Raw genomic sequence first — 576,716 nt, 5'->3', positions numbered from 1 at the left:
TGCAAAGAGCATCACAATTACTGCAACACTGATCATTTTACACACTGCTAATGAACTGTAAAAACTATTTTAAAAAACTACTTGAACAATATGTACAAGGTGTAACTGACGCCATGGATGAAATCACCAAGCCAACTGCACTTGAACTGGCTGCACGTAAGCGCACAGAGGTAAGCACTGATGCCAGCAGGCTATAGTGCAGCGGCTCAATCCCAGAGACAGTCAGGCTGCAGTGCTGCAGGGTGTCACGCATGGGTCACAGAATTGCACAGAATCACAGAAGATTGTAGAGACAGGAACTTCATTCAAACACTTCAAACAAACATGTCTCTTTTAGAAGTAAAACAAGCTCAGTATGCAGTTAGTTATCGATTAAAAGTATAGGCAAACATCATAGGGGAGCACAATGGGAGTGGGACCCACAACAGGAGTAGAGGATGTCTGGGGGAGGAGAGAGAAACAAAGCAATCGGCCAAAAAGGACACGTGCTGTTCAGGATTTTAAGTAGGCATAGCGTGAGAAGCATATCATGCGACACAGCAGCCGCAAATAAAGGAGCAATGTGAAGGTAGTTTATCAGTGTTTTTTAAGAGTGCCGCTAAGATTCACACTGTTTTTAAGTGGAGATTCCAGGGATGCACCCAGCCTTGGCCAGACCTGCACGCACTCAGAGACAAAAACAAAGCGAACCGGTAATCAAACAGCAAACAATGAAATTAAAGAAAAAAAATGAAATTAATGAAAACAACAATACCACCCCAGTTCCCCTAACAGCAATTACACATTAAATACAACAAAGCACTAACAAAACGCACAGAGTAAATCATGAAAAAAGGCAAAGGATGAAATGTAATGATGAAAATAGATAGTCCAGAGATCCGCACGTTGAATGGGAATGTAAAGATAATCCTACCGCTTGTTCCTGAAATGGTGAAGACGGGTAGACGGGTTCAGGAGCGCTCCAGTCCTCATGCAGACAGGCAGACGGCAGATAATCCAGACGCACAAAACGATCCAGGACAAAACGAATTAGTACAGGTAACCCAACAAATGGCAGACAGGAACTTGTAACACAAATTACAAAAACTATTTTTTTTGCTTTTGTTCACTGGCCCCCTTTTTAAAAGCTGCACTGACATCCGTTGACCCCAACAGCCCCAGCACCCTCATCAGAGCCACTGCAGGGACTGCTGGGAGTTGCAGTTTCAAATTCTATTGGCTACTTTCACCATCCCAAGCCACGTTTTCCAATACATTTGCATCCTGGTCTCTCTACAGTGCATTATTGCCACGATTAAAGCCATAAAAATTGTGGAGGATATTTGCGGTTTCTGCTAACAATTATTAGATAGGTTCTAAGGAAACATCCGCAAATGACTGAAGCAGCGAACTCTGAACCACGACTTCGAGTGGGTCTACTGTACACATATGGTTATGTAGAAAGAATTTCTTTATATTTTTTTGGTTTAGCTGTGTCCTCACTTTTGTTAATTATTGCCATCAAATGTGGCATTGCCTAAAGCTTTGGCATTTTTTAATTATTATATATTACGCCTTTTAATTTTTAGACTTAAGGTGAGAAGGCTGTTCAAATTTTATGTCTTGATTCACGTGTTTAGTGATAAAGGTGAAAATTAAGGGGAAGTGTGTTTTAAATGAAGACAGGAAGCACTTCATATACAGTGCTTGGGGAGTTTAGAGTAAACTTCATTGGGGGAAATAAATATTGAACGCATCAACATTTTTTTTCATAAAATATACTGTAATTCCAATGAGGCTATTCACTTGTAATTCTCACCAGACATTGGTATTAACTCAAGACATTCACAATTATAAAAAATTCACAACATTAAATGCTATAAATAAAGTTATGTATAATAAAGTGGAATGACACAAGGGAAAAAGTATTAAACACACCAATAAAAAGCAGTACTTAACATCTTATCTAATTTAACATCTGGTAAAAAGTAACCTAATAAGATTTTGGAACAACATAGGTTTTAGTTAACCAAACGAATGTGATGGACTAAATGGTTTTCTGTTTTTGTCAAACCTTTTATGTTTGCTGACAAATTCAGTAACTGTCCACTTGAAGACTGATCGAAACTTTCATTAGTGCTATTTTGGAATGTAATACAGGATATTCAGACAGATAATTTAGATTCAAACTTGAATGGGTAGATAGGCTCCCACTAACTGACATCATCCCTGAACTGGTTTAAGTGAATTTGATATTCTATAGGTGGTTGTATACAATTTGTGTAGCATTTACAGAAATGTGCAAGGAAGTAGACCCATTTTAATAGTTAAACAAAATATAGCCAACTAATATAAAATTTAACTGACCAAAGTACTTCAGGGGCTGGTTGATAATCTCTTAGTAGACTCCACTTTTAACACATATGTTAAGCTTCTGTATTAGCATAGATATTTAATAAGTACAAATGGCTTTTATGTAGGCATTTTTCTTACATTTCCAAGTTAATTCTTCATATTGAGACAGGAAGATGGAACAAAAACAGATCATAGCCCTTCTAGAGTTCTTTATTAAATCAGCTCTGAACAGGTCTTTACTGGAGAGCCCCCCTATAAGAAGCTGCTAACTAACCAGTTTTAAGGTGCTATATAAATTTAATGCAGAATTATTACACTGTGTGCACAATTATTAGGCAAGTGAGTATTTTGACCATATCATCATTTTTATGTGTATATTCCAACTCCAAGCTGTATTAACTTGAATGCTTATTGGATTTAAGCACGTCAGGTGATGTGTATTTGTGTAATGAGGGAGGGTGTGGCCTAAGGAGATCAACACCCTATATCAAGGTATGCAGAATTATTAGGCAGCTAGTTTTCCTCGGGCAAAACGGGCCAAAAAAGAGATTTAACTGACTCTGAAAAGTCAAAAATTGTAAAAAGTCTTTCAGAGGGATGCAGCACTTTTGGAATTGCTAAGATATTGGTGTGTGATCACAGAACCATCAAACATTTTGTTGCAAATAGTCAACAGGGTCGCAAGAAACGTGTTGAGAACAAAAGATGCAAATTAGCTGCCAAAGATTTGAGAAGAATCAAACGTGAAGCTACCAGGAACCCATTATCCTCCAGTACTTTCATATTCCAGAGCTGCAACCTACCTGGAGTGCCCAGAAGTACAAGGTGTTCAGTGCTCAAAGACATGGCCAAGGTAAGGAGGGCTGAAACCCAACCACCACTGAACAAGAAACATAAGTTGAAACGTCAAAACTGGGCCAAGAAATATCTGAAGACAGATTTTTTCAAAGGTTTTATGGACCGATGAGATGAGAGTGACTCTTGATGGACCAGATGGATGGACCTGTGGATCAGTAATGGGCACAGAGCTCCACTCCAACGTGGAGGTGGGGTACTGGTATGAGCTGGTATTTTTAAAGATGAGTTAGTTGGACCTTTTTGCATTGAAGATGAACTCAAAATCAACTCCCAAACCTACTGCCAGTTTTTCAAGACCCTTTCTTCAAACAGTGATACAGGAAAAAGACCATGATTTTTATGCAGGCCAATGCTCCATCACTTACATCGAAGTTCTCCACTGCGTGGCCAGCCAGTAAAGGCCTTAAAGATGACGGAATAATGACATGGCCCCTTCCTCATCTGACCTAAACCCTATCGAGAACTTGTGGGCACTTCTTAAACGCTAGATTTACGGGGGAGAAAAACAATACACCTCTCTGAAGAGTGTCTGGGAGGCTGTAGTCACTGCTCCACAAAAAGCTGATCGTCAACAGATCAAGAAACTGACAGACTCCATGAATGGAAAGGCTTATGACTGTTCTTGGAAAGAAGGGTGGCTATATTGGTCATTGATTGATTGATTTATTTTTTTTGAAATGTCAGAGATGTTTATTTGTAAATTTTGAGGTGTTTGTTTATTATTCTTACTATAGCAGATGAAAATAAACAAGTGAGATGGGAAAATTTTCATTTTTCCTTTAGTTGCATAATAAATCTGCACACTAATAGTTGCCTAATAATTGTGCGCACATATGTATTCCCCTGATGATGTTCACACTCACATTTCCGTTGTGAAACATTCAGGTTTCAGGTTTATTAACATTTTGGATTGACTGATAGCACTGTGTTTGTTCCATATTAAAATTAATCCTCAAAAATACAACTTGCCTAATAATTGTGCACACAGTGTATTTTTGTTGTGATTTTTGGGGAGGGTGATAAAATTATTAGTGCTTAATGTCTATAATTTGCTTAAAAATTTCATGATGGGGTTGCAAGATAAGCTGAGTGTTGTGCACCTTGAACCTCCTTTCTGTTTACAATACGGCATTAAATACCAGCCCTCCATCCATCCATCGCCCAACCCACTATATCCTAACACAGGGTCATGGTGTCTGCTGGAGCCAATCCCAGTCAGCACAGGGCACAAGGCAGGATTTGTTCCACTGTAGGGCACACGCACACACTAGGGACAATTTAGGATCACCAATGCACCTAACTTGCATGTCTTTGGATGGTGGGAGGAAACCCACGCAAACAAGGGGAGAACATGCAAACTCCACGCAGGGAGGACCCGGGAAGCGAACCCAGGTCTCCTAACTGCAAGGCATCAGCGCTAACACTGTGCCACCGTACCGCCCATACCAGCCCGTCCTTAATTCAGAAGAAGTACTGTACTTTGGAAAAACAAGTTGTGTGTTTTGTTTATGACTCGGATTCTGCACAGTTAGAAAAAAATTTTAACTGCCATAAGAAAGGCACATTTACAGTGATGCTGGACTATACACCAGTGTGAGGGGGAATGGTGTCTCATTCAGTGGGTATCCTCCACTTCCCATCATTGCTAATGCTCATATACTCCAGGATCGTTCTTCGGTTTGGCTAAAAGACCATCCTCCATTGCAAAGGTGCGCTATTCAACCCTGCTTAAAATCTGTTAATTGCAGGAGTGGTGCTCAATGACATCTACTAGACTTGAACACCACATAGTGCTGTATGATCACTATGCTTTAACAGCAGAGGGCGACTCTTGCTCTCGTACTGTGTAACGTCATTAAGTGCTTCATCATCTGCCCTCTATCTTTACTATATTATTTCTTTCTTCTAAACTGAATTCCTTCTGGGTGCTCATTTCACAATTTCTTTTGTAAGTTAATGATCAACAAACATTTTATTTAGAGAAACAATTGCATTGCTTTTTTGAAAGTCTTTTCTTCCTGTACATACCTTATGCTCCTTTAACTAACAAGGCTAGAATCTATGCCCAACTGTAACACACATCATGGACTGCCTTCTGATGCAGAGTTCTAGCACTTAGGCAGTTCATATAATGGAGGAGTGCTCAAGATTTGTGTGTGGGCCTTATCCACTAAGAGCTACAATGAAAGTCTATTGTGGAATGACACAAAAATTGAAGGAAAAGCCATGTTGTCCTTTATTATGGTAGATTTATGAAGACTTTAGAATGCTATTAAAGTGGAATCTTTGCTAACAATTTTTTTTTTTTGCGCTCCAGGGAGCATATTTTGGTCAGATCCGGAATACAAAAAAGTCCTCTCAAAGACTAAAAGATGCCCTTTTGGATCATGAACTTGCATTACCCCTTTGCTTACTAATGGCCCAGCAGAGGAACGGAGTTGTCTTTTTAGAAGGTGGAGAGAAGCATTTGAAGCTCGTTGGAAAACTGTATGATCAGGTATGTCTTCTGCAGGCCTGTTACAGTACTAACAGAGCAGCACAGTCTGACTGCCCTACTGTAGAGTACAACCCCTCTTTCTTTTCCATGTAAATTTCATAGTGACCAACCAAGGGTGGAAACAAGTGTGATACTTGGTATACTGTTTTAGATATTGTTTCCCATGGATTATATATTAGGTTATCAACAAAGAGTCTGTATCCTAGATTTTTTTCCTATTCATTTTTCTATTTTCTTTGACTTTGCTCTTCTCCCTACTTGGTATTGGTAATACGTAGATTTTATCCTAAAGAACTAGTGTGGCTGCACATTTTCCTTTTGTTATTCCTTACAAGATTTAAAAGAAGCTCTGTTAGTTATGAAACTGAATGTTCTGAATGGCTTTCTGTTTTAATTTATTTGCCCACAAAGACAGACTTGAGAGTCACCTCTCCTGACTTTGTATCAGTTTTATATATATTTATATTTTCTGTTTGAGGGAAAGGTGTCTGATTATTCCTTCTTGGCAAAAGGACACCACGCTTATCTTAGGGCCCTAAACAACCTTTTTCCCAATACATGGCATACAGTCATGAAAAAGTTTGGGAACCCCTCTAAACCTGCATAATAATTTACTCTACTTTCAACAAAAAAAGATAACAGTGGTATGCCTTTCATTTCCTAGGAACATGTGAGTACTGAGATGTTTCCCAGACAAAGATTTTTAGTGAAGCAGTATTTAGTTGTATGAAATTAAATCAAATATGAAAAACTGGCTGTGCAAAAATGTGGGTCCCCTTGTAATTTTGCTGATTTGAATGAATGCAACTGCTCAATACTGAATACTTGCAACACCAAATTGGTTGGATTAGCTCGTTAAGCCTTGAACTTCATAGACAGGTGTGTCCAATCATGAGAAAAGGTATTTAAGGTGGTCAATTGCAAGTTGTGCTTCCCTTTGATTCTCCTCAAAGCAACTCTCAAAAGATCTGAAAACAAAGATTGTTCAGTATCATGGTTTAGGGGAAGGCTACAAAAAGCTATCTCAGAGGTTTAAACTGTCAGCTTCAACTGTAAGGAATGTAATCAGGAAATGGAAGGCCACAGGCACAGTTCCTGTTAAACCCAGGTCTGGCAGGCCAAGAAAAATACCGGAGCGACATATGCGCTGGATTATGAGAATGGTTACGGACAACCCACAGATCGCCTCCAAAGACCTGCAAGAACATCTTGCTGCAGATGGTGTATCTATACATCGTTCTACAAATTCAGCACAGTTTGCACAAAGAACATCTGTGACACAAGGTGATGAGAAAGAAGCCCCTTCTGCACTCACACCACAAACAGTCACTTGTTGTATGCAAATGCTAATTTAGACAAGCCAGATTCATTTTGGAACAAAGTGCTTTGGACTAATGAGACAAAAATTGAGTTACTTGGTCCTAACAAAAAGCGCTTTGCATGTAGGAAAAAGAACACCGCATTCCAAGAAAAACACCTACTACCTACTGTCAAATTTGGTGGAGGTTGCATTATGCTGTGTGGCTAGTTCAGGGACTGGGGCCCTTGTTAAAGTCGAGGGTCGGATGAATTCAACCCAATATCAACAAATTCTTTAGGATAATGTTAACGCATCCGTCACAGAGTTGAAGTTATGCAGGGGTTGGATATTCCAACAAGACAATGACCCAAAACACAGTTCGAAATCTAGAAAGGCATTCACGCAGAGGGAGAAGTACAATGTTCTGGAATGGCCGTCACAGTCCTCTGACTTGAATATCATCGAAAATCTATGGAATGATTTGAAGCAGACTGTCCATACTCGGCAGCCATCAAATTTAACTGAACTGTAGAGATTTTGTATGGAAGAATAGGCAGACACTCATCAAAGGCTATAGGAGGAGTCTAGAGGCTGTTATATTTGCAAAAGGAGGCCCAACTAAGTATTGATATATCTCTGTTGGGGTGTCCAAATGTTGCACCTGTCTAATTTTGTTATGAAGCATATTTTCTGTTAATCCAATAAACTTAATGTCACTGCTGAAATACTACTGTTTACATAAGGCATGTCATATATTAAAAGGAAGTTGCTACTTTGAAAGCTCAGCCAATGATAAACAAAAATCCAAAGAATTAAGAGGGGTTCCCAAACTTTTTCATATGACTGTATATAATATATAATATTTTTTTATGTTACTTTACCCCATGTGGGGTTTGTAGTGATGGCCGAGAATAATTTTGAATCTCATGTTTTTATGCCTAATGGAGCTAACAAAGTTTATTCTTTAATTGAAACAGGCAGCGACAAGTGCTGGACAACAGCAAACAATATCAAAGCATCCATGAAAAAATACTCACATTAACTTGTGTCTAATAAGCCACATCATGATGTCCAGCTGTATACTGAAAATGTACAAAGTGCATGCATATTTTTTTAAAATATTGTTAAAATGTTTCCTCCAGTTAAACTGAAGTAGCCCACAACTATGTACCCTTTAACATGGGTTTATGCTTTGGAATTGAAGACAACAGTTTTTGTCGATTGTATGGAGGGGAGAGATGCATCTTCAATTCAAAAGCATGACCGTGTGTGAAAGTGGTTCTGGTTTGTGGACTACTTTTGTTTTGCTGGAGGAATCGATTTAACACTATTTTAGATTAAACAAACGCATGCATATTACATATTTTGATGGATGGGTTTACATTGATTGTGTTGCCCTAGTATTGTGAGTTTTTATTCATGGGCATTTTGGTATTCTTTGCTGTTTTACAGTGTTGGTCACTGCCTGCTTCCATTAAAGCATAAACTTTATCTCCATTCTACATAAAAACCTGAAATTCAGATTATTGGTCATCAGTACAAACCACATGAGTGGATGGAATATTCCTTTAAGTTGCAAAGTTTTTTAGTTCAGCAAAGGATATAAAAATTTGCTACTGCTTCCATAAAGCTGTGTTCCTGATGTGATTCTTCAATGTGAACTGCCTGGTGATTGATTGTGTAATTTGGTGTCATATTCAAAAATTGGCATTTTGACTATGGTTCAGGGTTAAAGAACTGCCAGTTAAAGGTACAAGATTGCCTTTGATTAAAATTATACTGTTTAGCTCAGTTATTTAAAGCACCTAGTTTTCTCAAAAAGGTTTTATGTTCGTATATGTATCATAGTTCCTTAAGAGTAGAGAGTGGTTGACAAGCTGTTTAATGCAAGCTACTTCTGTGTTCTTGATTGTTTATGTGGGAGGGAGACTGTTTTTTATTCCCATTGATGTCAGATTGCTGATAAAAATAAACAACTGAAAATAAACTGCTTGTTTATAGTGAGTCTGACTGCTTTTCCACACTTCTCAAACTTGATATGCTATAGCATGCTGTATGAAAGATGAAATTTAACTTCCTGTTTGGAGAAGGTTTTTAGACATGCCTAATAGTATTTAAAAACCAATAATTAGTATAACACCCAAGCAAGTACCAGCTATTTATTTACAGGTAAAATTCCATTAAAACGAACTCCTAGGGACCTAAAAAAATATTTCATTGTAATGAGATTCTGCATTTGTTACTATAGTGCTTTCTTTAATTTGCATCCAGGTGTTTGCAATCATTTCAATAGCTTCTTTTGCATTAATTTTAATCTCCTCCTGCCTACAAGTTATGATGACGAGAATTGTTCTCAGCATTTCCTTGCGATAATACACTTTCAGGGTACAAATGATGCCCAAATCCAATGGCTGAAGCAATGCTGTGAAATTGGGTGGGAGAAATTCAACGCGAACATTATCTAAATGTGGAAGCATGTTCTGGGCAGCACAGTTATTAATCACGAGCTGAATCATTCCTTTTTTCTTCATATTGTGAGGTTTCTGAACTCTTTTGAGACTAACTATATATATATATATATATATAATAAAGCTGCTCAAAAAAATTAAAGGAACACTTTCAAAACACATCAGATCTCAATGGGAAAAGAAATCCTCCTGGATATCTATACTGATATAGACTGGGTAATGTGTTAGGAGCGAAAGGATGCCACATCGTTTGATGGAAATGAAAATGATCAACCTACAGAGCCCTGAATTCAAAACGCCCCAAAAATCTGAGTGAAAAATGATGTGGCAGGCTAGTCCATTTTGCCAAAATTTAATTGCAGCAACTCCAAATTTTACGCAGCACTTTGTATGGCCCCTGTGTTCTTGTGTACATGCCTGACAACATCGGTGCATGCTTCTAATGAGATGACAGATGGTGTTGTGGCGGATCTCCTCCCAGATCTGGACCAGGGCATCACTGAGCTCCTGGACAGTCTGAGGTGCAACCTGGTGGCATTGGATGGACCAAAACATAATGTCCCAGAGGTGTTCTATTGGATTTAGGTCAGGAAAGTGTGGTGGCCAGTCAATGGTATCAATTCCTTCATCCTCCAGGAACTGCCTTCATACTCTCACCACATGAGGCCAGGAATTGTCGTGTACCAGGAGCCACTGTACCAGAATAGGGTCTGACAATGGGTCCAAGGATTTCATCCTGATACCTAATGGCAGCCAAGGTGCCTTTGTCAAGCCTGTAGCGGTCTGTGTGACCCTTCATGGATATGCCTCCCCAGACAATCATTAACCCACCACCAAACTGCTCATGCTGAATGATGTTACAGGCAGCATAATGTTCTCCATGGCTTCTCCAGACCCTTTCACTTCTGTCACGTGCTCAGGGTGAACCTGCTCTCATCTGTAAAAAGCACAGGGCACCAGTGGTGCATCTGCCAATTCTGGTATTTTATGGCGAATGCCAATCGAGCTGCATGCTGCTGGGCAGTTAGCTCAGGGCCCTTTAGAGGACTAGGGGCCCTTGGGTCACCCTCATGAAGTCTTTCTGGTTGTTTGGTCAGAGACATTCACACCAGTGGCCTGCTAGAGGTCATTTTGTAGGGCTTTGGCAGTGCTCATCCTGTTCCTCCTTGCCCAAAGGAGCAATACTGGTCTCGCTGATGGGTTATGGACCTTCTATGGCCCTCTCCAGCTCTCCTAGAGTAACTGCTTGTCTCCTAGAATCTCCTCCATGCCCTTGAGACTGTGCAGAGAGACACAGCAAACCTTCTGGCAATGACACGTATTGATGTGCCATCCTGGAGAAGTTGGACTACCTGTGCAACCTCTGTAGGGTTCAGGTATCGCCTCATGCTACCAGTAGTGACACTGACTGTAGCCAAATGCCAAACTAGTGAAGAAACAGTCAGAAAAGATGAGGAGGGAAAAATGTCAGTGGCCTCCACCTGTTAAACCATTCCTGTTTTGGGGGTCATCTCATTGTTGCCCCTCTAGTGCATCTGTTGTTAATTTCATTAACACCACAGCAGCTGAAACTGATTAACAACCCCCTCTGCTACTTAACTGACCAGATTAATATCCCATAAGTTTCATTGACTTTATGCTATACTCTGATTAAAAAGTGTTCCTTTAATTCTTTTGAGCAGTATATATTATTGAGAATTAAAATATGATATAATATATAAAATTTTCACCAATCCCAGCCTTGCAGTTTTGAAAAAGCCAATACTGCTTTCTATGTGCACTCCATGAAAATGAGGTTCCTGTATAGGGTTACTGAGTTGGCTCTCTGTGACTGAGTGATGACCTCAGAGTATAACAACTGCTGCTTTGGATCAAGAGGAGCCAATTGATATGGTATTTGCATGTAGCCGGGATTGTCTAGTGGGTGCCTTCCTTAGCAGGTGTGTAAGGCACTGCATGCTGGGAGACGACTCAGGAAGTGCTTGTAGGTTTTTATCTTAGGCTAACTTGAGAGCATCTAGGAGTTCTCCAAGAGGAGTTGGAAGAATTTACTATAGATAGAATTGTCTGGTGGCAGTTCAGGAATCATCTGCAGAAGCAGAATGAAGGCAATAATTAAATTTGAAATAGATGACCTTTAAGGATTATTTGATCTTATGCTAAAATATACTTCTTTCTCCTAAAGTGCCATGACACTCTGGTGCAGTTTGGTGGATTTTTGGCTTCTAATCTCAGCACAGAAGATTACATTAAGCGTGTCCCCTCTGTAGATGTCCTTTGCAAAGAGTTTCACACACCTCATGATGCAGCTTTCTTCCTCTCTCGGCCTATGTATGCACATCAAATACTGGTAAGTCCTCCAACTTCAATGTACGCGTGTTATCGTTTTGTGTGTTTAGTTGGCAATATAATTCTTTTAGCTCAGACTTTATGCCACAGTGAAGATTTAAAGGTTTTCACAAAACCATATAATTTTAGTATGCTTTTAAACCTTTTGAAAATAATTTTTAATGTTATTGATTGCCATACTAATTGGATTAATGTTGTAGTCTTTTTATTAGTTGCTTTCTGAATTGAAGTTGATCCCTTAGTTTTCCTCAAAATAATCTTAATTAGTTGGAGCTTGAATTCTGCAAGGTGTAAATACCAAAAGTAAACAAAGTGGGAATTCAATGTCTAGGTGGATACAAAATTAGATTAGAGTTATGGTGAGAACTTTTCCCATCACCTAATTCTAACAAAAAATAAAAAAGTTGTGTCCATCATGGATCAGTTCTGGGCTGCTGCTCCTCGATTTCATGTGGACATGGAAGAGAAGTTGATTTTATAGCATGAGCACTGTGAGATAGAGTGGTGGAATTAAGGTGCATCCAAGAACTAATTCAGCCACTGTAAGGAGTCTCCCGCTTCAACCCATACCTTAACCCCATGATTCCTCATTTACTGTCTGGCAGCATCTCGCATACCATATTGCTTGAGAAATGCTGCACTAGCCAATAACTGTATTGATAATAGATCTACTTTTATACAACAACATTCTGATTAAGTTTTATTTGAACACAATGGGAGCCAAATTATTTACAGTTTTTAAAATTTTAATTGATTTTCTATGTTTTTGTTGCTTTGTTTTGATTTTAAACAAATGTGCTTAACTGGCACATATGACAGTTCAAACTGTTTCTTTGCACGTGTTTATTTGGGGCGGATGGGGAATTGTAAAAGCAGAATTTATGTATTTGCCGTTACAGAAAAATATGAAAAAAAATTCACAAGTAAAATAAACAGGGATAACTTCTGCTTTTCTTTGTTTTAGATCACTTTTATACAATGAATTGTATTCGATTCAATGTAATAATTAGGAGTACAATTAAAATGTAAAAATAAATTGTACGAATTAATAACAAAGATAATAATAATCCTGTGTAATAGAAGCTGTGATAACATTTTAATTTTTTTTTTATAATTTTGTTAAAATACATCAATTAAAATGCTTGACCTGTTGTAATATATTGATCTGTTCTCTTTGGTCATATTTCCACTTCACTGTGTCGGTCTTTTTTATAACAGTTTTTCTATTTGCTTTGCTACAGAATTTTTGTTATGACATTTTTTTCTGTCTAGCCACAAATTAATGAGTCACCAATAAATTAAATTTAATCTTAACCTTAATCTAACAAGATCCTGAGGTCACAGCATACTTGTGTTTTAAATTGTGTTACTTTTCACTAGTGAAGCAGTGTTTTTACCTTTTAAATGTATAATAGAACATTTTTTTAACTTCATGTTACTTTTCCTAATTTTATTTTTTTTAGTCAAAATATGATGAGCTGAAAAAGATTGAAAAGGGAAACCGGCAGCAGCAGAAGGTTCAAAAATACATCACAGCGTGTGAATGTGTGATGAGTCCAGTCCATGAAGCAGTTGTTTCACTGCATCCACCCAAAGTCTGGGATGATATCAGTCCCCAGTTCTACTCCACCTTCTGGTCACTTACTATGTACGATCTTGCTGTGCCACAAAATGCCTATGACAGGGAGGTCAACAAACTTAAGGCTCAGATGAAAGCTATTGAAGAAAGTTTAGAAATGGTGAGCAATTTTTACTTATTATAGATTAGAATCAAATGTCATGTCCTTTACACGTTTTGTAACTTTGTGATGACCAGTGTGGTTTTCTATGCTGTGCCCATAGCATGTTTTCAGGAGAGGCCCACCGAATGAGCAAACTAATTATGAAAGCAGGCTCAGATACATTGTGCAGTCTTGGCCCTCTGGAGTTAGTAAAAGAGAGAATGAAGACAAAACTGATATCCATTATGAATAATGATACATATCCACTCTTGACACAGAATCATTGAGTTACCTTTTAGGTGACATTTATTCAACAGAAATGTGTCAAAAACACTACTGGAGGTGTTTTTTTTTTTTTTTTTTAAACCTATGGCAGTACACCTTTATAGTGTCTCATTGTGACTACTTTATTTTTAGCAAGTCATAAGATTTTTTTTTTCTGTTTTATCATTGCTGTGTATGTTTCAGGGTGGTGGTGGTTCTTACAATATTTCTCAGTGATTTAGTCAAAAGCTTTATTTCCCATTGGGTTAGATAAGTTCAAAATCCATCAGTCTCTCTTCATCCCTCCTTCAGACTTGTCACAAGTGAAGACATCCCATGTCCTTGTTTATTTAGGAAGTCTTGTCTGAAGCCCAGACAGTGTGGCCAGTTGCAGGAGCAGTACTGGAAAAATAGCTGGTCATTAGGACTGCAACAAATTTTTAATGTAACTGAAACACCTACATCAATCGAGAGTACAGTATGTTGGTTTAAAGAGTCTTTAATCTTAAAATCTACTGTAGACACTGAGACTGGTGGTATATCTGAACTTGAGGTTTTTGCAGAAAAAGTAGTTTGTCAAATTTAGTTCTATTTATGGGACTGTAAAATCGCCAATACCTTGTGAGCATGTTGTCTGCTGACATATATTCTTGAATGGTTTCTGCATTGAATATAGGAAGGAAGCCCTTCAGAGCTGAATACATTAAAAAGGCAAAACTTTCAGCTGGTTTGAAACTGGAAGCCATTGCACAGTATTCAGAACTACAGTTGTTATTGACATATTATTTAATTTTAGTTAAGATAATTGCTAAAGCAATTCTTTTGTGAATTGCTTGAAAAAAAGGCATTAGAGTAACCTCTGTCTGGTATAATGGTAACTCATCTTAAATTTCCTGTTTATTTAGCAGGAGAATTAGGAGTATAGAGCATTAACATTAGAAATCGTAGACAGAGCAATATCAAAGATAGCTCTTAAGTTAAAGTTGAAGTCTGCAAAATTAAAGCTTAAGTCATATAAGTTGGATAGCAACTTTTAATTATATCCATCCTGCAGTAGAACGTTGTCTCTCTAATCCTCCTTAAATCTTTGGTTGAAAACTCATGTAATGTTTCATTTAATTGAGATGCAGCAAGAGAAAGGTCTGTAGTTGTCAAACATTTATCACAATGACTGGGTTGGAAACCAATCTAAAAAATTTTAAATGGATTGTAGGTGTTCTTTTATCATAAGATCGCTGATGCAAGATTCCAGTTGTACTTATTCAGAAAGAAAGTGCATATCTGAAATTAATGAACTTTTTATTGTAGTGGAGGACTGATTAATACTATTCATTGTATCTTTTTATTAGAAGACCAAATTACAAAAAGTAAAGCATAGTACAGTTTAAGATGCAGTCAGTGTAGTATTACAGGTATTGTGTTCCAAAAACTTATATCAGACTTAACACTCATATTTTGCTACTGTCCAATTCAGAGCGCTATTTGAAAAGAGAGTGCATTCTGAAGGGACACTCCATACATAATAAAACTGCAAAAACAGTTTTAGTAGAGACCCTTGCACATTTTGTCTTAATGAATTGTGTCCAAAATGTTAAACAAAATTTGAAGCATTTCCTCCAAAAAGAGCATTATATTTTTCCAGGTTAAGGTAATGTTTCACTTTCCCATTAAGTTATGGAGATAAATTATGGTTCTTCCGTTTAAGTTATTGTTTGAGTAGTGTAGTGTTAGATATCATGGTAGACTTTTAATGTTGTTTTACCTGGTGTTGCTCCAAATGTTGCAGTTAAAAAATTGGTAGTAATTTTCGACTTAAGGTTATCTGCAATAGATGTCAATGTTTTAATCCAAAATTGTGTTGAGCATTTCCAAAACATTTCACTACATTGTATTAATTTCTGTTATCTTTGTTGTGAACAAAATACATAACCATAATACATTTAGTTTTAATATAAATACTGGCAGTCCCCGGGTGACGTACGAGATAGGAACTGTAGGTTTGTACTTAAGTTGAATTTGTATGTAAGTCGGAACAGGTACATTATTTTAATAAATGCTTTTGTTTACCGACTGTAACCAAGTGCTCTGCCAATGAATGATGGAGTTTCACCTTTCTCTGACCTTTTATTATTTCTACTTTGTTTTCAATAGTAATGGTTTTTCTTGCTTTATTGTATTACCAGCACTTGCATCAGATTTGTGTTTCAGAGACATTCTTGAAGGGTGAAGACAAAAGGTTAAGATGAGGTCTTCTGCACAGTACTGTACACGCTATCACAGCAGGATGGCACCCATCGTCAACACGTCTGATGTATTGACAAGAGACAACTTCCTGCTATGTGTGTAACAGTACAAGCAGGCTTGCTATTGCGAATGAATGGGGGCGGTTCACCACCCGCCCACCACATAGTCCCCTCTATTACAGTATGCTACCTGCAGCATCCACCCACCGAGAATGAACATGGTGCGGCCAAAGGCGGGTAGTGAATCGCCCACCACTGCCTCCATTCAACAGGCAGCTACCCGAGGCACACTACAATGCTACCCCTCACTGCCCTGTTCACCCTTAATGGCCTCCGTTCAGCCACAACCAGGTCACCGCTTGCAGCATTACCAGCCACCCACCGAGAACGAACGGGGCAGCTGTTTGTGGTGGGCGGGCAGTGAAACTCCCCCCTCTGCTCCATCCAGCCTGCGTCCAGTCAGAAGCAGTAGCTGCTGCGGCGGCATAGTGGGCGGGCAGTGAACCGCCCCGTCAAGCCTCCGTCCTTCACACGAGCGATAGCTGTGGCCCCGGTGACTATTAACCAAGAGTCACCGCTTGCCATCGGGAGCCGCCCGAGGGACACTACAGTGCGCAAGCAGCGAAATCGCCCCCTCCAGCCTCCGTTGAGGCACCGCTTGCAGCGTCTCGGCAGCTGCGGCTCCGTTTGCAAGTCCTAGGTCGGATGTCGCTAACTTGGGGACTACCTGTACTCTCCTTTTAGGAGGAACTACTGCATATAATTTTTTTCAGATAAAAATCAACTTTATTGACATATATATGATATTCTTGCTTGACTTTTTGAAAACCGTTGACAAAACAAACATACATGCATATAGTGTGTGCAATATTTTTCTTGTGCTTCACTGTTAAGCAATATTACTAACTTTTGACATATTTAAATTATAAACTTTGAGCTTCTGTGTTTAACAAATAATTATTATAAACCATTGGACGTGCTAGTACCTTATGATCATTTTAGAACCCTAGTGAGAGACTTGCTTATTGGAATATATGTATATGACCTGTGGGTTGGGTGATATTCAGTTTTCAAAATTGAAGATCAATCTTTTTTAAATTATTAATATGATATTGTTTATACTTGGAATAAGCATCACTTTCAATTTAACTGCATTTTATAATTTTGCCACTTGGTGGAAGTATATGCACTGGAGTTGGCTGTATGCATTGTCAGCTGCTGCAGCTTCTTAAAATGCTCCAAATTTGGAAAATGTAAGAAAAAGCATTATTTTGTAATAGTGTGGTCATTTGTTTATAAATATGGAAGTATCATAGACATTTCACTAGAAAATGTTAATGAAAACTTGGAAGTTCTAATTAGGTAAAAACTGTCTGACCAAAATTTCTGATGATTCATTCACCAAACTATGCATTCTTAGCCAAGAATACAAACATGTTGATTTTCTCTGATTTCAGAAGGGAACATTGAGTAACAATTTGCCCTGCTGTACTGAAAACACGTTTAGACTGTACGCTAGTTGCACAAATGTACAGATTCATTTGTGCTAATTTGGCCATCAGAGGGAATTGTCTTTCATTGTTTCGCCACCAAATAAGGGGGTCCTCTTTGCCACAAATTAGATTCTTCTGCATAGTTTCTCTTTTTGGCTGCTCTACTTTGCCCAGTGATGCCCAGGATGAAACAGGTTCCTTCACTTTTCCAAGCATATTGGCCGGAGATTTTTTTTTTTCCAATGTTGACGCTGGTTCACATTTGCCTTCATTTCCAGCTCTGATCGACACTGACTGTAGTGACAGAGCAGTCAACTCCTGCTATATTTTATCCTGTGTCTATAGAAGTTTGTTGTGGTTGCCATGGTAATGCGGATCCAAAAAGGTGGCAATGCGAATCATTTCCTGTGTCTCATTATCACACATTGCATTAAATTTTTTGAGCACACCAGCTTTAATGTTTTGGGTTAATTGGATCTCCCCCTGTTTGGCAACAATAATGTCATTTTTAAGAAGCTTTAGTTTGGGTGCTGATAAAGAAACTGTTACACAGTGTTCTCCTATCATCTGCTAAAACACACCTGATCGCTGGTGCCTGCCCCAAGTTAGGCTCCAATATCTTTTTTTTTTTTTCGAAACCCAGTGAGTCGCACAGTCCTATGAAGAAGACACAGAGTCTCTAGAATAACATTGTGATTTACATTAAGAGTAGGCCAGGCTGCGTAACAATCATTTTGCTCTCTGAAAAATAAACAACTGATTCAGCCATCAGGTTGTGGAGATAAATATTTTATCACATATACTGTATAAAAGATTGTCGTGTGTGTGTGTGTGTGTGTGTGTGTATATCTATATGTATATATTAGATAGATACTTTATTAATCCCAAGGGGAAATTCACATAATCCAGCAGCAGTATACTGATACAAAGAAACAATATTAAATTAAATAGTAATAAAAATGGAAAAAAAAAAGAAAAAATGAAAAAAATAAAAAGAAAAAAGCAGACAATAACTTTGAGTAATGTTAGCATTTACTCCCCTGGGTGGAATTGAAGAGTCACATAGTGTGGGGGAGGAACGATCTCCTCAGTCTGTCAGTGGAGCAGGACAGTGACAAAAGTCTGTCACTGAAGCTACTCCTCTGTCTGGAGATGACACTGTTCAGTGGATGCAGTGGATTATTCATGATTGACAGGAGTTTGCTTAGTGCCCGTCGCTCTGCCACAGATGTTAAACTGTCCAACTTTACTCCTACAATAGAGCCTGCCTTCTTAACAAGTTTGTCCAGGCGTGAGGCGTCTTTCATCTTTATGCTGCCACCCCAGCACACCACCGCGTAGAAGAGGGCACTCACACAACCGTCTGGTAGAACATCTGCAGCATCTTACTGCAGATGTTGAAGGATGCCAGACTTCTCAGAAAGTATAGTCTGCTCTGACCTTTCTTACATAGAGCATCAGTATTGGCAGTCCAGTCCAATTTGTCATCCAGCTGCACTCCCAGATATTTATAGGTCTGCACCCTCTGCACACAGTCACCTCTGATGATCACAGGGTCCATGAGGGGCCTGGGCCTCCTAAAATCCACCACCAGCTCCTTGGTCTTGCTGGTGTTAAGGTGTAAGTGGTTTGAGTCGCACCATTTAACAAAGTCTTTGATTAACTTTCTGTACTCCTCCTCCTGCCCACACCTGATGCAGCCCACAATAGCAGTGTCATCAGCGAACTTTTGCACGTGGCAGGACTCGAGTCATATTGGAAGTCTGATGTATATAGATTGAACAGGACCGGAGAAAGTACAGTCCCCTGCGCGCCCCTGTATTGCTGAACACAATGTCAGACCTGCAGTTCCCAAGACGCACATATTGAGGTCTGTCTGTAAGATAGTCCACAATCCATGCCACCAGGTGTGAGTCTACTCCCATCTCAGTCAGCTTGTCTCTAAGGAGCAGAGGTTGTATGGTGTTGAAGGCTAGAGAAGTCCAAAACATAATTCTTACAGCACCACTGCCTCTGTCCAGGTGGGAGAGGGATCGTGTAGCATATAGATGATGGCATCCTCCGCTCCCACCTTCTCCTGGTATGCGAACTGCAGAGGGTCGAGGGTGGCGGACCTGTGGCCTCAGGTGGTGAAGCAGCAGCCGCTCCATGGTCTTCATCAGATGTGACGTCAGAGCAACAGGCCGGAAGTCATTCAGCTCACTAGGACGTGATACCTTTGGGACAGGGTGATACAAGATGTTTTCCAAAGCCTTGGGACTCTTCCCTGTTCCAGGCTCAGGTTGAAGATGCGCTGTAGAGGACTCCCCAGTTCCAACGCACAGGCCTTCAGCAGTCGTGGCGATACACCATCTGGACCCGCTGCTTTGCTGGCACAAGTCTTTTCAGCTCTCTGCTCACATGGGCTGCTGTAATTGTGGGTGGGGATGTCTCGCCTATGCTGGTATCAGCAGAAGGATTGTTGGAGGATGCAGTACTCGAGGTGAGAGTGGGTTAGTGATCAAACCTATTAAAGAAGTTGTTCATTTGGTTTGCTCTCTCCACGTCTGTCTCGATGGCGGCACCCGCTTGAGCTGCAGCCAGTGATAATCTTCATCCCATCCCACACTTCCTTCATGCTGTTGTTCTGCAACTTCTGCTCCAGCTTTCTCCTGTACTGCTCTTTCGCCCCTGAGCTGGACTCGAGTTCCTTCTGCACGCTTGAGCTCATGCTGATCACCACCTTTAAAAGCCCTTTTCTTCTGGTTCAAAAGGCCCTTGATGTCACTTGTAATCCATGGCTTGTTGTTAGCATAGCAGCGTACTGTTCTTACTGGAACTACAATGTCCATACAGAAGTTGATGTAATCAGTTGTGCATTCAACAGCCTCTTCAATGTTCTCACTATGTGACCCAGCAATATATTCCAGTCTGTAGTTCCAAAGCAGTCTCTCAGAGCCTGCTCTGCCTCAGGGACCACTTCCTGAATGAGCGTGTGGTTGTAGGTAGCTCCCTCACTCTTGGTTTGTATTGAGGCTGAAGCAGAACCAGGTTATGATCTGCTTTCCCAAGCGCAGGCAGCGGGTGGCGCTGTATGCGTCTTTAACGCTTGCATACAGTAGGTCGATAGTCCTGTTTCCCCGGGTGTTACAATCCACATACTGGGAGAAGGCAGGTAATGTTTTGTCCAGCGTTACATGGTTAAAGTCTCCAGCGATTAGCACAAGTGCCTCAGGGTGCTGCGTTTGTAACTTAGCAACTGCGGAATGGATGATGTCACTCGCCATCTCGCGTTAAGCTGAGGGGATGTAAACAATAACAATCACGTGTCCAAACTCTCTGGGCAAGTAATAGGGCGCAGACTTACGCCAACAGTTCGATGTCCCTGCAGCAAGTGGAGATTTTAACGCTTTACATGTCCTGAGTTGCACCACTTTGTATTGACATAGAGAGCGAGTCCTCCTCCTTTCTTCTTTCCACAGGTACTTGCGTCTCTGTCCGCTCTAACTGTGCTAAACCCGGTAGTTCCACATTAGCATCTGGGATGGTAGTTGTTAGCCACGTTTCACTAAAACAGAGCAAGCTGCATTCTCTGTAGGTTCTGACATTTTTCACCAGCACAGCCAGTTCATCGATCTTATTTGGTAGTGAGTTTACATTTCCCAGGATCACAGAAGGCACCGACGGTTTATAACGCCATTTTCTCTCAAGTTGTCTTGATTTAATCTTATCTTTTATCTTTGCGCGCTCGGCTGCCCGATATCGCCTTCTTACCTCGTCAGGTAAATAAGGAACCACACCGGCATAAGCATTTCTTCTCAGTGCTTTAAGCTGACTACTTGAATAGGCGATTCTCGGAGTGTAAAAATCCATGTCAAGTAGTAAAATAGTAAAAAAAAAATGTCCAGGGAGCAGTTTCACATAAAAGAAAGTGGTAGAAGTGATCAGTGAAATAGAGAAAAATAGAGATAAAAAGATAAAGTCCTATACGGAGCTGCTGGAAAGGCTGCCACTCGGATGCGGCGCCAGAAATGAAAGGGATTTCAGATTTATATATGTATATATCTCATTATATAATATATACATATATAATATATACATATATATTAAATTATATATTTATATATATATAATAGGTAGATATATATATATATATATATAGATAGAGATATATATATACACACACACACACACATATATATATATATATATATATATATATATATATATATATATATATATATATATATATATATATACATACATATACATACATACAGTGGAACCTCGGTTCACGACCATAATTCGTTCCTAGAACTTTGGTCGTAAACCGTGTTGGTCGTGAACCGAAGCAGTTTCCCCCATAGGATTGTATGTAAATACAATTAATCCGTTCCAGACCGTACAAACTGTATGTAAATATGTACAGATTAAGCACAAATATAGTTAATTACACCATAGAATCCACAGTGTAATAGTAAACTAATGTAAAAACATTGAATAACACTGACACAAAACACCCAGGCTCCCTGATCAGCTACAGGAGCTGGCTCGCTCATGCGCTCTCTCTCTGTGTAGCGCGAGCGCACAAACACACACACCTATCCGTCCCCCCAATCCCTTCCCTGTCAGCTGCCCGGCTCTCTAATCTCTCTGTAGCACGTGCTCGCAGCATTTTTTTTAAAATGACTTTTAAGTACAGTAGAAAAAAAATTCCAAAGCGCTTGCAAAAACCAACTCACAAGCAAACAAGAAAGCGAGATTGCAGGAGATCACGCTATTAAACCTAAAGCCTGATCGCTGTAAACAATGTTTTTAAAATGAGTTTTAAGCACAGCAGAAAAAAACATCGCACAAATCCTAACTTCATTTAAAAACCAACTTGCAAGCAACCAAAAAAGTAACATTGCAACAAATCACACGATGAAGTCCTCCATGTAAACAATTTTAATGAATTTTAAGCACAAGGAAAAAGCGAACATTTGAAAAGAGAAATGTAACATCGCACCTAATCGCTATGAAAAACTCCATCTGTAAACCTTTCATGAGTTTTAAGCACAAGGAAAAAGCGAACATTTGAAAAAGAGAAAAATAACATTGCAACAAATCGCATTATGAACTAAAAAATTACTTTTGAAAATCCGTAATACAAAAACCACCAAGAAAACTAACCTTGCATGAAACGAGTTCTGGCATGAAGTGTTTTCCTCCAGGTGTTTTCTCTCTTGTGATTTCTTGGGTTTCTGGTGCTTTTAGCTGTTTAGCTGGTGGGAGTGAAAGCCTCATGCAGCCATTCCAAAAGACGTTCTTGTGACCCTCCACATTACTGGCAGTCTGGCTTTGTTTACATTATTCTGCTTGAAAGCACGTGGGTTCTCCGATTGGTAAATGAGTAAACTGGTAAACATTTTTCCACCTTTTGTAATTTCTTTCTTTACTTCGATTTCAGTTTTCTTCAAAACTTTCTTCTGACAACTCTCCACTTGCTTAGAAGCCATAGTTAACTGCAAAAGCACACAAAATACTGTAGAGCACAAAGAGAGTGCACGTCTTATTGAAAACAATGAACAAGGAGCGGCTTTGCTTAAATGAAAAAGCACGGCAGCTCTCTTTCTCTCTCAGGCTGCCTGTGGGGGGAGGGGGATGTTTTCGCTTGCACTACAGCCTACAGATAGGCAGGCAAACACGTGCAGCAATCTCCTCCTTCCCTTCCCAGCAGGCACGCTGCTCGCCGCTCTTGCTCTCTCTCTCTCTCTCAACTGAGGACGCAGGGAAACTGGCTTGTTCAGCAAACACGTGAAGCAATCTCCTCCTCCACCTCCCTAGCAGGCACGTGCTCGCTCGCCCTTTCTCTCTCTCTCTCTCTCTCTCTTTCAGCTCAGCTTGCAGGCAGGCAAGGGAACCTGGCTTGTTCAGTATACCGAGTGTGTGGTTGTGAACCGAGGCAAAAGTTTGGCGATCTTTTGGTCGTGAACCGAGTTGTACGTGAACGGGGACGTTAGTGAACCGAGGTTCCACTGTATATATATATATATATATATATATATATATATATATATATATATATATATATATATACCCATCCCGATCTACATACTCTCAAATAGCCAAGCCACACACCGTGGCACAATGGTAGAGGCTTCGCCTCTAGCGCCGACATGAGAGGTTCGATTCCCGGTGCATTCTTTCCATTGTAAACTCTCCCATTTGTATTCGTGCTTTTTGCAAATGATCCGATAATAGTTGGTTATACCTGTGTGTTAGTTTTAGACTGCTCACATGAAACCTCTGAACTTGATGGCGTTGAACTCAATGCTGGAATGTGCTGCCAGCTTTTGTTATGTTTTTTCGGCAAATGTGACAAGTGACTTTGTTTAAATCTGCAGGCTCTCCTTTTTTGACAGTGTTAAAACCAAAAAACTGCCAAATAGAGGTTCTAGTTTTCTTTTTTTGCAACTAAATCAGCCATCTTTTAGTAGTAGACTAGTTATGGCAATTTTGAAGTTACTGTGTTCACATTGCCTAAATTTGGACATTATCCACATTTATTTCAAGCATGCACCAATCCTCGTCTCTAAGCAAAAATATTGTGGGTCACAACTGGAAATACTGCAACAATATTGCTCCCAAACCTAGTGAAAGTATTATGTTTTTTTTAAATCCAATATTATTTGTGCTTTAATTGTGGTTATTTTTTTTATTGTTCATATCATGGTTATTTGTCAAGCTGAATATAAACTTGGTTCAGAATTTCAAGTATACTCACAGGAACGTTTAACTTATTAATTTAAGTATACAAATTATTTCCCCTTGTCTCTGGAGGTAGAGCACAGAAAAATAGTGTTCGTCTGTTGTCACCATTTAAAATTTTAAGTTAAATAAATTCATTTTCTTTTACTATCATATGCCTTAGTAACATCAAAAACTCCATTTTAATGAGCAATACAGTTTAAAACATACATTTTGTTTAATGTTTTATTTTTGTTTTGTTGTTTAGCCACCAAATAAAAAAAAGAAGGAAAAGGAGCGTTGCACAGCTCTACAGGATAAATTGCTGGAGGAAGAAAAGAAGCAGTTGGAGCATGTCCAGCGAGTTCTGCACAGACTTAAACTGGAGAAGGACAACTGGCTTTTAGCAAGTAAGACAGACCAGTAGTTACTATATGACTGTAAATGTCCACCTGGAAAATATATGCATTTGTATATAAGGATATACGCGCGTTTAAAAGTACATGACTGCATTTCAGCCAGTAGCTTGTAGCATCTATTTTAAAAGCAGTAACTTCATAGTTGACTCCGATAACCAATTAGCAGTCTCTGACACTTGTCTGGTAGGATTTTTTTTCCCAATCTTATTTACAAAACTTTACTGTCATTGTGAGATTTAAAGCATATTTTGCATAAACTGCTTTCTTTAGGTCCTGATCAGGTCCATTTGAAAAATAATTGTACTTCAAATGGGAAGAAACAAATTCTGATCAAATCTTGCGTCTTTTGGTTTTAAAAATTGCCAAAAGCAATCCCAAATTATATAATGGGTTCAAAGCATTACTATGTATGAAAGTAGCATTAATTTAATTCTTGTGTGTTCAGTGTCAAATTCATTATAATGTAATTCATAATATTAAAAGGGTTATAGTTTGTCTGCATCACTCTATAATGCACATCTTGTTTTCCACAGAATCCACAAAGAATGAAACAATAACAAAGTTCTTGCAACTCTGTATTTTTCCACGCTGCATCTTCTCTGCCATTGATGCTGTATACTGTGCACGCTTTGTTGAACTGGTCCACCAACAGAAAACTCCAAATTTTTGCACACTACTGTGTTATGACAGGGTAAGTCTAAATGTTCATTTGTATAAATTGATGTTTCGTTGTTAGTCATAGATAAGATGTAGTGTTTATAAAATATAGGATGATACATTAGAATCTACTGTATATTTAAGTATTGTAGTATCATTACATGCATGTACCTGTAGAAGTCTAGCCATTGGAAGTAATTAAGTTTTAACATGTATTTATGAAGGTCTATTTAAATGTTATAAATATAATGTATACTTAAGATTATTTGCTATGATAAATTGATTTACATGTTGGTATAATGATTAGTGCTGCGGCCTCACAAACCAAGCATCTAATCATATGCTGAGTTGTCTGTTTAGCTTTCTGATGTTCTCTCTGTGTCTACATCACATTTCTTCCTAAATTTACAAAGACATATATACAGTTAGATCCATAAATATTTGGACAGAAACAATTTTTTTCTAATTTTGGTTCTGTACATTACCACAATGAATTTTAAATGAAACAGTTCAGATGCAGTTGAAGTGCAGACTTTCAGCTTTAATTCCGTGGGTTGAACAAAAAGATTGCAGGGGCTCAAAAGTAATTGGACAAATTAAATAACTGGAAATGTTCATTTCTAATACTTGGTTGAAAACCCTTTGTTGGCAATGACAGCCTGATGTCTTGAACTCATGGACATCACCAGATGCTGGGTTTCCTCCATTTTAATGCTCTGCCAGGCTTTTACTGAAGCGGCTTTCAGTTGCTGTTTGTTTGTGGGCCATTCTGTCCAAAGTTTAGTCTTCAACAAGTGAAATGCACGCTTAGTTAGGTTAAGATCAGGTGACTGACTTGGCCATTCAAGTATTTTCCACTTCTTTGCTATAATAAACTCCTGGGTTGCTTTGGCTGTATGTTTCGGGTCATTGTCCATCTGTATCATGAAACACCGGCCAATCAATTTGACTGCATTTAGCTGCATTTGAGCAGACAGTATGTCTCTGAACACCTCAGAATTCATTCGGCTGCTTCTGTCCTGTGTCACATCATCAGTAAACATTAGTGTCCCAGTGCCACTGGCAGCCATGCATGCCCAAGCCATCACACTGACTCCGTGTTTTACAGATGATGTGGTATGCTTTGGATAATGAGCTATTCCACGCCTTCTCCATACTTTTTTCTTGCCATCATTCTGGTAGGGGTTGATCTTGGTTTCATCTGTCCAAAGAATGTTTTTCCAGAACTGTGCCTGCTTTTTTAGATGTTCTTTAGCAAAGTCCAATCTAGCCTTTCTATTCTTGAGGCTTATGAGTGGCTTTCACCTTGCAGTGCACCCTCTCTATTTACTTTCATGCAGTCTTCTCTTTATGGTAGACTTGGATATCGATACGCCTACCCCCTGGAGAGTGTTGTTCACTTGGATGGCTGTTGTGAAGGGGTTTCTCTTCACCATGGAAATGATTCTGCGATCATCCACCACTGTTGTCTTATGTGGACGTCCAGGTCTTTTTGCGTTGCTGAGTTCACCAGTGCTTGCTTTGTTTCTCAGGATGTACCAAACTGTAGATTTTGCCATTTGTAATATTGTAGCAATTTCTCGGATGGGTTTTTTCTGTTTTTGCAGCGTAAGGATGGCTTCTTTCACCAGCATGGAGAGCTCCTTTGACCACATGTTGTCTGTTCACAGCAAAATCTTCCACATGTAAGCACCACACCTCAAATCAACTCCAGGCCTTTTATCTGCTTAATTGATAATGACATAACGATGGACTTGCCCACACCTGCCCATGAAATAGCCTTTGAGTCAATTGTCCAATTACTTTTGAGCCCCTGAAATGAAGGGGTTGTGTTAAAAAAAATGCTTTAGTTGTCTCACATTTTTATGCAATCTTTTTGTTCAACCCACTGAATTTAAGTTGAAAGTCTGCACTTCAACTGCATCTGAGTTGTTTCATTCAAAATTCATTGTGGTAATGTACAGAACCAAAATTAGAAAAAAGTTGTCTCTGTCCAAACATTTATGGACCTAACTGTATGTTGTGCTAATTGACATCCCTATATTAACTTGCTGTGAATAAGCATGCATATGTAATTATATATGTGATGGAGAGTTGTTCCACACCTCTAAGACCCAGACTTGGATTAAGCAGGTTTAAGAAAGTCTTTTGTCTAATTTAGTACATGCTACTGAATTCCTTTGTAAATATTATGTTCATATATGCTTGAAAATCCTGTTTTGTGTAACTAGTTTTAATCAAACTTTAAGTAACATATTTGAAATTAATCCAGACTTAATGTAAGGTACTTGAATTGCAGTTTAGTATATATCCTTTATCAAAAAAAAACCAAAACAAATTGCTCCCACACAAAGTGGTACAGGTAACACAAGAGGAAAAAAAATGTTCTAAAATGACACTAAACCTGCTGGAAGTTAGTATTTAGTGCTGGTGGTGATAAAAACTTAATTGCATTATACAAGTGTTGGCATTACAGAAGCAGTTTTCCTGTGGAAACATTCCAGCAGGTAGATATTTTATGAAATGATCATACAGTAGTGGCCAAAAGTTCTGGCAGTGACACAAATGTTGTATTTTGTAAAATTTGTGGCTTCAGTTTTTGTGGTGGCCCTTCACATTGATTTTATATTATTGTACAGAGTGATCAGATGCATACATTCTTTGCAAAGAGCTTTATTAGCATAAAAATTTATCACAAAAACCCATTTTCACTTATTTTGGCCCTTGCAAAACTGTCCAGCAAGCACATGGACCATCTCCTCCTGAGGAGTCTGCTCCAGAACCGTGTTGCCACCAGTGCAGAGCTTGCTCAGTATTAGCAGCAGGTGGGTGTGAGTGCATATGCACGCACAGTGAGGCAAAGACTTTTGGACAACGACCTTTTGTCAAGTAGGGCAGCTAAGAAGCCACTTCCTTCCAAGAAAAACATCAAGGACAGACTGAAATTCTGCAGGAAGTTCAAGGACTGGACAACAGAAAACTGGTACAAAATCATTTTTTCGGATGAACCCTGCTTCTGACTGTTTGAGACGTCTGGAAAATTAATTGTCCAGACAAGGAAAAGGTGAATGCTACCATGAGTCCTGTTTTGTGTCAACAGTGATGCATTATGAGACAATCCATGTGTGGGGTTGCTTCTTATCCGAGGAAGTGGGTTCACTCACAGTTCTGCTCAAAAACACATCCATAAATAAAGATTGGTATCAAAACGTTCTCCAAGAAAGACTTCTTCCAAAAATCCTGGGACAATCTGGTGGTGGTCTGTGTATTTTCCCGCATGATGGAGCACTAAGTCACAAGGTAAAAGTGATATTGAAATGGCTCGGAAATCATTAAATTGATAGTTTGCAGTTGTGGCCAGGAAACTCCCCAGATCTTAATTCCATTGAGAACCTGTGGTCAGTTCTGAAAAAGCGGGTGGAGAAATAGAAGCCCAACATTTTTGTGATCAACTCCAAGCACTACACTGTAAATACTGACTCTTTACATAAATTTGATGTATTTGCCAATAAAAGCCTTTGAAACTTATGAAATGTGTATAATTGTTCAGCAGTATATACCATAGAAACATTACCAAAAAATCTGAAAATGCCGAAGCAGCAACATTTCCAAAACACAGCATTTGTGTCACTGCCAAAACTGGCCAGTACTGTACAGAGAATGACAGGAACTGTTTGATGTACCTTTGTGTAATTAAGTTGCCCCGATACCTTACAGGCGAGAACAGTATCTGCCTGGTGCCTCACACTATACAGTAATACCAACTACTTTGGCATTGAATGATTAACAATGTCTAGTCTATTGACTAAGAAATCATTCCTTTATAACAGGAGAATTTTTATTCTAGGAAGATTTTCTTTGGTGTAGTGCTTACCTAGTTAGGCAAGTGTGGTGTTTTTGGAGAGACACCATAGGTTCCACATCTGTTTGAGGCAGGTGAACCAGCTGTTGTGAGGTGTATGACTTTGGTTGTAAGAGCACAGTGACTGTGTTTTTTGACAGGGTGCATATGTTGAAGACATACCAAAGGATTTGGTAATACTGTAGTTTGATTGCAGATGTAATGGCATGTCCTGATTAGAGTGTTGACTGGGTGAGGTGATTGAGTAGCCACATGGTGTGATAAAAGAGCTGTAGCATAAGTGACACAGGAGACAAAAAAGGATAAAGGAAAGAATGAGAGAGAGGAAAAATTTTGAAATGCGCTATGCACTCTTTCCATGGGAAAAGGGCACAGGTACAGAAGGAGAAGACACATGGAGCTGGACAAATGGCGATTGAATTGCCTGAAGGCTAGCATAGGCAAGTGGACACAGGAGATTACTGATTTACCTTCCTGCCAGTAACAGTTATCTGCTATGCTGAACAATTAAAGAGCTGAGCAGACATGTGGGGGCCTCATAGCTGAATTGTTTGCCATGGGGAGTCCATAAGAGTTAAGAAATGTAGCAGTTGCTTTGCTGAATTTGCTGGGGAAGAGTGATTTTCGGCCATGAGATTTTCCAGATTTTTCATGTTGGCTTTGAGTGTTTCTCACTGATTGATGTGCCTGGATGTTTTGTTTTTAACTACTTAGTTATTTATAACAAAAACTGTCTTTCACACAATTGAGAGGATTTGTTGGTACCCTTTTGCTGCCCTCCATCCTCAGTCATGACTACAGATGCCTCAACAGAGTAATGCCAAGTGCTGTTTTAGTATGACATCACAGTAGGATCACTGGTTGTAAGTTTTGCCCCAGACAATCTCGACATTAGAAGCTGCTTCCTGCTGTTAATTTTTTTCATTGTGTACAAATGGGACCAACTTGTCTCCTGAGCTGTTGTCCTTATTGTTACATGGTAGCAGGTGAGGTGTAAGGAAATAACTAAAACCGTGAATTGCTCATTTTTAAGTGTTAAAGAGTCAGTCAGTAAAAGGTTGTGACTTTTAAGAGAACTAAAAATATGATCAAAACATTTTTACGTGACAAGTTGTCATTACAATAAGCAAAAATGGTAGAAAGAAAACTTGTAGGCAGCTTGTCCCTCCACAAGCAGGAGAATTAACAGCCTCCTACAAAATTCTACATCAGGATGAAATCCCTTATGATGAATAGTATTTAATACTATAACTTTTTACTGTTAACAGACAGCACAGGCTTATAGTAGTAGATTGTTGGGTGCAAAAACTTGCAAACATTGTAGCTCGCCAGTACAAACGATAGAGACTGAAGTTGTCTTGGATACTAAACTTGTTACTCAAACATATTTGACATGTTGCATTGTCAGTAGAAGTATTCCAAGATTACCACAATTCTGTTTTGCTCAGTCATCACCCGTTTTATTGAAGGTGCAACCTTGTAATGACCACCATAAGGAAATCTAATCTTTTCCGTTATAACTTTCATGCAAATTGGGTAAATGCTTTGTACTGTAGATATTTTTTATGACAGTGTTAGAAGATCTGTATAGCATGCCACTCGTTTGTGACAGGACTAGAACTGAAAACATGCTAAAGAATATCTGTATTGGAGCAACTCCTAACTATTAAAGGTGTTGTTTTCTTCAGTTTAGCTTTCCTTTAAGTTTACTAAGTGCACCTGATTTGGGTTAAAGATGATGAAAGTCTTAACACACACATTCAGAATGGTTGCATTATTGTCTGTGTTTAAGTAGTAACAACAATATGCTTATCCTGTCTAACAATTTTTTGTGTACAAACATAAGATGTATAATCTATGTACAATGCATCCAGAATGTATTCGGACCCCTTCACATTTTGCACATTATAATGCAGCCGTATAAAAAAAATACATTTTTCCCCCTCATCAAGCAACACTTAATACTTCAGAATGACAGAACAAAAACTGGATTTTAGACATTTTTGCAAATTTATTAAAAATAAACTAAAACATCACTTTACCACAAATATTTGGATCCATTGAACAGTACTTAGTTTAAACACCTTTTGTAGTGACTGTGTGGCCTGGAGAGTTGATTATGATGTGACAAGCTTTGCACACCTGGATTTGTGGATTTTTCTGTCATTGCTCTCTGCAGATCCTTTCAAGCTCTGTCAAATTGGATAGAGACCAATTGCAGACAGTTCCCCTCCCCATACAACCAAATACCCCCCAAGTCTCTCCAGCGTTGTTTGTTTGGGTTCAAGTCAAGATTTTGGCTGGACCCATTAAAAGCCATTAACATTGTAATCTCTAAGACACTCCGGGGTTGTCATTACTTTGTGCTTAAGGTCATTGTCCTATCAAAAGAACCGTCAGCCCACAGTAAGGACCATAGTGACCTGGAGCAGGTTTTTATTATTGATATATCTGTACTTCGCTCCATTCAGCCTTCACTCAAGTTTAACAATACTACCAGTTCCAGCCCACAGAAAAACAACCCTGCATCATGATGTAATGCTTCACCATTGGATTGGTATTGCATAAGTGATGAGTGGTACCTTGTTTCCACCAGATATGACACTAAGAATTAATGTCAGACAGTTTAGTCTTGGTTTCATTAGACCAGAGTATATAGTTTTTCACATTCTGAGTCCTTTAGGTGCCTGATTGGAAACTCCAAGTGACCTTCTGTATTTTCTTACAAAAGAGAGGCTTCCATCTGGCCATTCTGCATAAAGCCCAGATCAGTAGTGTTGTAGTGATGGTTGTTCTTCTGGTTCTTCTCCAGCCTCTGCAGCACATCCAGGGTGACCCTTAGGTTCTTGGTCATCTCTCTTACCATGACTCTTCTGATTGCTTTGGCCAGACCATCAGGTCTAGAAATAGTTGTGTTTGATCTACATTTAAGAATTATGGGGACTCCTGGGGTAGTGAGTGTTGCTTCATGAGGGGAAAAAATGTATTTAAACTATTTTAGCATGATACGGCAGCATAATAATGTAAAAAAAATAAAGCAGTCTGAATACTTTCTGGATGTACTGTACAGTGGAACCTCGGTTCACGAACATCTCAGAACACGTACAAATCGGGTTACGACCAAAAAGTTTGCCAAACTTTTGCATCTGTTCACGACCACACACTCGGTATACGAACAAGCCAGTTTCCCTTTCGGTTTGTGCATGCTGATGATTTCCGCTTCTGTGTGGCATTGTTCTCGGTCAGATGTGCGTGCTTGCACGTGTGTGCTTTCGCTGTGAACTCTTTGTGCTCTATTTCGTTTTCCTTCTGGTTCGTATGCACCGATTACTGTATTTAAGCATGTGTTCAGCCTTTCCCTGTGCATTGTTGTCAGTCAGACGTGTGTGCTTTTGCTGGGAACTCTTTGTGCTCTACAGTATTTCATGTGCTTTTGCAGTTAACCTTGGCTTCTAAGCAAGTGAAGAGTGGTGAGAAGAAAAGTTTGAAGAAAATTGAAATCGAAGTAAAGAAAGAAATTATTGAAAAGTATGAGCGTGGCGTTTGTGTTACTGATCTTGCTGCCGAGTACAAGAATCGTAGATTTAGACTATTCTAAAGCAGAAAGAGGCCATTAAAGCAGCTCATGTTGTAGAAGGAGTTACAGTGTTAACCAGGCAGAGGCCTTAAGTGCTGGAAGAGGTGGAAAAACTGTAACTTCCTCCCTACTCAGTTCCTCCTCACTTCCTTCATGCCAGAACTCGACTCATACAAGGTTAGTTTTCTTGGTGGTTTATGGTTAGTTTTTGCTTTTCAGATTTTTCGAATGTTCATTTTTCGTTTCGTAGCGTGAATTGTTGCAATATTACTTGTCATGGTTATTAAGTTATGGATTTTTCAAATGTTCATTTTTTCCCTGTGTTTAAAACTCATTAAAAAAAGTGTTTTTAGCAAGTGGTTTGTAGCATGATTTGTTGCAATGTTACTTTTCTTGGTAGTTTATTAAATTATGGATTTTTCAAATGTTAATTTTTTTCCCCTGTGCTTAAAACTCATTAAAAAAAAGTGCTTACAGCGAGCAGTTCGTAAGGCTATAGCAGTAACTCTTGCAATGTTAGTTTTCTTTGTTCAACGTTTTCTCAGTGTTATTCAATGTTTTTACATATAGTTTGCTATTACGCTGTGCATTCTATAGTATACTTAACTATATTTGTGGTTAAAAATCTTTAAAAAAATATATATATATATATATTTTATCACACAGTTTGTATGGTCTGGAATGGATTAATTGTATTTACATACAATCTTATGGGGGAAATTACTTCGGGTAACCGGTTCCACTGTGTGTTTTTTGGTAATACAAATAACGTGTGAAACAATATTACTCGGTTTGGAATTTATTTTGATGTTTTTGTTTCAAGCTGATATTCTTGACATAAGCACATATCTTTTGAAAAAAGATAAGTAAAAGTAAAATAACATGAAGATAATGAATAGATTTTTCTGTTTGAATTAACAAGATGTTGAATACGGATGCAATGATATTTACTGTATTCAGTTAACAGTCCGTCTTTGTTAGTGTCATTAAAATCATATGTTTTTGTTTTCTGTTATGTTTTAAGGTGTTTTCAGATATTATTTATACGGTGGCAAGCTGCACAGAAAATGAGGCAAGACGATACGGGCGCTTCCTCTGCTGCATGCTAGAAACGGTCACTCGGTGGCATAGTGACAAGACCATTTATGAGAAGGTACCTGCAGATGATGTCTGTTACTCTCAGTAGTCGTTTCCATCCCATGAGTTCAACTTAAACATTATAGTATAAAAACCTGAACTGGCTCCCTGATTGTGTTATTGACCATTGCGCAGGCCTTGACACCTACTAGTGCGTAATTGCTCTAGGAGTGGATTTTATACAGAAATGGTGTTGGATGTTAAATAAGAAACAATTAACTAACCATGTGTGTCCCATTTAAACATTACATTTTACAAGAAAAGCAAACCTGACATTGTATAAAATTACTGGTATCATAATTGGTTTAATATTTAAATCTTTTAGCATTTGACATCTTTATTTGGGTATTTATGTGACTTTCAATTGCCATTAGTTTTCTGTTTGGTAATTGTAAGAATATTTCAGTCTATCCTTGTTTATTTCTTTTGAATTGATAATATTCCCTTCAGGAATTATAACTGTCATATACCCACAGTCGACTAAAATGATAATCAGGAGAGCAGGTGTTTTGATTTCAGAAACTTTTTTTTAAACTTTTAGGAATGTGGCAATTACCCTGGCTTTCTGACAATTTTGCGTGCTACTGGTTTTGATGGAGGAAACAAGGCAGACCAGCTGGATTATGAAAATTTCCGACATGTGGTGCACAAGTGGCATTACAAACTAACAAAAGTAGGTTCAAGTTTAATTGATTTGTGTAGGTTTTATCTCATTTGGGAAAGACATTATTGAAATTTTCATTGGAACTGTTTATATGAAGTTCATTATTTTCCCATGTTACCGCTTACACGTTACAAATTAGCAACAGGTAAAAAATTCTATTGCTTAAAGTAGCACCGCTAGAACTTCATTTTTTGGTTTCTATCTGTGCAAATGCTTTGCGCTTTTTTCTTCTTTCTTTGAAGAAAGCGTAACTGCCTTGTAAATACTATAATTTTTTTTGATTATTTTGATAGGGTCACCTGTGTTTTCTTTTAGGGCGAGGGGCAGGACTCCTTTAAGTCTTGTTTAGGGTCATACCTGCAGCACATGGCAAATTATGTATGTAGATTAGACGGGGATCTGTGTTATTCCACAGCCAATACTCCTAATATTCTCATTATGGCCAGTTAATGTGTTTGTTAAATTTAAAAATATTGTAAGGTTGTTTTTGTGTGTGTGTAAGGTGGAAGGGTGGAATACTTTTCAAATATCATAACATCAAATATGCCTAAAGCAGATAGGTAATGAGGTAGCAGTATACAATAATCCGCGAAAGTCGAAGCGCGATATAGCGAGGGATTACTGTATGCTGCTACAGCTTTATGAAGCCATGCATTGAGCTCACCTAGTTCTCTTTTTTTTATTGTACTGTCCATCATTCAATACAACTATCGTCATTCAAGATATTAACCTAACAAGGGGTGAAATCTTTTATTTAATCTGTTAGTCTGTCATTGTCAATAGGCTTCTCAATTGTAATTGACATTGCTAATTCTATAATTTTACATAGCTTTCCATTGTACCTATCTTGTCATTAGATTACATCTTTCTCAGGATTCTTTTTTGTGCTCTTATTCCAGGCTTCAGTGCATTGTCTAGAAACTGGAGAATACACCCATATCCGGAATATTCTCATTGTTCTGACCAAGATCCTGTTGTGGTACCCAAAAGTATTAAACCTTGGCCAAGCACTGGAGCGCAGGGTGCACAAGATCTGTCAGGAGGAGAAGGAGAAGAGGCCTGATCTTTATGCATTGGCAATGGGGTAACCATGACTGAACACAGTAGCAGACAGAATTATCTCTACAGACCTCTTAGAGTTAACAGGGCTGCAGATGTCTCAAGAAAAATAATAGAAAATACTAGATAAACTGTATATATTATTTGGCTCCTTTTTAAATTAATTTTAGTTATTATGGGTTTCATTTTTTCTCTTTTTGTTAGTAAATGTTTTTAGTTGGTTGACAGTAAAATCATGCTCCTGAACCAGTTTTCTGGACTGAATTCACTTTTGCTCTTTCATTCTCAAGTAATTGCAGGCTGACATCATGAATGTACACTTTTGGAAATGATGGTTAAGCATTTATTTGCTCAAATACATGGCAGAATCATTAGTTGTGCATTGGTAGTTAAATCTATAATTTTAATTTTATTTTATTTACACCTTTCATTGATCTATGAGAGTGCTGCTTTCAGTTGCAAGTTGGAAAAGTATGCTTTTCCCTGATATTGACAAATAGTCTGACTTGTAGCTTTGTGGAACACTGAAGGAGACAGAAGCACCTGGGAAAAAGGGGGAATACAGGGAAAACAAAGTAACATTGTAGTTGAGACTGTTTTTAGACACTGGGGCAGGGGTCTTTATATTACAAAAATAAATGACATTGTCCAAGGGAGCTGTTGCTAGTAACACAGGGATGATTTTCATCATGGCATTAATTTTATTAATAATTTAATAATTCCTTGAGCTGTTTTAAGTTCATGGATAAATGCTTTATTGTGTAAATCTACACCTGTCAAAGTTAATTATTTTTAATTTGAAGAAAATCTCTTAAAGTGTTTTGATTTTAATTTGTGACATTTTTTTATGAAATGATTTTATTTGAAATATTCACCCATCTCAAGCCAATTAAAAATACACATAGTCAAAAAGGGAATTCTTTTTTATGCCAGTGTACACAGCAATTAAATAGTAGTTTTCAGTAGGTCTTTATTGTAGATTGATTCTTGCAATCAAATTCTCTGCGAATATCCTAGAAGAGAGTGAGTTAGATAGAATGCATTTAGTGAGGTAATGTTCTGCCTAATCCATGCAAACTATTCTCGGGTGCAACTGAAGCATTTAGGGCCATGGTAACACTTGTCAAAAAGCAACTGTGGAACGCAATTTAAAGGCAACTTGCTGCAAGTTTGATTGTGAGCACAGAGTTAAGAAATGAAAGTGACTAGGAAGTCAATGTGTTTGTGGGGATCTAGGAAATGTGAAACATCGGCTGTCACTGTACAAGACAGTCAAGGCAACTACCATTATATAGGAAGTTTTAGTATGGTAGTAGAATTTGCCTTGATTTTCTTTGTTACTTTGTGTTCACTTTATAATAATTCCCTCCTCTTTGTCTTTTGTTATATGGTCACAACAGTTTTGAAAAACCCTGGCCGCCTTTGTGCCATTTTAGTTTTTGAATAGGAACAAGAAGACATTCACTTATTTTAAGTTTTTGTCTGTGTTAATTTAACATTTTTTTGTTGTTTATCTCCTTCGTATTAGTTCTAATACTTTTTAGTGTTAGAAGCTTTATTTTAAGCATTGTTATCTTATAGATCCTGTTTACCGGACTCCAATCCTGTGTATGATAATTGTTGGTGTAAATTTCATACATTCTTGCCATGCCATGTATGGTGGGCTTTCTCCACCTTTCCTCCCATGTCCCTAAAGTTTTACTTGTTTGGATGTTAAAATTATTTGTGATTCCTTATTGGTCCTGTGTAGGGTTGTGTGTGTATGTTTAAGCGGGGTCCTCCAGTGGCCTTGTTCATTGTCCAAATGCTGCTGGGATAAGCTTCAGCTCTCCCAACTTTCTGAATTAATTGTTTTTGAAACTTACCATTTTTAAATTATTATAGCACCATTTTTTCCTTTATAACATATTTTTAAAAACATTTTCATGTATTTTAATGTGTTTGTTTTTCTCTCTGTGTGTTTTTTCTCCTTCCTTTCTAACTATTTGTGCAACTTGCAGCTACTCCGGACAGCTGAAAAGCAGGAAACCATTTATGGTCCCTGAAAATGAGTTTCACCACAAGGAGCAGCCCATGAGGAGCAGTGGTCCTGGTGCAATACAGAATGGCCCGGGTAGTACTGGCAAACCAGCAGTTCCTCCTATTGTCACCAGCAAACCAGATGATGGAACTTCTGAAGAGTCAGGTAAATGTTTAGAGTAAGCTTGTAAGTTTTTCAAATTTTAAGGTGATCAAATACTGTAAAGACCGCAAAACCAGATCATAAAGGACAAGACAATCTTTTTAATTGTCATTATTTCATAAAACTTTTCCAAACAAATGAAAATAACATAGCAAGTATATGTTCCAAAGACAATCCAAGACATTCAGCTTTCATCCCCTTCCCAATATGTACAGCAATTGCTCAACAATAAAAAAAAAAAAAAAAACTTGTTCTGTTGGCACCTTTGCATTATAGTTAATTTTATGTACAGTATCTTGCGAATGAGTGGTCTATATACACTCATTTGTTTGATACTGAGCAGCACAGTTAGAAAAATTAAAAAACAGAAAAGGAAATATGTTGAAATGTGTAAAAGTCAAAGAATGCCATGACAGAATTATTAGTATGCATGTGAATTATTCAAAAACCTTTGATTAGAAGAACTAGTTTCTCATTGCAGTGAAATTAGATCTTGCCTGTTGTAAATTGCTAGTAATCACATGACTTGAAATAACTGGTGAAACGGTGTAAAGGGGCTTCTCTATGCACCATATAAAACTCAGAAGCTACTAAAAGCTACATAAATGAGTTATAGTGCAATGAAATTAGTATTTGTGCTGAAACGCATCAGTAAACTTGTTTTAATTTACCAGGGGTGGCGGTAATTGTGTATTATGTTCATTTTATTCTGGGAAGTAAAGTACAAGTTAAGCTTGTTCCAAGAAAGCTGTTTCAGCTTAATCGAGAAAGGAACTATACTCTTTAAAACCAGATTTTTAAAATTGTCCATAAAGCTTATTTTTCATTTGCTCATATGTAGGGTGACAGTCATCTCCCTAAGTGTGAAAGAAAGGAAAGAAGTGTTAGATTAGTATATTTGGTTGAAAAATGTGCTTGTGCTATTAAGTGTGTGTTTTGTAATCTGTTTTAAGGTCTTCTCTTGATTTACAAATCGTTCCACTGTGCTTGCCATCGGACTATCTTTCCTGCTCTTTGGCATAGATATAGACAGTTAAAGGCACCACTAGAGGCGAAGGACTGTTTTGAATTTTACTCACTATTGCGCTTCACAAGCAAGAATTAATGTAAAGCCTCCATTCCTTTCTAAAGTCGATATAGGACACGATCTTTAAAACCAATTTATCATCCCTTTATTTTCTCTCCTTTTACAATATTGTGACACTACAAATAGAACAATTAAAATCCTCCTGTAATCAGTCACATCTTTGTGTTCACAAAGCACACGTGAATCTTTGTATAAACTGTGTCCATAATGGAACAAAATTGGTAATCATAAAAGCCTGTGTGTTTTTTTTTTTTTTTTTTTTTTTTTTCTTCTTCTCTAAAATAGTTATAATCACGATTCTTGCAGTCACCTGTTGAAATTCTTGTTTTGCAGAAAAAAAGTATTTCTAGACATGACTGCTGTTTATTCTTTTCGACATGTGGTGATGTGGTAATGTATCATCATCACTGTGAGCCATTTTTATATGCAGTTTTTATTCACACTTTACTCACATTACTTTTGCCTTCTGGAGTAATTTGTCTATTTGCAATCACGGATGAGTGCAATACCAACTGAAATTTGGTACTACTGATACTCTTAGGGGGGCATCAAGAACTGTTAACACTATTTGGAACATTAAAATCGGCTAGTACCTGAAGTATTGGCTCTTTTGAAATCCTTAGGCACCACCATTTTGCTTTCCTATGGGCTTCATTTTTAGCGGTTTGTAATTGCCGGTGTTAGCAATGATATCTCTGTGTGGGCACTGGAGAAAGATATTTAATTATTTTAGCTGTTCTGCAATTCTTCAATAAAGTATTTCCAGGGAGTTTGTTCCACCTGTTTTTATTATCGGCTGCTTGTTATCATTACATGAAGTAATTTGTATGAGAGAATGTTTATAAAATTTAAAACATCTGTACATAATTTAACGAATCATTGATTTTTCTGAAATTGTTTTTCTAGAAAAATCTAAAGAGAAGAGTCTAAGTTCAGTGAAAACTCCAAACAAAACCAACAATGCAGCCCCCAAGTGTCCAACTAGCAATGGAAGCACTGTTGCTAACAGGTATGTATTTACCCTTGACTTGTTAGTCAGTCAAATAAACATACACTTGTTGTAGGACATTTTTCATGGAAACACATAGTAAACCATGCAATGGTAATACAGTTGACAATCAATACGATGGAACCTCGGTTCACGTACACGGCCATCGAGCAGAAGTCTATTATAGTATATGGACGAAAAAATAGGTTCCAGTTATGACCATTACGCGTAGAAGTTCGACCTTCTACCTACACGGGAAGTTGGAGAATTAGTGATGAGTGAGTGAGTCAGTGAGGGCTTTGCCTTTTATTAAAATATATAAACTGCTCAAAAAAATTAAAGGAACACTTTGAAAACGCATCAGATCTCAATGGGGAAAAAAAAATCCTCCTAGATATCTATACTGATATAGACTGGGTAATGTGTTAGGAACGAAAGGATGCCACATCGTTTGATGGAAATGAAAATGATCAACCTACAGAGCCCTGAATTCAAAGACGCCCCAAAAATCAAAGTGAAAAAATTATGTGGCAGGCTAGTCCATTTTGCCAAAATTTAATTGCAGCAACTCAAAATTGTACGCAGTACTTTGTATGGCCCCTGTGTTCTTGTATATATGCCTGACAACATCGGTGCATACTTCTAATGAGATGACAGATGGTGTTGTGGGGGATCTCCTCCCAGATCTGGACCAGGGCATCACTGAGCTCCTGGACAGTCTGAGGTGCAACCTGGTGGCATTGGATGGAGCAAAACATAATATCCCAGAGGTGTTCTATTGGATTTAGGTCAGGAAAGTGTGGTGGCCAGTCAATGGTATCAATTCCTTCATCCTTCAGGAACTGCCTGCATACTCTCACCACATGAGGCCAGGAATTGTCGTGCACCAGGAGCCACTGTACCAGCATAGGGTCTGACAATGGGTCCAAGGATTTCATCCTGATACCTAATGGCAGCCAAGGTGCCTTTGTCAAGCCTGTAGCGGTCTGTGTGATCCTCCATGGATATGCCTCCCCAGACAATCATTAACCCACCACCAAACTGCTCATGCTGAATAATGATACAGCCAGCATAATGTTCTCCATGGCTTCTCCAGACCCTTTCACTCCTGTCACGTGCTCAGGGTGAACCTGCTTTCATCTGTAAAAAGACAGGGCACCAGTGGTGCATCTGCCAATTCTGGTATTCTATGGCGAATGCCAATCGAGCTGCATGCTGCTGGGCAGTGAGCTCAGGGCCCATTAGAGGACATGGGGCTCTTGGGTCACCCTCATGAAGTCTTTCTGGTTGTTTGGTCAGAGACATTCACACCAGTGGCCTACTGGAGGTCATTTTGTAGGGCTCTGGCAGTGCTCATCGTGTTCCTCCTTGCCCAAAGGAGCAGATACTGGTCCTGCTGATGGGTTATGGACCTTCTATGGCCCTCTCCAGTTCTCCTAGAGTAACTGCTTGTCTCCTAGAATCTCCTCCATGCCCTTGAGACTGTGCAGGGAGACACAGCAAACCTTCTGGCAATGACACGTATTGATGTGCCATCCTGGAGAAGTTGGACTACCTGTGCAACCTCTGTAGGGTCCAGGTATCGCCTCATGCTACCAGTAGTGACACTGACTGTAGCCAAATGCAAAACTAGTGAAGAAACAGTCAGAAAAGATGAGGAGGGAAAAATGTCAGTGGCCTCCACCTGTTAAACCATTCCTGTTTTGGGGGTCATCTCATTGTTGCCCCTCTAGTGCATCTGTTGTTAATTTCATTAACACCACAGCAGCTGAAACTGATTAACAACCCCCTCTGCTACTTAACTGACCAGATTAATATCCCGTAAGTTTCATTGACTTTATGCTATACTCTGATTAAAAAGTGTTCCTTTAAATCTTTTGAGCAGTATATATATACATATATATACATACATACACACACACACACTCACACACATACACACACATACACATACATATATATACACATATACACACGCATACAGTGGGTACAGAAAGTATTCAGACCCCCTTCAATTTTTCACTTTTTGTTATATTGCAGCCATTTGCTAAAATCATTTAAATAAATTTTTCCCTCATTAATGTGCAATCAGCACCCCATATTGACAGACAAAAAAAAGAATTTTTGAAATTGTTGCAGATTTATTAAAAAAGAAACTGAAATATCACGTGGGGGAAATTGCTTCGGGTCACGACCAAAATTGGTTTATGACCAGAGTTTTGGAACAAATTATGGTCGTGAACCGAGGTTCCACTGTACATATTCATTGTCTGAAAAAGTATTAAGCACATATAATGGTGCTGATCGGTCAAAATTATAAATTAAATAAATAGACATTATTATTTCTCTTATTTTTGAAGTATGAGTACAGCCTAGTAGGAGGGTTGCCTTTATATCTTGTGCAAGTTTTCATTTATTTTTGTGAGATTATTTTTAAAGGATATCCATATATACAGTAGATAATAAATTCGGTTTTAATTTATTCCATATGTAGACTAATGATTGATAGGCTGATGAGCCTTTAAAGCAATCTTTCTGAAGTCTTCTTAGATCATGACATTCAGTATATGGATGGTCTGTATATGCAAGACCAATTTGACAATGTTTCTTACCTAGTGCTAGTACCTAGTATCGTTATAATTGCTTCCCTGGTTTGGCTAGCATGGTGACTAGTTACTTTAGCCTCACTTCATAATTAACCTCATTAATTCAGGCAAACAACCTAATTGTTTACTTTCCCTATGCACTTAAACCAATTCTGTTGTCCTTTGTCACTTATATGTATCAATTACTATATACATGTACTATATACATTATTACATAGATAATACAGAAGAGTTGTTATTCATTATGCACCTATCTTTTCCTACTAACTGAATTAATCAATCCTTAACCGAAGGCCTCTAAAATACCTAGTTAGAGGCTGAACTGTATTTGTAAAGAATGGCTCATTGCATTACAAGTTTTGAAGCAGAGCACAAGTTCTATGTATTACATATTGTGAGAGATCTCATATCAGATATGGGAGAGATCTGTAAAAGCATCTCCATGAAACTCTGAAGGACTATAGCATGGAAGAACCTAGCAGCATCTTTCAGTGAGCACTTCCCAAATTGGTGGCCAAGTGGTTTCTTAATTAGGGATGCTAAATTTGCATCTTTTTATTGAAGATCAAGGCGCAGCTTTGTTACATTTTTTACTGCTACATTCCAATAGTAAATTGTTGCATACTGACATCTCCCATTCTTACCTTGAAGGGGACTCCCAACCCTCAAGCTGACTGATCTGGTATACATACTGTATGCCATAAAAAGTCTGAGGGAGAATAATGTAAATTTTGTAACGCGTCAGTGGTGGACCAAGAGGCTAACAAAAAAAAGAGTACCATCATTTATTTGTTTCCATTATAGGAAGACTAATGGGTAAATGTATGCTGATCCATATTTTTGTGTTTTTTTCTATTATACAAAACAGTATGTACAGGTTTCTGTTATTGGATTGCACACAGAACAGTCTTTTTTTGCTTGGCTGTGCGATTTTGCCCAGAGGACTGGTGTACTACATGATGATCTTCCCTTACACCCTGTGACCCTAAACCGGGCAGATGAAATTTACCCTTCGGCACACGCACGATTAAATGTATATTTGTATATACATATAAATGTATATAACTGTTACATAGTTCTTTCCTCTTTATTGCATGCTACACAAATGTGTAACAACTTCCTCACTAGTTGCCACCAGACAGCAGTGCCTTCAATGCTTCTGCAAAGCAGTGCAGTATTTTTTTATGTATCAGTTTCTGTTTTAATTTTTATAGTAGTGGTAGTATTTTTACTTCAATAAAATAAGAATTTTGTTTGATTACTTTAAAAAGTAATGTGTAATGCATCTTTCATGGTGTGTTAGCTAAAATTACCAAGCCGGTTTATTCATGAGTTTCTACTGTACTTCTAACATTACATTGAATTTTTTTTAATATAACCATCTTTTATGAATAGGAAGTTTATTCTCTGTTTAATTTTAAAACTGTTTCATAAAATTGGCATTTACGCAGCAACAAACAAGAAATCTAAAATGTTCAGCTTTTTCGTAGTTTCATTAGTTTTTTGCTCTTGGATAAAGTAAATCTTGATATGTTGAATAGTAAATATGTGTACTAGAGAGAGATGCAAATGTAAAGCGTGTTTCCTCTGGCACCTACTTATAGAGATTAATGATATAATTTAATCTCTATCAAAAACTAAAGTATATTCACTTTCAAAAATCTTGATGGACTGATTTCTTTAGGTAGTCATTTTATACTTGCATATTGGTAACAGCAATAGTACATATACAGTGGCATGCAAAAGTTAAGGCTGCCTTGCTTAAAATGTCTTGTTTCTGTGAACAGAAGATGAAATGATCGCCAAAAGACCAATGTAAAGTTAAAGATAGTTATTAACTGACAAAAATGAAAAAATAGTCAGGTGGTCTGAAAAAATGTGAGCACTGACTGATTTAATAGTATAGATAGTATAGTTCTGGGCCCTTGTTTATAAACAATGTGTACGCACATAAATGTTGCTCAGGTCAAGAAATATAAAAACTAAACTTGGCGTAAAGCTATGCACATTTTTAATTTGGTACAAACTATTCAAATGCTTTAAGATATTACACCAAATTGTTACCTAGTCTTTGTATGTTTATTTATATACTTAATTGACTTGAATTATTAGACTAGAAGTACATGCTCATTTAAAACTATAATGTCCTATCAAGGAGTCTAGAGTTCCGAAAGTGTCCCCCTGTTTTGTTTTAATGTGCTTTAGCTATCTCACCAGTAGTTGTCTTTTGAGAATTCAGATGACCACAGTATTGGGAATATTGCCTGAATGTGTGGAACACATTTGACATCGCAGTATGCATTGCAAAAACTAGCATATTTTTGGTTGCAGGTCACTTTAATAAAGTACTTTTTCCTAGAACCAACAATTTACAGGATTAAGTGTAATCTTTTTTTATTATTATTTTAATGATCAATAGCAGACATGTCAGGTGTGCTGCAGTGCATATATAAGTTTTCATATGCTGTTGTCAGTCTTTTGGAAAAGTCATCTTCAGATATGTTTGATTGCTCATTCTTCTCTAATAGCCTGCCTGACAAATCACTTTGCCTTTTGAAGTGTTTTGTGCTGTTTGCAGAATGACTTTATGTTATTCTCAAATATTCATTTAATGTTCTCAAATTTGCTTAATCCTGAAATGCACTGATAGGTTATTTTAAAAAAATATTTCTACATACATTTGCAAGTTATTCCTTTGAAGCTACATGCTGTTTGCTTTGGGTGGAGCCAAGCTGATTGCTGTGAGTGCTTTTGTAGAGAGACCAGTGTACAAATGTGCAGTGTAGCAACTATACAGTAATGAATAGCAGTTACTACTTCTCCATTGATCAGATATGTAGATAGATCTAGAACCTTCTTAAATAGGAATGTTTACCTGCTAATTTGGTAAATCACTGCCTTTTTCTGAATTCTTTTTCTGAGACAGAGTGGCGCTTTGTGCAATGTGCAAGATTTTCTGGTGCTAAGTTCCAGCAGAAACTTTTTGTCTGTCCACAGTTTAATACTTCAATAAATGATAGCATATCTTTTTCCCTCTTTATGGGACTTTACTCCAGACTGTTTAATTTATTAGTATATTACACTTGTAACCACCTGTTGAACAAGCTAAAACAGTAAAAACGTCTACAAATGTCAAAGGGGACTGGCCTTTACAACACATGGCCTCCTAATGATAACATGACAAGTTTTTGTTGTGTGCTTTAGTAATGTTTTCTAATTTGATTTAGATCCAGCTACACATAGTGAGGTTTTTCTCTAACCACACAGTACTAGAGATGTTTTGTCACTTGTGAAATGCTGGTGTTTTGTGGGCTTGCTTTAGTTTGTGATATTTTGTTTCTGTATTATTAATTACAGTTTAAAGTGACAGCCATTACTAGTTTTATGCCACATGATTACTAACTACTTTTTAAGCTTTAATTAGTTACTAAGAAATTGAAAAAATGTAAGAATCTACTACACCTTGGCTAAGATGGTGAAAGTGAAATTTAATTATGTAATTACCATAAAGTCAGTCTTTGAAAAACATTTCCTGTACAGTAACTTTCAGCATTGGCCTTTTCTTATGTTAAAATTAAATGTCCTTGGTTTTTATTGATAAGAAACAAGAATGTGTACCCATTCTTGCATTAGTTCCTTAAACTTTTTTAATTCTTAGTTACCTTTGTGTTAAGCTCTAGTAACTCAGATGAACATGCTTAATGCTTCTTTTGTAATAAAAATTCTTAACTTTTAAAATGTCTCAGCAGTATTATAATATCTGTGTTGTATATTCCTCAGCTCTAAGATTATCAAGGACAAGGAAGATAAAGACAAAAGTGGAAAGGAAAAAAACAAAGAGAAGAAGGAAAAAACACCAGCTGCCACTCCAGAGGCCAAAGTACCAGGAAAAGAAAAGCAGAAGGAAGACCGGTCAGTGAAAGAGGAGAAGGCTCGTGATATCAAGGAAAAAACACCTAAAACAGAAAAGGAAAAGGAGAAGCTCAAGAAAGAAGAGAAGCCCTCAGCCAAGACCATCAGTGCCAATTTGGAGATTAAGTCTTCTGCTGAGAAGGAGAGAGAAATGGAGCAGCTGAAAGACAGAGAGGTTGCAAAGGAAATAAAAATGAAGGAGAGCAGCAAAGGAGAGAAGGCAACTATGGCTGGGTCCTTGAAGTCACCTGTTCCCCGTTCAGAGTCTTCTGAGTCTGAGAGGGGTAAATAATTTTGATTACTCAAGCTGTCGTAAGCATTGTCAAGACTTTAGAAATGCAAGTCTAACTGTTTCTTATTGATTTTTCCAGAACAAAAGCGACGTAAAGTTGATACCCACTCTTCACCATCACATTCCTCCACTGTTAAGGTTAGTATAGCCTGAGGAAGAGGGCATCGTTAATACTGGGCCTTATGGTTGAAAACCCAATGTCCTTCAGATTGTTCATCTTCATTCAAGCTGATGCAGATCAAACACTGAAGCCTCTGGAGTCTGTCTGTGAAGCAATTTTTTAATTATTTTTTTTCCATTTTAAATTTCAAGTTGCATCTATTAAGAGAGACTTTTTTATATTTAAAATATTTTTATAAGGAAAGTTTTTAATCTTCAAGGACCTAGCAGAATATTGTAAATATATTTTTTCATTTTTGAGTTCAAGAAATTATTCACAAAGTTTTAAGCACATTTTTCTAAGTGCCTGGATATATATATATATATATATATATATGTATATATATTATTTATATATACTTATATTTTTTTTGTAAAATCCTATTTTTTGAATGCAATATCAACAAGAAAATGGCTTTACAGCAGAAAGGAGCCGGAAGCTTTTTTTCAGTGAGAGAGAGCGAAGATCGTATGGAGCGGAAGAATTCAAGTATTGCTCACCTCAGTTGGATCCCCCTGGATTCATCAGGAACCCTGATGAACCTGCTGCTGCTTTGTGCCTTTTTGGAAAGGAAGCTTTATCAAGGAATTCCTTTTAGTGGGAAAAAATCTCTGGCAATTTATTCTCCTGTAGTTGTATTGGCAGTAATGAGTTGGCTTACAAAGGCTACATTCGTCCAGCAGTAGAAATAAAAAGCAACCAAGCCCGTCACTTGACCTCAAGGAAATTATCTGCAACTCAAAACGTGGGCTAGCCTTACAGAAGATTTGAGTGTTCACTTCTGCAGCAGGCATCGGTCTTTTAATTCTTTATGTACCCTAACCGAGAAGTGGTTGAATGTCCATTGCTTTGAACTCTTGTGAACTGTAAGTTTTTATCTCTAAATTCTGCACAGTATCAGGATTTCTATCATAACGAAACTTGAAGTTAATTTAATTTTGGTAAATTTACATTACTGATGTTTATTAAAAAATTGTGCATTTGCATTTCAAAATTATTAGTTTTTTTCAGATTTAATTTACACTAATTTTTCATAGGGCATTGTAATTCTCCATATTTATATAACATATTAAAGTGCAGAGTTTAATTTTTTTTTTTTTTTTAAATAACCTACTATAAGAAAGTGAAATTTCAATATTGGGGTGGGATTAAAACTAACTATGTGAAGCCTTTTGTTTCCAAATAACAATCTCAATTAGTACCTCAGCAGTCTACAAGCTATTTCTTCCCCAAAACTCCAGTTTCTGAGAACTGTTCCAGCTTACCTGTTCATCTTGATTCATTCCTACAGGACAATCTCAACGAACTCAAGGATACTGCAGCTAAGGTTTGAACTTTTTTTTTGTTCACTTTTCAATTTGCCAGTATTACATGCTGCATTTCCCATTTATTTTAAATAAAGGCTTAAGATAAATATGATGTCTTCGAAAAATATGCAGATCTCATCACTGATGCTTTACACCATTGGTCCCTAAACACAGAACTTGGGAAAATAACACATCACTTAATTAGCCCAGAAGTTCAATTAAACACAGAAGCTTGTTGGAACAAAGCCCTGCAGCCACAGGGGTTCCCCAGGACTGAGTTTGGGAAACACTGCACAGTATAAATGACATTGCCATTCATGCTTTCCTTTGTTCTCTGTAATAAGGAAGGAAGGGTGTTGATTAATTATACAAGATCATTTTTAAGAATGTTAACAAATTATCCCTGCCCCATTAAAGGAAAAGTATTTTTAATTTTTTTTAGACTTAAGTAGAAATTTAAAAGGTTCTCTGTTGTGATGTCCCTTCCTGTTGCAGATGTCAGTTACGTAATATTTTATATTCGTTTCAGCCATATAATTTTGAGCAAATGTCTTTGAGAACCATTGCAAAATCTCTTAAATAGCGTTTGATTTTTATTGTCTTTTATTCTTTATACTTAATTCCATTTGAACTTATGTTTCTGGACTTCATCGATGGCTCTGTATATTTCATTTGAGTAACTTTTTTTTTATTGGCTATTTTGTTGCCTTTTTTTTTCTTTGTTTGTCCTTTCTCTCCTCCTACATACGTTTTTCACATCAGATTTGGCGTAGGAGGGTGCTGTTGGTAGCTGTTGAATAAGCCTTGTTTACTCTGAGCAGTTACCAAAGAGAACTGCTAAAAGTTCTCTGAGAAAATTGCTGTCTATTTGCAGACATTTTAATAGCATTGACGAAAACTGAGCATAACCTAAAACACTCCAGGGGGATTCCCTGCCTCCTAATTGTGATATAAAAAAATAATACTTTTGCTTTTAATTTAAAAATACTAAAATGGTTTTATTAAACCTTTACCTGTTTCTTCGTCCCATATTTTTTATTGAATAGAAATGTCTTTCTTACTACATTTTTCATGTCTGCTCTTGAATATTTTTATGGTGGTTTTAAAAATATACTAAATTGATACTTCAGTTACCAGCAAATATCTCATATTCAAAATGTGTGTTACAAACCTGGGAGACGTTGGTTGGTATTAATTATCAACTTGAAAACACACCTAACTGTATAAATACTTTTATGGTTAATTGTACTCACGGTTAAAAGCTTACTACACTAAAAAAATAAACACTTAACTAAAATGGTTTTCCATTTTACGTAAAGGTCTAGTGCTGTTGCTTTTAGGGAAGCCATTATTTTCTCTCCTGCCAGTGATCAGCTTGGTCTTTTGAGCTTTGTAGTCTATTAAAAATAAAATGAGACTTCCCACTGCTGTAGAAGTCTGTAATTTAATGGTTTACACACTATATTACTGGTAAGTAGAAATTTTAAAAATGTTTTTTATTTGAAACAGAAGGCTTATAAATCATACGAAAATAGTGTAAAATATATGATTTAAAGTGTTATTTTACAAAGTCACTTTTTAATATGTTTGAACTGTTTATACTTTGCTCCATTCATCTACTCTTTGAATCTGCCTGTGTTTTTGACTATTAAACGTCAGACTGTATCTGACTCTTAACTTGCAGATATTATGTAGATTAAAAACATTTACAACATTTAATCCTGACAAACACATTCCATTAACCAGGATGACCAGTGTATTTGTGTTACTTTCATTCTTCATTTAATCTGATATGGCTGTCTTTGTGGAAGTCATGTTTGTAAACCCAATTAAAAATATAGGTTTAATTTCTTATTTTAAATTTCCATGTCAAATTTATACAAATATCCCTGCATATTAAGTTAGAAACACTATTAAATGTAAAAATTCTTAGAAATGTAGTAGTATAGCATTCACAAACCAAGATGAGTCATAGGCACCTGGAGCCTGTCCCATCAACACTTGGAGCAAAGCAAGAACCAACCATCTGGGTGGGTATGCTGCCTGTTCATTACAAAGACCTCTCACAGAAGCCCCTGTTTAGAGTTGCCATTTACCATACTACATGTGTCTTAGTGTCAATAGTTAACTCTATTTAAATCCTGGAACCTCTTTTATCTTACTGATTTTCCTCCACAAAATCACCATTGCAAGAAAGGTTTGAAGTACATAGTGAACATGCATACAAGCAAGTACAGTGATGAATTAACTCCTCTTCTCTGTAACCATTATATATGGTTATGTCATGCCCCAGAACCCTCCCTTACAATTAAGACAGACTGTGAGACAACATAAGCACAGGGTGGGCCAAAGTAAAGTACCATATTTCTCAAAGTCATTGCACAAGGTAGAGGCAGCCGAGTGGTTTGGGGTGGAGGTCCTTTGATAGGTGATCCCTTGTAGTTTTCAGTCAGCAACTTGCCTTGGTCAGATGCACACTGTGCTTTTGCTTTCAAAGCGTTCTTCAAAGACACCAAATCCATCATCACTATGCAGCACACTTTCTAAACGCACTCCAGCATTCCTCTTAAAGGTGACATCCCAAATCGGAAAACAATTCTTCAGTGGGTGGCTAAATTTAGACAGATGGGTACAAACTTGAACAGAAAATCTCCAGGCTGTCCTCAGCCTGTAATAACACTTGAAAACATTCAAGTTGTAAGGGGATCAATTTTGCAGTCTCCTAGACATTCATTGCGCAAACATGCTTCCTTAGGCATTTCCAACACATCTTTGAGGAGGATTTTGCATTAGGACCTTAATTCCCATCCATTCAAAATGATGGTAGTACAGGAACTCACTGAGAGAGACTGGGAGAGCCATAGAGAGTTGTGCACAGACATTCTGCCAACCGCAAGGAACATTTCTGTTTGAATGGTTGCGTAAATAAGCAAAACCATTCACTACTGTGCTGAAACCAACCCCCATGAACTTCATCAGAGACCCCTGCACAGTGAGGGTGTTACAGTTTGGTGTGTTGTTGCAGAATTGAGCATTGTAGGCCCTTACTTTTTTGAGGAGGGGGGAGCAATGGTCACAGTCACTTCAGAATGTTACTTTGAAATGCTGTTGATGCCTGGTGATCTGTGCAAGAAGTTTTGTGGGACATGTTTCCTGGGAAGCTGATCTCCCTGTGTAGCAATGTCAGGTGGCCTTCACGTTCGCCTGCTCTTGCTCTGTGTGATTTCTTCTTATGGGGTTATCTCAAGTCGAAGGTGTACACACACACACACCTCTAAACCTTGAATCCCCAAAGGATGCCATTTGCCATGAAATCGCCTCTATTACCCTTGAAATGGCTGAACGAGTCATAGAAACGTTCAGAAATCGTCTCGAAGAGTGTATTGCTAATGATGGCCACTACTTTGAAGACATCATTTTTAAAATAGTGAAAAAAATCTGTTTTGTATACATTTTTTGTGTCACAATGAAATTTATTTTATGTTGTAGTGTTTTTGTAGAATAAATGTTTGAAATGTGGTGGTACTTTTTGTCTCACCCTGTGCATAGAGACTACCAGTGAAATTTTTCGAAACGCCTCATTGTACATCAATGTATATTTTCATAGTCTTAAACATTTTCATTTAAAGGCGTATGCTTTTAAACATTTCAAATCTATTTCTAAGACAAATATAAATAATGAACTTAATATGATTATCCTTCCAAACCAAAAATTTGAAATTAACAAAAATACCATTTTTGGAAAGCAGATTTCCTCGTTTGGGTCATAATAGGCTCAAACAGGTCATGCCAGGCTCAACTACATATTCCAGTTCTATCCTGGGGAATTCCCAGATGTTCCCAAATCTACCCAAAAGATCTTGTCCCTCCAGCATGCCCGGCTGCAGGAACCTGCCTGGAATAGCTCTTCAGGGAAATTGAGGAGCATCCTTGCAACATGCCCAAACCACTTAACTGACTCTTCTCAATCTGGAGAAGCAGCAGCTCAACTCTGAGGCTTTCTTATATCGCAGAACTTCTCACCCTTTTACAGTGTGTCAGGCTAGCCTCCTTGTAAAGTAACCTCATTTCTTCCACTTGTACTCAAGATCTTATTCTTTTAGTTGTTATAGACAGCTCATGGTCATGGGTGAGGACAGGGGGTGTAGATTAACTGTTAAACAGAGTTTTGTCTTTACCTCCTGCTCCCGCTTGACAACAATGGACCGGTATTACACCCTCAGAACAGCTGCTGTGTCTCAGATTCACTTGTCAATCTCTTATTCCCTTTTTCCATCACTTGTGAGCAAGATTTCAAGATACTTGAAATTGCCCACTAAGGACAGTTGTCCTCCACCTGCCTTTCTTGGAGATAGGACTCCACACTTATTTGAGAGAGAAACATGACCTCAGACTTGAGGTGCTGATCTTCATCCCAGCCACTTTGCGCTTGTTAGTGAATTGTTTGAGCGTGTGCAGATGGTCACACTTATATAAGGGAATCAGAATAATATCATCAGCATAAAGCTACAATGCTACCCTTAGCCTCCTCAACTGGACATCCTTGCATCCTTGACTGCCCTTTGAAACAATGTCCATTAAAACCACAAACAGGAGTAGTGACAAGACACAACCTTGATGGAACCCAGCACTGTCATTGAGCAAATATTGACTTAGCCCCAAGTTTTTAGACTTAGCTGTCAAGTGCTTTCATACAGCTGCTAAAAGCTATCATCTAAAGGTGGTTGAGGCATCTCATGGCAGCAAACCTAGGATCCAGTAAAAGACACCAGAGGTGAGAGAAGCTATAAGAATGAAAAAGGTGGCCTTGAGGGAAATGCTGTCTGGGATCTCTTGTTCTGGTTGAGAGATATCTATAGCCGAAGAGGACTGCTGAAAAAGGTTGATAATTGGAGATGTTTGGAAGGCTATTTAGAGAGAGACTATTAGCATGGCTTTCAAGTCTGTTCTGGAAAATTGTTTGACGCCTTAGAATGTTAAGGTGTAGCCTTGTCCAGACTGTGTTAAGCGAGGATAGAAAGGTGCTGATTTCTGGAGAAATTGTCTGCTGGCAGAACTCCTCAACTAGCATAGTTGTCATCTTACCAGTAAGTAGCATTGTACACATCTAGTGAGATGAGGACATGCTTTCTTGTTTCTGTTGAAGAAGTCACTATGGTGGTCCAAGGGCTGTATGGTAGTAAGGTTGCTAGGGGTGGGTGAAATTTGACAAGAGACTTTGAAAGTGATGGACATTGTTGGTATAGCCTGGTTCATGTATCTGTTTAATGTTGCCTGCAAAGTGGGTAAAACACCCTTGGAACTGAAGACTGGTTTGGTGGTCCCAATATTTAAGATGGATGACTAGAGAGTGTATTCCAACTACAGATGGATCACACTCCTCAGCCTCCCAGGTAAAGCATATGTAAGAGTGCTGGAGGGAAGACTCCTTCTGATGATTGAGACAAAGATACAGGAGGAACAATGTAGACTCCATTCTGGCCGTGGACCGATTCTGCATGTGTTTTGCAGATCTGGAAAAAACTTATCACTGTGTCCTTCTGCATGTGTTGTGGGAGTTGCAGTGGGAATATGGAGCAACAGCTGCTGTCAAGTGATATTTGTTCCCAATTTGAATTTAAAAAGACATTTTTTAAATGCCTCCCTAATTAATAATAGATGAAAAAGGCTGAAACGCCTTTTCACTCGCCCAGGGGTTGAATTTCGAAAAATCCCTTCTTTGTGGGTGCCTATATCACAAAAGTTATCTACTGTCCAAATTTCGCATTTCTAGCTCCAGAGTTTTAGGCCGTGCATTGATCTATTAGTCAGTCAGTTACTGTACAGTTTTATATATAAAGATAACTACTACATACAACTTGTTTTTCAGAAACAGTTGTAATCATTTGCTAGTTCTGGTTGGGCAAAATTTAGTAAAGTTTTAACTGATCAACAGTAGAGTTTAATTTTAATCTATTGTAATGATTCATTCTGTTCCTTTAATCTAAACATTTTATTGACAAAGGCAAGATCAAATGTGATTTAATACTAAAATTAAATTTTACATTTTATCCACTCACAATTTAGTAGAAGACAAAAGTGTACTCTGACCTTTAACTAAATCGGATCATATAATTATGAAGAGAGTGTTGGTGTCTGCGTTACTAGTTACTTTTCTAACGTGGCCTGTTTCTGCATCTTTGTGAATATTGAAATAATCAAACATTCAGGCTGGGGCCTTTTGTTTCTTTCAGCTAGGTTGGACAGACTATTGCTAAATTTATCAACGAATAATGAACATGACCTAGGGGGTTGATGCATAAGTAATAAATTAGTACTTGATTTTGATTCAGTATTTAATGTTAGCACTGCAAATGTAAGTAAATCACCTAGGATTTTTGGACAGAGTGCACTTATCATAAAATTAACTTCAGGTCTGCATCATTGACCATGGTTGCGTTATTCATTAAAAAATTTTACACCATCCAGCATGTCCTCACCTTATGGAACAGAATTTGCTTTCGTAAGGTTACATTTTTCAGAGAGTAACTAAAGTTTAGACTTTGTAATAATTATGATCTTGTAATGACTCCAGTTTTTTTAATGACTGGTTTAATTTTTTCCCCTTGATAGATTTCACTGTCTAAGTTGCCTTTGTTATATCAGGATAGAGCAAATTTTGGGGGTGTTCTTTCTACTCTTAATGTGCGAGTTCCACTATACAGTATAGACTTTTTAACGATAAAGGAAAATGTAGACAAAAGTTTAGTTGTAAAGCCAATATTCACTGATTCAGTACTTTTCTTTGCTTTTTGAAGTACGTTGAATGAGGTGCTTTTGTTTAGAGAGAAACTTGCTTTTTCGTCTGTGCTTAAAATGTATAAAAAGCCAAGGTTAGTTCAAGATCCATATTAAAGAAATAGGCATCATGGATAAAAGCTCTGTCAAAATATATTAAAAATCTCATGGATCGTAGAGAGAATTGATGAACTTGGAACTTCACTGTGTGATCGGGTTAGCCGGTCTTAGATGTGCATTGTATTTTCATTAGTTTGTTTTTTGGACTGATGATGTGAAACATTTGAAAGATTAAAACAAATTGTGTTAGGGTTTGGCAATTTAAATGCATACAGTACAAATTTGAGGCTTAGATATAGCATTTAGCAGTGTAATGCTAAAATATTAGGGGCAGCTTTGAAAACCCATAGGAATAGGAATTAAGACTCTTATATTAGTCTTCCAACACTGCTTTTGGCAGCCACAAGTGTCCTTTTCACTATCCACACTTGTGGTTGTGACTTGTTAAATTGTGTTGTAACATTGCTAGGTGACATCATATGACCAAGGCTTGAAGTGTTTCCTGTGAAACTGACAAAACGAAAAAAAAAGTTATGCAGGTAAAAAAACCTAGAATTTTCCACAGACATTACTACTTCAAGGTCAACACCCACTGTTCATGCTAAGATCATTATAATGAAATCATGTTTTTCTCAATTCAACTGTGTAGGAGTTATTATTTTATCATTAATTTACTCACATCTTAAGGAGAGTGATTATACTACATTTTTTTGTAGGTAACTTGTGAAATTCAATATCTAAACCATTTTATCCCCCTTGGCATTGTAATGTTTTGTTTTTTCTTTTTATTCTCTTGATGAAAATTTTAAACTGAAATATTTTGTTTGGTTCCTGCAGTGTATGAAATTTGCCCAGACTGTAAAAACTTAATCTTATTTTGGAGAGATGAGCAAAGATTTTGAATTTAAATTATTCTTTATTTTTTAAACTGAAGAGTATTTTTTTAATGTGATGAAAATGTAAGATGGGACTCTTTAAAGGGTTTCGAAAATCCAGGATAGTATTACTCAGGAACTGTTTCAACGTAATTTAACTCTTTAAGTGTATACTCAGCAGGGGTCAGCATTATAGTTAAACTAATGCATGGCATCCACGTCATTTTCTAAATACTCATTTCTCGTATTATCTACAGGTAGTGTCTTTTGAAAAGATCTGGCTATTTGTTAAGCACCCATTATGTCCCTTTACCCCTCTGGTATGTGGAAAAAGGAGCAGCTTCTGCCTATCTTCCACCCCTTTACCACTTGATTGGCTGTTCACAACTTCTCTGAAAAGAGCTAAAGTTGGATTTGATTTTTCTGCTGATGAAGAGCATCATCAAAGTCAGATTCATATCTAAATGCACAAAATAAGTATGAGCAGTGTACTCATATTCATCTGATCCACATTTATAAAATGCTGAGAGGATGATATCTTTAATATAGTCAGTATTGTGTTTTGACAGTTTCGTTCATTTATCTTTATTAGTTTAAGATTCTGTTCAGTAATTGTTACCTCTTTGTCTAGTAAAACCATCTCATTCAGCAATGAACCTGCGTAATCACTTTTGTGACTAGTGTATGAAACAAGCAAATGTTATTACTTAAGTCAGACTACACAATTCTTGAAGCTAATGACACAGCACTTTGAACAGGTATATTTTTTTCACCTGCCATGTTGTAGAAGCTTTTCAGAAAATATAAGATGGAAAGGGAGTATGTCAGTAATGAACAGGGGATGCAGGTCGAAGTTTATCTCATCTTCCCAAATGACTGGCACCAGGTCACTTTCTTTGGTACTATGGTAATCAGGTTTCTGCAACAACAAAAAAAAAGCTTGGGTGCCCTGTGTTTTTTGAGGTCTTTACTGGTAGAAAGGTCAGTAGCTTATACCAGGATACACAAGCAACCGATTTTGTGTGTCTGTTAATGAAATTTGCAGATCTTTGCTGTAGGATAAAAACCCATGCAGAAATAGGATTTGATATCTGGGGTTTGAACCTAAGATACCAGAGCTGCTAGATCCATAATGGTTTTGTATTCTTCTTTGTTTTATTGTCACCATTTTTAAACAAAGATACAATAAAAATGCAAAAATATTCATGTATCAAATGTAATATCTAATTTTTTTTTAGTATGTTACAACAAATTTAGTTTTTATGCTTGGAGAGCATGTATATAAAAATTATCAACAAGAAGAAAAGAGTATATTTCTGTTTGTTGTCATAATGCCTGTTCCTTTTTTTTTTTCAGTAAGCAGCAGTTTTTTCAACTACTGTTATGTCAATGACTATCATACTTGTTATTCAAGTTGGCATATAGACCTGTAAGGCAATGCACTCAGTACTCTCTGCATTCTGTGTTGAATAACCAGTGTTGCATATTCACTCAGTTCACACAAACATGTACCAATTAAAAAGTTTTTTCATGGTCATTTTGATTTAAATAAAGATAACTGAGTACTGATAGGGACAGTGTTTGTGTTTAGATTCTTCATTATTTTTAAGTCCTCTCACTTGCCAACTTTAGCATTTTTTCTGAATCACCTGGTTTTGTACCATATACAATGAATAAGAGAGGTGTCCACAAAAAGAAAAAACGTTGATTGTGGAGTTTATATTTAAACTTCTGTATCTCTTCTGACATCCATGATTGGGTCATATTGCTTCTTGAGGTGGTGTATGTCCATGGAAAAGTAGCCCTGGCTCCCCTCCACCAAAGAAAAGAATTAATGTTCTTTAACTATAATATGTGCAATGAATATTCTGCTATAAGTTAAATTTATGTAGTACTAAGTACTAATTTACTAAGTTTTTATATATTTCTATATTTACTAGTCATTTGCTTGTTACTTCCAAGCTACCCTGCATTGTGTGCAAGTTTGTGCAGCAAGTACTACCCCAGTAGGAAGTTAAGTAGTATCATGCATATTTATGCATTCTACAATAAAGTAGTTTCCACAGTGGTTTCAAAATTTAACTGAAAGTGACAGAGAATAAAACTGAATTAAAAAAAAAAAAAAAACCAAAGCTAACCTTTACAAGTATTATAAATTTACACCGGCTGTTACAGACTGGAATGAAATGTATATTTTTATTCTAAAATAGTAAGAATAAGAGCAGCTCACTTCTCAAAATGGACTTGTCCAGGGTCAAACCTGTTTTGATTACCAGTCAACAGTTGATACCGTTGCGCCACTGAACCGGTCATAGCAAATGCGTGTCAATGTCGCACTGTAACGCGGATTCTTTTTCTGCATTTATATTCTTGAATAGAAGTGCATTCGTTCTGTTATATTTGTACCTTTTGTGAAAGTGTTTATTTGATATTTTGAATTCAGGCTTCACGCATTATAGACTTCATGTCTTTTTTGTCAATTATTAGTAAAATGTTTTTGTTTTAACGATGTGCTTACATAGATCGTTGTAGACACGGAACACACATGAAATGCATGTGTTCCAATTAACGATCTAGTATTTATAAAGGGTGTCATTTTGCTTGACTTCTCACTCTATACAACTCTAAGCAACTGACACGCAGGTAAACAGACTTGAGCTGAGAAAACTGTGTGGCTGTGGGGGGGGTGTGATGGTAGGTTGCTGGCTGCTTGCTGCTTATCGACACATTTACAGGACAAAAGACACTGATGGAGAGGTGCGAAGCGATTTAAGGTGGGACGGATCTATGAGTTTTTTTCTTAGGCTCTGGTAATTCTAGTGTTAAGAACACTGAATATCTTGAATAGCTGTTGGGTATTCACATACATGCAAACTTTAAAGCTTTTCTCTGTACAGGTGAAAGCTTTTTGAACATATTCTTGTTTTCCAAAATAGAATCTGCAACAGTAATGTACCAAGCTTATAGCAAATCTTCTGCTGTAGAATGCCCAGGTGGGGCTGGGTCATCTTTTGCAGTTAGAACTAGAGGTTTATTTTTTCATGCATCCATGCCAGCCATAGTTTTTTGTTTTCCTTTTAATTGGTCGTCTGACCATAGTGCCTGTTATCAAATTGGACATTGACTTTTACCACTTTTACCACCACTAAGACTGTTTGATTTCATTTGTAATAAAAATAGCAACAATTGTAGCATACACTTTATTCACCCTCGTTAACCCAAATTAGGGATTCTTTTTTATGTCTTTTATATTTTTATTTCTTCTTTTGTTGTTTACAATGCAATTTGAACTTCGTTTATGTTACTGTATACTTACTTAATGCCTTTCATAGATGAAAGACAGATGGGGAAAACCCATCTCCAAATCCTAATTTCATTCTTGTCATTATTCATTATTAAACATAGTGTCTAGTGTAACCACATATTGCTTGAACCTTTTAACTTTTGATACAAATTCTAGCTTATTCTACACCTTTGGAGTGTAGTTCCATAGTAATTTTCCATTTCCAAAGATTAACCCATCCAAATCCTTGATGCAGTATGTTCTATCCATGCCAATTATTCAATTTAAATTGAAAACTTAATCCCACCTACACCCTATGTGCAATGAGCTATAATTTGGCTTTGGGCAGCCTACTCAGGCTAAATTTCACCTGGCTTGGAATGTCTCCTCTACATTCAGAGATGGCAGTTTAACACTGCCCTCTTTGCTGGCTCCAGAAGAGGGTGCCAGCATCATAAGAAAAAAAAAATGTAAGAACGATAATAGACATTCAGCTTCTCTGATTCATTATATTGGCTAATAGCCGAGTTTCCCCAGTAGTTCATCCAAAAACGTTTTGCAAGATTTCTGCCACATCTGATGTCATCTTGAATATACTTTTAATACATTTATACAGGTATCCTTAACCACCTGTTTTTTTTTTTTTTAGTAAAGACTGTCAGCCTAACAAGCAACCCATTTTTGCTTGTTCTTTTTCTGGCATCACCCTTTTCAACCTCTTTGCAGTATGTCACAGTGTCAAGAATATTCTGACCCCGCCACCAGGCAAAAATCATACACTTGGGACAAAAAGAATGTTATAGGTTAACATTATGATTTAATGCATTTCACATTTAACAGAATACTGTCACTGTACACTGCTGGCAAATTGTATGTTGTAATATGTTATTTGTCTGTATCTTAAATAACAAATTGCTTTCTTTGAACAGTATGCTAGATTAGAAACACTGTAAATGTATTATTTTCAGACTTTCCTTGAGTTTTACATTTGAGTGTGCAGCTGCTGCATAACCAGGTTTGGCTGCAGTATGGTTTTCTACTCTAGGATTTATCAGTCACATAAGTATGCAGTTGTGGTTTCAGGGCAGAGCATTGCAGTACTTTTTTGCATGTTTAAAATTTTACTGGATTTTGCTCTTATCAATAAAAAATTATTAAAGATCTACAGTAATCCTAGACATTTTCAATTTGAGCACACATATAATAAATTATTATATTTTTTGCAAGAAAATTTCAGTGTACTTAACCCTCAAGATAGTTTGAATGTAATATAAAGATATAATACCTTTATTTTAAGGAAAACGTGATCATCAATCCTCTTTTAATAAATGACCAGCTTCTACTTCAGGCTGACATAACTTTGAGTGAAGTTGCTGGTTAGAAAGGATTTCTTTGTGTGTCTGTCTTTTGGGCTAAGAAACATTTAAAAATTTTGTTTTGATATTTAATATAAATCAACTTGGAAAAGCCAGTATCTCAAGGTTAATCGGTTTTGTTTGATTTTCCACAAGTTCTTCTGAATGTTGAATAAAATCTGCAGTCTCTAATTCTCTGTTTAAGCATGTTTATGTTGGCCACCCCCATGTTGTCTGGTGTTGATGAGTATGAAAAGAAATAGAGCTAGGAGCAGAAGAGGTTGAGAACAGTGTTGGGTTAGCACTGCTGTTTGTAAATGGTTTTATTTTATTTTATTGAAATGACAGTTCAAGTAGTGCAACATTTAAAGTCCAAACATGTTACTTCATTATGAAAAGACCGTCCAGGCTTGCGCAGTACCTGCAGTGTGCTCTTCTGCCTCTCAGCAAAATATTTCCCTGATGAGCAAAGTTCCATAAAATGTTGGGTAGAAAATACTCTTACTTTGTCAGTGGTCTTGTAACTATACAAACCACTGTCTTGCATCACACCAGAAAGTGAGACATCTGTGTAGTGTTTAAGCCCTCATCTGTCCATTTCATATTTTGATAGTGGTCATTTAATTACACTAACCACTAACACACATCACACCAGAAGCCCTTATCTGTCGTTACAAACAAGGATTCATAAAAACAGCCTTTGTAGGTGTTTTTGTGTGTGAAAATTATTCAGTGTTAGTTTATCAGTTATGAGGTAAAATGCATTACCGGACATTTTATTTTTATTTTGTCTTTATATTTTTGTTTAGCGGCTGAATTGGGCTTTATTCTAACTTTGACAAAGTCTGACATGAATGATTAAAAGTTATGTAATTGTTTTGTCTCATCTAATTTAGTATTGTATTTTGTCCTTGTGTACTAGATGTCTTGCCACTTTAAGAAACCGCAGTTTGCCACCTTACAATGTTTAAGTTTTGTGCATCAGTGAACAAAAAAGTATATACAGAGTTAAAAAACCAAAACGATTCTGAAAGATTAGCTTTCTAGAAAGCTTTTTTTCACATCTTTAAATGCAGCATGTCACATCCATATCTTCATTTTTTTCTTGTGACTTCATAAATAATAGCAAATTATTCTTCTACAGGTCCTGTTAATTGTTAGAATTCACTTGTAGTTTACTTTCAAGAACTGGTTGATAACTTCTTCAAAACTGTTTTAACTGGAGCTGTCAAAAGCACACTATCAATAATGTATTTTACTTATGATTTGGTGTAGTCTGTTTTGTTTCGTCATTTATTTTAGACCACACATATAAATAAATGTCATCATATGGGAGAACTAGCTTTCTTAGTTTTGTAAACAGGCAATTAAAGGATTAAATACACTGTTGCCCTCTATGCTCTATTCTGTAACCAGAATCTCTGTATTTGAGGATTGTCAAACCACCACATTCAATCAATTGGTACTATATGGAGCTGCATATAATTAGGATAGTATGGCAATAACAGAAACATAGTTAAAACCAAGAAATTGACATAAGCATAACATAGATGGCTATGCATTATTTAGGAAACACAGACAAAATTAAAAAGGAGGGCGAGTTTGTAAAGGAGAAAATGAATGCATGTCTACTTCAAATGGGTGATGCACCAGTGGGGATATCTGGATTCATCTAGAACGAAGACTTATATTGAAAATGTGTTTCAGACTCTTCCCAATGCAGAAATAGTTTCAATTTCCATGTTTTTAATAATATTAAAAAAAAAAAAACAAGTTAAAAGCGGTGAACTATAGTAATATGGGACTTTAATTACCCTTTCAAATACCAGAGCACAAGGACAGGCTTTCATAGATACAGATCTAGTTTTATATTAATCTGTAACATGATAGATGTCAAGGTGGACAGATAGGAGTGGGCGATATATTCTGCATGAAGATCTACTTCCAGTATTGATTTTATAAAAATGTTACACAAGTATGTTAAAAATTAGTGGAATACTTTGGAACAAATTTAAACATAAAATAATCAATGCGCTTGCAAAAGGAAATGTGGATTTCTCTCAAAGTATTTGTCTTTAATGACAATATCTTGGTGTATGTACTTGTTTGTGAAGTGTTCAGTTGGTGGGCTGAACCCTTTAATAATAGTACCCTGAGTGTTCTGTGGCTCAACCTGATTGGTGAGTTGATACAGACAAGAAAATGAAGTTTCTTATGCTATGTTTGTTTGACGGTGATGGTGAAACAAATGAGCAAGTGCATGAGGAAAAAAAAAGATTTTTATTGGTCTGAGAGGTGCAAGTTCCTGTTATCGAATCAGATTGAGTAGCAGAGCATTAACAATAGTTTTACCAGAAAAGAGGCCAGCTACAGTTAATTTTTTAACAGTTTTTTTGTTAAAATAATTCAATCTTAAAAGTATGTGTAAATACATTATATTGTTATCTACTGAAACCATCAGAATTTTTAACTGTACAGTACACACCCGAAATTCATGGTGGTTACATTCCTAGAGCACCCGCGAATTGTGAAAAACCCCAACTTTTGGAAGTGGTTAAAAAATGCCTTTTAAAAGCCTATTTTTATAGTTTAAACGCTAAATACAATATGCCCCCAAAGCACTTTAATTTCGTTGCAAACTTAGCTTAATACATTAATACATTACCTAAAAACAGAACGTAAAGGTAAACCCGTCTACTGTGCAGTACTGTACTGCTATGTCTCCCGCGGTGCTAGAATGTAAAATACCGATGTTACCGCTATACGTACTGTAATTCATGCAAGCGCGTTTTCTTTGGTATGTGCTGACGTTTTCTTTGTTATAAGTAGAATAAATGCATAATAATTTTCATTTAAATAAAATACAGTAAAATATATGGGTACTCGCCAATGATGAATGGTATTGATGGTGATGAAGTAACTGTGCAGTACGATGCAGAGGATTTAAAACTCCTCAGGTGGCGCCTCTTCAGGAGGAGTTGTATCTTTGGACGGGTCTTCTTCTGGTGGGGTTTCTTGCTTGCTTTTCTTTATAGGTTTCAGGAACATTGTGATGGGAAGTTGCTACATTGTCTCCTGTAGCGAACTGCTAGTACAATTTCCATGCTTTCTCACGGATGATGTTACCGTCCAAGAGGATGATGTTCTTCCTGCAGTCAGTGATCCTCAATGTCAAGGCAGATTCCATCCTGATGATATTTTTGTTTCTTACGGTCGTTACCTTTTTGGCACTATCACAGAAACTTACAGATACGGTACTCCAGATCGCTGCATTGTTCTTCTTTATGTAGTGTGCGGTGCTTTCATTAATGCCATAGTGGCGCGCTACTGCAGCATAATTTTTTAGTTCCTGCAACAAATCCAGTAGTTCAACCTTCTTCTGGAGTGTTTTAAACTTCTTCTAGCGCTTAGGCTCTGTGCTAGAAGCCTTAGAAGGTGCAGGGCGATTCAGTGACATCTTGTGCGTTTAAGAATAGCAAAATGAATACAATAACAAAATGGAAAACACGAGGACACTCAGCTGGAGTCGCATCATAGTGCAGCAATCAATCAGCAGCAAGGAGAAATGAATAACCCTCTCGGATTGGCTACTTTCACCATCCCAAACCGCATTTCCCTCAGCGGTTGCTTCCTGTTCTCTCTACAGCGCACAGTATTGCCACGAAAAAAGCCATAAAAAATTGCAAAGGTTATTTGTGCTTTCTGCTAAAAATTAATAGTTAGGTTCTAAGGAAAAATCTGCAAACGACTGAGTCTGCAAACCCTGAACCGCGCCTTTGCGGGGGTCTACTCTACTGTGATACTGTATATAGGGCAAGGTATATCAGCACTGATGTCCCAATTCGATTCAGATTCACAATGCCCTGATTCGATTTCATGTCTATTTTTTTCTTGACTGAATTAGCATCCACTGATGTATTTGCAGTGGTGGCTTTTTTTAGAAATTACTTAACCATGCATAGAGAACATTAATATAATGTGACAAATTTCAGTAACACTTTATTTGAAAGATGTCTCCATATTTATTTCATAACATATGCATAAACATAGAATGACATTTATTAAAAAATACATAATTGGTAATGAATAGTTAACATCAGTATTTGGAAGATGTGGAAAAAAATATTCTACGTAAAACAGCACAGCACTCATTCAAAATTCACAATAATTTAAATAACATATGTATCATCACATCAGAGTCCACACATTTTAAATTGGGTACTCACTGTTTTGATACTCTACAATGCAAAGGCATCCACTTTAAGACATCTGTATTATCTTATTAATAATATTATCAAATATTGCTTCTTAAATACATTTTATTCAGTAACCTCCATCCATCCATTTTCCAACCGGCTGAATCCGAACACAGACCGTCACGGGGGTCTGCTGGAGCCAATCCCAGCCAACACAGGGCACAAGGCAGGAACCAATCCTGGGGAGCATGCCAACCCACCGCAGGACACACACCAAGTACACACTAGGGCCAATTTAGAATCACCAATCCACCTAACCAGCATGTCTTTGGACTGTGGAAGGAAACCGGAGCGCCCAGAGGAAACCCACGCAGACACTGGGAGAACATGCAAACTCCACACAGGGAGGACCCGGGAAGCGAACTCGGGACTCCTAACTGCGAGGCAGCAGCGCTACCACTGCGCCACAGTGCTGCCCTATTCAATAACCTATTTTTGTGTAATGAATCTCCATGTAGACACCCTTCAACTAAACTGTTAGCCAAATTTATTTGCCTCTTGGACTTTTTAATTAATCTTGTATTAGGTGAAATTAAAGATACAGTGGTAGGAGTCATGTCTTTCTATAATTCAACATGTTACACATTTCTTTAGTTGTTCACTTGTAGTAGTCACATTAATCAGTCTTGAAAATGTGTCCTGGCAGTCCTCAGACAAAAAGGAAGCATTTTAAAACGAGGATCTAGAGCTGATGCTTTTTGATAGAGATGTTAGGTGAATGGAACATAACAGGAAAAAAACCTGCCATTGTGACTGATAAAGCCGCTAATATGGAACTACTTCAAGTCAGCTGCTTTGAGCGCACACTCACTTTTGTATCACAGGCTTCTCTGAAAATTCTAACAATGACCCGCTTATTTTGCGGATGAGGCCCGTTGTATGATCTCTTATCTTTATAGATAAAAACTGCTATGATTCTGTTATTTTTTGGGCCTAAGGTGCATTCAAAGGAAGCTTTGAGCTACCTGTCGTCTCTATTGTAGATTATTTAGGCTCTATTCATTTGGATGATGACTGAGATTACATTTATGGGTGATGTCAGGATAAATGATTTTATGTAGTTCTTTATTGACACATCCTTTCAATCCATAACAGGTCCACACATCTGATTTATGAGTTTAAAATGCTGATTTCAGCTGAGAAGTACACACCATTTTATGCAAAGTAGTAAAGTATTTTTTCCAAAGAAAGCCTTAACAGGCGCATTAGCACTATTTGCTGGATCAGATGCCAAAAACTAAGATGAGCTAAAATATATATTTTATATTTGAGCAGGATAGGGATTCATGAGATCAATCTTGAGACTTTAAGAATCAATATCAAATCATTTAAAAAGAAAAATAATCGGAAAATCGATATTTTTACCCAGGAGAAGTGATATGTGTTTATGGCCGTACTTCCCACACTTATTACAGGCAATTGAGCAATTAGGATATAGTGACTATAATATAATTTACTGTGTTGTGGCAGAGTGCCAATTCTAAACTAAAACTGTTTAATTTTAATAAGGCAAATTTTTACCTAATATGACAAAGTCTAAAAGCACAAAGAAATTAAAGTGAATACTGTAGCGAATAAGTAAAAAGAGAAATAGAAGATGCAAAGAAAAAAGAACTCCAGAAGAGAAGAGTTAAAAAAAGATATTAGAAAAGGTAAAAAGCATTTGAAAAGAAATATAGCAGAAAAAGTGCAAAGTAGTTCCCAAAGATATTCAGTATTTTAATTCTAAAAGAACACTCCTCGAAAGTAAGGCCAACCTAAAATGTACAGACATTGAAATAGCAGTTTTTCTTCATTTCTGTTTTTCTGAAGTCTTCACATGTGATGTAGTTGAACCTCCTAGCAGTTACAAGGAGTATTAAGGTGGTACTCACTGCTTTGTTAGTTACTGTAGATAGACAAAGAAGGTATCAAGTACACATAGACCCATGACATGTATTTTTCAAAAATAAATGCATACTGGGCAAATTCCTACAGACAGAAAAATGCCAGATTTTGTCCCATTATATGGAAAGGTGATTAGGCCTTTCCAAGCAACTATTGGGCATTCAGCTTAACATGCATCAAGGGTAAATAAACGGACACAATTATTAGGGAAATGATTGAACATCACATGTCAGCAACAGGTGTATTAGAGAATGGCCATTATGGGTTTAGATGTATGTGATAGCATTTCATTAAAATACTTGAATTCTTTGAGTAAACAGCTAAAGCATATGGTATTACGTAGCTGCCTTACAATACTTTTAGCAATCCTTAAGTAATAACTGCACGTCTCTGCTGAAGGGATCAGTCATCAATTAACAGTGGCTTTCCATGCCATCATTATGCCTTTTCCAACTCTGAAGTTTTATATCATTATCAAAGTTTGTAGGATGTTTCAGCATTTTGTATGTAGCCATGTTGCATTTTAGTTTAAAGTATTTGTGTTTTGCGATTTTATGTTAAGCAATATCGCTTCACTGCCATTTTATTTATAAATTTGAATATTTTTCCTGTAAAATAAGTAATAAAGCATTGTATATTTTTACCAGTATATCTATAGTAGTAGGATGTTGTATTATGTTAGCCATTATGGATGTAATGAGAAGTCAAACAAAATAATGCCATTTATGGGTTAACTTAGCAAATTACATACAACATGTAAGCTTTTGAGGCAGTTAAGGTCACTTCTTCAGGCAATATGTACCAGTATATGTACAATGTAAAATCAGCCGAATCATTAAAGATGGATCTCAACAGAATTCAGACTAATTCAAAATAAATGTAATGTAAGGAAATGTCAAAAGGAATTTAAAAAGTTAGATCTGAATAAACTGTGGGAGGTTTGATACTTGGAAGTATACCTTTATGAGAAGGAACCAGGAATTGTACTGGACTCATTATTTTCTATATCCAGACAGTGTACAGATGTGATTTAGAAAGCAGGTAGGATGTTAAGTTATAAAGCCTGATGCGTAGATTGTAAATTAAGGAACATTATGCTTAAGCTATAATATACAATGATGATTCTGTGCTGCTTTGTTCTCCTTTTTACAAAAAAGACATAGCAGCTGTAGATAACAACTAGCCTGATCCTATTACCGTGAGGTATGAGGAAAGATTGAAAAGATTCAAGAAGCCGAATCTTTTAATTTAAGCAGATGGGGGTCAAGAAATTAAAATGACTGAAATATTAAAAATGCTATTTTAAAGTGAGGTCTTCACAAAAATGCAGGGACATGGATATAAACTTATGGGTAAATTTTGCACAAGAAATTTCTTCACACTGAACTATAGGTAAATGGAATTTTAGCCAACTAGTGTTTAGACAGTAGGTCTATTGGGGCATTCAAAAGTTGTGGTGTTGGGATTAATAGCCTGGTTCTGTAGTTTAAACCATATGCTAATATTATTATAGCTCTTAATAAACCCTAAATACTGACTTGAATAACACAGTACTCAGCATTTTCTGATATACTGTCCTGATATCAGGGTCAGTGTCATGTACTAGGGCAATGGCTTTCAAACTGGGAACTGCCAAGCTGTGCTTATCGAGTCATAGCAGTCCTGGCAAAGTTGATGTTCTTTAAAAAACAAAAAAAGGTTGAATTTTTAATTTCCTCACACAGTTTTTAAATTATTTAAAATGTTAAATATTTTTCAGTAGTTGTATGAAGCTACTGTACTCCTATGTAAATGTAGTTTTTATCTGTTATCCCTAATAGCAGTACTTGGGGTTCAGGAAAAGGCAGTTATCTTAGCCTTCTTGAGCTTCATATGGGTGTTCTTCTTTAGTTGTGCCATGTTAGACTTCCACTCTTACCAATTTAAGTCCAAAAAAATGTGGATATCTGTCAGACAGTCTTTGCGTCCCAATCACTCCAAACCTATTAAAAGCTTTGTTTTTTGTTCTCCTAGATCGGCTTAAAGTTAAGAAGGATGACATGATTGTATTTGCCTATACCATAGTACTAGCATGTAGGCATATCCTACTTAACTGGGAGATTCTGTGATAGTGCTGGTTAACTCCATGCTCCCACCAGCATCCGTTGTCCTCACCAACCCAAAAACCATCTTAGCCTCCTCGAGCCGCATTGGTTGTCCTCCCATCATCATCCTCATTCCCCTGGCATGCCTTGGATCCTTGGGAAGGACAACGGCTCAATCTCACCCACTCTTCAGAACAGTGTTCAATGAGGATGATCCATCCCTAGATTACTGATCCCTCACTCCGTTGCAGGGCCAACAACCGTGCTGCCTTTCACACACACTGGCTAGCTCATCCTGCCTTTCCACCAAATGCTGTACACTCAGCTCTGTTTCTGTTCTTTCTGTCCTATCTTTTTTCAATCTCTCCTCTTCTCTGCTGTGCAGACTCCTCATATACTGCCTCTCTATTTGGGCACAGGTTTGATGAGCTGCTACCTCCGTGGCACCATTGAGATACCTGACAGATCCGCCTGACTCTTCACGTGTGCATTGCTGCAGCCGGCATTTCAATTAATCACGGAGCGCGTAATGCACTCGTGTCACACCTACACCCAGTTGGAGTCTATACTTTTTGGGGAGCGATTATTCATTTTAAAATTCGCACAGCACCAAGGACCACTTATCAGAGAATCTCAACCCACCTTTTATAAGTCAGTGGGTAACTGATGTTCTTTACTATTTTAAATTAGCAAAAGTGAAATTCTCTCTTGCAGGATCTGTTCAAAACTTGTTAAAATTATTGTAAGATCTGATGAAATATTGATTAAGTATTTATATTGTAGTTGTGGTTGTTTTTTGTAACTTTTGCCTATGTTCTCTCATTCTCTCGATTGAGGGTTGAGTTCAGTTTTATTAAGTTTGAATTGATTGTATGAAATGTTCTTTTCCTCCAATAAAATTTAAATAATTAAATTTTTAAAAAATGGTGGTACTTAAAACATTTCTGACTTAGAGAAGTCGCACAGCATTTAACTGCACGTGTCAGAAGTCTGCTGTAGTTAAGCATTTGTTTTGAGTAGTGTCTACTATAAGTGAAAATTATGCTGTGTGACTACTGTTAGCAGTAAAGATCCAAAAGCATACTCCACTTCGTAGCATTGGGTTTATATTCTTGGCTTGAAGATGGTTGTGAACTCCTATACTAGGATACAGCTTGCAGTTATTTATTAGGCTTATTGTTACTGAAAGTAAAATAGCAAAATAAAAGTAAGTTGCTGCATTAATAAAAGAAGTGTTGTGTTAAAGTGATTCATTGTTTAACACACACTTAAAAGTTTATAAAAACTAATTTGATATATTATAAAAAAAAAAGAAAAAACTGATTTGTTTTAGTTCATGATTTGAAGATTTGTTATCTTGCAGCAATAGTAACTTAGTCCGGGAACAATACATCATATCCAACTGCTTAATAAAAGTAAATCTTCTCCAAGACTGGTTAGAATATTTCTCTATAACCACTGTCCTTTGTATGTTGGGAGAGTGACAATGTAGCTCTACAGAGTCTGTCAAAATAATAGTACATTTGATGATGAAAGACCAAAAGCATTCAAGAGTGAAATATTGATTTGACCCAAGCCTACATGAGTCTGTCTTTCAAATCGTTCTCACTATCCTTGTTTCCAAGGTCATTACTGTCAATTGGAACCTGCTTTCTGTTGATTTTTACCTGGTTGAATGCAGAAATCTATTGATCAGCTAATAAACACTTAACATGGTTGTCTGTGTATTGAAGCACAACATGCAGTAGAGACACTTGCACAGAGGCAGCCAAGTCCATCAATCAAATATGTAGTTAGGCTGTTTCTTCAGCAGCTGTTTCACTGCAAAATGGAATATATGTGAACTTCTTTCGAAAATATTTCATACTGTTATTTAAAAGTATATTTCTAATTCTATACCGGTGGCTGTTTTCCTAAGTCATCTTCCGGGGGTAATACTTACTTAGTTGGCTTAATTATTTGGTGACTAGCCATAAAATCTGAAATAAATTTTCACTTATTAACAGACAAGATTGTACATTAATAATATCATTTTCCGGGCCTTCTGAATGCTGCTCTAAATCACATTAGTGTAGTGTCTTGTTGGCTTTACAATGCAAACCCAGCAGATTTCAACAGAGTGTAATTGCAGACAGCAGTACCTATGAGGTCAGTCACATAAGGCCCAATATCATGAAATGCTTAACATCAGTCACAAAACAACTATCACATTACACTGTGGTTAAGATTAAGGTTGTGGGAGGATTATCTGGCCTATGTCATAGGTATTGCTGGCTGCAGTTAGACCCATCAGATTTTATTTGGATAAATTGTAATCTCGACAGCACAAAACTTTATTTTAAAATAACACAAATTAAATCGAAAAGAGAAAAATAAAAATGTCATTACTAAGTATTGAGGTAACTTGTCACATAATTGAAAAATCAGCTGGATGATATGGATGAAGAACAGTTAGTCAGAATGAATGTTTTTGACTCCTCCTGTTCTTAATTTACAGCAGTACTACACCAACCACAGCATAGCACCATTATCCAAAAGCAAAGAAAAGGAAATGGATAAGAAAGAAATGGAGAAACCCAGGGATCGATCAAGAGAAAGGGAAAAGAAGGATGACAAAGATAGGAAAGAACGAAAAAGAGTAAGTAGCTATCAGTGGTACAAATGTGCTTTTTCTTATATAGGCATGGCCCTTTGTTGTCTTCATGGTTGACGGTTGTGTACATGGGATCATGTTTTCACATTTTCGTTCTAAGTTTTATTCAATGTTAATCTGACATTTTAAAATCTTAAAATATTGTAATACATATCTTTAGTACAATTGTGAATTCTTATTTCATTTGTATTCTTTGTTCTGTATTGTCAAAAGAAAAGCTTGAAAACTTCATCAAGACCACTTAATGCTTTTTAGATGTATTGTAAGGATTTTTTTCTGTATTTTTTGCAAACCACTTCAGTAAAGTGGAAAATATAATTTTCTGAGTATGATCTTTGGTGTATTTTCCATACATATTGGCCGCTGGGGGTGAGAGTGATGAAGTTAAAGGAAGATTTTTGCTCTAAATGTAGCTGCTTTCAGGCGCCATTACAAATTACCATGTTTTTCACTTGTAGAACACTTTAATTACCCTTTAAAATTTACATCAGTGCAGACTGCTGTTTGAGCTCCATTTTCAAATGTATATTTAAAATAAACAAGTACATGTACCAGTGATGCAGTGCTTCTTAGACGAGAATGAAAGCCCAAGAAGACAAACAATAATTATTTTGTGAGTTTAATAAAGCATGTCTAAATTTAGCACTGTAATAATCAAAGGAAGGAGGGAAAATAATGTTTGTCTTTGTAACATTGTGTACCGCAAAAAGAGCACTTAGAGGTACTTACTTATTTAATGTAATGTTTATAAAGACACACGGCAAATTAGTGGCTCCTGGGGTGGGATTGGGTTGTTCAGCTTGATAAGTATGCTCAAGTGTATTTCTGCTCACTGTACAGCTTTATTTCAACTGCTTGTCTTACCATATTGCTCAAATTCATTTATTAAAATACATTATAAATACAGAACCCCTTTAAAAATCTTTAATACTGCACAGTTTAATATCTGAACTTAGTGTTATTTATTGCAAGAACAATTAATTGCTGCTGCACGTTTCTCAGACTCAATTAAAGTGAGCAGTGATTGTTTATTAGTTTTTGGATAAGGCTGCCACCTTAATTTTTTCACTCGGTCTATATTTCTGAATGTAGAATATTGGTCTTTAGTCTTAACCTTTAAAGAAGCATAGCCAAAATCTTTTTAAGAAACATAATTATAAAAATAATTGATCTACTCAATAATTACAGCAAATATATACAGTTGCAATTGGAAATATTCAACCAAAAGACTTTATAGTAATATGAGTTGAGGTTAAGAAAAAAAACAAAATGCAACAAAAGCTTTCTTAAACAACAAAAAATATTTCTTGACATGTATTTGAGTTACGTTGGGAACATAAATTGACTTCGCTTTGAGTTCAAATGAAAAATGCACGTTTTTCAAATATAATTATGTCCACTATTATTCTGCCTGCAACTTCAGTAGTTTGTTGAGAAACTTTTAGCCTTAAGTTCCGACAAGCTTTTTGCACCTCTTTACAGCAGGGGTGCCCAATGCGTCGATCGCTATCGACCGGTAGATCGGAAAGGGAGTGGAGGTAGATCGCATTGCATTCAATTTTTTTTTTTTTTTTAATCTTAGTCTATCATATATATCCTCCTTATGGCATTTGCACTTGATTGACATACAGGGCGGCCAGTCTGAGATCTCCTTTCTTCTAACACACTGGTCATCCCACTCACACGATCAAACGTACGAGCTACTGCAAAATTCCGGTGATCTAGTTAGCCTTCCAATTAATATCGACCAGAGAAGGTTTTTTGTTTTTTTTTTTTAAATTGTTGTTATGGGCTGGATGTGGAATTGGAAGAGGATTTTTTTCTCTCACAATGTCACAATCAAAGTGCGTTTTTCTGACATGTCAGTCTGTCATTGCTATTCCAAAGAAGGAAAATGTGGAAAGGCACTTTCAAACTGTTCATAAAAACTACGAAACTGACTTCCTTCCGAAAAGCGATCTGAGAAAGAGAAAGGAGAGGGAACTAAAATCGCAGTTAAGATGCAATGGAAGGCGTGTGCACAACTCGACAGCATATGCTACAGAGCAGATTGAAAATTGCCTGTCAGACTCTAATGGGGGAAAAAAAGTAACAATTCAAGTGTTGCCCAATGTAGCGAAGTAAGAGTACCGTTTCTTCTTCACAAATGTACTTTACTCAAGTAAAAGTAAAAAGTATGGTGCAGTAAAACTACTCTTAGAAGTACAATTCTTTTAAAAAGATACTCAAGTAAATGTAACAGAGTAAATGTAACTCGTTACTACCCACCTTTGATACTCTGTATGTATGTGTATGTATATATGTAAACAGTCCCAAAAGTCTTGTCGCTTCTCTATTTTGTAGAAACTCCTGCTATTAACCTGACTTTTAATTAATCAACTGGTGTTAGAAATAGCTCATATGAAAAGCTAAAGCCCTCCCAAATGATGTTTAATGCACTGAAATAAATTAGTTCCACTGAAAAAAGATTTATCATTTAATCAAGACAGGCAGGTCAAATTTGGGCAAGACAAAAGTTTTGTCGCCTATACATAAAATGAACAACTTTACTGCAAATCCAAAAATATGTCAGCAAATTAATTAGTGGTGCTGTGAGATCCAAATTTAATATCTTGTATGACTTACATGAGCTTGAAGGACAGCATCCATGCGGCTTGGCAAAGATTCATACAATTTATTGATGAAGTCAATCAGGAATAGCAAAGAAAACAGTCTTGCATGACTCCCAGCGTTCATCAATATTCTTTGGTTCCGTCTTCCATGCTTCCTCTTTCATCCTACCCCACATATGCTCAATGATGTTCATGTGTGGTGACTGGGCTGGCCAATCCTGGAGCATCTTGATGATCTTCGCTTTAAGGAACTTTGATGGGGAGATGGAAGTATGTGATGGAGCACCATCCTGCTGCAGAATTTGGCCTTTTTTATGGTTGGGAATATAAGAGGTAGCTAAGATTTCTTGGTATTTTAGACTATTGATGTTTCCTTCCACCCTGCAGATCCCTCGCATACCCCCATACTGGATGTAACCCCAGACCATGATTTTGCCTCCACCAAACTTCACTGTTTTCTGGGTAAATCTCGGCTCCATGCGGGTTCCAGTAGGTCTCCTGCAACATTTGCGGTGACTGTGGTGTAATTCAACAGAAGATTCATCTAAAAAATCCACCTTCTGCCACTTTTCCAGCGTCCATCCTTTTATCAGACTGTGGGCCTTGGCAAATGCCACACGGTTTTTCAATTGTCTTTTGTTTAGTGCTGGCTTATGGGCACTGATTCGACCTTGGAGGCCATTTCGAGACAGAATCCGACAAACTGTTCTGGTTGACACAGGAACTTCAGGTGACCAGGTCTCGTGGAGCTCTGCTGCAGTGGAAAATGGGCTGGCCTTGGATTTTCGAGCCAACAAACGGTCCTCTCGAGCAGTTGTCTTGCAGGGTCTTCCTGGCCTGGGCTTGTCAAAAACGTCTCCAGTCTCTTCAAATCTTTTTTTTATTCTCTGAACTTGACGCTGAGACACATTGAAGGTGTTTGCCACATCAGCAGTGGATTTGGTCTTCAGCCTCTTGATAATCAACACTTTAGTCTCAGGGTGAATCTTAGGCATGTTTGCAGAGGTCTAGTTGCAGTTGATGTGAAGGTCTAGTGTACTGGGGTTCTTTTTATACACACCTGAGACCTAATTGATCCATTATTAGTCACAGGTGAAGCTCATATGACAAGGCGACAACACTTATGTCTTGCCAAAAATGGACTCAATGGGCTTTACCAAGCTGTAAATATTAGAATACTTTTTGTCAGTTTCGTTTTGCACTGAAACATTATTACAAAAGCTGATGGGATTAAAATGACCCATTTCTTGTAACAAAGTCTTGATTAGAAATCTATTTTAGCGGCACTTCAGGTCAATTTGTACACAAGCGACAAGACTTTTGTCAGGGACTGTATGTGTGTGTGTATGTAGATGTAGATGTAGAGATAGATAGATAGATAGATAGATATATATAGAGTGGTGTAAAAAACTATTTGCCCCTTCCTGATTTCTTATTCTTTTGCATGTTTGTCACACAAAATGTTTCTGATCATCAAACACATTTAACCATTAGTCAAATATAACACAAGTAAACACAAAATGCAGTTTTTAAATGATGGTTTTATTATTTAGGGAGAAAAAAATCCAAACCTACATGGCCCTGTGTGAAAAAGTAATTGCCCCCTGAACCTAATAACTGGTTGGGCCACCCTTAGCAGCAATAACTGCAATCAAGCGTTTGCGATAACTTGCAATGAGTCTTTTACAGCGCTCTGGAGGAATTTTGGCCCACTCATCTTTGCAGAATTGTTGTAATTCAGCTTTATTTGAGGGTTTTCTAGCATGAACCGCCTTTTTAAGGTCATGCCATAGCATCTCAATTAGATTCAGGTCAGGACTTTGACTAGGCCACTCCAAAGTCTTAATTTTGTTTTTCTTCAGCCATTCAGAGGTGGATTTGCTGGTGTGTTTTGGGTCATTGTCCTGTTGCAGCACCCAAGATCACTTCAGCTTGGGTTGACGAACAGATGGCCGGACATTCTCCTTCAGGATTTTTTGGTAGACAGTAGAATTAATGGTTTCATCTATCACAGCAAGCCTTCCAAGTCCTGAAGCAGCAAAACAACCCCAGACCATCACACTACCACCACCATATTTTACTGTTGGTATGATGTTCTTTTTCTGAAATGCTGTGTTCCTTTTAAGCCAGATGTAATGGGACATTTGCCTTCCAAAAAGTTCAACTTTTGTCTCATCAGTCCAAAAGGTATTTTCCCCAAAGTCTTGGCAATCATTGAGATGTTTCTTAGCAAAATTGAGACGAGCCCTAATGTTCTTTTGCTTAACAGTGGTTTGCGTCTTGAAATCTGCCATGCAGGCCGTTTTGCCCAGTCTCTTTCTTATGGTGGAGTCGTGAACACTGACCTTAATTGAGGCAAGTGAGGCCTGCAGTTCTTTAGATGTTGTCCTGGGGTCCTGTCTTTTGTGACCTCTTGGATGAGTCATCTCTGCGCTCTTGGGGTAATTTTGGTTGGCCGGCCACTCCTGGGAAGGTTCACCACTGTTCCATGTTTTTGCCATTTGTGGATAATGGCTCTCACTGTGGTTCGCTGGAGTCCCAAAGCTTTAGAAATGGCTTTATAACCTTTACCAGGCTGATAGATCTCAATTACTTCTGTTCTCATTTGTTCCTGAATTTCTTTGGATCTTGGCATGATGTCTAGCTTTTGAGGTGCTTTTGGTCTACTTTTCTGTGTCAGGCAGCTCCTATTTAAGTGATTTCTTGATTGAAACAGGTGTGGCAGTAATCAGGCCTGGGGGTGGCTATGGAAATTGAACTCAGGTGTGATACACCACAGTTAGGTTATTTTTAACAAGGGGGCAATTACTTTTTCACACAGGGCCATGTAGGTTTGGATTTTTTTCTCTAAATAATAAAACCATTTAAAACTGCATTTTGTGTTTACTTGTGTTATATTTGACTAATGGTTAAATGTGTTTGATGATCAGAAACATTTTGTGTGACAAACATGCAAAAGAATAAGAAATCAGGAAGGGGGCAAATAGTTTTTCACAACACTGTGTGTATGTGTATATATATAGATATATAGATATATATATATATATAGATATATATATATTATATATATAGATATATATATAGATTTATATAGATATACATATATAGATTTAGAGAGAGAGAGACGGACGGACGGAACCCGGGCACAGGCAGACATGTTGTTTTCCACCACCAGGACGGAACCCGGGTACAGGCAGACATGTTGTTTTCCACCACCACACATTTATTTACAAGTTTGAAGTTCAAGTTCGGGCCACCTCTACTCTCTCTTCGCCTGCCTCCACCCGACTCCAGCCTCGAATGAAGGGAGACGGCCACTTTTATCCACACCCGGATATGCTCCAGGTGCTCCCCAGCAATCACCCGCCGATACGCCCCAGTTTGGCTGAAGTGCTGGCTGTACTGGGTGTCCCTGCTTCTCTTCCCCCCAGCACTTTCTGGTGTGGCGGAAGTGCTGAGGACAAGGGCTCCAAAGGCATCGGGTCGCCCCCTAGCGGTGACCATGAGCCCCTACAGGGTTGGGCTTCCGAGCCCTCTACCCGTGCCCCCCAAAGCAACCAGGGTGGCAGCCCCCACGTGATCCCAGGTTGGCACACGCCCTCTTCCGGTCCTTCATAGCATCACAGCCGGGTCGTCAGCCCTGGCATCCCTGACAATATATTTTATTTTTTATTTTTATGTTCTGTGTCTCTCTATCTCGATAGAGTGGTGCAGTAGCGCAGCTGCCTTGCAGTTTGGGGACCCGGTTTTGCTTCCCAGGTCCTCCCGGCGTGGAGTTTGCATGTTCTCCCCGTGACTGCATGTGTTTCCTCTGGGTGCTCCAGTTTTCTCTCACAGTCCAAACACATGCAGGTTAGGTGCATTGGCGATTCTAAATTGTGCTTGGTATGTGTGCGCGCCCTGCAGTGGGCTGCACCCTGCCCGGGGTTTGTTTCCTGCTTTGTGCCCTGTGTTGGCTGGGATTGGCCAACATGTACGTAGATCATTTTGACCTTGTCATTTTAAAAGTAGCGTGCAAGCTGAAAAAGTGTGGGCACCCCTGCTCTAGAGGAATCTTTTCCTATTCTTCACATGCAAGGCCCATAGCTCATTGCTGTTTGATGGCTTCCATGTTGCAACTGCATTCTTTAAATCCTACCAACAACCTACGGGATTTCAATATGGGGACTGAAAAGGCCATTCCAGGATATGTTTCTTAACCAAGCTTTATTCTTGGGCTGATTGTCTTGCTAGATAGTCCAATGATGACCAAAGTTTATTTTCCAAACAAAAGCCCTCATGTTCCTCTTTATAATTGCCTGACATATTTGGGAGTCCATGATGCCAGTTACATGGTCAGAATTGCCAGTTACTACAGCAAAACAACACCCACACATTCTCAGTAACCCAGCTTCATGCTTGACCACAAGGATGGTATTCTTCTGGTCTTAAAGCCTGGCTTTTCAAACACCTTGATGGCCCATATGTCCAAACTTTTCTAGTGTAGTTTTATTAGTCAATAGAGTCTCTCAAAACTCTGCAGGCATATAGCACAAGTTCCTCCTGTCATAGTCTAGTTGACCTTTGTTCGTTGTGGTCAAGAATGGAGTACATCTCAAAAGTCTGGCAGAGAAGTCCTTGTTTGTTTAGTGTTCATCTATTAGGTGCCACTGAAACACCTATCCCAAACTTTATCAGATCATCTTGTAGTTGTGTTTTTTTTTTGTCAACACAGAGATTTTTCTTAATTGTCCTGAGTAGTAAGCTTCTGTTGGTAGTTGAGGAAATGTTGGACTTTCTCCCACAGACAACACAGGCCTGCAGCTGTGCTGTAAGCTTTAAACTTCCTTATAATGCTTCTTGGAATGTAAAGGTTTTGGGAAATCTTCTGCTTTTTGCCCTGCAGGTGCAATGAAACAATTTATTTTCTCACTCTTTATGAAAGCTTTTTAGTCTTAACCGTGATTGCAACTTGCCTTGTACACATTCATGGATGGGATTTATTTATGCATCACAGCTGAAGCAAGTTAAGGATCATTATAGAGGTCTTGAAGACTTGATTCTTTTTTAAAATCACTTTAGGCCATAAAAAGTACCAGAAGGTTTAAAAACAGCAATATTATATAGGGGTTTCTTAATTGAATTGTGACACTTCTGTATCAACAAAACATCCTTTTAGTCAGGAATACTATGTTATACATTTCCATTGCTGATTTTTTGTATCATTCAACTGATAAAGAAGTCACTCAAGGCAAAATGAAGCTCTTTGGGGGGGAAAAATTCTATATGTAATTGCAAATGTAGGTGGTAAGATTAGAAAGTTCTGAAACTTATGCTTAAGGCTTTTGTGTAATGATATTTAAATGTCTGTTTGCCACAAATTTTAATTTTGGAGAAAAAAAGGGTCTTGATCATTGGTAATATAGTATGTAGTATAATAGAAATATGCTGTATATATAAACAAAAAATGATTTAGTAATTTATAGTTATACCTTAAAAATAGGCTTCATTTTCAAATAGCATGAATTAGGTTCTTCCAGTTTTTTTGTTAGAAGAATACCCTACCCAGAACTTATAATTTGTTTTACTTGTTACTTAGCGTTTTTAGTGAAAAATTATTATTTATTAATAGGAAATGGAGATGAGTATGATTTTTATACTGTGGGGGCCAGAGAGGAAGAACAGCAAACAGGTTTAAAATGTGTATGGAACTTTAATTTTAAAACTTTGGTTTGTGTTGCATTTTCACAATGTCCAAAACATAGGTATTTTTACATTCAGAAAGAGAAAGTCCAAATAAGGCACAAAAGTGAACCATGTTCAAGGGGGTTCGAGCTCTGTGAACATCAAAGCTGATGCTGTCATGCTAAAAGATTTTTTTTTTTTTGTTCTCATGCTGGAGTTGCAAGTTTTTCATTCTTTATATGCAGATTCATTTGCTTACCCTTTGAAGCCAAAAAAATTCCTGCCATGTTCTTTTTTTTTTTCTTCTATTTCTTTGGATTGCTTTTGGATTACATACCAAAAGCACAACCCTCAGAATTCTGTTAAATGAAACCTAAATACCTTTAATCTGTAAACCATTCCTTTCATTGCATTCCAGATTGTCTAATGAAATTGTAGTTTGAACTTTGGTTGTATATACTGCATTAAAAGGAAAGGTTTTTTTTTTTTATTTTCTAGGACCATTCAAACAGTGACCGAGAAATGAGTCAAGAATTAAAAAGGCGGAAAGATGAAAATGGAACAGGTAGATATATTAATCAAGAATTCATATTTTTCACCAGATTTTACCTTCCCATCAAGGCTGCGTTGTTTTTCTGGAGAAAAATGTGAAATGAAGATGCTGGCATAAAAAATAGTGTATTTTGAAAAAATGTTTTCAGTCTGTAGAAAGAACAGAAACAAACTAATATCTTTAAATATTAGTATAAATATTATTCTATGTTTGCAGGCTCATCAAAACACAGCAAGAGTGAAAGTCCATCTGATTCACCACATTCCAGTGAAAAAGAAAGAGATAAGAGCAAAAGCAGCAAGTCTTCTAGTAAAGAGAAAAGCGATTCAACAAAACTGGATAAGAGTTCATCTGGTAAAAAGGTATCTTTGAAATATAAATCATGTGCTAATGATGTAATGTGGAGAACTTGGTCTGAACTTTGCCTTGGAATTCAGGCAATATACTAAGTCTCTAATCTCCACACTATTTCTCTACTTGATGCATACTGAACTTTACACATTCTTTTTTGGTATCCCCTTGTGTGTCTCTTTCACATTGTATATATTTCCTCTGTGTAATGAGTGAAATGTACATGTTTTGATGTAATGTTTTCCATTTAGGAGTCAAGGCACGATAAAGAAAAAGCTGAAAAAAAAGAGAAGAGAGAGAGCTCTGGGATGAAGGAAGAGAAAAAACAATATCCTTTTGCTTGTATAGATGTTCTTGTAGAATAATCCTAGGTTTGGTTCTACAATGACGTTTGTAGCGAATGAAGGGTACGTTTGTCACACACAAATAATTCTTGGTGTTTTCTACACTCAAGGGAAAATATGACAAGAATAATTTAATTTCTGAACACCTAGATGGGCAGAGCACAGCCACTATTTAATGTTAATTTTCTTTCGAAAAAGTAAACTTTGAAATATTGTCTTGTAATCTTTGCCCTTCACCAGTTGCCCTAATCTTTATTTCAGTTGTGAAAAATATTTCCCTGAAATTGGCACACAAAACAGCTTAACAGGTTCAGAAAAGAAAACTAAAGAACAGTCTGGCAGTTGCTATTTTATTATTTAGGTTATTTTTGTTTGTTTTTTAAAGATATTTCCCTTAATGGTTTTACCCATAAATCATCAGATAAGCATAGATAATGTAAACTGAGATGACCAAGGTAAGTCTTATTGCATTGTACAAAGTTGGAACAGATATCCACACCCTTCTCATCCTTCAATAAATACCACTTTCAATTTGTATAATATGTGAATAACTTTTAGTTTTCGTTGAAACAGTATGTTTTGACTACATACGCTCAAGATATTTTAGTCATTCTCTTGTTCTTATTCAAACAAATGCTTTTAATTCTATCTATACTAATAAAAGAAAAAGCCCTCACTCACTCATCACTAATTCTCCAACTTCCCGTGTAGGTAGAAGGCTGAAATTTGGCAGGCTCATTCCTTACAGCTTACTTACAAAAGTTGGTCAGGTTTCATTTTGAAATTCTATGCATAATGGTCATAACCGGAAGCTATTTTTCTCCATATACTGTAATGGACTTTAGCTCGATGGCCGTGGGGAGCGGAGCTGCGTGTGACATCATCACGCCGGCCACGTAATCCCGTGAACTGACTGTGACCGCAGTACGTAGAAAAGAAGGAAGAGCTCCCAAAGAGCGCTGAAGAAAAACGCTGAATACTTGATTTGTGAGATACAAGTTTAATGAGAAGACACGAGGTATAAACGAGACTTTGGATCATTTTGTAACGGAGTTAAAATTGCTATAGCGAGAAACTTTTAAGTGCCGGGTCTTCGCTAACATTAAATAAAGCCGTTAACATCGCAACATCACACAAGAGAGCAGCTCACGTGAACCGAGTGAACGCAGTATGAGTGGTCACTTCCCACGCATCAAACCTGTTCAAAAAACGCATTACACAATTGTCTAGTAGGGAAAAGAATATGCTCCGAGCTGAGCTCCACAGCTAACGTGGTCTTGTGGAAGCAACTTCGTCACACTGCCACCAAATACTCACAGAAAAATCCACAAGTTAATACACACGCTGTCTCTAGAGTTCCTCCACACTCAATGTATTCCTCGCATCCCCGTTACACCCTCTGATCTCCCATTTCAATTCAGATGCCTCCAATTTCCAGTAAGGCTCTGCTTCGCGATGAGAAGTAATAAGTCTCAGGAACAGACCCTACAAAAGGTTGCCATTGATTTCAGGCAAGATTGCTTTTCTCCTGGACAACTATACGTTGCATTCTCAAGAGTGAGCTCGCGCAGCTTCAACATATTACAACCAGAGTGCTAAACTGACAACGTGATATATAAAGAGAACTATAATCATGGTAATAAACTAACAATAAAACAGCGGGGAACCCGTGGATTAAATTAAAAGGCAGCTTCCTTGGCAAAGCAAGGAACAAGGATGGCTTTATATGTCGTTCGTTTATAAAACAGCGGAGAAGCTGTGTAAAGGCTGCTTCACAAAAAACCAGCGGAGCACCTTATATGAGCAGGCAGTCAGCTAAAGAAGGGAATCAATAAATATCTATAATCCTAATAAACGAACAAACAATAGCATACAAGCCGCGGATTAAATAAAGGAAATGGGTACCTGAACAGTAAAGTAAGTCTCGAATACCTACACAATAACTATAACAATCGTAATAAACGAACAATAAAACAGTACAGAACTGCAAAGCAAGGAGAAACGACGGCCTTATATGGCATTCATTTATAAAGCAGCGGAGAAGCTGTGTGAAGGCAGCTACACTAAAAATCAGCAGAGCGCCACACTCTGAATGTATTCTTCGCATCACTGTTCTACCCTCTAATCTCCCTTTCCAATTCAAATGCCTCAAATTTCCAGTAAGGCTCTGCTTCGCGATGACCATTAATAAGTCTCAGGGACAGACCCTACAAAAGGTTGCCATTGATTTGAGGCAACATTGCTTTTCTCCTGGACAAAACTATACGTTGCATTCTCAATTTCAGTGCACAGCTTGGTCATATTACAACCAGAGTGCTGAACTGACAACGTGGTATACAAAGAGATCCTTAACAGATAGTTCTTGATATATTTTCCCTCAGTTTAAAAAGGTTTTCTTTTCTTCTTAATAAAAATTTAAAAGCAGTTCTTCGTCGCTGCAAAGTGCAGGGATTTTGCTATATACAGTATGTATGTGTATATGTATGTATATATATATATATATATATATATATATATATATATATATATATATATATATATATATATATATATATATATATATATATATATATATATATATATATACACACACACACACAGTGGGTATGGAAAGTATTCAGACCCCCTTCAATTTTTCACTCTTTGTTATATTGCAGCCATTTGCTAAAATCATTTAAATTAATCTTTTTCCTCATTAATGTACACACAGCACCCCATATTGACAGACAAAAAAAATAATTTTAGAAATTGTTGCAGATTTATTAAAAAAGAAAAACTGAAATATCACATGGTCCTAAGTATTCAGACCCTTTGCTGTGACACTCATATATTTAACTCGGTGCTTTCCATTTCTTCTGATCATCCTTGAGATCACCTTCATTTGAGTCCAGCTGTGTTTGATTATACTGATTGGACTTGATTAGGAAAGCCACACACCTGTCTATATAAGACCTTACAGCTCACAATGCATGTCAGAGCAAATGAGAATCATGAGGTCAAAGGAACTGCCTGAAGAGCTCAGAGACAGAATTGTGGCAAGGCACAGATCTGGCCAAGGTTACAAAAAAATTTCTGCTGCACTTAAGGTTCCCAAGAGCACAGTGGCCTCCATAATCCTTAAATGGAAAACATTTGGGACGACCAGAACCCTTCCTAGAGCTGGCCGTCCGGCCAAGCTGAGCTAGTGGGAGAGAAGAGGTGAGAGAGGTAAAGAAGAACCCAAAGATCACTTTGGCTGAGCTCCAGAGATGCAGTCAGGAGATGGGAGAAAGTTGTAGAAAGTGAACCATCACTGCAGCCCTCCACCAGTCAGGGCTTTATGGCAGAGTGGCCTGTCGGAAGCCTCTCCTCAGTGCAAGACACATGACAGCCCGCATGGAGTTTGCTAAAAGACACCTGAAGGACTCTGAGATGGTGAGAAATAAGATTCTCTGGTCTGATGAGACCAAGATAGAACTTTTGGCCTTAATTCTAAGCGGTATGTGTGGAGACAACCAGGTACTGCTCATCACTTGTCCAATACAGTTCCCACAGTGAAGCATGGCGGTGGCAGCATCATGCTGTGGGGGTGTTTTACAGCTGCAGGGACAGGATGACTGGTTGCAATTGAGGGAAAGATGAATGCGCCAAGTACAGGGATATCCTGGACAAAACCTTCTCCAGAGTGCTAAGGACCTCAGACTGGGCCAAGGTTTACCTTCCAACAAGACAATGACCCTAAGCACACAGCTAAAATAACGAAGGAGTGGCTTCACAACAACTCTGTGACTGTTCTTGAATGGCCCAGCCAGAGCCCTGACTTAAACCCAATTGAGCATCTCTGGAGAGACCTAAAAATGGCTGTCCACCAACATTTACCATCCAACCTGACAGAACTGGAGAGGATCTGCAAGGAGGAATGGCAGAGGATCCCCAATCCAGGTGTAAAAACTTGTTGCATCTTTCCCAAGAAGACTCATGGCTGTATTAGCTCAGAAGGGTGCTTCTACTAAATACTGAGCAAAGGGTCTGAATACTTAGGACCATGTGATATTTCAGTTTTTCTTTTTAATAAATCTGCAACAATTTCAAAAATTATTTTTTTGTCTGTCAATATGGGGTGCTGCGTGTACATTAATGAGGAATAAAATTAGTTTAAATGATTTTAGCAAATGGCTGCAATATAACAAAGAGTGAAAAATTGAAGGGGGTCTGAGTACTTTCTGTACCCACTGTGTGTGTGTGTGTGTGTGTGTATATATATATATATATATATATATATATATATATATATATATATATATATATATATATATATATATATATATATATATATATATATATATATATATATATAAAACTGCTCAAAAAATTAAAGGAACACTTTGAAAACACATCAGATCTCAATGGGAAAAAGAAATCCTCCTGGATATCTATACTGATATAGATTGGGTAATTTGTTAGAAACGAAAGGATGCCACATCGTTTGATGGAAATGAAAATGATCAACCTACAGAGCCCTGAATTCAAAGACGCCCCAAAAATCAGAGTGAAAAAATTGTGTCAGGCTAGTCCATTTTGCCAAAATTTAATTGCAGCAACTCAAAATTGTATGCAGCACTTTGTATGGCCCCTGTGTTCTTGTATACATACCTGACAACATCGGTGCATGCTTCTAATGAGATGACAGATGGTGTTGTGGGGGATCTCCTCCCAGATCTGGACCAGGGCATCACTGAGCTCCTGGACAGTCTGAGGTGCAACCTGGTGGCATTGGATGGACCAAAACATAATGTCCCAGAGGTGTTCTATTGGATTTAGGTCAGGAAAGTGTGGTGGCCAGTCAATGGTATCAATTCCTTCATCCTCCAGGAACTGCCTGCATACTCTCACCACATGAGGCCAGGAATTGTCGTGCACCAGGAGCCACTGTACCAGCATAGGGTCTGACAATGGGTCCAAGGATTTCATCCTGATACCTAATGGCAGCCAAGGTGCCTTTGTCAAGCCTGTAGCGGTCTGTGTGACCCTCCATGGATATGCCTCCCCAGACAATCATTAACCCACCACCAAACTGCTCATGCTGAATGATGTTACAGGCAGCATAATGTTCTCCATGGCTTCTCCAGACCCTTTCACTTCTGTCACGTGCTCAGGGTGAACCTGCTCTCATCTGTAAAAAGCACAGGGCACCAGTGATGCATCTGCCAATTCTGGTATTCTATGGCGAATGCCAATCGAGCTGCATGCTGCTGGTTAGTGAGCTCAGGGCCCATTAGAGGACATGGGGCCCTTGGGTCACCCTCATGAAGTCTTTCTGGTTGTTTGGTCAGAGACCTTCACACCAGTGGCCTGCTGGAGGTCATTTTGTAGGGCTCTGGCAGTGCTCATCCTGTTCCTCCTTGCCCAAAGGAGCAGATACTGGTCCTGCTGATGGGTTATGGACCTTCTATGGCCCTCTCCAGCTCTCCTAGAGTAACTGCTTGTCTCCTAGAATCTCCTCCATGCCCTTGAGACTGTGCAGGGAGACACAGCAAACCTTCTGGCAATGACACGTATTGATGTGCCATCCTGGAGAAGTTGGACTACCTGTGCAACCTCTGTAGGGTCCAGGTATCGCCTCATGCTACCAGTAGTGACACTGACTGTAGCCAAATGCAAAACTAGTGAAGAAACAGTCAGAAAAGATGAGGAGGGAAAAATGTCAGTGGCCTCCACCTGTTAAACCATTCATTCCTGTTTTGGGGTCATCTCATTGTTGCCCCTCTAGTGCATCTGTTGTTAATTTCATTAACACCACAGCAGCTGAAACTGATTAACAACCCCCTCTGCTACTTAACTGACCAGATTAATATCCCATAAGTTTCATTGACTTTATGCTATACATATACACTCATAACAGTGACAACAATTACATTGACAATCATGGTACGTTATTTTTAAAATGTTTTCTTTTTCATAACTTATTTAACACACTACTTCTCCATTGCGAAGCACAGGAATTTTGCTAGTTTTAGAATGAATCTGGCTTTCAGTTCAGTTGAAAAACAGTTTTCTATCACAGAACTATGAGAATCCAAAATTAACTGCAATTAGCACTCCTCAACGTGGGATCTTACATGAGAATGCTAACCAAGAAAATGATGGTCTAAATTACTGGTGTAAACACATGTTTACTTTCTTTATCATACCAATGTTTTGTGAAAATGTCTTCACTCATCATGACAGATGAGCAGCCTGTTGAGACATTTGTTTATTTTGGCTAATAAATACTAATAATTATTGTATGTATCATTTGCTACTCATGTACATGCTCTTATTCATAATTTTAAGTCATGCTTAACTTTTGAATACACATCTTTGTCAATTGACCTGTACTGACTTGCACATTATAAAGATGTTTTTGTTTTTTTCTAATATTTAGTTTTTCTCTTTCATTCTGTCTTCTCCAGGCGACTTTTCTATTGACTACGAGCTGAGGAGACCTGTTTTCATTTGCTTCATCTAAACTCTACAGAGACAAGTCTCAGTTTTTGCTTTGTTTTGGTATGGATCACTTTGAAAGCCGAGGACCCAGCTAAATTGTACAAAATGAACGAGCGCCTGCACAACATTTTTGTTCTTTTTAGCCCAGCAATTTAAAAAGGCTGAAGTCTTTTACCTGCTTTTCCCTGCATTTTTCAGTAAACAGCTGAAAGTCTGTTTTCATCTAATATGAGCACAGTGTGCTACAAACAAGTGGAATTGGCTTTAGACGGATGTTGACTATTCCTGCAGGCCTTCCATTTCATTGCCTGCTGCTTTTTTTTGCTCTTTCCCTAATGTATGGAAGTATTTGTTGGCTTTGCCAGGTTACCATTCACATGTACTTTTAGTTTATATTGTCCTCACATAGAAGTCATTTTATTTATTTTTTGCTCTTTTTAATACAAGTACCCAACACCTGTAGCAGTTGCTGTTACAATGCAAATGGTCTTATTTGTATATTATGTATACAGTAAAATATGGTTTACTATAATTGAGTTCAGATTATCTGTTCCTTTTATTTCAAATGTTTCTTGTTAAATTTTTTGTGCTTTTTGTCACAATGTTTTTAAATAAATTGTATAAAAGTTAAATCGTTATCAGATGCAATTGCAAGTAGGACTTGTACAACTGCAGGAGATTTGTATTGCCATCATTTAGTCAAAAAAAAGAACATTTCCAATCTACTTTTTTGGGATTTTTATCTGCTGTATTCTACCAGTGTAAGCTTTTTCTAAATAAATAATAGTTTTCTCAGTGGGTCGTAAACTTGAGCTGTGTGCATCATTCAGTGTGTTTGGGGAAGTGAAGACACTTAAAACTAATTGGAGGGGGAAAATGAAAAAAAAAACCATTGGCATTTGTTGATTTTGTTGTTTGGTAAAATATCTCAACCTGTGCAGTTCAGAAGACAGCTGGGTTTTGTTTAAGTGTTCATTAACTTTGGAGTCAGTTGATTACAATATATTATGTCTGATTTTTAAAAGGGCCTTATTCAAATGTTATTTTAGATCGTATTAGGCTTATTGAAATACTCCGTTTCTCTGTTTAGGGAAGCTGCATGTTAGGTTCAGTACCTCTGGTGTAGTACATGTATCAAAAAGAAAGTTGTCAGTAGGAAATAATCCAGTTGTGTCTAATGTGTTCCCTACTCCGACCACTGATGATAGCTTCTGGTTAGAGTGGTAGTGATCCATTTGCCTGTATTGATACAGAAGCACCTGACCAGTGGGAGGATGTATTGACACAACTGCAAGACATTTTGAAAAAGATACAATAAGGGAAAAACTTATGGGCAAAACTGGTGTTTTTTTTTTGTTTTTTTTTCCTTCTGTGTCACCCACTGTTTCAGGAACAAAAGAGAAAATCAGAAGATTGCTTATGTGACTTGAACCTTGATGTTAGATCGAGGGCACAGCACAACACAGCACCTTTTGATAAAGTTGTAAAACATGCAAGCAGAGTTTGAAACTGAGAGAGAACTTACTGTGAGGAACAAAATTACTGGGTCACTAAGGTAATGTGGGTTATATTTTTTTGTTATATATTCATAAAAGCGGGATTATATGTGAAAAGATTAACATAAGACTAGAGCAATGGTTTCCTGTAATTTTTCTAATATTGTTTATATTTGTTGTGTTTATTCCCCAGTTCCAGCTGAGTAGAACTATTGGAATTAACCTGAAGCAAAAATGAATTTGGTTCAAGTTAACATTTGGTCACATACCCCTTAACATGCAAAATGTGCCCTAAGTCTTTGACCCATAGACATCATTGAACTTCATCTGGCATGATCTCCTATGCCTTTATGGCAGCCTGTTTCAGTTGGTGCTTGTTCTGGAGCTATTCAAACTTTCATTACCTAGTAAGCAGGTAAAAAGCATTCTCAATTGTGTTTAAATCAGGAAACTGACTTGCCTGGTCTGTATCTTTTCACTTTTTCTTTCCAATGACTTCTTTGGTTAGACAGTGAGTGGGTTTTGGGTCATTTTCTTGCTATATTATAAAACTTTGTTCAGTGAGCTTGGGAGAATTTGGTTGAAATTGAGAAGACAAGATGATGTTTCTATACATTTCACAATTCATCCTACTGCTACAGTCATCGTTTACATCATTAGTAAAGACCAGTGAACCAGTTCCAGAAGATATCAAAACCCTGCCTCCTCCATACTTCACAGATGAGCTGATGTGTTTAGGAGTATTTGCATTCCCTGTATTTCTCCACACTTTTCCTTTCTATTACTCTGATAAAAGGTTTTTCTGTATCTTGTTTGTCCATAAAATTTTGATATTTGTACTGCATTGCAAACTTGTATGGTTTTCCTGTTCCTGGTGCTGATGAGAGGTTGTGCTATATCTTCTTTAATTATTCCTCCCAGCCATGAATTCTGACACATTCCTGAAAGCCTGTAGGCTTTCTTTTTTATGTCTTTATTATTTTTGGGCTTCTCTTTGCAGCTCTATCAAAACTCCTTTCTAGGGTCACCTGCTTATTGCAAATTGTGCACATCTGCAGTATTTTTTTTTCCAAAATGTTTATTTTGTAATGCCCAGTTGTTCTGATCAGTATTTGCTTTAATCTCATTTTCAAGATTGCTTGCTTTTCTGTCATCGTCGTTCTCTAGTGTTCATCTTGTTTTGTACCTTTGATGTTAACACCTGGCCCCAAATGTAAACTCCAATAATTTCAACAAACCCTCCACACTCAGAGCTCTTTTATTTGTTGATCATTTCTGCAACATGGAAAACCTGAGCAGATAGAATCACCTGTCAGTCATTTACCCCGGCAGTTCTGCTCATTTTTCCCAATATTGTTGTGTTATATGTAAATCGTATATGCCCAGAAATTAAAGTTGACATTCAGTACTTTAGTCTCATATTCATCTTTTCACCTAGAATGCTTATGAATATATAACAAAAATAACCCGTATTACCTCATTGTCACAGTAGGTTAGTTTTTCTGTGTGTGTATTGGACAGACAAAAGTGCATGTTAGTGATGGACTGTTTTTAAGCAATAAGGAGAGGGAAAGTAGGGATCTTCTAGAAGTCCATGATTGGGTGTTCTAACAATGCCTTTCAATGTGACATTAAGAACTGACTGAATCAAGGAGGTTGCCTGCCATCTTGTCTGGACATGGTTCCTGTCTTGCGCACAGTGCTGTGCTGCTTTAATAGGATGTTGTGTAAAATGCTGTCACAGTGAAATTTCATAGGGGGGGAAAAAGTGAATATAGAAATAGTGTAATAGTTTAAAAGTGAACATGAAAGAGTTTTGAAATATTTCAGCTGGCATTGTAAACTGATGTAAGTGTGACATTATAGTGAGATCACAAACTTTACAAATTCTGATTTTAATGAATTGATATTGTTAAAGACAGATTGGGATTGGGGTTGGGGAAGAGATGCAATCGTATGAAACAGGAGAGAAAGCTTAGGCTGTTGGCATCATTGTTACAGACACCTAACAGAGACATTAGAGCTAAGTTAATGATAATTTTAAAGGGAGTTTAGATAGGAGCATTTTATTCATAGGCAACTTTAAAGCCAGGAAACCAAAAACAGGAGTGGATTCAACATACTGTGTCATTTTAATGAATTTGTTGGTTGCCAGCAGAGGGTAGTTCAATGCCTCGTGGCTGCAAATTTCTGGGTTTAAATTTCTTAACTTGCCATTATGTTTACACAGCTTTCACGGGTTCTCCATGTCTATGTAGTGTTTTTGTATATACAGTGAACCCTCGTTTATCACGGTTAATGCATTCCAGACTCTACAGTGATAAATAAATTTTCGCGAAGTAGGATTCTTTATTTATAAATCGAGTATTTTCACAGTTAAGAGTATAGAAAACCTGTTCCCGACCTTCTAAATACGTTTTTTAACATTATTAGAGCCCTATAGACATGAAATAACACCCTTTAGTCACCATTACACTCGTATTACCCAATATATTAGACAAAATAAGAGAAAATAAGACATATTAGACGTTATAAATATCATTATTACTAGGCTCACCTGCCTTTTAAGGCGACCGACTTTTATCCTCAATTTGTGTGCACTCCATCAGGCATGTAAGTGTAGGGAATGAGAACATCAAAGTGCCCATTCATAACATCTCCCGAAAACTGACTTTTTTTTTTATCCCCTCGAGTGCCTGTCCAAAGTCGTACAATGTCAGCCCGAATTTGTACCGCTAAAGACAGAGTTTCATGCACTAAATAAGCTATAGATGAGAATAAGCAAGCACCATCTCCCCTGATATTTACTACGTGGTGAGGCATTTGTACTCCAGCATTAATTATTTCCAGAGACATAATTTTGTCTGTTTTTCCAGCGCATCGCGCACAAAAGCAAGGGAACAATGGGAGCACCAGAACTCTGCTCACATCGCGTCGCTTCATACTGCAAGCTGCAAGTAGTAAGTCTGTGATAAGCGGAACACCGCTATGCTTTGCACTCATGGGACGGTAGGACAATCCCGACCGCTTTTATATAGTAGATTATTGTACTGTACATTTAATTACAAACAAACACACACAGTTCTTACACACAACCACTGACCTATGAAGGCACAACCTCAGTAGGAGAGTCTTCAGAGGTGGTGCAGTATCTTCAGCAGGTGCGTCGTTGTCTTCTTCCGCTGAAGGAGTACTAGGAGTAGGCATTGGGTGTCTGGGTGCGCGGCTGAAGAACATCTTGATAGGCAGTTGCTGCCGCTGTCTTTTCATATGTGTGAGGAGACTTTTGTAGGGTATTGCCATCTTTGATCATATCCAAGAGTTTCACCTTCTCCTGGATAGTAAGCATCTTCCTCCGGCGCTTAGTTTTATTGTCAGAAGGCTTAGAAAAAGCAGCATGTTTAGGAGCCATCGTGGGGCTTAGATAATAGTTCTTAGAAAGCGCATGCGTAGTGACGTAAGCGTGTATGAGAAAAAAATCGGGATAGAGTGAAGCCGCAAAAGTCGAAGTGTGAAATAGTGAGGGATCACTATAGTATATATAGTTTTTTTTTTTTTTTTTTTGGGGTTCTTCCCAGGTACTACTGTTTTCTTCACGCATGTGTTTGGGAGATTATCTGACAACTCAGAAATGGGCAAGTGAGACCTCCCGTTTTGAACAAGCCTCCTGACGCTAGCTACCGCCTGCCTTGCTGGAATATAGGATCCAACTACCTCTAACCATGCAGCAAATTGGGTATGAATTCTGTCAAAGCAAAACTTATTGAGCTATCAGGAAAAACTGCTCAGTCTGTGAACGTTCTTGGGAAAAAAGAACTTTTGCCCGGCACCAAGTAGATGTCTTCAAACGATATGCCAAATTTATAGTTTTTTAGTATAAAATCCATGAAGGGGTTATAAAGTGAGTTTTAAAGAATTCCCCCTAAGTGTACATAAGCTGTATGTAACCCCAACAAAATTATGCATCTTGATCTTGGAAATATCTGGCTGCTTGCAGACCACTAGCCAAGTGTAATCCCACCATTTTGTCACTTTGCCTGGTACATTTACAGGGAAATGTCTGGCTTGTGTTTACTTGAAACTAATATCATCTCCAAAAATTATTGGCTCCATTATGAGATTCTTTCAGAATTTCAAAATCTTCACTGTTTCATGAAGGGTGAGACCAACGAACTTTGACATTTGTGCCAGTAACTTGAGTGTTCTGTTTATGACACAAAGTACAAGACCAATTACAAGTATATACAGTCAACAATTTGCATGCATCATAAGCACCTGCAGTCCTGTCCTTATTCATGAGTCAGCTGCTGCCATCGCAGTAAGCGCAGCCTGCTGCTTTTGGCAAAAGAGCCGTCATTTCATATTGTAATCCCTCTGCTAGAGACTGCTCCAGTGTGTCCTGGAAGTTGCATATCTCCTTCAACTGGACACTCTTCAGGCATCGGCTACAGTATTTGCTCAGTATAAATTTTCGCATTTTATTGCTATGTGATATTGAATCAGAGTGGAACCAGTTTGGCTCTTTTGACACTGATACAAACTCTTTAATGTCAGTGAAAAGTGTCAAGTGAAAATCGATCTCTGCAGAATGGTCTAACTTAATTACAAATATGGAAAATCAAAAAACTGAACACACAAATATTCAGCCGCTGTAAAATTGTGTTCCAAAGTCCTGCGTCTTATATAAATTAAAAAAAAAAAAAAAAGAAAAATATTTCCAAATTCGTTTTGTTGTCACAGATGTGTTGGAAACATGGGATGTATGATTTTTTTTATCTTTTATATGGTTTTGGTAAACTAATCTTTTATTTTCCGGTGGTGCATCATGCTCCATTGTAAAGTGCCAGTGCAAGTCAAATATTTTTTTTAACTTTATACAAAACGCTTGAGTTTGGAACACAATTGTGCAAATACTTACCATGTTTGTGAAGAAAAAATACTGAATTCATCCTTTAAAACTGATCAAGCAATACTTTGTACAATGAAATTATAGGTTAGTTCACCCTTTAATTCAGCCTGAGAGAGGTCAGTTCAGCCCGTACATTTTTTTGGCTACAGCATTTTTCATATCTGAATGGTGCTGCTGTCGGCAAACAGATCCTCAGTACGTCAGCATTAGTGGTTAAAATGTACTGTGCGTAGTTGCAGCTTATGTCTGCTCATACAAACAGTGGGCTGTCGTATTGTTGTGGAAAAAAACTTTCCTATATATTCAAATAAATCATTCTCAGAGACCAGATGAAAATGCAAAACGATTCTTTATTTGCACATAGATGTATATACACGTCTTGGTCCATGGAGTAAGCAGTCATGAAAACAATTTATTTCCTGTTACCATTTCCTTATCGAATACCTCACGTCATCTGACTCTTAATATGCAGAATTCTGTCGTCTTAGCCAATAGATTACAACCACCAGTAACTTTGTATACATGTTGATTCTTCTATTATTAACACTGCTGCCTTAATAGGGGTGTCCTACATGTTTTCCCATTGATCTTATCACCACTTCATAACAGGGGTGTTTCAGTTTGTTCTCACTTTTTAAGGGGGTGTTTGTTACACACCTACTTCATTTTAACCTTAGAAGCTATGTTGGTGGCTCCTCTAGTTGAGGAGAAAGTCACACGTGCTCAAGCTTTAAGCTGCATTAACCTTTTGGTTTCCTTTTCCTTATGCTTTTAATAATTCTATGTTGCAACTTCTTTTACGTATAAATTGTAAAAATTACCATGTATTGATTAAAACTATTTGATTAAAATTCTATAGTCTCCATTGCAAGGTACACATATCTCTGTTGTAACATATTTAAAAAACAAAAATGTGATTTGTTTCTTTTGATGAAGCAAATAACAGAAAACGGTCCACTTTTCAAATCAGTTAAGTACGTCACACCTGACTCTGTGAACGTTTTCAAACTTCTTAAAATAGGAAAGTGCTTATTTTGCCCTAATTAAAATGCATAAACCAACTTAAAAAAACCTGTCATTTAAATACCATAAATGCCATTGCTTTTCTTTTTCCTTGATGAAGCCTGGCTTATAAGTCACTTTAGGCATCCCGGAGCCATCCTCTTGAAGTTGTATGCTAAAGTGGAGCGGACATTATAGAACACAGAAATTGGGTGATCCCTCTTAGGTTCGGTTTACAACTGTCACACACGTGCGTGTGGGAGCCAACCAAAGGGACCAGAAAACGCCAATCCCACACCAGGCCGGGAGGTGGTGGGTTGTGCTAAACCTCTCTCTTTTTCCTCTCAGCAGGCCAAATATGAGAAATCCTTCCTGTCCCGGCCCTGAGGACGTCACTTTCAGCGAACCGACTATAAAAACCCCTCATCCTTCATATTTAAACAGTTCTACTTTGGACTTGAACCTGTACACATTGGACTTTTGCAGCCAGAGACACTGTACAGGTGGCTGCCCCAAAGCTTTGTTTTGTGTTCAGTTGTTTATTTCACACAACATTTAGGCTTGGGAAATAAATGAATGAGTACCAGAATGTGACTGACGCGTCCTTAAAATATACTGTATATTGAAACACAATTTTCTTTTCGCTTTATTGTCACCGCCGCTTGGAGTCATTAAGATGCTAACATCACAAATGTTTGCTGTAGGTAGGATTTATGAATTGTTGAAACTTTCCATAAATTTAAGTCAATTTTCACGGCAAGTCTGTGTTTTATAAATCTCAAGATTTGTGTAAGAAATGGCTTAAGCATGTTTCAAAGTGTAACCATGTTTTATGCATGAGGCCTCGTTTTTAAAAGGTTCTCTTGATCAATGAGCAAATCACACAATCTGAAAAACACTGGTGGAAATTAAGAGGAAGTGCTTTTAAGACTCGAGCCAGGTGGCACTTCTTAACATAGAGTTGTTGGAATTGGGGACAGTCCATTAAGTCATGGAGTTGAAGCAGGAACTTTTGACAACTTTTAAAATTGGTCGCAATCTCTCATCGGCATCAAACAAGCTTAAGTTACCGAATGTTGTTTGTCCAACTTCTTTTGCTTCAGTTCTATTCAGCACCTTCGCCATTTCTGGTTGGATCTCATTGACTCTACAGGCTCTGCCAAGAAATGTAAGCTGATCCCACTTGATACTTCTGGAATGTTCTGCTCCTTCCACCTCTCACTGTTTGTTCAGTTCATCTTTATCTTCTGCAATGTCATTCACTTAATTACTGAGCGAAGAGATGGAAGAAAACAAATTCTTCTGCTGGGTCCTTTGTGTTGGCAGAATGAACATCAGAGGTGTAGGCGAGGGGGACAATGACGCAAGGCAGAGTGCAGTGCTTTCATCTACTTGAGGAGAAAGACATCATTAAGATGTAAGCACAATGGAGGAGTGTGGACAAGATAAACCGGATAAAGTTGACCTGAAGCTTGTAGAAGAGTGCAAACCGCAAGGCTGACTGAAGACGAAGAGAGTCAAATGGAAGGAAAATGGACATCCACAAGAATACTGAAGTGCAATTAAAGAAGCTTGGAAAATGAGCCAGCAGGTTAGTGCTGCTGCTGCTGCCGCCTTACAAATCTACTGTAGTGTCCTGGGTTCAAGTTCCACCCCTGGTCATTGTCGGTGTGGATTTACCACCCACTCTCCCAAAGACAGATCGGTTCAGTTCATTGGCAATTTCAGATTGTCCCAGTGTGGCTGGTGCCCAGCCTTGTGCGTAATGTGGCAGGATATGGACTCTGGGTCCATGTGTCACTAAACTATATGGGTGGGATTGAGAATTGGGCATGTGAGAGGCTCTGTCTTTGTCGGTGTGTGAGGTGGCATCCAGCAGGTGTCAGTCTTGGTCCTGTTCTCTTTTAAATTAATGTGCTTGATTTTGATTGAAAAAGGCATTGTCATAATTCCAATTCTTAAACTGTTACTCAGGTTGAAGGTTCTGGAGGGGTTGCAGCCTGTCTCAGTGTCATCAGGGTGAAGACTTTAATCTGCCCAGAAATAGGTGCCAGTCAGTGACAGGGCATTACCAGTTAGCACACATTTCAGACAGCTTCATTTAAATACACTGTGCATGATTTCCAATAGTGAGTATCTGTGAAGCCTGAGAGAACATACCCTCTGAATTTCTTGGTCACATTACTTTTAAAATGGTGACAGATTTTGATAATGGCTGGCATAGTCCCTTAGGCTTCTTCTGACGCAGTCTCAGGGGTATCTTCAAACCAGCAGGCTGCCGACTCCTTGCTCTCGTGCTGTTTAGTTATGGATCAGGAGGCAGTTGCCTTAAAACATCTGCTTCAGTGAGGGCTGCCAAATTCCAGAATAGACCGTCTACTGCAGTTTGATATAAAAGAAACGGGAGTCCCTATCTGGGGTTGAAGCCGGCAAAAAACAACCCCTGATGTGAAAATAAGGCTACTGCGGTGTCCTCCGTCACCAGCCGCTGAACACTGCGATGAAACGCGTGTGCTACAGACTGAAAACAAAACCTTTGAACTTCCTAACACTCATTAGCACTGCCGCCTCCCAGCTTCTGTTTAAAGTCCAACCTGGCCACAGTCTGTGTGAGGTTTCCAGATTTCATGTTCATTCATTCCAAAGAGTTTTCAAATTAGGAAGGCAAATGGTTATTCATTCCAATTGAGGCAAGTGGGCCCTTTAGTGGACTGACGTCTTGTTTATGTTTACCTGCTTACTGGCTTTATAAGCAAAGGGGGCTAAGGAATGACCAAGTGCAGCCTGGGGTGTAACGTGCTTCGTTCAGTTCCTGCCATGCAGAGTTTAACCCACACTGCCCTGCTGGGTTAACCTCCAATGCAAATGTCAGGATTTATAAAAGAAACCTTGATGGGGTAACCTGTGCATATTTATGGCAGCTCTGATCCAGGCATTTGCACCATTTCAGAGAAACTGGGAACTAACGACACTCTTGATCAAGCAGGGAAATGCAGTCAAAGCAGCTAAACGACGACTCGCCCGCATTAATAATTTACATCACAGAGCCGTTACTATATGTAATGTGCGTGACGAACATCTTACACCTCAAAGTGACTATTTTAATTCCATTGAAGAGGGCAATGCTGCACCGAAAAAGGTTTCTGCTTTTACTGACAGTTTATATGTCGTCTATTTGTCATCACTTCTCATTGAAGCGTCCAACAGGTCAGCAATATCTCAACCAAACTTCACTCCATTGTGCATGCTGTGTTGGAAGCCATTAAATGAGCATTTGGTGTAATCGTAGCACTGCTGCCTCAAAGTAAGGAGATCATGGGTTTACGTTGTGGGTCATCTCTATGTGTTGTTTCAAAGAGCTATATCAATGTACGGAATTATTATCAAAGCAATACATCCAGTTTTTGTGTAGATGTGGGCGCACCTACATAAAACTTAACATGAAAAGGCAATTTGCAGCAGGGCTCAATTGTCCTAAGTAGTCAGAGCACTTTACTACACCCACACCTAGCAAGAATGAATTGCTTTTGTTAACTGTGAGCAGTGACTTTCCATTGATGCACAAGTGATCTGTGACGTCATAATGAGTGTGACAAATGTCATATCATGTTGGCCTGGTCAGCCCATTATTCATTTATTTTGAGGAAAAGTAGCTTTGATACTCTAGATGTAATGGTGCTATACGTGGTGAATGGCCTGTTGGTAAGGGAACGGGCAGAACCCTCATTTTTTTGTTGTAACAGTAATGATGTCATTAAATGTTCCAGGTGATAGTGGATACCCTCTCAGACGCTGGTGCTTTACACCTTTTCTGGACCCCCACAGTGCAGAGGAGAGGTGCTATAATGGCATGCATGATCTTGCACTCTCGCTTGCGGAGTACAGCCTGACACTCTTGAATGCAGGTGGTGGGCTCTCAACATGTCATGAGGCTCTACCAGCCACTGAAGTTCTGCACCTTTATGGGGTTCATTAGCATATATGGATGTTTCCAGATGGTGTTCAAGGCCCATTCATGTCCACATACTTACAAGGGGACCGAGATCATATAAAGGTAAATTGCACAGAAATGTGCGCAGAACAGATTTTATAAATACGATTTTTTGATGGATCCATTTTCCTGTTTTTTTTGGACGTTCGTATGCTTTCAGCACAAATTCATAGATAATGTGAATTCCTACACACGGAAAGGGAAACCATTGAAATATATCATGGCCACAACAAGTCTTAGGGGAAAGAAAAAATACCTTAATCCAAGGAAATAACAAAACTGGAAGAATTCATCCATTATCCAACCCGCTCTATCCTAACAAAGGGTCACGCACACACACACACACACTAGGGGCAATTTAGAGTTGCCAATGCACCCAACCTGCATGTCTTTGGACTGTGGGAGGAAACCGGAGTACCCGGAGGAAACCCACATGGGGAGAACATGCAAACTCCACGCAGGGGGGACGCGGCAAGCGAACCCAGGTCTCCTTACTGTAAGGCAGCAGTGCTACCCACTGGAAGAATATAAGTTCTAAATCAAAAGATGTGGCATAAAATCCAAAAGGAAATGCTTTAATAAAGAATAGAAAAAGAAAGCAAAATTTCAAGAATGTCAGCTGGAAAACAATAAAGTGAATACTCAAAATTCAAAAATTACATCCAAAGTACAAAAACAAATAAGGCACAAGCCAAAGAATCCATAAAATAATAAACCGCTCCTAGAAACTCCACAAACTCAGTATTTTGAGTTTCCTCTTGAAATATTTATGTTAGGTAGAATGCCTACAGGGGGCTGGTGGTCTCATCGCCTAGAACCCCTGCAGATTTTATTTTTTTTCTCCAGCCTTCTGGAGTTTTTTTGTTTTTTCTGTCCTCCCTGGCCATCGGACCTTACTTTTATTCTATGTGAATTAGTGTTCCCTTATTTTAATTTTTATTTATTTTGTCTTTTTTTTTTCTTTCTTCATCATGTAAAGCACTTTGAGCTGCATTATTTGTATGAAAATGTGCTATATAAATAAATGTTGTTGTTGTTAAAGGTCCAATAGTGTGATGATATAGACAGACTATAGCATTGGTTTTCGGGGGACCTTAGAAGTGTGAAAACACAGTAAAATTCTAGATAGTTTTTCTAAATATTTGTTGTTTATTGGGGGGGAACATGCGGATATGTATTCATTTACTGCCAGTACTCAGAAGAGCTTAACAGGGAAGTACTGGTACAGATTAATGGTGTGTACCGGCCCACTTAAAGCACTGCTGGTCAGTGATTTAATACTTCATATTAACACACACACTCTCTCTCTCTCTAACTTTAGTTAGGTCCAATTCTTCAAAAAGTAAAGAAATGATCAATGAAGAAATGTGATGAATCAGTGACTAGGGACTATCTCAATATACAGAGCTGCAAAAAGAATGAACTCACTTCTGACTCTAGCAATGTAATTACTGTTGTCCGGCAACAGCAAACTTAACTGAACATGGCAGGTTGTGGCGCAAGGTGTAGTCCTGGGTGTTTACAGCTACATTTAAATTGTAGTTTGGATGTGGAGGTTCCAACACAACCTCACAGTTTTAAACCCAGTTAATCTATTTCAGGGTTTGGACTGAACCTACCCCACATCATCAGGCCCACCCCGAATGGGGCACTGGTCCATCTCATTGGCGACTCTTATTCTTACATACGACTACACGCAGAACCACATGAGTTGATTTGGAATGGTCTGTTAACTGGTGGAGAGCTACAGAGTACAGCAAACACTTCTAAGCTTGGAAAGGATGAGATCTACCAAGTGATAGCTACACTTTGTTTCATTTAGGTGTCAGCTACAAAGCAGGAAAGGCTCTTCAGCCGTCCTTCCTTGAAGTGAGATTGCAGCACATAAAATAAAAATGAGCTCCTCTTCATCAAAGATAATTTTTGTTCTTTCATGGAATTCAGCTTTTAGAAATACTAGAAAAAAATAAAAAGCCCTCAAGCACATTTGACCTTTTGTGTCGGCTCTAATTAAACCTCCAGACTGAGCCCTGGCAGCTGATCTCTGTCTACAGACAGTGCAGTGAATTATTATTTTTGTTTAATCTTTTTCTTTAATTAGGAAGCCTTTTTGGATTTCTGATGCCCATACACGCAATAGCTGAACAGAGAAGTCTGAGGTCAACCATGGGCCGACCTCATCTTCACAGGGACTGAAAACTTTCTAGTGAGCTGATGATTTCTTTTGAGGGTTAGGGGGGTTAATAAGGTGCTTCTTCTTTGCCCATAAGCCTTTCTCAGGTGCAAAAGGATCTGCTATAGGCTCCATATTTACCTCAACATACAAATTGGTGCTTGTCAAAGGCTGAAATGGAAGTAAAATAAGTTCTTCTTTTAACAGGTTCTGTCAGAAATAGGTGCTGCTTGTCTAATGAGGCTGCCTTGCCCTCTCGTTACCTGCAAATCTTTTCACATCACTCCACTTGTCCTTGAAATGAGATGTGTATTTCAAATTTTTATAGCCATGTGCCAGCCGGATGAGAGTGTTTTTTTTCTTATTTTGTAAAAGTATTCATTAAGGTGGTTGTTATATTGGTGTACAAATTAATACTGGGAATGCCTAAATTATTAAACTTGATTTACACGTGGACCCTGCAGTACTTTGATATTCACTTATGTCTTGTTTTGACCACAGGGCCGAGGATGACTACCTCTCGGTGTCAATACCTTAGCAAGGGCCAGAAGTCACTCCAGTCATGCGCCACACTTCTGTCAGGACATGGAAATCGCTGCTACATTTTCAAACTAACCTTAATAGGCCAGGAGCCACCTCAAGCCTGAATTCAGCTAAAATTCAGATGACTCAGTGGGAAGTTCTATGCCACCACAAAATATCTAATACACAAGATTGTGAGTGTATGGCCTCCTAAAGTTTACAACAATATAAGTATTTTAAATGTGTTTATGAGAGGTACAGGACTATAGTGGTTACCATGTAGAACAGCCGATTTAATTAGCAATCAGCTCACCCCAAATATCCCGCAGCCACACCTTTGACCTTAAACGTGCTTTACCCAAGGCGGTGTAGCTTGAAATGGTGGCCAAGAAAATAAATGTAATGGCTTGTATTTGTTGAGGAAGGATGTAACAAAGTTACTGATAGAATGAGTTGTGCTTTTGAATTAACACTAGAATTATCAGAGCCTATGAAAAAACTCATAGATCCGGCCCACCTTAAATCCGTTCGCACCTCTCCATCAGTGTCTTTTGTCCTGGAAATGTGCCGATAAAGACAAGCAGCAAGCAGCCTGGTATCCCATCCCCCCACTGCCGCAGAACGTGCACAAAGTTCACCCAGCTCATGCCTTGATTGATTATCTGGGAGTGAAGTGCTGGTGTTTTAGAGTGGAAATAATAGATCATTATTTGGAACACATGCATTTCATGTGTGTTCCATTTCTACAATAATCTGTGTAGACACATTTTTAAAACAGAAATGTTTTTCATATTTTAGTAGTAAATGACAAAATGTAGGCATAAACTATAATACAGGGTGGTCCAGATCTAATTATGCAGATCCAGATCGTCTGGATGACTTTGACTCATGCGGGGACAATTCCAGTTCGGCGCAAAAGACGATTCTTCATGTCGTCAGTTCGCACACTTCTCGATGGTCCGGGATTTTTTGGGTGATTTTCTATATAATAAACTTAAGTTATAGCGTAATGAAAATTGCATAATTAGATCTGGACCACCCTATACAATGTAAGAAACCTGTAGTCCGAAGATCAAATAAACACTTTCACCAAAGGTTCAAAGAAAAGACAACCGCTTCCGTGGTGTAGCGGTAAGTTTTGGTGACTTGTAACCAAGAGTCTCTGGTTCGATCCTGACTGTCTCCTATATTTGCCATTTCAGTAGTGAGCTGCTCTTATTGTTAATATTATACAGTACACACATACATTTGGTTTGCGTCTGTAACAGGCCGTGTACATGTATAGCACTTGTAAAAGTTACCGTTTTTTTCACTTTTATTCTTCTCTCAGTCACGATCACGATACATACTACCATCCTAAGGATCTGACGCTGTAGACGTGAGTGATGTTTTGAGGCAATGGAACTGGACATTCTCTGATCTGGAGGGATAAAAGCTGACACACAAACGCTGGTGAATCTGCCTTCTTCTTACCCTCACTTGATTTTTTTTCATTTAGTTTTATTGAGTGTTCCTGCTTATGCTGAATTAGTATGCGCCTTATAGTCTATGATGTCCAAAAAAAAAACAAAAACAGAGACATAGGTATATATGATATTTGAAATTATTCATTTTATGACCTGTATAGTACATTTCGGAAAATATTGTGGCACGGATGCAACATTATTCATATTATTCCTATTCATTCGCATAACATCTTGTGGTTGTGATCACTGACAGCGTGTTTCACGTGTTTTTTTCCCCCCAATCTTAACAGTCTCCAAGTTGCTGTATGATGGTGTTTCTTTTGTACTCCAGGACATGCAGAGGAAAGAATAGTACAGAAAGGTCAGTTCAGCGCTATATGCAATCATCAGATTCAAATGTTAACAGTTCACACACACACACGCAAGGACCGTCCTTCCTAGATTTACGACATGTGCTTTGGTTCCTGTTAAGTTAAAAGGGCACCTGACGCTGACTCGGTTTACTTTCCTGGGGAAAGCAGCTGTCTTGGAACAGAAGCTTGTCGATGTTGCATCCTCCTTTTCTTTTTCCATCGCCTTTTCTAGAAAGATGCGATGACGAAGTTCCTCTGCAAGGTGAGCCATGAACACTCTTCTTTTCTCAGTGGCCCCCGTGCATGCCTTGCACAGTACATGTGCATTGATCACCGCCAGGTCAAGCTTGTTATAGCACACAGCAACTGGCCACCTGTGTGTTCCTGCTAGCACTGAATAAGCTCACGCCTTCTGGTGCATGATGTCAACGCAGCACGGAGAAAAAAAGAAAGACAAGTATATGGGACATTGGGCATAAATTTATTGTACTTGTAAAAGTTAGCTTTTTTCAGTTTAATTCTCTCAATCACGATCACGCTGTACCCCCAATCCCTCCTGATCTGATTCGAAGTAACAGCACTAGCGTAAACTCACACCCAATCTGACGCTGTTCGTTTTCAAATAATATTGCATTAGTGCGATGATGTTTTCTGATTGGTGCTATTCAGGTCATAAATTTTCTTCAAAATGTTCCATATATTGTCTCTTTCTTTCAGGTGTGTAATAGAAACCACAGCATAGAGAGAAGTGTGCGCATTGCAACAGGTACACATGTCATAAATGTAGGAAGGATGGACCTTGCGTGTGTGTGAACTGTTAACATTTGAATTTAATGATTGCATATAGCGCTGAACTGACCTCTCTGTACTATTCTCTCCTCTGCATGTCATGGAGTACAAAAGAAACAGCCCCATACAGCAACGTTGAGATTACAAGGGCAAGATGTTATGCGAATGAATATGAATAATATGAATAATGTTGCATCTGTGCCACAATGTTTTCCGAAATGTACTATACAGGTCATAAAATGAATTATTCCAAATATCATACATACCTATGTCTCTGTTTTTTTGTCAGTGCGGCTTTGACATCATAGACCATAAGGTGTATACTAATTCTGCGTGAGCAGGAACACTCAATAAAACTGAATAAATAAAAATCAAGTGACGGTAAGATACGAAGAAGGCAGATTCACCAGCGTTTGTGTGTCAGCTTTTATCCCTCCAGATCAGAGAATGTCCAGTTCCATTGCCTCAAAACACCACTCACATCTACAGTTACTACCAGTTTCAAATAAAAACTAACCACGTCGGATCCCTAGGGCTGTAGCATGTATCGTGATCGTGACTGAGAGAATAAAAGTGAAAAAAACGGTAACTTTTACAAGTGCTATACATGTACACGGCCTGTTACAGACGCAAACTAAATGTATGTATGTACTGTATAATAACAATAAGAGCAGCTCACTACTGAAATGGAAATATAGGAGGCAGTGGGGATCGAACCAGTGGCCCCTCGATTACAAGTCACCAAATCTTACCGCCACGCCACAGAAGCTGTTGTCTTTACTTTGAACCTTTTATGAAAGTGTTTATTTGATCTTTGGACTTCAAGCTTCATATATTATATAGTTTATGCCAAAATTTTGTCATTTATTACTAAAATATGAAAAATGTTTCTGTTTTAACGATGTGTTTACACAGATTATTGTAAAAACGGAACACACATGACATGCATGTGTTCCAAATAACAATCTATTATTTCCATCTAAAACTCCAGCACTTCACTCCCAGATAATCAAGGCAGGAGCTGTGAGAACTTTGTACACGTTCTGTGGCGGTGGTGTTATGGGATAGCAGGCTGCTTGCTGCTTGTCTTTATTGACACATTTACAGGACAAAAGTCGCTGGTGGAGAGGTGTGAACGCATTTAAAGTGGGCCGGCTCTACGAGTTTTTTCGTAGGCTTTAGAAATTCTAGTGTTAAAGACAGGACTTTTGACCAATGACTGTTGGGTTCAAGTTTTGGCCTTTACACTGTCTGTGTAGAGTTTTCATGTCCTCCCTATGTCTATGTAAATTTTTCTTCAGGATAGGCGATTCTAAACTGCGTGAAGGTGGGTATGTGAGCTAATGTGCCCTTTTGATTATCTCTATGCCCGCTTATGATTCCTGCCTTAGTCCCAGTTATGCTAGGGTAGCCCTCATTCCACAGTGACAGTGACCTGAATTACAGGGGCCATCCCAAAGATGAGTTGGTAGACGAGGTGTTTCTTTTTTTTAACTTGCACCTTATAGTTGATATATAAACCACACATAGAAGAAAGAGAACAGGCAAAGGTTCTAAATCTGATGTCATATTACATGACTTTTAGTCAAAGGAAATGTAGATGCTGATTATTTGCAGTTGCTGCTCTTGTCGCTTGAGCATGTCACATGACACAAATAGAACTCGGAGGATATGTTAAATTAGAACAATGTGTAATTTTACTGACTTCCATTAATGTGCTACCTAACAGAGTTGGTGCCCGTTTGAATGCTTTATGGGTACGGTAAGTTCAGCAGCAAACCTTGCCAGTTTCTTCCAGTTTGTATTCTGCCATGTTATGTAAAGCATGCAACATTAGACATATGAGCTGTAAGAGTTATTTATTTAGGTTATGTTAAATTGATAAAAGTATTTTCTTAGTTATGTTAAAATGTTTGCCTATATATTGTCTAAGGGAGGTTCTGTTATATCCCCCCACCACCTGAAATGGAATATTTTAATTATTTCTTGACCCTCTGACTACAGATTGGTCCCAGTTTATGATCTACCTCGTAGTCAGTAAGGAATGGAGTGCAAAGAGTTTTCAAACCGTATCCGTAACGTGTTGTATTGACCATAATGAATGTGGCATATGTATAGAATGTAGAGAATGTAATAAGTAAAGCATATTTACATTTGGGTGTGACGTGGATGGACGGGATTAGAGAGTCAGCTCATGTTGGACAGTTGGGAGACAAAGTCAGAGAGGCGAGATTGTGTTGGTTTGGACATGTGCAGAGGAGAGATGCTGGGTATATTGGGAGAAGGATGTTAAGGATAGAACTGCCAAGTACGAAGAAAAGAGGAAGGCTTAAGCGAAGGTTTATGGATGTGGTGAGAGAGGACATGCAGGTGATGGATGTGACAGAATAAGATGCAGAAGACAGGAAAATATAAAAAAGGATGATCCGCTGTTGCAACCCCTAACGTGAGCAGTCGAAAGAAAAAGATGATGTAAATTTGTCATAGAGAAATTAATGCAGCTTTTAAGTATAAAAACTAACTAAAGTTTAACAAAGAAAAACTAAATTTGTAGCAGAAACATTTTTCCTTTTATGTTTTTTATCCTGCTTGTGTAATATATTTTTTTTCTATTCTTGTGTGAACTGTTATGCTTTGAATATTCACTAAACCTTTTTAAAAAGAACTTTATTGGACTGAGAAATTTCTTTTACTACATGTTTGACTCCTACCTTGCCAATTCAGTAGCAGCTCGATTTTGGGGAATAAAAGGAAAAGACGCAGCTACACGAGCCTTTCTTCTGTTTCTGAGGTCCAAAACTCCCGCGTTCCTTATTTCTCATATCTGCATTGCACACACAGAACCTGCTCCTGCAACTTAAGGCAAATTTTGTCACGGCTAGTCTTGGGCAGGATGGACTGAGTCACTGGGTATGTCAGATTGGGGGCGTGGAGGGTCACATGTTGCAGATACCTCCACCTCGCTTAGATGCTGATGATAATGAAGTCTACGATTGAAAATCACTGGAAAGGTTGTGTAATGTGACGTGGCCTTAAAGTAGAGCACATAAAGCAGCTTGTCCTCAGAGTAGCTGAGACGTCACAAGCAATTTAAGTGGTGGTTGAAAGTGTCGAAAGAAGCTGTCAAAATCCTGGGAAGAGCAGAGCTTTGGTCTCCTAGAGGAGCCTGGACACTGAGACCTGTTTGGATGTCGAGGAGAGCTTGTTCTACTTGATCTTTTCTGGTGTGATAAAGGGAACTTTGTTGGCTTACAGCAGCAAATGGAGTCTTATTGAAAGACATATGGACAAAGCACAGACTGGAGAGAGTGAGGGAAAGAACCATGCAGGGACCCTCATATACTGTATAATAATAACAATAATAATAATTGACTTTGACCCTAACTATAATGTTCGTTGGAGTGAAATCCTGAGCTGTACTATCAATTCAGTCTATTATCATCTTTAATATCACAAGTGCAAACAACGTCTGTCCTGTTTCTACAGCAAGAGCACTGGCAGGCTAAGCAAGAAGTTTACTGTCACAATGGAGGGGAACTGAGCCACAGGCTGCCAACCACTTAGCTAGCTGGCCACAATGCTTTCTGATTGACACTACAAAATGATCATAGTCTATTGACCTTTGAAAAGTTGAATACCGTTGTTGATTCTCATCTGATGTTTAAAATGATGGCGAGGCTTGACCCTTCACTCCTGTGCTGATAAATAAGAGCAAAGGTCTCAGCTAGAGGAGATCACTCAAGTCTGTAGAGGTGAGAAAAATAAAAACAATCCGCATTTTCTGTTAGACCCGTAAAGTTTTATTGCAGTGAGTCTTCGAGGTTTTCTTCAAATACGGCACACACTGTTGCACGACTGCACTCGGGTCCTAATTTGGGATCACAATTGAATAGTAATAGTGGCACAGTGGTTAGTGCTGCTGGGTTCAAATGTCATGGCGGATTGCTGTTTCCCCCTTAACACGAGTTAGGCTGATTAGTGACTCCACTATTGTGAGTGAATGTAAGTGAACCTGGCAATGACTGGCACTCCATCCAGGGCTGCGGGGACAGACTCTGAGCCCTGTGACTCTTCACTGGATATTGTCTGTGTGTTTCTCCAGTGTGATCCTGGCAGGTGATATTGGGATTGAACCTGTGGCCATCTTTCTCACTGAGCAGGCCACGCTGTTAGTATCAATCTTTCTTTATATATAATACGCCACCGTGGCTGTCCGTTTGTCTGTCCAGGGTTTTAAATCACCATTTGAACTATTGACCTGAAATTTGGTACATGTATACTACGTGACGTCTACTATCCGCTTTCAGGGTGATGATTGACCTCTAAGGTTATTCCTCTTTTTATTTTTATTTTATTTCATTCTAGAATCAACTCTCGGCAGTGGCCAGCAGGGCGCCGTTCTCATCCCTACCAACTTCGCCGTGCTCTTCATATCTTAAATCATTCTTGAGGCAGATTGAAGACTTAAGTGCCAGCTTAAGTGAAACATTAAGGAAAACGTACTAAGTAATTGCAACGCAAACACTGACTTAATCAGTTTTAATGCGAAAAGATGCAGAGGTTAGAAGAGAAGGAGTGGGCCGGTAGGGTGGAGAAAAGAAGAGCTGCTCAGGAAGCAGCAAGCGCATCAACCTCTGAATGCTAAACGTACAGAGAAAGAGGATGAAACTAGGAATGCTCAAGTCGAGTGTATTTGCCGTTACTGGTGTATGATGTTACAGTACAGTAATCCCTCGCTATATCGCACTTCGACTTCCGCGGCTTCACTCTATCGTGGATTTTAAATGTAAGCATATCTAAATATATATCACAGATTTTTTGCTGGTTCCCGAATTTCTGCGGACAATGGGTCTTTTAATTTAAAGTACATGCTTCCTCAGTTTGTTTGCCCAGTTGATTTCATACAAAGGACGCTATTGGCGGATGGCTTAGAAGCTACCCAATCAGAGCACGTATTGCATATTAACTAAAACTCCTCAATGATATACGATGTGCTTTCCGCGCGGTGCTTGATTGTTTGCTTTTCTCTGTCTCTCTCACTCTCTCTGCCTGACGGAGGGCCTGTTTGCCTAGAAGATACAAAAGGACGCTCCTCTAAAAAATGACGCTTTATCGCGGTGCTTTGGCATACTTAAAAGCCAAAAAGCACGTATTGATTTTTTTATTGTTTGCTTTTCTCTCTCTCTCTGACATTCTCTGCTCCTGACACGCATTCCTTTGAAGAGAAGATATGTTTGCATTCTTTTAATTGTGAAAAAGAACTGCCATCTCTGTCTTGTCATGGAGCACAGTTTAAACTTTTGACTAAAGGGTGTTATTTCATGTCTAGAGGGCTCTAATAATGTTAACAGGGTGGGAGAGTTTATAAGGGCTTCAAATATATAAAAATAACCATACAAACATATGGTTTCTACTTCGCGGATTTTCATCTATCGCGGAGGGTTCTGGAACGCAACCCCTGCGATCGAGGAGGGATTACTGTATATGATCATACATATTTATAAGCAGTGGATATCTCCTCGCACATCCAGTGGAAAAAAGATACATTTTTCATGTAAGTATTTTGCTCCTTTTTTGCCTTACTTGTTAGTAAACACAAAATGTGATTTGTCATTTACTTAGTAGCCCTGCAATACAATTTGATGTAAATTTTCATTTTTTTTTTTTGCATAAAGTCAGAATGAGCTTGATTTTTGTTTTTGTTATTTTTATATTTTGCCTTGATGATATATGACAGGTGTTGTCTTCAGATTCTGATGTGTATTTTCTAAATATTTAATAGAGTCAAGGACTATTTGTTGATTATTTCTAGGAATCTAGACGGCATGTCCTCCCACACTTCAGTTTGGCAGAAAACAACATCATTGTCTGTTTTGGATTTCCATCTTACTTATAATGCCAATCTCTTGGTGACAGTCGCTTTTCTCCGGGCTGATATTCTTGGGAAGACGTCAGGAGTGTAGCATCACATTCCAGACTACCTCTGGGGTGCAGTGGTGAAGGAAATGGACATCTCGGCTCCACAAGTGCCCCCTTCTCTTCAAATTGTGAGGAGAATGTTATTTTAGGAACAGATACCTGCCTGCTCTTCAAAATTTTACTCGTCTAAGGACCACCGCTGCAATTTTCTGATGGTGGCACTATGTGGTGGGCTGAGTAGGCAGAAGATAGTCTTTCCGAGAGGGCCTTTCTCATCTCAATAAACCGTCCTGCAGATTCAAGCTGTGAATTAACTTCTGCGAGGGATAGTGAAGAGTATCTGAATATCTAGTTATTTAGATTTAGTAGATTTGAATACCCCATGGGAGGACTGAAAATTGAAATTACTGCTTATGGGAAATGTTTAGGAGTCGTACTGAACTTCTTACTGTCAACATCTAGACAGTTTTCAAAAGCCATTAAGAAGCCTAACAAAATGTTAATTTATATAGCGCCTTGATGTGTGAGGTACAAGTCTAAGGAGGTTCTTCTCAACCTTTATAACGCACTGGTGAGGCCTTATCTGGAGTACTGTGTGCAGTTTTGGTCTACAAAAAGGACGCAGCAGCGCTAGAAAAGGTCCAGAGAAGAGCGACTAGGCTGATTCCAGGGCTACAGGGGATGAATTAGGAGGAAAGCTTAAAAGAGATGAGCCTTTTCAGTTTAAGCAAAGAAGATGAAGAGGAGAAATGACTGAAGTGTTCAAAATTATTAAAGCAATTTGTACAGTGGATTGAGGCTGTTACTGTAAAACCCTGAACCCAAGAACCCTGGGAACCAATAAGAAATATAATAAGTGTAAATTTTATCCAATACATTAGGTTTTCTTCATATACGAGAACAACAGACACTTGGAATAAGTTACTAAGCAGTGCAGCAGACAGTAGATAGATAGATAGATGATAGGCACTATATGATAGATAGATGATAGGCACTATATGATAGATAGATAGATAGATACTTTTTTAATCCCAAGGGGAAATTCACAATGCACCATTTAACAAAGTCCTTGATTAGCTTCCTGTACTCCTCCTCCTGCCCACTCCTGATGCAGCCCACAATAGCAGTGTCGTCAGCGAACGTTTGCACGTGGCAGGACTCCGAGTCGTATTGGAAGTCTGATGTATATAGATTGAACAGGACTGGAGAAAGTACAGTCCCCTGAGGTGCTCCTGTGTTGCTAACCACAATGTCAGACCTGCAGTTCCCAAGACACACATATTGAGGTCTGTCTGTAAGATATTCCACGATCCATGCCACCAGGTGTGAGTCTACTCCCATCTCGGTCAGCTTGTCTCTAAGGAGCAGAAGTTGGATGGTATTGAAGGCGCTAGAGAAGTCCAAAAACATAATAGTAGGACTTTGTGGACCTTAAAAACTCGACTTGATGTTATTTTGGAGATATTAAGTGGATAGGATTGGTGAGCTTTGTTTGGCTGAATGGCCTGTTCTTGTCATTAGTAGTGGCATGTACTGGCAGAAAAATGTACAAAAATAAATGCTATATAGGTCCACTAAATAAACAAGTAAAAATAAAATTCATTTGAAATTATAAAGAGGTCAAATGGCTCATTGGGATGATGCCGTACTGGAGGTGTCTGATATCATAAAGCAATAATAACTCCATGAAAAGGACTCCCCATTTTAAGAAAAAAGACCCTATTATTGAAAAATGTACAAAAAGTTGGTCAGACACCTTCGCATGAAAAAGGTGTAATTTAAATTCCTAAAGTAAGCCCATTTTTAAAACCAACATTAAAGCATATGAAATTGGGAGTCTTTTTGCATATGATCCCTGCTGCATGATGTCAGAAGCAAAATTTCAAGCTGAAGATGAAGAAGAAGAAATCATTAGAAATCAGACCAATCACATCATGCTAATCACCACAATGTTGAGCTGCTGCTATGAACGTTACGCAGTCAGAATGACGGAGATGCCTACTGAATAACAGTTCAACCAAACACCAGGCATATTTATATGCCAATAATTAATGGCAACACCATACTCCCAAAAGCCTAACGAGTCTTGTTTCACTTGACCATTGTTACCGGCCACGGACAACTCCCAAAACAGCTGTTTCGGTATCAGAAATCACGGTCTCTTACAGCTGTCCAAATTCACGTTGTTCAGTAGCACCAAGACAAAGAAAATGTGATATGCCTTGCACTCGGCTGGTATTTATCTTTTTTCCTCTTAAAGTTATAATCCTCTTTCATAAATTTTCCTGAGGTTTATCAAAGGAGGCACACAAAAATATGTCTATCTACATTACCACACCAATTTAGGCTTTTGCCAGCTCTTTCCAATCTTTCTGACCATCTTCTTAATTAGTGACCAGATTTGGCTGCTGATTAGCTTCTTTTCCCTTCAGTTTAATAGCCCATATTATTTACTGTTGTGTTATTTACCTGCAATAGGAAACTAACTTTATAATGATAAAGGTGGTGAAAAATTGAACGTTATACAAGGGCAACTTTGACATAAATAGGCAAATGTCCTCCATTCTTCTAGAATGAATGCTTGCACTTTTGTAATAAGCTTCTCTTCGTATTGGTGGTGAGGCTGCAAACTGTCATCATGATCCATGACGCGAAAAAGGTTCATGAAGCTGGCCGGGCAGTAGAGAAAACCGTAGCCAGGCAAGTTGAAGTTGAATAGCTGCTCTTCACATTCCATGACAGTCTGGAGCTATCATCTTAACATCACTTAACACTAGAATTACCAGAGCTTACAAAAAAAACTTGTAGATCTGTCCCACCTTAAATTGCTTCTCACCTCTCCGTCAGCGTCTTTTGTCCTTTAAATGTGTTGATAAGCAACAAACATCAAGCAGTCTGCTATCGCATCCCCCACCGCCGCACAATTTTCTCAGCTCAAGTCTGCTTACCTGCGTGTCAGTCGCTTCGAGTTGTATAGAGTGAGAATTCAAGTAAAATCACACCTTTTATAAATACTATATCGTTATTTGGAACAATTGCATTTCAGGTGTGTTCCGTGTCTACAATGATCTATGTAAACACATCGTTAAAACAGAAACGTTTTTCATGTTTTAGTAAAAATGTAGACATGATGTGTATAATGTGTTAAGTCTGGTTTCCAAATATCAAATAAACACTTTCACAAAAGGTACAAATATAACAGAAGAAATGCACTTCTATTCAAGAATATAACTGCAGAAAAAGAACCCGTGTTATGGTGCGACATTGGCACGCATTTGCTACGACCACTTTGGTGGCACAATGGTATCAACTGTTGATTGATAATCAAAACTTCACGGGTTCAATCCCGGACACATCCATTTTGAGAAGTGAGCTGCTTTTATTCTTACTATTTTAGAATAAAAACATACATTTGATTTCAGTCTGTAATCATCCATCCATTTTCCAACCCGCTGAATCCAAACACAGGGTCACGGGGGTCTGCTGGAGCCAATCCCAGCCAACACAGGGCAGGAGCCAGTCCTGGGCAGGGTGCCAACCCACCGCAGGACACACACAAATACACCCACCCACCAAGCACACACTAGGGCTAATTTAGGATCGCCAATCCACCTAACCTGCATCTCTTTGGACTGTGGGAGGAAACCGGAGCACCCGGAGGAAACCCACGCAGACACGGGGAGAACATGCAAACTCACGAATCCAGGTCTCCTAACTGCGAGACAGCAGCGCTACCCACTGCACTACCGTGCCGCCCCTTTTTTTTTTTATTTATTCAGTTTCATTTTCTCAGTTGCGTTCACAATCCTACCCTATGCCCCCCCCACCGCCCATCTGACACTGCTGTTTTCACATAAAGACGCACTATACTTGTGACTTTAGGCTGTAGGAAGTAAGTAACTAAATCCAAATAAATAACATTCAATTGATTAACATTGATTCGCAGTTCAGTTTGCTGATGATATATGTATGGCAGATTGCATCAGAAAGGACAGGATATAAAAGAAGGACATTGTGGGGGATTAATCCAAAACTGAAAATAATTTTCATATTTCAATGTTGTCACAGTTTTTTTTATTGTGGAAATATTATTTATTGTCAAAATTCAATAAAGAGGATTCTTCTTTTTCTTTATTATTATTATTATTATTATTATTATTATTATTATTATTATATGTGAATTACTTATTTAGTTTCTTGCTTTTTATTTTGTTTGGTGGTTAAAGTTGTTACACTGTTATGATGCTGTTCTGGATTTTACACTAGAATGCAGCCTGTTTTTGTTTTTGAAGTGAACGAATCAGTGATTCCAAGATTTGAATCATTTTGACGAAAGAATGAAATAAATCGAATCACTAAAAAAGAATCGTCTTGCACATCACAACTCCACAAGGGGGCAGAAACATACAGGTTTCATAGCTTCTGAGACGTGAAGGCAAAAACATCTCTCAAAATGGCATTTGAGATACATTTGGAGATACATCCCCGCTTGGTGACTGTGTACCCAAAATGGTGATTTTTCAAGGAGAGACTGGTTAGGTAGGATCCAGAATGATGAATGAAGACGTTGAAATCGGTCTTTGAAATGCATCTGCATCTGCTCATCATATAGGATTCCCCACTCACTAGAACATTACGCTCGCCCTTCCGTCCCCGCTTCTGGTCAATACGTCTGACACTCCACCCTCTTCAGTCAGTAATAGCAGGCACAACTCTTCTTCCATCAACTGAGCCTCACATCTCCTGCGGTGACTTTATTAGCTATGCGACACTAACGAAACACTGTCAGTTATGACCAGGAGAATCTCAACGCACCAATCAAACGGGCTGCAACAAGTGTTATGGTCGTTCACCAAGGTGTGTTCTGCACATCGGCTTCATATAAACCAGGGTTTTAAACACCATACGCAAGGTGGCAGAAGTGAGTGGGTTAGTAGTGTCGCGCCAATTGAAACATCCAAATGGCAACTCCTGAAAGTTCTTTCTGAGTTCAGTGTGTTCAGTACACGTCTAGGCCGGTGAAGACGGTTAGGGTTAGGGTGCTTGCGTGTTCTTTTGAAACACATGTCTCTGTTTTGAAAAATACAAAAAATGTATGATTATGGGTCACAATAAAGCAGTGGAGGTATCTTAGTGTCATTCTTTGAACGAGTATTTGCCCTGTCATGCTATACTATACAGGGTGGTCCAGATCTAATTATGCAGATTCAGATCGTCTGAATGACTTTGATTTATGCGGGGTCAATTCCAGTTCGGTGCGAAGACGATTCTTCATGTCGTCAGTTCGCACAGTTCTCGATGGTCCGGGATTTTTTGGGTGATTTTCTATGTAATAAACTTAAGTTATAGCATAATGAAAATTACATAATTAGATCTGGACCACCCTATACATAACATATAGATGTTTAACTTATATAGGATTTCACCTTGTAGATAGGGAATCCATTCCCGGATGGGTTTTTCCATTCCTGGGAATTCGGGAATCCTGCATGTCATTCCCGGGATTCCCGGGGATGACACAGTGCACGGGCATCTCACATGTGAACGGTTTTAGAACGACCGACACTTATTTTTAATAAAACTACTACAATATGTTGACACCAATAAAAGACTAATCTTATCTACAAGCAGTTCATGCTATCATACAAGTACATGTATCTAGTTCAGGGGTGCCCAATGCGTCGATCGCGTTCGACCGGTAGATCGCGTTGCATTCAAAAATGTTTTTTTTTACACGTTATTATATATCCTCCCTATGGCAGTTGCCACTTGATTGACATACAGAGCGGCCAGTCTGAGATCTCTTTTCTTCTAACACACTGGTCATCCCGCACGCACGATCAAAAGCGCAAGCTACTGCAAAAGTCCGACTGTGATCTAGTTAGCCTTCCAATTTATATCGACTAAAGAAGGGATTTAAAAAAATTGTTTGGGGAGGGTATGGGCTGGATGTGGAATTGGAAGAGGATTTTTTTCTCTCACAATGTCACAATCTAAGTGCGTTTGTCTGATCTGTCAATCTATAATTGCTACTCCAAAGAAGGAAAATGTGGAAAGGCGATTTCGAACTGTTCATAAAAACTACGAAACTGACTTCCTTCCGAAAAGCAATCTGAGAAAGAGAAAAGTGAGGGAACTAAAATCGCAATTCATCGGACCACCGTCATTATTCACTCGGCTGAATTCAAAAGCTCCTTGACTGCATTATTCGGCTCTACTTATTTATGCGAGTCAGCATTTCCCACATGACGATTATTAAATCCAAATACTGTAGTGACCATAAATGTATTGAATTGTTACTATGCCATAAAGGTTATTCAGTTTTGCATGATACCACAACATATATTTTATGTATAAAGTATACTCAGTGTATATACTGTGTATATATATATTTTTTTAAATGTAGGTAGATCATTTCAACCTGGTCATTTTAAAAGTAGCTCGCAAGCCGAAAAAATGTGGGCACCCCTGATCTAGTTAGTTGCGGTAATAAGAGCATAGAAAGCACAACGTGTCCAGCGTGCGGCCGTCCAGGCGAGAGCGTACTTCGTGCAGAGTACTCCAGCCGCTGAGAAAGCACGCTTGGCCTCCACTGAAGTAGGCGGCACAGTCATCAGATACTGATACACTTGTTCTAAACAACGTCTGCGCTTGCCGTTGCTGTGAAACCCCGCCATTTCAGCTTTTACTGATGCATCCACTATCTTGTCATCGTTCTGTGATGGTAAGTTTCTTGGCACAGATAATGCGGGTGCAACAGACTGACGCATTGCAATTTCAAGTTGCTGTTCAAAGCTGTTGTCTGACAGACGTCAATGAAGTCTTCAGTTTTCAACTATAACTCTGTTATTTCTTCATCGATTTTTACACTTTTACACGCTATACAGTATATGCGAGCTTGGCCGTTCCCCGTTTCCAAGGAATTACAGCAGTTTCATTCCCGGGAATGCAGGAATGAAAAATGTCCATGAATCCCGGACTCCCGGTAATGGATTCCCTAGATATGTCAGCTATTATAACGAAGAAATGATGAAAAGCTTGTGTAGATTTGTGAAACATTGACGTTGAGCAGCGAGTTTGACAGATAAGATTGGTACAGCTGACATGGACCGGTGGTTGTTTAATATGAATATGTCTGTATGTAAATATGTACAGTATTTTTTGTCACTTTTACATATGTATATACTTTGCTGCTGTTATTTTCGCAGGCTATGACAATAGATGTTTAGGGATTGGGCAATATAAAAGTTTCATACTGTTTAGTTTCTTTTATGTGCTATAATTGAATATAAAGAATGCTTTGGTTAAGTACAGTAATTGGCACTTGTTTGCTGTTTGATGAACACGTGATAGTAACATAGGGCTAAGATTGAAGAGTGTAATTATATTATCGTTAAAGACCGAGAACTCCTTTGTGCAGAAACAGGTACAGTACTTTAAAGATTGTTCATTGTGAACACTTTGCAACGGCAACATTATTACAGTCAAAGGTCTATTATTGTGTCCTAAACTGTAGAGACCTAAAGTGTATTATTGGTGAATGAGTCTAAGTTTGTATAATAATAATTATTATTTGCCAGTAACGGCGCACTGAACGATAACGTGCGGTGAATACACTTGACTTGAGGTTTCATTCCTAGTTTTCATACTAATTCTCTGAACGTTCAGCATTCGTTTGCTCAGAGGTTGATGTGCTTTCTGCTTCCTGAGCAGCTCTTCTTTTCACCACCCTAGCGGCCCGCTTCTCCTCTTCTTCCATTGGCATCTTTTTGCGTTAAAACTGTCAGCTTTTGTGTTGCAATTACTTAGTAAGTTTTCTTTTATTTTTCACTTAAGTTGGCACTTTAAGTCTTCAATCTGCCTTAAGAACGATTTAAAATATGAAGAGGTAGGGGAAGTGACAATGAAGGTGGTAGAGAATGAGAACGGCGCCCATACGCATGCACCGCATGGCCGCCCTGCTAACCGCTGCCGAGAATTGATTCTGTAATATAATAAAATAAAAATAAAAAGAGGAATAACACTGGGGGCCAATCATCACCCTGCAAGCGGATAGTAGACATCATGTAGTATATGTGTACGAAATTTCAGATCAATAAGTCAAACGGTTTGCAAGGTACCGGTGATTTAAAATCCTGGACAGACAAAGAGCCACGGTAGCGTATTATATAAGAAGATTGTTAGATGGCGGATTCTGTAGTGTTTACATTTAAAGCCATACTGTCATGGAATAAAAGTGAATATTCATGAAGAAGACGATATGCTATTTCCAGATGCCATTACTATGCTGTTGTTAAAGAAGTAAATGTGTGCTTTCTTCTTTTTCAATATTGATTTAGTTAAAATAAGCCAACCGCCAGAGCTGAATTGGTGTCTGCCGTCCTTTTCTGCGACACTCTTTGACAACTGATCTCGGTCATCATTGGGACTCAATGCTTACCTCTGCTGTCTCACAACTACTGTAAAGACACCCGTGCTGTGCTCCCAGCCTGGTCCCTTCTCCTTGGACAGCCTGTTTTCTTCAGTTACCTGCTTTTTACCTCCTGCATGTCAGAATTAACCTGATGTCAAGGGGTCAGTGTATCCCACAGTAGACTGGCACTCTGTCCAGGATTGGCGCAATGTTATATTCAATGCTGTAAAGGTCCCTCCGGCATTCTGCACCACTGTACAGGATTGAATGACATCAAATAACAAACAGATGGATACTAACAGAAATGTTATTGGATCATCAACAAGGTATTACTACTTTAGTTTACAATATTCATTTTGGACATTGACAACTCTGAAATCTTAAATCCAGCTTTATACAGTTAGAAAACAATTAATAATTCCAAAGAACTCCCCCACTTAGGATGACATGATAGTGGAGTGTTTAGTTTCGGACTTCTGGGTTTGAATCTCATGACGTGATTTCTGTGCGCGTTTGCTTATGTTCGTCGTGTCTGCATGGGCCCCCTAGGAAGTGCGGATTTTCTACGTATGAGTGTGTCTATAAATGGGTCGTGTGGTGGACTCCTGACCTGTCTAAGATTTGTCCATGTTCTATTCTCTTTACTTCTAATATAGATTCATGTATTGGATTTGATTATGTGCTTATGTTACATTTAATGCCAATTCCAAACCGCATTATACATCAAGACAATCCCACTTTCTTGTCCTGTGTACTACTGTCAATTACGCTGTGGATGTCTGAAGCCACCATAGGTCTTTAGCTTTGCCTTTTCTTATTGAGCTTTTACATTGAGATTACAATGACTCCATCCATCATCCAACCCGCTATATCCTAACTACAGGGTCATGTGGTCCGCTGGAGCCAATCCCTGCCAACACAGGTCCTGCACCACAGGGCACACCCACATGCCAAGCACACACTAGAGACAATTTAGAATCGCCAACCCACCTAACCAGCATGTCTTTGGACTGTGGGAGGAAACCCACGCAGACACGGGGAGAACATGCAAACTCCATGCAGGGAGGACTCGGGAAGCGAACCCAGGTCTCCTAGCGCTACCCACTGCGCCACCGTGCCACCCTATAATAACTCCCTTTAATTTTATTTTTTTTTTAGTTTTTTATTTTTTGCACATTGAATAGGGTGACCAAATTCTCTCTAAACCAGCACAATGTGTGGGTTCAGAGAGCATCAATGTTGAAGAGTCGTCGTTTTGTGAAATGTTTTGGTGTGGAGACATATAATGAATAATATCTCTAATTGTATTTTTTCATAATCTCAAATTCTGCGCTGTAATGCTGGTATTTGAGCACACATTTATATATTTTATTCACATTATACAGTATCTGCATGTGAATCTGCCAACTGTCCAAAACTAGGAATCTCAATGCATTTACAAACTGGTATCGGCAACACTGACAGCTGGGCTGTCATTTACCAACCCTGAATCAACACCATCCAACCTCTGCTCCTTAGAGACAAGCTGACCAGAGAAGGGCGTAGACTCACACCTGGTGGCATGGATCGTGGACTATCTTACAGACAGACCTCAGTATGTGCGTCTCAGGAACTGCAGGTCTGACATTTTGGTCAGCAACACAGGAGCGCCGCAGGGGACACCCTATATACATCAGACTTCCAATATGACTCGGAGTCCTGCCACGTGCTAAAGTTCGCTGATGACACTGCTATTGTGGGCTGCATCAGGAGTGGGCAGGAGGAGGAGTACAGGAAGCTAATCAAAGACTTTGTTAAATGGTGCGACTCAAACCACTTACATCTTAACACCAGCAAGACCAAGGAGCTGGAGGTGGATTTTAGGAGGCCCAGGCCCCTCATGGACCCCGTGATTATCAGAGGAGACTGTGTGCAGAGGGTGCAGACCTATAAATACCTGGGAGTGCAGCTGGATGATAAATTGGACTGGACTGCCAATACTGATGCTCTGTGTAAGAAAGGACAAAGCCGACTATACTATCTGAGAAGGTTGGCGTCCTTCAACATCTGCAATAAGATGCTGTAGATGTTCTACCAGACGGTTGTGGCGAGTGCCCTCTTCTACGCAGTGGTGTGCTGGGGAGGCAGCATAAAGAAGAAGGACATCTCATGCCTGGACAAACTTGTTAAGAAGGCAGGCTCTATTGTAGGAGTAAAGTTGGACAGTTTGACATCTGTGGCAGAGCGACGGGCGCTGAGCAAACTCCTGTCAATCATGGAGAATCCACTGCATCCACTGAACAGGATCATCTCCAGGCAGAGGAGTAGCTTCAGTGACAGTCTGAGGAGATCGCTCCTCCCCCACACTGTGTGACTCTTCAGTTCCACCCGGGGGAGTAAATGCTAACATTATTTAAAGTTATTGTCTGTTTTTACATGCGTTTTTATTACTATTTAATTTAATATTGTTTTTAATATCAGTATACTGCTGCTGGATTATGTGAATTTCCCCTTGGGATTAATAAAGTATCTATCTATCTATCTATCTATCTATCTATCTATCTATCTATCTATCTATCTATCTATCTATCTATCTATCTATCTATCTATCTAAACCTATTTTAAGCCAGAGGTCCCAGGTTGTTCTTTTTCTGGCTGAAAACCGTACTTGTGCAGGATCCATACAAAATAAATTAAGCTGTCTGGCCAGCGCACATCTCGACGTGAGGCTTGTAGTTGCAGGTCATCTGATTGGTCAGATCTTGCGTTAGTGTTCATTAATAATGATTTTAATAGTACTTAAACATTGTCTTTTATGCCTTTTATTACTTCTTTTTTTGTCTCCTTGATTTCTGATTGGCTTTTATATTTCTTAATTGATGGTATCCTTTTGTCTTTCATGAAACAGCAGTGCTAATATATATCCACCTGCAAATGTATGCCACTGCGGTTTCCTTAAAGATGACCCCAAAATGCAATGCTAGACACTCAGTGGAAAGAAGGCCTTTGGGCAGAAGAATCTAAATTTGGTCAGCACTGCATGGGACTTGCAACCTGGCAGACATTTCCTATGTGATGCCAGTCTGTAATAGTGCAGGGTGAGCAGTACAAGACCCAAGTGTTCATTCCATATCCTATAAAATAAGGAGCTCCATTGATGTAAAATCACTCATTCATTTTCTACACTGCTTTGTCCTAAATAGGGTCATGTGGGGGGTGCCAGAGCCTATTCCAGCTAGCCTAAGGTGCAGGACAGGAGCAAACCATAGACAGGGTGCCAGTCTAATTCAGGGCAAACACACACATCCCCTAACAATTTAGCATTGTCACTTCACCCAGCTTGCAGGTCTTTGCACTATGGGAGGAAACTGGAGAATTCAGAAGTGGAGGAGTAGGTTAGGATCAGGCACCGATACAACGCATTGCTGCACCCACCACATGACAAACCAACTCAGGATCCCAGATTAGGACCCGAGTGCAGCCATGTGACGGGTGGCACCTCAGCACCACACTAGTTCAGGTCGAATGGAACAGTGTGAGGGTTTTTTATGGTGGCTGGAGTGCCAATTCTGCCACCAACCCTCAGGTTTTTCCCTGCAGGTTGGGGGGCCTCCACGCAGGGCTGGATGCAGATTAACGTCATACCCAGGACGGAACAATTCAGAAATAGGGAGAAAATGCAAACTCCATTCAGGGAGGAACTGGGGTGCAAACCCTGGTCTCTTTACTGTGAGGCATTGCGTCACTGTGCCACACTTTCATTTAAGGTAAGTGCATGCAATCTACACGTGGAAACATCTGCCATTCAAAAGTGCTGCTTTCTGCTTTGTGCTCTCCTGTTCTTGTACTGATGCATTAATAAATGTATGCTTCCAAATTCTAGCAAATGTTCACAGTGGAAAAAAATAGCATTCCCATTAAAAAACCTTACAAGCTTCTCTGAAGTAGTCAGAAATAATGTCCTTGTGGTCATCTTCACTATTAACGCTAAATGCTGATGCCAATGGAAGTGTCATAGACTCCAAAACCTTTATGCTTGCAATTCCAAGTGTCCCAGGAGTGCAGACTTATCTCCTGCAATTTTCATTTGACCTGATAGTGCAACGCTTACGTCTCAGATCACTGAAATCAAATCAGGAAGAAACTGTTTCCAGTGAAAGTACTGTAGTGTGTTTCTTGAGACGCAGGGTAGAGCAAAAATAGGAAAGCAAAGCACAAGCTAATGCGATTAATGACGGTTCAAGACATAATCATTGTGTATTCAAAATGTCTGTTATTTCTTGATGATCATTTTAAATACATTTACGGTCTTTCAGAGCAGATTTAGTTCTTTAGCCTTGGGAGTGCTGACGAGATCAAGAGGGGGAGTGAAAAATGAAGAGAAGCCTCTGTGCATGAGCAGGTCTGTCGTCGTATCTGCAATGAACAGTGCTAACCGCGGTTACTTGTACGTACCTATCAAACAGACGTGCAGTAATCATTAAGAAGAAGAAGAAGCAGCAGCTTTCCAACACCGAGTCCTGACACAATGATCTTTTTAGCACACAGTTCCATTTCTCTGTTGAGCTTCCCGACTCTTTAGACAGAAGTAAAAGCCTGCCCGCTAGCCCAGGCTGCATATGAACCGCGAGGGCTCTTTGGGACCCCGTTACCCTCGCTTGTTACGCGCTCCGCGCTTTTCCTGGCTTGCAGTTCATTTCCCTCTGGGTAATTTCCATCCAGTTAAGATCTCAAATTAAAATCAAAATAAAATTAGGTGCAATTATACTTGATAGTTGTTTGTTTTCTGTTGGCTGTAATCTGGAGGGTATCTGAATGCTGCTACATTTCCATAATAGCTACATGCCTTGACTGCAGCGTGTCGGTTCGATTCACGTCAGTGAAAACTGAGATGCTGTGCCACCACCACCACCACCGCTCCAAAAATCTAAATCGATGCTCTTAGGATTTGGTGAAGCTCTGTATTGGTGGACACATCGGCATGCTCAAAATATATTTATTTTATTTATTATTTATTTAATTTTTTTTCTATTTATTTTTTTCTCCAGCCGTCTGGATTTTTTTTTTTCTGTCCACCCTGGCCATTGGAGCTTACTCTTATTCTATGTTAATTAATGGTGACTTCTTTTATTTTCTTATTGTGTCTTTTATTTTTCTATTCTTTATTATGTAAAGCATAATTGATTTTAATATGTAAAGCACTTTGAGCTACTGTTTGTATGAAAATGTGCTTTATAAATAAATGTTGTTGTCGTTTTCAAGACGGGTCGCACTCAGCTGCAGTGGGTTAGATCCAGCATGCTTTGTTTGAGTGCTACACTCTGTCACATTCCTCTGGATTTTCCTTCCACATCCAGGGTCGTCTTAACGCAGTGGTTCTCAACCTGTGCGGCGGGCCCCCCTGGGGGGGTCACGAAGTAACAAAAAGGGGGGCGCGAAGATGTGAAAAAAAGAAAACAAGAATCAAAAATATGAAAAAAAATCTGTTGAAACCACAACAAATGAACTTAAACTACATTCTGATACTAGAACAATAAATATAGAGTTAGATAAATGTCGATAAAAGTTAAGTAGGTATAATAAAATATGCATCTACATTTCAAAAAAGTGTTTTTTTTGGCGGGGGCGATTAAAACTGTTAAGAAAACTCGGGACGCAAATACTTAAAGGTTGAGAAACGCTGCGTTAACGTATTGGGCACGCTGGGCACGCTGGGCAGTTGCCAGGGCCGACTTGCTGAGTGGTTGTGTAGGTAGGGGTCCAAGTGCACTGCTTTGCCCGGGGGGCTATAATGCTGTTAAGAAGGCCCTGTCCACATCACAAAGATAGGGTTCTTAGTTTAATCTGCTATTCTAAGTGCCCTCCGTGCACGAATGAATCCTGTGATGAAGTATCCAGCGTCCAGTGTCCAGTGTTCAGTGTCCAGGGTTGGCACCTCCACTGTGCTCGATGCTGCCCTTGCTGGAATAGGCGCCTGCAGATTGAGTGTTGGATAAACCTTTTTGAATCACGCTGTATATTCTAGATATTCAAATTCTGGCTAATAAAAACTTGTATTTAAGAGGTCTAAAATATATTCTATATAAACTGGAAGAACCCAAACTCTTCTCTTTTAAGTCAGTGGGAAACCGATGTGTTATATTATTTGAAATTGGAAAAAATCAAATGCTCAGTTAGAGGATCCGTACAGACTTTTTTCAAAACATGGCAGGATCTAATCAGTAATATTTTAAAATAAGTTCATAAAGCACAGAGAATTTATTAATTTAGGTATGTTTACAAGCCTTAAGTTTTACGCCGTTTGGCTTGCTCTCTCTCTCAGGGGTGGGGATCGATCTGTTTTTAACTCAATTCTTCTTTTTGTAAAAACTTGATTGCTTTGTATGTAATAAAATGAATAAAAATAAATAAATAAAATTTATTCTATATGGTGGTTGTTGCTGCTGCCTCATGAATGCAGTGCTCTGGGTTTGAATTGTGAGTCGTGCTGCTGTTGTTGTGTGTGGTTTGTTTGTGCCCCTCGTGTCTGTGTTGTGGGTCTCTGGCCGTTTGTGTTGGTTTGGCTCCTGCCTGCACTTCTATCGCATTAAGTGGATTTGAGAACATGCTATCTACATTTTTAATTTTCACTTATCAGGTTGTAATTATGACCAGTCAAAGTAAGGGGCTAAGTGCAAAAATGTGTTCCAAGATGGGGACCAGTGACTCGCAGGCCTAAAGCCACAGCTCACACACATCACAATTAATGAATTAAAAGAAAAAAACAACCATCGAAACCTACAACTTTTCTATACAGTTTATTTACAAAATGTATTAAAATCTTTTTTTTTTTTTTTGTTTTTGTACAGCACCTCATTAATGAGGCTCAATAATTTATGCCCACGCATGCAGTTTTTACGCTTTTTTTTTTTTAATAATCGCTATGTTGCTTGGCAATTTTTCTGTTCACTGAAGTGCAATTAAAAAAAAAAAACGTAAAAGAAAAAAAAAAACCCAAATAAAAATCCAAACCAAATCCCAGAATGGTTATTACTACTGCTGACCCCTATGGCTTGACCTAAGTAGCAGGAATTGTTTAATAAGCTATCACCACTTTATACATGCAGTTTCATAAAAAGGAACCGAAACAGAAAGTCTCGCCAGAAAGCTTTCCACTCTTTTAAAGTAACGTTGAACAAATGTACAGTTTTTCTTTACATTTTTTTAATTTTGAATTCTCAAGAAAATCCATCCGCGGTGTTGCATTGAGCTTGACGCCTGTGTTTGATTTGTTATATATCTCAGTCTGGACAGGTACTTGAGATGCACGAGTGTGTGACGCAGCCCTCTGAACTCATGGCTGCATTGATGTAATCCGGTGACTCAATGGGGGGAAAAGTACAAAAGAAAGACACGTTGCAGTGTTGCAGCAGCATAATAAATCAATCGAACCGAGATCCAGGGGGCAGGCGGCAGCTTTCCACTGGTGTCTCCCGTTGTCGTCTTTGCCGTTGGTTTTCGTGCTGTCAGGGACTTTGCTCGCTCTCCTCCTGTGTTGTCATACATTCGAATGACCTTCCAGTGGCACGCCTGCCAGGATAAGAACATGTCACATTAGAAAAGCATATGCTGTCACATTAGATGTAATTAATATGCAGGTGTTCCTTTGAACGGCCTGTTTGAAAAAGTGACAATTACGCCTTGTTTCTCCCCCAATTGATATTATCTAAGTAGCTCACTGGCAGAAGATCAAGAATGCAAATTGCTTGCATCGGAGAAATTAATTTCCTGCCCTTAAGTGTCCTTTGGCAGTTGCAATGCAAGTTTTTTTTTTCTTCTTGTGTCTTCTACAAACAGCCAATCATCCATTGGACATTGTGATCAACTTCATTTTCTCTGCTGACCTCTGATCCTGTTTCGCAGCTCACTTTTGTAGCTGATGTTTTTGACATGAAGGGCAACTAAAATAATAATAGTTAAAAAAAAAAAAAGATAAATAAAAAAGCACACATTTTACTGACTAACACCTGATGTCCCTTTACTCTTTCAAATCACTGCTTCGTCTCTCAACACACAATGCAACTCCACCACCTCCACATTCAAGCCTTTTTTCACTGGAGCAGGCAGGCAGGCAGGCAGGCAGGCAGACTTGGATTCTCTGATGAGTGACTTGTTGCCTTTGACCTCCAATGTGAATCACAGTGCGTTTCAAAAATTTTTTTTTTCTCCCTGCAAACCAGCTCATCCAGCTGTGCAGCAGCAGCAGCAAATGATGACTTTTGTCATTGAGCAGTTTGATTCCAAACTGGGAGTAAGGGTGCTTTTAGGGATTACAATAGGGTTTATGGGATTTCCTTTGCAATTTCAGGCAAAGCAATATATGCTGTGTTGAGCCGCGGTGCTGCTATTCCGTGGCCGTTCCTTAAGGCACTGAAGGAAAAAAAAATTCAGTTCTTTTGAATGACGAGTCTGTTGAGCTGTCAATGATTCCTGTGCAATGCCGGACACTCGGGCTGCATGCCGAGGGCCCAGGGTGGTTAAGGCCCGTTTTCCAGCGATCTCCCCCTCGCTCCCAGTCATGGTTCTTCTCCACAGCCTGTGCACCTGCTGATTTTCAGCTGTCCGAGTGGAAGAGAACAGAAAAAGAGGAACATGTGAGAAACTCATCACCTTGCACTTTATGATCATAATCACTCTGCACGGTTCTACAAAAGGTCACACTTCTTTGAAATGGGAGTGGGAGTTATGGCCAAAAATTCTTATTACAGTATAATTCAAATTTCTAACCACTATAATGTATTTGTATATACTGTACCTTTCAGGCTGGAACATATTTTTTACCCCCCGCCCCCCCAAAAAAATTAACAGTTTACTGTGTAAACACATCTACTTGTTAAAATGTTTAATTCTTCTACTCACGTAAATTTGATAATAGTATTCACATTTCCAGCTCGAACCAATAAAAGGTCCACTTGTTTTTCACTCACTCACACACTCACTTACACACTTACACACTCACTCACAGACTCTCTCACTCACACACTCACTCACTCTCTCACTCACTGACTCACTCACTCACTCACTCACTCACTCACTGACTCACTCACTCACTCACACACTCACTCACTCTCTCACTCACACACTCACTCACTCACAGACTCACTCACTCACTCACTCACTCACACTCACTCACTCACTCACTCACTCACTCACTGACTCACTCACTCACTCACTCACTCACTCACTCACTCACTCACTCACTCACTCACTCACTCACACACTCACTCACACACTCACTCACAGACTCACTCACTCACAGACTCACTCACTCACACACTCACTCACTTACACACTCACTCACTCACACACTCACTCACTCTCTCACTCACTGACACACTCACACACTCACTCACTCACTCACTCTCTCACTCACTGACTCACTGCACTCACTCACTTACACTCACTCACTCACTCACTCACTCACTCACTCACTCACTCACTCACTCACTCACTCACTCACTCACTCACTCACTCACTCACTCACTCACTCACTCACTCACAGACTCACTCACTCACTCACTCACTCACTCACTCACTCTCACTCACTCACTCACTCACAGACTCACACTCACTCACTCACTCACTCACTCACTCACAGACTCACTCACTCACTCACTCACTCACAGACTCACTCACTTACAGACTCACTCACTCACTCACTCACTGACTCCACTCACACACTCACTCACTTACTCACTCACTCACTCACAGACTCACTCACTCACTCACTCACTCACACACTTACACACTCACTCACTCACACACTCACTCACTCTACTCACTCACTGACTCACTCACTCACTCACACACTCACTCACTCACTCACTCACCAACTCACTCACTCACACACTCACACACTCACTCACTCACACACTCACACTCACTGACTCACTCACTCACTCACTCACTCACTCACTCACTCACTCACTCACTCACTGACTCACTCACTGACTCACTGACTCACTCACTAACTCACTCACTCACTCACTCACTCACTCACTCACTCACTCACTCACAGACTCACACTCACAGACTCACTCACTCACTCACTCACAGACTCACACACTCACTCACTTACACACTTACACACTCACTGACTCACTCACTCACTCACACACTCACTCACTCACTCACTCACACACTTACACACTCACTCACAGACTCTCACTCACTCACTCACTCACTCACTCACTCACAGACTCACAGACTCACTCACTTACACACTTACACACTCACTGACTCACTCACTCACTGACTCACTCACTGACTCACTCACTCACTCACTCACTCACTCACTCACTCACTCACTCACTCACTGACTCACTCACTGACTCACTCACTCACTCACTCACTCACTCACTCACTCACTCACTCACTCACTCACTCACAGACTCACACTCACAGACTCACTCACTCACTCACTCACTCACTCACTCACAGACTCACACACTCACTCACTTACACACTCACTGACTCACTCACTGACTCACTGACTCACTGACTCACTGACTCACTCACTCACTCACTCACTCACTCACTCACACCATCACCATGCAAACACAAGGCCCAGTTCTTGCTGTCGTGTCTCCTTATTTCAGACCGTCATCTGTAAACGCACACACGGTCAAGCTTGTTTAAATGCAATGCAGAGCCGCAGAGAGCTTTGGCTCGCCAGTCAGATTTGAATATCAATATTCTTAAAGGCGGAGGCTCGCTTACTACACGCAGTTCACATACAAGTCTCTAAAGCACGGGTGTCAAACTCCAGTCCTGGAGGGCTGCAGTGGCTGCAGGTTTTCATTCTAACCATCTTCTTCATGAGTGACCAGTTTTTCCTGCTAATTAACTTCTTTTGAATTCATTTTAATTGACTTGTTGTTTTAAGATTTGTTCCCCTGAATTTCTTCATCATTCCTCTGAATTGCTTCATTTCTTTCTTTAAGTGGCACCCAAACAGAAATGAAATGAGATGTGAGTGAGCCAACAGAAGAACAACTAAATCAGGGCCTCAAACTCCAACCAGTTTCACTCCAAACAGTTTATTAATTAGGCAACGATTCTTGTTGTTAATTAAACCCGTTCTTTAATTTCGTGGCTTGTTGCTGCTCTCGCTGTGTAATTTAATTTTAATTAACTTGACTCAGCCCCCTTAGTTGTTTCTTTGTCCTTATTTAGCAGCCAAACAATAATGACTCACAAAATGAGCCACCACATGACCAGTTAACCTGTGCCATCACACAATATCTGAAAATAAAGAAAGGTGATGGTCTCGGTAAGGTTGATCTCTCAGGTCACCAAAACATTTTGACGGCATTCTTAGAAAAAACTGAAAATCTACAGTTTTGGAAATGTCTGTTATGGCAGAATGAGAGCAGCAATACACCCTGGAATTAAATAACAGGTTTAATTACCAGCAAGAATTAGCATCTCACTAAGAAACTGGCTGGATTATGAAATCCCAGTTTAGCTGGTCATCTCTTGGTTTGTTTCACATCTCATTTCTGTTTGGCTGCCATTTAATGAAGAAAGGAAGAAATTCAGAGGACTGAATCCTTACAAACAAGGCTTTTAAAATGAAGGGGAAAGAAGTGAAAACTGATCACTAATGAAGAAGAAGTTAGAATGAAAACCTGCAGCCACTGCGGTCCTCCAGGCCTGGAGTTTGACACCCCTGCTCTAAACAAAGACAGCACTTTCCAGTCACTAATAAAAGAGCATAAAAGGACATTTCTTGCTTTCGTTTTCTTGCACAGATTTGTGCCTTTTGTTGTAGGACATGTTTTACATTTAAACACTTTAAATACATTTTCTACTAATTTTTACCATACAGATTATTGTTAGGGTCAGCGTGGTGGCGCAGTGGGTAGTGCTACTGCCTTGTAGTTAGGAGACCCGGGTTCGCTTCCTGGGTCCTCCCTGCGAGGAGTTTGCATGTTCTCCCCGTGTCTGCGTGGGTTTCATCCCAAAGACATGCAGGTTAGGTGAATTGGCGATTCTAACTAGGCCTTGGTGTGTGGGTGTGTGTGCGCGCCCTGCAGTGGGCTGGCACCCTGCCCAGGGTTTGTTTCCTGCCTTGCGCCCTGTATTGGCTGGGATTGGCTCCAGCAGACCCCCGTGACCCTGTAATTAGGATATAGTGGGTTGGATAATGGCTGGATGGATGGTAATTGTTGTTTTTGTGAAATCCATAGCACAAATAAAACTTTATTCAGTCCACCGAATTATCTGGCATATCACCCACTCCTACTCTGAACTTGAGAGAGGACTTGCTCCTAGTGCTGTGCTATGGAAACTTATTGTACACATTGTATACATTGTTCCTATGTGTCTCTCCAACGGTGAAATTCCAGAAAATAGTGAACTGTTCAAATGAGAGCTGCTAGTTTCAAATCTGAAGCTGTTTAAATAGGTGGGACTCATTCCCCTTTTTTGATTTTTGCTGCTGTTTACAAAGTAACTCCTTCAAGCTGTAGGGACATTTAACTAGCAGGCTGTTAACTATTAAGGTTATAACTACACCAAATGTAGTTATAAAAATAGTTGATAAAACATTCTTTTCACATATGATCCTATGTATTTTAAAATATTGAATGACCAATAATATAAGATCCAGTTATAATAACCGGGCCAATTTTGATACTACAGGGTGGTCCAGATCTAATCAATGAGATCCAGATCGTCTGGATGACTTTGATTTATGTGGGGATGATTCGGGTTCAGCGAAGACGATTCTTCATGTCGTCAGTTTGCACACTTCTCAATGGTCCGGGATTTTTCGGGTGATTTTCTATGTAATAAACTTAAGTTATAGCGTAATGAAAAGTGCATAATTAGATCTGGACCACCCTTTACATATAACAATTTGGTAGAATTATGTCTGCACGCGGAATAACATTTTAACATAGGCTCGGCACGACACCGCTGAAAGGTTGCCGACCCCTGGCATAGCGGTTAGGTGCTCTGAGCCTGCACACAGTGAAGGGTGCTATAAAATTAAAAGGACTGGACTGCTGCCTCACACCTCTGTGGGGTCAAATTCTAGCCTGGTCACTGCCTATGTGGAGTTTACATGGTCTCCCTATAAGTGTTGTCACATGTATGCTCAAATAGTCCAATATTTCTCAGTCGGACCAGGGGTTGGCGCTGTCACCTGATCCTTTCTCCTTTCGTCCCTCTGCAGACCAGCTGAAGACCCTGCCTCTGAATGACATCACCACCAGTCCGGCCCCTCTTAAAGTCACCTTCTGATGACGTCATGTCCGGTACCCATCTTCATGTTCCAGCCTCCCTGCCTCCACCTCTTCCTCCATTCAGCCATATTTATAGAGAGCAGCTTTCGACATGTAACGTCAGTTCAGTTTTGGACTCCTGTCTGTAAAGATGTGTTTATTTTTTTCCTCAGCTTTTTTCAAGCACATGGGGTGGCCATCCCCAAACCTTTTTGTGACTCTTTCTCGTCTTTGTTACAGTGTGTAAGGTTTCCTCTGAGTTCTCTGTTTTTTCTTCCACACACGTGTGTTAGGCTTGTCACTGTACGAGTATGAGTGTAACCTCTGATGGCCTCGTTCCTGTCTTGCACCGTGACAATGGTTTGGATACTTAGTAGAAAAGGTGGGTGGATATCGAAATGCTTCATTTGCTTCACAATTTTTATTATTTATTTTGTAGAAATGGCATTTTTCTAACTACATTAGAAAGTCTTTTTTATCCAAATGCATTCATATTGCTGTTTACAGGCTTTTCAATTTCCATTAGTCTTAAAAGCTGTTAAATGAGAACCGTCCTGTGGTAACAGAGGTGGCCTGGAGAGCCCCCTTCCTCAGCACATTGTCTCTGTCTTGAAACGTTCTGCCATTAGCTGTGCTGTCAAAGCAGATTAAAGGATAAAAGCCAGTCCATGTTTTTCTATATGTAGTATGCTGCTCTTCTAATTCAATCAGGGCAAAAACCTGAGTTGTAATAATTAATTAATAATCAATAATTTAAAGCAATCACCCCTTGAAATGCTGATAAGTGATGTCATAATCAGTTTCTGGGTATTTGGAAGAATTAATTTTTTATTATGATTACCATTTGTTTATTTTTTTCATTTTTATTGATTATTAATGCTTGTTTTTGTTCACATCTCCCTGGTATAATTTTGTCCAGGGATTTCAGAATGTTTGAATTCAATACCAATATCAGTGAAATTCCATGATTATCGATGCCTACAGTATTCAATACCACGGCAAAACAGAAATACCAATCAAAGACTTTTTATTAAAATTAACTCCTTTGTTCAGCTGAACAATGTTATGCCCTTTCCTGTAATACAATATAAAATACTAGCTGTCCCCTGTGGCTCAACTCGTGTAGTAGAGAAACAGGGCAAACTTTAAAAATCAATTAAAAAAAAATTCATAATTTGTGTTGAGAAGAATTTATATTGAAAGCTTTCGTATCCGAGGGCCTCTTGATATACAATATTGTTGGTTTTGCTATCAGGGGTGAGAATGTAGCTGTGATCTCTTTGCAAAACATGTCAAAAGTTGGTAAGGTATCTCTGGCCAAGAGGAAGGTGGGTACGCTCTAACATCTGTCAGGGATGCCAGGGGCAACCACCCGGCCGGGACGCCATGAGGGACCGGAAGAGGGTCAAAGCCCACCCTGGATCACGTGGGGGCCGCCTTCCTGGTTGTTCTGGGGGCCACCATTGGTCACCGCCAGGAGGCGCCCCAATGCCTTGGGGACCTGTTGCCCCAGCACTTCCGCCACACCAGGAAGTGCTGGGGGGAAGATTTAGGGTGACACCCGGAGAGCTGCCGGGAGGACAGCCGGGAACGCCTGGTGCTCATCCGGGAACTGTATAAAAGGGGCCGTCTCCATTCATTCAGCGCTGGAGTCGGGAGGAGGCAGGACAAAGCACAGAGGAGGTGTGGAGGCGGCCCGAAGAGAGGCATTTGTGGCCAGGACTGTGTGTGTTGGGGTGTATTGTGCACTGAACTGGGTCTTAGTGACCATTATTTGGGTCTGTGTGACCAGTGAAATAATTGTAAATATTGTAAATAAACGTGTGGTGGTTGACAAACAACATGTCCGCCTGTCTGTGTCCGGGTCGTGTCCACATATCAAACAGTAGCACTGTATCTGATTGTGTTCAGCTCTGAAGGGAGAGCGTCCAACGCGTGGGGAGAAGTGCAGGTGGCCGTGATATCTCAGGTACCATCTAAAACACACGTAGCTGTGCTCTGTCTCTCTCTCGAAAACGTTAAACGTTACTCTTTAACAATCTCTAGATGATAATGTCTGCTGAACAAACAGGTATCGCTAGCTAAGTGGAGGTAAGGTACGCTCCAACATGTGCTGAGAGGTAGAGCGACTCGAATGGAGGCTGGTGTGTGAGTGAGGAGGGTCCCACCTGGCTCCCTACTTCTGAGGTGTCAAAAGGCCTGCTGCGTCTCGGTGCCGCAACTGAACTATAATACTCAGTGCGATGAGAAAAGTCAACTGGAATGTTCAAGCAAATTCTAGAAATAAAACCCAATCTAAATCTGTTAAGTAGTTCTCTCATGAAAAGCGGACAGACAGACAGACTGACAGATGTTGGATTTTATATATATATATATAGAGAGAGAGAACTCTAAATAGTAACAGCAACTTTAAAATACTAGAATATCTGTCAAATAGGCACCCAAGTATCATTTAATTAAACTAGTATCGGCATTCACAAATACCAAACTACTTTTTTACTCTGTCTTTCTATTGTGGGAAGAAACTGAAAGGCATTTCCAATACCAATTAGCGTTAGCACTCCAGTTTTGTTTTCCCTGACTTAGCGTTTTGGCTGTAGTTTCTCGGCTCATTTGGTCCCCCAGACTAAAGACCTTTCACATGATGACCTTGTTTGTGCCTCTCCCACTTTGTGCTGCCGCCTCGCAGTCCGTTCACTCATTAGCTGTGTCCATAACTGCTGCTAATGGAGAAGGCAGGTTTTAGAAGCTGAAACTCAGGTAAGTGATCATGACTGCCTGATGAGGACACATTCGGCTACCAGACAGCCTTTTTGAAAGTGTTTACAAGATTGCAAAGTGTTGAAACTGAGAACCCCAGAGGTACACATTATGATGGAATAATAATGCCACACACCATTACAAATAGCATTACACTGTCAAACTCACACACTTAGTTAAAAAAACTAACCTTCCTCCCCATGTTCAACTAAAAGGGTGGGTCCATCCTTTTAACCGCTTCCCAAATTACAAGCTAAGATCTGCCATAATGACCGGCTGTCAAATGACAAAACAAGATCTCCGTTAAAAAAAGTATAAAAATGCGTCCTTAAATTTCAAGATCAGAGTGGATACGTTAAACTAAGGAGTGCTCCACTTATAGAGGGGGTGCTCAGACAGGAGATGGGCAATCAAGTTAGAGAAAAAAATGCTTTCAGGTTTGAAAGATGACCTTAATTTAGATTGGAGCACTCAGAAATGAGATGGTGTGCTCAAATATGAGATGAAAAGTCAAATTAGAGTGCAAGCTTTGAAATATGAAATAAGTACTCAGTTTATAGAAGATGTGCTTAAATATCATACAGCAGAATGGCAAGAAGGACTCTCCAGTATGAGCTTAGTGCTGTACCACATTAAAAAAGGCAGCACTAACCAAAGGTGATAACAAGACCAAGATTTGAAAAAAGAAGCAAAGCCAGGGACATCACGACAGAAAGCCAAAAAAAAGAGCAGAGACTCAAAAATCCCAAAGCTCAAGACGCAAATCATTAATCCAAGTCTACAAAAACGTGCAAAGTCTTAGCTTCCTAAATTAATATTTAATGACAATGCCTCACAAAAAAACAAATTAATATTCAGAAACTTGTATGTTTGTACTGCGGTAGGCTGGCACCCTGCCCAGGATTTGTTCCTGCCTGGTGCCCTGTGTTAGCTGGGATTGGCTCCAGCAGACCCCCGTGACCCTGGGTTAGGATATAGCGGTTTGGATAATGGATGGATGGATTGTATGTTAGTAGTAGCACACTGCTGTCCTAAATATCGCCCTTCAGTCCCAAGATAGCAATGGAAATTCATTGTTAACAGCAATATGGTTATCATTACAGCAATAAACGATGTGGTGGCACAGAAATGTTATTAAAAATGATGATTTAAAAAAAAGAAAGCCCAAACAGCCTTACACACAAAAATCGAGTGCAGAATCAGTTTCTCCGCATTCAGAATGTCCTCCTAACACTTAAATTATGATTTCTCATCCATGGTATGCATGCTCAGTTTTGAGAGGGGTTTTCAAAGGTAAGGTTATGTGATCACATTAGAACACATCTCAAATACGGTATAAAAGAAGGACTTGGGCTACTCACATACGAGATGGGTGTTCAGTTTGATGAGGGCATGTTCGAGCTGGCAACGAGGTTCTTAAATATAAGAAAGATGTAGCTGAGCTTACAGTGGGGGCTCTTGTACGGCATCTGAGATGGATACTTCATTTAGAGTGGATGGCTCAAATACAAAATGGGAAGTGGAAGTTCTGAAATACTGGCGATCAAGTTTGCAGTGAACGTGTAAATACTTCTGCTTAGTCAGATGTGAGAAAGACATTTAGTTTAGCAGAGGACTGTAAATTCTGAGGTCGTTTTAGAGTCACTGTGATAAAATAACAAACGGGTCACAGAGTTTTAAGCCGAGGTGCTCAGACTTGAGTATTGAAACAGAAGATTGGCACTCGTTGTAGAGTAATCCATGCAAATTGAAGGGTGCTCAATTACAAGATGGGGGCTGAAATTGAAATGCTAACACACTGTAGGCATCAACTTTAATGTGCGGCTCTTAGGCTTAATTTAGAAACGTGGCCTGATCACTCAAAGAGTTGAGGTGCTAAAATAAATGGGTTCTCAAAGGTAAGATGGACAATTGAGTTAGGGAGGGGGCTTATATAAAAGAGTTAATTTAAAGCCAGATACCATTCTCAATGTCAAGAGTGCACTCTTATGTTAAAGGGGAGTCAAAAGCAAGCTGCATGGAAAAGTTACAGGGGCACTGTAAAATATGAGACGGAGAAAGAGCAAAGAGCTCAATTTTGAGAACTTTACACAAATGCAAAAAGGGTAACTAAATTCAAGATGTGTCTTCAAGTTCAAGATCTGAGAGATTCGCTTACATTACACCTTGGTTATTTATATTGGACATGGATGCTCAGTTGACACAATATTGACATTCATTTTAAAGAAGGGAGGCCACAGTATCAGACAGAATGAAAGCCTCAACTGGGCAGTCGATTGTGAAACAGGTAAAGGAAATTTCATATCATGTGAGTCGGCAGGTATGGCAGACTTTCCAACTACAGTACATCTCATTGCCAGCCCAATTTCAATTTACACTACAAAAAATCACAGGCCACGTCAAATTTAGCGATTCCAGCACAGCCATGCTCATCCCATTTTGTGACAGCCAATATCGTGCTGCCTGATGGAGCAGATGCTGTACAAAGGGTTAAAAGTTACAGTAAGTTCAGACACAATCTTTTTTATTTATTTCTTTTCCTTTTTTTCCATTCTATTATGGTATGTAAAACACAACACATCAGACAGATGAACACCTCTTCTATTTTTGTGAGGTCAAAAATCTGCATTCCCCACGTCTTCATTGCTGCATTCTAGGCATTGTACTTTTGGACGAGCATTCATTGATTATCAGCTCTCATGCACACAGAGCTCACCACTACAACTAATGACAAAATCAAACCTGTTTAGTATTTTGGGGTGAGTCGTGGAGTAGTTAGGGTGGGTCACTGGGCTTCATGGGAGGGTCCCACTGTGACTGCCTCTGTCTCACAACAATTATGTAAATGACGGCTATGACTGATAATTGCATCGAGTAACGTGACATGGCCTTAATGCAGCCTTTCATAAATGGACACTTCTTAGATTGGAAGACAATTACTGTATCAGCGGCCGAGCCTTCACTTCAGTCAAGTGCTTAGCTTAGCGATTCATGTATGTAAGATATGGCCGGCCATGTACCCCGGCCAATACCCCTGGCCGCCAGATGGAGCCCTCCTTGCAGCGTAGAGGTGCACCAAATGCCAGCAGGGAATTATGGACAGTGGTCTTTTAATGCACAGCCTTGCTGGATACCATGGGGGCCGCCAGGAGTCGCTACATGGTGGCCCAGGGACTATTTTCCCTACACCCTGGAAGTACATCCTAGTCACATGGACAGAAGAAATGACGTGCTTCCGGGATGAATAAAAGGAGTTTTACCTGACCCGGAAGTGATGGAAAGTCACATGGACTGAGGGACAAACACTTCCGGGTCAAAGACAATAAAGGACTCTGGGAAATCACAGATGGACGAGCTGAGCTGGGAGGCAGGGTGGCTAAGCGTCTGGGAGAGGAGGATTGGGATTTTGAATTATTGTATGAATTATTATTGGAGAACTGTGGAGAGGAGCGTGCTTTTTGCACTTTATTATTATAATAAATATCATTATTGGACTTTTACCTGGTGTCTGAAGAGTGGTCTGAGGGTTCAAGGGAGCGAGAGAGCCCTAATCTGTCACATGTAGCAATAACTAAAGATCAATGTTGCTTACTATTTGTCGTTTTCAAAAATTGCGTTTCTATGACCCCCAATATTATTGTTTGTTGATTTTGTTTGTTACTTTGGATTTATGCAAAATTAGTGTATTTATTTTACTTGAAATGAGAAAGGATTGCTAGATAATTATGAACTAACTAGTTGAGTAAGCTTTTGCTGTATAAAGCCCGGGGTCCTAGAAACTACTGAAATCATCAGAAAAAGACTGACATGTAGAAATGTCAGGTAATTGAAAGGGCGTCTCTCTCCTAGGAGGATTCGTTTTGCCGATGTGCTTGCATTGCTTATGCATTAGCGGCGGGAGGAAAAGTAAAAGGGATACCGTTTTTCAGATGTTAGCAGCTAAGCAACTTTGTCTTTCTTTTGAAGTTTCGTTTTGCTGACGTGCTCGCCTCGCTAGTGTTATTAGCGGCTAAGCGAGTTTTCTGTTTCCTCAGAGGTGGTGCCCTAACCCCAACTCCACCTCTCACTTTCGCGCCGGACAGACACACACACTTCCACGCGTAGACATTTATATATAAGACAGCTTCCATTATAAGAACACATTCTGATTTACAAACAATAGTAGTACTCATCACATTAATTTGCTTGGCCGATGACTAAGTGATCCACGTGCATCCTGTGATTAGTTCTTAAAACAGAGCAGGATATCAAGTCAGCTCAGAACTTGACAGTTTCTTCATAAAATGCCCACCACCTTCGCTAACTCCTCCATGCTTTCTCTGTCTAGTCAATTGTTGAAGGAAGAAAACAAAAAGGCTATGCCTGGGATTAACGAGTGCATGTCCTTACCCTTAGATTTTAACACTTTCTGTTCCATAGACGTTGTATCCTTCTCGGTATGTAGCAAAATTCTGGGTGTTTGTTGGGGGAGTTGGTTTAAAGTTTTGAGCATTCTTTGCAAGTTTCAGCCTTTTGGATTCGGCCCTTGATTTGTAACAGAATTCTATTAAGGCCACCATCATTGCCAACCCCAGGCCTCCAACAAGAATGTAGAAGACGCCGGCTACATTGCTCAAACTCAGTGCGCTTGTCTTGTCCTGAGAAAGGTGAAGAAACTTGTTAGACTAATGCTTGGTACTCTGTTCTTCACAACAGGTCAAAATAAGAAAACATCATCGCTAAGGTCTGCCTACACAAAGGTCTCGATGACAGCTGAACACAAGTGCTGCTTGCTGCCCTCTCACTTAGAAATGCCTTGTCATGAGAGAAAGCCTTGTTGAGGGCTGGCATTAGTCGATAGCTCAGAGGAACTCAGGACTACTGCCACGCATCTTCAAGAACGAAGAATCAAAGCTGACCTTGCAAAGGCTGAGGTCTGACTCTCCAAGCAGGCAGCTCTGGGCAGTTGGCTTTTTCTCACCTACCCTTTACAGGATACGAGGTAGGCCACCAACTTCTCACAAGGCATGAGAGACAGAGGCTAAAGATCATGGGGGAGTGGCATTGATCCACAGCCATGTGGAAAGCTAACAGAAAATAATTTAACCATTTTGGTGCTGCTCTGTCATAAATACAGAAATAGAGTCGAGCATCCATACGCAAAATATCTTATGCCCTGGTGAAGTCCTTAACTCCTAGTAAGGGCAAAATATCTGCTTTACTTCATTCTGTGGTCTATTGTGATAACCACCATAGATTTCTGGCAAATAAATTCATTTTTTATTTTTACACAGAATCTATAATGCTAAATGCCATTAAAAATCTTATTGCAAGAAAGAAGTCCTAGGCCCATATGCATAAAATCACAGGTTTCATGTAAAGACAAACCAAACAAATAGATCAGTGTAGGGTAAATATTGAAGTTGTGACTGTGCCTTACCACGATGACATGATTGAGGCTGTTTGTGACATAATGGGAGAGCACACGGTGGCAGACCATTGCCAGAGAGTTATGTCGTGACATGGTATGTGAACACTTATGGTAATGCTACTTTAACTGAAGTGCTGCGACGCGGTGCCTTTTAACACTTTAGAGTGATTTACTGCTTCTTGATATGACGCAGAAAGAAGTCCGGGTCTTCATAATTGAAAAAAAATAGTAAATTAGTAATTCCAACATGGAATATCATTTGAAATGTCACGACTTAATTGGGGATTTCGGAATCTCTTTTAGCCAAGCCAGTAATAACAGGCTAATCTGGTCTTCTAACCGCAGTCCTGTTTTGTTAGGCATCTCTTTATGTAAGTTTAAAAACGTAAGCCAACACCTTGCTGAACTAGTGAAGCCGGTTATCGACGGATACTTGCACATAACACACCATCCTGATTATCAGCATCTAATATGATACCACGTCCCTCTTTCTGTGTGTGAAGGGGCTAGCATACTTGAAAAATACAGACAATCTCCCTATTTATCCTGTCAGGGATGCCAGGGGCCATGACCCGGCCGGGACGCCAGGAGGGACCGGAAGAGGGTCAGAGCCCTGCCTGGATCACGTGGGGTTTGCCTTCCGGGTTGCTTTGGGGGCCACGGGTCAAGGGCATAGAAGCCCTTCCCTTTAGGGGCCCGTGGTCACCGCCACGAGGCGCCCCGATGTCTTGGAGACTTGTTGCCCCAGCACTTCCGCCACACCAGGAAGTGCTGGGGGGAAGACCTTTGGTGTTACCCGGAGGGCTGTCAGGAGGACAGCCGGCACTTCCGCCACGCTGGGGCGTGGCCAACGGAGGAATGCCGGGAACACCTGCTGCTTATCCGGGCACTCTATAAAAGGGGCCGTCCTTCATACATTCGAGGCTGGAGTCGGGTGGAAGTAGGACAAGGCAGGAGCAGAGAGGATGAAGGCGGCCCGAAGCAAGGCATCGTGAGGCCAGGACTTTGGGAAGGGGTTTGTGCACTTGTGTGGGTCTGTGTGACCAAAGGACTGGGGTCTTTGTGACCAAACAATTGTATATAGTGTAAATAAACGTGTGGTGGTTTGTGCAAAACAAGATGTCTGCCTGTCTGTGCCCGGGTGCCGTTGACAATCCCAAATCAAGAGGTTACCAAGAACAGTCCCTTATGGGTCCCCAATGTTTTTGTGACTGCCTGGGTTTCACCAGGTACTCTTGTTTTCCTCCCAAATCCCAAAGACATCTGTTAGCTTATGTGGCAGCTTTAAATGAGCCCCATGCGAGTGAATCCTGCAGTGCACTTCTGCCCGTTCACGGCTGTTTAATAATGCTGGGCAGGGTCTGGATAATGCATTCTCCTGTATTGATGATGTGAGTTTGATGACGCTTTTCCATTAATATTTTATTTTCATATTCCAAAAATTAGAATCAGATTAACGTGATTTTCAGTTGTTTATGTCCTTATTTTCATTCTGACGTGCTCTATGCATAAGGGCCTAGGTCAGTAATTCAAATAAAACCAGCAGCAAAATGGTTAATGGCTAACCAGAAGTAAACCTGAACATAATCAACTAAACCAACTGAGCTAACACCCAGAGCGTCTACGCTGTGTGGTGTGCCCTGCTACCCGTTTCTGAAGTATGCGGCCCCCTATCCCTCTGCTGGCACGGCATGGTGAGTAGACTGTGTATGTTTTGTACTTGTCCTTTATCAATATAAAGACATTACACACTGCAAAGCATCTATTACAAATAACATCAAGTCATTAACTATGGTAACTTGCAAGAATGCATTAATCTTGAACATTTTAAGATCAATTTTTAACATTTAAATTATCTAAAAAAATAGCATTTTCCTTAAAAAAATAGAAACAAAAAAGCAGAATAAAATAATAATAATAAAAAAAAAAAACTTAGATACCAAGCAAAAAAAGATTGTTTCTGAAAACTGGATTGTCTTTTTTGCAATGCAAGTTTGGTTACAGTACAAAAGACCTGCGTTGACTGACCTTACTTCCAGAGTCCTTGGCGCCACATTCGCCCTTATCGTACCACCATTTGTTTTTCAGCTTGTCTAAGATGCCTTGTTCACTGAGTTTCAATACTGCAAGGTTTACAGGAGTTCTTCACGTGGGAAATAACATAAATAACATTATATTATGTTATTTTATGTTATTCAAGTTTTTAAACTACTTCAAATTTTACAAAGCGATAAAGTAGGTTCCTGGCCAAAACAACAGTTCATAGTGCAGGCAAGCTGTCTAAGACCTTGATACTACACAGCAGTGCTAAGCTAAAGTGCCAGGTCCTACCCATATCGCTTCGAGTAATCGGCACACACTGTTAACAGTAGGAGACAATAGAGGACGGGGAGACTAGTGGGAAATTCCCGAAAAGGGAAATCAAAAGGATTTGGGGAATTTGCTTGCTCTTTACCAAAAGTCGACAAGCTTGATCTGACAGGGGGCAACTTCTGACCGTTGGAATCTGCTGCCAGGGCTCTTTGCTTGGAATGGCCTTTTAATTTAAGTGAATTTCTATATTAAGGGGCCCTTCTTTTCTGTAATCAGATAATGAGGACTGCATCCTAAATGGTAGTATTTGCAAAGTTAAGTAGCCAAAGGATCTCCAGGAAAGAACTGACTGCAGTGACCAAAAATATCCATGTAAAGCAGATGAGCAAAATCGGCGATATAATAAGAGATGGATTATTACTTGAATTTAAGTCATGGTCTTTGTGAATTAGTCCTGTGCGGATGTATGAATGAGCGAGCCCCTCCAGGGCTGCCTCGCACCTTGGGCTCAGTGCTGCTGGGATAGATGACAGCTCCCTCAATAAGAAAATCAGGTTAGAAACAGGATGAATTGACGTATCTTTTAATGTATAATATAATGCTACGGTGTCTGTGTGTGTCTGGTCCCTCGAAGCAATGTCTTTAGTCTGACTAGTCAGTTTGTCTTTGGTGGCTCAGTGGTTGGAATGATCACACGATACTCTAGGAGAGTGAAGTTTGTTTCCAGATTATGACATCTTTTTTTTATTTTTACAAAAAAGGAGTTAAAATGGAGCATTTCCATGACAGCAAGGCAAATAGCTTACTGAGTGGTGTTGGGTCACTAAATACTAATGAGGCGTAACTCGGGTCACCTTCAACAATGGTAAGCATTCGCCAGAATGTGAGTGGTGTTTTCATAGTGGGTAATGGGGCCTGTCAACCACTGGGGGTAATCAGAAAGCAGATTGGGGGCTAGCAAGGTGCCTCAAAATGACAGAGTCTGAGATACATAGGGCAAGAGATATCAAGTAGAGACGGATGTCTATAATAAATGCTTATTTTATATTAGTTTAATATAAAATAAGCATTTTCTATCTATTATATAGTGTCTTTCACCTTATCTATCTGGGGTCATCCAAAAAGAAGGCATGGGGTCATCTGGTATGAAAGCAGGCATGGGGTCATCCATTATATTTAGACTTATAAAATAAGCATTTAATTTAGAAATGGAATTATAGAAAAGAAAGCAAACAAAATTACTTTTATTTTTTTTAACTTTAAATCTAGCTGTTTTAACAGCTAAAAAATAGAATAGAAATGTGCCCGCTGTGTGTGGTTTGCCACCTGGTGGCACTATATTCCACTGAAAATGATCAACAGAGTGATGGCATTATGAAGTGGCCTAGATCAGTAGAATATAAATAAAAAAAGGTCTGCTGCTAATCAGAGCTGCATTTGAAATCTCTAGGGAAGTGACACAATGATTGGCTGCATTTTTAAATTGGCGCTTCACTTCACTTTCTTAGTTGGTCATAGCCTGATGGCCACACATTCTCAGGGGTGCAGGCAGGAATCTTTCTCTTGACAATGTATCACTAGAATAGGAAAGTGCGGTATGGAGGTACAGTGGTTAGAGCTCATGGCCCCTGAAACCTGTTCTTGAATGCCAGCCTGGTTACTCTCTGTGTGACTGAAATTCGAGTTTGTACATTCGATAAATGCTTCAGGGCCTGGGTTCAGTTTTCGGCCTAGTTACTGCCTGTGTTCTTGGGTTTACCTCCACCTTGTCCCAAATATAAAAGTGCCAGGTTGATTGGCCACTCTAAGTTGACCTGCTGTGTGGATGTGTAATTGATTGGCAGCCTGTTCAGGATGGATTTCTAGCTTGTGGCTAGGATAAAATTGTGATTCCTACAGTGAAGTAAATGGGATCAGGTAAGAAATGTATGGATACATCAAATGCAATTCTTAGCAATGTAATAAGAACAGTCTCTGCAAGGTGAGAGAGAAAAAAGAAGATTCCATCGTTATAAAACATGCGAATGAGTAATTGTTCTTGGCACATTTTGTGATATAGGAAGTGTCATTGACTGTAAAATCAATCCAAATGGTAATCATCGCTCTCAAGGTGCTATAGTGGGGCACTCAGATGAACAGGGTACGTCCCTTTTTTTTTGCACTGCTTTTCAGAGCAGCACAATCACACAGCACTGTTCCAGTCAGTCAGAAGCACTCCTAGTCGCATGGCAGCCATGAGTCATTCTGGTAAAGAGGCTTGTGGGCTTTGTGTTTTGACATAACAGCCTTGCCGATTACTCTACTGTGAGGTACCCGATTTTGGTGCCTTTGAGGCTGACCTTGGAGTCACCTCCCCCGCTGCCGCACTCTCCTTTGTCGTACCACCATTTGTTTTTCAATTTGTCCAAGAGGCCTTGCTCATTCAGTTTTAATACTGCCAGGTTAACAGCATTTCTTGAAACGATAAAACATAACTTGTAAGAAAATGCACAAGTCCGTAAAGAAAATCTAACGTAGAATCATCATCATCATCATCAGCATCAAAGGAGCACGAAAGGACAAATTGGTTAAGAATTTCACGGATATGAAGAAATAACAAACGCTTGTACAGCAAAGAAAGTGTTAAATATTGGAAAGGTGGCATGGAGGGTCACATTGGTCAGAAACTGAAGGGTGCGGGATGGGAAGCTTGTCTTTAAGAGGAAAGTAACAGTAACATACAGCATGCAATTAACATCGGTCACATGTGACAGCTCAGCTTCTACAAGTTAAATTGAAAAACTATCCAAGTGTAAAATGAAAGTGACAACAAACAGCCTGAGAGAACGGCAGAGAGGACAAAGTGAGAGAGAGAGAGAGAGAGAGAAAGAAAGAAAGAAAGAAAGAAAGTGGAAAGGAGAGTGGGCCAAAAGAAAGTTTATCAAAAGGGCAAAATGTGTGGCTGAGTGAGAGAAAAAGAAAGAAAATGGTAAAAAAAAAAAAAGGAGGAGAATAAGGTTATATGGAGCTGAAAGGAATTGCATGAGCAGGATAAAGGATAAAAGAGTAGTACAGGGGGACAAGGAGACTGCATGGAATGTAAAATGCTCACACACCAGTTAGAAAGGGTGGGTATGTCACTGAAATGAAAACAGAATGAGAAATACGAAAAGACAAATACAAACCGGGAAGAGCAAACTCTATGGACTTTAAAGGGATTACATATTAAACGGAAAGGGTAGTGAATGCATGTCTGTAAAAAAAAATTGATAAGGAAGGCTAAAATGGAGACGGGAAAGCCATATGAGAAGAACAGAGGGAACTAAAATAATTGAGTGTAGAAGGTTGATGTGAATTTAAGAGAGTCAAAAATGGTAAAGAGAGGGGTAAAGGGAAAGAGGAAGACTGCACAGAAATTCAAAGAAGTAGGAGTACAAAAGAAGAGAAGATGGTGAGAGTGAGAAATGGTAACAGTACAACAGGGAGTTGCCAAAGGAGCGAGGAAAGCAGTATGAATTGTACACGATCCAGGAATGGCGAGTGTGTGAGAGTGAGGAAACAGTAAAATGGGAGTCCAAAAGGGAGTGTGAAATGGTTATGCGTAAGTTAGAAAGGTTAGGTATATTGCAAAAAGAAAGGGAGAGTGTGGGAAATAGTAAAAGATAAGTATGTGTAAAGCGATAGAGAAAGACGACATAGAAAAAAACGAAAGGGAAAAAGACAGAGAATGATTGCAAATACATTGTACTGTACATAAGTTAGGGTGAGAGAGAAAAGAACCCAGAAAAATAAGAAACAGTAAACGTCAAATATAGATGAGAAAGGGTGGAGGGAGGTAGGAAGGGCGGCAATAAATAGTCTGAATGCATTACAGGAAAAAAGAAATGACAGAGGGATAAAATGAAAGCAAGACATTTAAAAGAGTAGTTTAGAAAGGATGGTACAGACTAGAGACTAAGGCTTGAGGAAAGAGTGAAGATATAATGAGCGAAAGAAAAGAGAGAAAGAAAGAAAGCTAATGCAACAAGCACATTTCAATGTCATTACCATGTTTCCTTTAAGTCTAACCAAAGCAGTCAGGCATGAATTGGCACATAAAACCGTTACCTCAAGACGTCCACACAAAACAGAAATGACAACACAAGACATCAGGGTGGGTGGAATACTATAACAACATGGATAATATTGTTATATTATCCCACCCACCTTAATGCCGAGCCTTTTGGGGTCGCCACACCGTAACCCTTAGAGTCAAGGTTTCCGCCCACTTTCATCGTGTCACAGGGTTTCCGCTGCTCTATGTACTCATTCATGGTGGACTCCAGCAGGAAGGCGAATTTGCCCTTCGACTTTCGTACCCGGGCAACACCTTCAGCTGTCGTCTTTGCAAAGACAGACGGTTCAGCTGATTTCATATATGACCACATCTTTTCATATACCGCTATCTTTGATCGCTGCAGAAGAGGGGAGAGGGGGAAAAAGAGAGAGAGAGAGAGAGAAAAGAAAATTAGGGAAACCTCAAAAATGCAGAGTACAATCTGAAAAGATTCTTCATAATGTTCTGGTGAAATGTCCTCCAGAATACTGTGTCCTAGTGTGGTGATCACAATGCAAGAAAAGATACACAGCAGTAGATCTCGAAGTTTAAAACTGAGCTATAGGACATGTCCCACTGTCATAAGCTGAAGGTTCTGATCAGAGATTGTTAAGTGGGAAAGTAATCTAAGTTTTTAGAATCTCAAAATCAATATTAAAAAAAAAAGACTAAAACACACTCAATGGTAATGGAGGAAATTAAGTTAGGAACCTGAGTGCACATCTTCCATCTGTTGGGGTTTTTGATATACCTTTTATGTTGAAGGCAATGGTTAAATATCAATAATTAAATTAATATCTTGGCTAAGAAATCCTCAAGGAATGTAGCTCCTTTATAACCAAGGCAGCATAAAATGTGCTAAGATGCATGTGTAAGTTGACGTACCAGTCTGCTAGAGTGCTGTGTTATAGTTATTATGAAACTTGCGTATTTCTCTGATATCGTATGTGTTGTAGATTGCAAAGCTATTATACTTTAGTGTTTAATTATTTCAGGCATACTCTAGTTATACTAATGTCCATCTATCCATTATCCATCCCACTATATCCTAACTACAGGGTCATGGGGATCTGCTGGTGCCAATCCTAGCCAACACAGGGTACAAGGCAGGAAACAAACTCCGGGCAGGGCGCCAGCCCACTGCAGAGTTATACTAATATTTTACAGAAAATGATTTCCCCCAGCATCTTAAGAAAACATAAGGCGATGTGTTTATAAACTAAAATACAATTGGTAAAGAGGATAGAAGTGAGAAAAGCAAACACCACGTGGCACTGAAGCCAGCAGCCAGTCATGAAGGAGCTGGAGCAGAGCATACAGACAGCACTTACCTGCAAGGACTTTGGAGGAGAGCCTCTGCTGCTAAAGTCCACTAGCGTGGCCACTGGCAAATCTCCCTAAGGATCACAGAGTTGTGGCAATGGACAATATCATGGGCATCAGTGGTTGATTACTTACATCGCAAATGGATGCAAATTTGCTGATGATTTGAACCATATAATTTAAGGTGTTGTGAATGCCATGTCGACAATAAGTACTTGTATCCTAATCGTATATGGATAGGTTATAAATGCATTGCACTTGCACCTGAAGCTTTAAATGCATCTGTAGCAAACAGATATAAATCCAATCACATTTAAAAATGCAAATTAGAAATCTGACAACATCTGTTGTGGGGTTCGGCATGGTGGGTACGCCAGAGCTTTGTATGCTTCATGCGTATTTACCAATCATAAAAGCCCCCAGAAGCTTGCAGCGGCATATTATTCAGAGAAGGCAAGAGAGGCGGAGGATATTCTGTAATACTGCAGTTGTTACTGCTTTTGTCAAAGCCGCAAGTGTGCTGCAGTCATTCAGGAAGTGTGAATGGAGTCGAGACTAGTGGGATAAAATCCTGCTTGGATTGTTCAATGACCACGGCTGGCTGTCCAGTCACCATTTATGTTGCCTTACATTTTTCCATATTTGTGAAAGTCTGCAGCTCCTGTTGAGAAGAAAGGATGGGATTTTGAAAATGTATTTTTGTCGAAGAGTGTGCTGTGGTTGCATTACAGTATCTTGCTACTGTTGCTGGCTTTCCCACCTTATCCAATCTTTAAGAATACACAAACCATCCATAAGACGGTGTTGTGTTCAGGACTCTGCGATCAGCTCTGCAGAGGTTGTACATCAGTTTCCATCAGGGAAGCGACTCTGTAAAACTGTTGGTGAGTTTAAAATGAGACGGGGGAGTTCTTCAGTGCAGAGTACTTCAGTGGGTCCACAAATGAATTTGACATGGATTATTAAACCTGAAAGGGATATCACTAATTTGAGTTCCAGGCTATAACTGATCATCACCTGCACTGGGGAGATGAGACCAGCTGGTGAGACATGCCTTTGCTAAACTTGCATAGTCTGCTGGATGGTGCATGCGCAAATGACTCTTCAACAATAACAATCTTATGATTAGTCAATGCATAACTTTGCCTAAATCATCAAGCCAAAGAATTGCCAAATTGGCAAGGCTGATTTCTTCTTAGTCACAAATTCATGCATCTGTGCTTTTTTGTATGTGTAAATGTAAAGTACTACTTTTGTACCGTGTTACAGTGCATGGCTATTAACAATGAGGACTCCCTGTGGCCAAAATTAAATGTTACAGGAATTAGAGCCAAGCTATTTCACACCACTCAACTCTAGATGGTGTTACCTTTGTGCCCAAGTGAAGCGTGAGGTGTAAATTGCAGCATTGAATGTCTATACAGTGAATGAGGTAGATGAGAGAACATGGAGCCTCATCGAAGGATCCACCAGTAGCCACACATGTCAGTGGTCTCATAGGGTGACCAACAATGGAGATGGCAGACAGCATGAGCCCCGCAACACCTCTTCAAGCCATCCACACTCCTCACCGCAGGTTATAACAATACATATCCATATTCCTCCTGTGTTAAATAATGAAGTTTGTCAAACTGAGCTGAAATCCCAGAAGGCATCTGCTTATTTAACTGGACTAATTCTGTATAGCAATACAGTATTTGATTCACCTTTATACAAGTACAAGAGTCAACAGTGACTTTGTATCACAATGGAAGTAACTACCCAAGACATGATCTGGAGGAAAAAAGAACATCTTGGAAATGCCCGTTCTGTAGGTCAAGTGTGGGCCTTTGATGCCTGAGATGAGAGTAACGGGTAGCTGGCTTAAACCTTTTAAGCTTGGACAAATGCTAAACCCCCAGAAATAATTCAACTGAGGCACTAAGATTTGTTCAAAATGATTTGAGTGGACACGTCACAAGATGGAGCTAGCGCTCACACGGGTTTTCTCTGCTTTCCTCCTACATTCCTCAGACATGGAGATAAGGACGACTAGTGACTTTAAAATGGCCTGGCATGCACTGGTATGTGTGCCCCCTGACAGACTAACACTCTGTCCAGAGTTGGTTTCTGCCTTGTGTCCAAGGCTGCAAGATTGGGATTAGGTTCCTAGCAGCACTGGCAGAATATGTGAACTCCATGGAAGCATACAGAATTTGAAGACAGGAGAGCTTGGACAGCAAGCACCATTCTTTGTATTGTGATATTTATAATGAGGTCATGTTTGAGAAGTGTGAGGCATGGTAACATAAAGAACAATAATAAAAATTACAGTAAATATTTGGAGCTAATAAACCACTAAGAGGTCAGCTCAGATGAAGACGATGAATGCAGCTAACCCATCAGACCTGAAAGCATTCCTCTAAACGGTGTAATCAATAATTATACAGATGAACTCGCATCACCAATCTCATGAGAAGATAATGAATGAAATGAGCAAATACATGTTATGATCCCACTTAATTAAAGATTTCCCACCAGGAAGCACAAAAAAAAAAAAAAGTCAGTCAATCAGTCAATGAATGTATGAGTGAAATCCACTGAGCTAATGTCATGTTGTCAGTCTTATGAGCAGAATAAAGGAACTGCATAAATGCTGAACTTGCTACACGAAGATTATTAATCTGACAAAAAAAATTCAATAATAATGAGATGGGATTCCGCTTCAAACAGCTATGCATAATTTGCATGAAATTATATTTTGTGGGGAATGTAAAGTGTTTTGATTTAGGGTTTAAATATACGTCTAAAGTCTGATGCTTTTCACTTTATTCAAGGTTTTGATTTCAAAAGAGAATTGAACAGGACAGATGCTCTCTGTCTAAGAACAAGAAACACGCACGAGAGAGAGGACGCCACTTTGTCTGTATGGGTTCACCTTACTGAGAAGGGAGACCTTGGAGCTGCTTAGTGAAGAGTGAGGAATCGGGTATTACAAGGCAGTAGTCATGCTCCACTGTATAATCTAATTTAGTAGTAGGCAATTCTTTCTGCTTGAAGAAAATAACTAGTAGAACAAGCTTAAAGAGTCTGTTTTTACAGTATTGTAACTAGAAAGTACAATCAAACATTCTAAAGTCAACACCTTTCCTATTTAGCCGTGTGTTAGATTTGTAGATGTCCTCTATTGTGGATAACGTCATTAGTGCTGCTGCCTCACTTTTTGAGGGGTGCGCGTTAAATTCCCTGTCTAGTCGCTGTCATCTCTCCATGTCCATAAGGGTGTCTTTTCAAAATATTTTGGTCTCCTCCAATATCCCAAAGACATGCCCTGCAGAGGATCACCGGCCCAAGTGGAGCTGTTTCATTGCTGGGAAAATCTTTGCTTTCAAGCAAAATTCTTACATAGCTGTGCATTTCAACAGTTTCTGCAGATTACAAGGCATCACTAACTGCCATCCTGTGATGCGATCATCCTTAACAGTTCTGAAGTTCGGTTTGGCAACTCTTCATACACACTCATCCATCCTTGGGTTTCCAATAATCCTGATCCTAGCACTGGGTCTATTTAAATTTCAAATAACGACTCTCCTCTATTCTCTTTCATTTGAATCTCATGACTGTCAATATACATTAATCCCTTCTCGATTGCGGGGGTTGCATTCCAGAACCCCCCGCGATAGATGAAAATCCGCGAAGTAGAAACCATATGTTTGTATGGTTATTTTTATATATTTTAAGCCCTTATAAACTCTCCCACACTGTTAACATTATTAGAGCCCTCTAGACATGAAATAACACCATTTAGTCAAAAGTTTAAACTGTGCTCCATGACAAGACAGAGATGACAGTTCTTTTTCACAATTAAAAGAATGCAAACATATCTTCCTCTTCAAAGAATGCGTGTCAGGAGCAGAGAATGTCAGAGAGAGAGAGAGAGAGAGCAGTGCGAGTGAAAAGCAAACAATCAAAAAATCAATAAGTGCTTTTGGGCTTTTAAGTATGCCGAAGCACCGCGATAAAGCGCCATTTTTTAGATGCGTCCGTAGCGTCCGTATCTTCTAAGCAAACAGCTTCTGTGCAAACAGCCCCTCTGCTCACATCTCCTCCGTCAGGCGCAGAGAATGTCAGAGAGTGAGAGAGACAGAGAAAAGCAAACAATCAAGAACCGCGCGGGAAGCATATCTTATATCATTGAGGAGTTTTAGTTAATATGTAATACATGCTCTGATTGGGTAGCTTCTAAGCCATCCGCCAATAGCGTCCCTTGTATGAAATCAACTGGGCAAACAAACTGAGGAAGCATGTACCATAAATTAAAAGACCCACTGTCTGCAGAAATCCGCGAACCTGCGAAAAGTCTGTGATATATATTTAGATATGCTTACATTTAAAATCCGCGATAGAGTGAAGCCGCAAAAGTCGAAGTGCGATATAGCGAGGGATTACTGTAATCTTATTCTATTCATCCGTAGCAACCTTACTCATCCTGATTTTGCAGTATTGGGTCTCAGTTAATCGCCTCCTTGTTGCTGTTCACTTTTTATTTCCTTTGATAAAATTTGGTTATAATTATACATGTAATTGGAAGAGCTTGTATTTATTTATTTTGAAATACAATAAAACCTTAGATTGTGAGTAACTTAGTCTGCGAGTGTTTTGCAAGATGAGCTAAAATTTTTAATAAATTTTAACTTGATAAACAAGTGAGGTCTTGCAATACAAGTAAGTGCATATACGCTTTGTCTGCTGAGCGTCATGTGATCACAACTGAGCTGATGGTTCTCTCTCTGTGGAATTATGGGTAATCGTCTCCCATGCTTGGTCTCAGTCGTCGTGTCTTGACTCATATAGTCAATGTCCATATAAGCATATACTGTGACCACGTGTGTGTGCTGTAATGTGTGAGTCGTTGTCTTGCACCCCAAAACATGAAGCTGAGTCTCAGTACTTTAGCAAAACCAGCTTTTATTCAGCTTGAAACAGGAACAGCACGGTTATTTATTCTATTCTCTACACTCTCCTATACACAGACACAGCAGTCAGGCAGGGTCATGGCCAGGTTAATGGCCAAGTAAAACTGTGCCATTACATTTATAATGTTCCTTGAATCACCCATTGACAGTAGGTGCTTATAGCATGACTGCAATGTTTTCGGATTTGCTTTTGCGGCGTACTGCTACTGCGCTGGGAGCCTGCGGTTGCTTCGGGACGCTCATCCACGTGTCGTCCCATTAGTGGGGGGAGTAGTAACCTTACAGTGCGTAAAGTATTTTTTTTTCATTTAGTGTCCAAGTATAGTGACTCTTCAGGCAAAAGCAACTGTCATTGGACAGGTTCCTTGGTTGCAAAAAAAAGAAAAAGATTCCAGTGATCCAACAGATAGCGGGGATTCCATTAGTTACAGTGAAAGTTGTTCTACACAGTAATACTCCTCTCCTCTCTTTCGTCTCCCTCACACCAGCCACAATTCTTTTCAATGGAAAGGTGCAGGTTAATTTGTTTGATGTATTTTTACTTTATATTTTGTATTAATCATTTTTATATGAATATTTTTGGGTTTTAGAACGAATCATCTGAGTTTTCATTATTTCTTATGGATAAATTCGCTTTGATACACGAGTGCTTTGGATTACAAGCACGTTTCCAGAACGAATTATACTCGCAAACCAAGGCACCACTGTAGATCTTTATTATGTAAAACATATTTTATGGTATATTCTATGAATAGTTGAATTTAAAATATTCTATGAATAGTAGAATTTAAAATAAAGATTGATTGATTGAATGCTACAAAAACTAAAAGAGAGCAATGTGTTGTAGTCCCGATGTTCTTTAAATCCTATAGCATATCAGTGTGAAATATGAGGGTACAATCCATCATCTGTTTGTATTACTGAGTGGAACACAGAGGAGGTCCACATAACAGAATGGTGCAGACGGGGCCAGTGCTGCTGCTTTGGGATGTCCCCAGTCTAGGGTGGCCTACTGAAACGCTCACCCCTGATGTTTGTATATCTTGAGTTTATCGTGCCTAATGTTTAGTCTTCTGCATTGCACTACAGCCCTTACAAATGGTGGCTTGTTCTTTTAAAAAGAGTTTGTCCAGTATTTTTATATGGATTCTCTATTGCTTTGGTAGATATTCAAAATATTGCAATTCAAATACTTGACAAGAGTGATCATAGCTAGTACAATGCATTATTATATCATCCTAAAACTGATGCTTTATTTAAAATAAGCACTTAAGTAATAAGGTGTATGTCATTTTTATTTTTAGCTACATAATTCATTTTAGCTTCTCTCATTATCCACACTGCCTTGTGCTTAGTGCTACCAGGCTGTGCTCCAAACTGTAACCATGAATTGCTTTAATGAAAAAATGAAAATTAATCCAAATTGATATTAAAACGGAATGAAATATTAGATCATGAATTAATTAATGAAAATTAGAACTTGCATTTAAAGAAAATAACTAAGTATGAAACCCTGAGTGGAGGATCCTGCCTAGATAGATAAGGATATCCATCTAGATAGTAATCAATCAATCATGCAAGTAGGTCATCAATCAATGCACGACAGACGTTTACCATTAAATTTATGATTCTAATGCATGTGAAGATACCAAATGGACTGCTTGGAAAATCTGGATGAGTTAAATGCGACTTGTCTGAGTGGCAATCACGTTACTGATTGATCAGTCAATCAAATTATCAGCCAATGGAAGGAAAACATCCATTAATCTGAATTAACTTTGCCAGCTCAAACACAAAAAATTCATGGACTGCACATAAGAGCTTCTGACAGCGATTGTCAATTAGCTTATCATTCAGCATCTAATTAAACTGCATTAGAGTTTGCAACACAAAAGTAAAAACTGAATGAACCGTACACATTTCAGTAAGTTTCACTTTGTTTGCAGCTAAGAGGGTCGATCCACGAAACTAATGTGACATCCATCTTTCCACCTGCTGTCTGAACTCACGTAATCCAGTTTTAGGATGACACAACCCTGGGAGCAGTGCTAGTATTAAGTGAAGAGTTTAAATTAACATGCTGGCAGAGACAGAGAAAGCCCACTTATTAGATGATTGGACATCAAAGACATTTAACGGTCAATCAATCTATAAAGGGCAACTTATAATAGAGCCACAAACGTCAAGATATTAAGTTAATGGCAGAGGTCAAAGATCACTAGAGTCACTATACCAAAGCAGATTTTTTTTTAACCTTACTAAACAAGATCTGAAATATATGTAATATTGATTTTTTATTTTTTGTAATGGCTTCACTAAGCACATTCATAGGGTGGTTTTCTTTGACTTCTCCAGTCCATTTGAAGTAGTGACATGTGTGCGCAAACACACAAATCAATGAAACAATGCTGGTATCAGAAACATACCCTGACATAAATGGGCACGATGCCTACAAAAGAAATCATGCCTTCTGGTTGTAGGCTAGGTGCTCAAGGCAAAATACAACTTAAGAATTTATTTGGAATGCCTGATAAAATGGAAAACATTTCCTCAGGCAGGATGCAAACAGATGGAATGGTCCTCTATGATTTCTAAAGTCTGAATCAAAAGAGTCATCTGTTATTCATTATTACAACTTTGTCTGGCTCAAACAGACTCCATCTTTAACATTAAATGCCATTGACTTACCTTCACAGGGCCATTCCCTAATTAGCCTGACATTTCACTTTCAATCAAGTATGGCTTCACAGCACATTTATCAACTGTACAGGGAATATTCAGGAAACTAGGACTTTGCTAGGCAAGCAGGACAACAGCGTTACCAAAAACTCAGAGGTGATAGAAAGATTCTCACTACATGCCTCTTGCGGACCCAGTCGCATCTGTTTTCATGCCCTTGAAATATTCTGTTGCAGACAGAAAACTAAACTGCATTTGCGTAGCGTACTTTATGTCCATTTTTTTCTGCACCTAATCTTTCCTAAGCACATTGCTGGGAATTCCAGACCTGATTCCAAACTGATTAATGTGTTTGTGCTCAGAAAAGCTGTCAACATCTATTCAAAGGATGGCTTACTGTTCAGATTATTTCTTCCATTTTCTCTAACTCTTCATTTAAATTTACAGATAGTTATTTCATTATCTAAACTGGTATCATCATCTGTTGCCATGATATCTTGTAGGCTCTGAGGCTAAGGATCTGTGCTGGTATCCCGAAGGTTGCCGGTTTGAATCACTGCCAAAAGAGATCCTACTCTGCTGGGCCCTTGAGCAAGGCCCTTAACCTATAATTGCTCCAGGGGTGCTGTACAATGGCTGACCCTGCACTCTGACCCCAAGGGGTATGCGCAAACTAACAAATTCCTAATATGAGAAATTGTATAAACTGAAATAAAGAACAAAAAAAACATGATACTGGGATATAAAGCAATACACAAAAAGAGTATTAAAAAAGGTGAGGAGAGCCTGCTAAGTGTGGACATAATGGTTGAAATGTTCCTGATTCAGTTATAGCTTTTGATAAATTAATAATTTCATTATTTATAAATAATATGGGACAAATGAAGAATATCTATCTATCTATCTATCTATCTATCTATCTATCTATCTATCTATCTATCTATCTATCTATCTATCTAAAATATTACCACGTGAGTTTTATTCGTAGTGTCTATCTATCTATTATATAGTACCTTTCCATACACAAGGACTGTTTGGACACAAAATGATAGCCTACTCTACGGGAATACCTCTGCATTAAGATTTGAAAATGGCATGTTAGTTAACATGAATATATTAGTTTAGCAACAAGGAAAAATATTACCACGTGGGTTTTATCCATAGGGTATGTCCAAGGTGTACAGAAGTAAACCCAGAATCACAAGCAAGCAAGATGTCTATCTATTTATCTATCTATCATGCCTTTCACCATCTATCTATCTATCTATCTATCTATCTATCTATCTATCTATCTATCTATCATGCCTTTCACCATCTGTCTATCTATCTATCTATCTATCTATCTATCTATCTATCTATCTATCTATCTATCATGCCTTTCACCATCTGTCTATCTATCTATCTATCTATCTATCTATCTATCTATCTATCTATCTATCTATCTATCTATCTATCTATCTGTCTGTCTGTCTGTCTGTCTGTCTGTCTGTCTGTCTGTCTGTCTGTCTATCTATCTATCTATCTACTGTATCTACATGTCTGTCTGTCTACTGGACAGGCTTATCCAATTTGTCAAGGGCTTGCTGGTGGATGACGGAGGTCCTGCTACAGTGAGGTCACAGTAAGGCCTTCTCAGTTTGAGTATGCATGTCCAGTTATTAAGGTACTGGACATTAACATGCCAAGGGTGCTCATTTGGATCCCACCTGTGACTCGCTGCATGTCCATGTGCAAGGAGCAGATGCTCCATTTGTCTAGTTAACTGCCATAGGATATTTGTATTGAGATGCCTTAGTTTATGGGTTACACATCTCAAGCAATGCACTTCAGAAAACACCAAAGCACTACGCGCTATATTTATTGAACTGCCGATTTATCTCTTCCAGCAGGTATCTGGAAGAAGCTGTGTTCTTCGGCTGGCTTACCCTAAAGGTTAATGAGATTAAGCGGCTTGCCGTGCAAGCAGGCAGATAGGGAGGGAGAGAGAAGATTTCTCGTGAGGTTCATCCCAGAAAGGTTAAAAAAGAGAAATAAATGAAGGTGAGTGGAAATTGATTGTTGCAGTCAGACGTGGAAGGCTGAGTGATGACATTAATTATGGCCCAAGTTTTAAACCTTCGTACAAGTTCATTTATTCCTGAAGTTCTTTGTGACAGTCACCCAGGCAGAACAGTGACAGGACACTCTGTCTAGTATCTGAGCAAGTCAAGAGAAATGCAAGGTGGGATCATATGTGACCGTTTGAGTACATTCATTTGTTCTTCAGGACAGGTTTGCCCTTTGGGATATGAGGAGCATAATTCCATTTGGGTGATTAACCGTTTGGTATCCCGGGGTAGAGCAGTAGCTGCTGATTCTGCCTCAGAGCTCCATGGCCAGGGGTGCAATCTGCAGTCCAGGATTCTCTGTGCTTCTGTGAATTTTTTTCTTACACCATGAAGACGTGCTGATAGATTACTTGTGACCTTGTGTGTGTTCACAGTGTGCCACCTTCCTGTCCTGGTTTCTTTCCTGCCTTATCTCTGATGTTGCTGAGATAAGCACTGATTGAGGTGCTATATAGATGATAGTTATTATTATTATTTCAATTGACTGTGCAATAAAGCAATTGAGTGTAACAGCCAAATCCTTATAGTTAATGGTAATAGTAAATTTACTTTAGTTTGCTTAGCTTTGAACTTTAATATAATTTAGCTTAACATAGATTTGGTATAACCCCCTATAAGTTAAAGATAAAGGAATGTTTGTAATGTTAGGTGTGTGACAGTAGAACAGCCCTTAGATTGACCTTACATAGCAGAAAAAGCCATGACCTGTTAGACAGATTAGCATTAAGGGCATGTACTGTAGCTTTCTGTCCGTTAATATATGTTAAGCTCGTTATGCACGTAGACACGGTAAATGAGATAACGTATAGAAAGCATAAGAAATGTAATCGAGATAATTAATCCTCAAGCATAAAACCATACATTTCTCCTTTTCTCCTCTTTTTGTGTGCGTTATCGTTTTATTCCCTTATTCTTTTGTTTGAACTGTTTGCTTTGAATTTCCCTAAAATCTTTAAAACAAAGAGCCCCTTGGACTGTGGAGTTTTTTTTTTTACATATGGCAAGTCACACTAGTGCTGGAATGCCTGTCTGCTAGCTGCGTTTGGATTGTTTCAGACTATCTGGAAACCCTTGACGAACACAGCTACAATTAGTTAACAAAAGTCATTGATTTATTCATTGTAATCAGTAACCCACAAAGTGTATCTGACATTTATGATGAGAACCAAAATCTACAAAAGCGTCCACCCATTATTTACTTAAGCATACATTTTAATTGGTGAGTGAAGGTATAATGGCTATCCTCACGAGTTGTGGTTGAGTTACGGTCACCCTGAAAGGTGTGCCATTTTGTGTCCCTGGCATCAACCTCAACTGGAATAAACATGAATTCAAGTTCATTTAATATAATTAATGCAATCTTTCTGCCTGTGCTACGTCAGTTTGCAGAAGTGTGGTGTGAAGTGTTGCCCAAGCTCAGAGCTCTCACCAGTGGCATATGGAATAGGGGTAGAGATATAAGGAAAATCCACAATGGCAGGGTGATGCAAACTTGTGTGTGGGTGAAAGGAGAAGGGCACTGGCAGTGGGCAATAAATGCTGCTTTCCTAGGGAACCTGTAAATCATTTAACAGGAGGGCACCAGGCTCTCTTCTCATCATGAAGGGTTGGGTTAGGTGTGGGGTCAACTTGTGGGCAAAGAAACCATCAATGTAAAAGAGAGGCACAGAAGAAGAGACGCGTCAGCATTACAGTGTACCACTTGAGATGGGGGCACGTGAGTGATCCAGCTCACCAGGCTAACAGGGGTATAGGTTTGCTCAGGAAGACTTGGAGAAGCAGCAGGGTGCTCATATTTTGTTATTTTGTTGTTCTTTACATTTTTAACCTTTTCTACAGTAAATAAGTGTCTTTTTTTAATACTAGGGGGCTTTGCCCCCTACTCACTTCACTCACCAACCCCCCTGCCTGCACTATGCGCCAGCAGATTCACATCTCTGCTGTTCGCAAACAACAAAACTTTTCATTCTCGCGGATACACCTCTTCATTGGGAAGAAACACTACTTTTCCTTAATACAAATGCGAATTAGATGATCTACAAGTCTCTGACTTAAACATAAAGCCAAACAATATATACATAATTCTGTCATATCACCTATGTCCATATATTCAATCTCTTTCGCTTTTACCTAATTGTCAATATTGTATTGAATTTTGATTCCGTGTTTGGAATTACATCATGACAACGCAACGTATAACCGCCTATAAGTGAATATCATTTCTTTCTCTCTTAACATACTGTGTCTGACAATAGCATTCACACAAATGAGAAATGATTGAGCCGTGTGCGTGGCTGCAAATGTTTTAGATGTGAGCAGGACTTTTCCAAATCTCTTTGCATAAAGTCTTGTCTCACGAGGTTTGAAATTTCCTTTCGCGGGATTTCACTTTCACCAAACAACCAATCTTTTAATTCTCATGGATAAGCCTCTTCATTGGGAAGAAACACTACTTTTCCCAGATGGCAACACTAATTAGACGATCTACAAGTCTCCAAGTTAAAGTTTAAATCTGAACAATATATTCGACCTCTTTTCGCTGTTCTGTTATTTCACTGAGTAATAATTTCCGTTTGTTTGCGATAATGCGATCTTTACGATCATTTTTTTGAGACTTTCAAATTTTCCTACTTCCATTATCTCTAACCTGCTCTGCAAGTATACCGTGCCAACGTTTTTGAATTCTTTATGATGTTCTACTTTGTCATCTACTTTTTTTTTTATTTCCGGCCCCGGGCGTGGTTAAATCTCTTGGCACAAAGTCTCGATTCGCAGGACGTGAAAGTGTCTTTCTTCAAAAGATCACATCTTGTTGCAGGATAAAAAGTCTCATCTCCCAAGATTTTTTTATTATAATATAGAGATTTGTGGCTCCACAGCAATTATTCCAGGTATGGGTGAAATGAAGTAAGAGTGCCCTGTCCTGTTACAATGGAAATAACTGCACTGTACATATTGATAAGAGTGTCAAGTCAGTATACGCACATGTTCATGTTGCACAGAGGATCACATTGTTGAGAAGCTGAGTCACTTTTTCTTGCAAACTTAATTTATTAGACAAATGTTTAAACTCCTGTCTTTAAACTGTTATTACTAAGGAGTGAAGTCTTTTTTTTCTGTTTTGAGTTTTGTAAGTCAGCTGGTCCTATTTCTCAGGATGTGCTTCTTCTCAGATGGCAAATAAAAATTAATTTGTCCTGTCGGTCAAATAAATGCTCATCTAGACTACCTTCTATAAAGCAAATCCTATAAAATACGTACTGAGCCACAACTTTACACTATGGTGTGAAATCAAAGTGCAGAAGTGCACCAGCCGTCAGCAAGTGAATATCAAAGATGTCATTTCACTGTAAAATGCTGACATTTCATAGGAAGGTGACTCACTTTCACAGTTTCGACTCACTGAAGCCAACAGTTATTAAGCATGTTTAGATAAGGCTCTTTAGCCAGATTTAATTAAGCACTGTTTGGGTTTCAACCATCATTCTGCAAAAATTAAAGCTAATGAGGGAATGAGGGGTTTGGACTCTTGGGATTGAAGTACAGGTAGTAGAGCAGTTGTCATTGCTGCTTCGCATCTTCAGAGACCAATCGAGGTGAGTCCCTGTGTCCTTGTCAGTTTTCTCTGGATACTCCAGATTCAACCACCCATGAAACACCATTAGGTTTATTGCCCTGTTGAGTAAAAGTAAAGACTGCAGTGGTCTGCTCTCCAGTCCAGAGGTGGCTCCTTTCCTTACACCAGGCCCTTGGACTTGTGACGCTGCACTGGATTAACCCTTTCGGCCCTGACATCCCATTACTAGTACATACTGTATATATGCAGCCATTTTTGTAAAGCACAGGTACGTTTGCAGCCATGGGAACCCTGGCGTGCTGCTATTAGAGCAGAATGGACAGACTGGCATACAGTCTGCAAAACACGAAAGTGAAACAAGTAGTGTTTGACGTGTTTGGCAGTCATTGTATAATAATAGTTATCATTTTTTTGTTTTTTCATTTTTCAGCTTCCTAGACACCCCAATGGTGGAAAATATCTCACAAAATAATTTTTCCCATAAAAACAGAAAATCCAGGGCCTAAAGGGTTAAGTGCTTGAGCTTTCCTTGCATTTTTGTTTTTTATTGCAAAGCTTAGCACCACATTTACATTTATTTTAATTAGTATTTTTTTTTCTCCATCCATCTTGATCCTTGTGCTGGCTAACACTTATCTTCCTTTCTTTCAGGATACCCTCTCTGATACCTTCAAAGGTGGAGCCTTTCAATGACCAGACATATTGTGCAGCAGAAGCAAAACCAGCTTGCAATGCAGGCAAAAAAAAAATAAAAAATTGCAGGCCTCAGCGTTCATTTGAAGTGACCCCTCACAAGGGGAAAGAGCTCATTAAGCACAAAGTCCGTTTGAATAAATCTGTCGTCTCCTGTGTTGCTTTTCAGCGCCTTGATTCCTTCACTCGGCACAAATTTGAAACGTCCTACCGATTGCCCACCACATTATTTCAGGTTTGTGCAGGACACGCTACTCACGGCTCTTTGGCAACACTGCAGACTCTTGCTCTGCTTTCCTTTGGCACATTTTCCTATGTCTGTAACCTTGTTGCTTAAAATTCCAGTCTATTGTTTGACTGTCCTTTCCACACACCACGACAAGCAATTCAAATCAAATTATACTATAATCGCTCGATTGTAGATGCTCCCCAACCTCAAATTTATTCATCTTGCTTGCTTCATTTCCAATAATTACAACCAAAATAGAATCCGCCTGTGTTGTTTCTTTTCTAAAGAGAGAGAGGGAACAATTCTGCCTCTAGAAACATGCGCCTAGCATTTCCCAATTCGGGGGAGCTGACGGCAGTTTCAGGCCTACCATAATTATCGTTGTTAATTAGGCATCCCTTCTTGCAAAGACATTAACCATGTCCTATCCTTAGCTGGGTTTGAATGCTCTAGCTGCTCCATCGTCCTCTAGTTTTAATTCTCTTGAGAGTTAGAGAGGAGGAGGTTAGGAGTATGCGCTGATAGCACGTTACCGCACCCGCCACACCAGAGACTGCCTGGACTGGGTGACACCTCAGCACCACACTGGGACAGCGTGAGGTTTGTTTACGGTGCAAAAGAACATCCACTGATAAGGCGATAAAAGTGTTTTTTAAAGTTATTCATTTTCTTAGATGACCTTAACAGGAATACTCACAAATGATTCAATTTAATGGCTCTCGATAGATAGATGGATAGATAGATAGATACTTTATTAATCCCCAAGGGGAAATTCACATACTCCAGCAGTAGCATACTGATAAAAAACAATATTAATTAAAGAGGAATAAAAAAAGAAAGCAGTGCAAGTTAAAAAATGAAAGGTGGAGAGTGTGAGGCAGGTATAACAGTCTATAATCTTGTGTAATGTTAACGTTTACCCCTCCGGGTGGAATTGAAGAGTCGCATAGTGTGGGGAGGAACGATCTCCACAGTCTGTCGCTGATCTGCTCCTCTGTCTGGAGATGACACTGTTCAGTGGATGCAGTGGATTCTCCATGATTGACAGAAGCCTGCTCAGCGCCCATCACTCCGCCACAGATGTTAAACTGTCCAGCTCTGTGCCTACAATAGATCCTGCCTTCCTCGCCAGTTTATCCAGGCGTAAGATACAGAGAGTGAAATACAGCCGGATTCTTTGCCCGGTTGGGATGCCCTTTTTAGAAGAGGACCAGGGGAGAGGACATGTCAACAGCAGTGCCTCCCCCGGAACACAAGAGGTTTTGCACTGGTTTGCACTGGAGCCACCGACGGGGTGGCGCCTGGACAGCTCCGGAGACAGGGTCTGCAGCACTTCCACCACACCTAGAAGTGCCGGCGGAGAGAGTGCAGGCGGTGCCGGCGGTTCCACCATCAAGAGGGACACGGAAGCCGCGGAGAAGGTGCCGAACAGGCAAGTGCTGGGGTGGCGATTGGAGGGGGGAACGCTGCCAGTGCGTGGCACAGGAAGGGTGCCTTGGCAGCGGTTCTGCCCCTGTGTTCTTTATTACAGGGACGGACCCCGGGCGAGCAGTAGGACCCCCTTCGTTGGGGACCTGCCCTCAGATGTCGGACCGTCTGCTGAAGGATCTCTCTGCTGGTGTGCGGGTGCCACCATGGCTGGAGGAGGCTGCAGGGGAGCGAGTGACTCCGACCAAAGGGGCGCGGAGGCCTCGGAGGGGGTGCCGAACGAGGGGGCCCTGGGGTGCCGGTAAGAGGGGGGAGTGCCACCTGTGCTAGGCGCAGGGGAGCACCAAGTGGTGGTGCTCAGGCCGCGTCTCCGCCCTTGTCCCTGCTTGGAGAGCGGGACCGGACCCCGGCTGTCCTGGAGTAGAACCCACTTCGGGGCTGTGGGGCACTGTCAGGGGTGCCAGGGGCAAAACCTGGCCGGGACGCCGTGAGGGACCGGAAGAGGGTCAAAGCCCACCCTGGATCACGTGGGGGCCGCCTTCCTGGTTGATCTGGGGGCCACGAGTACAGGGCATGGAAGCTCCACCCTGTAGGGTCCCATGGTCACTGCCAGGAGGCACCCCAATGCCTTGGGGACCTGTTACCCCAGCAATTCCACCACACCAGGAAGTGCTGTGGGGAAGATTTAGGACGGCACCCGGAGAGCTGCTGGGAGGACAGCCGGCACTTCCGCCTCGCAGGGGCGTGGCCAAGGGAGGAATGCCGGGAACACCTGGTGCTCATCCGGGGACTGTATAAAACGGGCCATCTCCATTCATTCAGCGCTGGAGTCGGGAGGAGGCAGGACGAAGCACAGAGGAGGTGTGGAGGCGGCCCGAAGAGAGGCATTGTGGCCAGGACTGAGAGTATTGGGGTGTATTGTGCACTGAACTTGGTCTTAGTGACCATTATTTGGGTCTGAGTGACCGTGTAAATAATTGTAAATAAACATGTGGTGGTTGAGAAACAACATGTCCGCCTGTCTGTGTCCGGGTTGGCTCCACACAGAATTCCTGATCGCAGTGGCCTCAGTGCACTTAATGGAGAGTCCAAAGTTGTACTAAGTGATCATAAAACAGTAGAAAGATGGATCTTAAGCACATTGAAATTTCATGGATCCAATGTTAAGGAGATGTTCAGTTTATAATTCTTACAGATGAGCATTGACCTGAAGTTTAGTAAAATAAAAATCCAAATTTCAAGGCCTGGTGGCTTGTAGACAATTGAAAGTTTAAAGGAGATGGTGTGGCAAATGACTGCAAGCTCATGGTAAGTAGCCCAACCATTGTTAGGGAACGTTACTTTTAAAAGTAACTTAATTACATTACTCATTAATTAGAGAACAAAATGTGTAAAATAGTTACTTGTTATAAAATGTAAAGCATTACAAACAGTGTGTTACTTTTGTGCTACTTTTCCCTCTTTTGAATGAAAAACTGCACATTTGACTGGTCCACCATGTGTTATTTAATCCTAAATCCCTATAGAAACTAACCAGAGTCAGCTTTGATCATGTTCTGGAGTTTTATAAATACATTTAGTCATTCAACACCCATGCCCTTTGTTCATCCCCAATGTGAGCCCCTGAAGATTTGCTGTATAAACACTGGCTGCTGTGCCATCCGATCACATTGTTTCAAAATATCTATAGCAACTAACTGCATTAAAACTAAACTGACACTTTATTTACAGATTTTTGTTACTGAACTGCACGCAGCACACTCTTTTTTTGCTTGGCCTGTGCGATAGTATACAAAAGGCCTACCGTCCGCCATGTTTGCTTCTTGCCTTACACCCAGTGCTGCTGCAGTAATCACTAGCTCTCTGTAGCTTCAGGATCAAGTATGGGCTGGACGCATGCCAAAAGAAATCTCTCAGTCCAAAAAGGTTTAGTGAAAACTCAAGCAAAATGTCCAAACACTACACAGGTAGAATAAAAGGCAAAAAAAAGGAAAAGTGTTTCTTCTTGTTAAACTTCAGTTGTTTCTATACTTAAGGATGAGTTATTTCTCTATGCTCTACTTCACATGCAGTACGTTCTAAACGTACGGCTCTGTACATACAACTGAGCACATTAAGGCCCGGTTTGAAACCGCGTGCCCTCCATGCCTTATGTACGGCAAGGCAGGTCACTAATTGAGACTAATCTGTGGTCAGAGTGACAGAAAATAGTTAGAATATACCAATTCAATTCAACTTGTGGGGAACCTCCCATATGCACTAATATAATATAATATAATATATAGGCAAACATTTAATATAACTAAGTAACTAGCAAATGGCTCTTACACTCTCTGTGCCACTAAACTGGGCAGATTAAATTTACCCCATAGCACAAACAAGATTAAATGTTAAATACTTTACACTTGATTGCACGCTATGCACCTTTTCTATCTATCTATCTACAGTGCATCCGGAAAGTATTCACAGCGCATCACTTTTTCCACATTTTGTTATGTTACAGCCTTATTCCAAAATGGATTAAATTAAACATTTTTTTTCAGAATTCTACACACAACACCCCATAATGACAACGTGAAAAAAGTTTACTTGAGATTTTTGCAAATTTATTAAAAATAAAAAAATTGAGAAATCACATGTACATAAGTATTCACAGCCTTTGCCATGAAGCTCAAAATTGAGCTCAGGTGCATCCTGTTTCCCTGATCATCCTTGAGATGTTTCCGCAGCTTAATTGGAGTCCACCTGTGGTAAATTCAGTTGATTGGACATGATCTGCAAAGGCACACACCTGTCTATATAAGGTCCCACAGTTGACAGTTCATGTCGGAGCACAAACCAAGCATGAAGTCAAAGGAATTGTCTGAAGACCTCCGAGACAGGATTGTCTCAAGGCACAAATCTGGGGAAGGTTACAGAAAAATTTCTGCTGCTTTGAAGGTCCCAATGAGTACAGTGGCCTCCATCATCCGTAAGTGGAAGAAGTTCGAAACCACCAGGACTCTTCCTAGAGCTGGCCAGCCATCTAAACTGAGCGATCGGGGGAGAAGGGCCTTAGTCAGGGAGGTGACCAAGAACCCGATGGTCACTCTGTCAGAGCTCCAGAGGTCCTCTGTGGAGAGAGGAGAACCTTCCAGAAGGACAACCATCTCTGCAGCAATCCACCAATCAGGCCTGTATGGTAGAGTGGCCAGACGGAAGCCACTCCTTAGTAAAAGGCACATGGCAGCCTGCCTGGAGTTTGCCAAAAGGCACCTGAAGGACTCTCAGACCATGAGAAACAAAATTCTCTGGTCTGATGAGACAAAGATTGAACTCTTTGGTGTGAATGCCAGGCGTCACATTTGGAGGAAACCAGGCACCACTCATCACCAGGCCAATACCATCCCTACAGTGAAGCATGGTGGTGGCAGCATCATGCTGTGGGGATGTTTTTCAGCGGCAGGAACTGGGAGACTAGTCAGGATAAAGGGAAAGATGACTGCAGCAATGTACAGAGACATCCTGGATAAAAACCTGCTCCAGAGCGCTCTTGACCTCAGACTGGGGCAACGGTTCATCTTTCAGCAGGACAACGACCCTAAGCACACAGCCAGGATATCAAAGGAGTGGCTTCAGGACAACTCTGTGAATGTCCTTGAGTGGCCCAGCCAGAGCCCAGACTTGAATCCGATTGAACATCTCTGGAGAGATCTTAAAATTGCTGTGCACCAGCGCTTCCCATCGAACCTGATGGGGCTTGAGAGGTGCTGCAAAGAGGAATGGGCGAAACTGGTCAAGGATAGGTGTGCCAAGCTTGTGGCATCATATTCAAAAAGACTTGAGGCTGTAATTGCTGCCAAAGGTGCATCGACAAAATATTGAGCAAAGACTGTGAATACTTATTGTGATTTCTCAGTTTTATCTATCTATCTATCTATCTATCTATCTATCTATCTATCTATCTATCTATCTATCTATCTATCTATCTATCTATCTATCTTTTCAACCTCTTCCTCAGCTACCACCAGAACGAGCATACATGATGTTATACACAACAGCAGCAGGCAACAACATCGATAAAATATAACAATACTTCTGAGAAAGTTTTTAGGGTGGCGAGAATAAGCTTCCTTAGTAATGAAGTAGCGCATACCTGTCTATTTTTTTTAGCATTATAAGTAATTTTACTTTATTGTGTTAGGTTACTCGTTACATGAAAAAGGGATTTGACTTTGTAATATTTGTTACTTTTAACAAGTTACCAGCAACAATGTCCCCAACAGGCCTAAAGTCTACCAATAAAACTCAGGCCAAGAGGGATGCTACCAAAGCACAAAAAGTCACATAGACGCGGTTCATTTGGACTTTATTAAAGAGTCATGAAAAATATTACAGAAACCAAGAGGAACTTCATTTTATCAAAAATGTCACAAATCTGTGAGCAATAAAGTTTATGGCCGCTATAAAGAGCATGGCTCATTACAGTTATGGAGGTCATAAAAAGTAGCCAGACAGACCAGAATTTTACTGAAGCTCATTGGAACAGGGCCCAGTTAGACCTTCCGTTTATCTGTAAAGTTCTGGAGTTTACCCAGCGGAGACCTGTGTGGCTGTAGGGATTATCAACATTACAAAAAAAATTCAGGTGAAATTAAAAATTTAAAAAATGGGGGGACACAGATCTGAAATTTAAGAAACCTTCAAACAATGGGGTGCAAATGGAATCTTCATTTTATCATAAAAGTTCTGAAAATCCATACCTTGTCAATATTCCCATCTGTTATTGAACCTAGTTATAATAATAATAATAATAATAATAACAGTGATAATAATAATACATTTTATTTATATAGTGCCTTTCCCATGCTCAAGGTTAATGAAACTGAGCTTTGTTAGGGACTGGGCTTACCTTAGAAAAGCTGATTGCAAGTCATTAACTGACATGGCATGTGCTGTTAGTGATTCGTAGCACCAACTCATTCAGAGAGAGAAGAGTATTATATATTCTTACTTGGAGGCTTTGTGACCTTGGAATTTATGGGCATTCCCAGTTCATGATCCAGCTAGACTTGCAAATTACTAAAGTGGTATGAGAAGGGCTTATCAAGAAGATTCAGGAGGACCAGATGTGCAGGTGACTCTTGGATGACCCTAGAGGACACATTCGCTCAGTAGTAGAGCAGAACTTGTCTAGTAGACAAGCAGTACACTGAAATGCAAACAACTCTATCACCTCGACTCGCTAATTTCATTTTCTGAGAAGAAAATGAGTGAAAAAGCAGACAGACAACAATTCAGTGCTTGACAAATCTATCAAAGTGAATTGTTAATTTAATCGATGTTCTCTCAGATTCCTGCTTCTGTTGTTCAATTCAGTTGCATTGTTTTGAGACAAAGAGGCATGGATTTGGTATGTCTTTACCTTGGTTTTATACCATAAGGATCTAATTAAACGCAAAATGTCTTCAATGAGGAAATGAATCAAAATATAGGCCTATTAATCAGGGTTTTTCCAGCCAAATGCAGTTTTAATTAAAATTCCCATGGAATCTCAGCTCACGCATGCCGTTTCCAATTTAAAGAGCGAGGATGTAACTAGGGCACTCATTATGAAGTATATTTGAAATGTGCAAGTCCCTGACCACCATTCAATTATCTAACTGGCAGCCCTTTGCCTGCTTCTCTCAACGCACAATACTGTGTTTATCTGCTTCAAATACTCTCTTTAACTATTTCTGAGCACCATATCAGGTGTGTTTTGCAGCTTCAAGATATTTTGGATCCTATTTGCTGTTCTGTTCCTTTGAGAAGAAATGCCAGCGCCTGCCCAGAACTCCGAAGTGGAGCTCTTCTGATTGTCTGCAGTGACTTAACCTTCACAGACGCTGCTGTTAGCTCGTCGTAGTTCCTATGATGTCCCCCAACATGCAGATTATCCTACAGTATGAACTTTAATCAGTGTCAGTTATGCTGATAAGCTTCAGGGCGCTTTGCCTCTCTTGATTAACTCTTTTGAATGGATTAACAATTCCCCTCTGTCCTATCCATTTGCTTAATTAAGCCATGCTTCCTTTTATATCACACGAGTGTTTGCTCCATCTTGGTCAAAAAGTTGCCTTTCATCTTTTTTGTGTGATGTGGTCCTTGCCGGCCACTCATCTGATTAAAGCTTTGCGATACCCCTGGGTGCAAAGACCTAAGGAGTTGTCCCCTTTCTTTCTTTTGTTGATATGTGACTGTTCACTTCCTTCATTGCAGTTACTTTAATCATGTCTAACCTAAATCTCTGTTTGCTTAAACTGAAAAGGGTTAGGCTTAGGATAAAACTGAAACTGAAAATCGTTTTTGTAATATGGAGACCAAAACTGAATACAGTACTCCAGGTGAGTCCTCATTACGATTTTCTTTAACTTAAGCATAACCTCTCTTGGTTTGTTCTCCACACACTGTGATATGTTACCATCACACACTGCTAGCACACTTCTTCATCACTTCTGTACTCTGTCCGGATAGTGGTGGATAGTGATGAGTCCATTATGACTTCCTGGTCCTTCTCATAAAGTGCACTTTCAAGCTTCAGATCACCCATGATGCATTCAAACTTAACATTTTTACTTCCTGCATGTAATACTTTACATTTACTTACACTGAATTTCATCTGCCACATATCTGCCTAGGCCTGTAGGCTTTCCAAGTCCCTCTATAACAATTTAGCTGATTTTACATTATTTTCTCTTCCATCTAATTTAATGATTATATTCTTGTCCAGATCATTATATTTCTTAAAAACAATAGTGACCCCTGAAGGACACCATTTTTAACATCACCCAATTGTGGCAGCTCTGCCTCTAGTGCAATTCTGGAGTAGTCAGCAACAAACCAAGAGACTCTCCATTGGATATGACACAAACCACCTAACTGTTCTGAATGTAGTTAGTGTGTCGGAGTTCAGACTACTGGGGCACAGAGAGGTAGTTATTGACCTGATTTCACATCCAGGGTTGGCTGCTGCTGTGCACCTGATGCTCTCCAATCCATGACCACGTATTGGAAAGACTGACATTTGGAAAACGAATGCTGGCTCCTGATTTCCTTTGATCACAGTTTTTGTTTGTCCCATCGGTGTGGAACTCTGTTCTTTTTTAATATTTCATATGTTGGTTGTTTGGCTTGATCTTCCTGAAATGCATTATCACGTATCAGGTAGTGACCAAATTACAAAGGCAAGAGCAGTCAAAATCCTACAACCTGATGGAAGCTGCAGGCAGTATGGCCTAGTGGCTAAGACATGGGTCCATAATGCTACATGCACTTGCCTGATCAGTAGCGTGCTGCAAGTATTAACCATGAGAAGGTACTATATAACATTAAGATTGTTTGATTAATCCTGTTGGAGGAGTATAGTCAATCAGTGAATTTTCTATCCTGATCATTTTGTTTTGGCACTGTAACGGGAGAGAATTTTTCTGGGGTGGCACCTCTCTTGGTTGCCTGTTCTCACTTTGAGCTGCCTGCTTGCTTGTCTGCTTCTTGAATTCCTGTGGGTTTTATGTTGCATTCTGGATATAAGGTTCTCTTTTTGGGAGTTGTATGCTTTTAAGTGTACTGAACACTGAATGCCAACATTGCTCCTTCTGGTTAGCTATTTAAGAATTCTGCACTGGCCCAGGTACTGCATTGGAAGTTTGACTGTTATCATTCAAAGAAATACATTGACTTGATCTTGATGCTGTTGTATTTATGCTGCTATCATTACTCGACTGCCTCTTTATGCTGCTGTTCTGCTATCATTACTGGACTGGCTCTTGCAGTAAATTTTGAAAAATTGTGGTCTACATCATTAATGCGTCAAATGCCAGAATCCTCTAGCTATACAGTATGCAAAACTGACCTATTCAACGTCCGCTGTCGAAATAGCAGAGAAGCTTTTATTGCAGACTTTTTTGTGGGGCATGATATTGATTTTTTTGTGTTTGATAGAAACTTGGAAACAACCTAATGACTATTTTGGATTAAATATGGCTGTTCCACCCCAATATTGTTACCTGGGAAAGACACATATTACTGGTCATTGGGGTGGTGTTACAGTTATATATTTTTATAAGAGTAGAATCAAGCCAGTTTCTGCTCACGATGTTACATTATTTGAGTATTTGGCATTGCTGCTGTCTGGTGCAAAGCCTCGGTCAATTTTACTTGTCTCTCGTCCTCCAAAACTGTCACTTTTCTTCTTAGCAGATGCTGCCTTCCCCCATCCTTCCACTTCTTGCGCATCCCAACCAGGTTGGGCTACCAGCCATCTCTTTCACAACATAATTGTATTCTATAGATTATCTACTTCTCTGTTAGTGTTGGATCTGACCTATTTCAACTTTTCTGCCTAGATATACCCAGAGGCTAACATCTCCATCTTGTTCTTGTCCCTGAAATCTTAGGCATTCTGTCTTTTTTCCTATTAATCTTACGGCCTCTATCCTCCTTAGCTCTTCCCTACTTGTCCAGTTTCCCTTCCACAACATGTCATCTGCAAATAGTGTGCACCTTCAGGCCGGATCTTCTATTCCCTCAGAAATAATATTCATAAATTGAGTTCAACAAGTGGGCTCAATGCTGATCCTTGAGGTGATCCAACCTTAACTGCATCCATCTGTTACTCTTCTCACTCTAATACCAATTATTAGAGTTCTTTATTATTTATGAAGCCACATTTTTCTTTACATCATTGTAGGAAGTTGATGCACATACCAAGAGCAATAGGCATAAGGTCATAAGTCAGCGGTGGTAGGGACACCAGTCCATCACTGGGCACAATCAAACAAAGAGACACACTCTTGTTCATACTGGGCTAATTTAGATGAGAGATGGAGACGTGGTGAAAATGTGCAGAGATAGTGACGTGGCTGGGAAGATAATTGGATATATGGGTAACCGGTGTCGACCACTGTGCCACTTAATACTGGCCATTCACTCATTAATATTGGCAAGACTAGGCACCAATCTTTTGTTACTCCACTGATATGCACAGTACTATAAAGCCTATGTAGTTTTATTGTTTTAACGTGATGCATGTCTTTGGATTGAACACCCAGGGAAATCATTTAGATATAGGGAGAATATCACACATGGGAAGCGCCACACAAATATGACTGGGGTTTAAAATCAGACCCTGAAGATGCAAGATTGTCGTGCTAAAATCTGAGCTCACAGACGATCGATTAGACCACTTCATATAATTCTGAGAATTTGGCAGATTCTGCCAGTAAACTCAGTGTGCCTTTAAATCCAAATTTTTGCCGCAAAGTAGTTCTTCCTCCATTCTCAGTTGCTAGTAGTTTTACTCCTTGCTATACCGATACTGATCTCTCATAATAATCATTGCATTAATCCTCCCATTTATTTTATAACATGCTCATCTAATTCAGGGCCGTAGGAAGCATTGAGCACAAGCTAGAAACCTGCCCTGGACAGGATGCCAGGCCATCATTAGACACATATATAAATGAAAGACGTGTGTGTGTATGGAGCAGTCTGCTCTGCTCACGCTCAACCACAGCCACTAGATGGCAAATGTATGCACTTTTAAATTGTTTCAGCGCTTGCATGCACCTCACTTGTCACTATGAAAGACCTGTGTGCAGTAAACGCCGCAGCGCAACAACAACGTTGTGCTAATGACGTAGATGAAGAGACACAACATCGAAATGAAGCAAATGCTGCAGCACAACAACGTTCAAGTAAAATACCTCAGCAACGGAGGGCACTAAAAACATTGTCTATCTGGAGGTATTTTTTCAAGACAAACATTAATAGGTCTTATATGCTAGTGATGCAGCTAAGATATGGTATCGCCAGTGTCTTCTTATGAAAGCCAGGGGGGCAGCAAGCACAGATGGCTCCACGTCCTCTGTCCTGGGTAATTCTTAAGAATTAGCTGATGTCTCTCCAAGATCATGAATATAGTAAAACTGCTTGGGAGTTTTCAGGTTGTTTTTTGTTCGGAAGACCACACTGAGCTATAATGGCATAATCCACACATATACGTGTAAGTTACTCTGAGTCACCACTCAACTTAACTTTCATGTCTTTTTGAGGCTGAATGAAAACAGAGTACCAGGAGAAAATTGAGAGAATGTGCAAAGTCCACACTGACAACAACCGGGTGTGGGATTCACACTCAGGACTGTAGACTCTGTGAGACAGCAGTGGTAACCACTGAGCCAACATGTAATTGTATCAATGGTAACGTGAAGTGTAAGCGAATAGTTCTAACTTTAAAGGCTACACTAATTGGTCTTTTTTATGTTATAGTACTATAACATAAAAAGATATAGTTGTTATGGTACTCAAACTACTTACACCTGAACACCAGCAAAACCAAGGAGCTGGTGGTGGATTTTAGGAGGCCCTGGCCCATCATGGACCCCGTGATAATCAGAGGCGACTGTGTGCAGAGGGTACAGACCTATAAATACCTGGGAGTACAGCTGGATGATAAACTGGACTGGACTGCCAATACTGATGCTCTGTGCAAGATAGGACAGAGCCGACTATACTTCCTTACAAGACTGGCGTCCTTCAACATCTGCAATAAAATGCTGCAGATGTTCTAAAAGACGGTTGTGGCAAATGCCCTCTTCTACACAGTGGTGTGCTGGGCAGGCAGCATAAAGAAGAGGGACACCTCACGCCTGGACAAACTGGTGAGGAAGGCCGGCTCTATTGTAGGCACAGATCTGGACAGTTTGACATCTGTAGCAGAGCGACGGGCACTGAGCAGGCTCCTGTCAGTCATGGAGAATCCACTGCATCCACTGAACAGGATCATCTCCAGACAGAGGAGCAGCTTCAGCGACAGACTGCTGTCACCGTCCTGCTCCACTGACACAGTGAGGAGATCGTTCCTCCCCTACACTATGCGACTCTTCAATTCAACCCGGGGTAAACGTTAACATTATACAAAGGTATTGTCTGTTTTACCTGCATTTTTATCACTTTTAATTTAATATTGTTTTTTATTGTTTTTTATCAGTATGCTGCTGCTGGAGTATGTGAATTTCCCCTTGGGATTAATAAAGTATCTATCTATCTATCTATCTATCTATCTATCTATCTATCTATCTATCTATCTATCTATCTATCTATCTATCTATCTATCTATCTATCTATCTATCTATCTATCTATCTATCTATCTATCTATCTATCTATCTATCGACTTGTTCATTTTAATGTGAATGGCAATAGCACTGAAACATCTATTCAAACACTCATAAAAGCTAAACCTGTTATTGCAGTTGTCGCACCAGTGGCACTGGCAATTCTGCAGTTTTGATTATTATTCCCACTATGACACTCCTTGGCCCACATGCCCCCAGCTATTTTGAAGTCTGGCACTGCTACAAAGATGGCTGCAGAGCCCCACTACATTTTCTCGGGCTTGGCACACTTGTTGTATGAAATTCAAGACATACTTACTCTAAAGAATTCTTTAGTTGAGCCAGAGTCCAAGGTGCCATAGGCGATTTCGGTTTGCTTTGCGAGATCTTCTGCACTTTCGATGGGGGAAACCATCCTCTCAACAGTGAGGAAGGCAGCAAGATTAGCAGTATAGGATGAAATAATGATCAGAGTGAAAAACCACCAGACACCTCCAACAATCCGCCCGGAGAGGGATCTAGACTCCAAGAGAAAATGACAGCAGATGCTTTTGTTAGTCACAGTCAAACAACAAGGCTCCTCTCACTCAGTAACTTCACACTGTTTAACCAAATTGGTGTCGTTCTGTACCCTCTATATAAAAAGTATGGGGGCTGTTTTATTTTTCCCCCATTACTTTGTTATGCTTAACAGTTAATCTGCTTGTTCAGTGAAACCTCCAGTAGCATCAAGTCCTTCTAGGCTACATTTCAGCTTGTATTCATTTTAATGGAACTAAAGGGCATGCAAGGGCCTCTTATTATTCAAGTGAGTTGATTAGAAAGTAATTTTCAGGCAGTGTGGCCCACTGGTAAAGGGGTATGGACTGTAAAGCACAAGATCCCAATTCCAGTCCCCATGCCTGAACTCCTGCTCTGGGTAAATAAATGTAAACTGCTTTGGGGATGGGATTTATTCTGAAAGCGCTGCTTTAAGTCTGAATGTTAAATGAAAATAATGAATTTTTTTCAGCTTGCACTACCTGATGTTTTGAATCACAGGCAGCAGACGACACAGGATAAAGTAATGATGATTGAGTGCAAAGAAAATAAAGACAAGGATGAAAGAAAGAAAGAAATTAATCGCCGGAGGGCGGCAGAATGTGAGGCATCTCGTTCATGGGGGAAATTGCTGACGTTATAAAAACATCTGTCCACCAACCACTCAGCGGCTGACATGCAATAAAATTATCTAAAGAAATGTCAGCGCCTTTAAAAAACAATCATGAAAAGAAAGAAACTGTGAGGAGTGGTGGACAGTAAGTGATTTACGGCAAGCAAGGCACAAGCATGGAAACAGAGCCGGACAACGGTTTGATTGATCTGCCTTCTCATTCCTGAGGAGGTGTCTTTATTAATCAGACACACACACACACAAACGGAAACATTCACATAAATGAATCTGAATTTTATTTAAGATCTTGGGACAGGAAGAGTCTTGTGAATGTATTGTATGTAGGGACTTGTTTAAAAAGGATAAAGATACTCGAAAAATAAGCACAGCCCAACCGTGGCTGCTGACAGATAGATTTGCTTGCATTTTCCTTCGAATTTTGTTGTAACAGAGAGGAAAACGATTGCTCTTATCCGAGGGTTCTGCTTGTGTTTGATCAAAATCTCAAGGTTATCACAATGGCAAGTCGTGCCACGCGGATCAAGAAACATCAAGCAATAAAAGCTCATTTAAGCCAAAAATCATTTGTGCTGATTAAAAGGAATGGTGGCCTAAATCTCCAGGAGTAAACGCAGTTTGAACACAAACCTCCCGAGAACGGTCAATACAAGGCCTACCAATGCTAAAATCATTGACTCCACCTTGCTGAACTACTGTTTAACGCGTCTTTCAAATGAGGAGAACCAACCAACGATTTAAGATCACGAGATGGGTCAGGAAAAAACGATGTATTGATTTCATTTTTTATCGAATTTATTAAAATGAAATAGCATTCCATACAAGCAAGTCAACTTTTACAAAACTGGGTTCGAAACAAATCAACCCTCACCCCTGAGAAAGAGAGCTAGGCCAACAGAATAAAACTTTAATAGTAGGAAAAGTAAATAAATAGAATAAAAAAATGGAAGAGAATCTGTTTCATCAATTTAAATGCTTATTCTAAAATGTTGTTGATTAGATCCTACCAGGTTTGGAAGATCCTCTAAATGAGAATTCGATAATATCTAACAGGGGTCCCCAACTCCAGTCCTGGAGGGTCCCAGTGGCTGCAGGTTTTCATTCTGACCCTTTTCTTAATTCGTGACCTGTTTTTGCTGCAAATTAACTTATTTTGAATTAATTTTCATTGACTTGCTCTTGAGGACTCAGAACCCTTAATTGTTTCTTTTTCTTTAATTACCGCCCAAACAATAATGAACCAAACCATGACCAGCAAACTGTGTTGATCATACGATATCTGAAAATAAAGAAAGATGAAGGTCACAGGAATGTTGATCTTCTCAGGTCCCCAAAACATTTCACTAGTGCTCTTAGAAAAGAGAAAATCAACAATGTTGGAAATGTTTGCTATTGCACAATGAGATCAGCAACAAGCCATGGTTGGTGAAAGATGGGGTTTAATTAACAACAAGAATTAGAGCCTAATTAAGCAATTGGTTGTCAGTTTGAGGGCCTGATTTAGTTGGTCTTCTGTTGGCTCACTCACCTCACATTTAACTTCTGTTTGGGTGCCATTTAAGGAAACAAATGAAGCAATACAGAGGAACAATGAAGAAATTCAGGGGAACAAATCTTAAAAAACATGTCAATTAAAATGAATTCAAAACAAGTTAATTAGCCACAAAAACGGTCACTAATTTAAAAAAAAAGGGGTTGAAAGAAAACCTGAAGCCACTGGGGCCCTCTAGGACCGGAGTTGGGGACCCCTGATATATAACATCAGTTACCCACTGACTTAAAACAGGTGAGTTAGATAAGTCTACATGCCAATAGTGAAGTAAAGGAAAAAATATTTTAAATGAATAACTTACAACGTCCTCCGGCTTCGATAACGAGAACATTCTGCAATGGCGGCTGAAGAAGGAGATTTGAAGGAGTTCTAAATGTGCCGCATTATGAATGCACTCGAATGTGTCCTTTGTGACTTCAGTGCTCAAGTGGCCATGGCCTTTAGTACTGACAGCCAAGACAAGCATCTCCTGAAGGAAATTCACAGAGCGTTTGGTAGGACCAAAAACATAAAGAAATAAAACAGGGCCTTTATTTCACTTTTTTTTCCACTTCCTAGGGGATTTGTGAAGATATAGCTATCGTTTTGTCATTGACCTTTAAATTCAATTTTTTGCTGATTTAGTGAACCCATCTTCTAGTTTATGCCTGAGCTGCCAGTTTGATATTAATAAATATAAAAACGCACAGCCTTGTGAGAGATTGAATTTGTGGGGATTGATAAAAATTACAGCAGTAAATTAAGAAGAAGCATTCTAATAGCCATTTCAAAATAAACAGTTCAGCCGTCGCACAGTTACAAGAAAGGGTTTGCAGCAGTTCGTGCATAGGTTGGGTCTGATAACGTGAGAGTGGCTGAGCATTTCATTATGATCGCATTCATCTTTGGGCTCCACAGACATTCAGAACAATGTGAAATTAAAGGTGCTGGCAAATATGCTGTCGGTGGCAATAAACAGAATGCACCAGAAGCGATGGTCCGGTCTGCATGAGGTGACATAGGAGTATGATGTCAAAGAAAAGGAACAGGGGCATGCTTTTGTGTTTGCTTTCAAAACGCCTTTTTTCCGACTAATTAATCACTTGTGAAGCAAACTGTGAGCAAGTTTACCTGTTTTTAAAATTCAGACGTTAATCTTTAAAATAAATACAGGAGGTGACTAAGTCAAATAAGGCAACCAAATAACTGCCAACCAAAACAAAAAGCAACAAAAAAGGCCAAAAACCTTTCTCATTAGGCACATTGAGACTGAAGCAGGATGAACAGAGGAGTGATGGATGAAAGAATGAGCTGAAAGATGAGCTGATTCTCAGAACAGGATGGGATGGAGAGTGACTGAAATGAAAGGTTTGATGCCTGCTTGAACGTGCATGCAACTGCCGGTCCTGGTGAAAGCATCGCATACGTAGGTTATATGCACCAAGCAGATGACCGTAAAATGGGATATGCAGCAAAAACACGGTAGCCCTCCAAGAGTTGCCCGAATATAGCAAACTAAAAATAAACCTGTGCATTTTACAGTCTCAGCATGGTGTATATAAGTTATTAGTGAAGGCAATGCATAGCTGAAAGCGTAATACTCAATGATGAAGCTCTTGCATTCGAATGGGATGGGAGAAATACAAGAATGGGGTGAAGCAATAACATATATGCACCATGGCATTAGTTTATGACCATAAAATGCAAAAAGGTGATGGATGTAATGGAAACCAACCTTGGTGAAATATCGCATCCTTGCTGCATAAAAGCCCCCAGGGAAAACCAGAGACTATTAAAAATCCCAAAGTCGTTTGGAGGGTCCGGCGGGGTCTGGGGATCACGTGCTTCATCACTGTCATCCAAATGCCACTCATAGGGACTGAAGCGGCTGACCAAGAAGAGGACCACACTGACTCCGATATAGGCAAACACTATACACATCCAAATCTCATATGCCAAGGGGTCTAGAAAGGAGAACACTCCAGGTTTGGACTTTTGTGGCTTCTTTATCATAATGGAGATCCCCAGGCTCATAAAAGGCTTAGAAAAGTCAATCACTTCCTCTCGCACCAGTGTTATAGTAAGAGGTGCAACGGCTATATCTGCTCTCTGAAAGGGGAGAATGCTCACATTAGTTTCACACTTTAAAATCATTTCTTTTAACAGCACAGTAAAGCATTTTACAAGTCAAGCAGTTTCATATTTCAAGTCATTACCAGTTTTTAATAGTACCGGGTTTAGGTGATAGATATCAGCTTTGAGAATGATAGCATAGGACTGACAAGTGAGGCTGATCGCCTAAACATCATAATATTAATTTCTAGAAGTTGTCATTAAAAATGCTTACAAGTTTTAAATCATTTGCAAAACAACCTATAAGAGAAGAAAAACATCAATAGGAAACCCTGAAAAAGCAACTCACCAGAGTGACACACTTTATAGCAAGTTTCTATGCTCACTCACATTTCAAGGAGCAGCAGAATTGCACTCACAATGTGGAAATCAGCGTACTTCTCTGATACAATTGATTTCCTGGCAGCTGTGGGTACTGTTTAATTTCAGATTTGTTTTACCCCCTCTAGGTTGTTCACTGTCATTCCCTAAATTCATACGCTAGTGTTCTCAGACAAAATCAAAAGTGTCTAATTAGTCAAATCAGGCTTCTGTTCCCAATACGACAAAAGAGAGGTGGAACAACATTTCTCTCAAATGACATAACAGCGACTTGGGCCTGAGGCTAGTGAATAGAGATGAAAGAATTATGAAATTGGTAGAAAACTTGCCACACCAGTGAGATGATGATGACAATGAAATAACACAATACAGCAGGGCATCCTAAATGTTCACTCTGTACCTTGTGATAGACGGCCGGCTGTTCAACCCGGCCGTGACATCCCAGAGCAAGAAGAATGGAGGAAGGCAGGTTTTTCTGGGTACTGCCTCACCCGAGACGCTAGGTGGCAGCTCCCCTGGACAGCAAACATTCCCCGGATTCCCTCAGGGCATCCTGGGACATGGAGTCCGTTTCCTTCAGCCCTGTTGGGGGCCGTGGGTGCCACCAGGGTGAGCTCAAAAAGAACCTGGGGATTTATATTATTACTACAAGCCGGAAGTAGTTCAGAGTCACGAGGACGGAAGCCTGCAGTACTTCCGGGCTATTTGAGAAATAAGGATGTGGCATTGACCTTAAAGAAGAGATGGAGCGCTTGCAGGTCATGGACTATTTAAAGGACTGGTCAAGACCCAGCAAGCCAAGCCGGAGTTGGGAGGGAGTGCAACGGAGCTGCTGGGAGTGGTGGATTGTGTTTATTATTGATTATTGGAATTGTGAATTGTGGAGTGTGCTGTGCTTTGTGCACTTTATTGAAGAAAACATTAAAATTCTTTTTGGTGCTTTTTATAAGTGTGTCTTGGACGTCTGCCTGGTGGGTTTAACGGGGCAACAGCGCCTCTAGCGTCCACAACCTGTTAATAATAATAATGACAAGGATAATGCATTATAATTGAAAACTGAAACAATCTGTGAATATAATAGTGTATTATAAAAGGAAAACATTAATAATAAATATGTACTGCACAATACTTTTATTAATGATTATTTTAATTATGATGAGCATGACAGAAAAGCACTGTAAAATGACAAAATTAAAATTGAATTGATCCTTGATTAAAATAATAAAAATGATGACCTAGAAAATGAAAAGACCAGGAAACAAATGCAAATTATGAAAGAACAACTATGTAAGTGGGGATTGGAAAGGCAACTGAAGACAGGACTTTTGACCAATTAATGAGGAGGAGGGGCGGATCTTCAAGTCAGAGGTGTGGCATTTTGGGAATGTTTCTTGTTCATAATGTGTCATTTTCCCAGAATTATTTATTTAAAAAAATTTTTACCAAAAAATGCAATTGTTTTGCATATATTGAGCATATAACTGGATAAATGACTAGATTTCTTTTTTCTTTTTTCCATAGATGTTTTTCACACTTTTTGTTGCTGTATACCATTGGTCACAATTGGGTTGTCTATTATATCATAAATGCTTTTCTTTCCATTCTGCATTTAAAACATGATATTAATTTTTTTTCTTGTTCAGCACTGAAAACTACATGGGGTCAAGTAACATAAAAATATCATTTTTGAGAGAATTATTATTCAAAGTTTTAGGACAGATGACCTTTAATTGGATTACGATGGTCTGAGAATATAATCTTACAACAGTAATACATTATAAAAGACTGTAAACACATTAATGGTAAAAGTGCTAATCATGATGAAATACAAAAGTGCAGAAAAAACCAAGACATAAATGACAGATACATATTAAATAATAGTAATTACAGTAGATGTGTATGTTAAAAATAGTAGGGAAAAACTGTAAGAAATTTGTACTCCTCAATGTTAGTATAATAAGAAATACCTGTATAATACTGATAATTGTGATAATGCTAAAAATAGAGATGGATAATAAAAATACAAAGTGGAAAAAGTACTGAATAATAAAAATAATAATAATAATAATAATAATCCTAATTATTACACCTTCCATTAAAAGTATGCACAAAGCTGGCGCTATCCCTGCAGAGCCCGATGTAACCACCCGGACCCAAGCTGGCAGATCACATCAGAGTCGCCTCACTTAACACACACACACCACAAGAGCTCAGACTGGCTAAATGAAGAGTTAACAGTTATAGGAGGAATAAGATTTCCAGAAACAAAAATGCACAAACGCAAGATGACTGTGCGGTCCTCATACAGTGAAAGGAGTGGAATTATAGTGATAATGATGATGGTAATACCAAGAATTCTAACAATATGCATGTAAATAATTATATAAAACAATAATAATACAAAATAAACAAAAACAATGTGGTACATTCTTTCCCAGTGTTGTGCAAAAAGTTACACTAATATAAAAAAATAAAAATGAAACTAAAATGAAAAAAACACAATAAGGAAACAAGAGTAATTCATTGTTTGAAGTCACTGCCACCTTTGCTTTTGATTTATTTCTCAGCCATTGTTAGACAGTCCTGCAGGTATACAGAGAGAGAGAACATTTCCACAAGTCAGTCTGTAATTTATGTCGAAAGACATGGCAGCAAAGGTTTTATAATATGGTTGTGTACAGCAGCTACCCTTGGGCATCAGTTCAAAATTCTGGCAAAACGAGGATAAGAGTCAGAGCAGGAGAGAGTCACCAGGGAGCGGGGGGCACAGGCACATGTCTGCAGTAAGTGGAGTGGCCACGACGTTGGCATGTTCTCCTGTCTGCCTTTTTTCTTCTTCAATTAAGATCTACTACTCAGTTTCAGTGGTGACGAAATTCTCAAATCAGTGAAATGCCAGGGCAGCACAGGTTTGAATTACTTTCTTGTTAAGTCATACATTCATCACTATAAAATCTCTTGTAATTAACTGGAATCTTGCTAGCAAGTCTGACCAGGGGCTCTGCAATTTATGATACCATTAATCATTAAAGTGCAAAAAATAAATGTAATGTATAAAAACTGTAAAATAACAAATAACCATGCAAGGGAGAAGTATAAGTATGCTTTATACAGTTCAGAAAAAATACACTTAAGTGAAATGAATTTGCTAATACAATAAGTAAAACAGACTTACTGTTAATTATGTTTATTCATATTTCTGAGTGATATTGTAGTGTATTTAAACAAATTATTCTTTTCTGTAACAAGAACTTTAATCTTATCTTGCTCTGGATGGCACAAATGGTGTGACTGGTTCCCTAAATTGACATCACAATATCCATACTTCTTGATGTGACATTGTCAGTTCCCAGTAATGTATAAATGCTGTATGTACAGTACATAGACTAATACACTTTGTACAGATTCAGTGAAAAGGATCCTTGGAATTTTGAAGTGTGTAGAATATTGATATTTTAATGTCATACCTACATGGTTTCATTTTATAAGGCGTGGCATTGCTGGACCTCTCACCCGACTGCTCCTTAATCTCAGGAATGGAGAAGAAGCCAGCAGAAGGTCAGCAGACGAGCCTTTACTCTCCCCTCTGCTTTTTCTGCAGGGATCAGCATCTGAATTATGCCATAGCAGGGAGCTCACCCCTGACTATTTTGGGGTGGACTGCGGGTGGTCAAACATTACGTTTCCTACCCCTGTTACCACTGACAGAACCTTTTTCATATACGGTGAGTTAAGCACATGTTTGTCAAGCTCTTTCATCAGCACTGATACTGATTCATCATATGGTCTATGATTTGAGAAACATAATACTGATTATACACAATTGACCTTCTTTAAGGTTTTTATTAGACAATGTTTACTTGGCCTTCACATAAATGTGGCCCAAACTGAGAAAAGCTGCTATTGGTAGAAATGAGTTTGTATTCATTTAAACTTTGTAAAAATGTCATTGCACTGTGCACATTACAATACCACTGCTACCCATAATACTTGCTTCAGTTTTGATATCTCAATAACCATAACCTTTTTATTTGGAACTTTTTTGTTAGTTTCCTTTCTGTTGTTTACTTTTACATTAATCTTCTCCTTGGATTTTTAGAGAGTGTGGAAGACGAATGTTCTCTTCGTTCCCTTGTACTAATTCATGTCTGAGAAGTAAGCTTTACAAAACCATGTAATAGCATGCTTTGTTTTAGCAAACAGAAAAATGTTTGTGCAAAGGACTCAAGGTCTGAGCATTCCACACATGAGTCTGCCTTATCACGTTTTCCCTTAGCTTGCATCTGAACGCCATAACAAAAGGGGCCAAGAAATCAAGTTGCATAAGGGGCATTGAAGGGGCTCAAGGATTGTGTATAATAAAGTGTTGACTGTTGCATTTTATAATGATATTAAATCACGCATTCTAGGGGTATAAAACTGGACCCCACCCAACAGACGGGGTTCAGAAGAGCCCTGACGCTGTCATGTATATTTGATTGTCTGCTTTTCTGAAACTCTTCTCACCGTGACTCTGAAAAATAAAGCTGCTTTATAACCGCACCTGCTGTCTGGTCTGAGTTTTCGTCCACAAGAGTAAAAGGCTTTTTGCACCTCTACAATATGTTCACACCAAGTCTTCAATTTTGACAAATAGGAAACCCTTTTATTCATACAATCAAGACTCACCATTATATAATTAAGTAGATTACATTTATTTTACTAATTTAGAAAAAAGGGAAAATAAAGAAAAGGAAGAAGTAAGTTTAAGTAAAGATGTGAAAGAGCTTTGTCTTAGAATGTGGTCAAAATGACATCTAGGAGACAATATAACTCTTGACTTCACCTCAGAATTTGGAAGTTGAAAGCTAAGAGATGTAATTCATAAAGGTAGGAGGGTAGAATTAGCTTCTGATTAAAAGCTCATTTATAATCAAATGTAGACTTGGATACCCCTTTTCTAAATGTAACCATGAAATCATGTTTTTTTCACACGAAATGTATCAATTTAATTTAAATAGCAGTCAGTAGAGCAAGCAGGATGAATCTGTTGCTGTCCACAAACTCAGTACTGAGGTGTATGGAGTGAAAGCATCAATGGAGCTGTTCATTGCAGTAGTGCTGAAATGTCACACAGGTTGAACTCCTTCTAGTAGATCAGTGCAGATTGGGTCACAGAAGCATCAGTTTGACTTGTTAATTTGTCCATTCTTTATTTGAGACCCATAAAATAATAAAATTACAAGCCTATAAATGAGCTGAGGCCACACTGACCTTGAAAGCTGGCACACACAAATGTAGCCTTCCTCAAACAAAAATATCTATCCATCCATCCCGCCACATCCTAACCACAGGGTCACGGGGGTCTGCTGGACCAAATCCCAACCAACACAGAGCGCAAGGCAGGAAACAAACCCCAGGCAGGGTGCCAGCCCACCGCAGGGCACACACACACACCAAGCATAATTTAGAATCACCAATGTACCTAAGCTGCATGTCTTTGGACTGTGGGAGGAAACCCAATCAGACACAGGGAGAACATGCAAACTCCATGCAGGGAGGACCCGGGAAGCGAACCCGGGTCTCCTAACTGCGAGGCAGCAGCGCTACCCACTGCGCTACTGTGGCACCCACAAAAATATTCAATTTGTATTTATTTCCATCCATCCATTTTCCAACCCGCTGAATCCGAATACAGGGTCACGGGGGTCTTCTGGAGCCAATCCCAGCCAACACAGGGCACAGGGTGCCAACCCACCACAGGACACACACAAACACACCCGGGCCAATTGAGAATCGCCAATCCACCTAACCTGCATGTCTTTGGATTGTGGGAGGAAACCCAATCAGACACGGGGAGAACATGCAAACTCCACGCAGGGAGGACCCGGGAAGCGAACCCGGGTCTCCTAACTGCGAGGCAGCAGCGCTACCCACTGCGCTACTGTGCCACCCACAAAAATATTCGATTTGTATTTGTTTTTTTAATTATTAACATTGAAATTATCAGTTTGTAATATTTTAGATATCTCCTGCCTCATTCTCCTGTGTTTCCTGCCATTTCTTTGCTAATAGTCTATTGCTTGCTTGCTTTTCTTGTTGTGTGTTTAATTCGGCTCCCCTTGGTTGTGCTCTGCCATTCTGCTCCAATTAAGCCAACAGACACAGCGATCAGATGGATACACTTGGGTTCCCTATTTGTAACTGTAGCAAGCTGGGAAAAATAATCAATAGCCTGCAGGCAATACAGCTCTGGGACTTATGGTTTAAATGGCTTGACAAACATGTATGCTTTATTTCACTAAATCATTTAGTTTTAGAATTATTTTACATTTATATATATATAATTATTTAGATTGTACTAAAGAATAATTTTCCTTAAGTTCACATACTATGATTTTTAATTGTATAGGATAAGGCATTCAAAAGTAAAAACATTTAAAACATGGCCAAAATACAGAAAATTCAAATAAAAGCTGAAGATTTGATCCAAGACTCTTTTAAATGCAGTTTTTAGCTGGAATTTTCAAATTGGAGAAGCAGACATGTTGAGGATGTTCAGTATATTGTAGGTGCATCATTGTGTAAACAATATTTTAGTAAGGTATTAAGAAATAGCAGCTGCTAAATCCTGCGGCAACTGCTGCTGTCTCTAGTAGTCCAGTGGGATCAACAAGCCTTGACGTCTTTGGCCCTTTATCTCCCAACCACGTCTGGTATGGTGGGCTGGCCAAAACGAGTGCCTGATTTTTCCTGTCTTCACTGAAGTGGATTAGATATGTTCTGATGTATTGCCTTTCTGTGCCAGTGCTTTGTAAGAAGTTAATCATCATTAAAAATCCCACTAAGTCATGTTATTCTTTGATATTTACGTGTTTTATTTTGTCATTCTGTCTTAGGTTTTGAATGCATGTGTGCTTCCAAAAAATTTGGATTTTAATGGTACAATAAAAATAAACAAGTAAAAATTAAAGTAAAGGGAATATTTATCAGGCAGTGCCTGACCCTTGCAGAATACTTTAGATAGGAAGGAAGCATTTCCAAGGACTTTCTAATTTCACTGTGTCTATAACTCCTGCTGTTTGTAATTCTTGCTTACAGAAGGCCTAACAGGTCCAGGAGAATGAATTTGAAAACCAGCCTGTTTACAATCTGCATGTTCGGTCCTTATCAGCTCATGGTCTCTTGTCAGCAAGTGTGGGGATAGTCCCTGCATTGGACTGCCATTCTGTCCAGAGTTTGTTCCTACCTTGCATCCAGCATTGCCTAGACATTCTCCAGACTCCACAAGACTAAATCTGGAATAAGCGGGTACATTCGATGTATGGATAGATAAGGTTATAATAAATATGAGTCCTAAAATAATGGCTGTGATTTTTACATCTGAAGAGTATCTACTTTAGTAATAGTAATTTATTTCCACAATGAGATTCGGCAAATCCTTAAACAATAAGTATGAGCAATCCTGTGACATCCACATGTAGAAACACCCAGGCAGGCACTTGTCTGTGAATGTCGTGGACCGTAGTACAGTATTATTACCATGATTGGTGGAATGGGTTCATAAGGTAATGAGGTGAGAGTGATTCTTTTATACATTCCTTTATTGTTTCTTTTTCATTTTTCATATCAGCACCCATATTGTAAGATAAAACATTGACAGATTTGTTGATTGTTTTTTGTGGGCTGCGGTATTAAGGTTTAATGCTAAAGCCTCCTTGGTCCAGTGTCATGGCTTACCTTAGGTGCCTGGGTGCTATCTCTGTGTGCAATTTTCACTTTCTTTCTATGTCTATTTGGGTAAATCCAGTGTTCGACTCACATATCTAAAACTAAATCTTAACTATCAGTTCTAAATTTGCCTGTTATAAGTATGACTCTGTCTGGGCACATAAATAGATTGTAATTTGTGTATTGTCCTTGCCTTTTATTCTTCTCTGAGCTGTATAAATAAACAACATCGAGGAACAAATGGTTAGAGAATAAACCTCATGGCTAGACATACAGTAGACAAACTGGAATTTGAATATTTTATTCCATTCATACTTCAAGACTGAAATTCATGTCTGGAGTGATAAAGTAAAGCAAACCCAAGTAACTGATGCCTCTGAGATGCACTTGCTCCTGAAAAGTGCTTAGAGCAGATGCATATATTGCTGCCTCTGTTAAATTGTAATGAGGTTCTCTGATGCGGTCAATAAGTATTGACTTTAATAGCCTAATAAAGGCCACACTGGTGCATAACCTTTAAAACACATCCAAACTCAATTTAATTTATGGGTCAGCCAAAAGGTCAAAAGCCATTATAATCAATCGCTCTGTGATTCGCATGGTCGGTACACAGCCTAAGATGTTTTTGCTCTGAAATGAAATGGCTCACAAAGTTATGCTGGAGAGTTCTTAAATGATATGCCCTTCATTCTGTACACAAGGACTGTTTGGACACAAGATGACAGCCTACTCTACGGGAATACCTCTGCATTAAGATTTGAAAATGGCATGTTATTTAACATGAATATATTAGTTTAGCAACAAGAAAAAATATTACCACGTGGGTTTTATCCATAGGGTGTGTCCAAGGTGTACAGAAGTAAAACCCAGAGTCACAAGCAAGCAAAACAGACATCTTGCACAGGGCAAATTAAAGCTTTAACGGACCATATGAAGCAAACTTAGCTCCTGAGTAATATGCAGATATGCATGGAACAGAAAGAGCTGCAGCCACCTTGCTAAATCAATTCTTCAAATCAACATGCTATCTATCTATCTATCTATCTATCTATCTATCTATCTATCTATCTATCTATCTATCTATCTATCTATCTATCTATCTATCATATGGTGCCTTCTACTATCTGCCCATTATATACTGTAGTGCCACTGACTATCTAGCTATTTATAGACAGATAAGTACACAAGTTATACATGAACACAATTTACTTAAATATGTGATTAACACTAATTAGAGTTGTGTAGTTTTTCAGTAAAGAAAGGGCCAATATTAAAAGTCAAGCTGTAGGGCAGGGGTGGGCAAAGTCATCCCCGGAGGGCCGCAGTGGCTGCAGGTTTTTGTTCCAACCCAGTTGCTTATTAAGAAGCATGTATTGCTCAAGTAACTCTTCTTCTTCATTTTAGTTGCCTTGCTCATTAGGATTTTGAACCCTTATTGCTTATTTTAGTCTTAAACAGCTGTTCTCTTGGCTTCTAATGGCTTTTTATTAGCTAAGAATCAAATGACAAAAGAAAGCAGCATTTCTCCATTTTGCTTGTTTCAATTTACACCTGTGTGTATTGTGCACTATTTGGTTTAATTAAATACATGGGAGGAAAGTGAAGAGAAAAAAGAGAAAGATAGAATATTATTCATACATTTAAGACTTCACATCATTTAGATGATATCATTAGAAAGAAGTAAAAATCTAGGATATGAGAATGACCTGACATGGTCATAGTTAAAACACTAACAAGCCATGAAATTGAATTATTGGCAAGGATTGTTTTCTAATTAAGTAACTGGGTTGTTGCAAAAACCTGCAGCCACTGCGGCCCTCCAGGAATGACTTTGCCCACCCCTGCTGTAGGGAGTAGTCTTTCATGACATAAACCTACAGCCACCTTTGTGCTACAGTTTCTATATCTACGGCAATATGTGAATGTATGATTTCATATTAGATTTGTAGCTGCACAAACACGCACCAACTGAAATCTACTGTATGTTTGCATCGATCATGTGTGGCTGATCCAAGCCATTTAAATATTTACATGCTTAGTACAAGTTCTGAAACTCTGATCTAGTGCAGTGTGGCCTTTGATACTGGAGAGTCTTATTTTTAGATCACTCTGATCAAACACATGTCTATGTGAAAATATTTGTTCTTCCTTCAGCAATAATAAATGAAAGAAGCACTGTGGAGCAGTGCTGTTAATAGTAAGAAAGAACGTAGTCATAGTAACTTGTGTGTTTTACATCCGAGCAGTTGAAAGTGCTGATTTTAGTAACCCTGCCCTCATGCTGACTGTTCTAATCTCATTCCTGGCACGAATGAACAAAGCATTCTCTGTCACAAACCTCATAACTAATGGCTTCCCTAAATATGGCTCAAGCAAATACAAATACACTCCAGACACAACAATTACTTATTTGCAAAAGAACTGTAAACAGTATATAGGTAAATAGTGGATGAATTAAAGTTGCTGATGCTGCTGAACCCAAGATGATTTTTCTTCTTGAATAACTGACCACTGCTGTTTGTTTATTCTACTGCTGACCGCTGAGATTTTTCTACAGCAGTTTCCCCCTAAACTAACTGACTGTGGCTGTTTGTCTTTCAGCTTTAGAAAAAGACCATATGGCAAGTAATTGCTAGGGCTTCCCCTAGGAGTCATATGAGCTTTCTGACCCACACAGCTGAATCACGCTGGTCACATGAATGCCTCAGGGAAACTCCGACAAGATCATCTTTATCTGACTCTTCATCCCTTCAGGCACACTCAGCCTCACTCCAGCGAGTTAAGCATCTCAGTTATAGTCAGGATGCTGCAAATGGCACAAAGACATCATTTTGATACTTACCCCATAGACGAGTTCACCCACCATGCCGTTCCATATCTTAGTCTCTGGATCTCTGGCGCCATACTTGCCATCCTCAACAATTGACAGTTTGTATTTGATTCCAACGTGCTTAGCAATTTCTGATGCTAAATCCACACAGTATCCTTCATATCTCTCATTTCCTTCCAGTTGGTCAAAGTTTTTCTTGAGCATCACATATGGTGCTTCCTGTCAGTTAGAAGAAGAATCCATTGAGTGACCAAAAAGCAACACACACACACAATTCATTTTATGGAAAGAATTTGACTTTATCTTACCTAATCTATCTATCTATCTATCTATCTATCTATCTATCTATCTATCTATCTATCTATCTATCTATCTATCTATCTATCTATCTAGTGCCTTTTATCTATCTATCTATCTATCTATCTATCTATCTATCTATCTATCTATCTGTCTGTCTGTCTGTCTGTCTGTCTGTCTGTCTGTCTGTCTGTCTGAGCTGGTAAAACATTTATCTATAGTCAGCATATTAAACAAAAGCAGCCCTTTTGGTTCATTTACTGTACATCAGTCCTTGTTATTATTTTCAACATCTCATTAATCAACTAGCAATAAATAAACTCAGCTCCTCCATGGCGCTGCTGTATATCATTTAGAATGGTCCCTTTGGCGAAATGACGAGACTTCAAAGTTGCTGAGCTGGGGCCACTTTATATGCACACATTCCGGCCATTTGGCTTATATCACCTAAACCGATGCGTCTATAAACTAGTCAGGCTAAAAACCTATGCACTACACTACAGTATGTTTCAAAATAGTTGTTCATGCACATCATCAGATGTTTCTAGCTAACATAAAGTTCTCAAATCCCACTTATTCCAATACATACTCATGGAAAACCTTAAATGTATTTCTTTTTATTCAGCATGTATGTCGATAAAACATGGCAGCATTTGTTAAGCAAAAAGGTAAATTGCAACCCATGTCTATCGATTTCTCCAGGACACTTTAAAATTACTAGGTAATGGGGACCCCACCTCTAAAAAAAGTACCTTTAATTGCAATGTATGGATGTAGAATTCTTTACTGACAAAAAGGATACGTGTTTGCTGGTGGATTTCGTCACACTCCTAAACAGTCTTTCCAGCATGTAAAGGGGGCATAGGGGGCCTTATTTTGGAGTCTGGTCTGACCTAACTAGGCTCAAGCCAAAATGACAGTATGTGAGCTCATCATCTTCATGTTAAAGTGTGGATGGTTGGCTGAAATGCCAGTTAGGTGACCACAGACGAGACAGATCAATCCCAGATTAAAATACTGTATTCCGATTTTGTAAATTGCCTCGCACACAGGTGTTTTCCACATTTAAAATAATCATTAGTAAAATACAGGGAATGTTTTTTAAAAAAGGAAGGTATTAACTTCTTCTGCTCTCTGCTTTTGGCGATTTCTTCTAAACCATAAAAAAGCTTCAAAATTTTAGTACTTGATGGCTAAGTGGGTACTCTTTATGGGTCCTCTTGGAAGACAGGAACAGAAACAGAGAAAGGGGTGGTGGCAGAGGGGACAACAATCCAGTGAGTACCTGGACAGGACAGAAGGACCTATTCCGTCACTTGTCCCCTTGCACAGATTTGCCTTTCATAAGACAGGATCTTCTTTCTCTGTTCTCTTTATGACAGGAAATTGCTGGGTGTGGAAAGTCTGATGACCCAAATTAAACAGCAGGATGAAACCCAACCAATAAGACTGGGAAACATTGAAGTCAAGGCAGCATCATGTAAGGGAAGCATAAGCACACATGCTGTTTGAGCAATAAACGCTGCCATTCAGTCAATTGCCCGGGTATTTGAAAATCTGACTCTTGCCCTGCTTGCTACATCTTACATGTCAGAAAGTAGCACGGCACACGGCAGGGTGACTCAAGCTACTGAGTCGTAAGTGATTGGGAAACATGCTGAGCCCATTAGGGATTTGGTTTTTAAAAATATCTCTTCCAGTTTCGGCACACAGACATTTCCAAGTTCACCGTGAAATGTGTGTATGCCCCAGATGAGAGGCAGGCTTTTGAAAGTTTTTCTAAGGAGGCTACCAGTGCATTAAGCTAAAAGGGAGGATGTCACTTATTTAATCTTCTTCTTCTTCTTTTGGCTGTTCCTGTTAGGGGTCGCCACAGCGGATCATCTTTTTCCATATCTTTCTGTCCTCTGCATCTTGTTCTGTTAAACCCACCACCTTCATGTCCTCTCTCACCACATCCATAAACCTTGCAGGAAGGGCATCTGGTGTAAAATTTTGCCAGATCAGTATGCGGACAATAATACAGATTTCATTTACTTAATCAAGGGGGAAAACTGAGAGTCTGGCAGGTTTGAAATTTTAAAACAAAGAAAGAATCTCAAATATTTGTGTTTGTGAAAATAAATAGTTGAATAGTTCAAAAATACAGTGACACCGTGATCTTCACAACTATAGGGATCGAAGTTCCATTTCCAGCCCTGCCACTGTCTTGGGGGAACTTGTTATTCTTCCTTTCATCAAACAGTTTTTCTCTTTGTGTTTCAGTAATTCTCCTGCACCCCATAGACCCTTGTATTATGTTAAATTGCCTTGGAAGGAACTTCCTCGGCGTGCTTCCTTTACACCTAAAAGTGCCTGTAGGTCACAGCAACTCTTGTAAAGGGAGCGATGAATTGAGTTAGTAAGGGCTTTATGGCACTCCCAAAATCAACGGATGTGCATTGGCATCACCACCTATGTGACCTTACAGTCATACAGGAGGTATAAAACTTGCCGTGATGTGAAAAATGACACACTTACCCACTGCGATCTAATTTGTACAGGGTGCCTGAAATGCAAAGGTGACACTTGAAAAGCATCTGCATTGATTCAGAAATTCACTGAACTGTATACACGTGACAGCGAACACTTGAACATCAACAGATGGAAATTTTCACATTGAGGATACTGTGCTGAAGTGCTCACAAAAAGTCAGGGCCTAGTGAAGATTCAACAGGACAATATGTCCTCCTGTCAGACTGCACTTGCACTGTAATCATGTGGACAAGTGAGCACTAGGAGTGTCTGCCTACTCTGTTATTCAAGAAATGGTATAAGAAAGTACAGAATGAGACTCGGAATACGAGTGAGAAATGGGTAGCGACCTACACTCACCTAAAGGATTATTAGGAACACCATACTAATACAGTGTTTGACCCCCTTTCGCCTTCAGAACTGCCTTAATTCTTTGTGGCATTGATTAAACAAGGTGCTGAAAGCATTCTTTAGAAATGTTGGCCCATATTGATAGGATAGCATCTTGAAGTTGATGGAGATTTGTGGGATGCACATCCAGGGCACGAAGCTCCCGTTCCACCACATCCCAAAGATGCTCTATTGGGTTGAGATCTGGTGACTGTGGGGGCCATTTTAGTACAGTGAACTCATTGTCATGTTCAAGAAACCAATTTGAAATGATTCGAGCTTTGTGACATGGTGCATTATCCTGCTGGAAGTAGCCATCAGAGGATGGGTACATGGTGGTCATGAAGGGACGGACATGGTCAGAAACAATGCTCAGGTAGCCCGTGGCATTTAAATGATGCCCAATTGGCACTAAGGGGCCTAAAGTGTGCCAAGAAAACATCCCCCACACCATTACACCACCACCACCAGCCTGCACAGTGGTAACAAGGCATGATGGATCCATGTTCTCATTCTGTTTACGCCAAATTCTAACTCTACCATTTGAATGTCTCAACAGAAATCGAGACTCATCAGACCAGGCAACATTTTTCCAGTCTTCAACTGTCCAATTTTGGTGAGCTCGTGCAAATTGTAGCCTCTTTTTCCTATTCGTAGTGGAGATGAGTGGTACCCGGTGGGGTCTTCTGCTGTTGTAGCCCATCCGCCTCAAGGTTGTGCGTGTTGTGGCTTCACAAATGCTTTGCTGCATACCTCGGTTGTAACGAGTGGTTATTCAGTCAAAGTTGCTCTTCTATCAGCTTGAATCAGTCGGCCCATTCTCCTCTGACCTCTAGCATCAACAAGGCATTTTCGCCCACAGGACTGCCGCATACTGGATGTTTTTCCCTTTTCACACCATTCTTTGTAAACCCTAGAAATGGTTGTGCGTGAAAATCCCAGTAACTGAGCAGATTGTAAAATACTCAGACCGGCCCGTCTGGCACCAACAACCATGCCACGCTTTAAAATTGCTTAAATCACCTTTCTTTCCCATTCTGACATTCAGTTTGGAGTTCAGGAGATTGTCTTGACCAGGCCCACACCCCTAAATGCATTGAAGCAACTGCCATGTGATTGGTTGATTAGATAATTGCATTAATGAGAAATTGAACAGGTGTTCCTAATAATCCTTTAGGTGAGTGTATGTTGCTGCCAGAGTTACATAATACACAAACAGTAACAATTACACAGTCCTTGCACCGTTAATTACTTATTAATTACAGTATAAGTACACCGCAGCAAGAGACACTGAAAGTAAAGTGTTGCTGGCAATGGCATCAAAGCCAAGACGCCTCACTAAGTGAAATCATCTTAAAACCAAATTAGTAAGAGAAAAGTTTTAAATAATTCATAAAGCAAAAACTGCTAACATTTATAAAGTACATAACTTTATCATTTGGTTTATCTTTCTTAATATGCCATTCATTTTATTGTGGGGATGTTCAGCTACTACAGAGTTTCCTCTCTGTGGATCTATAAATTGACAGACTGTTTCCTGCCTTCTGTCCAAAGCTGCCAGGCCAGACTTTGCCCCCCCCCAATGCCAAAGTGGGTTTTTGATAATGGTTGGATTCCATTTCATTTAGAATATGGGTAAATACATATCAAGGTGTTTTTTGACAGTATGAAATTCAAGCTGCTAATTGCGCTTCAGGTAAAATCATTTTAATGACTAGTGACTGCTCCCATATTTTTGAATATCCATTTATGGCTGAATATATCGTAGCTGTGAACATTGTGAGAGGAGGATGGGCTGCTGAGCTGAGACGAGCTGAATTGAATGAAGGAAGGATACCATCTGGGTGACAGTGGCAAGTTCCAGATGACAGAGAAAGACTTTGTGAAGAGTTGTCTCCTGCTCAGTGGCATCCAGGTGATGCTAGTGGACCAGCAGCAAACCCCTCATGAGTCTATAGGATTTTTTCCATCAAAAGTTACAAAAAAATGTCTTTTTTGATATACATTTATCAACGTCTATTTGTAGTTATTTACAAACATTCTTTTGTGTTCACAAAGCTATGTCATGGATCGAGAATGCTGGGCTTGAATACTGTACCCCATCTCTGTCTGTTTGGATATTGAATGTTTTTCTGTGTCTGCTTGGGTTTTCCTTTGGTTTCTCCTGTTTCTCTCCAATATTTTGGGCATATTAGTCAGTCAATCATTATCCAACCCACTGTACTCTAAAATAGGGTCACAGGGGTCTGCTGGAGCCAATCCCAGCCAACACAGGGCACAAGGCAGGAACAAATCCCAGGCAGGGTGCCAGTCCACTGCAGGACACACACACACCAAACTCACACTAGGGACAATTTAGTAATTGCCAAAGCACCTTCATGTCTTTGGACTGTGGGAGGAAACCCACACAGACACGGGGAGAACATGCAAACTTCACGCAGGGAGGACCCGGGAAGCGAACCCAGGTCTCCTTACTGCAAGGCAGTAGCGCTACCACTGTGCCACCCAGGGCATATTAGGTAAATTGGTAATGGACTAGAGCATAAGGACATAAGAAATGTGACAAATGGGTGGAGACCATTTAGTCCATCATGGCTGTTTGTTTAGCTAATAGCTAAGCTGTCCCAATATCTCATCCAGACGGTTCTTCAAGTACATGCCTCGGTAGTTTGTTCCATAATTCCACAATTCTTTGCATAAAGAAGTGCTTCCTAGCTCTAGTTTTCAATACAGGTCACCTTAATTTCCAGAAACCAACCTTGTTACCCTTTTCAGGGTTGGTTTCCACATTCCTGCTGGGATATGCTCAGACATACTCCTGAACTGGATTAAGTACATTTGAAGATTCTGTGATATTAGGTTGTAGTTATATATCATTCATAAAATGTAATTTACCATGAATCAATTAATTAATAAGGAAATCCGGTGCATTAACAATAATATTAGGGTTGCTATTGAGTTACACTTGATTTCATTTTAAGGATTCCTTTGAACTGGGGACGTAGCTTAGTGACTGTGGTGTCCTCCGGGGTGTTACCCCGTTTTTTTATAAAAAGTGAGCAAGCTGTTTTACTGTATCTAGGTAATGTGCTTAGAAGTTCTCTAAGGGAAATTCTCATTTGTTCATTCTTGTTATTTTATTATTTGGTATTCCTTAAATGACAAAAAGAATGCTGATTAAACAGGAATGGTGACCACTGTAATTACATTAGAAATTACATAATAAGAGGGCTCACTAATGTCTGGCTGCATAAAGGAGAGTGTGTGTCCATGTGATGTGATGGAGGACTCCTTGACCATCAGGTATTCATGAAAGAAGGTTTACATACCATGATGGTCGTCACCACGATTGTTCGGTTTTCCACTGATGAGGAATCATTGGAAACCTGCTGATCTGTGATGTACACAAACCTTTCATATTCATTCCAGTAGCCCACCTACAAAGAAATCACAATTATTGCATAATATCGTGAACAACAAAAAATTGTATGATCATTTAATGAGAAATATCTATTCATTTAAAGAGAAGATTGAGAAGGTGACACTTTATAACATAATAAATAATATGCACTTTTAAGAAGTCTGCCTTCCACCTGTAAACACACAGCAGACTAACAGATTCGACAGATGACTATTTATTCTGCTGTTTTCTGCGTTTTATTTTTTTACTTGTGACCTGTCATAGTTGCACATGAAATCACTGGTGAACACATAATGAATGTGTGATGTCTTTGGGATGTGATCTCAATTTTTAGGCCACTATTTTCCAAATACTTCCTTACTGTGGGAGGTAGGATTTGGCAGGATCAGATGTCAGGTCATTTCTGCATAAGCAGGGTATGACGTTAGATGTTTTTGGTCTCAGCCTTTCACCTTACTGACTGATTATTAAACATATTTAGGTGTGCACACATTTGTTTTATTGCAAATGCTTATGCATTCATCACTGTATAAGGTGGATACTGTCATCTACTCTTTCAGAATGCATGGCTAAGTGTTATGTGGTAAGGGTGTGACTTTTGATGCCACCCACATCCCAAAGGGAGGACCTTCTTCTTCTATAAAACCAGACCTGAAACATGCTCAGATCATCATGTCTTCTGAATGCTTTAGAACTGCTCTGGTGTCTTTCAACCAGAAGTAGATCTGCTCTCACCAACTATGGAAAAACCTAGTATGTCACATCTTTCAAGTTTTCGGCAAATTAAGAAAATGGTATTGTCCCTATAATTAATGATTTCTAGATTTGAATTTTCTTGAGATTCGCGTACACAATATTGTTTTTTCATGAATCCACAACACTTGCCATTTAAATAATGCAGTCGCAGCATTTAAATCACGTGATCATAATCTGACGTTTTCATTGGTAGGCGGTCTTTCCTCATTGGTCAGTGGAGTTGCTAGGTTTTTGTCTTGCAGTATGTAAAATACCGTGTACAAACTAGTTTGTTCCATCATGCTATGACTGGAATGAAGACAGATTTGGCTATCACCACTACCTTATAACATCTGGAAAGACCTGGGGCCTCATGTATAAACGGTGCGTACGCACAGAAATGTTGCGTAAGAACTTTTCCACGTTCAAATCGCGATGTATAAAACCTACACTTGGCGTAAAGCCACGCACTTTTCCACAGTACCTCATGCCTTGTCGTACGCAAGTTCTCCGCTCGGTTTTGCAAACTGGCGGCACCCAGCGTCAAAGCAATGGTACTGTTCTTGTGTGATTACTCATTATTTTCATGACGCGGATTTATAAATACACAGAAACTAATCGCATATTGTTTATTAGTGTAATGCATCTGATTGTAATTAACTCGTAACAATATAATGGTCCAGGGAACAGCCATAGTATTCCAAATACCATAACTGCTTTAGCGTTGTTACTCTCACTTCTCCTTCTTCTTCTTCTTCTTCTTTGTCTTCTTTCAGCTCCTCCCGTTAGGAGTTGCCACAGCAGATCATCTTTTTCCATATTACTCTCACTGCACGACTCGGAGTATTTATATCACTGTATCTGAGTGTGAATCACAGCAGCAGCTGATCGGAAAGAGAATTATCGGTATACAGCTTTAAAGACACGCTGTCTCAGCCACTGCAAAACGTTTTAAAGCCTTTCCTGTACGGACCTCGCGGTTCAAAACAGTTTAATCCCAAGAACTTTAAATGCATTCAATCAATTGCACCTTGTAGAACTGTTTGTACTTATAAGTACAATCACCCCACCGTAAACTTGTACTACAGTTATAATATCGCACAACCTGAGCCACTTTATAAAGCGCGTATTTACATATGATGACAATATCATTTTTAAGGTGAAATGCAGCAAAATATGTTTGTTAAATTATACACATAAAACTTTAACTTCATTTAAATAATCTATATTCTTCACTGGGAGTGTCGTGAAGGATAGAATAATTAAACATGTACTACGAAGATATTTCAATGTTCTTTAAACGTTTTGAAGAATCGGCCTTACAGATGGCTTAACGTCTATTACAGAGCTGATTGTGTGGCGATCGGTTACTTGGGGAAAGAAAAGCACTGACTGCAGTGACTGAATATAAAACAGAAAGAGAAAATAACAACACAGCTAAAAACACAGCGACAAATTTCGACAAAAGATAAATGCTTGTGTCATGAGCACGAGGCTGCTATGCAGTGTCCGCAACGGACATGGCCATCCACCGTGATAAGCTACCTTACTGACATTGGCGGGCTAAGGAGCCACCGATTCTTCCTCTGCCCAGTGCCACCACAAGCCTAGAGCCGCCCTGAGTACTGCTGCAATAAATTATTTCATCGAAGTGAAACACATGTTTAATAACGTGCTTTAACTCCTATCATCATGAAAATTACATCACGTATACATCTCAGTATTTTAGTTATTCAGAGAGCTGTAATATCACGAATGTAATGGATTCTGTGTCCAGTTGGAGGAAGAGAGCCGGTTTAAGAAGCAAGTGGTGATTCACACACATAGATCACATACGAGTAGAAGATCAAATACAAAACAAAGCATTTAACGTGCTACTTTAATTACGATGTGATTTGAGAAACTGGTTAATTAAACGATTTTAAGATGAAGTTTATAATGTTCTACTAAATGACAAAATAAATTACGAGATTAAAGTGGAAATGTCGAGATTGAAGTTGACATTTTGTGCTTTTTCCCCACCGTGTGCCTTTTTTCTCTGTACCCTAATAAACTTCCATATGACACTCAGACAGTGGGCTTACAACTCTTCTTTTCACGGCAACTTTGATATGTGACTTCTTTTTTATTTCCAGCACCGTGCGATTTTGTGGATGTGAGCTTTCAAGTTTCCCCAACACGCTATGTCACTCGATCAACTTCATTTTGTTGATTATACCACAGTTTATTTGAACAAATAGTATGTTTTTCCTTTGCCTCCACTTGGTATTCGCTGAAATTCTTATATTTTCCCCGTGCTTTTCTTATTGTCTTTTCACAGAAGGCTGCGCTTAAGGGCGATTTATATTGATTTGCATATTCAAATAGGCGTAATTCTGGGAGGATTTGGGGCGTTACATAATGCGCGTGCACGAGCGTTAGTTTTCACGCTGATCGGGATTTATGTAGCGGAAGAACGTGGAAGTTGGAGTATGCACAGATTCCTGCATCTGGATTTTTCTGTGCGTAAACTCATTTCGGCTTTTGTGCTTACGCCATGTTATAGTGCGATTTCTATGCACGGCCTTATACATGAGGCCCCTGGTAACTCCAAAAACTAAAAAAAGGGAAATTCTGAAAAAAATGGCAGTTACTAGGTTTTTCCATTGCACGTGAGTGCTCTTCTCTGTTCTGGTCTAAGTTTCTGAGTATCTTATGTTTGGTCTGCATAACCTTTATTCATGTGTTTTGTTTAGGATATAACTAGAGGAATATTTTTATCATTTGATATATTATAGAGTCAGTCCTTTTTTGTTTTAACTATTTTGTGAGCATTTTTTCAAATTTGTCACAATATCTTGAATATGTGACTTTTATTTACTTGGGCGGCTACTGCTGTTGTACATGCCTTGTGCAAGGAGAGTGTTAAGCTCCTTCTTGATCTGTCTGCGTTTAATCACTAAGACTACTTTTACTACAAGACACATAAAGGGGGAAGATGTGGAAGTGGTCGATCAAGGTTGTAGAGGTAATAAGTAACTCACTTGCTCCTGCCTACTTGTCTGAATTGTGTGCTTTACACCAGCCATCCAGAGTGCTTAGATCTTCTGGTCAGTTGTCTCTTGTTGTCCCTCGTACTAAGTGTAAAACTAAGGAGAACAGGGCTTTTACAGCTGCTGCTGCTCGCCTGTGGAACTCTTTACCTCATCACATAAAGGAGTCGTCTACAGTTGAACTGTTCAAAACGAGATTAAAGACTCATTTCTATTCACTTGCTTTCCGTGACCTTCAGTAATACCGATGGTTTCCTCATTGTGATTATATAACATTACTTCTATTTATTATTTATTTTTATTTATGCTCTTATATTTTATTTCTATTTATGTTATTTGTTTGTTTTCTTTTATTCTATTATTGTAAAGCACATTGGCCACAGTATTCCTATGTTGTTTTAAATGTGCTATATAAATAAATTGACATTGACAATCTGTTTCCTATAATCTTGACAAAAGTGCACTCCTTGCATAACATTACAAGGTAACGCTCAATTTTTGGGAGATTACAAAGATTGTGGTTTTTATACAGATGTGGCTTCCAGCAATGCAGAACCTATGACATTGGTCTTTGGAGAACTGCTCAGAATGGGTTGACATGGCAGAACCTTAGATAAAAGGCATGTTGGGGGAAAGAAAGAAGACATGAATGCTCTGTAGGCACTGAGTTACTCTTTTTGTCTTTGACTGTTCTGTTTGCCTTGTGAATTTCCCTGAAAGTGTTCATTCTAAGGCAAACTCTACTATCGCAACAGAAACGGTTATTGATGTGATGCAAGAATTACAGTCCCTGTCTCTGGTTGTGCAACATTTTGTTCTTGGGTAAATCATTGAAGAACCCGAGGAAATCCTTGACAGACATCTATAAATGTGTACGCTGCACAACAAAGAACAATAAAACCTCTGACCTGCTGTGCTATGTGTCAACAAAGGGAGCACATGAACAGTCCAGCTATTGCTAGACTCTGCTGAGCACAGTTGTGGTTCCCGTCTCCCCGTTTACAAAGCACCCTTGAAAAGAGCACAAAAAGATACAGAAAGACTCTGAAGTGAAGATTCTCTTCAGCACCTGAAAGGATGCTTTCATTGTACTGACTGGGATATGCTTAAAGAAACAAGCACAGATTTAGTCAAGCAGCAGCATAGTTATTTTACATCCTCACAGGAGGTGCAGTGGTAGTGCTGCTGCTTTGCAGTAAGGAGACTGTGGAAGATTGTGGGTTCACTTCCCAGTTCCTCCCTGTGTGGATAGTGCTTTGAGTACTGAGAAAAGTGCTATATAAATGTAATGAATTATTATTATTAAATCCAACTTAAGGCTTTAAGCCCTGTCCTGAATGAGCCCTGAGTCAATAAATCCATTGTGTCTTTATTAAACAAAAAAAAGGTGGACTTTAAACAAGAAGACCACAATGAGGCACGGGCAGCAAAGACAGATTTACAATTTGTCAATAAAGATAAAATTAAACAAATGTTGATGACAAATAACTTGAAGTCTGCTTGTCAGGCCTTCAAACTTTGCCCGGACAGCATCAATCAAAAATCAAACCTGAAACCCAGATACACGCATCAATACCAGCTCTGACATAGCTAATAGGTTTAATGAATTCTGTTTGAGTTTTGAGTACCTGAAGTAGGAGTTTGATCAAAGGGATGCAGAGATTTTCAAAAAATTAAAAGCAAATAAAAGATCTGGGCCAGACAACATTAGTAGACTTTAAAAAAACACTTATTATCCTATTTGCAGGTAGTCAGTCATTAGAAAAGTTGAAGGTCCCAGAAAAGTGAAAAACAGGCTATGGTCCCTTTAACTAAAAATCTACATTCCAAAACCTCAAAGGACTTCGGACCAATGGCTTAGACATCACTGGTAACGAAATCCCAGGAAAAGTTCATAAAGATGAAGCAATCAGACAAAATTCCAGTTTATTAGATCTGATAGAGGGAGCGAGGACACTATTTTTTAGTTTGCTTCATCTGTTGTGCAAAACCTCTGCTGACAAACAAAATTTCCCTCTTGAGACAATACAAAATTGTATCTGAGTTTGCATTTGTAATTCCATTTGACTGAAGTTATCATGCACCGTTTTTTTCTATGCTTACATTTATTATTTGGTTTATAGTTTTTAAATATGTTTAGTGAATTGTGCTGAAGTTTGCTATGTTTAAGGCTGTGGCCTTTCGAAGATTTCAATACTCTTGTATTTTTAATAGTCAATTAAGTAGACACTTCCGAATCTTAGTTAGATGGATGCCTCATGAGGCAAGTTTTAATTCCTGCTATACAAAGGGCACCTTAAAAAGTTGTAACAATAAAAGTGCCCTCTCAGATAGACTATTCTCTGTGGCTGCATTGTCAGCAGATAGCCACTTCCTAGGTACAGGATTTGTTCTGCTGGACTCTTGTAGCTATGCGTGAGTCTGATTATGTCCTTTGGGGCGTCTACTTGTAGCTTGGAAGATGAAAAAGACGGCCTGTAGAAACTGTAGTGTCCACCTAAGTGTATATAAATGGTCATTTTAGTTCTCCAGAGCTTGACTCAGTTGCATTATTGGATATAAGACTACCACTTACTTCATGTTACAGTACTGCAGCTGTATTTTTCAAAGAAGTATCAGGCGTGCTAATTGATAATGTTCTTGACATAGTAAATCCGTCATTAGATACGGGGGTCTTCCCAGACTGTCTTAAGACTGCTGTAGTTAAACCCCTACTTAAGAAACATAATCTCAACCCCTCTGCTCTTGAAAGTTTTAGAAAAATCTCTAACCTGCCTTTCTTAAGTAAAATTCTGCAGAAGGCAGTCATTATGCAGTTAAATGACCACCTCAATAAACATGCTATTCTTGATAAATTTCAGTTGGATTTTAGAACAAATCACAGCACAGAACCTGCACTCATTAAAGTAGTAAATGATTTGCGGGTGAATGCAGACAGAGGCCATTTATCTGTTCTCATCCTCTTAGATCTGAGTGCTGCATTTGACACCATTGATCACAACATTCTTAGAAATCCCCTTAAGTCAATGGGTGGGCCTCTCTGGCAGTGTCTTAAATTGGTTTGAATCCTACCTTGCAGGTAGAAAATTCTTTGTGAGTTGTGGTAATTACAACTCGAAGACACATGATATCCGATATGGTGTTCCACAAGGCTCTATCCTGGGTCCGCTGCTCTTCTCAATCTACATGCTTCCGTTAGGTCAGATTATCTCAGGGCACAACGTGAGCTACCACAGCTATGCTGATGACACACAGCTGTACTTATCAATAGCACCTGATGACCCCGATTCTATTGATTCACAAACACAATGTCTGACTTGTATCTCAGAATGGTTGAATAGTAACTTTCTCAAGTTAAATAAAGAAAAAACTAAAATCTTAATGATTAGCAATAATGGATACAATGAGGCTATTAGAAATGGATACATTAGGATTAAAAGTCAAGACGGAGGTAAAAAGCTTAGGGGTAATTGTTGACTGTAATCTGAATTTTAAATCACATATTAATCAGACCACTAGGACAGCATTTTTTCACTTAAGAAACATAAGTAAAGTTAAACCTCTTATATCACTGAAAGATGCTGAGAAATTAGTTCACGCGTTTGTTTTCAGTCGACTAGATTACTGTAACGCACTCCTCTCTGGACTACCCAAAAAGACATAAATCGTTTGCAACTAGTGCAGAATGCAGCTGCTAGAATCCTAACTTGGAAAAGAAAATCTGAACACATTACTCCAGTTTTGATGTCACTACACTGGTTGCCTGTGTTATTCAGGATTGACTTTAAAATTCTGCTTATGGTTTATAAAGCCTTAAATAATCTCGCTCCATCTTATATATCGGAATGTCTGACACCTTATATTCCAAATCATAACCTCAGATCCTCAAATGAGTGTCTCCTTAGAATTCCAAGAACAAAACTTAAAAGAAGTGGTGAGGCGGCCTTCTGCTGCTATGCACCTAAAATCTGGAATAGCCTGCCAATGGGAATTTGCCAGGCAAGTACAGTAGATCAGTTTAAAACACTGCTGAAAACACATTACTTTAACATGGCCTTTTTATAACTTCACTTTAACTTAATCCTGATACTCTGTATATCCAACTCATTATAATAACTGTTCATGGTGGCTCTAAAATCTGTACTAACCCCTATTCTCTCTTCTGTTTCCTTTTCCAGTAACCTTTTGGTGGTGGCATCTACTCAAAGCACCGTGATGTTCGAACAATGATGGATGGATTAAAAGCCAGAAGTCTGTTTGACCATCAACATCAAGTGACTCCGTGAGAACCCTAACTACAAAGAGGACCGTTTCATTTATGTTAGGCAGAATGCCCAGAGAGGACTGGGCGGTCTCGTGGCCTGGAACCCCTGCAGATTTTATTGTTTTCTCCAGCCGTCTGGAGTTTTTTCTTCTTTTTTTCTGTCCTCCCTGGCCATCAGACCTTACTCCTTTTCTATGTTAACTAATGTTGTCTTATTTTAATTTCTTATTTTGTCTTTTATGTTTCTTTTCTTCATTAAGTAAAGTACTTTGAGCTACTTTTTGTATGAAAATGTGCTATATAAATAAATGTTGTTGTTGTTGTTATGGAATTAAGACTGCCAAAAGCAACTCGAGTTTCATTCATACCATAAATGCTGACAGCGTCACCCACACCTAGGACTTTCTAAATAATCCTCCATCTGACGTTAATGTGACAATACCACAAGTTTTTAAAATGTCCCTTGGAATAGCTGGGGTCAAATCTGGGGGGGGACTGGGCTGGGGATGTATGAATGTAACATTTGATTTTTACAAAAATGTGTAAGACCGACTGGCGCATTGTAGTTTTTAACATGTAGCTGTTATTTACTGGGTAGGCTCTCTGTTTGAAAGTGTAGGATAGGATGACAATACAACATGGGTGGAATAGAAGAGAGGAGGAATAACATGGTAGTTTTAAGTGATGAACTTTTAACAAAGGCAACTTGTAAGTTCTGAATATGTTGTAACTGTTTACAGATTTTTAGACTAGGAGCTGCAGGAGCTTTAACCTGCCTAATATAATTTCAGGAAAACAGAAAATTTTAAAAGGTCTGGGTTATCCAGCATCTCATCTAGGTCCGAGAAACAAGTCTGTTAATTTTGTATGTTGGTGTTTGGTGTGTTTGCTCTCTAGAACAGCTCTTAATCACAAGTGTAGATCATATAAACCTGTGGACACGTGGCTGGTCATATCATTAACAAACTGTGGACCACTTTAATGTGTTGTCCTTGTGTGTAGAACAAACTTTCCTGCTTTCAAAAGTGACTACTTATATCACATTGACCAGGCGTACAGCGGTCACACCATTAGCAAACCAGGAATCACACTAGCCTGTTATCCGGATCAAAAAAACATTCACCAGTGGCAAGATATGCAGTGGCCACACATTCGGCTAACCCTTGAGAACACTTTTCTGCTGTCCAGTGCCAACACTTGCAGACTAATGGACAGACGTCTGATGGCCACACCACTGCTAATCCAATGCCACCGCACTTGCACACAACTGCCCAGACATCCAATGGTCAGCCATTCAGCAAATATTAAATTCACTCACTAGCTGTCCAGAGGCAGCATTCTAATATTTTGTGTCAGATAGGAGGTGTATGATCTCTGCCAGCATGTTACATGGAGGGTACTACTGTGCAGAGTTTGATTATCCAAGAGACCAGGGAAGTAGAGAATGAATGGACTGTGAGCCAAATTGAGTGGGGCGTCTTATCTTCTGGCTCAAACATGTTCTCGTACACAGTGTGTGCCCACACATCTGGGTAAATCCTCATATGCATTGAGCCTTTGCCCAATAGTTGCAGAGTATATCCCTCTTTGCTTTTCATCCACATACCATGTGAGCTTGCTTAACCCAATTTAGGGTCACAGGGGTTTGTGCAAGTTAGAGACCAGCCTGTTATACAGTTGACTCATGAACGACCCCTTGGCAGCAGGCCATCGAGAGCTTTCCTTGACATTTCAGGACATACCACATCCAAACCCCTGACCAGTATATCAGCCCGAATAAAGCACCAAAAATGCTGGAGGACTGAGAAGGGGAGGAAATGTCAAAATTGTAAATCACTAAGTGAAGTTAAAACAGAGGTAGGTGAAGCCAAGCATACTTAATGTTGGCTTTGACAGAAAGAGCAATCACGTGCAGTGGTGCAGTGCATGGCGCTTCAGTCTCGCGTTCCCAGGAGACTTGGTTCAAATCCCCACCTGCCTGCTATTTGTGTCTGCACATTCTCCTTGTGCCTCTGAGCTCTTCTCCAAAAGACGGGCAAGTCAGTTATTGCACAACTAATTAGGAAACTGGCCTGATTCATGTGTGATGTGTTATGTGCCATGTGATGGAATGATACTCCATCCAATGTTGGCATCTGTTTTGTGCCAGGTGCTGCTGAGGCATCCCTAAGCTGGATTAAAGGGGAGATTCATATTTTAGATATTGGTGGGGTGGTAATCGGAAGGTTGGCAGTTCAAATCCTGTAAACGCCCAAAGTGACTCTACTCCATTGTGCCCTTGAGCAAGGCCCTTAACCTGCAATTGCTCCATCCTGGGTATGACGTTAATGTGCATCCAGCCCTGCATGTAGGCCCTCCAACCTGTAGGGAAAAACCTGGGGGTTGGTGGCAGAATTGGCACTCCAGCCACCATAAAAAACCTCACATTGGTTCTATTCCATCTGAACTACTGTGGTGTTGAGGTGTCATGGCTGCACTCGGGTCCTAATCTGGGATCCTGAGTTGGTTTGTCATGTGGTGGGTGTGGCAATGTATTGTATCCTAATGTATCCTAGAGCTAATAGATGTGGAGTACTAATGTTGTTAAATGGCTTGCTCAGGGTAACGCAATGACCTAGTGGTCTGAAATAAATAATAAAGCATCAATAAATATGGATAAAGTATGTGCTTGTATAGGTTGCAAGAATATTTATCATTTTAATATCTTATATTGGTGAATGTACACTTAAATTGTCTTCTTAGAAGAGAGCACTTTATGGGAATACAATGAACCGATTGAACTGGCACCCTTGTTGTATCCAGTCCCATATCTTGGCTGTAAAGCCACACTTACTACATGCATCATATGCTGTGCTGAATGTTAACAACAGCTGCTCCATTTCTATTTTACTTTCCTCTGTAAGAATGGCATTTGTCTGCCCTGGTGAGAGCTGAACTTGAATTACTGCTCGTGGCTGCATGCATAGAGAAGTCAGAGACACTTCACTTTTTCATAGCGCTCACAGTGCAGGCATACTTATGAGCATCTTACTAATTGAATTGCTGTAATTAATCGCTCTTTATTCTCTGAGACATTAGGGTGCGATGAAAATGGCAACATGGCAATTTACCTGTGATGTCGTGTGACTCCAGACACTGCTAATGAGTATAATACATTAGAATTTCTACAGGACAGCCACTGCTTCTCTGTTTGGACATTTGAAGTGATGAAGAATTACTTCTTCAAGCATCATAAGTGGGCTTATTGTGTTCTTTAGCAATGACAGGCGAACAAACATCATTTGGTGTGCCGATGCTGCCTGTGTAGATAAGCTTGGCTGATGGAAACATTGTGGACTTCTTTGGATGGCCATGTTCACTACTTCTCATCATAAAAAGCCAGGTACCTCTAATGTTTAAGTTTCTTTTCAAATCTCCTTCCTTTTTCTGATCTAGTCTACAACAAAAAAGCAACCCATAATGATGAAATACTGCACAAGTGTAAAGCGAGCCCTGCCCTGGAGTAGTTTAGGCAGCACTTTAGAAGAGGGGCTATATGGGCTTGACGTATTGTATCTTATCAGTCTGTAATTTGTTAGATAATTCTAACTATGGCCATGTTAAGGTCTTGTTATGTAGCCAGAAGTGATTAATCCATGCACTGTTGGTAGCCCCTTGTGTGCTATGTCATATTACCAACCATTTATTAATGTCCTATTATGCAGCAATAACTGACTAAAAGCTGCACCCACAGTAAAATGTCATTAGTGCTTTTAAGCCGTATTAAGTTCATATAAAGAGTTTATTAAGATTTTGTTACATAGCAGTAACGGCCTAATAGATGCACTATTGCTAGCTGCTATTGTAAATTGTTACCATACAATGTACAGGAGATGTCTGTCTGGCTGTGCAGTGATTAGTAAGCATTCTGCATGCCGTTTGACTGTGGGGCTGCTGTCATCGCTAAGCTGATTACCCAAATTATGTTCTTAATTACGGGTGCTACGCATATGGAGCTGTCAAATCAAAGCAGCTCACCTCTGCTCTGTGCAATCAGCTATTGCGGAGGAGCTAACAGAGCATGGTGTTCAGCAAAGACTTCATATCTCTGCCTCTGTGGAGAAGTGGATGGTGAAAAGAAGAGAAGGTGCCCATGGTGCCATACCCCATAGCGAGAAGAGTTCTGACTGGATGGCACAGACAATGATGAAAAACAGTAAGTTGGTGCAGTGACAGTAATAACAAGTTCTTCTCTCTTTTCTATTTATTTTTTTGAGTTTCACCTTAAAAAAAAAAACCCTAAATGAAACCTTTAAGGCAGACAAGTCTAAAGCCAAACCACTGGACCACAGTCTCCATTCAGTGTGAATTGGACTTCTTAATGAGATAAAAACAGACTGCATGTATGAATGAACTAGAAAAGCAGATGCTTGGCCTGTGGGCTTTGGTGAAGTGACCTTGTACTGAGATTTAAAAGCTCAGTGTTACTTAATGAGATGACATTAGTCAAGCACAGTATTTGGATTATATTGAAATAAACTAGGCTGACACAGTGGATAGTGTAGCTGCCTCAGAGTCCTGGGTTCAAAATCTAATTTTGTCGTTGTGGGGTTTTTCATTGAGTTTGCGACTTTCAAAACTGGCCTGGTGTGAGTGAGTGTGTGATGAGTGTGAGTCTAATGTTGCTAGAATAGGCTACTAGGATGCTATCTATTGACCTCAGACAAAGACTCTACTCCTTCAGTACTGTCTCTTTGGAGAATCCTTGGGTACCGCTGGTTTGACTTTGTGTCAAACAAGTGGTTTTTCATCGAGTCCCGAATGAGACATATTACTTGCATAGTGAGGGAGCACCAGTTACAGCGCTAGAGCCATATGGCGTGATTCCCAGGGGGTGATCAGGCTTACAGGATTCTCATTGTTAAGGACCCAAGTGGCTGGACCTGGCCAAGGAGGCGCCTATGTAAAACACTTGGCTGTGATAGATCGATGGTCATTTCTAGAAGGTGGGACTGGACCCCGTGTGTGCCTAGGGATTGCCAACCAGGATCCCTAACCTGACTTGACCTGATCCTGAGACCCTGAACTCCATTTAGCAGGGTTAATAATGGATGAAATAAATGAATACCTTTAATAATAATAATAATAATAATAATAATAATAAAAAATACATTTTATTTATATAGCACCAAATGCCAAATAAGAATGGGTTAGTGCAATCAAACTAAACATTTGCTTCAATTATGCTAAGCTATTTCAAAAGATTTAATTGTAGGTGGAGAATTAATATGTGGAAACAGGACTATATTCATTTGTTCAGGCCATACTGGACTGTATTATACTAAACAGTAGAACTGAGTAAGAGTACTTTATCTAAAGTAAAGACTGTGATCTTACGTTAAGATGACCAGCCCAGTATAATAACACTGAGTCAAATGGTTTGTACAGTAAAAGAGACAAGTAGTGCTTCCCAACACAGCTCTTTGTCTAATTTATGTTAATCACATAGTTGGAAAATTTGCTAAATTTGAAAGGTAGCAAACTATGAGCTAATTTTCAAAATTGGAAGAACACTTGGAAAAACAGTTTAGTGTAGACAAGTGCCTCTAAAAGGAATTTTAATTATAAATGCAGGCCTGGTGATGTTAAGCTACAGTAGGCAAACACTGAGATGGATTTAGGAGTGACACAACAGTCTCATCCTCTGCTGTCATTGTGCAAAAGCAGTTTCAAAGGTGAATAAATGGTTATTTTACAGACTGTCAAATCAAGGAACATTATGCTCTGGCTGTATAAAGTTCTATGCAGTAGGCCTCTGTAGTCCTGTCTGCCTTCTGGCCATCAGTATGAGATGCAACCTGATGCTTGGCTAGCTAAATGAGCTTCATAGACAGACTTGTTTGCCTCTTCTGAAGATGTTTGTGTTCTAATGGTAATCCATGCAACAGAGCCAATATTCTTGGTCTGTGCCTAAAAATATTGAGTGCAGAATCATTAAATGTCTAGTGGGAGAGGTTTTAATTGCTGTTTGCGAAAGTCAGTGACCATTTCCACCATCTTGGTGGCATTGAGCGCCATGTTATTGGTTTCACATCAAAACACAAGACAAGACACCTACTTTCTGTACGCCGTTTCATTACCTTTAGTAATAAGTCCAATAATGGTGGTGTCAAAAGTTGAGTTAATGATTTTTACTGAAGGGTCAGAAGACCTACAGTCATTAGTGTACAGGGAAAAGAGTAGAGGGGAATGTATGCAGCCTTGAGGGGCACCTGTGCTAATACAGAGGCAATCTGAGAGGAAGGAGCCCATCTGAAAATACCTGTTTCTAGTTTTTCAAAAAAACGTATCCATTTACAGGTGGAAGAATTCAGTTTAGTTAACAATAGCTCAGGGACAATGGTGTAAAATGCTGAATGGAAGTGTACAAACAGTATTCTGTTGTACGTTCCTTTACAGCCCAGAAACTCTAGCCTAAAGTGAAGGCCTGAGTTAATGGCTTCATCTACCGATCTATTTTCGCCATATGCAAATTGGGTCAGGATGAGTAGCAGTGTCAGATTTAAGATGTGAGCTAAATGAGATTCATAGACAGACTTTTTTGCCTCTTCTGAAGATGTTTGTGTTCTAATGGTAATCCATGCAACATAGCCAATAGTCAGTAGTTACCCTAAAAATGAGTCAATATGCACAGTATTTTCACTTAAGAAATAAGTGATGCACTGAAGACTTCCTTGTGAGTAAAACAAGAGATTATGCTGGAACAACTTAAATGTGCTGGGACAAAACCGCTCATAGTGTCCCTCATAGTCTTTCTGTCACCACACAAGACCATGGTGGCTAACTGGAACTGATTCTTCACCTTGAATGCCAGCTAACAGGTGAATATTCAATCCAATAAGTGATGTGTGTAGTCAATCGACACTGAAGCTCTACCAACAAACATAGTTGTTGCCTTCAGCTGAGTGACTACATATGTTGGTATCATTCAGTAGATCAAGAGGTAGATTGACAGAGTATGATTGTGCTGATAATGAAAGCTATTCTACTTGTTGTTGCCACTATTTTCATAATTAATAGGTTAGATCTAATGAAAACTAGAAGAAGAAGAATCAGTATGCAAGGACATTCAGTGTAGACTACAATGATTAGACCTAATTAGGCAGTATAGTCTATTGATTTAAACATAATGGAGTAAGCAGCAAAGGTACTGGTTCAATCTGCACTGCTTTCTTCTGATTGAGTCACACAGATCATCTAAATTACTGGCATTCTATCTGTGGAATAAATGGCACTGGGAGTGGATGGGGGTGCTGTGGTTGGTACTTCTGTCCTACACATCTGTTTTCTTTTGTTTGAATCTCATGCGCAGTTTGTGTCTATGTGAAGTTCACATATTCTCATGCTCATACAGGGTTTACTCCTGGGGTTGCAGCTTTCCTCTCACCTACTAAAGACATGCATGCTAAGTTAAACGGAAACTCCAAATTGGCTTTGTGTTAGTATGAATGAGTGAGTGGGCCTTGCAAAGGTCTGGTGTTCTCTTCTGGGTTGGCCGTCATTTTGGACCGGATGTTCCAGGAAGAGGTAGATTGGCTTTGAGCCCTGCAACCTTAGACTGGAGAAAGTACTTGTGAAGATGTTATACTGCTTTAGATAAAAGAGAATGAAAATGAATGAATATATTAATTCACACTGTACATGTAGTTAATAAACTTTAGGAACTTGGGGAGAATTACTGCACTTTTACTGCAGATAAAATGAAAGCATTGCTTTAATGAAATAACTGGATATTTTTTTTTCCAAACTAACCATATTGGACTCATTTAACCTGTCTTAATTGGATAAGAGCAATTAATCCAATATAGTGGGACAATTTAACGAGATTGAACTTGATAAGAATAAATTAGCACATGGGAACAAGAACAGAGTCATTGGCGGAGAATAAACTGGACCTGAGTGACTTAATCAGATAGTACTGGACCAAGGCACTTTACCAAATTAAAACGGACTGCAGTAATTTAATAGCTGGAAAGCAAGACGATTTTTAATTGATCTGAGATTAAGCAGGATGGTGAAAATTTGATATTAAAATTAAACAAGGCAGCCTAAATGCATAAGTGAAAAGTAGACATTTTTTGGAATTAGAATCACTTTTTTTTGCCAGTACTTAATGTGCAGGAATTTAACTTGGTAGCTTCGAACTTGCTTATAACATAACACAACATCACAAACAAATAAGTTAAACATTGCGTTGTAAACAGTTGCAGAATAGTTCAATTACAAAGGAGATGTGCAATTAATGATGTGCAAGTGAAGGCCCGAGCGTACAGTGAGTATACACACATGGACATACAGTCATGTAGTGTACATACACACAGTATATGAGAGAACAAATTAATAAGCAAGGAACACGGGTTAAATTACTGGATTGTGAGGGCTGTGGCTCTGGAAAAGAAACTCTTCAGGTGTCTATTAGTTTTAGTTTTAATTGTCCTAAAGCCTTTACCAGAGGAGAGGTTTTGGAACAAGTGATGGCAGCCCTGTATGAGATGAGTCCATGGTGATCCTTTTGACATGGTTAGTGACCCTCAATGCAAGCAGGTCTTCACACAGATGGAAGAGCACAGCCAATTATTTTCTCAGCAGACCTCAGAACACTCTGTAATTTATTTTTGGTGTGAACTGTTGCTGAACCCAACTAGACAACAATGGAGAATGTAATCACACTTTCAATTATGGCTTTGAAAAATTGTATTAGGATTAGCTGGGAAATATTAAATTTTTTTAGTTGGTATAAATAGTCCAATAGCTGCTGAGTGACCTTAGTGATAGAAGTTGTGTTAATGTTCATTTCGGTGTGTTTGTTATAGTTGTGCTTAAAAATATTGAGTACAGAATCATTAAATGTCTAGTGGGAGAGGTTGTAAGAGCTGTTTGCGAAAGTCAGTGACCATTTCCACCATCTTGGTGGCATTGAGCGCCATGTTATTGGTTTCACATCAAGACACAAGACAAGACACCTACTTTCTGTACGCCGTTTCATTACCTTTAGTAATAAGTCCAATAATGGTGGTGTCAAAAATTGAGTTAATGATTTTTACTGAAGGGTCAGAAGACCTACAGTCATTAGTGTACAGGGAAAAGAGTAGAGGGGAATGTATGCAGCCTTGAGGGGCACCTGTGCTAATACAGAGGCAATCTGAGAGGTAAGAGCCCATCTGAAAATAGCTGTTTCTAGTTTTTCAAAAAACCGTATCCATTTACTGGTGGAAGAATTCAGTTTAATTAACAACAGTTCAGGGACAATGGTGTAAAATGCTAAACGGAAGTGTACAACAAGTATTCTGTTGTACGTTCCTTTACAGCCCAGAAGTGAAGGCCTGTGTTAATGGCTTCATCTACCAATCCATTTTCGCCATATGCAAATTGGGTCAAGAGAGTAGCAGTGTCAGATTTAAGATGGGTAAGAAGAAGCCATTCAAGTACTTTCACTAGAGCTGATATAAGTGCAATAAGGACTGTAATCGTTGAGTCAGCTTATGCTAAAATTTTTGGAAACAATTTGGAACAGTACACTGAGCAAAAGACTGGTTAGAGGAGTCAGTGAAGAGAGGATTGAGCTGCCTGGCAAAGCGTTTAATTGCAGGTGAGACAAAATCGGGACCAGCAGACTTTTCGGAATTCTGTCTTGCAAACAGCTTCCAGACATCATATTCCTTGAAGGAAAAGGATGAAGAGGAGTGAGGCTTTGTGAAGAAGTGACTGGTGCCAAAACCACTTTCAGAACTGGAAGAACATATGGATTGTTGATACTCGATACTGTGTTGTTCAAATCTGCTGTGAAACATAACTAAGTTTATCAGGGAGGGATTCATCTGAGTAAGCACTGGGAGATGTCATTTTATAGTTAGTAACAGACTGAAGATCCCGGTTTCCTTTTGTGTTTCCATTTAGAGTATCTGAATTTCCCCTTATGATTAATGAAGTATCTATCTATCTATCTATCTATCTATCTATCTATCTATCTATCTATCTATCTATCTATCTATCTATCTATCTATCTATCTATCTATCTATCTATCTGATTGCATTGTTTAGCCATATTGTTTGCAGGCATGATGCTTGTAGAAATCCTTATCACCAGTTTTATGGTCAGTTTAATTCTTTTGCCTGATGAGGAATGCTTACTTCTATGGTGAACCACAGTTTTCCATTGTTGTAAATTACAATAGTTCACAGAAGCTAATATAAGATGTAACAGTGTCAGTCAGCTCAAAATGTTTTCACAATGTTTTTTTTTAATTCCAATCAGTTAACAAATCTCGTAATGTTTCAGCTGACTCAGTAGTCTATGAATGTATACATTTTCTTACTGGTTTAGTAGTACTAGGTTGTTGTACCGTGTTAGCCATTATGAATGTAGAGAAAAGCCAAGCAAAATGACACCTTTTATTGGCTAACTAAAAAGATTACAATATGCAAGCTTTCGAGGCAACTCAGGCCCCTTCTTACATCTTACATCTTGCCTGTAGAAGGGGCCTGAGTTGCCTCAGCTTGCATATTGTAATCTTTTTAGTTAGCCAATAAAAGGTGTCATTTTGCTTGGCTTTTCTTTACTGGTTTAGTGAAAAGTTAAGCAAAATGACACCTTTGCATTGTAATCTTTCTAGTTAGCCAATAAAATGTGCCATTTTGCTTAACTTCTCACTACATCCATAATGACTAACACAGTACAACACCCTAGTACTACTCACTGGTTTAGCTACTTTTAGCCTTGCTAAGTGGGTAGCAACTGTAGCAAGACCATGTTCAGAATTACCCAAGGTGAAGCTCGGTATGTGTCACATATAGTGCAGTATCAGTGATCCATTAAGTGGATGCAAGAGCAGGGTGAGAGTTGCACAGCATTGTGGGGGTTGACGTGAGTTTATTTTACAACGCAGTCACCATCTGTGGGGAATTTGCATCTTCTCCCAACAAGGAAGACCAAATTATAAGTGAAATATTAACTTGAGTAATTCATTAGGTGAGTAAATGACCACGGCAGGGGGTTGCACAGTGACAGACATGGGTTTAAGTTACAGAATTGACCTTTTTCAAATCTGGTTTTTTAAAGTTTGCATGAGACTTGTGAATTTAATCTTAAAATTGCATAGGACGGACAAAATTAGAAAGTAAAAACTGGACTTAAATCATATATTAATAATGAATTAACCCTCAGTCTACACCCAGGACCAGAACAGGGCTCACAGAGTAGGGGAATGGTTTCAGTCTTTAACACAGTAGCTGTCTTTGTAGGATCTGCACGTACTCTCTATATCTTTCTGTATTTTCTCACGATACGTTGATTTCCTCTCACATCCTAAAGACGTACACGTTAGGTGACTCAGTGTTGAAGTGGTGTGTGAGAAAGTGTGAGGGTAACAATATGATCCTGTGATCAAGAGGCATCCCATCCACGGGGTACTGCTGGCCCCCAATAACTAACAACGAGAAGACCAAGTTAAGAAAATGAAAGAGTGGATGAAGAGGCCGAGCAGTCAGTTCAGGTTATGCTGGCCGTGATGAGCTTTAATTACATTAAGGTGATGTTAAGCATGACTGAACATTTAGGATTTGATCGGATTATTCTTTGTGTTTTGAAAGAAGTTAAACTACAGCTGTGTGTCACAATAAGCTGTCCCACATGACTAGGAGTGTTACACCGTGCTGTCTTTTACCGGCTTCAGTCCTTGTCACCCTGTGACCAAACCTGGAAACTTTCATCTCTTTTACCTCAGTCTTTCATTTAAGATGATTGCTTTTTAAGAAAGAGAAATAAAGTAGAAGGACACAAAGGAAAAAAACAAATCTTGATCTTAAAGGACTCCAAAAAAAAAAAAAAGAACAGCGTACCTTTCGTGAACCTCCAGCTTTCATTTCGTACACGTCTATGGTGAAATTGGACCTTCGACCATATGTGTCAAACTGGATATTTCCAGTCATGCCTTGCAGTTGGACCTGTCAATAAACAAAACAAACAGAAAAACATGAAGCATGAATGCATAATCACCTTAGTGGTCCCATAAAGAGGAGACGTCTGGCAGGAAAGTGTGTCACCAGCCAATCAGGGAATAAGGTGTCTGTAACATTCAACAGCAGAAGGATCCAGCCTCCATGGTATTTCACTTGGTGGCACCTTCGGGATGCGTGCGTATTTCACACCTTTAAAATTTTGCGCTGCCTGGCCTGACAGCTGGTTGTATTTGTCACTGTGGCACTTCCTCACAAACACAGCTGGCTGCATGGCTGCTTGGTAGATCAGATGGCTTTCGGGTTGGATAACTGGCATGGCCTATTGGAGGATTGTCAGGCAATCTATGAAGCTTCCTGGCATTTTTGAAACTTTCTGAAACTGTCACTGTTCTACTTGACTTGGCACAGAAGTGGACATTTGCAGTCTAGCATTTCGTCACAAGGAGGCATGTCACTTTTCATCTTTTCGAATGCTGTTGTTGAGCAGTGTTTGGACTGAAGGGTTTCTCTTTATGGAATGTCACCAGTGAAAAATTTTCTCAGGACCCTCTCTCTCTCTCTAATTGTCCCTGTTGAGATTGCAGAAGTGAGATGTGATGCCTTATTAATAATGTAGTATTATTATTATTATGTGTACAGTTGGACTTCAGTATTAAAATCTACCAGTCCTACTACTCAGCTAAAGGAGGTCTCCATTTGCCAGGTACATATCTGAATGTTTTAGCGTTTGACGTGCCTTTCTTACGTCCTGGGTACAACGTTAATCTGCATCCAGCCCTGCATGTAGGTCCTCCAACTTGTGGCAGAATTGTCACTCCAGCCACCATAAAAAAAACTCACACTGGTTCTATTCCATCTGAGCTAGTGCAGTGCTGAGGTGTCACCCGTTGCATGGCTGCACTTGTGTCCTATCTGGGATCCTGAGCTGGTTTGCCATGTGGTGGGTGCAGCAATGTGCATTGTGGGTGCATGCTCCTAATTTCTCTCTCTGAGGTGACTTTCTCATCGTGGAGTTTGCCTGTTCTCCCTTTGTTTTTGTACATTTTTCAGATATTTTTCCACATTCCAGAGACTGTGCAACATTGCCCTGTCTCCCCAGGCACCACCTTTAAACTGATTCAGTGCCCTTTGACACTGGCATCCCTTCCAGTGTTGGCTCCAGGTTTTCTGTTTTTTGTCATTGGGTTCAGAGTACACGTGGATGAATTAAAATAACCACAACAAGCAAATTATTAGAAAAACCTGTCACTTGCAAAAATTACATTTATGAATCATTTAACCAAAAGAAATACACCAAAGCGTCTTCTGGTATCTTTGATTATCCGCTCGATGGCAGACCATGCTGTACGGTGGTTTAGCAGGCTAATGCACTTGCACACATATTGTGAAGGGAAGTCATACATAAATAAATAATTTTTTTTATGAATCATTTAACCTTAAGGTAAAAATAGATGACGCCAGGGAAAAATCTTTCCACTAGGTGCATTAAGCCGAGTAATTCATTCCATGGAATGTTTGGTGGGAAGCAGGTGAGAAGAGTAATACGAGAACATATAGAAAAGGCAATCTCTTGTTAATTTTCTTTCTGAGCCATTTAATCTTAAATTAATATATTAAAATTGCATGGAGAGTTATTCTGGCATATTCTATTTTGTAGGAAAGTGCATTAGAGGACTATGTTAGAGTGAGTTTTGATTTCATAGAAGAATGCATTCACCATGTACTTTTTGCATTATCCTGTGACAGGTTCCCTGCGGTGGCCACTTTGGTAAGAGTGCCCTGGTAAGGACATTAATGACAACTTAATCATGAAGCTCTTTTTATTTAATTGTATTTGGAGATGGAGCCACCAGGTGCCAGCACTATAATCAAGCATGTGGTGATTAGTCGACACTCTGTGGTCTCTGTAACGTAGGCACGGTACTGCCTGAAGTCTTCAGTAGTGTCTTCTTAATCTATAAATACTGAAGGTTTTTTGAGCCCAAGCAGTAAGACACTAAAGTGCTGTTGTGTGTTGATTTGTTAACTCAAACCCCAGCTGTAATTCCAAAGATTTTAGATGACTGCCTATTTCTTTAACCTAAAATCAATAATGAACCTGAAAGTTGTTATGTGAAAGGAGAAGGGACATTCCATGAATTTTGAACCTTAATGATCACATTAAGGAAAAAAAAAATAAAATGGTTTAACGATATTGCCTGAACAACACACACCGTGATGGTACAAAGGCTTTGGATTGACGCCATTATAATTAGGGTATCTACTCATGATGGCAGAATTGACAATGTCATCCAAATGAATGCCAGCTTTTATTACAAAGATCTGGACAATGTGACACAGCAAACAGCCCTTTAAGTGAGACTTATAGTAGAATGCATGAAGAAAAATCTTACATAATTTAAGGCATCACAAATTTAATTACCTCTCTGCAACAATCACAACGAACAAAATGTCATTGCTCTCTGGTGACCCCATAAAACCATATCCAAAAACTATATGTGGTTCTCTGAAATACATTTAAATATCACAATTATATATACCTTGCAAGACTAAAATTAATTAAGTAAATTAATCAGCATTTCTGTAACTGATCTCACAAAATTTCTTTATTGCTAGGGAGAAGTTATACAGTCATAATAAGTATTTCCCCTGGTTCTTGCATGTTTTTTTATCCATCCATCCATTGTCCAACCCGCTGAATCCGAACAGGGTCACGGGGGTCTGCTGGAGCCAATCCCAGCCAACACAGGGCACAAGGCAGGAACCAATCCTGGGCAGGGTGCCAACCCACCGCAGTGTTTTTTTATTGTATTCTTATATATATATAAAATGAAGGGGCAAGGGCAGCATTAAGCAGGCAGTGGGTAGACTGAAGTCTGCCAAACAACCAAAGAGAGAAGGCTATGCTGGCAGAGAGACAGCAAATAGGAGCCACTAGGGGGCAGTACAGCCTTCTATGTGTGGTGTACCAAAAGTGAACTGGCAGCGATGGAGGAATCTGAGTTAATTGGGGGTTTTCTGGCAGTGATGGTTAGGCAAGGTGGGTTCGTGTAGTGCACCTGACTCTACAGGCATGAGCTTCAGTCCCCCATGATTCTGTATGTGAATGAGTGAATCCTTCTTTAAGATTAAGTAACATGTTCATTTATTCAGAATAAGAAACACATATGCCTGAAGAAATTGTTGCTTCAGGAACTTCAGACTAATACTTACCACACATTTTACTTGCTGTCTATCCATTGCCTCCTTGGTGCTGCCATACACACACATATATATATACAGAAGTGAATACATATTTGTAGCTAGAGATCCACAAAGGAAGGGAATGAGTCACATATCTTGAAATAGCTTTTTATTCCTAAGCTTTCGACATCCTGCCAGATGTCATCATCAGAGAAATATGATTAGACATACAGGAATCAAAGGCAATATATAACTGGTGAAGAGTGGATTAGTAAAGTGGGGCTGGGAAGGTATTGCTCATAAAGTCTTTTTATTATTTGGATGTTTTTCTTTTTAAGCGGCTGCATATGCTGGGTTCAAGTTCAAGTGTTTGTTAATGGCGTTTTCATTAGAGGGCCATGATTTAGCCAGCTCTCTGGCACTCTTAGTATTGGCCCTGAATTTTATTTTCACAGAGTCCCAGTTAAATTTGTGTCCAGTGGAACTTGTATGTGTGTAAACCAGAGACCATGGGGTCTTTCCTTCTGATGGCATCGTGATGTTCCTGTATACGTCGTTTACATGTTTGTCTTACATATACCACTGGGTATGCACTGCATGGAATGCTGTAAACTGTGTTTCTTGTCTCTTCGGTTGACTTTTTGCTTTCGGCTTTGAAACTTACAGTCCATAAAGTGTCTGTCAATTAATGCACTATCTTGGTCCCAGATCTGGACAGGATGTGTGCTGTACTTTGACTTTACACAATGATAAGGGAGGTATGGTAAGTGAGATGAGGGACCAGGTTAGAGTCAACTGTTTGCTAAGGTCTTGGGGCGTCACCTATATAGGCGTTGTTTAATAAATATCTTGGGGTAGTCGGTAGCTAGGAGTCCTGATAACGGAGATCCCCTTGGAAAGCCTTCTTTCTGTCTATAGTATTTTCTATTAAAATGGAAGTGGGTATTTTGGAAAAGTGTATTTATGCTGCAACACTATGTTAATATCATTTAAATTCTATTTATCCCTCATCAAACAACATTCCATATCTTAGAATGACTAAACAAAAACGGGATTATAGGAATTTTGGGCAAGTTGATTAAAATAAAAAAAACTAAAACAGTTAATGAAATATCCCATTGAGGCAAGTATTCAGACTCTTCCTTCAGCGCTTCATTGAAGCACCTTTGGCAGCGATTACAGCCTGGAGTATGATCTTGGGTATGATGGGACAAGCTCTGTACCTCTGGATTTAGGGATCCAGGTCAGCCATTCTTTTCTGCAGATCCTTTAAATCTCCATCAGGTTGGATGGATACCATCTTTGGACTGTTTTTCATGTCTCAAAAGCAGAAGTCTGCTTCCTTGACACCACCGTTCAACTGAAAGACCACACCCTTATAACTTCTGTTTTTCACAAACCAAAGACAGACGGACCTACCTAAGAAGTGACAGCTTCCACCCCAAGCATATAAGGCGCTCCATTATTTTCAGCCAAGCAATATGGCACATTCGTATTTGCTCAGACCCGATAGACCGGGATCAACAACTGCAGGAGCTCAGACAAGATTTTTTCAGACAAGGTTATACCCCCAAAACGACAGACACTCAAATAAGAAGAGCTACTGCCATACCCAGAGACAACCTTCTGGAATATAAAAACAAAGACAACAAGGACCGCATCCCTCTTGCTGTCACCTACACCCCACATCTTGAAACACTTCAAAAAATTATAAAAGAACTTCAGCCAATGCTAAACAACGACCAAACACTGAAAAATGTATTTCCTGAACCGCCCTTCTTAACATACAGACAACCACCAAACCTTCAGCAACGAATTGTCCAAAGCTCCCTAAGTGAACCAACAGAAAATGGCACATTATCTGCCTACAGAAAAGATGTAAAACGTGTGCCTACATTTATAATACAGACCGCATAGTTATACCACACTGCCGACTTGAACATCACATAAAGGGATTATTTTCCTGCAGATTATCTAATGTTGTCTACCTAATTCTCTGCATGAAATGTCCTGACACTACAATTTATGTGGGAGAAACTGGACAAACACTCTGCCAGAGAATGAATTTACACAGGTTCCACATTAAACATGGCAACACAGATGTTCCTGTAGCGGCCCACTTCAACAGCCATGGACACTGTGAGAGGGACTTTAAAGTCACGGTGCTTATGGGCAACTTCAAAACACAGCAAGAGAGAAACGAATGGGAAGTTAAACTCATGTTAAAATTGAATACATTACAACATGGCTTGAATAAAGACAAGAGTTTTATGGCCAGATATAAGGATTGTTAACATCTGTCAGAATGACACAGACAACTTGTCTACAGATCCACATTGTTTTGAAAAACTCATTACAAACTTCAAAGGACTTTGTTGGACAGTTATCTTATCCGAAGATCTTGACCGTGCATTGTTCTTCTCTCTCTTGTTAAATTAACCCTAGCCTGAATGGATCTCTTAATTTTTTACATTTAAGAGTTTTCATTTAAAAATTTACCATTGTTGTTTCTTGTCCTAGTGTGTGGATATAAACACAGGGAACTCCAGTTTCTGTATTACATCTTGCCTGAAAAAGGGGTCTGAGTTGCCTCGAAAGCTTGCATATTGTAATCTTTTTAGTTAGCCAATAAATGGTGTCATTTTGCTTAGCTTTTCTCTACATTCATGTCTGACAAGAGATTTTCGATTGGGTTCAAGTCTAGGCTCTGGCCGGACCACTTAAGAACATTCACAGAGTTGTCCCCAAACCATTCCTGTGTTGTCTTTGCTTTGCACTTGAGGTTATTGTCATATTGGAAAGTGAACATTCAGCCCAGTGTGAGGAACAGAGCACTCAGCCAGATTTCATTAAGAGTATCTCTGTACTTTGCTCTGTTGAGCTTTCCCTCAGAACTGACTAGTTCACCATTCCCTGCTGCTGAAAAACAATCCCACAGCATGATGCTGCCATCACCATGGTTCACAGTTGCCGTTTCTCGACATGATGATTAGAATTAATGCCAAACAGTTCAATTTTGGTTTCATCAGAACAGAAAATCTTGCGTTTCTCATAGTCTGAGAGTTTTTTTTAACATGCCTTTTTGCAAGCTCCAAGTGGGCTTTCATGTGTCGTCTGGCCACTCTGTCACAATGCCCAGATTAATAGAGTAATGCAGTGGCGGTTGACTGCCTAGATGTTATTCCCATTTCTAGACAGGTTCTCTGGAGCTCTGCCAAACTGACCATCGAGTTCTTGGTCACCTATCTTACCAAAGCTCATCTTTGCCAATTGCTCAGTTTGACCAGTCAGCCAACTCTAGGTAAAGTCATGGTTGTGCCAAACAAATTCCATTTAAGAATTATGGAGGCCACTGTGCTTTTTGAGAACCTTCACTGCCACAGAAATGCTTTTTGTAGCTTTCTCCAGATCTGTGCTGTCACACAATCCTTGTCTCTAAGCTCTGCTAGGCAATTCCTTCAACTTCATGGGTGTTTTGTTTTGCTGTGATTCACCTTGTCAACTGTGTGGCCTCCTTTATTCTATTCTATTCTATTGTCCAATCAATTAAATTGACCACAGATGGACTCCAAACAAGATGCAGAAACATCTCAGTGTTGATCAATAGAAATGAAAGTGTCCCAGCAAAGGGTCTGAATGATATTTCAGTTTTTATTTGTAATAAATGTGCAGAAATTCCTAAAATTTTGTTTAGGCTTTGTCATTCTGGGGTATTGAGTGTTCCTTGATATGGGAAAAAATGAATGTATACACTTTAAACATAAAAATTTAAGGGGTCTAAATACTTTCTGAAGGGACTCTATATTAAGTGTGCATAAGGATTCTTGGCTGAGCCAGATCCTAAATTTTGTTTTCCCACAGGGGGAGTTGCACATTTCTCCCTCCCTTTTCTCCCTGTTCACCGTCTCATCTGCACCACTGCCCAGGCCTGTCATAGGTACTGGTGGTTCACGATGCATTGGGGACCTGTGATCAATGAAGATGGTGCTTTACTTTGGTGCCATTTCTGTCAGTGACACCTTTAAAAAGAAATGTCATGCTTCATTTAAGTATTGGCATATGCACGGTCTTGTGACCCTTAGAGAATGGTACATCGATAAAAACTGTGTGGCATTTGAACAGCTCACTGTCATAAAACTGCCGCAAAGACTAGTTCGGTTACTCTCAAATTAGAGTCTTTTACCTCCACATCATTTACCTGAACTGTTAAGCTATGAAGTAAAGCATTATAAAAAAAATGAGAAGACAATAGAAGCTATTGTCCTGCCTCATACAGCATGATTATTAAAAGGTTTTAGTAGGACCTCTATTTCTGATGCCCCTTGTCTGAAATTCAGCATGCCCTTCTGAAAGCAGGTTTGTCCATTACCATTTTGAGGGCACGCTCAATGTCAATGCCCTGGCTCCAGGGTACAGCAGGGTTGGCTAGGCAGTCTCCAGCACTCCCTCTTCGGGAAACATCCACCCGCTGCCTCCGAAGGTAGCGAAAGGCTTCTGCGATCACAAGAATTGCATCATGGGTAAGCGCTGAAGTGTACTAGATGAGGAAGGAAGAGAGAGAGAGATAATCCATTAATGTGTCATTTTCAGTTTTTTTTTTATCATTATAAAAGCCACCACACCATCCCTCCATCAATTTTCTGTATTCGCTTTGTCCAATTCAGGGTCACATGTGCCAAAGCCTTTACCAGCAGCTAACAGTGGGCAATCCATCAAAGAGCTCATTTAGTCACACACAGATGGCCAGTTTAGAAAACAATTTTAAACAGTCAGTCATTGTCCAACCCGCTATATCCTAACACTTGGTCACGGGGGTCTACTGGAGCCAATCCCAGCAAGCATAGGGCGCAAGGCAGGAACAAACCATGGGCATGGCAACAGCCCACCGGAGGGCACACACCCACACCAAGCACACACTAGGGACAATATAGGATCACCAACGCACCTCACCTGCATGTCTTTGGACTGTGGGAGGAAACCGGAGCACCCGGAGGAAATTCACACAGACACGGGGAGAACATGCAAACTCCATGCAGGGAGGACCTGGTCTCCTAAATTTCAGGTTGCGCCACCGTATATATATACCAATGGAATACCACAAGGCTGTACAGTGTTCAGCACAAATACTCAAACAAAAGAGAGAAAATTAAACTGAGGCTGTGTTCCTTTATATGTTTCAGTGGGAGTGTGGGAATCACTAGGAAATGACAGAACTTGTCAAGTGCATCACCAAAGGAGCGAAATGGGTAAAGACAACAAATTATGCAAGATATTGTATGGAGTGGGGAAAAACATGCAGAACCTCCCCAGAATACCAATAGGTGGGTAACACAATGCATTATGGGACACCTGGTGCTTAGGCTAATTCAGATTGTGATTATATTATTTCTTTCTTAGCATTTTTATGATGATTCCATGCAGCAATTTTGTATTTTGTGTTTGTCACTGACATTTTGAGAGGCCATGGCCCTGTTGTTGTTAGTGATGACATCCCATTGCTACCATGTGGTGACTTTAAGTGTGATGTGTTATGATGTGTTATGTGATGTGTTATGGGCTGCTGCTGTTTCAAATGGCAGCAGGCTGTCTCCAGCATTCAAGTTTTTGGGTTTGTGAGTAAGATTCTTCTGTGCGTTTGTCTATCAATAACTCATGTTAAGGAATTAAGACATTTCATGTTTCTTGGTTTCTGGCTTGGGTATTAGAATGTGGGAATTCAGCTCATTGGCTTTCTTCTTTTGAGGCTAGCTTTGTTTTTTTTTTCTCTTATTTATTAGTCCATTTTTTAAACCCTGCCTTCAGGCATGTCATGTTTAATCTTTGCAGAACACCTTTAAAATAAAATTCAGATGAGCTCCTAATACAAATTGTACTCTTAAATCAAATGGGCACCATGATGTCAAATTCTTATTCATATGAACACAGACGAATATCAATGATGTCTTTGAACACTGGCTGTAATGATGTTATCAACACACAAAACCTAACAAGTCCCAATAAAGAAATAAAAAAGTCCCAAATAAAAAATATTGTAAGATAAATTTATAAACAGCAATTAGACAACCAAAATGAAAAATGCAAAAGTATGAGTGTGCATGTAAGATTGCATTGTGACATCACTGCCGTACTGCCTGAACTAGACAGAAAGATGTTTGAAAAGGGGCGGAAGAGATAACACAGCCAGAAATGCACAAAGTTTGTTAACCAGAAGGCAATACTAGCTCTCATAAAAGCAAAAAGGGTAAAACTGAAATCATCATCAAAAGTCAGAAAGAAAGAGATATTTTTAAGCCAGAAAATTCAAAGAAAAATTCGACAAAGACTTGACAGGTTTTCATCCAATGTCAGATAAATTAGAACTGAAAAGGGTGATTCTTAAACAGTCATGTTATAGATGTTCTTCCTAAATAGTCATGTTGACTATGAAGTCGTCATCACACCATCATGGTAATTTGTGGGAGACATTACCTACGTAAATGAATGACATGAAATCCACAAGGTAATGGTGTCCTTTGCTCATACAAAATGGCATTAAAAGATAATGTAAAACATACAGGTCAAATCCAATTACAGCGAAAATCAAAGTAACTAAATTTTCAGAATAACGAATACTTTTTATGACAAACGTTCATACAACATTGTGTTTAAAAGATTTCATTTTAACAACATGTAAATTTCCATATAATTGACCAAAAATGGCCACCAAAGATAATATTGCGATGCAAAATATACTTAATGCTGCACTTTCACTTTTGCCAAGTTTCAGGAACCCTGCAACATGTCATCTCTTTCTTATTAGACCAAAAGAAAATGACCGTCTATTGTGAAATTTCTGGTCTTGGGCAGTCTAGGTGAGGCTCAGTGAGAGTGTAGGCTAGAAATCATACAGGTATAACCGCGAGTCAGTGCTCCACCGATGTCCGCGTTGGATAGTTGTGTTGTGTCCAGATACCGTACTGTTTGAGTTTCATAGTGCTTCTCAAAGGTTTCTTTGTGATGAACAAAAAAAGGGAGAAACTGAATCAGTTTATGCTGAAAAAAACATTACATCTACTGTCATATTTTCATTTTGTATTCATACCTATATTTCTATTAAAAAGTTACACCTTATGTCTCATTTTCAAATATAATATTTTTTGCAGTTTAAGAAGTACTTTTTTTTTTATACAGGTATTGTCAAGCATGGGTCACAGAGTTGCACAAGAGACAGAAAGGTGAGTCCCAGTTTCCAAGGAAAATCCAGATACTTTATTACTGTACAGAGAAGGCAGGCACTGTCTCAAGACTTCATTCAAAATAGGAGCTGTTACTTCAGCACACAAGACAGGAGCAATGATACGGCCAATCATCCTGCTTTAGCTCCCATCTTCAGATTGGAACACTAGCGGCTTGGAATCACTTCTGTGGCAGACCAGGAGAGTGTAATGAAGAGCAGGTCAAAGTAAATGTTCTTAACATCGTGCGACAAGCACGTTACACGGTAAGCCTGATCATACAGAGTACTTCGCCCTTGGTTTGCTGTTTACCAGATGCAGCAGAGCAGCTACAGAGTGGTCCTTGTGCTGCTGTCATTAGAAATGGCAAATCGCCGGCAACCCCGGTCACAATAGTATACATATTTTCCCCAAATTTGTTATAACGAATTCTCCATTATAACAAAATATTTTTATGGTCCCATGAATTTCATTACAAGATTCCATTGGTATCAAACCTTTTAATTAAGCCTTTGGGTAAAAAACAAACCACAGAAATTGAATGAAATGAAACTCAGAAGACCGTAATTGCTTTAGAAAAGTGCACAAAACTTTAAAGAATTTAATCATAATAATTGGAGCCATTTTTTATTAAAGCAAAAGTGTCCTCCTTTCTTGCCAAAACACTAACACATCTAAGTTGTGCCTCTGTTTTCTGGTTTTGAGAAAAAAAAAAAATCAGTATCAAGGAAAAATGAAGAAAAAAAAATGTTCTAGTGCCAAAAACCTGGAACCCTGGACTGCGATGAAGTGTGGTATACGTTTTGTTTTAGTCATTATGTTATCTAGTAGTTTTTCTTTGCTATGTCAATTTGTTGCATTTTTCTGCTAGCATTGTGTAGACCCTGCCTTTTGTTTGTGATCTATCTATTTGGAAGTCTGAATGTTTGATTAAAACTTTGCTGTACACATGCTATTCTGCCAACACTGGGAAATTTATCAGGGGACCAGGAGGTGAAACATAGTCAGAAATTGAGTTAAAATCGAGAAATCAATTAATCAAGAAAGACAAAACACTAATAAAATAATTGTCAGAGATTTGAAGATGAAGGATCGAGAACCAGATTATCAATTAAGAAAAACAAAGACAAGAAGCTTAGCTTATATCCACTATCATGAAATAACAGAAAGTACACTTCAGTGGTGATGTCAGGTGTTGTACACTTTCAGACGTCCCTGCATTGCAGTTGTAAACAGCTGGACCACAAAATGGCGGCATCCATAGAAAAAACAGCATTGTGTTAAGACATGAAAATAAATCAACCTCTTTAAAACACAAATAAACATAATTGATGGAAATAAATTCTGTTATATAAAACAGGCCAGATGGAAAGTAAAACACATAAAAAAAAGAGTAAGAAAGGACACGGGAAAAATTTTTAAGCAAAAGCTGATAATAAAAGCATTCTAACGACCACCTTGATCAAGCTATTATTTTTATTAGAATAAAGAAAAACAAAGCAATAATGTTTAACAGGCACAAGATGAAATTCAACATAAAGTATGTAACCCCTCTGTTGAAGCCCACCCATTTCTACCCCACTTTGTGGGAGTACCACAAGTTGTCAGTGCTGCTGCCTTACAGTTCAGTTAGATTTGTAGCTACTCATTTAGGTTTTCTGCAGGTGAAAACTAACACCACCAAATCAGCCCAATATTAAGAAATGTGGGTGTGTGCATTCAGACCACTGAAGGCAGGAAAATAGACCTTTCAAGGCACAGTAGCAAATCTTTAAGCCCAGGAGCCCAGTCCAATATACTGTACATAGCAGCTGCTCCATAGCGATAGACAAGTCGGTACCAAGACTCACTCTGCTGAGCTCCTTGAAACGCTCTTTTTAGCATACCATACGGCTGTATACGCCCAGCGCACAAATCAATAGGTTGACTGACAGCTTCCCTGTGATGGCCTGGTGTCCTGTCCATGACTAGTTCCTTAGCTGTACCCTGTACTAAGAGAATGGGCTCCAGCCCTGTGAGACCCAGAACTGGATTAGGTGGGTTTGAGAATGAGTTGTCACACACATGCGATTGGTAGGCAGTTAGAGGGCCTGAATAATAGTAGTACCATGCCAGACCAGGAGGTGGCGAGCTGCACTGACTTTCTCTCTCAATCCTCAGCAGACCATCCATGGGAAATCCCACTAAGTCCCCAACGATGATGTCAGTTTTGGTACTGGTGTAAGTGATGACGTCACTTCCGGTCCAGATGTAATCACTTCTGGTTCCGGGTCAGATGATGTCACTTCCAGTCCCGGCCTTTAAAGCCACCAAATTTTCCCTCTCAGCTCAGTTCTGTTCTAGACTCAAACCTGAATACAACCCATCTAAACAACACTTTTGTAGCCATGGAACAATATACGGGGGGCTGCCCCAAACCTTTTTGATGTCTTCTTGTTATTCTTGTGACAAAGTGTACCTGACAGCTCTAAACTGGCCGGTAGGAGACAATGTGGGTGTGTCATGGACTTTAGTCACTTCCAGGAGTGGTTCCTGGCTTGAACCCGATATTGCCGAGCTACTCTAACCCCATGTTAGTTTAAGTATCTTAAGACAATAAATTAATAAGTATGTTGATATATAAAAATCTTCCTTATCACACTGCTGTGTACACACCAAACAAAAAAAAATGATGCCTGGCAGCAATGACAGCAATGGTTGATTTAAAATGACTTAGTGAGGCTCTTGTCAGTACCTTGACGATGTAGAGTTTAATGTGCAGGAATCACTTAGTGTAACAATCAAAGATGACATCAGAAGATCAAAAAAAAACTTAGACAAGGACTGCATAGAGACGTTTGGCTGCAGCCTCAATTTATTTATGTGACATTCATTTTTTTCCAAATTTTAATGAGTCTAAAAAGATTTTTCACCAACAATAATAAAAAAAAATACTAGTAATGAAAATACAAAGACATTATCAAATTGGAAATTCTGTACTGCAGCCGGGGTTATCAATTTTAAATTGAGAAGGGCTTTGAAAGACAAACAGCATTTCAGGTTTCAGCTCTTTGAAGGGCTTCTTAATGAAATATTCATCTGGTGTTTCAGAAAATAAATAAATAAATAAATGAATGAATAAATAAATAAACCCAAATGAAAAATAGCAGTGTATAAAGAAAAAAAAAATGAAGACACACTTTGATGTAAGTCAACAAAGCCACCAGCCAAAAAATAAAAGACCTACTCAAGTCATTTTCCAAGAGCCACTGCATGCAAGCGTCTTTTTTCGTGTTTTTCTTGCAGATATTGTCTTACAGAACATTGCGCCCTACATTTATCTACCCTGCACAGTTGTCAGAGAATAACTTTGAAACATTAACACATGTACTTATTATAAAGTCAAGTTTTTGATGGAGATGGGGTCTTAAGCCATTTTTGTGAGCAGAATTAATTTCCATCTGTATCTCGAGACGAGGATGCCAACAGGATCACAGCAAAGTCATATTAAGGCTTGATTATGGTTGCAGCCGCGCATACATTGCAAAGAATTTGAGAGCGAGTTATGCAAATGTCTCAAGACAGAATCAGATTGAAATTCTGTTTATGCATTTGCAGACCACTGGCCTGCTTCTGGGGTGGCAAAGTGGTTTGATTAAGACCCTAGATCCACACAATGCTCCATATTCCACTTTACTTTGTTCATCTAAAGGACTTTATACCAAACCACCCATAAATGATATTAAATACCAGTATGAGGGGAACCATTTTTTTTTTATAATGTGAGTGCTGGAATTTGAAGCAGCTTGCTTATGGCTACATTTTCAGTCAGTGATGGGAACTGAACTGACTGCCATATGGTTGTAGGCCAACATCTTAACCACTTAACTAAACAAATCCAGCGTGCTCTCCTCTTCATACAGCGTATTGCTTTAGTCCAGCGTTGGTCCTTCATGACTGTGCAACCCCACTTGAGCACATGGTTATCACCTTAATGAGACATTCATTTCTACTTATATCTGCGCTCCTTGTTTGGTCTGATGTCTTGTTCTTCTATTTATATTCTGTAAATTATACAACTTAGGAAAACTCTTCTTGAATTATTACTGTTTAATTTGTATTTTCTTAATAAATTCAGCTAATTTTGTATGGATCGGACTGAAATGTTATTGACATCTGCTATGTTTTTCATTTGCACCTTTGTCTGTTTATTTGAATTCAACTCTTAAAAACTACATAGACACAAACCTCTGCAAAGTATGTCAAACAGGCAAACCCTCTGTCAGCTCAGATTCATGAACAGAACTCAGATTTTCTAAATTCCTTAGACAAGTAAAACACAAACAGGTTTGAGTATCCTGTATTCTCTGTATCTGTATTCTGTACCCTCTATCTAAACTCAAACTAGAATAAAATGTCTACCTAAACAACTCTGCTTCTGACTGACAGATGATTAGATAGATAGATAGATAGATAGATAGATAGATAGATAGATAGATAGATAGATAGATAGATAGATAGATAGATAGATAGATAGACTGAAAACAGCCACTTGCTGTATTGAAAGGGTCTGGTTTAGAAGAAGTTCGATGCAGAGTTAGCTCTTCAAGAATGTACTCTAGAGACAGCAGGGTTGTTTCCAAGTTTTACACCTAGAGCACTGGGTGGTGAAATAGAGGACTTGCGCTATTTTAAGGCTTTGTCACATTATGTGACTTTTTCAGCTATTTTCAGTCATAGCCTCTTTGTCTGAATCTGACATGCTCCTGTGAACTAAGTCACATAATGGAACATGCCCAGCGATTCACTCCAAGTAGTCGCTCTGATATAATCAAACAGGTTTGGTTTTGTCTTTAGTCATAGAGGTGGGCTGTCTGTGCAGACGGGCAATAAATGTTTGTCTGAAAGTACAATGCATAGAATAAATCAACAAGGAATAAGGAACGCATTGTTTTGGACCTCAAAAACTGGGGAGAAGCTTATCTGTCTGATGTTTCATGCTGAACTCACCATCCTGTTAACCCTTCATACATCCCCAGCTCTGTAACACAGCACTGTATTGGCTGTCAAAAAAGAGGTGAGCATGACTGAGCTATAAGATCAGCACACAATTGGTGAATTAGTCCAGTGATTTTCAGTCGTGTAGATTGACATGGTTTGGAGATAAGATCAGGAGTCAGAAAATCTGACATACCTCACAACTATAAGACGCGTAATGTGACATCAGCTTTACACAGCTGTTGTTTAAAAGGGCAACATCGTTTCTCTTCTTTTGCTTTCGGACCATATGCTACCACCTTAGAGTCTGGAGGAAAGCAACTGCTGTACTGCCAATTCTAACATTTAATTTCTCTTACTCTGGTACCATATGTTGACTTCACCCCAGGGGTGCTCTGTCCTTCTGCTAACCCTCTATAATCTCTTTCTCAACGTGATTTTATCCGGCATTCCAGAATGCTGTCGTTCTCTACTGACCTGGGCAAAAATGGCAGATTCATCCTAGTATCCAATTCTCTCTCTCTCTCTTTCCCTAATGTGGACCTCAAGTCCACTTACAAGGCGTCCTGTCTTCTAGTGGTGCCCCTTTAATCATCCCAGCATAATATTGTGCCATTACTGCTAGTGTGTGGATTTCTTTTTCTCTCTCTCTCGGACTTACTGTCACCTGTTTCTGTCCCGTGGTAAACATTTCTTTTTGGCAGCCCTTTCTCTACTGCACAACCCAACACTCCCTGGGTAAGAATTGGTGAGAAAAACTGAATTGGTGGCTTTGTGCTTTACAGCCCACTTCCTTAACCACAAGAACATTGACGTTGATGCTTAGCTATGCAAATTTTATGTGAAGTATGCAGGATTTGTGAAAAAGATACCCTAGATTTAAAAATGTTATAAATATTTAAATACAGAGGAAAACTAATTTATCTTTTTCATTAAATATGCATAAAGTCTTGACGTGTAATGTCATGTCTTAACTGGTTTTGATTTGATTAAACATTTGTAACTCTGCAAACACTGGAGTTGCTAGATTTCTTGCTCTTTTGGCTTTGGGCAGGGCAATATCGACTTCCTTCAAGTTTCCGGTAAGGCAAATCATCTCTTATCATTCACCCTCTAATATCCAGTATCTCTCCCATCTTCAGCCACCTCTCCACTTCTGCCCTAAATCTTGCCTCTAGCTGCCAGGAGTATAGGGTGACATGTGGTTGATTCTCTCTTAAAGGTTCTATGAAAATAAAAGGAAGTAGCACCACCAACTGGCTATTTGCTATTTGCTTCTTGGATTGTGCTATGCAACTGAGAAAGAGAGCTAACATTACCAATGCTGGAGACAGGGTTTAGGTGAAGCCAGAAGTGTTTTGGTGTGACTTTCATATTTATTGGTTTGTGTTTTGGCATTGTCATTGATAAAACAAAGTGACGACATTGTCAGTGCACACAATGCAGGTGTATGTTTCCATTACTTGGGGTTGCTGTGTATGTATGTACATTGCAACAGTATATACAGTATGCAGAGAGCACTGTTGCCACTTCTGAAAAAAGCTTTGTTTTTTTTAAAGATAAGGCTTTAGAAAATGTACTTGTTATGTCTATAAACCGTCGATTTATCCATAAAGTTATACATATCCACTGTAGTAGATGAGCATGAGTGGCAGAGATTAAGAAAAGCATCAGGCCAACTTGAAGTCATAGAGAGGCACAATTGCATACCTCAAAGCAGATAGGCTTTTTTAGATATTTAGTTAGCATTCCCTTTTACAGAAATTTCAGGCACACGCTTAAGGCTGTGTTTATCCTTAAAGAGGGTAGCTGCTGTGACTTTATTCACTGACATGTGCATACATTTATGTGAGAACAACAGCTGCATCCAAGACAACTGCTGTAAAAACAAACAAGCTGGTGATGTTACCAGCAAGTGACACCAAATAAACTATGTAAACAAATAAATGCTTAAAGAAAAACTGAATAGAAGATTATAATAATGGCATTATAATAGTGCTACTCATTCCCAGAATTAGAAAGCGACAACAATCTTAAGTAGAAAGAAGAACCCATTGTTTAGTTTGAAAAAAGATATTTTATTTAATTCTGCTAGCATAGGGACTACAACTCTGAACTGAAAAGGAGCCCCGGAAGAGAAGTTTAAGGCATTTCGATTTTGTTGTTCTGTTCCTGTCTAACTTTCTACCTTTAAGACAGATAAAACCCTGGCTTTAATGTAACAAGTGGCATCTGTGTTGTTCCTGTTTCCAGAAACTCTGCTTTGAAAGAAGTCGACATGCCCAAATTTTTAATTAGCACATGAGACAAATTTCAGTTTAGCTATGACTTTGCATTAGTTTTGACGCTGGCCAATGGTTACCATCTAGGTTCTGGTGTAATATATATTTATAGTGATAAGCCCATGCCACAATCTTTGCCAGTTTGTCTGATGATCAAAACCATGATAATTCTGCACATCTCTATTCAATTATAAGTGTGCTTGGAGAAGTCCAAGTTTAGCATGCCCTTAATAAATCTGAGCTAGCTGTTTTTGTCTTATTTGGTTTACTTCTCATTCCACATTCCGCTTGTTTTCCTTTCATCTGTAAAGCTGATTTACCAGCTAAGCAGCGGCTGCCTCAGTCCTGCACCATTTAAGACAGCTGTCTACAAAGGTGGCTCTTGGCAATCTGAATGCATGCTTCTCATTCAGACATATCTAATGTTTATGATTCTCATATATTCTTGTTTGAGGTTCGCTCCTTGCTTGAGCTGTGTTTTCTTTGACCCTAAATTTACATTTCCCTTTATGAAAGACACTTGTGTATGATTTCTTGGCTATGGCCATTGTGTATTCCTTTTGATCAACTAAGATACTTCGCCCTCTGCTTGCTTTGCTCACCAACCTCTATCCACCCCTGCCAGCACTACGTGCCATTGTAAAACAGGGGGCTGAATGCACCCCAAGGAGACACAGCTGCTCCTCCGAACCCTCTCTTAAACTGTGATACAATGGGAATCAAATAGTTTTTTTTTAACCTCCTCTATGCTCGATCAGCTGCTAGTTTGCTGCTGCTGCCATGCCGCGTGATGTGCACTTCGCTCGCCTACCCCTCCTCGACCACACACCAGTGCTACATGCCATTGTGAAGAGGGGACTGAACGCACCCCAAGGAGATAAGGTTGCTCCTCCGAAACCCCTCTTAAACAGTGTTGTGATGTAAGATTTTGCATATAACTTGATAAATGTTTTGTATGTCTTTATTTGTAATTTAGCTGAAGCAATGTAATTTAGTGTTACTTTGGTGAGAGGCATTTGTGTTTGCCCCCCCCTTTTTCGACTGAGTCTAATTGTAATTTTACGACAGGATTTGGGGGATGTGTTTTAAACCAGTTTGGCGAATGTTTCTTTGCTAAAGTTTTTCTACCCCCGCAAGTAGGTTAAGGTGTACTTTAACATACAGTATGGTCTTGGGGGAGTTGCAGGTGTTAAGATGTACTATTTCCCCTCATTGGTCTGAGATATGGCAGTTTGGAATTGGCTTGTCTCAGAGGCCTCTAATCACCATGATGTCCTATTGGCTGTAGGGGTTGCACAGAAAATCTATAAATTTGCTTGCTCAACCACATTCTCTCTCTCTCTTGCTAACCTGTGATGATGTAGAAGTATCTTTCTCTTGTTAACAACTGATGAAGACCATCACACCATGAATTGACAAGAACAGCGCAATGAAGAGCACAGCTTCAGCCATATTGAGACAGGCTTGAGGCCTGTTCTGAAGAAAGCTGAGCACCAATGATGGCTTAACTAGAGACATTAAGTAACCACAAGTCTGTGTGCCATCTGAGCTACACATCACCATTTTATCAGGTTGTATGGTTGCCAATATTCAAATGTACTTTGCATTTTGTTATTATTTATGAATATTATCAGTAATAGATTATTTTATGTGTAACTTAACTCCTGCTTGTCTTTTTACTACATTTAATTCCCTGAGGTTATAGATATAGAAGGGAAGGTGGGGATAAGGTATATAAAATAATACCTTATAGACAGTGGTAAGTCTGTGAGATTAGGCATTCTAAGGCTACATGTTAATAATACAATAGGGGAAAGTAGAGCAATATATATATTACTCTACCAAGATAAAACAAACAGTGATACAACGGGAAACAAGTAACAGTTGTTTTGTTTAACTCCTCTTTGCTCGATCAGCTGCTGGCTTGCTGCTGCTGATGTGCCGTGTGATGTGCATTTCGTGCGGCGTTTTGAACGTTTAAAAGCCTGTACAGCACCTGTCCTTTGTTGTACTGCCTTGTCTCTGTTCTCCCCCAGACATCCTCAAACACTTTTCGACCTCTTTTCGCTGTTCCATTATTTCACTGGGTAATATTTTCTGTTTGTTTGTGTTAATGCAATCTTTACTCTCATTTTTTGAGACTGTCAGATTTTCCTACTTCCATTAACTCTAACCTGCTTTGCATGTGTATTATGGGACTTGCTTCAAAAGGTTGTAAGTATGACGTGACTTGTCCGTCTTGCGGGATGTGATAGTGTCTCTCTGTGTCTCTTCAAAACATCAATGTCTCATCGCAGCAAAAAAGTCTTGTATTGTCGCAAGATTTTTTTTTTTAATAGTGTGACATACTGTATATAATATTAACAATACAGCTGGCGAAAACATAAATTATTTTTAATTTTTAACTTTTATTCATGAAATTGAATCATGACAGTGTGTCAGCCTGGACCCGCCTTTTCCTTATAGGACGTTATTAGCTGGCTTGGTGTGGTAGTCAATGTATATCGAATCCAGCACTGGAGTTCTCTCCAAGTGGTCGACAAAGCTGATTGAGGTGGACAGATCAATTATAATTTACTATCATGAACAGCTTTTGGAAACAGCATAAACTTAATCAGAGTTAACTTTCTTGTTGATTATTAAAAAGTGTTACTAAAAGCAAGCAGTAGGTAAAAAACACTAAAAGGTAAGCAAAACACGAGCAAAGGTACCAAAGACACTAAAGATAAGGAGAAATCCAGAAAAGAGGCGAAAAAACTACCCTAAGAGATGTGCTTCTTTTAAAATTCCTAATCCTACCTTTACGTGACAGCTGTTTAGGAAATGTTGCCAGGCAACCAGGCCTGATTCTAGAGGTGAAGCCACCATCATGCCATTTAATTTCAGACGCCCCTTCACCCTATAATACCTTCACTTGTTTTTCAAACCAGTGTATTTAAAATTTAAAATTTTCACAATTTCCTTAATGTCAAAAAAATGTAAGAAAATTTCTTCGTAGGCAGAAGAAAACTTGACTTACACATTTAATGAATCGCCGACAAGTTTAATTAATTCATCAGTAAAATTCCGATTAACACTACAAAAACTTTTGATTGATGTGCTGTGTACTTGAGCTGCCACCATTCACGTGTTGTGACTTGGACGTTTTTCTTTGAAACAAGTTACTAACATTTGACGGGAGGTGCCGAGCCTACTATCATTTTGTTGAGGGTGGCCACAGGTGTCCTTTATGTTCAGCCGCCTTCGTGCATGTACCCTTTGCATGACCGGCAGAACCGGGCCTGTAGGCAACGCAATAAGAGGGGCAGGATTAAGGCCAAGAAGGATGTGAAGGAAAGAAGCACAAACTTTAAACTCCAAGCTAAATTGTTCTGTTGGCCATAAATATCATGCCTATCTTCTTATATAATACACGACTGTGGCTGTCCGTTTGTCTTTCCAGGATTTTAAATCAACTGCAGCTCTCAAACCGTTTGAACTATTGACCTGAAATTTGGTACACATTTACTACACGATGTCTACTATCTGCTTTCGGGGTGATGAATAACCTCCAAGGTTATTCCTCTTTTTATTTTTATTGTATTTTATTGTAGAATCAACTCTCTGCAGTGGCCAACAGGGCGGCTGTGTGGCGCATGTGTACGGGGGCCGTTTTCATCTCTACCACCTTCACCGTCACTTCCCCTACCTCTTCATATCTTAAATCATTCTTGAGGCAGATTGAAGACTTAAGTGCCAACTTAAGTGAAAAATTAAAGAAAACGTACTACATAATTGCAACACAAACACTGACTCACTTTTAACGCGAAAAGATGCCAACGAAAGAAGAGAAGAAGCGGGCCGTTAGGGTGGAGAAATGAAGAGCTGCTCAGGAAGCAGCAAGTGCATCAACCTCTGAGCAAACAAATGGTAAACGTACAGAGAAAGAGTATGAAGACTGTGAATGCTCAGGTCAAGCGTATTCACTGTATGTTCTCGTGTAGTGCGCCGTTACTGGTAAATCTATAAAACATCGACCCCATAAAGAAGTGGGAAAGTATGACGAGGAATAAGAAGAAGAAGAAGAAATATGTTGTATTGCTTTTTAATCTTAAGCCTGCCTAGCGTTGTGTACTTCCATAATTCGTTTACTTTTATTTTACTCACATTTACTAACATGGAACCATGGCTACCAAATTCAACATCTGAGTTTGACATTAATGGGCTGAGTGGCGGAATTCCTGTCTCATTTCCAGCTAAGGCAGAATTTAATTTAAATGATGATTCTTGCATTCTAGTGCTGGAATAGAACTTACAAGGCTTGTGAATCATTTCAGAAAATACTTTTTCACTTCTGGGGTTTAGGGAAACTGTAATGACTTACTAAGACATGCAACTGAAGTTGACACCCAGACAGCTTTTAAAAACTGTCCGGGTGACAAATTAGCTAACCAAACATGCTTGTGGACTGCATGGGCTCCTCTCTTTGTTCATATTCCTTAAGTTCTAAAAATGTAAGTGATAATTACAATAATGCAGTGCTTTTTTCTCATTTTTGTTGTTGTCAGTAGTGCACATGTTCTTTGGGATGACTTCCTTAATGAAAGGCAGAATACAGAAATAAAGAGTGAAGTTAAGAAGGCCAGTCAAAGTTTCAGCAGCCTTTACTAATATGAAAAATGGTAGAAGTCTATTTTTGGCTGCATTTAAATACATACACCCACATGCGCTTCCATGCAGAGCCCACCAAGTATGACTCTGGCGTAACCTGCAAAGACCCCCTGCTTGAAAGCAAGGCAGGCAAGCTGACAATCTAACCAATTAGTCTGATCCTAAGGAAGAGAGGAAAAAATTCTTTTTATATTACATTTATGCTGACACAGAATTAAAAAAAACAACTAGAAACGTCATAAAAATATCAAAAAGTGTAACAAATCTGCTTCGTTTTAAATCACCAACAACCCCAATGAGCGTGCTAACATCAAGAGTAAACAGCATTAGCATAACATTAATCTCTTTTTAAATGCTTGAGAAATTGTCTGTCAGGGAATGGCTGAACTTATTTCATAATGCTTTAATTAGTGCGTGTTTTATTTTCTGCTCAATAATTTGGAATAAAGCTAGCCTTATTAAGTAACTTTGCATTCAAATCTGCTCACTGTGAATCTTAACATTGGGTGTCAATATTAATTAAGACAATGCAAATAATTAGCATCTCCAGCTTAGTTCAGCCAACTATTAAGAACCTAGACATCATTGTCATATTAGCCCATTAATCTGTTCACACCGTGAGAGAAAATGTGGGAAGTAAAGGTGTGAACGGTTCAGTTCATCTTGTAACCCATCAGCAGGGCAGGATGGCTGCAGCAGCAGACACAACATACAAGAAGAAGTTTGCTTTCGAGGGTATAAAGGCCTTCCATTCATGAGTTTAGTGCTGAGCTCAATACTGAATGCTTAGATTTACAGTGCTACTGTTATGGGGAACAACAATCCCGACCAAAATAAAGGGGTTAGAAAACAGATGGGTGGATGAACTGTCACCCAAGGGGACAAATATGCAGGAACGTGAAGAAATGACAGTAACCATTCTGCCACTGTGCCATCCTGACCGCTTACAGCATAGCCATATTCGTAAAAACACAAAAAAGTGTCATTATGTTAATTACTGCAATCTGTATATAAATATTCCTTTTTAACAGATGTGCACAGACAAAAGGCTCCTTCAATCAGTCGCACTTCATATTTAATGACACTCATTCCCCATTCTCTGCCTACTGATATTCCCTGCCCTGACTGCAAAATTTTACAGAAGTCCTTGGAATGTCCTGCCAAGAAACTCCCTCACATTTTCCACCTAATTCTTTTTCCCACTTACAGATGCATAAGCATGCAACAAAAAAAAAAAAAAAGGAAAAAAGGCTGACACAAACTGATTAAATTAAACACTGGGATTTAGGTCTCAAGGCAATTTTATTCCCTTATCAAAAATGCAGGACATCAATTTTTAAACAAGCTTTTTGTCTGCTGATAAATATTCTGGGTTTGCTCGGTTAATGAGTAGGGCTCAAGATGAGGGGAGGTTGGGCAGCAGCCTCTTAGCGTCCAGTTTTCTGCTTGCAGTGCTGGATATTCAGATACTGTACAGAGTTTCTAGAAGAGGAAAAAGTAGCTGAGCACAGTGAATCGATTTCCTGGTACGAGTCTCTGTCACTGATTTCTTTGTTTTTTTTCTTCCTCTCTCTCTTGCATTTTCATGTTACTGTTTTGTTTTTTAATGTTAAACTCTACATGCTTTCACAATCTTTAAATGGCACGTAGGCAGCAGTATGGCATTGATGCTACACCAACACAACGTTCTCCCTCCCGGCCTGCGAGAGTGGTGACTTGGCACAGCGTAAAGGTGCATGGGCAGGAGCTTTGCTCTTTGATGTGACAGCATTGCTGTCCTCAAGTAGACATTATGGAGTATATATAACGTGTTATATGTTGAGCCTTGCGGTGGGCTGGCACACTGCACAGGGTTTGTTTCCTGCCTTGTGCCCGGTGTTGGCTGGGATTGCCTCCAGCAGACCCCTGTGACCCTGTAGTTAGGATATAGTGGGTTGGATAATGGATGGATGTTGAGCCTACGTGCAGATCATTTAGGTTTGTAACCAACAATCCATGTGGGCAACGCAAGCAATCCTACTGTGAAAGACAACTCAGATTTACACAAGTCATGTAAAAAGTGCCATCAGCCATGCCATGCTCTCATGTTATAAAAGAGTGATGGCATCAGATTTGCTCTGGGTAGTGCATTGGCCAAGGTTTATTCATTCATTACCTTTAAGTGGCTAAGAACTGGATATACTGTATGTGCTCCCTAACCTCCAGAGAAATATATCACAACTTCCAAGAGGTCTTCATTTGGAGAGTGTAAGAGTTTCTACAGCTTCATGCTGTTCTAAATTTGAGTTATGAGCAAGGCCTTCCTTAATGTGTTAATAACAGGGTTTCTGTATCCCATAAACATCAGGGAACAGTGCTATCAGACACTACTTCCAGGGTGATTCCATGTTCTGAGGAGCGGTGCCTCTTTGCTTCCAAAGCACAGATTTCATATCAGATCATCTCCACATAATAGCCAGATATGGGATATTTCCCATTAGAACAACAAAAACAGGATACTCCTGGTACTCGTATAAAACTCATGAAACCACTGCGTATGACACAGCGTTGTGATGAAGGAGACAGCCTGTTTCTCCACATAAGGCAGTCATGCTGTTACATACTCATCTTGCACTTCACTTCACATCTTCTGCACTTCTAATCTAGTTTGTGACATTTTTAATGAAATTTTGTGTAGAGATTGTAGTCAGAAGCCATATATGCTTGTAACCTGATCATCCAGGATTGAGCCCAGATAGGATTTGGAAGAGGGGCTTCCTTGAAACGAAATGTTTGTTTGCAGAAGTGTTGTTTGTTGATCAACTTTCTGGACCACACTTATCATGCACTGACCCATCTACCGAACTGAATTACTTTTTTGCGACTTTGGTGCTTTTGACATAATTGTCTGCGTTATTTGGGAAGACTGTCTGCTCTCAGGGTCTAAGGGTGTTTCAGGGCATTTCCATGCTGATTTTTGTCCTTTTCTATTTTTCTATTCCCTTTTTTTTGGTCTTGCTTATGTTTTAGCACTTTATGTATTGCGCACATTGCTTTATGCCACAAGCATTCTAACCACAAATATGCATGGATGTGCCAAAGTGTCTTTTTTACATAAAGAACATGACAGGTGTGAAACACTATTGTTTAGAGTTAAATAAAGACAAAAGAAATGAGCTTTAATTAAAAGAAAAGCCCTTAGTGTGACCAGCAGGGGTGCCTTTTAATGTAAAAATAGAGGAAATTGTTAGTTACTCGTTTCTGAGATGTCAGATATATGAAAATACTAAACTTGTAGAAAGTCTTGAGACAAGCTGATGTCAAACAATCAAGTAAATATTAGTTAAGGGAGGAAAAACATACACTGTAGTCTAAAATGCTTAGTCGGAAACTTGTAATTCTTAAGCAAAAACCGTTCTCTCAAGAACCAACAGAGTCAGAACTGGCTTTTAAATTGGGTGCATCTAATATTGATGTATGTGCAGAGACGCACTGCAACAAGCAATCATCCTTAGATGCGAGATGCTATGTGATTCGCATCATGACAGCATCAAGGCAATGACAAACAAAATAATGGAAACAATGAATAGCATTACTTTTGAAAGAAATAAAATTCCAAAACAGAAGCAAAATACATTTAACCTGCTGAGGATCATGACACTTGAGGGAGAGGAAAAAAAAAAACCCAAAAAACTGTAGCATTCATGAACAAGTCTGAATAGAAGAACAGCCAAGGAAGATCTTTAGGTGGAAACCTTATATCACAAGAAAGCAAAAGTGAAACGTTGGCTTAAGAGAAAGCAAGTAGGTGAAGCTGAGAGTACAGCAGGGAAATTGAACAAAAGGTCAAAGAGTTCAACAGGAACAAATTATGACAGATCTTGTGGAGGAACTAGCAGAGAAAAACTTTACTGATGGGTGGGCAAAAGAACAAAGGACAGTATGTAGATGTTTGACAGCAAATTACAACTCTGTAGAAGAAAATGGACAGTTAATTTTAGTGCTACAAAGTCAGGACACACTCAACATTCTGAGGTGATGAAGGAATCTCAGTTTTTAGGTGTATTGCAATGGCAATGGACAAGTTAAATCAAGCAGGGATGAGCCAGCAGGAGAATGAGCTGGCATTACACCAGGCCTGTAAAAATGACAGCTCTGCACAGCCAAATGCACTTTTTCCAACCAGTGTGGCAAATGGTGAGCAGTCCTTGTAAGGAGAGTGAGTCACCTCATTGAGCCATGCAAAGAGCAAAGAATCCATCCATAGTGGTGCCTGGCACTGACGCTACATTATTGCTTTTACTTTTTTTGTTTAAAACATTATCTACAAAGCTCTCTTTTGCATTTCCTGTTTTAATTCTTTGGCCTCAATTTTATCATTTGTTTGCCTGTTAATCACCTTTCCAAAATCTATTACTCCTTGTTTGCTGTTTTAGGTACAATCAACATGCTGGCAAAAGGCCTCTGTGTCCAATTAATTCCAATTGTTTACTGAGAAAGCAACAGTGGATAGAAAAGACAATGTTAGTTGTGAAGAGGACACTATTCACAGGCTTGTAATAATATAGTACTAAGAAATTTTACATGAGTTATGTCAGTTGTTTCCGACTTTAATGCACGTGGTATTCACACATGTCAGATGTCTTTAATTCTCTGTCTGTAGAATAGCTGATGTGCTTTAGCCATAGTTTCTAGTAGGATAAGGTGACCTGATTCTCATGGGCTCGCTATGGAGTAGGGATGGGTATTGGATCTGGGTGGAAGCACGTCTGGGGTAGTTTTCAGTGCGGTTGCTTTTAAAGAGTCGACCATATAATTACCTTTTTTCATATTTTGTCATTCTCTGTAATGCCAACATAAGAACATAAACCTATTTGTTACCAATGTTAATTCTTGTCACACATGTGTGAATAGGAGGCAGCTGAAGGGCTTGAGTAACTGTAATGCTACATCAGACCAGGAGGTGGCGGAGTGTGCTGACTATCTCTCTCAGTTTCTTGCAGACCATTCTCGGGAAATCCTGGTAGGTATCAGTGCCTGTGATGATGTCACTTACAGTCTCAGCGCTTATGATGACGTCACTTCCAGTCCCGAAGACGTCACTTCCAGTTCCGGCATAAATTACATCATTTCCTCCACCAGCCTTTAAAATCGCCATCTTACCTCCACATATTCAGTTCTGTTTTAGACTCAGTCTTGTGAACAACTTTTCTTTTATTTCAACCTTTTTGCAGCCAGGACATAATATACAGATGGCTGTCCCAAACCTTTGCAATTGTTTGGAGTTGTTTTGTGACATTAATCAATACTGTAAAAGTACAAGGAGAGCCAGTGTTCTGTCATAGATAGAAGAAGGCAGAAAAAATTACATCTGAAAAGAACAGGAGATGGAAGAGACAAAACTCATAGGCAGGGTGAAAATTACCAGGAAGTGAACATGACACCAAAACAACAATGCCAGAAAAGTTGAATCCAAAAACAGTATCCAAAAAGTTTTTTTTAACTCTCAAAAATTCTTAAGAAAACTTCTAAGAGCACCATGAATTATCTTTTGTGAGAAACCAGAATCTTGGAATCGGTCTGTCATGTTGCACCGCTAACAATGAATGATGGTAACACATAATGGTAGAAACAAAATGGCATCATGGTACATAACTAAAAGTTAGAGTCCAAAAACAAAATAAAAGTGAAAAATGATTGTGAAGCTATATTCCTCTTAATTCAAAACCTCAAATAAAAAAATTAACAAACTCAAAGGAAAGTGTATTTCATTCAGAAAATAATTCATTAAGTGTCAATATTCAGACCACCCAGGTTTCTGTTTTGTTTTCTTCTTTTTCTGTTTTTCTCTTCTTTTTTTCTTTTGATTTTACTCTTAATTATGTTAATTGTTACTTGTTTACTGAATTGTGAATGAGGCTTTATGTAACTGAGCATCTAACTGACATTTGCCTTTTGGGCTCAACCTCCAATTATCGTGCAGTCAGCTAAAGGGCTTCAAGTGAATGTAAGACTGAGCACTGCTTGTTGTTGAGGCTCGGGCATAAAACTCTTGCCTTCCGCCTCTCTCTCTTTTGCCAAGTTCTCCTCCTCCTCTTCTTCCCCCTAAATAGTCAGTTTCTACTTCTTTTTTGTCAATAAATTGTACTGACTCAAGTCAAGACAGTTGAAATTTGAAAATGGGATTGGTAGAAAAGACATGGTCAGAAAGTAGGCTGAAGTCAATACCAAAGTGACTGCCAACCTATCATCAAAAAATAAGAATGCTAACCCAAAAATCAAAGTCTAAAGCCAGAAAAAAAATTCTGTTCAAAAAAACAGAAAGTCAGATAGAGAAAACAGCTAAAATAAATCCTAAAATCAGATAATCAAGGAATCTTTGAGCCAACCATGATGCCTTGTCCTTCCAGATGATGTCAAGTGCTGTGCTCTCCTGGGTGCTGTTGGGATTGATCACCAAGGCAACAACCAACACTAACTGATCAAAGAGCTGGCATTCAATAAACAAAAGGCCTTCCTGATGAGATACAATAAAACTTAAACATAACTATTGTGAATATTCCCAAATCAATGTGAAGTTCACATTCCTCAGGGTTCAAAACTCCAGCATCCATGAAAACTACATGCCCAACAACCATAGAGAGGCAGGGAAAAGTAAAGTTAAATAACTCATTACGACATAAGTTTGGTTTCTGTTTATTAATCTTGTTTATAATTCAGTTTATTTAATAGGGCTGATTATGTTAATCATTTTTATCTTTTTAATGTTTAGATTATTGGTAATTGCTCAAGGCGTGCATGAGATTGTAGCTACACCCTTTCCTTAGTAATTCAACTTGGATTATTAAGAATTTGTTTATTTCTTATTGAGTACTGCCATTACCTCTTTTGTCTTTGTTGTTTTTTTGGGATTGAAAATTTTATTCTTTATGGTTATTATTTAATACATCTATTTTCCTAATTGGTTTAATTGATTAATAGTGAGACCAGCTTTGTTATAAGGGTTGGAGACGGTGGCACTGAACAGAAAGCAGGAGACAGAGCTAGAGGTAGCAGAGTTAAAGATGTATTTGCATTGGGCGTGATGAGGATGGACAGGATTAGAAATGAGTACATTAGAGGGTCAGCTCAAGTTGGACGGTTAGGAGACAAAGTCAGAGAGGTGAGATTGCATTGGTTTGGACAAGTGCAGAGGAGAGATGCTGGGTATATTGGGAGAAGGATGCTAAGAACAGAGCTACTAGGCAAGAGGAAAAGAGGAAGACCTAAGAGAAGGTTTATGGATGAGGTGAGAGAGGACATGCAGGTGATGGGTGTGACAGAAGAAAATGCAGAAAGATATGGAAGAAGATGATCCACTGTGGCGACCCCTAACGGGAGTAGCTGAAAGATGAAGATTTTTGTAGGATTTAGTCAGGTTTTCTCTTTTTCCCTTGTAATTATATTATGCTAAACAACTACTCTGCTCTAGTCATATAGACAGAAGTATTGGTGCAATATGTTACTCATGTCACAATAATAATAACAACAAAAAGGAGGCAGACTCAATTTTAATATTCATACCACTATCCACAAACTTATATAAAACCAGTCAGCAAAGATACTGGTAGCATTACTTATAGCTGAGGTATAATTCATAAAAAAGGTGCTGACGTGAATGGCGATTAAATATAATACACTGATACTGTATATACCAATTAAAGCGCCATGTGCAATAAAATGCAGAGTGAAGTGTCTACATGAGCTGCTGCAGTGGATAATCAGTCAAATCTAAAACAGGAGCAAATAAAGATTTTTTAAGAAAAAGCAGAGACATCTAAATGGGCCTGATATTCACTATATGGCAAAAAGGTATATGGACACCCCATTCAACTTATTCCGGTATTTCAGCTGCACACATGGTTAACAGGCGCTTAAAATCAGCACACAGCCATAGCACCTCCATTGACAAACACTTGGAGTAGAGTGGGCCCTACTGAAAAGCTCAGTGACTTTAAATGTGGCACTCTCGTAGGATACCACCTTTGCCACAAGTCAGTATGTGGAATTTCTCCTCTGCCACATCTGTCCTGGTCAACTGTAAGTGCTGTTATTATGAAGTGGAAGCATCTAAGAGCAACAACAGCTCAGCCATGAAGTGGCAGACCACGCAAACCCATAGCGCAGGCCCGCTGAGTGCTGAAGCGCATAACATGTAAAAATCTCCTCTCTCTGTTTCATCAGTTACAATAGACATCCAAGCTGTTTCTGAAAACAACATCAGCACAAGAACTGTGTGTCGGGAGTTTCATGAAAGGGCTGTCCAAGGCTAAACAGCCACACACAAACCTAAGATCCGTATGCGCAATGCCAAGCCTTGATGGGAGTGGTGTAAAGCATGCTGCCATTGGACTCTGGAGCAGCTGAAACGTGTTCTCTGGAGTGATCACTCACACTTCACTATCTAACAGTCAGACGGACAATCTGGGTTTGGTGGACAGCAGGAGAACCTACCTTCCAAGCGGCATAGTGCCGACTTTAAAGCCTTATGGAGGAAGGATAATGGTCTGGACTGTATTTTAGGGTTTGGGCTAGGCCCCTTGGTTCAACTGAAGAATACTGTTAGACATTTTAGACAATTGTGTGCTTCCAATATTTTTGCCACAGTTTGGGAACGTCCCTTTTCTGTTCCAGCATGACTATTCCATTGTGCACAAAGCCAGGTCCATAAAGGCATAGTCTGATGAATTTTGTGGGTAGAAACAAAAGTGGCCTGACCTCAACCTTAATGAACACCTTTGGGATGAATTAGAATGCTGATTACGAGCCAGATCTGTCTACTCATCCTACATCTGTACCTGACCTCACAAATGCCCACAGACACCAAATGTTGTGGAAAGCCTTCCCAGAAGAGTGCAGGCTATTATAACTGCAAAGTGTGGCTAACTTGATAGAAACACCGATGGTTATGGAATGAAATATCCAACAAACTCATATAGATGTGATGGTCAGGTGTCCACAGACGTTTGGCCATATAGTGTATGAGACATGTGGTCAACATACAATAGGAGTGATTTCAAAATTACAACTGCAGTTCTTTCAGTTCAACATAGACTGCATTTTCTTTGTTTGACTTTTTTTATGTTCCTAAAGGAACATTTCCTAGAATGTTTCAGTTAGTCTTTGATGGGACCTTGTTCTAAAGAGAAAATCATTTAGAGAACATTTGAGGTCCAGAAGATAATTGTTCCTGAAAGAAATGATTCCTGAAACTGTTTTATTTCCAGACAGCAGCCTAACCTTTGATTCTGAGTAAAGCATTTTTGAGTTTGTTTCTATTTTGGATTAAAATATCTATTCCGAAATCTTTCTTGTCCTTCTAAAGGTTAGCTCTTCTGTGTCTTAGTTATTTAAGGCTGAATGAATTCAATTGTGGAACTTATTTTGAGACTCACATTTGATTTGTTGGCCCTGTGATAGTGCAGGTCGGCTCCTTGCTCCCACTGTAATTTCGGGATAGTCATGACAGAGATGAGCTGAGCCGATGAAGACTGTGATAGAAACATTAACTGCTTGCAAGCTACTAAGGGTTAATAGTTGACAAAGCTGTTTTGCTATAGTGGCAGTTATTCATACAGGAGTCTGTCATAAGACAGGGTGCCGTAAGCTGACATAGGACAACTTTAACTTTCTTTAGGAACGCATCAGTTTGACATAAGAACCTTTCCTTCTTAAGGGTCTATCTGACAAGTAAAAAAATAGAAACAGAAGGCCCATTAGTGTAATAGAATAAAATGTTTAAGTAAACAATATTATGCTTTTCTTATATATAAGGGGAAGGGGGAGGAAGAAGAAATTATAAAACGCCAATCGAAAATTGTAACTTGGCTTTTCTGCCTTGCAATGTAGAATCCAGGTACTCATCTGTGACTAAATAAAAAATCTAATTGACTGAACTTGTCCTGTCTTCCTTGGGGGGTTTTCTCCCACAGGACAAACACACCAAGCAAAGGGATGGTGAATAGTACAAGTGCTTTTATTAAAAAAAAAAAATAAAACAAAACAAGTATTCATAAAAGGGCAGTGCTTCAAACAGTGCAATAATAAATAAATAATCCCTAAAAAGAAGGTGACTCTGTGGAGGTTAAAATCAGAATAAATAAGTCCATTAAAAAAACGAGGTTAACATACAGGCATGAAACTGTCCTTTCTCATAAGCCCAGTGCATTCTTCTTTCTCTCTGGTGGCTCCCCTGCTTATCCTAACAGGCCTTGCAGCCGAAGAGTTGCCCTACCGACAGATGAGGCTGACCTTCCACAGGTCCAGGTCCCTGCCATCCCATGGCTACTGTAAGGCTCCTTCTCCAGACTTAGGCTTGGGTCCTCAACAGCCATGGCACTCACACTGGAGCTCATCTCCCAAGCCTCCTCGACCCCCACTGCAGTCCTGCTCCTGTGCAGCATGCCATACACGCTCTATACACAGCTGTAGTGACCCAATTTTAACCCCCGCGAGTGTTGGCTACACACTCCTGTCCAGGGGCTCTCTTCCCAGCTGCCTGCATTCTCTCTCTCTCGAGCCTGCTCCCTTTAGCTCGCTCGCATCGTCTCCATCTGCCTTCTTCTGTCTCTTTCTCTCTTTAACCTCCATTCATTTCTTTTCCTTTCTTTTTTTATTTTCCTCACTCTCATGCTTCCCTTTTAAAATGGGGTTGTGGCACAGCTGCGGCAATTAGCAGCTCCCATCACCCCTAAGTGCTAGGCTGTCCGCTTCTGCATCACGCACCGCAACTGATCTCGCCTACCACACCCCCACCTGAAGACGCAAGTCTGCCGATAACTTATTTAAAAGATGCCAATCAGTCGTGGAACTCACTTTACCACAGGCCCTTCAGAAGACTTTTTCGAGAATAGCATGTCGCTCACTTCCTTTTGCATCTGTGGCTATATACTTCTATGGATGTATAGTTTGAGAAAGGTCTCTGAATCACATGGTGACATGACACAAAAAAGGGATTTGAGGCACAGAGTACGGTCATCCTACTTGAGATTATAGTGGAATACAATGAGCAGGTGTCAATAAACAAAATACCTCTAAACACCAATTGAAACCACAAGGGGTAAACACAAATGCTGAGTTTAAGTGCAAACTATGTAAAAAGCAAAACAAAAAACAAATGATTATTTTACTTATATTTGTATAAGATAAAACTCCTTGTAAACCAAAATAAGATGACCGTTACCTGCAAAATGTGGGCTTGAATGTTAGTTGCAAACTTGCACGCTATGTTAACAGCGATTGACATAAGCATCAAACCCTTGCAAAACAAACAGACCGACCCCAATGACGTTAAAAGAACACAACCTCTAAACTGCATTCCCTAAAGAAATAAATAAAATAATGAAAGTCTCTTTAAAATAATTACTGAAAATGATAAAAACAGCACAAATAGTGCAAGATCCTAACATGTGGGAGCACTGCGAGACCCCTGTCCCACAATGCCCTGCAGTAACTCCTTCCCTAGTCCACAGTTGGTGTTTGAAGTTTGCCTGCCTTCACTCGAGCCCTGTTGTGCCCTAATTTGCTATTATTATTTAAACAGGCCTCTGGCAGTCTCTCATCATAACATCACCAGATGTAAAACTTGTATCTTTTGCTTCAATTTGTTTCATTTCTCTTATTTTGGTATGAAAGATTTAGATATATATATAAACATATTTTTAATATTATTCTTGAGTTCTTGTTTTTTCCATCTTACATTTTCAGAATTTTTTTTGTGTTTACTGTTTCCTTACCAATTACATTTCTTTCTTTCTTTCTTTCTTTCTTTCTTTCTTTCTTTCTTTCTTTCTTTCTTTCTTTCTTTCTTTCTTATGTCTTCAAGCTGACACTTACATAACAGATTGTATTTGATCACACAATACGCCTGCATACCTCTCTCAACAAGAAGATAAAGGTGGACACAAAAGATATGATGATACTGTGGCCAAGATTCATGATGTGAGGACCACCTTTGGCAACACTGGTATCCTAGGATAAATTAAAGCGCATTGAGTCTTTATGTCCATTAAATACTTTACAGTATTTTTAGAAAAGAACATCAGATATCAACTGTAAGTTTAGTTTCCTAATTTTTCCAGCACAAGATCCCACAACGCTCTAATAGATTCAGTCAGTACTCGACATTCTGTCTTGCTGGCTGCCAGGAATTGCTCGACTGTGTGGCACTTCACATTAGGGAATGAAGACAACACACCTAATGTGTTCATGTAGAGTACCCTTTGTGTATTTCTGAGCAGGTATCATTTAATTTTAATTAAGTGACACAGGCACTTTCCTGACCACTCCACAGAATAAGTCAGTGCAAAGAATTGGATAGTACGTAGACTCCTATAACATCAAATAAAGTTTCAAGAATACCTCCTGTTATGTGGATTAGGAAGTTTGTGACTGCCACACCACAAAACAGTAGTCCCCTCAGACGAGTCCTCCAGATTTACTTCATAACAAGCACAGTGCTAACAACTGCAGCCCCCAGAATACTACAGTCAGTGAATCTCTGTGCCCCCACACCATGAAGGCACCATGCACAATCACACCGTGGAATGAAGAACAATGTTTCTTCATTCTCGGACTGTGACTGTTCATGATTCACGTTTTTTTTTTTTTTATTTTGAGCCTGTTACATTCTTTCCATATATCTAAGACTTCTTTCTCACGGAGATCTCAGTTTTGTTATTGCATTTGACCCTTGATATTTTACAAACGTTGAAAATATTTTGATAATTGTGTGCAACCATTTGTTTTTATAAGGGTCTGACTATTTTGGAAGCTGTTTTATTTGTAGGTGCTATGCACAAAGCTATTGTGGGACAAACTACACTTGACAGTGAGCATAAAGGTTGGAGCTGTGCACTTCTAGGTTGTCCAAGATCATGGACTATTGTAGAATTATACCTTTCTGTTTTTCTGGTTGCATTTAATCATTTTTGCTACAGATAATTTAAGATTTGCATTTTGGTGTTTTGCCGAATGGTTGATCTGTGTTTCTGGGCTTAACCTATTTAAAACTTTTTGGCAATGATTTGACTTAGTGCTTTAGTTCTGTTTAGGGTTCTGTTTCTGGTTTTGATCTCCTCTTTTTTTGCTCTGTTTCACCTTTTGGTCCTATCATTTAGTTCTCATGGCCTGCCGTATTTTTCCAACAGGAGGAGCACTGCTGTCAACTAGTGCCCTAGAGTACCTTCTTAGGGTCTGGTATTTGAGCTTTTCAACTTCTAAACACCGGCACACCATCAGTTGTGTATTTATGATTATATGACTGTCTAGACGTGGTGACTACACTTATGCATTCCACCACACAAGAGGATTTTCAGGCTCTAAACTAGGCAAGGAGACATATCTTTTCAATCTAAATCAGCATGGTAGAGAACAGAATTAGAGATAAAATAAAAATAGCAATAATCCAACCTTTAAAGGAAAATAAGTTACTTGGTTTTGCTTTACCCTCTGAAAACTAGCCTTGTTTTAAAACACAAAGCGTCTGGAATGATGCCGTGAGCTGTTGTGTTGTATAATTCAACATACCCCTACCACCAGAGGGCAGCACTTAGTAACCATTTGATAAAATGTGGATGTGCATAAATAACCAGAGTAGTAAAAAATGACTTACCTTAAGTGGCACATTTTTGGCTTCAGGGAACTCTCGCTCATCTAGTCGCACCCAGCGTTGCATAAATTGCTGCACAATGGGATTTTCAGGATTGATAATCTGAAATCCGGTTATGTTTGCACCACCTTGGAGGACCCTCTCTAAGCTCACGTTTGAAAAGCCCTGTGAAGGAAACAAAAAAAGGAAAATAACTTGACAGAAGACCGCATTAGGAAACATAATATTGTTTTCAATTACTTTTCTTCACGGAGACTAGCATGGTTTGTCATAATAGAATGCATGTCACCAGTGAAAATCTCATTTCTGGGAAATTTCCTGAAGGCGACAAGATGGCAAATAGGACTCACGGCTGAGGCAGCCTGCCAGTGAAGCTACTCGGTGATCTCCGCTTCTCAACTCTTATTACATGTTCTGCATTTGATTACCAAAGGAGACCCCTTTGGTGACACAGCTCTTTTGTTAATTCTAGGTGTCTGTTACAGCCATAGGGATTCTGGTCTCTCCACTAATGACTATAAAGGCATAAAGATGGCAATGCATGTAGTACAAAGCGGAATTTTTTTTTCCTCTCACTCACTTCATACACAGTGCGAAAGGGTGATTATTTTAATTGCTTTTGGGGGAATGTGCCATTCAGATGCACTCATCTGCCAATCATACTTTAACTGGTAAAGACGCACCACCCCTTTTTCAACCCACATACAAATAATGAAAGTAGATTTGCTACAAGTGATTAATATGATGCAGGCACTAGTTAATCAGAATAAATCACAGCAGCACAAACCATCTGTTGTTATGTGGTGCCACCTACCAGGTTAGCCAGCATGTAATGGTAGCCTCGACTGTGCTTCCCAAGGCTCACGACCTGAAGAAAAGAAAAATCTACTATTAGCATTAACATTTAAGTGCAATCGTGCAAAGTACAGTAACAAAGGTCATGATTTCATGGTGTCCAACCATATTCCATATGCCACATTTTCCTGAGAAGAACATCTGAAAGGGCTTCAAATAAAGACTAATTAAGACAAAATTTTCTTTCAGGCAGAACTCTAGAATGAGCGTGAACCACTGGTTAGATTTGTATCTGAACATCAATTTAACCTTAGCTACTCAGATTTTCATAGCTGGGTAGCATGGCATAAGAACACCTCCCTTACCAGCCAAGCTGAAGTGACTCACACAGCCAAGGGTGCTTAGGCCGGCTGACAAATGTGTGGGAGAGTGGTATCCCGGATGCAAAAGCTAAACTGGGTTGACATACACATGCTATTAAAGGAAAGGCAGAATTCAGAGATGTTGGATAAGCTATTCATCTTTTAACATAGAATTCAAGTGAAATAAGTCACCCTGTGTAAGGTCGCTGAAAGCACACTCTGATTCAAATTAGCCTGAAGTCAGGCCGAGGAACACTGCTCTTCTTTATTCTGTGCTGGCATCTTGTCGAGTGTGAGGTTGCAAATGAGATGAAGAGACTCTGAAAACTGATGGATGTTTGGATTGGACTTTATTTTTAGAATGCAAGCCTGTGTCAGTTTAAAGTTACTCTGCCAAAAACAGGAAAATACATATATATATTGTCACAGACGGCTGGGGTTCTTACCCAGCCGGGACGCCTAGAAGGACCAGAAGCTGGAATTAAAAGCTTCCGGGTCAGGAGGACACAACCGCCCTGGAGCAGGAGAGGATCACGGGAAAGGAGGAGAGACTTTCCTACTCGTTGGGACCCGTGGCCACCACCAGGGGACGCTTTAAGCCTCCTGGGACCCGGGAGAACATTACTTCCGCCACACTTGGCAAGATGGCGGAGGAACCTGCCAGGGACGCCCGGAGTGCTTCCAGGGCAAAGGGCAGCACTTCCACCACACCAGGAAGTGCTGCCGGAAGTTCGTTCCCAGCCACCTGGAATGCATCCGGGCGGGAATAAAAGGGCCCACCTCCTAACAGTCAGGAGCTAGAGTCGGGAGAGGGAGCAGGACAAGCTCGGGAGGAGATTGCCAAGGACTGAGGAAGAGAAGTCTAATACTGGTGATTATTGCTGAGTGCATTGTGTGTGATGGTGGGACTGTGTTTATTAATGAAAAATAAACGTGTGATTTTTATAAAGATGTGGTCTCCGACTGGTGGTGTCCAGGCAAGTCTCACAATATATATATATATATATATTTATAATATCTACACAAATAAAAAATACATAAAAATTACATAAATGAGTCCTCTATAAGTTTTTAGTGCAATATAAGATAACCAACAGTGTTAAAAAGACATATCTCCAGCTGCTTAACTGACTAATAATATTATAATTTATGTACTTTATTGTCATGCAATGCATTTCTATATGCTTCTCAAAAGCACATATACACTAGTTTGGTTTCCATTCAGGGTGCCTTCTGTGTGGACTTTGCATGTTCTCTCTGTGGTCTTATTTCTTTCCTGAAAAAATGTGCAGATATGCTGGTGTGTAAAAATGATTTTAACTAGTGCAGAATGCAGCTGCTAGAATCCGAACTAGGAAAAGAAAATCCAAACACATTTCTCCAGTTTTGATGTCACTACACTGGTTACCTGTGTCTTTCAGAATTGACTTTAAAATTCTGCTTATGGTTTATAAAGCCTTAAATAATCTCGCTTCATCTCATATATCTGAATGTCTGACACCTTATATTCCAAATCGTAACCTTAGATCCTCAAATGAGTGTCTCCTTAGAATTCCAAAAGCTAAAGTTACTGTAAAAGAAGTGGTGAGGCGGCCTTCTGCTGTTATGCACCTAAAATCTGGAATAGCCTGCCAATAGGAATTCGCCAGGCTAATACAGTAGAGCACTTTAAAAAACTGCTGAAAACACATTACTTTAACACGGCCTTCTTATAACTTCACTTTAATTTAATCCTGATACTCTGTATGTTCGATTCATTATAATAACTATTCATGGTGGCTCTAAAATCCGTACTGACCCCTACTCTCTCTTCTGTTTCTTTACCCGGCCTGCTCCACCACCATATACTCAAAGCATCATGATGCTCCAACATTGATGGACTAAAAGCCAGAAGCCTGCATGACCATTCATGATGACTGTTTCATTTATGTGAGGTAGAATGCCCAGAGGGGACTGGGCAGTCTCAAGGTCTGGAATCCCTGCAGATTTTATTTTTTCCTCCAGCCGACTGGAGTTTTTTTTTCTGTCCTCCCTGGCCATTGGACCTTACTCTTATTCTATGTTAATTAATGTTGACTTATTTTACTTTCTTACGGTGTCTTTTATTTTTCTATTCTTCGTTATGTAACACACTTTGAGCTACATTTTTGTATGAAAATGTGCTATATAAATAAAAGTTGTTGTTGTTGTTTAAGTCTGTGCTGGAAAATATGGGCTCAGAAAATACATTTGTAGATGGAAAGATTAATAAACCAACTCAAATAAATAAATATGCTTTGACAGATGGACGAATAAAGGGCATTAGTATTGGAAAAATTGCCAAATTGAACAGAAAGAAAAGCAAACTAAAAATAGTAAAAACAGTAAGTGGTACTACATTTCCTACAGGGTATTGCACATGTTGAAATATGAAGAAACTGGGGCATTTTGAAAATTAGCATTACACTACTGGTTTCACACTTTTTGAGTAACCATTTATTTTGAATTTAGTTTTCACTCCTCAAGCAATGTAACTAGTTCTGATCAGCAAAATTTGTCAAAGTATTTCTCGCACCAAATTTGTTGGGTTTACTGGGGACTTAATTTGCCAAATTTTTCCCTTAAAATTATTTATGCAGCTGGCTTAAGTTCACTCTCCCCACAGAACTTTCCATTTACAAGGTTAGCATGACATCAGAGAGCTGTAGCACTCATTGTTTGACAGGGATGTCACTACCTGATCTGTGCTACCTGCCTGATTTGTGTCATGTGTACTGTACTGTTACACTTGTGTACTGTAAAGTATACTCTATCTCACACTTTGTGGTGCTGCCCAATCTGCTTTCTGCATGTGTGAATAATTTATAGTGTATACATGCATGCGGCATATCGCTTTCCAAACAGTACCCCCTGGATGTGCACCCTGCATACATTAAAAAAAAAAAGCTTCACTCAACATTACACTTAAGGGTAGGGCCCAATCTGCATTATGTTCAGTTAAGGGATACATTAATTGAGTATAATAGGAACATTATAAAATACTTTGTTGTTGGGCACAGATTCATTGTATGTTGTGTCTTCATTGCTGGATTAAGCATGTTATGCTCTTCTCTATGTAGCACATATTGGGTAGTGTCCATCCATAACACCAATCCCTTACATCACAGGGTGCTAATGAGGGTGTTAATTAGTTGTAGTGGTAGGAGCTCAGGAGGCATAGAGAGAGATAAAGGACTCAAAGTATTGGGGAGTGTAATTTGACTTCAGGGAAGCACTGTGGTGCAGTAGATAGCATGAATGCCTCAAAGCTCAGGTCATATTTTTGTCCACAATAATCAGTCCAAGCATAGTTTCCAGCTGCTTGCATAGCCCTCAGGGACAATTAAAAGACCATTGTACCATTATAATCCACTCAAAACTTATTATTTTCTTTTCCTATTGACTTCTATGCATTTCACAGAGTATGCCAAATTCATTAACTTTTGTTTTTTTGGGGGGAAGGCAGGCTTTGCTCATCATTAAATGTAACTGAAAGACAAAAAGGAAAGTGTCATGGCAAATGTGTGAACGCATTGGACTCTGGGCATATGGTATAATTATAGCAATCAGTCATTGGTTAATTTCTTATAGTGCCTTGACTAATTAGCACTGTCACTATCACACTACAGGGAAATTAAAAAAACTGATGTGCAGCATGAGCTAAAGAATGATCTAAATGTACATAAAAGCAGTTCCAGACTGCAAGATGATTAAGAGAAGATGGTGTCTAAAATGGCAAGGATACGCTCATTCGTCCTTTTTCAGAACCGTCGTATTGTTTAAAAGGTTGTTAGAGGGTTAGAGTCTATGGCAGTAATCAACCCTGGATGATCCATGAAATGGCACACTGATGTGTGAACCCGCACTCACTCTTACTGTGCCAACAGTCAGCAAGCGAGCCAAACAGCACGTCTTTGGATGTGAAAGAAGGGTTGACTATTAACAAAAAGTCAGAAAAAAAGATTTTTTTTTGCTTGTCTTAGGTCCATAAAATAACGATTTCACTGCAGCGCATTACTCCGTAAATGTTATAATTCAAAATCTCATACCACTATTTAGAAGGAATACAAATCAAGGACATCACATTACATCTGCAATGTAAATTGACTTTAAAAATGAGACTGCAAGACAGACTGTAACATTCATTGATGAAGCCTAGCAATCAATACAATTTGTTATTCTATTACCATTTTGTAATACGTTTAAAATTCTTCTCATCACTAATCATGTTTCAGAACCATGGATAGCACTAATGCCATTACAGCAATCCTGTGCCGGTTGTGGGTGGGTGTGTGAGGGAAAACTAAAATAAAAACGTCTCTTTGAGTGCTGGATTACTGAAGCGTGTCCATCTTGACAGTGGCCCCGTGTGGATTATCGAAAGGCGAGCGCTTTGTGGAGAAGTTGAAAGGGACCGGACTTAAAAAAAAAAAAGGCTGGCCCTGCTTTCCAAAGGCAACTGCTGTAGCCGTTAAGTAATTTGCCGACTCTCTCTTTTTTCGACACGATTAAGGACTAACCTCAGCAAAAGATTTATTTTAACCTTATACAAGGCAATAGCCTGGTTTATTTAAAAGAAAAACCTTATAACGTATTCATTAAATTTAAAATGAAACATGTTAGATCAGGAGAAGCTTTACATATATTCCTAAAGAAAATGAAATATATTAGATTTGCCGCAGATGGTCTTTTCATGACTAATGGACATTAAAAATAAGGCAAAAAAAAAAAATCCCATTTACTTCTCAGATATTGCTTTAGCTCTGTGACAAAGCCCCTCAGTACTCTGCATGGCTGCCTGTCACCATCGACAGGCTTTTAAACTTAAAGAAGAAAAAAAAAATGGAAAAAATGACTGAATAAAACTGCAAGCCTCTCATTTTTGCAGCGCCTTTCTGTGGGGCCATGCAGAGTCACCACGCTCTTGAGTCCTGCTGCCTTATTAGCCGTTTTAAAATGCACATACATGCATTTTAATTGAACTGTGGTTTAGCTGATGCATCTGAACTCGGTGTCAGTCATCAGGCGGGGGTTTGTGACGGGGTTATTCAAACCTGGTAATTGAAATCAAGGTCACAGAAAAAAGAGAGAAAGAAATGCATGGCAGAATGCCAACAGGGGGTAGAGTCTACAGATTTCAGAAGAGAGTTTAGGCTAGGAGGTTAGACAGTTTTACAATCTTTTACTTTATATATCATATTTTATATAGGGAGAGCTACTTTTTGGATTGTAACCACTTTTCATGGTTCTTCTCCTCACTTAGTTTATTCTGCATCTCTTTAAGCTCGGAGAAATGTCTGTTTTAAGCAACAGCCAATATTTCGGATGCCAGTATCATCATTAACCACTGAGTCTGTCATCTACAGTACGTGCACGAGACTAAAGGCAGCTGGATCACAAAACTTCATATTTATACGCCTACACACACTCCTGCACATGTAGAGATGGGTGAACTGAGTAGAAAACAAATGGTAATTACAGAGCCACACTGCTCTTTAAGCTTTGTTTTTGTTCATCTCTCAGCTTCCATCTCTTTCTGTGTTCTTCAGAAATTCAGATGCGTTAGCCTCAGCAGGTCAGGAGTTATCTTAGTTAAACTACTAGGAGATGTAATGGCTTTTACCATTTTGAAATACTGTTCTTGAATAAAGACCGTGTGCTTTAGCGGTTACAGCATTAGATTTTTAAACAGTTCAATACCCTGGTTCAAGTCACGGAGATATTTAGATGCCCCTGAATGTGGAGGAACAGAATGGGGGGGCTGTGGTTGACACTCACAGATCTAGCATCCTATAGTGAATCTTGTACCTAGTCAATGTCAGTGTGGACTTTACATGTTCTCTCTGTTTTTGGAGTTTACTTTGTGTACATCCTGAGGACATGCACACTAGGTGAGTTGGTGATTCTAAACTGGCCTTGTGTGAGTGTGACTAGGCTCTGGCTTGGAGTCACCTTCCATACCAGGCAGGTTTTGCTTTGTCTCCAGACCAATCCTAATGCTCCTTCCTTGCTAACACTCAATTATATTAAGCCGGTTTGAGAATATTTTATTATAATAAAGGCACTATATAAAATAATTTCCTACATTAGATTGCTGTTTCCTTTGTGGATCAGATGTCAGATATGAAGCTGAAACAGCCCCATCAGCACTTAGTGGAGAAAGTGCTGTGGAGATTTCTCCCGGGCTTGAGTTGTAAGCTGAACCACAGCCTTCTGGCTTTTAAATGTCACAAATGAACAGCCGTTGCCTTCTGTGTCGGAGTGCAGTGGATTAATGCTCTGCTTTTTCCCTCCAAGCCTTTCATTGGAAACCACCCCTATTACACAGAGACAGAAAGTCATTAGGATTTTATGCCTTTCTTTGTCCTCTGGGATGCATGGTCAAGGAATGGCAGCTGCTTCCTCTTTGTTTGCCCACATAAACCTCAAAAAAAATCTCACCATGTGGCTCACTTAGGTCATAAAGGTAACAAAAGTAAAGAATCCTCAGCAGAATGAGTACCTCCATGCTGATTGACCACAATAATATGAAATCAGTAAGATGACTGTAATGCCCTCAGAGACCCAAGCTCTTGATGGCACATGGTCTTGGTGTTACACAGACAGTGCCCTCTATCAACACAAGACAAGTCCAGAGTGTATAAAGGATACGTATGCACTCACTTCAAGATGTATAAAAACTAAACTTGGCATAAAACCACTCACATTTTCATGGTAGGCTCATACTGTGTGTTTACACTTTTCTGCTCAGTTTTACAAACTGTTAGCACCCAGCGTCAAAGCAGTGCTACTGTTTCTGTGGTCTGCTTTTCTTTATCAGATTCACATCAATGATTCAGGCTTTATCAAATACACCAAAATTACATGCATATCATTTAGAAGTTGAATTTACTTGATTGTAATCATTCTGTAACAATATAATAGTACACAGAATTCCAACTACCATAGCTGCTTTAGCGTTGTTAGAAGACATCGCAAATGGAAGTATCAAAAGAGAGTAAGTATTTATAGATGATGATGACTGGCTTCTAAGTCGATTTCTATTTCCAAGATTTATCCTTTTGGACCTGTGTGCTGAGCTGGTGCCTGCTTTACAAAGGCAGACTTGGAGGAATTGTGCTCCACCTGCTCCTATGCAAGTTCTGTCCACTCTTGGGTTTTTAGGCACAGGAGCTTTTTAATATGAACTTGCTGACCAACTGGGTATTTCTCAGTCATCACTGAGTTGTGCCATGCCAGCGTATAGGATGGTATTATCCGCTTATCATCCAGATATATAAAATTTACTTATACTATGGTTGAACTGGGAAACATCAAAGTGCAATTCACAGCAATGTCTAGTTTTCCAGATGTAATCAGAGTGGTCAGCTGCATGCACAGTGCTATTGCAACAGCCAGGGATGAAGCCAAAAGAATGAGCTGGCATTACATCAGATGTAGCTGGAGAATCTATAAAATCGGCAGCTCCATACAGTCTCAGGTGTTTTATCCAACTAGTGTGGCAAAACGCAAGCAGTCCTTTTAAAGATAAAGAGTCACCTCAAATAGCCATGTAAAGAGCAGAGAATCGATTCGTTGTGGTGCTTGGCACCAACGCTACACTATAAAGGCACCTTCAAAAAATGAATTTGCATCTGTAGATAGAAAGCATTTTCATTCTATTAATGTGCTGCTCTTTAGCGCATAGAAAGTGCATTGCATTGTGTAAACATGTAGTGTGCTACATAATATGGCACACAATCGTGGCTTGCCTGTTCCTGAAGAGATGTGGTGTGATGAACCTAACCTTGACCCATCAAATGATCAGCCAAATAAGACAGCATTACAACTTTGTTTGAATGTAATTAGCAGATTGTGAAAACAGGTAATCAGATGGAGCACTTATTTATTAACCAATTTATTTAATTTGTGGTCAATACAACATAGTGCAGCCCTTATATTCCTTAGTTCATTGGCTACATCTCTCAGCATCCCAATTTTTTTTTTTTGACATCATAAACCATAAGGTGCATACTAATTCTGTGTGAGCAGGAACACTCAATAAAACTGAATAAAAAAAACAAAGTGACGGTGAGATACGAAGAAGGCAGATTCTCTAGCGTTTGTGTGTTAGCTTTTATCCCTCCAGATCAGAGAATGTCCAGTTCCATTGCCTCAAAACACCACTCACATCCACAGTTATTCCCAGTTTTAAATAAAAACTAACAGCGTCAGATCCCTAGGGCAGTAGTATGAATCGTGATCGTGAGTGAGAGAATAAAAGTGAAAAAAAGGTAACTTTTACAAGTACAGTACTATAAATGTACACGGTCTTGTACAGGCGCAAACCAAATGTATGTGTGTATTGTATAATAACAATAAGAGCAGCTCACTACTGAAAATGGCAAATATATGAGGCAGTGGGGATCAAACTGGTGGCCCCTTGATTATAAGTCAGCAAATCTTACCGCTATGTCACGGAAGCTGTTGTATCATCCTTGAACCTTTTGTGAAAGTGTTTATTTGATCTTTGGACTTCAGGCTTCACACATTCTATAATTTATGCCTACATTTTGTAACATTTATTACTAAAATATGAAAAAGTTTCTGTTTTAACAATGTGTTTACACAGATTACTGTAGAAACGGAACACACATGAAATGCATGTGTTCCAAATAAAGATCTATTATTTCCACTCTGAAACTCCAGCAGTTCACTCCCAGATAATCAAACAAGGCACGAGCTGGGAAATCTTAGTGAACGTTCTGCGGCAATGGGGAATGGAATAGCCAGCTGCTTGTCTTAATCGGCACATTTATAGGACAGAGACGCTGACGGAGAGGTGCGAACAGATTTAAGGTGGGCCGGATTTACGAGTTTTCTCGTAGGCTCTGGTAATTCTAGTGTTAAGCAAACAAATAGTATGTTTTTCCTTGCATCCACTTTGCATTTGCTGAAATTCTTCCTTTTTCCGCGTGTTATGCCATTATATTTTAACAAAACACTGAATGGAAGGGGCTATCTATATTGATTTGTATATTCAAATATGCAAAATTCTGGGAGGAGTTGGGGTGGGGCCAGAGCATATGCATGTTCTTTAATTTCACATTCATTGTGATTTATAAAGGAGAAGTGTGTAAAACTTCGTGTATACACAGTTTTATGCATCTGGATTTTTTTGTGCATACACACATTTCCAGTTGACTCTGTATGCCATGTTTAAGTAAGAAAACTACATGAGTTTAACTGCATTTTACATGAGGCCCCAGAAGTGGAGAAAAATACCGATGAATAAGGTGCAGGAGATTTTCTCTCAAATTTCCCTGCCTTGTAAGGGTTACTGCCATGATACACTCTGTCTTCCCGGTGCTCTCACCATGAAAGAAACCAAAAAAGATTCATGCTATGAGAAATACTCAATGACATGGGAGCAGAAAAATGTCAATGGCCTAATTTATACATTTGTGTGTTTTAAAGGCAATCTTTTTTTATGTTTTCATTTAGTTTCCAAAAAAAAAAAAAAAATTCAATGTCTGTATTATTTTTCTCTTGATGCACTGTATCATAGGATAATATATCTTGAAGCCTGCATCGTTTTGAATGTGAACTAAGTGCATCCTCTCAGTCTTAATAAGGATATATACTGTATACAGGAGACAATTGACATCCTTTGTACAGAATCATTTTTACAATCGTGGCAGTCAATACAGAAATCACTTGCATCTTCAAATCTAATTGTTTTTATTATGTAAGTACAAGGAATTGCAGGTGAGCAGCATTGTAAGAAATCATGGATAGCTTCCTAAGGGGGGTGTGGGGGTGGGAGTTCTGGCCTCAGCATTATGAAATACCATAATGAATACTCAAAGTTGTTATAAAATGGCAACCAATCAAAACACTGTATATCAATACCTAAAATTATAGTGGCCTCATTATAAAATGAACTTCAATAAATGTGTACCAACAGGACACAATCAAAGTTAGTGATGTCATACTCTATCCTTCTCTTTCGACCATATTCTAACCAACAGCACATACTCAAACATCAGGCTTTATTGTGTTGACTTTTTCATGCATATAAGGTTTTGTGCTGATTAAAAAAATGTATTGTATCTCAAACATTCCCCACAGCTCCACCTCACTCCGCTCATCCATGGTCTCACAGCTCCATTATCTAACCCAGATCGAGGGTCCACATCTGAGACTTGCTGGTATCAGTTGAAGGACTCTATTAGCCAGGAGACACACTTAAAGTGTTCTCTAAGTGCTGTGTCTGCATTCTAAAATGCCAGCTTCTCTTGGTAGGTTCCACCCCCTCAGACAAGTCTCTGCCACCTGATGAGCAAGTCCGTGTCAGGTCCGGAGCCGGGGAGCTACAGTATTTTCATCAGTTTGTTTCCTAATTATTGTCACATGTATGCAGTGTAATGAAATTTCTATCCACACCTTTGACCGACACACACCAGGCCACCAACATCCTTATCAGATGGTTCAAATCTACCAACATAGGTTATGTGAAATATAAAAAAACTAAAATCTAATAGTCAGTGATGAGTAAAATAGTATACTTTCTTTTCATATACAGTTTCAAGAAACTGACACTAAAATTCATTTCATATGTGATTTCACAACATTTTTTGGGGTAAAGAACTGCTTTTCATTGCTAAACACACTTTACACATTGCTCCTTTAGGGATTGGTAACTTTTTGCACTGGTAAATTTGGAAAAGGGTCCAAATGTAAATAAGCTAATGAAATTGTCTATTAGAGATTGAACATGGCTACACATAATGTACAATAAGACAAAAAGACTTACTCCTCCTAGACAGAAAAATGTAATCCAAATTAGATGAGAAAAGAATTCTGTAGTAGCAGTCTTTGATGAGATAAGATGGTGCTTTTTCAAGTGCTATTAAAACTTTGCGCGCAAAGATAAAGTATCCTCCCTTCAGCACCAGTACACTCCTGCTGCCTGATGGGAATTGCAGTCCCTGAACTACCATAATGTTGCAGGTGAGATGAATCATAGATATAAAAGGGTTTTTACATGTACTGTACATTTTTCTTTCTGGGAGTGAAATTTACTGGGAATGAAATGGTAAAGTTTTGCCATTTTACAAAATTGCTAGCTCATCAATAATAGGCCAAAAGTAGCCCAGGCAAGGGCCCGGGTGGAAGCAGGTGTTACAGAAACACACCAGAGGGTCAGAAATGGAATAATGCAAGTATGGAATTATCAGTCCCATTTCAGCAAAAATTAACAAGAATAGTCCACAGCTTCATTTTAAAATTAATTTTATGATGGCACTTTGGCCAATGCAAGTCCTTGGAGAGTAAAAGCCTGTGCTTTAGTGTCAGCCTCAAGGTAGGAGCCATCCCAGGATGGGACACCAGCCTGTCACAGGAACACTCAGTCACAGAGCCCCACACTATTATATCAGGTAAATTTTGAGTTATCAATTGACCTTACTTACACATCTTTGGAATAAAAAAGCAAAATTAACAACCAGGAGAAAAGACAGACAGACAGGAATGGGAGAACACAAAGATTCCTCACGGTCTTCCACACAGTCCAGTTTTGGGAGTCTAACCCAGGTGCCTGGAGATTTAATAATTTCAGTGCTAATAAGTTCATCCCAGAATTTAAGCTCAAATAAATGTAATACTTTATAAAAGTATTGATCTAATTATTATATTATCTGTTGCACCTTAGTAAAAACTGGATCTGACACAGATTCTGTTTCCTTAGCTTAACTTGACGGCCCATTCCTGAACCTGGTCTGTTCCCTTGGTACTTTTGAGCTGGCTTGAGTGTGGCCATTAGACCTGAATTCAAGTCAAGTGCTCACCCCAATGATTAAGCAGTACTAGACGGGCCTCACAGCTACATTAAAATGCAGGAAAAAGACACCATCCAACTGATTCATGTCCATCTTTCTCAAAATACCGAAAACAATGATTTATTTTTCCAAATAAAGATCTGCTTTTCTTTTGATCACCCAGAAGGGATAAGTTTATAGAATCAGCCGGGCTGGTGTCAGTGGCTTAGCCTTCTGTCAAAAGTCACATTTGCAGTATGAAGGCAATTTTATACACCCATCCATTATTTTACAAACCTGAATTATGGTCGCAGAGAGTGAATTATTTTACCTACTCAAATGTCACAAACTCTGCATGCTATTGTTTTGCCTTGCCATGTAAAGGTATCCAACCATCCATTTCATCCGTCAATCTGTCTGCTTCCTACATTTCCCTGAACACAAGTCAGAGAATCAGCCAATCACCGCAATCAAACATATGCATTAATGCACATGTAATTATTATTTATTTTCTCTTTTATTTTAATACCATAAGCTAGTAGAAATCCAACAAACTGATGAGAGGGAAGTAATAGCAGATAATCACTGTTATTATTTTTGTCGATCAAAAAGACCTGATTGGCAGTTTTCTTCTTCAACAAGCACCTTCCTCATATTTACAGCCAGCACACATGTTTGGGAAAGAAAAGCTTCATCATCGCATTTATACATCTCGCGGCACTCAATCCGGATATTGTAATTAGGAGAGAGAGAGCAGCATCACATATGAGAATATTGCCATCTTTATTGGCAAAACACAGCGGCAGCAGCTGGAGTGCAGCCGCAGCCGTGAATCACACCTCTGGGATAGTCCCGGTGAGGCTCACATTGTAACAGACGTGTCGCGTTCCCTCTGGAATCGCAGTTGAACGCTCTAGTAGATGACAAAAATAAAAGAGCAATTCTTGCTCAAAGAATAAACTCTGCCTTTATGCTGTCATAGTCCAAATAAACGTCCATATTTGTCTGTTGGATAAAGGGATCGCAGAGGAGGCAGGATAAATCGAGCAGTTGGTATATGTATCTCCTTTTTGGGATATGCTGGGGTGCTTGACATCCCAAGTAATTAAATACTTTTATTGAAAAAATTAAAGCAGGCTGTATGGGGTTTCAGGTAACCATTATTGTATGTAGCATATGTTGTGGCAGATGGCGGGGGCCCTTACCCGGCTGGGATGCCCCAACAGTGGAAGGATTGGGGGAAGAGAGCTTTTTCAGGGCATTTTCTCCCCCAGATCGATAGAGGGCAGCCCCCTTGACTTGTAGTGGGGCTACAGATTTGGAGCATGGAAGCTCAACCCTCCTGGAGCCTGTGGCCTTTGCCAGGGGGCGTCTGGATGTTTGCTGGACCCTGTTTGGCAGCACTTCTGCCACACCTGGGAGTGATTCCAGGTAATACTGATGAGCCACCTGGAGCACTCCCATGAGCTGAATAAAAGGAGCCACCTCACTCCATTTGGGGGGCCGGAGTTGGGAGAAAGAAAGACTGGAGGTGGGAGGACTGTGCTGTAACTGTTGCTGATATATGCGTTATGCTAAGAAGTGGGGAGCAAATTTAAAAAATGCTTCCCCAAGGAAGAATAAAGGCGTGTAATTAAAAAAACGCTTCCCCAAGAAAGAATAAAGGCGTGTGTTGTGCTGGAATTTGCGTCTCTGCCTGTCTGCGTCAGGTTAGGGTGGCTGTACGTGCCCGGGCTTCACAATGTGTATAGTATTCCTCAGAGTGAGCACCTTCAAGAGGGGGACTCATGGACACTTACATTGTCCTTAATGATACATGTTGTAGAGATTTGCAGGTAACCTTTATTTTACATTATGCTCTTTGGCGCAAGCTCCATCACCAGGTACTTTGCAAAGCACTGAGGGCTTTCATTCAAAATCAGTGCAGAATCTTCTTCCTCTTCATATTTTCCCATTTCTGTGTGGGGTTGATGTTTTATAGGTTTCTGCAGAAGCCACAGAAATTAACAAAAGAAACACATCCAAGAAGTCAATAACTTTAAGAGGACTGTATAGTAGATCAGCTCCAATAAAGTGTTAAATATAGGGAGCCGATTTAAAAAGTGACAGATTAAAGTGGGCTTTTCAGGTAGCTGCTATGAATGCTATGACTGATAGGGCATCCTGGAGGAGACTTGATTTAAAACATCTGTCATCTTCAGGATAGTCATGGATGAAGTGCTGGAGGTGTGTATGTCCCTCAAAGAGAGTAGGATGTGGGTCATATGCTATGATGTATGACCCTCTCTGTTATGGAGTCTCTCACACTGCATATCCGGCAGAGTTTAGGGCCATGATCTATAGGGTATCCATCTGAAAGGCAACTGCACATTTGGTTGGGGTGGGATGGAACAGGGCAAAAGTTACTTGATGATATATCCCATAGACAGACATAGGCCTCATCTCCTTTATGGCCTGTCTTTACTGTAATTTTAACTTTGGATCAGGAAGGCCTTGTCATAGTTGTGTACTTTCCGAATGCTCTGATTACCTATTGTATAGCTTTGTAATTGTGCTGTTTAGTAAAGACCACAAACAAAAAATAATTATTGGCTGGAGCTGGGGCTAATTCCACCGCTTCTAGGGAGGCCAAGCATTTAAAAGACTTGGTTTTGACCATAAAAGCATGGTTAGAGTTCTGTTGTCAGTTATATAATAAAAAAAAATGAACAGCACACATTTCTTGGTAGATTGGTTTTCTGTTTAGACGCTGTGGAGCACACAGCCTGGGATCTCTGTGGACATTATTGCACTTTGCATTTTCATTCACTCAGCAGCCGCTGCACCAGCCCCCGCACACAGGCTTAAAGAATCAAAGAGTGTATTGACAGGAGGAAGATGCAGAGTCACAAGCTGCAGCACGATCTGTCGTCATCTTATTGGCTTGACCCTTTCATTATTGACTGAAAAGAGTGATGGGAACGACCACCTTTGTGTGAGGCTGAGTCTGTGTGACCCCCTGTGTGGCATAAGAGATGGGCAACAATGGTGGGGGCATGGGGATGATGGGATTAAAGGGACCAGAGACATCTTGAGATGGTTGCTGGAATACTGATGACACATCAGAGCTCAACGGAAAGAAGAATGCGACTGCAGTGACTGATCCTACTTTAGAAGTTACCAGTAGGGCAGTGATGAAGCTAGGACTGCATTTCTAGGTGGGTTTAGGCCTGACAAACCATGTTGCAGGAAGACATGTTGTCATTAGTCACAATAAATAGGTGTGGGTTTAAGACTGTTGTTAGTGGGTTTGTTGTGCTGCCCTACCATCGCACGCATTGAGTGTGTTTAGGTGGTATGTGGACAGAAGCTGGGCCTGACGTCAAACATTATGAACATGGGAGACGGTTTTAGGGTTGTCCAGTTTAATTCCTTGTTGCTTGGCACCCTTTTACAAATCCCTGCACAATGTCTTGCAATGTTTGAACCTGACAGGCGCTGTGGCAGTGAGGCACATTGCACAGGCTGATTGAAAGTCATACACAACAAAAAAGTTGGAGGTGTGGGCTTCCTACACCATGCTAGGCAGCTTCTGGTTTGCTGAACATGCAGCATTTCTTATAGAAAAAGAGCCGTGGTGACATTGGATGGCAGCAAAGGACATTGCAGCAATCTCAGCAGTAATGACCTGGGCGGCTGTGTTTTGTGAGAGATGCATGCGTCACCTTTCTTTGAGGATCAAAGGTCCGAGTGTTACTAGTTTGAAATATTATTGCCATAACAGTTTTTGTATGGAGATTCATCATTAGTGACGAAGCTTGTGGAAGAATATATGCTCAATTTGCATTGTGCTTCTGTGGATATACAGTACAGTATGTCCCTATTCATGGCTTGTATTTTTCTTGTATTTGTAGCTTTAAATCCTATCACTAGCAAAATATACTTTGTTGTTAAATAAAGTACCGGGTTTCATGTTTGTTGAATAGTTTTATACTATTTTATTTTCATGTCAGTTTTAACCAAATCAGTATCTTTATAGGTACTTATTCATTAATTAATACCAATAAAATACTTCCACAGACGGTCATTAGTGTTATGGGAAGGTCCTGTTTTTGTTAATGGAGTATAATGGAGTTTAAGGGCAGGCTGTAACTGATAAGACAATGGATCTCTTCAAGCAATACAACTAATTATATTTGTGCTGACTAAGGGTCACCAAAAAGTCACCAGACATGACCTAACTCTTGTTTGTTTCAAAAAGTATGAACTAAGCAGTTTGGGATTGATTTATGATGTAGCTAAGGAAAGGGGGGATGATTTTCAAGCTATATAGAGTGTGCATCGTGTTAATTGGGTATTCAGGACTTTAACGTTAAAGCTCTGGATCAGCATTAATGCTAATAAGGACCTCCTTTTGTTAAATTAAAATATTGTGGCTTATTTTTCTTCCACAAGCTTGGTCTGCACTTTGAGGCGTGTATGAAGCTCACTGATTTTATTATAAACTGGGAGAGAGACTTGTTTTATTGTGTTATTTAAATGGGCGTAACTGTTAAGGTAAGTGGTGACCAGATGGGCCCAGACGGGTAAGACAGGCATGTGCCACAGAAACCTCCTGTCCTTCTAGGCATGAGAGTATTTCTCTCAAAGGACATACAGAAGAAGACAGCTACGATGACGACACACTTGCACATCTGTGTGGAATTTGCCAGGAACTTCAAATCTTATTTAGTGCAAGACAAGTTTACAGTGTTCCCTCTGACTCAATCATTCAAGTAAAGCAAAACGCAAAGATAAGTTGGAAAGATTTGGTCAATTTTCTTATTCATGTTTAAACATTTTTTATCCAATGAGTCTGGACCATATATATAAATGAGTAGGGACCTGGGATTTGTGCCACTTTGACTTTTCCCCTATGCACAAATACTAAAAGAGCCTGGCTGGCACTGGCACTGTGTCTACTGTGTCACGAGAGCCATCCTGACGAGCTTGGCTTGTTTTGACCCTCAGGAGCCCATGGCATTCTGCCCACATTAGGCAGACGTCCAGCATTTTCATTGTTCACTCCTCTCTTCCGCGTGCTCACTGTTACCTCTGAGCGCCAGTGCTGTTATATGAGCTTTGTGGAACATTTTCTGAATTTGACCTCATGAGTGCCCTTCAGAGTATTTTCTTTGACATGTCTGGGTTTTTGTTTTTTCCCCCAATTTAATTTAATTTCAACTGTTTTTTGCTGTGCATTTCAGCACAGTCTTTGATCCATAACCACTTTCATTCCGGTGTTCAACCCCAGTGGATGATGGACTGCTTAGTAAGGGTGTAATATGTCAACTGACACATTTTCTGGAGGCTCTGCATTTCACCCCAGAAAAATAATCGTCTCTCTTGCTATTTTAATAACGTTCGCTTTACTTTGTAATATTGCTTGAACAAAAGTGTGTTAGTAAGCAGCAGCAGCCTATTACTGCAATTTGAACTGCTTACCCAAATCAGCACCACCTACTGGCCTACAGTGGAAGTACCTTACTGAGCAGACGCTTCAGATTCTGCAGAGCTCTAAGCAGCACATTGGAGATCTTATTTTCACTTGTTTCTCTTTCAAACATATCAAAATAAAAGAAGGAAAATAAATAACATTTCATTGTTGCATTATACCAAGTAACAGAATATAAAAGCCTTTCAACCAATGGAAACCTTAAAAATTGTATGAGGAAAGGTACCATTTGGGGGTTACATCTTCTCAGTTGAAATTAAGAAGATTAATGTACTTGGTATGATGATTATTTTTAATTTTTTATTATTACAACTGCTTTTCTCATTTCTTTTCAAAATGTTCAGGCGCGGGAAGTTTAAAGCTTAAGAAGCTATAGCTTGCACCCAGTAAAAGACAATGCTTTCACAAATTTCTTTAAACAAACTACTGTTGTAGGCAGCGTGGTAGTGCAGTGACTAGCCTTGCTGCCTCATAGATCCACCATTGGGGTTCAAATCCTACATCTTGTAATTTTCTGTGTGACATTTTTCACACTCTTAGTGTATCTCAGTGGCACCCTGTCCAGAGCTGATGTCTGCCTTCGGCCCAGTGCTGCCATCCCTGTATCACCCTGAATTAGTGTCAGTAGGTTTGTCAATGTTATGTTACACAATTAAGACTGAACCCAGGAAGGCCTTCTTTACACAGGGGCTCTTAGGAATCTGAAAAAACCTCCAAGTCATGTAGCTGAAGTGAAAACTTTGGCAACTTAAAAAAAAATATCTAATGAGATATTGGAACTACTTGCTTGTCTAACATTTTGTGTTCTTAAATGTAAGGCAAAAATATATCTGTCAGTCGGTGTCCAGTAGTTTACCAACCAGGATGTCCCATCTAGGAATTTTACATATTGTTTGAGGGCTTGTGGGTAAAAGCTGTGGCCTATGGGTGCAGTGCTAGTCTACGCAGCAGTTTTTATCCAGGATAGCTGGAGTCACATAATATGGCCCAGGGCTTATTATGTGTAGATGACCTCCACAGCTCATGAATTGATGGAAATGGACACTGGTAACATATGGGCAGACCCTTTGCATGTTTTTTTTTTTGCCTTTTAGGGTTGTTTGACCATTGAGAACACCCATTAGAATGGAGCTAAACTGTGAGTCCTTAAGCTGATGGTACATTACATGGCTTCTACAATAGCTGAAGGGGATTCAATTTTGACAACTGGTGTTGGTGATCTTGTTACCAGAGGATGTCAGATTATGTGACTAGAAATCACAGGATATGTCAAATTAGATGACTTAGTAATGATTGGAGTAGAGTGTTGTACTGTGTTAGCCATAGATTGATATAGGTGCCTGATGAAGGGGCCTTAGCTGCCTCAAAAGCTTGCATTTGTAATCTATTTAGTTAGCCAATAAAACGTGTCATTTCACCCTACTTTCTCCTTTAGTAATGATTGGCCAGCTTAGTTTAACATTTCCAAAGGATCATTAACTCACCCCTTTTCTGACAGCCAATAACGTGCTGCCTTTTAGAGCTGGTACCTCTGTAAAAGCTTTATAACTGATTCAATTCTTTTTAAATCTTTTTCTCCATTCAGTCATAAATGTAAAATATGTGACATCAGATACACAGGCAAGTGTGTTTTCTGTGGGTCAGCTTCAATACACCCCACATTCCATATTCCTCATAGCTGCATTACTGTAAATGCATTGTACTCTGGGTGAGCGCTCGTTGGTTTTCAACTTTTATACAAACAGAACCCAACGCTATGACTTTGATTCTGTCTTGTTGAGTTGCAGACTGATGAGACGTAGTCTCTGGACAGATCAGACTACCTGATTGGAGATTCCGACTGAATGCCTCTGACTCACTAAGAGTATGTAAACGATGTCTGTGACTGAAAATCACTGTAAAAGTCAGGTGATGTGACAAGGCCTTTGGAAAGCTTTTTTGTGAGAGTTCACAAATTACCTTTTGACATGTACATATTTAGAAGGACCCATAGGTGTTGTATTCTCAGCCTTCATAGGCCAGTAGCTGAGCAATGAAGCCAAGATGAAATGTTCAGTTCAATTCAGTAATTTTTGTTTAACACTCTTCACTGAGTACTGGCTGCAATTACATTATAAAGGGTAGAGATTATTATTATTATTATTATGGGCAAAGGAAACAAGTGCAGGAGAAGGTCAAGGTTCCTAACTGTTCAGTCTCATTCCATCCTGATCCTGGCATGCATCCCAGTGGACTGTAAACCACAAGGCTGCCACTTCTGAGTCATTGTGTAACACTGACCTACAGTACAAGAGTGCACACTGTAGGTAGATGCAAACGATTGAACTATCTTGTACTAGAAATCACCTTGCATGGTTGTAGATCAATTTGCTGGGTCAATATTGTCTTCAGTGTGAACCCACATACAAGAAAACTGGGAAAGAATTCTGTGCCTGCTTCTAAATCCTCAAGCGTACTTGTAATTCATGTTAGCCAGCATTGACAAACTGGAATCTTCCTTTGGTGTCCTTCATATATTTAATCTTTCAGTTCACATCTATACACATGGCAGTTTGTTCCATATCTAGAGAACAACAGGTCTGAATGTAAGACACTTTGTACAAACGGTTTAGAGTGGCATACTTAGCCCACTTGTGGCTTCCTTGCAGTAAAACTGTCACCGTCAGCTGCCCTGCCATTAGTGGTTCTCAGCACAGTATGGTAGCTTAAGTCACTCGACTTTAGACCTCAATGTATGTCTCCAACACTGTGTGATCCTGAGCAAGTCACTTAACCCACCAAATGTATGGATAAGTCTGATCTTGTAAGTCACCTTGGATAATGGTGTCAGTCCAGTATTACAAATCATTCCCTTCTGACATACCATTCATGACTGTTTCCTACCTATCAACCAGTGTGGCCAGTTTATCACAAGCTCTCACAAAACCGACCAGAATAAAGGAGTAAAAACACTTGAGTGATCCAGTTATTCTCAAATCTATTAGGGATTTAACACAATTTGTGTAGGTGCAGAAAAAATGTGAGGAACAAACACACAGACCATCGCAATGTAGGGTTAAAGGGGTGATTGACTTGAACTGCTCTATGCCTGTCAGTTTCACACTTACTTTTTAACTTTGGGAGAGCATGGTGCCCAAAGGGGATGGCTGCCTACAAGATGACTGCTACTTCCCAGTGATGAATTATCGTTAAAATAACTGAACGAGCATCTATTTGTGCCTTTCCACTACAGCAAGTGTATCAGAGCTCAAGTGGAACGAGCCTGCTGTCGAGAAGTAGACATCCTGACAACTTGATTAGAGACTTGAGCTGACACAGTTTTCTCCTGACTTGACAGTCGCTTTCCACTCTCCTTGTGCAGGAAAGACCTGAGTTTACAGCGCCACGCGTGTAAAGTGAACCCAGGTAATCATGCATTTAAATTGTCTGGTTATAAAAACATTCAGGCCAGTGTGGCACACTATTATGGTGGTGAACATTGCAAACCAGTCTCAGAAACAGAGCTAAAGCATAAGCCAGCATTGACTGAGTGGGACAGAGGGTGTGTGGAAAGAAGAGATGAGCAGTTAACCAGTGAGCTTAGAATACAATCAAGCATTTGATAAGGTGCCACATGAGAGGCTGGTCATCAGACTAAAAGAAGTGGGAGTTTAGGGTGATGTTGGGGTGCACAGTTGGCTCAGACACAGGAAGCAGAGGGTGATGGTGTGAGGAACCTTATTAGAACTGGATGTTAATTGTGATGTTCCACAAGGGTCAGTGCTAGGGCCGCTGCTATTTTTAGATAGATAGATAGATAGATACTTTATTAATCCCAAGGGGAAATTATACACAAAATAAAACTTCTTTGCCAAAACCACTAATTTTCATTCAGGGTCATGGGGCCAAGAGACTGAAGGCAGTGAAGTGAAGGCAGGCAAACTTCAAACACCAACTGTGGACTAGGGAAGGAGTTACTGCAGGGCATTGTGGGACAGGGGTCTCGCAGTGCTCCCACATGTTAGGATCTTGCACTATTTGTGCTGTTTTTATCATTTTCAGTAATTATTTTAGATAGATAGATAGATAGATAGATAGATAGATAGATAGATAGATAGATAGATAGATAGATAGATAGATAGATAGATAGATAGATAGATAGATACTTTATTAATCCCAAGGGGAAATTCACATACTCCAGCAGCAGCATACTGACAAAAAACAATATTAAAGAGTGACAAAAATGCAGGTTAAACAGACAATAACTTTGTATAATGTTAACGTTTACCCCCCCAGGTGGAACTGAAGAGTCGCATAGTGTGGGGGAGCAAAGATCTCCTCAGTCTGTCAGTGGAGCAGGACAGTAACAGCAGTATGTCGCTGAAGCTGACCAACTGACCATCTGTCTGGAGATGATCCCATTCAGTGGATGCAGTGGATTCTCCATGATTGACAGGAGCCTGCTCAGCGCCCGTCGCTCTGCCACGGATGTCAAACTGTCCAGCTCCATGACTACAATAGATCCGGCCTTCTTCACCAGTTTGTCCAGGCATGAGGCGTCCTTCTTCTTTATGCTGCTTGCCCAGCACACCACCGCATAGAAGAGGGCACTCGCCACAACCGTCTGATTGTAGATGTTGAAGGATGCCAGTCTTCTAAGGAAGTATAGTCGGCTCTGTCCTCTTTTGCACAGAGCATCAGTATTGGCAGTCCAGTCCATGATTTAGATAGGAATATAAGTAATAAGCTGGTTAAGTTTGCAGATGATACCAAGATAGGTGCATTAGCAGATAATTTAGAATCTGTTAAATCATTACAGAAGGACTTGGACAGCATACAGGCTTGGACAGATTTTGTCAGATAAAATTTAATGTCAGTAAATGTATTGTATTACACATAGGAAGTAAAAATGTTAGGTTTGAATACAAGATGGGAGGTCTGAAAATTGAAAGTACACTGTATGAGAAGGATTTAGGAGTCACAGTGAACTCTACACGATCAATTTCCAGACAGTGTTCCGAAGCCATTAAGAAGGCTAACAGAATGTTAAGTTATATGGCACCTTGATGTGTAGAGCACAAGTCCAAGGAGGTTCTGCTCAACCTTTATAACATACAGGTGAGGCCTCATCTAGAGTACTGTGTGCAGGTTTAGTCTCCAGGCTACAATAAGGACATAGCAGCGCTAGAAAAGGTCCAGAGAAGAGCGACTAGGCTGATTTGAGGGCTACAGGGGATGAATTATGAGGAAAGATTAAAAGAGCTGAGCCTTTTCAGTTTAAGCAAAAGAAGATAAGAGGAGAAATGATTGAAGTGTTCAAAATTATGAAGGGAATTAGTCCAGTAGATTGAGACTGTTACTTTAAAATGAATTCAACAAGAACACTGGGACACGGTTAGAAACTTGTTAAGGGTAAATTTTACACAAACATTAGGAAGTTTTTCTTTACACAGAGAACCATAGGCACTTGGAATAAGCTAACTAATAGCATGGTAGACCGTAAAACTTTAGGACTTTAAAACTAGACTTGATGTTCTACAGATTTATCAGCCAAGTATGTAGAACAAAGGGACAAAATACCTAAGTGCATGGTGACCTGGCGCAGAGGCCAATGAGAAATGTACAACACTTAATTCAAACCATAGAGCCTTGAGCGCAGTATAAATGAACAGAGAATTGAACTTAAGAGACAACTCTTTCAGGCTACTGGAGCCCACCAGTCAACCTAGATAACAAGACAGGAAGACCAACTACTCTTGACCAACCAGCCTACTAGAGAGACTATTTAGTCCTCAATTACACACCAATCAGTCTATTACACAGGTCAGGTCAGTTCATCCAGTACAATAGTCATTCATTCTAGCATACAGACCAGTGAAACCAAAAGAATTGACCTTTCAGGCCACAGAAGTAAAGCAGCGTGGCAGCTCAGGCTAAAACACATACTCATGACTCCAAAACTATTGGTTATCCGAGCCCAGTATACACACCATTGATCCCAATGAAATACTTCTTTTTAGCATATAGACCAGTAAGCACATCACCCAGCAGGGCTATTTTTTGGCATAAGTGACCTTAGTGATCACTTGATGGTTCACAGCTAGTTGGGAGCCCTCCTCGACTTGGTGTTTTAGCACTTCAGTATACTGCTTGGGTCACCAAAAACACCAGCAAAAAAGTCAGCCCAGAGTCACAATTCAGTTGGTTGTGGTGGGGAGTAGGGGTGGGAATTTTAATTTTCACTGATGCTATGAATAAACATGCAAGTTAAGTTTATGGGCCTCCTTAAATTGTCCCTGTCATGGTTTAGGGATTTTTTAAAGAAGTAAATGCACTTCTGTACGTATCTTGCTCTTTGTGTTTCATGAAAATGTTAACATGTTTAATGTTCTATTTTTGTTTTTGCATTTAGGAGAGCTTTTGTTGTTGGCAATAACTTACAGTTGCTGCCGTGCTACAACTGGAAATTGTGATGTTTGACAACATCGCTGTCACAGTAAAAAGGTCAGTGGCACAGACTTTCTGGCGTCCAAGATTGTGGATTTTGGAGTGTTAGTAAATCTTTTTGAGAATTAAGACCCTTGCAAGAGTGTTTTGACAAAGGTTATTAGATTTATGTATTGGGTTCTGATCTTTTGATTTTTGACCTTCTGGCAATAACCTTGCTGGGTTTTGGTTATTCCCTTCATTTCTGTTGGTTTTATTTTTCGTTTCTTCCTTTTTTCAGCATTACCAGCACAGTCTGAGGCACATTCACACTACTACATTTTTCTTTAAAAATACTAGCATTCTCACATTGTTTAAAAGAGTATCTCCATCCATGCTAAAACCACTGAAAATGCATATGTCATAGATGTTTGCCTACATGGGTATGCAACCAGTAAATTATTTGCCATTTGTGTATGTTGTACAAAGAGATATTTAGGTGCATACAAGTAAGCAACACATCAAGCACTATGGAAAGCAGCTCTTCTATGCCTACATTTTGAAATATGATTTTCTTCTATGAAAGGTGACCAATCAGGAAATGAGACATGGTAATGTCTTGGACTCAGTCAGGGACGGACCACATAAAATGCATTGGTGCAATTAGTGCTGGCTTTTTCAAAAATCACTATGTTCATCAGCCCATATTTCAAAGTTGAGGCTGCGTTTTCAGAACTATACAATTTGGAAAGCGTTTTTGAAAATTTCTGTTTGTTGAGGTTGAAAATCCCCAATCAGTGTGCATGAAAGGCAGAAACAGAAACTAATATCTGTGTTTTTAAATGGAAATGTAGTAGTGGGCATGTGGCCTAAGTGTGAATGAGTGTGTGTGTGCCCTGTAATGAACTGGTGCCCAACTCAGGGTTAGCTCTGTGTTATGCCTGCTGCTGAAGGAATACATGTAGCTACCTGGAACTAGGGGCAATACAGTAGAGCTCTATAGGAGGAAATGTTTATTAGGTTTTATTCACATTTTGCCTCACTTTTTAAAGAAAGGACAGCCTTTGACCTCCCATTTTATTTTATCTCTCTCCCTTACACTTATATACATCTCTCTCTCTTTTCATTCCAGAGGCCTCGCATTAGACTAGGGTTGAGTGGTACAGCTTGATAGAACTATGTCTGCAGGGCTCTCATCAGATGTGAAGAGCTATTTTAAGCTGTCCCTGTTTCCAGGCAAAAAAAAAAAAAGCAAATGGTCAATCTGAATGCCCGGTTGAGGCCAGTGACTGGGCTCTGCTCTGTGTACCTAATTAGGCCACAGACTGTGCAACCCGGTGGGAGGCTTTTAATTTCAAACATAAGGCTTAACAATATTAGTGGTTAAACTCTTAGTTCAAAGGTCTCACGGACAACAAGCCTACCCCACCTACGCTTTGCTGCTGAGTAGCTTTCTTCTGCTGTGCTGTTGAACTCCAAATTAGTTTCTTCTTCTGTAGTTAATGTCAGTAAGAGGATAAAGAGCATTAACCACATTTCAATGAAATGCTTTAGGTTTATGAGGAGCCCTGCCTGTTCTCACCTACTTAACTTCAGTAGTAACAACATTTTTAAATTAGAAACGTTAGGTTGCACCTGCTAGCAGGTCTTAATTCTTCTTCTTCTTCTTTTTCTGTCTGCTCACATTAGGGGTCACCACAATGGATCATCTTGTTCCATATCTTCCTGTCCTCTGCATCTTGCTCTGTTACACCCATCACCTGCACGTCCTCTCTCACCACATCCATAAACCTTCTCTTAAACCTTCCTCTTGCCTGGCAGCTCTATCCTTAGCATCCTTGTCCCAATATACCCAGCATTTCTCCTCTGCACATGTCCAAACCAACAAAATCTTTCAATACAAATACACATTGCATCCCACAACGATTTCACAGCCCTGATCTTTGGGGCTCTTAAAGACAACACGTAGTGGTGCTACTCTTATTCATTTAACTGATGACTGAGATCTTCATGACCCTGAAACACCCACTCTTAATATGTCACTAGATTGGCCATGCTACTTGTATGAAAAAGACAGAGACACTTTGAGGACCTGGGTATTTGAATGGTTCTGGAAGACTCTACTGATCCTCAGTGAATGGTTATTGAATAGATACTGCAGTTGAGGGAGTCATATTGCCTGCACATAAAGGAATTCAAACATTTTGAAGACCCTCGTTCTCCATGGAGGATGCCAATGGCAACACTGAGCGGAATTAAATAATACCATGGCATTTTATGACTCGTTGCTCTAGATCACTTCCATTAGGTATTCATCTGACATTCAAGGCTGATGGCTGAAGCCCATTTTCTCCTTGAAGGATGTACAGTATACGGTAACTTCAGGGGACCTAAAAACACCTTGAGTCATTTATAGCTGTGGATAGTCACTTACCCTAATCTTTTCTTTTTAAATTTCATTTATTGAATTTATTAAAATCCTATAACATTCCATACAATCAATTCAAACTTAACAAAACTAAAATCAAATCAACTCCCATCCATGAGAAAGAGAGGGAGGTCAACAACCAGAGCAAAACTGTTAAGAGTAGTAAAGAGAGAAAGGAGTCTTTCCCCCAGTATAAGTGCTTATTTTAAAATGTTATTGATTAGGTCCTGCCAGTTTTTTTTAAAGTTTTGAACAGATCCTCTAAGTGAGAATTTGAGTTTTTCCAATTTCAAATAGTATAAAACATCAGTTACCCACTGATTTAAAAGAGGTGAGTTAGGATTCTTCCACTTGTGCAAGACAAGTCTACGTGCTAGTAGTGAGGTAAAGGCAATCAAAGTTTGTTTGTCCTTCTCCACTTTAAGCCCATCTGGGAGTCCACCAAACACAACTGTTAGTGGATTAGGAGGGATTGTGACACCAAGGCTGTCTGATACGCATTTAAAATTTTTCATCCAGAATGATGTTAATTTGGTACAGGCCCAAAACATGTGGCCCAGTGAGGCTGGAGTTCAATTGCAATGTTCGCCAGTTTGATCTTGTCCTGGAATTATCTTGGACGAGACAGATATGCTCGATAAAAGATTTTAAGTTGAGTAATTGAATGTTTTGCGCAGATGGAGCTAGAGTGTTATTCTGTGCATGGCTGCCTTCCACTGCATTTCTGAAATGTTGAGTAAGAGATCCTTTTCCCACTGTACTCTGGGATCTTTAAATGGAAGAGACTATAAAATGGTTTTATATATTATAGAAATGCTATCTGAATCCCTAAGACTGATCAGTATCTCTTCTGGAATAGAAAAAGGTGGGAGGTGAGGAAAACTGGGCAGATTCCGTTTAGCAATGTTTTTAATTTGGAGATAATGGAAAAATTGTGTTGATGGGCGATTAAATTAGAAGTATAATTGTTCATAGGATGCAAAGACATTATTAGTATACAAATATCTAAATGATTTAATCCCATACGTTTGCCAGAATGTGTAAATTCGAAAGGATGGAAAAAGGTGGTTATCATGTAAAGGTGCCACAGATAAAATATTCTCTAACTTAAAGTGCTTCCTACATTGGTTGCACATCGCTTACTCTAATCCAATGTTTCCCACACTCGGTCCTGGGGACCCCCTGTGGCTGTAGGTTTATATTTCAACCAGATTGCTAATCTGTGACAACACCTGATAACACTGATCTCATTTAATTAGCTGGTATTGTTTTTTCTTTTATTGTACATTCAGAAAAAGCACAGCAGCATGATTTTTACATTTATAACACATTTACAAATATTTCTGCTTTTTCTATAGATTTAAATGCTTAACTCTCTTTTGTTTATTTCATTATACTTTACCCTTTCTCTGTGCAGTTTCCCCCCTTCATGGTATCTTATCTATGACAATTAAAAATGAGCAGATCAGACACCCAGGCAAACACTGAATAATCAAAGGCTGCAACTACTTTAGCGTCAGATGCACTAATTAGTAAATAATGGATTAATTAAACAATTAGAAGACCTAGAAAAGTAGAATGAAAATCAAGATGAAAATACTGTAAAAAAGAAAAAAAATACATTATTCCTATATAACTGCTTGGTACATTTTAATAATTTTTTTTAGCAAACATACTTTTCTAATTCTGCGGTGGGCTGGCACCCTGCCTGGGGTTTGGTTCCTGCCTTGCGCCCTGTGTTGGCTGGGATTGGCTCCAGCAGACCCCTGCGACCCTGTAGTGAGGATATAGCAGGTTGGATAATGGATGGATGGATGGATAATGGATGGATAGTTTTCTAATTTCTATATTGTTCCTTAAACATAGAACTTGGGAAATATCAGTTCACTTAATTAGCCCAGGAGTTCAATTAAAAACAGAAGCTGGATGGAACAAAAACCTGCAGCCATAGGGGGTCCCCAGGACCAAGTTTGGGAAACATTGCTCTAATCTAATAGGTAATGCAACTGCCATTATACTGCAGATAGGGGGCATCAAACCTTCTGAAGACCACTTTTCCACTAACAGGATGGAGAAAGTGCTGAGAACAACCATAGAATGCCAGGAAACTTTATGGCTCATAAGTGTGGAAGACTGTAGCTGGCAAATCTACTGATACTCAGTAACTGACAACTGAGATTAATTTTTAAAAGGATTCGAAGGCACATGTGTTCCTTGAAGAAATAAGATGGAGAAGAGACTAAGAAGAACTGAAGAATACTTTCAAACTAGAGTTTCTGACTCCCATGATCTTCAGTGACTGATTACTGAATAGATACAGTGGCTGCAGGATTCCATTATCCTCAGATAGTGCTGATAAAGAGCTTCAAAGCTCTTGAAGATCCAATGCTCCTTGGAGAATGGAGATGCTGACATTGAGAGGAATCAAAGAATATCAGTAGACCTTGTGGGTCAAGGCTCTGAAAGACTGTACCTGGTAATCCTACTAATGTTGAGCGACTGAAGATTGAGATCAGCACTGAAAGCTCTTAAAAAATCATGCGTGCCTTGGAAAATGTGAATGTCATAAGCTGAGTTTTGTACATTTAGACATTGTGATGTATGGCCGGCTGTTCATCCCGGCCAATACCCCCATGCCGCCAGGTGGAGCCCTCCCTGCAGTATGGAGGTGCCCCGAAGACCAGCAGGGCATTATGGACATTGGAGTCTTTATTTACAGCCCTGCTGGATACCATGGGGGCCACCAGGAGTCGCTGCAGGGATGCCCAGAGACTATTTGCCTTACGCCCAGGAAGTACGTCACAGTCACATGGACAAAGAGAACGATGTGCTTCCTGTGGGAAGAAAAAAGGATTTTTATCTGACCCGGAAGTGTTCCAGGTCACATGGACAGAGAGGGTGAAATGCTTCCGTGTCAAGGGGTATAAAGGACTGTGGGAGATCCCAGACGGACGAGCTGAGTTGGGTGGCAGGGTGGCTAAGCGTCTGGGAGTGGAGGATTGGTTTATTTGAAAATTGTATTGTTAATTGAGTATTGTGGAGTGGAGGGTGCTTTGTGCACATTATTATTATAATAAATAATAACTGGACTTTTTATCTGGTGTCTGACGTGGTGTCTGAGGGTACAAGGGTGCGAGAAAGCCCTTATCTGTCACAACATTTAGAGAATGTTTTCAAGATGGGCCAAGGGTGATGGTTTTATGCAGATGGAGACACCAATGGCTTTCCAAAGCTGGTGGCCATTGGCCATAGATCTCTGAGAGCCTACTTTAAGAAGAATGCGATATGTGTGGTGGTCAGCATGCAAGCGTGCAGCAGAAGACCTGAGTAGGAAGAAGATGGAGGTAGTCAGGCTGACAGGTTTAAGTTAAAAGAAGTGCAATACATCTGGTGGCTTTAAAGGCCTTATAACAATGGCTTTAACACCAGAAACTGAAGCCAGTGGTTTTTGTGGAGGACGGTGCTGCTGTAGGGCGTGTTTGTTAAGAAGTGATAAGCAGAGCCCGGTTAATCTTTATTCGAAAAGCATCAAAAGAGCACACTCATTGGCATGTACCCTTCCCCAGGGCAGCTGAACTCTTTTTGCGTCGGCTCCCTTAAAGACTGTTCCTGTGGCAGGAATTAACACAGCTCTCTCTCGTCACAGAACAGCTTGTAGGCCATGGGCTCCTTTCTGTATGCAGCCAGTCATGCTGCTCCATCCTTCATTGCAAAGGAAAGCAGGTTTTTGCCTTCCAGCTGACTTTGACAAAGTGAGACCTAAAGGGGAGCGCTGCTTGCCATCCATATTATTGTTTAACTATAGATAGGCAAAAGGAGCTGCAAAGTCTGCTCTTCTGAATAAACAGGGGCTCAGGCTAATAAAATGGAACAAAAAGTAAATACAAAAATGAAAAGGCCAGCCATCTGACTACCAGAAAGCTCATTGAGTAAAGAGAGACATGAGAGGTGGCACAGACTTTGAACAGACTGGACCTCTGTGCCTATTATGGCGGTGAAGGTTTAGAGCAGGAGAGGAGGGTTGCATGATGATGCCATTCAGGGATAAAGAAGAGGTGTCACAGGAAGTGGTGGAAGTGCTACTCTAATGAGAAATGAGCAGTGAGTCCTCTTTCTCGGGGTCACTCTTGCAGCCAGTTGAGTGTTTCCCTCAATCCTGAATGGTGTTATCAGCTGTTAAAGATAAAATCTAAGGACAGTAGCTTAGCAGCCATCCCACCTTCACTTCAGGACAGGTAATCCATCTAAACCTATGCATGTATGGGACTGGCCAGTACTTGGATAGGAGACCAATTAGAGAAAGTTTGGGTTTCTGCTGGAAGAGGTGTTGGTGAGGCCATCAGGGGTCACAGCATTCAGGTGGGTGCCCTACTGTCTATTTAAAGTTCTATATAAATATAACAATTTATCCAGTGGTATGCAATCGTACTTGTAGAAGAGATAACCCTGTCTCAGCAATATCTCATGTTTTACTGGACCATAGGTGACCACTAGACAGCGGTCACTGGCACTTGAGCCCAATAACTTCATGTGTTTGGTGCTAGATATTTCTCAAACTTGCCATTATGCAAGCTCTAGATAGATAGATAGATAGATAGATAGATAGATAGATAGATAGATAGATAGATAGATAGATAGATAGATAGATAGATAGATAGATAGATAGATACTTTATTAATCCCAAGGGGAAATTATACACAAAATCAAACTTCTTTGCCAAAACCACTAATTTTCATTCAGGGTCATGGGGCCAAGAGACTACCTGGCAGCATTGGGTGCCACTCCTTGCAAAATCGCTTCAAACCGCTTCTGGCCTTATGTATCCCACCAATGCCGGTTGATGCGTATTCGATACATACCAAGGATCATATTGGAAGCACTGGTCTCGCCATCTAGCAGTTGTAGTGGAAACTACATCTGCTTACTAATTTCTTTTTTTATATAATTGTAAATAAATTTAGGCAACATGGGGTTAAAACAATCCCATCTCTTACACTCCAAGCCTATTTTAAGTAAATAAATAATAAATGAAATTCACCTGCCTGTGCTCCAATTTGAAAACCAAATGAAATGTGACCAACCGTATCTCAGATGTTGTAAGTCACCTTGGATAATGGCATAAGACAAATAATAAGTAATAAAAATAATGCCCAATTTGTGGCAGATACATTAGAGCATCATTCTCATTCAACCTCACATAAACTGTTATACTTGCTTGCACACAACTACATACAAGAAAAGCATTTTGGGGTTGCACACACGCACACACACTTGCTGTATATTTAATCTTCTCACACTTAAGAGCCTTTCTTACACACAGAATAATACTTTGATCATCTACAAACATTCTTGAAATCTCCGCCTAGGCAGTTACTAAAAAAGACCAGCGTTTCCTCTATTGCAACATTTTCTGGTTTAAACTGATAAGGAGGCAAACAGCAGATGTGCTTCTGTCCATAGTCAAACAAGCCTTTCGTGCTTTGGCAGGTAAATACCACAAACTGTGACTGAAAATTGTGGACTCTCATATTCCAAATGATCACAGAAATTAAATAAGTGGTCGCTTTCTTTTCAGATTATGAAATCGGTATAAGGCCAGGCAATGGTTGGCATTCCTGCCCAACTGCTCCAGCAGATTAGATTTAAATTCTATGCTAGGCACTGCAAGCCTCACTAATGCTTGTATAAAGCTGTCCTCTGGATACCACAGCTCCTAAACAGATGCCTGGCAGGTAAACTGTGTCAACCTGAGGGAATGGGCCTTTGCAAGAGACTGGCACCACATCCTTCCTGGTGCCTAATGTTAATGGGATCTGCTGCAGCCTTCCACAGAATGAATTAAATATGTTCAGCAACTGGAGGAATGGATGAACATGTAAATGGATGGGTGGACAAGTAGTAAAGCTATCAGTGTGCAGTGTTTGCTGGGATTCTTTATTTATTTTGTTAATTTTATATGCATCTCACTTCTGCTGGCCTGCTGCCTTTCTGCACCTCTGGCAGTGTTACTGCAATGGTTGTCGAGACTGACAACTATGGGTCTTGTATGTATGCTCAGTATGCATAGGTGCCCCACTGAGCTTGGCATGCTTGTGTTGCAGTAATGTTAAAAAGGAAAACTGTGTTGTTACCTGATCTATTTTTGAATCTGCTAGAAACCAACTTTGTGATATTCTTTGTTGAGTTCTCCAGACGTTTGCCGTATTCTTGTTTGTTCCTCATGCTTGTCTGTTACTGTTTGCCTCCCATTTTATTTTTTTTTCTTTTCATTGCTCAATTTGTCTTCCTATCATCATTTTTTGTATGTTTTGTTATTTGCTCCATAGGGTAAGATACCATGGGGGGTATTGTCTCCACCTTCACATGATTAGAGAGGTGAAGAAGATCCTGGTTGGTTACCTCATTGGCAATCTGTTAACTTTTTTCTTACTGAGGCTTAGGCTGGCATCACACTACAAGACTCTATAATTTAATGTATTTGACGACTGCAGTTATTGGAACTCGATCTCCCAGAGGTTGTCAGATTATATGCCTAAGAATTACAGGGAGTGACAGACTAAATGATTCCTTCATCAGTTTTCAGCTAAGTTCCAAATCTTGTTCTTTTGCCACAAAAGGTTGCCTCATTTTGGCAGGCAATCAATTTTGTAAACACAAAGCATTGACAGATAAATGTGTGCTGAGCTTTGCCCATTTTTTTACAGCCCAAAACATTTGCTTTCCTCCTTTATTTTCAGTCACCATCATTCTTAATTGTTTGTGGGCATTATATGCCTTGTACCTCTGGCTGAGTGGTTATTGGCAACAAGCTAATTAAAAGGGCAGACTCAGTTATAAGACACACTCTGGACCCCCTGGAGGTTGTAGTGAAGGAGAGAATTCAATGAAAACTGAATGCCATTATGAACAATTCTGCACATCTTCTCTCTGACACACTAACAATGAAGACTTTCAGCCAATGAATTACTCAGTAGAAGTGTGTCAAGAAACGCCACTGGGGTTCATTTACACCAACCGCAATACCCTTGCATAATGCCTTACTGGGACTGCTATGACAGCCAAGTCAGAACTTTTCTTTCCTTTGAATTTTCTTGAGCTATAGTCATTCATGTGTGTGTGTTCAGACCAAAGTATCTATCTATCTATCTATCTATCTATCTATCTATCTATCTATCTATCTATCTATCTATCTATCTATCTATCTATCTATATGAGACTGATACAGTAAAATCAAATCAAACCACTAGGGGCTTTAAACAGCTCAGTCAGAGATTGGGAGTGTCACACTACATAGCTGTTCATGATGATGGTGATGGACACACGATGGACACACACTCTGACTGTCCTAAAATTTGAAGTAATTTCGTAAGTTTATATAAACTGAAAATCATAGGAACTGTCATGTAATGTGACACTGGCTTTAGAGTCAGGCTTTGCTAGGATAAACATTAGTATTACTTATTTTGATGTGGAAGAATATATTGCAGTAAACTCCTGGCCCCTTATGCTTAACACCAACATAAAGTATGGGAGCCAATAATAAGAACACAATTCAATAATCCCATGCAGCTAATTCTTTGACCAGGCAGACCCAGAAATTGTGTCCTGTAGCCTCACTTTACTAAATCCTGTACCTCGACTGTACTCTGAGAAGATGGCCTCCATTTGGGTCCTTGGACTGCTGAAGGTTAATGGCTCTCGTCCTCACCAGTGTGTTCTACGCCAGTCTGCCATCCTGTGCTGCTATTGTCCTTCTACTCCCACGTAATTACATCCAGAATGGCTTTCAGGACTTGGCTGATTTCTATTATGATTAGAACTGAAGTAATGAATGACTTCAATGTGACACCAAAGCAACGAAGTTATATATAGTGGCTGAAAGACAAGGCTAGCATTTTTCTGGCTGTATCTTTTTAAAAAAAAATTTTTTCAATTTGACAACTGGTTTTCAGGGCCGGCAGCTTGCTTGCTTCAAGCTCAGCTCTGAAGTGGTTCTGTTATCTTGGTACCAGACTTCCAATGGGAAGCACTGAAGGGCAAGGACACTGAGGTCTGCCAGCCTTGATTCTGAAACTTTTAGCTTTATGATTTTTTTAAAATTTACATGGGGGTCTCATCACAGCTAGACAGCTATGACTTGGTGGTTAAACATATGGTCAACCATCTTTGGTTTGTTTTATAAACCTCAGCAGGTCTACACTTTAATTTTGTGAATTCTGAAAGTCACCTCAATATAAAGAATGATTTCCTGGAAGGACAATTTAAGATGTCTGACAAAGATGGTGGGGCCTGTTAGGACCGAAGAGCTTGGAGTTTCACATCAGTCTCCATATCTTGGTGGTTGATTCATTGCAAACATCATTCATTTGGCAAATTCCTCTAAAATACAAAATAATTGGTTGTATTAAAAAACACTCGAGAGAAAAAACTAAATAGAATGATAAGACTATAACAATGTGGGCACCCCTGGTATGTATGTAAGTATACAAAACTTGCCTGTCATCTCTTATACGCTCTGTTCGAACTCTGCACAAATGATACACCTTCATGTGAGACTTCAGCTCAATTCTCCCCTGACTTTTGACTCACTGAGTGCTGCCAGAGAGTGCCTGTGCATACCCGTTTTTCTTATGGTATCTTTCATTTGTCCTTCCATGACTCAGTGCCCTAGCAGACCTCATTTTACATTTCTTAGCATGAACTTGGCATGTGATGGCTCCATTTTACATGCTCTCTATTCAACAGTGTAAGTTCCACTCTTCTTGCTTAGGTCTTATCAGGACCTTCCTGTGTCCTGTGCCACTTTAACTGTCCCTTTGCCCTGCGGAAACCTGTTTTTAGTGCAGTGCAGCCATGCAAGTGTTAATGATGACTCAAATATAACATATTTTACTGTGTGTCTATGGGGAGCCGGTGCGCGGGTTATAGAAGTCTGGGGTGTAGCAGAACCTTCACAGTGAGCATCCTCTTGTCGATCTATGTTCTCATCAGACCTACCAGTTTAGAGATTGGCCATCTAATGCCATTAGTGTAGAGGCTCACTGTCCTGTTTTTGAGGCCTAATCATAATTCAAAGGCTCATACGATTGAAGCATTACTCAAATTTCTATACCCTGATGTCTGAAACTGTTTCAATTAGTGTTATTACAGTTTCACAACACCTTGTTCTGTGCTTGATATTATTTATTTCAGTACTTTCTCTAACAGCACAGTCTTCCATTTGGGGATTACACAGGATGGTCACTTTATTATGTCCACCACCTGACCTTCTCATGTGACTGACCGTTCAATGAGCGACACTATCATATATACAGACAATGCTATTTAAGGCAGTGCAGTCCAGGATGAGTGTAATTGATAATCAATATATTGCTATTGTCTTTCTGTCTAATTGCTTGATACAAGTATGATATAATTACATATAAATCTTTTATATACATGTCTAGTCATATTCCTGTACCTATATACAGGGCAGTTTTGGACTGGGGAGCTGGGGTCAGTTCTGCTTTTCTACCCCTTTGGAGATGACTCTGAATCCTGAGAGAGGTGGTCTGTGATGCCCACTCCGATTGTATTTCTTAACCTTCGTGTCCCCAGGACTCACTATTTACCTTGCTCTCCTCTCCTATCCTCTCCTCGGAGTGTTGTGGCTTTGTTGGCCTGTGTACTTTTCAGTTCAGCTGTTCAGGTTTGGTTAGGACAATGGAAGATACTGGTGGAAGGGTGGGGACTCCTGCTCTAAGTTTTATTGTTTTGTATTACTCTCCCTTTGCTGACAGTTTGGCCTGTATTACTAAGTATTTATTTCTGTGAATCTTGTAACTTTTCTTGTCAAATTTCAATAAAACATTTTGTCCAAAAAACAGAAACCTACAAATGTCATTAAAAGGAAAGATTCATGGAGTTCTAACTTAATACAGTATGCTAAAGATTATATACATCTATTATCATGAGTGCAAAGTAACAGTATGGTAAAACTCGGACATTTATACAGCAAAAACATGACTGTGCCATAATGCTAGGTCAACCACAAACACCACAATTAACAGTTTGTAAATTCCACAGATGTAACTAAAAGCTGCTTAATCGCCTTTTCAATAACCGGACTCACTGGGACTGTTTCCGCAGTCAATAGCCAAATCAAACATCTATTGACTTTTCCATTGGCCCTGAAATATTAAGATACTCTTTCAAGGCAAATACAATCCTGAAATGTTTTTTTATGAGATTTTGTATTCAATGACCTTCTTATAAAAGCAGGAAGGAGAAACTAGTGAAATATGTGATGGTTATAAGAGCCTCCTTCAACTGCCATGTATTTGCACATACAGTGCATTAATTGATATCAACCTATAATGATTAACAGGACTAATTAACTTGTAATGGTAACAGGATTAAATGAAATTGTATTTCTTCGGCCAAACACCACCTCAGACACTACAGGTAGGCCTCTGTCTTACTGGACAGAATAATAATTTACCTTACATGGACACTGCAAGGTGGGCCGTTGAGAGGAGAGATATGCAGTTCCTCTGCATATGTGTTATAGCTTTTGGAATGACAGCTGTGAAGCCACAAGGCTGAGGGATCAAAATTCACTTCTGACTGATTGTGTGACTATCAGTGAGTCACTTGACGTGCCTGTTCTTCACTTATTAATAATAATAATAATAATAATAATAATAATAATAATAATAATAATAATAATAAAACTAAATGCTTAAGTCACATTGTGTAAAGCTGTCTGTCAAATATACACGGCAGCATATAAAAAAATAGCTCAGTCTTAGTGACAATGTCATTAAGAGTTTCATTAGTAAGTAATATATGTTGTATTACACATGAAAATTATTATTTTATTTTATTACTCTATAACAGTGCTTCCCAAACTCAGTCCTGGGCTGCAGGTTTTTGTTCCAATCAGATTGTTAATCTGTGACAACACCTGATAACACCGATCTCCTTTAATTAGCTGGTATTTTTTTTCTCTTATTCTACATTCAGAAAAACACAGCAGCATGATTTTTATATTTATAAGACATTTAGAGATATTTCTGCTTTTGCTATAGATTTAAATGCTTAACTCTCTTTTGTTGATTTCATTATATTTTGCCCTTTCTCTGTGCAGTTTTCCACCTTCGTTGTATCTTATTAATGACAATTAAAAACGAGCAGAGCAAACACCCTGGCAAACAACACTGAATAATCAAAGGCTGCAACTACTTTAGTATCAGACCCACTAATTAGTCAACAATGGATTAATTAAACAATTAGAACACCTGCAAAAGCAGAATGAAATTCAAGATGAAAATCTCTCTGTTCTAAAAAAAATCTTGGAAGGTTGGAAGGAGACGAGACGTGACTTTCTCAGAGAGACACTTTCACGTTCCGCAAGACAAGTCAATGTGCCAAGAGATTTAACCACGCTCGGGGCCGGAAATAAAAGACAAACAGTAAATGACAAAGTAGAACGGCATAAAGAATTCAAAAACGTTGGCGCGGTACACATGCAGAGCAGGTTAGAGATAATGGAAGTACGAAAATTCGAAAGTCTCAAAAAGGGATAGTAAAGATCGCATTAGCGTAAAGAAACAGAAAATATTACTTGGTGAAATAATGGAACAGCGAAAGGAGATTGAATATATTGTTCAGATTTAAACTTTAAGCCAGAGACTTGTAGATCGTCTAATTTGTGTTGCCATCAGGGGAAAAAAAAAGTAGTGTTTCTTTCCAATGAAGAGGCATATCCATGAGAATTAAAAGATTTGTTGTTTGGTGAAAGTGAAATCCCGTGAGAGAAAATTTCAAGCACACACACGGTTCAATCATTTCTCATTTGTGTGAATGCTATTGTCAGACACATTTCTTGTAGAGAGAAAGAAAAGATATTCACTTACGGGCAGTTATACGTTGCGTTGTCATGAAGAAAAAGCCCCCTAGTATTGTTAAAACGAAAAAAAATACATTGTTCCCATATAACTACTTGGTACATTTTAATATATTTTTTTTTACCATACACAGTTATGAAATTTCTATATTGTTCCCAAAACACACAGTCTGGGAAATAACAGTTCACCTAATTAGCCCAGGAGTCCAATTAAAAACAGAAGCAGGTTGGAAGAAAAACCTGCAGCCACAGTGGGTCCCCAGGACCGAGTTTGGGAAGCACTGCTCTATAAGAATGTTATTAAACAGTGCACCGGCAGTGATGCAAAGTTCTCTGTGCTGTAACATGAACACGAGAACAGACCCCAGCCCATTTGTCATGAAAACAACCACACTGACGTATGAGGACTTCTCTCCATAAGATATACAGCGTATATGATGTGGGCGACAATCTCTCGTGTACAGGCTGATGGGTTTCTTGGTTTTGATGCAGCGCTCACAACACCAGTAGTATGCCCCTTTGTCACCAGTTGCTAAGTTGGGTATTTTGCAGAACTAGAAATGGTATGTCATTCTCCAAACATCTCATATATCAATGTGAATTGATATATGAGATATAAAATATACAACTCAATATAAATATACAATAAATATCAACTCAATAACTATAATATATAATTTCAATGAATATGACATGTCTTTCCTCCCAGAAATCACACATACTGCATGCTGTAATGGAACTAACTAAATGTAACATGACTGGGGTGTCCCTCTAGTTTTGCCTGACTATGGTAGCTGCTGCTAAAACCAGAGTGGGACTGCTTAGTGTGTGCTGAGCTACGTTTTATATGGAGCCTTCTGCCTGTCAGGGCAAAGTAATACTTTCTAACAACAATATAAAACTGACTTCACATTCTGTTGGCTTTGTCCGCACTCTTATGATATACAGTACTATGTAGACATGCAAGAGAATTACATAATGCCTATGCTGAAATGACATGAATCCTCAAAACATAATTTAAAAGAAAATACTCAAAGAGACGGTCAAAGTTTCAAGAGTAGTGACACCGAGGTTAATTGGCCAGTATAGACAAGAACCACTAGAAAGCAGTGTGTGCCAAACCCATGTGGCAACTGTGAAGTACAGCCAGTCTGGTATTCACCAGCACAACTCAGTGGCATGGGTAGCATGCAGGATCGCCTCTTCAAAGGCACCATCAAGGTTTTGGATGGCCCCTGGTTATGGCAAAGATGTTATTCAGAAGTGACGCTGATCCAGGGGTTAAAAATCCCTTCTGAGTCAGTCTCAGATTGATGTTCGAGTTGGCAGGTCACTGAATTCTGCAGGATGGGGCACAACTAGCAGGAGTTTAGATTAATAAGAAGGTGAGCAGAGGAGAATCTTCAGCACAGAACAAGTGGACTAGACACCACATACGGTATTCAGGTATAGTTAGTGCCTGACGGCTTAGGCCTTGTTATTTCACTATTGTGTATTCTTTAACCATTACTCTGTTGTAATTATTCCTTTTTCTCATTAAATTCTTATTTTGTTGTTTCTTTGTAGTGCTTTGTCATTGTTTGGGTTCGCGGCCAGCTCTTGAGTGCCCCTAAAGTTCCCAATATGTAAAGAAAATCCAGATGCTTTAGCCAGCCTAACAAATAATTGATTTTTCTGCCAAAGTTCAGACATGAATGCTGTTCCGCTTTCATGGACACACAGTTCACACAGCTGGCAGGCATCGTGCTCTGGTAGCCAATGCATTGAACTTTAAACCACAGGACTCACTGTGTGACCCTGTAAATGACTGTACTGTATCTCTGTCACTGTAAAGCACTCTGGATGGTGCTTTGTGGGGGAAACTACTGCTATATAAATAAAATAAAGGTAAAGAATATTTAATGACAGGAGAGGATTAAAGCAGAGTAAGGAAAAAAAGACCAAACACTACAGACATACTGTAAAAGAAAAGAAACACTTTCGGGGGTAATTATGGGACTAAACATTAATATGAAACAGGGCTATCACACTACAAAATAATTCACATTTGAATACCCATATTAAAAACAACTGCACATATGAATATAAATGAAAGCAGACAAAAAATTCTGTGCTGCATGTGTGTTGCATCTACCAGATAGATAGATAGATAGATAGATAGATAGATAGATAGATAGATAGATGGATAGATAGATAGATAGATAGATAGATAGATAGATAGATAGATAGATAGATAGATAGATAACAACAACAACTACATTTATTTATATAGCACATTTTCATACAAAAAATGTAGCTCAAAGTGCTTTACATGATGAAGAAAGAGAAAAAAGACAAAATAAATAAGAATTAAAATGAGACAAAACTCATTAATGTAGAATAAGTAAGTATAAGTAAGGTCCGATGGCTAGGGAGGACAGAAAAGTAAAAAAAACTCCAGACGGCTGGAAAAAAAATAAAATCTGCAGGGGTTCCAGGCCATAGATAGATAGATAGATAGATAGATAGATAGATAGATAGATAGATAGATAGATAGGCACTATATGATAGATAGATAGATAGATAGATAGATAGATAGATAGATAGATAGATAGATAGATAGATAGATAGATAGATAGATAGATAGATAGATAGATAGATAGATAGGCACTATATGATAGATAGATAGTGTCACGCACGAGCGCATGGGGAGCAGTTTAAGGACTCGGACCACATCGTGACAACCCATGCCGAGGGACAGAGGCAGCACACTAACCTTTCTCTTCTTATCTTATTAGCCAGAACGAGAACGTGCTGCCGTAAGGGAGCCCGGGGTAAACAAAAAGAAGCCATACTTCCGGGTTCCTGTCGTCCCTCCAGTCCCAAGATGATGACGTCGGTATCCCAACATGCATCTGAGTTCTCCCAGCATCCCTGATTCAATTTCCTGTCCCTCTGTATAAATGTTCCCCTATTTTTCTGTAATTTTGTCTGGTGTGACCATTTACTTTGTATTGTGGAGACGGTACTCTGTTTAAGTTCAAGTAAACAAGGGTGGAAACCCCAAAAGTTCACTTTGTGTAACTTTATTTTTTTACAATAGATAGATAGATAGATAGATAGATAGATAGATAGATAGATAGATAGATAGATAGATAGATAGATAGATAGATAGATAGACGGATAGATAGATAACACTTTTTTTGTTTCCTTGGGGAAATTTGAATTTTGACAGAAGCTCTTAATGTAAAGGAATAAATAGATAGATACATAAAAATATACTTATACACACACATGATGCTCTGCACACACACCAGAATGACTAGAAAAGGAAAAAAAATTAAAAATGTATGTGGTATGTTAAACTAGCATGGACAGCACTGACATACATTTATTTAATTTTTGTATCTCTAATAAACATGTCACATTGTGACGCTTATGTGCTAAACACACAGAACAGTGTTTGACATTCAATAAGAAGAAAAAAAATCATTCTTTGATAGGCTGCATTCTCTCTCTCTCTGTAAAAATAGATAAATGCCCCTGAATTGTGCACTGCTGGTTAAAAGTTGCAGCTTCAGACAAACGTAACGAGCTCCTTTTGCAAAGGTGAATCTTGGGTATCATCAAAGGAATTGCACCCTTCAGACTATTTGCGTCTACCAGCAAAAACACTCAAGGAAACAGACAGAATCACTCGTGACTGCTCAAACACATTAAACGCAGCTCCAAGCCAGACTTCTCAGCGCTGCCTGGGGCCAGAAGACATAACGTCACTGCCTGTCTCTCTCTTAATCTAAACTGGGGCACCCTGAGTCTTTAAATATTTCACAAATGAAATGGCTGAATTTGAAGTTCATATACAGTAGTAATGATTAGCAAGTGCTGCATCATTATTTTATTTTTGGCAGGTTAATTTCTCCACAGCAGCTTAGTAAAATAACTAGATAGCATGTTTGACTGACTGTGAGTTAAGTACAAAGTTAACATGATACAAAATCCAGTTTCAAAGTAGAGCACAAGCAGCTTAGCACTAGCATTAGTTCCATGGCTTGATGAAAACTTTCAATATAGAAAAAAAAAGGAAATGGCTTGATGGGCCCGCAAATAGTGAAATGCTTCTGTGTGTCATGGTATACCAGTTCAGTGCTGTGGATGGGGTTTATTATTTTCTTTTCAGAGATGCGGCCACCCATACCATTCACTGAGCCAAATTATTAGGAACACCTGTACATCAGCTTATGCATTGGATTATCTAATGTGCCAATCATGTGACAGTAGCACAGTACAGAAAACAATTCAGATACAGGTCAGAGGCTTCAAGTTAATGTTCACATGAAACACCAGCATAGGGGAAAAAAGTGATCAGAATGTTTTCGACCATGGCATGAATGGTAGCACCAGAACGGCTGTTTTGAGTGTTTCTGCAACGGCTGATCTCCTAGGATTTTCAAGCACAAAAGTCTCTACAGTTTCTTTAGAATGGCGTGAAAAACAAGTGAGCAGATGTTTTGCTGACAGAAATGCCTTATCGATGAGAGATGTTAGAGGAAAATGGCCAATGTGGTCTGAGCTGACAGAAACGCTACAGTCACTAAGACAACCCCTCTGTACAACTATGGTGAGCAGAAAAGCATCTCAGAATTTACAACACATCAAACCTTGAGACAGCTGGCCTACAGCAGCAGAAGACCACTTTGGGGTCCACTCCTGTTGGCCAAGAACAGAAAGGCGTGACTGCAGTGGGCACAGGCTCACCAAAAATGGCCAGTTGAAGACTGATAAAGCATAGTCTTGCCTGATGAATCTCAATTTCTGCTGAGGGTCACAATTTGGTCCATGCACCCAACTTGCCTTGTGGTAGTGGTGTAAAGGTGTGGGGAATGTTTTCTTAGCATATTTTGGACCCATTTATACCAATTAGTCATTGCTTGATTGCCACAGCCTATATGAGTATTGTTGCTGACCATGTGTCCCTTTATGGCCACAGTTTTCTCATCTTCTAATGTCTACTTCCAGCATGATTATACACCATGTCACAAAGCAAAAGTCATCTCAAAACTGATTTCATGTGCATATCAATAAGTTCAGTGTTCTTCATTGGCCTTACCATTGACTAGAGGCATCATTTATAAAGATTGCATGTGCACAAACGAGGCTCGAAATGTGTAAATGCAACACCCCACACAAATGTATAAAAGTAAACCTCCATATATTTATTGCAACTCTGGCCCACATGTATGCAACACTTTGGAGAAACTGGTAAATAATATCACCCTTTTTATCAAGAAGAGAAGAAATGCAGCCAAACCAGATAAATGAGGACTCCATCCATCCATCCATTTTCCAACCCGCTGAATCCAAACACAGGGTCACGGGGGTCTGCTGGAGCCAATCTCAGCCAACACAGGGCACAAGGCAGGAACCAATCCCGGGCAGGGTGCCAACCCACCGTAGGACACACACAAACACACCAAGCACACACTAGGGCCAATTTAGAATCGCCAATCCACCTAACCTGCATGTCTTTGGACTGTGGGAGGAAACCGTAGCGCCAGGAGGAAACCTACGCAGACACGGGGAGAGCATGCAAACTCCATACAGGGAGGACCCAGGAAGTGAACCCAGGTCTCCTAACTGCGAAGCAGCAGCGCTACCCACTGCGCCACCATGCTGCCCCTTAAATGAGGACTCACGTGTATAATAATTCATTATTATAATGTGCATTGAAATGATAAACATATCAAACCTTAAAAATGATGAAGATGACATACAGGGTGTATTTTAGTTCCTTTTTAAAGAGAACCAATGCTGCCTATTTGACCTGAAGAATTTTTTTGGTTTTATGTCAGTTTATATTGACTACCTGTTGTCATTTCTCAGGGAACTGGTCAACAGGTCAGGATTATCTCAGCCAGACTTCACTCCATCATTCGTGCTGTACTGGAAACCTTTAACCAACCAGCGAGGTGCTACATCCAGTTTTCCTATGCCGTGGGTGCACATACCTAAAATACAATGTTTTTGCCAACATAAAAAGGCAATTTGCAGCAGTGCCTGGTTCTCCTATCATAATTAGAGCACTTTAATTCAAACTCACATTGCAATAAGGGCACCTAGCGAGAAAGAAGCTGATTTTGTTAACTGTAAGTAGTTACATTTCATTAATACACAAGTCATCCAAGATGTGACTGGCAAATGTTGTGTCTCAGAGGGCTGGATCAACCCATCATTCATTTATTTTGAGGCAAAGTAGCTTTGACAGATGTGATGGTGCCATATGTGGTGAACGGCTTGTTGGTAAAGTGACTGGATGAACCCTCAGTGTTTCATATGGCCTCCACTATTCAATGTAACAGCAATCATGTCATTATATGTGCCAGGTGATAGTGGGTACCTGCTCAGATTTTGGCACCTTATGCCTGTCTCGGTCCCACAGAACGCAGAGGAGAGGTGCTATAATGGCGCGCGTGATTTTGCGCTCTCAGTTGCGGAGTACAACCAGATGCAGGTTGCAGTGTCTCGACATGTCAGGAGGCAGCTGCTCTACCAGCCAATGGAGTTCTGCAGCACTGTGATTGCATATGTATGAGGCTGATTAGCATGCTCCATATATGGATGTTTCAGGGTGGCGATTGAAGTATGCTCATGTATGCATATTTATGAGGTGACTGTAATTTATAAAGGGTTCATTGGGCAGAATGTGCGTACGGAAAGTTTAAAATTTATTTGCCGTGTGCTTATTTTCACACTTGAATCCATGAAAAGTTTTATAAATGAGACCCCAGATTTGAATCCAATAGAACACCTTTGGGATGTGGTAGAATGGAAGATTTGCAGCACGATGATTGTGTAGCTGTCAAATCTGTCAAACACCCAGAATTAGTATAACATTATAATTTCTCAGTAATTTGCTCAGTGAGTGTATGTGTTGGCTGTGGTTGATAAAATGAGCCTCACTGATATTGATATTTCTCTTAAACATGGCGATTTTTGTCTTTTAAAAAAGCTGAAGGATATCAGATATACTTGTATGGCAGTCATTTTCTATTGTTGTTGAACAAAAAGGAAAGCAGCTGCCAATCGCTACAGTTACAGCAAGCAAGAACAAAAAGTCAGACACAGGTTCAAAAATCAGACAAGAGCAGGAGAAGAACAGAATGTGAAAAAGGAATTAAAAAATAGAAGAAGAGCAGTGTAAGTAAAAGCCCACTTTGAATTCTCAGAAGGCTGACCCTTTTCACTTAGTGTCATACACACTAACTAACGCACAGTGTTTTTCAACATTTTTTAATGATGGCATGCTTAAGTCATTTATTTGATTTTTACAGCAACCCTAGTCAGTTTTCTGTTTCGTTTGTGTCTCAATATCACCATCTCCAAAAGTTACCACAGTTATAAATGTAACGATTTCTTTAAGGACACAACATTTACATCAATCACAGACAATCAGGAAATAAACATAACAGACAAACTGGTTTGTCACTGTAACTTTTCAATGAGGTATTTGGGCTTGGCGTGATTAATCTTTTTAATATTTGGTGGATTACAGAAGAGATATACTCTCATTAATTTTAATTTCTACAGGTAAGCAGAAAACATCTTAACTCACACAGCTAAGAAGTTGAAGACTGTAACATGCAAAATTCATCAAAAGGCACGTGTTATTTTTCAATTTCAAACTGCCATTATTATGTATTTCAATTAATTTCTCTTCACTTGTTAAACTAAGCTAAGAATGGCTGGATACCGAATCAATAAATGGGATCCTCCACCAGTCGTAGTATTCAGTATGTAAGTTTGGAAAATAATACTTCCTACAGGATTTTTTCCAGTACTTCAAGATGCTCAGAGATCAGTGGCATAATCTCTTTATTCTCTGTCGCAGCAACATATGGTTACATGTACATAATGGTGACCTACAAGCTTAACTTCTCTCTCAGTGCTTTGATTTTGTCAGTCAATGATAAGACATTTTCAGCTTTTCCTTGCATGTTGGAATTAATCTTGTTTAAATGTTCAAAGATATCAACTAAGTATAATAATTTTGCAATCCAAGTGTTATCTGATAGTGACATGCAAAATTCATCTTGCTTATTAAGTGTGAAAAAAATATATATCTCATCGTTCAGTTCAAACACTTGTAACAACATTTTGCCTCTAGATGGCCATCCTACTTTCATGTGAAGAAGATTAACATTCTGTAGCCATCAGGGGCGCCACAGCTCCCCAAACATCTGGCACAAAGACTGAGACACAAGTCACAGTAAACAAGAGGATTTATTTAGTGTGAAACTCTTCCTTGTAAGAGATTCCCACCCCACAATTACATTCACAGTTCTAAAGCACACAACAATACTTTGTTTTGCTTTCTCCTCTCTGTCCCCCTGTCTCTGCCTCTCTAACTCAACTCCTCCAAGAAAGTGTTGTCCTCCTTCTCCTGACTCTGGCTCCCGATGTTGTGGCAGGAAACTTTTTTTATGTAACACCTGGTAGCACGTCCAGTGTCCCGAAGCTGTGGCTTGGAAGCACTTCTGGGTACCCAAAAAAGTAAGGCTCACCAGTCCCCACAGCATCCCCTAGCAGCACCCATGGAACCCAGCAGGTCTGAGCTGAAGAACTCCGGCTCCTATAAAACCTTGTGGGAATCTGGGGCACCACCACAACCCAGCGAGCCTGCCATCTAGCACTAAGGGGGAGACATGCCCTGTGCATACTGTCTACCCTTGCCTTTCGAAGCCAAGCAAGGTTCTCGGCTGTCCCTCATAATGCTTTTCTCCAAATTGTTCACATACCTTTTGCAAAAAGATGTGATTTAAGAGACCTGCTTTTATATAGTTAACCATTTTTACAACTGTGTCTAGTACAGTTTTCAACTCATTGTTGAGTGTTTTCCCAGCCAACACTTGACAGGGGACAGAGCAATGTGTCATCACTACATCACTATTTCTTTCTTAACTTAAGATTGTACTGGGGTGTTGTACTGTGTTAGCCATTATGGATGTAGTGACATTGCCTGAAGAAGCTGAACTAGCCATTGATGGAACCCCATCTCTACAAATTTCCACACAGCATTTCCAACACAAACCATGACCTTCTAAATATGAACTTAATGCAGTAAATATACAATATCTTAGTCTGTTGTTGTATTTTTAAGTTCTTTACAGCTACTATTCTAGAATGAATGAAATTCAGCACTTGAGTCTTCCATCCAATATTAACAGACTTATCTCCTTGAAGTGCACAAATGTTAACTTTTCTTGCCAGGACCGCACAAACTTTCTTCTTAGCCTGCTGACATATCATAAATCCATCTGCCAATGGTCTTATCTGACAGAGGAATTGTTTAACCTTATTTTCTGCTTCATTCCCCAAAAGGGCCTTAAGTATGGCACTACAAGAAAGGGAGAATTAAAGTCTCTGCTTCTGTGTGAGAAGTCATCTTTTTAGCAATTAACTCAGCTACTAAGTAACTGGCCCCTCGAGCTTTACCAGAAACTTTGGAAAACCTCTGACTCTGTTTTCTTTGCTTATTTAAAAGTCACTTGAAGTATGCTCTAGGTTTGTTAGTAAGATGGCTAAGTTTCAGAGTGAAATGTCTTTTTAATTTACTGTTGACAATTTATCATCACAGATAACACATTTTGGAACAGGACTGACTGTATCCTCACACAAAGTAAATCCCAGATCTAATTAACTGTCCAAACACAAAAGTTTTTGTTCAAAGATGGAACAGTTTGTAATGACCTGCAGGTGCGAGAATAGATTTTACCCTTTTACTCAAAGATAGTGATAGTTAGTCCTGAAAAGGATTGATGGTTTCTTCAGTGGTCAGACCCGCTACCACCTTCCTTGGCCACTTTTCTTTGCCACAAATATCTTCTGAGGCTCCATACACTCCGTGCTGCTTCGTCCCTTTTTCCAGCCTCTGGCCTCACCTCACACTGCATACCCAGTGCCACGCTATCTCCCAGCTCCACAGGCCAACGCAAGGCCAGGGTCCACATCTGAGGCCCACCGGTGGCCATGCACAGAGGTGCAGTGGGCTTCAACAGCATAGAGCTGGGCAAAAAGTGCTCCTTAAGTGTTGTGTGCATGCACCCTCACTTCACGACGCACATGAAGCAGCTTTTGTGGCCTGCTTCTACATGTAGTCCCGCTCTGTCTGATAATTCTCGACTACCTGAGGAATGGGTTCCTCTCAAATCTGGGCCCAGAGTGCCATGAGTTATTCCTCTTTTACTTGCACTTCCATCTTTGCCATCTTTTTCACTTTCACCACTATCATTTAGATGTTTTCATTCAGTAATAGCAAGCTTGCCCCCCTCTAAGTTTTAAGGGTAGATTACAGGTTGTCATATGTTATAAATGTGCTGTAGGTTAGAGCTCTTAGAAGAGAGTGAGATATTTTAAAAGCAATATCTCAGTGTAGTGAAAGAGGTCATGTTTCCAAAAGACGTCATATAGATAAAGGACTGTAGGCCTTTATACAAAGCAACACACGGAGCGGTGACTGGATTTCTATAGAAAGAGAACAAGAGGATGGGACAGAAAGTCTAGGCCACAGCATATGGAGTGGCCCAAGCCAACCAAAATATCTCTGAGTGTGCTGATATCCTGGGCTCAGAATGGAAAGGACTACCAGTTTGAAACAAGTTCCTTACTTATTGCTTCCTGTCTGGGTGAATTAGCAGACAGTGATAATAAAGGACTAGTTTATTTTTGTTTTAAACAAGCTAACACACATGACAGCCCATACATTGTCAACAGGAAGATCAGCACAGTTGCTGGCACTGCCTCTTTACAGTTCAAAGTTGAGGGTTCAAATCCCAACTCAAGTACTGTCTACACGTTCTCCCTGCGTCTTTATGGCTCCAGTTTCATATGTCTTAGGATAACTGATGACGGGCCCCAAAACAGTGCTCATGGGCTGCAATGGAGTACTAGCCCATCCCAAGCTGGTTTCTGTCTTGTGCTGAAGGTTCTGGTATACAGGAGGCTCCAGTCTCCCCACGAACTGAATAAAGCAGGTTTTCTAATGAATGGATGGATGGGATTTTGCAAGTGTATGCTTTGCCTTGATGGGGCTGCAATGTGCACTAACTCTGGACCATTGACTTCCATTGTAAAAAGAATTAGCCTACAGTGTGATGCTAATACCACTAACTAGAACTGAAAAGTGTGGTATATCCTCATTTCAGGATCACAAAATCACTGTGAAATGTGGCTGAACTATAACTTTATTGGCTATGCAAACTGTTTTACTTTCACAACGTGACACAAGATAAATGAATTCCATCCGAGGGGACTTCTCAACTTGTATTCCATTAGCGATAATTCTTTAAAGTGCTTATTTTAAAAGGTATTAAACAATTAGGTTTTTCCTTTCTATTGCGACCCAATCATGTATGCTGAAAGCGTGAAAAACCCTCTGAGGGCTGGCAGAAGGCTTTGCTTTTGCTGTAGTCGGAGTAGGAAATAAGATCTGCCACATCAAACGTGTTTTGGTAACGCTTGATGCTGTGGAGCAACAGCTTCTGACAGCTCCAGACCATCAGACGAAGTGAATGCCTTGCTTCTTTGTATGAGAGGGGCTCACTTTCAGGGGTTCACTATATTGCATGAGGGACTCAGGACTTGTGACTTAACAGAGATGCTTTCCTAGTACATAATACCTTAAAAATTCTTTAGAGTATACAATTTACTGAGCATTGATTCTCTAAAATGTGAGCAAAAAGAACCTGCCTGCACATCCATTCTTACATCTATTCTTCTATCCATCCGTCTTTTATTTTTTGATCTTTTATTGATTTTTTAAAAAACATATAACATTCCATACAATCAAGTCAAACTTAACAAAATTAAATTAAAATCAACACCCACCCATGAGAAAGAGAGGAAGGCCAGCAGCTAGAGTAAAACTATTGAGAGTAGTAAAGAGAGAAAAGGAGTCTTTCTCCCTAATATAAATGGTTATTCTAAAATATTATTGATTAGATCCTGGCAGGTTTTAACAAAAGTTCTGAACAGATCCTCTAAGAGAGAATCTGATTTTTTCCAATTTCAAATAGTATATAACATCAGTAACCCACTGACTTAAAAGAGGTGAGTTAGGATTCTTCAAGTTGAGCAAGATAAGTCTACGTGCTAATAATGAAATAAAGCCAATTAGTTTGTTGTCCTCCTCCACTTTAAGCCCATCCATCCATCCATCCATCTGTCTGCCTTCCAACTGGTTAATCCACTTCAAGGTTGTGGGGTCTTTTAATTCAACTAAGTCACACGTGTCCAACTTAGATCTTTATTGGCCACAGTTTCTGCAGTGTTATGTTACAACCACTGGCCGCTAATAGGACAAACTTTTTCTGTGTTAATTGTGTCTGTCTTGCTTTTTAATAAACCTTGTTTTCCCCAGCTAAAAAATAATGAAAGCAAAGGGAGCAAACACATCTTACTAACTTGATCTCATTGGCAACTATGTGTGCTTCAAACAATATCTGTTTTAATAAAGTATTGGAAAAGAAAAAAAGTCACATTCTGAAAAGTATTCATCTGTTCTGGGTCACAAAACATTTGGAAGAACTCATGAAAAAAAGTCAAAAATTTTGGAAATATCAGATTTGAAAGTCACAGAAACAAATTAATAAGTACTGGCTTCAAATTCAGAAAATGGTTGGCACTCCAGGAAACTCATATAAGACCCCCTGAGTTAGCTGGTCATTGCATCTCGTTATTGAGTCTTAAAAATTAAGTCAATTAAAATCAAGTTAAAGTAACGTCTGTCCCTTTAGATGCAGTAATTGATTAATAATTAAGAACTTGGCCAAAACAAAGACCTGCAGCCACTGTGGCCCACCAGGATCTGAGTTTGACCCCTCTGATTAGCCATTAAAGATGTTCCATATGCTTCCTTTCAACAGGACAGACCAGCTCTATCACTGCTACCTGACTGGCACCGTCATGCCCTCTGCAGCGCCTCAACTCTTTCTCTCCATTGTTCACATAAGCATTCAGAGTGTCCTTGCTGCCTTAAAGTCTAATGGAAGATAAAACCCAGGATAATGTTTTGGCAACAGAAAATTAGGCCTTGTCATGGGTTCAATTCAATAATAAAGCTAGGCACAGAAGGAAGTTTTGGTATGGTTAACCACGGGAAAGCACCTCTTCACTCAGAGAGGACAATTTATACACGGAAAAAAATTATGAAGACTTTAGAGACTTTCGAATCTTAACTTGATCTTATTTAGGAGAAATTAGGTGGATAGGACTGGTGAGCTTGTTGAGTTGAATGGCCTGCTGTCGTTCAACTTTTTCTAAAGTTTGAATAGTTTGAAGATGAAATTGACGAGGAGTAGATTTATTCTGCTTGAGTCAGCTGTGTAACTTGCACTGTATTGTAATTGTTTTAGAAGGCACATAGAATGAAAGGTGCTGTATGAAGGAAAAATGGACTTATTGATAGAAGTGATGGAATGTCCTCATATGATAGGTGGTTAAGATGTTAAAATGGTCCTTACTGATTTATCAATAAGTTGCATGAATTCAGAATTGTCCATTCATCTTACCTTTACAGAGTTGGTGTCTGTCCTTGTGGCACTATGCACAAGGCTGGACGCAACCCCTAATGGGACATAATTTTGAGAGGAAAAATAGAGTATCTGAAGGACAATTCACGTGATTTTGGGGACACTATGCAGGCGTTACACAGACAATACTCGGGCTATGATGGTAATTAGCTCAGGCCTCTGGAACTGTTAGGCTATGATCTTTCAAAAAGAAAAGGGTCCATGCCATGAGATCTAGAACAAGAGGGCAGAGTGAGAAACCATATTTTAGAGAAGACTCTAATAACTGGAATTAATTCTTAAAGGAGGCTTTTACAGCTTGACATCCTCTATCTTTGCAGGATGGAAATTTCATTATGGAATTTGTGTCATGGTTATCTGAGCGCCTTTTACAGGTCACATCAGGCAAATTAGGATGCTAAACGATAACTGTAATTGTGCGCAGGGTGCATTGAAAGCAGGTCATGTGAGAAGTAGAGTTTTTGATTTGTTTGGAGCACAATGAGATGTTAACTACTTGTCTAAGGTGTGCGAAGCATTTGGCAAAATAGAAGTATGAATTTAGAATGGATGATGTTGGAAGGGTAACAAACCAAGAGCAGGGATCTTTTTTTATTGTTTGCAAATTTCTTGTTTTTAGAAGCAAACACTTGCCAAGAGATGGTGGGCTGGCACCCTGCCCAGGGTTTGTTCCTGCTTTGCGCCCTGTGTTGGCTGGGATTGGCTCCAGCAGACCCCCGTGACCCTGTGTTAGGATATAGCGGGTTGGAAAATGACTGATTGACTGACACTTGCCAAGAGCCTAGACAGCTCAAAAAGTATGGAATGGCATTATATCCATGCATACTCTCCAATGTTTTCAGGATTGCACCATTCTCTGTATGGAATTTCCCAATATCTGTGTGGCTTTTCTTCAAGTATGATGTTTTTTCTTCATGTTTGACTCCTCAATGACCCCAGTGTGAGCGTGTGAGTTTGTGCCCAGTTATTTGATATCTATCTATCTATCTATCTATCTATCTATCTATCTATCTATCTATCTATCTATCTATCTATCTATCTATCTATCTATCTATCTAGTATCTATCTATCTATCTATCTATCTATCTATCTATCTATCTATCTATCTATCTATCTACTGTATCTATCTAAGCGACTGGAGGGACTCACCTGACAACTTTAAGGTTCAACACCTTACCCGCTAAGCCACATAACAATATTACATTAAATGACTTACATTTACTTATTTGGTCATTACAGAGGTATAACTGGTTACATTTCTTTTGCTTGGAGCAAAGGCAGTTGAAGTGACTTGGTCAGGGTGACACAGTATCAGTAGTGGGATTAGAACCCACAACCTCATAGTCTAAGTCAAAAAGCCTTAAACACAAAGCCCCACTGCCTTCATCCTTTTAAAGAGCATGCTCAGAATACAGGACTTTCAAATACAATGGTTCCCGTCAGCTATTACCTTACAAGAACGTCATGTCTAAATGGACAGTATCCCTTGAGGATGGCTTTTTAAGAAAAAACTTTCCATTATTAGAATGTCTTACAGGTAATGTAAAACTTTTCTCATTTAGCCTTTTTGTAATTCATTGTGCTTGTGATTTAGTTATTAGATTCATTTAACTACAAAAGAGCACAAAGAGTAAACTACAAAATGTTCTGAGAAAATGGAATACACTGAGGTGGTGTGTTTAGCGCCATCTTCAGGGCATCGGCGCTTCATGTTGGGATTGTCAGTGTTGTCTGTACCTTGGGAAATCAATATATATTGTATGATGACAGGATGATTAGTGCAAAATATGGAAACTGATTTTGGTGAAAATTGTTCATGATCCTGCAAGAGCTTAATGCATGACAATATTAATGAAATACTTGAAAAGTGAAAAACACAAAATGGTAAGTGAGGTAGAAAGAGATGATGGCCACAGAGGCTCTTAAAAAAATAGGCAGCAAAATTAAGAAAGACAGTTAACACACAAAGAAAGGTGCTGGGAGAGAATACTAGAGACCATGAGGTTACACAAAGAGCACAATGACTCAATGATGAGGTGACAACAAATTGAGAAAGATGAGGAGGAGGACGTGGAAAGGCAACTAACAGAAATAAGAAAATGGAGACATGATGCCTTTTACATGACCCTGTGGATGGTCATCCACCATTGCATTCATTGGTTTATTCATCCTATTAAATCCCATTCAGGGTTGTACGATCTCTCATCAATCTCAGCAGAATTGAGTTTAGTGCAAAATTCATCGACAGTTGGCATGCCAATCCAAGGTTGTAGCCTGGCATACATCCACAACAGACCAATTTACACTCGTTGATTAATCTCACTGGAATATTAGAGTGAAACTCAGAAACATGGAGAAAAAAACAACACAAACAATGAGAAAACATGCTAACTCCATTTAGGCAGGACCAAGGCTGATACCCGAAAGCTTTGAGGCAACAGCACCAGCCACGAAGAAAAGCTGGCCACACTACAGATGGTGAGTGCAGTGTAATTTGTAACTTGGACAACCTTCCAAATGTGTGATGCTAGATACAATAAAGATTATTAGCAAGCAAACGGCACAAGTATAATAATGGCTACTGGACTGAAGAAATAACATTATATTAAGTGAATGTTATTAAGTTCCTTGAGGAAGCTTCTTTGATAAGGAAGGTTTAAATTGATGGACTTCCTTGTGTTTATTCCTGATCTTTACAATAATGGACTGTGTATTGATACATGTCCTATATAAGATAATGGCTCAAGGGTGATTATTCTTGCAGATTGTTTAGCATTTGTGCTTAGTGTCACAAAATGAAAACTACTTGACTGAGTCATCTTGTGATGAATAAGAAAGAGAGACTAGCGTGTCAGCACAAGCTCAAAGAGACAGATAGGGGAGATGGCTGACCTGGTTACTGATGGTATAAAGCTGGACCATTGAGTAACACTTTCAAATTGTACACTTCTGTCTGTTATGCCCAATGATTTTTCATTTAACATGGCCTGCTTAGAATCGGCCATGCAAAACATATAAAGGAAGTGTAAGACATTATGGATAGAGGAAGGAGTGTACCTGCTCCAAGATGACATTGATCCTTTCCACTTCACAGTCTATTAAGTAACGCTTCTCCTGTCTTCTGTCCATCTCCTCAATGATGCGTCGAAACTCCTGGGCGTCGGTAATGCTGCCCACGGACCGTGCCGTTACCTGCCAGTTGTTGGTAACAGCTGACTCCATAATTGCTTGGAGAATGGAGAACCCTGAAGAAAAGAGAGAGATGGCTTATTTTTAGAAACAGCTTGAAAGTCTGGTTGGCTCAAATACCTAAGACAAACGTAAATGTAAATGCAAGAAGATGCCTTAATTTCTGACTTAAAATTCAAGAAATGTAACAGGCAGGTCTTTGATCAGCCACAATAGAACAGGATGTGGTGGTGATGGCCTCACCATTCAAGTACACCTTTGCCCTTTAATTTTGGAAATGACAAATGCCGAGCAGTATTATTTTATCTTGTGTTCTCTTAGAAAAGCTAAATTTGTACAGTAGAAGCTGCACTGGATGGCTTCCTGTTCATGCTTGGTTCCTCTGTTGCGTCTGCTCATTCTGTTCAGGGTCATTGGGAGCTGCTGCCTGGTCAAACTCCCACACACAACTGTATATCTACAATATGGGGTGCATGAAGGCAGATGGGACACCTGGAGGGAAATCCACACAGACTCAAAGAAAATGCAGACTCCACAAAGGGGGATTTGGACCCCGGACTCTACAGCTGTGAGATGGCAGTGCAAAGCAATTTGTCATTGTGTATATAAGCCCTAATATAAAGTTATTCTGAATCTTAAAAAAGACTGTCCACCATATTATAAAAGTAGGTCATTTAGAAGTATGGTGTTAATCATCAAGACGGAAATTTCGAAGTATAAATAGTGTGTGGAGAGTCAGGCTCATGACAGTAACATTCAGAGGAGAAAGATGGACCCTCATTCCAGAAGATCCCCTTTTATTCAAGAAATTAATGCCAGGCCAATCCTATATAATCACACTCTATCAGAAGGCTGAGCTTAGTCACTCTCGCTTAGTTTAAGTTGAAGAAACAGATGCCAGATTTCATCAACGGCACCCTCTTATTCTTATTATAGGAAGCTACTGCATTAAATCACTATCATCTTCTATTATACAAAACAGCTGCCAGACTCAGTCAGCGTAATCAGTATCATCCGCCCTATTTATGAAAGTGACGTAGCAGGTTCAATCACAATTCTCCAATTATTTTCTTTGAAAGAAAATAATGAGCTCACTTAGCATCAGGCACACCCTATGGAAGAATGAGATGCCAGGCTGCTAGCGGTAGCTTGTTATTAAATAGAAATGTGTGTGTTTTTGGGGTGTTGGGGGGGCTTGAGTGCCAGTCTGTTCAGTTCTACAGATGTCAAACAGGAAATCAATCAATCAGCCAACCAATCAATCAATCAATCACTTCATAGAGAGCACTTTTCATTGGAAACTCTATCCCATCGGACTTTAAAAGAAGGACAAATTAGTTTCAACCAAATATTTAATCAAAAGAAAATGTCAAGCTTAATCACTATAAGCCAACTCCTTGATTAAAAAAGCCTCACTAAATTACAGGATGAGCCTTCTTTTAAAAATGCAAGGTTGTTTCCGTCTCAGTTTATGTCTCTTAAAAAAACAGAAACATATAACATATATGGAACATACAGTACAGATAGATATCAAATAACACGATGTAAACTCACACGCTCACACTGGGGTCAATGAGGAGTTAAACAATGAGAAAAGAACATAATACCCGAAGAAAAGCCATACAGATAGATAGATAGATAGATAGATAGATAGATAGATAGATAGATAGATAAGCATGCTGTACAGTGATAGAAAATATTTAAGGGATAATAAATAGCACATACAGTAGAAGGATGGCTAGTGTTTCTGTTTCACAGATTGACAATCCTTAATTTCAATCCCACCCCCAGATGCTGCACGTTTGAAATTTGTATGTGCCTGCATATGTTTTCCCTCCAGATACTCCAGTTTTCCTCCCACTTCCCAATGATTTGCATGTTTATTGTTAATTGGTGATTCTAAATTGATCCTCAGGGGCAGTGGCTGTGTGCATGAGATTGTCCTTTGATGAATGTCACCCTTTTTGGTGCTGATTCCTCTCTTGCACTTGTCTTATCAGTAGACAATTTAGCGCCCCATGACTTTGAACTGTATTATGCTTACTTTATATATATCTACAATAAACTTTATCTCTATCTACAATAAAATAAAACCCCACTGGGTGCGTGTGTGTGTGTTCACTCTCTCTGAACAATCTGATTGGTCAGTTTGGCTTTGGTTGTTCAGTTAAACGTGCTTAAGACAGGACGTTCTGGACAAGAGAGGTTGAGGCACACAAATATACAGAGGAAAAGCATTTGATGATCGCTGAAAGTCGCCTTGAAAGATGGGGTATTTGTAAGACAACAAATTATATTTTCACAGTGGGTAATGCAAGCCTGTCTACCATTGGTGGGAGTCATAAAATGGACATGAGACAATCAAGGCATCTCAAAAGGACAGAAACTGAGAAGTAGTCAGTGTGTACTGACGTATCTTTCATGGCTAGCATTATATTTTTGAGCACTTTTAAAAAAAGTAAAGTGCTCTTCTGTAGAATCAGACCAGCTGGGTTAGCCTTTGCTCCCCACATGCATCAATGAGCCTTGGGTGCCCATATCCCTGTTGCCGGTACGCCAATTCTCCTTCTTTGGACCACTTTAGGTAGGTACTAACTACTGAATGCTGGGAACACCCTACAAGACCTTGCATTTTGGAGATAATCAGACCCATTTGTATAGCTATCACAATTTGGCCCTTGTCAGAGTCGCTCAGATCCTTTTGCTTGATCATTTTTCCTTCTTCCACCACATCAACTTCAAGAATGGACTGTTCACTTGCTGCCTGATAATTCCTACCCTTTGACAGGTGCCATGGTAAGGAGCTAATCAATGCCTGCCAATCAGTGAATAATGTATTTTTTCCATAGATATATATACAGTATATATGAAACATATAGGCAATGTGTTAAAGACAGATTTGAGAAGATGACGTCTTTATGTGGCCTAGTTTCGCCTTCAGTCTCTCAGTCACACAACCCATACCCTAATTTCAACAAATAGGCCAGAAAATCTCACACTGCTGACTTGATGTTCTGTCTCTTTCTAGCCTTGTACTCTTAATTTATGAATTCATCAACTACTGAATTGTCATTGTCAGTGTTGGTGCCAAGCCTGCTATGAGATGTGACTGGTAACATAATATTAATAAAACAATAGCATTAATGAAATCTGTATAAAAATGACAGTTCTTTGAATTGGTAATGGCTAATTTTATAATGGTAATGCATTTTATAAACTTGATATTTAAACTTATGATATGCATATTTTATGAAAAATTTCTGTCAATATCCTGATAAATTATTTTATTCTTGCCTGAGTTATATTAGGAGGATAGGCTGTGACTGTACTGTAAAACATTTTATCAGGCTGTATATAAAAAACTGTTAACAAAGTGATGTAAGCCAACCAAAGCCTGTCATATTCTGCATTTCTTTTATGAAAATGAAGTCCCTGATTCAGTCACATTTCATAGTCAACAGGAAGACAAAGAGTATCAGACAATGTCACACACGCCCATAACAATAAATACCAGTCAGGTTTGATCAGCATGGAAGCAGAGCTAAGATGCTCTTGTTCACTATCTGTCACATACTCTTGGTAATCAAATTACCAACAAGATTCCGTTTCATATGATGGACACACCAAGCTTTGTCAGCATCATTACTACTTCATAAATAAATGACAAGGGTAGCAGGCTTGATCACTATACTCTTGTTGCTGTGCTCGACAATAAGAAGATGCTATCATGGAGCTGGAAGCAGTGCTCAACTAAGTAACAAAGTAGAAATAATTTTTTAAATTTTTTTAAGATTATGGTATAGCGTCTTTGAAGTTGAACTTGTCCTGATTGACATCATGACATGAATGCTGTATTGATAGTTGGCATGTAATGTCTGGTGTGTATCAATCAGCAAGCATAAAAACATAAGAAGTTTAACAAATGAGAGGAGACTATTCAGTCCATCAAACTCATTTGTTTAATTCATGGTTAAGCTATCCGAAGCAAGCAAATTGTATTTATAAAAATTCTGTTCTACATAATTCTAACATTGAGGGGTAGCCTGTTCCACAGTCTTGGGCCAGCTACTACAAAGACACAATCCCTTTTAAGTTTTAATCTGCATAGAGCCCCATAGGGGTCGAGCAAAAAAAAAATCTGCTTGAATGAATTACGAAACTCATTTGAACTGATTGTTTTTAATTTTTTCCCTGACTCTTATTTCATTAATTCCTTCAAACAGATTATTATTATTTTTCCCCCTTGCAGTCTGGTTCTTATTATGGAGTCCTGTATGGTTTTCCTGACATAAGGTCCAGTAAACCATAAGTGAACTTTAAGGTTTATGTTGAAAACTAGTTAGAAGACCACTGTGGTTGAAACGGTTCTTTTGACTTTCAAATGCAGGAGAAGTTATGAAAAGGGATGGTATTTTTTTCTGAAAACGTGATATTTCAGAGTCAGTGGTGGAAACTTTAATAGAAAAAAAGGTAAGTTTAAAATCTAGTTGATAATGGCACTGAACAGTGTAGAATAGACTCAAACTATTGGCTGGCTATACTCTTCTAGTTCTGGTTCAGTAAACTAACTGTATACCAGGAAAAAAAATAGCTACTGAAATAAAAAATAAATATAATCCATCCAAGTAAGTTACGTATTTTGTATGAACAAGTTATGTAATTTTTTTTTTTTTATTGCCTGACACCTTCGGGGCTCCGTATAACAATGGCTGACATGATGATTTTAATGACCTGGTGGTGGAATGGTGGAAAAGCATGTCAACAGTATAAGGTGAGTTCAAGCCATTTAAAGCTCCAAAAACAAAAAGTACTACAAAATGAATCCAAATCCAAACTGAGAGCCAATGAAGGAAAACTAAAACTGGAGTGATGTGACTTCTTCTCTTAGTGCCACTCAATTTTCTCCAGTTATTGACAGGCAGCAGTGGCAGATGAAACTGATGGCAGGTGAAATGTAATGTAAGTAAATGTGAAACATTTAGAGTGGATTCATCGATATCTACATACAGACAGTGTAAAGAAGCGATCAAATTGCTAAAAGGATGGTAAGTTACCGTAAATAGCACCTTGATGTGTGGAGTGCAAGTCCAAAGAGGTTCTGTTCAAGCTTTGTAACGCACTAATGAGGCCTCATCTGGAGTACTGTGTGCAGTTTTGGTCTTCTTGTTACAAAAAAGATAAGGAATTGCTAGAGAAAGCCAAGAAAAGAGTGACCAGGCTGATTTTAGGACTAAGAGGTATGAGCTATAAGGAGTGATCGTAGAAGTTTAACCTTTTCAGTTTAAGCAAAAGGAGATAAAAAGGTGACTTAGTGAAGTGTTTCAGGCTAGAAAAGGTGTTAACAGAGTTATGTGATAGGTGACCATAGACCTTGCCCTACTGGGACTCCTGGAGAAGGGAAGGACTGGGAGAGAGGCAATATCTTCCCCAGGATGCGAGAGGGCAGCCCCCCTGGATTGCATGGAAGCTCAACCCTGTTGGGGGCCCGTGGTTACCGCCAGGGGGTGCCTAGATGGTTCCCGAGCCATGGATTGCAGCACTTCTGCCACACCAGGAAGTGCTGCCGGAACAGGAACCAGGTACACCTGGAGTGCTTCCGGGTGCCCATGCAGCACTTGTGCCACACCAGGAAGTGCTGCAGGAAGGTCATCAGGGAGCACCTGGAGCACATCCGGGTGCATTATAGAAGGGGCCACCTCACTCCATTCAGGGAGCCAGAGTCGGGAGGAGGGAGACAAAGCTTGCCGAAGAGGAGTGAAGGAGAAAGACAAAAGAGAATAGAGAAGGAAAGTATTGTGTTTGTGCTTTGGGACTATGTGGTGTACTTGTGGGAACGGGGAAGACATTCTCCATGAGGGAAGAAAAGAAAATAGAAAAACTTGTGCTTTTATAAGTGTGCCACCTGCATCTGTCTGTGTCAGGTTAAGCGCTGGTATAGCGCCATCTACTGTCACACCTAATTGTTTCTTTAAAATAAATTATGCAATAAGAACACAGGAACATGGTTGGAAACATAAAATGGTTAGAATTCTCACAAATGTTAGAATGTTTTTCTTCATGCAAAGAATCATAGATACATGGGATAAATTACCAAGTAGTGTTTTATACAGTAGAAGTTTTGGGACCTTCACATCTCAATTTGATGTTGTTTTAAACAATCTAAGGGAACACGATAGACAGGTTTGTTGGGCTCAATGCCCTGTTCTCATCACAGTTTTCTAATTTTAGCTCTAATGTGAATATTTCAGACATCCTCACAGTTACATAACTGTGTTGGAATTTTCTGCAATTGGACACACTGTTTGGAATCAAACAACTGAACTCTTTATGTTCACAGGATTATCCATAAATTGTTTAGATAAAAACTCTGTGTTCTACTCTCTGACTGGAACAGCTGTCCCTGTGAACTATCAAACCAGCATTCCAGATGTTCCACCTTAACTATAATCTTTCATTTCATCTAGACAGAGCCCCCAGTATCACTCATTTATCTTACTGGGCAGTCAATGCAAGTTCCTTGAGGACCCCTCACACGGTGTTTGCACTGACTGCAGTGAAAAAGCAGCGGAGATGCTGTCATTGTGACCCTATTGCTTTCCAAAAAGACAATTTATTCAATTTGTTTATCAGAATGAAATGCAAGCTGGGTGTTTGCATATGTTGTTGAGGTAGCCTGTGATCTGCTGAATCAGTGCTAGATGTGGATGGTTAAGTGTGAAAGTGCAGTCTTGGTCAGTATCATTTTCCCATGCTTGGAGCTGTAGGACCATGGAAATGTTATTCCTAAATTCTAAGTAAGTGTGTATGAATCAAACAAACAGACATAAATGCATTTTCTGTGTGTCAGTGTAAAGCACCAGGATGTTTAAAACATGTATTGTGCAACAGACTATTAGGCAGATAGCTACTGCTCTTCAGCCAAAGAATGAAAAAATAATGAACTTAAATATTACATTTAAATGACACTGAGGATAATTGGTAGAAACTTTATATTCTCTTTTTTCTACAATGTTTAAACCTGGGGGAAGTGAACTTTGCTGAGCTGCTCTTTAGATACACAAGACAGTTAATAAGGATTCTCCTCACTTTTGCACACTGTGATGACTTTCAATTCTGTGCTTTGCTCGTCCTACAATTTAACCCAAGGCCATGCTGCCATATGTTTAAAAGCAACAACCAGCATGGTGGAAATAAAGTCTGTTGGAGGTTAAAATTGTCTGCTTTTTATTACGTTACCAGTAGTTAAATATAACATTTTCCATAAATTACTTTTCCAGTAAGATAACCAGTGACAATTTGTAACAAAATATGATCTTGAGCACATCATATAGTATACTGTAACACTGTAACATAACATTCAGCTTTGTGCTGGTGCGGTGAAGATGCCACTGGGTGAATAAGAATGCAAGCCTCGTGTGCAGCAAGGTAGGGAACCTTAAATTATTAATCTAAGAACAAGAAAAAATGAGAGAAGCCACCACTGTAGTGTTCACCAGCATCCCATTGTTACTCAGAAATCATACTCTAGAGCAGTGCTTACCATACCATTTTCTTCCAAGCCTGAGGAAGCCAAAACAAAGATCCTCATAGGCCCCTTCTCCTCCTAAGAAATTAAGCTTAAAGGCAAACAAAATTATAATAAAAATTCTTTGGGGGTACCAGGCAGCCTTTGGTACCTCCTGGCGCAAAACAAATCTCATCCAAATGAAAACACATTGACTCACATTGGTACTGAGATTAAGCTCTGCTTTTAGTGCAATGAAAAACTAAACTTTCTACCACAATAAAGTAAGGCAATCACAGAGAGGAAAAGAGGGGTCTACCACTCGGAAACAAGGGGTTCTTGTTCAAGTCTTCTAGGATCTCAAGGGCCTCATATCTCTCAAGACTATCAGTTTCTAATCAAACAACTTATTCTGTGTCCACTCTGGTGGGGGCCTGCAGACCCACAGTTTGAGAATCACTATTCTAAAATACAGCCGGCCAAAAGAACATTTACAGATACTTCTGCATGAATTTCAAATATATTAAAACACAGTTGACCTTTTCAGATAACCAAATCTCATTTCAAAATATATCAGTGTAAGATAAAATATCTGCAATACATAATGCACTTCAGCACATCTGAAACTGACTTCCTCTGCATGTTAAGTTGTCTGAAACAATTTTTAAAAAATCCAAATAAACCTTCTGTAAACATGTTTATGTTTTCTTGTCTGTTTTAATCAGTAATCTTAAATAACAAAGCAATCATTCTGAAGTATCTTGATCTCGAAGTGGAAATGAAACTACTGTATATGAAAGTGTCTGACAAAACGTTTGTGATACCTTTAGTTGTCGGTCCAGCCAAAACATTCTAAACTGTATTTCAGATATGTAAAAATCTAATTTGAAATACATTTTAGGATATCAGAAAACATTTTAGATACCATATATACTTGTGTATAAGTCAGGTCTTAAAACCCAAAAAATCAATCATAAAATCAGACCTCGGCTTATACGCCTGTTCAAAAATACAACACTTACAGTATTTTTTACATCTTCGTGCCTCCTCCAATCTCAGACATGTCAAATTTTGTTGCATCAGTGCAGTTACCAATTTATTTCGCCACTTCAATGACTTTTAATTTAAAACTAGCTTAATATTTTCTTTTGATCGAACGCTCCATCGTAGATAAGGGATGCTCTTACGATAAAGGTGTATGAGGGTGTGAGAAACAAAAAGCACAAATCAGTGCAAACGTTGCTTCGGAATAGTTTGGGTATTACCGTGTGGTCACATTGGCACAATACATAGTATAAAAAAAGGCTGCATGCTCCGTGGTTACTCTCTCAGGTGGCCGTTTTCATATCATAATCTCTTGGACCAATAGCATGAGTTTTCCACATTTGACTTATACGACCGACATTATACAGTAAAATCAAGCCCCGACTTATCCGTGGGAGAACTTATCCGCGAGTATATACGGTAAGTCAAATGTCGGTCAATTTGAAAACATTGAGATTACATTGGTGGATATGTTGTAATAACAGCCAAGACCACCTAAAGTTAAACATATCACTTGGACATACAAGGAAGCATTTGGAGATTACCCTGAAACTCACTTCTGGAAATCTTCAAGTAATGTCCCATGCATTTATTTGAAAAGCTTTGCGAGGTAACTTAAAATAATACCCTATATAATTGAAGATAATCTCTTGTGCATTTCAAGACAAAAAGAAATCATATAGAAGTCATTTTTGAGATATAGTGGTACCTCGGTATACGTCCTTAATCCGTTCCAGATCCTTTGACTTATACCAAACAAATTTTTCCCATAAGAAATAAATTGAAAATGATTAATCCGTTCCCATGAAAAAAAAATCCTATTGTTATTGGCATATTATACATTGATGGGGTTGTACTGTATAAAATAATTTAAACACTGCTTAATACTAAAATACATAAATACAAAAGCAATTAGATGAAATAATTGAAAATTTAACCTCACTTTACTTTTTAATAACGTCTGTTTTTCACAATCGTAGATATTGCCGTTCTCGGCATACGGTATGCAGCAGCCAAGTCCCGGATACGCATGCCACCTTCATACTTTCCAACAAGCAATTCAAATTTACACGAAAAAACACAAAATCACGTGAAAATACACAGAGTTATAGCGCGTACTGACGCTCATGGGCAGTCGTGGCTTTGTCTCGAGAGAGGTAAACAAGGATAGCGCACGGTGTTCTAGCACGCGAGTCGTATTCCAAACAAAGGTCTTATACCAAGAAAAATTTTTCACGTCCAAACAGGATGTATACCAAGTTGGACTTATTCCAAAGTGGACGTATACCAAGGTAGCACTGTATCTTAAATCAAATTTCAGATAATTCAAAATGCACACAAAGCTATTTCAAGCTATTTTTGACATGTGTCTGCACAGTATAACAAAACCTTCAAATTCTTTTGTGAAATCTCCAAAATGCATTTCATATATCTCACAGATATGTCATCTTAAGATATCTTAAAATGAATTTGAGATACAGAAAAATGCATTTAAGGACTTCTGAAATATACCTATCATCAGCTGTGTATATTAGATGTCGAGATATCTTAAAATGTGTTTAGTGATATCCGTAAATGTGAACATGCCTTGCCACATGACAGAAACTGATGTTGCTTTGGTTTTGCCTTACTTTCTATTCATGAACTGAGTTAGTACTTTGCAGAGTCTGCATTCTTTTCATATAAAGTTACTGAACAGTTGGACTTCATATCAAAACACTGTACATCTCCTTGTATATTTATAGTGTATACAATCGCAGTGCCTTCAGAAAGTATTCATACTCTGTCACTTTTTTCACATTTTGCTATGGTGTAACCTTGTGCTAAAATCATTTAATTGTTTCACTCATCAGGCAACACTAAATACAGTACTCCAGAATAACAAAGTGAAACAAGGATTTTATATATTTTTTTCAAATAAATAAATTATAAATAAAAATTAAATACTGAAATGTCAGATTAAGTATTGAGACCCTTTAACATGAAACTTGGGAATATGGCTCAGGTGAATCCCATTTTGTTGATCATTGTTCAGATGTTTCTATAACTTGCTTGGAGTCAACCCGTGGATTGATTGGACAAGAATAATAACAAAAACAAACCCTTAAGGTCAAAGGAACTGTCTGCAGAGCTTACTGACAGAATTGTATTGAGGAACAGATCTGCAGAAGGCTTCAAAGTCTTTATCTCAGATTGGCCAGACAGATGCCTCTCCTCAGTAGAAAACACATGAATGCTGGCTTGCAGTTTGCAAACACCTAACTCTTAGACTGTGAGAAATGAGATTTTCTGCTCTGATGAAACCAATATAAGTGTTAACACTGCTCATCACCTGCACAATACTATTCCAATAGTGAAGCATGATGGAGGTAACATCATTAGATTAGATTAGATTAGATTAGATTAGATTAGATTAGATTAGATTAGATTAGACCAGACCAGATCACATCAGATTAGATTAGATATACAGTGGAATCTCAGGTTACAAATGTCTCTGAACATGTACAAATCGGGTTACGACCAAAAAGTTTGCCAAACTTTTGCATCTGTTCATGACCACACACTCGGGTGACGAACAAGCCAGTTTCCCTTCCAGTTCATATGTGCTAATGATTTCTGCACGTCTTCAGTCTCTCCCTGTACTGTATATTGTTCTCGGTGCATCACGCAGAGGGACTCTCCCTCAGAACTGTAACCTCCTCTCAACCCAGCTTCCTCCTGTGGTATAGCAGGTCCACAGCTCCAGTCAAAAAGATAGATAGATAGATAGATAGATAGATAGATAGATAGATAGATAGATAGATAGATAGATAGATAGATAGATAGATAGATACTTTATTAATCCCAAGGGGAAATTCACATTCAAATTCACACAAAGGCCAGTTTGAATAAATAATCACCACACTCGCAGCTTTGCGAGGGGGCGTGGTGGTGTGTGGCCGAAGCGGTTCCTGAGGAGTTCGTGATGTGGGCGTTTCTCACCTAAGTGCACAAGTGAGAAGCGGTCCGCATCCGTAATTGTTCCCAGGAGCTGCTGATTGTCACGACTACCACGTCCTCTTCATAAATAGAAGCGTGAGTCGGCTAAAGGGAACAAGAAGAGAACAGGAAAGAACGGGAGGTTGCAGGAGAAGGCAGGAAGCAGGAGGAGAAAGCCGGTGCAGGAGAGATAGAGAGAGACAGCGAGCGATTGATTTATCATTCTGGAGTACCGAGTGTTTCTGGATGAGGGAAAAGATTTTAGCAACATAACAGAATGTGAAAAAAGTGAAGGGTGTGAATATTTTCCAAGCAGAATTTATATACCAGATGTTGCTCTTTATGCATGCTGTTCATTTTAAAGTTGGTAAGGTGGGCTTTTCCTCAGAGATAGGAATGTGCAATTTGTTAAGGAGACCTTTACCTTAAACACACAAATGCATGAGTTTGTAAGGTGGACTTTACCTCAGTATGATAAGCGGCTGACCCTGTGTGGTGAGTTCATGTCAATGGGTTTGCAGGGGAGGTTTTATAAAAGTGCAATTTAGTAAGGTGAGTTTATCTCAGGGATCTAATTATGTGTCTTGGTATAGTGGGCTTCTCATTGGGTGTTTGCTTGCATGACCTGATAAAGTTTGTTTCACCTAAGGAGTCAGTGACTCGACAGTTTAGCTTTAGTTCAGAGAATAAGTGCTTTTTTTTGGGAAGTTTTATGTAATAGCAGAGTGTGTGATTGGGAAAGGTGGGCTTTATTTGAAAGATATGAGCTTACAAGTTTATTTCATGACTGAGGTGTGGGTATCTTTATTACTCTGGTTTATGAATACACAACAGAGATATAAAGTTTAAATGAACAACTGAGGAGGAAATGTTTCTGAGGCTAAAGAATTGGAAGGTGTGTCAAACCCGCGACTTCAGTAGACCCTCTAATTGTATAGGTTCACATAAATAAAGACATTAATTGTCTTCTTATGTTAAATGGTGGAGGAGCTTTACCATCTGGAGCCTTGTCAGATCCTGTAAAATCTGTGTACAGCACCACTCCTAGGTACACCTCCGGCTGAGCTTGTGCAAATACGATACAACCTCATGACCTTTCCAGTTAGATGAGTGGCCACTATTTTCTAAAATAAGGTCACAGCTGGACATGGCTGTACAATAACAAGTCCTGTGCCATCCTTGGTTGACTAGGGTTATCAGTGGAGTCATCACCCCTCTATAAATCTACCTTAGGTTGTTAGACCCCCACACTTCTAGTGCTGACTGCTTCCTGTTCTATTTCTTGTCACTTTTTCCCCACTTTGTCATTTACCTCAAAGTATGATGAAAAAATGAAGAGTCTAACATGGTGTTATTCTGTTATTTTGTATTATTCTCATTTCTTCCATTAGTGCTCTCACCATGGCTCCAGAAAGAACAAATGATGGACAAAAGCTTTGAGTACTGCCCTGACCCCAGAGGAGTTGATAGCAAGCAGCACACGCTGAGGGCAAGATAGAAATGTCCTTCTCTCCTGTAAACTTCCTCTAGCTTGCTTTTCTGCTGTTTTGGCTGAACAGACGGATTACTCTCACCAACCCCCCAAACCAACCCAATAAGCTGAACAAAATGAGCAGAAAAATCAATACCATTAACAAGCCTTTTGCTTGAGGGTTTATTTAGACACAAGAATTGAAAGGCTTGACCTTTTCACTAACGTTCCTCCTGCCCTGGGTCTCTGATCCATGAAACTCGAGGCAATCTTCCGGTGCTTGTAAAATAATAAAAGCTTTTGCAGGTACTAAGAGTTTTACAAGCTCCGCTGCAATGAGTTGACCGTTGATTATTAAACGCATTCTGGACCCCAGGGGAAGGCTGTTGCTGCATCAGTTACTGGACTACATGAGTAGTATTTGGAGTTTTTTGGAGAAGATATCTGGTTATCCTCAGTGGCCTGAAAATTTCAGTCTAGTAACTTCTGTGCTTCACTTCGATATAACAATGGGGAGGCAGAGTGGATGAAGTGGGGCAGTGATCGCCTGCAAACTTTTGGCACCTTCATTTCAAGTGTGAGAGAAACGTCCCATTCCTGATATGATAATTTTGAATGCTAAGCCAACAATCAGGCTTTTCACCTGCCTGGGTTACATGCTCTTATAGACAAATTAGTGTTAGAGAGCCGTCAATCAGCTGAATGTCTGGTCTTTTGGTCAAACGGAAGTGGAGAAATGACAAAGTTATCTTTGAGTAGATCAAGTGTACCATGAGCAAACCTGAAGGATCTGCGTATGTAATATGTATACAATTCTATAAAGTAATGGAACAGGCTGCATGAAATAAGAGGGAAAGGCTTCTTAGTAATGGCCAGCAATCTTTAAATCTAGACCAAGGACCACAGTCAGAGTGCCTTTGAAACCTAATAGTATTGCTTAATGTATGTCATGTTGCCACATGTGCATCAAAGAATCTTCTTAACATGGTGCAATGGTCGTGATGCTGAATATATCCCCAAAGGAACTGCATGAGAAGACACAGTTGAAATGATTCCACACACGCCCAACTGGAATTGTGAAAGGGCTGCACAAGTCTCAAAAGAATTGCACAAGATGGTCTTGAGACCTCATATACTCCAAAGGAACTGCCCAAGGTAATGAAGTGGTATTGTAGCTTCACACTGTTCATAGTAATGAAGGTGCCATGACACCAAACTTTAAAAAAGTAATCAGGAACATACGTTTCCCAAAAAGCCCTTGACAGGACTGGAGTCCCCAAAATCAGGATAATGAAGATTCCAAAATGCAGAATACTTCTTGTTTTCTTGAATTTTGATGTTCTAAAACACTGGTGTGGATCTACTGGCACAATATGCTGAATGGCATGGGAGCTCAAAAAAAGTATTTTGAGATATTTGTACTTGCTTTGCAGCACATCAAAAATACAGATGACAGGAGAACTGTTGGCCTATTTAAGTTAATCTACACTCCTAGACTGGAAGAAATCAGTTTTAGTGATCTCTAAACAATTCTACCCAGTTAATGGCCCACAGATGGCGTCACTTGTCACATGGTAATTAGTCCTCTAAGCTTTGTAACGACCCCCCCCCAAGTTAGACTTCAGGCGATTCTTGAACCTTTCTAAGTAATCTTTGCTAAACTCCCTTCACCCTCCGTCTCATCTCTCTCTCTGTCTCTCTCTCTCTCTCTCTTTCCATGTCTTTATTTGTCTGCTCTGTGGGCAAGAAAATATGTCTTCTGGGGCTTCTACACATGAAAGAAAAGCATTTTCATTTTTCCATTAATTCCAGGGCTCACTTTGCTGGTGCATTTTAAATGGAGCCAGGAAAAGCTTGCAAACCTCTTGCCGGGAGCTCTTTTGGGAGCTGACTTTGTTGCATGTATATTTTATTGTATATTTTAAGAGGGTTCAATTGGTAAGGAATTTGCATTCAATTAGAGTTTCCCTGAACTCTGACAGAAAGATGGTTCCAAACTTCTGCCAAGATTTCAATCCATCAAAAACAAGTTTTCTTTTGAGAGAGCAAAAAACCTATGGCACATAAGCAGGATCACTTGAGTGAGCTCCAAAGAAAGGAGGTTACTTATAATCGACTTTAAAATCTGGCAGCATTTCCTAACAAATGCCCATTGTCTTAATGATGCTATAGTGCAACTCTGATGCAGTTCTGTTTAGAGGGTGGCATGGGGGATACCAGGGTTCTCATTTGGCTGGTAAAGGATAAGAGCACAATAACCTGTGAGAAGAACTAAGAGCAATAATATAACGTAAGAGATTTGTAAGTCTTCATTAGCAGAAGTCAGGGGGCCTCCTATTGGCTGCTACAAGGTGTCAACTTGAGTGTGACATCATGGCCACCATGCTTTATTAGGTTTTGACATAGCCTCTTCTGAGAGAAGGTGAGTGATAGCATTGCATAACGTAAATTTTGCTTCTTAAACACTTTTGGTGGTATTTTATTTCGGCCTGCTGATCACAAAAATCAACTTCAGCGATTCCTGTCTCACGATGTTTTACTCCAATCGCCTAAGTTTGTGATTTCCTTTCATATTAAAAATATTCATATTCAATGTGACAACTACAACTGGAACATCTATGTTGATCTAAAAGTAGTGGTATTGCACCTGGGAATGCAGTTCGGATATACCAAGTCCTGCCATTTCATCTGACCGCTAAAGAGTCGCTTTACATTAAAAATTAGTCTCCATTCCATGGCAGAAACTTGTGGCAAATAAACCACTTTATGGCCCAATAAAAACATATTTGCCTCATTAACATATGCTATAAAAACTGGAATGATGAAAAAATTTTGTGAAAGCGATGAGCAAGGAAGGTGAAGTATTTGCATATTTGAGACAGATGTTTCTAGGAATAACTGATGCATAGATTAATGATCCAATTTTTGTTGGTTTCCAAAGCCATTCTCCATTGCCATGGTCTACTCTAGACCTTAGGTATGATCTAATCCAGAATGTGTTAATCAGGGATGGAGAGGTTCTGACCTATTCTGAGGATATTATCAAGTGATGGAAGGAACACTATGAGGAACTCCTAATCTCCAAAAATTTTTCAGGAAACAGAATTATGTTGTCCCATGTAAGTCGTTGGTTCCAGGGTGTCTGTCAGTTACAGTAGTCTCCACTGTAATACTAGGGATGTTGTACCATGTTAGCCATTGTGAATGATTACATGATTACATCTTGCCTGAAGAAGTTGAGTCGAAAGCTTGCATATTGTAATGTGTTTAGTTAGGCAAAAAAAGGTGTCATTTTGCTTGGCTTTTCTCTAGTAGTCTCCACTGAGAGACGATGAAATAAGGGCAGTTGATTAATAAACTTTGTTTATGGTATATATGTGTAAACTCCACCAAGACATGCTCAGATTCTCAGTGTCACAATTATCCTCCACAGGGTTTGCATGTACTGTAGTCTTACTTGAGGGCTTTGGCAGAAGAAGTAGAAGGCAGGCTATAACAGTTGAAAGAAAAGTGACTGAGAAGAGGAATGCAATCAAAATAACTCAAAAGTCTAAACAGCAATCAAAAGATTGAGCACCAAAATGAAAAGTTTTAAGCTAGCCAAAGTCAAAAGAGTCTAGTGAAGAGTGAAGCCTGTAGCTCTTTTTAGAAACAAACACCCACTATGCTTGTTAGGAGAATCCACAACATCTGCTGTTGCGTAGGGCACAGGACCGCCTTTTAAAATGTCACATCTGTTATGTCATAAGGTGCCCCTACCAATGAAATATCGTGTCACAAAAACAGTAGCACCTATGACAAACTAAAACATACAGGTAAATACCCTTAACATTTTTCTAAAGAGAAACTGTGAAGAAAACAACAGGAATTTCAAATCTTACAAGTGCAAACCTCCTATGAAATATATTAGAGCCCAAGAAACATTTGCAACTGATACAAATTTTAAAACTGTGCCATATTGTAAAACAGAAAAGCTAAACTGGGTCAGCTGTTATGAGATAGTGGTGTATCCTCTAAAGAGTGAAGGCCCAGTGATGAATTGTGCTTGCCGTTTGCCCACCATTTATCATATATAGATTTAATCTTCACTGCCCCTGTGACTTGGGGTGAGAATAAGGTCACCATCTCTCTCGTGTGTCATAAAAGGTGACTAAAGGGGTTTGGTATCAGGGAGGGTATACGGACATAAAAATATATTTTCCAAAGCCTGCTTTGAGGGGGACAACCGACCAAACTACTGATGGCCACTAAACCAGTAGAGAGTGCGATAGAAAGAAATTTAATCTTGAACAACAAAGTCGAGAGTGATGAATTGTGGGTAAGAGGTTGTTCATCCGATGTTCTAGAGTTGGGTTTCTTGAACTTTTTTCTTGTGACTCAGTCTTGCCTTTTCTAGTGTCTTTGAGACCCAGTCCATGTTCCCCTTGGAAAATTGCCACGAACATTAATAGCAGGGTTGTGGTAGGGTCATAGTAGAGAGAGAGACCCCCTTGGAGGATCACTTTGGAGCATTGTTGTAACCAAACAGTGGCAACCCATGACCCATAGCTTAAGAAACTCATACTTCTACAGTATGAATGTAATCTTCATCAAAATGAAGTAACAGTAATGAGTTAGGTGCGGCAGTGTCCTCATCATCCTGAGCTATATTCAGATTTGGCTGTATTCTCCACAAAGTGAAGCTAAGTAGTGAATTGCGGGTTTCAGGTTAACATTTACCTTTTATAAGATGGAGATACTGTTTCTAGAGGGTGAAACTGAGTGATAAATTGTAAGTAGTAGCAACTGTTTCAAGATATCTGAACAGTGAGCAGTCTATTTGGGGCAAAGCTCAAAGTGAGGGATTGTGGATAGCAGTTTTTCTACTGGCTGTTAAGAACATGGTTTCAGTCACAATACAGCAATAGTTAAGTATGATAACCTGTGGGTGATGAATTCATCCTCTATTACAAGAGAATGGCTTATAGCCTCCACTGAGAGAAGTTAAGGGTGATAAATTGTGAGTGATGGGGTGTCCATCAACCACCATCGGGTTTTTCTGTAGCCACTTCTGATATCATCAAAGAGTGATGATGGATAGCAGGGTGTCCTTCAGCTGTCAGAGGACACAGGTATTGTCTCCCCAGAGGGAATCTAGAGCTTGTGGATTGCAGTGTATTTTAAATGACATGGTCTCCCATCATTTGTCACCCCTAATTGGACCCAATTAACGGAGAGGATTTCTTGGCTGAGAGATTCTTGTTGAAAGGCAATGGTGGCACAGAGTATTCATCTGTACTGGTACTACATTGACAGAATCAGGCAAAGGGAGTTAAGTTTTCATCTCTGTCAGCTTTCAGTAAAAAATGCAGAAAGCAACACAATGACAGATTCCCAATCTGCCAGCATGGAGGTTTAGCTTGAAAGTGCCAGATTTCGATTTCATAGGGAGATGCAGCAGGAACTGGGTTGTAGGCGTTAGTGTCAGTCACAGGATGTTAAAGATGTATAAATGAACATCGTGGCATCAAGGAACATGGAGAGCACTGAGGTGGTAAGAACTATAACAGAGAAGCAGGAGCAGCACACATCGAGGAGACAGGAAGGGCAGCAGCAGCAGCAGCGGGGAGCTCTTTCAAAGCCGCAGGGATGAGCTCTGCTGGTGTCCACATGTCACTTTCTGGTACCCACAGCCTGAAGTTTAGCCTAGTTGGGGGTCTGTAGAGGAGGATTTTTTTCTTCTTTTAATCAGAAATATCAGCTTGTCAGAAAGACATAGAAAAATAAAGTGCAATTTAAATAAATCTGAGTTTACTGCTGGAGGCTGAAGCACAACACAAGTACTCTGTGAGTTTGGTAGGATGAAAATGAAAAAGAGGCAGGAGACAGATATCGAGCCTGAGGCATAGCATGTCTCCTGCGTTGTTGCCAGAAGAATTGACAGAAAGTATGTTTTGAGCTTTAATAAATGTATATTTTTTGTTGGAAGGAAAAATGCCTCAAGTAAACCCCTAAAGAGAAGAGAAGTCTTATAATGGGTAATGAACATATCAGGCAGTGTGCGACAGTACAGCTTCCTGACATCAGGAGACTGAACTCATCCAAGATTATTTTAACATTTTTTAGGGTGAAATCCGTTACAAAGCAATCCATTAATGTAGTCTTTATGTTATGTGACACAAAGCAGTGGGCCAGTAAAATATTATTTATTTAGTGTCTTTTACCATTTTATAGAACAATCAATCCAGTATGATATATGCAAAGGGCCTATCTTGAGAGCAACAGCATGTGTTACAGAATTTAATTAATTATTTAAACACTAGTCCTGCTTACCTGTTGAAGACATGTAATAGAATAAACTTAAAAATATTTGATATCAGGGTGGCATGGTGGCACAGTGGTAACTCTGCTGTCTCGCAGTTAGAAGACCAAGATTCACATCTCGGGACCTCCGTCAGTGGCATTTGCATGTTCTCCCCGTGTTTGTTTGTGGGTTTCGTCTGAGTGCTCCAGTTTCCTCCCACAGTCCAAAGGTTAGGTGGACTGATGAAGCTAAATTGGCCCTAGTTTGGGGTTGGATGTGTGTATGTGTTCACCCCAGTGTGCTCAGGGTTTGTTCCTGCCATGTGCCCTGTGCTACCTGGGATAGGCTCCAGCACCCCCTGCTACCCTGTTCCGGGCTAAGTGGGTTAGAAAAATGACTGGCTGGTATTTGATTTGATCTCTTGCCTGATGTGTACCTTCAGCCTTCCTCCTACACCTTTCCTTGGTGGCGCTTCCTCTGTTAATTGCACTCCTGTAAAGCCTGCTTCTCAGACTCTGTCTTTGTGGGGTGCCTTGTGAGGCTCGTCTCCTGTCTGCTTTCTGAATCAATGGTAGGTTACCCGCTGTGAAAACATCATTTGGAGTCTTGCAAATACTTCCTATCTGTGAAGACGACTCAGGATGTGCCTCCTTAGTAGTTAGTGGCCTATTGCCGATTGGTATGTTAATTGCTTGTTTGTAGTTGAAACACTCCATTTTATAATTTACTAAAATAAAAAATAAATAAATTGTAACATTCAGAATGAAATTTGCACCCTTAAAGTATTTTCTCATCATTCATAAGAATGAGTAACCAAAAGTAAACTGACCAATCAGATAGCTTGGAGGGACAGGATACACACACACACACACAAACAGTAGTGTTTTATTATGTAATAAATAAATTATTACATACAGTGCTTTCCACCATTTCATGCAACAATCAATCCGGTATACTATTTGTGTATGTCGTTTCTCAGTAAGCGCTGTCATAATGTCTTGTAAGCGCTGAATACTTAAAACATTATTTATACAGTGCCTTTCACAGTAATAATTATCATCAAATTCTAAGTAGTTGGTTATATTTTATGTACCATTTTTTCACTGCTCATGGTGCTGGTGAGTAGTGGTTGGGAATGAGGCCCAGTCACCATCTGTGTGGAGAATTCATCTTCTCCCCGCATCACTATGGGTTTTTCTTTAGCATTTCCTCCAACATAAGAAGCTTATTCAATGTTAAAAGTATTGTTATTGTCTTTTCTGTCATTGCACATATTGAGTACATTGAAATTTACTGTGCAGCTCCTAAAAATTAGGTGCTATATAAAAATACAATATAAAAATGCTAAATATAGGAAAGAGTACTTATAAAATAAGTAAGAAAGCAGTCTTTAAATAAAATATACAGGCAAATATAAAGCAAGAGAAGCAGCGGTGACAGTAAAAATAGTGTGAAATATAATAATAATTAAAATAAATATGCAAACAGTAATACAAACAGCACATTTCAGCAGTAATTCATTTGTGATATCTTTTAAACAGTTAAAAATCATTTATTATTGCACACAAAAGATAGCTATGTTAAGAGGATGCTAGTTAAGAGTGCAGTGTTTCATAGACGTCAGTTGAATAATTGCTCTGGGATAAAAACTGTTTTTAAATCTGGAGGTACTTGTCTTTATAGCCCTGTAGCATCTCCCAGAAAGCAACTAGTTAACAATGGGGTGGCTGGGATGAGTAGAGTCTTTCAGGATACTTGCAGTATTCTGGAGGCAAAGCGTTCTTAAAATGTCCTCCAATGATGGTAAAGGGTGGCCAATTATGTCCTGAGCAGAATTAATGAGCCTTTGTGGGGCCTTTATGTTTGCAGCTGTACAATTCGCATGCCACGCTTTAATACAGGATGTTAAAACTCTTTCAATGGAGCAGTGGTGAAAGGGCACAAGTAGTTGTGGGGACACGTTAAGACTCCTCAATGACATTACAGAGTAAAACCACTGCTGTGCCCTTTGAACCAGATCACTGGTATTACTCATGTTCCATGTCAAGTCTTCTGTGATTTGTGTTTCAAGAAATTTGAAGCTGGAGACTCTCTATGATGTTTGAATTGATACTTGCAAGGAGAAAAGTCCACACGATGTATTCTGAAATCGCTTATGAGTTCTTAAGTTTTCTTTATCTTCAATGTCAAGTTATTTTCCATGCAAAACACGGCTAATTTTCAGACTTCATCCATGTAATCTGTCTTATTCCCATTTAAAATTAACCCTAAGATTCTTGTGTCTTCTGCAGATTTATGATTAATGATTTTGTTTGTGGGGTGCACAGATGTGTAATCCTGAGCACACAAAGAGTAAAGGAGAGGACTAAGCACGCAGCCTTGAGGGGCCCTGGTGCTGAGTGCCAGGCTAGAATACAAATGATAGCCCTTCTAACTGTCAGAAAATCATATATGTCCCCCTCGGCTGTAAACCAGTCAGCACAGTGTGAAGAGTACTAGCAATGGTGTCCTCTGTAGATCTAGTCACTCTACAGGCACACTTGTGTTGGTACAAATTGGGTGTGAGAATGGACTGTATATACTTAATTACTAGACTTTCGAAGCACTTCATAATATATGAGTTAAATGCCACAGGTCTGTCGTCATTTAGAGAGATGACAGCAGACTGCTTTGGCACTGGAATAATTGAGGTTGTCATCATGCAAGAAGAAACATTAGAGAGAGAGAGGCATAAAGATTGAAATATTAGTGAAGATCTTCAATAGATGGCTGGAACACTCTCTTAGCCTCATCCCAGGTATGCCAGCAGCCTTCCATATATTCATGGAGTTGAACAACAACCTTCTGTGTCTGGATAGAGAGTGTATGATATATGGCTGTTGGTTCCTATTTGGGGTTCCCTTTCAGTCTCTGACCTACGTGCCTCAGCCACTATGATACTGCTATGTATGACTGGATCCTTGTTGCCCTTACAGTTAGCAATGTGATGAATACTTTGCCACACTTGACACATATTTTTATTGGAGAGGTGATCCTCAAACTTGTGTTCATAAGCTGTCTAAGTTCTTCTAATCGCTTTCTTCAGGTTGTGTCTGGCAGTACTAAATAGAGACCTTCCACTAGACCTGAAGGCTATGTTTTGGTTGCTTAGAAGTGTCTGTACTTCTCTTCTCATCCAAGGTTTCCTGTTTGGGAAAACCTGAAAAGACATATTGTTTGTGACCATTTCAGCACAGGTTTTGACGTAGAAGAGTACAGTTGAGGTGTACTTCTCCAAATCCTGTTGTGCAAACAAGTCCCAATCTGTATTCTGAAAGCATTCCTGAAGTTTAAAAAGGCCCGGCCATCAGGCCAAGTCTTAACAGTGCTAATAGTGGATTCTTCTTTCTTTATGAGGAGACTATAAGCAGAGTGTGGGCAGGTTCGATTAACTGTTGATTCTAAATTGTCCCTGGTATGAGTGCATGCTGTGATGGACTGAAGTAGGGCAAGTATCACCTCCAAGAAATTGCTGTGAACTCTCTATCTGTTTCACAGCTCTTCTAGTTGAACTAAAAGAAATCCCAGCATCTGGGTGAACAAGTAGGCTTCTAACTTTTTTGGCAACTATGAGGGTCTCTCTCTATCTTAGCTTTGCTGCCCCCTCATTATAGCTGGTTCCCACGTTATGGTATAAACTGGCCTGGTATGGGTATGTGCTTGAAAGTTCCTGGTATCCCATCCACAGCTGGTTCCCACCTTGTGCCCAGTGCTACCAAGATAGGCACTGGACCCAGGTGAACCTGAACTGTATATGTAGGTTAGAAAATGAATGGCCAGATGTGCCATCACTATCAATACTATAAGGTTTATAAAACATTGTATCTGGCAAGCAGTGTATATTGTGCTGTTCATAATAATCATATTTGCTTCGTATAGTAACTCTTTGTCTTATAGCAGCTCACGGGCATGAGTTGGAGACTGTTAGCCAGTTCAAGTACCTGGGTTGTACCATCAGCAAAGAGGGCTCAAAAACTGAAGTCAAATCAAGGGCTGCACAGGTAGTAGTGGTCCTGGCCAAACTGAAGCCTACCTGGAGAGACAAGTGGATTAGTCTCAAGGCTGAGTTGAAATTTCTTCATGCCATGGTCCTATCAGTCTTTCTATACACATCTGAATCCTGGATGTTGGCAGCAGGAATGCAGCGAAAAACCCAAGCTGTGGGTATGATAAGATTCACTGCAACATCCAACAACAATCAGACATCTGTGAAGACCTCCTCATGATAGAAAAGAGGAGGTGAAGTGGTATAGTCATGCCTCAAGAGCTGAGAGTCTCTCCAAAACAACATTGCAGAGAATGGTTCAGGGTAACATCTCCAAGTGGACCCATATGATATTTGCTGGCATATAACTGGCAAGTGTGGCAACAACTAACTCAGTGTTCAACTGCATAATGCCCATGTGACCACACCAGGGTAAAAGACCATAGAGAGCAATTCTTAAAAAAACTGCATATATATGAGGAGCAAAGCTTCAAAGAACCCTGAACATTAAAATAGCAAGGAGCAGGAGGAGGATTTTTTGAAAACAGTGACATAATTACAGTTATTGGCTGGAATGATCTTCTTCACATTTCTGCCCTGCACTGTCAATTATTTAAAGGAGACAAAGGAAGGGAGTATAAATAAATGAATGATGGCAGAAAATGGAAATTTTGGAGGAAGTAAATAAAAAAAAACAAAAAATTCTCCAGTCCAGGCTACCTGGTGGTGGCAGACAACCTACTCATAGAGACATAATGCCATGTCAGTGCTCTGTTTCTGTTGAACATTACTGAAACGCAAGGGTGCACAGGATTACTGATTTTATTAGAGACAAACTGCCGGCTATGACTTTTGAGTGTCTGGACCATCACAAATCTCAATCCTCATCCCCCTTGTGACCGTGACCCACACTTGTGAGGAGGTGACACTGGCATATTTTCAAAGGGCAAGCAGCTAAAGGAAGTTGGCCTCCCAGTGAAGAAACATTGGGAAACCTGTCTTCTGCTCCCATGAAACCCCATTCAGCCTTCACTTTAAAGTGCTGTTCTCAGCACTTTCTACATGACAGGTATTGGCGTTAGTGAGATGTGATCAATTTCTGGGAACGAAGAAGCATCTCAACAGGTGCAGTTGTGTTGATGCTTATTGACAGCATGAGCTTAGAAACCTTCCTACATATCGACTGTTTCACCCACAGGCTGGATCATATATTCTCACTGCTACACTGTAATTAGTGCCCTGGAAACAGCAGCAAGTCTTTATTTTATATAGAGCACCATTCTCAGGTTATTATTGGTCTATCCGTCCAGCCATTTTTCTGATTCTCAGTCATTTGAATTAAGAGTCATGAGCAGCTGCACCTTATCCTGTAAGAATTCAGTGCTGGGCATTACATGCTTCCCTTTTTGACAATGACAGCACTGACAGGTGTGCTCCACCTTCCTGTGCTTTACAGTCCAGTACCTTCACCACTAGGCCACACTGGAACTCACAAACTATTAAGTTTACCTTTTTGTGCCATATAAAATTGTGGGCATGAAAGATGTGCCCAAGTATTAATCCAGCTCAGCACCTATAAATAGGAACCAGAAGGAGCACCGTTGCCCTCCATCCCCACTCCAATAAACCCCCACATGCTTGGCAATATCAAAAGCCTGACAGGTAGTCCGTCACCACAATTTAGTGAAATCCCACCGGGGCTCTCAGCAATCCCACTCTTTTCTGTTGTCATCCTGAAAGGAGAATGGATGGCGGGGGGAGTGAGCATCACCTCTCGACCTCCATCGGATGAAATTTTACGTGTCCACTGCTGAAAGGAAAGTTGCGTGCTCTATTTGAAGGAAGATGGCTCTTGATTTATGGCTTGCGTGGCTCTGCCTGCATACAAATGCTCTGACATTTTAAAAACCTTTTTTTTTTAATGATTCAAAGTGAAGCTGCAAAACCAATGGATCTCAAAGAAACAAAGTGATTTTGTTTTCACAAGGATTCTGCAACCCAGGAGAGCCAGAATGTAGAGAGTTTTGCCATACTGTATTATCGTGGCATATCAAATCACTCCCTCAGATGACACATCATTCAGTCTTTATTTCATATAGTGCATTTCTGATAGCTCACTGCCCTCAAACTCCTTGTGCAATACAAAGATATCACTGGGGTCTCGACATCATGACACACACTCATGTTTAGTACTGGATTGCTGTGTTATATTTCACAGGTGAGAGCCAAGGGTCGACACCAAACATGACGCATGCACATCTGTGGATCAACCTCTGGGCTCTTCTGAGGTATGCTCTGCCACCCCAGGTTGAGAGGAGGTGCTGGTGCTAATCTTATGCTCTGTCTTTTCCTCTGCAGTGCAGAGAAGACACACACCGAGGACAATTGACTCCTGTGATTTTCCGGAAGTCACTCATTACAAGAACACACTGCAGGGTGGCGCTCTTTCCAATTGTGGTTTTGAGAGGCATTATCAGCCAGGAACAGTTCCTCAAGCTAGGATCTTAATTTTAATTTGTTTAGTGCCATTGAGAATATGTTTTGTTCAAAATATTGTTTCAATTAAACAGGGATAACAGGATTGGCACCAAAACATTTCAACTTCTGAACCTTCAGTTCCTTACATTGAACACACACAAAGCAATTCAAGTGCTCACTGTTTAAAAGTGTTCCCAGTGACAGAAAGTGAGAAATGCAAAAGAAGACTGACCAGTAGTGGATCGAAATGCATCAAACTGTTCATGTCTTTCCAAATCCACCTAGCCCACCTATTGAGGGCTACTTCAGGTGGGGTGCCACCCACAGTCATCTCTAACTAAATTGCACTCTTCAGAATTTTTCATGGGGTAGAATTGTGACACTTCTGCCTTACAAGTTGTACATTCCAGGTTTGAATTCTGAATGTTCACATTCTTCTCTAGTCAATGTGGATTTGTTTCAGGTTTCCCCCTACATCTCAAAGGTATGTGTGTTCAGTTAACAGGTGACTCAAAGTGTTAAATACCTCCTGGGCTGATATAAATTTTGTATTTTATTATTGTCTTTGATCTTCTTGTTTTATTATTTTTGACTTTTATTTGTTATTTCTGTTAGGGTTGTTAATTATTTAGAATTTCTGCGCTGTGTTTATTGTATTCTGTGGGTGGAACCTTCAAGAGGTGGGGCCACAATGACATCACATTTCAGGGACTGCCCTCCACCTTTTTATTCTAATGCATGGCACAAATTCTCTCAGGTTGCCACTGAGTGTTGTAGGAGATCTGTATTTTAAGAATTGCTTTCTTTTGATATTCTGGTTTTGTAAAAGTTTTTCTCTTTTTCATGGATTCTTATATTGCTTTTCTTAGACTTGATTGTCATTTCAGGAATACTCTTTTTACCCTTTTACCCTTATTTTCTTATTGTGTGCATGTTTGATTACTTTTTGTAAATTCTTTATTAGTAAAGATTCTTGTTTTAGAATTGCCCCCAGCAGTGTATAATATTACTAGCTATACCCCGTGGCTGCGCCCATATAGTAATTAAACAGGACAAACTTTAAAAATCAATAGACGTTGACACTATACCTGATCGTGTTCAGCTCTGATGGGACAGTGTTCCCCGCGTGGGGAGAAAAGCACATGGCCGTGATATCTCTGGCAATCAGCAGCTACCCACTAAAACACATGTAGCTCTGATCTCTGTCTCAAAAATGTCAAACGATACTCCTTAACAATCTGTAGATGATAATGTCTGTTGAACAAACATGAATCGCTAGCTAAGCGGAGGCAAGGTGCATGGTGGTGAGGCATAGACCAACTCGAACAGAGGCTGGCGAGTGAATGAGGAAGGCCCTGGCCCCCTGCTCTTGGCCCACAGCCACTCTGTTGGATTTGCAGAAATACATTGGTAACTATCTATATATATAATTCACTAAGGCAAGACACCCATGGAAAGGCAAGACAACCATGAAAAGCACGCCGGAAGGGGCATGGATTCACTAAGCTGCCGACAAGTGAGACACCTACGGCGCACGCAGGAAGGAGCCACGCCCAGCAAATCCAAGACCATTGGACCACCAACTCGGACACGAGGACACAGAAAAAATGGCGTCATTTATATTCGTCTGTCGTAGAGGCCACATGCAGTTCAGGTCAGGTTAATGTCATGTGCATGTCATGCACCTCCGAGCTATGTTGACTGTTCATAGAGGCATGTTTCTCGCGGAGGTGAATCCCCATATGCAGCGTGTGAAACGGTTTGCGAGGGGTATCCCATGGGATCCCTAAAACAGTCATTTACAACTGAGGTTAAAGCACAATGAAGTGAGCAGTCTTTAAAAAACGAGTTTTCGGTTACGACGCACGACCGTGTGCACCATAGCAAACTGTTTTACACGCTACATACAGGAATTCTCATCCGCGACAAACATGCGTCTTCTTAGATGCTCTTGCAGGAACACGGAAGACGTTTCCCTGCCCACCAACAGTCCTTTTTCACCGGCCGGCGTCTACCCTCGCTCTCTAGGCATTCACACTGCCTGCCCATTCACCCGGATGCAAAAACTCACCGACCACCCAGTTAGTCACTTTCGTCTGTGGTAAGAGTCCACATGCACGTCTGAGCCACGCGCCATTTGTTATGCCACGGGTTCACTATTGTGTTGTATTTTGCTCTCTCCAGAGTTCCATCTTTTCATTCACTTACTGTTGTATTCTCACACCAACCCATTTTAGACATTCGTGTCTTTCCAGAAGTGTTTAGCATTCAATAAATAATTATGCATGAGATTAACCGTGTGTCTACCCAGCACAGAGAGGCGTGGGTAAGCCATTGAACCCCATTCGGGCTGCAAGCCGTGGAATTCCCACTAAGTGTGACTCATACACTCCCACTTATTACGTCCCTACCCTTTGTACACACCCCCCACCTACCGTGGTTGGGTATCTTGGTGGATTATATATAGAAAAGCAGCCAAAACCGAGAGGTATCCCATGGGGTCCTTAAAACATTCAGTTTTCAGTTACGACGCACGACCGTGTGCACCATAGCAAACTGATTTACACGTTACATATAGCAATTCGCATCCGCGACAAACATGCGTCTTCTTAGATGCTCCTACACTTTGTTCACACCCCCCTCCCACCTCGCTACTACCGTGGTCGGGTGTCTTGGTGGATTATATATACAAAGGCAGCCAAAACCGCACAAAATGAAAAGTCTAGAGTTCCATCTTTTCATTCACTTTCTGTTATATCCTCAAACCCTCCCTTTTAGACAACTGTGTCTTTCCAGAAGTGTTCAACCATCAATAAATAATTATACGGAGTTTGTTATGCCGCAGGTTCACTATTGTGTTGTATTTTGCTCTCTCCAGAGTTCCATCTTTTCATTCGCTTACTGTTGTATTCTCACACCAATCCGTTTTAGACAACCATGCCTTTCCAGAAGTGTTTAGCATTCAATAAATAATTATGCATGACATTGTGCGTGTGTCTACCCGGCGTGGGTAAGCCGTTGAAACCCATTCGGGCTGCAAACCGTGGAATTCCCACTAAGTGCGACTCATACACTCCCACTGGTTGCGTCCCAACCCTTTGTACACACCCCTCTCCCACCTCGCTACTACCGTGGTCAGGTGTCTTGGTGGATTATATATAGAAAAGCAGCCAAAACCGCACAGAGCAATGAAAAGTCTACGTCAGTCACAGGTACATCTGGACACTGTTTCCTGCAGAGGCATTAGCTCTCTTGGAAATGTGTTCTTTTAATATTGTGGCTTATTAAATAATTAAACAATATCATAATATACCAGAAAAGGCGATATCCCTCCCATAGTGATTACGGCGGTACAAGAATCACATGAGACAAAATATCTTTTAGCTTACATTTACTGACGTTTTACGCGGTTACAGACGGGAGGCATATGGACAGACTTTTATCCAGGTGGGAATCTGGATCAACACAGTCAGCCATTTTCTCCGTCCCCACGCTGGGAGGTTTTTCAACAACTTTGTGTCGACACAGCCTCGAAGGGTCTGGCCACTGTCCAGACCTTTTATATGGTTCTTGCTTCACTTGCTGGTCGTCTCCATCCCCAAACAAGGGCTGAATTCCTCCCCCACAAAATACAGAAATATCATAGTGCTTACATGCCGTTTCTCATTCTCCCAATAAGGAAAGAAGATTTGTGCTGATAGAGGACAGAAATACCCTAACCTGTGTTTAAGCTGACTATACAAGCCTCCAGTTGTCTCTGGCTATCTAATACAATGCTTGGCTAGCACTTCTAACTGCTGAGCCTCTGTGTGCCACAGTTAACATGCACATGTGAATAAAACTCATAACAGTATTGTCCAGATATAGTGGCATAAAGAAACATGTAGTATAACACACACATGATGCACATGAGCAGGCAGTGCATACTGAACGAGAAATCAGCAGATTAGCATGACGGACGGAGCCGAATGGACGTCCTTCTCTCCTCCCGTTCCACACTACGCGCCGTGCACCCCCATCCCTCCGTCTGGCAGGAGAAGGCATGAGGACGGTCCGCCAGTTTTCAGTCACGGACGATTATGTGTTGGTTCATTCCGTGCATTGTTACAATTTTGCTTTTCTTGCTGATTTATTACATTACCGATTTTTCAAATGTTAATTTTCTCCCTGTGCTTAAAAATCATTATAAAAACCGGCCTGATTATGTGGCGTATGGTACGCCGCGGGTTGGCTAGTGGTACTTAAAGTGGTGAGAGAAGTCGCAACCGGAAAGTTCAAGCAAATTATAGAAAACAACCAGATTGTAATAGATAAGTAATTCTCTCATGAAAAGCGGACAGACATACAGAAAGAACTCTCTTGGACCACAAAAGCATCTATGGGGCAAGGGTAACATATATTCCAAATTTCAAGACCCAAGTCCTCATGGTTCAGGAGATTTCATGATGAGTGAGTCAGTGGTATTTGGCTTATATATATATATATATATATATATATATATATATATATATAGATATATAATATTTGACACTCACTTTAATTTAAATGTACTGCTTGAATTGGATCTGTTTGTTGTTAGGTTTGCCTTTTAGGAAAACCTATTTTGCTCCTTTTTTGTTCTTGCTGTGTTTTTCTTTTCTTTTTTTTTACTTATTTTTCATTAAATTTTAAAATAATTTGTTTCACCTGGCACCAATGGTTATTTGGTCTTACTCTTCTCCTTTTGTGGACAATTTGAAATTTAAAAACCTCTGTTTTATGTCTGGAACTGTACAAGCTGAAAGCCTGCCTTCTGCATTTGGGGCTAGGCTGTCTGAGGTGGTGAGGCCTCTTCACTTGATGCTGACCTTTGATGAAGAGGGCAGGTCTGGCTTCTTGTTTGTTCAGGCCTGCACCCACTTTTAAAATGTGAAGAGTAGCGGGTTTAGCACATTTTCAACTAAGTGGCAATTTATATTAACCGTTAAAGTCTGTGGTACTCCTCTACTCTATAAAGCAGGACAGACTTTGCAGTAACTTGATGGGTCATCTAATTACTAATGTCCTTGGGGAGCATATTACATTTCCTCTCACGTTGCTGCTGTCTCTCTCATTTACTGATGTTGCCGCCTATGGTTCATCTTGGGACACTTAATACACTGATGGAGCTTACAGCCATTTGTAGGTGCCCTTCTCTTGCAATGGCTCATTCATTTGTATCTCTATTTCAAGTGTGGGTTTTTCTCTGATGGGCCCTGTTTCTGTTCTGTGCCAACTTTTCTTGCCTGGCAACCCCCTTCCCAAAAGACAACCCACTTCAATAAAGTAGCTCATTCATTACCCATGGGTTACTCTTCACCTTTAATTCAAGACACGTTTCTCTCAGTTGCCTCATTACATCTCTCTTCTGGTGAAGTGAATTTTAAAGACAAAAGTCCAGAAGCTTCCAAGTTGCAGCTTATCATTTAGATTTTTATATGTGACCTGTTCTTTATTTTGTTTTCAGGCTACACTAGAGACAATTATTATTTTTCTCTTTAAAAAATAACATAATAAATTGACTAATGGTATAAAAGCACCATAAATTTACCTTATAAAGAAGCATTTTACATCATGAAGGGCAATTCTGAGCAAGAACATGAACACCAAATACTATAAGTTTGAAAAAAACTTAAATCAAAGGAGTGTGTGCAGTCACTGGCGAAAGAAAAGGCAGAGGCTGAACAGGCATGTCAGGTTGGCAAGCTGCAGAAGTTCATTTCAAGCCCACTCATCCATTTAATGAAGCCCTGCCTTATTTTTGAAGTCCCTTCGTCTCTTGACACATTGCTTGACACAGGACTTTCGGTACATTTTGATTTCCAATTTAACTCTTACGTACAATGCAGCACTGGAAAACAGCCATCTTTGCTTTTCAAAACCAAACCTGCATCTCTCAGTGTACAGGTGACGTTCACACAACCCGAGTCTCCTTGCTCATCAAGTCTGTTTTAGTGCATTTGCTCTTGGCTCCGCCCTTCACATACTGTTAGTCTCTAACTCCGCCCATGAGATTGTGTCACTTGGCAACAGCAAGTCGCAAATTATCAAGGAATGGGATGTTATGTATTTGTTCAAAGTTACGTGTATTTTATGTTTTATTGCTGTTTTTGTTAATTCTGAGTTATTATTTTTGTCTATATATGTCATTTAACACTATCTTTGTTTGATGATCAATATGAGTTTGGAGTTGTACACTGCCAGGAAAAATTCTTGTACAATTTGTTTCATTTTATGCAAATAATTATTGTTATTTTTGTGTATTGTTTTATTGGACCTCCATTTTGAGTTTCTGTCCTTCCAAAAGTGGCTTTGTTCTTGGAAACAATGCATTTTGCTGGTCATGTGACTGAATGATGGTATTGTACGTGACATTGCAACTTTGATAACTATGTGACATGGCATTATTGTAACATCATCATTGATGTTTCTGGATATTTACAAAACAAAAAACTAAAATGTTTGCTGCTTAAATAGGGGGAGGAATCTTAGGTAGTCTACCATTTTTTGTCCTTTTCATTTACAAGTTTTGGTTTGCTTAATGGACTTTATTGCTAGATCCTTAGCCTTTTCGGTTAATGCCTTGCCTATTCAGTAATAATATTTTTGTTGAGTCTTTCTTGTGCCTTCATTTCCTGATTTCTGCCTTCCAAAAGAAGTCCAACTGGACAAGCTATTTCATCTTCTCACATGTATCTTTTCTTTAACCATGGCTACTTTTACTACTAATAGCTTTAAATTCATCATTTCTATGTGTTGTGTGTGGACAGCACTTTATTATAATTTAACAGTTTGTTTTATGGATACAGAAGTGGCCAGTTGTGGTATTAACAGTGTGTCCTTATGAATACGGCCAACCAGCACATGCAGTATATGACAGTAAACCCTAACAACGCAATGAGAAGAGTGAAGATCACTAGCTCCACGCCATTACTATTAGAAATGATGTCACTCAGCATTCCTTTTCTACAGACTGCAGATTAGTGTTATAAATATAGCTGACCTCTGGAATCGGAAATGTGCTTTGCCCATTATATCATAATTCTCAAATCCAACTTGAATCCAAATCTGGATTCATGAAAAACACTCACACTGTACTCTCTAAATGAATCCTGGTCTAAAGAGATAGGACAGAACAATAGCAACTATGACTCAGGGTAGGATCATACCAGCTGTAACCTAAATCGAGACTCGTAAGCTGTAAAGTGTCTTGATGGACGCACACAGTGGAGGAGTTCATTAAAGCTCCATAATTGATTCATTCTTTAATGTGCTTCACACAGCATAAGTAAATCACAGGACCATCAAGTGTCCAGCATACTAATGAAGCACCCAGAGTTAAAGTCTCGATTACATCCATCCATCTTCATCACCCACTTTTCATCAGTTCCAGGTCGCAGGGTCAAGAGGCCTATTTCCTTAGCAATGGGCTCAAGGCAGAAGGTAGCCGTTCATCAACCCTCAAACACAGTACACAACCACTCACTCGACAATCTTCATGACAGTTTTTATCACTTTCTGTAAATCAATACATTGGTCCCCACTGGCCAATGTGCAATAAAAGCAAAGCAAGAAACTTCCACGGTGTGTGCAGCACCAACCAGCTTTAGAAGTTAACCAAGCAGAACCAGCAAATATAGAACATGACATTCCACTGCTCTGTCCAGCAAATGGGCCACAAATCTTAATTTAATAATCATGCTGGATTATAAGGCATGTGTTCCAGTCATTTAGGGACAATTAGCCAGGCACTTTTGTGATTTTTTTACCGCATGTTACTTTGCATTAATTGCTTGTTTGTCTAGTGAAATGTGTTGTTTTCCTTCTAATAATCTATTAGTCGTGTCATTGTTAGTTTGAGTCCCTGTCACAGTACTCGCCGGGTAAAGGTTGACGATAACACACTCATTTCCATCTCTTCTGTCCTTCCCAGTGGTGATGCTCTCTTTCATTTCATAAGTGTTAGAGGCAGCCGGCTCACTAATTAGTGTGCCCTCTCAAAATGCGTGCTGCCCACTCCTAAAGTGGAACACAGGAGCCTGCACTTAATGGATTAGTGTCATCATTTCGACGTTTGCTTTAAAAGATGTCACGGTGGCTCACTTCTGCCACATGATCTTATGGTGTGTGGAAATATTAAGATAGCTGGCTTATTTTGATATTTCTTCTTTCATAGTTCAGTTGACCATGCTGTAACCTGAAAGATGCAGATTTTGATAATATTGCCAAGGAAAGTCATTATATCACCATTACATCACCTTGTCTCCAAATCACTGCTGTTTTCATTACTAGTTCATGTCATATAGATATGAGATGTGTTCTCTGATTTCTTCCTCCTAAAACTACATTGCCAATAAAAAGTATTCACCTCCTGGAAGTTTGAACATTTTATTATTACAACTTTGATTGAAAATAGATTCAATTTGGCTTTTTGAAACTGTTCAACAGAGAAAGAATATTTAATGTCAAAGTAAAAACAACACTACAACACTAAACAATTGATCACATTATTAATGTATGCTATTTAGTGAATCCTGGCCGTGTTTCCTATCATGTTTGCCCTGGATCCCAGCACAAAGCTAGGCAATGTTTCTCCTCTTTCTTCAAACCGCTAAAATACTAAAGGTACTCAACAGCTGGCAAGCCTTACTCCTCCCTTTTTAGGTACATTTGCATATGCATTTGCATTTTCAGAAAGGATTTGATAAGGTGCCACATGAGAGGTTGGGCATCAAACTAAAAGAAGTGGGAGTACCCATGTTTTGTGTAGATGGGTGCAGAATTGGCTCAGACACAGGAAGCAGAAGGTAATGCTGTGAGGAACCTAATCAGAATTGGCTGATCTTAAGAGTACAGCGGTCAGTGCTAGGGCTGCTATTATCTATACTAATAAAAGGCAAAACCCTCACTGACTGACTGACTGACTGACTGACTCACTCACTCACTCACTAATTCTCCAACTTCCCATGTAGGTAGAAGGCTGAAATTTGGCAGGCTCATTCCTTACAGCTTACTTACAAAAGCTAGCCAGGTTTCATTTAGAAATTCTACGCGTAACGGTCATAACTGAATCCTACTTACATACATATATATGACCATAGTCTGCAGCTCGGTCGCCGTGTGAGGCGGAGTTGCATCACCCATCATCATGCCTCTCACGTATTTGGCTGCCTACCTTTATTGCGTCCCCCATACCCACGCCTCCCACGTAATTGAGTGCCTGCCCATATAAGGCCCTCTGTCAGCAGCAATCCAATAGACATTGCCGCTATAAGGCGTTTGTCATGCCTAAGATGAATACGATTTCCACGAGATACAAGTTTAGTGAGAAGACGCAAGGTATAAACAAGACTTTTGATCACTTTGTAACAGAGTTGAAATTGCTGGTGAAGGACTGTACTTATGCAAACGAAGAGGAGATGGTCAGGGATAGATATCTAGATAGATAGATAGATAGAGAAACTTTTAAGTGCTGGGTCTGAGCTAACATTAAATAAAGCCGTGGAGATCGCAAGATCGCACGAGATAGCAAACCTTCGATGCATGTACTCCAAGCGGCTCACGTGAACTGACTGTGAACGCAGTACGCAGACAACAAGCAAAAGCTCCAAAGAGCGCTGAACAAAAAACGCATTACACAATTGAGAAGGCAGCAAAAGTATATGAAGCGAGTGACACATACAAGCATATTTATAAGTGCAGCTACTGTGGAAATAAAAAAGCACACGGTGGAAAAAGTCAATGTTAAGCTAAAGGAAGACAGTGCAAATGAAGATGAGATGGTCAGGGATAGAATAGTGTTTGGCACAAACTCAGCGAAAGTGCGAGAGAAACTTTTAAGTGCCGGGTCTGAACTAACATTAAATAAAGCCGTGGACATCGCAAGATCGGACGAGATATTCGCGAGATAAAAAGTTTAATGAGAAGACGCAGGGTATAAACGAGACTTTTGATCACTTTGTAATGGAGTTAAAATTGCTGGTGAAGGACTGTGCTTATGCAAACGAAGATGAGATGGTCAGGGTTAGACTAGCGTTTGGCACAAACTCAGCGAAAGTGCGAGAGAAACTTTTAAGTTCCAGGTCTGAGCTAACATTAAATAAAGCCGTGGACATCACAAGATCGCACGAGATAGCACAACCACAGCTGAGAACCTTTGATGAATGTACTCTGAGCGACTCACATAAACTGACTGTGAACGCAGTACGCACACAAAAAGCAAAAACTCCAAAGAGTGCTGAACAAAAAGCACATTACACAATTGAGAAGGCAGCAAAAGAAAATATAACGTGTGACGCATACAAGCATATTCATAAGCGCAGCTAATGCGGAAACAAAGCACACGGTGGAAAAACTCTATGTCCAGCTAAAGGAAGACAGTGTAAAAAATGTGGTAAATTGAACCACTTTGCTAAAGTTTGCAGGACTGGGAAAGGTAAACCCGTGCATGAAGAGGAAGACGAGCTGTTTATTGATGCAGTAAGAAAGGAACAACCCTCTGACGCTGATCAAGCCTTTGTAGACATATCAATAGTAAAGCAAGGTGTAAAGCTTAAGTTTAAATTACGTTCATAGACATGCTGCCGCTAAATATTCACAGGCAAATCCACAAGTTAATACCAGGAATGCTTGTTAAACATCTTAGATTCACGAGTACCGATTTGGGTAGTGAACACTTCGATGAATGAAACCTGTTATCTTTACAACGGTTGACAAACACGGAATATAACTTGAACACAACACATCCTCCAAATACAAACCTGATTGAAAGAAATAATGATAATCAAATCCTTGATGACAGCAACACTCATAACAGTGACAAAACAATTACATTGACAATCATGTAACGTTATTTTTAAAATGTTTTGTTTACTTTTTCATAACTTTTTTAACACACTACTTCTCCGCTGCAAAGCGCAGGTATTTTGCTAGTTTATAATATACATAAATGAGTTGAATAGGAATACAAGTAACAAGCTGTTTAAGTTTGTAGATGATACCATAGATAGGTAGATTGGCAGTCTGAAATCCGTTGAATCATTACAGAGGGACCTTGAACGCATACAGGCTTGGGCAGATTTGTGGAAGTAATTAATGTCAAGGCAGCACGGTGGCGCAGTGTGTAGTGCTGCTGCCTTCCAGTTTAGGAGACCGGATTCTCTTCCCGGGTCCTCCCTGAGTGGAGTTTGCATGTTCTCCTCGTGTCTGCATGGGTTTCCTCTGGGTACTCCGGTTTCCTCCCATAGTCCAAAGACATGCAGGTTAGGTGCATTGGTGATTCTAAATTGTCTCTAGTGTGTGTGTGTATGTGTGTGTGTGTGCACCGTATTGGAGGCTGGCACCCTACCCAGGGTTTGAGTCCTGCCTTGTGCCCTGTGTTAGCTGGGATTGGCTCCAGCAGACTCCTGTGACCCTGTAATTAGGATATAGCAAGTAGGATAATGGATGGATGGATGGATTAATGTCAGTAAATGCAAAGTATTAGATATTGGAAGTGAAAATGTTACATTTGAATAAACAATGGAAGGCCTAAAAATCGAAAATACACCTTATATAAAGGATTTAGAAGTCATAGTGGACTCAACACTCTCAACTACCAGACAGCATTCAGAAGCCATTAAGAAGGCTAACAGAATGTTAAGTTATATAGCGCCCTGATATGTGGAGTACAAGTCCAAGAAGGTTCTGCTCAAGCTTCATAACACACTGGTGAGGCATCATCTGGAGTACTGTTGCAGTTTTGGTCTCCAGGCTTCAAAAAGGCCATAGCAGTGCTAGAGAAAGTCCATAGAAGAGCAACTAGGCTGATTCCAAGGCTACAGGGGATGAATTATGAAGAAAAATTAAAAGAGCTGAGCCTTTTAGTTTTAGCAAAAGAAGATTAAGAGGAAACATGACTGAAGTGTTTAAAATTATGAATTAGTCCAGTGGATCGAGACTGTTACTTTAAAATTAGTTCAGCAAGAACACGGAGACACAATTGCGCAAAAATTGGGAAGTTTTAATTTATGTAGAGAACCATAGACACACAGAATAAGTTACCAAGGAGAGTGGTAGACAGTAGATCTTTAGGGACTTGTAAAATTAGAGTTGATGTTATTTTAGAAGAATTAAGTGGATAGGAACATTGAGCTTTGTGGGTTGGATGGCCTGTTCTTGTCTAAATTGTTGTGATGTTCTAATATCCTGAGAAAAGCACCTACCACAATAGCCATGTCTGTCTGTCTACATGAAACAACCTGTCCCACCATAGACTGATTTTTTGAGATGTGGCACACTTATTCTTCCAAGAAATTTGCCGGGATAGTTCAATGGATAGCATTCTACAAAGTATTAAAATGTCAAAATCCCCCTATTAAAAACCATTAACGAATCTGCAAGCGTGTCTTACTTAAAACAGAAAAACATTCTGTAAGACTGCAACTACGAATTACTTTACTGTTTCAATTTTGCCCTAACAGCAGTTACATCAACTGGCATATTTTGTATGTTTTCTTATTTTTACCTCTAATAGCTGCTACTGACGGCAAACAGATCCCCAATACACTGAAGAATTTCAAAATGTTTGGGTTTTAACATGCTACCTACTGTATCTAACAGTTTTTCATTGACACAAACAATGCTCCTGAAACAAACATCATCACTATATATATATATATATATATTTATAAAACAGTGCATAAACTCCAATGGGAACCCACTTTTAATGTAATGTATGTATAATAGTGCAGTCAAAACTCCATGGGAGAACACCATAGCCTCTCCACATGCCCACTTGCTGTAAATTTAAATAGCTTCCAGAGGAGGACAAAGAAGCAGACAAAAACAGAGTTAAGGCCATTTGTTTGTTTATATTTCAAGCCCTGTGTGAAATTCTACATTTATTTGTGAAAGTGTTTTTTATTTTTTCCATTCCTTCTCAGATGATGATGATGATGAGATAAAGCAGGCATTAAACAAATAGTATGAGCTTTATGCATGGGAATACATGCTACACAAGTGTCCCTGTTTGGGACTTTGACAATCCAGTCACTCTATAATTTACTTTCTGAGTGCCACATTCACCTTCTGTCCATAATGGTAAGTGGCTGTAATAAAGTTTGCCTTTCACTTCTGTTATTCCCTAACGTTTCTCAAAACTGGATAGCTTTGCGCGTTCCATTTCATGAAAGATTTTACGGCCTGACATGCTCAAGCCAAGATGAAAATAACTACAAATTTTATTTTTTTTAATTTAGGTTATTTCAGTTGGCACTTGTAAATTGTCACTGTGTGTGTGTGTGTCTGTGTGTATGAGAGTGGTCCCCCTAATGGACCAGAGCTCTGTCCAGACCTGTTTACGGCCTTCTGCCCAGTCCTGGTGTGATGGCCTCTCGCCCCCACAGTCCTGAAATGGATTAGGAAGGTTCTAGAACCTGCCTACTGAACTCAGTTCATTGAGGGCTACAGTGCCTGCTCAGCCCTTGTAGACACCTGAATGTTACACCATGTGTATATTGTTTGACTTGTTAGTCACTATCATCTAGGAGAGGCCATTGCTGGAATGACCCTGGAAGTCACTAAAGCATGATGGCGAATGATTAGGTGATCTGGGAGGTGATTCTTTTTCTGTATCACCAGTTGCAAAGCCTGTATATGCTCAGTTTGATTTAGAAGAGCGGGCCAGCCTGGATGAGGTATGCATAGCAAGAGCATCCCCAATTACATTTCATAATTCTTATGACCTGGCCTGTGTTCCTGAGGTCTCACTAGAGATGCATGCCATTTCTTCTCCTTACCTGCCTACCATTACTTTGGCCTATCTTAAAACTGAAGGTGTTTATTTCTACCTTTTACCTCTAAATGCAATCAGATGCATTTCTACTGTCATTGAAAACCACAGGTTCATGAGGCCGTGAAGGTGTAAAATTGTTGGCTGGATTGAATTTTTGCACAAGATGAGAGGTGTCCTAAGGAACAAATGCACATTTGAGCAGAGAAAGCACATCAAAACGTTAAGGATGGGGAATGCATTTGTGTGAGGAAAAAACAGTTTACCAAATGAAAAAGATCAACTGGGATGAAGAGAGACTGCCAGTGGGGAGCACCCAGTATGGCAAAGGTGTGAGACAAAACATGGTTGAAATGATTTTTTTTATTATAAGTAGCAGACGTTGGCTGTTGATAGCATATAGTACATCAAAGGTGAGCTGTATCATTGTTTGTGTAGCTTGTATTATATATCAAAGGTGAGCCTTGTTGTTGTTGTTTGTGAATTTTTTAGATACGCTCTGATGAAGCAACAATAGAATGCGACGTGATACCCAAAAAACAACGGCTGTCAAGCAGAGCCCACAAGGCCGACTGTGATCACACTTCTTCTCATTGATTTAACACCTCTGTATGTTGGCACATTCCCGCAGGCCACTGAGTAATTAAATGGTCGTTTGATAAATGGTTGTTAATTCCACAAATGTCTTTTCCCTTAAAAATAAGGAGGGTTTACCTGCCTCAGATGAGACTCAGCTCTGCACCAGGACCCTCATAATGGAGAAGCTGCATTCATTTCAGTTTTCTTCAGGGTATATGCACACAACCATCATTTTGGCCTTAAACTCTTCTAATTCTCAGCTATGTGTTTTATGTAATAATTCAACAACATTAGTGTCTTCTTCTTATTTTGGACAATAAATACCACTGAAAGGGTAAAAGTGACAGGAAATGTCAGGGAATTCAACCTGCAACTAAGCAATGACAACCTGTAGGTGACATGAGACACAAACAGCCATAATTACTTTTGAGGATAAAATTGAATACTGTATATTTTGTAATTGTACAGGCAACACTAGATGAGTATAGGGATGAGATGGAAAATGAAAACTACTTAGTAGGAAGGAGGCTTATGATAACTGGTGAGGACGGGTGTCTCAGTACAGCGGAAGATGAGGTGGTTTGGTGATTGAACCTTAACATCACAATGCTGCTGCTTCAAATCCTGCCTCTGCCTCAGTGTATTAACCTGACTACGTCTATGACTCGATTTTAAAAAAACGTCTGTACACAATCATAATGATGACTGGTCTTATAAAGGTTTTACAAAGTATATTATAATAATTGTTAGTAAAAAAACACATGCATTGCATGTATCAACAGTCTTTACTTTTCTGAACTGATTTCAGATGTAAATGTTGCAAGAGGGGTGGCACAGTAGAGCAGTGGGTAGTGCTGCTGCCTCGCAGTTAGGAGACCCAGGTTCGCTTCCCGGGTCCTCCCTGTGTGGAGTTTGCATGTTCTCCCTGTGTCTGTGTGGGTTTCCTCCCTCAGTCCAAAGACATGCAGGTTAGGTGCATTGGCGATTCTAAATTGTGCTTGGTGTGTGTGTGCGTATGCGCCCTGCCCAGGGTTTGTTTCCTGCCTTGTTGACTGGGATTGGCTCCAGCAAACCCCTTTGACCCTGTAGTTAGGATGGATGGATGTTACAATAGATCAGGGCATATGAATGGTACAAAGAACAAATCTGGACATTAGAGAAGGGTATCTAAACAGGCGTGAGTTGGGTGTGTGTGAGGAGGGCCATCAGCTTGGCAGGATGTAATAAAAAAAGAAAATGTGTTTAAATTAAAAACCATCTCCTGGGTATTACCTGGGAAATTAAAAAAAATAACATGCTGGTGTTTCGAGAGGGACAAGGTGGTGTGCTGGTCAGCCACAGTGCCCTACAGCTTGGAGGAAAAATACTGCTGTAAATATTTCTGGGGTTGGGTAGGCTAACAAGAGCTTCAATGCTGGCAGTTAACTGTTTTTGTTAAGTATGAGCTTAACATGCTTTTAGATAATTATAAAAATTAAAACTTTTATGAGTGGGCATCCATTAACATACCTGAAAATTACTTCTATCAGTTTCATTCTCTATTTATATGATAATGTGAGCATACCAGCATTAATAGCAGACAATGAACTGACTCAAATCTATCTATCTATATATTTATAATTTATATTTGTATATACACTGTATATAGTGCTTTTTACATCTATCTATCTATCTATCTATCTATCTATCTATCTATCTATCTATCTATCTATCTATCTATCTATCTATCTGTCCATCATGGATGTGGAATTGTGGAATGGAGGCTGAAGTATCTGCACAAGACTCACACAGCCAGCGAAGCCAGTCTACAGGAGCTGTGAGGCCACTGAGCTCCCACCATCCCTAATTTAGATTTTCTGCATTCACCTGCATCCAAGTCAGCCAACTACCATGACCACAATGCACTAGTGCAGGCTTGCAGCTGAGTTTGAGAATTTGCATCAAACCTCCCAGTGTTTTACCTCTGGTAAGACCTCCAGTGGACTTTGAGTGGACAGCAGCGAAGAGAAAATAAGCCAGAGGTTATTTAAGTCAGATTAAAGAAGAGAGATGGGCAGCTTATGAATAGCCAAAGGCTTGGTCAGGACATAAACAGGAGCAAAGCTGGCTAGCAAAGAGTGAAAAAAATTACAAGAATGAGCAGAAACATACAGATTAGCATGACACTCCAGAGAGATTTCAGAGATTGAGCCGTGTTTGCTTAAATGCATAACTGATTTGCAATGCCTTGGGAGATGTTTGAGAGGTCTGACAAGAGCCTAGTGGGATCAGACATTCAAATTTATCTATCTATTGTGGTCCCCAAGGTGCACCACAACTCCCCAAACTCCCAATACAAAAAGGCTTGGACACTAGTTCACCAATGAATAGTGATTTATTGTGTGAAGAAGTGTTTTACACCACACAACAACACTCTTAATTCTAAAATACAGCAATTCTGTTGTCTTTCCTCTTCTTCTCCAGCAAGCTTCATCTTCCTCCTCCCGACGCTAGCTCTCTATGTTTTATGTAACACCAGGGAGCACTTCAGGTGTCCCAACAACTCCTTTACGCTATCTATCTATCTATCTATCTATCTATCTATCTATCTATCTATCTATCTATCTATCTATCTATCTATCTATCTATCTATCTGTGTGTCACTCACAGTCACAGAGCATACTGCCACCTGGACGAAGCTAACATTATGATTTCTCCAGTACCTTTAACAATTTTCAGTCTCTTGTGTTGGTAGCAAGTTCAAGGCAATACAAAATACGCTGCACCCAATGTGCCCTGGATAATGGTAGGAGTTTTTGAGATTCCACGACTGTGTTTAATGAGCAGAAACACTTAGAAGTATGAGTAGGAAAAGGCTGTGGAGGACAAAGTCATGTGGGAGCAGATAGGCACCCTGCAAATGAACTTTACTAAGATAAAGGAGTTGGCAGCGGACATATGGGAGCCCCTGGGTTTGGTTGCCATAATGAGGAGGAGGAGGTGAATGTGGATCAGACTAATTAATACTTGGGGGGGTCACCTGAACGGTTGGCCAGATTGGATGGACAATAGAGATCTGTGTGAGAACACTATTTTTTTTAAGGAGACGCAGGTCTTTTAATGTGTGACACGCTGCTGGGGATAGTCTTCTAGTTGATAGTGGCCATTGAATACATGCTATGGTCTACTGGAGGCATAACATCAGCTCAGGGAATCACAGGGGTCTGATCAGGAAGATAGTCTACATAACACATGAGACATGAGTGTCACTAGAGGAGGGGGCAGAAGAGCATGATGGCAAACATTCTGAGCACCTCTAGCTATTGGCAGATTGCACCATGGTTTGGTGATAGGCACAATTAAACTGTATAAGGCCTCTCATTTTGCCCAAGTTCACAGTAAACAGCTATTATAGATAAACAGGTTTAGGATCAATATTTCTGTAGGGGCACTATATATCCAAGAAATTCACCGGACATATTGTCGATAGTTCTGGATAATCCACTTCTGTATTGTGTGACTAAGTGCACTTTGAGTTTTATACTCTGCTGTTTGAGTGTATGAATTCCCATTCAGGGAGTCATTATAATTCTATCTATCTATCTATCTATCTATCTATCTATCTATCTATCTATCTATCTATCTATCTATCTATCTATCTATCTATCTATCTATCTATCTATCTATCATAGCTTGTTACACGTGGCAATAGGGATATACAGTACGTACCTCTGCTAATATAAAGCTGAAAACCTTGTCATATTTGCTGGATGCCTAAGATGTTCAAAAAAAAAAAAAAACAAACACGGCTGTCAGTTATTGCAGTTGAGAATTCGCTGTAATCAGCGTTCTGCCTTCCCATTTTGAAATCAGCACATCGTGCTTTGGGAAATCATCAGAAAAAAAAGGAAAAAAAAAAAAAAACAAGAAGGCAGCTTAAGTGGTCTTCATTTTCATTGGTCTCTCATTCCAGAAGCCTTTACTTTTCCACTTGCGTGTAGGCAGGCATTCACAATTCCATTAATGCCCCGGCGCTTGAGATGCTGTCTATTTGAAGATCCATCACAATAGATCAGACGCAGTGCTGCAAAACATACAAATATTTCAGATGCTGCCAGGAATGTTTAGTATCTGTCAAAGGTGGCAATTTATTGTAAATTTGTTTGAGAATTACATATTTCTTCTTCTTATGTGGCAGTGTTTCTACTGATTATATATTGCCTACATTAAAATGAAGCGGCCAGATCCTGAATGAGAGAAAGAAAAGGCTATGGAGAGAAAAGTGCCAAAATTTAACAGGCATGCAATTTCTTTTCCACATTGTGGAGCTCCACACATTCGAAGAAGGGAGACTGACCGAGTCACAGAAAAATTTTTCAAACTGCTGCATTCCATATACCGCATTAGCAGCTCTCTTTCTCTCAGAGTGAATCGCTGAATACACCTGTAGGATGACAATTATGTCCAGGCCCTCCTGGGTGACAAGGAGGAGCAAACGGATGACTGTAAATGCCTGACTGATGTACAGCCAGATGGTCGCTAAGACTGTGGGATCCCAACCATGGAAAAGACACAACTGCTAGGGAGTACCTTCACGATCTTTACAAGTTTATTACCAAAGGGATGGCACTAATTAACACCAGTACCCCACTAATGCCAAACCGACACCATTCTGACAGAGCTAACATTGAAGAATGCTGAAGATCAATGAAAGTGGGGACCACCACCATGATTTTCCAGTGTTGCCTTAAAGGTCAGCATTTTTTATCCCAAACAGATGTCTGTTTTGAATGAGATTTTCTTTTACCATAAAAATCTGCCCATTTTGAAAGTAAAGTCCAAAATTTAGGACTGGAATATATGGTAGGGTAATAGTAACAATCAGGCCATATATTACAAACAACTCAACGCCAAGTTCCACACAAATACTGTATATTGTGCAGCTACTGCTTGGTGTCATTCACCTGCCCTAGCTTCTTGGTAGTCAAGTCCAAGGGCATCTTCACTCTTACAATGTAATCTAGCATGCTTCTATACTGCTATATTATTTTCAGTTTAAGGTGAGAACAGAAAAACTATTTTTATTAACATTTCCCAGCAAGCACTTCTGCTCACAGCTAACAGCTCTTTGTGCCACAAAGCCTTTTTGCTTTCATTAACAAAGCAGCAGCCTGACACAACACAACTCCCCTTCATTTACATCGCAACTGTTTACATCGTCACAAACGAGATTCCCCAGTCATAAGACAACCCCTTCTGGTTGGATGAAGCTTGCGATGAGATCATAATATAAATCCCCTCATGAACATGACATGGCTATCAGGCAGTCTTGACAAGACACCTTCTAAATTTTTATTTTCTCGCCCTGATGATATGTGACCACTTGTGATGTAACAGAAGAACACACCTAAATTATACTTTCATGTGATCTCAGGCTGTATTACAGAACCCCAGATTTCCATACATCCATCCAGTTTCTAACCTGCTTATCTAGTGTATGTTTGCAGGGGTCTCTTGAGTATCCCATCATCTTTGGTAGTAGAAACAAGTTCTGGATGAGATGTCTGTCCATGGCAAATTCTTTTTTCACACACAAATTCATATTCACTCACCGGGGACCAGTTTTGAGTCACCAGTTAACCTACCCGGAACATCGCTGGAGTGATGGAGGATATGGAAGGACAATTCATACAGACACCCGGGAAAGCAGGCAAACTCCACATGGATGTCCACCTGTACAAGACTGGAAACCAGGACTTTGGAGTGGGGAGGTGGTATTGCTAATCACCACTGTGCTACCATAATGCCTCATGAAATCATGTAGTTTGGTCCACTGCTGTTATGAACAAATTTGCTCTTCTCATCAGTAATATAACTCGTCCTACTGGTTGTCTCTTATAAAGTGTCTTGATATCATTACCCAGCTCTCTTCTGTATCTGTACTTTTCTCTTAACATCATCTCCTGTCATGACACACCTCTTGCTCTTGCTATTATGAATAAAAATATTCTGTCATGCCACAGCACTTCTGCATTCCTCCACCTTTTGCTTCACTGTTGTGAAGACATATCACTTTTTCTAGTATGTGACAACTCTGGCTTTTATAGTCCACCTGTCCCTGTGATGCAACCGCCCCACTTACCATCCAGGCCCACTAATCAGCCACTTGTACTGCCTCAGCTTCTACTTCTATGTCTTTTATGTCTTTTGCGGTAATGCATTGCAACCACACATCTCCTGCCACCATAACACAATTATCCCTGCTGTTCTATACAAAGGCTGAGAGGACACACTCCCACTGAAACGGAAGCTGCAGACCCGTGTCACCATCAGCCATGACTGACTGAACATGATGTGTGCTTAGTGGCAATGCAAGCTTTGGTCATTTGTGTCTAATTGAAGCATTGTGGGCCAGAAAAAAAGACTCTTAATCAGTGCTGGTTGTCTTTGATGTCAGGGAGCCTTCAGTGATCAAGAGACCCTGGAGAGACAGAGAAGACTCCTTGATAAATCAAAGAACCTGGCAGCTATGAAGCCTGCAAGGACATTTGATGCACTACACCAATAACACTTTATATATTTTTAGATTGCTTCTCTTACAACTAATAAAACTTGTATTTCAATTGGTGTTATCAAAATGCCAAGAGATTCCAGATACCATTCAGTCTTAAATTTTTCAATTAAAAAAGCCCCTTGCTATGCTTAAAAAAAAGTCACAAACACATTTAAGTGGGATAAAGTGCACTGGGATAAATAATCAGGTCTGTCATAAATCTAATCATTCAAGGAAAAGTAGCTATACATATGTGGATTCAGGATTTTATACTGTGCCTATTACATCTAGATCTACTGTATATGTTGAAGTTAATCTGGGTCAAGGTACCTTTCTTGACCAACAGGGGGCACTACTGTCACAGCAATAGGACCACTCAAAACCCTGTAGCTAGGAGCATAGACTCTGTTGTGAGGCTTGAGGTTCCCCAAGTTGCTAGGGGGCAATGTGTTGTAGTATCACCAGGCTACCGGACAGGACCACCAAGCCAGTACACTGCTGCAGTGTGGCTAACTCACATTGAGACTTAGTGCCACTAGGGGGAGTTCTCCCCTTGAGATTAATGTCAGCCAGGACCCTGAACATGCTTATGGGTGTAGTACCCGGAAGGAGTTTGTGGCCCAATCTACAAGGGCCTTGATTCTTCTGGTGCAGGGAGTATAAGACCGTGTCAACTTATATTATCTTTCCAATTCTTTTCAGTCATAGCCTTCATTTACAGAACCTTACTGAGTTCAAGGCAGGTGGCAGAGCATTCCTGTGAAGTTGGTCACCTAAAATGACATACAGTATCCAACAACTCACTCCAGCTACTCAACCCTGATGATTTTGTTAGCTTTGTGTGGCCGAGTGCTGACAACCAATGAGTGTTGATCTAGAAGTACAATGCGTGGAATGGATTTATTGAGGAATGAGGAATACAGTGCTTTGGGCCTCACAAACAGAAGAAAAGCTTGTCTTTTGGATGTCTCATTGTTTTGTGTACCACGACAGAATGGAGCAAAGAAATAAAAGGGCCAAGATTGCAGCTGACCTCACCAGACCTGTTAACCCTTTGTATAGTATCGGCTCTGTCAGGCAGTACGTTATTGGCTGTCAGAAGAAGGGGCGAGCTTGACTATGCTGAAAGGTTGTCACAAAATTTGACATGTTTAGCAAATTCCAGTCGTATAATCTGATGTGGTCCGGTGACAAAGTCAGCAACTGCAGACAACTAAAAGTACCATCATGTGACATCAGCTTTAGAGCTGGGAAGCAGCTGGTGACATCGGCTCAGCTGACCAGAGGGAGGAAGATTGGATTGGTTGCTAGTACTTAGATAGGCCTATAGGGGAGAGGCATTTACTTTTTGCTGTCCTTTTGTACTATGCTCTTCCTCTGTGTTGTTTATTTAGTCATTTGTTAATAAAACATTTTATATTATTCTGGACTCCGGTGTTTGGGGTTAGGGGATAGCACAAGAAAGCCCCTTCTGTCAACTGTATATATACAGTATGCACAAAGATTGTATAGTGTATATACAAATAATATGGGTCCCAGTAAGAATATACAGTAAAAAACAAAAACGAAATAGACAAGGATGCTACAGCATAAAAACTATGCATATCATTGCCTCTAACATCAAAAAGAGATAAGAGACTGGAGTGGAAGGCAAAGTACCAGTTGATAGACTCCCTCCAGGTGTCCACATGAAACTCCTACTCAATATGTGCGGACCCTGGCTGTATATTGTAAAGTACAGTCTATCTGGCTGTTGCTCGACCCTCTCAAAGGGAGCTGGGGTTTGTGGTCACAGTAACACCCAGGCCTACCTGAACGACTTCTAGGATGGCTCCAGGACGATCAATAGTCATTGCTGACCCCATAAATAGTTAGGGGATAACCCTTTAAGATCTCATAATGGGGCTGAAAACTTGTTCCGGTCATTTAACTGGAGTTGGCAAGTTAAGGCAAGGGCATGACCTACCAGGGAGTCAAAGAGAAAGGTGACAAAGTGATGGGTGCATTACTGTAGAGGGCAAGTGGACTAGCCACTCTTCTGAATGGTCATAGGAAGCAACCTGTGTATGGGAAGGTTCAAAAAGGTTTTAGGGTTTACTTTCCTGTGTTTTATTGGAACTTTTAATTTCTCTTAATGTTTTCCCCTCCCTCACAAAAAAGACAACATTTTTTATATCTCCTGCCTCCTTGACATTAAATCTAGGAGGATCTACAATCATTCCCTATACGTACATACGTCACAGTTCACTGCAGATCGTCATGTTAAGTGCCAAGAGAACACAAGGGAACATTTAAAAGTGGGGGCTTAGGAAAATAGGAATTCAGGATTCCTCAAAGCCTATCGTACTGTCTTTCAGAAAGGAACTGCAAGTGTGCCCAAAGATGCCAAAAAAAAAGAAAAAAAAAAGTCTCAGGTTTGAGAGTGACAGCAGAGCTGCTCCTCAGATGGACAGGGGTTCCTGCTAGGATATACACTCACCAGCCATTTAGTTAGCTACACCTTCCTGGTGCCAGGTTGGACCCACTTTTGACTTCAGAACTGCCATAATTCTTCATGGCATAGATTCAACAAGGGGCCGGAAAACATTTCTGAGGGATTTTGGCCCATATTAACATGATAGCATCACCCAGTTGCTGCAGATTTGTTGGCTGCACATCCATGATGCAAATCTCCTGTTCCACCACATCCCAAAGGTGCTCTATTGGAACAAGTTCTGGTGACAGTGGAGGCCATTTGAATACAGTGAACTCATTATCATGTTCAAGAACCTATATGAGATGATCTGAGCTTTGTGACATGGTGTATTATTCTAGTAGTAATCAGAAGATGGGTAGACTAAGGTCATTAAGGGTCAGCAACAATACTTATGTAAGCTGTGGCAAGTGTTTGTCAAGGAAATATCTCCCACAACATTACACCACCAGCAGCAGCCTAGACCGTTGACACAAAGCAGGATGGATCCATGCTTTCATGTTGTTGATGCCAAATTGTGACCCATCCATCAGAATGTAGCAGCAGAAATCAGAACTCCTCAGCACAGATGTTTTTCAAGTCTTCTGTTGTCTACAATTGGTGAGCCCGTGTGAATTAAAGCCTCAATTACTTGCTCTTAGCTGACAGGAGGGGCACCCGGTGTGGTCTCCTGCTGCTGTTGCCCATTTGCTTCAAGGTTCAACATGTTGTGCATTCAGAGATGCTTTTCTGTATATCTCAGTTGTAACGACTGGTTATTTGAATTACTGTTGCCTTTCTATTTGCTTGAACCAGTCTGGGATTTTCGCCCAGAGAACTGCTGCTCACTGGATATTTTCCCTTTTTCAGAGCATTCTCTGTAAACCCTAGAGATGGTTGTGTGTGAAAATCCCAGTAGATCAGCAGTTTTTTTAAATACTCAGACCAGCCCATCTGGCACCAATAATGATGCCATGTAAAAAGTCACTTAAATCATCTTTCTTCCCCATTCTGATGCTCAGTTTGAACTTCAGCAGGTCCTCAGTTTGTTGCTCCTCAATCTAAGAAAAATACCCCAAACAGAGGGAGCACTACCTGCACAATTAGAAGAGTATTAATTGCCTGTTGATAAATAGAGAGAAGACATTTGAAACGGTGGCCGTGTATCACTAAAGTATAACAACCGGCGCCATGGGAATTAAAGATCAGTGGTGTGATGTCTCTTTTCAAAGAGCCCCTTACTCATGATTTTTGTATATACAATGTGAGAGTGACAGGGTGATTGAAATGCATCTTATAAATGTGGTTTATTTAAGTCTAAAAATAAAAGAGAGGGATGATCAGAATTCCATAAATAAAAAAAAATGTGCAAAACATAAAATGTGCCCTATCCTTCTGGTCGGAGTGGAATGAAACCCCTGGCGCACACTTGCTCACTTCCCAGTGGCTCTCTCTGTCTCACTTGTCGGCTCCTCTGCTCCTTTGCCAGTTAAACCCTTACCTCGGCTCACTTACCCACTCGAGACTAAACGTAGCTCTGGCAAAGAACAACCTTTAAATGTCACTCTTTGGATCCTTCAAGGGCCGTTAAGAGGGCATGATAAGATGCCTCAAATCCCACTTCTTCACTATTGGTTTGTTTCCAGTTGTTGTTGTGTTTTTGTGTCTACTCCAGCTTTAAACACATATGGCTGCAGATACTGAAAAGAGGACCCTCCTTGTTGGGACAAGATGGTGTAGCTGGTGCCAGTTGTCTGGCTCGTGTATAAGTCTGGCCAAGATGAGGTACCCAGTTATGCCACATGGCAATCCATTTAAAAATCACTTGATAACAGAGATGCTACTTGGCAGAGTACTATGTTGTGATGGGCACGGACAAAGGTGGCAAGACTGCTGGCTGCTCGAATTTCTTGGAAGATGGTGAGGTGGCTGGCTGTTTGGGCCTCATTGGAATTTGGAATTTCAGCCACCTGCTTAGAGTGTAGACTTCTCAGACTCTGAATTTTAAAACAAACCCTAATCAAGTCACAAGAAGGATGCCCGTTTTCTTGTTTCTTGTATCTTTTTATTTTTGCTTGTTTGCATTATGCTGCATTGCATACTGAATTTGAGACACTTGTTGAAGGAGTGTTGTAGTGCTTGTGGTTGAAGTGGCTACCACTGTCTGTGTAAAGCCGTTTGAGAGTCATAGAAGCACTATATGCATGGAACTATCTGTGAACCCCAACAATCAACTTATCTGTTCAATAGTGAAGGAGTTTCCACATGCCGATAAAAAGGGTAATCTGTCAATCATTCCATCCATGGCATGTTACATGAAAGTGCCCGCTGGTGGCACCAGTTGTCTCTGCACCTCAGATCTCATACTTCCGTTTAAGAAGCCTGGCACCTAGGAGTGCACTACATGCTGTGGGATGGATAGAAAGTACCACTTAGGGGTCTTGGGCCACACACCCCGGCATTCAGGAGAGTTCATCAGAAATGTAGCCCTTGTATGGCTGTTACCCTCTCCTCTACCCAGTTGTTGCCAAATCTACCAAATGGGCATATGATAAATGTTCTTGGCTTAAATGTACTAGCCAAGAAATAACAGCAGCAGTTTCGTTATGAATCCACATCTCTGCATGCTTCCAATGCTTGGGTGGATCACAAAAAGGTCTTTGCCCACCACAATCTCTAGTCAGACAGAAGGAGAGATTTGATATGTAGTTAAGGAAATCTTCAGAAAGTGTGAAAGCTCTCATTTACACTTCCCAGCTGTCACCGGTGATTCTTGTCCTTTGTATTTTGCATCTACCTCCTCCCTTGCTTCCATATTCTTTCTTTATAGATTCATGTCAGGAAGATTAGATAGGACAATTCCCCCAAGTCAGTGGCATAGCTATTACCAGAACTGTTAAAGTTTGGTTCATTGACAGCCATGGTGGATTTAAGTATGTCAATGTGAAGGTTCCTTTTTCTGCATGGTGATGACAGTCTCATAGACTAAAAAAAGTGACTTTGGGACACACATAGCAGCTGGCAGCTTCACCAAAACCACAAAATGGTCAAATGATGCAACAGCAGGAGAGTCCTAATTGGGAAATGCCAGACTATTCTGACTAGCTTGGCCTCTCAGTTGGGCAAACATTAAGAAGATTACCTCAGAACTAGGTGGACGGGCTAAGAAATCCTTCCAGCATGGGACGAAACATGTTACAAAGGAAAATGTAATCTGAACATGCTGCTGCTGACAGAAATCTGAAAATTAATGGGATGAGTTGGAATTGAATGGGATGGCTGCCTTCAAAAGTGAATTTAAGTTTTGACTTTTATAGAAAGTGTAAATTTCCAACAACGACTACAAAGGTGTTTCCGCAGAAAGGCTAGGCACTGCTAAATAATGCAGTGATACTCGTAGCACAGTGTGTAACCTTCAAATCGTCAGGAAGAGCAAGCAGAGCAGAAAACAGACAAGCTGCAAATTACCGCCCTTTCACGCTTCACTTTCTCAAAACTCAATCTGAGTCTTAACCCAGGGATCAATGCACGGGGAGCTAGTGGGACGTGCTGAGGATTTACAGGTTCCTACATTCTACAGTTATGGACCTAAGAAATTAAAAATACTCTGCTTTGTCTTGCTTTATTGTTGCTTTTGTTTTATGTGCTATTAGTTGGTCTTAAAATGAATTTTACAATGATGATGAAAAGGGAAGAATGAAGTCTGAAGATCTGTGGACAAATACAATATGGAGGGGATGGGTTGTTGCAGACAATGAAGTGTTGGGAGGATTGGGGAATAGCAGGAGACGACAAAGAAGGCTAATAGGACATCAAAACAAAGAAGGAATGGAGGATCTGCGGGCAGGTGGTGAAGAACGGGTGAAGAAAGTTTCTGATAGGAAATTGGGGTGTTTGAAATTTAATGAGGGCTGAAGCTTTGTAATCATGTGGTTAGCAGGAGGATGGTGCAAGTTATTCTCCTTGGCTGAGCACTCCTAGAAAAAATGAATAATTTGGTCAGAATAGGAGATTAGATCAATTGCTTTATGTGTTAGTTTAGATAAGACAGGAGGGAGTGTGGGTGAAAAACCACTGGCACTGACAAACTTGTCATGGAACGACTCAACACGGGGCCTTCGCTCAATGACTTATTATGTATTATATAAAAGAAAACCTTTTGTGTTTAGCTCTCCTTAATGACTGTTCTGAAAACTATTATTTAACCAGTTATAAAATCTCAAATTGAGTGTAAAAAATACTGTGTAACTGCTGCCCAGTGAGGTGGGTTTGATTGTTTGTGCTGACACCTTCCCTTCAATATAAGTAATGAATTCTGTTGCAGGACCTCTTGGTGTTGATTGGGGCCTTTGACAAGGCTTCAAAGCACCTGAAACCAACTTCAAGGGTCTCTAGTAATGAACAAAGAAGATGGAGACACAGAAGCTGTGAAAGGAAAATTAACAGGAAGGATGGATGTTTGAGCTCTAAAAACAAGTAATGGAAGGGGTTCAACACTTCAATGGAAATGGATAAGAAATGGCCAAAAACAGTTAATGGAGAAAGCTGCATCAAACACCTGTAGACAGACAATGAAGATGTGGAGTTAGATATCATTAGACAGATGAGGAGAGTTAGGAGGTCTAAAATTGAAAGGTTGAGTAGAACCATGAAAATGGAGAAGATACCTTCTGTGTGTAGTTAATTAAGTGGAGCTTAGGGCCTCTGCAGATGGGAAACTTTTAGGAAAATAATAGAGGGTGGCAATCAGATGATGAATAGGGAGTTGAGAAATCTGTGAACAGATGAAGAAGGTACAGTAGCTTGATGGATGATGAAGAAGTGGGTAGATGGACTAATAAAATATAGTGAAGAGGAGAGATGGGCGTGAGTTCTGTGGGAAAACAATTGAAGAGGTCGGGCACCTCATCTGGAGATGGATAAAGAGGTGGGTGGAGAGGAGCTCTGTATAGAAATAATGGAGGAGCATGCTGAGAAGGTCTTTACACAGATAATGAAGGGAGGGGTTAGAAGATCTGTAAATACAGCAGATAAAGGGGTATAGGAGCTTGATAGACAATGAAGGTGGGGACAAAGGGTATTAATGGATAACAAAAAGAGTGATGAGCCATGAGCTCTACAGAAAGAACTTGAATGGGGTGCTTATAATGTCATGCTGTAGATGCTGTATAGGTAGCCAGTTTGTTTAGTGCCATTAGTGCCTCTAAGTGTTTTGGAGACCAAACAAAATCTCAAATTGTCTTACTATTAGATGCCTGTGCTCTAAAGTGTTTTGAAAATAACTTCAGACACATAATCAAGAGAAAATGGGGATCTGTAGACAGATACATAGATTTAGGCTACATCTACACTACTCTGTTTTCATTTGAAAATGGTGTTTTTAAATGAAAATGATCTTCGTCCACACTATCATTTCTGAAAATATCTATGTTCACACTTAAATGAATGAAAATGCATATGATGTACTGTAGCTGTTTACCTACACTGGACATGCATGCATTGACCAAAACATCCTTAAATGGGGCAGTAACGCTGGAGGCCATGGGGTTTATCACAATAACTGTAGGAACCAGCTAATGGTTTGCCTTTTACACATGTATGTAGCACTCAAACTGTACAAAACACAGTTTAGATGCATGCAGGTAAGCAACACAAGCAACGTCATGGAAAGCAACTCCTCTGTGTCCGCTATTTTGGAATATGGCTTTCTTCCATGAAGAGTGACCAATCAGGAAATGAGACGTAGTAATGAGCAGAATCCAATCAGGAAAGGGTTACGCAATAACCATGAACAAATCAGAGCACTTTTCAGAAAACTGTGTTTTGGCCTGTGCACACCACAATGCTATGTTTTCAGAAGAACAAGGCTGTGGAGAACATTTTCAAAACACTCCATTTTCAGCGAGTTAAAAACACCTCCTGAAGTAGTGTGGATGAAAGGGAAAGATGGAGTCTGTGTTTTTAATTGAAAATGAAGTAATGTGGACATGGCCTTGGTAGGTATAGAAGCTCTAGACATAAGGACTTGTGTAGCTTTCTAAAGACAGCTGGCCAGAAGACAGTTAAAGCCAGATGGTCAGGAGAAGAGCAGGAAATAAAAGTGGAAATTAGGGAAGATAACGGGGCAGGAACTCTATATTAGATGACAAGGAAGAGGAGGGAGACCTGCAGACAGGTAAAGGGAGCATACAGAAGCTTAGCTAACAAATAAGACAGGATTGGGGTAGATGGTTAAATTCTGTTCATGTGTTCCAGGAATTTAGGGAGTTTCCATTTGAAACATTTTAGTATTCTCACTTCATTGCAGTCACATGAATTTCCAGTTGGATTTTTGAAAGGTTTTTGCTGTGTTGCTACTTGGACCATCCAAAAGCAATTAAAAATAATGCATTGTTTTATTGTAGAAAAGAGCAAAGAAGATGCATTAAAAGTGTATCATGTTGCTCCAAATACAATTCAACCATGAAATTAACAGTTCTCCCTGGCCAGGGTATTGTTTTATTTTATATTACTGACTAAGGTGAAAGGTCCATGTTATGCCACAGCTCACAGAATTCAAGCAGTATTGTTTTCTGCAAGTTGTCTAACTGTGAGTTTTCATGTGTTAGTGATGTAAGCCTTTTTAGGGATGCAATGAGAAGTGGAACAAAATGACATCTTTTATCAGCTGAGTAGACTACACTATGCAGACTTTTGAGATTTATGAATAAAGGGAAGAGTTTTATAACCAGATATGTGAACAATGTACATCACTCTGAATGACCATAGAGATTTGATTATAGATTACAGAAGGAAAACTCATCAAGAACTTCAAAAGACATTGTTGGACAGTTGTCTTATCTGAAGATCTTCTTCATACTTTGTTGTCCTCTCTTGTTAAAGGAATCTTAAGATGAAGAGTTTGGGAGCATGAGCTGATAGCATATTGTTACACCCACCACACAACAAACCCCCTGTATGAGTGCAGCCGGTGACACCTCGGCACCACTCTGGAACAAGGTGAGGTTTTTTCAGGTGGCCGGAGTGCCAATCCTACCACCAACCTCCAAGTCTTCACTGCGTGTTGGAGAGAAGCTGGATGCAGATTAACGTCATACCCAGGACGTGGCAAATGCAGGTTAAGGGCCTTGCTCAAGAAACCCAACAGAGTAGAGTCACTTCTGTCATTTATGGGATTTGAACTTTCCAATTGCCAGCACAGATCCCTAGCCTCAGAGCTACCACTCTGCCTATAGGAGTATAGGTTTGTTAATATTTGATACTAAAGATGTCTCACATAAGGATATTTATTTCCTAGTGTGTACATAAACACAAGTAAATCCAATTTCTGTATTACACGTTGGCTGAAGAAGGACGTCTTGAAAACTTGCTTATTGTAATCTACTCAGTTAGCCAATAAAGGTGTCATTTTGCTTCATTTCCCCATTGTATGTGCTGATGTGAAATTCATATTTCCTGTCTGTCTGATAGCACATGAACACAGCAAAAGAAGGAGCTATTTAGACAAAAATTAAGAAGTGTGCTTAAAATACCTTCATTAGTACAGGAACACCAAACAAATAAGGGAGTGCAAGTGCAGAATAATGAAAGGTGGGAAACAGAAGTTGTACAGATGAAAAGTGTGAGAGGGATTGTGGGAGATCTGTTGACAGATTAGGAAGAAAGGCAAAGGGAGATGTGTTTGTAAATGTATGGGCAGGATAGATCGTCTGAGGCAGGTAATGATGAGAAGGTATGGAAGCTAAAAATAAGAAGAGGGAACAGACGAGCTTTCTAGGTAGAGAAAAGAGAATTAAAACACATTTTAGAAGGATTTCTTCATTACCATTTGGAAAAGATCATACATTGTCTTTTGGTCTTCCAAGTTATTTGGAACTTCTTTTTTTATTAACTGTTCCATCTGCTAAACCAATTTAAGGCAAAGTGGTCTTTCATCCTCGTTTGCTATCGAATTCTTGGCACATCTATCCAGTGTCATTTATTTCTCTTCTCCTAGAACATGTTGTTTCAGTGGCAGGCTCCATAAAACGAGGATGATCCTCTCCTTTCTGTACAGTCATTTCTGCAATTTAAACCTAAGCCTGAAATGGTTAAAAGGTTATAAAATGAATAGGCTATCAAATTGGAGAACAGGTGTAGCTTATGGCAAAAAATCAATTTCTCAGTGCCACTTTTGATACGTTTCGCCATGCTGCAGAGGCGCAGCTCTTAACAGTCACCTCACTCCATAACTGAGGCTGGTTGCGTCCTTTTCATTGTTTTGTTGCTGCCGAGTATTTTAAATAGCTCAAAACAATGTTTTCCATGACATTTAATGTTAACAATTTATTTGCATGAAAAGGGCCAGAAAACTGAGCCATGATTATAACACAATTGATATCCAGAACTGCATAAAAACTACTAATGCATCAATCTTTTTTAAATAAAACATTAAAAACATTCCAGTATTACTGGTGGTGAAAATATCCCAGTCAGCAAAACTGAAGAGTTTCACCCTGATGATGTATGGCTACTGAGTCTGGGCCTCTGCTCTAGGCAGGAATGCTGGGATCACATTGGATTCTCCTCAGTCATTTGAACTCCATGTTAATACATGAGCTCATTTCTTTTGTTCAGTAAAAAAATGACTGATGATCTCAGGCCTTCTTTATCTGTTTCGGATACTGAAAGATTTATCCATGGTTTTATAACTATTTTAGTGTTTTATTGTGTTTTTTTCTTAATTCACTTTGGAACAAATGACAGCTTGTTCATTTTTCAGCTGCTACAGCGCTAACATACACTGCATTTTGGCATCATATCAGACATTCTCTAAAAAAAATGGCCCTGACTACCAATTAAATCTCGTTTTCACTACAAAAGTGTTCTTTTGACTTACAAGGAATTGAATGACCTTGAACTGTCTTATCTTTTGGATATTGTTAAGCAGAATGTCCTCTCCTGCCGACTCCGCTTGTCTGGAGAGGGGCCTTTGCTTGTTATTCCTAAGACTCAAAAGTGTACTGTGGGTGATAAAGCTTTTAGAATTTCTGCTCTTGTATTGTGTGGTGCTCTTCCTGAAATCCTTTCAGAATAGAAATCAATTTTTGCTTAGATGAAAACATGCTCATTCACTACAGTTTCCCCTCTGTGCTTATTATTTGCATGGCGCATAATAAAGCATTACTCATTAGAGCATAAAACTAAAATAAGATTCTGAAACTTGCTTAGCCCAGTTCTGGGGCACATGGCGCTACAGTCTGTCTCAAAAGGATCGGCTGTGAGGCAGGAAGCAGCCTGGATGTTAGGATTGACTTCATATCTTTAATTTGTCTCCAACCTTCTGTAGTCTTCTTTTGCAAGGTATACGTTGCTTCTCTGTTTATTACTCTAAAGGATTCGAATTTACCATTACTAACATTTTCTAAATTATCATATTTGTCATGTTCTTCCATGATGCTCTTCTTGTTTGTAGTATGATCTTTACCATCTTGAGGGATTTGCGCTTCCATTACTATGACAACACTCTTATCTTCCAGGAGGTTATGATTGCTGATGTCATCAGCGCCACAATCTTTAGACTATACAGTAGCAAGAGATTCTGCTCTATCCAAGATCTGGATGCAAAGAGCGTCACATGTACTTATTTTTGTTTTTTTACGTATTCTGATTTGCTGGTTAGCGAATTAGGAGTGGTGAAAGATCAGCTTGACTTTCTGGTTCTTGACCCTTGAACACATTTCATTCTCCCAGTCCTTTTACATAAAAGGTTGTGCATCTTGTGGAGAACAGAACACTGGACAGGCTGCCAGTCCATCGCAGGGACATCTCACACACAACGTCAAACTGCACTCACAAGGACCATTTCGAACCACCAAATAACCTGACCGGCCTATGGGAATCTGGGAAGAAAACCCTTGAATGTGTAGACTCCATATGGACAACACAAACCAAGGATTCTGGATCAGTGACAAAACAGTAATAATCACAATTTTATGTATTAGTATGATAACGATTTTTATTTCCAGTTCTTTGAATATCACGGACTTGACATGGTATTGAACGTTTAGAAACATTGAACATAAATAAAGTTTAAAGGGTACAACCCAGGATTTAGACCTACTTGGGTTAGGGGTGGCTGGTTAGGGCCAGACCACAAAGAAAACATCTGCTATTAAACATGGGTAACAGTGCTGACGACTCTGAGGATGATGGAGGCAATGCATATCATCACTTGTTTTTATAAGACAGAGGTGTCAATGTTGAGGGAAAGCTTTTAGTCGGTCACTTAATGGGTTTAGTGTTAATTGAGATTCTTTTGGTGTTTTAATCTCACCCGAAGCTGATAATAATGCTCTAATTTATGCTATTCTCTTGAACCAATGCTATTGTCCAAAGACACTAAAATACACTTATCAATTAAACATATGGTCATGGCCAAAGGTTTTAAGAATAACACAAGTAATGGTTTTCACAAATTTTGCTGCTTCAGTGTATCCTTTGGTATACTGAAGTATAACTACAAGCATTTCATAAGTTTCAAAGGCTTTTATTTACAATCACATTATGCTTTACAAAGAGTCAATATTTGCAGTGTTGGCCCTTCTTTTTCAAGACCTCTGCAATTCACCCTGGCATGCTGTCAGTCAACTTCTAGGCCAAATCCTGACGAATGGCAGCTTATTCATACATAGTGTAATCAATGATTGGAGTTTGTCAGAATTTGTGGGTTTTAGTTTGTCCACCTACCTCTTGAGGACTGACCACAAGTTCTCAGTGGGATTAAGGTATGGGGAGTTTCCTGGCCATGGACCCAAAATGTTGATGTTTTGTTCCCTGAGCCGCTTAGTTATCACTTTTGCCTTATGGCACTGTGCTCCATCATGCTGAAAAAGGCATTGTTAATCACCAGACTGTTCTTGCTCTTGGAAGATGCTTTGGTACCATTCTTTATGCATGGCTGTGTTCTTAGAGAAAATTGAGAGTGAGCCCGCTCCCTTGGCTATGAAGCAACCCCACACATGAATGGTCTCAGGATGCTTTATTTTTGGCATGACGCAGGACTGATGGTAGTGCCACACACCTTTTCTTCTCCAGACAATCTTTTTTCTGGATGCCCCAAACAATTGGAAAGGGGATTCATCAGAGAAAATGACTTTACCCCAGTCTTTAGCAATGCAGTCCCAGTACCTTTTGCAGATTATCAGTCTGTCCCTGATGTTTTTCTTGGCTTCTTTGCTGCCCTTCTTGACACCAGGCCATCCTTCAAAGTTCTTCACCTCATTGTGTGTGCAGATGCAGTCACACCTGTCTCCTGCCATTCCTAAGCAAACTCTGCACTGGTGGTGCCCCGATCCAGCAGGTGAATCAACTTTAGGAGACAGTCCTGGAGCTTGCTGGATTTTCTTGGGTGCCCTGAAGCCTTCTTCACAACAGCAGTGGAAATGGGTTTTTGGGATTAACTTCATTTTCATGGCAAAGGGACTTTTCAATTAATTGCTATCCATCTGCTCACTCTTCATAACATTCTGGAGTATATGCGAATTGCCATCATAAAAACTGAGGCAGCAAACATTGTGAAAATTAATATTTGTGTCATTTTCAAAAGTTTTGGCCAAGACTGTATTTTATTGGGGATACGCTTTTATAATTGAGGTCTGGATGGTTGACATTAACCATGACCTTGGCCTGCCTGCACGAGGAGCTCAGATGAAGCATTTCCAGATTTTTATTCTCCTCCAAACTTCATCTCCACCATCGTCTTGGAAAATACTATAATCATGTAAGGCTGGCCATAACACTGAAAGGATTGTGAAGCAATAGATTGTAACAGATGGCAAGCATTGACTGGCACCTTAGCCAGGAGGCCAATGTAATGGAAGGACTGGGGTAGACAACAAATTCAGAGTACTTCCTCCCCAAATGGATTAGATGGCAGCATACCTAGCTGGATACCCATAGGGCATGCTGGATATTGTAGTCCCTGAGTGCAGCCCCGTTGGTTTCCTTGGGTACCACAGGGATGTATAAACACTATGTTAGTAGACCTCTGCCTGAAATAGAAGAACTTCCACTGGACCATGTACTCCCAGGTCTGAGATAAAAGGAGCCACTCTGCCTCACCCAGGTGAATTGGAGTTGAAGGTGGAGGACAGAAAAGGCTCACCTGGGAGGAGTGAAGGAGAGACAGAGAGAAGGAAGAAGAGGTGTGGGTTTGAATAAAAAAGAAGCATTGTGAAGGTATTTGTGTTTAATAAATCTTTTATTTGAACCTGGGACTTGTTTCATGGTAATTGTGCCAGGGTTTGGGGTGCTGCAGTGCCCTCTTCCGGTCACATCAGTAAGGTTAACCTGTTAGGGATCTCAATTTTGAGAAATTAATGTTGGGACTTTCTATATTTGTTATTTTTAATGATGGTGGTGTACATTATCTGGTATTTTTGTATTTCTTCTTAAAAGTAACATAAAAATGTGATCAATGGTTTAATAAGAAAATTTGAGTGTTTCAGTTACTACATTTTAGGCTTTGTCTTCTAACCACAAGTCTGATTTATGCATTTATGGGTTTTGACAAATGAGTATGCTGATTATGTCTCGGTATTCTGACCTTGGCTTTTTTGCTGACAAAGTCTTTGCAAATTCCCTTTTCATTTATTTGACTTTCATCTCTTTGAATTTTTTTTTTTGCCTATTTCATTTTTGGCTTATCCTGATTTAAGTCATAACATAACTTTTCCCTGAGAGACCCGTTCACTCTGTGATGCAAGAAAACAAGCTCATTACCTTCCTTTGCCTGCTGTCTATTCTCTAATAAACAGGACTTAATAAGATATTTTGAAAAGCTCTTCCTATAACCCAATTCAAAGAATAAGGCTGGAGATACACTGAGGTGACCTTATTGATCACACTCCTTACACAAGTCATATGATCTTCTGTTGCCTTTTGTGTCAATGTCTGGAACAGAATGAACAGCGCCCTCGTCTGTCAGGTGGCTAAACTTCTGACTGATTTCCCGGCCATGGAAAAAGCCACTGGAGGACCTGAAATCAGCAGATAAAAATTATTCTGATATCATATTAAATGGCTCAGCATTTACTGTCTTGTAGAATGCCCAGGAGGGGTTGGGCAGCCAGTTGGTCGATGTCTCCAGGACTGTGGACCCCCAGAGGATTATTTACTTCAGGGATGCTGTTGATTGGAGTTTCCATTTTCCTCTCCCCTGATGTCAACTGGCCATAGTTCAACAATTGATTAATGGACAGATATTGCTGGGCTCCATTTATGTTAATCAGTTTCAAATGGCTTTGTGTCCTAATTATTTAATTTGTAATGTCTGTAACTGCATTTCACCTGAGAACTTGTCACAGTGCTCTTCACCCCCTTGATGAGGTGCTATACAAAACTGAATTGAGTCTACTGGTCACAACACAGGTCTTTTTCACCATTTTCACATTTATGAACTGCCAGATCTTCACTTAAACACTGTTTGGAGTCATGGCCAAATGGTGACTACTTTTGTGATGATGATGATGCTAAAATTAAGTGAACAAAAAGTGTCCAACTTGTGTTTTATGGGTGAGCATTCTTCACCTGTCTATTAGATTATCCCAGACGCTTTTTTTATTTTCCTTACCAGCCTCCACCTTTACAGGTCCCTGTGAATTCCAAGGTGAGAAGCCACAACACAACACCAGTTCACTATATTTCACAACCCCCATTTTATGAAGTCCTCCCAGGTTTACTGACACGTCACTTACCCCTATCAGTGTCGTAGAGATAGACAAAGCGCTCCCATTTATAGTGGGCCAGAAGGCTGAGGACAGCACCCCGCAAAGCTGGTCTCATCTGGATGACAAACTGAACATCTGCATCTGTTGGGTAACTAGGAGTGACGAAGGAGGTGTGGAGGGCTCCGCAGAAAGAAGTCAGTGTGTTCATGGACTTTTTGTCGTAGAAGCCAAAGATAGCGTAAACTCCTCTGGAGAACTGAGAGCAGACTGCAGGAGAAAAAAAAATCAAAAGAAAACAGGTTAATATTACTAAAACCTTTCCCACCCGCTCCATCTGCCTGTAATTCTTCTTATGCTTTAAACACTGAGCAGACATTGATTCTTCAGTAGGTGCATCATCCATCCATCCATGCACTGATTTTTGAGTCAGATTTAAGCTCTGCAGTGGAAAGCAACCACGGGCATGGTATCAGTCCTTTGAAGGCAATCTCAGGTTGGGGGGACCATTTTTGGTTCCATAATAGCCATTCATGTGAAGGTTCACAACAAATTCTGTAAATAACCATAGCTAGATTATAGCAAATTTGTGAAATACCAATGGGTCTGTGCCTTTTGAAGGACTCTTGCTGCATAAAATCACACAGGTCAAGTTCATAATTTTTTGATCTCTCAGCATCCTGCTAGGCAGCCTGCTAAATATTACAGATTTCTGTTTTGTCTTCACTTTAGGAACTTTTTCAAAACCTAGAAATCAATTTCATATGAAACAACGTTCCTACTATGAAAAGGTTCTTTGTCAAGCAGTACTATTATGAGGAACCACTCAGACCAGTAAAGTGCCATTTTAGAAGCTTTATTTTTAAGAGGATTTAATCCATTGGGGTTCGTGCTCAGGCCTATATTCACGCTTATTCAAATCTGACCAACGTGCAGTTGCTAACTAACATAACCTGTGCATTTGTAAGATGGCCAAACCAACATGGGAAGAACATTCACAATTCACTCAGTGACTGAGCCAAGATTTGAATCACCGATGTCAACTAGTACACCATCATTTAATAAAGCACTAGTAATAGCATGCGCAGCCAGAGAGTTCTCCACATGGCTCAATGTCACCAGCGACAGTGCAGAGTAAAGTATGCCACCCGTTCTTTTGTACAGGGAGAAATGCGTCACTTTGCCAAGAAGCTTCTCTACACTTGCTTCTCCTTCATTCATCCTTGAACAAAATGCATCTGTTTGGCTAATCAGCACTTTCAAATGGGAAATCAGCCCTTATTATATGCTGCAGATTAACATGACAAGGCAGCGCTGATAGAATCTCTGCTCTAACAGGATCTTCAGGAAACATTTTGCTGTATTTTGAGTTAGCTTTTATTTGACTGTGGATAGTTGCACAAACTGGCAAATTACAGTACGAGGCCATCTTCATCTGCGAAGGGAGGGACATCGTCTCAGTGTGGCTCAATCAGCAGGTATTGGACTGATTTACAGTAGTCGGCCTAAAACATTTATGAGCTGGCAACGCTTCAAAGCACTACTTAGAGCCATGGCCAAAAGGAGATGCTTCTGTGACGCTGACATTTAATTATACAGTATGTCAAATCTAATCAAAACTGTGACAGCCCTAACAAAAAAAATAACAGCAACTGCTAGGCTAGCAGCAAAACAGCCTCTGGTGGATAAGCCACTGGGGTCATGGGGCCTGACCAGCTTGTCCAAGAGCCACCCAGCACAAGCTGGGTATTTTTCTAGCAACTGCTACATTAAGAGTTGGGACGGGTGGAAGTTCACAAGCAATGAGTGGTCATATAAACTCCAGACACGCAAAGACACACATAGGCGGTAAGTTTAGATGAGATGCACATGTTCATTTAAATGTTAAGAAGCAATTGGGTTTATGTTTCAGGGTTATCGAAACGACAATAAAATAACGTAAAATTGATGACCCAACCAACATATTCAGGGTGTGAGCTGTGGTGGCAAATGACCCAATAAATGACAGCATAGCCTTTAAGTCACATTACCCTTAGTCATAGGGCCTTCATAACTGTAAAGTCTAAATAACCATGAATAGCCTTTATCTATCTATCTATCTATCTATCTATCTATCTATCTATCTATCTATCTATCTATCTATCTATCTATCTATCTATCTATCTATCTATCTATCTATCTATCTATCTATCTATTTATCATAGCTTGTTACACGTTGCTATAGGGATATACAGTACGTGCCTCTGCTATCTATTGGGGAATATGGCCGGCCAGTCACCCCGGATAATACCCCCAGGCTGCCAGGTGGAGCCCTCCTTGCAGCATGGAGGTGCCCCGAATGAAAGCAGGGAATTATGGACCATGGAGATTTTATCCACAGCCCTACTGGATACCACGGGGGCTGCTAGAAGGCTCTGCAGGGAGGAACAGCGACTATTTGCCCTACACCCCGGAAGTACGTCTGAGTCACATGGACAAGGACTTTTTATCTAACCCGGAAGTGTTCCTAGTCACATGGACAGAGAGAGCGAAATACGTCCGGGTCAAGGACTATAAAGGATTGTGGGAAATTCCCAGAAAACGCGCTGAGCTGGGTGGAAGGGTGAAAACGTGTCTGGGAATGGTGGGTTGTGATTATTGAGTATTGGTTATTGTATTTATGAGTATTGCGGAGAGGAGGGTGCTTGTGCACTGTACAATTGTCCAAATAAAGAATTATTGGACTTTTACCTGGTGTCTGACCTATTGTTAAGGGTTCAAGAGGAGGATAGCGCCATCTATCTATCTATCTATCTATCTATCTATCTATCTATCTATCTATCTATCTATCTATCTATTTGTTGTTGAGTTAACTTCATTATTGTTTTTTTCATGTCTCCTCTGTCATCTTGGAACCACACCATCACATTCCTATTTCTTTTCACAGTTTTGGTGCCTGCTCAATTTTTTGGGTTACTGCATTCTAAATTTATAACACTAGCTCTTTGCTATATTGTGCCTTTCCCACAAGCACTAATCACATTTGTGGATATAACATTGATATTTTAAAATCTCTGTGATATGGTTTAGGCATCCACATACATCGAATAAATCAAATGGCAGTGCAATCCTTCAGGTTCTTTTCGGCTCCTAATGAAGACAATGCAAAGTAAAGAACAGGAAGATAAGACACCAGTAATGAGTACTGAGAAGACAAAAGCAGACTCTTTTTGATAGAGACTGCAGAACAAGATAAGCAGATAAGAATCTTGGGTCCATTGTCCTTGGAAAAGACAACTTGAAAGTCTATACAACCTGTTCCTTACTCAGGCTACTACACTTTCATTTACAAACTAAACCAAAATGGTCTGCCCACATTCGTGTTTTCACATCATTTTACAAAAGGATCCCCATCCACACTGAAATGACTGAAAATGCATATAAATGTAAATGTTCACATACACTGGACATTTGTGCATCAGTAACACCGCTGACTTCAGGATTTATTGCAAAACTGCAATGACCAGCAAATTTGCCTATTGCACATGTAAGCGGCATTCAGACTGAACAAAACACAATTTCGATGCATGCAGGTAAGCAACACAACAAGCTCTGTGGCAAGCAACTCTTCTATGTCCACTATGTTGAAATAGGCAGGGTGACCAGTCAGGGAATGAAATATTGTAGTGAGCAGAATCTGTTCAGGGAATGGCCACATAATAGACACTAACAATCAGAGAGCAATTAGATTTTACATTTTTGAAAAACTGAGTTTTCACTCGTCCACATTACAATGCTAAGCCGATGTTTTCATAAGTATATGGTTCAGGAGAGCATTTTCAAAAATCTTTGTATTTATAATGCCAAGGTAGTGTAGAAAAAATATAAAAACAAAGACTAATGTCTGTGTTTTTAAAAGAAAACATGGGCCTCAGCTTACCTGGTTATTCTTAAACATGTCATAAGTGTTACTGGTAAGTTATTACCACAACATAAAATTCAGCATGTGTGGTAAATCTGCTCACCAGGGAAGCAGTCATATATTGTTAAAAGTGATGCAGCCTTTAAGAATCAGATGCTGACGTGTTCCTCTATTTTGTCCGATCAGTCTGGGACACCGGATTGGATAACTGGGCACAGACAATGAACGGATGTGTGGAGGAGTTCTGCTTGGCATCGCTGTAGTGAAATACCTATGTATGTTTAACCAAGAGACGTTATGCTGCAGCAATGAAGTGTCAATTGACCAGGAGAGTAGGCATCTTATCTTGGTGCTGACAGGCTGTTGTAGGCCTTAGGAATTACAGAAGTGTTTAGAATATCTCGACTTAGAAAATATGAACTTGGTCAGAATGATCAGGGGTGGCACTAAGTACTTTCAGGATGACTTACTGATGTGTGAGCACGGCAGGGCCAGCGATACGATCTGTGCTGCGTAACAGATGTTTCAATTCCAGGTTTTGCTCATGACTTGTCACATCCCAGCATGTGGATTCATAATTGGTCCAGCAAGGCCCTATAATGGCTAATTAAACTGATAGTATCTAATTACCGTTGGCTCATTGATACACCTGAAACATCCTAAATGTCTGACGGCTACCCTGATCTTCTCCTCTGAAGCTTACATGTAACTTACTAATTAAAGTCTGGGACTGAAAAGCATGAAGATGCCAGTTCATTCGTTAGTTCTGATTCTTTTTGTGACCCTGAAATCACTTAAATTATGTGTTTTGTAATTTGTAACAATATATGTCAGAAAATTGCACTTAAAAACTGTCTGGGATCGCAATCACTATACTAAATAACTATAACTCCATTCTGTAACAATATAGTAAATAAGGCTTTGTCCATCCATCAAATCAATTCTCTAGTTAGCTCAATCCATTTCAAGGGTGTGGTGAACTAGAGGGAAGATTTAAGAATGTTCTCATTGTATTTGTGTGGGTTTCCTGTCACAGTACAGTGAAACAGTATCAGACTGATGGACATTCAACAGCCATGGTACATAGCAATCCATGCATGCATCTCATTCTTCTGTTCATGGCTCCTGCTTCCACACTCTCAGACACTGACCTGGACAACTGGGTACAGATAATGGATGGATGTATAGAGGAGACCTGCTTGACACTGGTGTGGTGAATTACTTGTTTAAGTTTATCAAAGAGATACTGTGAACTGTCAGTTAACTTGGAGATTAGACACCTTATCTTGGAGCAGGTCTCAGAAATTACAGAACTGTTTAGAACTACAACAGAATACAGTAAACATCACCGGTTCAAGACAGTCACTTGTCTGAGCCGTAAAGAATGTCTTAGACTTTGTGAATGGCCCAGCGCTTCTGAGATTCTAGCACACGTTCATCTGTGGTCTATATGCTTATAGTGGCCAAATGACCAATGCCACAGCTCTCAAAGTTCAAGCTGATGCTAGATGGCTATAGAGGCTTGATGAGTCAGTCTTTCCATATTGCACATTATGGGGTCTTTTATGGTGAAGTACCACTTCAGAGCAGTACAGAAGAAATAGTTGAATATATAGTGGAAATCCATCATTCACGCTTTTATGTCAGGTCAGATGATTCATTTACATTTCAGCAAATAGCTTTAGCGAGATTGAAAAGGACAATTGAACTGATGGAGTGACTAACATTTTTTTTGATAGGCATGTCCAGCCTTCCTTACACCTGAACCGTTTCGAAGGAATTTCCCCCTGTTTGGATACTGGCCTTCAAAGTCATCAGACAACAGCATCTGAAAATTAGACCTGCAGGGCTGCACTCAGAAGTTTAGGCTGGACTTCTACGAGCAATGCCCAATGGATACAGGGCTACCAAAAGGGCTTTGCAGAATCCATATGTTCATTTATAAGCTACATAGTTCTGAGAATGAACTCAATGTCATCATGTGTCCAGCCCAGCCAAGACAGAATGATCAGAATCCAGGCAGAGGAATTAAACCAAGGAAAGGGGGGTCTGGGTATATGTGGAGGGGGGCCAGGGTTATGCGTCTAAGGTGTGCCAAAGCTATCTTGGTGTATATTAGATGTGTTACCCACATTCAATAGGAGATATTGATGGCTGATTTTGTTTTGAGTAGGATTCCCATGCAGGAACCCTCTGCTGGGGTATGGGGAAGCAGGGTAGCAGTCCCCTTTGCCACATCCCATAAACAAGTGCTTTGATGGTTTGTTTCAGCTTTGTGAGCCAACCCTTGTCCATCTGATACCACCCTTGGATTCAGTTTTTTGGGGCCCAAGAGGCATACATTTTCCTTGGTGGTTCTGGTATCTGCCAAAGTTAATATGAAATGACACTCATTGGAAGAAATTTAAGCAATCTCGTAATTACAATTTTGTGGGTGAAGCCTGACAAAGTGCATGGTTTGCTGTAAGTAAAACTGACGTGATCATGAAGTGAAAGGAAATTCTACATGGACAAAGACTAACCCAGGATTTGAACCCAGGTATTTGGAATTTTAGATGCATCTGCTAGGACAGTCTAACAATCAGATCTGGGAAAGGCTACACCTTATGAGCAATGCCTCAAGTCTCATAAAGGTTTTCTCACCATTTCATAATTTTCAATCTCCACTATACCCAAGATCCATTTAAATCATACCAAGGACTAGTAAACACTATCTGTCCATTCTTTTCTGAACCCTTTTTCTGCGTGACAGAGTCATTCTAAGCAGGAACTTACCAGAACAGCATGGGCCAGGAGGCAGAACTGAACCTTGGAATGGAGACCTGCTTTCTACAGGACACATTCACTCTTCCCAGGCCAACATAGCCTTCCCACATGTGGGAGGACTCCACGCGAATATGGAGTGCAAGAGGAAATTCTGCATGGACAGAGACTAACTCAAGATTTGAATTCTGGTTCAATCCAAAAATGAGATCTGAGAAAGGCTACCCCTTAGGAACAGAGGCTCAGGTCTCACAAAAGTTTACTCACCTTTCATGAGACCCTATGCACAGATGTTATTTTGGAGAATCTAGGTGGGATTATTGGCTGAATAGCCTTTTCTTGTCATGTTCTGAAGTCCTTCATGGACACAGACTGAGGCTTGCTGACGTAATGAAGAGTCAGATGCCTTGTTGAAAAGTCCCCTTTTGCCCTAGCTGGCACTACGAATGCCAAGAGACTTCCACATCTGTCCACCATTCCCCACTGGCTCTGTCTACCTATTCAGAGTTTTAAGAATTATCCCTCAAAGGGCTCCAGGTAGGTCATTCAGCATGCATTGTGGACCTTAATGAAAGATGATGAAACAGCTCAAGGCAAAACATCTTCTGCTAAGGGTTCACAGGCAAATTAACTTAGCGTGATGTATAAGATCTTGGAGGACAAAATCAGAAGTAAACAAATGCAAACTGAAGAGTAAATGGGCCCCATTCTGTTAATGGAAACAGCTCAACTATACTGTCCACTGCATTCTGTGCAATTACTGTCCATTATAGAGTCTGATGAAAGGCTCAGTGTTCCAGCTATCAATCCAATCAACAATTGAGTCAAGAGCCATGGTGGTCTCAGTTCAAATAAATGGTTTTACAGGTTGCCAAATTTGTATTCATGGATGTTTTAAACAGTGAATGATCACAATTTAGTGAAACTAAAGACACAAGTCACCCCACTATGGGGAGGCAGCAGCTCATATTGACCTCAGCATTTTCATCTGACAGAACACTGCAATGATGCACATTTTGAGATGATGTGGTGAAATCATTCCAAAACGTAGTGTCCCTGAGGTCATCTGAGAAAACAATCTTCTGCCCTTGAATCATTTTCCCATTTTATTTTTAATTCCTTTTACTTAAAATGTTGTTATCCAGCCATCCGTTAAAAAAGTGGCATGCTGCAGCTTGTTCATTCCATTAATCAAGATTAAACCAACAATTAGCAGGCAGAAATCTAATTCAGAAGTCACTGTAAAGAAAAGATTGGACTGCAGTTTGAGCATAAATGATGAAAAATGTTCCAAATGTGACTTCCTAGATTTCTCGTCTGCCCTTCAGCCAAGTAATCATTGAATTTTAGTATCTCCGGCACACATGCCGTCCTTCCTGTGGAGTTAAGTGGAAGCAGAAACTGCCTGGAGATGTAAACGGGATGTGGTACATGTCACCACTGATCACAACGTATTTCAGTTTATCTTTTCCAGCAGCACTTTGAGCAGTCCCCATGTTGCCCACACCACCAACAATCTTGATGATGATGATGACATTTTGATGCTCTCAAACATAAGGCCATGACACTTGCTCAAGTCACACTCTGTCTGAAACTGGTATTTTCAGACCTATGAATTGTGTAAGGATGGTGTAGTGCTTAGCACAGTTGCCTCACAGCTCCAGCGTTTAAAACACATGTTAGCTGATGTGTGTGGAGGTTTTACATGCCCTCTATGTCTGCCCTCATCACAAAGATGTGCGGTTTAGTTTAACTGGCGACTCTCAATTGATCCTGTAAGAGTGGCTACTGAGTGTGTCCTGTAATGTAATGGAGCCCAGGTTTGCTTTACTGTGTGACTGATACTGCCAGGCTAATCAGGTCTGAAATGGAACAGGCGGGTTCAGAAAAGTGCCACTATTTAAACATATGAAGTATTAAATTATAAGAACATATGTAATATAAAATTAGACATAATACTGTATCTGTTTTTGTCTTAGCTACATGTCATACCTCACTCCACCACTGCCGGTCCCAGCTTCCTCTCAAGTGGCCCAACGCTTCACCTCATCCCCTCACATCTCTTCCAGGCTATCTCTCCATCACTCATTTCTACAATTACACCTCACTCAGATCAGGCACTTTTCCTACATTATTCAAACGGGCCCTAAGAACTACTCTTCTCAAGAAGGCCACACTCAGTCCTTTTCAAGTAGGTCATTACAGACCAGTCTCTCTCCTCTCCTTTCTATCCAAAAGACTGGAACGTGCTGTCCCTAACCAAGTCTCTTTGTTTCTTTTGCTGAACAGACTACTTGATCCTATTCAGTCAGGCTTCAAGAGGGGCCATTCCACTTACTGTGGTTGTAGAGTCGTTACGGCTGGCTAGAGCTACCAACATGTCGTCTGCCCTCATCCTGCTAGAACTTGCCACTACATTTCCACCCACTCTGACCTCGGCAACACTGGGGCTGCCCTCAGGTAGTTTGGGTTCTTCTTGTTGCGCAGATCCTACCATGTGCCTTGGTGAGGAGAGATGTCAAGGGTGCACCAGGCAAGTACTAGGGGTGCCACAACAATTGGTGTGGAGTCATCTCATCTTCTGTCTCTTTACACCTCCTCACTAGGCCTTATCATCCAGTCCCATGGGTTCTCTTATCAGTGCTATGCCAATGATATGCAGCTGTACCTATCTTTCCTTTCAGAAGACCTCAAGGCATTAATAAGAACCTTTGCATGTCTCTCTGTTATTGTAAGCATGATAATGGAGCACCACCTTCTAGTCATCCCAACTCAAGCATCTATTCAGCACTCCATCTCTGTTCTGCTTGGCTCATAATTACTAGCAACCATCAAGTCTGTTAACGACCTTGGGTGCGGTGATTGATGAATCTGTATGACTGGCCACATTGCACCAGTCTCTCAGTCATACAGATTCACTCTTTACAACATCCAGAAGATCAGATTGTATTTGACAGAGTATGCAACACAACTCCTGATAAAGGCTTTGGTCTTACCACACCTGGACTACTGTACCACTCTGCTGGCAGGAGCACTGGGCACATATCACTCACTTCACTACATTGGCTCTCTGTTATGGCATGCATAATGTTCACATCCTTGCTACTTGCCTAAAGAGAAGTTAATGGGTCCACACTTACACCTATGGAGATTCCTGTGATGATATGCTATGCTCCTTCTCGACCATCCAGCTGTGCTGATCAATGGCTTCTCATGATGCCACCTTTGTGTGGCATCAGATCTTAATGCAGACTCTTTTTATGTGCAGCTCTGGGCTGGTGGAACAAGCTGCTCACCTCCATTTGAACTTCTGACTCCCTCAATGTGTTTAAGAAGCATTGTTTGGTGAATTACAAACTGATGTTAGCTGTTAGGTTTTTGTAACCTAGGATTTGTAACTCACTTGTATTTTTTTTGCTTTGGCCTCTTCACTTGTGGTGATCAATTTTTTAACCTTGTACTGTTCCCAAACTGTCTGCACACTGATGTTTATTCAATTATGTTGACCTGTTTTATTAATTGCTTTGAATAAAATAATCAACTAAGCAAGTAGATAGATAGATAGATAGATAGATAGATAGATAGATAGATAGATAGATAGATAGATAGATAGATAGATAGATAGATAGAATGTCACTATATAATAATAGATAGATAGAAAGAAAGAAAGAAAGAAAGAAAGAAAGAAAGAAAGAAAGAAAGAAAGAAAGAAAGAAAGAAAGAAAGAAAGAAAGAAAGAAAATGCATTACATAATAGACAGACGTAGATTACTTTATCTGTAACTTAATCCAGTTCGGTGTCACTGTGGTCTAATTGCTTTTATTCCCACTGCTTTATCTCTCCGTCATGACTTAAGGATCCTCTGCATTGTTAGTTTTACATATATTGGTAGAATAAACATAATATTACATTAATAATATGATGCACTATGTCTCCACCTCCCCAGTGCCAAGCCACACTACCCACCCACACCTACACCATCCCACATAATAAGAAGTACCATTTTGCCAACTGCACCCCCCACCATCTGTTAAAAAGGTTTTCTGATGAAACTTCTAAGTGTCTTGAATCTTCTACTATATGAATCTGTGAATTCCAACCCCATGCATGCATTGATTTCTGCACATGGATGCAATCACACTTATTAAGTTTGCTATATACCCTGAAATCTGAGCAAATACTTCTCAATTTATCTACGAGCGACACCAGGGCACACTGGTTATCCCCACGGCCTCCCATCTCCTTTGACCTGGTTGTTGTTTACCGGAGTTTCTCTGGGTATACTGGTTGTATTCCCACGTCTCATCAGATGAACTGACGAGTCTAAATTGGGATTGCCCTGTCCAATTCCTCCTTTGAGTCCATTATTCCCATAAAAAAATATTAGGCCTCTAAGGCACTGAACTGGAAATGCAGGCACAGAAAATGGATATCAATTACACAAGCACTGGACTTTATACCGAAGGCTATTGCAACCTCCATCCTCTGCTGTCATTATGGGAATGAATTATTCTCTTTTGCCCCTCTAAACATGTGAATATTTAATCCCATCAAGTATTGTTACAGCACCACCTTTCTTTCATCTTTAACTCTATGATTTAAAATAAAAGCCTTGAAGGGTGAATATTGGAGACTACAGAAAAGGAGTATTTGATCAAAAAATTGGATTTTTTTCAGTGAAAATGAGAAAAATTTTAAATTATGCACTCGACATGATGTACAGTGCAAATGGAACAGAAATACTACAAAGCCCAGTGGTCCTTGGTGGTTTTGTCTGAATATACAGTGCCTATAAAAAGTACTGGCCCCCTTTAAAGTTTCCACTTTTTATTGTTATACAACATTGAATGACAGTGGATTAGATTTTTCATTTTTCATACTGAACAACAGAAAATTGAATGTCAAACTAAAAACAGATCTCTGCAAAGTGGTTGAAATTTATTACAAATATAAACCAGAGCCTTTGGGTCTGTGTGCACAGGGCTCTATTAGCTTTGCAAATCTGGACGCTGCCATTTTTTCCGTTCTTCTTTGCCAAACTACTGAGGTTCTGTCAAGCTGCATGAGGTTGTGAAGGTACAGCCCTTTTCAAGTCCAGCCACACATTCTCAGTTGGATTGTGATCTGGACTCTGACTCTGCCACATCTGAACATTAAATTTGTTGCTTTTAAGCTTTGGCTTTATGCATGGAGTTGTTGTCCTGCTGGAAAGCAAATCTTCTTCCGAAGTGCAGGTTTCTTACAGGATGCATTAAGTTTTCTCCTGGAATTCTCTTATTGTGATGCCTTCATTTTGCCCTCTACCTTTATAAGCCTTTCAGGGCCTGCTTTAGAGAAGCATCCCGACAATGTGATGCTGCCGCCACTATGCTTCATGATGTGGATGGTGTGTTTTTGAGAATATGCCAAATGTGGTATTTAGCCTGATGGCCAAAAAGCTTAATTTTAGCTTTGTCTGCCCATAAAATCTTGTTCTAACCTTCATGCCTTACAGTAAACTGTGTGTTGTGCTTTTTTATGAACAGTGGCTTTTTCTTTTCCACTCATCCATAAAGCTGTGAGTGTTGAAACACCCAGCAACAGTTGTTGTCTGTACTGTTCTTATTCACTGTAGCTTGTGACTCCTTCAGAGTTTAGCCTTTGTCTTGCATGATCACTCAGTCTTTGTGAACTACCTGCTCTACACTAGAGCTATGCTATTCTTTTTCCATTTCTTAATGATTGATTTACCTGGACTCCAAGAGATATTTAGTGACTTGGATATTTTCTTGCCTGATTTGCGCTTTTTAATTATCTTTTCAGGAGTTTCTTGGAGTGTTCTTTTGTCTTCATTTTGTAGTTTAGGCTATGAGACTGTCTTACCACAGGTTGAACCCTCCAGATAAGGCGCACTTATATGACAATCAATTCAAACCCCAGACAGGTGATCTCCACTGAACTAATGACGTGACTTTGAAAAGTAACAGTAATTGGCCACACTTATGATGATTTAGATGTGATATATTTAAAGGGGTGAATATTTATGCATTCATTTACTTGGTGTTTTATATTCAAAATTAATTTAGATTGTCTTTCTGTGATCTAACCCTAAGCCTGACCCTAAACCTAACCCTAACACCTAACCCTAATTTCACTTAGTAAATAGTTTTTTTTTCTGTTGATCAATGTGAAAAAATAAACTAAATCCACTGTGATTCAATGTTGAATAAAAATAAAATGTGCAACTTGCAAGGGAGTGAATACTTTTTATAACTACCATACCAGGCCCGCACCTAGGAAATTCTGGGCCCCAGGCAGCTGACAGAGTCCGGGCCCCTTTCGTGTTTCGGGCGGGCCCCTATCTATCTCTGGTCCCTGACAAGTGTCATGGTTGTCCCCAGGTGTGAGCTTGACAGTGCCTACACATTTGGCACTAGGCTATCATGCCTGTCTGTACATTTACATCAGATCTTCCTCCAGTTTTGAGTACTTAGTCAGTCATTAAGGGTTGGGTGGTTTAGTAGCACAGTGGACATCATAGCGTGTGAGAGTCCACTAAAGGCTAGCATGTTATTAAAAGACAGGCTCGTAGTAATTAGACTGACAGAGGACAAGGAGACAAAGTGAAAGCAGAAAACAGGCACTGAAAATAAACAAGCAAGAGGAGCAGGTTAGGATCAACACAAAAAGTAGGCATAAAAATCCAAAATAATTTAAATTATTAGGAAAAATGTAGTCACAAAAAATCCAAGATGATAATGAGATTATATAAAATGAAACTAGGAGATGCGACTCAGTGACTGTGAAAAGACTGAAGTTGTGGAGCCTCCTTAAATACACTAGACGGCTCTAGAATAATTACCATTGCCATGCAACTGCAAGTGTGCAGCGTCATCTGAGGTATATTGTATGGTGGACTGCACATGGATGACACTGAAGCTGTGGGGAAACTTAAGCTACCTGCCTAAAATTAAGAGCGAGGCCTGGGGACGCTGCAACAACAAGGAACATTGCCCCAGTTGTTCTCTTGGCTTTCTGAGAAGCGGCATTGCACTCTGAGACAACATACCGTATGTTTAAGTGTCACAAACACAAAATAGGTTAAAAAAAAATTTAAAATGCATGAATATATTTTAAAAATTGTATTCTTTTGTGCTCCCTATAATTGCATCTGTGACCATAATGAAGCTGCATGTGAAAACAGATGGATGGATATAAATTATTAGCTTCAATTTATGTGGCACATTCTGTAAGCTCTAGAAGTCGGCAAAATAATCAGCTGCAAATTATTTCCAGCTTTGAACAAGGAGTAGGCGATTGCTATTCTATCTTATCTCTTTGCCAGCACAGCATTTCTTGGCATGTCAAGCATGAATGAGATTGATTTGCTGTTTTTAATCAACAGTTCACTTAGGAAAAATGTCTGGAGTTTTCATTTTGTCATTAGATGGAAAGGTTGGGGGATTGTCAGCGGTATACATAAACTGTACATTTACTGCAATCAGAATATATATTTGCATCAGAAAAGTCTTACATTAACTTGATTTAAATTAAGTTTCATGAGGGTTGATACACTGAATTTTAAGAAAATATTGATGAAAGTCTCACTAGAATCATTATCACTTGTCTCAGTTTATAAAAGAAGTATAGTTAATATATAAAATGGTATATAACAAAAGATAGATAGATAGATAGATAGATAGATAGATAGATAGATAGATAGATAGATAGATAGATAGATAGATAGATAGATAGATAGATAGATAGATAGATAGATAGATAGATAGATAGATAGATAGATAGATAGATGCCTTCATTAACCTAAAGGGGGAAGCTGACATCAGGTCTTCTCTTACTGTCCACCATTTACATTTACAATGGCATCTGTATTTTAAGTTGGGCACTTAAAAATATTAAAGTAAGCAATCTTTTTGTTTTATTATTCTTGTTGGGAGGGAAAAAATCATATTTACAGTACATATTGTTAACCAAATCTAATTTCTCTGGATGTGGATTCTGGCTGGCAAGATTAATTTGCGGGAATGACTAGTGAGGGTGAATGGGCCCACCCTCTGCTGAGAGATTTACGCTATGGATCTGTGCCATGTCTTCATTGCCTGAAATTCAGCATTTCATATGTTTGGATTTATTATGAGATGGTTCCCTCGCTGGAAAGGCATAGGTTGGCTTATTTCTATTATAAGATCGTGAGTTGGTTTTAATTAAATATAAATGCTGGCTTTAGAAGTGTACCACACTGAATCCCATCTAAATATTCCAGTGTGCATGTAAGTGGCAGCTTTCAAATGATCACTGATTCAGCAGGCAGCATGGTAAAATTAATTCTTCATGATTTGTCACTGTTTCCCTCCAGGGCCAGGGCTACTGTCTTTTTCTACTAGTAAAATCATTCCATTTACTCCGGCATAATAATTTGCGATTAGACTGCATGTTCTGATGCCATTGTCTGATGTAAAATTCACTGAGGACATCTAAAAAGAATTGAATAAAAGCTATTGTAACCCCTAATGTGGGTAAATCACAATACAGATTCAGGGTGTTATGGGTATAACTCAAATAGAACTGTATAAATCGGTAATTTTTAATCTAACAGATTCTGACATTTATTAGGTTATAAACAAGGTGAAAATATGAGGGTCTCTGGGCCCTTTTAATTAACCCTTTGGACCTCCTAAATGAAAAAAGTACTAAACTCTGGGGAAGGGCTCTGAAAATACATTTTAAAAAGACGTTATGGTGTTATAAATCACTGAGGTTTTGTTACTGCAGCTGGTAGTCAGCGCTTCACAGGCTGGGCGGGGCTAAATGTTTTAATGACAGACGCTCATCCTATGAACAGCTTTTGAGAAGCGTTAGTGCTTGCCTTGGTCTTGGTGATGCTGCAAAATGTGAAGGTAACTGGAGATACCATGATACTGTTCATGTTGTAGGGGAACATAGTGAAACTGCCTGCACCTTCTTATTAGCTCACATTTGTTGCTTAGAAGGCATTTCCCACTGTCCAAAACAAACCAAAAATGAAGTAATCGGTCTTGTTGGTATGATAATATTCTTTATTATTGAATAGGAAGCCTGTTACTGGCCTATACTGGTACTCACTGTGTGCCTCAATCCTTCCCGAAGCTCAAATATGAATTCAGAAACAGGCCATTGTTATGGTTTTTTATTATCTTTGAAATGACACACTTCTGTGCTCTTAACCAACTAGAGCCACCAGAGCTCTAAGTCTCATGATGACGGCACCATTTTATCATTGCATGCGTTATCATGTATCATGAAAAGTAGTAGGTGACAGCTGGACTCAAGTGGTCTGCAGTTAGATCTGACTTGAGTAAAGTGGTCCATGGTCCAAAACATTCTGAGTACCAAAAGTTGTAGAAAACAGAGACATCCTGTCATATATGGCGCTGTTTAATCTGATACAGAATCTAAAGAGATTCTAGACAATATGCGATTGCTTATTATAAGCTTTTTAAACAAGAGAGAAATCCTGATTTGGTACAGGATTGTGTAGACAACAGAAGACTCAGGCACTTATGGTGCTCTGTAGTCTGATGCAGATGGTAGTGAGATCATGGACCATATAAGATATGCGTGAGTCAAGTGGTCGACAAGGTGACATTAATTGTAGGTGAGCAAAGTGATGTTTAATTTTCTCAGATACGCTAGCCTGTTATGTAATTACATGATTGCAGAACTCTTGCTTACCAAGCGTGTTGTAGAATGAACCTTATGTCATCCAGTTCCTTTATACATCATGCATTCAACTGGATTGCAATTTCCTCTCATTTTATCTTTATGTATGGTGTTCATGTAGTGCTCAGCGCTCCCTTTACCCTCTGTCACTCAAGCATATTTATTTATACTGTATATACCAATCAAGCTGCTGCCTCGCTGCAAAGGGCATAGCTAATGGCTCTAGAACAACCAATCGCCTCCCCCTCTCCTCAACACGTCTTCAACTCGCAGCTTCTCAAATGTGTGACTGGACTGTGGTCCTTAAAATAAAGAATCAGCAAGGCTGTTTTTAAATATTACTATTTTGTTATGTACTGTAAATGCATGCAGTAAAATAAATATGCCAATTTACAATAACAAATAATTGTTGGCCAATGTAGTCCCCAATCTGAAACACTGAGAATCACTGCCCTAGAAAACGGGGAGATCCTGACCCATAATGTATGGTGCTGCGTATTTGGATTCAGGAACTGACAAGATCCTGACATTTACTGTCAGTTGGGAATGTCCTGGATGGTAGGGGGATTTGGAAGTCTGAAAGGTCCACATACCTGTGACACTAAGATCCATATGTGTTAGGGATGTGCTTTTTTGTTATATGTTTAGGTTTTTTTTTGCAAATTTTATATTTTTCCTCCAATCCTTTCTTTGCATTTTGTAATTATTTATCATTTCTTTTTGTATTCTGCCCCACTGTCGGTCCTGTTACTCTAACTGGGCCTTTAGGTGTCCTTATTTAAACCACTGGTTGGTCTCAGTCCAGTGTTTAGGTAATAGCATTCTTGCTTGTGTAGTTTGCCTTTCTTCTTCTTCTTCTACTTTTGGCTGCTCCCATTAGGGGTCGCCACAGTGGATCATCTTCTTCCATATCTTTCTGTCCTCTGCATCTTGTTCTGTTACACCCATCACCTGCATGTCCTCTCTCACCACATCCATAAACCTTCTCTTAGGCCTTCCTCATGCCTGGCAGCTCTATTGTTAACATCCTTCTCCCAATATACTCAGCATCTCTCCTCTGCACATGTCCAAACCAATTCAATCTCACCTCTCTGACTGTCTCCCAACCGTCCAACTTGAGCTGCCCCTCTAATGTACTCGTTTCTAATCCTATTCATCTTCGTCACGCCCAATCTTAGCATCTTTAACTCTGACACCTCCAGCTCTGTCTCCTGCTTTGTGGTCAGTACCATTGTCTCCAACCCATATAACATAGCTGGTCTCACTATTTTCAGAAGTTTAGTAAGCCTTGTTGGTCTTTTACATTTTTTTTCTTTTGATTTCTCTGGTTTTTGGAATTTCTGCTTTATTATTTGGTAATTGCTTTATCATCACATGATTCTATATTTTTTCATTTGGGGCTTTTGTTTTGGAATTCTTGATTCAAATTTCATTGTTCTTGCATTTCTTTGTCTTTCTGAGCTCTTTACGTCCATGTAAATGAAGGTTTGGTGATGGGATCAAAATTTTGATATGTAGGAGCGTTGTGATTCTGATTCTACAATGCTCAGAATGTTAAGAAAGATTGATTTTAGCATTGTGTCTGTGAAAATCAAAATCTGTTTTTATGTCTTAAAATTACACTTTTCTTTGGAAAAGTATGCATTTTGTGAATTGTGTTGAACTCCTGGATAAACTACATCCAAAGAATGATACAAATATTTAAAAAGAGTGGTTTCTGAGATATTTTCACTGAACATTAAGACTTAATGTACAAGAATAACTTAAAAAAAATGACGTGTCTTTCTGAAACAATCTTGGTGTTTGTCTTGTTACAGCCTTCAGTCCTACTATTTTGGTCCTGTACTTATCCCTCTATCCTTCAGAAATGGCTTGACTTGCAGTATGCCCAAAGATAACAACTGTAGCAATTGTTTAATTTAACCCACATTTTTGTAGTTTAGCCATGAGACCAGGCCTCTTGATTTGCTACAAGACGTTTTTGAGATCCGCAGTGTTTTTTAAATATATGTTAACGAATGTAAACATAGAGGCACACGCAAGCACACTCAGACAAATTTATAAGTGAAGATCTCTGACAGCTTGTTTGCCCTATTAGAGCACATGCTGATGAAGAGAACAAAATGAACAAACCCACACACGCCCCCCACAACAGATCTGTAAATGTCGACGTTAAGCGGCACCGAAGCAATCTGTCTGGAGGTGCCACCTGTTTACCTCTTTTGACCCAATGTATTTATTTTCAATTAAATATTATTTAAGTTGTTCACTTCATTCTTTTTCCTGCTCATTTTACTCTACATTTATTTGTACTCATAATAAACAAGATGAATGCACTTGATTGTATTTTATTGTATAGTACAATCAGTGGTATTGTATTGTAAAATACTCCTTTGAGTGTTTTCCTGCAGTATCACTTCAGTGGAATCTATTGTGGACTATTCCATACTTATTTTTTAAAATAAACTTTTTTATTAAAATAAATATATAATTTGTTTTTTTTGTGCCAAGGTTTCTCATGGTTCTCCTCTCCTTTAGATAATTTTTGTAGGCCTCAGGTTTTCAAAGGAGCTAGAATTTTTTTTATAGTTAAGGGCCATAAATTATAACTGTGTGATGGAATAAAGTCATATTTATCATCCAGTTATTTATCACTGGGGCAGAGTGGTGGCTCTGAGGCTAGGGATCTGCACTGGCAATGGGATGGTTTTCAGTTCGAATCCCGTAAACGCTAAAAGTGACTCTACTTCATTGGGACCTTGAGCAAGGCCCTTAACCTGCAATTGCTCCGTCCTGGGTATGACGTTAATCTGCATCCAGCCCTGCAACACGCAGGGTAAAACCTGGGGACTGGTGGCAGGATTGGCACTCCAGTCACCATAAAAAAACTCTTACTGTTCTATTCCATCTGAACTTGTGTGGTGCCGAGGTGTCGCCCATTGCATGGCTGAACTCAGGTCCTAATCTGGGATCTTGAGTTGGTTTGTCATGTGGTGGGAGCAGCAATGTGCTGTATCGATGCATGCTCCTAACCTCTCTCCTCTATTTGCCACCCATAAAGAATGGTGAAGTCTGATTCTCTCATTCTGGGACGATTGTGCTGGATAGGGAAGTCCCCACCAGCAGGCAGCCATGTAGTTTGTTAGATTCAGGCAACACTTTCACCCATTCAGATCCCTGCAGTCTGTTCTATTCATGCAACTGAAAAACCTACATATTATTAACCCGGACACTAAAGATATCCAGACGGAAATAGGTGAGCCTTCATCTAAAGATTTAAGAAGCCTCACACTAGCACTAGTTTTCAGGTCCCCTTCCAACATTTCACTGCCAAACGGGGCGTCTACAAGGGCCAATACTGAGTGCACGTCCTTCAGCCAAGTTGATTTGCCTCCACAATTCCTTGGTCCAGTTCTGTGTCCATTTCAGTCTCCTATATAATCTTTGACAGAGTGCAGCCCTGACCTGTCCTGTTCAAAAATATGAAAAATCGCGATTGATATGATGTGGTGAGATTAGGAGTACGCAGCAGCCACCACACTGCAAACCACCCGGATTGAGAGCCAAGTGCAGACAAGCAATGAGTGACACCTCAGCACCACACTGAACAGTGTGAGTTTTTTTTTTACAGTGGCTGGAGTGCCAATCCTGCCACCAACCCCCAGGTTTTCTCTGCCAGTTGGAGTGATATGAACTGGTCCAATTTAGATGCTGGAGATAGCCTTCATCCTAAAGATTTGCCTTTTTAGGCCAACTTATGCAGTTGATTATGCAGTTGAGTTCAGACAGTGCATAAACCTGGACTCATAAGGTGCTGTGACAAGACTGAATAACTGAATTGTGTGTGTGTTTGTGTGTGTGTGTGTATGTGAGAGAGAGAGACTCATCAAGGACAGCGTGTACATTCTTATTTGTTCACAAACTGGAGTCAAAGTAAGCCTTTGTGCTTTGCAGCTTCTCCAGCCTATTTAAAGTAAGAACGCAGTGGGAGGAATTGGACTGCCATCCAGGTCTTAAAAAGGCAGCTCTGCTTGCCTAATTAGCTTGTCCCGGTATCTGCTGTTCTGCCTGAAGGATGTGACTATAAACAGCTTTTATCTGGGAGCACTGTCGCTGCCTGACACCTGCAATCCCGAACCCTTTCTGTTGTGCTCCTAATAAAGGGGAGATAAGCTCCCAAATGCACCTGTCAGGGTTTTCTTCATATTGATGATCTGGTGTGGCTATGGAAGCCGAACTTCTAAGCCTTCCTGCTGCACTTACGAAATCAATTTGTCTTTCTGTTGTTGGTTTTACATGTTTATAAAGTGAACACAAAGTTAAAGCCCTCACACTTGCAACGGATTTCACAAAGCCTGATTTGCTGCAATTTCCCGGCCTCCGAAATCCAGCAGATAACATTTAATGGACGAGAAAGAAACACATCTTTAAAACTCTCCGGTCAGGATTTAGAACCAGAAGGAAATCTTTTACCAGTTGACTTTGCAGCTGCTGGGATTTTCAGTGTTGTAATTTTTTGGGGGGTGTGGGATGGGGGCACTTTGTATGTCAGCTGGTTAGCTATGGCAGGTGGGATAAGAAGCATCTCTGCCTTTGGCTCATTGTCAGGGAGTTGTGGGTTTGCAGAGGACTTTATCTCCACCTCCATCTCTTCTTGTGCTTTTGCCAAGTAACAATTTTCCCAACTCCTTTGGCATCCTGCTGCTCCTTTGAGCTTTGATTAACAGAGACCCTTTCACAGAGAAAGGCAGAGGCAAAGCTGCCGGCTGCAGGCCAAACTGCATTCACTCAGCAGCCACGGGAAAGCCTACGCAGTGCTTATTAATCGTGCATTTCCCAAATTGAAAAGAGAGGGGAAAATAAAGTACATATAGAAGTATACACACACACACACTCACAAGCAGAGCTCCTCTCATTAGCTGCTGCACTTTGTTAGACCCTGAGGGGGGCCAGACGGTCTCTCTGTATTAAGTATGGTAAAAACAATCAAAGGCAGCTTTCTTCCTACAGTTGCAAAGGTATGGCAATCGCCTGAGCAAAGACAATCATGCACTTTTCTCTGCTTATAACATTTTCATTAAAGCATGGAATACAGTATCTCTCAATATAGTGGGCTTCATCTATCAATTCATCATCTTGATCTTATGTGCTGTTTTCGTAATAACGATATTCTCTTCACCCCTAGACAGGACATTTTTGCTCTATGATGGACTGACCACCCATCCGGGTGCTTTTCCCTTCTTTTCACCAAGACAATGCCATTCTGTACCCAAAAGCTGCCTAAGCTGGTCTGAAAAAGAATAAATGGATATTTTCAGAACAAGAACACTCTTACACCTTTCATACGGCAGATTTCATGTATTTCTTGAGATTTTCATTGCCCCATCCAGACGTGTTTCCTGATTTGTTCCCAATATGGACAGACCAGAATGAGTGGATTTTATATTGTGTGTAGCACTGTCACATGTAAAAATCAATGAATTCATTTTGTCTTTTGACATTTTATTAACGTCATGACCCTCTACTTGGATCAGAAAACAAATGGATATTTTCATAACAAGAACATTCTCAAATGAACCTTTTCTGTAGCTGATTTCCTATAATTTAAGACAGTTTAACTGATGTATTGATCTTACAATCTGTATAACATAATCTCATACCAAATCAATTAATTCATCCTGTCATTTTTTTTGTACCAATAACCCCATAAATTGGATTAACCTGGTTTAAAATGTGATGGATGGCTAAATAGTCTTGTATGTCCACGTGTATACAGGGTCAGCATGGGGGCACAGTGATTGGCAAAGCAGACTCACTGGACAACCAGATGTTGACTTGAGAGAGTTTGCATGTTCTCTCCATTGTCTATCAGGATCAGGGCTGAATTTTAGGGTCTTATTGCTTTTCCTATATTAGACACCATTATGAGTAACCATCGTTACGGTTGTATCATGTGTTACTAAGGGCGTGGTCTCCAGGGTCATGACCTCGAGTTCTTTGGCACAACAGGGTAAAGGTCAGAGTTTGCACCAAACTTTATCCAATCTGTGGATAGTTCCTTTAAACACAAAAATAAACGCTCTTGTTGCCATTGATCTTCATGTCTTGCCTTTTTTTGAATTCTTGCCTGATTTGTGCCATTCATTCTTGCCTTTCATCTGCTTTGCTTATATTTGATTTGCTTTGTTTTGCCTTTTGCACGCATCTCCCAGTTTGCCTCAAAAAAATACATTTCCAGCCAAGCCAGGACATTGTCAAAGTAATTTAGTTTAAGTTAAGTGACAGCTAAAAAACTGTGACTGCTTGTGCATTAGTTCTCTGATGGACTGATGTTGTTGTTATCCATTCCAGGGTTGGTTCCTGACTTGCACCCCATGCTTTTGTAAAGGATTGTGAGCCCCTGCGACTCTCAGCTGGATCAAACAGGTTTGTTAATGTTATGTTACTTTCATTATTGAGTCATTTTATAGATAGCCGGAAAATCAGTTGATTGTATTATTTCAGATTTTTCATAGTGCCTTTTATAAGAAACTAGCATAGCTGAAATACCTGGTGCTGCCTGGTGTTTTTTTTTTAATTGTTTGAGAAAAATATAATTAAAAAAACAACAACTTTAAAAATAAAAATAAATTAACAAACAATGAAGACGCACTAATATGGTTGTCTTGTGGTCTTGTATGTATGTTATCATCCAGTTGATGCTCAGAGACGGCCAACTCTATTTAATTTCAAAAGCAATGGGGCGCAGTGGTGCTCAAACATAAAGAATGCACCCTCTGGTGGTCCTTTGGACTGTTAACTGGATGATAACATGCATACAAGACCGCAAGATCACCCCCAACCCTACCCAGAAGGGGGTGGGTTAGGGTTGATTTCACCCTACAGTATTTTTAGTCGACGAATGAGAAACATGTGTACCAAGTTTCATGAAAATCGCTCCAGCTGTTCGGGAGTGAAACTGGAACATACACACACACACACACACATACACACACACACACACACACACACACACACACTGACTTTTATATGTATAGATGTCAATTCAAACGACTTTACAAATTAAGTTATAAGAGATATCAGAAACCCCACAATGCACTGAAGCATAGAAAGAAGGGAGAATTAAGTGTCTCAGCATGGGTATGATGTAGGCATGAAGGACTCTAAATGTCCCCTCTCAGTTTTAATAAGAACAAATACATGTTGTTAACTTTATCATGCAGCTCCTGAACTGAACTGAATGGAACAGAAACCGAATAACAGGTGGTGGTAACAAACGTTGTGCAGGGAAGGCATTTGGATGGGCCAACAGTGGAAAACACTGCAAAGAAATTGCCACCCTGATCCCTCCACTTCAAAAGCTTATTTTCAATTAGCTTCCACAAATATGACTCAAAATCTGGCAGCCACCGTTTCACCATGTTCATTTCCAGAGCTGTGACTCTGAAGCTGTTTTAATCATTATGTGCAGTACTTAAGCAGATAAAAGGATTATTTGGGAGCATTTAAAAAGCATCAAAACAGCACATGACATAAGTCAAAAACAAGCTAACTAGACTCTACATCCTTACCTACAATGTCTGATCTATAAAACATGCTGTACATTAATACATGTGCAGGCTCACTGTCAGTGTAAACTGCATCAGACGACACCTCCGACTTGTGGGGGCTGACATAGAACTGGCCAGCTAAAGGCTCATTAGACTAAGGAGATCAGCAAGCATCCACCGAGATACGGGCCATCAGACTAAAGTGCACTAAACACTCTGAACATCCACAGAGTCCTCCTAGAGTCATTTCATTACTGGGATGTAGTCAGCTGATGAACGACACAAAGGCATCGATAAGTGGGGCACGCTGGGCTCTCATACTCATTGTGCTCAGCAATTTGTGATAGAGCTTGCTATGAACAGACGCATTAAAAAGTAAAAGACCTCAGACAGTAAAACAGAGTTTTGCTGGAGTGTGAACCCAGCAAACCCTAAATTCCATTTTTTAGTGCATTATAATCTTTTGTTTTTAAAGCATTGAAAATTAAATAATAAGTGGGAGAGCTCTGTGATAGAGTTGATTCTGAAATACTCTGTGATAGAGGGGCTTCCCATCCTGGGGGGATTCCTGCCTCACGCCAAATGCAGCTGTCATAAGTTCTTATTAATTAAATTAAGGAAAGTCATCAAATGGATGAATGGATGGATTTATAGATAAACAGTGTCACAAAGGAATTTGAAATAGTTAAAATGAAACACTGAAGAAAATGTTCCATGATGGGATGACATCCCATACAAAGCTGATTTCCTGTGTTGTTGCTGATACTTTTGACACACAATCCTGAGACTGTATTAAGTGATGATGATGAAAGGTTGAATAAATGGAAGTGTAAACACATTTAAAAAATGCATTTCAAATAATTAAAGGAATAGGAAATTTGTAATGCCCTGCAAAGCACTTGCACCCTGTCCTGAGATAGTCTTAATTCTGCTGAGATACCTCTAAGGTCTCATACTTTAGAACATTATTTCCAAACCTATGGGCCATGACAGCATTGCAGATGGGCCATGGCTGATACCAGAACAAACATGCCGCTCCAACGATTGCGCTTGACTCACAGTGTCAGCATTGCAGGTGGATTGTAGCAGATTCTGGATGATGATCATGCTCAGTTCACCAAGGAGGAAAAGCATTGACAACTGCACTTGATTCACGTAACACTCTGACGCTCTGGTGAACACGCAGGACCCCACAGCTGTGAAGACTGTGCTCTGTTCACTGAGAGGACCACTCCACTCTTTCTGCCAGAAATTCATGATGGGGAATGCATGGGTCGCAAACACACTGGCATGTCAAAAACTCGGTCATGACACCACAGAGGTTGGAAAACACTGCTTAGAATAACTGGGTTAGAAGAACAAATGAATTCAATAATTACAGTACATACAACATGTTGGATGCTTTCTTTACCCATCAGTTTATCCATCCATCCATCCATTCATCCATCCATCCATCCAACTTGCTTAGTTCCCTTAATATAATTTGAATCCTAACAGCCAATTGTTCTTCTTCTTCTCCTTTGGCTGCTCCAGTTAGGGGTTGCCACAGTGGATCATCTTTTTCCATATCTTTCTGTCCTCTGCATCTTTCTCTATTACACCAACCACCTGCATGTCCTCTCTCACCACATCCATACACCTCCTCTTAGGCCTTCCTCTTTTCCTCTTCCCTGGCAGCTCTATCCTTAGCATCCTTTTCCCAATATACCCATCATCTCTCCTCTGCACATGTCCAAACCAACTCAATCTCGCCTCCCTGACTTTGTCTCCCATTCGTCCAACTTGAACTGACCTTCTAATGTACTCATTTCTAATCCTGTCCATCCTCGTCACACCCAATGCATATCTTTAACTCTGCCACCTCCAGCTCTGTCTCCTGCTTTCTGGTCAGTGTCACCATCTCCAACCCATATAACATAGCTGGTCTCACTACTGTCCTGTAGACTTTCCATTTCACTCTTATTGATACCCGTCTGTCACAAATTACTTCTGACACTCTTTTCCACCCATTCCATCCTGCCTGCACTCTCTTTTTCACCTCTCTTCCTTAATCCCCTTTACTATGTACTGTGTCCTAACAGTCAATTATACCATCTAAATAAAAACATAAACACAAAAGGTGAGTCCTAAGCAACGTTTGATTTATATTCAGAATGAATTTCCTAGAGGAACATCTTGCCATGAAATTAATTATATTTGACTGAAGCTGATATAGATTGCTGTTTGAAATATTATTGTAATATCTTTGTGAAGACAATGAGCAATCTGAGAAGTTTTAAGTTTTTGAATCTACTGTAGCACTAGGGCTATTAGTTAGAAAACTGCCATTTTAATTTCATGGAGTTAACTTTTAAAGCCAATCACATCACAGTTCCTTGTCTTCTTCTTATGAAGTTTCATAATATTAAAGATGGCACCTGATGCGTAATTTAAATAACAGAATGAGATTAGAATTCGCAGTATTGACCCCTGGTAGGTTTACACGATTGCTAAATGATAAGGGATGTGTATTCCTTTTGCCATGGGTCCCAGAGACTCCTGCAGGAGTTATCTACCTTTTTCAGGAGTGGTCTGGTTATTTGCAATATAACACCATTAAATTATCTCCAAGGATAATTTTACAACTGCAATAGGACAATAAAGAGTATCAAATTGTAATTAAGAGGGGCACAGTGCTGTCTCATGGGTCCAATGTCCAGTGCGCAAATTCTGCACTTGATTATTTTCCCCATTGGTTTTTGTCTGGCTGCTTTAGTTCTCCCACATCCCCAATTACAATCTTGTGAGTTAATTTACTGAATGGCTGCTTGGAATGGAATGATTCTTTTGTGCAGGATTGTTGACTTCTTCTGAATGAAGCGCAAAGGGCACAGGAAGTGATTTTTTGTTAAAGAAGAAAACCAACCCGATATGAGCCACTTGTACAGTAAGCAGCTGCTTGAATGAAATACCATTTGCAGTAAAGCTCTTAATTTTTTCCATTAACGAGCTATAAAAATTATGACTCTTTTTACAGTGATGATAAACAAGACGAAAGATATTTAAATGAAGTAAAGGAAGTTTCTGCTCTTTCTATACAGCAGCTTTGTTAGTGGTTTAGGACTTGTGTAGTTTATATTAGGTCATCCTTCTTTAAATGTAAACAGACTTAAAAATAACCAGAAATAAACCTTTAAGAAGGTTACACACTCTATAAAGGGAAGCAGTACTCTTTAGTACTTTGTCACACGATTTACCTACGGCTCCTTTGAAGGTTACTGCTAAGCAGAGTACATAAAGCGTGCCATTGCCATGTTATGGAGATACCCACAATCACTCTTTGTATTTAAAAGACAGAAGGATATGCGATATCCATCTGACTGACACAATCTGTCTGACTATCCACGGTGGCACAGGAGTTAGTGAGGCTGCCACATGACTCCGGCATCCCGGACTCAAATGATGTGTCTGGTAGACATCAGAATGGAAAATCAGTGTCGTGGTGGGGTTTTTCTCCAGGTCTTTTGGGTGTCTTCCAACATCCAAAAAATGGTTGTGTATTTGGTGATTTAAATTGGTGCAGAGTATGTGTTTAAGTGAGTAGGCCCTGTTATGGACTGATGTCTCACATTTTGTTGGATTCTGCCTTGCGGCTAAGCCAAAATAATAGGCTCCATTTCCCTTTGACCATGAGTTGCATTAAGTGACTTTGCGTAGATTTTGTTATGCTATGCTATTTGTCTCTCCATCCCAACCAGGTATTTATCATATATAGCATTTTCTGAAGGCAAAATAAACATTTTCTAAGGTTCATTACTAGCAAATTCAGAAAGCTGTCTTTAATTCTCTGTGCCTTGTATACTGTCCTTTAGTATAGTGTGAAAAGCTGCCACTTGTGCCCATCTGCCCTTTCTCATTGAAATATACTCCATGAACCAATGATATCTTATTCTGTGTATATACAGTCTCATATCCATTTATCCATCCATCTTCATCTACTTGATTTAGTATTTTTTCTTATTTAACTGCTTCACCAGCAATAATTCATAATGTTTTTGATGTCTAAGTAGAAAGATAAGTATGGCCTCCAAATCAAGACCTTATAAGTCAAACACAAACATCTACAGCGCTATAGCACTAAAGCATTTTTCAATCAACTTCTTCCTCATCATCACTGGTTTAGAAGCTGCTGTATATTCTGGATTTAGCCAGTTTAGCAAGTCATCCAACACCACCTTTGTCCTGCCTCTAGGCCTCATCCCTTCTTTTTCCATCATGGGACACCTCTTCACCCAGTAATCCTCTGCCTTTTGCTCTACAAGCCCAAACCACGTAAGTCTGTTTCTCCTCAGCACAATACAACAACCTGAAGCCTTAGAGAGGAGAGCAACCAAGTGCATCCCAGGACTTAAGGACATGTTGTACTCTGATAGACTCAAGAAATTAAACCTATTGATTCTTGTGCAGAGGAGACAGCATGGGGACCTTATCCAGGTCTTTCAAATTCTCCAAAGCATTCTGAATTCTTTCAACTTAATAGTGAATCATGGACTCGAGGACACCAGGGGAAATTAAGGGAAAGCACATTTAGTACTGAAGACAGGATGCGCCTTTTTATGTAAAGAGTCGTGGGACTCTGGAACAAACTTCCAAGAAATGTAGTTGAAGCAGACGTCTTGACAACCTTTAAGGAAAATCTGAATGAGCCATCGAGACAGCTTAAGCCGATTTCACATTATGTGACTTTTTCTCATGGGGCATGTGAGATTTACTGACTGAAATCACTGATCTAGGCACTGCACCATGTCAATTTATAACTGAAAATCTCATCCCATGAAACAATTACTGACCAAGTGCCTATCTTCAAGGGCAGTCTGAAAGAGCAACCACTGTGTGAAGATTAAACAGCTCTCCACCATTTATGATAAACTATGATAAAGTCTATAATAAACTCCTATTTGTGAGGTTCAAAACGCACATTTTCCCTGTTCCTCATCGTTACTTTTTAGGTATCGTACTTCTGGATGAGCATTCATTGATTCATTTGGTTGTCAGCTCTCCTGCATACACAACCTGCCCCTCTAATTAACGATAAAATCGGACTTGTTTGATTGTTGTTTGACAAGTTGGTCTCAGTCATTGGGTATGTGCTTCAAGGGAGCATGGTGCAGACTGCCTTCAACTGGCTAAGATTATGTAAATGAAGGCTATGAGTAGAAGAGTTATCTTTTGTGACATGAGCTAAACAAATGAGCTTGATGGACTAAATGGTCTCCTCTCCTTTGTAAAATGTCTTATGTTCTAACATCTTTCATCTCAACACCAAGTTTTTCTGTTACCTCAGCTTTGGTCTTCCTCACACTTTGTAACATTCCACACATCCATCTGATCATTCTAGTCTGTTTATGTGTAGTCTGTGCAGCCCAGCTTGGGTTGTCACCTCTCTTGGTATTCTTTATATGAAGATTTACAATGTTGACTACCAGAAGGTCATAACTCGGATTGGACAAAAAGGAGAAGGTGGGGTGTTTAGCAGTAGGTTGAGACAAAAATGGGCATGGGAAGAAAAAATAAAGTGAAAGCAAAAGTTATAAATGCTACAGAAATATTAAGGCATAAAAAAAGATGGCTGATTCATGATCAACTCTTTTAGCAGTGCAAGGGCGAGTGTGACGGGTTAGTAAGATGAAATGATACAGACGAAATTTATATTGCAGACTGATGATATAAAGCATAAAAGGGCATAACTTTCAAAGTTCTGACAAGCATTTGATTAAAAAAAATGTAAAAAAGCAGAAAATATGATGTCTTAGGGGCAGGCCTACAATATAAAGACAGGCCAGCTAGTATGAGATGTTTCAAAAATCTAAATGGGTTGAGTATGTGGAAATACAGACTGGTGCACCACTCTGGGCTGGGTTCACCCCCGAACTTGGTGCTGCTGGGATACACTCCAGGTCACCTCTACCGTAAAATTGAATTAAACTATTAAAATGAATAGAAAGATGGATGCTTCTGTAAGAGTTTCTTTATAAAATCACCATAAGTTGTCTAATACAAAAAATGAACATGCTTCATAGTCTGCAGTGGACTGGTTCCCAGTTCAGGGTTGGCCTTGTACCAAATGCTGCTGATAACTAGCATCCAGTGACCCTGAATTAGATTAATTAGGTTTGTGAATGTTCAGTTATAAAACATAAATATAAAAATGAAAAGAAGAAATAAGTAAAGAATGATGGAGGAATACAGTAAACATATATAAAGGCAGAGAGGTGTACAGCATGAAGACAAGGCAGGGTTGAGTGTGCCAGAGGATGTGCGTGCAGTGGTAACACAATGCCTTTTTATTTTACCGGTTTTGTTTCCATGCTTTTAGAAGGAGAATTATTGATATCTCATCAAAGCTAAAACCCATTTGGATTAACGTTAGAACATTAGGAACCATTCAGACTATTCAGCCCAATAAAGCTTGCTGATCCTATGCAACGATTACATCAAGTTCAATTTTGAAGGTCCCTAAAGGCCTACTGACTACCACACTACTTGGTATCTTCTTCTATGTGTCTATAGTTCTATGTGTTAAGAAAAACTTCCTGACACTTGTGTGAAATTTAACCTTAACAAGTTTCCAAATGTGTCCCCTTGTTCTTTCATCATTTTGAACACTTCAAGTATGTCTCTTTTTAATCTCTTTTTGCTTATACTCAAAAGGCTCAGCTCTTTTAATCTTTCCTTATCCCTTGCAGTCCTGGAATCAGCCTAGTCGCTCTTCTCTGGACTTTTTCTAGTTGCTGGTTTATCCTTTTAATAGCCTGGAGGCCAAACCTGCACACAGTACTCCAGATGAGGACTCACCAGTGTGACTCACCTTGGACTAGTGTTCTACACACCAGGGTACACTATATAAACTATCATTCTGTTAGCCTTCTGAATGACTTCTGAATGTTGACAGTGTTGTATTTTCAAGTTTCATTTGTACTTCCTTCACTTTACATTTACTTGCATTAAATGTCATCTGCCACAAATCTGCTCAAACCTGTCTGCTCTCCAAGTCCCTCTGTAATAATTCAATGGATCTGAGATTATCTGCCAATCCATGTATATTGGTATCATCTTCAGACTTAATCAGCTTCTTATATATATTGCTATCCAAATCATTTATATATATTAAAAATAGCAGTGACCTTAGCAGTGACCCCTGCGGAACATCATTACTAATACAGTGGAACCTTGGTTCATGAATGTCTGGAACACGTACAAATCGGTTCACGACCAAAACGTTTGCCAAACTTTTGCATCTGTTCACGACCACATACTCAGTATATGAACAAGCCAGTTTCCCTTTCGGTTTGTGCACGCCGATGATTTCCGCACGTGTTCAGTCTCTCTCTGTGCATTCCCTGTGCAGCGAGCGAGAGAGAGAGAGAGAGAGCGACACACAGACACACGTGAGAGAGAGAAACACACGCGTGCAGGCGCGCGCGAGAGAGACACACACACACACATCTGTCTCTTTAAAAACAAGCCCGGTGCATTCTTCTCTCTCTCGCTCACTCTCTCTCATGCGAGAGAGAAACACACACGCGCACAAGCGACAGAGAGTGAGCGAGAAAGAGAGGGCTGGACACATAAGGCCGAGAAGGCAGTTAAAGAATGCACCGGGCTTATTTTTAAAGAGACAGATTCGAGCATTGTTTTAACCTCATTGTATTTAATGAAGATTTTTTTTCTGTTGGATTTTAACTTCCACTTCACTTCTGTTTACAGCGATCGGTTCGTAGCGTGCATTGTTGCAATGTTACTTTTCTTGGTGGTTTATTAAATTGTGGATTTTTCAAAAGTTAACTTTTTTCCCTGTGCTTGAAACTCATTAAAAAAAAGTGTTTTTAGCGAGCGGTTCCTAGCACTATAGCGCAAACTATTGCAGTGATAGTTTTCGCTGTTGTTCAAGGTTTTCTCAGTGTTATTCAATGTTTTTACATTTAGTTTACTATTACCCTGTGCATTCTGTGGTATAATTAACTATATTTGTGCTTAAAAATCTTTAAAAAAATATATATTTACATACAGTTCGTACAGTCTGGAACAAATTAATTGTATTTACATACAATCCTATGGGGGAAATTACTTCGGTTCGGTTTTGGAACGAATTATGGTCGTGAACCGAGGTTCCACTGTATCAGCCAATTCTGATAGGGTTCCTCGCACCAAAATCCTCTTTTTCCGGTATCTGAGCCAATTTTGCCCCCATCTATAAACATCACACTGAACTCCCACTTCTATTAGTTTGACACCCAACCTCTTATGTGGCACCATATCGAACGCTTTCTGAAAGTCAATATAAATAATGTCATAGGCTTCACTTTGATCCTCACTTTTTTTGTTCCTACCTAATAGAATTCCAGCATGTTGGTAAAACACAGACTTCCACGTCTGAACCCATACTGATTGTTCACTGACACTCCAGTTCTTGCCATGTGTTGCTCAATCTTCTCCTTAAAACCCCTTATCAATCGGGGTCATTTTTGCTAAATCGCTTGTAATTCGACCTCTCCAAATTAGAATCATTGCTGTTATTGAACTATCTGGAGTATAAACACGTTTGGTCTCTTTGTAAAGGTAACATTCTCTAGTTTCACCCTTAGTAGTCAGAATCACTGTAGGTGTGACTGATCAAAAGTTATGCACATTAGAACTCACAAAAACGAATTTTTTTGTTCTCGCCTAAGTTTTTTTTATGAAAATAAAGGAAAATAAAGCTGCAGTAGGTAGGTGGGGACAGAAACACACTATGTACCAACAGAATAACTTGTTGACTACTCAAATTTCAAATTTGAAAAGAATACCTGTAAAAATGACATTTTTACACCAGTTTTTATGTGGGCATGCCCAGGGGCTTTTTAGAGGGACCATTATCCACATTTTGGAACATATGGAAAAAGTGTAATAACTTTTGAATGCTTCAACCCACAGATATCAATGAGGGCTCTACTGAAAGCTTACACCTAAAGGAATCTATATCTACACACAGTGTCACTCTATTAGTTATGGAAATTCATGTTCCATAATAAAAACAATAAAAAATACACATTTCTATGTAAAAATAGTCAATACAAGTTATGGGCCAAAAATATATTTATATTTTTATTTTTACTTTTTTTATAAAATGCACACAAACTATATATATTTCTTTTACAAACTGTTACAACACAGCTCAGCGTTTTTCCATGTGCCACTTGATGGCAGCAATCACTAGCAAGCAGAAAGCACAAGGGCGTGGCACATGTCGCTCTCTGCCATTAGACGTCTCCTGTACCGGTTGAATACTTTCGCAACGCGTACATGCATCTATTATTTAATCAAGCGTTTATTTACGTTTAAACTTCTACTTTTATTCATATTTAAAATGCGAAAAAACTTGGCGAAATCACAATAAACAACCACGCACCAACTCTGCAGACTGGCACAAATGCCACCTTCACGCAGCTCCGATCGCTTTGTTTACAAGTTAGTATAGCAAGTTACATATCAAAATGCTCGGCTGCTCATTGGCTGTAAGTTTTGAGTGTCAGTCACAGTGTCCAATCAAACTGGTAGATTCTACCAGAGTTTAGAGCTATACGTCATCCTCCAAGCTTTCTGTGACACTGGTTGGCTATACGAGGTGCCAGTCAACCCCAGACCCGTCGTAATTGGCCAACTTAGGTGTCTTTCGGAAGCTAACACTTCCGTGTTTCATGCGGTAGCATGGTTATCGCCGACAGAAACAAATTACGTCTAATATGAGCAATATAAATGAAAAAAAATTACGTGGGTGGTCTCAAGTTACGAAACGTTTTCTGGAGTTTTTGTCCCTTTGAGAATATATCGTGTGTTTTGGACCTAAATCGTTTTACTGGATTATATTCGCTGGAGCCTTACGGACACAATGGGATCAATACTGCTCGGAAATATTGATGTTTGACTTGCAGGGGGGGTCTTCAAAGGTAGGGACAGTCAACTCTTAAAAGTATGTACTTCTCTGTAAAAAAGGCTTTAGTGTCAGTGCTGTGGTTGTTGTGTGTAAAAATGGTTTATATCATCGGAAAGACGAGACTTTGAAGTTTCATTTGATGGGTAGGGTGTCGAGATGCATGGCAGATGGGCATGCACACATTACTGTAACGTTTTTAAAACGCTTAATTGTCCCGGGACCGGCACGTGTGCGCGTTAATTAATACTTCCTTCCACTAATTTACCTCTGGTCCATGCTGAGCTTACTGGCCAGTAGTTATTTGGATCTGCCCGACTACTCTTTTTTTATAACAGAAACATATTTGCTATTTTCCAGTATTTACGAGTTTCCCCAGTGTGCAGTGACTTTCTAAAATTACATGTCAAGTGTTTTTATTTGCACTCAAGTAACCTCCTTAAGCACTCGAGGATAAATATTATCTGGTCCTGTTGATTTGTTAGATAACAAGAAATGAAAAAAATAGCACAATGGAGTTTCCCACTTAGTTCTCACTACATTTTATAAACTTTAATGTGTTTTCCTTTTAAATTTCTTTTAAGTCTCCTCAGTTTATGGCTAAGAATCAGAAGTAAACATAAGATGGGGACTCTCTTGTGTACTAGGGAAAACTAAGAGTTTAGGTTTGGGTTGGCTACACATTAATACAAGTAAATTATTTCTGTCGGGTGTGCTTTTGTGGGACACACTAGCTCCTGATCTGTTTATATAGGATGCTCATGACTGGACCAGTCCCCCTCCAGATCCTTGTACCTCTCCTTAAAATCTTTGGCCTATCCTGAAGAAGGCCAACAAGCAGCCCCTCCACCTGATTAATTGCTTTTGAAATCTGCTCTGCCAAATCGCACACACGTTCAATATTTCCGCTGTTAATGTTTCACATGAGATTTCTTTTAAGACCTTGGCTTGGCGTCATGCATTTCTGAAGAATGCAAATTTAGATTTGCTCGGACGCTAATAACGAACACACTCCCAGAATGCGTAATGCTGCCGGGATTAATTAGACTCTCTGGAGGAGTCGGAGCCCGTGACCATCCTTCTGTCACTGCAAGGTTATATCACGGTCCATCAAAGAAACTTGAAGAGAAGAAACTACCCCCAGCCTTTAGTGAGCTGCTCGCTGTTGTTCATACTGTAAAGCTACATGACGCGGCTCAACCCAAAAATCTGGGCTACGAGTAAGACTCCTCTACTTATTGTGCCAGTTTGTTGGCATAGGAATGACAGAAGGGGGCTACTTTTGGCAAAAGTTCCATCTTTTTTCATGCTTTTGAAGCAGGCGCCAACACACTTGTCGTTTTGACCTACTTTTATTTAGGTTAACTAAATCCCTATCTGACAGCATCTACACTGCATATTAAATCACCGACTCAAGGCATGTGACAATGCATAGGTCCCAGTGAGCCTCTGAAAGCTTACAGAAATAACCATGCTGGCTCTGGCTACTTGGTCCAATTGAGAGCTGGAGCCCTCCTCTCTAGAACAGAGAAATAAAGGCTGTAAAGAACAGGACAGGGCACCACTAGCTCCTTTTGTGTGATTATTAACGCTTATTTACTGTACTTGGTGTGAGTGTGACATGATGGTAAGGCTGTTAGTACTTTTACACCACAGCTCCAAAGCTGTGGTCTGGAGTGCCAAGCGTGGGATGCTATCTGTGTGGAGGTTGCATTCTTGCTGTGTATGGAAGGATTGGGAATCAGTTGTGATGCCAGGATGACAGACATGACAGGACAGATGCCCTAATGTGCCAGCCTAACAACAGAGTCAGTTTAGATCTGTGAGTAAGAAATTGGTTAAGAAAAACCTGCATTTGCTACAACTGTCTACTGAAGGAAATGAGAGGCCAGGAGCATTGAGCTTTGGGCAATAAATCACAAGGCAGCCAAGCTAGTTTTACCCCACCAGTGTTTTTCTGTGTGACCATGAGTATATCACTTGACTTGACAATTAACCCGATGCACAAAAACGGACACGTGTTTATTTTGCACTTGTAATTTGAGTGCTGCTTTGGGTAAAAGTGCAAGCTGTGTAAATAAATAAAAATACTGACACCAAGCACTCTCTTGCAATTTCCATGCAAACTGAAAGTCCTTGAGGTCAAAAGGTGTAAGTCGGTTTTGTCTCTGCCAAGACTTGACCAGTCATGAATGAGCCATGAGAGTCCACTTCTTTTGTGATCCATATACACTCACCTGCTTGTTAATTAATGCAAATAGCCTGCTTCTACAAATAGCCAATCATGTGGCTCCATTCAGACATGGTCGAGAGGTTTAACAATTCCTCAGTCAAATATTAAAACAGTCGACATGAGTGATCTAAGTGACCTTGACTGAAGTATGATTGCTGGTGTAAAACATGGCGGTCGCATCACCTGAGAAACAACGGAACTCCTGGGATTTTTACACACTACAGTCTCTCAGAGAAGAGTAACCTTTCATGATAATACAAAGCCCACAAGCCCTTAAATAACAGTGTTGACAACAGTGTGTGCTGATGGACATCTCTGCATATGCAGCATGGCGAACCTTGAAGTGAATGGACTATAGCAGCTGACCACCGCACTGGGTTCCAGCTCTGTCAGCTAAGGACAGGAAGGTGAAGTTGCAGAAGACATCTGAAACTTGTTGGCTGAAAACAGTGTTGCCTTGTTTGGCAAATCTCAGTACCTGCTGTGACATGAAGATAGGAAGATCAGAACTTGGTGTAAAAACCATGAATCCGAGGATCCAATCAGCTTCATGTTGAGAGGACAGGCTGGTGATGGTAATGTAATTGTGTAGAGCAGGGGTCCCCAGCTCAGGTCTTGGAGAGCCCCAGTGGCTGCAGGTTTTCATTCTAATCCTTTTCTTAATTAGTGACCTGTTTTTGCTGCTAATTAACTTCCTTTGAATTAATTTTAATTGACTTGTTTTTTAAGATTTGTTCCTCTCAATTGCTTCATTACTTTCATTAAATGACAGCCAAACAGAAATGAAATGTGAAGTAAGTGAGTCAACAGAAGACCAACTATGTCAGGACCTCAAACTTCAACCAATTTCACTCCAAGCAGTTGCTTAATTAGGCGACAATTCTCATTGTTAATTAAACCTTTTCTTTAATTCCATGGCTCTCATTGTGCAACAGCATACATTTCAGAAATTGTTGATTTTCCCTTTTCTAAGAGCACTGGTAAAATGTTTTGGGGATCTGAGTAGATCAGCATTCCTGAGACATTCACTTTTCTTTATTTTCAGATATGGTATGATCGACACAGTTTGCTGGTCCTGTTTTGGGTCATTTTGTATCTCATCATTGTTTGGCTGCTAATTAAATTAAAGGAAAAAGAAACAATTAAGGTACCTGAGTCTTCAAGAGCAAGTCACATAAATAAATTCAAGAGAAGTTAATTAGCAGCAAAAACAGGTCACTAATTAAGAAAAGGGTTAGAATGAAAACCTGCAGCCACTGGGGCCCTCCAGGACAGGAGTTGGGGACCCCTGGTGTATAGAATGCTTTTGATACACATTAGGCCTCATTAGAGTGTCATCAGAATGTCTCGGCATACTTCAGTGTTGTTACAACATGATCACAGTCTACTAATTTTTACATGGATATTATCACAAAGCACACATCATATCACGCTGGTTCTGTGAACGTGACAGTGACTTCTACTGCTTACTCTCAAGATCTGAAGGAGGTTTCTGAAGGCCTGTGTCCAAAACATCTTCAGAAACTGCATGACCCTATTGACCCAGCATGGACCAAAATCCCTACAGTGTTTCCAGCACCTTGTTGAATCAATGTCTGAAAAAATACAGGCTGGTTTACCTTATAAAATGGTCACTGAGTATAGATCCTCTGATTACATATAGCTGAAATGTCAAAGCCCTGTTTGAAGACTGTGCAACTGAAATATCATTACATGAAAGAAAAAATCCATTCATTTAATTCTGAAATCTTCACTATTCCAATGAGGGTCATGAAGTGCTGGGGAGTATCCTAAAAGCACTGGCATTGACCAGAGACTACTGGACGGGCACATGTTCACGCTGACCCACCCAGACTGGAGTCTGCTTAGCATCATGTCTTTGGAAGATGAGAATGGGACTACCCTGAGGACACCCACGTGAACAGACAGCAAGAAGAAAGCACCCAAGGAGAGCTGTGGGCTGGAGTCTATGCTGCCCCAAGTCATGTTCATTAAACTGTAGCAGGATATGCATTTGAAGAATTTTCTTTACTTAAAGAAAGTTACATTGATCGATGATTAATTAATTAAACTCTGGGGATGGCACAGTCACTCTGCCACAATGGTGGTTCCCATCTGATCCGGTCCATACTGACCCCAACTCTCTCATCTGTTTCTTTTTCTGGTTTCTTTGTGGTGGCGGGCTGTACCAACACCACCTACTCAAAGCATCATGATGCTCCAACATTGATGGACTGAAAGCCAGAAGTCTACGTGACCATCATCATCAAGTCCTTCCATGAAAACCCTAAATACAAAGAGGACTGTTTCATTTATGTGAGGTAGAATTCCCAGAGGGGACTGGGCGGTCTCTTGGTCTGGAATCCCAGCAGATTTTTTTTTTTTCTCCTGCCATCTGGAGTTTTTTTTTTGTTTTTTCTGTCCACCCTGGCCATCGGACCTTACTCTCATTTTATGTTAATTAATGTTGAGTTATTTTATTTTCTTACTGTGTCTTTTATTTTTCTATTCTTCATTATGTAAAGCACTTTGAGCTACATTTTTTTGTATGAAAATGTGCTATATAAATAAATGTTGTTGTTGTTGTATCTGTATGGAGTTTGCACATCCCCACATATCTTTGTGGGTTTTTCTGTGGTTTTCTAGTTTGTTAGGTGATTCTAAGTTGGCCAAGTGTGAGAAAGTGTGGCAGTGTGTGAGTAGGCATTGTGCAGAACTAGTGCCCAATCCAAGCTTGGTTCCAACTTTGAGCCTCATCCCTGTATGGGCTCAGGCCTCCCATGATCCTGAAATAAATTAAGCAGTCAAAGGTTTAAATCTCATGGTTTAAATATTGCAGTCCCAAAATAGAGGTGTGTGTAACTAAAGGACGAGTGCAGGGCAGTTTGAAGGGCGACATGAAATGATGCTCAGTGGAATGTGCACTTGAGAAAAATACAATAAATGATAAAGCATCCACTTACAGCAAGGATGCCAAGTATTATGAATTAGATGCTGCTCAGAAATTCTGCTTTTAAAGCAAACTGTCTCTGTTACATATTCATGTAATAAAATGCTGGCCTGAAAATGAAGAAAATGGTTGTGCAAATTTAATCTGACAGCATATGTCCTTCAGCAAATACAATGGTTCTATCTAATATCAATTAGAAACAGTTTGAATACAATGAATTCAAGCACAGACTACAGAAATGCTGCCATTTAACATGGGGCACCATACTTATGTATAAGATATAATAACAAGTAAATAAAATTGAGAAGGAACCAGCCAACAATAAGGCAAAGTGTTTCATTGCTGTTTGTTTTACCCATAATGTTCAACAGGCCTTTCAATATCACTGTGAAGACTGTGTCCTTGTAATGCAAACATTATAGCAGGTAAGAGATGTAGGTGAAGGTTGACTAGTATTCTTCAGGCCTCGCTAACAAAATGGAGAAGAAGAACAAAACAAAAGCACACATCTGACAAGCTGTGAGGACATGCCACCATTCACACACAAAATGTGTCTCTGTAAATCTGCCTTAGACATTACATTGCGCAAACCTGGCATTTATGATTTATAGTTAGTGACAGACATTATCTTTACGAATGGTAGACAAAATCATTGTTAGATAACAGGCAAGGATGAGTGAGGACAATGATGAGTGTCATTCAGGAATCCCACGCTTACAGAGGAGGGAGGCTGGAATAGAAGGACAGCAATGGACCAGCATCCCTTCCAGGATAAGTATGAGATTCTTACCAGGACAAGAAGCCAAAACAAAGGAGCAATGGGGGAAGGCTCCTATTCCAAAATATTTTTATCCCCAATCCACTAGATGGCAGCATCCCAGGACCTTGGTAACCATGTGGTTACCTGCATGGCATGATGGGAGTTGTAGTGCTGTGAATCAGTCCTGCTGGGTCCCATGGGATTCCTAGGGGGTGCTGTGGGAATTTATGATCCCTGATTTTCGGGGATTCTGCTGGATTCCATCAGAGGCTATGTCCTGGGACCTGAAGAACTTCTGGGTCCAACTGACAACATGCATCCCTTTATGGCCACAGTCTACTAATTTTTATGTGGATATTACCAGCAGGAGGATATGTCATGTCACAAAACACACATTATAACTAGCTGGTTATGTGAAGATGACAGTGACTTCTGCTGCTTACTCCCAAAATGTTAAATAGGTTTCTGGAGGTTTGTGGCCAAAATATCTTCAGAAACTGCATGATCATATTGACCCAGCATGGATCAAAATCCCTACAAAGTGTTTTCAGCACCTTGTTGATTCCATCTCTGAAACAATGCAGGCTGGTGTACCTTATAAAGTGGTCACTGAGTATAGATCCTCTGATTACATCTAGAAATTATTATATTACAATACAGAAAATGAAGCTGTCTAGCCTCCTCTAGTTGAGTCAGAGTCAGAAAGGTAGGAAAGCTACACTCACTGTTGGGAAATGAACGGGGAGAAAAGAGAAGAAAAGAGAAGCAAAAAAGAATGTTGCTTCTAATTGCTTGTAGAAACTTTAGCAGCAACCTTTTTGAAGTATTTTTATAATAAATACCTCTGTTTTGAACCCATGACTGCATTTGTATTGGTTGTATCCATGATTTGTGGCTCATTGGTACCACCTATCTGTCACATTGGGAAAAGCAAAACTTAAAGTGCAAGTTGGATACAAATCAATATCCTTGAAATTTGTTAGGCTCTTGAAAGAAATCCTTGAATATTATTAAGCAAACTTGCAACCAGTCCTTTTATGGAGTTTGCTGTTAAATAACATGGCTACTATTGAGTCAAACACCATCAAATGTATGCACACACCCAGAAACAACACTGGCTAACAAACATGGAAGCATTAGTCTCATGGGGCATGAAGTGCTTTCTTGTTGGAATGGAAATGACCCGTGAAAACGTTAGTAGTGAATAGCGGCAAAATCCTGCACTTCAAAGGCAACACTCACAAGGCTCCAACCTAAAATATCCATCCCAAGTTCCTCCTGTCCACTTGTTTTTAAACCACCTCCAGGGTTTATCGGAGAGAGCAAAAGATATGGAACAAAAGACTTGATTCTGGGAGAAAAGAAAACGGTAAAATTGCTGTTATTCACTCAGGAGCTCAGTAGCACAAGTTAACTGAAGCTTAATAATTCATCTGCACGCTGTATTGAGCACTGCGACAGTGGAGACAGACAGACACACACACAGACCACCGCAGCTACTGGGCTCCATGTTTGAGGAATACTTCCCTGAGCTGCAGTATTTTTCTGTCATTTTGACTATTGCATAACTATATGACATAACAACTGCAAATAGAGTTTAGATAAGCATTGTGGTCTACGGATATACTATGTGTTAAAATGCTGCAGCTTTATTCTGGCATGGCATGTTTGTGCTTCCAATTAGTTCTGTTAACTCACTTTAGTTATTCATTTAGACGTGCAGTCAGGAGGTGGGTGCCGTGCTGCCTTTTCCATCTTTTACTGGTGTTGTTAGTCAGATTTGTTGATTCAGGTGTTTTGAGTGCTGAAATCTGCATCTCCTGTAGCTCTTCGTTATAAGCTCACTTAATGGCAGTCCTTTTGAGTGTGGTTATGTGACACACCATTTACTTCAAATGCATATTTTGCATTTCATATTTTCACAAGCATAGCTGCCAATTCTTTCAAGCTTACATCGACTCCTACACTATCATTGTAATGCTGAACAACAGAGAGCACACAGAGCACCTGCGACAACATATCATTCACATTTACTGCTGTCAAATGTCAATGTATAATCTGATGCTACAGAAAGGTTTCTCCCTTGTATCAGGCTATGTTTATTTTTAAACAGTGCTGTGTGCTTTCTGTGCACACAACACATATTTATATGTCTTTGACTTATAAATATGGTTCATCTTAATCCAAAGCTTGCTTTCTGTCAGACCAGGTTAGAGCACCACTGCCCCTACTTTGAATGCCACTTTCATGAGGTGTTGGATTAGTTTAGAATTGTAAGCTGTCTGATTATTCCTATCCACTTTTAAGCAAAATTCACTCATAGTTATCTCCAGGCATATATATTATATGTCTAGCTTCAGTGAGACTTGGTAAGCATAGATAGAAACAATACGAAGCACAAAGAAATGATGTTAAACAATCAGTTGTCCACTATACTGGCAAGGACATGAGCTGTAAATCGAAACTCTTCATAAAAATATAATTTGATAATTCAGAATACAGTGTTAAGAAAAGCAATAATAAAGTTAACTCGACAATAGATAGATAGATAGATAGATAGATAGATAGATAGATAGATAGATAGATAGATAGATAAAAGGCACTACATAATAGATAGATAGATAGATAGATAGATAGATAGATAGATAGATAGATAGATAGATAGATAGATAGAGAGAGAGAGAAAGGCATGATATAATGATAGATAGATAGATAGATAGATAGATAGATAGATAGATAGATAGATAGATAGATAGATAGATAGATAGATAGATAGATAGATAGATAGATTGCACTTTATTGATTTCCGAGTAACAGTTCAAACCTTCCCCCATGCTTTAAATCTGTAGATTCTTTAAAGAAACACAGTATTTCTAAGCTGAATCAGCATTACGTGCAAGCTGGAACACAAACTAACTGATTACCAAATTTCATCAATTATTTGACCAAACACTCATCCAATTCAGACATCCATCTTGTCATCCATTAAGTCAATGGACCTTCTCATGGAAGACGCAAACAAGCTAATGAGCCAATGAAATGAACTCCTTAACAAGCAAGCAAGTATCCCACTAATTAACAAACTGCCAACTGAAAGAAGCGACCATTCACTAGGAACTGTCAACCTCCCAATAAAACATCCAATCAATCATGCAGCTTGACTGAGAGTCCCCAACTGATCAACTAACCTTTTAATAACTACTGAACTGTCCACATATAAACAAGAAGACATTCAACTGAACCTCTAATCAAGCAAACACCTAACGTACCAACCAAACAATATATTTAAGTACGCAGTCATCTTATAGCATGAGTAACAATTTACTCACCATTCGGAGGGCTCTTATACTGAGCACTTGTGTAAACTTGATGTGTCCGATTGAAACCAAAACAAATAATAATTAACATGACCATACAAGATAGCAGTCACTAATGTACAGTAGGGAATCCAAAATAACAATCAATTGAGGCTATATGTGGCACAATATTTACGTATCTTAGCAATTATCCAACTGACTGGCCAACTAAGGAAGCATCTGCCAAAGGATTCATCCAGCTGACCATGACCATCTTGTTAATCCAAGAGTCACTGATGAATTATGACATTATAATAAGAAGCAAAGTATTTAATTTGTTTATTAACCATTATCATGACACACACTGACCAGATGGACAAGTGTATATGCAGCTACACAATGAAAAGCCCACTGAAACAAAGACCCAGCAGTCACTCAAACAAGCCAAGGCTAGATGTCAGAATTTGCCTCAGACTCGTCCCTTAGAATTTCCTTTTCCATGCCACTCACTCCTGACCCGTCTGTCTGTGCCTGATGGTATTACAAAGAAGTTAATATGGAGAGCCGGGGGAAATTAAAAGGGTAAGATATAAGGATGGCAGTACTTGAACAAAATGCAGCGATCATTCTGAGCCTTTCACATCAAGCAATATTGCATTTGTTACTTTCTGCATTGGCTTTTATGAATTTTGAATTTTTGTCTTGCAGTTCAGCTCTTGTCTTTGATTTATAGTTTATGTCCTGCCACTTGATTCAGATCCACAGTGGACGATCCTTTGCCCGTTTTTGCATTCCGATTTTATCTTTGGCCTGTTGGATTTTGTTATTCTTATTCTTTAAATGCCTTAAGCTTATTTTTGACCTCCCTTTTGGGACCACAGATTTGTTAATTAATATAACAACCTTTCACTCAGTTTCTTAATTATGCCTATTGTGAAATTGCACATGCAGATCTGCGCTCTAACTTGGGTTCACGCTGCCAGCCGCACTTTACAAGATGGCATGCCATGCTGTGGTCCTGCAGGTCAGCTTTTTCGGCAGGGAAGCTGCAGCTGTGGGCGGATGGGGCCTTCAAACTAATATTCATGTAATTAAATGACAAATGAACTGTGCATATAAAGAAAACAACCAACCAACCATTGATAAAAAGATCAAGTCTTTAAACATCCTCCCCAATGCTCAAGCCAAGCATTTGTCATCTTAGCTAATGTCAACTAAACCAGTGGTCACTGTTAGTGACCAAGCCACTGACCAAGGGTACACTATTCATACATCACCAACCCATTAATCCACTGTTCAGAAAGGACCGTCATTATGGCTGCTTTTGTTGCAAATGAGCTTAAATCTCTGAATAATTTTATTAAAAAATAGAACAACGGCAGGTATTATAAAATTGGTTTAAACTATCTTCAAGTGTTAAACAAGTGTAACAAAAATAATCTTTTTACCGGAGCAAAGGGTGCTGTTAGTTTGCGGTGCAGTGCATCGACTTCTCTGACTGCAGTGTAATTTCTGGTTCCCCGACAAAACCGCGACGGACAAATGAGTGCCGACAAACCCGCTAACTGGTTTTTGACAAATGCGCGCCGACAAAATCGCCACGACAAAATCGCGAGAGAGCCCAAGAGAGTGGGATGTGTACGTGCGCATTATGTACACATTATGTGCTAGGTTATAACTGTTATAACTGCTGATGGGATGCCGCGAACAAATAACTCAGTCGAGGGTTGGCATAACACGTCGTATACAAAACGGAATTACCAGCAGTCAGGCAGCCAGCAAGTCTAAATACGCTCAACTATCAAGACGTCTTGCTGCAATTCTTCCTACATATGCAGGGCGTGATCTTAAGGACTATCTGCGTGCCATGCTGATGGCATGCCGCGTCTCATAATATTGACTTCTAAAATAAACATTATTATATATGCTTTAAACAAGTAATTCATATTTAATGAAACTTTCACAATTTTGTCGGCGTGATTTTGACGCCGCGTTTTAAACGGCGCTATTTTGTCTGTTTCCCCGATGCCTTGGGCTCAGCTTCTTGTGTTATGTCTATTTTGTTCATTCTTGATTCTTTTATCTGTATTGACATTACTTTTGTTGATTATGTGCATTATTCTTTGTTTTGGATTTTGACTTTCATTTTAATTTATATTTTGTTTTTTGATTTTGAAATTTTTGCTTTTAGGTTGCCTGTATTATGTTCCATGTGTTTTGTGGACCTGCCAATCAACACCAGGAATTGCTCTCTGACCTTTAAGCCTAGAGGGCTTCTTGCAGTTCCTGGTGGTTTATTTTGAATGTACTTGGGAGTGACAAGTTTATTTTTGTTTATTTCTGGTCTTTGTGAGTTCTGGATATTTTGAACCTGTCCTGTTATTTGACTTTGCTTTGGATACTGTATTGGGACTTTGTTCACTTTGGATTGCTTTTACAGGTAACTCTTCTTTGCCTTTATTCTCTTTGGAACTTCACAGTCCAACAGAGCATTTTGTGGAAATAAACTTTATATTTTATGAAGACCTGTGTTTGCCATTATATCTAGCCAGGGTTTATCAGTAATTCCTTCCAGTGGGCAACATTGGAAATGTTTTTTTTGGGATTTACATGCTTTGGAACCCTTATTTGATGATGCACACATTGTGGGTATAAAGAAAAGAGCTTAATAACAGGTGTGAAACAGAGATGGGGTCTGAGACACCCTAAGATCTCACTTCCAGACAATCCTGGAAATCCCATTCCATTTGGTCCCTTCCCTATACAAGAAACGAGATGACCAGAAGTTAATATTCATTATCGGACATGCATCTGCTGGAAGCACACTTGCCCGCTAGAGTCCTCAATCTGAAGACTATGAAACAACCTTTTCGGTTCAACTAATTTTTTTATCTGTGTTTAGCCTTGTGCTGCACATTAACAGGACTCTCCGGGAGCTCCCAACATTTCATCTTATCTTGTCTCAGTTCTCACCGCAACTGGAAATGGCATGATTGTGCTCTTCATACTCTTAACTAACTAAACTGTAGCACAGGTTGGCGTAGTGACATTACTGACGTTTCATTTTGCTTACCTCTGCTCTCCAAGTAATGAAAGCAAACTTCCTTGCTAATAAAGTTTAGATTTCCTTTTACAAAACTCAGATATGTTGTGAAATGCAACAAAATGGTTGAAAGGAATGAACAGGATTCAAAAACAATAAAAACTTGATGAGGTATTTTCTAGTTACCCTCTGAAACAGGGCTCACCTCAGGCAGTCTGACCCCAAACGCTTAGGCCTGCAAATGGCGAACTGGCTTTAAAACTTCAAGGGAGAGGAGAACCTTCTGGATAGGACAAAGACAAAATAATGTCCTATAAATTAATAAGCAAAAATAAGCAAAAGGGGATCAAAATATGATAAAACAAAGCAGACAAGGATTTGTCTACCAAGGTAGCCTAAGGCTAACATGCCCAAGCTGCAATGTATTATTATTATTAAATGTATTATTCTTAAATATATTATTATTATTATCATCTTCAAATCAGAAACCAAAGAAAAAGTAAATATCCACAATAAACTTAATATTGTTTCTTTGTATCAGTATACTGCTGCTGGATTATTTGAATTTCCCCTTGGGATTAATAAAGTATCTATCTATCTATCTATCTATCTATCTATCTATCTATCTATCTATCTATCTATCTATCTATCTATCTATCTATCTATCTATCTATCTATCTATCTATCTAAACCAGTAAATCTAACACTAGTACTTTATGCACTCCTGAGCAGTCAATGAACTGCCTGAACCATCTCCTTAACCTCAATAGAAAGGCTGGGGGCGGTCCCACAGAGTGGTGTCATGGTAGCCCTGCCTATTGGGGCTCCACCCACAATGCACAAGGAATATGACCTTGAAACACATACATATAATCCATAACAATTAAACAATATTTACATACAAAAATATTAAGAATTACATAAAAGCAAAAAGAAAATAAAAAGTAATAATTCAAAAAAACAAAAAGAAGGGAAATAAACATACAGTATGTCACAGAACAAGTCCTGACTAACAAAACAGAACCATGAAAATGTCCCAAATGGCAGTATTTCAATTGAAAGTTTTGCTACTGTTGAAGCAAGCAGCAGCAACCCCATAGCAAGTGAAATGGTGGGTTCTGGTTAAAAGCACTTTGAGCTACTGTTTGTATGAAAATGTGCTATATAAATAAATGTTGTTGTTGCTGTTGTTGGTCAGGTGCACATGTGTCATATGTGCTGACTGCACAGGACAGCAGTTGGAAAACGAATCAGCAGATGAATCATAACACAAGTAACAAGCAGCGAGTCATAACCAGGAGTCCAGAAAAGAAATAACTAGGGCTTAATATCTGTGATTGAAATCGAAATGAAGTAACTAGAGCAAAAATTCGACAACCAATAAACACACACATATATATATTTCAAAACAACAAAGGAACAAAGGTTTTTAAGTGTAAGTTGAATCCAATCAAGGACAACTGCAAGAGGAGCACAATTTGACTTTTATATCCTTGACTAGGATATAATACACACCTCACACTTCCTGTTGACCTTGCCTATCAACAGTATAACAACTGTCAACAAAAGCCTCTCAAAATGGCAGCGCCCATAAGAAGGTCAAAAAGTAATTGAATAAGATTGAGTACCAGACACAAAAATTAATGTGACTACAAAATTACATGACAAACAGAGCACCTAAAAAAAGGCCTAAATACCTTTTGAGACTTAGGAAAATGTATATGTATGACATCATAAAAAGTGGCTGTTCTGCAGGATGCTGGTCATAAGTACAAGGTGGAGTGGCTTTTTCTTGCAGAATGTGATTTGTCTATTTTAGATACTCATATCCTAATTGTTAATATTTCTTTATACTGTAGTTAATTATATATTACATGGTACCAGAGTACAATTTCAGTATTCAGAACAAAATGGGACTACCACCTGGTATTCTACACAGTACTTGTAATGAATTAGTAGACATCTGACAACTGAGTTCAATTTTTGAGCAGTGTGCCCATCTTTTATCTGAAGCATTCCTGTCACAAGAAAAGTCTGGAAATGAAATTTCAGTTCCTCACTATTTTAACCACACATATTATTTGGTGATCAGAAAGAAAATTGTAGTGAAAACCAGCATTTACAATAGTCACGCATGAAGAGCACTGCATGAACTTTCTTCTTCTTACGGTGTTCCCATTCTTAGGTCAGTGCCAGTAACACAAAGAGCTAAGCAGAGATGAAGCACATCCAACAGAAGACACAAAAATATTAAGATGCAATGTGTAAAGCAAAGAGTTGTCCTAATTACACGACTATTAAAAAGTATGAGGAATCCAGATACAAGCTCCATTTTTTTTGAGGTCAGTTGTAGAGTTGTACTTCAGTTGTACTTCAGTGTAGAGTCAAAGTGGTGTATCTATATTAGGACTGGGCTACAAACACCAACACCATCAACAATAAAGAGCTAGAGTCTATTGCATTTTCTAAGACAGATCAGTTCCTTTGGCCTTCGGCTGCCATTGCTCAAGTAGGTTGTCTTATGTGTGGGGGCAGTCAAATGAGAAAAGGATATGCCAACATCAAAAACAAGGTCATTTAGAAGGCTGGTGAGGCCTCTAGAGGGAGCAGCAAAGACTAGGATGTTGGCTTAGCCTGTGGCTACCATTAATAACACCTCCCACCCTGTGACTGGCACCCTGGTGAAACTGCGGACCACCTTCAGCTCAAGGCTGATTCTACCAAGGTGTTCCTGAGATCACTACCATATCTCTTTGCTTGCCAGCTGTTTTTAGATGCTGCAATATTCTTCAGCTAGAAAAATGTTTTTTTCTGCTATTTTAATATGCTAATTTTTAAATAGCTTATGTAAATGTTGTGATTTATTTATTGATTTATTTACTGCTTAGATTTGAATATGCTTTGTAGTTTTTGTGCATATCTGATTATTTGCAATTTGCTCTAGGGATAAAAGTAATGTATGAATAGGCATAAAGAGACCAAAAGAGGGCACTTCTGGGTGAAGCAGTCAATCAAAACAGGACAAGTGGAGACCACTGCCATTCATTCAGACTGCTGAGCCTGGTTTAACATGCAACTATGTTCTGCAATTAAAGCAAGTCCACTAGCTATAACTCTATTCACTACTTTTAAATCCGCAGCAGAGTCTGTTCCCCTCACTTTGAAACATGCCCGTCAATCTGAAAGCTGCAGACAAGCAAGAAAATATGTCTGAAGTATACTGAAGTTACATTGCATTGGTTATTGTTGGAGTGATTACTTCTCAGAATTGAGATCAGTCAGGATGGACATTTAATGTAAAGATCCTCTTCACTGGACACTGAGGCCAACATTAAGGTAGCCCCTTTGTGATTTGAAAAGAAGAACAAACTCATCAAGGACAGCAGGTTTGTCTTCTATTAATGGAAGGCAGTAATGTCAAGAGTCACCAGTAGTTCACAGAGTGGGTAACAAGGACTTGGATGTCCTTACTGGAAGATGGGTTATAGCGACTAGCCATCAATATCCATTCATGTACCCACTACCTGAACTTGTATATTCCAATTTGGAGAAGCTGTGGGCCTGAGTTTATTCTAGCATAATTGAGCACAAGACAGAAATCTGTGTTAAATAGGGTACCAGGCAATCACTTACATATACTGAAAAACAGTTTCTGGGGACCTTGGGGTGTAAATTAACATCAAATCAAATGAAATTTTATTTTTCACATACAAATATTTAAGTTTAAGAAAAAAAACAAAAATCATAATAAACAACCCTCCAACACACTGTCTTGGATAATAAGAGAGCTGCTGCTATCTGACAACGGGCTTGTAAGTGGCAGTAAAATGAGGTCAGACCTGCCCAGTTGTACCACAGGTTTATATTAAAAGGCATTGACATTTGAATGGAGTAGGTCCAGCTTCTGGTGTCCATGAATGGAACATACTGATCAATGTTCGCTTCTTCCAAAGTTCCCTAGTTGAAATCACCAGCATTCTAGGGGCAGTTGGAGGGGTGTATCTAAATCAGGACTGGACTATAAATACTGATACAGCTCAAAGTCCCTGTTTTTCCTAAGGCGAGATCCAATGAAATGAGCCCAACTGTCAGAGGATGCATGGAAGTGGGAAGTGTCAACTTAAACTTGTGAATTCTGCTGCTGCTGTTGTTACAATGCAGGACAGTTTCACTCCGTCACCCACACATACCCATACACAGGGCCATTTTGCAGGTGTCAAGTAGCCGCTACTAATCTTAATCTTTGGAAGCAGATACACTCAAGTACAGAGCGAGCATACAAATACAGCAGATCTCAAATGGGATATGCCCACTGCAAAATAAAATAGATACCCTTGCAGTTTTGTCACTCCTTGGGCTCGACTGGCTAAGACAATTGCTTTCTGCACTGTGGATGGCGTGTGGATCTGAGTGTACGTCCTGGGGGAGTGGGGTTGATCTGTGTAAGCAGTGCTGTCTGAGAGAAGAAAACCTTGTTATACTGGAGCTGTGTCTCAAATTCACTAAAGCACGGTGGAGGGTGAAAGTGTGTCAAGGGAGAGTGGGATCCAGCAGAATGAGGCCACTGTAAAGAAGCCTGGTTAGTCACTTTAATGAACAGAGATGTCATTTGAATCGACTTTCTGACATGGCGGTGAGCCCAGTAGCACCAATTGTGCAAAGAAAACCCTGCATTACACATGTGGGCTTGAAGCATGTGTCACAGATCTGGGGTCGACTACTAATACACAGAAGGATTTGGATGTAACATTGCCACTAACACAATTTCGCTTTAGAGCAATGTTTTCCAAACTGTGGACTGAGGCCCGAATGAAACCTTTGCATGTGATGCATCTAATACTCTGGTGACTGCACAAAACAAGCAAGCACTTTGACAATTGCACTCAATTCACTGAGGTGGACCATCCCACTCACTTCAATGGGTCCAAAACACACTGTCATGTGCAAAAACTGGGTCTTGACACCACAAAGGTTGGGAAACACTGCTGTAGAGTGGAGGAGACCTATCTGGAGGACCAATTAAGTCATTTTCTCTTCAACACCAGTCGTTCCACCTCTTCTTCTTTTGCCTGAGTATATAAACCACCGGACCCAGGAAGTTCTTGTAGATCAATGTTGACATATCCTTCTTTTGTGTCATTTTTTAACATTTGTCACTTATATAAATGGAGACATAGCATAATCAAACTTTATGATTGACTAGTGAGGCTGCATTTAGAGCAGTTGTATCAAACTCCAGTCCTGGAGAGCCACAGTGGCTACAGGTTTTCATTCTAGCCCTATTCTTAATTGATGACCAGTTTGTGCTGCTAATTAACTCTTTTTCCTTTTATTTTAATTGACTTGTTTTTTAAGATTTGTTCCTCTGATCATTTCTCTGAATTGCTTCATTTATTTCCTTAAATGGCACCTAAACAGAAAAAAATATGACATGAGTGAGCCAACAGAACATCAAGTCAGGACCTCAAACTTCAACCAGTTGCTTAATATAGGTGATGATTCTTCTTGTTAATTAAACCCATTCTTTAATTCCATGGCTGGTTGGTTCTCTCATTGTGCAATAGCAGACATTTCCAAAATTGTTGATTTTCTCTTTTCTAAGAGCACTGTTAAATATTTTGGGGACCTGAGCAGATCAAGATACCTGAGACCTTCACCTTTCTTTATTTTCAGATATTGTATGATGGACACAGTTCGCTGGTCATGTTTTGGCTCATTTTGTATCTTATTATTTTTTGGCTGCTGATTAAGGAAAAGAAACAATTAAGGGGATGACGTCTTCAAGAGTGGGTGGCACGGTGATGCAGTGGTAGCGCTGCTGCCTCACAGTAAGGAGACCTGGGTTCGGCTTCCTGGTCCTTGTCGCGTGGAGTTTGAATGTTCTCCACGTGTCTGCGTGGGTTTCCTCCGGGTGCTCCGGTTTCCTCCCACAGTCCGAAGACATGCAGGTTAGGTGCATTGGCAATCCTAAATTGTCCCTAGTGTGTGCTTGGTGTGTGTATTGCGCTGCCCGGGATTTGTTCCTGCCTTGTGCCCTGTATTGGCTGGGATTGGCTCCAGCAGACCCCCGTGACCCTGTGTTAGGATATAGCAGGTTGGATAATGGATGGATGGAAGTCTTTAAGAGCTAGTCAAATAAAATTTGCTCAAAAGAAGTTAATTAGCAGCAAAAACAGGTCACTAATTAAGAAAAGGGTTAGAATGAAAACCTGCAGCCACTGCAGCCCCCCAGAACTGGAGTATGATAGCACTGATCTAGAGTATTGTTTGTAGCTCCGGTCACCATTTTACAAGATAAACATAGCAGCACTTGTAGGTCTGCTGAGCAGAGCAACTAAGTGCATCCCAAGACTTAAGGACATGTGCTACTCTGACAGACTCAGAGAATTAAGCCTGCAGAGGAGACTGTGTGGAGACCTAATCCAAGTCTTTAAAATTTTCAAAGGTACCGACAAAGTAGATCTAAGAGAATTCTTTCAATTTAAGGGTGATCACACACTCAATGACACCTGTTGAAATTAAGGAGGGAAGCATTTAGGAATGAAGCCAGGAAGAACTTGGTCATGTAAAGAGTTATGGGAATCTGGAACAAACTACCAAGACATGTAAATGAAGTGGAAACCTTGACAACCTTTCAGAAGGATCTGGATGAGATATTGGAAGAGCTTAGCGATTAGCTAAACAAGCAAGCTTGATGGACTCAATGGTCTCCTCTCGTTTGTCAAGTTTCTTATGGTCTTGTGTTCTTTATTAAACAGAGTCACCCAGACACCCCTATCCTTTCTTTTGTTTCTGTTTCTTGAGATTCACACCGTCTACCTTTAGACTGTGACCAGAAGTGGGTACTGCCTGTATGGAGAGAGATGCCCACAAGGAGAGAGCCCAGTTCCATAAACTCCACACTAGCAATGAGCGGCAGTGGGGATTTTCAAAGAATGCTTTCTTAAATGGTGACCTTGTTAAGCAGACAATTCTGACTGTTTTCACTGGCTCCACAGATTGCTGTTTGGGACTTTGGGAGGCATGTAGATATTCTGAAGATTTAAGTACAAAGATTTGACAGCTCCAGATGTTACCAAACAACAACAACTGGTGATCAGGTAATGTGCTATATTCTGTAATGACAAAGCAAAGGAAATACAGACTTTCAAAATCCTAGGAAGTATAAAAATCTAGGACACTGCTTCTCTGTCACAGGATGCATGGAAGTGGGACAGGCCAATTTAAATTTGTGAATCTAGTTGCAGCTGTTATTACAATTGCAGAACAGTTTCACCCATGGAATTGGGGAAAAATGGGAGCATAATATAATAAATCAATAGTTTTTTTGTTGTGATATTTTATTAATATTCTGATAGCAAGTATTGTAATGTTTATATTTGTATTTTATGGTTATGATATGTTTAACCAAATTCAATGTTTATAAAATCTTTCAGATGACACAGGGAGCAGTATCTTCTATATTGTAAGAACACAAATATTTAGAGAAAATAATTTTGTTTATTGGTGTGTGACGAGAGATTACAATGTTAGCAAAAATGCCCTGCTCATACCTACTTGTGTGTTATGATCCATAACTGAGCATTCTCTGACACCCTTTTAATAAGCATTTTGTATCTGCATTGTAGCTGGATATAATATGATCAGATTACATTTACACCTGGTATTAAAATGTGTCTCTAGTGTCTACATTGTTTTCCCCAGCTAAAAGTGAAATCCGCTTCTGTTGGTTATTGTCGACAGACAGAAAAACACATTTGCATTTCCAGTTGTGTTAAATGTGGTTGCTGTCTTTTTCTGGCTACCTCCAGATCTGGTCACAAGCACAGTTTGATTTGGCCTTTAACATGATCAGGTGATATCCCATCATTATTCAATTGCTGAAAACGCACAATGATGGCATTTGTTATGAAAGCCTCAGTCTTACTGTGCACACTTTCAAGATACTTCAATTCATTTTCCTAAATAATATAAAGATGATGAAAGGCATGAAGTGACTCAAGGGTTTTCCTTAGTAGGTGTAATGGACTGACATATTTTTGCCCATAGGGAATGATTCAGCTTTTAGCTTATTCAAACAAAAGTGAAATTTTCAAATTGTATTATGTTACTAAATTTCATATAATACATAAATGTAGCAATAACAAATATATCAAAAAAGAATAAAAAACTGAATGATCACATTGTGACCAATGGAATATTATCCCTTTATTACACTGACCCCAATTATTGGCATAATCTTATATCGTGGTGTCACTGGCATCTCCCACTGCTAGTCATCAGTCGCAGGGGAACACAGAGGTGACGCATTATTCCTAAACTCAAAGTCTTTGTCAATTTGTCTCATACCAAAAACAGAGATAAGAGAGCCTTTGCATACTCAGCTAATTGCATTTTACAATGGAAGGAGAGCTGCAAATGTGTCAATTTTATAGACTGTCAAAAGCAGTCTTACATAAACCTTTGTGACACCCCTAAGCCACACATGCACAGTCGTTATCTACATACAATGTGAGACACTGAGTAAGGTGGCAGGTCAGCAAATAGTTTGTTCATGCCATGGTTTGACTTTGTGTCAAATGAACGGTTGCTCTTGAAGTCCTGAATGAGGTACATTGTGAGGGAGTGTCAGTTACTACACTACAGCCATGTGGCGTGATTCCCTGAGGGTGATCTGGCTAACAGGATCCTCATTGTTGAGGACCCAAGTGGCTGGACCAGGCCAAAGGGATGCCTACATAACACCTGGCTGCGGCAGATAGAGGATCATTTCTGGAGGGTGGGACTGGACCACGTGTCTGCCTGGGGTGATGACAACCAGGATCCCGAGCTGTTTCATCATGTGGTAGGTGCAGCAATGCGCTGTACCAATGCATGCTCCCCAACCTGACCTGACCTGATGATACTGAATCTTTTTTTTGCATCTGCCAGAATCTATTAGGGGCTACTATAATATTATTTCACATGAAAGTTCTTGAATTGTAGATGGAAGTGGACATGGGTGTCTCAGACATCATTCTCAGATCTCCCAGACATGGTGGATTGGCTTTAGATCTGAAGACAGACAAGATACAAGGCACACAATTTCTTTAGGGGATGTATGACAGAAGTGAGTGATCATGGGGTACTATGTGACTAGCTGTGCTATTATGCTGAAAGTCTGTGTTGTCAAGAAGGAAATGGGTCTACAGAGTTTTTACCCAAAATCATTGATACTGTACATGATATCCCTTGGCCTTGACCTCTTACTGTACACAAGCCACACTCTCTTATTTGCTCAATTGCCAGAGACATACTGTGTGAATCTGGCCAGAGATTTCCATTTGCATGCGTAGAGCACATGATCAAGGATGACTCGGCTGTTCTTAGCTCATTCCTCTTCTTGGAGCAGTCTGTTGTCTGTACCCTCACAAATGCAGACTACCAAGTGGGATGAGTGGAGTGTGCACTGCAAGCCGGTTATGATATCCTGCTCTGTTGACTTTTTGATGCGCTGCTCTCGATGAAACCACTTGCTTGTGCCTCAGACACAAATTCATAGCCAGTTCAATTACATTTTATTGCCGCAGAACTGATGCATGAGATTCACTGCCCACAACTATGTGTTCCTGAATGTAGTTGTCCTTTGCTGATGGTATCCTTCACTCTCTTGATGTCTGCCTAATGACCATTCCTTATGCATAATCAAGCAGTTGAGCTGGCTTCACAGTCATTGAAATTCCCATCATATATGACCCAATAATCTCTGCTCTCTCAAAGTCACAGAGGCTTTTTGTGTCTATCTCAACACCGCAAATAACAAGTCACTAAGGCTTTGAAATGTTCACCCACTGGGCATCAAATTTAACATATCTCACTAACAGGAAACTAGTTCAGTAGTCTTTGGTGACCACTTACTACATTTGTAAAAACTGGTATTCCTTTCTCTGTGTGATGCCATCCATACACTTATATTTATTACCACACCTTTCTTCACACCTTTCTCTTATATTCTGCTTTTCTCCATGCCAACCTCAAGTAGCTTGCCAAGTCATTATGAATTGTTGGCAACTTTAGTTATGGGGAAATCATGTGATGTAAAGGAGTGTATGTATTTTAACGAGTTTCTAGCCTCAATTTCTGTGCGGCCATTAACACTTTTGAGTGCCTCATGTCTGTTTTTATGTACGTCTGATGATCACTTTGCATCTCTAATCTATGGTGTTGTGTCTGCATGTTTTCCTCTCGATTTTATGACCATCTGCCCGGGCTTTGACGGTGACCTTGCCTTCTGCTTCAGACTCATTTGCCTCTTTACTAAATCCCAGCTATTGACTTCTGCTTTGTACATTACCTTGGCACCTCGCTCAGTTGCTAAAATGATCAGACAGACAAATTCAACCTTGAATACAGACATAAACAAGCATCCTTTGATGTTGCTTTATTATACTTTTTATAAACCAAATATTTCCTTTTGTCTTTGTCAGTGCTTGAAGTGGAAACTAATGTTTGTCAGTATTCGCTGGTTTTGTTGGCTGCTGGCTCCTTTACACAATTTGGTGTAAATTGTAGACACTTTAGTCCCCTTCTGAGTTTTGAGTGCATTATTATATGTGCCGTATAGCACTACTCAAAGCACTTTCCACACAGGGAGTACCCGGGACGTCAACCCAACCCGCAGTTTACTTATTGTGAGGCAGCCGTGTTACCACTGCGCCACCTGCTTGGTGACATTGAAGGCCAGGGGAAGGGGTCTTGATGTTATGTGTGCAATTATAAATGTATATAATATCAAGCTTTTAAATCAGGCTGAAGACTCACATCTTTAGTCTAGCATACCCTGACTAGAGCTGCTGGTTAGCTCTGTATACTTTATTATTGTGAATCATTTATACAGAAATTGACTGTAAGTATCACAATATTTTTAAAATGTTCTAACCCTCACCTATTCTATTTCTCTTCTTGGTGTCTGGATATTCATTCCTGCGTATTGAAAACTCATCTTGAGCATGGGAAAGGCACTATATAAATAAAACATATTATTATTATTATTATTATTATTATTATTATCTTGAATAAAGGAACGTTGGGATCTTCAAATGGAAAGATTCTCTTATCAGATTGGCTAGCCAGCCCAGACTCCATTAAAGAAAACCCAGGGTTTGGTAGGTGGACTGTGACTTTGTTTTTGACTTTCTCTTTCAACATTTTAATCTCTTCTGTTGTCAGTTGGCTGTAGCTCATCTATTAATTAATGGACAGCTATTGTTGGCTTTGTCAGCTCTACCTTGTTCTCTGTGTGTTTTAACAAATCTGAGTTTATATGTGCACCTGTTCTAAATTTTGTAATTAGTATACGCCATACTTGTGTTTTAACTGAGAATTGTGCATAGCACTTTGTGCCTGCGCTCAGTGAAAAGCAGTATACAAATAAGAAGTTGTATTGTATTGTATTGTATTGTATTGTATCTGCAATTCCAACTGCTTCCATTACTCGGTATATTAAATACAGACAGTTTCATGAAGAAAACAACGCAGAATGTCTTCAGGTGTTAAAATCCACACAGGTAACTTAAGTAACAGAGGTGGGATTTGAGTCTGGCTCCTTTGGCCCACAACCTCTGAGCGAGTCCTCACAACTGATCAAGTGTCTCCAGACTGTAAGGTTTCAAGAAAGATAAAGACTACCATCTGCTACAAGAAGAAGACAAACTTGGTGAAGGATTAAAATACTGTAAGTGTTTCCATACCAGATGGAGAAAACGTTACATTTTGCTTCAGTTGAGGTACTGTAGTTTGTGTTAATGAGAATGAAAAGGGAACTCCAAAGAGAAAAAAAAATCAATCAAGTGACATGCATTTATTTGAACTAGCAGAATTTTCCCCTTTAAGCTCAGTTCTTTGCATGGGTAAACAGCGTAAAATAAAACACAATGTTGACAGGATTAGGCTGCTCTGAATGCTAATAGTTTTAGAGATTTGATTTTAAAAAAAGCAAGCAGTAACAAAGGCGTAGAATAAGGATATGTGAAAGCAGGAGGTGGCTAATTCTATAAAAAGCACAAGGGGTCTATAGGTGCGGCAGGTAGAGTAATGCTCAGGGGTTTGATGCTCCAGGTCCATTTTCAAGAAATGATGGAAGACCAGCCTTGTGTGTGGGGGTGATGGGGGAGGGGAGGGCAGGTATGGATCATTAAAGATCTCAGCAATAAAATGTCATTAAATAAATTTGGACATAAAGTGAGTTCACTTCGGTGGCAGGCTGCCCCTCACCCACTGTGTTTTTTTTTGCCAATTATACAAAAAATAACTTGGAATGAGTTTTACAAAATCCTTTCAGCTAATCCTTGCCCTGCATTCAGGAGATTTATTGACGCTCTGCTTTGTAAGAAATTTAGCAACACCCTGCAGCTCAGCTGAAGGCTGCCACCCGCCCTCCAGAACACGGCATTGTGGAAGATATACGATGGATTTGGTGCGATTTAATCCAAAATGAGAGGTAAGAAAACTATAAGCTGTGCATCTGCTTTACTGTGTTTTATTAATCTACTCAAGATGCCTTTATGTTCAGTTTTCCTATTTGTACCATGCAGACTACTGCTTTTCTGGAAGGCACGATTTAGTTAAAAAGTGCTGATTAACATAACAATCACGTCTGTGATTTAAGATATTATTGCCATACATATTCAGTACACTGAAATTCATGTTAATTCTCGGAGTAAATGCATTTAAAGGTTGAACAGGTGGCATCATGTAAGAACAAGTTGCAATGAACAATTATAATCTAGAAAGCAGGTCTGGTAAAATGTTACACAGATTAATATTTTAGGAAGGATTAACATATATTGAAAAAATGTCAATATTTAAAAAGTAATCATTTGCTTATTTTCTAACCCTGCTTACTTCATCCAATGGCAAACATCTTGAAAGAATAAAGGGAAAAGGTGAAGACCATTCAAGATTGCCAGCCACGTTTATTCACACACCCGCAGTCACTCATATGGGGTACTTGGAGTAACAGCTAACCCGGCCTACATGTCTTTGGAATGTGGCAGCAATCCAGAGTGCTAAAGGTGAAGCCAACATGGACCTGGTGAGAACGGTCAAACTCCACGTTAACAGAGACCCTGTTCAGGGTGATAAGGACTAGATCCTACCCAGGTAGCACTGAGCTCAGAGCAGATGAGTGCCATGGACGAGATGCCAGCTCCTCACTGGCCCACTTGTAAACACCCACATTACACTGGGGCAACTTAGAATTACCAACTGACCCAATTTGCATGTCTTTAGGGGTACAGGACCCTGGGGAAAAGGCCATGCTGGCATAAGGAGGACACGCAAGGACCATGCAGAATACAAAAACATTTATTCCTCTTGCACATTCTCATACAAGTGCTTTATAAGAAGTTAAGGAAAAAAATATAAAGGTTAAATAACTAAAAAAATGAAATGCACAAATGATAACTACATCCCAGGAACTGGGACAATGAAACAGCGCTGCCCCCACTGCACTTCCAGACCACCCATTAAAAATATTTAAAAAAAAAAAAAAAAGTAATTTGTCTTTAAGTCGTAGTTGTAATAATTCACCAGGCTTTCATAAAACTTGTCAGCTAATGAGCTTAGATTAATAAAATGACAGCCTCCGGCAGACCACTGCACTTGTACATTAATCATTAAAGCCAAGAGTGCAGCGACTAAGGCTCTTCTTTCCAGGACATACTGAGTAAAGGAGAAACTTGACTGTCAGAACAAAAGAAAGAAAAAAAAGTGACTGAGCCCCCGACTGAACTAACTGCTTTTTTGTGAGAAAGTGTGATAATAAAGGGCATTAGCTAATAAAACGGCATCTCCACAAAAATAGATAGTTGCCACTTGAAAATGTGTTCAAAATGGTACAGGGGGCTGGACTCAGTTTCACTGCATGGATTACAATAATTTCATGACATGGCCAAGATGAAAATATCTACAGCACTAATAATTTTAATCTGAGCTTAAAGTTAAGATACCCAGTAATCAAATGACATAATCCTGTGCTATTTTGAGAAATAAAATATAGGAATACACTTTTTAATTAGTAGAATGCTGAACATTATGTTCACGGCTTACTGCAAATGGTTATTTTTGCTCTATGCTGAGTGGTTCACTTACTTACTTCAACAGTTGCCATATTGGTGCAGCAGTATTCTCGGATCCTGTTAATTGAACTCATGTAATGGCAATATAAAGCTCAATGCAGGGCTACAGCCAATTGCAGGGCCCACTCACATGCACGCATCATAAGGAGAAAATTGTAAATCAATAATTTCCTAACATACAGTATATGCATTTGTGTATGTGAGGAGAAAACTGTGGTGTCTAGGGGAAAACATATTGAAGCTAATAGAAAATGTCTATGCACCACATTACCTCCCTACTGTGCACCTCTTTTTATATTAGGGATCTGCACCAGCAATTGGAAGGTTGCCGGTTCAAATCCTGTAAATGCCAAAAGTGACTCTACTTCATTGGGCCCTTGAGTAAGGCCCTTAACCTGCAATTGCTCTGTCCTAGGTATGACGTTAACCTGCATCCAGCCCTGCATGTAGGCCCTCCAACCTGCAGGGAAAAACCTGGGAATTGGTGGCTGAATTGGCACTCCAGCCACCATAAAAAAACCTCACACTGTTCCATTCTATCTGAACTTGTGCAGTGTTGAGGTGTCACCCATTGCATGATTGCACGTGGGTCCTAATCTGGGATCCTGAGTTGGCTTGTCATGTGGTGGGTGCAGTAATGAGCTGTATCAGCACCTGCTCCTAACCTCTCTATATTACTGTAAGCTGGTCTCTTCAAACCACAGTGGCTCCCAAAAGGCACCCAAATTGCATCCACTGTGTTGTGCCACTGGGGGATATGCAAATGCTGAGAACTAATGCCTAACCTAGAATGCTGAGAGTTGTCAGGACTGTAATATTAAGTTTGGATATTGTTAATAACATGTTTCAGTGCCTCCTGTCATATGTTGTGTGGCGATCATATTATTTTGCAAAGAAAAATGTTAAATTGTTAGAAAAATTGATGAACTTGTTGGAGATTGAGAAAGGATTATGGCAGATACTGTCCAGTGGACTACTTCTGGCACTTCTCTCCTGCTTTGCCTGTTGCACATAGGATTGGAAAGTAAAAGAGGAGCATCCCTCCTAATATGTGCTCAAGCATTGTGCCTCTGCATAATCTTAAATATTTTAGATTTTTGGTACTCTGTTTTGGATTAAGGGTTTATAGATTTTTACTTGTCCTTATGAATTCTCCTTCAGCTTCCCATTTAGGGTACTTTAAATTATTTGCGTCTGTCCTTCTCTGTTTTCATATCACCTGTCCAATGACTCTGCCTTGCGAACAAGAAAGTGTATTCTAAACTTTTTTCTGCTTTCTAGTTTTGCTTAGTTTCAGGCTATTTCGATGCTACTATGTCTTCATTTAAAAATAATGCTTTTCAAACAAAAATTATTTACGTTCCCACTAAAATGATGGAAAATGCATATGACATAGACGTTCATCTAAAATAGGCATGCAGAAAAATCCTTCAGGATATAGCAACCCTGCTCTCCATGAGATTTATTGTAAAACTGTAGCAAATAAATAATTATTTGCCTTTTGCATATGTATGAAGCATTCAAATTGTGCAACATGCAATTTAGATGTACATGTACACAATTAAGCAACAGAACAAGCATAATGGAAATAAACTCTTCTGTGTTGGCTATGTTGGAATATGTTTTTCTTTGCTGAACATGGACAAATCAGGGAATAAGATGTGGTAATGATGAAAGGATCTAATCAGGGAAGGGCTATGGAATAACCACAGACAAATCAGAGTGCAATTAGAGTCTTTGTTTCCGAAAATCCTCCTTTTTTGTCCATCCACAGCACAATGCTGGGTCTGCAGCATGCATGAAATGCAAAAATGGGGAATAATATCTGTATTTTTTAATGAAAATGGGGCCTCAGTCTTTGCTCAGCTTGCCTTTATGGTATGTAACTCGTACAGATTATATTTGCAAACATCCAAAATTTCATAAGCATATTATTTCAGCATTTTGAATGATAAAATTGCATGGGTTACAAAATCCAGGGATAAACTCTTGTTGTTTGTTGTATGTAGTGGGGACTGCACCATTCAGAACTTGTAAAGTAAATGTAAAATTCACTTAACAAAAACATCATAATCCATAAATAATAAAAACATTCAGACAGGAAACAACAATAAAATGTGACTCTAATATGTATATGAAGATATTAATGATACATTCACATCAACTAGAATCCCCTCACAACCACTTCTCGCTAGCATGCTCCCAGTTTGACAATGGCTGCAGTCTGGTGAACATGTAGTACATTGTTTATCAAGTCTTCCCTTGTTTTGATATGTAAATTGTGTAAATAATAACTGCAAATTTGTTGAAATATTCTGTGACTTGAATGTATGTAGTACTGGCTGTTTTAAGAAGTCTGAATGTATTATAATTGTATAGAAAGCCTAAGACAAACACCAGACCCCATGTGATTATAATGTAACAAATACAAGACATAATTATTCTTTTATGAGAGTTATTTTAATTAGTGAATCTTTTCATTACAGATGTTACATGGAGCTGAAAGTTAATTGAACTGAATTGTGTTTCTCTAACACAGTACCTGGCACGTGAACATGAATAGGAAGACCATTTGTGGCCTCCTTACTCTTAAAACCCAATGCGGTGGTGATGTGTCTGGTGTTAGCGTGCGCGGTTTACAGATCCTGCATATAAATTTCAAGGGGCGCGCATATGAGGCAATATGTAAGGCACTGCTGCTAAGACGTACATTCTCATGTGGCCTCCAAGCCACGACAGCACACACAATGCTGCCGGTGCATGAGCACCACTCCCAGAACAAGGTCCATGCTTCTGTTAGATTTATTGAAAGAGCAATCACAGAAATCAGAGAGCCACCACCAAGGAAAAGCAAGAAGATGTCATGATAAAGTACACGTGTGTGCATGAGGTACGCCAGAGTTAAAGTGTATTGCCATCTTATTACAAATAAGTCATATCCATCCAGTCTAAAGTGTAGAAACAAAGGATGAAAGCAGAAAGAGAACTCCTGGAAGGAAAGAGAGGCCACTGTCGAATGAAACAGAAACATTTCAGAGCGGCATTTGTTTACATGCAGGAGAAAGCTGAATTTGCTGCCTTGAGACAGGGTGAACTTCAGCACAGACTTTATTGCACAGCCCACGAACACTTAATAAATATGTTGAGCATTGTGCTTTCCAAGTATAGCTCCATATAATCAAAGACTGAGTTAAGATAAGACAAAATGATCCAGATAATTAAATAAATTGTCTGATACCTAGTAAAGCACCAAGTGGCTGGAAATTACAACAGTGCAATAAAGCATTAATGTAAGAGGCTGCCTTTATTGGCGCTGGGGGTGTTGGTAAGATGTAGTGGGATTGTGACCGGGCCTGCTTATAACGATATCCAGTAAATCAGATCATCCGGCTATCTTGGATTTGCTAAACCACATTAGCTTGGCAAATTAGATTTTTAGTGACTAGAGGCTTTAGCTGTTAAGGTCATATGCAACTCTTTCGCCGGCCAAGTACATTTTATTATATTTCTCTTGAATAATAAATAGGAAAGCGTTTGGTTTGTGTCTTTCTAGGAAGTCAATACATTATTGTAATAAAACAAATTAAATACTATAATTTACACTGTATCCTTGTTACACTGCCACCTCTCTAAATGTGTTGATTTCTTTTTCTTGTTAAAATCTGAATTTCAATTACTCATTTTATCATTCGCTTCTGCCACTGAGCAGAATACAGCAACAAAAGTGCAGTCAGCAGCTCATACTTGAGTAAAACTGTGCCCTGGTATGCCAATGTGTGCTCAGTCCGTGCCCTTCATCCAGCTATTCAGAGGATAGTGAGGTCAATTTGTATTATTCAGGGTTGTGGGAGGATGGAGCCTATCTTAGCCACTGTGGGGAAAAGGCAGAAAATACCACCAGCCCATCACAAACCTACACTTCATTTTATATTTGAGTTATTTTTCCACATCTTTAGATTTAAATAGATAACTGTTTAGTCATGGAAATGATTTGGGGCAACTTTTCCTAAAACTTCCCTTGTCTCAAAGCGCAGACCCGTAGTTATATGTCATCTTCTCACCATGTATACTTTATTCCTGCATTTACACACAGTCTACAGTCATAATGCACTTGCACCCAGGACTACAGTCCGACTTTACCCAGAATTAACTGTTACTGTGACTTTTTTCCATATCCATGGATTAGTAAAATAAAGCAACAATAGAAGCACAGGAGCAGTTTTAGGTACTTTATTCCGTCATTATCCCATCCATCCATTTTCCAACCCACTGAATCTGAACACAGGGTCACGGGGGTCTGCTGGAGCCAATCCCAGCCAACACAGGGCACAAGGCAGGAACCAATCCCAGGCAGGGTGCCAACCCACCGCAGTTCTGTCATTATAATCTTTAATATTTCTTAGTATGCCAAAAGCAGAAGCAAAGCAAATGAGTGTGACAATCACACCATACGGCCTTGCTCTTAGACAGATTTTGGAGTCAGAGGTGATCAAACAGGTAGTTTTTGAACTCTTGCTGTTTCTCATGTGACGCAGAGTGAGTGTGTGCTTCCTGATCATTGTCTGATCTTATCAAGCTAGTCTAAGGTGTGGTTCTGCCACTAAGATGGTGCACTTGACTCTCTGTATGGTTTGTTTGTGAGTAAAATCAGAATGTTTTCACTGTTTGGTTAGCATGTTTGGTGTTTGTGTAATTTGGTAGGCATGAACGCTGAGCAGGTCACACTAGGCAAGCAAATCTGCTGAATTACCTGGTTCAAACCAGGTACACATCCAAGTAGTGGTCAATGCACACATTAACAAATTCCTATAAAATCTAAAAGTATATTGGCTGAGAAAGCTGACACTGATATCACCTACTTGCTACAAACTTATCATCTTAATACCTTAAACATTTTAAAGCCAAAAACAAAGATAATGGAAATATTTTCTTAATAGCCAACTAGATAATGACACATAATACAGTGATGTGATCAAGCAACTTTCAAAATGGTTTCAGTGATGCCATGCATTGCCAAGGGTGTGTAACATACGTGTTTGTGAATGTGACATCGTTAGGGAGTGATCACATGGGCCATTTCATTTAAGGTCAGTATAAATGAATGAATATAAATGATATTGGAAACTAATTTCTCTAGCAATTTCTTTTATGTTGCTTTAGGTTTTGAATTCTTGCCCATTTGGTGACTACAATTTTGTTTTGCACTTTGCACAGAAGAAAAACAAAAGGAATGAGAGAAATGAGGCCTGGTCAAGATAAAGACCCAGTTCTGACAATGCTGATGTGAACATCAACAGACATGATTGCTGCTATACGTGGAATAGGAAGTGCCAAGATAGGTTCAAGTAAGGGAGGGTACCTTAGGATGAAGGTCAACCATTTGATGCATAATGGCAAACACAAGGTATTAAAAACAATTAAAATCTTCAGATACACTAGTACAGTAACTAGGAGGTTGGGTCTGCGAAGACTACACTAAATTATTTATCTGTTGAAGGTGTTTGTGAATTATAATTTGAAGAATGATATGGACTGGAAGAGGGAAGGAAAACAATAGAAAGAAATAAAGATAATCTTAAATAAGAAAATTATGTCATTATAATAGAAGAAAGTGAGGAGAATTGTATATGACACGTATTGACGTCTAGCTGAAGTAACTGGCGTTGTGTGGGTATAAATAAACGGGGGATAAAATGTCTATTTAAAACTCAAAATGGCTAAAAGCAACCCACAACAAAGCAAAAACGGCATGTAGCCCCCAAGTGCGGCTGTCAACAAAAGTCGATGTCCAGGGCCAGAAGGCAATAATCAGCTATAAACACTGACAAAACTTGCAGTTAAGTTATAGGCAGACCTACTTTCATACGGGGAATTGTTGACTCATTGACATGATGTTGAATCCCTGTGTGTGCATAAGTAGCGTAGAGTAAACAGTGTCTAGAATGGCATCAACTTCTGGTGAGAGAGCGATGCAAAGGAGCAAAGCAAAATACTCGGTACATATTATTTATTTATTTTTTGTATATTATTGCTGAAATGGATTCTGACTTATCGAACTCCAATTTTCATACAAGTTATCTGGAGATCGACAACAAAAGACAGGTACCTGCCTCAGCTGATCAGTCCCCAGTTGACTGTAGTGCTAAACACGCTTGTTTAGCTGACGTGCCTATGGCAACATTCGTCCTGGGAAGACCACACAGACATACATCCATGGGAGGCAAGCTGGCTACTGGACGACATCAAAACAACACGATGTGCTAGTGGACACTACGGATTACCAGACACCCGACTACTTCAAGCTGCTTTTTTTGTTAGGAAAATGCCTTTCAGCTTATGAATGATGAGACAAACAGGTATGTAAGAAGTATGCGGATTTACATACTGTAGAGGCTCATGGAATGTAAAACTGAGATTTTTGGAAAAATATTCAGCCCTGGGACAAATGAAAAAACAAGAAATAATTAGCTCTAAAAGAGATAATCTTGGACAAAATACAGAATTTTGTGAGACAATGGCAAATTAATTGAGAAGAGGCTTGTGTATGCTGATGACAATATCCTCATCGCAGCCCATTTCTGTGCTGCCTGATGGGAATTGTAGTCTCCACATTGGTGCTGTTATTTTGAAGTGCTCTCCTTCCATTATAACCCCCTTCACATAGCCCATATTTTAAGTTGGACAAATTTCAAAGTGCTTGCAAAATTCAGTGAAAATTGATTCTGGTTTTTTCATGTGATTACAGAGAAAACAGACATCCAAATGAAATTAGCTTGTGGTTTTATTTATATAGATATAAGAAAACTCTACAAATAATGAAGAAGGCAAGTGAACATAATTATGTTCACTGAGTCCACCAGCCAAATGGTGATAGCTAATGACAAAGTTGCGATTGTTTAAGATTTTTCATTCAAAGTTGCTACGCTGACAAAACAAGAATCTTGGGAAACAGCCATGACCAACATGAATGGGATAATTAAATCCCAAGGTGCTGTGCTGTGAGCAAAAGTTAAAGCAAAACACCTTTGAGGAGGAACTTATGGCTATGAAATCAGGCACAGAAAGAAATCAGGGCAAAAGAAAATGAACGCCTCATGAGGAACAGCCTTATTCTACATGATGGACAAGCCACATTTTAAATTTGCCTAAAGAGATTCAGACCAAAATATGAAGATGGAAGGGCTTCTGACGTGAAGGGCATTGCTTCTTTTGAGTATCCGGGTGTCTCTTTGTTTCTTCTTTTAAACACACAGTATTCCCAGAATCTCAGCTCTCTCTTTCATGCCAACACTTATACGATTCAGCAACACGAGAAAACTCATTTAAAAGAAATGATATCTTGGATTATAACTGTATCTTGTCCTTATTCATATTAATTTAGTCTAATTAAATAATTTATCTAACTTCTAATTATTTTGTCTTTTATGAAGAGAAAAATGTTTCATAGAAATGGTAGTCTATTATGCCAGTAGCAACTGACAGTCTAATTAGTTGTATTGTGCTCGGTGTTATAATAGCCCAGCCATTGCTGCTGTCATCTCAAAATGTTCAGACCCTAATTTGGCTCCTTGTTGGGGTGGACTTGTGGGTTTAGTTTGTTTGTTCTCTTGGTGTTTCAGTCCTTTTTCAGAGGGTTGCAGCTTTCTCACACAGAGCAAAGACATGCTAGTAGATGTTTCCATGCGCTGTCAGAGTACACCATCCCATCTTTAGTTGCCGTCTGTCTTGTGTCACTTTTTAGTTAACTAATCCAGGACCATATGATGGAAATCCTAAGACAAAAAACTGATGGATTTGTTATGTAGGACTGTACTAAATTTAACAGTTACGCTGATTTAATTTCAGGTGTTGCACCGTCAATGCAAACACAGATAATTTGTAGAAAAAACTGTACTCTGAGATTTTTCGGTAAGGAAAACAGAAGTTTTATGGTAAAGTAGTTCTCACCACTACTCATGGCACCATGTTGTCCATTGATTAGCAGAAACAAATCAGAATTTCATTGTCTACAGCACACGTAACAGAAATGACCATTCAATTCTACAGTACAATGGCCCAATAAAGGTAAAAGAGAACACTTCAAAGTGATGCCTGATTAGAGCTGGCATCACTCCTTGGGTGCTGGAGTAGGGGTAGATGCTGAACATGTTGCTTTATTAAGCACTTAAATGTATTGTAAGGAAGATGTGCTGCCCGTAGTCAGGATGCTGCATTTGTAATAAAATTCAGAGTGGAACCTGATGTTCCTCATAGTTCTATTGCGACAGCATGGGGCGCTACTGAGCCCACCCAGTACCCAGAACAGACACCAGTACAGGCCAGACTAAGGTTAGGAAGGGTCCTTTTAATAATAAAGAAAACAATCACAAGGGCGGAAAAAGGGAGAGAGAAAGGAATACAAAAATCAAAGTACAAAATAACAAAGCTGTGCTGACCTTTTTCCTAGCTTTTAGGGAACATAAGAAGAATATTCTCCATCCAAATCCCCTGCGTACCCCTTCCCAAATACTGGCCTCCTCTTCCTCCTTGCCAGACTGACCTTTGTGTCTGCTCCACTCCTGACTCCAAGCTGGTCTGGCTGAGGGGTCAGAAGTCCTTTTAAAGTCATTCTTAGCAGTACCTTTGACACCACTTTAGCCCACTGGGAAACACCTCCAGGTCACAATCATTCTCACAGACGCTACACTTTCCATAAATTTCAGCGGAAACATTAACTACTGCAGCAGGGGGAATGCTGCTGCCCAATACAACCATGTGAAGCACAGCACCTCTAGCGCTTGACCCCAGCCAAACTCCTGCCTGTACGGCATCCCAGCTGGAAATGCGTATCCCAGCCAGGGTTTGTTCTTCCTGCCAGTTTCCCTTTACAACATTTACACCCTGTTGAAATAGACCCTCCACTTTGGGCCTCATTTGTGTCTTATGAGGAACTGCTATCCACAGTTAAAGAGAAAAAAATCCGCAAGTCAACTAGAGGTAGAAACATCCATTTAGATATGATGTGTGAAAGAAGGAACTACTACTGTTTGGGAGCTGAAAAGAGCTGCGTGTGTGTGACAGCGAGCATTGCTAATGGCTGCTTGTGACCTCAAGGACTGAATCAGAAAGCACTAAGAAGAAGACCTGCTGTGAAACAGAGCTCAACTGGAATGAGCCCACTTTAGAGCAAAGACTTGCAGGCTGCAGCCCACTTAGTCACTTGAGCCAGTGGCTTGACTGGCTAATGCTGGTCCTGCAGGACCTGAGTCCATGATGACAGGGATCACTCATGATCGTTTGTGAAGAGAGCTGGTTACAGTGTGTGAACCTCGGTACCGTCTCCATTGAACTCTGTGAGCTCTGGTACCGTCTCCATTGAGCTGTGCTCTGAACTTAGCTACACTGTCACAAGATTTAGTCAGCCTTCAGTCGCTCAGTTATTATTGTCAGGTATAATAATTGTTTTAATCATTTTATTTTTTTACTGTAAATCCCTGCATAACCAGATGTGTAGAAGCTCTGCTGTATATATCATGTTAATGCTGGTATGGTATTTTTGCCATTAACGTGAAGACCATAAGTTTTACCTGTTCATTTTTTACTAATAAAATTACATTCTATAAATGTATTGTTCAATGACTATAAAGATACGGAAAAAAAAGACATATTTTTTTAACTAATACAACAAAATTGTTGTCCAAAATACATGTGACAGTTACCACCTAGAGGCCACATTTCTAATAAAATCGTCATAAGATGTTTATCAAGATGATATAAGGCTTAACAAGTGTTCACGTAAAACAGGCAAATCTGGCACTTAAGCCAGCAAGCCGATTGTCTACTAGGCAACAAAGGCAAATTCTCCTTTATCTACTCCTTTTTTAATTAAAAATGTAAGCTGCTGTTCACTTACCGTCCACACCAAGACTTGGAGTGACAAAATGCTATTTTGTTTTAACACTTAACATAATACTTTACTGATTAATTAAAGTGAAATATTAGAAGACAAATATGAGATTTGATTACATCTTGCCTGAAGAAGGGGCATGAGCTGCCTCGAAAGCTTACATATTGCAATACTTTTAGTTAGCCAATAAAAGGTGTCATTTTGCCTGACTTCTCATTGCATCCATAATGGCTAACACAGCACAACACCCTACTACGACAGAAGAAAAATATAAAACCAACAGAGGCTGAGGTATTAAAACTGGTCAAGCACCATTAACAAGAAGTTTAGCAATTCAGGCTTTGTGGTTTTTGGTGGAAGCAAAGAAGTCCCAGTGTTCCTTTTGACTGATTTTGTATAAGGTTTGTCCCTTCAGCGTTCACACCGGCATGAACATAAGCATCCTTTTAGTCTTTAACTAAATGTCATTTATTAAAGTCTGTTTCTACTAAGGGACATGATTAGCCGGGTCCTGTCCAGGCAGCTGTGGCCATCAGTCCTGGATAGGATGCCAGTCTGTCAACACACTCACAGTCGGCCAATATACAGATGCCTGGCAACATGAAACACCCGTCTTTTGGAACGGAGTGATGAATGGAATACTGACCCAGGAAAGCGTCCATCTGCCACAATTTGAACCAAGATCTCTGAAGCTGTGAGTCAGTAACGGTAAGCACAGCCCCACAGACTGAAGGGATGGATCACAACCACAGCATGTAATGAATATGGCGCAGAGAGTGTAATTACTCTGTACTTTTAATGTGCTGACTGGGTAATTAGTATATATGTATTAGATGCAAATCAGATTTACAGAAATACAAAAGCAAACACTGGGCACAAATCATTTCCCATGTGTGCCTGCTACACGCAATTCATTGTTATGCATGTCTCAGGTTTGTAGCTCACATAAGTAAATGCGCTCAGAACAAAAGAGACCTCAGGAAACCCATGGAGGCTGTAATCAGGCACAGATCAACCAGGCTTCCCTGTACCCTGACAGCAATCACACACCCCTGCGTCCTGTAGTTGCCATAACCTGGGCTGGGCTCTCTGGATCAACACTGCATAGTAGATCATCTGAGAGGATAGGCCTGTCAATTAGCAAAGCAACACCCCACCAGAGAAGGCTGGTGATGGAAGAACTAAACAAACACACAAACAGTCTTGTGTTAATCCAGATGCCAGTGCCTGACTTTGGATTTTTATCGCAGTGTTTCACTAAAGTCTGAGAAGCAGGTATCTGTTTTGAATTGGGTGACCAAGTTATTATTCTCTTGGCAGATGCCAACTGCCATTCTGCTTGATCTTGTTTAATCTTCATTGAGACAAAACCTTATTTAAGAGAGATTGTAGGTAAGAATCACCCTGATGTGCTCCATAAAACAAAAATTACAATGTAGCCAGCATGACTTTTTCTCCATAATTAAAAACATGAGTATGAATTTACCAAAATATATGCAAGATGCTATACCATCTTGCATATATTTTGGTAAATTTGCACTTGTACAGCATGGAATTCTTGCCTGCATCTGCTAAATGTGAACTGATGCAGCATTCTTTGGAAATTTGGACATTTAGCTAGAACACATCAAGCATGAAGTTGTGAGGAAGATCATGGCAGTAGCGCCAACCAGGGACAAAATGTGAGAACTACCTGCAATGGTATTGCCATGCGATCCATAGTGACAACCACACAGTGGCCAAATCAACCCTGAAGCTCAACTCCAAAGGCAAAAGGCTGCACGGCAGACCAAGGAAACGCTGAATAGACTAACTAACAAAAGACATGAAGCACGTCAATGTCACCCCAGAAGACACCAATGTCCAGACAAAATAGAGAATGACACGGCAAACAGCAGACCCTGCAACAAAGAGGGACAAATGCTAGCAAGAAGATGTGAAAGATGCTATTCATCACTTTTCACATTTGCAAATCCGTTGAAAAAGTATTTTTATATAACTAAACATATTAAATATTTGGATTTTAATGTGTTTGGCCTAAATATGAAGAACTAACGGATGAATCAGTTCACCTACAACTATGTGAACCTTTTAATTAATTCCTCTACTTATTGTTTCCTTTATTTAAGATGTTAAAAATTAGAGGAGAAGGATTAGAAACCCACACCGTCCATCATAATGCAGGGCTGCTCTTTGGGCCAGCAAACCCAACTCATAAACTGAAGGTGTCAGGATCGAAGCTCAAAGCAGGAAAAGTTGCTTTTGACAAAAGTACCTGCCATAAACCAATAGATATTCTGACAATTTAATAAAGCCATTGTTTTTATAATTAGAGCTTAGCCACTTATAGGGCTCTGTTTGAAAATTTTAAACTTCAGGAGGTCAAAAGTCAAGCAAAAAACTCACAAACGTCATTCTTTGAAAGTTCTAAAAGTGCATACCAAGGGCAGTGAACTTTGGCAGTTGCTGATACCGACTAAAACCTTAGAATTCAACCAAACCTTAATTATCCCCGAAAACAAACAACTACAATTTGATCAAGCAATTTCATAAAAATCGGCCCATTTGTCCTCAAGATGCAGGATCTACAAAATGTTTACCACAAATTTACAGATACTCTTCATCCACATCTTTCCCTTCCTTAAATATTTAAAACATGTCCTGGAGATATCTACACATATTTCAGTTGAAAACCCAATGTCAATTTTATTTTCATTTAAACAATACTTCATCTATATATGAAATAAGGAAACCGTGAAAACTGACAGAAAGTCTGAAGATGACCCACTGAATGTTCATCCAAGCAACAAAAGGAAAAGAAAAATGTAAACTGTCCAAGGTGAACTTGTTTGGAAACTCGAAATGTGTGTTACATGACTGTGATTTTCAGTCTTTAGACCTTTGTTGAACGATTCTGTAGCCATGCATCAGCTGAACCATAGCCAATATTTCAAGCCACCACCAGCTAACAAGGACGTCTATGAGCCCAGCCTTATTTTTCCACTGAGTGCCCCTTTGGATTTGAGTAGACAACAACTGCCAGCAAGCAGTTGATGGAAACCACTGGTGGCTTTATTTTAAAGGGAAGATGAAAAGGGATGCTGGACCATAAAGTAAAAAGATCACATTAGGAAAAAAATTGGGAGTGGTCTTCCCTAGACTTTCATGTATACTCAGATATGGGGATGGATATTTGAGACACTGATTATATTTTTATATTATATACATTAGACAACCATCAACAACAAATCAAATCAAATTAATAATATATTGAACAATTATTATAAAAGTAAAGTTGACTAAAACAAACTCCGCAGCTGCATGAATAAAAGGGAAAGTACCATTTCCGTTTTTCCGTTAGTGGAAATTGCCCAAAAGTTGATAGAAATCTACGTTTTGTACCAAATACTTGAATGCAAAATTTGGTTGACCTAAGTGAAAGCGCACTCAACTTATTGTATTTACATACACACATACACAGATGCACAGCCACAATTCCAGAAATGGCATTTTCACACTCAGGTAGGTCTAAAACGTCAAGATTCATCAAAATCTTGACATCGAATTTTTGGACAACTAAAATATTTTCTCTATACTTACCTAACTATTTTCCCATATAAAAGAAAGTAAAGGAGGACAGATAAAAATCTGGTGAAAAGCATGCAAAAACATTAAAATACAGACCTTCCCAAAACACAAAAGCAAAAAAAACAAATCAACGAGCAAGAAACAGAGGCCCAGAATACAGAAAGTCAACAAACGGAAAAATGGCCACAACAGAGCTAAAGTTGACTATAGGGAGCCTCCTTATTAAGAAGACAAACCCCGGGTGATGGCTGAAAGGTTGATACTCTCAAGTGAAATAGATGGTGAAGGGCACAACTGAGGGTGAGAGAAGGCACAAGGCTTCCTAACTACTGCTGCTCTCCCTAGGCCAATCATGTTTCTCCATGATAAGAGTATGGCTTGCTTCCATTCATTCATTTTTATAAACAAAATGGATTGAGTTATGAAGGTAACACAAAAATAAGCTAAGTTGCAAGACACTTAAAAGAAGACTGAGAGATTAGCTGAGCTGGTATCTTTAGTGACAGACAGTCATCTGGCATTTCTGCCCAATAGGGCTGAACAAAACTGCTAACAAAATGAGCATGGGAAGTCATACAGTAAACGCAGGAAATCTGAGTTGTTATCATCTACAGTTTCACACCATCTTCCCCATAATGAAGCAATAAACTGAAAGGTTTATGTTTTTTATTTTGCATTGATATCTCCACACACCTTTTGCTGAACAAAACAGTTCAAATCATCAAAAACAAAGCCGCACCACTTCTACTTCCTTATCCATGTGTCAGTTATACTTCAATCCCAGATGTTCTTATTCCTTATGACGAGAGTGCTTATGGCGTAAACGGTGGGGTGTGGTGGCCTGCATTTGTTCTAATTTTACTAATGTTGCATAACATTCCTAAACTTGTAAATTCAGAGTCATAGATGCAAGAGCCTAACCTGGCTGAATCATGAAGAAGGCAGGAAGTAACCCTGAATGTGACACCAATTCATTGCAGGGCCCAGACAGGGACAATTTATAATTGACAATTAATCTTGAGGGGATGTGGCAGTAAAGCACCTGCTAGATACATTTTTCAATAGAGATCTCACCATGAAAGACACCCAGTAAATGAAATACAAATTGACACCATGGACTGAACAAACTGATTTCGATAGGCGGTGACGTTTGCCATATGTCATTGTGTTGTCGTACTTTAAATAATATAATAAATAACATCTTCAGTTAGCAAAGAAAATGTGTTAATCTTATAATGTGATAAGAGAGCCCAACAGAGATGAAATTTGGAATAGAGGCCAAGCTTACAAGCTTTATTCCAGCCAATAACAAAAGAGCACATTTATTCAAGTCAATGGCCCATTTTTCCCGCCTGTAACTTCCAGGAATTGTGGACACTCTGGCATTTACTCTGCCTTTTCCCTCATTTCATTCATTATTATAGTGCTACATTTATGATTCTAGAAAATCCATGGAGTATTTCTGTTGGCAAATGGCTATTTAAGAAATGAATAATTCTGAACACATCCTTGACAATAAGGCTTGATGTTATACATCTGCATATATTTAAGAGGTTGTGAAGCCAAAGTGATGTTGTAGCGCCTTGCGAGGGAAGAAATTACGACAGACAACTTTTTCTCGATGCAGGCAAAAACTACTGAACTTTATTATTGAATGTACTTAAAACTATAAACATAACTGTGCCTCTCCACTTGTTATCCCACCTCCTCCCACAATGCAGTGCCTCTGAATTGTGTCCTTACAGAGGCACAGAGCCTCCAGTCACTACAATATAAAGACCAACAAAGAAGAGACATTAAAAACAAATTCGGTGGGGCGGTTGCAAAATTTTGAAACTCTTAGAAAGAAGTTGAGCAATGACACAGCAATGACTCTGTTCCTCTGTGGCATTGTTGTGTAGCAGCTGGGCAAGACAACCCCCAAACATAATAATTTATAATGCAAAGCATATGTCCAGTAAACAGTAGAATTTCTCTCAATGGAACGAAAGGCAATATTTCCAAAGGCAATATGGTGTGAAGGGGGATGGGGACAAGAGAAAGCAAGTGAAAATGCCAGTTGACGTGTTACTATTGCTGTCCGCAGGCTACATTTCTGTGGTGGAGTGGTGTCAGCTCCATTACTCACGATCACAATCCAGTATTAATTATTAAATGCGCAATGACTGCACTTGCAATTTCCTCAATGTTCTTGTTTTTTAAAAACACATCACACTTGGAAGGAGTTGGTTTCTAGTGACAGATGTGCTCTGCAGAGCAGAGCAGTGCAGTGTGGTGCTTTTCGGATGCAAATACGCCAAGGCTGCAGCTGGGAAGGGCTGAAGAGGAAATTCGCGGTCAGATGTTTTTGCAATGGGGTCATGATTTCTGTCACTTTAAAATGTGCTGCGGTAATGCTGGAGAAAGGCCTCATATAATCTTTATTACAGAGAAATTGCCATTGACTTAGATGATAGAACTCCACTGTCTGCAGCAGGAGGCCTTATTTTCTGGTTCGAGTGCTCAGTGGTTCGATTTGCCAACAATTGAAAGAGAAAACAGTAATAAACTGAATAAGTCCAGAATGAATCAAAAAGAAATCTACATCCCAACCATAGAAAATCAATCAGCGTATTCCTAGTAGCACTGGGGGCAAAGTAGGAATCAGCTCTGGAAAGGGTGGCATACTCTCACAAACACTGACAACCATGTAGAAAAGTCTTATTTAGACTAAGATAGATAGATAGATAGATAATTTATTAATCCCCAAGGGGAAATTCACATACTCCAGCAGCAGCATACTGATAAAAACAATAAAAACATCCATCCATCCATTTTCTAACTCGCTGAATCCGAATACAGGGTCACGGGGGGCTGCTGGAGCCAATAAAAACAATATTATTTAAAGAGAAAAAATGCAAGGTGGAGTGTAGTGTTAACGTTTACCTCTCCGGGTGGAACTGAAGAGTCGCATAGTGAGGGGGAGGAACGATCTCCTCAGTCTGTCAGTGGAGCAGGACGGTGACAGCAGTCTGTCACTGAAGCTGCTCCTCTGTCTGGCGATGATACTGTTCAGTGGATGCTGTGGATTCTCCATGATTGACAGGAGCTCAGCTCAGCGCCCGTCGCTCTGCCACAGAGGTCAAACTGTCCAGCTCCGTGCCTACAATAGAGCCTGCCTTCCTCACCAGTTTGTCCAGGCGTAAGGTGTCCCTCTTCTTTATGCTGCCTCCCCAGCACACCACTGCATAGAAGAGGGTGCTCGCCACAACCGTCTGGTAGAACATCTGCAGCATCTTATTGCAGATGTTGAAAGACGCCAGCCTTCTAAGGAAGTATAGTCAGCTCTGTCCTTTCTTACACAGAGCATCAGTATTGGCAGTCCATTCCAATTTATCATCCAGCTGCACTCCCAGGTATTTATTGGTCTGTACCCTCTGCACACAGTCACCTCTGATGATCACGGGGTCCATGAGGGGCCTGGTCCACCAGTTCCTTGGTTTTGCTGGTTTATCAACCTAATGTTCATGGCTTTGGGGCTGAGGAAAAGAAAATGGGAGTGCTTGGAGGAAAAACACAACACAGATACAGGGTAGAACATGCAAACTCCACAAAGACAGGAGTTTCCTGGAGCTGTGAAGGAGAAGTGCTAACCACTGTACCAGCAGCCCACCATGGCTCATAAGCAGTGCCAGCTTTAGCTCTTCTGCTCCCTCATTGAAGATGAAAATACACCAAACCACGAAGTCTTGAAGGCAATTGCTATGTGTATATTGAGAGTTGATTTCCTTAACTATATACTTGGCCTTGTCTTCAAACAGGTATGGCCATAATTTGGTTTAAGGGAAAGCTGGATTTCTCCTTTTAGTTCTGTCTAATATACAGTGCAAAAACCAGCATTTCATCCATTAATTACAGGCAATTTCTGAAAACTCAGACAGGTTAACAAATCTGCAGTCTTACATGTAGGAAAGAAAATATTAGATAAGATACAGTGGGGGTGATGCCAGAGCAAAAAGCATGCCGCATGAAAAAGACTGTGGAATCTTAATGGACTTAGAGTGATGATTTAATAAGCACAAAACTGTTGGAGGCAGAATAATAAATCTGAACAGGTATGGTACAAAATGAGAGACAATTACCAGACATAGTCTACAAATGATCAATGCAAGCTGTCTCTTTTCAGAGCCTAAGTAAACAGACACCTACAGGAGACAAGAGAAGGATTCTGAATAACAAAGGGAATGAGCCAAGCTGATGCCAGCTGTTACTTTAAGTTCTTCAGAAGGGATGCAGGGCATATCTAAGCCGCATGGGTAAAGCGGACCCTGCCAACCAGCAGTTTTGGTGAAAGCAGAACCTCAAGTGTGCAGGAGTCGTGACAACTCAGTATTCATCAATCCTCTATTCTTGAACCTGTTATATTGTAAAAACTGATGAACATAAATCGAGGGAACTTATACTCAGACTGTAGAGCATCTGGAGTACTTTGTGCAGTTCTGGTTACCACACTGCACAAAAGATATGGCAGCACTTGAAGCTGTGCAGAGTGGAGGAGAGCTATCCGGAGGACCAGTGACATCACTTCTGCTTTGAACACCAGCCACTCTGCACCATCTGCTTCTGCCTCCCTCCATATATAAAACACCTGACCTAGGAAGTGCCTGTCAGTCTGGACCTAGCTTCTGATGTGAATGGATCTCTATGAAGAACATCAGTGTTGACATATTTTTTTTTTTTACATTTTGGGTGATTTATGTTCATACAATTTAATGCACTAGTGAGACCACATCCGGAGCATTATGTGCAGCTGCAGTCGCCACACTACGAGAAAGACATAGCAGCACTTGAACCTGTGAAGAGGAGAGCAACCAAGTACATCCCAGGATGTAAGGACACGTCCTACTCTGACACACTTGGAGAATTAAACGTGTTTAATCTCAAGTAGTGGAGGCTGCATGGGGACCAAATTCAGGCCTTCAAAATCCTCAAAGGCATGGGTAAAGTCAAATTCTTTCATCTTAACAGTGAATCATGTACTGAAGGACACCAGTGGAAATTAAAGAGAAGTGCATTTAGGACTGAGCCCAGGAAGCACTTCTTTACACAAAGAGTTCTGGGAGTCTGGAACTGAGACATGTAGTTGAAGCAGAAATCTTGACAACTTAAGACGTATCTGGATGAGACACAGTGACAGACTTTTGTCACTGTCCTGTTCCACTGACAGACTAAAGAGATCGTTCCTCCCCCACACTATGCGACTCTTTAATTCCACCCGGGGGAGTAAATGCTAACATTAATTTTATTTTAATTCTTTTCATTTTTATTACTATTTAATCTAATATTGTTTCTTTGTATCAGTATACTGCTGCTGGATTATGTGAATTTCCCCTTGGGATTAATAAAGTATCTATCTATCTATCTATCTATCTATCTATCTATCTATCTATCTATCTATCTATCTATCTATCTATCTATCTATCTATCTAGCTTAGCTATTGGCTAAAAAAAGGGACTTGATGGGTTGAAAGGTCTCTACTTATTTGTCAGATTTCTTATGCTCTGTTTAGTCCAGTTCAGGTTCAAGGAAGACAGGGCCTAACCTGGTAGCAATGGGCACAATTCCAGACACAACCCTGGACTGGGCACCAGCCCACTTACTCGTCCACACTAACTTTTATAGAGCCAAGTTTGAATCAACCTGCCCTTTAGGATGTGGGAGGAAAACTGGAATACCTGGGGAGAAATCCCACACTGACACAGGGAAACCATGAAACCTCCATGGGAGCTTTGTAGTAATGCAAAGAATACATCATTGAAGAGCTTTGGTGCCTTCAATAGTCACTCTATTTCAGAGAGAAACTCAAACTCCTAAATTTGTGTTCTGTCATCTATAAAAAAAAATGACAGTGAAACAAAGCAACTCTTTTCGCCGGCAGAGACCTCACCAATATCAGCATGAATATATCCCAATCCTTTACAAGTGCCCAGGGAGTTGGATGTCAAGCCCCAAGGTCACAGGTTCAAATCCCACTGCTGGCTTATTGAGTTATGAGCCGGTTTGTTGTGCAGATTGAGAAACTTTCCAGATTATGAAAGCCTGATTATCATCTACGGTCTTTTTCAAGTGTAACACAATCTCCAATTAAAAATCACTGCCTAAGAGCATTCAGCTAAAGCAGGAAAATATTCATTTATTTTCACTTTAATCGTTTAGCATAAATTATCACCGGTTTTCTTTGTGGAAGCCGATGTGAAATTGGCGTAGACAAACACACTCACATCCATTTTCTGCATCCGCTCATAGCCTAGTTGTGCTGTCGCGAGGCTGCAGCTGAAAGTGGCAGAGATAGGCTGAGGGAGAAGCTCGACGCACAAACTGAGTGTTCTTATTTCTTTAGGTTTTTGATTAAAATAATATTTTTAATCAGAAATTAGTTCTTGGCTAATGTTTAAAAATTGATTGGATAGCCATGGGTTCCATCTGAAATGGACTTTCCAGCAATATGTCACATCCAGGCAGAGCAGTTGACTAAATCTTTAAAAGCTATTACAATATACCCTTTAAAACAGATGTGCTTCAGGATTATTTTTACTGTATCAATTTTAGGTATAAACAGTACCAAAGTAAAGGTGTTTAGGACTTGCAGTGGGGAGCTGGTTAGTAGGGAATCTATCTGTGACGGAGACACTGGATAAGGTCAGGAAGCTTGGATTTTTGAACTCAGTCTCTCTCAGTCGTTCTTGGCCCACCGCTAATCTCGCTTGAACAACCCCTGAAAGTTGGTGACAGCAACTGGTGTTTATTCTGATTTCTGTCTGGCTTGATTTATGACACACGAACCTTCACTTAATCACACTTCCCTAACTGTTGTTGTCTCTCTCTCACTACGCAACTAAAACTTGGGGAGGTGTTTGTATTTATTTTATTGAAACATTCCAGTTGGAACGGTGTGGCATGTTGACCAAGTCACTGGTTTTTAAAACCACAAGGTTGACAGTTCAACCCCGACCTTAGAGCTGGGCTTATCTTTTTAACTACAATTGTAAGAAAATCTATGGAAACATTTGCAACATAGACTCAATCCTCTTACAAGCCACTTAGGGTGAAGGTGTTAGTCAAACAGACAATAATAACAACGGTGAAGAGTCCTGCAGGCTTGTTCACATGCCTCATCTCCTCTCCTCAGCTCGTGAGCTCATTACTAGTCACTCTGCACATGTTTATTTGATGGCGGTTGTATTACCTGAGGTCTGTGCAGCACCGTCTGCTATTAAAGGGCATGCATACCGCAGTATAATAAATTCCCTCAGCTCGCTGCCTTATACCTGGTTAAAAATGCATGAGTAGTCTGTCGACTTGTTTGTACACCACAATAAATGATGTACTACACTTAGTAGTACTGTAAAGTTATTCATGATCTGAAAAGTGACAACTCATGCAACACAATGGCATTTTATTTAGTCCATATAGAGCTTAACTACAGCATGGGATGACACTCTGCTAGTGACACTATATGTGTTTTTCTCATTATTATAAAATGACACTCAATAAAATACTGACAATATTGTTTTTCCCTGAATATGTGAAAATCCTTATTTCCATGTTCATTATCCATTCTTTCCTGAACTTGTTCACTCCACAGTATGGTTGCAGAGATCTATTAGTCATTCTTGTAGCTCTGAGCACAAAGCAGGAAGAAATTCTGGATGGAAAGCACAGCCTAGCAAAGGCGTGAGGTTACTTTTGAACCATCAGTTAATAAAATATCATGTGCTTGGGATGTGGGAAGGAACCAGAGTACGGTCACACAAGTGCATGTGCAGAACATTCAAGCCTCACAAAGACATTGACCAGGATAAGGTTCAGACTACGATGCATGGAGTTACAAACCAGCTGTGCTGTTCTTATTCATGCAACTGACAGACAAATCAGAGGACTTTAACTACAGAAATCTGTGACACGAGCAGTGGTACTGCAGGCCGAAGTGAGTAAGAAACTCAAAAGCTACAAAGCAGAGTCTACTGGGACAGCTTTGTTCAAACCCAATGTGCTTCTGATGTTAATAACTTCACTAAGTTTCTTTGAGCTGTCATTTGTTTTTTCAATATAGAGTTCATGGACTTGTGCACACAAACATGGAGACGTCACCCTGGAAATGTGTTTAGGGATGGCTAAAATTTGTAAATCCCTTGAGACCTCAATGTCAAAATTTAAACCCATCAGAATCGTTATGATACGTCAAGTTATTTACAACAACACCTGCTGGAGTGATTTCACAATTCTAATAAATGTGTCAGGTTTCAGTCTGACTGGGTGAGCTATTTTTGAGTTATTGTGTGCACAGACTGAAATCCTGATGCACAGACAGACACACAAACCAACAGAAAATGAGCTGGAGAGTGGTGAACACATAAGCAGGTGTGCCTAAGATGCCAAAACCCACTGAAAACCTGAAGTCCAAATTCTGTCCTCATCACACTAGGTTCTCTCTTTCTGCCAGCTTACCATCCATTTTATTGGTAGACCCAGGTTGGTCACTGACACCCCAACTATTGAGGGTGCTGGAACAGAATTTGTTATGGCCAGATGCCTCTCCTGAAGCCAACATCTGCAGTCACCTTTTATGACAGACAAGAGGGATGGTGACCTCAATTTCATGTCAGGTCACAGGGGTAATCATTTCCCTACAACTACTTTATTAATACCTAAAGTGCCTGTATTGAAAGTAAAGTGCAAAATCATTATCTGTACAGCAAAACCTACTAAAAAGGGTTTACTTAAAAATCAATAGACTTTGTGCATTTTATAATGCTAATAACTCTGCCAAGCTTCAGTTTCCATCAGTTTGGTTTGAAGTATTCATGTCTTTGACTTATCATGTCCACTGACTTAGAGAGTGACAGACACAGGTGGTCAGATCAAGTTGTAAAGCTATAGAACACTCAAAGTTGATTTTTGATCCCATCATAAACATTTCATATATACTGTTTATATATATATATATATACAGTACACATATATATGTGTGTGTGTGTGTGTGGAAGAAAAGGTCTGTGATACGGTGCATATTTGTAGTAAGAGATCCACAAAGGAAGAAAATGAGCCACGTATCTTAAAATTGTTTTTTTATTCCTAAGCTTTGGAGGAAAATGATTAGGAAAATGAAAGGCAATATACAGCTGGTGAAGGATGGGGATGGAGGGGGTAGTTGTAAGGGGGTGGTTTAGTAAGATGGGGTTCAGAAGGTGCTGGTCATAAAGACTTTTTATTATTTGCATGTTTTTCTTTTTAAGCGGCTGCATATGCTGGGTTCAAGTCCAAGCGTCTGTTAATGGCGTTTTCATTAGAGAGCCACGATTCAGCCATCTCTCTGGCACTCTTAGTATTGGACCCTGAATTTTATTTTTACAGTGTCCCAGTTAAATGTGTATCCGGTGGAACTTTTTCTTTCTAACAGCATTGCGATGTTCATACGCGTTGAGAGTCTTTTAGATGCTTGTCCCACATAAACATAATATTGACTATCAGCTACAAATATGCAAACTGTATCACTGACCTTCAATTCCATGTATATATATATATATATATACATTTATACAATATAGTGAGCCACCAGGACGCATACAGCCGCCTTACCCCTGACACTCACAGGCAGGACACAGGTTCAACACAACATCTGGTTTATTTACAATAAAACACACTGTGCACAGATCATCAACACGATAGTCTCTTCTTCCTGCCAGTCCTTCTTCCTCCACTCCTCCTTAGACATTGTCCTCTTCCTCTCGACTCTGGCCCCTGAATGGTGGGGCTGACCCCTTTTTATAGGTCACTTGGAAGGACTCCAGGTGCCTAATGAGCTTCTTTTCCAGGTGTAGTGGAAGTGTGGTCAAATAAGGCACTGGAGAAACTGTCCTAAAAATACTCTCTCCCCTGGTCAGTCCACACTCTGGGTTTCGAGTTCTGGCCGCCCACCACTATATACATATATATATATAGTATATATATATATTTTTTATTTGTCACTATATATATATACTTGATATTCACCAATTGGCCACAATGTTAAAACCACTGACAGGTGACATGAATAACAATTATCTCGTTACACTGGCACTTGTCAAGGGTTGGAGAATATTAGGTTGCAAGCAAACATTATATTCTTGAAGGGGATTTATAAACGGCTTTTACAAGGGCTAAATTGTGATGGCTAGATGAGGGCGGGCGGGCGGCACGGTGGCGCAGTGGTAGCGCTGCTGCCTCGCAGTTAGGAGACCCGGGTTCGCTTCCGGGTCCTCCCTGCGTGGAGTTTGCATGTTCTCCCGTGTCTGCGTGGGTTTCCTCCGGGCGCTCCGGTTTCCTCCCACAATCCAAAGACATGCAGGTTAGGTGGATTGGCAATTCTAAATTGGCCCTAGTGTGTGCTTGATGTGTGGGTGTGTTTGTGTGTGTCCTGCGGTGGGTTGGCACCCTGCCCAGGATTGGTTCCTGCCTTGTGCCCTGTGTTGGCTGGGATTGGCTCCAGCAGACCCCCGTGACCCTGTATTCGGATTCAGCGGGTTAGAAAATGGATGGCTGGATAGATGAGTGGGTCAGAGCATCTCCAAAACAGTAGGTTCTGTGGTATGTGGTCCAAAAGTGGTCCAAGAAAGGACAACCGTTGAACCTATGACAAGGTCAAGGACACTCAAATATATATGTACATCAACAGACTTCTAGCATGCTCTAATTTTAATCTCTCTGTCAAGTTTCATTCTGATTGAATAATATGTCTTTCAGTTCTTGCATCCATGGATTCAAACAGTCAAACTTTGGTCAACTGAAGTTCAGGGATACCTGAACTGTACAAATCCACTGAAAACTCAAAGTCAAAATCTGGACCCCATCAAAATCGTTTCACTTAGTGGCTGGGACAATAGATTTCAAACCCCAAACCTGGTCCTGAGACTCACTGTGTAACCCTGAGCAATTCATTTGAACAGCTCCTGCTCCAAATATAAAAAAAGAAATCTATAAACAGGTTTATTGTATTCTGATTTTGTAAGTCATCTTGTGAATATAATAAATAAATGCAGACCATGCACATGCTTGATCCTGTATTGTCATTCTAAAGTGGAGTCCCCAACTTCAATTTATTGTTATGATGATGTAGCCTGTCATGTAGACACCTTCGGTTCAGTCCACTCATAGCACCAGTTCATTTTCATGTACTTTAATCATCAGGTCTGGACACACAGTACATGGATGAAGCTCAATCGATGGTTTATGGGACCTTCTCTTGCTTTTATTTGTCTGCTTATGAATAAAGAAATGGAGATGGCATTAAACGATCTGCTCATTGTTAATACTGAAATACTGCCATTTGCCAGGTCTCTTATGTTACTTAGACACAAACCAAATATTGGTGCCAGAAAACAGACAAAGAGCAGACATAATTGTGACTATAGGCTTTAATATATTACTCTAAGAAGGATTTCGTGTTTTTCAATGCCAGAGTCCAAAAATAAGTAAATCTCTGAAGCCTTTGTGCAAGTTTTTGGAACGAGGAATAGAGAACGTTTCCCGGCAGACTCGATATCTCAATTTCTCAGTGCGCACGGCATCTTTATCTGCAGCAAAGAGCCTGATTCTTAGCTGCCTGTGGTGCTGATTTTACCCACTAATTAAAGCCTCGATTTGAATGCAGGGCCCTTAGGAGAAGCGGGAGAGGACGACCAGCATGCTAAGCAACACCGAAGCCTTACTGTGTTCAAATTGGGGACATGCTGGTGTGCTTTCATGACAAGTGAACCCCCCCCCTTAGAAACAAACAGAGACCAGGAATCTTAAAACAAGCTCATTCACATAACTAAAAAGGCCAAAAAGCAAACAAACAAAGAATAAAAACACTATGCAGAAGACACTTATATATAATATTTGTGGGGTTGTGTCGGTCCTTAATTACCCCATATAAAGACGATACAACTTATTTAATATGATTTTTTTTTCTCTTAAACACAATTGATGTTTGTGTGAAGGATGAGCCTGAAATTTCAGGATTCAGCAAATCCTGCATGCCCTGACAGCTCTCCCGCTATTGATCGGCTGCTCATTTCATTAACCATTGCTAAAAGGTATCTACATTGATTGTTAAAGCACAGCCTACTGGGAGCAAAAGTGAGAGAATCTCCATCCCCAGACCCAAGGAGGCCCACGTGAGACAGCACATATGCACTCCAGTCATTTGGATTTTTCTTCTCTTTCACTTTTCTTTAATATTTCACGGCTGACCCTGAGAAATTTTAGATGAGGTCAGTGAAATAGATTTTTAATGTGTGTAGTACAGCTCCTTTTTTATTTATCTGTTCATTCGGCCATTTCCTGAAATTGCGTATTTAATTTAGAAGCTGGTAAATATCCTGGCAGACCTGTATACAAGGCTTGGACCATCTCTGAGTGGGGCACCATTCCACTGATAGGCACCCTCATACACACACCGACATCACTTACGCTGGGCAAATGATTCTTAACTTACAGGGTTTACTGATAAAAGGGATGAGACAGAGAGAGGAGAGCAGTCAGGTGGAGAAGTTTGTCTTCATCTTAACATCAGCAAAAGCAAGGAACTGGTTGTTGACTTTCATCACACCAACCATCCTCTGTGTCTGGTCACTGATCAGGGAGTGGGTACAGAAGTGGTTCACTCCTACAAGTACTTGGGGGTCCATATTAATGTCAGGATTGGATTGGTCACAGAACACAGAGGAACTTTATAAGAAATGGCAGAGCAGGCTCTTCTTTCTTAACAGACTGTGATTCGTTAATATGGTAAGTGACATCCTTCACATCTTTTTTAACTCTGAGATGGCCAGTGGGATTTTCTATGCTGTGGTGTGCTGAGCTGGTGACATCACTTCAAGAGGGGCACACAGAATCAACAAGCTAATTAAAAGGGCAGGCTCAGCTATGGGATGCACTTTCGGCCTGCTGGAGATAGTAGTAAAGGAAACAATTAAAACAAAACCGAGTGCCAGTATGGATAGTGCTACACATCCTCTCTCTCACACACTACTAGCCTTGAGAACTTCCAGCCTTTCAGTTATTGAGTAGAAGAGTGTCAAGAAAAGCTTCTGTGGCCATTGGGCACAATGGGCTCAATAGGGAATGGCCCAGGTGCTGCAGGAGCAAAGAGGCCCATGTTGTTTCTGCTTTCTATGTATGTTTCCATTTTGCTATCAAAACAGGGGCCCCAGCACACTAAATTGTCAGGGAGCTACGATGATATTAAGACGGTCCTGACTGGGGCTCCTTCATGCCAACGGCAACAAACCTGCAAAATGCCTTACTGAGACTATGAATGTCAAGTCAAAAGATTTCTTTCTTTTTTGTCACTCTTGTGTGTATTTGATAGGTGTTGTTGTTGTTTGTGTTACTGTAATATTTCTTAAGCGTCTGTAAAAGTCTGTCATTTTATAGTGCATTTCACTATCTATCTATCTATCTATCTATCTATCTATCTATCTATCTATCTATCTATCTATCTATCTATCTATCTATCTATCTATCTATCTATCTATCTGTCTATCTATCTATCTATCTATCTATCTATCTATCCTTCCATCCATTTTCAAACCCGCTATATCCTAACTACAGGGTCACGGGGGTCTGCTGGAGCCAATCCCAGCCAACACAGGGCACAAGGCAGGTACCAATCCTGGGCAGGGTGCCAACCCACCACAGTCTATCTATCTATCTATCTATCTATCTATCTATCTATCTATCTATCTATCTATCTATCTATCTATCTGGAGAAATCTTATCTTTTTCCTTGTCTTGATCAATGAGATATTTTTCCAGTTGGTTGCTATAAGTGCAACATGAATGTCTGGCTCCATTTCTTCTCATTACAGACTTCTTGAACTCAATCTACAGCACAGTCAATTGAGGAAGAAATTCCAAAATGACAAGATTCTTCATTGATTTAATATAAAATTGACCAAATCCTTAATTTCAGATTTTCAAACTGATACGTCCTTTTGCTGATGAAATGCTGGATTACAATGGCTAGAATTTTTACCCAAAAAAGATAAAAACAATTCATGCTGCCAGCACGCCTAGTGCAACAGCAGACATTTCTTGCATTTGTAATGTTCGAGTCAACCTCCAATGAATCTCTTTGAGAGTTTTGATGGCTGATTTGAGTGTGTGTGTGTGTGTGTGACTGGCATCCTTTCCAGGACTGACTCCTGCCTTCTGGGATTGACTCCAAACGCCATGTCCTTCAACTGGATTTTGTGGGATTAATAAAAGCATCACTATAAATGAATGAACTGATTGCTTACTTAATGACTCATCTGATGTTTTAATTAACTAATCAGCTGCTTTGGTTTCAGTTAGTTAGTATGCTGTGGGCTGAGCCCCTCACTGCCCAATCCCACCTTGTGTCTCAGGCTGCTAACTTCAACCCTGGCTCACCTCCACCGTGTGCTACAATGAGGATCCTGAAAGGATGAAGTTTCGACAGAGATTTATTATTCTTAGATTGGTCCATTTTCCTTTCCTTTAATAACTATTTTGTAACCAATTTTATTTTCCTTTACCGTCTGACAGCCTTCCCCGTGTAATAAATGGGGAGTGACTGCCTCTTCATTCCCGAGGAGTCCGCACATTAGTATACACTTTTCTCTTCTGTTTCATTTTCTGACTCGAGAATCCTTCTCGTTCTCTTCAAATTTCCACAACCAACAGCAGACGAAAGGAAGACGAGCCAAACAACCATCTGCTGCGCACGTACATAAGAAACTGAAAGATCCAATCAAAAGCAAACTCGGGAAGAGGGGTTACACTCCATTAGCTAAGTGACAGAATGAAAAATGAGAAACTTTGTAGGGACAGCAAAGACAAAGATTAGAAAGGCAACTGCAGTATTCTTTAACACAAATCAGGGAGAATTAAGCATAAAACTGTATTCACAGATGCCAGCCAATACATGGAAGAACAATCAAAAGTCACATTTGTAGCCCATGTAGAAGTCCACGTGCCCACCCCATGTAACTACGGCTCAGACGATTATGCCATCCGTAACCATAGAGCATTTTGACCTGTCAGCCCTCCGTAGCCTTAAACAAACCATTAAAAGCCTCTCCGCAGGGAATCCAACGAGCACAAAGGATTCCCCAAAGAGAAGAGCCCTACTTGATGAACCACAAGGCTTCTTTTATATTTTATTTATTTTTTAATCTCTCGCCCTGGCAGAGCACATTTAAGCTCCGTTCTACTAATGGTTTCTTGAAAGGGACGTGACCTTGTATCCCTTAGAGAAATGGAGGAATCTGCAGTGTCTGCCTCAAGGAATTATCATGCAGTACTCCATTTTATAAAAGCGGCAGCTGATTCAATTAGTGGCTATCCTCAGGTCTTTAGTCTTTGTGAAAGCCAAAGCACTTCTTTAACTCACGGACCCCCTGCCGCCAGCAGAGCTTTAGGCTGCGGATGTAGAGGAGGGCACGCAATTCAGAAGTCAGTTTAGAGTATAAATAATAACAAGCAGCATCAGCTAATGTACTCGCCAGTCTAAGGACTTGTGCCACTGGGTAGCCATCACCTCTGTCTTGAGCGTAACTTAGACATTGTCTACTGACAGTTGCAGATAAAGGACACTGGAATGTTTGGGAGCTACATTCTAATTCTTGTCATCATGAATGGTCCTGAACAGTTTTATAATTGCAAAGGAGGATAAAAGGAGCACAAATATACACGGCAAACAAATAAATGGGCCGGGCCGTATTTCTCTGCCGGCCTGTGGGATCTCGGCATGTTCTCCCTGTATTCTCCTTGGGTTTTTTCTGGATACATCATATCCTCCCTCATGCCAAGGGAGTGCAAGTTGGCAACTTTTAATTCATGGAATAGGAAGGAGTCTGGGGGCAGTGCATGTTTCCCGTAATGGACTTGCTTCTACTTCAGGGTTGGATTCAGCTGTAGGCTCATTCCTGACAGGACCGTCTCTGATTCCCTGTAAAGGAAGTAGCAGCTTGCTGTCTCTTTATTTCTTTTTTCTTCCTGTCACTGTGTTTCTTACTCATCCTCCATCCTTCTCTCTTATCCCCTCTCTTATGCTCTCTAATTTGACACCACCCTTTCTTCTTTTACTCTCACTCTTTGCCAGTTTAACAGCCATTTTTCAGGTTCCATCGGGTTGCCCATTTGCCCCCTCACAATTATTAGGTCAAAGTGTCCTTCCTGATGGACACCTCCTTTAGTCACCTTTTATGACACACAAGAGGGACCGTTTCCCTAGTCTGTCACCAGTTCTTAGAAAATGGATAGAGCAAATATAATGTAGGAACAAAATGGCAAATAAAATCTGTGAATTACCCAGACTAAAAAAAATTATGGCCGCTTAATAAATGATTGTATATTTGGCTACTGCCTTTATCCAAGCTGATTTACAGGAGTTTCATACAGAGGGAGCACAAGGCAGGTCAAGTGACTTGCTCAGGATAGCACAGAGAATCGATAGATGCAGGCAACGTGCTGGTTCAAAGTCCATTGTTTTAGCCACTGAAACAAACTTCCTGCTCATAAATTATAAAATATATAAAAGTTATGCATTATACATGAAATATGTATAAAATATGCAAACAAAAAATAAATACTCTTGATGACTTTAAGGATGTGCTTTTGAGGAGATGCCAAGACAGTTCAGTATTCCAAAGCAGAACATTTTCAAGTAAATAAACACAGGAGGGGAAGGCAATTAAAGTTCACAAAACAGCCAATCTGGGCCTGCCTCCATGGGTTCAAGTCCCTGTCTGACCAGTGAGGTAACTGGGTCATTTACCATCCCCAAAGTGGCCACTCGATGACTCTCTTCTACCTCTCATCTATATATCTCTCTCTCTCTTACCTAAACCTGACTTCTATTCCTCCCACAGGCCGGGTGTCTGCCATAATCCTTCTCTTACTTCTAAATTCAGTCGGCCTCTGACTGTGAGAAGGTTTTAAAGCCCAGCACAGGGGCACCTTCAGGAAACCCCTAAAATTACTTCCAAGGTCAGGAAGAAGTGTGTTTCATTCCCATTTGCACCTTAGTCTTAATCATGGCCAGCATTTCCCAATCAATGGGCCATGGCCAACCACAGATGAAACCCTTCCTCCCTTCACAGCTGTGATGGCTGTGCTTGATCTCAGATGGATCGCGGCTGATCCTGGAAGATTTCTCCAACCAACTCTTTGAGAATCGTACTCAAATCACCAAGGAGGAAAAGCATTGACGATTACACTTGATTGATCTGGTGATCGAGGGGACACCCCTGCCTCTAAACGATTGTGCTAAAATCACAGATAAAACTGGGTCATGACACTACAATGGTTGTGAAAAAACTGGTCTAAGCTTTTGCAACAGACAAACGGGCCTAGAGCTCCCTACAATGGTCTCTGGTGTCCCTGAACCTCAAAGCCGTCAGTTAGTCACTAGAGACAGGCATGTCTGCATGGTAGCAGCAAATAGAGAAGAGCAACTGTGAAAGAAAAATTAACTGTTTGCAAGTTATTAAGGGTTAAAAGCTGACAAAGCTGTTTTGCTATAACGGCAGGTTATTCATACAGACGTCTGTTATAAGACAGGGTGCAGTAAGCTGACCTAGGACAACTTCCTCTTTAGGAACACGTCTGTTAGACACAGGATAGATAACCTTTCCTTTTTTACGGCTCCATCTGACACGAACACAAAACAGAAACGGTTACCCGATTTGCGCTATATAAGATTAAATGCTTAGATAAACAATATTATACTTATTGATAAGTAAGAGGAAGGGGGAGGGAGGAAAAAATATAAAGCCGATCAAAAAGGGGAATTTGCGCACTTCTGCCTTGCAACATATGAATCCATGTACTCGCCTGTGACTGAATAAAGACTGATTGAAATATTCCTGTCTTCCTTGGGGGTTTCTTCCACACAACACAGTCCTAACCATCCTCTTCTAGGTCTAAGAGCCTTCTGGAGGGGAAGGTGTTGATGGCTCTGAAGCTCTCTTTTAAGAGGATGCACTTCTTTGTATGTAAGGGTCAGTGGCCTCCACTAAACAGTAAAATATTTAATAGCTGACGCCTTCCCAACCAAACTCCCAGGGCCGAAGGAAGACTTTGACTGCATTTATCACGGCCATCTTCTTCTCATCTTTGTGCAGGAGTTTTTATGTATTGTTCTCTTGGGTCACCTATTCCATACAAAGGGCACACATGAATTTTTGAATTTCCCCTTGGGATTAATAATGTATCTATCTATCTATCTATCTATCTATCTATCTATCTATCTATCTATCTATCTATCTATCTATCTATCTATCTATCTGTCTGTCTGTCTGTCTGTCTGTCTATCTATCTATCTATCTATCTATCTATCTATCTATCTATCTATCTATCTATCTATCTATCTATCTATCTATCTATCTATCTATCTATCTATCATAACCCAGCTAGGTTTATAGGTAGACATTAAGACAGTTACTTGATGCATTCACTTCATGACAATTACACTATAACCTTAATTCTGCTTATTTAATATATTTTTTTCCATTGTGTCATAATTCATTTTTCACAAAACTGTTTTGCTTACCCAACGGAAGCAGCAACATTAGGCTTAAGAAGAAGACAGCGCCTTCTGACTGCCGCTTGTTTGACGTCTAGGTTATTCTGCTGTGAATCTCTAATGCTACAATTACTTTGCTGTTTTCAAAACTGGATCCTTTCTGCCAAGTCGGTGGACCTGGAGCATTTCAATATCTGTACAAAAGGATGACATCAGGAGAGCTGATGTATAACAAGAGTGCTGCAACAGAATTTCTGACTGTCAAGGAAATGTGCTTCCACAGCAAAACTCGTGTAGGGAGAAAGTGAAAGTGTGCACATGAAAGGCAAGAGACAGGCTTTCATTCATTCTTTTGGTTTACTGGCTCATGGGAAACTTGTTCCCCTACTATAATAAAAAAAAGATAAATCTGTACACCTTGGCTTTTTTCAGTTTGAAATGCTTATTCTTATTCAGCACTTATTATTTAAAGCTTCAGTGTGTGTCGGTACAGTGCAGCATATATGCCAAAACAGAAATAAAGCAGACCACTCTAACTGCTTCTGTCTCACAGAGGGTTGTGTCTTTTCCATATCATGTCCAAACCAAGCAAAAGACAGCGATCACTGCTATGGACACTACAGTTAATTAATGGATAGATATTGCTGGTTTCCATTTATGTTAATCAGTTTGGAACCACCTTTTTTCCTGTTAATACAAATCTGTGTCTTTATGTATATTCATTACGTAATTAACGACTTGTAAAGTTTGTATTTGTATCTACTTGCAACCTTGTCACAGCACTCTGTGCCTGTGCTCAGTGAAGAGTGTCATACAAAAATAAACTGTTATTAGCAACTGTCTAGAAATACACTTCCTCTTCATTACATTTACAGAACAAATTCATTTTGGGCTTCAAGAAAAGGTAACAGGAAACAAATGCTCAGGTTAATAAGAGCAGCAGAGAGAAGCTGCTACATAGAAATGAACTGATAAGACTGGTCTATCTGGGGGCTTTATATCCCAGCATGGATGAGCAGATTCTCTTACTTGCCTTTCACAACACAAAGAAGCACAAATATGCTTCCCAGGGTAATGCTAACTTGCTGACTGTACTTTTAGATTAGTGACATTGGTGTAGTACCTGTAGTATTAAGTTGGATGATCTTTAACGGTGTTGCTGCTGACATGGTACACAGGTCAAAAGGAAGGGGACTGAATAAAATGGCAGCACATGGTATTAAAAATCCTTAAGCTGGCCCTGAAGCTAGTCTTCAAGAAAAACTACCTCTGAAAGCCTTTGCTCATTAGACTTTATGTGTTCAGTGAGAGTGCCTGCCTAAGATTACTATTTTCTAAAGAGAACTATGGAGCTCCAATACTATGGAGCAGAGACAAAAAAATATCAGCCAAGCCCAAAACACAATGTGCAAAACGTTATTGTATTCCATGTTTTTATAGGTTTCATTTTTGCTCTTGCTGTTTTTAAGTAATGATGTGGTATACAGTTGACTCCACTTAAGTGCACGTCGGTTAAGTGCATGCTCTGCTTAGCTGCACGTGACTCCCTATTTGTATAAAGTCAAATAAATGGGCAATAACTTCGGATAAGCGCACTAGTGATAAACGCACAATCCGCATAAGCGCATGTACATTATTGATCCCATTGATATTCTCTCCAGCCAAATTCACTCCGGTTAACTACACGGTCTCTTCACATCCACTAGTGAAACAACAATATTGACTGACACGCTCAAATGACGTAATCAGCATGCAGCAATGTAAGTAGCCCAGGTATTGTGACCAGCTGAAGGTGGATCGTTCAGCCGACAGCACTGATTCTGAGTACTGTACCGTCATTAAGCACACTGCCGACAACCAAGACTCTGACAGAGATGAGGATACTACTGCTGCTGCCAGCATGATTAATGAGCCACCTGCAGAGACCGTTTCCTTCACGGACAGGCTGAAGTCCCTATGCACTCTATATTGTTATCTCGAGGTAAATGGCTGTCAGGACTATGGACAGTTTTACAGCCTCAGTAATCAGATACACAGCCTGAATCATGCGAACAGTGTGAGAACAGCGGGCAGAAAAGAATGATTATTTTAATAAAATGTAGGCCTGACTGATTGACACTTGGACATGTGCAACTACATATATTAGGAATTGCCAGTACAGTACAGTACAGGTACAGCACATATATATCTGAACAGTTAATGTGTATATATGTATTGTTTCCACTATATTCTTCACCGTAGCCTATTTAAATGAATGTTTTATTGTGTTTGACTAGGCTAGTAGGTGGGGTAACTGAATTGTCAACTTTCAGGATTAACAAGTTGCACTCCTATTAAGCGCGCGCTCTGCTTAAGCGCACGTGGCGATCTCATCCGGAGGCTGTGCACTTAAACAGAGTCGATGTCATCACTCTTGGGTCCTCTTTCTGACAGTAAAAATGAGCCAAGAAGACCTACAAGATGGAAGTCATTTGCAGTTGTGGGAGATTTTGTAACTATTGCTGTGTTTTGTGGTTGGATTTTTTTGGCAAGTACAGTAGATTGTTTTTTGGTTCATTTCATGGATTCTGATTGCTGGACTGTGTTTTGGATTTTGTTTGCCTTTAGGCAACTCCCTGCTATGCTTTGTAGGCTGTGTTGAGCTTTGTGTTTCATTTTCTATCTTTTTTTTGGTCATTTATTTATAAAAACTCTTTATATTCCCTCTTTATAAATGCCAAGAGTTTACAGTTATCCTTCCTTTTGTGTGGCCTTTTCTTTATTTTGGGACTACTATAGTTATTTTTACTAGCCCCCTACATTTATTTGAGCCTACTACATCCGAAGCCAGCAAGTAGCCCTATGGGCTTGGCTGATGTGAGGCTGCCAGGCATTCCTCCATCAAAGTCAAGGTATGCCACTGTTGGGCAGACTAGGCACTTTCGGCCTGCACCCTAGCTTGTTTTAGAGGTTTCACCTTGTTTTACTATTAAGGAAACTCCCATAATATGACACAAACGCATAAACAAGAAAGGACTTTGCTTTCCAAAAACCAAGCGAAAGAAATATCAAAGTTATGGTTTATTTTTCCAAAAATAAAAATTACCTACAGTCTTACACATGTTCTAGATCTACTTTTAAAGACAAAAGAAGCTTTAGTGACATATCAAGAACAATGTTTGCCACAACATCATAATTTTTCAGTAATCTTGGTGCAGGACATAACATATAAAGCCACATGAAAAAAATTAACAAACAAAAGAACTCGATTGGCTGTGAAATCTAATCTGCCTGAGTTGCAAAGCATCCTGGGGCTTCAAGCTGGCAGAAAGTTGGCCTTTGTCTTTTTGTGAAAAATTTGAACGCATTCATATAATTCAAGGAAAGGTGGCTGGAATGTGTCGAGTCAGACTGTGAGTTTGAGTTAGGACGCCTCAGCAGGGAGAAACGTAACATGGAGAGACGTCTCAAGGTGACTAAGTGTTGCGTAATGATCCTCAAATTCCCTTGCCTGGACTGTCAGGTGTGAGATACACTGTCATTTCCAGGCAAATAAACACTTTGTCCTTTTGTACTCCCTTTGTACTCTCTGGTGTCTCTGAATATTTGCTGAGTATGAATGGCGCACAGAAGATTATATAAGAAAGGAGGGTATGCACTGTGCAGTTTCGACTGTGTAGCTCTACTTATATGGGGCCTTTTAACTCTATGGCGTCCAAACTCTGTTCTGCCTGCCAGTATCAGAAAGCATCCTGTCAGTTTGAGTTAGGGCTGCATTTTCATTATTTTAGCAGTGTGCACACTTATCAGAGCTCATATTTCTAACTGCAGTAATCCTTTTCACTGACTGTTATTACAGCTTCCCATTCTTTTTCTTATATTGGGGTTCTGCAATAGCATTTGATATGGCTGCTGTTTTAATCAGACACACACACATGCTAGGCTAGTTCAGAGTTGGCAGTCAAACTAACCCACATGTCTTTGGGACGTGGGGGTAAATCGTAGCTCCCTCAGAAAACCCCTCAAATAAACAGGGAATTTGTGCAAACTCCACATAGAGAGCGACCAGAAACAGGATTCAAGTTAATGCCACCAGAATTGAGCCAAAATCTACAGATATGCAAGTCACTATTATTACTTATTCTTTGGAATAAGCTTTTATTCAAGATGGCCTACAAAAGGAATATACATTCAATACAATATATACAGGAGGGGTACCCAAAAATTTCAGGGATGAGTCAATAGCATGGCAGTAGGGTTTAGTTATTGAATATGCCTTTCGGAATTGCATTTCTACAGCCTGACTGAAGAATCCACCAAGTGTCATCATTATGTGTTGATCGAGTGCATACTTTTGGTGTTTATTCTACAGTCGTTTGCAGATCTTATATTTTTTGCAAAGGAAGACAAGATAATGATGATCACATTTTTTGACATTGACTTTTTAATAACAGACTGTTCATCAGCAACGTTACACTCAACTGCTAGGGGAAAACATTAGGAAAGAAAACGTCTAGAGCAGTAGCACATTTTGCACCATGAAAATGCATCAGCATTCACCACATTGTCAGTCAAAGAGATTTTTGACCAAAAACAATGTGGTTGATGCTTCGCAACTCCCAAATTTGCCAGATCTCTTTTTTGTTAAATTTCAGATTGAAGGGAAGACAATTTGCTGCCATGGAAGAAATCCAGGAAAAAATTGCCGGAGGCACTTGACAAAAGATGAGTACAGGAAATGTTAGGAATGGAAGAAGTGCTGGGATAAGACTTTGAATATTTTGACTGTGGTTAAAATGGAATTGCTGCAAACTGGATAATAAAGTATTTTTTTTAAGAATTAAAGAATGTTTGAGTCCCTCCACATACAATGTAAGAAGCTATCACTACAAAGGGTTCATGTTTAGCTGTTAAATTAGAACAATTAGATAGGAGACGAAACTATAAAAAAGGAGATACATCAAATATGTAATAAATAGTCTTTATTAACAGGAAAATTGACAAGCCAACATACTTCAAATATGTCAGAGTGAAGTACTGAAGAATTCACGGACGCTACACTGTATTTGTGGTACATATAGACTGGAGTTTTCCATTCAGCAGTTTCCCCCTTGTGTTTTTTGGTTGGGTGTCATGTTTTTGTCTATACTTTGCTTATTCCTGCTATCTCACAGCTCTAGAAATTCATCTTTGAATTTAACAATCTATGGATGGATGTATTTTCTTACTCAAACAGTATGCTAGAACATAAAGTAGAAGTGTGCTTAATAAAAGCACTTGTTTGAAATTAGTGTTATGGTTCACCTATCCAAAAGTCATCTGTCCCTACATTAACTGACCCATTGGGGACAACAGCCCGTCCAGATGCAACTGACAGAGTGCGAGCCCACTCATGCACACAATCGCGGGGTCAGTTTAGAGTCACCAATTCACCTCAAATATATTTAGGATGTAAGGGGAGAAGCAAAACAGCCAGAGAAAACACCACACTGACATGGGGAGTGCGTGCATTGGCACTGATCGGGCTTTGGATTTGAATGCAGTTTTCTGTGGTAAAGCAGCAGCACTAGCCACTGTCCCACCAGTCAAACTGAATTCTATGTAGTAGGGTGTTGGACCCCATTCTCCACCCTTACTGTTTCGATTACATATTTAAGCACACAGCGGTCCTGCATTCAAAAGGATGCCTAAAGTCTTACACATTTGCATCTTGGGATTTGTATTGAGACATTACTATTTTAAATCTAATTCTGCCTCCCTAGAAAACAGTTCAAGTCTCTGGCAGGCCTAGAAAGTGCTGTTGGGCTTGCTTGTGATCATTGCATGCTCTTTAAGTAACCTCTAAGGGCTAAAAACATGAGAAATACCCAACAGCCTTGAACTACTGACAGCAAGTGGGGTGGCACTTGAAAGTCTATCAGGAGAACGACAACATTGCCAACATCAAGGAAAAAGAATGTGCCACTTGAGAAGAACCACTTTTGTTTTGCATTAAATCAAAGTATACTTAAGGCCTGGGGTGAACACAAAAGCACCGTGTCCAGAAAATACATGAAGAGTTCTAGCCATCTGTCTATTGATGTTCTATCTCACCTAATCCTGCTCAGGCGGCAAAGGCTGGAGCCCATTCAGGGGGGCAGTCAAGCCTTGGGGGGACATCAGATGAGAGGGAATATATAATATAAAAGCACTTGACTAAATGTATATTTACTGTATGTACAGTCTTGGGTTTGTGCATTTCACTCAGTGCTGTGTAATTTAGGGAAAATGGGTGCCTTAGCAGTAATTACTATGGGAGCCATAGTCCCCCAAACCACAAGATAGGTGGGAGTCCAACAAATGAGATTAAATGTTTAAACAGGGATTGCTAATTTCCCATTTTTTGAATATGGCTGAGATTACTTTTGAAGGACAGAGGCAGAAAAAAGAAAGAGCAGTAAGGACAACGCAGGTTTAATTACGAAAGGCTTGGATTCATAGAGCTTCATAATAACAACCTGGGCTTTGAGTTATGGAGTAAACAAGACTCAAAACCAAAAAGCAAAAAAAAAAAGAAAAGGGTAGAGTTATGTTATAAATGGGACTTTACTTAAGTTAAATACAGATCTTTCCAGAGCAAGCAGCCCACCATTTTGGCTGCCACACTATAGTGACAATTGCATTGATAGCCACACATTCTAAAATGGTAATCCTTGATGTTGTCCCCGACATTCAAGAACAACAGTAAGAAATAAATAAATTGTTTAAGATGTTAAATATGAAAACAAAATTACAAAACATTAATATTTACAAAATAATTCTGTCATTAGTTCCAAAACGGGAAGAGTCAAACTCTGCCAAACTAAAAAAAAAAAGACGCTTACTGCTTATCAAATTTATTAAAGCAAAGAATGTACTAAATCAAATAACATTATTTGAGTTAATAAACCAAGAGAACTAAGAGTTAGGTTGAAAAAAATTTAATCAAGAAAGAATTAGAAATGAACACATTTAAAACAAATTCCAATCATGTAGCTGAACAAGCCAAATAAAAGGCAAATTACAAAAATCTTTAGTACAATAAAAAAAATTAAATAATTTATAACTCAAGAAACAGTAAATCCAAACAATCACTTAGACTACATATTTGTCAAATAGTCCAAAATCCAAAAAGCAAAGTAAAGCAAACTCGCAATATTTTCATGGCCCTATTCAAGAGCAGGGAGCTGTATGTGCAGAAGCGAGTGGGCAATTTAACGCCACAACAGTGTTTTGGGGCACATAGAACACTTAAATAGTCCACTCAGGTAACTGCGGCCCTAATAACATTTTCACCAAATGTTATGATTTGAGATTTTAAATTTCATGGGTTTCCCTAGAGCAGAGGCGTAGCTAGGATTTTCAGCGCCTTCGTGCCCCCTCCTGTTTTCCAAAATGCAATGGATAAGGGAAAGAAAATTTTTAATAAAGTATTTAAAATAATAGTATTTTAAGAAAAAAATTTCATATAAGTCTCTGAAAATGATAACGCCACCTCGTGTTCTTGAAAATCTAAATCCGTCATTAGTTTATGTAAAAAAAAAATTGTTTTTCCGCATTTAAAAATGATTTTAAAGAAAGTATATAGCAAATTATAAAGCAAAATAATTATATATTTATAAAAACTGCATTACTTACAATTTATTCATACGAAAATATGATGGGGAAAGTCTAGACCTTTGCAGCCATCTACTAGAACACTTCACCACAGCCCAATCAATTTTCTATCAAACACAAATCACTTGGCACACAGAAATGGCGTTTGTAACAACTTACACAATGATACACTAATGCCTCATGTCAGTCACGTGACCTGTTTAATAACGTCAAATATGTTTCTGGGTGGGAGTCAAGCATGTTAGAGTAGTGGATGGGATAAATTATTGTCTGTCGGGTATATAGAACTAATACATGTTTCGAAATCAGAAAGAGACAAAAAACAGAGGAAAAAGATATCCTCTTACTGATGTAGTGATGGACTGAGTATGCAAATGTTTTTTATTTACTTTTTAGTGCATTTAAGAATGGAAAACATTTCATTCTAAAATTTCGTAACATCAATTTGGCGCACCCTGGATGCTGCATCAGGGGACAGATGTTCCCCCTTTACCCCCTGCTATGCCACTGCCCTAGAACTAGAATATTACATTCGTGTTGTTTTGGGGGTTTAACCTTTAATCAGAATTTGAATTCTGAAGTTTAATATTTTTATCATCTTTCTCTACGCCATTTTGTTTTGGGGATGGTGCTGCTATTTTGTGAATTTTGAGTCATCATTTTTCATGGGGATTTCCCATGAAGCACTGGGGCTACGCCAGTTGTGACATCATTTAAACGCCAGCGTAAAGATCACCCTAAAATATTCACGAGTATCTAAGATTGACCAAACGTATTGTACTACTTACTTTAAACTTTGATTACTGATGTTTTAAAACAAAGCTCTACAAAGCTCTACCTTTTGACTTCGATGTCTGGTTTCCGATTTGGCTTTAACATTTCTTTCTTTCAGTTTGACCCTTGCTTTGTCCTTTGATTCTATTCTTTCTCCTGATCTTTACTCTTGAATTATTTGGACTGATTGACATTTTTACAGTCAGTACACTAAGATTCTTAATGAGGTGCCACCATTCCAAACACAGAACATAACAATGGATGAAGGACCATACAAAAAGAAAAACACAGAATAAAATGTAAACAAGACAAAGGTAAGGAGTTGGGGAGACGAAAAATATCAAACATTATAAACAGGGATCAGGTGCAGCCATAATCAAGAGGTCATGACACTTGTGAGGATGTGTGGATCACTGTCCAGAACGTGTCCTCCATTTATATGTATACAGTATGTGCGTTAAGAGATTAAATGGGTCGATTCAACTTTCTTATTTCCAGTCCGAGAGCTCTCCACTCAATACTATCCATTCATCTACCCAACCACTGACCAGATCTGCCCCATCTCAAGGGCACATGGGTTTGATCTACTTGCGTTGTCACAGAGAACGTGTGCACCAGTTTATCACAGATTGACATTCCATCCCAGTGGTCAGAGCTTGCTGGGAAGCATGGCTGAGAAGGCTGTGGGTGTGCCTCAGACCTATTACAGATCACTAAATGAAATTTAATCACAAAATAAATTTGGAATTATTAGTACATCAAGTCATTATACTAAGATTTGAGCCGGTGCAATACTCACATATACCTACTGTATATTCACTCTTAGAAGGTCAATTAAGAGTCCACTAAACCAAATATGCTCATCTTTGGCATGTTGGTGGAAAAAGACAAATACAATGTAATGGCATAACATAAAAATGATTCATGAGGGATGTTATGCTGAAACCCCATTTGGAGTTGTGAATGCAGTTCTGGTTATAACAGTTCAAAAAAGAAACAGCAGCACTGGGAGATGTGCAGAAAGAAGCAAACAAGTGTGTGCCCCTGGATTAGAACGTCTTCGGTCTGAAATGATGAACTCAGCGAATGTCTGTGGGGAGTCTACACTTCCTTCCTGTGTCAATGTGGATATTTTTCACTGGAACCCTGGTAGGTTTCCATGTCAGGTTAATTGTCAATTTGTACTTGAGGCATTGACAAGCAGTGCATGAGTGCTCCCTGTGATACAACAACAACATTTATTTATATAGCACGTTTTTATACAAATGATGTAGCTCAAAGTGCTTTACAAGATGAAGAAAGAAAAAAGAAAACAAAGATATAAAAATTAGGCATTACGAATTAACTAAGAATAAAGTAAGGTCCCATTGCCAGAGAGGACATAAAAACAAACAAAAAAAAAACTCCAAAGGGATGAAGAAAAAAAAAAAACAAAATCTGCAGGGGTTCCAAGGTCATGAGACCACCTGCCCCCACTAGGCAATAGACTGTTTTTTCACCCAGGGTTGTTTTCTGCCTTGCGTCCAATACTGTTGAGGTCAGTTTCAGCCTCCCATCACCCTGAATTTGATTAAGTGAATTTAAGATTGTGTCATCTGTACGAAAGGGAAATTAAAGGGAAGGGCACACAAGTGCACATCTTCACTTCTAAACCAGAACACCCAAAGAGAACGGATTCAGTCATGGGAAAAATATGCAGATTCCACATGGAGAGTAGCATAGCAGAAAATTGAGCCCAGGTGTAAGGCAACGAGAGGACGTTGGGAGCATACGCTGATACCCACCACATGACGAACCACCTGGTTGGGACATGAGTGCAGCGGGTGTCACCTCAGTGCCACACTGGAACAATGTGAGGTTTTAAAGTTGATGGAGTGCCAATCCTGCCACTAACAGGAGTTAGTTTTCCTTGTGAGTAGGAGGACCTGCTTGCAGGGCTGGACAGATTAACATCATAGCCAAGAACAGGCAATTGCAGGATAAGGGCCTTGCTCAGGGGCCCAACGGAGTAGAGTCGCTTGTGGCATTTATGGGATTCGAACCGGTAACCCTGCGATTGCCAGCACAGATCCCGAGGGAGGCAACTAATACATTTTAAATAACAAAGCAGATCTTTAAAGACAATCGAGCAACTTGCAACATTTCTATCATGCCTCAGACAGCCATAAATGTATATAGTCTTGTGTTCTGAAGGATGGTGACTCTGTCTGACTGTGACTGCAACATAGAAGAAAAGTTGGTCTGAAATGCAACTCTGCTGATCTCCTGTGTCCAACACCCTGGACACATAAAAGACAGTAACACTTAAAAAAGTCATTACCAAACACTATACAGTAATCCCTCCTCAATCGCGCAGTAGAAACCATATGTTTGTATGGTTATTTGTATATATTTTAAACACTTATAAACTTTCCCACATTGTTTATAAATACTGTATTATCTGCACAGTTATACAGTAAACCCTCGTTTATCGTGGTTAATCCGTTCCAGACTCTACCGCGATAAATGAATTTCCACGAAGTAGAATTCTTTATTTATAAATATAATATTTTCGCAGTTAGAGCATTGAAAACCTGTTTGCAACCTTCTAAATACGTTTTTTAACATTATTAGAGCCCTCTAGACATGAAATAACACCCTTTAGTCAAAAGTTTAAACTGTGTTCCATGACAAGACAGAGATGGCAGTTCTTTCTCACAATTAAAAGAATGCAGACATATCTTCATCTTCAAGGGAGTCAGGAGCAGAGAATGTCAGAGAGAGAGAGAGACAGACAGAGAGAGAGAAAAGCAAACAATCAAAAATCAATACAAGCTGTTGGGCTTTTAAGTATGCGAAGTACCGTGATAAAGTGGCTGCAAGAAAAAGGGAGCAATATGAAGGTAGTTTTTCAGCATTTTTGAGAGGAGCGTTCGTATCTTCTAAGCAAACAGCCTCTGTGCAAACAGACCCTCTGCTCACACCCCCTCTGTCAGCAGCAGAGAATGTCAGAGAGAGTGAGAGAGACAGAGAAAAGCAAACAATCAAAAATCAATATGTGCTGCTAGAGCTTTTAAGTGTGTGAAGCACCGCACGGGAAGCATATCGTATATCATTGAAGGATTTTTATTTAATAAGTAACACGTGCTCTGATTGGGTAGCTTCTCAGCCATCCGCCAATAGTGTTCCTTGTATGAAATCAACTGGGCAAACAAACTGAGGAAGCATGTACCATAAATTAAAAGACCCATTGTCCACAGAAATACGCGAACCAGCAAAAAATCCGTGATATATATTTAGATGTGCTTACATTTAAAATCTGCGATGGAGTGAAGCCGCGAAAATCGAGCACAATATAGTGAGGGATCACTGTATACTGTACTTCTTAACAGATTATAAGTTCATGGACATTCAAATAGTTACAGTATAAAGGTCATTAAATTATCATTCATATATTGGTAACTCTTTATAATTAACTTTATTAATAAGTTATTAAGAAACTTCACACTTTTAGAAATCACAGATTTCCTTGGTATATACCCTTTATTCATAAATTTTAAAGGTTTATTAATGAATGTGATGAAAGATAGTAAGAAGTAAGAACTCAGTGTCCTGCCATTTGATGAGATTGAGGCAAGTCTCTTATCAGCCATGAAATGGTGTCGATCTGTAACACTCCCAGCTGTCCCCTCACTGTTAGACACCAATGCAATTAGTTCTTAAGTGGGAACAAATGGAAGGGAGGACAGGTGTCTGCACTTCAGTTTGTCTTTAGTCTTACGGGATGAATTGAATGTCAGTGGGATGGGAGGACAGACATGTAGAAGAAAGGCTCACATAACTGGGGTGTGGATCTTTACGGCTGCTGCATACTTTAAGTAGTTCCATAAAATAAGCCATGATTACTAAACATCTGCAAGCAAGTATTCACAAATCTCCATTTAATGAGTTCCTGCAGTGCATCACGCTTTAGGGAACAATCGGCATTTTAAAAAAGTCACCATTTATGCTGAAGAATAATATCAAAAACTGCACTTCTTAAAAAGAAATATACTTTTTAATTCTTTAAGCTGTCTTTTTTCCCCTCATTAAAGACTTATTCCAAACAGTTATTTTCTTAATAATACTGCCTGTACACATTATTGTAATCTGCATTTTTATTTAGAATCACAGCATAACAAGAAATTAAATGTTACAAAAGAAAACAATAATTCATCCAAAGAATGTCTGAAGGCTTCTGGACTGGCATAAGCCCCATTTTGGGCTTACTTCTAAAACTCAAAATGGCTTCCCACAAGAATGACACTTTTCATTCTCAGCACTTTTGAATTGGCCTCTTCTGTCTCTTAAGCTCCAGTAAGTCAAATGTCTCCTCACAAAACATTATCCCATCGATAATATTATTCTATCCATCTCTGAACCCATTAATCCAGTTTGGGGATGTGAGGGGCACAGCCTATCCCAGTAGAGTCTGCCGCAGGACTCACACACACACACGGCTAGTTTAGACTCATGGAGAGTTTGAACCAAGTGACCAAGCTGCTGACCAAGTGACCAAGGTGGTCTCTAAACCCAGGGACTCTTATTCAGCAGTAGTCATCAGTATGCCACCATAATGTTACTCCAACTTCTTAAAAACAAGTACAAGAATAAAATATATGACTGGTGTAACATTCAGGTGTGTTCAGATACTTTTTTGTCATTTTTAAATTTTAAAGTTTCACTTCATCAAAGACTTTGATATCACAATTTTATTTATTGGATATTTCTGCAACAGTGAGTCATATTCAAAAATAAGAGTGGTAATATAATGTAACTACATGTACTAGTGGTATACATAAAATATGTTTTAATACCATTTCACAATATCATGTGGGTGATATTACTTTTATAAACAGCAACGCAAATGATGAAAAGATTCAAGTGTTATTGTTAGTTGTTTGATATGGACGATCTGTGGCAAATTGTAGTTCACATTTTTTTAACATGCAGTTTTTCAGAGATGTACCTGATGGAGATCTGTGCTGAATTCTCAAGCTAAAACTGCTGGCTGCATCCGAACGTGACAAACAGAGGATCAATGCGACGCTTTGCCAATAAATTACACTGTCAGAAAAATATTGAATCATTGTCATCTTTAGATAATGCAGTCATGAGGTTGTTTTTAGTATAACGGAAGTACAGAGTAGACGTTTCATACATTTCCACACAAGTTATGGTGCATTAATTTTTACTTTACAGATATGAACATCACATTGTTATACACTTGCATGTTAAGGAGCAGGAGAAGTGAGCTGCTGTGAGATGAGCACAGGCAGAAGCCAGACTGTTACCATATAGCGAGACATACCCTGCATTCTAGTAAAGTAAGGGATGGTACCTTGAATGGTGATGAATAAGTAACCAGTATTATTATTACAGTATTAAAAAATTAAACAATGCCATTTGTAAGAGCCATTTTCCTAGTTCTGTAAGATTCATGATTATTTTGCTAGATGACAATGCATAATCTATTGGAGGTTCCTATAACTCCCCCATAAGTACAGTAGAATTGTATTGGTATATTCTTGCCATTTCTAACAGCTTTGAGTAAACATTATTCTTCAGCTAGTGACCAACCTTGCCATTGTAAGGTGTGGAAGGCATATGGTTTTAAACCATGTCTGGGCACGTGCTCGTGCCCGCGCCTATGAGATCTTTGAGTGTGAAACAACTCTAAGAAAACAGTGCTTATTTAAGTACTGTACCATACGCTTAAGGTGTACAGAAGAAGAAATGAAGAACCTTTAAGTATAGAAAGAAGTAAAGAACTTTTAAATACAGAAATAACTAAAGTTTCTCAAGAAAAGCTAGGTTTATAGAAGAAACATTTTTTCCCTTTTTTTTGCCTTTTATTCCACATGTGTAGCAATTTTTTCTTTTATTCTTGTGTGGATTATTTGTTTTTAACTTTCACTAAATATTTTTAAAACAAACTTTTGGACTGAGAGATTTCTTTCGACATGCGTTTTACCCGTGCTTGACTTCGCCTTACACTTCGGCGGCTACACCATTATTGGTGAATTGAATTCAATAACATACATTTAATGTTGTTCCATTCTTAACACTCTACCATCTAACTCCACCTACTTCTGATCCAGCCCCATATTTGACTCTACCCCATTCCAACATGTACAAGTGTTTCATTGTTTTAGGAGTGGCTGTTAAACAAGTGAAAAAAAAAATATATATATATATATATATATATATATATATATATATATATATATATATATATATATATATATATATATATATATATATATTCATTGCATTCGTTGTCTGAGTGCCGACCTGAATTGTGTGGGTGGTTACCTACCAGGTAACACTTGTGGTTGGTTTGCCATTCGGCAAACATCTTCCACGGTGCCCTCTTCAGTTGCGAGAAACAGATCATGGAATGTTGCATAGTTTACTGTCAAATAATGCAAAGCGTACGCGACACGTGTTTCGCCCTCATTTGGGCTAATCAGGCGTACACCCTCTACTGCTCCCCTCTCGGAGATCGAACCTCGGACGTCAGCGTCAGAGACAAAGCCCCTTTACGCTGCGCCATGGCGTGTGGTTCGTTTATTTGACAGCCTGTAGGTCCTGAGTAATTACATTCGGCTTCTCGCAACTGAAGAGGGTACCGTGGCGAATGTTTGCCGAATGGCAGACCAACCACAAGCGTTACCTGGTAGGTAACCATCCACACAATTCAGGTCGGAACTCAGACTACGAATGCAATGAATGTAATTACTCTGAACCTGAGAGGGGAGCAGTAGAGTGTGTACGCCTGATGAGCCCAAATGAGGGCAAAGCACGTGTTGCGTACTCTTTGCACTATTTGATGGTAAACTATGCAATAATATATACAAACTAAAAAAACAAAAAATAATAATATATACAAACTGAAGCAACTGTAATTGAAGTCACACAGAATGTTTTAAGACGGACGAGTTTACAAATTCGCCAATGCTTCTCAACGGAAGATTTTGAAATTTCAAAGATGTGCGTGACATACTCTACTCAAGCTTCCTAAATGAAAATTGAGCTGTCCTGACAGTTTTACTTGAGGAGTATGTGTTTCCATGAAAGTCTTAATAGCCAGGAACCCAGGTGTTTTAAGAGGGCAGACAGACAGACAGACCTGACTACTGCAGTAGTTGATTATATGAGAATGTGGCAAAAAATAAATAAACCATTTGGCCATATCGCCAAGTCATAAGCCAAAACATTCGCCATCATACTGGATATGATAAATGAGAAGCTGATCAGGTAAGAAATGGAAGGGAGAAAAATATTCTCGAAAAGAGCCAGTATGGCTTCCAGACAAGCTTTGTAGACTCTGCTAGACTGATTTGTGGGAAATGAGAAAGCATATAATGCCCAATTTCTTTTTATTTTTATGTTCTTGACCTTGAAAATAGTACTGCATGAAACATTGCAAGTTAAATGAGTAGCAGCTGGCATTTTGGCAGCACTTAATTAAGCATAAACCTTTATGTTTTCTATTCAGTTCACAGTAATTAGGAAACACTGGGCACAAAATAGTGACCAGTCTTGAATCAGGCACCAGCCCACTACAGCGCCCACTCACACACCCACATGGGTCCATTTCTGAATCACCAATTGCACATTTATTTGGTTTGTGAGGAGAAAACAGGAATACCTGAAGCAAACTGCATAAAGACATGGGTATAATATGTAATCCTCACACAGACTATGACCAGGCTGGCGTCTGAACCCATAAGGCTGGAGTGCTAAGCAGAGCCCCATTTAATTAACATTTACCTATATTACATGATTTAAATCAGTCCCGTTTATTGGCATTACTTCTCACAGAACTTTGGAAAATTATTAATGAATCAGTGAAGAAAGAAGTGTTCATTAGGAAGAGACTATGACTGGATAAGCATCCAATATGTCTGATCAATAAGGCAATGCCAGTGAGGTACAGGAACATAAAGTTTTATAATTAGAATTATATGGATGGCCCCAGGGCAAAGTCCTAGGCATATTTTTAAAGTGTTTTACTACTGCATACAGAATGCTGGAGAGCCAGATTACCTTAAGAAATTTGTCACAGTTCAGCTTCCTTGAATGAAACATGCAGGGAAGCAGAGAGAAACTCACCTTTAAAGAACAGACAAGGGGACAAAGATTCTTGTTGCACCCGGCACACCCATGAAGGCTGGAAGAAAATCTGCAGAGGCCAGTAAAATCAATCAAGGTTAAGGGGGACGCTCGGAATCCTGCCTCCTCCTGACATTTGACCCCTGGACTGGGTAAAAAGAATGTACAGCTGAAGAGGGCAGGCAGTTCACTGATGGACTCCAGGCATGGCAGAACTACCTGAAAGGAACCTTGGAGCTTTCATTTTCTTTTTCTTGGAGAACTTCCCACCATATTAACTTGGAATTGATTACGGCTTTCTGTTTTGATGGAGGTGAGAAGTCAAGCAAAATGACACCTTTTATTGGCTAACTAGAAAGATTACAATATGAGTTGCATTGAAAGCTTGCATATTGTCATCTTTTTAGTTAGCCAATAAAAGGTGTCATTTTGCTTGACTTCTCACTACATCCATAATGGCTAACACAGTAGTGCTATAGTTATGATGATGACAATCTTTAACAACTTTGGAATATTTTCTAAGATAAGAACACCCAATTATAATAATTGGGTTGAAAAAGAGTATACTGTACACTTAAATATTATTTTTTCTTTGTTCTCCATATCCTAACTTTTGGTTAACAGGGAACTCCCAGCAGTGACAATGTTATGTAGGGTGAGCCTGCATTTATCTGTACAACATTGTGGGGATTCATAAGGTCCTGCTATCTGGTAACTCCAGGGCACAGAAGATTTAAGGATAGAATTAGAACATTTAGCAATGAATAAGCAGTGATGACCTATAGTGTCACATAGCTTGACATAGTATATAAATCAAATATGCAACAAGCAGGAAAGCACGGGGATTTGAATGGCTGGGCAGTCCCCTTTTTACTTTCTTGTATACGAAGTATAGGGAAAGTATTGTAATCGTCCAAAGATTCGATGTTGAGATTTTGATGAATTGCGACGATGTAGACCTACCTGACTTTCTCGTATACAAAGTACAGGGAAAGAATTGGAATCCTCCAAAAATTACATTTTGAGATTTTGATGAATTTCAACGGGTCTGTTGGTGTGTGTGTATGTAAACACGATAAAACTGAGTACGCTTTCACTTAGGTCAACCAAATTTTAGGTAGATAATGTATATTTCTATCAACTTTTGGGCTATTTCCATTCACAGGAAGTGGTACTTTACCTTTTATTCATTCAGTCCGATTTATTCAGCTTTACTTTTATAATCATTGTTCAATATATTATTAATTTGATTTGATTTGTTGTTGACGGTATTTTAATGTACATAATATAAAGATATAATCATTTCAGTTTTTTCCTCAAATATCCATCCCCATATTTGAGTATATGAGAAAGTCTGGGGGAGATCACTGTCAAATTTTTAAAACTAGGATGAGAAAAAATACCTCCTCCTACTGAATGCACAAAAGTAGGCAAAGAACCGCAAAGAGAATCAATAATTAAATTGATTGATTAAACAGAATAGTTAAAATGTAGTGAAGGATAGGGATGATCAAAGGTCAAATATAAAGTATACAATAAAAGGCCACACAAAACAAACTTTGCTGATCAAAAGCTCTTATCCACAATCACAACACCAACCAGTCTCTTATCCGCTGTTTCCATTTATCTTTCTGGATAGAACTGGAATCTCTTGTATTGCCCGCCAAACAAATTACAAGTTCATCTCAGCACTGGAACTAAACCTGTTTGTAGATGCCAGAAAGACATTACATTTAAAAGTAAACACTGTCACGCACGAGCGCATGAGGAGCAGTTTAAGGACTCAGTGGATGGCCCTTCATAGGGAGTCAAATCCTCGGGTTACCAGGTGGTTTTTGGACCTGCAGCCGTTCAAGTTCACCGTCACTTATCGTCGGGGTAACCTTCAGGCCAATGCGGATGCACTCTCACAGGCTCACGACCTCTCGGTTCGGGCCATCTGACCTGGTAGGTCTGGGCTAGAGGGGGGGTCATGTCACGCATGAGCGCATGGGGAGCAGTTTAAGGACTCAGACCACATCGCGACAACCCATGCCGAAGGACGGGGCGGCATATTAACCTTTCTCTTCTTATCTCATCAGCCAGAATGAGGACCCGCCGCTGTAAGAAAGCCCGGGGTAAACAAAAAGAAGCCATACTTCCGGGTTCCCATATTCCCTCCAGTCAGAAGATGATGACATTGTTATCCCAGCATGCATTTCAGTTTTCCCAGCATCCCTGATTCAATTTCCTGTCCCTCTGTATAAATGTTCCAACGTTTGCTTTATTTGTCCGGTGTGACCATTCGCCTTGCATTGTGGAGACAGTACTGCGTTTATGTTTCAGTAAATCGGGGCGGAAACCCCAAAAGTTTATACTGTGTGACTTTGTTTCTTCACAACACCCAGACGTCACTTCTGAAATATTCCTAAAGTGACTTGAAGTATCAGCAGTGCCCTCCATTACCCATCATGTCACTGAACCCTTAAAGCACTGAAATTCATTAAAAAGGCTAGGAACTCATAACAGCTTTGGGCCCTGGCTGCTCTGATTTACAAACAGCAGGACAATACAAGACATTCTCAAGGGTGGATAATCTTGCTGATTTCTGCATTTTTCTCTGCTGCTCAATTTATGATTGGGGTAATCTTGCTTGTTTCCTGGTATTATTTTTCTCTGCCATTCTGGAAATGCCTAGAAATTAGGGAGGATCAAGAGAATGAAGAATGCTACTGGAGAAGTGGAGCTCTGTTCTTCCTTGCTCAGCTACAGAGCATTATAACTCTCATCAGAACTGGTGAGGAACCAACGACTGAACAAACATTAACCACATAATGCACCCCTAAAACGGGGCAAACAAATGACCTAGTAAGTGAACTGCTGCAGCAATGAGCTTGGAAGCCAAAGTCTTCTCATTTCAAAGTAAAATCCTTATAAATTCATAAATATATGTATGGATTCGTGAAGAGTTCCTGTGTCAGTACTTCATGAGCCTTAATGCAGTGTAAAGAATGCAAATGGTTCTTTATGTAATATTTGAATTCAAATTGATGAGCATACAAGAAGATTATTCAAAATCTCATTATGGGTCTTTTGTAATGTCTATCTGTTATTGAGCAACTGAGGACTTTAAATCTTTTACTTGCTACTAAAAAATAAAAAAACTTGACTTGACCTAGATTTAGTCAGAGCTCCTTACTCGGAGGAATTTTCATCACCAGACTTGCTCTTCATGGTTAATTCTTGTCACACACACGCTAACAAACTGTAATCACAAGAACACAATGCAGACTTGGAGCTTCTAGCTGCTTACCTCCCTGTGGCAGTGAAAGGACCCTTGAACACCTCCACCTGGATGTCACCATTTGAGAAAATGTCAAACAAAAGTGACAAATAGGAGCTGCTGGCCTTAGATTTTCAGTGCCATTGAAATCGTGTTTCATTTCCACTGCTTTTGTAATGATTTCTTTCGCTTATTTGGGCTCATTTACAGATATGACGAACTTCCATGAAAGTTGCACTGGAGCAGCTGGCGGACTGGTAAGGATGTGATGTTTTTATTCTTTTAAGTTTATGAGTTCATTCTAATTACGCATAATGGCCTTCGCAAATGTAGCGTAATGACTTCATAAGTATGATGTAAGTACAGTGTAATTGATATACCTGTTTTTTGAAGTGTATCTGTGTTTTGTTTAAATGTGAGGCACACAGACTGGATTTAACATCTGTGCAATTTTTAAATGTCTAATTTTATTATGTTCTGATGAGTGCCTTTCAAAAACAGAAATAAGTACAACCACACACACAATTTTGCATATACACATATGAAACTGGATTATAGAGATTCATATGTGGAAAGGTTATAAATGTCTATATATCTAATGTTGTCTATCATCTACAACAGTTCTACATCTATTTTTATATAGCTATTTATCCTTTTTCCAACTTGCTTATCCAGCATATACAGGCACATCTACAGTTGTATTTAAAACTCATATAGTACATATACATAACTGTAACTATACATGTAAAAATATCATACAGGCAGATGTCTATACTGTATACTGTAAATATTTAAAAACTGAAGGAAACTCAGGTAGTGAGTCCACAGGGCCCAGTGGGGGGGTACCATCAGATGAACATGGGGCATAACAAAGCCCCAGATTAAACAGCTCAGGACAGTGTGCAACTCCTGCACTAGGGTGGGCTCCACCAGGATAGCCTCTTTGCGGTCTGTCATGGACTGTCTATGGCAGCACAAACCTAGAAAAGCAGTAGAATTACCTGCCATTAGGGGGAGCTCCTTACAAAAGACTTCTGGATTACCTTAACATCTTTTTTTTGGAAGTAATACCCAGGATGTACCTAGAAATAGTGACGGATCAGGGCTTAAAAGCCCCTCTCAGTCCAAAGAGCATTGAACGTATAGTTTTGAGATAGTTAAGCTCATTTTGAGGGAGAAAAGAAGGAAAGTCAGAGAAGAAAGAAGAAAAGGGCAGTGTTTGTTGAAGAGCAATAGCAGAGAGTGCATTTACAACAAGGGGTAAGTGGACCATTAACTCTAAGGTGGGATACATATGGTCTTCAATTTTTTGCCAAGGTCCTGAAAGCTTCTGTTGTTCTTTTTGCTGTTTTCATTCTACTTTGCTGTTTACTCTGTTCCCTGCTGTTACAAATCCACCTTTAGTTAATAAACTCCCTTCTTGTTGTTACTTTGGTCTGCCAGGTTGTTGTTTGAGTTTGGGGTCAGCTCAGGAGCCCACCCTAAGGTCCACAATAGTAAACACAAACACATATGCTCTAAATATACAGTATATATATATATATATATACTGTGTATATGTATGTGTGTGTATTGGCAATAAAATGAGAAGGTAAAAGTTATTTCCTTCAGCTGTACAGACTTCATTGGATATAAAGGTATGTGTATATGTAGACTCTGAGGACCTATGATCCTGATTTAGGATAAACTTAAGTCCATCAGAAATAGGCTAATGGACAGATAGATTGCAGCATGGTATCTAGCCAAACCTCTGGGCGCAGGACAACTGTGAGGAAAGTGGAAAAAGCCAGAGCTGGAACAGCCCATGAGAGTCAAGTAAGAATAGACCGCAGGGCTTGCTGTTTTGATGGAGTCTCCTGTGGGCCCCAACAATATGAGGGATCTTGGCACATACCGTATGGGTAGTAATAATAAGAGGAAAGATTTCCAATTGTGAGGAAACCAAAACATCATAACAAAAATTGTGTAAATATAAAACAGTCTTGTTTCCTTATGGCTGCATTCTTTTTTTGTCCCTGAATGCTTTGAAATGAAGAGAAGTATTATTGGCTTAGTGGCTGGCACTGCTCCTTAATGAATGCAGCATCCTGAGTGTGAATCCCTCTCCTAGTTATTGTCTATACCCATTCTCCCCAAGGCTGCATGGGTTTTCTTATTACTTCAGTATTTCTGCCACATCTCAAAGATGTGCAAGGCTAATTGAGCCTTCTGAATTGCATGATTGGGCCATATGTTGGACTGTATAGTGGTCCTAATCATTTGCTCAATGAGCGTACGTGGCATGAAGGGATCCCACATAGTACAGGGCTATATGTTACTTCCATTGCAATGAAGGAACTGAAGAAAAATTCTTCTAAAACCTGACAGCTTTATTAGGGGTTTCTGTAAATAAATAACTTGATATGTCAGGAGTTTCCCTGGGGTGCCCATGGGGTTAGGGGTTACCTCTGACCAGTCCTGTGGCCCGAAAGAGTGAATGGTTTTGGGATAATAAAAGCAAGAGAGTGTGTAATGTTGAGAGGTTGGGCAGGGCAGACAATGAATGCTCGACAGTTAGGTAGCACAATGTGCCACCAGCACCCTGATGTCCAAATATTTACTTGATAGTACAGTACAGTATATAAACAATTTTCATAGCACCTTTCTGCACTAAATATTATACCAATGTCTTCCGTAAGTCAATAGCTGCAGTACAATTATACACTGCACAGAACTGGACCACAGGAAGTGTCTTGAAGGCAACTACTGAACCAGCAGCATGGAGTTTATTTCCAGTGCCTCAGACGCTACTCGTCTTAGTCCTGATCATCATCTATTCACCCCTGAAGAGATGCTAGAATATGTGCAGTAGTCAAGTCTAAAGTGCCACCTTAAGCCACCCAAGCCTACTCTGTGATGGAATTCCCAAAGCCAAACTGTTAAAAGATTCAAAAGCTGCTCTCCTGAGCAGCGGTGAGATGAAATGTAATAGCGAACACACTTGTTCTTTGACGACCTCCTTGACCTCTAATAGAGCCTCATTTTAAATCCAAAAGGGCTGCTTCCAGACTGCCACAGAAGCAGCCGTGATGAAATTTATAAGCACACATTATTTTCAATTCATTTTGACTGGAACAGATGCAATAATTGCTTAAATATTTATCATTTGTTCATCTTTGCCTTTGGGGTGCATTCAGAATTTCCATGGTGAAGCCATTAATATTTGATGAGAGCGTTTTCGAAAGTTATCAGGTACATCTCTCTTAGTTATCATGGCTTGCCTCGATTCTCTCTATAGGCATTCGCTGATTTCCCAGCGCAGCTTGCCTGCCACGTTTTAATTACAGAGGCACAACACAGCAGCTCTCGGGAAGGAAAGTGTGTGGTTTGTCCGGCATGAAAGCCTGAGCGCACTGCTTTTTAGATCTCCACTAAATCCATGTGGCTAAGAACTGCAATTTGGACTTACAGCATTACAATGGAGATGAACTGATTGCTAATACTCTTTTACTTAGCATCTCAAAGAAAAGGCGTATTGGTTAACGAAAAATTAAGCCACGAAACATATAGCCTTGGTTAAGAGCCATGATACACATAGACAGTTTGACACCTTTTTACGACTCACAGTCAAAGAAGTTAGCTTCTCTCAGACATTTGTCCAGACATCTATCACTCCAACGTTAGCTGTTTAAATTTATTAAAATTATGGAGTGTATTTGAAAGAAGTAAATGTTCTGAAGAAGTAAGCAAATTGTTATTGCCATTGAAAGGACAGCACTCTTCAAACATTACGCAACACATGGTCAGCATGGTGCTGGTCTACATTATTATGACAAGATGTTTAAATGGATTTCTAATTTTAGCAGCACTGCTAATAGATATGATTTTTGTGACCTGACAGAATCACACGGCGCAATCACTTTTACTTCTGGTATTACTTTGATTGCATTTGTTAATTATGATTTCCCTAAAAATTCTAGGCACTGCTTAATTTATGTCAATTCCATATACATTATAGGTCTCATAGTTTTGATCTTTGTGATGGAACAATGCCAAAAGCCTGAGTTTACAGCAGGAGAAGTGGGAGTAAAGCCCACAACATGATGGGACTCCTTTTCTACTCACATGCCTCACGTGTTAAACTATTTATCTGGATCTTTTACATGATTAAATATTTAGCTTGTGTGAAGAAGACCAGGGTGTCAGCAAACCCAAACCCCAACATGAAAACACAAGCACAGTCCTGAGTTTAAATAAAGGTTGATTTATTAACCAGCTCCTCTCAAATATAACACAATAAGCACAAAAAACTCCGTTTTGTTCTCCTCACAATAATTTTCTCACCACCGCACTGCCCTCCTCCAGTCAAGTGTTGCCTTTCTAACTCCCAACTCCGACTCGCCTGGATAAGGGAGTGCAGACTCTTTTATTACAGACCTAGGAGTACTTCTGGTGCCAGGGTGATCGCCCGATCAAAGTACTTCCAGGTCACATGGAAGTCCATCACAGTGCTCTACCCTGCCAGACTACACTGCCCTGCTGACTTCCCACTTGGCGCCAATAACCAGGGGCACTGCCATCTAGTGTGCTGGGTGTATAAAAAAAACTCCAGCGATATCTTTTCTTTCTAATGGGCTGTACGTTCACTCTTTTTATTCCTTCCTTCCAGGTCTGCTCCCTTTCTTGGCCGGGATGCCCATCCAGCCCATGTGGCAACTTACATTAACTTAGCTGGTTAACTTTCATCCATCCATCCATTATCCAACTCGCTATATCCTAACCACAGGGTCACGGGAGCTGGTTAACTTGTGTGGTTAAAAATTTCTTTAGCTAACATAGAAGATTGATTCTTTATCTGTTAAACTTACAAGGTTAACTCTTTATCTGGTTAACTTACAAGCCAAATGTTGATCTAGTTACTAGAAATGATTAACTGATTAACTTGCATGGTTAACCAGTTAACTTACAGGGTTAACTGTTCCTATGGATAACATACGTGATTAGGTTTTAAACTGATTAACCTCCTTGGTGTTAACTGCAAACCTTCCTCGGGCTTGGAATTCTATGTAAATACAGTTAAGCCCGAATGTCTCTTGGTATTTAGCTGTTAAAACCCAATGTGTGGCATTAAGCTTTAATACCTCTAGGGGAGCATTTTGCATCTAGTAGATAAAATAACTTTATGGTGCAAGAAATGATTAATATTTCTATGCGTTTTACCAGTCTAAGGTAAGTCATCAAGATTTATGAGTGGGGCAGAGCTTTCAACCAAAGCATAATAGCATGCAAACAAGAAGCTACAAAGCCAGTTTTAGAACAAACTGAAACTGAGATATTAGTTGGGTTAAGTGATAGTGATGATAATGTCAATTGGTCATCAAACGCTGACACCAAAACTAAAACTGATGCATATGGCACTGTTCAATTGAACCATTGTGGCATGCATGGTCGCATGAAGCTGCACCGTGGTGCAGTAGCTGCCTGACACAAAGATAAAATGATTGTGATCAAGAAGAAGGACAAGAAACATGTTAGCCCCCTAAGCACTGTTTACACTGTAGCAACTGTCATTAATGACAAGGGGAATGTTGAAGTCACTAAGTCTTGCACTGTGGTATCCAACAGTAACATAAAGGGCGTGTTGATCAGGTACTGATAATCTATCCTTTCATATGCCAGCAACATAAAAAATATAAAAAAAAAAACGTTCAAAGAAAGGTGGTCCTACTGCTCTGATTGTTACATTGAGTTGTACTTACTGGTGACTGTCTCAAAATGAATCAAAGGACAGGTACTAATCTGCATTGGTACAGCAGTGGACACTACACATAGAATTCCTACTGTATTCAGGGTGATGTTTCTGTTACACGTGTCACATGCGTGTCTTCTGTGGACAGCTGAAGGGCTCTGGTGATGGTGATTCTCCTCTGGGCCAGTTGTTGGCACTGTTGTCTGATGCCTTTTTATTGACAACTGTTCCACTTCTGACATCACTTCCATCATACGTCCTTCTTGACCTGCCTCTTCCTGCCTGTATCCCATATCAGCACATCTTACACCACCTCACTTCAGTCTGATCTTGGACTGCTGTCTGAAGAGACATTTCACTTGGATCACATTTTCTTGTGTTCTCCTCAGAATTTACAGAGAGCCCCAGCCTTTTTTGACTTGCTTGCATCATTCTTACACAAGTTATGACATTTTTTGTTGTTAAAAAATTTGAACATTTTTGACTTATTTTTTTGGTAAACTACTTATCTGGTTAACCTTTATTGTCAACTCTTTATAAGGTTAACATACATGGTTAAATGTTTATATGATAAACACACATGGTTAGCTGTTCATCTGGATATCTTACAAGTTAACTGTTTATATGGTTAACTATATACAGTATGAGGTTAACTTATATAGTTGAACATTTTTCTGGTAATTTTAGTCCATTTTTTACCTGGGAGTCTGTTTATGGAGTGTACAGTATGGCTGTGATGGGAGCAGAGCATTCCAAACAGTGACAAAGGACAAATCCATAGCTGGTGTCTTTTCAAAATACATCTGAGTTAGTGACACAGTAAAGATAGATAGATAGATAGATAGATAGATAGATAGATAGATAGATAGATAGATAGATAGATAGATAGATAGATAGATAGATAGATATTTTATTAATTCCAAGGGGAAATTCACAAGATAAAGTAAAGTAAATAGTATTCAAAAACTGAGAAGAAAATATAATGAAGGATTAGAGTAACAAACTTTCCATATTCTTGAAATAATTCACTTTTTTTCTGCTATAATTTTTAATCATAGGTGTTAAAACAATATGATGCCACAGATATCTGGAGGAAGTAGATGCTTGCTGGGGACATGACCGCTGTTAACAGGGACATGATATCAGATTGTGTTATAATGGCAGGCATATGAACTGAAGATGCAATAAAATCTTATCTGAAACTTTGTAAAAGCATAGATTGAATTTACTCAATTCGATATCTTTTTTTTTTTTTGAGGCAATTATCCAAATAAAGAATCATAGCTGTTAAACTTTGGCATGACTTGGAGTTATTTTGAATTTAGTTTTTTCATTATTTGACCCCTGATTTCAGCAAATGATCTTAGTTCCCTTTGTTCCTTTGTTCCAACCTCTTCTTGTCATTTTTGGACTTACATTCTTAAATACATTTTGACACTGACTTCAATAAAATTTCAACATGTCAAAATTTCGTTTTTTGCACGTAAGATTTAAATAGCTACATTCTGTATACAGACATTTTCAACAAAAGAAATAAAAAAAGAAAATTCATACTTGGGAGGTCAATATCATAGAAAGAAACCAGAGGATGAGAATAATCCTAAAGTAGGAACAATGTAAACAGTCATTAGGGCAAACTGGGACTTATCATTGGTGTAATGCCAGTGCCAAGGAACAAGAAACATGGCTTGAACCCGTTTATAACTGAGGGTAGGCAGGAACCAAACGTTGATGGGGCATCAGGTCATCACAGAAGCAACATGCAAACTGCATGAAAACAACAAAGAGATGTGAAATTCAAACCTGCGTGTCACCATGCTATCTTACCTTCTCAAATATATGTGAAGAAGAACTGATTTTCTGAACTTGTTTCTTCATTAAACTACCACAGGTAACCCAAACATAGCCCTACTACTGTAGATGCAAGGCAAAATCCAAAACCTAATGGGATGCCAGTTCTGTCACGGGTAGACACACACATATCCTCTTACGTGAGCTACTGTGCATACGTTTAAGCAGATGAGCCCCAAAAATGAAACTGAACACAAATCCCTCAAGCTCTGAAGCACCGGCTCTAATGACTGTGCCATCATGCTACCAAAGGAACCAATAAAGAAAATCAGAGGAAAAACTAATTAATTTTTCTACTCTTTCTGTGGAGAATAGAAACAATTTGCTTTCCGAGTATAAAAGAGATAGATAAGGAAACGAGCATCAAACCAAATATTAAACAGCACACACGGAAAGTAAAGTGCAATATAAATTACAGAAATGAAAATGCACAAATTAAGAAATAAAATTGCTTTAAATGGACTAATTTCATTTGATTTAAAATTAAATTAAATGTGAAATTAATTACAGAGATGAGATCATCTTAGTAACAAATTCAGTAGCATTGCAGACTTACTGAACTCAAAAACGGTGAGTAAGTTGCTCGAAAGCACATCTTGGCGGATTAGCCATTCTGTTGGCAGGACAATTAAAATTAGAATTGCGGTGGGCTTCATCAGTCAATCCGACTTCATTACCTGCTTTGTTTCGGGATGAATCGAGCCACACATTGAATAGGACAGGGACACCAGAAAACGCATGTTGTGCGATTGTGTCAATTCGGAAGAATCTAAGGAGCTCACCTCAGAGGAATTCAACACAGAAAGGAAAAACATGAACACATCTAAGAGATCGCAGAACACAGGAAGAGTAAAGGTGCATAAGAAGTTCTCCTATAATGTTTTTTGTAGATTTTATTTGATCACTATTCTCCTCTAAAAGTGGAAAAAAGAATCATTTTGAAGTAACATATTTAAAAATTTAAATGGTTCCTTAAAAAAAATCATCTGTCAGTAATATTTTTAGAAGGACACTCATGAAAGGTTTTTTAAAAAAAGAGAATGGATTCCCAATGGACCTTTTCGATTAAGGGAAGAGCGTGTCTCTGGATTAATTAGATTCTTCAATCAGGCCGCCTTCTCTCTGTCCTTTTGCTGCATGATCAACATGCATGAAATTGCACAGATTTTTTTTTTTTTTTATTGACGCCAACGCTTTTCTACCAAATGTTATTGCTGCTAACCTTGAGGTTACCGTTTCTATCTCTTCCGCTCTCTCTTTTTTTCACAAACAGATTGCAATCCATAAGCATTTGTTGGCTGTAAAGGTGTGCGGCAGCAATTTTTGCAATGACAGTGCGGAGAGGGCATATGAGATCTGTGTGCTAATGAGCTGACACTGCAGAGGCAGGGGAAGACGAGCTCTCCTGAACGATGAGGGGGACACCACTAAAAGCCCTCCACCTCGCCATGGACGGCCATGCAGGAATCACTTTGAGACCGTGTTGGACAGGCTGATGATCAACCACTTGATAAGAAGATCCAGGCAGGCTTAGATTTATGTTCAACATTCACGTTTAAAAGAGAACGTCTGGACAGGAAGACATTTATGCTTCTAAGTGGACATTTGCAGTAGGTAACTACAATTTGACTTGAAAAAAGTGACAACTGTGTAGGCAAACACTGAGCTCATAATGAGAATGGCTACGCAGGCTAACGGTCCACATTCAAAGTAAAAATTCACAGATGTCAACAGTTAACTAATGAACTGGGCAGGTTGGCACTGAGGTTATAGTGGCATAAAGAGACACGGCCATTCGGCTTTCATGGAGAATTTTTAAGCAGATAACTATGTAGATAAGTGCACCTTGAACTGATAATGAGGTATAAAGAAAACATGCCTAGCCTGGTAGATACTGAGCTTATTAAGGCATCAAGAAATGTGAAATTCAACTTGCAAATTAAACGTCTAGAGAGCTGCACAATATAGAATTGGACTAATAAAGAAATCATCAAGTCCACAATAAATATCTAACAAGAACACCAACGCAGGTGGATACAAACACCAAGGAAAGTCAACAATTAGCTACTAAAGAAGCCATTTTGACTCATGGATACCAAGGTTATAAGGCAATCTAGAGAGGTGGGTTGACAGTGAGCTTATAAGGACAAATAGAGAGATAGCCATTTGATATTTGAAGGGAAGATTGAAATAGGTAAACTTGTAGATAAGTGGACCTTCAGCTGATAATGAGGCATAGTGTTTATGAAGAGCAGATATTAGGCAGACACTGAAGATATTGCAGATCTCAATTTATGGAACATGCCTTTCAAATTCTAGAACATTTAGACACGTGGACGTTGAACTAATAAATAAATCATCACACAAGAGCACAATGAACTCATAAGAAGAATACCTAAACTAAAGAACATTCAGGTTTAACCTGAACAGCAGTTAATAAAGAGGCCATCTGGGCAAATGGGCATCAGGGTTACAAGTTAAGGCCAGTGTCTTTATTAAATAACCAATACAAAAATACTCATGATATGACAAGCTACCTTTTCAAAGCAATGCCAGCAAATAGCTTCTATTAGGTTTTTTTATTATTTACTTTAAAACTGAAGTCAATCCTAATTGCAGTAGTTATGTTTAGCTTAAAAATAACGCCCATCTTCATGTTATTCCTATTTATTATACTTACTTAAAGTCAATAACGGAACAGCGTCTATTTTAGTCCAACGTACAGTATCTGTGGCTAAGGATAGAAACTGACAAATCATTTCTCAGAACAACGCTATCTAATGAAATTGATTTTTGAAACTATGGTCTATCCAGATAGTGTCGATGATGTCTGTGAGTGGTTTAGTGCTATAGTGTGCATTTATTCTTTATGCCTCTGCTCATTTTTGAAATTAAACATTGATTAGATTTTTAAATATCTGGGGTGCTCTGATTTAAAACATCAGTAAGTCAGATTTTACACAAATAAAGGACATATCAGCATGGTGATTCAGTCGAGTGTCTTCCAGCTCTAGGCCTAATTATACGACATCAAGAGGCAGGTTGATTGAGCTAATACGACCACGGAGAAAGAGATGGCCATTCAGCTTTTGAAGGGAATTACTTAAAAAGGTAAACATGCAGATAAATGAACACTGAATTGACAATGTGTGTGATATTTACAAAGAACACACATTAGAGAATGAGCCTATTGGGATATCTAGATGTGTGGAACTCGGCTTTCAAAGTAAGCATCTCTTATAAAGAGATCCTTAGGCAAATGACCATTGAACGCACCGGGCAACTGAGCAAGTGAACATGTAGATAAGTCTTGTAAATAAAAAAAAGCCCCTCACTTGAGACAAACCTTATAAAAAAACTTCTAGAAGAGTTGAATGGGACATTTTAGTTTTAAAGGGAATCTTTAAGAAAGTGGACTACTACATAAGTAGGCCTTCTTATTAGAAAAAGACACATTATATTTACAGTATAAAGAACGTGGGGTTAACATACACCTATTTCATGGGAAATACTTACAAAATACAGACAGCTAAATAACTGAACCTTCAACCTATAGGGAGCTGTATGTTTGTAAAGATGGCTCCTAGACAGACAAATATTAGCTTTTAGAGCACCCAGGTGTTTTTTTTATCATTGCCTAAATGGATTTCATCAGTGTTCTTCAGCATCAGCACAACCTAAAAAAATCAGGATTAACGAACATCCGACCCAAACATGGATACTTGAGCTTCTGCTGAAGAAGAAGAAATATTTTTATATTAATGGGAATGCCTTATAAAATGGAATTATTTTATTAGGAACAAACGACAGCAGAATGTCAATTATCCAAACTAATTGGGATCAAGGTTGACTCGGTTAATCAAAAAGTCTGAATAAGCAAGCATGCAGGAGAGTGCCCAGTTTATATAAAGCAAAGTGTAATTAGACCTGCAATTAAATTACTGTATAAAGATTCTTACTGCTGTGTTTTGAAATGTGAAGTTTTATAAAAAAAAAACAACTTGAATCAGGAAATAGATTGTAAATTATAACCAAAACATTTTAACAAAAACAATATATACTGAATTATATTTGTTTTGTGCTTAACTAATTGTTTTAAATGGGTTCAGCTATAAATCACACTTATTCACATCAACAGAAATAAAAAAAACACAAGCAACTGCACACACTTCGTGCTCCCACAGACTGAGAAGGCAGTTTATAACTTTAGTAAGAGATCAGGAGAGAAGATGTAGACAAGTGGGAAAGTGGGAGTCAAGTCAAGTGGGAATTCAAGACGCTCTGTGTAGGTAGGCACAAAATTGGCTCAAACACAGGAAGCAAAGGCTAATGGAGAGGGGATCTTTTTCTGAATTTTGTGATCTTCAAAGTGGTGTCCCTCAGGGATCAGAGCTGGGGTCACCACTCTTTTTAGTATACAGAAATTATTTGGATAAGAATATAATCAATAAACTGTTTAGGTTTGCAGATGACATCAAACTAGGCGGAAGAGAAGATAATGTAAAATGAGCTTAATCAATGCAGAAGGACCTGGATGGCACACATGCATTGGCAGATTTATGAAATTTAATGTAAATAGTTATAAAGTATAATATGTAGGTAGTAAAAATGTTATATTTGAATACAAAATGGAAGATCCAAAACTTGAAAGTACACTTTATGAAAAGGACCCAGGAATCTTTCTGGGCTCATCACTATGTACATCCAGGCAGAGTACAGAGGCGCTCAAGAAAGCTAATAGGATGTTATGTTATATACAACAAAACATTGAGTGCAAGTCGGGTCGGTCTCTGCTTAGGCTTTATAATGCACTAGTGAGCCTGTACCTAACCAACTCTGTTTAGTTTTGGTCTTCATTTTAGAAAAAAGCGACATAGCAGCACTAGAGAGAGTCCAGATGGAGGCTGCTAGGCTGATTCTGGGACTAAGAAGTATGAGCTATGAAGATAGACTGAAGGAGCTGAACCTTTTCCACTTAAGCAAACAGAAATTAAGGGGTGACATATCTGAAGTGTTTAAAATGGTGAAAAGAATTAGTATAATACATCCCATTTGTTACAATAAGATGCTGCAGATGTTCTATCAGACGGTTGTGGCGAGCACACTCTTCTACGCGGTGGTGTGCTGGGGAGGCAGCATAAACAAGAGGGACACCTTACGCCTGGACAAACTGGTGAGGAAGGCAGGCTCTATTGTAGGGACGGAGCTGAACAGTTTGACATCTGTGGCAGAGCGATGGGTGCTGAGCAGGCTCCTGTCAATCATGGAGAATCCACTGAACAGGATCATCTCCAGACAGAGGAGCAGCTTCAGCAACAGACTGCTGCTCCACTGACAGACTGAGGAGATTGTTTCTCCCCCACACTATGTGACTCTTCAATTCCACCCGGGGGGTTAAACGTTAACATTATACAAAGTTATTGTCTGTTATACCAGCATTTTTATCACTCTTTAATTTAATATTGTTCTTTATCAGTATGCTGCTGCTGGAGTTTGTGAATTTCCCCTTGGGATTAATAAAGTATCTATCTATCTATCTATCTATCTATCTATCTATCTATCTATCTATCTATCTATCTATCTATCTATCTATCTATCTATCTATCTATTATATAGTGCCTTTCACATATCTATCTATCTATCTATCTATCTATCTATCTATCTATCTATCTATCTATCTATCTATCTATCTATCTATCTTTAAAATAAACTCCTCATCAAGAGCGCAAGGACACAGTTGGAACTTTGTTTGGGGTAGATTTTACACCAATGTTAGAAAGTTTTTCTTTGCTGAAAGAACCATAGACACATGGAATAAACTACTAAGTAGTGCTTTAGAGAGTAGACTCTAGAGAATTTCAAATCTCAACTTGATGTTATTTTGAGCAATCTAGGTCTATGGGATAGATGAGCTTGTTGGACTGAAGGCCATGTTCTTGACACTGTATTTCTAATGTTGTAATAAAATGATCACAACTCAGACCTGAGACACTAATCCAAGCCATATCAAAATTTCATTAACCCTCAAAACTGAATGTACAATACATCACACACTGACAAAACTTGGACAATCTGGAAATGGCTGACTCTGACGTTTATCTGTTTGTGCCACAACATCAAGTGTCGGGCACTTCCAGTTGTCTTAGTCTAGCAACACAGTAGCAACAGTCAATAAAGACTGAAGCAAAGAAACATAATGGTGCCTAAAAAAGGTGAATAATATTTTTATTCATAAGAAATACTGTATAGCTGATAAAGTAAACATTAGTTCTGAAATCTTCAGAATATAAATCCCACAAAGAACAAAAACTAATAAAAACAAAGAAAAACATGATTAAATAAAATGTCAAACTGAATCAGGTAACCCAAATAAGAGTTTAATGAATCTTGGGAAAGTTTATTTCATAAAATACTGTATGTATTTTGTCTTTGAATCATGTGAGGCTGCCTTTTTCATAGCGAGGTTTCTCATCCTCTCTAATAGCAGTGTTTTTATGGACTTGCTAAACTTTTGCTGTCCCATACTGTTGTAGTTTCTAAACATTTCTACGATGAATGTCTAGTTTTCATCTGATCTACAACTTTTTCCTCCAAGTGGAAAAACATGACAAAATGTATTCTGGTGGAGAGCGTGTCAAGGGGGTGACAGATTAGAGAGCACATAGAGTATTCACATGTTTTGAAAATGTTTCTTCTTTGCTAAAATCCACAGGCCTCGGCTAGTAGCGGCTGGCGAGCCTCTGGAATGATCCTGGCTTGGATTATCTTACAGAGTTGGGGAAAGTGAATGCAGACGGTGTGCCCTCTGACCTGAAATGAGTGGTGTGAGGTAGAAAGAGTGGTGTGGATGTGCAGGCCTGTGAGAGCACATGGAGCACATGTAAGGAGCTGAGGAAGATCATTGGAGGACACGGCTGCAGAATAATTCTTAGGAAGCACCTACCGAAACACCTTTTAACACCTCCAAGAAATAATTTTAGTGAGCTTTAGGGCAACTTCACAAAACTCATCACTAGCTATACCGCATATACCACTGAAGGAATAATCAGAAACAAATGCATTAAACAGGCCTTCAGCATAGCAACTACAGCACTAAAAGTAGACATTGTCATTTTTATGGTGGGTGGCAAGTGCAGTGGAGGTTTGAATAAATGATGTTTGGATAATTGACCAGTTAATATAAATTAAGTACCTGAAATGACCTCTGCACTCAAAACAGAAATACATAAAAAAGAACATTTTTATAGTAACATAATTCTGTATTCATGAAGGAGAATTAACATAAAAACACCTTCAAGAGAAATTAATGCAATATACTTACTAACTTACTAACAACAAATATACGTGTTAAAACATTTCTCTTAACTAAAACAAATGCACGCAGCACTTCAAGAATAACTTGCCTGACCTTCAACTCAAAAAGAATTGAATAAATGTAATAATGTCTAGGAAGCCAAGACCAAAATGCAACACAAATGCACGCCACTCTCAAATACAAAACAAGCATAAATTAGGGTATCTCATAAATGGAGTCTGTTTTGAATGCTTGAAGAGGAAAGGCACAGAGAAAGGGAACACACAATGACCAGGAGATGAAGGGCAGAAGCAAAGTCAAAAGACAAGTGGGGTTAAATAACAGAACCAATCAAACCGAAACTCGCTAAGCAGAAAACGGGCTCAAAACAACAAAACCAAAATCATCACGCTAAATAGTATTGAATTTGCTCCTAACACACACTATAAAAGTGAGTTTTGAAACTGAACGTCCCAATGCTAGGATGTAGCATGCCACTCTCTCAAAAAAGGCTTGTGTAATGACAAAATGAACCAAAACACCTTGCAAGTGGCATCATTGTGATAAAAAAACGAGGTTACAGCCATGAAAATCAACCATGAAACAGCAGCCTCACCACAACAAAGAATAAATAATAACTAAAAATGGATACAAAAATAAACCAAACCAACAATCGTAATATAGCCAAGTAGAAAGCTAGGACCTAGGGCTGCAAACAAGAAAATGCTTGAGCCCCACCTACCATGCAAATGGCCAGTAATGAACATAGATTACATCCTCTACATGCGACATGGGCTGGACGGGCATCCCGGGTCCTTACCTAGAAAGGAGGCTCCTAACAGGTAGATAGGCATCCAGGCTGTGGAGGAGAAAGGGATCAGACCCAGATTGGAGGCCCAAAAGGGATGGACGGACAGCCCACTGAAAAGAGAAGATGTCACTGGATTTTTTTTTTACTTCCCCATCACATTAGATGGCAGCGTCCCTGGATATCAGTGCCCAGTGGGAAGCCAGCAGGGCCGCTCTGCCAGACTACATCTCAGAGGGCACTGCAGGGAGGTAAGCTCCCTGTGATAATGGACTTTCACAAAACCTGGAAGTGCTTCCATCGAGCAATCACCCTGGCACCGGAAGTACACCTGGGTCCTTAATAAAAGGGGCCACAATCCCTTATCCAGGCGAGTCAAAGCTGGGATGGCATGAAGCAACACTCGGTTGAAGGAGGGCAGTGCGGTGGTATTGTGGAGAGAGAAAACTTGTGTCTTTGTGCTTTTTGCAATTTTATGGAAAAAACGGTTTAATAACCCTTCTGTTATTTGAACCCAGGACTCGTTGTGTGATTGTATTTGAGGGTTTTGGGCTCACTGACGCCCTGGGTTCCATCATAATCCACATGGGAAGAAATAAAGGTGAAGGACCAAAGCACAGCTTGAGAGCTGCCACATATCCATCTTAACAAGCCTTGATTAAAAATATAGTAACATATGGACAGCTTTACAAGTAGAGCCCCAGATCAAACCACGTCAAGTCAAATGAACCAGTAGGTACCTCTTGAGGCTCCTGCACGAGGTTTAGTATTACTAGTTCAACAAACTGATAACAAAAATCATGCACACATGGTAATGAACATTGTTATCAGTCAGTACTTCACTGACATTGACCTTCTTAAAACTACACTCATTCTAGTCTCAGAAGTTGCCTACTGGCCCATTCATTTGAGACCATTAAGAACTGACAAGGCTCAATCTGTCATAGCTGAACAAACAGATCATCTAGGAAAATGGAGAGTCGGGTTTCAAAAAGAACATGGAGTGCTTATGATTTGAGTTCTTTTTACTTTTTGCCTGACTTTTTCAGCACCTTTTAATGGCAGGATTTCATTCTGTTCATGGTTCTGGACAATGGATGACTGAAATCTAACAATTATTTTCATCCACAGAGTATTTTTATTTAGATTAAGTGTGACTCCATTGTTGTTTTCTTACAGGTGACGTGATCTTTGAGCACAATGCTAAGGTGAATATTGGGAGTGAGCAGCAAGTGATGTCATCAATACAATTGGAGAAAGGTCAAGGCTGTGCACTTCCTGATCATCCAAGATTGTGGATTGAACTTCAAAACGTTTAGCATGTCTGGATTGTTGTAGTGTTTTCTGGAGAACAAGTCTTTGCTTTGAATTTTCTGGCTGTGAGTTTTGTTTCTAATTTGGATTTAAAGACAGATCAGTTTGACATTTCAGTAATAAACGTGGCTAGGTGTTCTGATTACGTCTCATCTTCTTTCGTACTTCCTTTCTAAAGCAGTGCAATAGGACGGTGTGGATTTATCAATATGGGCACATTCAGCTTTCAAAGAGAAAGTCAGGGCAGGTAAACCTTCAGGTTCCAAAGAGAACATAAAGATAAGTGTACCGTCCAATGGTAAGGACAGCATGGAGATAAAGAGGAATAGTGATTATAAGCAAAATGTTTAGGCTTGAGCCTCATGAAAAACATCCAAGTAGGAAGGAAAAGACCAAGACAAAGCATTGAAGCCAAAGCCCTGCAGAAGCAACTCCACCTGAACAGTCAATTGCATTAGAAAGCCCGACTTTTATCCTCTTCCCTGAGATGACCTAAGATTTTAGAGTAGCAGGGCTGGCCAGATAAAGGGGGTGAGAATAACTGATTTCTTTATCAATCAATGATTCTGAAAGCAAAGCAACATTTTCTTTGTTTGACCAAATGAGACAAAATCTGTTTAGCTAATAAACTGCACAATTTTATAAAGTAGGACAAGAACACCACCATATCTGTTTAAGTGCTGTATTGAAAGTGTGTGTTTATTTATTTTCCACCTATTTATTATTTATATTTTAAAGAACTTTTGTAAAAAGCGAAAGTTCCCCAAATACAGTTCTATCTATCTATCTATCTATCTATCTATCTATCTATCTATCTATCTATCTATCTATTGTTATATAGTACTTTTCATGATCTATCTAACTAAATTTGAATACACCCTTACACATTTACAGTGCACACTGGTTCTGATGTACAGCATATATACTTTATGTAAATAAATTAGCTTTTATACATATATTTATATGTATTTATAGGTTTGAATACATCCATTCAGATATATTCATTGGTTTAGGTTTATAGATCAGTTCAGGTGAATTTGAAAAGATTTACCGACAGGCACAGCAGTGGTTTAGCATCTTTGTTTCATTTCATCATTACATGAGAACTGTCATGTTCTATTTCAAAAGTCAGATTTGTTTTTGGGTCCTCGTCTTCTTTTCTTTCATTATCTAACAAATCACACATATCCTCTTCCATCTCTGTCCTGCTACTCTCTCTTTCTTTATTTCTTTCCCCCCTGCCATTACAAATCCTCCTCAGAAGCCACAAAAAACAGAACTGAATTTGTGTTTCAGAAAGTGTTGAACGTGGCATGATTGCACTGTACAGCCTCCCTTGGTTCGCATATTCACTTTCATAACGGATCATTATAACACGCCGTGTGAGTTTCACAAAATAAAAGCAGCTTAGGAAGGTTAATGCTGAAAATGATAGCTCACTAGAAGAAAACAAACACTTTCAAAGAACTGCATGGCTGTTGATGATCTGCACTGTTTAGCAGCTAAACATACTGTACATGCACTCCTATCATGCTTTGACTTCTTTTCCTAACTTTATGAGACAAAAATCACATTGAGAAATCTTTTTTTTTCTTCTTTTACACAGCCTAACTCTTTGCACTTTTTTCTTCCAACTGCCAGGGTAATCACTTATCACTTCATGAAACTTTAGCTCTTTATCATTATTTGAAAGGGGCAATGGTGATTTTGTTATTCCTTAGTGGCAGCATTTCTTTTAAGGACCATCAAGGTCAGAAATGGGCAAGAGCTGACTACCCTTAAGAGCACACCCTGCATTTACTTCTGTTTGCGTAGAAAAAGCCCGAGTGCCTTGAGAGTTTCTGAATGCAGATCAGTGATCTTGGGTACAGAATAATCTGAATGTTTATATTTTCCTGTTTCACAAATACTGGAACTGATGTAACACTCTGTATAGTACAATCAGACCGCTCAACTTGCACACAATCACATGCATGCACTGACGAGCAAGCCTGCGATCTGATGTGTTAACGTGAGGAATGGCGAGTAAATAACCAACGTGCTTACTGTCCTTTCTTACTTGCAACTGTTGAGACTGACAGAATTTCAGATCCATTAAAAAAAAGCTTAACTCATGGATTTTAAAAGTGAGGTAATGCCTTCTTTAACTCAAGTGCATGACTAACTGAGAAAATTGATTGACTATAATTTCTCAGAATACTTTTTGAATGTAGTATACAATGGTCACATAAGCCATTTTCTAACATCTTTTTTTGAATGTTTTATTATTTTTACATGAAAGTTTATGGATGTGCAGACAGACACTCAGTGGTACATAAAAAACAGTCTATATGAACCAATGCACGCAACTATATCCAGTATATTTTGTGTATTTATGAATCAACATACTGTATATATCTGCATATACATCTGATGTCCATTATCTCACAATATTGTAATATAACAAAACCTTGCCATTTATGAAATTATGATAATCTTATCATGAATTAATTCATATTGTCTTACCTGCCTCTAACAAGTAGCATAAGAATAACACTTGGCAGCTACAACAACTTGAATCTTTAAGAAATGTTTCGTTTTTTTTTTTTTTCAGTCACTGCCTAAATTTGACCTATTGCTTTTAAGCTACAGATCTATATTTTAAAACGTATGTCCTAACACGCTAAACCTGGATTAGCGTGAACTGTGTTATGGTTTCAGGAAACTGAAAGTGTTGGATACCTTGAAAAAGCTCTCAAAATGGTCATGTTGAAGCCACCAAAGTAACGAAAGGAAAAAGTTGATATATGTCAGTCATCAAAAGAGGTGGTTATAACAAAATCAAAAGAAAAAGCAAAGTTTCTTGGGTTTTTATTTGAGAAAGCCCCCTTCAGCAAGTCAGCACCTTTGCGTGTCTAACTGGTGCGCCATTAATAGCATTTCTGACTCGGCCGATTTCGTTTAAATGTGGCCTTCAATATGTCAGTCTTTACAATTTTATCAAAATAACCCTTTAAAAATTAGAGAAGAAATAACATTTTGTATTTTACCTTTCACTAATAAAAGGTACAATAAATGAATATTCCCCATTTGTTTTATTTGTTGTCGTTCGCTACCTATCCTTTCAGTTTCATCCTTCAGTTTCAGCAATATATCGCTTAAAATGCATACCGTCTACCAACGTAAACCACATTCTAGAGTTTGGCTGCCATTCATAAGAAAGGAAGCCAACGTCCAGTTGTTGCTGGGATGGAAGTTTAGAGCTATTAAACCTTAAATAACTAAGTTAGACACCTCAGATCACAGTCATCACTCTACCCACTGCCATCAAAGGCCAAACAAATCTGCCATCCACAAGAGAGAACAATTTTGGGGAAGCGAGTCCCACATGGAGGCTCCTGCCCTCGCTATCCTGAGGTTTGTGGCTGAAGAACTGGATTCCACAGTCATCTAAAGACACATAGATAATGTTGATTTCCATCACTCCTATCTTAAGTGACCAATGAGAAAAGCAGAAATAAAATTAGATTTCAAGGAGAACGTCTTAACTAGCGGCACAGTGGCGCAGTGGGTAGCACTGCTGCCTCGCAGTTAGGAGACCCGGGTTTGCTTCCCAGGTCCTCCCTGCGTGGAGTTTGCATGTTCTGCGTGGGTTTCCTCGGGGTACTCCGGTTTCCTCCCACAGTCCAAAGACATGCAGCTTTAGGTGTATTGGCGAATCTAAATTGTCCCTAGTGTGTGCTTGGTGTGTGTGTGTGTGTGCGCCCCACGGTGGGCTGGTGCCCTGCCCAGGGTTTGTTTCCTGCCTTGCACCCTGTGTTGGCTGGGATTGGCTCCAGCAGACCCCCATGACCCTGTAGTTAGGATATGGGTGGATGGACGTCTTAACTAGGGGATGCTTGTGTAACACAGCAGACATTCTACTGATACAGAAACCATCTTAACAGGTTAATAAAGGGAACATCCAGGTGGGTAAGGATCCATCTTTCACACAGAACATCTGGGAGGAACGAAACTGACATTTTAACGAATTCACTTAAGTAAAGGGATATTCTTGAAAAAGTTCAGGTAGTGTCACACACATGTGCATAGGGGACAGCTGAAGGGCTCTAGTGACTGTATTCCACCGCCGCTCCAGGGGTTGGCGCTGTGTCCTAATGTCTTTCCCTCTTCCTCCCTCTACAGACTGGTTGATTGAGGTCGAGAACACCTCTGATGTCACATCCGGTATCCATCCACCTGGACCCGCCTCTTCCTGTTAGAAACTCCAAAACCTCCAAACTGGAAGCTCTAACCATCTTGGGACAGTTCTTTTTTGAACTCGCATTCAAAACTTCCCACCTGTCATAGGTGTATAATTGCATGTTTCTTATTATTTTTATTTTGCTGCAACCAATTATATGGGGTGTCAGGCTTGACACCCCAACTCTTTACTGTTGTTCTCTCTTTTTGTTAAAGTAGCATATAAACAAAATGTCTAGAAAGGCAGACGATGAAGATGTAGACAGGAAGAGACAAACTTTTAGAAGTGAGTCTATATAGATCAGTGAGCTGTTTCAAGAGAAGATTTGTCTGTTTTCCAATTGTGTATTAAGGTAGGAAGTTACAGAAGTAGGTCTGGACATGAGTGCCGTCAGGTGTAACAGAAATGACCTACACTTTCACAGCTGCAGAGCCATCTATGAGAATGAGAACTTCAGGACAGAATGAAAATGCGTGTATTGTAAAATTCTTAAAAAATAGCACATGGAAAAGGTGAGTAGTTAAAGAAAAACATAATTTAGCAAGGTGAAGGGTCCATTTTCAGAATGAATGGCTGTAAAGATAAATGGCCCCACCGGGTGGCTGACATTCACCTTTCAAAGAGAATCCAGACAGACAGTCCATCATTTGTTAAAGCAGAAATGACGACAGGTGGAAATTCGAGATCCAAGGGATGATCCAGACAAGTGTGTCATCAATTATCAAAGAGGTGATCTAGAAAGGTGGACAGTCAGCTTTCAAAGTGACAATCCAAAGTAGTGAACTATCACCTCACGAAAGGAGCATCTGTGCTGATAAATAACCCCATCATGAAAAGATGAACTGTGCAAACAAATTGCTAGATGTACAAAATTAATTGCACGAGTGAACTGTCATCTTTTAAACAGATAATAGGGACGGATGAGCAATGAGCTCTCTATTTGATTATCTGAGCTGGCGGATAGTCAGCTCTCATACCTTGGCTGCACTGCTGAATTAAAATATCAGAAAGCACCGAGAGAGAGAGAGAGACAGAGGAGGAGTGAGAGAGAGAGGGAGATGCAGCAGACAGAAATAGCTCTTCGGCAAAAGAAGCCAACAGCTGAACATTGAGATCTTGAAATTAAACTGGACAAGCAAACAATGAGCTCTTGAAAAGCAAGTGGACAGCTTAATTGGAGGCCCCTGAAAGTGAACTAGACAAGTTCTGCATGAGTACCTATAAGGCAACTGGACAGGTGAGCAGTCAGATTTGAAGCCCCCTTTCTGAGCCCATGACCAATCTGAAGAGACAGCTCCTGACCTGATCACTTGGATCAGTGAATTGTGAGCTGACAGAAGCACCTCCAGCGAGTGAGCCCGGCTGACAGGACGGCCTCAAATGCATCATCCACACAGGTGAGCCATCAGCTCACATAAACGGATGGTTTGTGAATGTGCAGCCAGCTCTAAGACTCCATCATTTGAAACAGGCGTTGCGGACAGGACACACACTTATCAGAAATGGTTTGTGAAGCGGGATAAGATAAAACACCACGACAAAATAAAACTTGCATAAGAACATAATCACATCTCTTTACAAGTCAGTTTGGAGTATGTGGCATAATTGAATTCAATTACTCATCTGCCCGGGGCTGGCATCTCTACTAAACACTATTTGCAGAAATCAATGTCTGTGTCTTTACCATTTTTCAGTTTTAGGAAAATCACACCTTACTTTATCAATCCAGAAGAGGTAATACCTATAGATACCCTTGACAGCTGAAACTTTATTCATACAGAGCTAAGATTTTGAAGTATGTGCTTGCCAAAAAAAAAATATTGGTTTGGTCATAAGGCAGAAGTACTAAAAATAATCAGTTGTCTCCTGTCTGGCCAACTGCCTATTTGAAATTCTGTTTACGACTCCAGTTGTTATGAGATGTGGAACAGATAATGTGTGTCGGGCTAATGTGTGCTAATTATGTATGTATAAGATGCTAATATTACAGCTCCAAGTTTAATATATAGGACTTACTGTGATTTCCTGTGTTGACATTAAACTGATAAAAAAGGAGACATTTATCAAAATATATTAAAAAAACATATTTAAGGTTTATGTAGAGAATAGAAATAAATCAGACTACATTCTCGTTTATAAAAAGCTACTGATTACACTATTTCACTGACTCAAGTCAAAATCTTTTAGATAGATAGATAGATAGATAGATAGATAGATAGATAGATAGATAGATAGATAGATAGATAGATAGATAGATAGATAGATACTTTATTGACTGCAAGAGAAAAGTACTAACCAATATTTAATGGATTTATCATTGTCCAAACAAAATCTGAATTAGCGTAATCCGCTGTAATTCTGGGTGTTCATAAGAAATGTAATGATGTACTTCATGAGTTGCAAGTGCATAATAAACAAATAGCTGAAATATTAAATTGTGTGTGGGAGTGTCTCTTAAATGGCAGGAACCACCAGTAATGAATCAAATATCAAAATATTAACATATATGAGATCAGCAACCTTGAAGTAGCTGAAAATGTGCCCATATTACCAATCTCCATTTTTTCTAAGTTTTGTGAAAACATTAATCGACTCTGGATTAATGTTTTGAGGCCAAATAAATTTGCTGTGTATTTTTAGGTACAAGTTAGGAACCAACTCCAGATGGTGCGCCAATACTCACATTTCAGTGGTCAATGAAACTTTTCCAGTTAACCATGTTTGGATATTCAGGAAAAAGTTAGCATACCCTGGGTCAACATATTTACTGTAAGCATAGAAAGGGAGAACATTCTACACTGAAATTGACTGTGTTAGGGATTTGAACCCAGGAATCTTGAGCTGTGAGGTAGCCACAAAGACCACTGTGCCCATGCTGCTGAAATTATTTCACACTGTATGTATATATATATATGTGTGTGTGTGTGTGTGTATATGTGTATATAGTATAAATATATATACACACACACATATATATATATATATATACAGTATACATACCGTTTATATAGTAGCTGCAAAGTAATTACAGAAGTTACTAAAATCATTTGTTCACAACATTTGTATGTGTAAAATCTTCATGTTATCACTTATGTTTTCTAAGCTACACTGAGGTTAAAGCATTTGTTAAATGTATCCATTTATCCGTTTCATGAACTTGTTCCTGTTGATTTAGATCTCATCAGGCACCAGGACCACCACTCACACTTTGAGTTGATTCAGACCCTCCGGTTAAGATGACATTGCGCACTTTTATGTTGTGAGACACGGAAGCAGACCTGCCAATATGGAGGGAAAATGTGCAAAGACTACACAGCCAGGGCCAAGGTCAAGCTTCCCAGAGCACCACGGCACCTACCTACTAATAAATAAATTCATTAATTCATAAATTAATAAATAAATAACAATGTGTGGTCTGTGCATTGAATAAAAACAACACAGTGTATGGTCTCATGTAAAGTATATGGAGATTTTTATATACTGAAGCTACGTGTGATATTTTTTTATTTTTGTTGTAGATGAAGGACTAAGGTTGAGTGGTTGTTAATGTATGGTGCTAATACTACAGTCTCATATAAAAATTCCCTGGCTGTGATGGTAAATTTAATATATTCTTAGATGCGATTCAAAGTGATAATAACAGCACATACTGGATCTGTAGCGATGTTTTTACTGAAAAATTCAATTGCATTCATCCATATTATTACAGATTCCCCACACTGTAAGAAATACCATTAATACTAATAATAAACTAATAAAACAAGACACGTCACATACTAAGAAAGTATGTTATATATCATCAAATAAAAAAATGACCACATTTATTTCTTAACAGAAATATGACAGAGAAGCCAGTTGTGTGACCAGAACCCTCATATTTGATCAATTCCCTGAGCCTGTTATTCCATTGCAGGGCCATGAGAACAGAAGCCTATCCCAGCAGCACAGGGTGCGAGGCAGTAACCAGTTTTGGGGGGGATGCTGATATATCACAGGACACACTCACCCTCGCCATTACTGTACCAATTCATGGTAACACTTTAGTTGAGGGACTGCAAAAATGCATCTATTACTCATTTAATCTTAAACAACAAGACTTTAACAAAGGGTTCTTTTGGTCTTCATAACCCTTACGTAACATCAGTAGACAAGTTATTCATCTCTCGGCAGTGTGGCTTATTGACATGATGGTAAATTACTTATTCATATGAAGGATTTACAGATCTTATACAAAATATGAAATGTCAAGAGGAATGTGTCTCAGTTAAGCCACCTCAGACCACACTAAAGTGACATTTTGTTAGTGGGTCACATTGCAGAGATGTATGAACAGTTTAATGATGCTTTGTAAACGTTATGAAGACTCAAAAAAGTGTTCATTAAGGCCTTGTTACATAACTGTAAGTGAGTAATAGATTTATGTTTGTAATACCTAAATAAAAATTGTTACCCAATTTACAATTACTGGTGAAACCTCATTACATATTTTTGGGACATGTACAAAACCAAAGTATCCCTGAAAAATGCATGAAAGTGCAAGGAGAGCATGCACTGTCATGAGAGAAAATGACCAGGCTGAGAAACAAGATGGGAGGCACCATGTGGTACAAAAATGCTGCATATTATTCAAATCCATCCACCAAGATGGACTGGTGTTCTCACTGCCTTGTGACCAGTGCTTCTGGGACAAGCTCTGGTTCCCCTTTCTCCCAAACTCCATTGGATTGGATACGGGTTTAAGAATCTTATGCTCATCCATCCATTCATTTCTGAATTCACTTAAAGTGGGAACACAAAGAGCCAGAAGCTTATTGTGACAGCATCAGGTTGAAGGAAGAACCAGTCCTGGATGGAATGTCACTGAAGTGCACATGGGCACCAATTCATCTTCTAAACCTATCTGTGCAGAGCAGGGATGCAGGGAAGCTGAAGCCGATCCCATTCCAGGATCAGTCCCTGGACAAAGCACCAGGCCATCACACCCAGACACACACATCGGGGGCCAACTGAGCATCACCAGTCCCCTTAATCTGCATGTCATTTGGACCATAGCAAGAGCCCCCATAGACACAGTGAGAACATGTAAATGCCTCACCCTGGGGGCACCCAGGACTTTAACACCAGTCTGCTTGTTGCAAGGCAGTAGCAATACCACTACGCCCCCCACACTCACTCCCAACAGAGCAATTTAGACTCATTTGTTATTCTAACACACACATTTTTAGGATGTGGGTGGAAAAAAATAGAACAGCCATTAGAAAATCCACAGTGATACAGGGATAGGATGTACTGTATGTGCACTAAACATGAAGCATTACGAATATGTGTCTTAAACGAAATATGAAGCTGATTTAGGGGAACATTTCCAGCATATGCCGTGTGTTTAACTTTCACTTGAGGCTTTTTATGGTGAGGAGGGCAGAGGGCATATCTTGAATTTTGATACACCCTGCATGGTGTTCTTCTGTTTCTGTTTAAATTTTACATTTTGCACCTTTTTGCCATTTTTAAACACTTTTGTATAGTGTTATATTCTCATTTGTTGAAGTACACATACTACAAATAGAAGAAATGGAACCTAACTATAACTGCATAAAAGAAAACTGATGGAAGGGAGCCACATGTTCAGGAACATCATTGCCTCTGTTCTGGTGTAACGTCCAACAGTTGTCAAATGTGAGCAATGTTACTTTCATATGGAGATGCCAAGAAACCCTAGCAGCACTGGGCACTGCCAAGCCTGGAGGAGATGCCACTACTCTGACGGGCATGTGTAGACACAGAACCAGAGTCACCCACACTAAGGCCATTTTAGCGACATTGGTCAAGTTAGCCTGCAAGTCTTTAAGATGCGGGAGGAAACTGGAGTGCATGGGGGAAGCCAGCACTGGGAGCACCTGCTGACTACCCCCAGATAGGATTCAAACTCTGGACTACTGAGGTATCAGCAATACCACTGTGTTCTGCTGCTAACTGGCCTTAATAATAAGATACATACCATTCCCAAAACTTACTTAATTCAATTCAGGGTAATGGTAGGTGTATATAGCTTATCCTTAGTCGGACAAGGCAGCCATCCATTAAAGAGCCCACACAACACTCACACGGTGGCCAATTTTGAGTTGCCAATTAACGTCTTTGAAGGTGTGGGAGGAAAGCTGAAGTAGCTGGAGGAAAAGTCACGCAGACACTAAGGAAACGTGCTGGCAAACTCCATGTAGACAACCACCGGGCTTTGACCTCAGGACTTGGATTGGTGAAGCACCAGTGCTATACATTATATTTTCATACCACCCTAAAATACTAATATTAATTATACCATTCGTAGTACTAATACTATCATTAATAAGCCAGCAATTCCAGGCACGTAATATAAGGAGTAGGAATTGGGAATATCAACAAGTATAATATTTGCATAATTATTCATAAGCACTACTACTACTACTACTATAAAGGAGATACTTTGAACCCACTGCAATGGATTGAATTTGTAGGTGTAAATCCCACTTGTGCCGGCTGTAAGAACTTGAGTTACATTAAATAATCGGCAAGTGCTTAAAGTGTAAGCATACACCACCACGTCTATTATCCTGCTCTTCAAAATTGCTTTAAAACGAAAGTGAGCATGACTTGTGTGATATAAAGTGAGCACAACATGAGGATCAAAGTAACAGAGACCACAACTACAAAATAAGACTTATGGGTGCCTTCAAATGAGTAAGGTCTGTGTGATCGTAACGTATTTATACCAAATATTTATGATCCACAGCCCCCAGCATTCCTTGGCTTGCACTGATGCTACTCTCCCAGTGGTGCCCCTCCAAGGGTTTTATAGTCGATCCTACAGTCTCGCTCCAGGTCTCCTCAGGCGCTGGTTTGGTCAAGCCTCAACAATAAATCAAAGCTCGTAAAGAAAGCCACATAAATCGTAATAGCACTTGAAGAAGTGATATATGGGCTTTGTTGTGAAAGCAGTGAAACGTGCTCGAGCATGTGAGTCCACAGCCTGCAAATTCTGGGGGAATAGCAGCATGGCTGGAGAGACTCGAACGCCCCACTCTGCTCCCTTCTGTAACGCCGTTGGCCGGCACTGAGTATCGACGGCTCTTAACAAGGAGTTTGGAGTGAATTTTATAGGTACATTATATTTTCATTTCATTTACACACAAGGGGCTGGTAATTGAAAACGAGGATGAATGACTCTGATCCCCAAGGGTGCAGTTTGCTTTCTGCATGAAATTCCCAATTAAATTAATACGTTTTCTACATTCACATGATCACAGTTTATGTCCGTCAGTATTTTTTCTTTATTATTCTTTCTATTTTTTCTGTCTTTATAAAATCATGCTCTGTATCTATAAAGAGAGCAGATTTACCACTAACAAACTTAGCTCCATGCGACTTAGGAATGGCTAAAATAATTGAAGAAAGCATGCTGGAGTGGGGTTGGCTGGGAATGAAAACGTACGATTGTTCATTTGTAAACGAGATGTATGGATACACTTGAGTTCATTTTCGACAAAAGCAGCGAGAACTGTCAATGAGTAATTGATAAGAATCTATTGAAATGACAAGCCGGGAGGCAGCGTTCTTTTTTTATGAATATTCTCTGAAAAACAGCAGCTAAAGCAAGCATTCGTGAAGTCTGAAATCTAAAAGGATGGAGTGTGTGAACTGAAATGGCAAATACTGTGTGTGTGTGTGTGCGTGTGTGATAGATAGATAGATAGATAGATAGATAGATAGATAGATAGATAGATAGATAGATAGATAGATAGATAGATAGAAGGCGCTACATGATATACAGAGAGAAAGCTAGAGATTTATTTATTACAGTACAGAAGCTCTCTTACGTCCAGCTCAACGCTTTCTCGTTCTGCACGCCTAATTCGAGCGCACACGCGAGCACAGTCGGAATCTCTGTGTGAAATATTCGGGTTCCACTAGTGTTCCGGTGTGTTGTCAGGTATTCCCGGTATACGGCCACCTCATAAACAGCCACAGGTAATGCTTACTGATGACTTCCAGCGTTTGAGGACGTGTTGGCGTGGCTACAACGTATCCAGTGACGGACTGGCGCTCCATCCAAATTTGGATCCTACTTTCCGTCCCATACTCTCGAGTGAGGGTCCAGCCCAGCGCGATCCTAAACTAGACTAAAGAGATTCAAATAATGGACCAACGAATGTTTAACTCGTGGGCTGCAGTAATGAATCGGCGCCGGAGAGCTGATCCTTAGGTGGGGAGAGGTTGGGTTACCACACTGAACAGACTGCAAGAAAACAAAACCTGAACTCAAATCTCAGCACCCCCGTCCCTCTCGGGGGTATTCAACAAATAAACACGTAGAAACCCCGGCATACTCACATGCATGTGTGACTGAAAAGCTGTTCGATGATTCAAGGTGGTCTACGTGGTAATTCAGATGGAAAGGTTTTTCGGTCACGTTTTGGTTTGTATTGTACAGCTGCACTGCAAATCTGAACGCGCTGTGCTCCTGCACTGTCGATTTCATAAAAAGTCCCCCTAAAACAAGAAAGAAGCACAGAGAAATGCAATGTCAGGGACTTGACATTCATAGCTAAATTCAGGTAAATTAAACTTGCACGAAAAAAAGAAGCCATGAACCAATTCAAAGCGGTAACAGAAGCGTCGACGAGTGGAGATTGTTTCACAATTCGGGATTTTTTTTAAAACCTTAGACTGCATTGTATTCTGTATTGTTGGTTTGTGAAAACATCGGCTTCGGCCATAAACACATTTGTGAGAGTTTTGAATTACACAGTTTATGTAACCGTTTTTTTGTTTAACATTTGAAATGGACATCGCTTTGTTAAACGGTTGACTCGTAGTTCGCCGACACCACATTTCTAGGAGTATTGACACACTGCATATATATATACATTTTTTTTTTTTTACATTATAACTATTTTTGAACCAGACGTGAATATATTCTGTTCTACACGGAGCGCATCCTTCAGGACCATATAGGAGAGCACAATGCGGCTTTTTCCTGCAGTCGCTTAGAAGACTTAAGAGGAAAGTTCATCCGTAGAGAAACTTAACGGCAAACGAGCCCGTTTCACAGCCGCCCCTTCCATTCGCTTGGCGGCTTCATTCTTAAGTCTAACTAAGCGGAGGATGACAAAGAGAATCGAAAGCCACTTACCTATACTGATAGTGTTGGGAAAGCCTCCGTAGGATCTTCCAAGAACACCCAGCAAGAAAAGCATTGTTTGTAAAACGCTCTGTCCCATTTTCGCCAGCTTCTAATTGCAACTCCTAAAGCGAAGCTGAAGACAGCTGCATGGACACAGCTCTGGAAGCCAAGAAGCAACGAACCTCCGGATGAATTTTCCTCACGCAGCCCCGACGAGCCTCATTGGATTGTGAACTGGATTGCAGAGCGGACTGACTATCGGAGGAAAGGAAAAAAAATCTTACTAATCTAAATAAGGGGCTTATCCCGAAAATGGTGGTGGAGAGGAGCAGAGCTGGTTGTGAATGAGGCTCCTCCAATTGGGCCAGCAGGGGGATATTGATCAAACTTGATCTGACGCGGAATTAAAGCTTCGCTGCTACTGCAGAGCGCAAGTTGCGCCGTTGTCATCCACAGAAACACAGCAGCCTGCCTCACGTGGACCCTCATTTAAAACAACCATTGATCCCCTTTTAAAGCTGCAGAAGCCACTTTTCTGGACGTACGAGCCTTCATACCGTGACCATGCTGCAGATAAAGAGCATGCACTTTTCATTTGGTGTTGAATATTTACTGACTGCAGTGCGATTTATTAGAAGCCATCAAATGCTTGCATTACATCACAGAATATATTCTCTATATATTACATTTACAGATAGATGGGCATTCTATATGTACAGATGGGTGGAAGGGTATTATAATCCAATCTCATTTTATTACTATTATTATCTAATATCAAATAATTAAAGAAGGAAAATTATCTGATGTGTAGATCGAGCGCGATTCATTTTTTGAAACTTTTCCTACTTTTCGATAATAAAGTCCGAGCAGATTTCACTAACATGTATTCACCTGTTTGTCAGGCGTCAAATGAATAACACAGGACACGACGCTGAATTTTAAGGTTTATTCAAATTTATTTCCTCGCGCTAGCTCTCCAGGTTTCTCAAATGATGTGCTTTTCCACTCACAAACGCACGCTTAGTGAGAAAGATCAGAAGATGTGTTTTCTTCCTCACTTTTTCGTACCTTCGTTCTCACACTAACGAGTTTTCTCATTTGCAGTTTTATTTAGTATATGCACCCAGACTTTTTATAGAAACGCGTAGTTTCACTTTTGTGGGGTTCTGAATTTCTGTCTAGTATACTTCTTTTGTTTCTTAAACTCACTTGAGCATTCGCAAGGAATACAGATACGCGTGAATTTTCAATCCAAGGCGGACATCTTCATCTCCTAACACATTCTGACTTATGCAGTTAGTTTTTCGCACACTTTGTTGCACATTTAGTCACGCACACGTTTGCACACTTCTATAATGCAATACTGCCCTTGAGTTTATATTTTACTGTGTAATCGAGGATTTTTTTCTTTTCCCATTTATTTTCTTTTTCTAAATTCCACAGATCTGTCTCTTATCAATTGACTTTCGTATAGCCAAATAACTCGCGCTGCACAGACCCTTCTTTCTTTCCACTTTTCCTCGTAAAGGTCCTATTCGTGGGTGCAAGGTGATTCAGCCTGTCGCAACTCTCTCTCTCTCTCTCTCTCACACACACACACACACAAACGGAAGATAAGGCACGTTGAATGGAAGGAAATCCCAAGAAACTGTTTTTTTCACATGACCAATTACTGTACGTTATTTATAAAACACAGATATGAATTACAATCGAACCTGCTAGATATATTTGCAACACGGAGGTCTAAAAATAGAGTCCACCTGAAAAAATATGCTGTCCTGGATTTGGAGAAGAGTCTTCCTACTTATTATACTAACCTTTTTTCCCCTGACGATAAAATAAACTTGACGATTAAATCGTCCTGCTATCCAGTGAAAGTAAAACCAGCCTGCTGTCCTTGGTACTGAAATGTCTCCGCCGTTGATTTTCTACAATTAACGGAATCAACGGACGTTTCATTATACTTTATTCATTAAATTCTTGACAAAATCTTTACAAATGTTATGACTAACATCTATTCATAAATAAACTCAATTTATATATTTTTGTTTTAGGGCAGTTGGGTAGTTCTTCATATTTCCTGGACCCTCACGTTAGGGAGATCGTCTGCTCTGTGCATTTTCGTTTATAATTCCTCCAGCTACTTCATTCTTCACCTACACTCTAAATAAAATGTGTTATGTTAATTATAGAGATTTAAATGAGAGAGATGAGACCAGTGATAGACTGGTATGCTATCTGGCTTTGGTTCTGCCTCTCAGCTCACCCTGACATGACAAGCTCTATTTAAACTATCCGAAATGCAGCTTAAAATATATCCTTTCTTTTTAAGCTTTTACATATTTTCTAACTACAGCACTTTTTCTAAAGCTTTATTATATAATTTACCTTTTCTCTTCATTGTCATAAATTCTTTGCAATTTCCTGGTAAATTATTGAACATCAAGCTACCGGTGTGAAGAAGTTCCAAGTACTGTAGGTTTTGTGGTTAGCATTGCTGTTACATGTGGCTGTAGGTTCAATTGTTTGTCCAGTAACTGCCTGAATGAATTTTGCACATTCTCCATGTGCTTCTGTTAGATCCCACTGGATGTTCTGAATTCTTAGCAAATCTCAAAGTTGATTTCAAATTAGTCTGGGATGGGAAATATGGTTTTGTGAATAAGTGTATCTTGCGATGGATTGAAATGCCATTCAGAAGCCATTGTCGTCTTGCAGCCATCAGTGATCCTGTGAGTGGATTGTGGAATCGGTCATACGGCAGCAACGTCTCTAAAAGTTTACCTAAATAAACATCCATTCATTCATTTCTAACCTAACATTCCATTTCCAGGTCTCTGTGATCACATGCTTTACAACCCAGGATGGAGTAATCAACATTCATTTCTGAGCTGTCAGTTAACCTACAAGCATGTTGTTGGGACTGTTGGGATTTTTCAATGAAGTCCTTGTGGACCACAGCTGCATAAATAAAGCAGATAATTAACTAGCATGGTTTCATGAACACAATAATTTACAAACAGTAATAAAAAGAACAATACTAAAGCCAGTGGTAAAGCCCCAATAAATTTAAATGTCTTAGTCTGAAATAGCTTACTGACAGAAATTCACTAGGCTAATATGGTGGAGCATTTTAAAAAAACTGCTAAAATTCCATTATTTTAATAGGGCCTTCTTATAGCTAATTTTAGTGCAACCCTGATATTCTGTAGAGAAAAGCCAAGCAAAATGACACCTTTTATTGGCTAACTAAAAAGATTACAATATGCAAGCTTTCGAGGCAACTCAGGCCCCTTCTTCAGGCAAGATGAAGAAGAAGGGGCCTCAGTTGCCTTGAAAGCTTGCATATTGTTATCTTTTTAGGTAGCCAATAAAAGGTGACATTTTGCTTGGCTTTTCTCTACATTCATAATGGCTAACACGGTACAACACCCTACTACTCCTGAAATTTATATGCATTTAATTGCCATTTTCATCATGGCTCCACAATCCGTACTAGTGCTACTTTCTCTGCTGTTCTTTTTCCAATTTGCTGCTGTGCTGATCTGCACCACCACCAAATGATCAAAGCACTATGCAGTCCTTACATTGATGGATTGAAGGCCAGATTTCCACGTGACCATCATCATCAAATTCTTATAGTGGATCCTGAAAATCATGAGGACTGATTGATGTCATTTATGTTAGGTAGAATGCCCAGTCGTTCTTGATGGTCTCATGGCCTTGGAACCCCTGCAGATTTTGTTTGTTCTTTCTCCAGCCCTCTGGGTTTTTTATTTTTGTGTTTTTTTTTTCTTCTGTCCTCCTGGCCATCGGGCCTTACTTTATTATTTGTTACTTAGTATTGCCCAATCTTATTTTGATATTTTTCTTTTTTCTTTCTTTATCTTGTAAAGCACTTTGAGCTACATCATTTCTATGAGCATGTGATATATAACTGAATGTTGCTTTTGTTGTAATTTTCTTAAGTGTCTGATTAATTAATTCAGCTCACTGTATATTCCTCTCTGCATTTAGCAGTGCTGGGCAATATGAGATGAGCAGTTTAAAGGAGTATTTGTACAGGTTGTACTACATTTCTAATGTTACACTTTATTAGGTCATCTTGTCTCTCCTTATTTTGAGGGTTGTGGTTTTGAGGCAGATGTAAGCACTGGCATCAACCAGAAGTATAAGTGACCGATATGATATGCATGTTGCCATGTACATTGTGTCTTTTCAGTATCATGACTTTGTTATAATCAGAAACCTAATGTTAAGTAGTTAAATACATGAAAGGTCACTGGAAAACAATAAAGATTAAAAGTTAAATATGTAAAAGAGGACAACTCACACTGCTAGGTACTCTGAAATCAGAAAAGCACATCAGGAAAGTTAATTAAGCCAGGTAGTTATTTATAGGCCTGCAATAACCGCTGATTGTGAATTAAGCAGGAATTGAGAATTTTAGCCACTGCGGCCTTCCACTACTCTAGCAGCTAAAGGGAACAGAACAGTCCATCACTTTTGTAGGTGGCTGAGGCCACCGGTTCTTTATAAAGCAACAAACTGGATCAAGGAAGCCCTTTGCTTTGCTATGATTTCTCTTTGCTGTGCAACACACTTCAGTGATTACAACCATCTTTTCCTCAAGAGACATGTGCTTCATGAAATGGCACAGTGTTAAAAGGTTAAATGTGAACATCTCAGATCATCCACGGGCCACCTGGATGTTACTGAAGCACTCCATCCTGTTCTATAGTGTTTTCCAAGGAGGTAGAGGGGACAGATGTATAAGGAAATTAAGATTTAGAGGCACTTGATGATATTAAACTGAGTTTTCTTATCTAATTGTCTCTGTGAAGGGTGACGGCGCTGTCAATTGTTTGTGAGTTTTATACCAAGCATATTTGAGTGAGATACTCTCTTTAGGCTATTAAATATACCGAGCTCTGACAGAATTGATCTCCTTTGGAAATGAAAAATAACAAAAGTCTAAATTAGCGTTAAACCACTCTAAATTGGGGTGTTCATAAGAAATGTAACAATTGACTTCTTGAGGAAGAAGCACATAATAAACAAGAACAGTTGAATCAAATATTTGAAACATCAAAATACGTGCTTCAATTTAAATGTTTAAATTCTAAATATTTTCAAATTTAATAGAAATTAGAAATTTTACCCTTTGATAGATGTCCATAGAGAGACAGACTCTAGTTAATGATCAACACTTAAAAATACCATCATATTCATAATCACTGACCTTGAGACAGTCTAAGATGACACCTCACGTGTTTCTGTTTGAAATTTGTCATTTTAACCTTCTGCAAGCGGCTCATAAAGGGATAGAACCACCGATAAAGAATCAAATATCAAAAATATTATCGTATTCATGATCATCAACCTCAAAACAGCATAAAATGGCACCCCACATGCCTATACAGTATTACTGATCTCCATTTATTCAAAGTTTTGAGAAAAGGAGTAACATTGAGCCTTCATATCCTTTTAGTTGAAGTCACCTATTGGTTCACTCTTTATCTTAAGACTGTAATTTCCTGCACAAAATATGTTGCAAAAATTGTCTAAAAATGAGGGGTGTTTGGGTCCAGAGAGCCAAAAATAGCCAGGACCCTAAGAAGCTCAAAGTCTTGCATAAATAGAAATCAAGATGAGTTGAATTGTATATCATACTAGGGGATTTTCTCATACCAGTGAGTCAGGAGGTGCCAGACAAGAAAAAAAAAAAAAAACTGAAATGATTCGAAATTGTCCATCCATCCATCCATCCATCCTCTCCCGCTTTTCCAAGGTTGGGTCGCGGGGGCAGCAGCTTGAGCAGAGAGGCCCAGACTTCCCTCTCCCTGGCCACTTCTTCTAGCTCTTCTGGGTGAATCCCAAGGTGTTCCCAGGCCAGCCGGGAGACATAGTCCCTCCATCGTGGCCTGTGTCTTCCCTGGGGTTGGATGTGCCCAGAAAACCTCACCAGGGAGGCGTCCAGGAGGCATCCTGATCAGATGCCCAAGCCACCTCATCTGACTCCTCTCAATGCGGAGGAGCAGCGGCTCTACTCTGAGTCCCTCCCGGATGACTGAGCTTCTCACCCTGTCTTTAAGGGAAAGCCTAGACACCCTGCAGAGGAAACTCATTTCAGGCACTTGTATTCACGATCTCGTTCTTTCGGTCACTACCCATAGCTCATGACCATAGGTGAGGGTAGGAACGTAGATCGACTGGTAAATTGAGAGCTTTGCCTTACGGCTCAGCTCCTTTTTTACCACGACAGACCGATGCAGAGCCCGCATCACTGCAGATGCCGCACCGATCCGCCTGTTGATCTCACGCTCCATTCTTCCCTCACTCGTGAACAAGACCCCGAGATACTTGAACTCCTCCACTTGGGGCAGGATCTCTCTCCCAACCCTGAGAGGGCACTCCACCCTTTTCCGGCTGAGGACCATGGTCTCGGATTTGGAGGTGCTGATTCTCATCCCAGCCGCTTCACACTCAGCTGGAAACCGATTCAGAGAGAGCTGAAGATCACGGCCTGATGAAGCAAACAGGACAACATCATCTGCAAAAAGCAGTGACCCAATCCTGAGTCCACCAAACCGGACCCCTTCAACACCCTGGCTGCGCCTAGAAATTCTGTCCATAAAAGTTAGGAACAGAATCGGTGACAAAGGGCAGCCCTGGCGGAGTCCAACTCTCACTGGAAATGATTTGAAAATGTTCTTAAGTAATTCTTATGAACACAATATATTAGAATACTGAATATTTCTGCAGTAGCATAGTGGTGCAGAGGTTAGTGCAGCAGCTTCACACATAAACCCAACACCTTCTTGAGTTATTAGAACATTAGAACACTCTAGACGAGAACAGGCTATTCCGCTCAAAAAGTTCAGCAGTCCTATCCACTTAATTCCTGTAAAGTAAGTCTAGTTTTGAAAGTCCCTAAAGTCTTACTGTCTGCCACACTACTTGGTAGCTTATGCCACGTGTCTATGGTTCTCTGTGCAAAAAAAAAAAACTTCCTAAAGCTTCTGCGAAATTTACCCTTAACAACTGTGTCCCCATGTTCTTGATAGAGACTCATTTAACAGTGACAGTCTCCATCCACTGGACTAATTCCCTTCATAATTTTGAACACTTCAATCATGTCACCTCTTAATCTTCTTCTGCTGAAACTGAAAAGGCTCAGCTCTTTTAATCTTTCCTCATAACACATCCCCTGTAGCCCTGGAATGAGCCTAGTCACTCTTCTCTGGACTTTATTTAGGACTACTTTGTCTTCTTTGTAGCCTGGTGACCAAAACTGCACACAGTACTCCAGATGAGGCCTCACCAGTTTGTTATAAAACTCGAGCAAAACCTCCATGGACTTGTACTCTACCCGCCAGGGCGCTATATAACTTAACATTCTGTTAGCCTTCTTAATGGCTGTCTGGCAGTTGAGAGTGTCAAGTCCACTATGAGCCCTAAATTCTTCTCATTGGGTGTACTTTCAAGTTTCAGATCTCCCAATGTATATTCAGACCTCATATTTGTACTTCCTACATGTAATACTTTACATTTATTTATATATATATAAAATTCTTTTCATGTTTGAAACGGAAATTACGTATGACCATGAAAAATGGAAATTACATATGACACAGGAACTAATCGCTTCGTTTGTGGAGGCCATTTTTATATTGTCTTTACGTATTGTTATTATTTGTGTGAGAGTTATTTTACTGATATTGAAAAGATGTAAACACAAACACGGTGATCTATCTCATAGAAGTGCACCCCGCATCACCCTCCTCTCTGGACTCCAGCGCTGAGCCGTCCGCCGCCAGGCACATTCTGACAGAGAAGTTTTATTTATTCGTCCACGTGACTGTCGCAGAAACTGCCACATTATAACTTTTTTTTAATTGGCAGTACTTGATAGTAGAACAGATGAGGAAAACAGCTTTGTGTCTTTCTACTTTTTAACTGCGCCGAGCTGTAAACAATGTGAAGACGACACAGCCTTCAGTGGTGAGGGGTCGTGAGAAGAAAGTGGACGCTCGGAGGCACGGAATGTCGGGCTGCTCTGCTGGGTCGAGAGCTTCGCAGTTTCGGGCGGCGTCCTCTCTTCTCGCACTGTTTGTGACACTTTGAGTGCCTCGTTGGCTCCTGGGAGAGTGGAAATCTTTGTGGATGAGAGTAATCGGTGCCATTGAAGCATTACTCTCTTTGTAAATTGCGGCTGCATGACTACTTACTGTCCCTTAAGGAAAGTTCAGGTCACTAAAACCCTGCAACATCCAAGGTTGCTTTTGTGATGAATTATTTTAAGACAATGGAGGATTTACATTTCAGAAGATGTACCGACCTCTTCGTGTTAGGTTTTGGACTTCGGAATTGTTTGTACCTTCTGCCCGTTAAGCATGGAAGGGCAGCGTCGACATTTCTCAGAATAATTTTTCTTTTAAATCACAGGCACGTAGTGCAAGGTTGTCAGGCAGAAATTTGCAGGATGGCATACAAAATATAATTTCTATACCACAGTGGTCGTGAAGCGCCTTTCACAAGGGATCTGCTACCGAGAGATGATCCAAATACATTTAAGCTGCTGTTAGTGCTACTTACCTGTTGTGTTATAGTGCCTTTAAAATGTACTTTACCCGAAAGCACTCCAGTACTGCTCAGTGTATCTTTACTTCTTACATGTTAATGTTTTACTGTTTAATAATTTATATACTACATGTTATTTTTTTCTCTTGCATTCAGTGAGCGAAGCCACTGGGTAATCAGCTATTTACAATAAATTTTATCTTCCACAAATCTGCTCAAGACTGTATGCTGTCGAAGTCCCTCTGTAATGACTCAATGGATTCGAGATTAGCTGCCAGTCCATCTAGCCTGGTATCATCTGTAAACTTAACCAGCTTGTTATTTGTTTATATTTGTGTTTATTTTCTTTAGGATACTCTGATTTTCCTCCCACTTTTCCAAATATGTGCCTGTTAAGTAACCTGCTAACTTCCAAATTGGCACTTTGTTGGTTTGTGCATGAAATGGACCCTCATGATGGACCAGCGATCCATCTAGAGTTGGTTTGTGCCTCATGTCTGCTGATCGTGGACTTCACACTAAACTGGAGTAAGAGGTTTTCAAAATATTGTACTATTAGGTATTATTTTTGAACACATTAAGTGGAAATGTTTTCTTTATGTATGGACCTTTGCTAAGAAGTAAGGTCAGCTCATGAAAAGGCACCTTGAACACCTATTAAAATCGTCTGCCCTATGTATATTTAAACAGTTAAATACAGCATGACACAATTTCCATCAAATGGGATGTACACAATTCATTTAAACATGACTTATCTTATCCTGCTGGAGTCAAACATGAACATTGCAGCAGTATGGATGGGAGAATTAAATCAGCTTCCAATTTTACTGTCAATTAAAAGAGATATCCATTGACTTTCTATTCACCGCAGTGACATATTTACCAAGAGGAACAAACTGCGGATGAAAATAAAATCTCATAAATATTGACGACGGAGTGAAAAAGTCAGTCAATAAAAATGAAAAAGATTTGTTAAGTGTGACTTCAGACGGCGGTTAGCTCTGACCTTTACTCTCCATTCACAGCACATCTTGAGGTCTGGGTGCTGCGTTGCTGGTATTGAAGATCAGACCCTCTCTCTCTTTCAGTGTGCTTCTGGATATTTGTGGAAAGTGGGATGATTATATCACTGTTTATCACATCGCCCATCACAGCTGTCACCAAATGCTTTTATTTTGCTCAGCAGCTTGTTATAAAAAATTCCCAGGGATCCAAAGTGGACCATTTTACAATTTGCTTTACTCTTGTGACATTTAAGTTGAATGTATGAGCGGTAATTGCAAATTTATTTGTATTTATTTGGAACATCTGAACAAAGCATTATGGAAGTATACAGCAGGAGATGGGCGTCTCTTGCTTCTGCTGCCGAAATCCACAGTCGTGCCTGCGGACTCTTATTAAAAGTTAAGAAAGCTCCCAGATTATGTACAGTCTCCTTTAGGCTGGGCATTTGTGTTTTTATGTGTTTGTCCTCCAAATGTGTTCTTGATCTTAGAAAGCCTGAAAGTGGAATTACAAAAATAGATCAGTAAATGCTACCAGTGATGAAACAAGAGACGCAAAGGAGGAGAAGATTTTAAGAGGATTTGTGAGTTTTAATTAGAGGTCAGCATTGGAGAACTTTGCTACTATTACCCTGGCTGAAATTACCCCAACTACCTGAACTCAGAAGGCCATTATCTATCATGAAATTACCTTTCCCATCATTTAAAAGTAATTAAGTATTTTAGGAGTTAATTAAAAATGACTTTTAATCCCTTCTGGTGAAATCGGTTTTTAGTCTGCTCTGCAAACCAGCCTTTCTTCCTCTGCAAGACAGTGAGGAAAAGTCTCTTTATAAAGACAGCTACTGTACATTCATCTATTACTGACCCTGCTTAATCCAATTCAGTCGCTGTGACCTTGAGCTGGATTCAGCGGGATCAATAATGGAGGGATGAAGATTTAAGTGGCTTTGAATGTGGCATACTAGTGGTCAACAGATTGGCTGGAATTTATTGTACCGGGAACAACTACCTGGCTCACCGTAGTGTCAGCAGTTAATCGACAATGGCCCACCATCCTCTAAACATGACTTGTGTGGAGCAGGCATTCAACTGACAGCTGAGTGTTGCCAAAGGAGTATAACAGAACACCAAACAACTAAAAAAATAGGAACTAGTGAGTTTCACATTATCCAATTACTAGACGTGACCCGCGGCTCTGCCCACATATTAGTGAAAAGGACAGTGAGGAGGGCCCTGCCCGGCTCCCTACTCCTGACGTCACTCTTCTCCCTCTCTTTGGCCCGCAGCCTCTGTCTCGGATTAGCGTGATTATATATCGCTCCTGCAAGCAAACTATGATGAGAGAATTTGCAAAATCAGCTGGAATGTTCAAGCAAATTATAGAAAAAAAAAAACGATCAAAATCTGTTAAGTAGTTCTCTCATTCGCTAGCTAAGCGGAAGTAAGGAACACGCCCCAATTCTGTGATACATACTGCAATGAGAGAAGTTGCAAAATCAACCAGAATGTTCAAGCAAATTATAGAAAAAAAACCTGATCTAAATCCGTTAAGTACTGTAGTTCTCTTGTGAAAAGTGGACAGACATATAGAGAGACAGACGTTGGATTTTATATACTGTGGTTCCCAGCCGGGACACAAAGGAGGACCGGAGGAGGGCTTGCGCCTCCTCCAGACCACGAGGGAGTGACTGCCCTGGTTGTGTTGGGGTGCCTGAAGAACCCTGGACCTCAGCACTTCCGCCACACCAGGAAGTGCTGGGGGGAAGAAGACTGGGGACACCCGGAGGGCTTCCGGGTGCGGAGCCGGCACTTCCACCACACGTGGTGTGTCCGCGGAGGATTGCTGGGAAGCAGCTGGAGCCCATCCGGGCTTGTATATAAGGGGCCGCCTCCCTTCATTCAGGAGTGAGAGTCGGGAGGAAGAGGACGGAGCTCAGAGAGAGAGGAGTGGAGGCGGCCAGAAGAAAGGCACTAGAGACGGTGAGGCCTGGACTTTGGGGGATCGGTGCTGGAGGCACTGGGTTGTGCACAAAAATAATTGTAAATAGTTTGTAAATAAATGAATGTGTTGGGTGCAAAAACGATGTCCGTCTGTCTGTGTCCGGGGCTCGTTCCACAATACAGAGAGATGAAATCGCATGCAAAACTGAAGGCCAAGTGAAACCTACTTGTTCTGCTCTTCTTTATTGATGAACCAGTGAAAACAAGCAAGTAAGCTAAGAAACACCAGAACTGGGAGACTGGAGAAACCTCACCTGACCTTATGATTTATGCCAATGGTCTGCGTCCATTAGAAGTCTATGGAATGCTAGAAATCTGGCGTAATGATAGGTGTTGAGTTTCACGGTGCTCATTCCAGTTCTTCAGATATGAAGATCAACATTTGAATGCCTAGGATGTCTGCTCATCACTGGTAATCAGGGGGAACAGACCACTGTTATATGCATGTTGCCATGTACAGTCATGCCTTTTCAGCATCATAAATCAGCTGTATTTAGGAACAAGACAAGCAGCTGAATACATGAAATGACATTAGATAAAAATAAATATATCATCATGTATACAGTAGAAAAAGTATTCAGCCTCTTCACATTTTACTGTTAAAAAAACACTACATCTCAGTGGATTTTTTTTTACATTGATCAACAAAAAAGATGTCAAAATGAAAACAGATCTCTGCTAAGTGGTCAAAATCAATTACAAATATAAAACACACCACAATTGATCACATGAGTGTTCTCCCCAGTTGGTTTCATAAGTCACACCATTAGTTCAATGGAGATCAGCACTTTGGGCTTTCAATTGGTTGTTGTATAAATGCACCCTTTCTGGAGGGTCCATCTTGTGCTGAGTGAGCATGGTGGTCTAACCTACACAATATTGATCGGCGAAACTTACCAAAGTGTTTTTCATAGTGAATGTGCTGTGTACACCAGTGGCCTTGGTTGGTGAATAATCTCCTTGAAATTCACAGTGTGGCTGCCTAAGACAAGCTTTTTTTTCCCAGTGCCCCATGATGCTTTGCAAGGTCAGTGTGACATCACTGAGCTGTAGCAGCAAATGCTGAATAGTTTGTGGGCTAAAAATTAGTGAAGAACCTGCTAATAAATTGAAATACAAATTGTGCACCCAGAAGCCAACTGGAAATGTATCAATTTATTTGTATCTTAAAGTTTGTGTCTTTTTGTACGGACTTGCATGTGACCTGTATGTAATACATGAGACTATCCCTTTACAAATATTACCCAGAGTGCTGTGCAGTTGACACAATCAGGAAGGAGTGAAGAATCCATGTGGTTTAGTGTTGTGCTTATTTGGTAGCAGTGGCAGTGAACGAGCCAAAGGAGCAGTCGGGAATAAAAGACAAAGTGCACTTTTCGAGAGAGGTGAGTACCTGCTATCGAATCTGTGGGGGACAAGCCTTAATGATTTCATGCTTCCTGTCTGACAGTTTCTGCAAGCAGTTTTAATGTTTTTACATTTAATTCTATTAATTTTATCTCAGGGAGGCATGGCGGTGCAGTGGTTAGCACTTCTCAGGTCACATTTTTGAGCCACAAGAATCAGATTAGCAAAGCTGGTAGGTGTTTCCCTATCTATCAGGGACACTTAAAAGACCACCACACCATCATAATCCACTCAAAACTGGCTCATTTTTAGCAATGTTTGCTCATCTCTAATGAAGACAAAAGAACACTCCAAGCGACTCTGTGATTGAAAGGCAGAAGTCAGGGAATGGAGACAAGAAAATATCCAAAACACTTAATATCACTTGGGAGTCTAAGAAAAAAACAATCATTAAGAAATGGAAAGAGTGTGGCAGGGTTGTAAATCTGCCAAGAACAAATACTGATTCATTGTGCAAGAATGTGACTGATGAGGGAGACCACCAAAAGACATACTGGAACTCTGAAGGAGCCACGAGCTACAGAGAATGAGACTGGAGAGAGTGTGCAGACAACAGCTGGTGCTTCAACACACACAGCATTATGGGAGAGTGGCAAAGAGAAAGCCTCTGGCTAAAAAAATGTTCATGACATCCTAGAGCTTGAGTTCACTAGAAGACACACAGGAAGAGGGTTCTGCAGTCTGGTGAAACCAAAATCGAGCTTTGTGAATGTTCAGATGAAACACCATGTTTGGACACTGCACATTATCAAAAAGACACCGTCCCCACCATGAGGCATGGTGGTGGCAGCATCATGTGTTGGGGATGCTTACCTGGAAGGCTTATGAGGGCAGAGGGCAAAATGACTGCAGCAAAATTAAGAGAAATCCAGGAGGAAAATCTGATACAGCCTGCAAGAAACCTACACCTTGGGAGAAGATTTGCTTCCCAATAAGACAGCAGCCTCCAATTATAAGGCCAAAGCTACCCAGGATGGCATCAAATATACAAAGCATCATTATACAAAGGTACTGTCTGTTATACCTGCATTTTTATCACTCTTTAATTTAATATTGTTTTTTTATCAGTATGCTGCTGCTAGAGTATGTGAATTTCCCCCTGGGATTAATAAGGTATCTATCTATCTATCTATCTATCTATCTATCTATCTATCTATCTATCTATCTATGTAAATCAATAATGCGAATGTCCTGGAGTGACTGAGTGAGAGTCCAGATCTCAATCCAAGTGAGAATTTGTGGTTAGACTTGCATATGGCTGTTCACTCACAGTCGCCATACCACCAGACACAGCTTGAGCAGGTTTGTAAAGATAAATCGGGAAAATGACAGTGTGCAGATGTTCAAAGCTGATAGAGTGAGATACCTGTGGACACAGACTCACGGATGGTCTGGTTGCCAAAAGTGAATCTACTAAGAACTTGTGCAATCAATTATTAGGTGTTTTATATTTAGAAATAATTTAGATGACCTTGCAGAGTTTTACTTTCTCTTTGACATTGAAGAATGTTTTCCTGTCGATCAGTCTCAAAAAAGCAAATTAAATCTACTACTGTTGTATACAAATATAATATGAAGCGTGTCTAAGAGGTGAATCCTTTTGTAGGTACTGTGTATGTGAAAGAGGGAAACTCATATAGCCAGGAAATCAGAAATATAACAACAAGAAACATGAGAGAGTATTCATCTTAATGCCGTGGCCTCCTCAGTTACCACCAGATACTTTGCTAGGCCACATGTTTGCACTGATATGAGTTGGCACCCCTGTGTTTTACTTTTGGCTCCTTCCTGAGTCCATGTGCTAATGAATTCATATCAGTTTTACTTTCTCATACACAAAGTACAGGGAAAGTATTAGAATCGTCCCAAAATTCGAATTTGAGATTTTGATGAATCTCGACATTATAGAAGCCCCTGAGTCTGAAAATGACATTTTTGGAATTATGACTGTGTGTCTGTCTGTATGTGTGTGTAAACATGATAACTTGATTACACTTTCACTTAGGTCAACCAAATTTTGCATACAAGTATTAAGTACAAAACGTAGATTTCTATTCACTTTTGGGCTATTTCTGCTAACTGGAAGTGGTACTTTTTTATTTATGTAGCTGCAGAGTCCGATTTATTAAAGTTTACTTTTATAGTAATTGTTCAGTATGTTATTTATTCGATTTATTGTCCATGATTTTTTAATGTACATAATTTAAAAATATAATCATTGTCTTGCAGTTTACTCCTCAAATATCTATCCCCATATCTGAGTATAAAAGAAAGTCTAGGGGAGACCACTCTTGATTTTTAAAAGAGCAAATGGGAAGCATCTCAGTATTAGGCCCTGAAGTGCTCACTGAAAGAGTGTGTGTTAGCCCTCCATTCTTTAAAGGTGCTATGGCATCTTCTCCAATACTTTCAGGCGAGTATTCATGAGTGTGCACTGATTACTGATGCCAGCAGCTGGCAGGCTGAAGTCTCATTTTTTTTTGTTACTTTGACTTTTAATTTTAAACTGTGGTGCAAGGCCTTTAGTGCAGAACACATTTGGCACAGAGTGGCCTAGAAAATGTCTAGCTAAATTTGAAGCTTTGTGTGATCATTTTCCTGATCAGCGTGGAATGGTGTTCTTATGAAATGTCCCGTATAAAAAAAAGTGTCAGCGATTGGGACTTTTTTGGAGCATTGCATGCACAAGAAACTCTCGATGGAGAGTCGGAGCAGATCCTTCCTTGATTTATATTCTACAAGGACAGATTTAGGCGAGGATAGCAAAGAACCAGAAAATTAAGTGTCACAGATGAGCTGTGGGTCTGTGTCTACAGCTCAGTTTTCATTGAATGCGAGCCCAAATGCTATATCCATCATTCACTGGGAGCTTGTCCCAAGAGCCATACGGATTTTCTGAAAGTGATACTTTTAAGATCCTGATAAGGCGTGCTTTTCAGAACACTCCCCAGCTAAGTCCGTCCACGGTGATATCCAGTAGGGCAACGGTGTCAGCCCTCACATGACTTGACGTCACCCATTGTAAAGTCTCTCAGCATTCTGCAGTGATGGATGGGTAGCATCTGTGTAGCTGCTAACGCAGAGGCTTTGGGAGTTACTGTATATCCTCACATAGAAGATAAAAATATGGTAAAATCCATAACTTCTTATTTTTAAATTTTATTAAAATAGTTGATTTATGAGAACTATCCCACTCTGAAACTATCAACAGAGAAAGCTAGTAACAGGAGACCACCAAGATTATAATCCATAACAATACATTTCACCAGATTAGCACAGGAGGGCTTGAAGTCACCTGTCCTTGATAAATGTGAGCAAAGAAGCTAATCAGAGAAGCTTTTTTTATTGAAATCAAAAGTCTTTTGTGTACTGTCAATTCCAAACACTTTGTCACTTAAAGAATCAAAGAAATTCACTCTAATTCCACAACATGTGCTCATTTCTGTCACCGCTAAAATGTTAAAAGCAGCAATTATCCATCAATCGACGGGAAAGATTCTCTATTGTGTTCCTCATATAAAATGTAACCTTACAAGGATGAGGCAGTTGGGAAATCGCTTTTTCTGATGTGCATCTAATTTTCATATTTTAATGACAACTACCTTTTTTTTTCTTTTTTCCAAATCTGGCCTGTAGGGACTAATGGAGAATATTTAAGAAATGACATTACCTGAAGCCTTGCAGAGCTGTGCAGCTGACATGCATGCAGAATTTTTGATAGATAGATAGATAGATAGATAGATAGATAGATAGATAGATAGATAGATAGATAGATAGATAGATAGATAGATTAGGCACTATATGATAGATAGATAGATAGATAGATAGATAGATAGATAGATAGATAGATAGATAGATAGATAGATAGATAGATAGATAGATAGATAGATAGATAGATAGATAGAACTTTAATTGTCCCCATGGGGAAATTTGTCTCTATACAGAAGCTATTTAAATAACTAAAGTTCTGCTGAATGATTCATTGGCTGGAAGTCCTCAGTGTTAATGTGTCAGAGAGGATGTTCAGCATTGTTCATAATGGCACTTAGTTTTGTTTTAATTCTGTCCCTTGCCACTATCTCCAGGGGGTCCAGAGTGTAAATCATAATTTAGTTTGCCCTTTGAAATACCTTGTTAACCTTGTGGGCCTCTCTTGAAGTGATATTATCAGCCCTGCACACCACAGTGGCCATCACAGAGTTATAGAAGATGTGAAGGATGTCACATCCCACATTAAAGAAACACAGTCTCCTAAGAAAAAGAACCTGCTCTGCCCTTTCTTATTTAGTTCCTCTGTGTTCCGTGACTAGTCCAACCTGTCATTAATATGGACCCCCAAGTACTTGTAGGAGTGGGCTGCCTCTATGTCTACTCCCTGGATAGACTCTTTGGTGTAGTGAAATTCAATAAGAAGTTCCTTGGTTTTTGCTGATGTTAAGATGCAGACAATTCTCTTTGCACCAAGAAACAAACTTCTCCACCTGAATCCTATACTCTGCTTCATCCCCTTTATCAATACATCCCGTAAATGCAGAATCATCGGAGAACTTCTGCCAGTGACATGACCTGGGGCCTCATGTATAAATGGTGCGTACACACAAAAATGTTGTGTACTCCCGTTTCCACGCTCAAATCGCGATGTATAAAACCTAATATTGGCATAAAGCCATGCACATTTTCATGCCAGCTAAATGCTTGGCATACTCATGTTCCCCGCTCAGTTTTGCAAACTGTCGGCACCCAGCGTCAAAGCAGTGCTTTTGTTTCAGTGTGGTTTCCCTTTCTTTTTTAGATCCACATCCCTCACACGGCTTTATCAAACACATTGAAATTAGCTGCATATTGTTTATTAGTTCTGATTAGTTAGGCATCTAATTGTAATTAACCTGTACCAATATAATGGTCCACGGAATGGCTGAGCTATTCCAAATACCATAGCTGCTTTAGCGTTGTTACTCTCACTGCACCTTCTTCTTCTGCTTTCAGCTGCTCCAGTTAGGGCTTGCCACAGCGGATCATCTTTTTCTATATTACTCTCACTGCACCACTTGGAGTATTTATATCACTGTATCTGAGTGGGGAATCACAACTCTACAGTAGCTGATCGGAGAGAGAATTATCGGTATACAGCATCTACAACACGCTGCCTCAGCTATGCTGTCTATTTGAACTGCGCCCATACGGGAAACGCTTCAGAGCCTTTCCTGTAGGAACATTACAGTTTCACCACAAGAACTATAAATAAACTCAATCGGTCCATCAAGTGCTCCTGGTAGAACTGTTTGTACCTATAAGTACAATTACCTCACTGTAAACTTGCGATACAGTTATAATATTGCACAACCTGAGCCACTTTATAAAGCGCATATTTACATATGATGACAATATCATTTTTAAGATGAAATGCAGAAAAATATGTTTATTAAATTATACAGATAAAATGTTAACATTATTTAAATAATCTATATTGTTAATAATTAAACATGTGAGGACACGGTGTCGCAGCGCTAGTGACAATATGGTGCCCCGTTTAGAGATTGTTCCTGCCTCGCGCTGTATTCTTGCTGGGGCTGGTGCAACACTGAATGGATAGATGGATAGAATAATCCCTGATGAAGGATCACAGGAATCGTGGGGTAGAGGGGCTCCTTTCATCGGATTGGCTGGTCCAGCACTGTTTCAGCTGTAGAATGGCCAAATGGGGGAGGCAGCTTGATGGCTGAGGTCTCCAGTACTCTAAACAAATCCAAATCATATTATGTGATATCATCTACTGTTAAATTCTGCTCCGTACTAGTAAAATTTTTACTTTTATACTGTATTGAGGTTTTGTTCTGTTCTGTGTATTGTATTGTATTGACCCCCTTCTTTTTGACACCCACTGCATGCCCAACCTACCTGGAAAGGGGTCTCTCTTTGAACTGCCTTTCCCAAAGTTTCTTCCATTTTTTCCCTATAAGGGTTTATTTTTGGGAGTTTCTCCTTGTCTTCTTAGAGAGTCAAGGCCGGGGGGCTGTCAAGAGGGCTACACAAAAATAAATTGTATTGTAATAGTTAAACATGTACTACGAAGATATTTCAATGTTCCTTTAAAAGTTTTGAAGAATCTGCATTCTAAGCCTGTACAGATGGCTTGACCTTTATTAAAGAGCTGATTGTGTGGCGATTGGGTACCTGGAGAAAGAAAAGTAAGGACAGGAATTGGGGGTTAGTACGTTTGAAAGAGAAAGTACTGCTGCAATAAATTATTTCATCGAAGATCGCGCACGGCGCTGCAAGCATCTTGCAGGAGGCAGTCTCTGGATGAGATGCCAGCTCGTCACTATCACCACACCATCATGTTCCCATGTTTAATAACATGCTTTAACTCCTATCATCATGAAAATTACATCAAGTATACATCTCAGTATTTGAATTATTCAGAGAGCTGTAATATCACGAATGTAATGGATTCTGTGTCCTGTCGGAGGAAGAAAAAGCCCATCTAAGAATCATGTAGTGATTCACACACACAGAGAACATAGAAGAACAAATACAATAGAAAACATTTAACGTGTGTGGACTTTGCCCCGGACAGACATCGTTGGTTCCACCACACACTTGTTTATTTACACTATATTTACAATATTTTCACTCAGTGCACTTCCCAGTGCCTCCAGCACCGTTCCCCCAACTGTCCAGGCCTCACAAGTTCAATGCCTTCCTGGCCGCCTCCCGTCCTCTCTCTCTATCTCAGCTCTGTCCTCTTCCGCCCGACTCTCGCCAATGACTGGAGGGAGGCGGCCCCTTTTATAGGAAACCGGATGGGCTCCAGCTGCTTTCCGGCAATCAGTCCTAGCCACACCCCAGTGTGGCGGAAGTGCCGGCTGCGCACCCGGAAGCCGTCCGGGTGTCCCCGGTCATCTTCCCCCCAGCACTTCCTGGTGTGGCGGAAGTGCTGGGCTCCAGGGTTCCTCAGGCACCTGGGCGCCGCCTGGCGGTGGCCACGGGCCCCTACAGGGTTGGGCTTCCAAGTCCTCTACCCGTGGCCCCCAACATAACCAGGACGGACGCCCCCTCGCGGTCTGGAGGAGGCACAAGCCCTCCTCTGGTCCTCCTGGGTGTCCGGCCGGGGACCACACGTGCTACTTTAGTTATGATGGGATTTGAGAAACTAGCAAATTAAACGATTTTAAGATGAAGTTTATGATGTTCTACTTTAATGACAAAATCAACTACGTGATCAAAGTGGAAATTTCGAGATTAAAGTTCTGTGCTTTTTTCCCCACTGTGTCCCTATTTTGTTTTCTTTTCTATATACCCTAATAAGCTTTCATAGGACACTCAGACAGTGGGTTACGACTCGCCTTTTCACAGTGACTTTGATATCTGACAACTTCTTTTTTATTTCGGGCACTGTGCGACTTTGTGAAATTAAGCTTTCAAGTTTCTTCGACACTCTGTGTCACTCGATCAGCTTCCTTTTGTTGTTTATACCACTGTTTAAACCAACAAATAGTATGTTTTTCCTTACCTCCACTTGGTATTCGCTGAGCTTTTGCCATTGTCTTTGCTGAGCTTAAAGGCTATTTATATTGATTTGCATATTCAAAGAGGGGTAATTCTGGGAGCAGTTTGAGGTGGAGCAGCAGGTGCGTGCACGAGCATTACTTTTCATGCTGACCGTGATTTATGGGGTGGAAGAACGTGGAAGTTGGCATTTGCACAGATTTATGCATCTGGATTTTTTTGTGCGTATGAAAATTTCCGTTTTTGTCCGCACGCCATGTTTTAGTTTGAATTCTGCGCACTGCGTTATGCATGAGGCCCCAGGTGTTATATTTATAGTCTGAGTTGTACAGGGTGAAGAGAAAAGGAGACAGGACTGTTCATCCAACTAAACCCAGTTCTTCCAATGACTGGGGTACAGTTTTTATATGTGAGTAAAAGTGAACAAAGAAAGCAAGGCCATCATTTCAGTAAACTAGTAAGAACACATTGCATAGACATATATCAAGAATAATACTGGATGAACTATGAACCTGGATATACTGGTAGAACTGAGTAGTTCAGCCCCATAGTCTAGAGTAAAAAATAAATGATTGTGAAAGATTGTCTCTACACTGCCTTACAAAGCACTCAGACCATTTCACAATTTAGCTGCTTTCAGCTGTTTTGGTGTATTCTCCAATACAATGAGATGTTTTTATCATAAATAACGTCATATTTAAGCAGTACAGTGTAACACACATAGCATTTTCAAACTGAGAGGCCAGAGTCTATCCCAGCATCATTTCATGCAACTCTGAATGGGGTGGCAGTATGTGATGGGGCTCACTCACTGAGGCTCCCACGTGGGCCAGTTTGGAATGACCTGCTTACTAATCTGCACATCTTTGGGATTGAGGAGGAAAATCAGAACACAAAGAGGGCAAAATCAAACTAACATAACAACTTGGGATTAAAACTCTGCCACCCTAAAAATGACATGATTCCTAAAATGAACTGAAAATGGGACCATATGAACTGTAATTAGTAATGCCATCCCTGAACCTTTTCTCTAATGCCACATTTTGTGATAACAACTACAGTTTACTTCATACCCTCGGTTGTACATTACCTTCATGCATGATGCCTGATTGGATATGCCACAGGACACCATTTATGACATACAACTCCTCGTATTGCCAGTCTTAGACTTTCATGTGGTTCCAGTGACCCCAAGTATATCTCCATCTTGGATAATTATAATGTCATTAGGTTTTAAATGTTGCCTGTCCAGTGTGCAGGTTTTCAAAAAAAGTGTGTTGCCACTCCTGGGATTGTGTTTTAAATGCTTCACAAAATAACTTTTAATAAATATTTAAATTATAAATATTGTCAAATCATTAACACCTCCCGGCATCTCTTTTCAATCACAATAACATTAAGGAGACGGAGCTAATTCAAATTACATGCACACATAAATAAATAAAAACACACACAAGGGAGAGATGTAAAACAACAAACAAAAAGTACTGCATAAAAGCAAACAAAACAGAAAAGAAAATCCTGCTGTCCCATTGGGTCTATGTAGGCAAGCACCAAAGTTGTCCTCTCCATTCTGGTGGAGGGTGGCCTTCCCCCTGGTCACTATTAAGGCTCTCAATGTCCGTTCTGGCCTTTGTCGTTCTGGCTGGTGTCCCAACTCCCATCCAAAGTCCAGACTCGATTTAAACTCTAACAGGAGGGGTCTTTGAACCTCATTCGTGAGTCTCTACCAGGCCAAGCCCAGGAATTTCTTCTGGCATCAAGTCTGGCTCAAACTGGTAGAAGGAGTACCAGGGTTGTTCTCATCTTCGTGATCCCTGTTGTCCCCACCTCAGTGATATCTCAGAAGTCGTTAAATTCTTGAATCTTAAAATAAAGCCACCTGAGATGAGATACACTTCTGCTGCCCCCATCCTTACTAGGCATGAGATAATACACTCAATGTACATACAGTACATACTGCAGTAAAGAACTCTCACAGTACACTGCATCCTCAGGACAATGAACAAAGTAATACATACTGTAAATAAAGAAGAGTAGCTTTAAAGCAATAAAACATGCAAAATATGTATTAAAAACAATGAAACTATATATAAACTAGCATAGCAAAAACACCTATTTATAAAAGCAGTCTTAATGGTACAGTGGTAAGTTTGTCTGTTTTGACTGCACTATGTGTTTACGAACCTCTGTTTATCAGATATCCCTTCCATCACTGTTTCTTTGTGCTTCTTGTTGCCTTTCTTTGTCAGCCATTCCAGCCCTGTTGTGGTCAGAAGATGACGTGATGCCGCACAGTTTTACTGTTTTGCACCAACCACCTGTCTTTGTTCATCAGACATTCCCACCCTCTTGTGGACACCAGACAAGATTATGCCTGGGCAAAGGCGCAGACACTGTAAGGACATCTTATCACTTTTTATATAGCAAAATGATTCACTGCTTCTGTTTGACCCCCAAAAATATTTTTATTTACTATTGTGATTGCAGAAGGTAATGCACTGCTTCACTCATTCTGTGCTTTTCTCTACATTTTCACATTCAAATTCTGTCCTATATGCTTTTTTAACAAAAAGCTTAAGGTGTGAACTTAAAAAGCATTTAATTGCATAGCATAGCTTAATGACATTCCAGAACTTAACAAAAGTCTACAGAATGACATTTCAATATATATATTGTCACACACACACACGTGCCGAGGGATCACCTTCAGGGCTTAAGCAAGGTAAGCAATTCCACCCCAAACCAGGAGGAGGCACTGTCGCTAACTGTTCCCTCTTCCATCTGCATTACCAAGAACAGCATTAGCAACTGACACCACCTTCAGAGCCTTGAGAAGGCCCCGCCCCTTCTAGCTGGGACCAAATAAAAAGGGGTGTGTCCAGAATGCCAAGTCTCATTTGGACCTTGAACTCGAATGCAAAAGGAGCTCCCAAGCTGATTGAACCAGACGTGCTTGAACTGTTTTGTATGTTGAAAGCTGTCATGGCTGTTTTTGTTTTGTTTCCTTAGAGGTTGGATTGGTCAATTTTTCTTTCAATAGCAAGCCACAGAAATGTAGTGGTTCGTTCATTAACCAGCTCCTCAACATTTACTGTGGGCTTATACAATAAGCAAAATTTAGGAAAATGAATGACAGCATTGAAGAACCCATTGCTTGCTCCTCTTTACATCACTCTTTTAGGTAGCTCACTATCCTTAGAAGGACGTCTCGCTGTTGCTGTGCTAGTTGTAATTCATATGTGAATGCAGCAGGCTTGCTATTTTTGTAGGCGCCCCTGCAGCTAATGCTGAAGCTGCTTATCTGCCTGATGAAAGCCAGCTCATAGTGTCATCCCCAGGCTGATGCATCTTATCAGGGCCATTACATAATCAAGAAGTGATGTTCAGCTTTAAAGTACGCATGTGCTGTTTTTAATTATTGGAATATTATTTTATTATTGGAAAATGAGTTGTGAAAGGTATACATAAGGAACAGGATATCCATTAATTCTTAAAATTCATAATTACCTGTCATTTTTTGTAATGTGAAAAAAATACCGTTGCTTGAAAATGCCACCCTTAGCCAAGTGTTGTAGTAATTACAGTACTTTGCTCTATCAGTATGGTGGTGATTTCAAAATGTCTAATTCCTGGTTAGATAAAATTCTCTAAAAACTTCTAATCATTTTAGCATTGGTTAGTTTTCATACAGGTGGGCACTTATATCAGGTTGCTTGTTTTACTGAACACCTTTCTGTCTCTGACTTTATTTCTCATTTTGCCCTCATGTTATATTTGAATTTTTAATAAGGTATTGCAAGCATTCCAGCTTTGATCAGGAGTGTCAGCAATCTCTGCCAGTTCTTTCAGAATAGTGTCTAGGGTTGAGGGTGCAAATGTACCTACAGAGCAGATGGCCATTCAAGTGGTTTGTCTGAAAGCAAAGACATCATAAACGCTATCTCAGCAATGTCATTAGTATAGGTGGGGGGCTGAAAACAGCATAATAGATACTGGATAATAAATCACAGAATTTCTAAGGGGCACCTGAGATGGGGAATGTGCGGCTCAACAGCAGCAGCAGCCCCCTAAAGAGTAGCTCTATGGCAAGCTGTGATTTAATTCAGTACACGCTGAAGGATATCTGTGAAAGCATTCATTTGCTCTTTCATTGCGACTTCCTTCTGTTTTAAAAAATTCATTTCAGTCATCACGTTAATCATTTTGATCTCTTGGACACCACGTCTAAGGAAAATAACCAGGAGATAATTAAGTGAACTCAGAAACATCTAAAGAGAGTAACCAGGTCGGTACTGAAAGAGGCAAAATGACCAGTCAAACAAAATACAAAGAGAAAACGTGAAGCAAAATGGAAGGCAGAAAGAAATTCAATAAACCAAAAATGAAACCTAACACTAGAGCCTCCTTGTTTGAAATCAACTAACTAACTAACTAACTAACTAACTAACTAACTAACTAGTTAGCTAGCTAATGCTAAAACTGTTTTTAGAGAATTTTATCCAACCAAGGGATGAGACATGTAGAAACTAATAGCGTCACGTCCTGTGATGTAACCAATATGACAATCATGGTCATATGATTGATCCTATCGTGTCATATACACAGAACGAGAATGAATATAAAATAATATGACTTAATCAAAGTAAATTGAAACACAAAGATAACCTTCAAAACAGAATTTGCACTCTACAAAACTATTAAATAGCTCGAAATATATATATAAACTTCAATGATTACTACAAATGCTGTCCCCACTTGATGGCCCTCTCTCTCAGATAGTTTTCACTGTTATTAAGGGGGCAGCACTGTGTTCCTTCTCCTAAACAGGGACCATGCTTCCTGTTATCAGTCCTGATTTTTTTCCTCCATCAATGCCCATAAGGACCATCCTCTCTTTAGTCAGAGAGTTGGGCATGTGCAAATAGGTACTGGGCCTCCTGGTTGGCTACATGAATATTGCGGTCCTCCTCCATGAACATCTCCTTTTCTCTCTCTGTCTCTGTGTTGTGCTGCTAATTGCTCCATGGTGGTGTTCTTTTCACACTGACATACAGAGTGAGCTTATGATTTCAACGTTTCTCCTAGTGCCAAATGCACCTTAGGCCACACTGTGCAGAATACACAATGCCTTACAATATGACAACTGATAATAGTTTTGGACAAATGAATTTCCTTCTTTTATTTAGGTGCTAATAAAAATAAATAGCAATGTAAAGTACATAAAGGGAACCATGAAGAAGAAAACAAAATTCTGCTTGACAGAAATGCAGGAGAAAACCTTTGGGGGCCTATTGTCATTAGAAAAAGGCAAATCTATGTCTGACTGACCTTGGCTACCTGGCTGCCCAGCTCCTCCATATCAGCCGTATGAATTGATATTCTATATAGGATGTTACTGGCAGACATTGCCTATGTTTCGAAGGAGGAGTAATGTGATGCCATGGTCTATTGGCTAATGTGATGCCAAGGTCTAATGACTGCAGCACTGCAGCCAGTGAGAGCTTATACTGTAAGTGGGAACTCAGTGCCTGGGGTCTAGCACTCTGTGAGTTAATTCAGAAGCAAGACAGCATCTTAATAAGACACACAATATCTGTGACTGTGTGACATTAGAGTATTCGTCACAGTTACAGGATAAAAATATCTGTCTTAGGGGGGACACTTGGTCAGCTAGTAAATCTGAAGGACATGTAAGAAAGAGTGTATAGAAAATTCAAAAAATCAAAGGCTCTTATGTGTTTATCAGTTTTGGCTCAATAACCCCAGCGTGAAAGGTGTGCAGCATTGAGACTGTGCCTGGTAATGGTGCTCTGACCAGGCTTGGTGAGAAAACAACAAGGAGAATTGTGAGAGAAGCCAATGTGAGGCCAATAACTGCAATAAATGAGTGGAGTGGAGTGAAAAAACACAAGTCAACAACATCAAGTGCACAGCATAACGGCAACTGGATGCTATGTAAACAGGAAATCTTATTTTAGTGCTCCAAAAAAACTGATTCAGGTATAGCCATCCAAAACAGAAGGCCAAAGCCATGCTGGAGGGGGCTGACAGGCAGGCTCCAAAGTCAGAGTCCAGGTCTCAGCCATATAGAGGGTGTGTGGCACATCTAAGAATGAAAAGGAACAAAGATCCAACACTTTAATAACTGATGCTTTATTAATGTTTAAAGTAGCAGGCTAAAAGTAGGATCTACGCATTATAAACTCATTAATGATATCAGTATTCTGATTAACATTTAGGGTGCTGTGGAGTGTTGTGTTGTGTTGATGATCGGGCATTACTACTGGACTGGTGACTGGGTGTTAGACTGGTACTCCATTGTTTGGGTTATGTCTGGTTTTTGTGCTATTATTGAATTTCCTTGAAATTGGCTTGCCATCATGTGATTTGTTGACTGTACTTTTTCCGGTCCTGTTCAGCCTATATACATAGGAATTCCAATACAACTCGGAGTCCTGCCACGTGCAAAACTTTGCTGATGACACTGCTATAGTGGCCTGCATCAGGAGTGGACAGGAGGAGGACTATAGGAACCTAATCAAGGACTTTGTTAAATGGTGAGACTCAAACCACCTACACCTGAACACCAGCAAAACCAAGGAGCTGGTGGTGGATTTTGGGAGGACCAGGCCCCTGATGGACCATGTGATTATCAGAGGTGACTGTGTGCTGGGAGTGCAGCTGGATGATAAATTGGACTGCACTGCCAATCATGATGCTCTTTGTAAGAAAGGTCAGAGTCGACTATACTTCCTTTGAAGGCTGGCTTTTTTCAACATTTGCAATAAGATGCTGCAGATGTTCTATCAGACTGTTGCAGCGAGCACCTTCTTCTACGCGGTGGTGTGCTGGGGAGGCACCATAAAGAAGAGGGACGCCTCATGTCTGGGCAAACTGGTGAGGAAGGCAGGCTCTATTGTAGGCATGGAGCTAGACAGTTTGACATCCGTGGCAGAGCGACGGGTGCTGAGCAGGCTCCTGTCAATCATGGAGAATCCACTGCATCCACTGAACAGGATCATCTCCAGACAGAGGAGCAGCTTCAGCGACAGACTGCTGTCATTATCCTGCTCCACTGACAGACTGAGGAGATCGTTCCTCCCCCACACTATGCGACTCTTCAATTCCACCCGGGGTGAACGTTAACATTATACAAAGTTATTGTCTGTTATACTAGCATTTTTGTCACTCTTTAATTTAATATTGTTCTTTATTTTTGCTGCTGCTTGAGTATGTGAATTTCCCCTTGGGATTAATAAAGTATCTATCTATCTATCTATCTATCTATCTATCTATCTATCTATCTATCTATCTATCTATCTATCTATCTATCTATCTATCTATCTATCTATCTATCTATCTATCTATCTCTGTGATGTGACAGGGTACCAGGCTGGCAAGACTGTCCCAAGAATAAGATGGTTAAGAAATGGGGTGAGAAATGGATCATCTATAGCCTACATTCTGTTAACTGCAGCGCCCCCAGTAACTGAAGTATTGGTAGGAGGCAGTATGCTCAATAGTTCCACATGGAGTTCTGACAGAGCAGTAGACAATAATTTACATGCTTTGTCAAAACTGGCTCCTTCACATCTCTATTGTACTCAGTAAGGGTGGCATTACTCCAATGGTTTATGTTTGATTGCTCTCCAACAGTCTAAGGATGTGGGCTTTGACGGTGTCCTACACCATTCTTCATTGTCTGGTAGCTCCACAGACACAGTAAAAACACATCTGCCCAAGCCATCTTTAATGGCTTGAATGACACCTGTGATATATATATATATATATATATTGTGACAGATTAGGGTTTTCTCGCACCCTTGCACCCTCAGACACCACGTCAGACACCAGATAAAAATCCAATAATTATTTATTATAATAATAATTGTGCACAAAGCACCACCTCTCCACAATTCTCAAATAACAATAACAATAAACCAATCCTCCACTCCCAGACGCTTAGCCACCCTGCCTCCCAACTCAGCTTATTGCCTGGGAGTTCCCACAGTCCTTTTATATTCCCCGACCCGGAAGTGTTCCCAATCCAACAGTCCATAAGTCCTTATTCCTTCCTGGTCAGGGTAAACCATTCTTTTCTCACCCCGGAAGCCCGTCGCTCTTCCTATGATGAACTTCCGGGTCATAGGGCACAAAGAACTCTTCAGTCCTCCCTGCAGCTCCCTCTCGTGGCCCCCATGGCATCCAGCAGGGTGGTGCATAAAAACTCCATTGTCCATGATGCCCTGCTGGTCTTCTGGGGACCTCCATGCTGCAAGGAGGGCTCCACCTGGCGGTTAGGTATTGGCGGGATAAAAGCCGCCATCCTCCATAATATATATATATATATATATATATATATATATATATATATATATATATATATATTTTTTTTTTTAATAATCCTGCTAATGATTAACGGAGTAAAGTTTTACTGGTCTGAGATCTCTAACTACAGTATAATGCACCGTCCAGACAAACCATTCAAACCTTTCAAGGGGTTTTTCCATTACATCGGGCCTAGAGCTCTTTAGAGCTGCTGAATTGGTCTATCAGTTCCAGTAGACAAATGATATCTTACATAACATAACATTCTCCCACCCAAACCAAGTCTGGGTCACATGGGAACTGGTGCCTATCCAAGCAGGACTGAATGCAAGTCAGAATCAACTCTGGACAAGGCTCCACTCTATTGCAGGGCTCAGTCATGCACACTGCCAAGCTCACACTCAAACTGCGGTTAAATTCATGTCACATCTTTGGGGATATGGGAAAAAATTGGAGTACATAGAAGAAATCCTGAAAAGACACAGGGGAAAATAGTGTAAACTCCAAATGGGAAACAACTGACAAATATATAATCTTGAAGTGAACTACTAGACCCGTACCAAGTCTTTGTCCTTGAGTTATTTGTGGTTCTCAGCAATTGCTCAATTAGCTTTTGTCTAGCACTAGCATTGGCTTTGGTAGGAATGTCTGGGCTTGAACCTGTGATCCAAACACTAAGAGAATCATTTTTAGACTTGTGCTTAATGTTAACAGCATGAAAAAAGCTGAACTTCAAAAAGGAGCTGGGTTAGGAAACACATAAAACATTAATGAGGGGAGTCACTTGTCCTTCCTATTTCTAAGATGCAAAGTAGCACTCTGAAGGGTTGCAAAAGAAACTGATGAGCTATGGCAGATGTGACGGTCGGATGAGCATTGTGCGTCTGAGCTAGAAAGCCGAGCCCAGAGTCAGGCAGACATCCTTCCTTTTAGGACCCCCGACACCTGCCTTTTCTTTATGCCTGATGCTGTGTTCTTTGTGCCTTTGGCATATTAAATAAGGCCTTGAACCAGGAAGTGTGCCTCTTGTGAGTGTTTGCCACATATCTTTATTGAGTATTCAGTGTGGAAAAAAAATAAATAAAAGCAATCTGTTTTGCTCCAACAAACATGAGCTACGCATTACAATCTCTTTCCCTGTGATTAACTAGGTCAATGCAATCCAAAGTGTTGCCAAGGGTCAAACCCATTAAACTAAACTTGCTACCTTGTCTTTTTACCCATACGTCGCATGAATAATTTCAGCGTCAGTGTCGTCTCTGGTACTGTTATTCCAGAGCTGGAGCCCCCCCAACTTCCCTGCCATATGGCTTCTTGCTGTTGCTTCTTGAATGGTGACAGATATTTGAGCTGGGTTCTGAAAAAAGTGCCACTTTTTTGGCTTCTTTGTTGCTGGGAAGTTCACTGCGCAATTGCTTTGTGGTGGCAGCGTGAGGAGATGTGTTTAAACATTGACATTCAGCTGTTTTGTTAGTCGATATGCTGTCTCCATTGTGGTGCGACGCCTTCCCCTTTTCGTAACTGAGAGCTTGTCCTTCCTGAGTATTCATTTGCAACGTGTTGCTCTCATTAGACAAGGAATAAGCTGCCTATAATTGAACACTGCCATTTATAGACAACACATTGAACATCTTCTTATTGAACTATTCTTCTTCCCCAGAGATTGTATGGTTTTCAGCATCTGCATTTCTATTTGGTGCTTGATGCCATGTGAGACATACTGTACTGCACAGCAATGAAAAGGCAGAAGTCATCCTTATTTTTCCCTTTGTCTTGTCATTGCCTTCCTCATTGTGCTGTTGTGTTGACATAAATGTCACTCTCTGCTCTTCTGCACTATGTTGGGATGATTCAGATTTGTTTGTATACTTGCTATGAAAGGACATATATAAGATTAACAGACAAGTTTTTGATTAAAAAATATATATAAAATGCCTTTCCTGGGTAAAAACCAATATTTGCAACAATACGTACAAAAGAACTTTTAGTATCTTTAATTTGAAGGAAGTGCAGGCGAGTGAAGGTTAGAGTTAGGGATTTGGATAGACAGCAGTTTTGCACCCAGCTCCTCAGATTGGGAGCCACATACTGTTCACAGGGACTCAGAGCACATTCTTGCAGCACTATGTGCTTTTAAAAATGCATTGATAGTACGGGGGTAAAGCAAAAAGTAAGGACAAGTTGAAAAAGACACTGCGTTCGCAACAAATAGAAGTTGACGCAATACAACAGGTCTGTGATGGCTTATAGTTAGTTCAAACACACACAGCACAGCACTCTGCCATTAGTCTAGTTGAAGCCAAGGTCAAATGAACATGGATCCTCAACTGCAGGATCGCACTGTTGTTGAACACCATGCCATAGTGAGTCTTTCTTGGGCAGAGGGACTAAAACCTGATGAAGTTCACCAAAGGATGTTGGCTTGTGCAGATCAGTAAGATGTTTGGGTACCCATCTTGCACAAACTTTATGGTACCCCAAGTCATCATGTCCTATGGCATGTGCAGATCCATGGCTGATATTCAAACGTGCAGCAACAGTGGACAACGTAATCCATTTGTCTTCTCTGATGAAGGCATTTGTATGGGCTTGTGTGCGTGATGTTGATGGTTGATCAGATTGAGCTTTGTTGGTTATTCTTGTTCTTCCTCTGTTTATAAACATTTCTTTGAGTCATGCTATTTTCACTTCCTGACTGAGTGAATAACCTTCAGTGAATTTCAACAACAACAACAACATTTATTTATATAGCACATTTTCATACAAACAGTAGCTCAAACTGCTTTACATATTAAAGAATAGAAAAATGAAAGACACAATTATAAAACAAAATAAATCAGCATTAATTAACATCGAATAAGAGTAAGGTTCAATGGCCAGGGGGGACAGAAAAAACAAAAAACTCCAGACGGCTGGAGAAAAAATAAAATCTGTAGGGATTCCAGACCATGAGACCGCCCAGTCCCCTCTTTCAGCAGGTTTCATTCACTCTGCTAAAGAACTCTCACTGCAGCGTGTTGTTCGACAATGGTGCAGTCTCACAGTAGATCTCCCATGTTCATTTGACCTTAGCTTCAACTAGACTAACCACAGAGAGCTGCGCTGTATGCGTTCAAACTACCCATAAGTCTTTGCTAACATTTTGTGCTGCATCAGCTTCTTTTCATTACAGACACTAAGTAATTTTCCGATTGCCTTTACCTTTTGATTTACCCTTCTGTTAATTGCTTTTGTTTTGATTTGTTTTTCCCTTGTTGTTTGTGTTGCTTCCAGTGGTGGCTTTGGCTTAAAAATTCTTGTGGAGCTTAGTGTCTGCAGAGAGTTAGAACCTGTTGAGAACCCAGCCATAAAAGGAACTGAGTGTGTATGAGTGTGTTTGTTATTGTTAGAGACAGCGAGAGTGAGAGCCACATTAAGGGGGTGACATGATCATGCACTTAAAGAGCAGTACTTATGACTCTTATGTGATTCGCACTACTGCTCCAGAAGCATCTGTACTACAACAATGGTAATGGCAGAAAAAAATTTTTAAGGATCAGAAGATGAACCTTAGTCAAAGAATGAGGCCTGGGTCAAAACCAAAAAATGAATATGAAAATCACACATTTGAAAAGATCCAAAGCCAGAGAAGCAAGACACAATAAAATAGGGTTGGCTCTTTTCAAGTTTGATATCTGCAATGTCAGCTAAACATCACACAGAAATCCCATATGATGCTTCACTAATTAACAGAGCATTGCTGTAGAAACAATTAAACCATTCACAAAAAATGGAAGCGTGATAGAAAACAAAATGGCAACAGAAAAAGCACAAAAATACTGTGATAAAAAAAGAAACATATAATGTATATGTATAATATATATACTGTATATATTATTAATGCTGTAATTTTCTGTATTTATTATTACTACATATATTGCGGCCTGAAGGAGGCATTCCAGCTCCCCAAACCTGACACAGACAGACACAGGCGCAAGTCCAGCGCAACACATGGCTTTTATTTGATGGGAATCTCTCCCCAATTGCTTCCCATTGCACAATACAGAAAGCACAAGTGTAAAGCACACAAGCAATTTGTCTTCTTCCTTTCTGTTTTCTTCTCTCACTCTCTCTCTGCCTCCTTCTTCCTCGATCAAGCTTCATCCTCTTCCTCATGACTCTGGCTTGTGGAGCAGTGACAACTGGCTCCTTTTATGTGACACCCAGTGGCTTGTTAGCGTAGTCCAGAAGCATTTATGGGTATGCTGGGAGCCCGATGAAATAGGACTCAGCAGTACCTGCAGCCCCCCCCAGGCGCACCCACAGAACCCAACAGGGCTGAAGCAGCAAACTCCAAGTGCCATGATGCCCTGTGAGAATCTGGGGCACCGCTGCAACCCATGGGGGCTGCCATTTAGGGATCGGGGGAGATAATGTATAAATTATATATATTATAATGATAATATATAAATATCTTAAAGGCTCTATTTAGGTAAGCACTTCCACCTCAGGGCAACCTTCTTGTTTCAACTGCAGTTTTGAGCATCTAGAAAAGTAAATGCATGACTAAGTCTCCACCCATTTCATAAGTCCCGCCCATCCCAGGAAAGGCTCTATTTAAACACTGCCCATGCAGAAAAGGGTTGTGTTTGAGACCACAGTTCAAGTGTATTCTGGTCGCTTCGATTTTGCTATTGAGAACTGGACTCGTTTTTGTTTCTTTCATTCAATTAACCTGTGCTGCTTCATTTATTTTATGACAATATATACTTACACAGAATATGCATATCTACCATACAGGGACCAGAATAATGTGTACACAATATAAATGGCTGAGTTGAAGGGCCAAAATGTTTGTCTGTTTCCAATATAGCCCTGAAACTGGGGTCCTGGAAGAGGAACATTAATTTGGATTTGACTCCACCATCAAATAAAGGGGTCCCTGAAACATCAAATCTGGTAAGGAAGGATGGACATCCTCTGACACAAAATGTACACGTGCTGTAGAGTCAGTGTCAGCCCGGATTATTGTAGTTTAAAACATGTTAAATAAATTGGCCCAAGAATAATCTGAGATAATGCTCCTTCTACTGCGGTGGGCTGGCACCCTGCCTGGGGATTTGTTCCTGCCTTGTGCCCTGTGTTGGCTGGAATTGACGCCAGCAGACCCCCATGACCTTGTGTTAGGATATAGCGGGTTAGAAAATGACTGACTGACTGACTGACTGACTAATGCTCCTTCTACTGTATGTACACTGTGAAAAACCAGGCCAGGATGTGCAATGATCTAGAATCAGCACACAGTATCCAATTGTGTTTTCTCCTGGACATGTCAGTATTTGTAAATTTTCACTCATGGCTGCCATACAACAGTCAATCAGTCTTTTTAATGTTGCCAATTTGTTGTGAATTCTGTCAAATTTCTAATGGGTGAACATGCTGTGATAAACATGCAAATGAAAGAGATGTGCTCTAATTTGGTTTTCACAGATGGAAAATTAAGCCACTGAAATGCTGTTTCAATCAATACGAATCATACAAGATGTATAAAAGTTTAAAAAAAATGCACTTCTAGTCAAGAGATTAATGTATATTCTGTCAAAGATGAAGCTTTCTGGAGCTGACTAGAGTTAATTCACTTGATAGACGAGGAAAAATTCTGGTGCGGTATATTATTTGCTTATTATTTTTATTATTTATTTCAAAGATGCTTTTACTCAAGGCTTGTTTCAGTATCAGAATACATTTACAATGTTTTCATTTATTTGTTGCATTTGGAAAAAAGAGAGGTTATGTGACTTTCTCAGGTTATGGACAGCATGATGGGTGACATTTATAATGGTAACAGATTGACTGGTTGCTTCTTTGATTATTAACAACAACAACAACATTTATTTATATAGCACATTTTCATACAAAAAGTAGCTCAAAGTGCTTTACATACTAAAGAAAAGAAAAATAAAAGACAAAATAAAAAATTAAAATAAGACAACATTAGTTAACATAGAAAAGGAGTAAGGTCTGATGGCCAGGGTGGACAGAAAAACAGAAAATTATTAAGGTTATTAAGGTGATACAGTTGGCACAGATCTCATAACCATTTTCACACACTGAGCCTGAGCATTTCCTGGATAAACTCCTATCTTTTTTATGTCAATAATTATTGGCTATTAAGTTTCAGGACTAGTATTTACACACTTTAAAGTCCAGGATTGGAGCTGGAGGGGATTCAGAAAGTCATGTTAAAGGCCAGCAACCTCGGTAACGTTTGCAGTTTGATCACAACATGAGCTTTCCCATCACTTTATAATATATTTTGTGGACATTTGATTTGATTTAAATTTTAGTGTTTCTAAAAGACATACTGTATAATAATATATTTCTTGGCTTGAATCCAGAGTGGTCCCGGTATTTCAGTTTAATTTTGTTTTTTTCAAAAAGCTCTCAAGAGTGTGGTCATAGAACTGTGATTAAAGGAAACAAAATGAAGTAAGTGGGTTTTGGTGAGAACGTCAAGAAGTTACCACATTTTCTATTTTCTCCACAGTGATCTTTTTGCTCAGTGGGGGAGAAGAATCAGAATACATGGTTTTATATTGTCCACTAGTCCCAGATATAACATGCTTGTATGTACAAAATGGCAGTCTAAAGACTTGGAATGTGACACAGACTGACTTTTTAGTGGATGGAGGCAGTAGACTATCTCACCATGGTAATTCAACCTTACCAAATGACCAAACAATAAATTGAGTATCTTCGTTAGATCTTGACATGTTTATGTTTGCATTCTGAAACTTATACACATGGTTATGACTGCAAAACAACATACCAGAACTTTCCGACTCCAAACACACTTATCTAGGATGACTGCCCAGGTCTCTAATGACTAGTCTGCTTGCATTAACGTCACCATGTCTAAGGATGCTCTACTGTTTTTTGTTTCAACCAATAGTTTTATATCTTTGTTCATAAGAAGCCTGACGTGAAATCATTCTAGTTCTCAAATTGACATATTCTGAAGATGAGTTTCTAGAATACTGATTCAACCTTTCATTCACACTTACTTTATTGGCAAACTAGCAAAATACCCGCGCTTTGCAGCGGCGAAGTACTGCCTTAAAATTTTTATTAAGAAGAAAATTAAAAATTAGAAGAACATACACAGGCATGGACCGCAATAGAAGTAAAATCCTGCAGTACTTCTTTGTATTCCTTGCTCTGTGCTCCAATAAACACACGTTATCAGCAATACACTAATAACCCAATTGTGCTCCACTCACTTAAAATCTGGAACCAATGTAGAAAGCATTTTAAGATGGCGAAGCTTCTATCTGTGGCACCTCTGCAAGAGAACCACTTCTTTCAGCCTTCACAAACATGGAAAAAATTTGGAATTAACTTGCTTAGAGATCTTTATATAGACAACGTGTTTGCATCCTATGAACAATTACATTCCAAATTTAACATTCCAGCTACACATTTTTTTCACTATCTTCAAATCAGAAACTTTGTTAAACAGAACCTGCCTGATTTTCCTCATCTTGCACCCTCATCCATGCTGGAAAAAATATTGCTCAATCTCAAGGAATTAAACTCCATCTCTACAGTATATAAAACCATTTTACAATCCCTCACTTTCAAAGATCCAAGAGGACACTGGGAAAAAGATCTCTCAACTAATATATCAGAAAAGGAGTGGAAAGTAGCAATGCAGAGAATTCACTCGAGCTCCATATGCACAAAGCATACAATTATAAAACTTAAAATTATATATCAAGCACATCTGTCTCGACTAAAACTCTCCAAAATGTTTCCAGGGCATGATCCAACCTGCGAACATTGCAACCAAGTCCCAGCCTCACTAGGTCACATGTTCTGGGCCTGCTCCAAATTAACATTATTCTGGACAAAAATTTTTAATTACCTGTCAGACAGCCTTGGACTCACAATCCCTCCTAACCCATTAACAGCTGTGTTTGGGGTTCTTCCAGATGGGTTTAAAGTGGGGAAGGACAAACAAATTGTGATTGCATTCACTACACTGTTGGCACGCAGACTTATTCTGCTAAACTGGAAGAACCCAAATTCTCCTCTTTTAAGTAAGTGAGAAACCGATGTGTTATATTAATTGAAATTGGAAAAAAATCAAATACTCAGTTAGAGGATCTGTACAGACTCTTTTCAAAACATGGCAGGATCTAATCAGTAATATTTTAAAATAAGTTTATAAAGCACAGAGAATTTATTAATTTAGGTATGTTCACAAGCCTTAAATTTAACGCTGTTTGGCTTGCTCTCTCTCTCCGGGGTGGGGATCGATCTGTTCTTGGCTCAATTTTTCTTTTTGTAAAAACTTGATTGCTTTGTATGGATTGTAATAAAATTAATAAAAATAAAAAGAAAAAAAAAAAAAAAAAAAAAAGAAAATTAAACCTTTTTAAACTGAGGGAAAATATACTAATAATTATTTGTTAAGGATCTCTTTGTATACCACATTGTGAGTTCGGCCCTCTGGTTGTAATATGACCAAGCTGTGCACTGAGCTTACTCTTGAGCATGCAATTTACAGTTGGCCATGTGAACAGTAATCTTGTTTCAAATCTCACAGCTTGGATTGCTGCTGTCATAATCGGTTTGAGTTTCATGGTTTGTTTCAATTACGACAGTATTTGCAGGACTTGTGTTGAAGTGACATTCGGCATTTGTCAAGCGTTGTAAGCATACAACCAGTTTCATCGATAACTTCATATCCAGCTTTTGAGAGTTTAAACATTCATAAACATCAAATTGTCCACTACTGAAATCGTCACCTGTGAATCTAAGATGTTTAAGAGGCATTGGCGGTTGTCGAAAGTTGTAAAATGTTTGGCCATTTCGGTACACTTGAAAGCGACAACCAAACAATTCAGTGGCAGCCATCAACTCACATGCAGATCCATAGGTGAAGGGCTTAAGCATTTCACTCTTCTAGTGTTCCTGTGTAGTATACAGTAATTATCTCCTGTACCGTAATCAGTCCACACCTTGAACCTGTCCCAGTCATTCAATACATAAGACACAATGTTCCTCCGGATATCAAGAGTGAGCCTGATATGGCCGTGCAATATGTAACAAAGAGAATGGAAAAGGTAGGTGGTATCTCCGGGCATGGAAACTACTCTGTAAGTGATAGTTCTTTGATCGATGGTGATCACCTTGATAGGCATGTTAATAGGGGTATGGTTGGAACGATAAAGGAAATGGGTACCTGAGCAATGTAAAGTAAGTCTAAAATACCTACACAATAACTATAATCGTAATAAATGAAGAATAAAAAAGCGGAGAAGCCGTGGATTAAATAAAAAGGCTGTAGTTATCAGCAGGGAGATGTGAATCCTGAGGCGAGGAAGGAAGGGAATGAAGAGACCGGAGCGATGGACGGCCTTATACAGGCAAGCAGCCAACAACGTGGGAGGCGTTGGGATGGGGGACCCAACACCGCCTCACATGGTGACCGAGTTGCAGGCTATGGACATATATATGTACGCAAGTAAGATTCAGTTAGCGTTGGGAACCCGCATACCAAATTTCTTGAAGATGGGTCCATAAGTAACAAAGACCGTTGGAAAGTTCAATATAGCAGCTGACAGTGGCGTCATACCACCGAAATGTACGTACGTACATTGGTTTCGGTTAGCGCAGGGAAGCCGCCTACCAAATTTCGTGAAGATGGTGCCATAAATAAGAAAGTTCAACATGGTGGACGTTGTTGCCCGTTATGACCGTTACACGTAGAATTTCGAAATGAATCCTGCTTAACTTTTGTAAGTAAGCTGTAAGGAATGAGCCTGCCAAATTTCAGCCGTCTACCTACACGGGAAGCTGGAGAATTAGTGACGTTGGAAAGTTCAATATGGCGGCCAACAGTGGCGTCATACCACCGAAATAAGTACGTAAATTGGTTTCGATTAGCGCTGGGAAGCCGCCTACCAAATTTCATGAAGATGGGGCCATAAATAAGAAAGTTCAAAATGGTGGACGTTGTCGACCGTTATGACCGTTACACGTAGAATTTCAAAATGAAACCTGCTTAACTTTTGTAAGTAAGCTTTAAGGAATGAGCCTGTCAAATTTCCGCCTTCTACCTACACGGGAAGTTGGAGAATTAGTGATCAGTGAGTGAGTAAGGGCTTTGCCTTTTATTAGTATAGATAGATAGTGTGACGGACAGCCGGGTCCCATGCCCGGTCGGGACGTCCCTGCTGCATATGTTCCGGGGGAGCCACCATGGACAGCTCAATACCTCCCCCGGGATGCTAGGTGGCAGCCTCCCTGGCCAATGTTCATTTCCCACTCTCCCACGTGGCTCCATGGGACATGGAGTCCTCTACAGCCTGGTTGGGAGATGGGGTGGCCGCTAGGGGGCGCTGCCAAGACTCAAGAGCCTGGCTGGACGAATCTTCAGCCCCACCCGGAGGTGCAATTAGGACCAGGTGGTCAAGCACCTGGAACACTTCCGGGTGGGGTATAAAACGAGCCAGCCTCCACCACTAAGGGGCCAGAATCGGGAGGAAGAGGACGAGGTTGCCTTGGGAGGAGTGGTGGTGCCAGGTATAGTTGTGGTGTGGGACTAAAGTGCTTTGGGACTGTGTATTGCCTGTGGGTCACGGGGAAGGCGTGCGCCCACGGGTGAAGAAAAAATAAAAAGCCTGTATGTTTTGTACACGTGCCTCTGCGTAGTCTGTGCCAGGTCGGGCGCTATATAGTGCCTTTTACAATAGATATTTGGATAATTGGTTAATTTTTGTATAGCATTCTTGAATGAGTGCAGGCTCAGAGAGCTGCAGCAGTTTTACAGGTAAAATTCAAAAATAAACTTTACAAATTAAATAATACACCCATATCAAAATTTAAACACACAATAAAATAATGTGATTTCAGACTGATTGAAGTGAAAAGATATTTAATGATATCGGTCTTTTGTAATTATCATTGAGGTATGGCCAGTTCACAATAGAGGAGAGGAAAACAAAAATTTCTATCCAGCAGCATCCCTGGAGAAAAGAAACCTCTGGGGGTCCACAGCCAGTTTGAACCCAATTTAAGGCTCGGACAGTACAGGGGGCCTACTCTCCCAGCAGAATGGATTCAGAGAAAGGTGCATTGCAACACAGATTAGATAATCAAACCACCATAAGGACTCTTGAAAAACAGTTAACAGTCCCCCTGTTACAGGGTGGGTATTATACGGTGTCAGGAGTGAGATGAGTCTTGTTGAATGGCTAACGTAAATGACTCAATTTGATCACTTGTGGTAGAGGACTATACGTGTTGTGCACCATGACTCATGTTGCCATAAGACTCATTTCTCTGTGTTTTTCCAATAAAAATAGGCCTTAGAATTAGTTTGTCAAACCTGGTCATGCCAATGACGTCCACATCAGAGGTAGTTGTTCCTCATGTCTGCTACATGCCGCTGGTACCTAATATAAGTGTCGCTACACCATTTGTTTAAACATGATAACAGGTTGTCATGTACAAAAGATTGACAAGTCTTTCAAACACACTGATTTGTAGGGTGGGATGCCTATTTTCACATTTTTCATTTATCTCTTTAGAATGGAGGAACAAACCCTAAAAGAAGTCCAGCATCACTTACATCCCGTCTCCAGCTTTGGCCCTTTCCTCTCAAATTGGAATAAAACGTCATGAGACCTACAGGAGGCCCTCATTCGTTCAAAAGAGGAAACAGAAAAAGACGATACCACTAGAGCAGGGGTAGGCAAGGTCGATCCTGGAGGGCCCCAGTGGCAGCAGGTTTTTGTTCCAACCCAGTTTCTTGATGAGAAGTCAATGACTGCTGATGAAACACTTAGTGCTCAAGTGAGATCTTGTTGCTTCATTTTAGTGGTCTCTTTTGTTAAGGTTCTCTTTTCTTAATTGCTTCTTTCAGTCTTAAATAGCTACATTCAGTGTTTTTAATGGCTCCTTATTAGCAAAAAGATGTAAATGACAAAGGAGCCAGCAGTTCTCCATTCAATTTGTTTCCATTTACACCTGTGTGAATTCATCAGGCACTAATAAACACTTAACAGTAAAATGCGACAGACTGAAAATGATCCATTTTGGGCTTCAAATCATTTGGATGATTTAATTTTAAGGGAAATAGTTGGTTAAACTAACTAAACTAGTTAAATATAAGTTATAATTATATTATGTTGTAGACAAACATGCTATAAAATTAAATAAGGTTAATCATTGGTTTCTAATTAAGCAAAAAACCTGTAGCCACTGCGACCCTTTAGGATCGACATTGTTGCCCACCCCTGCTCTAAAGGATGTCAAAATTGACATTTCAATTATTTTTTTAGCCTTAAATAGGGATCTCCCATCAGAAGCTCAATCTTTTCTTTTGACTAATTTGTTTTCTTATTTACACAGTATGCTCTGCAATAACTGCTAAGCCACTTTGGATAAACCTTATGGTAATTCATACATGGAAATGACTTCTACCAAAAGGTGAGGCAACAGGCAGTTTGAAGCTAAAGACAATCCTTGGTAGAGGACAAGAATTCAACAAGTAGCTGGAGATGCAAGAAGTTGTACATGGGGGCAGAGCAGACAGCAGTGGGGTGACATTTGAGAACCCCAAAGAAAGAAACCTGTGTAACAAGTAAATCAAATTTTTCATTTTTTTCTGTTGAACCAGCATCTTCAGAGAAAGCATGTGAGAATACCCTGCATTGCCGAGTTCAGAGCTGTGAAGAAAGTGCCTGTAAAGTGGTAATCAGCAGATAGCAGGTCTGTCTCCTTTGTGTTTGTGAATGTTGCAAATGGGAGCCGGAGATGCACTGCTGTTAGATTTCAGCTGTCAACATGAGATCACAGGCCACAACTTTAATTGACAGCTTGTGTGTAATCATTGGGCTTCATATGTAGAGATTTCCCAGCAAATGGAAGTTTATGGAAGGTATATATATGGAGTAAAGTAAGCCTTCATTTGTTGTGAAAATAAAAGAGGAGAATGTTGTTGTTTGTCTTTTTGCATGCCATCCTCCCAACTAATAACAGCAAGGATTTAACCTCCTATTAAAAGAAGATTATTTAAAGGGTGTCCACATTATCTTCAGCCAAATCTGAACTTTCATGGTTAGGACTCTGTCATGTTGCCTCAATTGTCAGTAACATTTTACCAATGGACCCCATCTCATTGATCTCATGTCATCTTCTGTTTTGCTTGAAGTTCTTGGTGGCAACAGGCTGAACAGGGTAGACAAGGACGTGTCTGTAGTTCATCTGAAGAAATCCATCCAACATATTGTAAACACAAGTTAGCCCCCAAATCCATTCAGGATCACAAATGCCCTCTTCAAAGAGATGAACCAGGAAATGAAGTGTAGGGGGGTTTCACTCAGATCTAAGAATATGTTTTGTTTACAAATAATACAACATAAACAACTGGTAGATTTCAGTTTATTCTATTTTAGTGCAGCAATAGGCATAAAGTAATAGCTTGCTCCATTCCAGGTGTCACCAATGTGTGCCAGGGGATCATCTTTCAGGCTTTGCTAAGGTAAGCGATACCACTCCGAGACTAGAGTGGGCACTGTCCCTATCTCTTATTTTTAACTCACAGCTCCATTTAGACACCCCAGTCACGACACCCAGAGCAGTCAGGGCTCCATAAAAAGAGAAAAGATAAAGTAAGTAGAACCCACCCAAAAAGAATATATATTGTGACAGATAGGGGGCGCTCTCGCTCCTTTGAACCCCTGTCCACGACTCCAAAAAAACCAGGTAAAAGTCCAATAATTGACTTTATTTAATTGCCACAGTGCACAAAGCACCCTCTCTTCCACTATACTCATACAATAAACAATAAACTACAATAAACACAATCATCCACTCCCAGACGCGTTGCCACCCTTCCACCCAGCTCAGCTCACCGTCTGGGAGCTACCATAGTCCTTTTATATCTCCTGACCCAGAAGTATTCTCCATCCCCAGTCCATGTGACTCTCAATCACTTCCGGGTCAGGTACGAGTTCTTTTTTTCACCCCGGAAGCACGTCATTCCTCCTGTCCACATGTGCTTCCGGGGCATAGGGAAAATACTCGTTATTCCTCCCTGCAGCATCCCCTAGTGGCCCCCATGGCATCCAGCAGGGCTGCGTATAAAAACTACATTGTCCATGATGCCCTGCTGGTCTTCTGGGGACCTCCATACTGCAAGGAGGGCTCCACCTGGCAGCTTGGGGGTATTGGCCGGGATAAACGGCTGGCCATCCACCACAATATACATATATATATATATATATATATATATATATATATATATATATACACTCAGCAAAAAGAAACGTCCTCTGACTTTCAACTGTTTTTACTTTCAGTAAACGTAATGTGTAAATATTTGTATGAACACTAAAAGAGCCAACACCATAAGACATAAACTAAAAATGTTTCACAATGTGTCCCTGAATGAAGGGAGGCTCAAAATCAAAAGTACCAGTCAGTATCTGGTGTGGCCACCAGCTGCTTGAAGTACTGCAGTGCATCTCCTCCTTATGGACTGGACCAGATTTGTCAGTTCTTGCTGTGAGATGTTACCCCACTCTTCCACCAAGGCACCTGCAAGTTCCTGGACATTTCTGGGGGGAATGGCCCTAGCCCTCACCCTGCGATCCAACAGGTCCCAGACATGCTCAATTCCTTCGACGATAAACACGAATCCGTCCATCACACCTGGTGAGACAAAACCGTGACTCATCAGTGAAGAGCACTTTTTGCCACTCCTGTCTGGTCCAGCGAAGGTGGGTTTGTACCCATAGGTGGCGTTGTTGCTGGTGATGTCTGGTAAGGACCTGCCTTACAACAGGCCTACAAGCCCTCAGTCCAGCCTCTCTCAGCCTATTGCGGACAGTCTGAGCAATGATGGAGGGATTGTGTGTTCCTGGTGTGACTCGGGCAGTTGTTGTGGCCATCCTGTACCTGTCACGCAGGTATTCGGATGTACCGATCCTGTGCAGGTGTTGTTACACATGGTCTTCCACTGCGAGGATGATCAGCTGTCCTTCCTGTCTCCCTGTAGCGCTGTCTTAGGCGTCTCACAGTGCGGACATGGCAATTTATTGCCCTAGCCACATCAGCAGTCCCCATGCCTCCCTGCAGCATGCCTAATGCACGTTCACACAGATGAGCAGGGACCCTGGGCATCTTTCTTTAGGTGTTTTTCACAGTCGGTAGACAAGTCTCTTTAGTGTCCTGCGTTTTTAGAACTGTGACCTTAAATGCCTACTTTCTGTAAGCTGTTAAGGTCTTAACGACCATTCCACAGGTGCATGTTAATTAATTGATTATGGTTCATTGAATATGCATGAAAAACATTGTTTAAACCCTTTACAATGAAGATCTGTAAAGTTATTTGGATTTTTAAAACATTATTGTTGAAATACACAGTCCTGGAAAAAGGGACGTTTCTTTTTTTGCTGAGTATATATATATATTTGAAATGTTTGAAGGAAAAAACGTCACAGTATATAATTCTACTTGATATACTGTATATCCACCAGATCGTCCTATAGTTTCTACTCTATTTTACAACTTAAACTCAATACATTAACTTTTCTGTTTCACCGTTTGTACCATTGACACATTCTTATGTTAAAGATTCTGCACACTTTATATGTCTGCTACAGGATGCTAGGCGAGAGGATGATTTTATTATGGCCACTTCCCTTTTTATTATATCCCTCAGAATGATGCACTAAACATAATTCAAAATACTTTATCAAAATTTTCAGCATACCAATGCAGTCTGATTAATTTTATTGTACAACTTTCACATATTGCTTTAGGTTAGAAATTTGTTGCATTTAATAATAATTTTTATCGTCAACACAAAGCAGTTGCAATGGGAGCAGCCTTTAGCCCTACTATTATGAATTATTATTTTGGGGGAACAGTCTATTTTTCCACATGTTTACTATCTGTGTATTAGTTTTTGTTTAATGTGCATTACTCCATTCTATAACATTTGCCTTTATTTTATTTAAATATATTTTGAGCAGAATTACATACTGTGACAAAGTCAGTCAGTCAGTCAGTCATTTTCCAACCCGCTATATCCTAACACAGGGTCACGAGGGTCTGCTGGAGCCAATCCCAGGAAATACAGGGCGCAAGACAGGAACAAACACCAGACAGGACACCAGCCCACTGCAGGGCATACACACACACGCACAAACACACCAAGCACACACCAGGGATAATTTAGGGCCGCCAATGCACCTAACCTGCACGTCTTTGGACTGTGGGAGGAAACCACGTAGACACAAGGAGAACATGCACACTCCCTGCACGGAGGACCCGGGAAGCGAACGCAGATCTCCTTATTGTGAGGCAGCAGTGCTACCCACTGCACCACCCCGTGACTAAGTTTTTTCTTTTATACATTTAAAATACATATATAATCTCTTTTCGGGTTCCGCTTACTTTCTCTTTTGGTCAGTATCCCAGTAAGCGGATTGTTTATATGTTTCATAGTTTTACGGTGGTGGTTGTTTCATGTTCGCAAAAAGCTTACAGCCCTGGAAGATGACGGAGCTTTCAGAAACTCACTCCTGACAGAGGTTTTTGATCCGGCTGTTTACAGCCATCTTTTCCATTGGGTCACATTGTATTGTTTGTTTTTTGTTGTTCATTAAATGGGGTCATTCGATTGGTGCCCCGGTTCTTATTGATGGATCCTCGAGGTCTGGCCACTCAGTCGCATAGGGCAGACACAGCCATATTTAGGTACTTAAACCAGAGAAATTTTACCATCTGAATTTAGGCTAGGACAGAGCTTGTTAGCTACATTCAGAGGCACCAAATATTTTGATTATTCTACTGCGTGCATTCTCATTCAAGATGTCACACTGAGAAGCGGTAAAGCAGACCACTTCCTACTTGTTTATGCATTAATGGCTCTTAGGTCTGCTTTGTTATTCTGCCCTTAAAGCTGTCTTTGACCTTATCACATGAACTTCTAAATATACCTTTTCCTTTTATTGACCACACTTCCTCCATATCTGACTTAATTCCATGATTATTCATCACCATGTTAATTATTCTTTCGTGTCTGTCATTATTTTGGAACCTTTCATTGATCCCTTTTGTCAGCAGCACACACAACACATAAACAGCAAAAGATGAGTAGTGGAAAGTCGGGAGGAATCCTTGGCAGCCCCTTACTTTGAAAGAGTAAACTTTAACCCCATTATTTGTCATATCCAGTCTTATTTACATGCGGACCTTTTCCTTTGGCATACACAAAATAAATGGGATTTACGGAATGTTAGAAAGTCACAAGAAACATTTTGAGAAGAACAGCCATTTGGCCCAAAATTGCTCATTAATCTGTAATTGCTACATTTTTTCAAAATGTACTACAAAAGTTAAAATGACCCCAAGATGCTGCATTAAAGTACACTACTTGGGAAAGATCATCCATCCATCCATCCATGCATCCACTCATCCATCCACCCATCCATTGTCACACACGCACACGTCAAAACTCTCAATTGCGTGTGAAAGAACCAAGGGCGGGGGGCTGAGACAAGGCACTAATACTTTTCTATCCTTTATTCCGCAGAAAAACAACAGAATAAAACAGTTCTACCAGTCATCACATCCCATTCATATAAAAGAGTCCTCGGTTGGATCCGTGGAGTCACCGAACATCCGGACTTCCCCAATGTCTCCAGTTCCTCACCTCCGCTCCTGACGTCATCTCTGGCCACTGCATTTGATGTCAGCTCCACTATCCACTGCATTTCCTCCTCTTCCCTTTTGTTTCATATAAAAGAGTTAAGAAGGAACTTTATGTTTTCAGATGTTTTACTTTGCTTTTGACCTGAGTTTTGTACTGGACGCTACAACCAGTATACGGGGAGGATCTCCAACCCCTCTCTTTCTAAGTTAGAAGTTTTTGGAAAGTTGTTGCATGTCCACTGAGTGAAGAAATATTTGTCAGCCTTCAATGTAATTTTCACTTAGCCAGACTCCTTTGTGTTGAAGAGCAGATATAAAATTAACAGCTGGTATCTGCCATTTAAACATTGTAAGAACTAAGACAGGGTTGGGATTCCAAGAGGAAGAATGCCCCATTTCATTTTGAAGGAATGTACCTGCACTAAGACACCACCAGCATTGCAAAAGGTGTAGTATAAAACAATGTGTCTATCACTCATGGTCCTATCAAATATGGAGTCCTGTTCAAGCAGAGAAAACTGGAAGAAGCAGAACAAGGAGAGGTGGATGCAGTTACTGTAGCTGGGGGTCAATGATCTTCTCCTGGTTTGCCATTTTTGGAAAAGCAGAGGAAATATACAAGTACTGGCATTCCCTATTATCTTTTACAACCATCTCCAGTCTTTTCTTAAGTCCTTTAGGCACATGTGTATCATCTTGGCCATGAAACACTTTTGTAAAGTCTTCTTCAGTGTCTGTTTCTTTAAAATGGAAGATTTAACCTCTGGAGCAGGTTCAGTGTTTCTCAGCCACTAGGCTGAAGTCATGGGTTGCCACTGGTTTGTCATGAATTGTTTATAATGGTAGTCACAGTGAGTCATGGTGGTTCATGAGTGGGTCACACTGTGGGTTTTGGATCACGCTCGATCCACCCCAGCTCTGACAATCAGGCTTGACCCCCCACTGGATCCCCCACCTCTGAAGATTGCACTTAAATCACCAAGGAGGACTCCCACTCAGTGGGCCACAAATCATTTACATGGGAACAAATGGGCCATGAAGACACCTACATGTGAAAAAGTGGGTTGTGACACCAAAAAAGTTTGAGAAACACTGCCTTAGCTCACACATTGTAGATTCAGAATTAATCAGGCTAATCACCTCCTGACTTTCTCTGATGGTGTTATGGCCTTGTAGTTTATTTATTTATCTATCCATTATCCAACCTGCTGTATCCTAACACAGGGTCATGGGGATCTGCTGGAGCCAGTCCCAGTCAGCACAGGGTGCAAGGTAGGAACAAACCCCAAGGCAGGGCGCCAGCCCACCGCATGGCACACGCACACACACACCCACACCAAGCACACACTAGGGACAATTTAGGATCGCCAATGCACCTAACCTGCATGTCTTTGGACTGTGAGTGGAAACCAGAGCTCCAGGAGGAAACCCACGCAGACAAGGGGAGAACATGCAAACTCCACGCAGGGAGGACGTGAGAGAGATAGCTAACTAAAGACAGGGGATGATTAGGGGGCCAGAATGACTAGGCTGTGGTGGGCAATTTAGCTTTGACATCCAGATACACCCTGCTATTTACGAAGGATGCCCAGGGATCTTTAATGACCACAAACAGTCAGGACCTCAGAGGTCTCAACCTGAAGAACTGCACCATTTTCACAACACAGTGTCCCCATCACTCCAATAGGGCATCTGGATCCACATTCGGACCACAGGGTAAGCGCTCCCTGCAGGCCTCACCAACACCTCTTCCAGCAGCAACACAAGCTTTTTCCTAGATGATCTCCAATCCAAGTACAATATAATTTAAGATATAACTGACTGGTTAGCGACATATAGTGTATACTGAAGATACACCAGTGATAAAAACGAAGCCAACAGGACACCACTTGTTGCTCACATCTCACTTTGATTATAGCCTGTTCCTGTTCATAAGTCAATTCTACAGCCATCTGCTCAACAATCTCTGAAAAGCTGAGCCTTGCAGTTGAATGCCTAATCTTGCATTGGGTACCTTAACAAAGGATTTAGGAAAGTCAGACTATTGTGAATCATAAGATATGTTGTAACTTGTTATTATTAAGAATATATGATACTCATTTGGCAATTTGCTGGCATTGTGATTAGTATCACTGCCTCACAGCCCCTGCAACTATTCCTTTGTTTTTTTTGGCACATATTTCTTGTGGTTATGTGGAAATGTGTGTTTATGTATATAAATGTGATAAAATGATAGCAATTTACTCCTCTTTTATTATAGCTGTAAATAAATGTAAGAGATATAAACCTGCAATCATTGAAGACTTCTATACAATAATAAATTTAAATGAATTTAATCAATTTTTGTCCTCCCACATCCCAAAGATGTGCACATTAGGTAGGCTTGTCACACTAAATTGGTCCTAAAGGAGTGAGTGTGGAGGAGTGTGCCTTGTGATGAACAGCCATCCTATTCACAGTTGGTTCTTGTCTTGAGCTTCATATTGCTAGGTTAGGTTCCAGCTCCTTAGAGCCATGTACTGGAAGAAGTTCTGGAAAGTACATGGCTGATTAATTTCACACACATGATGACTACACTGCGGTGGGCTGGTGCCCTGCCTGGGGTTTATTTCCTGCCTTGCGCCCTGTGTTGGCTGAGATTGGGTCCAGCAGACCCCCGTGATCCTGTAGTTAGTATATAGCGGGTTGAATAATGGATGGATGGATGGATGGATGATGACTACAGGTATCTGCTAACATGCTTATGTTGAATATACAGTTCATGTCTTTTGTAACACTTTCAGTTCATTTACTAGGGATATATATATATATATATATACTATATATATATATATATATATATATATATATATATATATATATATATATATATATATATATATATATATATATATATATATATATATATATATATATATATACAGTATATATATATATATATATATATATACATACTATACTACTATATATACTAGCTGTGTAGGCCTGTGCTGCAAAAAGTCCGGGGTCCTAGAAACTATTGAAATTGTCAGAAAAAAAACTGAAATGTAGAGATGTCAGGTAATTGAAAGGAACTACTCTTGTCATCTCTCTCCTAGGAGGATTTGTTTTGCAGATGTGCTCACATCGCTTGTGCGTTAGTGGCGGGAGGAAAAGTAAAAGGGATACCAATTTGCCAATGTTAACAGCTAAGCGACATTGTCTTTCTTCGGAGGTTTCGTTTTGCTGAAGTGCTGGTCTCGCTTGTGTATTAGCGCCTAAGCGAGTTTTCTATTTCCTTGGAGGAGGAGCTCTTACCCCGGCTCTACATATCACTTCTGGGCCAGACAGACAGACACACACACTATCCACACATAGATGTTTATATATAAGATATACATATATATGTGTATATATATTGTGGCGAGCAGCTGGGAAGGACCGGAAGAGGGACTATGCCTCCTCTGGACCACGAAAGGGCAGCCGCCCTGGTTGGTATGGGGACCACGGGAACAGAGTATGGAAGCTCAACCCTATAGGGGCCCGTGGTCAAAGCCAGGGGGCACTCAGATGCCTGAAAAGCCCTGGACATCAGCATTTCCGCCACACCCGGAGGTGCTTGGGGAAGGAAAACCAGGGACACCCGGAGTGCTTCCGGGTGCTCGTGCGGCACTTCCACCACACCAGGAAGTGCCGCCGGAAGCTCATCAGGATGCACCTGGAGCACGGGTGAACATAAAAGTGGCCTCCTCCCTCCATTCGATGTCTGGAGTCGGGTGGAAGAGGACAGAGCTTGGTGGAGAGGAGTGGAGGCGGTCAGGAAGAGAGGCATTATTGAAAGGCCTGGACTGAAGGGTGCTTGGTGCAGGGGCACTGGGTTGTGTGCAGGACACCATAAATAGTAGCAAATGAATAAACGTGTGTTTGGGTTTAAACAATTGCTGTCTGCCTGTCTGTGTCCGGTCCGCTTTCTACATATTTTCTAAATATATATATATATATATATATATATATATATATATATATATATATATATATATATATATATATATATATATATATTTCATTTCTAAGCAAAGAAAGGCTGAGCAAAAATCATATATATATAAAATTGACCTATTCTGTAAGTACCTATCATAAATAAATACCCACCCCAACACTTGCACCTGGGACTAAATGGATCCATTCTGCACCCACAACAGGCTGCTACTGTGCATCACTTCTCTTATTAGAGGATATGTTTTCTTTATTCACTTATTCCCTAGGTGGCAGGAAAGAGAAAATATTAAATGCAAGGAAATGCATTATTCAGTCATCGTCGTCTTTAATATTCTTATTTGTTCTTAATGTACCAAAAATAATAATAAAATAAAATTAAATGGGTGTGGCACATCAGATAATTTAACTTGACTGTTTTAGGAGCTTTCATAGACGATACTGGACAGCAGACTCTTAGTGTGTGGCTTTGACTCTCTTAGGGTCACATTGCTGGTCCCATTTTCTGTGTCTTTTTGGTTCTGCTTTCTGGTTCTTTTTCTCAATATACAGTACTTACACTTTAAACGGATTACTTTTTAAAGCATAACAAGGTCAAGGTGAATAACCCAACCCATCCCTGTCCAATGTCATTTTGACAGACCATATCAGTACATGTGCACAAAGTGTGCATGCATGAAAATACTCATTAGTTCAAGGGCTTTGCTTATACACAAGTGGGAAGTCAGGACAATTACCATTTCACTATTTTAAATACTGACCTTTTCATCTCATTAGACTACAAAAGATGTCTGTTTGCTCTTCCGACAGCAGAAAAATCCCCTTTCTGTAAACTTGTAACACTTCCTATGTAATGTGATTAGACAAGCTTCATATAAGATTAGAAGATCAACTTACCTCTTATAAAAAGTTCACTTATAGTTTTAAACATATAGCTATAATAACATAAAAAATGTCATTAACCCCTCTTAACAATTTAAAGAATGTAAAATATAATATAATAAAATGACATTCCTCTATATATAGAGAGTATATGTATATATATTGTCATGTGCGTGCACTTGGGAGGCAGCTTAAGGGCTCTGGTGACAAGGGGCTGACACTGTGTACTAATGCCTTCTCTCTTCATCTCATTGGCAGAACAGAAGATTGACAACCATTCCCCCATTGACGTCACTTCCATTGTCCACCTTCTTGGACCCGCCCCTTCCTGCCTGAAACCCATATGTCCAGAAGGTCAGCCACATTTCAGTTAGTTCAACTTTGGATTCCCATCTGAAAAGATACTATTTCTATCTTTGTAAAAAGATAATTTTTTATTTTCATTATACGGGGTCTTAGACGTGACCCAAACCTTTTTCATATAGTATGGCCAGCAACTTTGTCTAATTTGTAAGCAGGAATGAGATAACACCCCACAACTGAAGATTCAGAGGCTCAAAACGCGGTCATATGGGATACTAAAGGATGGTAAGACCACTATTCCTAATGTTCACAGATGTTTTGTTTTCCTGTTGGTTTTTTATTGCACATTTGTTTTGCTGATTTGTCTTTCATTTGTTTATTGCTGTTTCATCAAACAAGGTTGAAATATCAGTCCAACAGCGGGTTTTGTGTTTCTTTATTCCATCGGCGTATGCAGTATATTTAGTTACAGTTTGTTCAGCCTTCCTGTACAAAATGTACTTAAAGGACCAATGAAATCACTGAAAAGGCGATTAAAAATAACTGAAGCCTCAAAGTCTGTTCTGCTTTTTGTTCAGAAGGGGACCAGAAGATCAAAGAAGTGGACAGGCTACTGAAAGTCCAACAGATATTCCAGGGAATCTGGCCAACCCGGGAAGGCTAGTAGGTGAGAAAGAGGACTGTGTCTTAAAGGCAGAAGAGCAGTAGAGATCCAAGAAAGAGAGAAGAAAGCCAGTTCTGGACATGGGATAGAACTCTGCTGGGGAGAAGGCTCATGATATTGGGGAATAGATTTGTGTGAACTGATTTGTCTTTTAGCTGGAATATAAACATGAAATACATGTGCAGATATAAAAGAAATTAAATAAAATGATGCTGGGGCACCATCAAAATGGAATCATAACACAAACCCCAACACAAGCTTGTACTGCAGAGGTGGCTGAAGCCTATTCTGACATCAATGTGTGCAAGGCAGGAATCAGCCCAGGGGAGGGTGCCAGTCTGTACAAAAAGTACACATTTATTAGTGTCCTAATTTTTAAATATACCATGATGCCATTTGTGTTTCCATTGGAGTATTTGCTACGTGTAACTCGCAGTTGCTAAGGGACATTTTACCCCAGAAGTTGCTTACAATGTCATCATTCAGTGCATTTATATGCGCACACATAATCGGGTTCAAGTGAATAAACCAGTTCAGGCAGTAACCTGGTTTCATTAAAATCTGTATTTACATGGGCAAGTAATCTTCTGGATTTCTCCTTTGTCAAGACGCTCAGACATCATTAAATGTTATCATTGGCCACTGTGGATCTGAAATTAAGTGTGATGCCTGTGATAATTATCTTGTGTTTCAATTTGATGTCTTATTTATTTTTTTCTGTTATCGAAAGGCACACAGCACACTCTTTTCTGCTTGTCTGTGTGATTGAGACCTGTAAAGGACCCGTTGCATGTGCGTCTTGCCATACACCCAGTGCTTAAAGAGTAATAATAATGCAGATAGTTTTACTTCAATAAGAAATATTTTAGGTTAGTCGTTACCTTAAAAAGTAATCTGACTATTAACGTGTATTACTTTCAATGTGTTACCTTACTGCTCTCAAGATTGTGTTGCTGGGTTTAGCACTGTCATTTCAGTACATTGACATAAATTTAGCAATTTCTGAATATTGGGACAGATTATTCTTGGCAAAAGAAGGAATATTGAAATTGCCCAAACATTTGCCCGTGGAAGTGTATTTTTTGAGTGCTTTTACCCATGGCTACTGAAAATGTATGCAAAGCAAATACATGTGCAGGTTGACTGAGGGCAACGGACATGCACAGCCTACAGAATCCATAACAGTAACCCAGTTAAGGGTTTACATGGCCACATACTGTAATCATATTTTCCGTGGAGAAATCTAACTTTGTTAACCAGATTTCGCAGAGACCAACAACCTGATTTCTCTAATCGGAATAGCATTTTAGAAATCCAGTTTCCGTGTATAATCAGATACTCGAAGTGCAGGTAATTGCACTAATTGATGCAACAATATAAATACCGGCCACTGTGGTTATCTCGCCATCCAACTTTCTAGGCTCCTAAAAGACTTTGCTTGTGAGTTATTTCAAGTGTTGTTTTTGATTACGACCTTGCCTGTGTTCATTTTTTTTCTATGATTTTTGCTCAGCCTTTCTTTGCTTAGACGTTTGTTGTCTTGTTGTGCTTCTGTGCCACCTTTTTCATCTCTCATTCCTGGTCCACCCTGGCTCAGTCTACACATCCTGATGGTGTCAGAACAGCAGGGCTCACCTGCACCCACAGCTACGTAGGGACGATTTAGAATGATCAATTAACCTAAGCAGCCAAGCATGTCTTTGAGCATGTGTACCCAGCGGAGGTGGCCTTAGGGGTGTGTGGGGCCTAGGGCTGACCAGCCCCACGCAGTGCTGGTTACGTCAAACGATGTTACCAGTATGTGTGGACTGTATAAACTTGCGTGTGAATTTAATAAAAATAATGTTAACATACACCGGATTTTCTCATTACAGTACTCAGCTAAATTTTTGCAAGATAACACGTGGACTTTATCAAAATATAACAATATAACCTATTAAAAAAGTGGAATTCATAATTCATGCCAATACCACGACAGTGCGAAATGCAATGTGATGTCATGTGGAAATCAGCAGGGCCTCTTCTAGAAAAGGACCCAAATTCATATCTCACATTGATATCACGTCAGGCGGTTACTTTAGTGATACATGTTTTTGTGCATTAATATTCGGACATGTTTATGGCCTACAAATAAAATGTGAGTTTCAGTGTTTCGACAGGAAGTGTGAAATAAACGTAGTGGTATCATGAAATCTCCTACCGGTTTCCAGGTTCAGGGACGAAAATCCACTTTTACTGCCTTCCAATTGGAAAAGACGTTGATGACATCTTCATTGTCTAATCTGAGTGCAATGTCTTTTTCTATATATAGGAGAAGCCAACCCAGCGACTAATGGGCTATACCTGTTTTAGGAAGGGATTATACTGGCAACCCTTTTTGGGTGATGAAAGTCGACTATGGAATGTTTTCAAAGATGTAGTACATGTGCGGAATTTGACCTTGAAGAGGGATTTTAAAAGGGTCCCTTCTTAGAAGAATCTCATATACAGTATATATATATATTTACTGAAGGATATATCTTGACAAATCTATTCGAACTGAACACACGGACCTCAAAAGCGGGGACCCCTTAGGGTGATCGCCCACACTTGCCGTCTCCAAATGCCACTCTTGGTACCCAAAGATGAATCCTCCCAGACCCAGGGAGAATGTGCATAATGAACACAGACAACAAGTGCGTTTTGTATTTGAACCTCGGACGTGTGGTTTGTGAGGTAGGAACGGTACCTCTGTACCATTATACCACCCACTTTGAGAGTAGCTTTTTCTGTTATTAGCTTTAGCCTTTGCTAACAACCTTTGCCATTTCTTACTTTTACAATTTCAGTATTGTCTGTAGTGCTTATGTTTCATAGTTGCATTATTTGCTTGACTTTGGGGTTAAGCAATTTTAGAGCTCTAAATTTAGTCCTGGGCTCGAGTGCCTTTGTATTTTCAAACTGTTTATGGATACATAGGCCTTTTTGTTTAAGTTCATCAAATGTGTGCCTGTGTGTGTACGTTTCTATTATTCAGGCAAGTAGCAATTCTGCAAAGAACCAGTCTTGATTTGTTATCCTAAAATTACTACAAAAGTATCCCTTTAAAAATACATAGAAACAAGAGGAGCAGTTTTTGCCAACATAGTTATGATGAGTCAGAGAGATAATAAAACATAATATATAAAAATTATACATAAGAGACATATCAAGAGCTTGGTTTGTCTGCTCTGCACCAAATGGAAAGGATCAATTTTGAACATTTGCCCATTAATATGAAGTAAATACCTGGCGGGCGCACAGCTAGCAATCAGTTCAAAGAAAATTAATAACTGCAGAGGAGCTGTATGAGGGGGTGGTGGGGAGGGGGGTGTGGGCGGCCGTCTCCTTTGTTTCGAGCCTGCACTGGGCCTGAAAAGATGCGTTAATGCAGAGAGGTTATTTTAATTCTTGCTAGAGAATTGTGTTGTGGAAAAGAACTAACTTTCCAGCAGCTAATTGTATGTGGAGGTGAGCCATTGCTCAGACTCCTATAATGAAAGGCTGCAGCAAGTCCTTCATATCAAGTCATGTCAATCTTCACCCCCTGTGGAATAGTTACAACAGATTTAGGAAGGATGAGGTTCATTAGAAAGAATATTAAACAGTTTCCTAAAGTATGTGAGACATCTAAGCTGCTGGTGGGATTCCACATCTCACAGAGGTCCTGAATATTAGTGCCACCATATGCATTGATGACACTCTGGCAAACTATTTAAGTTTTCTGCTTTTGCTTTCATACTGGTGTGGTTGCCTGACGACTGACCTTGTGACTGCTGCTTTTTATCAAGCCTTCTTTTGAAAAAGAAAGCTGAGATCATCCTTTTGATGCAAGCTTTGTCCTGGGTTACTTGTTTTGTGAGCTTTCTTTGATGTTTGATTTTGAAATTTATATTTTTGATAAGTTCTTTGAGCCTAAGGTTTCTGAAACCTTTGGAAATATTAGATTATGGGAATGTGCACTGAGTCTAGTGACTTTGACTGTGTCTATGATTTTGGGCCTGTGCGTGAGAGAACACTAAATTAGTGCTCTACAAATTATATCTAGGGGATGATCTTTGAAACTTAAAGTGAAATTTACTTTTACTGATTAAGAATATACACCTAGCAGATACTTGGGTTTATGGTGGGGCTGGCCGGGCCAAAATAAATAAAAAAATGAACAGGAATATACTGCTCAAAGAAATTAAAGAAACAGAGTATAGCAGGTCCTTAACCCATCAGCAGGACCGGCATCTGCTCTTTTGGGAAAGAAGGAACAGGATGAGCACTGCCAGAGCCCTACAAAATGACCTCCAGCAAGCCGGCCACTGGTGTGAATGTCTCTGACCAAACAATCAGAAGCAGACTTCATGAGGGTGGCCTGAAGGCCCGACATACTCTAGTGCACTCTTTGCTCACTGCCTGGAACCATGGACTTCGATTGGCATTTACCATTGAATGTCAGAATTGGCAGGTCCACCACTGGCTGCCAGTACTTTTCACAGATGAGAGCAGGTTCACCCTGAGCACATGTGATAGACATGAAAGGTTTCAGAGAAGCCGTGGAGAACGTTATGCTGCTTGTAACACCGTTCAACATGACAGGTTTGGTTGTGGGTCAGTGATATTCTAGGGAGACATATCCATGGTGGAACACACAGACCTCTAAAGGCTAGACAATGGCACCTTGACTGCCATTAGGTATTGGGATGAAATCCTTGGACCCATTGTCAGACCCTATGCTGGTGCATTGGGTCCTGGTTTCCTCCTGGTGCACGACAATGCCCGGCCTCATGTGGCGAGGGTATGCAGGCAGTTCTTAGAGGAACTGAAACCGTTGACTGGCCCCCACTCTCGCCTGACCTAAATCTAATAGAACACCTCTGGGACATTATGTTTCGGTCCATCCGACGCCACCAGGTTGCACCTCAGACTGTCGAGGAGCTCAGTGATGCCCTGGTCCAGATCTGGGAGGAGATTCCCCAGGACACCATCCATCGTCACATTAGGAGCATGCCTCCCCAGTGTTGTCAGACATGCATACAAGCATGTCGTAGGGGCCATATAAACTACTGAGTACGACTGCAATGAAATTTCAACAAAATGGACTAGCCTGCCGCATCATTTTTTCACTTTGATTTTTGGAGTGTCTTTGAATTCAGCCCTCTGTAGGTTGATAGTTTTCATTTCCATCAAACGATGTGGCATCCTTCATTCCTAACACATTACTCAGTCCATATTAGTAGAGATATCCAGCAGGATTTCTTTTCCCATTGAGATCTGATGTTTTCTAAAAAATTGTTCCTTTAATTTTTGTGAAAACTGCAGTGAGGCTCTCCTGCTTGCAAGTCTGTCACTTACAGATGCTGGTTCGAAAATAAATGCCAACTTCTGCCATTACACAATGCTACATAAGGAGTGTTACAGAAGAGGTGAAGTGTCCGGGTAGGAGGCAGAAATGACATCAGTGCTCCATTTGTATGTCTTCATGTTGTTTAGGCAAAAGAGGAGAAGACATTACTGTCAGCGCCACCTCATATGTTGGAAAGGCAGCCAAGTGGCAAAAAAGGAAAGGAAGACGTTAAAGTCCAGCCAACAGCATTACTGCACAACATGAGCCCCCATGGTAATAACAGCTCAAGTTATAGTCAAATTACATGATAAGGCTTAGCAATCGCTACGGAGGAAATGCAATTTATTTAAATGACTAATGTAGCCACAATTTTGTCCAACAATGGCTAGCGATGCTGCCTAATGGAACTAATATTTTGTGTCTGAATCTCATGCCTGTATGTTTTTTCATGCCTGTCTGATGTTTAATTGGTTCTCAGATTTTCCTCCCACATGCCAATGATGTGCATGTTGTTTTAATAGCCATATTTAAATGGCCCTGTATTTGGATGGATGGGCCCTCTAAAGGACTGGCCAGACTTGCTTCTTGCTTTGCACATGATAGTGACAGCATAGGCTTCGGCCCACCACATCCCTGAATTCAGTTAAGCTGGTTTAAGAATTCTGTTATATGTGTATTCCCACAGATATTAACTCCAGGGTAACCTGCAATTGGGGAGTCATGCTCCCACTGAGGGTGGCAAGGTGGCGCAGTGGTAGCACTGCTGCCTCGCAGTTGGGAGACCTGGGTTCGCTTCCCGGGTGCTCCCTGTGTGGAGTTTGCATTTTCTCCCTGCATCTTTGTGGGTTTCCTCCGGGTGCTCCAGTTTCCTCCCACAGTCCAAAGACATGCAGGTTAATTGTACCTGGTGTGTGCCCTGTGGTGGGCTGGCGCCCTGCCCGGGGTTTGTTCCTGCCTTGCGCCCTGTGCTGGCTGGGATTGGCTCCAGCAGAGCCCTGTGACTCTGTAGTTAGGATATAGCGGGTTGGATAATGGATGAATGGATGTTCCCACTGAAAATCAGGAAACTGAAAGAATAAATAAAATATTAGTGGTAGTATTGTCAGGCAGAAGATTAGATTCCAGGGTTTCATTAATATGTTCTGTCTTTTCCTTATATCCAAGGACAGCCTACTTCAAAATGCTCTTGTTTCTTGAACAAAAAAAATCTAATGGGAAATATCTTTATTCTTCCTGAGATGAGCACTGAAAGCACCCAATGTGCATCCATTGTCTCCGAAAGACAGAAACAGCTGTCAGTTTAAGCAAATAGAAAAACTGTCAAGTTCTCTTCTGTGATGATCAGTTTTACATTACATGTTCAAACTACTATTAACTGTTCCAGTTAAATGATTGGTTTGGCAGGGTCTTCCTCTCATAAAGCCATGTTGGCTGTTTTTAGTGTATTATTTTTATATCGGTACTTATCTAATTTATTTTTATTATATTATTAATAATTTGGCATGGTACAGAAATAAGACTTATTGGTCTGATACATTTTGGCTCAATTCCTGAAGACTGGAGTCAAGTTTGTGGCTTTCAAACCCTCTGGTTCTTCTGTTTTTTCAAGTGACTTGCTCATAAAGGCCTAATAAGGGATTATAAATGAAATTTTTCATGTTTTCAATACAATTGTTAAAATCCCATCAACAATTTCAACAATTATTAGATTGTTAAATCACTGGATCAACAGGTCCTGGCATTTTTTGGACTATAATGTATGAAGAGCTTGAAGCACAGCTGACTATTCCATTTAAAAATCTAGGAATTCAGAGTTTGCTTTTACTTCTACTTTGGACATTCTATTTGTTTCTTAATTTACAGATACTTGGGTGAATTGTTTGTTCAATTCATTTGCTATTTTCTTCACATTTTCAATGCTGTCTTTTATTGTGCCCCTAATGTTTCTCTCTCAGTGCATGTAACAGGATTCTCCTTTCTGCCTGCAAAAACTCTTTATGGTCACGTGTTTCTAAATGACCTTGGCACTTACATCTTTGTTAAGATCGTAAAATAAGTTTATAAAATGATACTTGGAAATAACCTCACTGCTGCAGCTCCATTGTAATTAACAAGCTGATTGACACAGTTGTAATCCTTCTCATTGTCACAATGAGCAGAAGGTATGTCTGTCTCCTTGTCTTCATATCTCACTGGTCTATTCAGAATTTTCCATCAATTAATTCCCATTCCTTACGTTCTCACCTGCTGTTTCACAAATCTCTTCTCAGACCCCTGGTTTGGTGCTGTCTTTTGCCTGCTTCTCCTTCACATACCCTTGTTGGTGGTCAACTGGTGTTCAATGTTCACAAACGATTCATTCAGTCTCATCATGTGCTGATGTGCTTGGTCATGAAAATTATTTGTAGCTTATTTTTTACACTATGATTTTTGAATAGTACCAGAAACTGTGAGTGAAATGTGCAGAAAATACTGTAGGGGGAACTCAGGAGCAGACCCCAAATCCAGACACAAGGGCCCAAAGTGGCAAACAAAATGGGATATTAATGACAAAAGAAGCAACAGTTACGACAAGGGGTGACAAAAGTGCAAACTACAATAAATGACACCTAATGCCTCCAAGGCTTACTTTCGCTGCTGGCTAACCACTAGTACAATGACCTACTTTTGCACACCTTCCTCAAAAACCGTGTTCTCCAACTCTCTGGCCTTCTTCTCTCTCCCCATCTAGCTGGTCCCTTTTCACAAGCTATCTCTCAACTTTCAGATCACCTAGGGTGTGACATTTAAATCATGGCCCACAATTGTTGTGCCTGCTTATGGTAAAGTCATCACTGATGGAGGATCACTGGAATCATGGGAAAGAGAAATCCTTTCATTGGATTAGCTGGCTCAGCACTGTTTTAGCCGTCGAATGGCCAAATGGGGGAGGCAGCTTGATGGATGAGGTCTCCAGGACTCTAAACAAATCCAAATCATATTATGTGATGTCATCCATTGTTAAATCTGCTATGTACTTCTAAAATTTTTATTTTTAAACTGTGTTTAGGTATTTAGGATTTGTTCTGTTCTGTGTATTGTATTGTATTGACCTCCTTCTTTTTGACACCCACAGCACGAACAACCTAACTGGAAAGGGGCCTCTTTTTGAACTGCCTTTCCCGAGGTTTCTTCCATTTTTTTCCCTACTGGGGTTTTTTTGGGAGTTGTTCCTTGTCTTCTTAGAGAGTCAAAGCTGGGGGTCTGTCAAGAGGCAGGGCCTGTTAAAGCCCATTGCGGCACTTCTTGTGTGATTTTGGAGTATACAAAAAATAAATTGTATTGTATTGTATTGTAATTACATCTAGGTACCCTGAGTAAGTACTTCCATTCCTGAGGTAACACCACAGATGTGTGCTTGTGAGGGCCAGATGGGCTGCACTCCTTAATACTTATGCAGAGCTGTTATATACTGCCCTCTAGTGGCTATTGGAAGTAAAACACATCATTAAGGTGTCCCCTATTTAAATTAAGATCTTGTGTGATTCAGCTTTGTGGTGGAAACTCCCTCTAATGGATGCAAAGGCTGTTGATAACCCAACTATTTCAAACTTGATAATGCTTGAAATAAAGCTTAACTAGATATAAATTAAAATTTTTACTAATCAGGATGCAAATTTTTAATCCAATATTTCAATCAAATAAATCTTAACTAGGTTTCCGGTTCGAATTCCGTAAATGCCAAAAGTGACTCTACTCCATTGGGTCCTTGAGCAAGGCCCTTAACCTTCAATTGCTCCGTCCTGAGTATGACGTTAATCTGCATCCAGCCCTTTAAGTAGGCCCTCCAACCTACAGGGAAAACTTGGGGGTTGGTGGCAGAATTGGCACTCCAGCCACCATAAAAAATCTCACTCTGTTCCACTCCATCTGAATTAGTGTGGTGCTGAGGTGTCACCCATTGCATGGCTGCACTTGGGTCCTAATCTGGGATCCTGAGTTGGCTTGTCATGTGGAGGGTGCAGCAATGCGCTGTATCAGCGTCTGCTCCTAATCTCTCTCTCTCTCTCTCTCTCATGTCACAGACAGCTGGGGTCCTTGCCTGGCCGGGACGCCTCTTCGCTGAGAGGACTTGGGGAGCAGGTGTGCAGAACATTACCACCCCCGGGACACTAGATGGTAGCCCCTATGGGTTGCAGTGGTACCTTGGACTCCTGCACGGCTTCATTGGAGATGGAGTTTATCTACAGCCCTGTTAGGATCCAGGGGTGCTGCCAAGTGATTACTGCAGCTGTTCCAGAACCTGTATGGGCGATCCTTTCACCACACCTGGAAGTTCTGCTGGGCATAGGTCATCAAGCACCTGGAGCACTTCTGGGTAACATATAAAAGGAACCAGCGGACAGTACTCAGTGAGCCAGAGTCAGGAGAAGGGAGACAAAGCTTGTCGAGGAGGAGTGGAGGAGAGAAGAAGAAAAAGAATAGAGAAGGAAAGTATTGTGCAGTGTTGTGCTTAATGGGACTGTGTGTGCCTGCGGAAAACGGGGAAGGTGTTGCCTACAGGTGAAGAAAGAAAATAAAAACATTTGTGTTTCATCAGTGTGCCTCCTGCGTCTGTCTGTGTCGGTTTGGGTGGCTGGCACGCCCCCTAGTGGTTCTGTCACATTAGCTATATATTAAAATGTGTACTAATAAGAATATAAGTTTTTAATCAAATATCTCCATCTTTCAGGCACTCACAGTAAATTTAAATAACTTCAACAGTGGCAATTCAGCTTAAATCACGGATTGCTCCACTGGGTGCCATATACAGATATACCTTTAGCATGTATAGGTAAAAAGGTTTCAGCAGTGTGACTTAAACTTCCAAGTTCTTGAATATCAGAGTAACCACGACTTCTGATGATCCTCTAGAAAACTCCCAAGGTCACTGGGGTATATAAAAACAGATCAACCATACTGTAGCTTCTCGCAACACCCCAGGGTTCAGCCCAGATCATCAACATCTGGCCAGTCTGATAAACCATACAATGTTTAGTGACTCACTCCAAAAATCTGTCATGTCACTCGTGCCCTAAATATTAAAGCAATGATATATTTTGGAGGAATGCCAACAAACTATCCTGCTGCTGGAAGTGCACAAAATTAGTGCCCTAGTTTCTAAGTGCAGAATTGCCAGCTCTATACATTT

The 576,716-nt window shown here is 39.6% G+C and overlaps 2 protein-coding genes across 5 annotated transcripts in view; one reads left to right on the top strand and one right to left on the bottom strand.

The window, feature by feature from the left end:
- thoc2 (THO complex 2) overlaps window positions 1-88,062 on the top strand; it is a 133,891-nt gene extending 45,829 nt beyond the window's left edge. Inside the window, exons 21-39 of the mRNA XM_039766308.1 lie at window positions 5,510-5,689; window positions 11,643-11,807; window positions 13,270-13,545; window positions 24,504-24,645; window positions 25,188-25,345; window positions 33,775-33,903; window positions 34,429-34,560; window positions 35,451-35,635; window positions 37,611-37,795; window positions 39,786-39,888; window positions 46,254-46,669; window positions 46,757-46,815; window positions 48,129-48,164; window positions 71,219-71,359; window positions 80,149-80,215; window positions 80,420-80,565; window positions 80,806-80,882; window positions 81,306-81,353; window positions 87,330-88,062. Of these exons, the coding sequence (XP_039622242.1) occupies window positions 5,510-5,689; window positions 11,643-11,807; window positions 13,270-13,545; window positions 24,504-24,645; window positions 25,188-25,345; window positions 33,775-33,903; window positions 34,429-34,560; window positions 35,451-35,635; window positions 37,611-37,795; window positions 39,786-39,888; window positions 46,254-46,669; window positions 46,757-46,815; window positions 48,129-48,164; window positions 71,219-71,359; window positions 80,149-80,215; window positions 80,420-80,565; window positions 80,806-80,882; window positions 81,306-81,333 (2,625 nt within the window). The 3' untranslated portion in view covers window positions 81,334-81,353; window positions 87,330-88,062. The remainder of the gene's footprint in view (window positions 1-5,509; window positions 5,690-11,642; window positions 11,808-13,269; window positions 13,546-24,503; window positions 24,646-25,187; window positions 25,346-33,774; window positions 33,904-34,428; window positions 34,561-35,450; window positions 35,636-37,610; window positions 37,796-39,785; window positions 39,889-46,253; window positions 46,670-46,756; window positions 46,816-48,128; window positions 48,165-71,218; window positions 71,360-80,148; window positions 80,216-80,419; window positions 80,566-80,805; window positions 80,883-81,305; window positions 81,354-87,329) is intronic.
- Window positions 88,063-125,212: 37,150 nt separating this feature from the next.
- LOC120537396 (glutamate receptor 3) lies at window positions 125,213-514,516 on the bottom strand. Of its 4 annotated transcripts, none has more exons than XM_039766305.1 (16): window positions 513,829-514,437; window positions 513,027-513,185; window positions 371,400-371,639; window positions 308,397-308,584; window positions 253,423-253,476; window positions 252,612-252,773; window positions 224,228-224,395; window positions 216,556-216,660; window positions 196,556-196,663; window positions 190,038-190,244; window positions 178,767-179,140; window positions 174,649-174,847; window positions 146,312-146,559; window positions 144,466-144,580; window positions 138,793-139,040; window positions 125,213-126,972 (listed from the first exon to the last, which is right to left on the bottom strand). In XM_039766305.1, the coding sequence occupies exons 1-15, from the start codon at window positions 513,914-513,916 to the stop codon at window positions 138,795-138,797; spliced, it is 2,661 nt and encodes an 886-aa protein (XP_039622239.1). In that variant the 5' UTR covers window positions 513,917-514,437; the 3' UTR covers window positions 125,213-126,972; window positions 138,793-138,794. The 4 variants fall into 4 exon arrangements, with proteins under 4 accessions (XP_039622239.1, XP_039622238.1, XP_039622241.1 ...); XM_039766304.1 differs by lacking the exon at window positions 144,466-144,580 and adding an exon at window positions 141,842-141,956 and having other exon boundaries at window positions 513,829-514,430; XM_039766306.1 differs by lacking the exons at window positions 125,213-126,972; window positions 138,793-139,040 and adding an exon at window positions 141,842-141,956 and having other exon boundaries at window positions 513,829-514,516.
- Window positions 514,517-576,716: the final 62,200 nt, after the last annotated feature.

The sequence above is a fragment of the Polypterus senegalus genome, chromosome 10, assembly GCF_016835505.1.
Source record: "Polypterus senegalus isolate Bchr_013 chromosome 10, ASM1683550v1, whole genome shotgun sequence".
Lineage (NCBI taxonomy): Eukaryota > Metazoa > Chordata > Cladistia > Polypteriformes > Polypteridae > Polypterus > Polypterus senegalus.
Note: the sequence above shows the minus strand (reverse complement) of the source record. Positions and strands in the feature narration are given on the sequence as shown.

Bases quoted from the DNA above. Each gene is read 5' to 3' on its own strand.
- LOC120537396 (XM_039766305.1), bottom strand. From the start codon at position 513,916: ATGGGACAGAGCGTTTTACAAACAATGCTTTTCTTGCTGGGTGTTCTT. The intron at 513,186-513,828 runs GTAAGTGGCTTT...TTCTTGTTTTAG, and splicing joins TCCCAACACTATCAGTATAG to GGGGACTTTTTATGAAATCG. The intron at 190,245-196,555 runs GTATGTAAACCT...TCTAACTGACAG, and splicing joins TCGTGGTGACGACCATCATG to GAAGCACCATATGTGATGCT.